General features: G+C 48.5%; 21 protein-coding genes, 3 long non-coding RNA genes and 1 other non-coding gene across 46 annotated transcripts; 15 read left to right on the top strand and 10 right to left on the bottom strand.

The window, feature by feature from the left end:
* Window positions 1–10,229: 10,229 nt before the first annotated feature.
* Window positions 10,230–12,187, top strand: LOC101868750 (CMRF35-like molecule 7). Its single transcript, XM_034067768.1, has 5 exons — window positions 10,230–10,263; window positions 10,654–11,109; window positions 11,407–11,464; window positions 11,651–11,717; window positions 12,155–12,187. The coding sequence occupies exons 1-5, from the start codon at window positions 10,230–10,232 to the stop codon at window positions 12,185–12,187; spliced, it is 648 nt and encodes a 215-aa protein (XP_033923659.1).
* Window positions 12,188–13,786: 1,599 nt separating this feature from the next.
* Window positions 13,787–14,537, top strand: LOC117436809 (CMRF-35-like molecule 4). The gene is made up of 2 exons (XM_034067767.1): window positions 13,787–14,183; window positions 14,353–14,537. The coding sequence occupies exons 1-2, from the start codon at window positions 13,787–13,789 to the stop codon at window positions 14,535–14,537; spliced, it is 582 nt and encodes a 193-aa protein (XP_033923658.1).
* Window positions 14,538–14,774: 237 nt separating this feature from the next.
* On the top strand, window positions 14,775–19,086 carry LOC101868918 (CMRF35-like molecule 2). Its single transcript, XM_034067766.1, has 7 exons — window positions 14,775–14,795; window positions 14,851–15,247; window positions 15,928–16,081; window positions 16,830–16,936; window positions 17,479–17,531; window positions 17,780–17,917; window positions 18,179–19,086. Exons 1-7 carry the CDS (start codon window positions 14,775–14,777, stop codon window positions 18,311–18,313), a joined length of 1,005 nt encoding a protein of 334 aa, XP_033923657.1. The 3' UTR covers window positions 18,314–19,086.
* A 3,225-nt stretch (window positions 19,087–22,311) lies between these two features.
* Window positions 22,312–35,371, top strand: XYLT2 (xylosyltransferase 2). The gene is made up of 11 exons (XM_034067866.1): window positions 22,312–22,473; window positions 27,070–27,541; window positions 28,351–28,526; window positions 28,790–28,992; window positions 29,371–29,451; window positions 29,603–29,819; window positions 30,177–30,353; window positions 31,386–31,648; window positions 31,758–31,953; window positions 32,385–32,718; window positions 33,363–35,371. The coding sequence occupies exons 1-11, from the start codon at window positions 22,339–22,341 to the stop codon at window positions 33,683–33,685; spliced, it is 2,577 nt and encodes an 858-aa protein (XP_033923757.1). The 5' UTR covers window positions 22,312–22,338; the 3' UTR covers window positions 33,686–35,371.
* Window positions 35,372–36,017: 646 nt separating this feature from the next.
* LOC117436827 (uncharacterized) lies at window positions 36,018–41,352 on the top strand. Its single transcript, XM_034067960.1, has 5 exons — window positions 36,018–36,140; window positions 36,616–36,737; window positions 38,015–38,116; window positions 38,510–38,674; window positions 39,987–41,352. The coding sequence occupies exons 1-5, from the start codon at window positions 36,053–36,055 to the stop codon at window positions 40,131–40,133; spliced, it is 624 nt and encodes a 207-aa protein (XP_033923851.1). The 5' UTR covers window positions 36,018–36,052; the 3' UTR covers window positions 40,134–41,352.
* A 175-nt stretch (window positions 41,353–41,527) lies between these two features.
* MRPL27 (mitochondrial ribosomal protein L27) lies at window positions 41,528–45,702 on the bottom strand. Its single transcript, XM_005144252.3, has 4 exons — window positions 45,655–45,702; window positions 43,129–43,251; window positions 42,399–42,466; window positions 41,528–41,956 (listed from the first exon to the last, which is right to left on the bottom strand). Exons 1-4 carry the CDS (start codon window positions 45,674–45,676, stop codon window positions 41,750–41,752), a joined length of 420 nt encoding a protein of 139 aa, XP_005144309.1. The 5' UTR covers window positions 45,677–45,702; the 3' UTR covers window positions 41,528–41,749.
* Window positions 45,703–45,844: 142 nt separating this feature from the next.
* EME1 (essential meiotic structure-specific endonuclease 1) lies at window positions 45,845–50,074 on the top strand. Its single transcript, XM_034067578.1, has 8 exons — window positions 45,845–46,431; window positions 46,515–46,642; window positions 46,812–46,904; window positions 47,248–47,369; window positions 47,599–47,725; window positions 48,225–48,340; window positions 49,155–49,344; window positions 49,604–50,074. Exons 1-8 carry the CDS (start codon window positions 45,861–45,863, stop codon window positions 49,778–49,780), a joined length of 1,524 nt encoding a protein of 507 aa, XP_033923469.1. The 5' UTR covers window positions 45,845–45,860; the 3' UTR covers window positions 49,781–50,074.
* A 1,778-nt stretch (window positions 50,075–51,852) lies between these two features.
* Window positions 51,853–56,282, bottom strand: LRRC59 (leucine rich repeat containing 59). The gene is made up of 7 exons (XM_034067915.1): window positions 56,129–56,282; window positions 55,788–55,847; window positions 55,331–55,489; window positions 54,909–55,013; window positions 54,278–54,350; window positions 53,128–53,301; window positions 51,853–52,649 (listed from the first exon to the last, which is right to left on the bottom strand). Exons 1-7 carry the CDS (start codon window positions 56,231–56,233, stop codon window positions 52,405–52,407), a joined length of 921 nt encoding a protein of 306 aa, XP_033923806.1. The 5' UTR covers window positions 56,234–56,282; the 3' UTR covers window positions 51,853–52,404.
* Window positions 56,283–58,828: 2,546 nt separating this feature from the next.
* On the top strand, window positions 58,829–95,152 carry ACSF2 (acyl-CoA synthetase family member 2). Its single transcript, XM_034067646.1, has 16 exons — window positions 58,829–58,934; window positions 65,153–65,348; window positions 66,583–66,711; window positions 67,691–67,744; window positions 70,697–70,815; window positions 71,027–71,189; window positions 71,562–71,657; window positions 72,546–72,694; window positions 73,018–73,109; window positions 74,203–74,279; window positions 91,840–91,947; window positions 92,080–92,231; window positions 92,627–92,768; window positions 94,538–94,648; window positions 94,795–94,863; window positions 94,943–95,152. The coding sequence occupies exons 1-16, from the start codon at window positions 58,867–58,869 to the stop codon at window positions 94,991–94,993; spliced, it is 1,776 nt and encodes a 591-aa protein (XP_033923537.1). The 5' UTR covers window positions 58,829–58,866; the 3' UTR covers window positions 94,994–95,152.
* CHAD (chondroadherin) lies at window positions 75,489–83,170 on the bottom strand. 2 transcript variants are annotated; one of them, XM_005144253.3, is made up of 4 exons: window positions 82,327–83,170; window positions 78,770–78,933; window positions 78,459–78,604; window positions 75,489–76,458 (listed from the first exon to the last, which is right to left on the bottom strand). In XM_005144253.3, exons 1-3 carry the CDS (start codon window positions 83,098–83,100, stop codon window positions 78,463–78,465), a joined length of 1,080 nt encoding a protein of 359 aa, XP_005144310.2. In that variant the 5' UTR covers window positions 83,101–83,170; the 3' UTR covers window positions 75,489–76,458; window positions 78,459–78,462. The 2 variants fall into 2 exon arrangements, with proteins under 2 accessions (XP_005144310.2, XP_005144311.2); XM_005144254.3 differs by having other exon boundaries at window positions 75,489–76,461; window positions 82,327–83,123.
* Window positions 95,153–99,892: 4,740 nt separating the features above from the next.
* Window positions 99,893–99,974, bottom strand: TRNAS-GCU (transfer RNA serine (anticodon GCU)). The gene has a single exon. It is a non-coding gene; the product is annotated as a tRNA-Ser (tRNA).
* A 2,452-nt stretch (window positions 99,975–102,426) lies between these two features.
* Window positions 102,427–105,378, top strand: RSAD1 (radical S-adenosyl methionine domain containing 1). The gene is made up of 9 exons (XM_034067765.1): window positions 102,427–102,567; window positions 102,959–103,092; window positions 103,177–103,381; window positions 103,456–103,821; window positions 103,914–103,977; window positions 104,055–104,202; window positions 104,279–104,333; window positions 104,415–104,521; window positions 104,595–105,378. Exons 1-9 carry the CDS (start codon window positions 102,427–102,429, stop codon window positions 104,758–104,760), a joined length of 1,386 nt encoding a protein of 461 aa, XP_033923656.1. The 3' UTR covers window positions 104,761–105,378.
* On the top strand, window positions 104,818–115,864 carry MYCBPAP (MYCBP associated protein). 2 transcript variants are annotated; one of them, XM_034067483.1, is made up of 19 exons: window positions 104,818–104,949; window positions 105,585–105,709; window positions 106,256–106,412; window positions 106,512–106,615; window positions 107,074–107,248; window positions 107,560–107,675; window positions 108,355–108,505; window positions 108,761–108,876; window positions 109,601–109,713; window positions 110,334–110,439; window positions 110,743–110,932; window positions 111,460–111,647; window positions 112,007–112,153; window positions 112,327–112,593; window positions 113,398–113,519; window positions 114,221–114,333; window positions 114,803–114,915; window positions 115,068–115,238; window positions 115,723–115,864. In XM_034067483.1, exons 1-19 carry the CDS (start codon window positions 104,850–104,852, stop codon window positions 115,825–115,827), a joined length of 2,679 nt encoding a protein of 892 aa, XP_033923374.1. In that variant the 5' UTR covers window positions 104,818–104,849; the 3' UTR covers window positions 115,828–115,864. The 2 variants fall into 2 exon arrangements, with proteins under 2 accessions (XP_033923374.1, XP_033923373.1); XM_034067482.1 differs by having other exon boundaries at window positions 110,331–110,439.
* Window positions 115,372–119,087, bottom strand: LOC117436787 (uncharacterized). The gene is made up of 2 exons (XR_004550122.1): window positions 118,957–119,087; window positions 115,372–116,767 (listed from the first exon to the last, which is right to left on the bottom strand). It is a non-coding gene; the product is annotated as an uncharacterized lncRNA (long non-coding RNA).
* A 325-nt stretch (window positions 119,088–119,412) lies between these two features.
* Window positions 119,413–128,475, top strand: EPN3 (epsin 3). Of its 4 annotated transcripts, XM_034067485.1 has the most exons (10): window positions 119,413–119,620; window positions 122,093–122,738; window positions 123,077–123,195; window positions 124,509–124,589; window positions 124,863–124,970; window positions 125,086–125,170; window positions 125,403–125,711; window positions 126,515–126,625; window positions 126,902–127,123; window positions 127,939–128,475. In XM_034067485.1, exons 2-10 carry the CDS (start codon window positions 122,168–122,170, stop codon window positions 128,256–128,258), a joined length of 1,926 nt encoding a protein of 641 aa, XP_033923376.1. In that variant the 5' UTR covers window positions 119,413–119,620; window positions 122,093–122,167; the 3' UTR covers window positions 128,259–128,475. The 4 variants fall into 4 exon arrangements, with proteins under 4 accessions (XP_033923376.1, XP_033923378.1, XP_033923377.1 ...); XM_034067487.1 differs by lacking the exon at window positions 125,403–125,711 and having other exon boundaries at window positions 119,414–119,620; XM_034067486.1 differs by lacking the exon at window positions 126,515–126,625 and having other exon boundaries at window positions 119,414–119,620.
* Window positions 128,476–128,944: 469 nt separating this feature from the next.
* Window positions 128,945–137,365, top strand: SPATA20 (spermatogenesis associated 20). Of its 2 annotated transcripts, none has more exons than XM_034067484.1 (16): window positions 128,945–128,994; window positions 129,807–129,944; window positions 130,208–130,272; window positions 130,537–130,691; window positions 130,945–131,088; window positions 131,313–131,514; window positions 131,607–131,737; window positions 131,817–131,921; window positions 132,377–132,451; window positions 132,651–132,863; window positions 132,960–133,152; window positions 133,830–133,998; window positions 134,384–134,592; window positions 134,716–134,915; window positions 135,017–135,097; window positions 137,135–137,365. In XM_034067484.1, exons 1-16 carry the CDS (start codon window positions 128,963–128,965, stop codon window positions 137,303–137,305), a joined length of 2,283 nt encoding a protein of 760 aa, XP_033923375.1. In that variant the 5' UTR covers window positions 128,945–128,962; the 3' UTR covers window positions 137,306–137,365. The 2 variants fall into 2 exon arrangements, with proteins under 2 accessions (XP_033923375.1, XP_005144386.3); XM_005144329.3 differs by lacking the exon at window positions 128,945–128,994 and adding an exon at window positions 129,138–129,608.
* Window positions 137,366–145,726: 8,361 nt separating this feature from the next.
* CACNA1G (calcium voltage-gated channel subunit alpha1 G) lies at window positions 145,727–293,549 on the top strand. Of its 8 annotated transcripts, XM_034067729.1 has the most exons (38): window positions 155,172–155,835; window positions 199,757–199,868; window positions 200,396–200,529; window positions 209,488–209,585; window positions 211,509–211,668; window positions 213,488–213,779; window positions 213,970–214,062; window positions 215,577–216,387; window positions 216,463–216,507; window positions 217,855–218,219; window positions 229,339–229,490; window positions 230,000–230,185; window positions 231,321–231,435; window positions 231,923–232,078; window positions 238,950–239,043; window positions 239,633–239,817; window positions 239,954–240,400; window positions 245,928–246,028; window positions 247,097–247,220; window positions 250,113–250,181; window positions 251,058–251,242; window positions 257,168–257,294; window positions 260,562–260,687; window positions 261,295–261,384; window positions 261,959–262,172; window positions 264,627–264,677; window positions 270,295–270,446; window positions 272,830–272,939; window positions 273,959–274,092; window positions 275,256–275,326; window positions 275,613–275,691; window positions 275,770–275,891; window positions 276,793–277,104; window positions 279,346–279,486; window positions 282,639–282,773; window positions 285,783–285,972; window positions 288,507–288,676; window positions 292,311–293,549. In XM_034067729.1, exons 1-38 carry the CDS (start codon window positions 155,594–155,596, stop codon window positions 293,157–293,159), a joined length of 7,239 nt encoding a protein of 2,412 aa, XP_033923620.1. In that variant the 5' UTR covers window positions 155,172–155,593; the 3' UTR covers window positions 293,160–293,549. The 8 variants fall into 8 exon arrangements, with proteins under 8 accessions (XP_033923619.1, XP_033923620.1, XP_033923613.1 ...); XM_034067727.1 differs by lacking the exons at window positions 279,346–279,486; window positions 282,639–282,773 and having other exon boundaries at window positions 155,594–155,835; window positions 292,311–292,361; window positions 292,518–293,549; XM_034067726.1 differs by lacking the exons at window positions 279,346–279,486; window positions 282,639–282,773 and having other exon boundaries at window positions 155,594–155,835; window positions 292,311–292,361; window positions 292,515–293,549.
* Window positions 293,550–304,685: 11,136 nt separating this feature from the next.
* Window positions 304,686–354,178, top strand: ABCC3 (ATP binding cassette subfamily C member 3). 3 transcript variants are annotated; one of them, XM_005144257.3, is made up of 31 exons: window positions 304,686–304,769; window positions 319,174–319,350; window positions 320,210–320,335; window positions 321,207–321,344; window positions 323,095–323,220; window positions 324,015–324,076; window positions 325,264–325,395; window positions 329,339–329,557; window positions 331,848–332,025; window positions 332,552–332,713; window positions 333,827–333,919; window positions 335,201–335,404; window positions 336,600–336,746; window positions 337,157–337,244; window positions 338,256–338,322; window positions 339,937–340,063; window positions 340,398–340,574; window positions 341,419–341,586; window positions 342,286–342,469; window positions 343,319–343,424; window positions 344,065–344,218; window positions 345,522–345,729; window positions 346,444–346,754; window positions 347,482–347,681; window positions 347,777–347,903; window positions 348,638–348,739; window positions 349,746–349,892; window positions 351,152–351,310; window positions 351,670–351,836; window positions 352,736–352,930; window positions 353,728–354,178. In XM_005144257.3, the coding sequence occupies exons 1-31, from the start codon at window positions 304,740–304,742 to the stop codon at window positions 353,834–353,836; spliced, it is 4,590 nt and encodes a 1,529-aa protein (XP_005144314.2). In that variant the 5' UTR covers window positions 304,686–304,739; the 3' UTR covers window positions 353,837–354,178. The 3 variants fall into 3 exon arrangements, 2 of the variants coding, with proteins under 2 accessions (XP_005144314.2, XP_030900678.2); XR_004079972.2 differs by lacking the exons at window positions 352,736–352,930; window positions 353,728–354,178 and having other exon boundaries at window positions 351,211–351,310; window positions 351,670–351,809; XM_031044818.2 differs by lacking the exons at window positions 341,419–341,586; window positions 342,286–342,469; window positions 343,319–343,424; ... (9 more) ...; window positions 352,736–352,930; window positions 353,728–354,178 and having other exon boundaries at window positions 339,921–340,063; window positions 340,398–340,530.
* A 707-nt stretch (window positions 354,179–354,885) lies between these two features.
* Window positions 354,886–364,694, bottom strand: LOC101870257 (ankyrin repeat domain-containing protein 40). Of its 2 annotated transcripts, XM_034067930.1 has the most exons (6): window positions 364,475–364,694; window positions 361,629–361,777; window positions 359,636–360,109; window positions 358,586–358,767; window positions 357,229–357,282; window positions 354,886–355,607 (listed from the first exon to the last, which is right to left on the bottom strand). In XM_034067930.1, the coding sequence occupies exons 1-6, from the start codon at window positions 364,651–364,653 to the stop codon at window positions 355,605–355,607; spliced, it is 1,041 nt and encodes a 346-aa protein (XP_033923821.1). In that variant the 5' UTR covers window positions 364,654–364,694; the 3' UTR covers window positions 354,886–355,604. The 2 variants fall into 2 exon arrangements, with proteins under 2 accessions (XP_033923821.1, XP_033923820.1); XM_034067929.1 differs by lacking the exon at window positions 354,886–355,607 and having other exon boundaries at window positions 357,010–357,282.
* A 1,108-nt stretch (window positions 364,695–365,802) lies between these two features.
* LUC7L3 (LUC7 like 3 pre-mRNA splicing factor) lies at window positions 365,803–384,919 on the top strand. Of its 5 annotated transcripts, XM_031044809.2 has the most exons (12): window positions 365,803–366,016; window positions 372,585–372,651; window positions 373,545–373,584; window positions 373,790–373,934; window positions 375,196–375,270; window positions 375,361–375,465; window positions 376,235–376,396; window positions 376,869–377,152; window positions 377,651–377,811; window positions 382,676–382,816; window positions 382,922–383,027; window positions 384,373–384,846. In XM_031044809.2, the coding sequence occupies exons 1-12, from the start codon at window positions 365,918–365,920 to the stop codon at window positions 384,383–384,385; spliced, it is 1,398 nt and encodes a 465-aa protein (XP_030900669.1). In that variant the 5' UTR covers window positions 365,803–365,917; the 3' UTR covers window positions 384,386–384,846. The 5 variants fall into 5 exon arrangements, 4 of the variants coding, with proteins under 4 accessions (XP_030900669.1, XP_012983261.1, XP_030900670.1 ...); XR_004079971.2 differs by having other exon boundaries at window positions 382,676–383,027; window positions 384,373–384,919; XM_013127807.3 differs by having other exon boundaries at window positions 382,922–384,919.
* Window positions 384,920–386,004: 1,085 nt separating this feature from the next.
* Window positions 386,005–393,363, bottom strand: LOC101870422 (ankyrin repeat domain-containing protein 40-like). Of its 2 annotated transcripts, none has more exons than XM_031044814.2 (5): window positions 393,209–393,363; window positions 392,220–392,368; window positions 390,022–390,558; window positions 389,312–389,487; window positions 386,005–388,583 (listed from the first exon to the last, which is right to left on the bottom strand). In XM_031044814.2, the coding sequence occupies exons 1-5, from the start codon at window positions 393,340–393,342 to the stop codon at window positions 388,440–388,442; spliced, it is 1,140 nt and encodes a 379-aa protein (XP_030900674.2). In that variant the 5' UTR covers window positions 393,343–393,363; the 3' UTR covers window positions 386,005–388,439. The 2 variants fall into 2 exon arrangements, with proteins under 2 accessions (XP_030900674.2, XP_033923300.1); XM_034067409.1 differs by having other exon boundaries at window positions 390,022–390,555.
* Window positions 393,364–398,369: 5,006 nt separating this feature from the next.
* LOC117436784 (uncharacterized) lies at window positions 398,370–407,888 on the bottom strand. The gene is made up of 5 exons (XR_004550116.1): window positions 406,502–407,888; window positions 405,206–405,351; window positions 401,544–401,644; window positions 400,087–401,430; window positions 398,370–398,868 (listed from the first exon to the last, which is right to left on the bottom strand). It is a non-coding gene; the product is annotated as an uncharacterized lncRNA (long non-coding RNA).
* WFIKKN2 (WAP, follistatin/kazal, immunoglobulin, kunitz and netrin domain containing 2) lies at window positions 407,260–412,713 on the top strand. The gene is made up of 2 exons (XM_005144259.3): window positions 407,260–407,850; window positions 409,989–412,713. The coding sequence occupies exons 1-2, from the start codon at window positions 407,650–407,652 to the stop codon at window positions 411,498–411,500; spliced, it is 1,713 nt and encodes a 570-aa protein (XP_005144316.1). The 5' UTR covers window positions 407,260–407,649; the 3' UTR covers window positions 411,501–412,713.
* Window positions 407,895–417,738, bottom strand: LOC117436785 (uncharacterized). The gene is made up of 3 exons (XR_004550117.1): window positions 417,565–417,738; window positions 409,547–409,691; window positions 407,895–408,577 (listed from the first exon to the last, which is right to left on the bottom strand). It is a non-coding gene; the product is annotated as an uncharacterized lncRNA (long non-coding RNA).
* Window positions 417,739–432,713: 14,975 nt separating this feature from the next.
* Window positions 432,714–437,377, bottom strand: TOB1 (transducer of ERBB2, 1). The gene is made up of 2 exons (XM_005144260.3): window positions 437,198–437,377; window positions 432,714–434,672 (listed from the first exon to the last, which is right to left on the bottom strand). Exon 2 carries the CDS (start codon window positions 434,533–434,535, stop codon window positions 433,555–433,557), a length of 981 nt encoding a protein of 326 aa, XP_005144317.1. The 5' UTR covers window positions 434,536–434,672; window positions 437,198–437,377; the 3' UTR covers window positions 432,714–433,554.
* Between the last annotated feature and the right edge of the window lie 28,281 nt (window positions 437,378–465,658).

Below are 465,658 nucleotides of genomic sequence, written 5' to 3'. Positions count from 1 at the left end.
ACAGCTGAAGGCTGGAGGCACTCGGAGTTCCTGGAAGTGGCTGAGCTCCCCTGCAGCTCGCTGGGGAGGGAGGCTGGAAGGATGGGGCAAGCCACACCGGTGCTCACGGAACTGTGTAGGCAGGAAGAGCACCTGGCTGAGCATCACCTCCAGACATGGCATGGAGAAACATCCCATTTTGGGCTGGGAGCTGGCAGAGGTCAGTAACGTGGCTGAGCCTGCTCTGCCTGCTCAGCACTGCACGGGCACCCTGTGCTGCAGCCCCCGTGCTGGTACCACATTTCCCTGCTTCCTTGGCCTCGACCAGAGACAAAACCCATGGAGGTAACAGCCTTTTCAATGGGAAATAGGCATCCTGTGGGAAAAGCCTCACCATGGATGCTGGTGGGATGCTGGTATTGCTGTGCACAGAGGTCCCAAGCTCTCCCGAGAGAGGGGACACACACATCATTGCCACTCGGTGGCCCCGTGGCAGGTCTGCAAATAGCACTAGATAGCGGCCGACTGCCTTTCCCAGGTGCTGCTGCTATCAGCCTGCCTATTCCCTGCCTGGGCTGCACAGACAGGACATGCACCCAGGCACAGCCCCACAAAGGGCACAAGGATGTGAAGCCTCATCAATCCTCCATCCTTGCCAGCAGCCCCCAGCAAGCAGCCAGCCAAACCAGCCCCTCATCCAGCAGCATCAAAGCAAATGACCCGAAATCTTTGTGCTTAGCACTACTTAAAGCATCATGGATTGTGATTACCCAAATAAAACAGCTTTCCCAAGGGTGAGTGAGGTGGCACAGCACAGGGAGCAGGGACTGGGCTCTTACCGTAAACCCAATGCCCACGGTAGCGGAGAAGGAGCCAGGGATGAACTTGCCCTGGTCAAACTGGACCAGCAGAGATGTCTTCCCCACGCCGCTGTCTCCGACCAGGATTGTCTGCAAGGACCAGGTAAAGAGGCATCAGCACAGGGAGCAGGCAGTGAAGCAGACAGAGGCAGCAGACACTGTGCAGGCAGAGGCAGCCTTGGCTTGCACAGCCCTGGTGGAAAACCTCTCTGGGAGGACTCTGGCAGCGCTGGATGGGGCCCAAAATGGTTTAGTAAAGACAGCATCTCCCACAGCGGCTGCACGCAGCCATTGGCACAGCCACGCAGCCTCTCTGGTCACTGGGCTGTTTTCACGCCGCATTAACACAGCACTTCTCCCTGGATTTGAGGTCATGGAGCCCCTCTGCCTCTCCAGCCCTGCATGGGCTCTCCCATAGGGAGGAAAGCTTGCTTGTCCCCAAGCAGAAGGAGCTGTGCAGGTGTCAGAAGTGAGACATTGCCATCACCTCTGGAGCAGCTCCCAAGGTGCCAACCCAAGGCCCTGGTACCCACCCAGCATCCCTGGGGAGCCCATCCTCCCTTCTGCTCCTGCCAGGGTTCCTCCAAATCCCCAGCCTCAGGGACACCAACAGCGCAAACACAAACCCCTCCCTCCCTCTCTGCCAGCATCTGGGTTTTGTTTGCAGAGCCACCAGCACAAACATCCCCATCCTCTCAGGAAACTGATGCACTTTCAACCCTTTCACAGGGACACAAGTGAAAACAAACACTGCTAACTGGCTTCTTGTTTTGGCAACACACGGTGTCTTTCAGGACAATGGTGTTCCTGTAGTTGCAACCCTGGCAAGCACTGGGACATCCCCGTGTCCCTGTGTACCCTGCCACGCTGTAGCTGCAGGGCTGAGCCAGGGAGGTGCTGGGGCTGAACCTCCCCACTGTGCTGCACTTCTCTGTATCTGTTGTTTCTCCCTTTGATTTATGCTTAATCTGACGCAGCTCCATCAGCCCCGCTCTATCTCTGGACACCTCAGCCATTCACCCTCTCCCTCTGTGACATTGTGAGGGTCACTCTTCACCTTCAGGATACAGGAGCATCTTCCCGATGCACAGGGGAGCCTCTATGTGTGGTCAGCCCCATCCCTCCATCACCTCCCTGCACCCAGGGCAGGGCGAAACTGCACACATCCCCTCATGAAGTGCAGTGTGAAGGAACTCATTTGATCTAGTGCCCAAAACCAGCCTCAGCAGGTCAAGCCTTGATGTCATGCCCCAGGAGGCCACTGCCACAGGCCACAATGCCCAGCACTATGGTTCCTGCCACCCCACAGGAACCCAAAGGAGTGGGAAGAAACCAAAACCCAAAGAGCTTGAAGACTATAAACAGGAACATGGGCTGGCAGGAGACCAGCATCCTGCCTTGCACGAATGGCTGCACCACAACCCGCCTGGAGCCTGCTAACCTGATTCACCGGCTCACGCTCCAGTGAAACGCTCGCTCCGGTGAATCAGCGTTTTCCTTGGGAAGAAACATCCCAAACCTCTCCTGGGAAAAGCCTGACCTGCCAGGGGGAGCTGCTGGCAAGAGGCAGCCCTGCACCCCTGCCAGATGCACGTTGCTGCATAGACCTGGGTGCTGAGAGGCAGCAACCCATGGCCGGAGATTTCTCCCTCCTCCCTAAGTAGACATGAGGCTGTTTGAGGGTCACTTGTGCATCCAGAGCAGCCTCATGGCCTGGGAGCTTGTGCAGGAACTGGGGGGATGCTGTGAGGCAGAAACCTGGTGGTGAAGCCCTTGCACATGGGCCAGAGGAGCTGGCTCACTCCTTTCCCTGGGGGGAATCTCCCTGTCCAAGCCCCCCTTAGCTTTGCCCTGGGGTCTGGACACAAACCCTGTTTAAAGAGCAGGATCTGAGGCAGCCACGTAGGAAAACACCCCAAGAATTCATTACCATGGGGCTCCCACACCCCAGTGCTGCCTTGTTTGGTGCTACACCCTTTTCCCAGTAAAACACTGGTGCTGGGAGGGGCAACAGAACCAGCTGCACCCTGCAGCGCTGTCTTTGGGAGCAGTTAATGCAGGGAACAGCATTAATTATGGAGGGAGGAGAGCTGGCTGGAATGAGCACCAGGAAGCCTCCAGAGCCCAGGATTTACAGAGAGCATGTACAAAAAGCAGACTCTCATAACAATTTAATTGGGCTTTATAATGGAGGCAACTCATGAATTGCTTCATGACTATTAGTAATAATACTATTAGTAATAATAGTAAAAGTTGGCCTGAATCAGCCAAGAGTCTTTCCTAATGACTTCAGGGCAAGCTGATGGGCTCTGTGGAGATACAGCACAGTGGAAATCACTGTGGCCTTCCTGCCTATGAAATGAACATAGAAGAAGAATAAAACCCCTCTGTGGAATGGATGTGGCTAACCAGCTATCAAAAACCTCAGGCTGGACATGCTCAAATCACAATAGCAAGCAGCCTTGCCATGACAAAGCTCCATACCCACCCAGCATCCTCAGCCACAGCCTGGCTTCCCCTTCATCCCATTGGCTTTTCCCAGGGTTTTTTTAGTGCCTAGGAAACCCTGGTCAAAAGTTGCAAGGTTCCCTTTGGTGCTGCAGCTCCTCTCTGGATGGTGGCATGAGGATGGAGCAGTGCTTTGCTGGGGTGCACACACAAACAGACACAGAGACCTGTCCCAAAGCACAGCTTGTAGCACACACCAAGAGGACCTGTCTGCCTGCTCTACCTTAGGGAAAGAGCAAATCCCCCCCCCATACCTCAAATTAGTAGTTTGGGGGCTAATTCAGACCTATACGAATCACCTCCCTTCAAAACACTGCTGGCTCAGCGTGGGCTGCAGGGACAAGGCAAAGCAATGGAGTGATGAGGGCAAACTCATTCCCATCTCTTCTACCTGTGCTGGCAGCCAGTGAGCAAATGAGGTGTTTTGGCCTAACATACTTAGGGAAGCAAGGCTTTGCATGGCAGCAATTGCTGTATTTCCAGTACCAGTCAAGCAAGAGGAAATCTGGGATAACACATATGGGTTGGGGTTATCTTCCCACTTCACTTTTAAGCTTTAGCACGCAAGATCTGCACCTGAGCTGAATGTAGCCAGGAGCCTGACAGGGTAAAACCCCAGTCCTGGGGGATGCAGGGAGGAGAGAGGTGCAGAATGGGGCACCAGGAGAGGTCTGAGAGCAAAGCTGTGGCTGCTCTTGGCCTCTCACCACCTCACCCTCCCTGCCTCTCAGGGTGCATTAATGAGACTTAGTTTTACCTGCTCTATATATGGGAGTGAACTGCCTCTGCCCTGCTCCGGGCAGTGCTCCAGGGTAACCTGGATGCTGCCTCAGGCTGTCCTGTGCCACAGGGACACTTCAGGGCCGTTCCCAACCTCCCCAGGCACTGTTTAATGTTGCCTTGATCCCAGAGCTCTCTGCCAGCCCCACTGGCCCTTGCCCTGGCTGAGGCAGCATTTCAGCACGGTAGACATGAGCTCTAGGGCTGCACATCAAACTAAAGCTGGCTCAGATCATACAAGTGATGCCCAGCTAACACCTTGCATCAACCACAGCCCAAGGGCACATCCCTCTCCCTCTGGCACTTGTTCCAGCTAAATGGATGCAATCATCCCATGGGAGGAAGAATGATTTGGCAATGGATCAAATCACCCGAAAGCAGAATCTGTCATTATGTGCCAGGTGAAACTCTTCTGGAACAACCCAGAGCAAACCTCTGCTTATTCCTGCTTTGATTTACTCCCAGCCCCTTTCCTCCCCAGGCCTGGGTTTAGCCACCAACCAGCAACCACTTAACCTTTGCCTCCAGAGTGCAAAGCTCTCTCGGGGTTTCTCAGCACATCTGAAATGTGATTCCTTGCTCAGAAACCAGATCTAGTGAGGTATTTGCTGTCTCACATCCCTGCAGCAAGAACAGGCTTGCAAGGCAAGCAACCCAGCCAGGAGCAGCAGCAAAATACCAAGAGAAACAGCAGAGATCGTGGACCGGGATGGGTATTTGCCTGGGCAGCTTTTCTACCCCGAGTCTGGTTTCCAGCAATGTCATTCCTTAACTACAGCAGCTCATTGGTGGAGAAGAGGGAGTTAAGGCTTTGCAAAGAGTCAAAGTTTCTGGAGTCATCCCTGGAGGCACAGCCCCTGTACTCGATGTACAACAGAAATGAGAGCTGCTAGTAATTGATATTTTTCTGCTAATCAAGGGCTGGGCAAATTGCCCTGAGTTGAATAGAGCAGGATATAAACCAGACTGGGATGTGGGAAGAAGGATCCACGCAGCTCCAGTCCTTTCCACTACCTTTCCCTGGCTCCCCAGGGGTGTCTGTCCCTGCACAGTCACTGGGGACTGCAGCAAAGCAGCGTGAGGACGGCAAGGAGGAGGGATGTGTGGATCTGACAGAGATCAGTCTCCTCCATGCCTCCTGAAGTTGCAGGGCAGTATCTGACTGTGGGGAGCAGAGCCTGAGCCACACAGGTCTTGCAGGGACAACAGCAGCTCCAAACACCCTCCAAGCAGTGTGGAGTTACAAAGCATGGTCCCAGGGACCCCGCAGAAGAGAAGGCTTTTAAAGAAGGAGGGCAGGGATGGACATCCCCTAGGACACCGCTATTTCATGGCAGGGAAGTCCCGGCTCTTTAGACTGTCTCTGGCAAACAGAGCCCAGGGGTGCAGACCCCCCTGACCTCCCGGAGCACGCACAGGACAGCGGGAGCTGCTGAGTGCCTGCTGCGGGCTGTGCCGCGGAGCTGGCCCCTTTCCAGCGCTCCTGCCCGCTTCGCTTTCCAAACACTCCCGTTCCTGCCACCCCCGTCCCTGCTGTTACCGGGTATGTGCCGGGAACCCGGGGCAGAGCCCTGCGGGTTGCCCAGCACCGGCAATGGCTGCAGCCGCATCCCCCCCACCGGGATGGGGGTGGTGGAGGGGCGCCACGGAAGTAAGAGGAACGAGGAGGGGAGAGGAACAGAGTTTCCCGAGCAAGTCCAAGCAGGCGCCCTGCTGCCGTGATCCCCTTCCCCGTGCACTTTGCAGCCCCCTCCCCGAGCACCACCGTGCCCCAGCCCTACCTTGTGCAGCAGGGCCTCGTTGTAACCGGCTCCCCCCGAGCCGGCGGTGCGGGTCTCCATAGCCGGGGTGCATGGAACGGCTCCGGCCGCGGGGGGGGGGGGGGCCGGGCCGGGCCGCTCCTGCAGCACCGCGGACAGCGCCCGCCCCGCCTTCAGCACCGCGGACAGCGCTCGGCTCCGCCCGGCTCCGCCAGTCCCGGTCCGGCCCTGCAGGGGCCGAGGGTCGGCCCGGCCCGGTTGGGCACAGCAGGGCTGGGTCCGGCCCCGTTCAGCGCAGCACGGCTCGGCTCGGTCCCCGCAGGACAGTGGAGCGGTGCCGGCTCCTGCCACTGCAGAAGTGGGGGGGGGGGGGGGGGGGAATGGCGAGGCCGGTCCCGCCCCGGGGCGGGGGGGCCGTGGAGCTCCCCTCCACGCAGGCAGTTCCTACACTGGTCCCTCTGCACTCCTCCATCCCCATGCGCCGTGATAGAGGTGTCCCTGGCTCTGCAAAGGGGCCGGTACCGAGGCTGCTCTGCTCACACCCCTACAGCCATCATCGGCTCCTACTGCCGTTGGGCATCCAAGGGCAGTGGCAAAGCACAGACCTGTGTGGTCACCAGGGTTAGCGATGTCACCCCAGCCAGGGGCAGTGGCTTGTGCTAGCCAGGCCATTCCAGTTTGTTCATGAAACTGGTACTAGCCTGAGTCTGCTACCCCAGCAGCTCCCCTTTGCAAATTTACATTTACAGAGCCCAGACAGGAGTCTGCTTGCAGAAAAAAAAACAAATCCAAATCGTATTTAGAAACGGGAGGAAACTGTGCCTAAACCTGGAGGTGACAGTCAATATCTCATTGAGAGCCTTTATTTACAACTCCCTCTAGAGCAATCTGGTGTTGTCGATTAGACTCGAAATAAATTACTGAGGAGTTTATTTAAGAGACTCGATTCAGTCTCCAGTTCCCTCCTTCCAGATCAGCAGACGGCCCCAAGGCAGAGGAACAGACCATGCTTCCGAGAGCCATCTGCACCCATCCGATTGCTGTTTGACTGCCTGGGTCTGACATGGCTAATTATATCTGCCCGTTGTTTCCTCTGATGGCAGAGATGGTTCTTTCAGGTCAGATGATCAGTCTGGGCAACAACAGCCAGCAAAGATGAAAAACAGCCTAGAGAGACAAAGGGGTTTCAGGCTTAGCCCGTGGCCAAGAAGCTAAACTCAGGCAAGCCTGCAGCCAGACTATCCGGTGGTCTCAAGCACTGGAAAACAATGAACAGCACAAAAATAGGCAATCCTGGAAGCCACTGGGTTTGGATGGGATAATTTACAAGCGGCCCAGCCAGCACTGTGGTTCAGCATTGTGATTCAGCATAGTGCACGTACTCCACACCAAATTGGGCCAGGAAGAGAAGCAAACCTTGAGGGAACAGAGAGCCAGGGCAGCTTTCTGCCCTCTTAAGTACACCAGGCATTTGTCAAAAGGACCATGGGCTTCCTAGTGCTGTAATGCCCCATTAACAATGGGGACTTCATGTTAATGTGTCTCAAACACATTCTCAGCCCTCTCCTGCCCCAGGGCTTGCACAGAGCAGGGGATTGCCCTGACCTGAGCTGGCTGCTGGGTGACACGTACCCAAGACACAGATTTGTTGCAGGCACTGTGTCATTGCCCTGAGGACCCAAACTGTGCTGGGGCTCAGACAAACCTCTTCTGGGGGGTGGGATGAACTTAACAGCAGTGAAGAGAACAGGAAGCCCCAGGTGCACCATAGGTCTGAGATTTCAGTTCTCCTTATCTTTAGAGGGGTATTCCCAGCACATACCTGCCGCAGGAAAGGCGCTGCGGACCCATCTCAGCTCCAGCAATATCTGTCTCCCTTTTGAGTCGCGAAGGAATACAGCAAGGAAGTGGGCAAGAAGAGCCTCATAAAGCCTGATTCTCCCTCCTGCAGGCACTGGCATTACACCAGACACATTTAGTCCCGCAGGTTTAACCGCACTCAGAAGGAAGGCACTTTTCCTATCTGTCATGATATCGCCAAGTATAACGCACCATAAAGAGACAAAGCAGATTGCTGGTAAAAGACAGGCACCAGCACAGCCTGGCGCCGCTCCCAGGGCTTTACAGCGCTTTATGGCTCTGGGGGGCCTGACCCGTTGCAGATAAGTGCTATCAGCAAAGCCCAGCAGCCAATACACATCACCCTCCGCCCCTCACACACCAATGAATGCTTTTCCCCACCATCCAAACGCAAAACATTCTCCGAGCCTCTCCCAGACCCTAGAAGAGGTTTCTGGGAGCCAGCGAGCGGTTTATAACCCCGAGCAAGCGCTGAGCAGCTGAAATCAGTGCAGAGCAATGAAACCAAAGGAAATGACCTGCAAATGGCAGGAGTGATTTCAAATGAATCCGTAAATTAGCTCCATTGTTCGGTCGCTTGCCGGCAGATTGTATCTCTGATAGCTTGATTCTTTGTTTGTTTGCCTTACAAAATGCAGCTGCAACAGCGGAAGATTTAAATCCAGCCCAGGAGTTTCTGCTTTACTGTCTCTTCACTCCTGCTCCTTCTACCAACCCATTAACCTGCGATAGTATCCCTCTGGACTGCCCATACTACACTCTTTGGGAGAGATCTGAGCCCTGCCGAAGTCATTCCTTCCCCGTGAGCTGGGAAGACTTTCATCCTCTGGATCTGCTGGATTTCGCTTTAATTCCACCGCAATAACTAACCCCTGTCTCAGCCCTTTCTGTGCGAGGAATCCAGCCGAAGGCACAGCCGGGACTAAACCTTCCAGCACCGCCACAGCCTCCAAGTGTTTCTCTCTTCTAGTAGCTTTGATAAATCAGGAGATCTGGGAATGGTCTGGGTTTATCCCGGTTATCTGAGATGGCAGCGGAAGGGAGAGATCAGACAGCTCCTGCTCAATCAGCCAGCACCGCAGGAGCTGTCTGATTGACATTAGCCACCATTATATTCAGCCTTATCTCCTCCGCACAATTTCATCGAAATTGCCGAATCTGCCCCTGAAAGAGGGTCTGAAACACCTGGTTTATTGTTTTTCGAAGGCCCTGGGTTAAATAATAGAGCCGGGCACTGAAAATGTCATTGAAGACCACGGCAGAGGAGGACTTTGGAGAGGCTCAGCTGTGGTGATGGGATAGGAGCCGGGGAAGATCTTGCACGCACTGATTGATTCAATTCCCTCCTGTTTGCTTTGGGTTCAAATGAATCCAATACATTCCTCTGCAGGGACTCAGTTTGGAGGGGGTAATTTGGTGAACCGCAGTATTGCTGCTGTTCCCTTTGCGGGGTACTTTGGGGTACCCTGTATTGTCGGGGTTATGTTAGGAGGGGGGAATAGGATACTCGAAGGAAGGAAGATGAGTGTGACTGGGGAGCAGGCGAAGCCCGGCCTTTCCATGAAAGTTCATCACCAGAAGTCAAGTTTCAGCTTCCAACCACTTCTCGATTTTAGCACTTGTTGCTTCCTGTAGTGTCTCAGCCCAGCTGGTTTTCTAGGAGTGGAGGGATTAGTTCATGGTCAGAAGGAAACCTCAGAGCTTTCTCTTGGCATGGTAGAGCGCAGGGAGTGAAGGGGATGGTGAGGAAGGAGCTGCCTTGCTCTCTGGCAGGGCTGGGGAGTTGTGCTCTCTGCCCTTTCCAAGGAGCATAGAGGAAGAAAGCCCTCGGCAAGTCTTTGTCACCCAAAACCCACAGCTGTGACCAAAAAAGGCAGTTTTTGGGGAAGAAATGAGATGTTTCTGCTTGAGAAACAAACAAAACCAGCCCAGCTTGCATTGGCAGCCAGCTCCGGTGCTGAGGAGCAGCGGGGATGGCTGCACATCATCCCAGTCCGTCATCCCTGCCTGTCATTCCAGTCCACCATGACTGGGAGAGCATCCCAACTGGTCCATCTGCATGGGCTGACTTACACTTGCTCTGTCCTGGTTCCTGGATCCTGCTCTGGCCTGGATCCCTTGCAAAGACCCCTGAAGCTGTTTGGGCTCTGTGCCTGGAGAAGGGGCTGTTTTCACCACTGGGACAGGCATCATGCAAGAGGAACCTGCTCTATTTTGAGAGTTTTGCTGGAACCAGCCCAGTTTCATGGGAAAAGCAGAGATTCTTTCTCATGAGACACCCCCAGGGTGAGTCATGGTCGCCGGGTGAAGATGAGGAAGCAACCGCCTTTAAACAAGGGTCTGCTCTGCTGGTAAGCATTGCCCACAGAAACAACAGGAGAAGGAGGCTTGGGAAACTCGTGGGATGTGAACCAGCTCCATCCCACAGGGTGCTTTGTAAACAGCCACGGGAAAATCTGCATCAGGAGCAAGAAGGTGGAAAATGTGGATTTTCCTGCTTTGGATCCTTTTCCCAGGTGAGATGTGGGAGCGCAGCTCAGGTGTTTCCTATCCCATGGAGAGGCTGGAGCTGAGCCAGCCCAGGAAGCCCATCATGGACACAGCAAGAGCTCAGCTGATACTGTCCTTTTCTTGTGGCCAGTGGATGGCTACAGGAGATGACCTCTGAGATACGTTGTTGGATAAGCTGTGGTAATAAGGCTGTTTGTCTAATAACACACACATCTGATGGGGGCTCTTTAATGACTTGGGACATCTCATCTCACTATTGCTCCCTGGCATAGTGGGTGCATGGACACAGCATTCCTTGGGATTGGATATCCCAGAGCTTCCAGAGCTTAGATCCCTCCTGATCCTCTGAGACAATGCTGGTAAGTGCTTGCATCATCTCTTCTTGTCCCCTTTAGGTGGCTGGGCAGTGAAAGGTCCTAAGCAGGTGATGGTGAACCAGGGCAGCTCTCTGGTGTTGTCCTGCAGCTATGAAGCAGGCTACGAGCTCTACTCCAAGTTCTGGTGCCGGAGGGGCTTCCTCGGGTTTTGCACCTCCTGCGTCGTCCAAACCAATGGCTCAGAGGAGACAGTGACACAGGACAGGATGTCCATCAAGGATAACCATGCATCACAGTCATTCACAGTGACTCTGGACCGTGTCACGCTGGAAGATGCAGGCTGGTACTCCTGTGGGGTGAAAAGGAAGGTGTTCAGCCTGAAGCACAGCACCAAGGTGATGGTCTCCCAAGGTAAAGCCAGGCTAGAAGCTAAGCAGGGGGGTGTTCTGGAGCTCATCACTTGGGAGAGGGGATCCCAACGGGGGATCATAGGGGCTGTCAAAGTGGAAATAGGCACCTTGCAGGCACCGAGATGTGCTGGAGGCTGCCCCAGTGCACATTTGGATGAGGGATGGAGGAGGCTGCACAGGGCAGAGCCTCTCCCTTGCTCCCTTCAGCATCTCTGCTTCCATGAGCCACTTGGGCTTTCCAGTCTCTCCCAGTAACCCCCCTCCTTTCTCATCCTCCTCCTCCTCAGTGCCCAGCGCATTGTCTGGAGACCCCATCTCCACCTCCTGCACCCCTGTGGCTGCAGTCTCAGGGCAGAGGCCTCAGGGTGCAGGGGGGTCTCCACTTTGCTCTCTCTTTTCATTCATATCTCTTCATCCACAGCCAAAGGCAATGATGTGAGCTCGCTCTTCACCGTGGGCTTTGGGGACCATCCAGTGCTGTAAGTCAGGGCTCAAGCCCCCAGTAGCATCCCCTGCCCTAAGACACCTCTTTCCCTCAGCCCTGGGTCAATTGCAGCAGCTCCAAGGAGCATCACAGGGGATACAGGGGAGACATGCGAGTGTTCCAGTCCCCATCCCCATTGCCCAGACTCAAGCTCCAGAACCATCTCCTTTCTCTTACCCAGGTCCCAGCTCAGCATCATCTACTTGCTGCTCATCCTCTGCGTGAAGGTGCCCATGGTGCTGCTCCTGGTGTGTGGGGCTGTCTGCACAAGGAGCCAGTGCAGGAAACGTGGCCAGGAAAACCTGCAGCTCTGAGGTGGCCGGTACCAGGGCACCGGGATGCCCAAAACGGCCACAGAGACACCCTCCTGCCCCTTTACCCACCACTGTGCTGGGGTTGTGCTGCCCATCACAGCCACCCTGCACCAGGATGCACTCGGCTCCATGGACTTCTCCCCCTGTGAAGCCTTGGCCCCTCCTGGCAGTCCCTGCACTGGAAAGGGGAAGGTTTGGGGCACAAAGAGCCTGTGTCTGCTGGGCTGGAGCTGCCAATAAAGGTCTGCGATTAAGCCCGGGTGCCCTGCAGGTACCTGTCTGTCTGTTTGCCTGCCAGCACTGCTGGTGGCTGCCGATGCTGATGATGCTCACATTGGGCTCCTTTTCTCATTGCTCCCATTGTTTTCCAGGTTCTGTGCCTCCAAAAAGCAGGCATTGAATAGTGCTGAAATCCCACAGGAACCCCACTCCTCCCATGTTCTGGTGTCCCACGGGGTGGCTGACATCCACAGCCACATCAGGGAGAGAGCAGCGTGGCCAGTTCCATCCCCTTCAGGGTTAGGCCATGTCCCACTTTTCATGGCACAACCAGCTTCATCAATGTCCCTCCATAAAGCTTTAGGGAAGAGTTGCTTCCCTTCAGCTGTTTAGGGAACCAAAATGAGGAGCAAGGAGCATGCATGGACCAGGAGCTGACAGCCCAATTCAACCTCATATGGCAAAACCTCTACTGCAGACTCAGCCAAACTGATTGGAGGGAATTGAGTTTGGGGACCCTGCATCCACTCTTCCTGCTGGGACCACAGGGGCCATGGCTGAGCTTCCACCCACTGCAGTCCCTCCTTGTTTATTGTCTGCTCCTGATGGGTTTGAAGGATGAAACCCCCATCCAGGGCTCTGTCAAATGGGGACAGTGGGGGCAGTCCTGCCCTAGAGCCACCTCCTGTATGGAGGGGACAGCTCCAAGGCAAAGCCATGGGGACCCACAGGGCTTATTCCCTGCCAGGGAGCAACTGGCCAGGGACCCCTGGCAGCCCAGAGCCAGCCCGGAGGATGGCAAGGAACATGCTTGGCTCTGCTAAACTGGACCCAAGTGTTGGTGGTAAAGATGTCTCATTGCCTCTGCTAAGGCCAGAGCTGTGATGGTACCAGAAGCAGATCTGAGTGTGAGGCTTTGATCCAAGCCTGTGGCTGTAGGGGACAGATCCTGTGACACACAGTGTGGGTCTGGTTCCTGGTTGTGGGCTCTGTCTGCCCTTCCTGTCTTTGCCTGTCCACAGCCTCACCCCTAGGGAACTTCTAAAGGGTTTGCCTATTGTAGCACAGGATCCATAAGTCACATAGAGGTGGAAGGGAGGACAATGGGGGGGGACTGGCTCTTTCAGGGGATAAGGGATGGGGGCACAGGGGGAGCACTGGAAAGACCTGACTTGGGAATAGGGCTACCAAGCCATGGAGGATCTGTGCTGGGAATGACAGCGTAGGATGATGTTCTGGCCAGGGCAGTGGGGATGGGTGCCCGTGTCAGGGACAGGAGGCCCATGCAGCACTGCCCCCAGGCTGGTGGCATGTTTGGGGCTCATGGAGTCCCTATGCAGCACTGAGCCACCCCTTGAGGTAGATCCCACACCTGGGGCCCTGCCTGGCCAGAGAGGCTGGGCAGTGGCAGGGAGAGGCAGGACTGCACCTCACTGTGGGGGCCATGCCGGGGGCTAAAGGGGAGCCCCTGGGGCAAGGGAAGGAAGGTGGACAAGGGTGGGGACAGTGCATGGCAGTGCTCTTGGTGACGGCGAGGCAGGAAGTCAGCTGAGATCAGAGGATAAGAGAAAGCCCACGCTTTAGCTAAGAACTTGTGGTACCCCCTGTAGAAGAGGAAGCAAAGCTCCAGAAACACAAAGAAGAAGGAGCAGCCAGGGCAGGGCTGCCCTGATGCACTGCCCAGGCCAGGCTGCCGTGTGGCTCCTGCTGCTGCCCGCCTGCACGGTGCTGCCAGGTAGGGCTGAGGGAGTCCCTGGGGCTCAAGCCCGCACTTGGAGCACCCGATGGGGCAGGAAGTGTCGGTGCAGCGGCAGCACTCCCGGGCTCCGTGTGTCTCCGCAGGCTGCTGGGGGGTGACGGGACCCGGCGCCGTGCGGGGCTGCGTGGGGGGGTTCCTCTCGGTGACCTGCGCGTACCGACCCGGCGATGAGGAGATGCCGAAGTTCTGGTGCTATGAGGGAAGCATTTTCACCTGCGGCGCTGACATCGTTCTTACCTCGAAGCTGCAGCCCATGGTGGAGCGAGGCCGGGTCACCATCAAGGACAATCGTTCACAACGGGTGTTCACTGTGACCATTAAAGACCTGGTTGCGGAGGACGCGGGCGCCTACCGCTGTGGGGTGCGAACGGGCATATTCAAGTGGGATAAGAGTGCTGATGTGCAGGTGATCGTGTCCCCAGGTGAGTCCCTTGCACATCCCTCTCCCCAGCACCAGTGACCATTACGTCTGGGGGCCGGGGCTGGGCTGTGGGAGGAGGTGAGACACTGCGGGGAGAAGGATGGAGAGGGACAAGGTTCGGTCAGAGCCCGGCAGCACCCGCTGCATCTGCTCCCTCTTCGAACCTGCAGCCCCGCGGCTCGGGCCGGATCCAACGGTCCCGCTGGAAGCCCCTCGGACACCCGCGGCAGGGACGGACCCTCCACCGGGGAACCCCTGCCCCTTCCGCTACTTCCCGGTGCTGGCCGGGCTGCAGGTGCTGGCGCTGCTCGTCATGAGCGGAGCCGTGCTCTGGGTCAGCCTGCGGTGGGCATGACCCGCGGCCGGCCCCGACGTCACCCACGGAGCCCTTCCTGCCGCCGCTGACGGCTGCAATAAAGCTTCCCCAACCCCGCTCCGCGTCTCCGCCTCTTCTCTGCGGCGCCTCCCGTGGTCAGGCAACCCCGGGGGTCCCTGCGCTCCGCCCCGACAGGGCGGCCCCGGGGGCGGGCCGGGCCCCACGGAGGGGAATCGGGTGCTGCCGGGCGCTGAGCGCCGCCGTCCCGCAGCGGCCATGCGGCTCCTGCCTCTTCTCGCCTGGGCGCTGCTACCAGGTAAGGCCGGGCAGGAGCCCCCAAGCCTCGCAGTAGCCCCGACGGGGCGGGCGGGCGCGGCGGCAGCGCTCCCGGGCTCCGTGTGTCTCCGCAGGCTGCTGGGGGGTGACGGGGCCCGGCGCCGTGCGGGGCTTAGTGGGGGGGTCCCTCTCGGTGACCTGCAAGTACCAACCCGGCGACGAGGAGATGCCGAAGTTCTGGTGCTATGAGGGAAGCTTTTTCACCTGCGGCGCTGACATCGTTCTCACCTCGAAGCTGCACCCCATGGTGCAGCGAGGCCGGGTCACCATCAAGGACAATCGCTCACAACGGGTGTTCACGGTGACCATTAAAGACCTGGTTTTGGAGGACGCGGGCGCCTACCGCTGTGGGGTGCGAACGGCCAAACTCAAGTGGGATAAGAGTGCTGATGTGCAGGTGATCGTGTCCCCAGGTGAGTCCCCATCATTCCTTTGTCCCACTCCATGTGCGGGGATCGGAGGCTGCCGTGGGGGCAGCCAGGGGCAGGGGGTGCTCACATTGCCTGTGGCAGCCCCAGCCTGTGTCATCCGGTCTCATCAGGCTGCTCCTGGGGCAGATGCCACCTCTACTGGTTCTCCATGCCCAGGTCTTGGCATGACCCCGTCTTGGCACCCCAGGGTCAGCCACCCCAGTACTGGGGTGCTCCAGACCTTCAGATCCTGCTGGCCCTGTCTGTGCTCTGCTTGCCTTACTTTATAACACTAAGAGATCTCCTCACACCTTGTGTCCCCCCATTACCCACTGTGGGGCAGCCAGTGCCTGTGAGCTCTAAGCTTAGGGAATGTCTCTGTCTGTCCCTTGCCAAGGATGTTATAGTACTGGGAACGGGGTGCCCAGACCCCCTTCCTGCAGGGTGAGCTCTGTTGTGTGCATGTTTGGAGGGGTGGGGGGGTTGGGATTGAGACCCTGAAAAGCCTCCTGGATAGGGGATTACAGTCCTCTCACCTGAAGGAGCAAAGCAGCATGCTCTGGATGTGGCAGAGGGGACCCAGCTTCTCCTGTGACCGTAAGTGGGTGACTTCTGATTCACTGCAAACCCCACATCCTTTTTCCGCTGCATGGAGACTGACCAATCCTCTCCTCTTGTTACAGCTCCTTCCTCCTCCCCAGCATCACCCTATGGCTCCACCACTGCACACCCTCATCTCACCAGCTCCATATCAGTCTCCACACAGGCAAATCCCCAGGGGCAAACTCTGCAACCAGGATCAGATCTCTCCCACCACAAAGGCTCCAGCCTTCCACAGTGAGTACCAGCTCCTGCCCACCACGGCCACCTCCCTCTGGTGTAGATGGAGCCCCACAACCTCCTTTAAGGATTCAGACCTCTTGCCTTTGTGACCAGCATTCCATCCTCTCACCCAGCTGCTCCTCGTGGGAAGTAATCCCAGCACCCCTGGCCGGCTGGCCCTGGCAAAGGTCTGCTTGTCCCGTGTCCATCTTGCAGCTTAAGCAAGGCGTGGGTTATCACCGTATGAGAACTGGTTCCTCGCTGCAGCACTGACCCCATTTCCTTCCCCAAAATTCGCTGTTTGCTTGTGGGAAACCCAGTGCTGAGCTGGATCCCTTTTTGCTCTGTAGTCACATGCAGCTCATCAGAGAGTGTTGAGAAAGCGTGAGATTGGAGCTTCATTCCTCCTCTTCTGCCTCTTGGATGTGATGCAAGCAGCAGGCAAAGCTGAGGCTTCCCATCAGCCTGCTGGAGGGGCTGCTGGCACACTTCACCTCGCTGTCCATTCTAAGTGCAACAAAGAGGGGAGCTAAACCAGAGCTAAGTCAGGTGCAGGAGCTGATCCTTACAGCAGTGAAGATGCAGCAGCTCTCAGACCCAAGCTCCTGTTTGCTTCTGCAGGTTTCAGTGTGCTTTGCTCTGTGTCCAGCCTTCATCTGACCCCCCAAGCCCCATCAGCCTCTCCCTGTGTCTGCTCCACATGGGCTCCTCTCCCATCTGCTTCTGAGAAGTATGAGAACGGGAACTCTCTTTTGTGTTGCAGCTTGGATGTGGTTGAGCACATCCTCACTCCAGGCATCGTCGTGGTTCTTCTTTTGCTTGCAGCTGCTGTTGTTGTTCTGGTAATACTGACTAGGAAGAGGAAGAAGGGTAAGTGAAGCTGTCACCTCTGCACACACTGGTGCTGCACCAGGGGCTGTCTTCTCATATATTTGGGTTTTTTCCCCTCTATATTTCTTTTTTCTCCCCCATTTACTCCCCGATCCATCCAGTTCCTGGGTCCATTGCTGACACCTCCACCAATGTAGTCTCCTTCCCCTGAAGGAGCAGTGGGACCATCCCATGGGTCTCATCCTGATGGGAGCAGGGAATGGCAGCTCTTGGGATGGGTGCTGCTTGGTATGGCACCCACTTGAGTTTGCCTGGGCACCATCAGCTTGGAGAAGCTCAGTTGCACGCTCAAAGCTTACACTGGGCTTGGCACAGGGTTTAATGCCAGTGTGATGGATAGGGAGGGATAAGAGGGAATGTCACCAGCTGGCAGGGAGGTATGGTTTTGTTTGGAGATCTCCACTTTGGATGGTTGATGGGGCAATAGATTCTGCTTTATGCTGAATCCCATAGGGCAGGATTTTAATACATTTCATTTCCTCTGGTTTCACTCATGTCTGACCATATCCGTGCTTCAACAGCCCCCTCCGGAACAGCTGTAGAGATGGACAGGACGGGCAGCGTGTCCTATACAGTAAGACAAACCCCATTGTGCTCAGAGCTCACTTGGAGAGGGGAAACAGGCTGCCAGAGCCCTTTGCTTTCAGCCTCGTTCATGGCCCTTTAGGCTGGGAGGGATCCACTGGGCTCCGTTTGCCAACAGAAAGGCCCAAGCAGGGATTTAGTGCAGAGTATTCCCATGAAGGGAATTTCGGGTTGAGCCGAGGCTGCAGCACGGAGCAGCAGGGGAGGAAGGGCTCATCCTTCTCCTCCATGTATCAGGGAGCAGATGCCTTGAACTATGTGGACATCAACCACAGCGCGAGCACAGTCGAGAGCCGGTTGTACGGCAACACCGCAGTACCGCGCTGCTCGGCAGGCACCGCGACGGAGTACATGGAGGTCAAGCAGAGAGACAAGGTGGGAGAGTGCAGGGTGATGGGTGGAAGCTGGAGCAGATGGGAGACAGTGTGGGCAATGGGATGTGTTGGGTGGGCATGGAGGGAGCTGCCAAGGGATGAGCCAAGCTGGTGTGGAAGTGACACTGGATAATGTGGGTGTCCTCTCTGGTCCCCAAGCTGCTCCTGGGTGCTTAAAGCAGCTGAGAGAGGTTCCAGCAGTGGGAGTTGTCCTGGAACATCTCCATCATGGATGTGTTTTGGTTTTCCCCTGCTTTCCCAGCATTTGGAAGAGAAGAAAGAGCCCACATATGCCACCGTGTGCAAGTCCCTGCCAAAGCAGCAGGAGATCTATGCCAACGTGCCGTCAGCTCCACAGCCCAGAGGAGAGCCCCAGAGCACAGCGCAGAGGGAGTGAGCCAGCCCCTGGTCCATGGGCTGCTCCTGCTGCCGGCAGCACCAGCGGCACTTCCATGGGATGCGTACGGAGGGCAGGGGACTGGCTTTCTGTTCATGCGGGAGCAGCTGGACAGCGGAGCTGCTGCTCTTGTGGCTTGGATGTTTCCTTGGAGCAGGCTCCAGGAGGCTGAGGACGAGCAGGAGGCACGGGGCGGGATGAGGATGGAATCATCCCTCTGCATTTGGAGACCTCACCTGTACAGCAGTAATGCTGGGAATAAATGGACTGACCAGGCAGTGTGGAAGAGCCCAGCAACAGGAGGCGAGGGTGGGCTCTGCCTGGCTCCCTGCATCCAGCACCCATCCTGCTTGCCCCTTTGGCTGTTACTCACAGGGACTGAGGCTCCTAAACCCATTGGTCACCTCAGATTGGCTTTTCTCATGTTGACAGCAGGCAGAGCTGACAGCAGGAACCAGGATAACAAGATGTGCTATATCCAAACGTATTTGTTATATCCAAATACCAGGGGCTTGGGTAGGGTAGGGTCTCAGTGCAAAAGATATGGCAGAGGAGCTCCTGTTCCTCCTGCACAGTAGCTGGGCACTGTCTCCCCTGATCCCTTGGTCCCACATCCCCCATTGAGGTTTGCTCCTGCTCTCTCTGCTCCACCATTCCCAAGGAACTCTAGGCTGGGAGCACATGAATAAGCTGTACCCGTGACCCTGCTCTTCTCTGCTTTCCTGATAACTTATTTCATGGCACCCACTCAATACATCTGTTTGTGAGGCTGAGACAGGTGTATTTCAGGGGTTCATTTGGAGAGGATCTGTTAACTTTGACTGCTGCAAAGCTTTGGTTCTGTATTGTTGTAATTAGCTTATTCAAGGAGCCACGTGGAGCATCCCTGCTTTGGCAAAGCCAAAGACTGCTGGAAGTAAGTGCCTATGGTACAGCAGTTGTGATTATTCCTGTAGGTTATTCCTATATAAGCTTATATTCTTGTATAAGCAAAATTCTTCCTCTGTTTGGTCAGGAGGTGGGATCCCTCCTTCCTACCCTGCCTGAGGCTGGGTTCCGGAGGAGCAAACAGCGATGGCACAGACAAGCATCATTGCTGTGGCTTGTAATGCAATGAGCATCCAGGCAGATTCCAGCCAGTGCAGGGAAAGAAGGGAAAGCAAACCCACTATTGATCCTCCTGCTGCCCCGTTCATTACTGCAGATAACACCGCCCCTTCTCTGAAGGAGCTGGGGGGAGGAAGCAGTTGGATTTTTTAGGTACTTGGGTCCCATTATGCCGTAGCTGAGGGCAGGTTTTGTGCTTTAGGACAAGAACAGGGAGAAAGACAAACTGCCAACAGGACAGAGCTGGGAGAGCCCCCCCCTGCATGGCTCATTCATGCATTGCTGCTGCCTGCAGCCCCCAGTTAACACATCAGGATTGATGGAGCAGACAGGATGATCCAGGCAGAGAAGGGGCTTTTCTTCTCCTCCTGCCACCCCTGCAACTCTTGGCTTTCATGGCCATGGACCATGGAAGCTGCCCTGGAGCTCAGAGGGCTGCACATGGGCCCGGTTTTTGCATTTCCTCAGGTTTTATTGCAGCAGAGGGGTGTTTTACCTCCCCTTGAAGCATGCTCGGCCGCAGGACAGGTTTGAGCCCACCCCTTGTGCAGGCTTTTCCAGCTCTCACTGTGACAACACGATGGCTCTGTGTGTACACAGGTGTCCACAGCACACACCTGCAGGTGCATACATGCATTCCAAGGCACATCAGCACATCCCAGCACATGTAAATGTGTGTGTACACATGTGGACATCCAGTGCACACAGGCACACACTGCAGTGCACGCATGGGCCTGCATCCCCCAGCACACACAGGAGTGCATGGACACTGCACACGTGCAGCAGCACATGCACACTGTGCTGCTCATAACACAGGCACCCAAGGGCACATGTGCATAACCACATGCACACCCTGCTGCACACAAGAGCATGGACATGGGCACTGCAATGCACACATGCACATGCCTGGAGACACTCCAGTGCATACATGCACAGCCCAGTGCACAGATGGACATGCATACACGTGTGTGCACACATGCACATGTCGGTGCCCTAATGCACAGTCGTTCACACATGGTGCACACATGCATGAGCACAGGTACACCCTGATGCACACACAGAGATTCTATGATTCTGCATGCATATACTCATGGTATGTACAGGGATGGCTGCATGCACACCCAAGTGCACACGTACACATACAGGCATGCACATGCCTGTACACACACATATCCCTGTGCATGTGTGTACACACAACCACATGCACACACAGACACCCGGGTGCATATGTGCACACATGCACACCTGACAAACACAGACTGAGAAAGTTGGGGCTGTTCAGCCTGGAGAAGAGAAGGCTGCGTGGAGACCTCAGAGCAGCTTCCAGTATCTGAAGGGGGCCTACAGGGATGCTGGAGAGGGACTACCCATTAGGGACTGTAGTGATAGGACAAGGGGTAACGGGTTGAAACTTAAACAACAGAGGTTTAGACTGGATATAAGGAAGAAATTCTTTACTGTTAGGGTGGTGAGGTACTGGAATGGGTTGCCCAGGGAGGCTGTGAATGCTCCATCCCTGGCAGTGTTCAAGGCCAGGTTGGACAGAGCCTTGGGTGCCATGGTTTAGTGTGAGGTGTCCCTGCCCATGGCAGGGGGTTGGAACTGGATGATCTCAAGGTCCTTTCCAGTCCTAACTATTCTGTGATTCCATGAACATACACACACTCTGGTGCACACACAAACAGGCATGCACACACAGACACGTGCACATACACACACATGCACACACACACACGTGCACACACACACGTGTGCACACACACACGTGCACACACACACACGTGTGCACACACACGCGCACACACACACACGTGTGCACACACACATGCACACACGCACACACACGCGCGCACACACGCACGCACGTGCACACACACACACGTGCACACACACACATGTGCACACACACACGCACACACACATGTGCACACACACACGCACACACACATGTGCACACACACATGTGCACACACACGCGCACACACACATGTGCACACACACGCGCACACACACGTGCATACACACATGCACACACTAACATGCAAACACACACATGCACACACACACATGCACACACGCACACACACGCGCGCACACACGCACGCACGTGCACACACACACACGTGCACACACACACATGTGCACACACACACGCACACACACATGTGCACACACACACGCACACACACATGTGCACACACACATGTGCACACACGCGCACACACACGTGCATACACACATGCACACACTAACATGCAAACACACACATGCACACACACACATGCACACACACACATGCACACACACACACATGCACACACACACGCGCGCACACACACACATGCACACACACACACACGCACACACACACGTGCACACACACACACATGCACACACACACGCATGCACACACACACGTGCACATACACGTGCACACACACACACACGCACACACACGTACACACACACACGCACACACACACATGCACACACACACATGCACACACACACACATGCACACACACATGCACACACACACATGCACACACACACGTGCACACAGAGTGCACGGATGCACGCACACACGCACACCCCGGTGCACAGATGCACTCGCATTCACACACCTGCACTAACACGTACCCCCTATGCACACCCGCACAGTAACGGTGCACAGCGATGGGTACAGGCGCACCCCGGTGCCGGGCTGCAGTCACACACACCCGCACGCACACCCGCGCTCCCGCACACGCACTCCCACACGCGCACCCCCGCGGCGCGCTCCGCACGCGCGCTCCCGTCCCCCGTCCCCCCCCCCCGTTCCCCGCCCCGAGCCCCGCCCCGGCGCCCCGGCGGCGCGTGCGCGGTGCCCGGTGCCCGGTGCCGGTGCCCGCCCAGCCGCGGCGGAGCGGCCCTTGACCATGGTGGCCCCGGGGCGGGCGCGGAAGCTGGCGCGGCGCTACCGGCTGGCGGTGGCCGCGGCTCTCGCCATCCTCCTGCTGCAGGGGCTCGTCCTCTGGACCTCCGCAGGCCTCGACGAGGAGGGACCGGGAGAGGTGCGGCGGGAGGCGGGGGGAGGCCGGACCCGGGGCCTGCCGGCGGGGAGCGGGCATGAGGGGGGTACCGGGGCCGTGTGAGGGGCTGGAGGTGGGTACCGGGGATGCGGGGGTCGGAGGAGGATGGTGCGTGCTGGGATGGGGCTCTTGGGTGTGTGTAGGGAAGAGGGGACTGACGTGTCCCCTTGCTGTGGAGCATGGAGGGGACACAAAGGGGGTGTTGTGTCCCCCCCTAGGGTGTCGCGGTGGGGCTGGCAAGGTCCTGTCCGAGGCCGGGTCGGTGGGGTGGATGGGGGGGTCCCACAGTCCCCAGGCAGGGATGGGCATTGGGATGCTGTCTGTGAGGGGCTCTGGGTGCAGCAGTGCGGGGTTGTCATGGCACCAGAGAAGGGATCTTGTGGTCCAGGTTGGGGTCTGGGGTGGGGTGGGAGGCTCAGCGGGGTCCTGCACTTCTCCATGGGGTGGGAGATGCTGCAGGAAGCTGGGGTCAGTGATACCCAAACTGGAAAATATGGAAGCATTAATTCAGAGAGCTGGGAGAGTGTGTGCGGCAGCTTGGGAAGTTTGTGGCAGCTCCTGTTTAGCTGGTCCGGTCAGGAATATCCCTGTGGAGTGCGAGGGTATGAAGGTTTTTGGCAGTTGTTTGATGTCTTTGTACCAGAACACTGCTAAGGCAAAAGGCATCACCTCTTATGTGTGGGGAAACTGAGGCAGGGGCTGGCGAAGGTGTTTGCCCAAGGTCAGCTCCTTCATGTAGGGAGGATGAGGAGCACGTTGCTGCAGCCTTCAGAGCTCTCGACTTCTGCGTTGCTTATTTGAATTCGTTTATTTGTTGTGAGCTGCTGGAGCACATTCAGACCCCCTGCATCTGCATGGACCAATGGCTGGAGCAGGTTTCTCCAAGGGCTGAGAGTCCCTCTATGGGCTTCTTTGGTGCATGTCTGTGTGGCACCACATCCCCTCATCTTGGGCAGGACCCTCATGTTTCAGAGGCTGTGGATACTCTTTAAGAGCTGCTCGCAAGGTGATGGTGAAGCCAGATTTGGGGTGAGCTTGGAGCTGTGAAGGAGCAGGCATGGGGTGAGCTGTGGTAGGCAAAGCCAGTGCCATGGGATGAGAAGTGGGGATCTCTAGAGGGACGAGAGCTTCTCCTCCCCACTGTGGGGTTCCTCGCTGGTGTGGAGGGTGACCCCACAGCTCTTTAAATAGGACTAGGGAGTTGTCCCTGAGAGCAAAGAGGTGGGAAGAGGAACGGAGCAGCCCTTGTGGGGGGAAGGTCTCTAAGATGAGCACTCACTCCGCAGATAAATTCCCAGCCCCAGGCCCTTGGGAATGGTGTGAGCACCCTCATATGCTGCCATATGCTCACCACCAAAACAGGACCATCAAGGACAGGGGTCACCGTGTTGCCTGCAATCTGGAGGCACCTGGAGCATGAGAACAGAGTGATCCGGCTGCAGGAGCGCCTGGCGTCCCCTTTCCTGTGACCTTGATCAAGTCCCTTCACCAGTCCCGGCTTCCTCTGCACTGTCCTGAGCTGCTTCTCTGCTCCTCCCTGCTCCTGCCCTGCGCTATCTCCTGGGTTGGTTCATTCTGCCCAGATCCTTGCCTGGTTTCCCCATGTCTCTTCCCAGAACTGAGTGAGCAGTTGACAGGTTTGGCCGTGGATCCTATTGCCTGGAGAGGGGATGGTTCACCACCAGCAGCACTAACTCCGGGACTTGGGAATGGGCAAGAGTCTCTGGAGAAGGCATAAATGTCCCCTTTCCACTAATTGACACAGCTCTAACCTGGCTTATCCCATTGATCTACTATCAATGGGCTGTGAGTTGCTATAGAGATTGAAAGGGAGACTTGAGTCCTGCAAATGCCATGGAACATCTGGTGTTGGGTGAGCTCACCTTCCCCTCCAGCCCAGCTGTGCTGCAGCCCTGGGAGATGCTCCCAAAAGGGCTACTCTGATCTCTGCTGGTGACAACCCCTTTCTCTGTCCTGCTTGGACCTTGTCTGGTTTCCTTGTCTTCCCTCCACAGGGGAGGGAAGAGCATCCCCTCCTTGACAGGCTCCAGTCCTGGTGGCTCCCTGGTGGGAGATGAGCAGAGTCTGAGTGAGGTTCTTTGCCCTTCACCAGAGCAGGCTGTGAACCCATCTCACACCAGCAGCCACATCAGAGCCACCAGCCCAGCCCTCCTTGGGAAGGCCGTGCTGCTTGGGTCACATCACTGCTCTTTCCAAGCCCCATTTTGGGGTCCTGCAGGCTCCCTTAGTTCACCATGCAGATGCTTTATGGTGTGCAGACCAGCACAAACTGGATCAGTTTCTGTCCACCCAGGCCATCATGGAGTTTCCTATCTCCAGGCAGCCAAATGAGCTTGAGTGATGGGAGAGGAAATTCCCTTGCTAACAGCATCCCTGCTGCAGGCAGCACAAGCTGATCTGCACACAAATGTGGGTACCGGAGGGACCAGAGTGATCCTATGTCAGTGTTAATCTTTCACATGCTGTGGCCACCAAAGAAGCTTCCTACAAAACATCTTTTCTTTCAGCTTTGCTGAGATTCCTTGGGTTTTATTATTCCCTGAAAAAAAAGCCTGGTTTCAGAGGGCTGTGTCAGCTGTTTTAATTGTGAGGTTCAAGGCTCTGCTGCTGCAAGTAGCAATCAAGTGTCCACATTCCTCTGGTGACTTTGGCACAATTCGGTGCCAGTTTTGCCTGATGGGTGCTTGTATGTGACAGACACCGGAATCAATTGACCAGAGGGGAAATCCTGCAGGACAGCGGATGCTGTCAGTGCTGTTCCTTACAATGGCAGAGCTTGGAGATGTCTGTGCAGTGAGATCTGCACTGGGGTGCAGGTAGATGCCTGACACACAGCTCTGTGGATGGCAGTGTCACATTAGGAGAGGCAGAGCAGAAGTGACCTCTGCCTGGTGCCTGGAGTCATCTGTGCCTGTCAGGAGGAGGGTAACAGGGAGCCTCACTTAAAGAACAACACACAAGCCTTAAATACAGCAGAGTAATGTGGCTGGAGCCATTCCCTGCCAGGCTGGGGTGGAGGGAGCTGCTGTGGTGCAGTAATTAGAAGCCATTGAGTTCTTCAGCTGGCAGCTCCAGAGAGGCTGGCGATGGCATGCTTCTGAGCTGGGAGTGGGGCTCCTTCCAAGGGGATGAGCAGGACTGTAACTGGTGGTGGGCATTGCATGGGGGCTGTTCCCAGAGCCAGGTGTGTTGGGAAGCAGAGGGTGCAAGCGGAACCAGTGAGTCTCTTCCTGCAGGAACCAGGCTTAGCCTATGGGAGAGACCTGCTCCTCGCTTGTTGCCTCCTACTCCTGCAATGCTCAGTGCAGAAAACAGGTTTATAACTGTTGGACAGATGGGCCTGGTGGTGTCTCATGCACGGTTCAGCCGGTCTCAGCTGCCTGTGATACCTGTCTGGGTGCAAGGGGCTCAGCTGAGCCTCGCTGACACCGGTCCCTTGGGAGTTAAGCGATGGCTTGCCTCTTCCTCACCATGGTTTGTGGGCTCTGCACCACAACATGGGCAGTGCAGGGACTGCGGAGCGGGCAGATCTCACCAGATGCTTTACAGCCTTTGCATGGCATGGTTTCTTTCTCCTGGCTGTGACCTTCCCGGCAGCTTCCACAGTGGTGCTTGTGCAGGGGGCTCATTCGGTCCTGCTGTCCTTGTGAGACATCTGCCCATCATCAGAAGATGCTGCTGCCCAGGAATAGCTCCAATGTGCCTCACTGCCTCCTGTGGTGCCTGGCACAGAGGCTGGGTTGTGCTGGGAGGCCCGGCTGGAGCAGAAGCTGCTTTGCTGCCTGTCGGCTGGGGACACACAGCCCCGTCCCTCCGAGCACCGCTGGCTGGGGAAGTTCTTTCCCAGGAGCATGGCTCTCGCCAGCATCCCAACTTCCCAACTCCGTGCTTGCCCCAGGGCTGACTCGCTTCCAGCCTGGCAGAGGTAATGAAGCGTAATTAACTGCTCCCTGTGCACATCCGCTTGGCTCGGTGGGAGGGTTTGTGAAAGGGATTCCTGGAGGACCTGGTGAGCGCAGCGCCTGCTCCAGCCCGGCCCTGGGAGCCAGGGCCCGGGGAAGGGAGCAGGGGCAGGGCCTCATTCAGTGCTTCTGCTCCCAGAGAAAGCAGCTGCTTGAGACCCCAGCTCCCACATGGATGTGCTGGGCTTTGACTTACACTGTGGTCATGGTAGGGAAGAGCTGATCCATTAACCTTCTGGTGAAGTAACCAGCCAGAACAGCCCTGGGCTCATCTCCCCTGCCTACACAGGACCTTGGAGGGTGGCTGATGCAGGCATAACTGTCCTTGGCCTTTTAGTCTTGCAGAGAGCAAAACCCTCTCTGTGCTGTGATGATGGGGTCTGCAAACCGAGGTCTTCCTTTACTGGCTTTAGGGGAACATAGGACTGTGTAAGGAGGTGCTGTAGGGATTTAGGTGTCAGAAGGGCAGTGTTTTGTCCTTTGCTGCCCTGTGGCTGCTCCATGTTACAGCAGTGAGCTCCGTGGGGACTGAGCGCATTGAACGGGGATGCTTGACCTAACGCTCTGCCCTCTCTTCTGCACCCACCCACGACAGGAGCGGCAGAAGAAAGCCGGCTTTCCTGAGAGCAGCGACGGCTCCAAGGACTCGGACAGCTCGGCAGGGCGCCGGGGCAGTGCCGGCAGGAAGCACGGGCGGTGGCGGGCCCGGCCGGACAGCCCCGGCGCGCTGGTGTCCAAGGTGGTGAGAGCTGTCACGGCCAGACACAAGCTGGGCTGGAGGCTGCCGGGAGCACCGGACTCATCCAGGCGCAGGAACCTGACGGAGCTGCGCGGGGAAGCCCAGCTGGCTGTGTTCCAGCAGGGAGACACGGGCAGCGTGGAAGGGGCTCCGCAGCCCACCGAGAACAGCTTCACCCCCAAGTGTGAAATCACGGGTAAAGATGCCCTCTCGGCGCTGGCGCGGGCCAGCAGCAAGCAGTGCCAACAGGAGATCGCCAACGTGGTGTGTCTGCACCGGGCCGGCAGCCTCATGCCCCAGGCTGTGCCTCGCCACTGCCAGCTCTCAGGTGAGTTCTTGCTGGGGGGCTCCCGGTCACCCTGGGCATCGGGGGCATGGACCACCTCCCTGATGTGGCAAACAGCAGCCTCAAGCTGTCACTGCTTCCCAGATTACTGCTTTCTCTCTAATCCAGTCAAAGCTGTTCCAGTATCCTTAAACTGGGCTCTTCATCCCAACCTGCAGTGCCTGCAGAGGTCAGAGCCAGGCCCAGCTACAGCCTGTTTTGAGGGGACAGAGAGGGACACCCCTCGCTCTTTCCCAGTGCATCCCTGTCAGTTATCAATGAACCATAGAATTACAATGGTTTGTGTTGGAAAGGACCTTAAAGCTCATCCAGTCCCAACCCCTCTGCCATGGGCGGGGACACCTCACACTAAACCATATCACCCAAGGCTTTGTCCAACCTGGCCTTGAACACCACCAGGGATGGGGTATTCACCACTTCTTTGGGCAGCCCGTTCCAGTGCCTCAGCACCCTCACAGTAAAGAACTTCTTCCTTATATCTAACCCCTGTTTCAGTTTAAACCCTTCACCCCTTGCCCTATCACTGCAATCCCTGATGAAGAGTCCCTCTCCAGCATCCTTGCAGCCCTCTTCAGATATTGGAAGGCTGCTCTGAGGTCTCCGTGCAGCCGAGGGGCTGTGTGTGCCACCGTGCCCTAGCACTGCAGCTGGTTTGGGCTGCACTGATGGGGTCTGCCCAAGGCCAAGCTCTTTCATGTTGTCCCCACCTTATGTCTCAGTGGTTTATCAGGATCTGGGGGTGGTGGGTGCAAAGGCTGGAGGTGACTGAAGCCCTCTCTGTCCCCACACAGGCAAGGTCAGCCCTGTCATCCAGTGGGACGAGAGCCGGCTGCAGCAGCTGCCCCCCAGCAAGCCTGTGCGCATTGCCTACATGCTGGTTGTGCACGGCAGGGCCATTCGCCAGCTGAAGCGGCTCATCAAGGCTGTGTACCACCAGCAGCACTTCTTTTACATCCATGTCGACAAGGTATGTGGCAGGGGTGAGGGCAGGGAGGGTGCTAACAGTGCCTGGATCAGTCATTTGGACAGGGTGATGAGCAGGGCAAGTGGCTGAGTAGGGTTTGTCCTCAGTGCTGCTGGAGTTGTGACCCTGCCACCCCTATTTCTACAACCCCAGGGAAGCAGGATCTATCCCTGCTGCCTTATCCTGCTATTCCTTTCCCTATGGGCTGTAAGAGCTGACCCAGGGCTGGCAAGGCCTTGCTGAGCATGAGCTGTGGTCCCTCACAGCGCTCCAACTATCTGCATCGCGAGGCAGTGGAGCTGGCCCGGCACTATCCCAACATCCGTGTGACACCCTGGCGCATGGTGACCATCTGGGGAGGTGCCAGCCTGCTCAAGATGTACCTGCGGAGCATGAAGGACCTGCTGGAACTGCCCGAGTGGCCATGGGACTTCTTCATCAACCTCAGTGCCACTGACTACCCCACGAGGTGAGGGCCTTGCTGGTGCTATGGAGGTGTCTGGGCTGTGTGATGCCTTGGAAGGCGCAGGGAGGTGGGAGAAGATGGGGTTGGGGATTGCACCCACATGTGGTGATGATGCTCCAGGGCCAGGCTGGTCCCATCTCTGCGGAGGAGCCCAGCCTTGGAAGCTGTTTTTCCCTGTGGTCTGGGTGCAGCAGGGGAACACACGTGAGGTGCCAGACAGCAGAGAGGTCACCTCTGTGCCTCCCTCGTGGCAGGACAAGGGTTTGAGTCAACACTCACCAAGCAACTTCACACTCCTTGTGTCTGATGGCTCTTGCAGGGTGAATGATACTGGGCTGCTTTAGTCCAGTGGCCATTAATGCTTTCTCATTTGCACCTTAGGACCAACGAGGAGCTGGTGATGTTCCTGTCCAAATACCGAGATAAAAACTTCCTCAAGTCTCATGGCCGAGACAACGCCAGGTAATTGCAGCCAGGGGCAGAGCTGAGCTGAGGAACAGGAAAAGGAAGGATTTGGGAACAGAACTGAAACAACTGGGACAAAGGGGAGGTGTTCTTGATGCAGCTGCACAGTTGGTGACACTCAGCCCCTCATCCTCACCCCCATGCCCAGGTTTATCAAGAAGCAGGGCCTGGACCGCTTGTTCCACGAGTGTGATTCCCACATGTGGCGGTTGGGTGAGCGCCACATCCCCGAGGGCATCGTGGTGGATGGAGGCTCCGACTGGTTCTCGCTGACGCGCAGCTTTGTGGAGTATGTGGTCTATGCCGAGGACCAGCTCGTGTCCCAGCTGCGCCAGTTCTACACCTACACCCTCCTGCCGGCCGAGGTGGGTTTTCCTCTCCCTGTACTTAACATCTCTGTCCCAGTTCATCCCCACCCTCGTGGCTGCCAAGGGTGTTGGTTCTGCTCAGCTTTGTGCCTCCCCTTTGTCCAAACACAGAGGGGAGAGAGGAACAGACAGGGCAAGGCTCATGTTTATATCCAGTTCAGACACCCCTCTGGGCCAGATAAGGACCAAGGTGGGCGCACAGCCAGGTCCATTACATGTTGCCTTATGCTGGGAACACGGATAGGTTTCTCTTCAGGAGCTGTCTTGTTCCTGTGTGAGTGATGGGGGTGTCTCTGCTAAACCATCCCTGCTCCATCCCCACTGGGTGTCCTGTCCCTTCTTTGCTGTGCACAGTCCTTCTTCCACACGGTCCTGGAGAACAGTCATGCCTGTGAGACCCTGGTCGATAACAACCTCCGAGTGACCAACTGGAACCGGAAGCTGGGCTGTAAGTGCCAATATAAACACATAGTCGACTGGTGCGGGTGCTCCCCAAATGACTTCAAACCCCAGGACTTCCTCCGGCTACAGGTGAAAAAGATCCTCCTTTCTCCTCCTGCTCTTTCCCCTTCTCCCTGTCTCTCCTCTGTGAACGTCCTTGTGGGATGGGTGCAGTGGCAACTGCTGTGCATGTCCCCATGAACCTCACCCCAGCCCCACAAGGGACAGGGGCAGGATTGGCTCCCCAGCCACTGTGGGGCTCAGCATAGACCTGCTTGTGAACACCCAGGCAGTGGGATTACGCTGATTGTCTTGACCAGCAGCCAGGCTTTTCCTTGCAACGCTCCTCCTCTTCCCAGACTTTCCCATTTTCCTGCTGTATCTTTGCAGACTATCACTTGGGATGAATACCTTTCCAGTAAAACCACTTCAGAGCGCTGCCTTCTTTGGCAGGACAAAATGCCCTGTGACAAAACCATGCTCTCTCAGTGTGTGGGGATGTAGACTGAGGTTTGGGGGAGGTACCTCCAGCCCTGAAAGGAGGAGTCAGCAGGATTGTCCAGCAGTCCAGGGCTTCCACAGTGCAGGGCTCTGATCCCGAAAGCTCTGCCACGTGGCCAGGCCTCGTGGTGGGCTCTGCAGCGGCTCTGCGAGGTGGGGGCCCATCTGATGTGGCAAAGGAGCTAAGATGACACATGGCTGCGTCTGAGCACGGAAAGGGGGAGGCAGTGGGAGAGATGGGAGCCCATCTGCGTTACCAGTACTGTGTGCTCCCACTGATCCTGTCATAGAGGATTGCACACAAGGGCTGGCTGTGCTTTGCTGCTCCTTAGCCTGTGCTCTCAAAGAGAGCAGGATGGGTCCCAGCATGCTTCTTCCTGGTGTGTGTGCCTCCCATCTGCTCTGCTCGGGTGGGTGCAGTCAACACTGTTAGGAATCATAGAACCACAGACTGGTTTGAGTTGGAAGGGACCTTAAAGCTCATCCAGTTCCAACCCCTAGCCACAGGCAGGGACACCTTCCACTAGGGATGGGGCAGCCACAGCCTTTCTGGGCACCCTGTGCCAGCACCCTCAGAGGGAAGATGTTCCTAGTGTCTAATCTGAACCTCTGCTCTTCCAGCAACTCTCCAGACCCACCTTCTTTGCCCGCAAGTTTGAGTCAACGGTGAATCAGGAGGTGCTGGAGATCCTGGACACGCACCTCTATGGCAGCTACCCCCCCAACACGCCGGCGCTGAAGGCGTACTGGGAGAACGTCTATGACCGTGTTGATGGGCTCAGTGGCCTCAGCGATGTCACCCTCACCTTCTACACAGCCTTCTCCAGGCTGGGGCTCCACAAAGCTGCGTCCACACTGGCAGCAAAGGCTGACAAGCTCTGCAGGTGGGGTATTTGCTATGGGCTTGATCCAGGCTGTGAGTGGTGGCCTGCATCTTGTGCTGGGAGGATGCTGATGCTCAGATGTGCAACCTCTCTCTGTCTCTCTCTGCAGATTTGAACCCCGTGGCTTCCCATCCAGCGTGCACTTATATTTCTATGATGACCGTTTCCAGGGTTACCTGGTGATGCAGGAAGTGCAGAATTTGGTAACGGGGCAGGCAGAGTCTCTGGAGGTGTGGATGATGCCCCAAGGAGCTCTGAAGCTGGCAGCCCATGGAGGGCAGGCAAACCGCTTGCAAAACCTTGAGGTAAATGGGAAAAGCCCTTCATAATGCCCACTTTCCTCCCAGGCTGTCCCACACCACTCTGGCCTTCCTCCTCTTCCTCCACTTGCATGCTGTGGGGACAAGAGGACATAGAGCCACTGTCATGTCTGAGAACAAACCTCTGTCTAGGGGGTTGGTTTCTGTGTGGGACGTGGAGCTGATCGGTGGGGAAAAGGCTTGAAGGGTTCTTTAGGGGGGAGCTGAGGCTGTGGGGTTCAGTGTCTGCAGCTGCAGGAGGCATCATACAGCTGAAGTAGTGCTGGCACGGCACAGGCAGGCAGGAGAGCTATGGAGAGGGGTGTGCATTGCTTTGGGTTCCAAGGTTTGTGCCTGTCCTGGTTTGGGAAGCGAAACCTGAGCTGGTAGCATCTCCCTGCCCAGGGTCCCACCACTTGTGCCTCCTGTTCCTCCAGGTGGGCACAGAATGGGATCCCAAGGAAAGACTCTTCCGCAACTTTGGAGGCTTGATGGGGCCTTTCGATGAGCCGGTGGCCATGCAGAAGTGGTCTCGGGGTCCCAACCTGACAGCCACAGTGGTGTGGATCGATCCCACCTACATCATTGCTGCTTCCTACGACATCACGGTGGATGCCGAGGCAGAGTTCACCCAGTACAAGCCCCCCCTCAACCGGCCCCTGCGCCCCGGTGTCTGGACCATCCGTCTCCTGCAGTTCTGGGAGCCCCTGGGTGAGAGCCAGTTCCTGGTGGTGCCACAGACCTTCAACCGCAAGCAGCCTCTCAGGAAAGGTGAGGGTGTGCTGGAGCCTGGGGCTTCATGGGAGGGTCTTCCTGGGGTCCCCCTTGTCCTGGCCTCTCTGGTGATGCTGCAGGAGCTGTTGTCCTCTGGTGTCCCTTTGCCCATGTAGAGTCCTCAGACCAGGCCCATGTGTGGTCAGATAGGTCTGTCCCACAGCTGCACCCCTCTCATCAGGCTGGAGGAGAACTGGGGTTGCAAAGAGATGGGTGCTGAGCCACACCAGGAGGTGGTGAAGGGACCATGAGGATGCTCAGACCTCAGAGCAGCTTCCAGTATCTGAAGGGGGCCTATAAGGATGCTGGGGAGGGACTCTTCATCAAGGACTGTAGTGTTAGGAGAAGGGGTGATGGGTTTAAACTTAAACAGGAAAGTTCAGGTTAGATATAAGGAGGAAGTTCTTTTTTGTGAGGGTGGTGAGGCGCTGGCACAGGGTGCCCAATTAAGTTGTGAATGCTCCATCCCTGGCAGTGTTTAAGGCCAGGTTGGACAGAGCCTTGGGCGACACATCTAGTGTGAGGTGTCCGTGTCCATGGCAGGGGGTTGGAACTGGATGATCTCAAGGTCCTTTCCAACCCAAACCATTCTGTGATTCTGCGCCACTGATCCCACTCTCTTCTCTCCCATTCCTGCCCAGACGACAGTAACTGGCTGCATGGCGGTCCCCCCCGCAACGAGTACATGGAGCAGAGCTTCCAGGGCCTGGGGGGGATCCTGAACCTGCCACGTTCTGAGGCAGTGGAGGAGGACGCGGTGCGGAAGGCGCAGCTGACAGGGAAGGCACTGGAGGACTGGGCTGACAGTGCCATCAGCGCCTTCTGGTCCGTGACAGACGTCTGCGTGAGCAGCGCCTCTGCCTGCGCTGCCCTGGAGACCTGCAGCAAAACCTCCTGGAGCTCCCTCTCCCCGGACCCCAAATCAGAACTGGGGCCCGTCAAACCTGATGGGCGGCTGAGGTAGCAGGAACAGCCAAGGGGGCAGCCTTGGGAGCGAGGAGCATCCTCCATCACTGTCACTGGCATGGGGGGCATCCCCGGACTGCATCGCCCTGTGCCATCTGCACCATAGGCGCTCGAGGAAGAGAGAATGGGAACCCCTGGATAGGGGAAAACCTTCTCCTGTGGGGGATTTTGGGCAGAAGGATGAGGTGAGGCTTGTCCACCTCCCCCAGGAATGGGCTTTTGCTGGCTGGGGAGAGCATGGAGAGCGCGACGGGCTGGCCAGGAGGTGGCTGGGAAGAGCTGTGCATCTGTCCCTCCAGGCCTTGGAGCCTCGGGAAGTGCTGATAGGGGAGCAAGGGAAGGCTGGTGGATGTGCAGGCTCTGGACCAGCTCAGTACCCTCTGCAGGATGAAGCTCTGTGCTACTCGAGGCAGGGCTGCCATAGGGCTATGGGGACAGGCAGAAGCAGATGGGGTGAAGAGTGCCACGTACGTGGAGCTGCGGCTGGGCCAGGGCTTGCATCTCACCCCTTCCACCCCAGCCCTTTAGTTTGTATTTTTATAAGTATATATAGAGAGAAATATATATGATGCAAAGTGCAATAGAGACGAGACCCCGCGTTGGCCGGGAAGTCCTTGTGTCTCCACATCCCCTCGGACTGTAACATATCTTGTTCTCTTGGGTGTCCTGGCACTACAGGACAGGGTGCTGGGTCGTTTACATGATTTTTTTACTATTAATGATGATGGTTATTGTTTTGCTGTTTCCCTATTTCCTGCTGGGTGCTGCTGGGACACCCAACTTGATGCCCCTTGGGCAGGGTTGTGGGGTGCTGCCTGATGGTGCCAAACATCCGGAGCTGCTGGTGTGCGTCTTGTGATGGTGGAGCACTCAGTTCATGGTTACAGTCCCAAACGCTGCTGTAGGACCCTGCTGCCACCGTCTGCTTCAGCAAAGGGCCCGTCCCCTGCCAAAATGCCACCCCTTGGGCTGATTTCCTGCTGCGGATGAGAGCTTGCTGTGCCTGGACCGCTGCCCTGTGCCACGGCCCTTTGGCCCAACCTCTTCTTTTCTCCTGGATCATCAGAAGCTCTCAGGACCTGCTGTGCTTCCCTGGCCAAAAAGCAAAGAGGCATGACAAGGTCCAGATGAATCCATCTGTGCTTTCTGCTTCTGCCTCCTTGGGGAAGGGGTGCAGTGGAGCATCCCCTTTTCCTGCCATCCTCCCAGGCGCAGGGACTGCCTGTGATGTTCCTTTCTCCAAAACTGACTGTGTGGAGGAGCCTGGGCTTGGTTTTCACCCTGGGAAGAAACTTCACCTCTCACCTGCAGCCTGGGAAGGGGAATTGCTTGCTGCGTGGGACAAGCAGGAGCCTGCTGGGCCCAACCACTGTGCTCCAGGCAGTGCCAGCAGCTCCGTGCCTCGGCCAGTCATATTTTGCCATCTCCAAAGATCCGGTGCCATCCTCCACCCTCTACCAGGGCCCGGCTTCCCCTTGCTGGGGCTCACACTCCCTGTCTCCCCAGTTCAAGGATGCTGGTGCTGCATGAGACGCATTGTCAAACAGGACGGAGACCTTGACAGCAAGGGCAGGTACCTGCCGGTGAAGGGCTCGGTAGGGGGGAGATGCCAAAACTCTGTTGGAAGCGTTGTGTAAAGTTGTCTTAAATATGCAACATCTCCACAAATATATCTCTGCCTCTATAGTGTGGTGTGTTTATGTGGTGTGTGCGGGGAGGGGTGGGGGAAGCTTTGCCTTCACGTAGCACCCCCGTGGGGTGTACCCGGTCCTGGGCACCCGGGGAATGGATTATCGAGGGGTGTATTGGTGTGCTGGTCGTGTTTGTTGGGGTGTAGGGAGGTGTATTGGTGTGCTGGGGGTGTTTGTTGGGGTGTAGGGAGGTGTATTGGTGTGCTGGGGGTGTTTGTTGGGCTTGCTCCCCGTGGCAATGTGCAGCTAAGCACCAGGCCGTTGGTTTTCCATAGCCTGTGCCCGGGGAGGGGCAGCCCTGTAGGTGCTTATTTAGTAATTAGCTAATTAATTAATTACCTAATGCGCGGGCACCACCCGGTGCCGGCGGGGCCGGAGCCTCCCCAGGCTCTCCATGCCCGGAACACAAACACACACAGCGCCTGGGTGCTCCGGTAACCGCGGGGCCGGAGGCGACAAACCGAGCCCGGTCCCTCCCGTCGGGGCCCGCCCCGCCGCGTCGCCACGGCAACCGCCGGCCAATGCAGCCCCTCCCGCCTGCAGCCAATGGGGGACGGCGGAGGGCGGCGCGGCCGCCAATGAGGGGAGCCCGGCTCCTCCCCGGTGCTTCTGGTCCCGCCCCGCCGGGCGGTGGGGCGCGGGCAGCGGCTGCCGGTGCGGGTGGCAGCGGGGGGATGGCGCAGCCCAGCGAGGCCTCGGTGCACACGGCGGCTGCCGGCGCCGCCATGGACAGCAACGTCCTGGCCATCGTGATCGCCGCGAGTGAGTGGTGGGACGGGCTCCGGTGGAGCGGGGCCGGGTGGTGGCGGCCTCGGGCTGTGCCGGCTCCCTGCGGCCCGGGGATGCGGTCGTTGCAGCTCACGGTCCTTCTCCGGAGCACCGCTGGTCCCTGGGTTCGGGTCCGAGGGGAGCAACGGGAGGGGCTGGCGGTGCCGGGTGGGCTCTGTGGGAGCCGGGGTGCGGGAGAACCGGCTCCCTGCAGCGGGGCCGTTTGTGCGCTGAGAGCCCCGGGAGGGAGGGTGCCTGGCCCGGTTCCCGGTGCAGCGGTCCGTGGTAGGGCTGAGCCGGACTTACCGGTGTGGTTGTTGGCGTTCTCGGGGGAGGCAACTGGTCAAATGCGCTTGAATGGGGCTTTTTCAAGCTGCTCTTGGCTGTAGACCCCGGGGGTGAAGGCTGGAGGCAGTGGGGAGGCCCATGGGCCCAAAGGCTTATTCGCCTCTTCTCCCTTCCCTGGTAGCTGTGTCCACCTCTGTCTTCATTGTGGCAATCCTCATCCTGCTGCTGCTCCTGTACCACCGGGACCCCATGTGCTGCCAGTTCCTCTGCTCCTGCCGCTTATTCCAGAGCCCCAGCCAGTATGTGAGTGTCCTGCTCCCAGTTCCCCACTGCTCCTGGGCTCATGTTCCATTGCCCTGTGCTCCAGGATGGATATGGTACCTCTGAGCAGAGCCAGGCTCTGCCTCCTCCTTGTTCCCAATCTCCTGTAGAGCTCCATCACCCAAATGAACCTGGCTGTGCTGTTGGTGGTAACATTCCCAAGGCCTGACATGGGCAGCTGCCCTGGATCCCTGGAGAGGGGTGATGCACAGCTGTGGTGGGGTCAGGCTCTGCATTATGGGGAAGGGGCCCATTGGGGATGGGGTGGAAACTGAGGGCAAAGGCAGACAAAGCCACTTGCATCCCCGGCAAGTGGCTCTCATGTGCATGGCTCCCAGCACGGAGCAGGGAGACACAAAAGCCCTTTTGCTCACAGCTGTAATTCCCTGGAGCTGGCTTTTGAGTGGGGAGCTGGTGATGGTGAAAAGAGCAGCGTGTTCAGGCAGTGCTGCTTTTGTGGTGGTTGGTGGCTGCCTGGGGACAGCTCAGCCTCCAGAGCTGCAGGATGGCTGTTGAGAGCTGCAGGTACCACTTTCCCCTGGTAGAAGAGGGAATGTTCAGCCTCAGCTGGCAGGGAATGGAGACTGGCACCATGAAAGGCAAATCTGATAGTCAAACACAGGCTGGGAAGTTCCCAGCAGAAATCAGAGTGGGAACAGGCTGTGGGTGTCCCCTGCCTGCTTCTCTGCCTCTGCTCCTTCCTCCTCTTCCTCCTTGCTGCTTGCTTGTGGTACATGTCAGGGAGAAGGCTCTCTACAGAGATGATCTCTGCTCACTCTTGCTCAACGTGTTGACAGCAACTGAGTTTAACTGGAGCAGGACTACTCGGGAACAGAACACTCATTGCTCTGCAGATTTTCTTGCTCCGTTATCCTGAAATGACTACCTTGGTAGATAACAGTTTACAAATTCTTTAACCTTCAGCATGTGATGGAGCTCTTAGCTATGCTAGTGGAATACTTGGCTTGGTTTATTGTCCTAAGTAGATGAATCAAGAGGTGATTCTGCTGAGTCTGAATGAAACCTGGGCTCAGGCTCTGTGCTGCCTGGTGAGCACGTGCCTGAGCTGTTAGTGTTGGTAAAGCGGCAGGTGGAGGTTGGTGGCGAGAGCCCCATCAGCCCAAAGGGCAGAAGTGGTTCTCCCCCCTGCCAGAGCCTCACTTCCCAGGCTGGCCCACATGAGCCAGCTCAGCTCTGTTCATTGCCAGGCAGGATGAGAGGGATTCTTGGCTTTGCTAACGTCTCACCCCTCCTTACAGGACTGCCCCCCACCCTACTTCAGCAGCAGCCAGCGGCTGGTGGGTCCCCAGTGCAGAGCCTCGCGCTTGGAGAGTGCTGCGGCTGAGAACCCGGGTGTGCAGGTGATGGGCTGGGTCCCTGATGGGAGCTGGAGGGGAATGGTAGTGAAAAGATCATAGTTATGGGGACCTGGGGACTCCTGGGGGAGAGGGAGAAGGTGCTGGCAGCAGGAGCAGCTTTGAGAAGTGCTGCCTGTGTGTAAAAAGTGTGGTGGAGGGGGATGTGGGGAGCAGGGACACCATGGTAAGTGCCACACAGCTTCCTTGGGGTTTGGGATCTTGCAAGCAGGAGATGGTATGATTATCTCCCAGGAGGGAGGATTTCCTCTCTCAGAGTTCAAGGAAGGGCAGCTACAACTTCAAACACTGAAGTAACTTGAAATGGCACCAAGCCATGAACTTCCAGCACAGAGCCACCACCACATTGACCTTTCTCCTCTGGCTGGGCATTTCCAGGGGGATGAGCTGTTCTGTGTTGGGCCCCCCAGCACGTACCAGGTCCCCTACTGGGAGCAGCCGCGCCTGCCCAGCTATGAGAGCGTACGGAAGAAAGATCGCCAGCGGGAGATCCACCAGATGATTGCTGAGAGGTTCGGGCTGTGGGCAGAGCCTTCCCAGGAGGTGAGCTCTCCCTCCCCTGCACCAGGGTGCTGGCAGAGCCCCAGGGCCAGTTCTCCCTTCTGGTCTGCATCTGGGTCTTGCTGCAGGACTCTGTTCTCTGTGATAGCCTTACTCTGATAGCCTTTATCTCTGGGAAGGGCACAAAGGGTATCAGGAGGCTCCTTTGGTGTTCATCTATGCTGGTTAATGATCGAGCTCTCAGGGTGCGGGAGGCAGGGCAGAGCTGCTGATGAAGGTGAGACCTGTTCATCTGTGGTGTTCATCTGTGCTGGTTAATGATCGAGCTCTCAGGGTGCAGGAGGCAGGGCAGAGCTGCTGATGAAGGTGAGCCCTTTGGATCATCTGCTCAGTACAAGTCCAAGCTGGAATGTTATTTTTAGGTCTGTGAGGCTTCCAGGATTTCTTGCTCCCTTCTCCCTGCCTTTGGGAGGCCCTTCACTATTACCTTCAAGTGTTATTTCTGAGTAGAAGGCTTTGCCTGTTTAAGATCTGCAATAGAACAGAGAAAAGCAAGTGCATCTGCCAAATGGGTCCTGTGGCAGTCTCCTGAGAGACTTCCACTGAACAAAGAGACCTCCTTGACTAAAGACAGAAACATTTGAAAGCCCAGGTAGAGAACTAAAGGTTCACCTGGATTTTGAGCTCTTAAAGCTGTACCTAAGTCTGGCTTAGTCTGCACTTGCTACTTGGTATTTGGAGCTATAACTAATGAGAGCTGCCCTGAAACCAGAGCACCAAGGGCAGAAAGTAAGGCCCTAGCTGAGGAGCTGCAAGAGGAGTGCTTCCACAACATCCCTGTGCTGCTCCTGTGGCTACTCACAGGGAGGAAGCTGGCCGAGCTCTGCCAAAATACATGTAACAACAGCCTGGAGGTTCCTCTCTGCTGCTGTGTAGCAAGACTTGCTACCAAAACCTGGGCAAAAAGCTTAGTTTGTAGGTGCTTGTATAATTCCAGTAATTGATCTTTGGTCAAAGGTCCTCTTGATGAAAGTTAAGTCTTTTCTGGCCTTGCAACAAGTAGTGACAAGTCCTTGAAGGGGAACAGGGAACTGGAACCTGGCACAGAGAGCTGGGGAAGCAGGGGGAACGTGCCACTTCAGCGTGCACTACCATGTTGAAAGGTGCAAGATGAGGGTGCTAAGCCCTCATCTCCCAGTTCTCCTGGCTAGCAGCCTGCTGCTTGGAGGACTGCAGGAGTTTGATTTCAGGCTGGTGGTGGTTGGGAGCCTTGTCATCTGCTCCATAAGAAGAGGTGGGATAATCTCCTGGTTATTTCTGATCCGCTGTAACGCTCTTCCTCTCTCCTCAATAGATGCCACCTCCCTATGAGCATGCTCTGAGGCATCCTCCAGCTTTCTCAGGACCAGTGATAAGCTCAGAGACCTTGGACAGACGTGGCATGTCAGACCCTTTCCAGGCCCCTCTTGGCTACCAAACTCAGCGAAACACAGCTGTGTAAGACCTCGGTGTGCTGCTGCTTCCCATGGTGTCACTGACAGAAGTGCCTGTGCGATTGTTCTCCTCCGCAGGGAATGGCCAAACATCAGACCTTTGCCTAGGTTTGCCATCAGCTGAGACACAGGCATGTCAGACCTAGCCCTCGGAGACATCCCTCCTACAGCACAAGGACAAGCACACAACCACTGCCAGGCAGAGCAACCAGGGATGTATGCTCACTCTTCTCTGGCCAACATACTGTTACCAAAGAGACCAGCTGCTTGCTTCTACACAAGGGGCAAAGCCAAGGTGGAGGTCTGCTCAGCCAGAGCACCTCAGGCAGCTGGCATATTGCACCTCTGTGAGGCAAGCACTGTCAGTTGTACCAAGGATCAGACCTCAGACAGTCACCGTGCTGTGCTACTTCACTTGTTTCTTAGCTTATCAAATGTTTTACTTTATCAGTGTATTGGCTACTAGGTGGGAATCCTCACTTGAGAGCAGTAGAACGGGTCAGCATCAGAGCACTGCTGTGTGCTCCTGCAGCAATGGTCCTCTGTGACCAACAGTGATTTTTGTATGGACTCCAGATAAAGATTTGGAGAGGCTCCAGGAGTTGTGTTAGCTGCTGTATGCAAATACCAACCACAAAGATGAACTGTGCGACTGGGAAAAGACAAAAATGCAGCCAAAATTGCTGGTGAACTATGAACCATGGGGAATGTAAAGCAAAGGTGGACATACGTGGCTGACCTAACTTAGTTATCTTCTGCAGAGCAGACAATCTAATAGCATCCACACCGGTGTCCTTACACCACCAATTTTGATAATCTGTTTTCTACTGCAGAGCCAATGTTTCAAATTGTTTACAAACCTGTAGATAAAATTAGATCAGTCTGGCCACAAGGTATTGGGCTCCTTTCTTTTGAGTGACAGAAGCTCAAAACATGTCAGGGAATGACTCAGGGGAAGACAAAAATGATGTCTTCTGGATTAAGGCCTTATGCTACACCTCCAGCGGCTGAGCTTCAAATACCACCCCAGGCCTGTGCATCCTCCCAGGCGCTCGACAATTAGTCATGAGTTAGCTTTACAAGTGCGAACTTGCCTCTCGTGGCTAGTAAATGATATCTGAGTTATATTACAGATATCTGAGTTAATCATTGGGATGAGTTCGAAGGAAAGATCTACCTTCCTGGGACGCAGTTAGGTACAAAAGAATCACTTCTGCAGTATTTTGAATTAAGATACAAATACAACAGTAATATCTAATAATGAGCACAAATATAGGGAATTAGTGGGATAAGTAGTGACCTAAGTGCTTGTGGAAAGAATTCATCCAGTGGCACAATGAATCAGGTTCCCCAGAGGAAGGTAGTTCCAGAGGGTAAACGAACAGAAGTAACACATCCCATCAACAGCCAAGGCCTTCAGCAGCCCCACAGCATTTATTACACACTCTTAGAAATGCCTGCAGGTGATCCCAGTGCCTGAGCACTGCCCATGTGTGCTTTAGGAGCAAGAAAACAAAGTCCTAAACCGGTACCTTCAGAGCTAGGATATTCTTGTTCGCTGATGTCCGTGCAGCTGTAGTGGTCTGTCCCAGTCACTCCTTCCCATCCATCCCTGTGTGACGGCTCAGAGCATGGTGACCAGTTTAAATTCTCCTACTTCTGTGGTAGGGATAACACTGATAAAGGTTTTATAAAGAAGTGCTCCTTTGGGTAGCCGACAGATCACTTCTCTGCTCTCACTGCTTCGGGGCAGAGGGATGTAGACCTCTTTGGTGTATCTCACAATCCCATCCTCCAGGGCGTAAAGTGTCTTGTTACGGCCCATCCCCACCTGGAAGAGGATGAAGAGTGTTAGGAAGGAAAGGCTGGAGGTCCACCACTAAAGCAGACCTGATCGCTGTTCTGCCTCCTTTGATATCCTGGTTTCATCAGCATCTGTTGCTTTGTATTTTAAAACAAAACCACACTAGCTGCTTCCAGCAATCAGTATACAATGGTGCTCATTATGAGGGAAGAGATCCTGATTCCGCCCTGCAACACAAGCATCCAGTTAGGTTGCAAAAGGCGATATCCACAACTTTCAGACCCTTTCCCATGTCACACAGGCATGTGACCCAGAGAAGGCTCTCTGACCAAGAAATACCAGGTCATGAAACCCCATTTCAGAATTACATAGAATATAGAGAAGAGCATTAAGAATGAGCTTGAGAGGAGGCATCAAGTATGTATGGGACTGCTGTTGTCTGAGAACCAAGAGCTAGAAAACAACTTACATGAGCACCTGGATGCCAGCGTATCAACCGCTGTGTAGCCAAAATGTTCCCTGCATGCACAAAGGTACCTGTAACAGAGTGACAGTCAGGCTGCAGAGAAGACAGAACTCTCCAGAACACAAGTGGTTCTAGGACCTACAAGCCTCAGCTTTTTGGTGGGAATTTTCTAAGGAAAAATGAACTTGAAATGCTAAAAGCATCTAAGAAAAAATGCTGTTAGCAGGAAATAACGGGCAATTGATGCACAATGGCAAAAAGCAATGTTAAGTCTTTGAAAAGATTCCTTGCGGCTGCAAAGCATTTTCTGGTTGCTGAAGGTATTTGATTTATTACCTTTTACAACAATATGTTTTCATCAGCAAAGGTAATAATTATAAGCACTCAGCTGCATGAATCTGTACTTTGGCTTCTGCTAAGCCTCATAATTCTCCCCTTTGTAAACATCTCAAATACCCAGCTTTCCAATGCACCCTGGGGGCAAAAGTGTCCCTCTGCCTGCCCTCCTTCCAGGAGCTCCAGAGAGGCAGAGTTGGAATATAAGTACATTTTCTGTAGGCAATTTTGGCTGGCTCACCCTGCCCTCCCACCAGCCATCCTTAATCATGAGGTGTTGCTGAACCTCCCCTTCCCTTTCTCTTGGAAGAGTGCCCTGGCCACCTCCTACTGCAATCAGTACCGGGGGGGGGGGGGAAGCCATGAGGAACCCAACTCGGCAGATACTCAGACCTACCTTCTGTTTTCTTGAACCCATAGCGCTTCCCAGGGCTGCGGCCACCCAGATTCTTTGAGCTGCCCCCACTTTTCTTAGAAGCACATCTGATGGCAACCAGGCTTGGCTGGGGAGTTGTTAGAACTGGGTTTGAAGCAAGAACAATGAGAAAAAGCTATTACACTTCTTTCTTTCAGATTTAAAGGAGATCAGTCAAGAAAGGGCTTAAAACTAAAGGTAAAAGAAAGTCTGGAGGGAAAAATAATGTATTACCAAGAGAAAGCATAATTTGACCACCACGGCCTAAGTTTAAATGCTTAGGCATTTAAGAGGCTACATCTCTAGTGCTGCTGCTGCCACCCAGGGAGGAATGATGTCAGCAATCATGTTCAAAGACGTGCACAAATTCAGGTACAGAAGTTTCTGGCAGCTGTGGATTGGCCTGATATTGCTTGGAGAAGAGATAAGTTGTGATCTCTGTTTCAGTTTCCCCTTTGACCCAATGGTATTTACTTACACAGTAATATTTTGCCATCTTACAAGTGAGAAGACTCCAGGATGATGCACAAGCAGATGTTTACAACACATACTGCCAGAAGCAATCTGAGGAGGATCAAGAAGGACTATAGATCCCTGGGAGTGGTGTGAAGGGACCGGAGCACAGGGGATTTTTCATCCACCCTCCCAGGTGAAGCATACAGGGCTATGATCCTACTAGCACCACAGAGACATGGTGGGATGGCTCCTACGGCTGGAGTTTGGAATGGAAGGATACGGGCTCTTCAGGAGGATTTATCTTCAGGAAGGACAGGGAGGGGAGGCAAGGTGGTGTCACTTTCTATGTCAGTGACCAGCTGGAGGCCACGGAGCTCTGCTTGGGGATGGATGAGGAGCCAACCAAGAGAAGACTAAGTGGATGAGGCTCTCTGGATACACACAGGAGCAGCCTCACGTTCACAAGCCCTGGTCCTTGTAAGGACTTCAATCATTCTGATATCTGTTGGAGGCAACACAGCAGGGCAGGAGCAATTCAGGAGGATCCTGGAATGCACTGGTGATAACATCCTTTTCCAAGTGATAAAGTGATAGGGGAGCCAACGACGAGAGGTGCTGGACTAGACTTTGTCCTCGCCGGCAGGAAGGGGTTGGTGGGGAATGTGAAGCTCAAGGGCAGCCTTGGCTGCAGTGGCTATGAAATGGTGGAGATGAAGATCCTCAGGGCAGTGAGGAAGGCGTGCAGCAAGCTCACTGCCCTGGGCTTGTACCTGGGCAACAAGAAAAGCTTCTATAGGTACACTGGGGATAAAAGGAAGACAAGGGAAAATGTGGCCCCACTCCATAAGGAAATAGGAGACCTGGGACATTAAAAGGGCCAAGGTCTTTACCAGCAAGAGCTCCAGCCACACCACCCAAGTCACAGAAGGCAAAGGCAGGGACTGGGAGAATGGAGAACCACCCCCTGTGCCAGATCAGGTTCAAGACCATCTAAGGAACCTCAAGGTGTACAAGTCCATGGGACCTGATGAGATGCATCCACAGGTCCTGACTGGGGGGTGAAGTGGCCAAGCCATTATCCAACGTATCTGAGAAGCTGTGGCTGCCTGGTGTAGTTCCTGATGACTGGGAAAGGGGAAACATAACCTCTATTTTTAAAAAGGCAAAAACAAAGAGCCAGAGCACTACAGAGTGGCCAGGATCACCTCAGTGCCCAGCAAGACCATAGAGCAGATGCTCTTAAAACTCTCCTAAGGCACATGAACAGTAAGGGCATTCAACATGAATGCACTATGGGCAAATTGTGCCTGACAAATTTGGTGGCCTTCTACGATGAGTCAAAAGTGCTGGTGGATCAGGGAATAACAACTGCCATCAACTACCTGGACTTGTGCAAGGCATCTGACACTGTCCCACGACATCCTTGTCTCTAAATTAGAGAGACATGGATTCCATGGATGGATTACTTGGTGGATCCACAGAAATTTGAGAGGTGGCCAAGTGTGTCCTTGACCACACCGTTCTGATGACCCACTAAAGAATCATTAGGGTATTCTGGCCTTTAACACTTACAGATTAAAAAAGGGTATTTTTAAAGCTTCCTGACTATGGCACTCTGCAGAGAGAGAGCAGCACCTCTCCCTGTTTGATTTCTACCTAATACACATGAATACTATTCCTCTAAAGATGATTTTTCCACCTTGAAGGCACTCATGCGGCAGCAGAGAGACATTCCTCATCCCTGGAAGTTTCTGAATGCATAAGTCATAAACCCCTCAGCACTTAAGACCCTGCTTTCAGCACACTGTCCTCTAAACCACCTGAGGTGATTTAAACCCCTTCCAGCATGCATAACCCCTTGATGCGGGGCCCATTTCACCACAGCACCGCCGCAACCTGAGGTAAAAAGCAGAGTTCGATCCCGAGACACCGGCAACAACCTCCCACGGGGTACACCCCGTCCCTTCCCGAGCAAAACCTCCCACCCACAGCCGGCTTTCCCCACCCTGTGAAGGGGGCGAAGATGGAGGTGAAGGTAACCCCCTCACTCACATAACCTCCGCAGCGCCGCCATTTTGTCTAGCACCGTCTTCTTCCCGTTCCGGTGGGAGGGAGGGAAGCGCGCACGGCAGGCGGCGATTGGCCCGAACGCGCGCGCTCGCGCGCGTTCGGGCCAATCGCCGCCTCCCGCGCGCGCCCTCGGACCAATCGCTGCGAGCGCCGGGCTTCCCCTCAGGAGGCTTCAGGGAGAAGGTGGTATGGCGGAGAGCGGGGCGAGCTCTGAGGGGAGCGATGAGGAGCGGTTCCCTGCTTTATCCTCCCTGCTGCAGCCTTCTCCATCGCCGCCTTGCGATTTGGGTCGCCGTCTGTCCTCATGTCCCGCCCCTGAAGCTGGAAGTGCGGAAGAGGAGGTTGTGGTAGTGAGCAGTGGAAGCGATGAGGATGAGGAGGTGGTTCCTCTGTCTGAGAGGATCAAAAAGAGGATGGAAGCGAGGAATGCGGGTTTTGAAGTGTCTCGTTTCAGCACACAAAGTGGTGAGAGACCCTCGTTGTGCCCGCTGCCAGCCTCTCAGTCTGACTCCACAGCCCAGCCTAATATGCCCCTGGTAAGTGGAGCAAGCCCAGAGGTATCACCACTTCCCAAGAAGGGAAACCGTAGTCAGAAGGAAAGGGATGCAACGTGCCAATCGTGGCAGAGGAGGAAGGAGCGAGAAGCCCTGAGGAAGCAAAAAGAGGAGGAAAAAGAAAAGAAAAGGGCTCTTGCCAAGATGCTGAAAGCTCAGCGACCAGGGGAGTGCCAGAAATATATAACAGTGGTGCTAGATTCAGGTACTTGTCCTCACAGCCTGTGTCTGCCTTATGTTGCCGGTTGTCTCCTCTGTGTGGAGGCCTGACCTGTGCACCGATCTCAGTTCTGTTGCAGGTAGAAGGTGGTGAACAGGTCCTCGATGCTTTGCAGGCTGCAAATTACTCCTGTGTGGTTGAGAATCAGGCTGTTCCCTGCAGCATCACCTGGAGGAGAAAGACAGTGACATCTCAGGTGTGCAAGCCAAATCTCCATGCTCTTGCCCTTTTATTCCTCTGTTGTTTACACTTCTTAGTAAACACCCTCTAATCCTCTCCTGCTTCAGAGGTCTGAGTGGGAGCAGTGGTTGGCGTGAATGATGAACAGACTGTTGGTCTGGCTGTTTGTTTTCCTGTCTGAACAGATGGGAGAAGGAGATGAATGGACAGAAGAACCAAATGTCCTGGTTCTGCTTCGCTTGGAGGAGTTTTTGTCCATGGCTCACAACTACAAACAAGTGAGAATGCTTATGACTTTTGTGCTCTCGAACATGCTGTGCTCTGGGGGTGATGTTCATCATCCTCTTCACTGCAGGAAGGTTTTGCTGTGGGATGGAACCATGATTTCATGAGTTAATGGACCAAAGCCAGTAGGGTTGTATAATGCAAAGTTGTGACAAACATTGTCAGCTCAAATGGGGTTATTTTCTATTTCTTTCTGCCATTGCTTTATGCCAGATCAAATATTGCCTGCTTCCAGCAGGAGCAGACTTTTTCATCTGCAGAATCAGAGCCTAGGCTGCTGCACTTGTGTGTGTGCCTCAGAATGGTTTAACTCCTGTTTTCTGTTCATCTTTGCAGAAAGCCAAGGGCTGTATGGAAGGACAGCAGGAGACCCTACAGACCTATGTAGCTCGTGTGATGGAGAAAATGCCTGGGAAAATTCTGGCACTGGCAGTTGCTGAAGTAGAAAATTATTTCAGGTTAGACTTTTTCCCCTCCAAACGTTTCTGTGTTATCTTTGGCCTTGAAAAATGCCATAGGTATTTACATTAATTCTTTCTAGCAAAGCCTGGAGCATAAGAGGTATTCCCACTCAGAGCTGCTCCACTGTTTTGTCACACAGAAACAGAAGTAAAGGCCTGTCATCACAAAATACCTGGGGAAGAGCATGAGATCCCAGCCTCACTTCACTCTTCTTTGGTCTCTCAGACTTCAGTCAAAAAAGAGACGGCAACAAGCAGCAGCAAATGGAAGCCAAGATGAGGGACAAGGAAGAAGGAAGAAAAGGGCAGTTGAGGATTCTGGCCTGGAGATAACCAGAATGGATGTGGAAGAAGTGAGTACCTTTAAAGCAGGCATGCAGCCATTGTCTCTTGTTCATTCAAAATGCTGTTTGAATGGTTGACCTACACCACCTTGGGAGGGAGGCATTCAGCCTTGAGTCTACATGTCTGTGGACAGAGCTCTTTGGGTTCAGTTCCCCACTCTCATGGACTGCTCTCCCATGAACTGTCTTGTTCACCTTGATTCTGATGTCAGTCTTGGTCAGCATCTCTCACCCTTGGTGGGCTGCTGGCAAAGCTGGGCTGGGTGGCTTGTGTGTAATGAGAGCTGTCACTGTGAAGCTGTGCAGCTGAAGTAGTGCCAAACTGATATCACTGGCAGAGACAGGCTGCCCCTAAATACTTCAGTGTCTTAAATTACCTGTTCCCAAAATGGGGAGAGAGGGAATGTTCTTGTCCTATAGCAAGACATTGTGACCCTTTTTGTTTTTCAAGAGTGGGGTTTAATGTGACAAGATGAATTGTTCCATTCATTTCTAACAATGCTTACAGGCCTTGGTGGACCTGCAGCTGAGCAGACAAGTCCAGGTCAGCTTTTTTGAGAGCTGGGAGGAGCTTGGAGAGTATGCCACTATGTTCACAAAATCTGTGGCTGAAGCACCCTTCAAGTGAGTAAGCAGATGAGGTTTGGTCACCCCTTTGAATTGGCTGCACTTGCACAGTTACCGGGAGGGAATAGCAGGTATGCAGCTGTACTTCACTGCAACACAGTGTAGTCATCTTTAAAGGAGCAGGAGATGGAGCAGTTGTAGTGCAGTTCCCGCAGGATAGGGTTAGTTTGTGGAAACTGGGGAGGGGTAAGGACACACCCTGGTTTCATGTTGGTATCTTGACATCGAGCTCTTGTTTTTGGTCTGATTGTAGGGCCAGGAAGGGAATACAAGTAGGGTTGGACTCTTAGAGCACCAGCTTTTATTCTTCAGTGTGTAACCAAGAGGGATGTTACTGAGAGTGAACTGTTGCCACTGATGACAGCAGCATGTTGTGCACCAATAGCTAAGAAAGCCATCTTGTGCAGTCTCACACAATCCTAGCATTCCTGTCACAGCAGCTGTTGTATTTGACATCTCAGCCATGAGAAGAGGGGAGATGTCATTAAAAATGACATGTAAAAGTGTTGTAGTATGGTTGACAGTCGGAAAATGAATTCTTGTTTACTACTTTGCATGTGTGTTGCCTTGTGTCAGGATTGCTTCCAAGCATAGGTTGTTTCTTTTTGAGTCGGAAATCTAGGTCTCAAACAAGTAAATGTAAAGAAAATTTTGTCAAATTGTTAGCATTTACTTTGATGCCAGTGGCGTCTCTAACAGCAGAGGGTAAGAAACATCTGACTGTCTCTGGTTATGTGACAACTGATGCAGGGATAGGATTTTCTTCATATCTCATTGTCTCAATTGCTCCTCCATTCTTCGTTCTCCCCAGGCGAGAGCAGGAGAACACAGGCTTCTCCTTCTACTTAGAGAAGGCGTGGTGTGGAGGGGTGAAGGTGGATCGTTCCGGAAAGGGTCTCTTGGAAGTTTGGAAGAGACAGTTACAACAGTTTAACCGGGTCAGCCTGGAGATGGCTGAGGCTATTGTGTCTGCCTACCCTTCTCCTCAGCTTCTGAACCAGGTGAGGATGCCTAAGGAATAGTGAGCACTGTGTGCAGAGAGCCAGCTAATGTAAGGAGTGGAAGACAATTTAATTGCTGTCAGATGTGACACAACAATTCTGTGTTGAGCTGTTTAGTGAGGTGGAGTGGAGAGACCAGGTGAAAAACAAGAGTATATTATGAACAAGGGTAGAGCAGCCATGGGTGCAAAGCTTTGATTATTATTTTGAGCAGTGGATGCAAATGGCTTATACTGTTGCTCCTTTGTGTTGCTTGTAGGCCTATATCCGGTGCTCCTCGGAGCAGGAGCGGGAGAACATGCTGGCTAACATCCCTGTGCGCCGCGGTGACGGTGTGACAGCCACCTGCCGGAGGATTGGACCAGAGCTCTCCAGACGAGTCTATCTCCAGATGACTTCCCATGATCCTGATCTCTATTTGGATGTCAGTGGGTAGCTCCAGGGAATGAGGATTTTACTGTTTGTTGCTTTAAGTATCTACTGTTTAAGTATTCAGCTTCCTTCTGGGGAGAATTGCTTAGATAACAGAATCACTGATCCCAGTTAAAAGACTTAAAAATGCACTTGGACTTCACTGTAGCAGAAGGTTGGATTAAATTGCTGAATGGCTGGAGTTTACACAAGAAATAAGGAAAACGTCTTCCCTAAGAGCATGAGATGGACACGGCTTACGGGAATGATAGTTCCTTTTATTTGTCTTCCTAGTAAATAAATAATTTGACTAATCATTTTGCTTTTAAATATGCAGTCTTGAATCTAGACAGGTCTGTTATCTATTGAAAGGAATACTTTCCACTGCTCTCCTAAACTGCAAAGAGTTGCATTCCTTCTCCAAGGTGAAAAATCCTAATGCTAAAGGAACATGGTGCTCTAATGAGGTGGAAGAGCTTTACCTCTCAAAGCAGACTCAGTTTTCCGCTGTGGCAGATGGGAATGAGTAAGACTAATTTTCAGATATAAATTTAGACTGCCCTGATTCAGTCTCCAGACAGCTTAATCTATAGAGGGTCTTGAAATCTGATTATATGTGCTGGAATTATGAGAACTGAACAGTTGGCAGAAAAAGCTTTCTTTTAATTAGATTGGGGAGCATGTTTGCCCCTCTGTGAAGCCTAGCACTTGTGAGCACACAAGGACACTTGACGTCTTTTGTGACAGCAGCACTTAGTGAGATGAGTGTTGAGAGTGAATTTTAAACTGCATCTGATGTGTGGAAGTTACCCTTTGGAAATATGTTGTCTTGGATGAAAAAATACCCACCTGCCATGCTGGCTTCAGAGGTTCACTAGAAGCCTTTGCCTGGCCAGCAGCACGCTTCTGACTCGAACTGATACTCCTGATCTGTCTGGCATTTGGGAATTTGCAGCCCAGGAAGCCAGCTGTGCTCTGGGCTGCATCAAAAGAAATGGCTAGCAGGTCAGTGGAGGGGTCCTCTGTTCTGGTGAGACTCCCCCTGCAGTCCTGTGTCCAGCTCTGGGACCTCAACACTGCAGTGAGTCCAGAGGAGGCCATGGAGATGCTGCAAGGGCTGGAGCAGCTCTCCTCTGGAGACATGAGAGCTGATGAGCTGGTTCAGCTTGGAGAAGGTTCTGGGTAGACCTTAGAGCAGCTCCCAGTGCCTAAAGCGGCTACAAGAAACCTGGAGAGAGGCTTTGGACAAGGGCCTATAGGGACAGGACAAGAGGTAATGGCTTTAAACCAGAAGAGGGTAGGTTTAGATTAGGTATTAGGAAGAAATTCTTCCTTGTGAGGGTGCTGAGGTGCTGGCACAGGGTGCCCAGAGAACCTGTGGCTGCCCCATCCCTGGCAGTGTTCAAGGCCAGGTTGGACACAGGGGCTTGGAGCAACCTGTTCTAGAGGAAGATGTCCCTGCCTGTGGCAGGGGGTTGGAACTGGATGAGCTTTAAGGTCCCTTCCAACCCAAACCTGTCTGGGATTCTATGAACTTAAGTAGCAGGTTCCTGCCAGCTGCTGCAGGAGGAAAAGTTGCTTTGAATATTGGGGTTTTTTGAACATAAAAGAAGAGAGGTGAGTGATTCTGTGACTAATGTGGAATGTCTCAGTGGAGTTTGTAGAGTTTCAGAGAATATCTGTGCTTAACAACATCATGTGTACATCTCAGTGCTCACACAGCCCTTAAGGATATGATAAACATCTGTTTGCTTTTCTCTGTAAGGAAACTATGAATAATTCATTGGCCTTTGCTCAGAGTTTTCTTTAGGTGCAAACCAAACCTCCCAGCAAGCCCCAAGGCAAAGCCTTTTTCTGCCTGCCTGCCTCAGCACCCACAGCTACTGCCAGCACCCTCATGCTGGGTCTCAGACACAAAACAAGCCTCCAGGCTGGCCCCAAGCCTTCCCTATGCTGCAGCTGCTCTGTTGGCACCAGCTGCTTCCATGTAGTTAGAAATCATTACTGTATGTACTTGGAAATAATGTGTGGCTGTTTCTAAAAGAGCTAATTGAAATTAAAACCACATTACCAACATAAACATCCAGTTGAGACAAATTGCTGCGAAAACTGTTGTATTGAAAATTTTCAGCTCCTTTCACTAGTACATCAGCTTCTTTGCTCCAACACATGGCTGCACAGCCATCCTACACACTTGTAATTGGTCCTGGACTAGGCCTTCATTATTATTCCCATACAGCCATATCATCAATTTTAGCACAAATAGAAATGAGAGCAATGAATGGATATGTATTAAAAACCTTCCACCTCCAAGACAGAGCTATAGCTACTTAGATAATGCAAAGGCTCTGTTTTTCTCCACTCCTATAGATTGGCAGCTTTCTGCATCTCACTATCTGGGTAAACATCCCCTAGAGGTAAGAAGTATTAATGACTTTAGGTTAAGGTGGGCAAGTAATGGGAGTTACAGGCCAACTGGGAAACATGCACAGCAATGATGTGAACAATAACTCTGCTTTGTGTGGAGTGGACCAGCAAACCAATGCTGACTGATTAAAAGCAGTTTCATCAGAACACAATTCCATAGGAATTCTGGCTGCGTAGATGGTGGAAGGAGATGCTGACGAAGCAAGTGCCCGTCCAGGACAATCAGTGCTGCGAGTTCTGTTGTAGCATGTTTTGCAGGGTTTTGTGGTTTTGCAGAGCAGCCACCACGTCCTCGTAGAGAGTGTTCACGCTGACACACAGAGGTTGACGCTGCAGCTCTGTCAGCTTGCAGGTGGCCAAAACACAGAGGACACACAGCAGCAGAAAGAGCAGGATTCTGAGCACTGACCGTGACCAAGACTGCTTGTGCCGGGGCGGCTGTGGGGGACGAGAGCTGGAGGCAGGCTCTGTAACCAGAACATTTCCAAGACAGAATGTGAGGGATTAGTCAAGTGTCTTTAAGTCTCGTTCAGAAATGCGCTGTTTGGTAAGATACTTCAGCCTGTGCTGCGGCTGTCTTTTGTCATGAATATTCATCACTTAAGTAAATGTGCAGGATTTGCGTTTAGGATGTATGTTTAGGATGAAAAAATTCAGCTTTAGTTTCATGGGCAGCAGTGGAGAGGGTGTAAAGCACCTCTGTGTTGTACAAGGTTTTGCACATATGGTTCAGTACACTTAAAAAGAAGCAAGGCAAGTTCTCCTTAGAACAAATGAAGAACTTTCTGAATACTCTAGCTCAGCAGTTCATTGGGAACACAGATGAAGGGGAAAAGGACACAGCAGTGACGCATGTCCTACAGGTTCCCCTTCATAAAGAGGCATCTTCAAAGTGTGACAAGAGTGAAATCTGATGCAATCCCACCCCAAACAGATACTACTTACTTCGGGTCTGCACGGTTTCCTTTTTAGTTTTCTTTTCCACCTCCTGTTTTGCAGCCTTCTGAGCATCGTACTCCCGTCTCCTGCGCTCCTTTTCCTCCGCCTTCTCTCTCTTCCTCAGCTCCCTCTCTTGAGCCTCCTTTGCTCGCTGTTCTGCTTCACGCTTCTTCTCCATCTCTGGGGATTAATATAAAGTTTTTTCCTTTTTATATAAAGGGTTGTCATTGCCTTCTTCCTTATTACCTGCTTATCTGTTCCCAATTGGAATGAGGAAACCAATCAAATCACTATCCTGTTTTAAACTTTTTTTGTTGGATATTACATACCTTGCAATTGGTTCCCTCAGAATTAGGCTTCACTTAAAATAAATCCTGTGCTCTGCTTTCATATTTTTATAGTTAAACTACAGCACATTCCATCTAGAGCTCTAACTATTCAGGCAAGGAATCACAGTTATCCCCATACTATCTTTCTCCCTCCAGCCCTTCTACCCTGCTGTTCCCTGTGAAATTAAAATTGATGTGGACTATTGTGTACAAGGGGGTTAGATAAAATGTACAAGGGGGTATTGCTGAAGTTACACAGCTTGCTTAACAGGTATATTGCTCAGCACATACCTACCATGCCTTACCAGGCAGTACCAGGACATAAGGAGTTTAAGTTTCAGCAAATTATTTGGACAGAGACCAGACCCTTCAAAACTCCTAAAGAGCATGCATGAGGACCAGGGGTAAAAAGTTCAAGCCTGAGGAAGACTCGTTTACTTCATTTGAAGACCCCTGCCCCAGACCACCAGGAGGCACTGAGCATGCATGGAGAACCTTTGAGCTCATTATAATACGAAGCGAGGATAGAACATAAATATGTATAGGCATATTGTGCAACTAAATGCATATGTATGATTTTAGAGGATGAATGGAGAGGGAAAAATGGCACTGAGGTGCACATGCCTTTGGAGGAGCAATCCCCCGTGCGCCTTCAGCTGAATAAATGCGTACCTACTTTACAACTTCAACGAGTTGTGGAGTTTATTCCAGTATCACCTGAGCCTCAGGATTTTGACAGTTACAAACATGTTAGATGGCAATTAGCATGTTCAGGTGTGCGACACATGAGAAACAGTCCTTGGTACCTGAGGGCTCTTTGTGCTCACCTCGCTCTGCTTGGAGCTTCCGTTGCCGTTGTCGATCCTGCTCCGACTGGATGGCTTTCATGTGCTGCAGCACCTTCAAGGTCCAACAAAACAACCTGAGAGCTCTGCAGAGGGCTCGTTGCACAGTCAGTTCAAAGCAGAGCAGCAGGAGCAGGGCTGGGGCTGACTCAACCCCACTTACACCTGTGGGTACGGCTCTGAAGAGAGGTTTCACCTTCCTGCCTGAACCTTTGTGCTTAAGAAACAGATCTCCCCATTACAAATCAACCTGGTGGTAGCTGATACAGGGGCTCATAGACCACTTCTGCTTACATGAGCCTATAGTTTGCCAGAACTCCAGAAATTTTCTTACTCTGGACATGGATTATTTTGTCTGATTATGCCTCCACTTTCTTAGCAACCAGCATTTACTCCTCTCTTAACTCCACCAATGGAAGAGAATCCTACCCATCCCTGTGTTTGCTCTCTACAGGCACAGCAGCAGTGAAGTGAGTGCAGTGAAGTGAACCTGCACCTCAATGGCTGAAGATAATTCAAACTGCTGCAGCAGCTGCCCAGCTCACTAAGCAAAAAGAGGAAGGACGTCCACTGACAAGGCCAAGGGAAAACAGAACAAAAGCAAATTCCTTACCTTGACAGCAGCCTGCTTGCACTGCTTCTCATCCAGGCAGTCTCCTGCTACTTTAGCCAGGACAGGATCCAGGGGATTGTCCTTCAGATCCAGCCACTTCAGGTTCTGCAGGCAGGAATGATAAAGAGGAGGCTGTAAGAGCACAGTAGTCTTGCAGTTATTTAAGAGATCCAAAGCAGAAGCAGAGGACTATTTAGTTTTCACATGAATGAAACAGGTACAGAAGATAAGCAGAGGTCGAGCAGACACATTTCCAATAGGTGTGAGAGAATTTCCACCGAGGTGCTGTGCAGAGCCAGCTGGATTTTGGAGCGGGTAATCAGCAGGATGGATGCTTTACCAGAGAGATCAACTTGAGAAGGATCACAAGACCCTGGGCTGCATCCCAAAGCTTTACGTAACTGCCCAGGAAGCAGTTTTACCTTGAGCTGAGCAAAGCTGACTGGCAGGGTGACTAAACGGTTGTTCAGGAGGTCTAGGTGCTGCAGGTTGACCAGGCGCCCGAAGTCCAAGGGCAGCTGCTGGAGCCGATTCTTACTCAAATCCAGTTTCACCAGATGCATCAAACTGCAGAAGTCTGACTAAAACCCAAGCATGAACAGAACCCTCGTCAGCATCAGAACCAAACCCGAGCCCCCACGGCTGATGGAGCTGCTCTGGATTCGTGTGGGGAGCCTCTGGCAGGCAGACACTGCAATCTTTATGCAGCCAACCACCACCCGCATGGACCCGTCATCCACAGGAGAGTCATTCAGCCATCCCGGGATGAGGGAAGCGCCGGTTCCAGCCCTCCCAGCAAACCTTTATGGAAGCACTAGTTAACCCTTTCTCAGTATTTCCCTGCAGACTCACCCCCACCAAGGCTCTCTAGCCCCTTACCGGCAAGGAAATGAGGTTGTTACACGACAAATCCAACACAGTGGCTTTTGGAAGAGCAGCCTGAAAGAGAAGCAGGGCACTGGATCACCGTCGAGGTACATACCCCTACCCTCCCCACAAGGGCTGCGGGGTCGCGCCATGGCCACATGGGTCTAAAGGCAGCATGAATTCCCCAACGGATGCGAGCAGCGGCAGCTGGGCCAGCAGGACACCATTCCCTCATCCCTGCCGGTTCCAGCACGGTTCACACGCACCGTCAGCACATCTGGCTCCCCCCCGCACACATCTGGCTACCCCGCGCAGCCGGGGCCAGAAGCGGCCCCCGCGGCCCGGACGCTCACCAGCTCTCGGACCGGCACCTCGTTCAGGTCACAGAGGCTCAGGTCCAGCTCGTTGCCATCCAGTTTATCCTTCAGGCTCTGCCCCTTCCCACCGCCCCGCGACATGGCTGCAGCTCGCCTCGGCTCCCACCGGCCCCGCCGCCCACTTCCGCGTCCACGTCCGCGTCCACGTCCGCGCGGGGCTGGGCGCGCCCCCTGCCGGCCCGGAGCGCGGCACCGGAGGCGGTCGGGGGTACCCGCGGGGCGCAGCCAGCATTGCCCCCCCCCCCCGGAGCCGCAGCATCCCGGACCCCCGGGGTCCTGCTGCGCCTCTGGAGCCTTCCGCGTGTGCGGCAGGGGAAGGGGACACAGCCCGGGTCGGCAGGCAGTGATGCTGTGTCGGATACATCAGCCCTAGCCCCGGTCGCACACTGCCCCACGAGCGATTGGTAACCCCAGTCTAAACACAGCAACCGGACCTGGAGTTCTGAGCACAGGCACCCCAGAACGGCAAACAAGGAGTTGTCTTACAGTGTAACAAAACCTGCCTGAGGTTAATGTGCTTTCATGCAGGAGACCATAGAATGGATTGGGTTGGGAAGGACCTTAAAGCTCCTCCAGCTCCAACCCCTGCCACGGGCAGGGACCCCTTCCACTGGAGCAGCTGCTCCAAGCCCCTGTGTCCAACCTGGCCTTGAACACTGCCAGGGATGGGGCAGCCACAGCTTCTGTGGGCACCCTGTGCCAGTGCCTCAGCACCCTCACAGGGAACAGCTTGTGCCTAATGTCTAAACCTCTCCTCTGGCAGTTTAAAGCCATCACCACCTACAGGCCCTTATAAAAAGTCCCTCTTCAGATTGTTTGTCAGCACTAAAACTCGGAACCTGGGCAAGACCCTCTGCATCTCTGGGAAAGGCCTTTGTCCGTGCGTTTCTGCTGGGACTGGAATCTGCACCTCTGGGCTGACATGAGTCCATGAGCCTTTGTCTCTCCCCAGAAAACCGAGGGTGTAGATCAGTTACAAACCTCTGCTCATTTGTGATTAACTCGAAGGCAGATCTTAAAACCTCCATCAGAAAGGAGCGATCCCGAATGGCATGGGAAGTGTCAGTGGTTCAGGCTTTGACAATCTCCAACAAATGTACCCAAAAGTCAAGGTCACACCAGGTCCTGCATAATTCTTGGTTTAATGCCTAACAGGGATTCACCCTGCAGGGTAATGACTGGAACGTGGGAAGATCAGGCTGGAAGCCAGCTTTAGTTTTGTTGATTAAAAGTGATGTGGTTGGACCCCAGGCAGGTTTGGGTTTTCTCCCTGTACTTATACAACACCAAGCACACTGTGACGTGGCTGCAGCACAAAGATAACTGCTCTGTGCTGCTGCAGTGACAGGAAAGCTCCTGGCCATGAGCATCAAACAGCCTTATGTCACCTATGGAAATGCATAAACTCATGGAGTGACTGATTTTAGTGGGACTGACCCATACATGGAGGCACCCGTGTGGGGCTGAAAAGACTTGGAACCTCTACGAGGCGGGTGAGCCAGGGTATGGGGCACATTTGCACCCTCTGCTAGAGGAATGCTGCAGGAACACCAGCAAGGAGAAGGATCTAATCCTAATGGCACAACCCTTGTTGTGGCCCTGCGGGCAGGAGCTGGTCATGCTGGAGACCATTCTCAGACCCTCCTCTGCAGAGCCCTGTCCTGCCTCACCCAGGGTCCCCGCTGCTGCTCATTGGGACACAAATCTCCCTTCTCCTACCAAAAGTAACCACCATCACCAGTGCCACCAACCAAACTCCTATGAACAACACACACACTGGGTGTGAAGCCTTCCTGCTTCTAAACTTTGAAACCCCAGTATCTCACAGCAGAGAGGTGCAGTCAGTGCTTCACTATGTGGCTGTGTTAAGGGCACGTTTATGACTTAGGCGGCTGAGATTCGCTGTTGTGAGGCTGGTACCGATGCCCTTGCTCATCAGCGCTGTTGTGCCTGATGTGCTGCAGACACCCTGAACTCCAGCTTCGCCCCAGCAAGGGATTGGAACTCCTTTCCAATCCAGACCATTCTGTGATGCTCAAAGAAGTGCCATGGTTTAGTGTGAGGTGTCCCTGCCCATGGCAGGGGGTTGGAACTGGATGATCTTAAGGTCCCTTCCAACCCAAACCATTCTATGATTCTATGATCTTGCCCTGCCCAGCTCCAGGGTAGCTCTGTGGTTCCTGTTCCTCCCGCAGCCCGCAGGGTGCAGGCAGGGAGCGCCGAAGGGCAGTGAGGTGGTGACTGCGGACTCCTGGAGCAGATGGGGCTGGAGATCAGTCAGTGACTCAGAGGGCGCGGGCACCGGGCAGCGCAGGTGAAGGAAAGCAGGGACAAGTGATGATGATTGTCCCGCACCCAAGTCCATCTCAGCAAGGGCTGGGGTGAGGCAGGAAGGGCTGACAGGGTAGGAGAGCCGTGATAGGGGTAGCAGAGGGATGGAGGCGCAGGGGGCAGGTGCCCTGCGGGGCTCTGTGCTGCCTTAGGGGGTCCCCGCTCCTCCCGTCCCGACCCCTCGCTGCTCGCCCCGCGGCACGGGCAGGGCGGCCGCATTCTCCGGTGCTTCCTCCCAGCCGGGTTCGAAGGGGGCCGCAGCCCGCCGGGGCGGGACCGGAGAGGGGCCGGGCAGGGGCCGGGGCGGGCAGCGGAGCGCACAGCACCGCCTCCCCTGCGCCTCCTGCATCTCAGGGCCCGGTTCGTACCCCGCTGCTACGGGCATGGCTACGGCGAGGCTGGCAGCGCTGCCCCGGAGCGGGCTGACCCTCCTGCGCCGGGCGGCAGGCAGGCGGGGAGCCCCCCATCCCAGGTAGGGCCTGGACCGGGAGAGGGGGATGGAGGGCTGGGGGCTTATAGGGGATGGGAAGTTATACGGGACAGGGGGCCATGGGTGAGAGGGTGTGGGGGGCTATAGGGGATGGAGGGCTGTGGGAGTGGGAACGGGGGCCTAGAGGGGACAAGGGGGTGTGGGTGAGGGTCTGCGGGGCTTTAATGGATGGAGGGCTGTGGGGGCTGAGGATGAGGGGTTATAGGAAACCTAGGCTGTAGGGACAGGGATGGGGGCTTTAGAGGATGGAGGCCATGTGTGATGTGGGACAGGGGCTACAGGGAGCTGCAGAAGAGTGTGGGTGTCCAGCCAGGGGGTGGCTGTGTGCAGGGTGGGTTCATCTGGAGGCTTCACTTCCAGTGTGTGTTGCTGTCCTTTGGCTTCCTTAAAGTCTCCAAAGTGGCAGGAGATAGGCTGCATCCTCTGGGTCTGCCTCCCACCCCCACCTGGGGGGGGGGGGACCAGGGGCAGGAATGAGCCTCATGTTGTGTGTGGAGGGATGAGAATGTGTGACTGAGGTTGAACTTTCTTTGTGCAGCAGCTCCATCCTGACTGTAGTAATGTGAAGTGCATCAAACAGCTTCTCTGTGCTCCTTCAGCGCTCTGAGCTGTGGGCTCCATCAAGTGTCCCTGTCCCTGGGTGGCCATGCAAGACCCCAGGCTTGGGCAGGGTGGTCGGGGGCACTGTGGAGCTCTGGGGTTTGGAGGTGGCCAGGCCACTTCTTCGCTCTGCTTTTCTTCAGTGCTGCCTTTTGGAGTAGGTTCATGGGAAAGACCAGCAGTAGGAAAGCAGCTGGCTTTGGGAAAGGCTTGGAAGGATTAACTGATCCTCAGAGCCTCTTACTCGGGCTTCCAGGGAGCAGTTTCCCAAGAACAGTGGGAGGCAGCCCTTGCTTTTCCCGCACAGAGGGTCCAGGTATTCCTTTTCAGCTGAGCTGGGATTAGGAGTAAGGTGATGGAAGCCCTTGTGTATGTGGCTGGGGCCAAAACTGCCATTGGAATCTATTCTTAGGAAACAGAATGGGAAGTGAAGCATGACAGAGAGCTCACTGTAGTTTAAACTCCAGCCCAGAAGTGAAACCAAGAGGCACTTGGAGAAAATGACCGCATATTTAGGAATGAAGTCTTTCTAGTAATGTTATAGAAGCGCTTGTGCAGTTCTGCTCCTAGTTAGGCAGTGTTTATCCTTTTGGCAGGAAGAGTGTGGAGGGGAGGGAGGCGCAGTGGAAAACCTAACCAGAAAGTCTGCTGTAGTAGGAGTCTGAAAGCTCTGAGGACTTGATCCTTCCTCAAACTGAAGCAAATGAAAGCCCTAATGAGAGCCTGATTGACTCTTTAGTGAACTGGGTTGCTTTAAAGGGTAAAGAAGAGGTGAGGGCAGAGCAGGGTTAACTTTAACCACCCTTTTATTGCAGTTGTGTTACATAAAAGACCCAGAAGGTCTTGCTTGGGTGCAAAAGGTATCCGTGAGCAAATGAGTTGGCAGGGGAGCCTGTGAACCTCTCTGGGTCTGAACTCTGCAGTCAAGGCAGGACCTGACCTCCTTGTGCTGGGTGAATAGCACCAAAGCTCAGGTCAATGTCCCCTATGGCCATGAGGTGCGCACCAGGGGCACAGGAGGTTACAGCAATGCCTCTGCCCTGTGTTCATCTCTTGTCCCTTGGATACTGTTTATAGTGAAGAGTTAAAATCGAAGCTGGTTATCTTATATCAACAGCTATAAAACAGTGCTTGGGGCTGACCAGAGGTAAACACCAGAGCTCCTATGGCTGCTTCATCCTGCTGCCCTCAGGGTCCAGTGCTCTCCGGGACCAGGATGTGGCTCCTCGCCTGCTTCTTGCAGCAGACACAACAGGGATGTTTCCCCATTCAGTTGCACCATCAGACTCCCAGGGTTATGGAGTCCTGCCCAAGGGCTGGCTCTTTGGGCTGTCTTGCTGCTGGAGCTGCTGCCAACAGAAGGCATGGACTCTCCGAGAGCAGAGGTTATGCTGAGACCCAAGAGGAAACCGTTTTATTTGCTTTGCTCCAGCTAATGCAGGGGAAAGGGAGCTGCTATAATATCAGACCATTGGCTTTGTACATCTCCAGCAGTATCTGATACTTCACAAGAAGGGGTGGAAGGTGAATTACTTGTTTTCTGTAACAACGATGAACAAAAAGGTGATTTCCTTATCCTTTGCAGAGGTCTGTTGGTACATTCTTTCACATCAGATATATACATTTTCTGTTGATTGTAAGCCAGAGGGAGACCAATGCCATGTGATTTCCTGCGTGATGCTACTGATAACGAATCTTGTATCTGCCTCATTCCTTCCATTCCTGACCTCCAGCACTTCCAGCAGACTACTGTGTTTTATCCCACACCTTTCACTTCTGCCATGGCCAGGAGATAAGTGATGCAAGAGATGTTGAAGCATGTGTGACCATCAGACCAGCATTCAGGGAGCTCAAACTAGATGGCAGTTGTGAATTGTACTTTGCTTAATGTATTGAAATAACCATGTGAGCAAGTGCTTTGAGGGCATTTAGTGACTGTGGTTTATGAGCATGAGATACCTTGGGCCCTGGTTTCAACGCTGCTGGTGCTCTTATTTGATGTGAATGGGATTTGAAGATGCCTGGGACCCTTGAGAGCAAGCTCTGTGTGTCTCCAGGCTGAGAGAGGAGTGTTTTGGAGTGCAGGGCTTTATAAAGAGAACTGTTACTGCACTGTGATGTGATTTCATCCCCGTGTTTTGGGCAGAGAGGAAGACTGGAGGCAGAACCATCATTTGGCTCTGGCTTTGCACCTTCTTGCAATTAGTGTGAAAGTTTCTACGAGGTCAGTGAAACCCTTTGGTTCTCCAGGCAAGGGAAATAACTGAGGGCAGGACCAGAAAGCCTGTCATGCGCAGTGCTTTGCCAAGGCATGGCAGTGTAAAACATCAATCATCCTTCCCATTAGCAATGCTTGTGCAAGTGAGCCTTGAAGGGTGACTGCACGGGGGGGGTAAGGGGGTTTTTGCAGCCGGACCTTTGGGATTTTGATTGGATCTTGTCACTCTTTGTGGGGGGTTTGTGTTTTGTTTTCCAGTGATGTGGTAGAATAACACTCGGACCGAGTTTGTCACCAGTCACTGCAGTCCATGACACGCTTGTGTTCGCTTGTTCCCACTCCAGCCTGTGCAGCTCCCCATGCTCCCTGGATGACGTTCAGGGAATGTGCTCTTGCACAACCCACTCACTGGCTGCTCTCTGCCTATTCCAGCCCTTCTCAGGCTGCAGGAGCAAGCAGGGACCTCTCTGTGCCTCTGCTGGCATTGACAAGCGGAGAGTTTAAGGACAGGCTCTGCTGCAGCTGGAGGTGACTTGGCTTTAGAGGGATGCGAGTGTGGTTGTCTCCATTAAACAGCTTTGCAAGCAGCCTGTGGTTTCCTCACCTGTCTGGGCTGGTGGCTGGAGGTGCTTCTCAGACCATGCCATGGCAGCGGGATGTGGCTTCTCCAGTCACCACTTCAAACAGCCGAGTAGCTGTGGCTGTAGTGGCTCTTGCAGCTTGTCCTTCCCTTGGGTTCAGGAGAGCTTTTACCATCTGTGTTTTATAGAAGCTCTGTTTATGAGGGTTTTTCTTCTGCAGAGCTTCCTTTCATCTCTAGTTTATCTACGTGCTTTGCCCAGGGGCGTTCAAATGGCAAAAGGTAGTTTAGCACTTGTCCTCCTCCTTAGGCAGCCCTGCAGCCTTGATGCACATCACCCAAGGGCTCTGCTAGGATTGATGTCAAAACAGACCTTGCTGGACTTGCACAACCCTATATCTGCCCAAAAGCAGTGGGGCAAAGAGGATGAGGGCATTACTAAGCTCCCGGAGCAAAACTCCCCCTGGAAGGTAAAGTCTCTGTGCTCTCGAGACTGAGCTCACCCCACAAAGGGAGTGATTTCATGCTAGGTTTTGTTTGTTGTGAGCACAAAACAGAATCTTTCATGGTAAATAGCACCAAGTCTTTGCAGAATATTGATCCCATAATGAATGGAGGAAAACTGAGTTCAGGCTGATGTGTTTTCTTCTCTAGGGCAGGGACTCCCCTATTATACACTGAAAGTGCAGACACGGCATTGCCTCTGAGCGATGCACCCCACAAGTGTCGCTTAACCCTCTTCTTCTTGCTCATCTCTTAAGATTGGGATGGAGCAGCTGAGAGCATGGAAAGAGGTGGGGAAGAAGTGAGGAGGGGCTGGGACCAGTGCTGTTTAACATTATCATCAACGACCTGGAGGAGGGAACCAAGTGTACCCTCAGCAAGTTCGCTGATGACACTGAACTGGGAGGAGTGGCTGACACACCAGAAGGCTGTGTTGTCATTCAGAGAGACCTGGACAGGCTGGAGAGTTGGGCGGGGAGAAACTTGATGAAATTCAACAAGAGCAAGTGTAGAGTCTTGCATCTGGGGAAGAACAACCCCATGTACCAGTACAGGTTGGGGTTGACCTGCTGGAAAGGAGTGAAGGGGAAAGGGACCTGGGGGTCCTGGTGGATGGGAGGATGACCATGAGCCAGCAATGTGCCCTTGTGGCCACGAAGGCAAATGGCATCCTAGGGTGCATTAGAAAGGGTGTGGTTAGTAGGGCAAGAGAGGTTCTCCTCCCCTCTACTCTGCCTTGGTGAGGCCGCATCTGGAATATTGCGTCCAGTTCCAGGCCCCTCAGTTCAAGAAGGACAGGGAATTGCTTGAAAGAGTCCAGCGCAGAGCCACAAAGATGATGAAGGGAGTGGAACATCTCCCTTATGAGGAGAGGCTGAGGGAGCTGGGTCTCTTTAGCTTGGAGGAGACTGAGGGGTGACCTCATCAGTGTTTACAAATATGTACAGGGTGGGTGTCAGGATGATGGAGCTAGGCTTTTTTCAGTGATATCCAGTGATAGGACAAGGGGCAATGGGTGTAAACTGGAGCATAGGAGGTTCCACGTTAACATCAGGAAGAACTTCTTTACTGTAAGAGTGACAGAGCACTGGAACAGGTTGCCCAGGGAGGTTGTGGAGTCTCCTACGTTGGAGATATTCAAGGCCCACCTGGACAAGTTCCTGTGTGTTGTACTCTAGGTTACCCTGCTCTTGCAGGGGGGTTGGACTAGATGATCTTTCGAGGTCCCTTCCAACCCTTAGGATTCTGGGATTCTGTGATGGGGGCTGCTGGGGCAGAGGGAAGAGATGGAGATTGAAACCAGAACTGCAGCACTCAGATGGTCAGGAGCTGCAGTCTGAGGGCAGGTCGCTGCTTTTCCACTGAGCAGACATCAGTGAAAGCCTGAATGGTTTTAGAATGATTTTTCCCTACCTCCCTGCTCACATCTGCTCACTGCTGCCTCTCCTACCTCTGTTCCCTCTCCAGCTTGGCCTCAGCACAGTCTCTGTGCTCCTCTCGAGGACCCTGTTGTGCCATCCCTGCCCAGGTGCTGGGCACTTTTCACCTTCATCTCCCTGGTAGCTCCTCATTTTACTGCTGCTGGCTTCGTTGCCATAAACTCTTTGCAGCTGAGCTGGCAGAGGTGGTAAGGAACATACAGCCACTTGCTGCTCTGTGCACAGACTGTTGCCTTGCAGATGTCTCTCAGTTACAGCTCAACCTCTTTGAGCTCTTCTAACCTGTTTTTATCCTTCAGGATTAGACTCTTCTCTGCAGATCATTCTGTGGACTCCTCTGACTTTAGTTGTAACTTTCCCAGTCATCCACTCTTTCCAGCTGAGAGAAGCCAGTTGGGGAAATTCCCTTGCAAGCTGCTTTGATTCAGTTCCTTGCAAGTTCCTTACACTTTTTAATGCTGCAGAAAGACCAGATCTGGTAAACTGGAGAGCCCATAACGTGTCCAAGAGATCACAGAATCCCAGACTGGTTTGGGTTGGAAAATACCTTAAAGCTCATCCAGTTCCAGGGACCCCTTCCTTGGGAGCAGGTTGCTCCAAGCCCCTGTGTCCAACCTGGCCTTGAACACTGCCAGGGATGGGGCAGCCACAGCTTCTCTGGGCAACCTGTGCCAGCGCCTCAGCACCCTCTTGACCTGCTGAAGCTGCTGCCTGTGGTTCCCATTGGTGTGGGGATATGCACTGGGTACTGCTGGTGCTGTGGGCAGGTTGATGATCCTTCTAGGAAGATGATATTAATGGCTTATATTAATAAATAGACTCTTCTTTTCTTCCGCAGTGCCCTGCACACAGGGGTGCCCTCTGCCTCCCTGAGGCTGACCCACAGCTATATCCAGGGGCCCTCAGATATCCCCCTGATCACCAAAACCACAGGCCAGTGCTTGGATGAGACCGTCGAGCGCTTTCCTGACCGTGAGGCTCTGGTCTTCTGCCGGGATGGGGTTCGGAAGACGTTTGCTCAGTTCAAAGAGGAGGTGAGTGCCTGGTTCCCCCCTTGGATGGCCTGGGCGGGTGGAAAACGGCAGCAGCAGACATGATGGAGACATGGAAGGTGGCTTCTAACAGCACCTCCCTAGCACACACACCAGCACTGCCTTTGTCTGTGGGGTTCCGGGAGGAGGGAGAAGCTTATGTAAAATGCTCACTGACTATCCCAGAATGAACTTTCATACTTATCAGCCCTATTTGATGTGTATGGGCTGAGTCATGGTGTTTTTCTCCTGTGGAGCAGGCTCCAGCTCTTGTATTAGTCACTCTGCTGTGCCTGTCAGAGGTTCGGAGCGTGTTGGGGTTTCTAATCCAAGTACAAAGGTAGCTGAGCAAAATCAAGGACTTGGTCTCAATAGCATGCACGGAATCATGTGTGGATGTATCTATGCCAGTGTATGTGTTTGTATGTATTCTGAATGGAGGGGCAATATTTCAAGGCCTGAGAAGTTTCTATTAAATGTGTGATATCTTGGATAGGAAAAATTGCTTGGGTTTATTTAGATTTACTGGTGTTCGAGTTACATCCATTCAGATAAACAAGGTTACCTGCATTCACCCTAATTTTAAACCCTGGGCTGTAATTCAGCACTGAATCAGAGAATAGCTATTCCTCACATACATGTCTCCTAACTTCACAAGTTCATTTGAGAACATACCAAAGCTACCAAAAACTTTCCTGAATACTTCAGGATATTTATGCATGCATCTGCACACCTGAAACACAACATCTTGCAGTAGTTATGTTAATATAGTGGCTGGATGAGGAGTTAATGAAGATAGAAACCCCAGACAGAAACTGGCCAAAAATCACTTGATGCAGTTTTCTTCACCTGAGTTATAGAAGTAAGTGATGTGATGGAGCAGAGGCAGATCCAACAGTGTAAATGGGTAAAGCTTAGTCCTAAGCTGAGTCAATGAGGAGCTAGACACTAAATACACTTTGGGCAAGAATTAATTTGGTACTACCGATACATAATTATCTATTTTGGTTTCCTTTCTGCTTTGTTGTATTGTTCCACAAGTGGGTTTATGCTTTTTATCAGTGAGGTTGGTCTGTGACACTGGAGGTGCAGCAGGCTGGCAGTGCAGCAGAGGTATATTCTGTCTGATTTCAGTCACAAACATGATGCTTTCCCCTTAGAAAGACGTACTTGGAGATCAAAGTTCCCTCACTGCGTCCTGTGGGTGATGCTCAGGCTCTTGCCTTGTGTTTTGCAGGTGGACCAGGCAGCAGCTGGGCTTCTGGCTCTTGGTCTGAAGAAGGGAGACCGGCTCGGGATGTGGGGTCCCAATAAGTACGAGTGGGTTCTCATGCAGTTTGCAACTGCCCAGGCAGGAATCATCCTGGTAAGGAGTGATGCTGTGTCTGGTTTTTAGCAGGGTGAGAAAATGGAGACAAGACACAATAGGAGATACAGGAGAACAAAGTTTGTTGTCTCTCTTCTCCATGCTCTTACCCATCGTGTTGTCTGTAACTGAATCCAGTGTTTAAACAAGATCTGTGCATCTTTGCCCTCCACTGTGTAGAAAAGCAGACTGTAGAGGAAGGAGCAGCAAGAAATGGACTGCTGTGAACTAACTTGCAGTAGCTGATGATAGAAAAATGTATATTTTTGCCTATAGGATCATTTTTATGTAGTGTGATACTGTCCTAAACAGTTACCAGCTATTTAGAGCCCTAAACAGCGCCTGTATGGCTTCATGGTGTAAAAGCTCACTTAAAAATGTAGTACAAGCTTCATATCTCCAAAAGCCAGTTTTCATTTGATAGTATGACCTGGGATGTTCACCAAAATGCACTTTAGACAGTGCACAATAATAAGGACTGCACCCTCTCTTCTGGTCCATTTTTCTTCACTGTGGTTCATCCCAATGTCTACTAAGCCACAGGAACAGGGTGGCTCAGTATGAACCTGATGGGGAACTCAATTCCAGTGCTCAATACTGCTTCTGTGGAGAGCTGGACAAGATAAACTGGTATTTTCACAGTTGTGCATCAGGAAACCTGACTTGCACTTGAGTATTGAGTCCTGTTTAGTAGATTGGATGTGTGCCTGTGAGACAGGTGGTTTGGCCTCTGTTCCTGAAGCTTCTGTGACCTCACATAAGCCTCTCTTTTCATTTTCTTTCCTACAAACACAGGATTAAGCCAGTTTCTCTGGTGACTGTGAAACCCCTGTGGTGCTGGGCTCTTAGTGCGTTGTGGAGGAGAGGCTTTGAGTGTGGCTGGTCCCTGGGCCAACTTCTCTGTTGGAATAGGTGTTAGGAGGGATGGTTTTCAAGGTGAGAGTATCCCTGATCATCCTTCTTCTTCCTCCCTCTTCAGGTATCTGTGAATCCAGCCTACCAGGCCCTTGAGCTGGAGTTTGTCATCAGTAAGGTTTGTGTGGCACTTGCTGGTAATGCTAACTGATTCGTTGTGGACTCCTGCAAGAAGCTGCCTGTTAAAGGGGATAGTGGAGACACAGCATAGAGGAGCTTCTACTTGAGATGTGGGCATAACAGGGAGAGCTGGCTGGAGAGCAGGGCTGTGGTGGCTGTGTTGAGGGAACACACAGCATGCAGTGACCCAGGGGAGGAAGCTGCAGTTCAGTGTTCACATTGATTGCTGTTCCCCATGGCTGTGACACTGTTGGTCTGAGGGAGACTTCTGCATCCTTATCTCTCTCTCTGACAGTCATTTACTGACAATATCACATCAATGAGAGCCCTACCTGTCAGCAGCCTCTTGCTAGGAAATGAGGAAAACAGGACTAAGTATGTGACCCAGAGACTACTTGAGGAGCTGGCAGCCAGGACAGCAGAGACTGAGCAGTAACAGAGCATGGCTGCAGGCATGCTCTGGAGGCAACATCTGCCCTAAATCAGTTCCAACTTTCCCACATTCACATCTGCCCAGCTCGGTGCCATCCTGCCCACCTCCTGCTCTGGGCAAACACCACCATCTGGGACTTTAACCTTGGAAGGAGGAAGGTTCAGGAAGGATAAGCTGACTCGGCACCTTGATTTCTCCTTCCCACATTTGTCCTAGGCTTTAGGTTTAACCTCGTTTAAGTCCTAGGTATTGGCATCTTTCTGACTGCCTGACCCCTGCTGCCTCAGCCACCCTTGCATCCCTGCCTGGGTTTCAGTTGGCAATGTGCAGAGCATCGATCAGTTTAAACTGTTCTAGCTTCTTAGCTCCAGTAATGAGGAAATCGGGTTATTAAACATTTGATGGCTAAAAATTAATCCCAGGATTAATTAAGCTAATTTGCTCATCTGTAGTTTGTTCAGCTTTAAATCAAAGGCCGATACTGGGAGAGAGGGAATCACTTCTGGGTCTTCCCAGCATTATCGAAGCTCTTGCTTTACCTAGAAATTTGACAGTTTCTGGCAGCAGAGGGAGACTTTTGCATCAGTAACTGTAATTTGGTTGCTGGGCAGTTTGAGTTCCCATTTCTCCTTCGTTTAATCCTCTTATGGTGGTCTCACTCCTGTTTTGGTGCATTAGAATTGGAAGCAGTGCTGCAGTGAAGCACATCTCTTCCAGTGTGGATGTCCTCCTGTGTGTCTCACCAGGTGGAAACATGCATGGCAGTGCTTTCCTTTTTCCCCAAGGAGAATTGGTTTTTGTTTTCCTTTCCATCATTCTGTGTCAGTCTGCTTTGATTTCCTCCTCCAGTTGAGGAGGAGATGGGTTAAGATGGGATGTTGATGGGGTGAGAGTAGAAACGTGTTTCAGCTCCATTGGGGATTATTCGTGTCTCACCCTCCCAGGTTTACTGATGTTCCCAACTTTTCCACATACCTTTGGCACTGGGGTCTCTGATGTCCCTCACCCCCTAACCATTTGCACATCAAAACCCCTGAAGGCTTAGGACTTTGCCTTTTGGATCCTGACAGCATGTGCAATGCTTCCCTTGCTCCATCACGTTCCCTCCCTTAGGTATATACAGAAATACATGCTGAATAGCTATTCCTGCTGAATTTCCATGGTTTGTGAAAGCAAACTGATAACAGGATTCATACAACAGGTCCTTTGAAGATGGGTGCTGCCATTCAGGTTGACACCAAGCAGGAGGAACCCAGCTAGAGACCCGTATCTCATACAGCATCTGCTCTGCAAGCTCCTCTCCTCACGTACCATCTCTTTTGCAAAGCTAGTTTGACCAGAATAGCAGTTTTGAAGGATCTAACAGTCAAACTTCCAAAGGCCCAAAACATTCCAGAACAGCCTCAGTCCCCTGGGCAGCCTCTTCCAGGAAACAGAGCAAATGTTTGTCTTCCCTTCTGACAAACCCTAGAGGGTGCTTACAAATAATTTATTGCCGGAGCCTTGGTCTCCTTATTTCATGGACCTTGGGAAAATAATGAAACCAGCTGAGTAAATAATTGATGTGAAGGGTTTATTTGACAAGAATGCATTTATTTGGAAGATGAAAGCGGGTTTCAGATCTGGGTCAGATTCAGCAAAGCTCTGCTGAAAAAGAGAGAGGAATTCTTGGAGTAATGAGAGCGCTTTGTTTCGGGGTTGTGTGGATGTAGAGGTTTGAAAGGGAAGTGTTTAAGTTTTCAAAATGGCTGATTAATAATGATATAATTATAAAACTATAGAAAATAAGGACTAATGCTCTAAAATGAGGTGCAAAAATCTTAGGAAATGGAACATCTTTTTAAACTCACACCAAAACGTTGCCTTGATCTGAAAGTTGGTCATTAGGTTTTGTTGTTTTCCCAAAGTTCCTCAAAATTCCTCATTTTGGATCAACTCAAATAATTGATTTCTCTCCATATTTTGGGACTGGGCTTTTTGTCAGTGGTGGGACTCCTAATGTGAGGCAACAACTTGCATTGTTTGCCTTGTGCTTGCAATGAGGAGTTGGTCCTGGGAGAAGAGGGAACCTGGGGCTGCAGCTCTGCTCTCCTACATGGATGCAGTAACAGCACTCTGCCCTGTGCTCGATGGTTTTATGAGTGCATTTGCCCTCAGTCAACCTGCTTGTGGGAGGGTTGGAACTGGGTGATCTTAAGGTCCTTTCCACCCCTAACTATTCTCTATGTCCCCATCCCTGGGACCATGGCTGCTGCACCCTCACTGTGCAAAGACCCATGTCATGTTTTCCAATGAATCTAAGCCCCTGCATGGAATGGATCTTACTAAGAAGTGTTTAAAACCTCTGGGTTTAGCCTGGAGATTGCTGAGTCTACAATGTGCTTACAGCACCAAGCCATGGAGAAGATTCCAGTGTGGTGTAATAACTAATGCTTGCTGTGTGCAGTGACTGCTCTGTATCATGGCCTGAACACCAACTCAACGTGACTTCTCATGAGGTTCTGTCTCCCTTCACAGGTTGGCTGTAAGGCACTGGTGTTTCCCACTCAATTTAAAACACAGAAGTACTATGATATCCTAAAGCAGTCATGTCCCGAGATAGAAACATCCAGCCCAGGGGGAATAAAGAGCAAAAGGTGAGTCAGGAACATCTGGTGTCTTTGCACTGACCTCACAGCTGGTCCTGCCTCATGTCCTCTCAGCTGCACAGCACAGGCCTGAGTGGAAGGACCTCATGTGAAGAGAACAAGTTAGGTCCTCCTGGAGGTTTGGCTTGACCAACCTACACCTAGCTATGCTGTTTTCTCCTTGCTCTGTTCTTGTTAATGGTATTCTTCTTCCTGCCAGACTACCCAACTTAAACATTGTTATCATGTTGGACTCCAAGCTGCCTGGCACCTTCCACATGGATGAGGTGATGCAGGCAGGGGATAGCAGCCATATGAAGCAGTTAAGAGCCGTGCAGCAAACCCTCTCCTGCAATGAGCCCATCAACATCCAGTTCACTTCAGTAGGTGCTCCTGCCTGCTTCATGGCCTGTGGTTGGGGGACACAAGAAAGATGTGTGGGATGCTGAGCATTCCATTCCTTTTCCCTTCTGCTCTCTGAGATCAAGCCCTGTTTCCATCTTCTGTTGTAGGATGAAGGAAGTGTTCTAACATTTACCCTTCTTCCATTCTTGCTGCTCAGCTCTTTGTCAAGGGTTGATGTGGATGAGAGGATGTCATGGGAAGTCTGTCCAATTGAAGTTGGGCCATTTTGTGTGTGTGTGTGTTTTGGGATTCAGATACTGTTAAAGGGGGAAATTGATCTCCCAGGTCTGAATGGAGATCACCCCAGAACACTTGTAGCTCATCACTGCATAATGCCCTGTGTCTTCCAGGGGACCACAGGAAGCCCCAAAGGAGCCACCCTCTCCCACAAGAACCTTGTGAATAATGCCCATCTGATAGGGCTGAGGCTGGGGTTCACAGAGCAGGTGGGTTGTATGGAAACACACTTTGGGGTTGTCTCCATGGCCACAGAGAAACCATGGGTATGGAGAGCATTGGTGCTCACTCAGTTGCGAGTGGCATTGAAGGAGACTCATCCATAACATTTATCATTTCAGTGGTGTTTCAGTGATGTTTTCAATTTCATGCGAAGAGTTTTTGGGGGCAGGAAAAAGATGCCTTTTTTGGGGGGAAAATGTGAAATTAACCACTTTTCATCTTGGTGAATGCTTATTTCAGATAATTACAACACTCTGGATGTTAGCGTTGAATTCTGTTGAATAAGGTTTTAATCTGCTTTGTGTGACTTCATTTCATGTCATGCATACATCAGACTCATAAGAGCCTCATAACTCTCATCAGGATGTGACCTTTCTATTTGTAGTTTAGATCCAATGCTGTTAAAGGCAAATATTTTCTTTTGAAGCATTATTTCTAACACAGCAGCTTTGATACAGGAAAATACTGGGTTGTTTCAATCAACCTTCATAGCCTTTGGTGCTTTTAGAAACAAAATCAACAGCATGTGCCAAGTCCTGCACACTTCATCCCTGTCATAGCACTACCACTCCTCTGGCATAGCATGAAGTCATGTGTAAGTGATACCAGGCCAAAAAGTCCAGCAAAGACAAGGCATTGCAAGATGACAGCATGCAATTTTGACATTAAAAGCTTCCAAATTGATTCTTATTAAAAGCAGGAATGATCAGCATCGCATTTCCAACTCATGGGAACACAGATGAATGTCGCGTTTCCAGCAAGTTTTCAGTGAATCACGGAATACTCTGTTTAGACCATAGCCCTTCAGCAGGGAGATGGGCTGGGAACCAGCTGTGGGAGATCTCTCCTCACTGTTGTGTTTGGCTCCATCCCAGGAGTACCGCGTTGCCCTGCCTGCACCCCTCTATCACTGCCTGTCGTCGGTAGGAGGCTGCATGGTGATGGCTCTGCACGGCTCCTCCTGCATCTTCTCATCGCCCAGCTTCGAGGGGAAGGCTGCGCTGGAGGCTGTGTCTCGAGAGAAGTGAGAGCTTGTGTTCTGCTACAGGGTTTGTCTCCTGGTGGTGGTGCTTGGTTTGCTATGGCTGGTGTGTGTTCACATCTCACTGCGGCTGAGATAGTGCATTTCCAGCTTGTTCACCATGCGTAGCTCATAAAGCAGAAGAGCTATCATTGCGTCTGCATGATACGCTTGTATCTGTTGTTATGTGCCTGTATGTATGCGTGCATTAATGAAGAGCATATCTGCTGTGCCTGCCTCTGTGCTGCTGTTCTGATGGGATGGGATGAATGCTGAGCTGGAACTGTCCTGGTTCCAACTTCACCATTTCTCTCCCCTTCCTCAAGATGCTCCTTTCTGTATGGCACACCAACCATGTTCATAGACATGCTCTCCCAGCCGGACTTTGACTCCTACGACCTGTCAAGTCTCCGGGGAGGTAAGGCTTGGAACTCAAATGGAAAAATCCTGAGAAAGGGGATATTACTGTTCCTGCTGTTCCCTGCTGGGAGGCTGTATTAAGCCTTGCAAGCAACTGGCTCTTCTGGAAGGGAAGAGTTTAGTTGTGTGAGCTTTGTGTTTCACTGTGAATTTGATGCTGTGTTTCCTTTCTTTGGGATTTCCTTCAAAATACATGTATTTTTAGGACTCTTCTCTCATCTTAAGGCATTTGAGGAAAGGACTTTTCTGTTTCATCTGCAAGGGAGAGTGTCAGGAATAGCCTGTTAGCTCAACTCCTGTCTCACCAGCCACCACCATGTGGCAGCAGATGCTTTAGGCTGGCTCAGTCCCTGAAGCAGAGCTACACTGATTTCTCTGACCTAAAGTTTCCTGCCTCCATCTAAATACTGGAGAGGGTGTGATAACGTGTGCTGGAGCTTTCTGTCTTGTCACAGGCAGCCTTGGAAAGAGCTGAGCCGAAACAGGGAGGTCATCAGCCCTCCTGATGCAATGACAGCACTGAGAGAAGGTGGTGCTGGAACAGAAAGAAATGTTTAAGCAGATTACTCAATCACCTCTATGTGGGAAATCATCCTGGCTCATCTTGTCCCCAGCAGAGCCTATGTATTACCCCACTCTTTTGCTCTGCCTTCCTATGACAGAACAAGTGAAGATGAGATCTGCCCTTTCCCAAAGGGGCTGCCTTGTGCAAAGCAGGAGGAAAGGGTTTTGGTTTTATGGTAATGCTGATCGATGGGACTGTTTGTCCTGCTAAAAATCTGTGCCTCTTTCTGCTTTCAATCTTCCCTTTTTAGAAGCTGCAGCTTGGATGAGGTTTGTGCTGTGGAGTTTATTTTCCTAATGAGTGATCTCTGCCAACCCTTAATTCCTTCAGACAAACCGGCCTTGCTGCAGCCCTTGCTTCTAGAATAACTACAACCTCTGTCCATAAAAATATGAAGTATTTTGACAGGAACCAGTGTATCCCAAAGGTCTCACCAGCATTTAAATCTGGAAACGCAGAACCTCTGAGGGACCACTCCTGGGAATAGACGGTTTCCAAGGCAGTCATCTGTTCCTTCTTCTTCCAGGAGTCATTGCAGGTTCTCCTGTTCCCCCTGAGGTCATGAAGATGGTTATAACCAAGATGCACATGCCGGAGATGGTGGTGAGTTGTGGTTGCTGTGACTGGAGCTATGAGTAGTGATTGTCCTGGTGAGACCCTGAGCTTGGGCACCTCTGCACCGCAGTGGTGCTCAGCGGTGCTGGGTGTGATGGGACCATGGGTGAGAGGCCAGGCTGAGGAGCAAAGGTGTTGAGAGGCTGGGAGGAAGAAGGGGGGTCCTGTCTTGTTGCTGGTGGGGTTCCTGGGGAGGAAGCTTTGTAAGAGAAGCAACTGCATTGAGAGTTATAGACCGAGCTGCTGGTGTGTTTCAAAGCTTTCATAAACCCTTCTGTTGTACATGCTGCAAGGATGAATGATCATGGAAGAGGCGTTGCTGGTTTGTATTGGTGTGGGTGGGCGCATGTGTTCATCTTGCTGTGGAGCTGTTGTATTTCTTACACCATCCTGGACTGCATGCAGATAGAAACCCATGTTGCATACTATGTGTTTGGCTGTGGGGAGGGTGCCATCCACGCAGGCAACACCAGGCATTGCGTTGCCAGAAGGACAGCACATGCTGGGCCACATGTGCTGCTGCTCCATCCCATGTTCCTGCACCCTTGGCCTGTGCAAGAGCATCAGCAGGTCCTGCATATGGAGGGGGTCAGTGCCACTCCAGGTGCCATGTTTCATAGGCAGGTTCTGCATCTGCACGTGTGTCAGTGAATGGCTGAGACAAAAAAGGACTTTCTTGTTTCATGTTAAATGCCATAATGTGCTGCTTTCAGATGCTGAGGGAGCAGACTGTTGTGATGGGTAAATGTGCATGGGTCTCAGGCAGATTTAGGTGTGTTATTGTTGGCAGGCCTGGACCACATCAGCACCAGGGTTTTCCAGGGATGCCTTGTGTGCTCTGCCATGGACTAGGGGAGCTCGGGGCATCCGTCTTGGAGCTATCTCGGATGCTTTTAATGCTGAGCTGGAAACAGCAGGACAGCTCTGATGCTGTTGTCAGACTCTGTCAGGTGCCAGACACCTATTTTTATAATGGGCTTGAATTTAGCCTCACAAAATACTTTCAGGCATTACTGCAAGTGCCCAGGACTCATTGAGTGCCACATATTCCTGTTTCATACAGAGAGAAATATTAAAACCCTCCAGACCAGTTGCTCTGCCCATTGGATAAAGAGGATTAAGTCTATATTTGTACCACTGGTCTCGTGTTACTTCTGATCCTCCAGCCCTCAGACAGACACAGGGAGACTTGTTGAATTCATCTTTGCAGCAAGAGCTTTATACAGAAGATGTACATAAGAAAATATACAATTTGATTTCTACATAGGAGACAGAGGAGGGCATCCCCTTAAAGGTCATTTACACTCAATTACAGAGGAATAAATATACATATATTTATATAACTCTTTCAGATTAAAAAAAACACAGTTAGGTTGCAACTGTGGTATTGTAATAGCCATGACAATAAACCACAGTCATCCTGGTGTCCTGCTAGATCCTCTGGGGTTTGGGCAGGGAGAAGAGGAGGGGTGCCCAAGCCAGGCTGTGCAGCACACACCTTCTCCTCTTGGATGTACATGTGTCTTGGTAGACCCCACAGAGTGGGAGGGAATCCAGTCTTCAGATAGCTCCACTTTTGGGGTTTCTTTGCTTAAAAGATTTCTGGCCAACCTAAAGAGATTGCTGCCCTTTGGCACGAAAGGGCAGCTAGGTCTCAAGGCCATTGGTTCTTGGTCATTGCTTCACCTATCCCTCCTCAGCCCTGGCCTGCAGGGATCCCCTCTGTGGGAAGGCAGAGGAGTTGCTTTGTATGGGTTGAGACCAATTTTCCTGATCAAGCAGCTGGGGAAGGATGCTCCAGCCTTCCCTCTTGCTTCCACTCCACTGGAAAGGGAGCAACAGCGACCAGCTGTTTGACTGGGGATGTGGGTTATGTTGCCTCTGGGAAAGATGACTGTGTTTTACCGGCAGGATCTAAGTTAGCTTTGTCTTAGTATGATCATGCATAAAAATGCCTCTTTTAAAATATATAGATGTCGGAAAAGATTGAAAAGGTGGATTCCATCCTGCGACGAGCAGAGAAGCGGGGATTCGGAGGAGGCTGGAGGTGTTTGGATATATCAGAACTGTTTCCTGATAGGTAGGAGAAGCTTAAAGGAAGGACTCGGAAGTCAGTAGTTTTCTGATGGTTGAAGTGACCGGTCACCAGGACAGGCCATACCGGGGCCTGCTAGGGGGAAAGAAGAGAGAAGGCCACATGTTTAAGGGGGTTTTCCAAGCAGTCAGTAAACTTGTCTGTTTGCTTTTATAGTGAGTGAGTGAAGCCCATACTTGAAAGTGAAGTGTTAGGAGTCAAGCAGCCATTGTGAGTTCTTACGGAGGAGATGGATTAGTCCCATCTCTGACCTCTTCTGCTAAATCACTGCATGACTCTTGAGTGCCTTACCCAAAGCAGCGATGGTCAATGAGCACTTCCTTTGTAAAGAAGGAACCCAAGGGTGAGGTTTTCAAGAACAGGGATATTACTTTGGTGCCTCAGTTCAGACAATCCAGGGCAGGTAGATTTTAGGAACTGCCAAGCAGCTTTGCATCTGCAACATGGTCAATGACACAAGTCATCGGTCATGAATACAGATCCCCATAGCTGACACCTGAGAAAGCTGCCTGGCTTAGAATCATGCTCATCACACTGAGTGGGTTTCTGCATCTGCATTTTGGCACTAACACCCGAAGGTACCAAGGTTTGTCTTCTGCAAGCCTGGAACAAGTAGTTTCTTTCTCATTAACACCTGTAAACCTGTTTGAGCATTTGAGAGAGCTGGATAGAAGGTGCTATAATGAAAAACAGGTATAATCGCCCTGTGTTTTTTACTTTCATCATGGAGGAGTGAACTGGGATTGAGCTTAGGCAGGGAGAAAGAAGGTTAAGAAGGGGCAGACGTGTAAATAAAATGCATTTGAGTATTGTGGTTTAGAAAACTGAAGTTCTCCATCCTCAGAGCGGAACTTTATCCACCGCATATGGAATGACTGGTATTTCCATCTCTAATCCATAAAACCTCTGGTGCTGCCAGAGAAATAATGACTTTGGGAAGGCTGGCATCATCCCTGACAGCTGGGTCATAAATTTACTTTCTCCATCCTGTTATGGATGTTATCCTGTATGGATGTTATCCTGTTATCCTTAGCGAAGTGGGGACCAAACTGGGTTTTAGGCTTTTGCCTTGTCCTTTCTGTTACCATAGGACATGGTGACAACCCTTGTTTGTACAATGCACTGCAGAGTCACTACACTCCACTTAACAGATGAGCAAAGCTCCCTTTCCCAAGAGCTTATAAATTTTCAGGCTCATCCAGAGTCCTTTGGAATCTGTACAATCTCCAGATGTATTCCTGGGATGGGGAAAAGTGAAATACTTGGGATGGAGTGATGACAGTTGTGGCTTTTTAGCTACTCTGTGTGCTGAGTTTTCAGTGCTCTTGATAGCATCCAGTTGTGGAAGGTGTTTGTGTGATAGGTTTTCACAGTTGGTGTTTGGATGTCAGCAAGCTCATTGCTCAAAGGAAAGTCAGCCCTGTCTCTGAATCACTTCCTGGCCCAGAACACTCTATTCAAAGAGTATTTGCTGTCTCGAACCTCCTTCTTCTGAGACACTCGTTTGAAGGCATCTGCCCTTGTTTTTAAATACATGAGTGTCTTGGATGGGAATTGCAGTTGCTGAAAGGCAGGTGCTGGACTGAGAATTGCTCCTTATGGAAGACATCTATTTTCACATGGGCTGGACAGCCTGGGGCCAGATTTCCCAGCAATGCCCTGCCCTGGATTCCAGAAGGACTTTACTAGGGTAAAAGGCTGAGCATCTCCAATCAGTTACAAAAGTAAAGCATCTGTGAACCCAGCTCAGAGAAAGAGTGGGCTAAACCCACACTTGTTTTGACACTTAATTACACATTTCACCCTTACTTGCTGCCCCAGGCCTGTCTTTAGCCCCATGTTTGTTTTGCAGGGTTCACTCCATCCCTAATGCTGCAGGCAGATTCTCTGTCCTGGAAAGCTCATGGAGCCCAATATTTCCAGGAGATGGAGCAGCCCTGAGCAGAGGTATCCATGGGTGAATGGATGAGCTGCTCTGAGCCAAACCCTGGTGTTATTAAAGTCAGAAACAGAAATCAGTGATAGAACCCTACCAAGGTTTGGTAGATCTGACCAAAAGTGAACCATCTTACGTGTTTAATGGCGGCTTCCCTTCTTGGACCTCTTGGTGGGGAGCTTGCAGGTGCGGAGGGCTGGGGTGTCTCTGATGGACTGTCCCCGATACTGTGCGGGTGTAGAGCAGGTATCCTCGGTGCGGGTGCGATTGCCCTTCAGCCACCTGGGACATGGGGAGGAAGAAGCCCAAGAGCTTATGAGAGGCACAAACCACCATAAGTGGAAAGGGGAGGACGGGGAGCGAGCTGCTGGGGATGGATGCATCTTTCGCATCCCTCTTTTGTGAGGATGCCCAGGGACACCCAGGAAGGGATGCATGGTGCCGTACTTGCGCAGATGGGCGAGCTGGCAGTTGCAGTGCCAGGCGTTGCGGGACAGCGTCAGCGTCTCCAGTTTGTCGAAGGGGAAGTTGCGGGGCAGCTGGGTGAGCCGGTTGTTCTCCACATGAGCCGTCTTCAGCACTGTCACACCAGCGAATGCGTTGTCTGCAAACTGAAGCACAGAGGTTTGCGATGAGGAACACTGAGTTAGAGAAGGGGGAATTCAAACCTTAGTGGTATAAGCATGGAAAGAGCAGTGGGATGGTGTCCTGGATCACTGGAAGCTTTGGACATCTAACAGAGGCACCAAGCTAGTGGGCTCATGGGTGATGGAGTTCCCTGCCTGCAGAAAGCTCCATCCCAAATCCATGTGGGATAGACTTTGTGCTACATCCTTGAATAAAGAGAAGTCTGGCAGCCTTCTCTGTTTTTGAGCCATACTTCTCCGTTCTAAATGAAGATATTTTCTGGGTGTATTCCTTTCCAAGGCTGGAAACCCTCCCAGTGCCTGGAATGGCTGAAGGAGGGAATGTTTGTGGCGCCTGAAGGGGCTGTAGACTTTGGCAGTGCCCGGGGGCTCCGGGTGGAAAGTTACACTTGGCATCTGAGCAATGCAGAAATAGAGGCGGGTTTCCAGCACCTCAACCTCCTCTGTTTTTCCTCATCTCCAATGAGCTGTTTGCAGGGGATGCTGCAGGATTTATCTTGTCTTGATTAATGGGAAGGCTTTAAGGGAGAGTCTTCCTTTAAAAAGCTGCCAAAGAGAGGAGAGAGGCTGCGGACCTGGTTCCAATCTTCCCTGAGGCCTCATCCTGCCCTTTTTCACCCCATGGTTACTCAAGTTGGAAAGTTTCTTCTTGAAAGCAAATCCTTCCACACAAACTTCCCTGGGGGTGATGCTTTGGAGAGGGGGTAATTGGCAAAGCACAAAGCTCCTCCTGGCTATGACAGAGCTTTTCTCCCCCTTCTCAAAGCTGGGAGGGAAAGATTTCTCTAAAGGGTGGAGAGGAGGCTCACTAGATCTACCAGAACCCCCCCCAGCCAAGGCCCTGTGCTCCCATTGCTGACCAGAACCTTGCACTTCAGATGGCACCATCAGGGTGTGTTCAAGCTCTCTAAGCTAAAAAGCCTGACAAGGAAAACCCACTATTTTAAGCTGTGAGTTTGTGTCATCTTCCAAATTAAGCAATGCTGGATAGGATTAGAGCTTAGCTAAGAGGCTCCCGGAGCTGTTGGGCAGTCAGCAGGGCTGGTCCATGTGGTCCAGCACTGCGCCGACCTCGGTAGGTTTCACTGTGCTGATAGTGGAGCTGCTCAGAGATGCTGGCATGCTGTGCTGTGGGGCAGCAGCCTTTGGACAGTGGTGTACTGTGTCTCAGCTGCTCATTCCTCTCCCAGCCCCATGAGGAGAGCTCACATCTGCTGGTTACAGCCGCTGCGCTGCCTGCCAGAGCACGCGTTTGTGAAGAAATGGGTTATTTCTTCCCTTATTTAGAGGGAGGAGTGATTGCTGCTCTAAGTTAGTTGGCAATAAATACACAGAGAAAGGTGTATGTAAAGCTTCCATTGCCTGGCTTCATGTTGATGTACATGGTGGGTCCTGGCCCATGACCGATGGGGGTCTGTGATGCTGGTGGATCGCTTTGGGAGCTCCATACTGGAGCTGTGGAGTAGCCTGAGGGCTCTCCTTGTTCTGCTTGATGCAATATAGGCTGAGATAGTTTTGAGTGGAAGGGTTCTGCACTTAATCAGCTCAAAACACTTGCAGGGGACAGCTGAGGACAGTGTTTTTCTGAACGAGGAAGAGCTGCAATCAAGATGCCAGCGGCACTTGAAGTATTTGGTGGTGATGTCCGAGGTCGTGAGACCTCTGTGATGAGATGTGCACAGCTCATGCGTGGGCTGTTTGGATATGAGGCCTTGGAGGATTTGAAGAGAAAGCTCTGAGCTGTGTTCCTGACACGGAATAGGAGCCCTAAAGCTGCAGTGCTGATCCCCTGGACTGGTGTCCTATTGGGCTGTTGGGGAGGAAAAGAGGCATCTGGCTGCAGAAGAACCTTTAAAGGTCCTGTCCCCAGGGGGTCACTGAACAGAACAAAGTGGGTTTTGCTGCCTGGCATTGTTAATCCTTGCTTACTGGCCAATCCAAGGACATTTAATTCCCTGCAGCATCATAAGTTAGTCTAATGTGTAACCTGGGACTCTGATGTCTCTACAGCTGGTACATTGTTTAAACTGTGCTTTGTGACTTGTGCACGATGAAACTGCATTAAACCCGAGTCTACAGAAGTGCTGTGACAGCATGTCTGAAGGCTTGCCTAGAGAGGTCACTGGGTTGTTTTCAGTGTTGAGTTTGCTTGTTCCCATCCTGGAGATGTTAGTGCTGAGAGTGGACAAGGACTTAAATACTGACCAAGTGCTACTGAGCTGTTACAGGTAATGTTGTTCTCCACCTGGACATGCTCTAATCCACTTTTTGAGCATTTTGGGTGCTATATCCCCTTGAAAACTCTGGTGTTCTCTATTCCTGGTAGCTTTCAGGTGATTTCATCCCTATGAGGCTCTAGGAGTTGCTCTTTGTTGCTAAGAAATTCTCTTTTTCATTGCATCTTCCTGCACGTGGTGGGTATTGCTCAGCTGTGAAGTCCTCACCTGGATTCCCTTTGTCTATGGGCTTCCTAGCAAAGCATCATCCCAGGGGGAGCTGTTCTGCTCACCTGCAGCCCCCTCTCTTTCCAGCTATGTGGGATGCACCTAGGACATCAGGATGCTGCTGCTCTTGCACTGTGCTTGTTTCTGTTCTGGTATTTCAGAGGTCCAAATGCAAGTGATTCCCTGAGCGTGACGCTGCTGCCTTTTCTCATAGAAAAAGAAGGGGGTTGTTTTGCCATTTGGGATACCTGAATGTCCCTCCTCCTCCTCTCCAGTGGGAACAGGGCCCCTTTGTAAGATGCTGCGTGAGTTCCTTTTGAGACAGCATCAATAAACAAACCTTTCTTTGTAACGTGTAAAGTTGGAAGTCATGGGGGGGAGGTGAAGGTCCTTATGCCTACCTGTCTGCAAGGCATGGGTGAGAAATCACTGCTATCCATAGCCCCTCTCCCCTCCCAGCCTACAACAGGTACCCAGGCTGAAGGAAGGAGGCAGAGCAGCTGAGCTCTGCAAGGTGGCAGTGCTCCTCAATCCCTTGAGTCAGGAGGCAGACACCCGCCTCTCATCCCACACCTTGTGTCTGGCATGATGGAAGGTTGCTATTTGTCCTGGTACATCCCAAACGCCTTTGTTTGGTGTCACCTCCATCTTGGGAGGGAATGTGCTGCCTTTCCAGGCAGTTTGAACAACACTGGGTGATTTGGGTTTGCATAAAATAACTCAACAGGAGGGTGAAGGTCTCTCATCCCTCACTTGAGCTGCTGTCAACTGGCCAAGGCCTTGATGTCTGCAGAGCCTGCAGACCTCCATCTCCCCTCTCTTCTGCAAGGGGGGAACAGCAAACAGAGGGCTTTGGGAAGAATATCAAGCCCCATGTTTCTTATCTGGAGCAAATGGAAGAGAAAGGACTCACCTTCTTCAGTTTCATGTTGTCCAGGTGCAGCGTCTGCAGGTATCGCCCAAAGGACTGGAAGGCATTGTCAGGGATGACCTCAATTGGATTATGAGAAAGCTTCAGTTCCTCCAGCACTCTCAGCTTACTCATTGCATTCACAGGGTAGCTGCTCAGCTGGTTCTTGTCCAGGTGCAGGACAGCGAGGTTTTCCACATCCTCCAGGGCCCCAGGAAGGAGGTTGGTGAGGGAGTTGTCAGAGAGGTAGAGCCAGCGCAGGTCTTTAGCCCCACTGAAGACCCCTGGCTTCAGCTCCTGGATCTTATTGCTGCCTAAGTGCAGGATGAAGAGGTTGACAAGAGGGGAGAGGACCCCTTTGGGTAGGTCTGGGATCTTGTTCTGGTCCAGGTACAGGTAGGTGAGCTCAGAGAGGTCATCAAAGGCTCCTGGCTTAATGACACTGATCTGGTTGTCAGTGAGATAGAGGTAGACCAGGCTCTTGAGCCCCCGGAAGGCTCCGGTGGAGATCTCCTTGATCCGTGAGCTCTGGAGATGCAGGGACACCAGCTTCTTCATGTCACGGAAGCCATTGGTGGGCAGCACGGGGAAGTTGTTCTTCTGCAGGTTGAGCAGCCGCGTTTGCTCGGGCACCTTGGGGATCTTCTTCAGCCCCGCATTGTCACAGATGACATGCTGCAGGTCCCCACCATGGCAGTGGCAGCTCGGGGGGCATGCCTGCACGATGGAGGTGAGACATGCCAGGAGGACACTGAGGAAGAAGGCCGGCCGGTACATGGTCAGAGGTGGAATTGGGAAGAGAAGCAGGAGGAGGAGAAGGAAGGGAGATGGGTGGGAGAGAAGAGAGGAACTGTGTTTGCAGCATGCTGAACACAGCCCTATTTATAATGTTATTAAAAAGCAAAATCCCTTCCCACAAACCGCAGGCAGCAGCCAGTTGGAAGCAACTGGCTTTGGGAACTTACTGTGAGCTTAACCCCTTGGCACCAGGCAGAGGAGCATCCATGGTCCTGCCAGGCCCTGCTGCTGAAGAGACTGAGCCGAGGGAGTTTTCCTCTGTGCAACAGGGAGAACAAGCAGAGACCTGATCTGTGGGGGACCCCTTTGGTCCTTACTGAGCTGAGCAGGTTCCAGATTTATCAGCTGGGGGGAAATAACCTGTTTTGGTTGAATTGCAAAGCAGGGAGCACTGCTGTGCTCCACAGACACCTTGTGCTGAAGCTCCTCAGCTGGCTTGGGGAGAAGCATCGTGTCCTCTTACCACAGAGGAAGGGGTTTTTGGGATCTCATCTTGTTGATGTCAAAGGAATTTGCCTGCGAAGGGATGGGAAATGATGGGAGTGATACAGGGTCATGCCAGAGGCCAACAGTGCTGTAGTTGCTCTTGCAACTACAAGGTTGAAGACTTGCAGATCCAGGCTGCACCTTGGAGCTGGCCAAGAAAGGGAGAACAAAGACAGGTCTTCATTTCTGCTGTGTCTTTTCCCATGAGCAGTTGAGTGGGACACATGCATGGTCATGGTCAGCAGACCTGTGTGAGGGGGTTTATCTCGGCATGTGGCACTGTGGGGCAGTGGCCGTTGCCTTCCAACAAGGGATGGAGCAGTGGAAGAGCCTGTAGGGTATGGATATAAAATGCTAGACAGCGATGCTCTGCTGTGTGTAGGTTGGATGGGTGGCAATGCCTGTGGCTACCAGGATGAAGCTATGGAGAGGGAAAGGTGTAAGCATTGGTAAAGGGATGGTGGCAGAGCAAGGAAATCACGGCTGGAGCTGGGACTAGGGTTTGCCCTGGCTCCTCTCTCAGGGTAGCAATGGCAAAGGTGAGTTAACCCAAGGGATGCTCCTTGCTCTCCCGATGGAGCAGGCTAAAACAAAGTGGTTAAAAGCCCCAGCGCCTGCTTGTGTGAGTGTGAAGGGAGAGATCCAGGGGTTGCGGGGTGGGGTTTGGAACTGGAACATTTTGAACTGATTTCCAGCCAGGTCCTGGCTGCAGCACACACTTGAGGGCCCAGCACATAACTGTGAGCTTGTTGAGAGCTGTGCTCCTGAGCCTGGCTGCAGAGCCCCAGTGGAGCTTTTGCAGAGGCGAGACGGGCTCAAGAAAGGGAGAAAATCCAAGGGCTGACTTAGGACACAGACTGGCTATTCACCGAGATTCCTGGGTTTTTCCATTGTTGCTGTGAGGCAGCAGCCAGCACCGCTGAGCATGCTCCTGCGGTGCTGTGCAAGCTGCCTGCCAGCCCGGCCTCTGCTCAGCAGCTGTCAGTATGAACCTTGTTTTCATTGCACGACCAGTTTGGGGGAGAAAAAGGGTGTCTGGGGTGTGACTGTAGGTTCTGGTGAGCCTGTGGTGCAGAGGGAATGATGATGTAATGTGGGATCTCAGTGCAAACTGGTCCATGTCAGGCTTCCAGTGTTTGCCAGCCCTGCTGTGGAGCAGCTGGGGTCTCACCACTCGCCTCGGCACCACGGTGATGGTGCCCAGGTGTTGAAACAGGCTGACCAAGTGTTCACACACTGTGTAGAAGAGGCTCTAGTGCCATGGGTTAGTGGTGGCCTTGGCAGTGCTGAGGTAGAGGTTGGACTCGATCTTAAAGGTCTTTCCAACCTGGTTGATTCTATGATGCTGAGCAGTTCTCCTGCCTCATCTCCAGAGGGATGCTCTGACCATAGGAGCTCCAGGCTCCTGCCAGAAGGACCTCCTGATAGACTTATACTGTAGGATTTAAAACTCTGACCAAAACAATGGTATCTTTGCTTATGCTTGATTCAGTGGGCATCACAAGTGTCATGTGCATGTTTTAATCTCTGGAGTAGCTCTTTGAGTGTCTTGGCCAGGACCTTTGAGACAGTGAAAGAGGAGGCAGGCAGAAGAATCCTGTGTTTTCCTCCTTTGCCTCTCCAGGTTGATCAGGACTGAGATGCCCCATAAGTGTGTGCTGCTCGGAAAGCTCAGCTGGGTGGATGATGGGGAAAGAAAAATTCACCTCTAAAGCATCATCTTCTATCCACTGATTGATAGTTTTTTTCTGTTCTTTGAGCAGGTTCAACCACCTTCAGTCTTGTAATCATTTGATGACCAGTTCCTGCAGTTACATACCTCTGTTGCTGTGTGTGAGAGCAACTGATGGGTGAGATTTACACCCCAGCCTGTTTCTGCTGGACACTGAAGCTAGGTCATGTATGCCTCCATGCTCCTTCCCTTAGTGCAGCTGATGGCTGATGCTTGGTTCTCCCATCCCCTTACAAAAAATACCAGCCTAACAGCTTGCTGCTTCTGCAGGAAGAGTCAGATTGGAGCAAAAAAGGTGAGGGCCATAAATGCATCCCACCCATGTGTATTTCTAGAACCAGACTCTTTTCAGAGGTTAAACTGCCCAAACCTCAAACCACCTTCTCTTCTTTCTTCTTCTGAGGATAAATTTCCCTTTCTTCCACACTTTATCTCTTTGCTGTCTGAGACTGAAGATTCTGGGGACAGGGACACTGTGTCCTTGCAGAGATGCCCATGCTGTGGCTATGGACACAGACAGGACCTGTAACTTCCTTGTGAAGATACCACAATGCTGGTGCAAGGTGGAAGCTGTCCCTAAGGGCTCCCCAGTGCCCGCAGCAGAGATTAGTGGATGCTGGGTTACCTTCAGTCCCACGGTGGGATGCAGCAGGGCAGTGCTACCAGAGCAAAGGTGTCTGCTTCTCAGCTCCATTTATCCCATCACAAATGCTGGATAAAGGGAAGTTCTTTCCTCTAATGCTGTTTGACTGCTGTGCCCTGGTGAGCACATTCCTGCGGTGGGAGCTGGTTGGCATCTGCCTGGGCTGGCTCCTTGCCCTGTGCTCCTGGCTGCTTGTGTTCTTCCCACACCGGGTTCCTCAGCCCTCCACCGGCCAGCAAACGTCCAGTGATCCTCAAAAGCTCTCCCAGGTCCCGCTCGTGGGTGGCTGGCAGTCCGGAGGTGACAATGGCAGCAGTGTCAGTGTTCCCTCGGCAGCAGTGGGATACCGCAGTGAGCTGGGGCTGGTCCAGCCCCTACCCCACTGGCCCCCTGGGGCTGGCGCTGCTGGGACACAGCAGAAGAGGCAGGATTATCCTCCTGCCATCCTCTCCTTCTTAATTGATTAACAGTTGAGCAAACATTCCTGGTGCTGGGTGAGCTGCAGATGCTGGGCTCCCTCCTCGCCTTCTCAGAGGCATTGTGGGATAAGCAAATAAATACAGCTTTGGAAACAGTATAAATATAGATGTGGGGTGTTTCTTTGGTGCTGCAGGTCAGAGCTGGTTTGATACAACACTGGGGATGGTCTTTTCCATGTTTAATCTCTATTTTTGTTAGTATTAACCGTTCTGGCCTATCAAGATAGCTCCATGTTAAAATATTCCATTGCTTGCATAAGCCTGATCCTGTAGCTTTCAAGGGGCTCCAGATATGGTTTTCCATGACAGTGCACACCAGTAATTACCTTCTGGAAGTGGTCTCCTTTTGCTGGCTGGAGGCGAGGGCTCAGGCAGTTTTGGGGGTGCCTGGGGTGCACAAGCTGTCCCCACTTGCAGCCTGCACAGCATCATCCCTTGTGGTGCTGAGCCCCTGACAATGGCCAGCACTAGGTCGGAGAAGGTGCAATCTGCAGTGTCCTCGGGGGTTGCAGTGTCTGAGGACCCCCAGTGGGTGGGCAATGGGGAGCCCCAGGGGGTCTCCTGGGTCCTTCCTCCTCTTCCACGCAGTACCTGAGAAATCCCTGGCTTTGGGTGATGTGCAATATCCCCATGGGTGACAATGGCACGTGGGGCTCTGAGCTCGCACCCGAGTTACTGTTTCTATTTGACATGTTGAAGGATGCTGCTCTTTGTGATAAGGGGGCCAAGCTGCTTGTTGAGCTGGAAGAGGTGATGGTGGGTGCAGCCATTCCCTCTGATGGTTTTCTTCCATTGTAGCATGGCCTCCACCCATTGACAGGCTTCCAGTTTGGCTCCTTGTTGATGTCCACCCTTCCCTTCCGATCCCAGCAGCTGCTGCATGATGCTCATGGCCTCTCCTGCCCTTACTGCCTCTCCCCACCCTTGCAAGGCACTGGGCATCCCCCAGCAGCCCATTGCTCTTGCAGGCTCTGAAGAAGGGGCTTTCTTCACTTGCAGAACACATCAGATCCATGCAAGACCAGGGTCCTTCCCAAATGCTGCCCAGCAATGAGTCCCCTCTGGTCTCAAGATGGAAAATTGACTCCATGTGGTGATTGTCTTGCCCTTGGCCAAAGTGAGGCTTCCCCATCCCAGCTCATTTCTGGGGAGGACCTGTCAAGGAGGTGGTTTCAGAAGCTATAGGTATGTGCTGTGAGAACATTTACAATGCTGCATGAAAGCAAACAGATCCTGGACTTCTAACCATGTCTTCAGTGGGAGCTGAGCTCTCCACATCCATAGGGATGTTACCTTTGCCCCTTGGGTTTTGCCAGCTTTCCTTCCCCAGCAGCATTGAGCATTCAGGTACCCCCAGCCCAGTGGTTTTCTACCTTTACAAGACCACATCTCCTCTCACTTTTTCCTTTCAATTCCACTTTTCCTAATTGCCTTGGCACCCAGCGCCAGGGAGCATGGAGTTAATGACACAGCAAGGACCTTTAACCAAGCTGTGGATAAGCCAGTAAGTAACTTCACATGGGTTTGCTGCTTGCTTCTGTAATGCTGGCAGGGCTGAGAAAATACTTGCAAGCCTTAAGACTTCAGCTCAGCCCGGATAGAAGAGAGGCAGCTTTAACTCCAGACCACGAGGAGCAGCTTGTCCTGACTGTACCATAACAGGAGGCTCATTTGCAGCAGCAGCAGCAGCAGCAGCAGCCTTCTGGGTTGCAGTGGTCTCCTCCTGAGGCAAAGCCATTGCGTGCGACAGCACAAAGATGGTGCTTTGGGCACCTGATATTTATGGGAGCTTTTTAAGCCCCATCCAAACTGGGACTGTTTGGGATCAACCTGGGTGGGGAGAAATGCCAGCAGGGTGGCCACGCTTGGTTTGTCCTACAAGACCTGCTTGTTTGTGTCCTTTTGGACACAAAGCTGGTACTGTTGCTGGGGAAGGAGATTAAACCTCGCTGTGACACAGGCTGGACATGGTCAGAAGTTGTTTTTTTGCAGTGCTAAAGTTGACTTGGAATATTCCAATACAATTTGGGATAGTGGGAAAGCTCCAAAGCAAAGGCACCCGTCCCCAAAATACAGTGAAGTTCAGGGTGATCTTGGTAGTGAGGGAAGATGCTCAGTTGAGAACGACTTGAAGCTGGCTGTGAAGGGATAGGCTGGGTTTAACTGATGGATATACCCAAGATAGACAACATGCTCAGCATGGGTTTAGGGATAATGAGACCCATCGGGCATGTTACACTGGGAGAGGTCCAAAAGGCCTCTTAGAGGTCTCTTAGCACATCTCTGGGGTTTCCAGTCTGCTTTCTGTTGCTCATTATGCCCTCTCTGAAGTCTTAAAATCCCTATTATTTCATGGTCAATTTGCTGCTTTTTTCCAAGGCCAATATTGTCTTCAGCAAGGCTCAGTTTCTGTAGGGTTTAGTTTGGTGGTTCCAGCCCTGCCATCATCCTCCAGCGTGGCATAACCAGAGGGTGGTGACAAGGGCCATGGAGAGCCTCTCTGAGCATCATTCAGGCCCAGGGGGGTTTCCTCTAAGTACCTCCTGCAGCTCTGCCCTTCTGCTCCAGCCTCACCCAGTATAACCCCACTGGTGGGACTGAAACCAGCCTCTTCATCACAGCCTCTCAGCAGCAGCTGAACACGGGTGGGTGTTTTATTGCCATTGAACACTGGGGAGAACTGAGGAGCAGAGGATGCGATCCGAGTTATGCAGTCAGTAAGTGGCACGGCTGGGGCAAAGCCAGGATCCTCACAGTCCCCACTCTCCCCACCGGCTCAGTCTGCCTCCCCACTGCTTACTGAGGAGACTGGACTCTCATTGTTTCCACTTTATTTTGCCTTTTTAGACGCTTCCTTCTCCAGGCTGTTTTGCCTGTTCCACAGCGGCTGGTGTTTAAACAGCGCGAGCAGGAAATGTTTGTGAAATGTGCTTTGAAAAACACACTTCTAAGATGCTCTTTTTATTCCTGGTTGAGACAGAGGCTCGGGAGGCACAAAGAACGATTCTCCTGTCGGCAGGGGTTAGGCAGCGGTTTGTTTTGGAGCTGCTGTTGCTAAAGGCAGGATTGATCCATGTGCTGGGCGCTGAGGGCCACTTGTGGTCCTCGCAATAAACTAAGCTCTACAGTCAATTATATTCTGTACTCTTGTAGCTTCTCCCAGAGCCAAGGGTCTGAGCTGGATTCCCTGCCCCTGCAAAGCTTTGCTTTGACACCAGATACAGCTCCAGTGGAAATTATGGAGCTGATGCAGAAATGATTGGGTGAGGTTTTCTGGACTGAATTACACCAGATGACAAGGCTAGAGGATGCTAAGTGTCCCTTTGGGTCTGGAAAGCTATGAATCTGCGTGGATAGAGGATGTTAAGTGTCCCTTTGGGTCTGGAAAGATAGGAATCTTTGTGGATATCTCCAAGCTTAAATTGCTAGATGGGATTTTGTGGAAGCATTGCTTCATCTCCTGCTGATGATGGAGCTGTTTGAGGAAGCTCCATGTGTCAAATGAGGATAGGGAAAGAAATGGCATTTGTGCGAGGGCTTGCTGCAGCCCTTGGCTTGATCTTGGGAATGCAGCTGGGGAAAACACTATCCCAAGGGAGAAATACTGGGAAATTCAGGAGCAGTATCCTGGTGTTTGGCTGCAGAGAATGAGGCTGGTGCAGGTGGGCAGGGGAAGGCAGCGATCGGGCAGCAGGGTGGAGGTTCGGACCCACATTGCTGTCTGGGAAGCCCATTGCTGGTGGTGTGAGGGTGTTTATGGGGACAAGCCGCAGGCCAAGGCATGGACAGGCAGTGCTTGGGGTACCCGGCGCAGTGCCAGGCATCTGGAGGAGCCTGGTGAACCACAGCATCACCCTGCCAGGGAGCTGCCTGCTCCTGCATCCAATTAAAGTGCTGGAGCGACCCGGGCAGGCAGAAGGGGTTGAGTCAGGGCTTGGCTGGGATCCTGGGCCCTGCGATTCATCCAGCAGAGTGAAATAGAACAACAAAGGCGCTGGGATTCTTAATGAGTGTTTAGGATCTTGGATCCGTGTCTCGTCAGTCATTTGATCCAGCCACAGGACTCCTATTAGTGGGTGGGAGAGAAATCCTGTCTGAGCATTAGGCGCTGTAGGTTTCCACCCCGGCTGGGAAGCTATCATTGCGTCTGCTAGGAGAAGCCTATTTACAGTCGCTCCCTGTGGGTTGCCAGGCTCCTAGCAGAGCAGTTTGCACCAGATGGTCCCTGCAGCATCCTGGAGACGATCTCCAGATTCCTAAGAGCAGGCTCCTGCGGATCTCCAGCTTGGATTCATGCTGACCCCCTTGCAGTCAAGCAAAGAGCGTCAGCCCTTAGGCTGTGTCCCAGGTGAGATCCTTCAGCAGCCCTGAGCAGCAGGAAGCCCCAAGTGCTCCCCCAGGATGATGCATAGCTCAGGATATAGGTGTGCTTGTCCAGGAGGCCTCATCAGCAAAGCCCCTTGTTAACTTTTGGGCTCCATGGCTGGAGTTTGGTGAGCACCGTCCAGTGGTGGAGCTGGGCACCGGCTCTAAAGGCAGGACCCTGCCCTGGGTGCCAAAGCTGTAGGAAGATGCTTGCAATTCAGTGGGTCAGAGCTGCTCCTGTGTCAGCATGAAGATGAGGAGGAGAAAGGAGCGAACGCTTCCCATGTCCCAGCCATTCTCCTGCAGCAAAGACCCACTGTGGGTGCAGGTCAGAGCTGCCCAGAGCTCCTCCTGCTTGGCTCCTGCTGCCATAAAGAGCTGGAATTTTCCTCCGAGAAGTGACCTCGAGTTGAGGTGATTGGGAGCCTGCTGCTGGGATTAGTGCTGAGGGAGGGTTAGCAGCAAGCGGCTTTTGTCCTGCTGTGAGGCTTTTGGTCTGCAAATGGAGCTGTGCTGAGCGTTGTGCAGCCTCGTGATGCCTTTGTGAGGGTTACAGGAGCTGAGGTCTGCACTAAAGCATCTGGAGCCAGCAGCCGTGCTGTGGGACATGCCATGGCCAACAGGGGCCCACTGCTGATCCAAAGGAGTGTCTGATGTGCCTGGAGCTGCAGAAGATGCAAGGTGAACTCAGCACCTTGAGCAGACGGCTGCAAGGGCACCAAGGCCAGATCAGTGTCTGGCAGGGATTCAGCAGGGCAGGGCTGGAGAGACATAGGTTAAAAGGAGGAGGGTGAACCCTGGGATCCTCCAGGAAAAGTAGTTGGGGTGTCAAAAGTAGCTGATAGCCAATGGGTCCATCCATGGGCCAGGAGAGCAGTGGTTGCTTGTGACCTGAGTGACTGTGAGAACACCCCCTCCGCACCCCACTCTCCCATGTGGTCATTGCTAGCTTTGTCTCCCCCATGCCTGGATGTGTGGTCCCCTTTGGAATGTTTCTCCTCTTCTGTTTGCAGGTTGCCTATGGGACCACAGAAAACAGCCCTGTCACCTTCATGGGACTCCCCAATGACAGCATCACCAGGAGAACTGAGACGGTGGGATGCATCTTACCCCACACAGAGGTGATAGTGACCCTCCCTGCCTGCTACAGATCTTCTGCCTGCAGCAGACCTCAGTGTCCTCCCTTGTCTGGTGCTGGGGCACACCATCACTTTTGGCTTGGACATCTACTGAGCCCTTCTCTTTCATTGTAGGCAAAAATTGAGGATCCCGAAACAGGCCAGTCCGTGCCTCTGAACACTCCTGGGGAGCTTCAGATCCGTGGCTACTGTGTGATGCTGGGCTACTGGGGTGACCCTGCCAAGACAAGTGAAGTGGTCACTGATGAGAAGTGGTACAAGACAGGGTGAGTCTGGAAACAGCCCTGCTCCTGTTGGTCTGTGCTGCAGGGTGATGCTGGATGGGGATGGATGTCAACAGGAGTGCCTTGGCTGTGGTTTCGGTGCCCGTGAAACTTCAGAGCAGCTCTTAGCACAGAGCCCCATGTGCCAAGTGCACCCAGAGAAGTGCATCACTTGGCTACTGGAGCGATGGAGGGGCCGTGGGGTACACGGCAGTGACAGGAACTGCCTTCCCCCAAGCCCTGCTATTTGTGTGGACACTGCTGATGGCAATAGCAGGAGCTCTTTGATCCTTTCCATGTATTCAGGGGGCATCTCGGCCTCCAGACAAGGCTGGATGGGAGCATCAGCCATTCCTCCCTCCCTGGCTAGGCCAGGACTAGGTGTGGTGTTGTTACAGGGACCTTGCAAGCCTGGATGAGCACGGCTACTGCAGGATCATAGGCCGATGCAAGGACATGATTATTCGGGGAGGAGAGAACATCTACCCAGCAGAGCTTGAGCAGTTTCTGCACACCCATCCCAAGGTTGACGAGGCTCAGGTGAGCGGGAGGGAGATGGTTCCTGTGGTGGGAAACCTGCACACAAAGCTGCTGGGACTGCTGCATGGGATTGTCTTCCCCTGTTTTCAGCATCAGTTTGTGTGTAACATTGGTTGGCAAGCAGGAGGGAGAGGCTCATGGCATGGGGGTGGATGTTGTGGTTTAGTCCCAGATGGCAACGCTTGCTCACTGCCCCACACCACTGATGGGATGGGAAAAGGTAAAACCCATCAGTTAAGAACAGTTTAATTACTGAAATAAAGTAAAATACAATAATTGTAATGGAAAGGGGAGAGAGAGGGGAATAAACCCCAATACACACAAGTGATGCACAACACAATTGCTCACCACCCGCTGACTGATGCCCAGCCCATCCCAAGCAGTGATCAGTGGCTCCCAGTCAGTTCCTTCCTGTTTCTATACTGGGCATGATGTGCTGTGGTGTGGAATATCCCTTTGGCTAGTTTGGCTCTGCTCCCTCCTGGCTTCTTCTGCCCCTCCTCGCTGACACAGCATGAAAAACTGAGAAGGCCTTAACTTAGGGTCAGCGCTACTGAGCATCAACTAAACCATCAGTGTGTTATCAATGTTATCCTATCAGTAAACCCGAAATCACAGCACTGCACCAGCTACTGGGAAGAAAATTAACTCCATCCCAACGGGAACCAGGACAAAGAGGCAGGCAGAGCTCCGGGCATAGGGCATGTCAGTTCCTCTTGTGCACCAGCTTCATGTCTGCAAAGCAGTGACTGTCATCCTTCTTCAGGTTTTAAACTGCCTGTCCACTTCCATAGCTCCCTCTGACATTCCTGCTTGGAAAGCCGTCTGCAAGGACAGGTTTTCCTGAATTAACAGATCATTCCTAAACTCCTAAACCCAAGGAGCCTCCTCCAAGGAGTCCCTGGCGATGAGGAGTGAGAGTCGGTTTCACTCCTTCCCAAGCCAGCGCTGATTTGCAGCATGGAGCAGCTGCTCCTAGTCTGCTGGGATTGTTCTGCTCCAGTTTTTGTGCCAGACAAGTTTCCCCATAAATAAACCGGCTCTTTAGTCAGCGTTGTGCCTGTGCCAGGCTAGCATCTCTCCCTGGAACAGGCCCAGTGCAGATGGGTTGCAAACCAGCCCTGTTTATGTAGTTTCTAGGGCTTTATGTCACTGCTCTGGACTCAAAAGGATCGACGTGTCTCTAGGATTTGGAGATGCTGATTCAAGGCGGGGAATGACAGTAGGAATCTTGTGGAATAGCATGAGCAAGCTTTAGAGAGAGATCAGGTGTAGGAAGTCCATCTCCTGGTATCCACAAGGCCATTAATCCTTTAATTTCACTCCATCCTTCTCCTGCTGTTCCATCTGGAGATTCCCATCTCCCTATTGGTTGTGAAACCTGTTGCCCCCTTTTCCTGGGAAGCAGAGGCACGCAGAGGGATGACAGGTCCATGTTGCACCCACAGTGAGCTGCTGCCTGCCTGGTCTGACTCATCCCTTGCTTCAGTGACTTTGCAAAGCCAAAGGAGGGTGTTGGTGTCCTGGCACCCAGCCTGCTCTTCCAGCTTTCCTCTGGCAAGCGGTTGGGAAGTGTTTCCAGGGAGGCTTGATGTCGTGTAGAAAGCACTGGTGGGGTGGTCAGGCAGTTCAGACTGCCTTTACAGACCCCATGCCATGGTTCCAGCATCTCTTTATATGGGTCAGGGCTTGTGCCATGGCCAGCACACATACCCTGTGGGAGGAAAGGGATGTCCCCATGGATCACACTGATCATCTGCCCCATCCAGGTGGTTGGTGTGAAGGATTCACGGATGGGAGAAGAGATCTGCGCCTGCATCCGAGTGAAGACTGGGCAAGAATGCACCAAGGAAGAGATTAAAGCCTTCTGCAAAGGGAAGGTGGGTCTCACAGTCTTTGGTTCCCCACTAGACCAGTGCACCCTGCTGGGCACAGCCGTGGATTTGGAGGAACTGTGGATGCAGCCCTGACATTCGCAGCTTGGGCAGTCCCAGCAGGTTCCTTCAGAGCTGTTTTTTCTTCCCAGATCTCCCATTTCAAGATCCCACAGTACATCGTGTTTGTGGATCAGTACCCGCTCACTGTCTCGGGCAAGGTAAGAGATGGGCTGGGGCAGGATGGGTGCCCTGGCCTCCTGAGCCTCTCTTCCTCCTCCTCTCTGCACTTCATTCCAGGTTCAGAAGTTCAAGCTGAGGGAGCAGATGGAGAAGCACCTTCAGCTCTGAGCTGGGGAAGGCAGAGCAAAGCACGGCACAAACCAGCCCCACTTCAACCAGCTTTGGGTCTGGTTCCCCTGTGCCTTGTGCTGTGCAGTGGAGACCTTCCCTGCTGCCATCAGGCCGGGGGCAGGGTTGGTTAATAAAGCAGAGTGCCTTTTGTCCCCACTTGGGTTTGTTTCTCTGCCATCAGACACTGCGGTGTGAGGAGGGATGCTTATTTCTGGAGTTACTGAAAGACCTTCGGAGGGTTTTGAAGCTTTGTGTCTCTTTGGGACATTTGGCTGCAGCCACTGCAGAGGACTTGGATGGATGCTGGGAGGTATTTGCCTGGTGTTTAAAGTCAGGCTGGCCTGGCTGCCCAAGGGAGGGGATGCCCTCTCTGCTGAGTCTCCTGGGTCATGGAACACAGCGGATGAGCTTGAAATGAGGGACAGGGGCTTTAGAAGTGAGACTTTGGAAGGGAAGGGGCTCCCTAAAGCTGTCTGGAGATGCTCACCCTGTCCCCACGCCTTCTGCCCCCCAAAGAAACATCTCCAAGGCAGACTTGGCATGGTTCATTTGGTGTTTTGGACAAGGCAGGCAGTGAGGAGGTTGCAGGAATACCAAAGCTCCTGTCCCAGCAGCACTGGGATGCAGAGCACATCTGGGACAGCATTTTATGGGGGTTATTTGGTACCTCCCAACCATGAAACACTGCTGGAGAAGAGGAAGAGCCAAGCTCCTCCTTGCCCGCAGCAGTGTCCCACCCCAGCTGGGAACTGGATAATGTTGGTACCAACATCCATGCCGTCTCCCTCCTGCTTCCTTCCCGAGCAGGGCTGGTGGCTTGGCCTCCACTTCCATGCTGGAGCTTCCTCCAGGAGAAACGATGCTACAGGGAGAGGCACCAAGGGCTCAAATCCCACTGGACTGTGGGCTGTACCCATGGAAGCAGACCCAGTGGCACACACAGGCACACTGTTCCTATCTGCTTTCTGAAAGAGGAAACAAACAGGGGATGGGATGCTTTGTGTTGCATCCTTCCTGTATGCTGTCTGTCCTTGCAGCAAGCTCTTCTGCCATTCCCAAACTGCTTGTGGGGCTGGTGCTGGTGTTTCATCGCTTCACCTCTGCCCACCCTGGAGTAAGTGGGATGTGCACAAGCAAAACCCAGGCCTCCTCCCTGCCCTGGTGTTTGGACCCTTGTAAACCATGCTTCCCCAGAGAGGAGCTGTCGCTGCAGCCAGGGACCTTGGGGATGCAGTGGAACTCTAGGTCTGGTGTCTAGGGAAGGAATTTTACCTCCCTTTGCTTTCCCCTTGCCAAGCCTGCAGTGAGAGGAGCTTCTCCTCTGGTTCCTGTCTGACAACACCACCCTTTACCCAACCCCAGTGCTGCCCCATGTACTCACCATAGCTGGGGAGTTACTGCCAAGAAGTGAAGTCAGCTCTGGCATGCGGGGGGAGACACACTGCTGAGAAACAACACAGCCAGCATTGGTCACAGCCAGCACATGGGGTACAGACCCCTGCCACCCCATCCCTGCTTCCCTGAGCCTTACTTGCAAATCTGTAAAGGGTGGGTGTTGGGATGATGGAGCTAGGTTTTTTTCAGTGATATCCAGTGGTAGGACAACAGGCAATGGGTGTAAACTGGAGCATAGGAGGTTCCACATTAACATCAGGAAGAACTTCTTTACTGTGAGAGTGACAGAGCACTGGAACAGGTTGCCCAGGGAGGTTGTGGAGTCTCCTACGTTGAAGATATTCAAGGCCTGCCTGGACAAGTTCCTGTGTGATGTACTCTAGGTTACCCTGCTCTTGCAGGGGGGTTGGACTAGATGATCTTTAGAGGTCCTTCCAACCCTTGGGATTCTGGGATTCTGTGGATATAAAGAAGAAATTCTTTACTGTGAGGGTGCTGAGGCACTGGAATGGGTTGCCCAGGGAGGTTGTGAATGCTCCATCCCTGGCAGTGTTCAAGGCCAGGTTGGACAGAGCCTTGGGTGCCCTGGTTTAGTGTGAGGTGTCCCTGCCCATGGCAGGGGGGTTGGAACTGGATGATCTTCAGGTCCTTTCCAACCCTGACTATTCTATGATCCTATGATTCTATGACTGTCAGTGTCTTGCCCAAACACTTGGGGACACCTCGCAGCCTTGTCGTGCTCCTGGGTGAAACAGCAGCCACAGGAGGACAGCACAGACGTTCCCTGATGATCCCACTCAGAGACATTTCCGGAGCACACGCATCCACCTGCCTCAGCATCCGTGTGGGAACGCCCGAGGGCAGGAAGCGGACACCACAGGCCCACACTTGCTCCCCAGGAAGCCTTCTGCTTTGAACTGCAGGCACCAGAGGACACGTCCTTCCCAGGCCGGGCAAGGACACCCAAAGTGAAAAGCACCCTCAGGCAAATGCCCATGGGTTTGCTGCTCTGCCCCTTTGAGCTGGCACCGTTGGGGCTGACAACTCACTTTGGGAATGAGAATTTTGGGATTGAGAAATGACACATTGCCCTGCAGCAAGACCTTTCCCCCTTCAACCTTTTTATCCTTGCTTTGAGGCCACTTCTAGGAATGCTCCCAGTGGCCCCATCATTCACACAATGGTGCTTCTCTCCATCCCACCAAGGGTCCTTCTTTGACCTTCACCTTCCAACCACCTGTGGGGATCTGGTTCCCTTCTTTCTGTGTCCCTCATCGAGAAAGGCATCCAGCCAGGGCTTGGCTGGTTACTGAGCCCTTCTGTGGCCCTGCGGGACCAGTATTCCTCAGCCTCAGCCCTTCCACAGATGACCCAGGTGAGTGGCAATAATGATGGTAATGATAATTAATAATAATAATAACAACAATAATAATAATAATGGATATAACAAGGGGAGAGAATCTGAAACTCAAAAGGGAACAGACAAAACCCAGCAGTGCTGCACAACACAACTGCTCAGTACCCACCAACAGATACCCAGCCTGACCCAAGCCATGATTGGTCCCTTCTGATGACTCCCCCTGGTTTCTATACTGGGCACAATGTGCTGTGGTATGGAATAGCCCTTTGGCTAGTTGGGGTCAGGTGTGCTGTCTCTGCTTCCTCTCAGCTAATAGGAAGCACAAGAACTCTATCCCAGCTGAAATGAAGACACCTTAGTATTGGGCAGCTTGTTCTCCAAAGGGGACAGTGATTTAAACTTTGTTTCTGAGTGGCCAAGCTCTTCCTTCTGTTTTTCCACATGCTTTCAATTGTTCTTGCTTTATTGAGTTTTGTTTCTCAGCCTGTGTTGGTTTCTTTGCCTTGGTATCAAGGCTGATTGGTCACGTTCAGTGGAAATCCCCTCCTGTGAGCTTATCTTCAGCATAAGAATGTTGAACCATCCTAGGATGGGCTGATAAGAGACTTCAGCTGTAGCTGAATCCCAGCAGAACTTGCTCCATTTTACTGAGCTCCTGAAGTCAGTGGGGCACTTTGAAAACAGCTCATCTCTGAGAGAGTTCTGTCCTTCTGCTCCTCCCTGAGCCTGGCCTGTGAGACGAAGGTGCCGATGAAGCATCTCCTCTCCCACACACTGTCCCTCCGAGCCAGGGCAGAGGGGTCAGTGCTCCCATTTAGCTGGGGGAGGCTGCAGGGGAAGGCGGTGCGGGGTGGGATCAGCAGCACTCTGGGCCCTTTGACCAAAGCCCATCTCTCCCATGCACCTTCTTTGTGTGCTGGTCACAGGTACCGATTGCCACGAGGCATCCTTGGCAGTGCCAGCTCTTGGGAAGTGTGTCCAGAGTGGGGCAGGGTGGGCAGAGCAAAAGGCCCACTCATGGCTGTGGCAAGAGCTATCCCGAGGGAATGTGCAGGGATTAGGAGGCAGTCAGGTGCTCAGAGAGGCAGCAGTGCAAATGTGTTGTAAGAGAGGGGAGGTGGTGCTGGCAGGAAGAAGCTCCAGCTGCCTCTGAGCCTTTCAGGCCCACCCTGGACCATTCCTGGCCCTCGGACCTCAGCCAAGTTGCTCCTGACCACCCTGGACAGCAGAGCCCTTGGTAGCACAGCTGGCTCCTGCCTGCAGCTCTGCAGATCCCTGCTTTGTCACACAACTGGTTAAGGGCTGTGTGTGTCTTGAGTATGAGAGGAGGCTGTGAGTGCTGTGGGAGCTGGGATTCTTCTCCTACCTGATGGGAGAGGATGAAGAGGGAGCCAGACTCATCCCAGCAGTACCAAGGGGCAGTGCAAGAGGTAAAGGGCACAAATTAAACATGAAATTCAAGGCAGGAAACCACTATCTTAGTGTGAGGTGGGTCAAAGAGTGGAACAGATTGCCCTGAGAGGCAGTGGAGGCTCCATCCTTAGAGATGCTGAAAGCCCAACTAGATCATGTGCTAAGCAAGCAGCTCAAGGTGAGCCTGCTGGAGCAGTTGGCTGGCACTAAAGGATCTCTGGAGGTCCCTTCCATCCTCAGCAATTCTGAGACTCTGTGGACAGGTAAGAGTAATGTCTCACATCAAAATCTTACTTCAAATGTTGTGTAACAGAAAGAGCTTTACTTGTATTTTCCTTTTCGATCCTATCGCCTGTTGAGCTTTTCTGACGGCAAGGGGAACAGCATCCACTGCTCTTGTCTTCTCCATCAGGTTAGTCACCTCCCGCTAGAAGGCTACCAGCTTGGTGAGGATGACTTCTTCATAAACCCATGCTTCCGAATCCCAAGCACCTTCCCGTGCTACCTGTTCTTGTAAAACACTTCCAGGTGTTTTGCTCTCTATCACTGCAGGGATCAAGGAAGCAGTGAGTTTATGGATGTCCCTTGTTTCCCTTCTCGTTCCTCTTGCCTAGGTGCAGGCAGAAGAGGTTGAGGTGTGTGTGGAGCCACTTGAAAACCGTGCAAGGTCTCTCCAGGCCACTGCCACCTCAAAACAAAGCCTTATCTGGGGCACACACTAAGCTGACCGACGAGGATGGGATTCGAACCCACGCGTGCAGAGCACAATGGATTAGCAGTCCATCGCCTTCACCACTCGGCCACCTCGTCAGTGTTAGTCCTGCTGCTGCAGCCACTGCTGCTGCCGCTGCTGCTCCTAATGCTGCTGCTACTGATGATGCTGATGATGCTTCAAAAAATGACCATCAAAGGTATTAGCAAGAGCAGTTTATAAATAAGGCATGATTGGACAGAATTTGATGGCAAGGCTCACTCCACTACTTGTTACATAGATGAAGTGTAGAGAGGGAAATCGAGGTGACAAAGAGCTAAAGGGGATTGATACAGGGCCTGAAGGCATAAAGATGTAAGGGAGATGCTGCTGCTGAGTCCTGAGGTTCAGAAGAGATACCCCTGCTTTCTAAACTCCTGACAGAGCCTGGATGTGGCTGGATCTTGTCTTAGTCTCAGACTTGGTCAACAATTTGTGTTTAATGGAATGCGTAAGGGAAAATGGAGGTAGAACCAAGCTAAAGTATTTGTATCGAGACTGAAGGTGACAGGGGTAAGGGGGACCCTCCCCTTAAGTGACAGGTTTCAGAACAGACCCCTATTGCTTTCTAAACTCCTGACGGAGCCTGGGTGCACCTGGCCCCTATTTTAGTCTCAGACCTGGCCAGTGGTGCATGCAGTGAATGTAACCTTGAAAGTTTGTGAACCCTGAGGGGTGCCCCACTCAGAGGGAGCCACCTGCTTGCAGCTCAGTGCAGTCCAGGAGAGCCCAAAGTGTCTCTCTCCTGGGACAATTACTTGCAGGGCCATAAGATGATTGGCTTTAGTCATCAGTTCCATCCTGACCTTGGCTCTGTGTGCCTTCCACAACAGTTCTATTCCAGGTTGTCAGGAAATGCCTGCTCAGCCCAGAAGTGATCCGGGTACAGTCGGGGTGTTCCCAACCATCCAGATCTCGGAGCGCTGCTCTCTACCCTTGCCAGGCAACAAGAGTTCTTGTTACAGCCACTGAGCGCCCAGCCATCCACCTCGTTGCACCTGTGGACCAGCAATCTTCATTGCCATGGGATGTCAAGGGCAAAAGAGGAGGCTCTCTCAAGGCCAGAAACTATGGAGAAAGCCATAGCTTTACCAATGGAGGAATGCTTCTGGGTATTCTGCTGGTTGGGACTGGAGAAGAGGGAAGGAGGAAAGAAAGATGACTCTTGCAGAGCTGATGCCTGGTGTCTTTATTGAGATAATCAAGGGAAAATGGAACAGATAAGAACTTAAGCAATGCATTTGAAAGGTAAGAGATGCCAACTGAGGGGAAAGCAGAGCAAAAAAAGGAAAGACAGAGGTTTCCTGGGGAGAGAAGGGCAGTGCAGGCCCCTTCCTCCAGGCAGAGCAGCAGGAGCTCTGCTCCCAGCAGCCAGGGCACCTCTTGAGATGTCCACATCCATCCCAGCCCACCAGGACAAAGCAACCCCGGTTGTAAACACTCACAGGAGGGGAAGGGACGATCGCTGTGGCTGGCAGTGCAGGGGCTCCTGCCCTTCCCTGTACCCGCTCCTGCTCTTATAGTGCTGGCTGCCAGCTCAGACAATGCTGGAGCTGGGGCTCTTACTGGGCAGAGAGGGTTACATCAAGCGTGGGATACCCCAGACAGGAACTGTCGCAAGCAGCTCTTGCTTCTGCACGGCTATTAACAGAGCAAATAAGGTCTGGGACCGTCAGCACTGGGTTTGTGGAGGTGATGCGCGGATAGACTCCACAACTTGTTAAAGTTGTAAAGTAGGTATGCTTTCATTCAGCACTGAGGTGCATGGGGATAGCTCCTCCAAAGCATGCACACCTCAGGGTTGTTCTCCCTTTACATTTATTCTCTTAAGGTATACATAGACATGAGGTTGCTCAATCCACCTATACATATTTATTATCTATCCCCGCTTCGTATTATAATGAGCTAGAAGGTCCTTTGCACCTGCGCAGTGCCCCTTCTGGTCATGGGCAGGGGTCTCAGGATGAAGTAAATGAGTCTTCCTCTTGTGGATAGGGGTCTTCAAGATGAAGTAAATGAGTCTTCCTCTTCTTAAACTTTACACCTTTTAATCTTCAGACATGGCCTTAAGATTTGGTCGGCGCCCAGTCTGCTTCTCCCCCGCTTATCAGTAGGACCAAACATCTGCGCTTTTGTCATGGTCTTAGAGTTTGGTCGGTGCCCAGTCTGCCTTTCCCCGGCTTATCAGCAGTCAACGCCCCGGTATGTCAGGTACTTCACAAGAGACAACACCCCCGTCTAAGCAAAGGAATCCTTTTAACCCCCTTGTTCACTTTCTCTGCATTACCCCCTGCACATTGGTTACTCCTGTATCAGAGGCACAGAAATGCGGAACATCCCCCGCAGGAACGGGGGCAGCTCCCGGGGTGCCAGAGCCCCGCTGGAACCGTGCGTGCGGGGCAGCACCGGTGCCGGCTGCGCCTCCGCTCCGGGCTCGGCCCCGTTCCCTTCCCGTCCCCACCGAGGGGCGGCCGAGCGCGGTGCCCGCCCCGGGGCGGGGCTGCGGGGCCCATGGCGGCGCGGGGCTGGCGGCGGGCGGCGGCGGCGGCGGCTGCGGTGCGGCCCGGCCCGGGACGGGCACCGGGAGCGGGTCCTGCCTCGGAACCGGTCCCAGGAGCCGCTGCCCCCGCCGCAGCCTCGGTCTACGTGCATGTGAGCGGGGAACCGGGCATTGCACATGGGGGGTGCGGTGGGGGGAAGGACCCCGGGGTTTGCACACGTAGGTTGGTGCATGTGGGACCCGGGAGCTTGCACGTGTGGGGGGCACACGTGGGACTCCGATGCGTGGACGTGTTGGGGGGGTGAAAATGGGACCTTGGGGCTTGTATATATGCGGGTGTACACGTGGGAGGGCACCCTGTCCTTGTAGGTGTCATGGTGCACACATGGGGCTCCCTTGCCATGCAGTGGTGGGGATGCTGTGTGTGTCCCTGAGCTGTGCATGTGGAGGGTGGCCCCCCATGGGTTGTGTGCTCGAAGCGGGGTGCCCTGGGGTGAGTGTGCTGCCATTCTTCATGGTATCCCATGGCACCCATGCCCGCAGTGGCCCTACTGCCGCAAGCGCTGCTCCTACTGCAGCTTCAACACGTACGTGGTGCCGACGGTGGACGAGGCGGCCGTGCGCGCCTGCCTGGTGCAGGAGGCACGCACCCTGCTCCAGCTCAGCCAGGTGAAGAGGTGGGTGCATGGGGACAATGGGGGGGGACACAGAGCCCTTCACTGCCCACCCACAGCCTCCCCTCCTCATTATCTGCCCTACAGCATCACCTCTGTGTTCTTCGGTGGCGGCACCCCCAGCCTGGCCAGCCCTGGCACCATCGCAGCGGTGCTGGAGGCTGTGGCAGGGGCTGCCCATCTCCCTGCTGGTGCCGAGGTCACGCTGGAAGCCAACCCCAGCTCCACCACCACACAGCGCCTTGCTGGCTTCAAGGCAGCCGGTGTCAACCGCCTCTCCATTGGCGTACAGGTGAGAGCTGCTCTCCCCATCCCATCCCCTGCAGCCCCTCTGTGCTCCCCACTACCACTGTGCTCTCTCTGCAGTCACTGGACGATGCTGAGCTGCGGCTGCTGGGCCGGGAGCACACAGCAGCAGAGGCACAGGCGGCCGTGGAGGCAGCACGGGGGCTGTTCCCTGGCCGGACCTCCATCGACCTGATCTTTGGGCTGCCGCGGCAGAGCCTGGATGCTTGGACCCAGGGGCTGGAGGCAGCACTGGGGCTCTGCGATGACCACATCTCCCTGTACCAGCTGACGCTGGAGTGGGGCACAGCGCTGGCAGCACAGGTCCGGGGGAGAGCCCTGCCTGCACCCCCCCAGGACCTCCTGGCTGACATGTACCAGGCAGCGCGCACCACACTGGTGGCTGCTGGCTTCCGGCACTATGAGGTCTCCAACTTTGCAAGGAAGGTGGGGTGCCGTCCATGCTGCCCCCCCACCCCATGCTGTGCCACCCCTGCAGCAGGCTCAGCCACATCACCCCATACAACGCTCTCCCACAGGGCGCCCTCAGCACCCACAACCTCTCCTACTGGCGGGCTGAGCAGTACCTCGGTGTGGGGCCTGGTAAGCAGGGGTGACTGGGGCTGTACATGGCTGTGTGTGCCTCCCCAAGCTCCACTGCCCCCTCTCTGCCGCTGCAGGGGCACACGGGCGGTTTGTACCGCGGGGCGAGGGTGGCTGCAGCCGGGAGGCCCGTGTCCAGCTGCCGGAGCCCATTGCCTGGATGCGGGCGGTGCAGAGCCAGGGGCACGGCACCGGGAAGCGGGTGATGCTGAGCCCGCTGGAGCAGTGAGTACAGGACCATGGTGTGTGTCCCCATACTGCCTTCATGCTACACTCTCCGCATCTCCCCATGTGCCCGCAGGCTGGAGGAGGTGCTCGCCCTGGGGCTGCGGACGGACGAGGGCATCCCCCCCGAGGTGAGTGAGGAGCCGCCCGGGGGGCGGGGGGGGTCCCCGCAGCGCTAACCCCGGTGCTAACGCCTGCTCCCGGTCGTGCAGCGCTGGGGCCGCTTCTCCCCCCACCTCAGCCTGGAGGCCGTGTTCGGGGCGCCGGGGCAGGCGCTGCAGCAGCAGCAGCAGCAGGGATGGATGGTGCTGGACGGCGGGTGAGCACCGGCGGGTACCGGGACGGAGCGGGGGGCGTTCCGGTACCGGGGCTCAACCAACGCTTTCCCGCAGCGGCCTGCGGTGCACGGCGCGGGGCCTGGCGGTGCTGGACTCGCTGCTGCCCGACCTGCTCTGCCAGCTGCAGCGGGCCTGGGGCCCGGCCGCACCAGGACCTGCACCGGGACCCGGGCGGAAGGATCCCGGTGCTGTACCTGGCGGTGATGCGGTTGGACCGTAACCGGCGGTCGCTGCCTGCGGCTGCGCAGAAACCGAAGCGAGAGGGGCTCCTGCGCCTGCGCAGCGCCCGCGGGCAGCGGCGTTGTTGCCATGGCGCCCGGCCGCGGAGCACGGCGGGGAAGCTTCGCTGAGCATGGGGGGCCCCGGCCTGGGCTGACCCGGAGGGAGACCCCGGCCAGCAGCTCACAGGGTACGGCTCGAAGGGACGCCCCTGGGCATGGCCCGGGGCAGGCACCGGGCCCAGCACCCCCGGTGCTCCCGAGCCGTGCGTTGACGCCACCGCAAACAGCGCCTTCCCCTCCCGTCCTCGTCATCCTCGTGCCTTTCCTTCTGGAAAGGAGCTGCGACAGATACAGGATGAGGATAAGGGGGCACATAACCCTGCGGTGGGTTCGTGTCCGCTGAGGATCTGCCTGGTGGCCCCTGTCCCTGGGGTCGGCTCGGAGTTGGTATTTAAGGGCTATTTTCCTATTTAAGAGCTTGTGAAAATCCGTGTCTTGCTGTTGGAATTGTGCTCCGGAGCCCGGGTGGGAAACGGCAGGAATTTGTTCTCCCTGCGGGAAGCACAAGGCTGTATGTGTGTAATGGGTATAATAAAGCGTGAGGCAGTCGAATCCTGGTCCTGGTCACTTTGGTCCTTGTGGCTTCTCAGAGTTTGGTTTTTCCAGTTCGAACTGATGCTGAATTTGATAGTGTGCAACCTTAAAAACCCCAACCCAAAATACACTGAACTAAGCAGAGCTCAGCAATGGATGGCCGGGCTGAGAGAGGAAGCTGCTGTTTCCTCGGGAGGCTGAAGAGGAGGTTTCTTCATCTCTTTTTCAGACAAGAAAGAAGAGACACATGAATCACCCCCCTCAACAACTGCAGAAGAGCCGGAGCCTGTTCCATGTGGTCTGCAAGAAGATGACATCCAGGCGCTTGCCATTAAGGTGGAGGACCTGGAGAAGGTATGTATCAATATTGATAGAGCTCCCTTACCTGACACTGGTTCTGTGGGTTCAACAGGAGTCCATTCACTTCAAGCAGAACTCACTCTTGGTGTTCAGTTGTCATTCCATTTGTCCTGCTTTCTATAACTTGTCAGTTTGCTTGCTAAAAGTAGAGGATTATTGATCCTTACACAGCCTCTTCAGAAGAGAAGTCATCTGTGTCTTCACAGTTATGGTTCCAACCTCCTGGTCTAAAAAGATAATGGAAGTTGTTCAGTAGCTATCATGGCATCCCTTCCAAAACGGAGGTCAGCCTATGTGAGTGGAAGCACTTGACACCAAGTGACAGCAGAAAACTGCTGGGAAAGTGATTTAAAATGCCTCTCTTCACTGCCCCAGTTATAAGAATGAGCCAATAACTAAGCTGGTATCCCCACAGTTGGGTAACGTGCCTCTTAGGGGAGGAACAGCCTGCACTGAACAACTGTGTATCCTAGAAGGATCAGAAGGGATGGTGGTGAGTAGCATGTACCTGATTGCATTGTGCCTGTTTCTCTTCTGAAGCTTCATGCTCCGCGTCCTCCCCAAGGTGCTGGGAAAGCTTCAGTCAGGAAGAAATACTTTGTTCGGAAGCACCAGCCCAAAGAGACAAAGGAGACGCAGCTCCTTGTGGCCTGTCCTGCCTTCCCAGAGGTGCCCACAGGACCACTGACATTTGCTGGTAGAGTCAAACTTCACATTTTACCCTCAGGGGTTTGGTTTTGTTGAGCCCAGCTCTGGTGACCCGGCTCTGGGGTTGGTGGTTTTGTGTGTGTTGTAGGAGCAGGACAGTTTGGTGATGGCTGTGAAAAGATTCTCCCTCATCACATTTTGGGGACCCTCCAGGAGTTCAAGACGGAAGCTTTGGCCAGAGGAAACACTCGGGTTAGTTTGTAAAGCTCCAGAAGTGCTGCTCTGTGGCACTTGTACCCTCCGTTGCTCCCTAGCACCTATCAGGAACAGGTCAGGCCTGAGGTGTGGTTTTCCCAGCCTTGTCACGCTCTGCAGGGAGGGCTTTGCCTTCAGACAGCCTGCACCAGCAGGTTTTGAAGTGCTGTGTGCAGGAGGAGGTCATGGAGGGAAGAATTACGGTGGCTTTCTCTTCCATATGTGCTTCTGCTGTTGCAGCAATACCATTGCTCGAGTCAAATGACTCAGATAAATCCTTCCATTGTTTCTTAGTGTGTTCCCAATGCCCTGGTTTTGTTCCTCTCATAGAATCATAGATAATAAGGTAAAAGTACTGTCAGTCTGAAGAGTTCTTTTCTTCTTGCCTCTCCCATTCTCATTGTGGTGTCCCTGTGTGTGTGCAGAGGTTAATTTAGTGTTTCCTTTCTCTTCAGTTAGCAGATCTTATTGAGGTTTCTCATCCAGATGTTACTGCAGCAGCTTTAAAAGAGAAACATGGAGGAGAGAAGAAGAAAAAGGTTCATCAGACCTCACTAGAAGAGCACAAAGCTCTCCAAAACTGGTATCATAATATGGCAATCAGGAAGAAGCAGGAGAAATATATAGGAGGTGAGAAAAGCTGAGGCCTCATTCTGTGATACTATGTGCAGATGGAGGTGTTTGATGGCACCACAACAAAGTGTAATGGTCATAGCCAGCCAGGTTTAATCCTGTTGCCGTTGCAGTCTAATTCCATGTTCTCAGGGCTCACTGTGGTGCTAATACTGGCGGCCATGGGTGCTGTGGGGAGGTGAGCTGGTGGTTCTAGTTGGGAAAAGGACAGTGGGGGACCGTGTAAGGGGGTTAGACGTGAATCATAGCAGTGGTAAAGGGTGTGACCAGAAGTGCAGCACCAGTGATTTGGTATTTCCTCTTTATAGAAGTCCTTCAGAGGCCAGAGAATGAATTGTTGATGAGTGTCTCAGAGGGTTACAGGCAAATCCAGGAAGAACGTGACCTCATTGACAGGACTCTCCCTGCCCTGCTTCCTGGAAAGGTGAGAGCCCTGCTTCATCTGCATCCCGACTGCTCTGTTCTTGTGACACAGCTGAGACACGGTGTATGAGTAACATCCCTGAAGACCTGTCATTAGATCTTTATCAAAGTCACTCCAAGTCCTTTAGCCCAGTGTGCAAGTAGAGCTTTCAGTGATTTCGAAACTGAAGCCATGAACATGACATACTGGTCAGAGGAAAGTGGTGATGTGCTTGGCTCCTTGCTTGCGAGCTGCTGTATGTGGGCAAGTGCCATTTCACGATTCTCACCAAAGGCTGTCGTGCATGGGGAGCGGCAATGGGGAAGTGCCACAAATGCTGTTCCAGGGACAGAAAGCTCGATTTTTAGTGGTTGCCATGGAGAAAGGGGTATGGGTAGGTCAGGAGGATTATGGGAGTATCCTATGTTAAAATGTTTTATTTGACATTTATAGCACTATCAAAGAACTTGTGTTTGTGTGAGGCTTTATTTTAATATCATTGAACCTTCATATAGCACTGGGTAGGAGAAAGTGCCTTTGTCTTTGACAGCAGCCTGATAGGAATTTTGGCTTGCTCTGCAGAACGTGATAACTTACAGACTTGAAGTGTTCCCATAAGCAGAATTGTACCCCTTCTTCTTAGCTTCTGGTCTCTGAGAACAGCTCAAAGTGTCAGTGGGAGCCCTGATTTCCTCCCTAGGGCTACCGAAAAGGAAGCGAATTCTGGAGCCAGCCCGAGCGTATTGGAAGTGAACTCACGGGCCTGACAATGACCTTGACTCAGAGCGAACGTGGCTACCCAGAGCCAGTCACTCACGTGGGGAAACCCCACACTGTCCGGATGGAGACAGGTAAGGGAACGTCACAGAGTGGTGGTTCCATAGAAATGGGGTACAAGTGTGAAGGGATCAGCAGAAACAGTAACTCACGGTAGTACCAAGGCTCACATTAGAGTTGTTCCTTCTGACAGGTGCAGCACATGGTGCTTCCCAGTCATCTGTTGGTTCTCCTCTTTAAAACACCATGAGACCAATGTTTGGCAGAGGGGGAAATGAGCAGGTGTGTGGGTCTGTAGACAGTGAGCTCCTGTATGGGTATTTCCACAGGCCTGAAGCCTCCAAAGAGGATTCCCTTCCATCTAACCTGGGATGAGAGTCTTTTCCTGAAACAACGGCGGCAGGAGCTAAAATCTATCCTAGAGGAGCTAGATTTCTATAAGCCGGTAAGACTGGAGGAGCAAGTACATTCTTTGCATCTCTCTTCTCAGATGCTATAAAGTGACATAAAATTGCCAAGAGCTTGATCTGGAAAAAGCATCAGGAATCTAAACCATAATCCCCACAGAAGTTTTATTGGAAGTTCCCACATTTCTGAAGGGCCATGAAGGAGTTGTTGACTCTCCCTAATTGTTGCATGGAATGGTCTAGGAGCCTTGGAATAGGACCCTGAACCAGCAGCATGCAGCTATCAAGACCTGGGCAATGAAGAAACTTACCAAATAGTGATGTAGGAGGTTGATTTAGTGCCTTAGGGCAGAGGGAAGACACCTTTACCCATGGAAAGGTACCCATCTTCCCATGTGGAAGACACACATCTGAAATCATCTCCTGCAGGCAGGTAGCCCCTCCTCTTAAAAGCTGGGCAAACCTCACCTTTTACTTCCTGAAATCTGGCTTTGGGGATAAGAAATGTGTGTGAAGGAGACTTCTCCCATCCATGCATCATTTGTAGCGGGCAATGCAGTCATCTAGGATCCTTGGGGGAGCCAGAACTGGTTCCTTCCTGTGTCTTTGGAACATATGTTGGATAGCTCTAGGTTATCATCATAGGAGCAAGATATCTCCACTTCACTTTACTTGGCTCAGATGGTACATTTGTCTGGTATTTTAACTTCCCTCCTCTATAAAGAGAGAAATCAGGAGTTGGTCATTTGTCTGTATGTCCAGGATCTGGATGGGCTGGAGGTGATCGGTAAAGGGCAGCCTTTCACATCTGTCTCAACAGAGCCTATTCCATGTCTCATCATTTCTCAAGAGTCTGAGACATATGAGAGCCTAAGGTAAGTTTTCCTTCATGGCAGAAATAAAGAATTCCAGGTATGCACCAGCAGCCTTAGCTGTTCTTACCTGAAATGGAGAGGAGTCTCCACTGGGGCACAGTAAAAGGCATATTCTAATATTATAATCACCAGACTTAGGAATCAAGCTGTTTCTTTGTGCTTTGGGGCCTAAGGAGCAAGAATCAGAGGGGGTTTTTAGTCCCTTCCTCCAGCCTTCTCTGTGTGGCTCGGGAGCTTGCATCAGGCAGAGTGGGGATTCTGTTCTAAATTACCTCCATCTGCTTGTCTTTTTCCAGCCTTCCACTTCCATCATTAATTTGCCCTTTTCCCCCTGTCCTCTCCATCTGTTATCACAACCCAAGGGCCTCTCCTTATTCAGTCAGATACCCTCAGCCTTCCTTAGGCAGGTATCATCCTTTAATATACTGGCTGGCTGATCCTCCTTGATGATGACAAGTAGCTGGAGTTTACCCCATCTGCAGGGCTCTGTCCCTAAAGATATGTGGAAAAGCATTGGTTGGAATGATTTCCTATAGGGTCTTGTGAATCACCCCTGGTTCTCCCCTCTCTGAAAGTGAATTTCACTCTGTGAAAACAGTGGCTCTTGTTTTCTTTAGCAGTGACTCCTTAAGTGACCACTCCTTTGCAGCTCCAGAAGGCATACTGGGTCCCTCTCTAGTTTTCTGTGGCCAGCCTGCTCGTTGGATCAACTGCAGCACTTACAGGGTAATTGTGCACTTCTTATTGCTTAATCAAACTAAGCCTGCTCGAGTTCCCAGCTCACAGCTGTACAATGAGTGTCACCCCCTGGGCCAGAGAATGGGGGATTCATTCTGACCATAATAGAGTATCCCTGTGTTTGCTCTGGAGAAGCAGAAGGGGTTGCTCTGTCTGTGGTGTGAAGCTCAGATTCCCAGGCTTTCTCTGTATAATGGACCTGTCTTACAAGTTCAAGGCTCACCCCTTTACTTGTGGTGTGACTTCAGGCAAGAAGAGAACTTATCTTTGCGTTTTCCCTCTTCATTGTAGGATCTAACTGGCATTGCTGCCCGGCTCACCTTTGAGACTTTGGCTGGTGAAAAAGCTGAAAGTCCCCTGACAGTGAGCAATAATGGCACAGCTGCCATCTGGTATAACTGGATGAGGCTTCCCCACAAGATTCCCTCCAGAGAACGCAAGGGGAAGAGGATGCAGTGTTTTTACTTTGATACCAGACCAGGTATGGGAGCTGCTGATCTCAGAGACCTTTGTGCAGAGACCAGAGAGCACGTATGCAGGAATTATCTGAGATGTGGAGTCTGACTAATGGCAGAGCAAGCCTGTTGGATGATTCTCCTTAGGAAGCCACCCTGCGTGTCAGAGCTGACTCACACCTAAAGAGGTGTGTGAGGCAGATCCCTTTCATGGGATCCCTTAAAGGAAAGGAGATTGCCCCTGCTCTGAATGTAAATGGGTGGAATATTGAGAAGCAAATCATTTTCTGGTGAAAAACTGGGCATAATCTGCTGGAGAGAGCACTGAGCTCGCTGTAGAAGCAGCGTGCAGTGGAAGTACCACCAGTTCAGTACTGTGGTGACTGGAAGTAAATCTGGAAGGAGAAAAATAGCTGGATGAAATGTGATAACCAGCTAAGCTGTGGGGAAAGAGTCTCATACTGAGATAAGGACACGCAGGGTGGGGTTGGAAAAGGGTCAAATTAACCAGGTGGCTTCTTGCAGACCAGTGCATTTTTCTCTCTTATTTCAGGTGTAATTTTGCCTGGAGAGACGAGGCAGTTCTCCTTTATTTTCAAGTCAGAGAGAGTAGGCATTTTCAGCGAGGCCTGGGAATTCAGGACACATCCCCTGTTATTAGCAGGAGCAGTGCTGCAGGTGACCCTTTGGGGAATTGCTGTGTCTGAGGATAAACTGGCTGACCTCAGAGAGAAACTGGAGGTAACCAAGCATGTAACTGGGTGACTGTGAGCTTTGAACTTCATATGCAAATAGAGGATAAGGGTGGGAGTGGATGACATGGTATTTTTATTGCTATGCAATTAGGGCTGAGAATGAGCTGATTTACAGAGCACCTGCACATACTTGGACAGGTTTGCTGAAAAGAGAAAGAAGGAAGAGCTCTGCAGCCTGATATTGTTAATAAAGACATGATTGTATCTCCCAGACTGTTCACATTGGCCCTTTGAAGAATTAAAGCTCTGTTAGTAATGTGTTTATTAGTTACTTAGTGGGGATGGGATTATGTGTTATACACTGTGATATCAGTGCTCTCACGTGTTCTGGTTGTGGTGCCTCAGAGTGACCTGGCTGCTCGAGAAGGTGCTGCTATAGTAGAAGAGAACATAAAGGAACTTCTTGACCGAATTCGGACCCCGGAGCGCACCCCATCTCCTGTGGATGCCTATGTCACCGAGGAAGAGTTGTTCCACCGGAAGAATCCCGAGGTGATGTTTTGCTGTTTGCTGGGATATGCAACTGAAATAGCAGGGAGGGAAGGCCAGTGGGGCTGCTGCATCCTTGGAGGCTGGCACTGTCTGCTGTGGCGGCTTTAACAATCAGGTGTGTAGAGGAAAGGCATAGCTCATTTCACTGTTTGCCTTTTTCCCCTTTATCACAGTTGCATTATCAGTACGAAGTGGTAAAACAGCTGCATGAACTGTGGAGACAGCACATGACTGAGGAGAAAGTGCCCTTGGGCCAGACCAGTGTGGAGGACAGGCAGTACCAGGAGACTGGTGCAGAGGGTCCCTCTGCTCAGAGCAGCATCATAGAGATCCTGGGTTGGAGGAATTCATGCGAGCAAACTCCGAGTCAAATGTTGGATGTGGAGGAGAAAGAACCAGCCCCTTCAGGATGGAACCTTTCCTTAGAGGACTTCAAGCAGGTGGTGGCCTCTGTTCCTGATACTGCAGTGAACAGTGGTGGTGTTTTCATTCCCCTACAGCCAGGCACGTTGCAGTGTGAGCCCACCCAAAGCTCTGCCTCCAATGCGCCCCGAGTTAGGGGTGATTTGCCGCGTGTGTTGCAGAAAAGCACTTCAGGTCTGCTCCCCACACCCTCAGTGCTCTTGTAAAGACATTCCCAAGAGAGGCTTTGAGGGCTGTTGTGTGAAGAAGAAAAGAGAACCAGACAATGCAATAGATATTTTAAGCTCTTCTGCCATTAGCTTTCTGTCATCCCAGGACTGAATGCGGGGGGTAGGCTAATTCTACAGCCTCCTGTGGCTTCCCCAAGGGCTCATCTCCTTGGAGACTCCTTCCTATTCATCAGAGCACTAAGGGAGCCCTCATAACAGGCTGTGGATAAAGTACAGACCTCCCTAGATGAAAGCAAGAGTGGTTTGGGTTCTGTCAGCACTGGTTTTATATAGAGTGGTCTCTTGGAAATCTCTCTGCTGCTTTCACAACTAATCTTTACTTCAGGGTCTTCTGGCTGGCCACAATCCGTGTTCTCCAGCACACCTATGAAGTTGCAGAGGGGCTTACTGCAACCTAACTGGGGGTTTGGGAATGCTCCCCAGGCCTTGGGCCTTGTGCAGCTTGGCCAAACCCCAGCCAGATCTGGGTGTGTAAGTGTCCAGTGCAGCCTGGTTTCAGACTGGTGTCCAAGAAGAGAGCCAGGGTCCACAAGCTGGGAATGAAGGCTGAGGAGAAGCATTCCACGCACCCTGTGTTTTCTTTCACATTAGGCTATAATGTCAATCCCCATGGAAGAGCAGCGGGAAGCAGCGCTGGCCCAACTCAATAAGGCAGCACTGGACCTGTGTGTTCAACAGAGGCCAACTCAGTCAGACCTTTTGCATCAAACCTGGTGCGTTACCTCTGCAAGATAAAGCTTGTCAATGCACTGTGTGATCAACAGCCTTAGCAAGCTGTGTTGCAAGCGTTGTGATTCAGAGTGCAGATAATGATACAAGGTCTAGAAGTTGTCTTTACACTCTGGTTTTTTATAGCTGAGTTTTAGCAGCTGTCTAGGACCCAAATGTTTTTTTTTTTTTTTGTTCCCTGGAGATAAGTTTAGAATATGAAACTCATGTAATTTTGGGGAGTATACAGGATTATTTCTGGCAAGGTTGTTCCAGTCTGTATTTATAAAACCTATGGGTAATTTTCTCTACCCTTTCATTCAGATAACTGTATTGAGTCTCTGCTCCTTGCTCAGCCTTTCAGACTGTAAAGATACCAACAAGCTTCTGTTTCCTTTGAAATGAGAAGGATACAGGTTCCTCTTGGTGAACACAGAGCAGTTGATGCTGATTTACATGTGCCTAGCGAACGCACAGATCTAGTTTCACAGTAATACATATGGGTCCATGGCAGCCCATTGATTTGCAAGCCTCAGAGATCTCGGAGGGCTGTAACATGAAGAAGGTAATTGAGCATCCCTCTGGATGGATTTCTGGACAGTGGGTGCTGTTTTACTGGCTTACTTGGACAGAGCAGCTCTGGAAGGTGCCTTCACCCCTGGCCATTGCTGTGCTGTCTCCTTTCTGATTCTGATACTTCCCTCAGTCTCCAGCTGTGGCGTGAAACAATTGATGCTCTGGTGGGTGCCTCTATGAAGCTGAGATCCCTGCTTGGCTTGCCTGAGAAGGACACCTATATAAAAGCTTCAGAGGAGCCAGGTAAATGGTAGCTGTAGCACAGCACCCTGTGTCTGTGGACTGTTGCAAATCCAGAACATGTGCTGAAGTTCCACTGAAATGACCATTTCAGCAGTTTCCCCTCACAGCTTCTATGAGAAAATGCATCATTAATAAAGGCATTTGTGTGATGCCAGTTGTGTTCTGTGGTTTGATGCCGTTAAAACCCACCACACAAATAAGCCTTTTAATTTAGCTAGATGTAGATGGTTTTCACACAGACTAGCCCAGAAAACCCCCAGGCTGCCTTACAGGCTTGTTCTGATACAAGTAGTTATTTAAACAAAGTACTCTTCAAAGTGGTGTTTTTCAGTGCTGTACACAGGTCAGATTAATAAAAAGAGGAAAGCAGATTGTTAAAGTAATATATTTCCACTGCATGTATGCTATGGGCTTGGCTCCTGGGTGTGCAAATGTTGGTTTTGAGTAATTGAAATTCTTTCTTTTATAGTGGAAATAAAGGTACCTGTGAAAGGAGACAGAATAACCAGCAAGAGAGAGGACAGGAGGTTATTTGGTGGGAAGGACAGAGAAGGCAAAAGAAGAACAAAGACAGGGAAAGAGGTGTGTGTGGGGATGCCTGTTGAAACCTAAGTGCTGGGGACTGTGATCAGCCCAGTGGATGAGGTTCTGCTTTGGGGAGGTGCATCTTGCAACAGGCTGAAGTGTTCTGACCTGTGTCACTTGGGGTGTTTTGTGTGTCTGTCCCTCAATAGGAACGTCCAAGCAGCAGAAAGTTAAGAGGAAAAGATGATAAAAAGGTTAAATCTTCCGTTTCATTGCTGGACATGAAAGGGGGAGCGCAGACCATGGAGGGAGCTGAACCTCCGTGGGAGCAGATGGACCCTGTTTTGCTTGGGATATACCAGGAAAAACTTTATATTGAAGTAAGTCTGTGTCCAAAGCTTGTGTCTTGATTTTGTTCTCTGCTTGTCAGCTTACATTGAAGCTTAGGTGGAGGGGTAAGCATCAACTTGGAAAGCTACCAAACATATGTCCATAATTCTGTAGCAAGATGAGTATGAAACACAAAGTAAGATGTCCTTTATTCCAGCCTGGAACCTGCTAGCATAAACCCAGCCATCCCATAGCCACATGCGGGATTTCTATCTGGGATGTCTTTAGCATGCTTGTGGACTCTTGAGGGATGAACAGAATTAATTGTACCTCGGATAATGTTAAACACACTTCATAGCCAGAAAAGTTATTACTAGAGCTAAGCTCTGTTAGCAGGCAGCCTCTTCTATGAGTGCGTGCCCATACGTTAATGTGCTCCAGTGTGAGACACCATCTCTGTGTCTGTCAGTCTCATCACCAGGCTTTCTCCCTGTGTGTTCACTGCAATTAACCTCCTGTTAATTTCTGCTGCAGGTTTATGGGCTGCTGGATTCAATGGTGAGCAAAATGGTTTCTTTCTTTGAGGAGCTAAAGAAACAAGATGCTCTCAAGTGGGAGGGTGAAGCCCTTAATAATTAGAGACTTTTAAACCAATAAATAACCACATTTACACAGATCAAGTGGAGATTCTTTGTGAGGTGATGCAGTGATTACAGATAGTGGGCTGCCTCCTTTCTGACATGCTGTGATGCGAGACGATTGCTAGATCATCTGTTACTTCTGCAGATGAGCACTTGCCAAGGAGAGACAAGGCAAGAAATATCACAGCTCAGAAGCCGTTAGGACTAGCAAATACTGACATTTCTGCTAAAGAAGAAGGCTTTAAAAGTGCCAGTCAACACCGAATGCCTCTTATGCTTGCTTTCTTGGTCTCTCTTGGTTAGCAGGTGAGTGAGCAGAAGGTGTCCCTTGTTTTCATGAGCCCAAGTGCCAGGACAGTGGCATAGAAAAATCCATTCTATTTTGGATCATATTCCTAGGCTTCTCTGAGGCATCCTGGATCCCTGGGAAAACACACTGTCCCAAGGGATGTGCCACCCTACCTGCTTTGGCACCCGTGAGTTTACGTCTTGTGCTGATCTTGCCATCTCTTTCCATCCAGCTCAAGGTACCCATGCCTCATTCTGAGCCAGCTCTTGCTTGCTTCCTTCTGAGATTAATCACTCCTGAATGGAAAATGGGTAAAATCCACACTGTAACTACCGTGAGCATGGTGAGGCCTTGAGTTAGAGCCACCCATCCTGCTTCCATCAGTCTGTGTGTGTGTCTGGGCTGAGCACTGCTTTCTGTCCAGGGTTCCTTGTGCATCACAGCTGGAATGGAGCTTTTTGTAGCAGCATACCAGGTTGAACTGTCACACACACTGCAGCTGGGCCTGGCTCAGAGCAGGTTTCCAAGGCAGATGAGCTGGGTGCAGGGTCTCTCTTGACCTGGCATCACGAGAGACCTGGCGTATGCCAGTAAAGTACCGTCTTCCTGCTAAAGCAGCTGGACAGCATTCCCCGGAAAGGCTTTGGCCCTGCAGAGACATGACATCAGTGTTAGATTATTAATTGAGGTTTGTGATACCTTGGTGGTTCTGAGGCAGCAGATGTGTATCCGTGCTGAGCATCGCTGTTACAAACTGCACGTCACTGCACCCGGTGTGTGAGCCTCAGGCACGTGCTCCTCTACCCTGACACGCATGAAGTAACTGTTCCTTCTGCAGAACTGTTCTCCTTTGCTTTCTCATTTCAGCTCGTGTGCTGTCTCTGGGGAGAGGAGATGTTCCTCCTGGCAAAGCACAGCTCATTTGGTTTTGCTGGCCAGGTGGGGCTCCTCGTGCTTTGGGATGCTTTCTGTTAGCAGGGAAGCGCTTTGGCTTTGTGGAAGCCAGGAGCCTCCTCTGGCTTTAGCGGGCACAGACCCACAATGGGAATGTCTCTGCTCAGCATTCCTGTAGTGAGAATTTCAGCAACGTTTTGAGCATGAGAAGGGAAAAGGCCTGGAGTTGGGGTGTGTCTCACAGGCTCTGACAATAGCTCCTGCCTCCCTGGAGATGATTATCAGCTTGTGAATATGCCCAGCTCAAGCAGCTCAAGCCATCTGTTTCTAGGCAAGAGGGAGTCTGCACGTTATAGAGGCAACGTGATTGTCTCAAAGGCAGGAATACTTTAATGTGGTAGCTTTGCCTTCAATGATGGCAAAGCCCCTTCACAAGAGCCGTGCCTCCAGTGCAGCCTGTAGAAACCAGGCTCCATGTGTACCTCTGTTCTCAGGGGTATTTGCTAATACAAAATCAGGTAGGTAGATGGGAGTTTCATGTCAGTCACATACAATGGAAGAATGTGCTGCTATTTCATTCCCTTCCAAGGGAGGAGCCTGGTGGCACAGGGCAAGTGAGTGGCATAAGCACTTCTGCAAGGAGAACAAACCCAAATGCAGTGAATAGCCTTATTTTTTAGCCATAAATGTTGCCTGTGTCTCTTAGAGCCTTGGGCAAGGGTGTCCTCAAGGGCCAAGGTACGAGCAGTACACAGGAAGGGACATGCAGGGTCAGCATTGCGCTGCTCTCTGGCTGCTGTCGTGGCTTTCTCTGAGCCAGATGCCTTTTTTTCCCCTCCTTTTGCATTGATTTGTGAAGTTACATGACTGGAACTGCAGTGGAATTAGAGCTGGCTACCACACAGCACCTTTAGAAACGCCTGGTATGACATCTGAGTCCTGCCTCTAGAGCAGGAGCCTTTAGAGCTGTAGACCCCACGCTTAGAAGGATATACGGATGCTCCAGCCCCAGTAATGCCAATGCCTATCAGCCAGGCACACAGTGTCTTCCTTCTCCTCTCCCAAACATAGGCATTATTTGTATTAGTGTTAATAATTTGTGTTGTGTTTGCTAAATAACCAAGGTGAGCAACCTTCCTGGCCTTGGGAGTTAACATACCAACCTCATCATGTGAGGCAGGGCCTGAAGACACCATAACTGTCAGAGAAGCCGGGAAGGGGGATTGCAGGAAAATGCTGCAAGCAGAAGGTGGTGGCACATTTCCAGAGGCTTCCCTATGGCAAAGGGGGTCTGGATGAGCAGTTGGCTTGGGCCAGAGCTGAGGGAAGTCAGCTTTAGAGCCTGGATGGGGCTCTATGGCTGTGGTGATGTCATGGGATGTCTATCAAAGCAAGCCCTATTTCTGTACAGCTCCACTGCAGCTCGTTGGGTGTTGACCCCCCCTCTTTGTTCATATAAAATCAGTGCCTGAAGAGGGGCAAGCTGGCTGCTTCGGCTGCCTGACACAGCTGAACTGGGAGGTTTGGGAATGGAGGAATGCCTGGATCTGAGAATGCCTCCCACTGCCTGAGCTGGGATGTGCTCCAGGGTGACCTGGAGGATGGTTTGGATGCTGCAGCTGAGAATGGGACTACATGCACACTCTGATGTGATTCACACAGCTCAAGGAGGCAGTGCCCCCCCCCCCCGCTGCCCAAGGCAGGACCTTCAGTGCCGGGGGCAAGATGAGTCCCAGCTCTGCGTGGCAGGAGCATCGCAGGAAGCCACGCTCCCCCTTCAGAATGTCTCAGCACCCAGGAGATGCTTTCCATTATGGAAAATGTCAGTGATATTAAAAAGATTATATATATCCATAATACTTGAAGGCCTGTCAGTGATTAAAATGGAAGGCAGAGGCCGGGAGAGAGGGGGTGGCATTGAAACGATTGAGAGACATGACTTACTTTGTCATGTCATCTGATGCCTCCCTCTCTTCCCCCAGCCAGGCTCCGGGAGCTGCTCAGAGCAGGGGAAGAATCCGCTCCAAATTTAGATCCCAGGAAAGAAAAAAAATAAAATAAATAAAATAAATAAATATCAATTAAAAATGCAACAAACCCAAACTGCAGCCGTGCCCCTGGGTACCAGCGCGGGAGCTGCGCCGTGGGGGGGGGGTCCGCATCCCCCGGAGCCGCTTCCGAGCCCGGGACCGTTGATTTCTGTCTAAAAACAAGGGGGATGGGGAGGGCAGAAATCATTAAAATAAAGCAAAGCAAGCAGCAGCGAGCGGCGCCTGGGCGGCTGCCAGCGAGGGGCAGTGACTGAGCACTTAACAGCATCCCCGCCTCCCGCATGCGGCGGGGCAGGGGCTCGGCGCCGCATCCCCCGCGGCCGGTTCCGCACCGCGCTGCGCCGTGCCGGGCAGGGCTGAGCGCCTCTGCCGGTGCCCGGGAGGGAGCCGGGCCGGGGCTGGGACGGCCCCGAAGGGGTTAAGCCGGGACCTGCCGCCGGGACCTGCCCAGCCAGCCCGGCAGCTCGCAGCAGGCAGCGGGCGGGCTGCGGCCGCCTCCAGCCCGCTCACACCGGCTCCGCCACCGGCTCGGCGGGGCCGCGCTCCGCTCCGCGCAGGTAAGCGGGGCTGCGCCCCTCGGCACCGGGCTACAGGGTCGGGAGGAGGAAGGGAAGAAGAGGAAGAGGAGGAGGAAGAGGAAGGTTCTGGACGCCGGAGCATCGCGGGCTGCGTCGGGCCGGGGGATGCCGGGCCCCGCTGGTTGCGGTGCCCCCCGAACCGGGCTCGGGGCCCCGCGGGGGATGCGGATGCGATGCGGCCTCGGGAGCAGGGCCGAGGGCTCTGCCGGGAGCCTTCCCCCTCCGCTCCCTCCATGGCGGGCGCTGCTCCTCCCAGCCCCGCACCTGATCGGGGATGGAGGAGGCTGTAATCCCCCGCCGCGCTCCCCCCCTCTCCCCCTCTGCGCTTTCCTCCCCCCATCTCCTCCTGCTCCTCTCCGTGTTGCTCCTGTTCCCGTCCCCCCCCCGGCTCCGGTGCGGGTCCGCAGTCCCCCAGCCGGGCCGTGGGGCGATGGGGACCTGTCCCCGCACCCCTGTGTCCTTCTCCCACCTGGCAGCCTCTCGCTCAAGGTCACTGCAGTAATTCCATATGAGCTGCTGGGTGCTGCCGCCTTATCTCCCGCACAGCTTCTGTTTCACTGCCTTTATATTCTGGGCGGGGGGGGGGAGATATTGTGTTTGATAATCCCTGCTGCTCTTAACGCCACTGGCAGCGCTCAGCCAGGGCCCCGCTGCTCTCCCCCTGCCCCTGCTTCCCATTCATACTTCCTGGCCCATTTCATTCATGGCGGGCAAAGTCCAGCTGGGATCAGGTCTCCGGCCAGCACAAGCAGTGCTGGAGCCTGTCATGCTGGCCCTTGGGTTTATCCTGCCAGGAAACCTGTTGGAGACAGGAGGGATCATCCTGCCCCAGAGGAAGAGTGATGGTGTTTGCTGGGCCAGTGGCACCTTTGGAAAACACCTGGGTGTTGGTGGAAAGCAGAGCATGGAGCCAAGTCCCAGAGGACTTTGCTGTGTTGTTGCCCTTGTCCTGAAGGCGCTCATGTGCCAGGCGGGCAATAGCGTGTCCATCTGCAGCGCGGGTTGCCTCGCCAGGATCCAAAGGCCACGGTGACAGGCTGCATTGCGAAAGGGAATCGATGCAGGGAAGTGTCTGGAGACAAACTTCGGCGTGGCGGTGCCAGGCTCCTCTCTGAGTCACAGGAGATGTTGCTGGTGCAGCCATGGGGCTCCTGGCCGCTGGCCCACGGCAGCAGGAGGTGCTGGACCGGTCGCACGGGTTGTGCGGGAGCGCGGCTGGTGCCGTGCGTGGCTCGTGGGCACGTCAGCACAGTCCCGGCCCCCCTCCGGTGTCCTGAGCAGGGAGAGGGCTGGACTCGGCACAGCGACTGTGGTCCAGGGAGGTACCGGCACCGAGGTGGGTGGTGGGATGGATGCTCTATCGCTGTTCGCAGGCACTGCTGCACAAGGGAGATACTGCTCTGCCTGCAAGTGTTATCTTGGATGGGGAGCACAGTGAGTTTTGTAGCAGATGCAGTGAGAGCTCTGGGAGCAGCCTGGCTCCCTGGCCCTGCAGTGCGGCCCTGCTGAGGGCAAGGCAGCTCCAGGCAGTCTCTGCCTCCCGGCTTTGCTTGGCCCTGTCTTCCCACTGTGCAGGGAGAAGGTGAGAGTTAGGACTAGCACAGAACAGGGGACACAGCTGCGGTGGGCTCATGGGAAGAGATGGGTCCAGACTGACCCATGTCATTCTGAATCAGGTCAAGTGCAGCGCATCCCAAGGACAGGCATTGCCTCCTGGGGAGGAAGCAGGAAAGCTCCTTGCTGCCCTGGCTGTGGATCTGGATGCAGAGAAGGTCCCGAGGCAGCTGGGGGTTTTTGGGAGCGGGGGGTTGTGTTTCCCATCCTGGTGCAGGAGGTTTTCACCCTGAATTCACCACCCTGCCGCAGCACACGCTTCTGTACCCACAGCCTCTCACGGAAGCTGGATCACTGAGTCTGCTGGGGAAACCCACTCAAGCAGCTGCCAGGCTGGTCAGTTGTGGCAGGCTCTGACTCACAGCAGGGTTTACCACGATGCATCCTTGGTGGCACTGAGAGCCTTGGGGTGATGGCCAGAGTAAGCATACAGCTCACATGCATACAGCCACAGATGGAGCATCAGGGGAGCCCGCGGCTGATGCGAGGGCTGGGGTCCTGCAACCGGCTTTGCTGGGACGGTGGTGCTGAGGCAGCTGGGATCTGGAGGAGGGAGCTGCCATTTTCAGGTGGTTACTTTTAGAAGCAGAAGTGCTGGGTAAAATCTCCTCCAAATGTTGCTGAATCTGGAGCCAAATCTCTTGGCGGCTCTGCGGTGCTGGGGATCAGCTTGCTGTAAGGGTTTTATTTCCCCTTGAGCATCCTGCATCCTGCATGGCACCTAATAGCCTGATGGTGGGCGCTTCCACCTTGAGAAGTGTCCCAGATGCCAGCCAAAGGTTCTGGGGATGGGTTGGGGTGATGCTGAGGTCTGTGTGTCCTTGTTCCCTGCTGCAGGCACCGGTGAGGCTGCGGCTGTGAGTGCTTATCCCTTCTCCATCATCCCTGCCCGCCGCCGGGCACCGCGCAGCCATGACGACCTCGGCACTGCGCCGGCAGGTGAAGAACATCGTGCACAACTACTCGGAGGCAGAGATCAAGGTGCGGGAGGCCACCTCCAATGATCCCTGGGGACCCCCCAGCTCTCTGATGTCAGAGATCGCCGACCTCACCTTCAACACCGTGGCCTTCGCCGAGGTCATGGGCATGATCTGGCGGCGGCTGAACGACAGCGGCAAGAACTGGCGTCATGTCTACAAAGCCCTCACCCTCCTGGACTACCTCATCAAAACCGGCTCCGAGAAGGTGACCCACCAGTGCCGGGAGAACCTCTACACCATCCAGACGCTGAAGGACTTCCAGTACGTGGATCGTGATGGCAAGGACCAGGGCATCAACATCCGGGAGAAGGTGAAGCAGGTGATGGCACTGCTGAAGGATGAGGAGCGGCTGAAGCAGGAGCGGGCGCACGCGCTGCAGACCAAGGAGCGCATGGCCCTTGAGGGCATGGGCAGTGGTAGCCACCAGGTCGCCTATGGCCGCCGTGCATCTCCTTATGGTGAAGACTATGGCCGGGCACGGGGCTCACCCTCCTCCTTTAATTGTGAGTGTTCCTGGGGTAGGTGTATTAGTGCGGTTGGGTTGCACCAGCCTGGTGCCCATCGCTCCCCTTAACTTTCGGGGGGGGTGGTGGTGGTGAAGCCCATCTCCATCCTGTACCACGGGCAGCAGTTTGGCTGTGCCAGTGGTGAGCCCAGCAGTGTTGGCAGCTGGTTGTGCCTTGAGCCTTAAACTCGTGGCTTGTTCATGGTAGGGAGCTCTAATGTGGGGCTACATCCCCTGGTGTGTCAGGATGGGGCCCAGGAGGAGGCTGTTGATGCGCTCCCTGATATACCCCAGTCCTGATGCTTCTCCTTCCCCTTTTCCCCCTTTATCTTCCAGCATCATCCTCATCTCCACGGTTCGCCTCTGACCTGGAGCAGGCGAGGCCCCAAACAACGGGTGAGGAGGAGCTGCAGCTACAGCTTGCGCTGGCCATGAGTCGGGAGGAGGCAGAGAAGGTAGGGGTGGCTCTGCCTGCCCTGGGACACAGAGGATGGGCATTTCCCAGCACCTTGCCTTGTCTGTGGGCATCGTGGGGGCATTCCTGTGGGCATTCCCCTGGAGGAGGGAGGACTTGGGGGGCTGCCAGAGGCCGGTGCATGCACCTGCAACTGCACCTGCACCAGGCTGCTCGCACTGTGCCCGGCATCCAGAATGGCCAGCAGGCAGATGGAGCAATGGCTGTCCCTGCTCCCTGTCCTCATACAGGCTGGGGCAGCACCAGGCTGAGACCCATCCATCATCCCATACCCCAGGCTGAGCTTGAGGGTCTGGATTCGCCCTGAAACTCTCCAGACCTGGCTGCCCTCTTCTGCTGAGGGCTTCTGGTTTGAGCTCCCCCATTTCTCTCACCTTCCCACAGAGGTTTTAGGGGCGATGTCTTGTCCTTTGTGTGGTGGCACAGCAGCATCCCCACGGCTGTGCACTGAGCTGGAAGCTCAATGGGGCTGAGTCCTTCCAAACCAGCCCTAGAAAACAGCATCAGGAGAAGCCAAGCAGGGATGCAGGCACCAAGTGAGCTGTTGCACATGTCCTCCCCAGCCCAGGCTGGCACTGAGCACCATCAGCCCCATCCTGCCATGCAGGGGACATGCTTTGGAGACAGCTCTTGCTGCTGCCTGTCTTCCCTGCCCGATGGAGGCTTTTTTGGAGATGGAGCAGAGCGTATATCCCTATTTTTGTCCTGGAATTGGGGTATTTATAGCTTCCACATGCTGCTGCGATGAGCACTGTAGGAACACGCTCTTGAAAGCGCTGCCTGTTGGAGTCCATCTGGGCTGCACACACACACTTGTACAGGCGTGCACAGCCCCACCAGGGACACCATTCTAGCTGGTCCCATGCTGGACAAGTATCACAAGCAGCGATCAGGGCTGCCATGGCAGGAAGGGGACAGCCTCTTCACCAAATCTGCCTCAGGTCTGGGTGCTTATTCGCCAGCAGAGTGGCGCTGGGCAGGATTCCCAAGTTAGGGCATCACAAGCCTTCCTCCCCATCAGGCTGTCAGGGTGAGGGGATGCCTCATCAATCCCTTCTCTGCTGCCTGCACTGAGCCCATGAAAACCTCCCTGCCTGATTTAGGGTCATCCCAGCCTAGATGCAGGGGTAGGGGAAGGAGATGGGGCCGTGGCCGCAGGGGAGCCTGCTTAGGAGCTGGTTCACAAGCACAGAGGCACAGAGATGGGTGCAGGCAAGGAGCGGCAGTGGTGAGGACAGGCTCCTCGGTGCTGAGGGCAAGCTGAAATGTCACCCCCATTTCCTCTGTTGGCAGAAGCCACTTCCAATTTCCAGCACAGATGAAGAAAGGCAATTGCAGCTCGCGCTCGCGCTGAGCAAAGAGGAGCACGAGAAGGTACCTGTGCCCCGCAGCCCTGGGCGCTCCTCTCTCCTTGCACTTCTGGGCTTCTCTCTGGGGTGCTGGAGCCCAAAACGCTGTCTCGCTCTGCTGCCCGCTTCGCTTTTTCGCTGCTGTGGGCTGCCTGCTGGGCTCGCTCCCGGAGGAGCCTCTGCTCGGATGCTGGGACCTTTTGGGATGCGGTGGCAGCTCCTGTGCTGGTCTCTGTCTCCTGGAGAAGGTGCTGGATGCAGGGCTGGAGCTCATGGGGCTGTCCCTTGTTTCCCACAGGAGGTGAGGGCTTGGCAAGGGGAGAACTCCCTGGTGCAGAGAGGTGGGGAGGAGACTGCCCAGGGCAGGGAGGAAGAAGAGGAGGAAGATAAGATGAAGAAAAGCCAGGTACAGCACTGGGGGGTTTGGATGGCCACGCAGCCAGCCTGGGGGCTGGAGGGAGATAGCTGGGGGGTGATCCCATAGCTCTGCCTTCATATCTTTGTTCCCTTTCTGTTTGCAGTCCTCTATCCTGGAGCTGGCGGATATATTCGGGCCAGCACCAGCCCCTTCCAGCCACACGTCTGCTGACCCATGGGATATGCCAGGTAGGGGCAAGCCACAGGCTTGGGACAGCAGCAGAAACCTCTCCCTTGCCTCTGTCCCTTCCCAATCCTCAGGAGCTCAGCAGAAGGGACCTTTTGCTGCTTCTCTCTCTGCTGCCTCGACTGTTTCATGCCCAGGTGGTGCTGCTGGAAGCCATGGTCCCCCTGGGCACATCCCCACTCTCAGCATCCCTCTGTAGCCTGCCTTGTTCCACAGCTCCCCTTCTTCTTTCAGATATGAAACCCAAAGCGGAGCTGGCAGCCTCTGCCTGGGCCGGTGCTCCTGACCCATGGGTACCAGTCCCAGCCACTGGTGGGGAGCCCCTGTCCCAGCCGAGCGCCTCATCCCAGCAAACCTCTGCCGGGCCCTGGGACTTCCCCCCTGGCACCACAGCAGCCTCCGACCCCTGGGGGAAGGCACCTTTGTCTTCTGGCTTCCCTGCTGCGGACCCCTGGGTGACGGCGTCCCCCCCTGCCCAGGGCCCTGCTCCTACACCAGCTCCCGACCCTTGGGCCCCGGTGGCCGAGCAACCTCCTAACCCTGGTAAGAGGCTTGATTGGCTTTTGGCTTTGCTGGGGGCTGTGGGCAGCTTTGTCCTGCAATCCCAGGGTGCTTTCCCATTGCTCCCATAGCCAGCTTTGCAAACAGCATCCCTGCTCTCCTGCCCTGCAGCAGAGCCTCCGCTCGCCCCTTGCAATCTTGAAGACCTCAAGGCTTTCTCTCTGCACAGAATAGGCTGCTTTAGTTAACACAGCACAGTTAATGGAGCCCTCCCATGGGAGCGGGTAGCAGCAGTGGGGTGATGGGGTGTGTGTGTGTGGGTGTGTGTCATGGTGATACCTGGTCACCCCAAAGCAGCACCGTGTGCCCTGGTTGCTGCATTGCAGATGGGGGAGCGGTTGCAGGACCAGCCTGTTTCAGAGCTCAAACCCACTCTCAGTTCCTCCTTGGTGCTTCCTTTCGGTGCTTCCTCTGGCCCCATAGAGCTCCCTGTGTGTGCCTCAGTGCTGGGGAGGAGATGGAACCCAGTCTGGAGCCAGTGCTGGTTGTTAAAGCATTGCTGCAGACCTCATGGGGGCTGGGAAAGGGACCTGCCTGCTGCTGGGGGGATGGCTGTGAGCAGTGTGGGGCTGCCTTGGTCTGCAATGACCCCCAATGGTCCGGCTCATCTTAGCCCCCCTCCCCGGACCAATGCACATTCCTGACCCCCAGCCCATGCCCCCCACCGCACGCCCTCTTCTCTGTCTCCTTGCAGGCAGCCGCCCCTGCCTCTCTCCTGCCCGTCCATCTCCTGCCTCTCACCTCCCTGCTTGCTCCCCTCCTTGAGTCTCACCTCTTCCCCCCAGCTCCAGGGGGGGACGCTTTCGACCTCTTTGCAAAGCCTCCCGAGCCTGCCGAGCCGCCGGAGCAGGACCCCTCACAGCCGCCCTCCTCGGCCAAGTCCAACAGCCCCGCTGGTAAGAGCCAGGGGAGCAGCAGGGGCTGACGTGGGGCAGGCTGGGCACACTGACCTGCCCCTGCCCACTGCAGGACAGGCAGCTCCGGGGCCGGCCGGGCTGTGTGTGGCTGCTTGCTGGTGTGGCCAAAGCTTGTTCCCATTCGCGTGCCGTGGGCTCGGGCTGCCCCATAGCCAAGGGGATAGGTCTGGTACCACCCAGTGCGGTGATGTGGGGACACCGTCACCCTCGGTGTCTCTTGCCTGTCTCATGTGGCTCATCTCCCCCCTGCCCTAGAGCTGGACCCCTTCGGTGACCTGTTCCCCAGCACCAGGCAGGATGGAGCGAAGAGCTTCGACCTCACCAACCTGGCTGACTCCCTGCCCGAGTCCGGCAAGGAGCGGAAGGACTGTAAAACCCCCGAGGCCTTCCTCGGCCCTGCTGCCTCCTCCCTGGTCAACCTGGACTCCCTGGTCGCACCTACACCGGCCTCCAAGACGCGCAACCCCTTTCTCTCGGGTGGGTGCTGGTGCAGTGGTGGGAGCTTCCCTGGGCTGGGAAAAGGGGGTGACTGGGGGAGGAAGAGGAGGTTTGGGGATGGCACAGAATCATAGAATCCCAGACTGGTTTGGGTTGGAAAGGATCTTATGATCATCCAGTTCTAACCCCCCTGCCATGGGCAGGGACACCTCACACTAAACCATGGCACCCAAGGCTCTGTCCAACCTGGCCTTGAACACTGCCAGGGATGGAGCATTCACAACCTCCCTGGGCAACCCATTCCAGTACCTCACCACCCTAACAGGAAAGAATTTCTTCCTTATATCCAATCTAAACTTCTCCTGTTGAAGTGTAAGCCCATTCCCCCTTGTCCTATCACTACAGTCCCTAATGAATAGTCCCTCTCCAGCATCCCTGTAGGCCCCCTTCAGATACTGGAAGGCTGCTGTGAGGTCTCCACGCAGCCTCCTCTTCTCCAGGCTGAACAGCCCCAACTTTCTCAGCCTGTCTTCATACGGGAGGTGCTCCAGCCCCTGATCATCCTCGTGGCCTCCTCTGGACTTGCTCCATGTCCTCCTTATGTTGAGGACACCAGAACTGCACCCAGTACTCCAACCGAGGTCCCACAGGAGCAGAGGGCAGGATCACCTCCTTTGATCTGCTCGTCATGCTTCTTTTAATGCAGCCCAAGAGACATGGGGTTTCCAGGCTGCGAGTGCACATTGAACACCCACGTTCAGTTTCTCATTGACCAGCACCCCCAAGTCCTTCTCCACAGGCCTGCTCTGGATCACTTCTGCCTGCCCTGATGTGTCCCATTCTCTCCTTGCTAGGTCTGAGCACGCCGTCCCCCACCAACCCCTTCAGCCTCGCTGAGCAGCCCAAGCCGACGCTCAACCAGATGCGGACCAGCTCCCCGGTGCCCAGCCTGCCCGCCGGCCTCCCCAACAACTCCATGACCTACAGCGCATCCCTCCCGCTGCCCCTCAGCAGCATCCCCACCACTTCTGCTGCTCTCCCTGCATCCGCCAGTTCCTTCCCGCAGGCTGGCACCTTCCCCGAACTCCCGGGCACTCTGCCGCAGCCGTTACTGCCGCTGAGCGGAGCCCCGGCCCCACCGCCCGCTCCGGGGGGGCTCAACCCCTTCCTCTGAACCCTATGGACGTTACAGACTCTCGCCCCTTCCCCGCTGTTACAACCCCCCCCCCACCTCACCAGGCCTTTCCTCCCTCCAAGACCTCGGAGGTCCGGCGGTTCTCTCCCTGCAAGGGACAGTGCCACCCGTGCAGCCCCCTGCCTGCCGTCTGGGGAGCAGCAGCATGAGCCCCGCGCTTCACCGACGGCAGGGGACCCCCTTCCCCTGCCCGGGGGGGGGGGGGGGGGCCTCCGAAAGGGCTGAGGATGGGGGCTCGGTGCATGGGGGTCTCGCTGCTGGATGGATCCCCGGGGGGTGCCTGCGGGGGACCGGAGGGAGCTGCGGACCCCCCCTCCATGCTCTGCTCCCCGCGGTCCCCGGCTGGTTCGCGCTCCTTGGCCGTTATTCCCCGCTCCTCGCCCCGTTCCTGCTCCATGCCCCCTCCCAGAAGGAGCTGCGGGGAGGGCAGCGGCCTCCCTCACGTTGCTGGGCCCTGCTCCGGGACGGGACGGGACGGGGGGGCTGTGGGAGCGCCGGTGGCTCGGGACTGCCTGTGAGACAATAAAAGTTCGGACCGATGCGGTGTGCGGGATGCGATGAGCAGGATCGGGATCAGGGATGCGGGACCCGGGATGCAGGACCCGGGATGCAGGACCCGGGATGGGCGGGGACCGGACGGGGCGGGCCGGTGACGGTGGCGGCGGCAGCTCCGCCCCGCCGCCATGTTCGCGGCGCCGCTGCGCCTGGGCCGCAGGTACCGGGGGCGGGGGGGGGGGGGGGGCGGTGGGAGCGGCGGGGCCGGCCCCGGGGGCGGTGCGGGGGCACCGGGAGCCCTCCCGCAGCTGCGCCCCCCCCCCCCCGAAGTCCTCCCCGCGCCTCCCGCATCCCCCTCAATGCTCCCGTGCCCCTGCTGCAGCTGCCCTGAGCCCCGCTGCGCCCTCCTGAAACCTTTCCACACACACCCCTCCGGTATTCCCGAACATCCTCCCTGCGTCCCTCTGCATCCTCCCGAAATCATCCCTGCACCCTCCTGTATTCCCTGAAATCTCCCCTGGAGCTCAGCAAACCTCCGTGCATCCCCTGCATGACCATGCATTGACTTACTGCCTGCACACAGCTCTGCGTCCTGCCCAGCAGCAGGAGGATCTCCCTTGTCCCCTCCTGTCCCTCCCTTGCCATGGGGAGCTGGTGCTGCCCTGCCCCTACCCCTGTACCCACGGGAGGAGATTTTCCTCTCTGCGGATGCTGTGCCTGTACCCATGGCTGTAGGGTGGCCCCCAAAGGGCACTGGCAGGGGGCTGGAAGGGAGGGATCCCAGGGGATCCCAGGCCCTGGGCTGGAGAGCAACCTCACCTGAGCATCACACAGGTAGGGAAGACTTTGTAGGGTGCTGGACCTGCTGAACCCCAGCAGAGCCACCCAGCCCTGGGGCTGACAGTGGTTCCGCTGGCACAGGGAGTGAATAGCATGGAGCCGGGTGGAGGTGGTGCTGCTCTGGGGCATCGCAGCTCTCTGCAGGGCTGTGCTTTGCTGTGAGCAAGGAAATGATCCCGTTTGGTGTCACAGGTTCACGTTTCTAACGGGGAGCCTGACCATGGCCACGGGGGGCGCAACGCCCCCCCCCAGCATCCCTCGTCACACCAACCGCCTCATTAACGAGAAGTCCCCGTACCTCCTGCAGCACGCTCACAACCCCGTGGACTGGTAAGAGCAGGCTCGTGCCTTTCTCCTTCTTCTCCTTGCATCCATGGGGCTGAGGGACTTGGTGCTGTGGAAGTGATGGCAGGCGAAGCAGCCTGGCCTCCTGCGCAGCTCCCGATGGGCTCTGAGTCCATGCTCCTGAGCCATTCATGCTCTGGCAGTCCTGGCTGCTCTCCACCAGGCAGCAGCTTCTTGGGAAGCTTTAGAGGAGCCCAGGTCCTGGCAGCTATAACCCCTGAAGCTCCTGTCTTGTCTTCCCTCTGCAGGTACCCTTGGGGTCAGGAAGCCTTCGATAAAGCAAAGCAGGAAAACAAGCTGATATTCCTGTCAGGTAACCAGAAATAAAACATATTTCATGCTCCCATGCGTGTTGTTAGGACCAGAGTCATTGTCCAGATTGTAGGAGCAAGAGCCTGGAGAGCCCAGGAGGCCCTGCAAGTGGCCATGCTTGCAGGAGACCCTTCTCCTCCATCTCTTCTCTATGGGGGCAGCAGATGTTGCCCATAGCAGGGTTCCCCACGGCTGGGAGATCTCCCCTTAGTGTGTCCTGCTCCCTGCCAAGGGTCTTTCCTCGCTCACCTGAGCTTGCTTTCAGTCGGTTACTCCACCTGCCACTGGTGCCATGTGATGGAAGAGGAGTCCTTCAAGAACGAGGAGATCGGGGAGATTATGAACAAGAACTTTGTGTGCATCAAAGTGGATCGTGAGGAGCGGCCAGATGTGGACAAAGTGTACATGACCTTTGTGCAGGTGAGGAAACGTGGGCAGGGATTGGACTTTCTCTGTCAAGTTGAGGTTCATGGTCACGTTCCTCAGGCAAGAAGAGCCAGTATGTGGGGTGGTCTGATATATAGGTCTGCTGTATGGGGTGGTCTCTATGGGGCCATGCATGACCACAGGGGTGGAGGGAAGTGTGTGTCTGTGCTCAAGTGAGACACCTTGATGTTAAGGAGCAGAAAGTGCCTCTTGCGTGACCTTGGTGCCCCTGTGATTTGTCTCTCAGGCAACCAGTGGTGGAGGTGGCTGGCCCATGAGTGTCTGGCTGACTCCAGACCTCAAGCCCTTCGTAGGGGGGACGTACTTTCCCCCTGAGGATGGAGTTCATCGTGTTGGCTTTCGGACTGTGCTGCTCCGAATTGCAGAGCAGGTATGGGGCAGGAATGGTGGAGCAGGCAGTGCTCAACCAAAGGGACCACAGGCAAACTGTGGCTTGATGGGTGACTGTTGAGATACAGTCATGAGAAGCAGTGGCCCGTGTCAGAGCTTTGGCTGGCTTAGAGGTGGATTTGAACTGAAGGTGCAGTTTGGATTGATGCAAGGCAGGATGCAGACAAGATACGGAAGAGCTGACTTTCTCACTCTGCATCTTAGTGGAAGGAGGACAAAGATGCCCTGTTGCAGAACAGCCAGAGGATCCTGGAAGCATTGCTACACACTACTGAGATCCGTGTGCAGGGCCAGGAGTCACCCCCCCCATCTGAAATGGTGATGGCCACTTGTTTCCAGCAGCTCTCCAACTCCTATGATGAGGAATACGGCGGCTTTTCCAAATCCCCCAAGTTCCCCACCCCAGGTCAGTCACTGGTGCTGAGCCCTGCTGTGGGGCAGGCAGCGCTGTGGGGCAGAGCCTACCCTATAGCCTCCCATTTTCTCCCTGTATTTCAGTGAATTTGAATTTCCTCTTCACGTACTGGGCCCTGCATGGAACAACCCCACAGGGTGCCCGTGCTCTGCAGATGGCTCTGCATACTCTCAAGATGATGGCCCATGGGGGCATCCATGACCACATCGGTCAGGTAGGAGGAAAGCCATGGGGTTAAAGCCTTGGCATGCCCAGGAGGTGTGGGATGGGACGTGTGCTCTTGGCCTTTGCAGGGCTTTCATCGCTACTCCACTGACCAGCACTGGCACGTCCCTCACTTTGAGAAGATGCTGTATGACCAGGGGCAGTTGGCAGCTGCATATAGCAGAGCGTTTCAGGTATGGCTGTGGCACCCTCTGCTGTGGATCTCACTTGAATGCTGCCTGGGAAGGCTGGCTTGGTTTGAGGAGCAGCTTCAAAGCCTGTTCCCCAAGATAATGCTCATCCCATGGGCTTGGAGCAGACCCATACTCCCGTTCATCTACTGCTGTTCATCCAGAGATGGAGCACAAACCCGTGATGGTACAGCCCAAGGGTTTTGCCTGTAATGGGAGGCAACAGCCTTTTGACTGGCCTGCAAGTCAGCAAACACGTGCTCCTGCCTCTTTGGTGTAACTCAGGGTTGCTCTCCAGTGCCCATAGATTCCCATCAGAGATCTTACTCCGAGTCCATCCCACATTTAAAATCCCTGGACTTCCAAATGTGTTTCCTCTCCTTTGAATCTCGGTCTCCACTCTTGCTGTGTCTCTTGCCTGCCCCCTTGTCCTTGTAACACTGATGTCCACCCTGCAGATCTCTGGTGATGAATTCTTCGCCGATGTTGCCCAGGACATTCTGCTCTATGTCTCACGGGACCTGAGTGACCAGGTAAGTTGTTCCCCAAGCTGGGCCAAAGGGAGCTGCTTACCCTGCCCTGGGACGTGGCTTGGGGTTCCTTTTACCTCCCTGCCTCCCTTCCCAGCTGAGCTCAGTCTGGGGCATTGCTGTGTCTCACTCTGGGCTGCCAGCCCAGCAGTGATGGAGCCCTGGCTGTAACTGGAAGGTTTCTCTGTTGCTCTTTTCCCAGTCAGGAGGTTTCTACAGCGCAGAAGATGCAGATTCCCACCCGAGCACTGAATCCAGAGAGAAGCGAGAAGGAGCTTTCTGTGTGTGGGCAGCTGAGGAAATCCGGGCTCTCCTTCCTGACCCTGTCGAGGGAGCCACAGAGGGGACAACCCTGGGAGATGTCTTCATGCACCACTATGAAGTGAAGGAGACTGGCAACGTGGATCCCATGAAGGTGAGAGCATGGGGGAATGGCAGAGCATCCCCAATGTGCGCAGGGTCCAACCCCCCTCATCCCGGTGGTGTTTATAGAACGGGGCTCTCCTTCCAGGACCCCCACCAGGAGCTGAAGGGCAAGAACGTCCTCATTGTGCGGGGCTCCCCGGAGCTGACAGCAGCCCGGTTCGGGCTGGAGCCGCAGCGGCTGGGTGCAGTGCTGCAGGAGGGCCGGCAGAGGCTGGCTGCTGCCCGGGCACAGCGCCCGCGGCCACACTTGGACTCCAAGATGCTGGCGGCGTGGAACGGTGAGAGATGGCTCCGGGCTGCAGGGGCCAGCACGTTACTGGGGGCTTGTAGCAACGGGTCCTGATGGGAAGGGGACACGGAGGTGATGGGTGGGCTGGGATGCGGAATGCGAGAGCGCTGGGAGGAAGCAGACCTGAAGGCCATGGGGCTGCCGAGTGTCAGGGTGCTGCTCTGGCTTTATTTTCTTCCCCTGTTGCCAGCAGAGAGCAGCAAAACACTTCCCATGGCTCAGCTTCCCGGTGTGGGTCTGGGGAATGGGATGGAGGTGGGGATTCAGGACCCCGGCAGGGTGCAAAGCCCATCTCACTGGTGCTTTAGCAGCGGGACCATACCTCTGTGTCCGGGTGTCCTGCAGCAGGTAATAATGCAGTACCCCAGGCAGTGTTCCCAGCGGTGAATGCTTGGATAGCTGGATTTGGAGTTGGCGTGAGTTAGACCATGTCCTGCAAACAGAAAGACTCTCTTAAGCCCCATTTCTGCCTACAAGTGAAGGTTTAGCTCTTGCTGGCTGTGCAACGCTCTGCCCTGCTCTTAGGTCACGGTAGGTGGCTTAGAGGAAAGAGCTGATGGGAGGAAAAGAACATCAGGGAGGGTGAGCTTCACATTGAGCATCCTTCAGAGACAGTGACATCCACACCACTTCCTTGTGCCTGAGCCTGTCCCTGTCCCTGTGCAGGGCTGATGATCTCAGGCTTTGCCCAGGCCGGGGTAGCCCTGGGCAGGCAGGAGTACGTGAGCCGGGCTGTGCAGGCAGCCGCCTTCCTGCGGAGGCACCTTTTCGACCCCAGCAGCGGGAGGCTGCTGCGGAGCTGCTACCGGGGCAAGGACCACGCGGTGGAGCAGAGGTGAGCGGTGGTACAGGGTGTCTGCAGCCCCACTGGCACCCCCTGCCCTCTGCAGGCCCCGTCCTCCTCTCCTCTAGGCAGCACTGAATGCGGAGGGAGGGAGGCTGTTTGGTGCAGAGCTGCATCCAGTTTGGGATGGATTAGTGCCCTTCACCCGGTGCAGAGGAATGAAGGTCAAATCCTTTCCCGTTCCTCATCTTGGCATGAACCTTCCCCTGACTGTATAGAAACTCCAGGCTCAGCCATGTGATGGCACAGCCACCACTTATCTTAGGCTGAGCTCTCCTTGGCTGGCAGAGACCAGTACATAGGGCTTTGCTGGGCTGGAGAACAGCTCCCACTTGGCCAGTGTAGAGACCCTCATGCTCCTCCCCTGCCATTGCAGTGCTGTGCCCATCCAGGGTTTCCTGGAGGATTATGTCTTCGTCATCCAGGCTCTCTTTGACCTGTATGAAGCCTCACTGGATCAGGGCTGGCTGGAGTGGGCCCTGCAGCTCCAGCACATGCAAGACAAGCTCTTCTGGGACCCCAAAGGCTTTGCATATTTCTCCAGTGAGGCTGGTGATCCCTCCCTGCTCCTGCGCCTGAAGGATGGTGAGCCTGGGGACATGGCCATGCCGTGGGTTGTGCTGTGGGGCAGGGGTGATGCCTGGCTGGAGGACTAAGCCATGGGGTGCTGAGGCATTGGGCTGATGGAGGAGATATTGTTCCCTGCAGATCAAGATGGAGCAGAGCCCACTCCCAACTCTGTCACTGTCACAAACCTGCTCCGAGCAGCTTGTTACTCGGGCCAGACAGACTGGGTGGAAAAAGCCAGGCAGATCTTGGCTGCCTACTCAGAGAGGCTGCAGAAGATCCCAATAATCCTGCCAGAGATGGCCCGGGCCACCGCTGTCTTCCATCACACCATCAAACAGGTACAGGCTGGGGCTTCAGTGTCCCTTCCATGACCTGGGTGGTGTGGGTGCAGTCACAGCTCTGATTTCTCCCTCCTGCCATCCATGCTCTCCCTGGACAGGTTGTTATCTGTGGGGACCCACAAGGAGAAGACACCAAAGAGATGCTGCGCTGTGTCCACTCTGTCTTCAGCCCAACCAAGGTAGAGGTGCCAGCCCTCCCTACTCCCTGCACAGCCACATCCTGCACAGCTGTCATTGCATTCCCTGCTGCTGTCTGCATCCTTTCTCCCAGTGCAATAGCACCCATCCTCCTCTTTCTCTGTCCTGCCTCCCTTTTGGGAAGCATCCTGTCCTTTCCATATCCATAAGCACAGCCAGCAGAGCCATGGCTGAGCCCCTGCACCCCTCTCCCTGGCACAAACCACTGGCAGCCCAGCCCAGGGAGTGGTTGCAGCAGTGGCTGCTGTCACTGCTGGCTGTTTACACAGCTCAGCCTGAGCCCAGCATCCCTATCCTGCCGCTTCCCAACAGTCATCCCTCTTTCCATGCTGCATCGCATGGAGATACAGCCACTCCTTTTCCTACCCACCTTCAGCCTCCCCTCATCTCTCCTTCCCCACCCCAAGGAGCTACCTGAGGCTGGGCAGCCCTGGGTCAATTCCAGGGACACAGCAGCTTTGGGAATCAACTTTGTCAAGGAGCTGGGAAAACATCACAGCTGTGTCCCCTGCCACCAGTGCTCCCTTGGTGTTGGCAGGGTGCTGGGGGCTAAGCTCGTCTGCAGGAACACAATTAATTAGGTCATTCCAGTAATTAATTCCTTATAAACCTCACATTGAAATTCTTGCTGTAATGATAAAATGACATTGAGGTCACAGGTTTCAATGGACCCTGTAACCGGAGCAGCCCTTTGCCACAGGCAACTGCTATGGGGCTGTTAATGCTCTAGGGTGATGCCAGTGGTTGCTTCCCTGGGGATCCTGGTGCTGGGAGCAGAGGGGATTGGATCTCTGCTCCTTGGTATAGATCCCTGCCCTGTTAATGGTCTTTAGGGTAATTATGGAGGATCCCATTATCTCCTCAGCTGCAGAGCACTAGCCTGTGCTTGCCTTCATCCTGGCCCCGCAAGAGGACCTTAGGGAGCTTGTGAGAAAAATGAATAATGAATTTCAGATTGGACATGAATTGGTAATTAATCACTCCTGGAATTAATTCCAGACAAAGGAGAGCGGGGAGGAGGCTGCGGGAAGAACAGGAGGGGCAGGCAGGGAGACCGGCTGAGCCAGCACTGCATCAAGGCAGAGGCTGAGCAGTGATGAGAGGTGATGGGGGACAGGATGGGGCTGCAGCAGCCATTATCCAGGACAAGGATTTGGGGACATGGTGACCCCATGTAGCAGCCCCTGCCAGGCCCGGGTGAGGCTGCACAGTGTTCCTGCTGGGTGTCATCCCTGTTGGGTGTCTTTCCCGGCTTTGTGTTTGCTCCTGGTCCAGCGGCAGAGGATGCTGCATGCCGGGGTGGGAGATGTGTATGCTGCGGGTGGCAGTGCTTAGTATCAGTATCCCTTGATGGCAGCAGCATGAACATGTGGCAAGTGTGTCAGTGCTCGGTGGGCACCGCAGTGGGTGCATATGGTAGAGCTGGGGCAAATGAGAGAGAGCCATATACTCCAACAGTGGGATGTTGCCGCTGTGCCTTGGACTTTGGGAATGGCTGGTGTTTTGCTCACCCTTTGCATTTGTGTGGGCCTCAGGCTCCCGGCTGGCTCCTGGCCTTTCCCTGATGAGCCACAGGCCCTGAGGCTTTAACAAACATTTTCCCTTTCAGAAAAGCTAATTATCACATCACCCTGGCTGTGCTGCTCTGTCAGCTGGGAGAGCCCCCAGCCCATTGCTCGCCTGTGTCTGAGCTTCTTGGGAAGCAGCTGAAGGGCTGTGCAGTGGGATGGGGTGATGCTGATACTGGCATTGGAGCTGCCTTTAGGTTGGGTGGGTATCCGCAGGGAGCTGATTGGCTCTGGGACACTGGGTGTTGGTCCCTGCCAGAAAAGGGAGGCAAAGCTGCTGGGGATGCTATGGACCTTGCACTCCTTCCAGTGCAGGTGTGATGGGGACGTTGCCACTGTGGGACCCTGGCAGAGGGCTGGCTGTGTCCCCTCGGCTCCCTGTCCCTATCCCTTCAATGGATGAGTGCATGGGGAGTGCTGCCTGTGCTCTCACAGCTCCTTCTCGGGCAGGTGCTGATGCTGGCAGATGGAGACAGCGCTGGGTTCCTCTACCGCCAGTTGCCTTTCCTTGCATCCCTGGAGAGGAAAGATGGGAAAGCCACCGCCTACGTCTGCAGCAACTTCACCTGCTCCCTGCCCGTCACCTCGCTCCAGGAGCTGCGTGGGATGCTCTGCCCATGAGCCCTCTGCCCCTAAGGGACTCAGACACCCATAATAAACCCACCCTCAGCATCAGCTGCATCCTGGCCTGTCCCTGGCTGCATGGTTGGGCTGTGTTTGCACCATGGCTCTGGCAGCATCTCAGCAGAACCAGCTCTGCTCCCTAGTGCTGGCTTTGGGATGGCCAAGAGGTACCCACTGATGAACATCTCCCCCTGCGCACACACGTTTGCTCCTCGCCTTTTCTCACCAAGGAAAAGGAAAACAAATTAACTATAAATCCCAGCGTTAATGGAGAAGTCAGATGGGAAAACAGAGTTCCTATAGCAACCCAGGATAACACTGTCAAAAGCACCTGGATGACTTGGGAGTCAAGTGCTTCTGAAAGTGTTACCAGTCACAGCAGCCACGGTGTTTTTCCATTACAGGGTGGATTGTAACGTATGTTAAGTTGTAGTGCGTGCAGAACCCCTGCTGGTCACCACAGCTGATGAAAACGTGCCACACGGCTCAGCCTGAGAGCTTCCAAAGGGCTAAACAGCTCATCCTGGCTTTGCCAAGGGTGCAGAAACCCAGCTCAGCTTGAGAAAGCACATTTCTAAGTCTTGTTTTGTTTGTAACAGGCCAGTGCCTGCATCCACACCAGGATGGGGTTTGATGCACTGTTTTAGGAGGGTGCTGATGCTGGGGTGCTTGGAGCTGCCTTTGCTTGCGTAAAGTTTCAGTAACAGCACAAGCAATAACCCCTAAACCCTCCCTTTGAGCAGTGTTTGGGGAGGGAGGGTTTGCCCTGAGCTTTCCAAGCAAAACCTAGGCTGGACCAAGGGTCTCAGCCAGCTTCACTGGGAGCTTGGCTGCATCCTGCTGATGCCGGGGGGGATGGCACTGTGGGATCTTGGCAGAGGGATGTAACCCAGCCTGGCATAAGTGGATGCTGTTACCAACCACACAATCTCCCTTTGCTGCAGCATAAGCATTATCCTTCCCTTCCTCCCTCTCCATCCCTCCTCCCTGCATGCAGAGGGGTGAGTACCGTGTTTTCAGCATCCCTCTGACAACCCCAAGGCTCCCCAGCACAGCATCCTGCACCCCAGGCAGCGGGATGCTGTCATCTGGCAGCAGAGCAGTGCTGAGCTGTGCTCCTGTTGGCTTTCCAATGGGTTGTGCCAGGATCGGGTGTAACCAGGCAGGAGAAACGCATTTGAAGTCAAAGAGGAATTTTGCACCTCATCTTGTGAATGCTTTCTGTGCCTGTGGAAGAGGAGGGGGGTTTATTTTCTCTCTCTTGAAGTGTTTCTGGAGATCCAGCTGAAAGTTGCAGTTGTGGCAGATGGGTGGCTGCTCTCCTCTGGGTTTATCATTTTAACTTGGCATCCGTGCTGCAGGGATTGATTTGACACCCGTCAGCACGAGCACTGGGACCGATTTGAGACTGAGAGAACATCCTCAGAGAGCAGGGCTGGTGCTGAACACCCAGATGCCTTGGATCCCATGGCCAGCCAGGTCCATGTGCAGTAGCCATCCCGGAGGTGGCACAGGGTTGGGAATGATGTGCTGAGCCTGTTTTGGTGCCTGCCAGCCCCCTGTGGCACAGGCACAGGGTGTCCTGCTGCATCGTGTTGTTTGTCAGCGCATCCCTGTAAGCAGCCGCTGGGCAAACGTGTGCTGAGAACCGATGTCAGGATGAATTGAGCTCACCTCTTGGGAAAAACACAACAGCAAAGGAAGAGCTCTGTAATAAACAACTGATGTGGTGGCACCACAGTCCTCCTGGTGCCGCTGCCTCGCTGCTGCCTGGGTACCATGGCCCCATCCAGTGCGTTCTCTACCCCATCCCTGGAGCCACCCGGCTGCTCCTGTGGCTTTATGGCCATGGCAATGGGTGGTTTGAGTTCAGTTGCAGCACCCCTGTCACTGATTCCCTCAGTGTCCCTCAGCCAGGCTGTGCACCAGGGCACCTATGGGTGATGCTCCTCCTCGGGAGATGCTGCCAACGGAGGGCCTGGCTGCAGAAGCCGGGCACAGCCATGGCAGTTAAACCTTCCCCATGCTGCTTCCCTCCTCATCCTGTCACTATTGCACTGATTTCACCCACTGATCTGCTGCAAGTGCTGTATTCTGGGGTGATTAATGGGGGACAGGGGCAGGCTGGGCTCTTGGCAGGGTGCTGGAGCAGAGTCTTGGTGCTCAAGGATCCTGTGCCATTTCACAATATCCATTTCCCTGACCCCTTCCCACATTCCCTTTGGTGTCAGATGCTGGGGACTCTCCGTGGGGCAGCACCAGACCCCCTTTCCCCATGGATGGGAAGGCTCAGGGCGGCAGGAGGCAGCATCCTGCACTCCCCCTGCTCCTCTTCAGCTGCAGAGATGTCAAAATGAAACCCCCAAATGCATCAAATGCTGCTTCTTCCCCCCCTAAACACTGGGATTTGCCATTAGCCTGCTCTGGAGGCCACAGGGGTTCTATCACCCTACCTTGAGCTCTGCGCTTGCCTGGAAACCCCAAGAGCTGTGGATGGGGAGAAGTAGGTTTTCCCCTTCCTTCTTTCCTTCTTTTTAATAAGAATCCCAGCATTTCCAGCATCTTCATGTTTAATGCCTGCACTGGAGGGTTTGCAGTGTGCCCATTACTCAGCCCACTGACACCCATAGTACCCCTTTGTGGTGTCTAGGGTACGTGGAGGAGGTAGCACCGGTGCCCACCCTTGCTGCTCTAATGAGGCTTTCCCTCTAATTAATATTCCCTGGCAAAGCCAGCGCTGGTTCTGGGTCTCTCGGCTTTTATCTCTGTTGGCATCCATGTGACATCAATGGGAGATGGGGCTTTGAAAGCTGTTTGCTATTTGTGGTGTTGCATCTGTGCAGGAGGGAGGATGGAGAGGGATGTCCCCAAGCCCGGGTCCCAGCCTGCTCCAGTGCTTATCCCCTTCCTGAGACACACATTGGGATGTATTTTGGGAATCTCTGTTTCCAGCCCCTCCAAGAAGGGCAAAATTGGGCAAAACAATGAGTTTCCTGCACCAATTCCTTTGCCTGGGTATGGGTGCCCCATTCACACCCAAACCCTCAACTAATTCACACATCAGGACCCAGATAGGTCACGCATGAGCACCCCATTGTGCCATGCTTGGGTGGCCAATTAGTCAGCGCCTGAACACCTAATTACCCAACACCTGAGCACCCGAGCTGCTCATGCCTCAGGGACTGATTAGCTCCTGCCTGAGGGTTATTTTGGGCATAAACAGGCAGGTTTTGGTAACTGAGGGCTGCAGCGGTCCTGATGCAGGAGGAGGTTGGGAAGTGCTGATTGTGACTGCTCTGAAAAGCCCCATCTCCACAATAGGGGAGCCTACAAGGGGCAGGAGATGTGGGGCTGGTGTTAGAAGTCCCTCTGTGCACCACTGAGCCCAGTTACTTCAGTATTCATCCAAAGGGAATTCACAGCCACCGAGCTGCAATGGTGAGCCCCTGAGCTGCAGCCTCCTATCCAGGGGATTCTGGGGTCCCCTTTGCACCAGGGGGTGGGTGGGGGGCACATGTTGGGTCCCAGCTGCCCTCCTCCTGCATCCCACTGGGGCATCCGCAAGCAGCAGCGGGGGCTCTGCTCCCCCCTCGCTGTTTGCATTGCACAGATGTTCACGCCATCCAGCTCCGCTAATTCCAGTATTCCTGACAAGTGAGTTTGCAGCTGAAGCCGGCCAAATTTTGCTCAAAATGTGCTTTTTCTCCCATCTCCCATTTTTAAGCTGACTTTCCATGTGGATTGGTGCCAGGGAATGGGGGGGCTCTATAGGGGGATCTTGCAGCCTCAGTTTCCCCTTCCATGAAAGCATATCCTGGCAACTCCTATCCATCACCCAGCCCTGTAATGTGTCCCCGGCTTGGCCTCTCAAAGAGCCACCCTGCGCTCCAGCTCCTCTTGATCCAGGATAAAGAGAGCATCCCAAGTGCTGCGTTTCAGGCAGTGCTTCCCAAAGAGATGGGAAGATGGCTCTGCCCTTGCATGTGGGTTGGTGTTGGGATGCTGCCGGATGCAGTGAGTGGTCGGTGCCCAGGGGAGATGGGCTAGGGTGGGCTGGGGTTTTGGTGTGTATTGACCACAGTAACTATTGTGTTCAATCACAATTAAATGTGGATTTTGGAGGCTTTGCAGAAGGGAGGAGCAGGATGTCCGGGGAGGAGGGTACAGTTTGTGGGTACCCGGGTGGGAGGGGGGTTTTGAGGGTGCAAAGAGGGACCAGGACCCCAGTGGGTCCCAACCAGCCTCATCACCACCATAGCGATATCCCCCAGGTACTGTCAGTCCAGGTGAGGTGCTGGTGGCATCTCCAGTGCCTTTGGTGCTTTGTGAGCTGCTAAATTAGAGGCAAGAGATGCTGGGGGAGCCAGGGCTGCTCATCAAAGGGGAGCAGAATCTGCTTTTCATCTCAGGTTTTGGCTAAGGCTCCAGCAAGGGTGGATTTTGGGCTTAACCCCTTGTGTGCTGCAGCCTGGCTGGTGCATGGAGCAGCACTTGGTGGTACCAGCTAAGGCTGAAACCCACATCAGGGACCCCAGAGCTTGGGGGAATCAGGAGCTAGGTGGTGATGCCCAGGCTTTAGGGTCAAAGCTCCCATTGGAACAGCAGGATGGGTCCCCAGCCATAGGAGCTGGTTTCTGGGTGCAGCATGGCTCTCATGAGGCCACTTTTCCCAGTGCTTCAGGGCTGATGTGGGGGCTTTACCCACAGACAAAGAACCTGAGTGTCCCTGTATGACCCAGCGCTCTCCTCCCTCAGGAATCTGGGACAGGCAGAGCTGGGCTTGCTGCAATTATCCGCGGATTAAAGGCAGCTAATTTGCTTTGAGTTATGGAGGCTAAATCAGATCGATATGTTGGGGTGAAGCACATAAGAGAGGAATCAATAGGTATTCAGGAATGCAGAAAACAGGCTATAATATCCCTATGGGATGCTGCTGCTGGGGCAGTGGTGATGCTCCAGTGGTGTGTTCAGGAGGGAGCAGAGGAGATGTAGGAGCGGGTGGCAGGCGATCCCTGGGGTGATGCATGCGAGTAAAGCAGAACTGCAACTCAGCACAAGGCTTTCATCGGGGTTTGTGCAGCTCAGCAGACCGGAGGCTGCAGTGACAGGCGTGAGCTTCGGCTCCGTGGGATTCCAGGCACGGCTTTGACAGGCGGCCCCTGCCGTGCCGGTGTTTTCTCCTCTGTGCCTGCCAGGAATGTCACAGCCATGAAGGAAACTGGCTTGAGGTTCCATCAGTTGGGTCAGGCCATGCAAGGTGCATGCCGCAATCGGGCACCCTCACAATGGGATGCTCACTGGGATGTCCCAGTGGTCCCCAAGCTTTCTGAGCCACCGTGGCCACCAGCAAGGGCTTGCTCCATCTCCCGTGTGCTGCCTTCTGGCAGGGCAGTGTGGTGGGAGGCAGAGTCCTTCTTCATAGCTGACAGCCCATGAATATTTATAGCAGCATATTAGAAACGTCCACTGCATCCCAAATTAGTCATGAGGCCCTGGATGGAGCCAGGGTGCTGGGTACCGTGGCACTGATGTCACCCCCAGCTCCATGGTGGGATGGATGGTGGTTGTGTGTGGCTCCACAGCGTGATGGAGCAGGGGATGAGCAGTTCTTGGGTCCTGCCTTTGGACCAGACCCTGTTCCTGCATGAGACCCTCACATCCCTCAGGGTGCCTGCTCAGGATGCTGACAGCACCAGGCTTTCTACCCCCTCAGCATCTCTTCCTCATCATCTCATGCTTTACAACTCAGGTGTCTGTGCTCTGACCGATGTCTCTCAGTTACTGAGAGATGGGGGAGCTGCTACCCCTGCAGCATGCCAGGGATGCCAACTGCCTCTGGGATGTGCAAAGCATGGCCAGCACAGAAGTGTTTATCTCCTGGAAAAGCAGGCAAGAAAATGAACTGATGTTTGGTGAGCGACTGGAAATTAAAGGGGGAGAAGAAGGGGGCATGGCTATTCCCCAGCTCCTAGGGGATTGGCAGGGATAACAGAGAATAGAGTAAAATCTAATTTAGAAAGAATATACAAAGACAAAAGTGCTGGAGGGGGTCCTGGTTTAATGTGAAGCCTGAGCACTGATGGACGATTGCACTCCAACCTCATAGGGGCTGGATGTGTCCCGGCAGCTTGGACTGAGGTTGGAAGCAAGAATGGGTCTCCCTGTGGTGTTTGGGCACCCTTCATCCCATGGGGAGGCTGGTCTCTGGCTTTGCTTTTCCTGTCTGTAGCTCCCTATTGCTCTGGCCATTCCTCACCCCTGCTGTGGTCAGGGATCTGTGTGTTCCCGGCAGAGGCTTGTTTTGCCTGGAGCGGGTGGCTGGAGCCAGGTAATCAGCCTCTGGTGCAGACGCTGCTCTGGAAATGATGATCCTATTGGTATGATGGTTATTAATAATAAGCCTGTTTGCAAAGGGGCTGCTGGAGGCAGGGCTGAGAGCTCGAGCTCTGCAGTGACCATCCTGGCCCTGGGGAATTAAACCCCAGTTGCTGAGGCCAGGCACTGCTGAGGACAGTTTGATGCTGGGGCTTGGAGCCTGCAGTGATGGAGTCTGTGGGTCCAGTGTACCCCAACATGCCTCAGCTCCATGGGAGGGTTCGTTGGCTCAGGGACCTTCTGTTGGTGGGTTTTAGGGGATGGCACAGCCTGAGTTTCTGTTCTCTTCCCATGGAAAGTGTGATTTCCACAGGTCAAGTATGCGAATCCTCTCCTTGCGGGTGTGGGTTTCCTGGAGATCCACGATTCCTGCCCCACAGGACTCCGAGGGAGCAGTCAGAAGCAGGGGGAAGGGATCCTTCTCAAGAGCCTTGGCAAAGCCAGCATTTAAATTCAATTTAAATTCCTATCTATTTTTTTCCCCTTCTCCATTGCCGTTTCTTCACTAATGACACGTTTTTCCAATGCTGGCAAAATGAGGACTTTTCCACACGCAGGGCCTGGCTGGCCAAGTGCTGGTGAGGGGCTCAGGATGGGGACACACAAGGAGCAGCACCCACACTGGGGCAGGCAGGGGCAGTGGAGCAGAGCAGAAGGAGGTAGGAGACAATCAGGAGGTAATGGGGCTGGAAACGTGCCTCGGGGAGGGGAAGCAGCATGGCTGGGTTAGCTCAGAGGGTCGGTGTCCCCATCCCTGCACTGCTTTGGTGGAGCCCTGGTGCTCTTCCACCCAAAGGGGATTGGGATGGAGGGAGCAGAGGGGCTTGGGGTCTTTGAGGCTTGGGACGCTAAGAAGTGCAGAGAAAACCCCTCTGGGAAGGTGCTGTTCTCTTTCCACACCACCTCCCCGTCTGTCTCTGTCTCCGTCTGCCCTTTTGCTCCTGTCTCCTCATCACACACTAATGACAGTCCTGGTTATTGCCACTGATGAAAGGCTGTGGCTTTGATCGCCAGGACAGATCCTGTGCTCATCTCTGGCTGAGACCCTTGTGGCACTAATGAAGTCCCCAGATCACTTCCCTTGCATGGGACAGCTGAGGGAAGGGCTGCATGGTACAGCACCCGCGCTCCTCCTGAGCCACATCTCCATGGCAACACTAAGGGATGCTCCTGAGGGATGCTCTTGCAAGGCCACTGAGGGGAATCCCAGCAGCCTGGGGGCTTCCTGCACTGTGCCTGCCAGGGAGAAAACGCCAGTCTGCACTGGGAACATGGCTGTCTATCTGTCCATCTGTCTATCCACCCACAGCAATATCCCTGCGGATATTGTGCAGAGGCAGCAGCCACTTGAAGCCCATGTCCATGCAGCCTCTCCCACTCCCCAGCCCTGCTGACAATCACCTCCCAGAGCAAGCAGTTACCGGATTAACCCCACAGCCCTTTCAGCCCCTAATTTCCCAGCCCTGGCTCTGTCCTTAGCTTGGCTTCAGCAAGCCGAGGCATGGAATTCTCCAGCCATTTCCATTGCACGCAGCAGCACAGAATCTATATTTCTCTTTAACATCTGTCTCTCCTTTCCACTGTGGTTTTTATTACTAGACACAGTCATATTAAAGTAAACACAGCCTGGGAGTGGGGGACTTGGGGGTCCTTGTGGTGCTTTGGGATCAGCAGGGAGGCCGGGATGTCTGGGGCTTCCCATGAAGGCACAGGGTAGTTTGCAGGATCCATCCTCCTTCCCCGAGGGTCTCCTTTGGGATGTCTTAGGGCAAAAACCTGCCCTGCAGAGGAAATGCAGTGCTGTGCCAATGCTCACTGCTGGGACAGCAGTGCCTTTGGTGGGGCTGCCCTCTTCTCCTAACATTGTCCTCCATGGGCTATGCATGGCAGGGGGTCTCAGGCTGCTTGCCTTCATTTGTTGCTATTTATCTATAATTTAGCATGGGTTTTCGTTATATCCTAATTGAGTTTCATGTGTCACAGCGTGTCTCAAACAGAAAATATAAATATTTAACAACCTCCACTGGTAATAAAGATTCACATTTGCCTCCTTCTGGTTCCCAGTACATGAATATTCCGCACCGCGCTCCGCAGGTATTAACTTCATTCAGATTTTTCCCTGGTTATGCAATAGGATGTTAATGACAGATAGAAGCCAGAGCTTTAAAAACATATAATCAAAACCACCACCACCAAACCAGTTTCATGTCATTAACTCCCTTCCGTTTGTTAGGGGAGGACTAATATGTTCCCTTTCACTGCTGGCTCCTCTATGCGTGCAAGTACTGAGTGTCTGCTCCAGCAGTGCTGTGGGTAGGAGCTGCCCCAGTCACACCAGCACGGGTGATAAGTGGGGCAGGAGGCATCTGAGGCTCGATTCTTGTAGGGCAATGGATGAACAGAGCCTGCTTTGGGACAAAATAAAGCTGGGCTCGTATCCATGCTGTGCTGCTGCTCGAGTGGGGAAGCACATGAGGTTGGACATGAGCTGTAGCATCACTGGTCCATGCTGGGGCTGGGTCAATGCTGGCACAAACAGAAGCTTGGATGATGAAATGGGCCATGTGGGGGGAAGCCCTGGGTGAGTTCTGGGTGCTGGTTGCTATGTGTGAGGATGAGCTGGGTCTGACCCAGGCACTGCAGGCTTGCTGTGCTGGGTGACCAAGCTCCAGGTCCACTGTGCTTGAGCTTTGAGCCACAGCTGGGTCTGGGTTTCCCACTAAAACAGCTCCCAGTCTGCTTTTTGCACTGTTATGAATGTTTTAAGGCAGAGCAAGGCTTCTCAAGCATGTCAAGTCTGGAGCAGTGGCAAAGCAGAGGCAGGGAGCAAGCTTCAAGCCTGCTGGTGCCCTGTGCTTTGCTGGGGGGCAGCTGCCATCCCCTTGTCTATGTCCTCGTGTGGTCTGTGGGGACTTCGGATGCATCTTGGAAAGCTCCCATGGAAAAGGCTGGAGCTGTGAGCTTGTAATTGCCAAACCTATTTGGTACCCTGAGAAAAGGGAGGATGTGAGACACACTGTGCTGGTACCAGTGTGCAGAGCACAGGCAGTGACATGTGGCTGGCACCAGCTCCCCATGTGTTATGGGGTATCACAGCACTGTGCTCCCCTCTCCAGTCCTACACTCATCCCTTGAGCTCCCTGTACCCCACCAGATCTTCCCTTCTCCCACCCTGACAGCCCAAACTGGCTGGATCCAGCACCTCCTGCATCTGGGAATCTCATTTCAGCCCTGTGTGCCTCTGGCCATGTGTGCTTACAAAGACTGGGCAGCCCCAAACCCTTCTCTCCACCTTGCCCAAGCACTGACCCTTGCAGCCCATAGTGCTGTTAAACCCCAGCACCATGCTGCTCCTGATGCTTGGGGATTCATTAAAGTCAGTTATGATTCCTGCCATAGGAAGGCCCTGGACAGGCTGTGTGATTCAGCTAAAAGGTGTTGAACTGGCTAAGAGCCACCGTGCTGCTCCAGCACCTCTCACATATACCCTTTGCTCGCTTCTTGCACATCAATACATGCTCGCTGGGCACTGTCTCCTGATGGGGCTGTGCTCAGCAGTGAGCTGTTGCCTGGGTTCCTGTACATCATGGAGATGTTGCAAGCTGCTGAAAATTCAAAGTGCTGTTTTAATTATGTGCGATGAGGGAAGCAGCCTGCCTCTTGGAAGGAGCCTGCCAGGAGATGTGCAGTGGCAGAAACCCAGGATCCATCCCTATGTGTCTTTAAAAGGGAAAAATGTCAGATTTGTCTATGAAATAATAACTAACAACCTATAAACAATTGACATCACCATCCACCTCGCTGCTGGGGAAGTGATTTAGAGATGCCTTGCCTATGTGAAACGAGAGCATCTGCTCTCTGCTGGAAAGAGGAGGAAGATCTCCTCATCAGCATTAAATTTAAATGAGCCAGCCCTCATTTGCACACTTCTGCAGCGCTCCGGCTCCTGCAAGAGGGTGACTGGGGAGCACGGGCACTGGTGGGGGCTCAGCAATGACTTTTCTGCTTCCCTGGCTCTCTAAAAGTGTGAAAATCAGTTTTTTTTCTACCCAAAAAGGCTCCCTTGGGCATGGGGTGAGATCAGGTCTTCCCCTACCTCAGCTCTTCATGTTCAGCATCTCCTCAAAGCAGAGCTCCTGGAACCCCATCTCTCATAGGTGGATGAGATGAAGCGCACCCCAGTGTCCCCTGGGGTGTGATAATGGAGCCTGGTGCTCTTGGTGAGTCAGGAATCACTTTAGGGCTAAATGAGGTCAGGATGAGGCCATTGTCCTACATTGGGTCCCCAGCCCGGGCACTGCTGTGGCAGGTCAGCATCACTCTACTGCCCTGCTCCCCATCAGCATTGGGAGCTGCCACCAGGCTTCAGCGTGCTCCACATTGGGTTTAATTATATTTTATTTTGAAGAGCCATTAATTACAAAGATTTCCCAGCAGAAAATAAAATAATTAAGAAAGGAAAGGGGAAAAATAAAGCCCTTTTCCACAGGAAGGGTTGTTATGGGTGAGCTGGTATATGAATGATTGAGAGGGGTTAAGTCAAGTTTGGTGTGCAGAAGACCCAGTGGCACCCAGGGGTGCCCCCTAGTTCATGAGTTCATATTGCTCTCCCAGTGGTCCCATCTATCCCAGTTTAGGATCTCTCTGCACACCCCAGGTTAAAGCCCTGCTCTCCCTCCTGTCCTGTCCCCTCTCCTTCTGGTCCCCCTGAGGTGTGCATTTCTCCCCTGCCCTTGCTGCTATTCACCATCCCTTGGGGAGCAGGAAACATTAATGCCACATCAGTCGGTCGCTGCTATCAGTGCCATGTGCTCATTTAATATTTATTTTAAGACCATTTGGGTCATTTTTTCCCCATCTGGAGAGAGAAGCTTCTGTTCTGGGAGAGGGGAAGGGGTGCAGTGTCCTCACAAGGGTGGGAGATGGGGCATAGCATCAGCCTCTTTGAGGTGGGATGGTGACTCCTCCTCACCATAGCAGCACAGGCCTTGCAGAGGGGGCTTAATATGTTTGACCTCCACAACCTGGGGCTCAGCTCAGGCTTTAGACTTTACAAGGGCAAATTTGGGTTAATCTTCTTTCACATGTGCCAAGACCCGGTTTGCTCAAGCCTGGCCACCAGGAGCTGCTGTCCTCTGGATACCCTCTCCTCTTTCCTTCCATCTCTGATCAATTAGCACTCAGTCAGCAGGTGTTGATCACTGCTCCAGCTCCTGCCTTCTCTTCCTGCCAGCTCCTAGGGCAGGAAGTGCTGCTGCGCAGGGGTGAAGGTGTTCTCTGGCTGGAGCTCCCAAGCACACAGGTAGGAGCTCTGTCAAAATCCTCATGGCAAGACCTGTTGGTGGTGGTGTGCACCTTGTGACAGGGCAGAGGAGATGGTGATGCCCTTGGGTACTTCTGGCTGCTGTGGATGGAGACAATGGTGTTTCCTTTTCTTGAGCCTGGAGTTGGGAGGGCTGGGGTGGGGGGAGACTTGTGGATGTGCTGCTGTTGTCTGGAAGGTTTCTCCTTCCTTGTAAATCTGCATGTGATAAGCAAGGTCTTGGTGCCCTGATCCATGCCAAGCCCAGGGCTGAGCCCTGCAGCTCATCTTCTGCCTGGTGCAAGCTCACATGGCTCTGCCTTTCCCCTTACCTGACCTCTCAGTTCTGCTGGCTTTTTGGCACCTTGTTCCCTTCCTTCCTGGAGTCACACTGAGCTGTGGCAATGCCTTCCTGAGCTCCTGGGATGCTGGAAGTGCTTCTAGCAGTGCTGGGGCCAAGGCAAGCATACTTGGGAGCACCATGCGATGCTCACCAGCATCCCTGCGCTCGGCAGAGCTCGTGGCAGCAGTGACTGGGGATCCAGGGCCTGGCAACAAGCATCTCATTTCCCTCTTGTCTCTTCCTGTCAGACAAGATTTGAAGATTCAATTAGAGTGGGAGCTGCTGATAGCAGTGGTGCTGGCATGCTGCTCACACCCTGTGCTGGCGCTGCATGGGGACCAGATGAAAGCCAAAAGCAATGCAAGTGGGATAGGAAGGGGAAGGCATTGGAAAAGGAGGCTTTTGGGCTGGCAATGTGCCTGGGATAAAAAGGCAAGGAATGCAGATTTGGGGAGGGTTGAGGGATGGTTGGAGGCTTAGGGATGTGCTCCAGCCTCTGAAGCTGCAGAGTGGGAGTGGGATTGGAGGGCAGCACTGGACTCGGGCAGGGGAGATCTGCATTGAAATGCTGTGTGTGTGTTCAGTGGGGTGAAGCTGGGGGTTCAGGCAGAGCTTGCTCACTCATAACCTCATCCTGCAGAACAGGGTCTCTAGTGTGGCAGCTCGAGTAAGTTGGGAGCAGAGCTGGGTCTTGATGCCCAAGGGGAGAACAAGGCAAAGCCTCTGGAGTGCATTGGATGGGGAGCTGGACTGGTCAAGTGGCAAAAGGCTGCATTTCAGTTGGAGTTGTTTTCCACTCTTCTGAAGGTTGCGTCTCCATCAAAACTTACGTTTCATTTTTTACTAATGCTTCAGAGAGATGTAGATGTTATCTGAGCCATCCACTAAATCACTGCAGCTGTTGGTGTGAAGCCTCACGTCTGCTTGGCTGGGCATGGGGACAAGGACAGGCTAAGGTGGGAGCCACAGTAAGTGCCAGAGGATATTGAGTAGGGCCAGTGTCCAGTGTGGTGTGGGCCGTTGCATCCTGTGCTGGGGGGGTGTCTTTGTGGGGCTTACGGACCTTTTGAGAGTCAGAGGCAGGATGTGGCCACTAAAACACCCAACCAGGATAGTCTTGAAAGGACAATTGCTTCCCCTCTCATTGTTTTCTGGAGGTAAGAACAATTATTAAGGAGAATGCAAATTTTTTAAATATTATAAGGAGATGCAAGTTTTTTAAAGTTATTGGGCAGGCAGTTTTTTATTATAAATTATATTTTTACTATAATTTATATTCTGAGCCTCGGAGCTGAAATCTGTGCTTGGGTTGGGAGGATCAGCCGTGCTGATGCTACAGCCCCAAGTGACCCAGCCTTGCAGATGTAGCAGTTCCCCAGACTCTGGCTGTATTCAGGCATGGATTGATTGCATACCAAAAAGTCAAGGTGCAGACATTGATCATGCATGGAAGTGCTGTTCATCAGCCAAAACCAAGCATTCCTCAGCCTAAATTATTAATTCCCTTATGCACACCAAGTGGGTTGTGCTGGTCATGTACATCCCTGCTGCACAGTGGTTGTGTTCCATGCCGTAGTGCGTTTTCCCTCCAACTACTTGTCTGGCTCTTCACTTAATAAAGATTGAGAGGGACAATAAAAACATTCATTTCAGAGGAAAAAAATAAAAGATGAAGCCTTGTTTTTGCAGCCTCCAGCAGTTGGTTTCATTAAGCAACTGCTTCTCCCAGACCCTCCATGGTGGCTCCTAGTGCTGGTAGTCTGGGGATCCCTGGGGTTTGGGGATGCAGCACCAGACTGGGAAGCTCTGGGATGCTTGAAGGTGATGGAATAAGTGAGGAGGGCCAGAAATCATCTGGGTGGTGAAAAAGGGAATTGGCTAAATGAGCTCTTGGTGAGAAAAGCAGCTGTTTGGATGGGGTTATGCAGGGTTAAGCTCTTGTCTTGTGCTGTGTTGAACCTGGGGCTGGTCTCCTGCTTGTCCCAGGTACTTAGCTGCTGTCTTAGGAAGCTGTGTGCTCTTCCAGCTGTGGGCACTGAGGGGTGGGAGCACCCACTCTTAGGAGGGACACTGGGGAGCAAGTGGGGGCTGATGGGGTTTGGTGTGGAGGTCTCTCTGCTGTTGCTCTGTCAGACAAAATACAGTGAATGGTGTTAGGATGTGAATGGGGGCAGCCAGGAGCCCCCCTGCACAGCAAGGGCTCCCATCCCATCGCTGTCACTGGTGGGGTGGAGGAATGGTGACAGAGTGGGTTTGTTGCTGTCAAATGCTCTTCAACAGCACTCGAGTCTGTAAGGCGGTGGTGGGAGGCCCGCTCTGCCCCCAGACTGTGACATCCGCGATGAAATGTGTTTTCTCTCTGGTTCCAAGGCATGAGAAGAGCTTTGGATCTTGTTGTGATTTATCACTCAGCCCTGAGCCAGATGCCTATATGGGTTCAATCTATAGCTCCCAGTACTGATAGAAATGTTATCCTGTCTTATTAAAATCACCCACAGCTACTGCAGCTGTATGTCAACAGCAAAACAAATAGCGACCAGTTCCCATCGGATTGGAGTCCCTCTGTTGAGGCTGTCTTCAATCCACCTCCTGCTAAAACGGTTACAGATGTAGGCTTTTCCCATTACAGCTCAGTGCAGCTCCTGTACAGCCGGCTCCAAATCCCATTACCACGCTGGAGCCGTCTTTGGTGAGCATCAGCTCGGCTAAAGCTCTCCCAACAATGTGAAACATCATTCATGATGCTTTTCCTAGAAGTACTGCTAAGAATGAGAGTGTAGGGCTGTGCTCCCCCAAAATAGCCCCAGAATGGGGGGCAGCTCTGCTGCAGGGGGAGAGGAGAGCAAGAGGGCTGTGCTGAATGGAATCAGGGCTGCTTCCTCTTCCTCCTCCTCCTCTTTGGATGGTGCAGCTCCCTGCTGGGGTCTTCTGAGTCATTTGGGGTGCATGGCATCCACTGTTGAGGACACAACTGATGTTGCAGTGCACGAGCCCTCTTCCTTTTGCCCCTCCAAACCCATCCCAGCCCTAAGATTCCTGCTGTCACCTGAGCTGTCCCTGGCTCTCCCCCATTGCTCTCTCCTGTGCTATCTTTGGTATAATTAGGAGGCCAGGACTGTGTGTGTGAGGGGAATGTGACCTCATTAGTTTCTTATGCTGTATTGAAATTTCTTCTCATTTACATCCCAAATCCCTACATGTGCAGCTCTGGTCTCCAGGGTCACTTTCTGCTGCTTTCCATCCCTCTCAGCAAGACTCCAGCCCGGAGCTGTGTTCCCTCTCCTCACCCATCACTACACTTCTGTGCCAAAGCTGAACCCCATCATGTGTGTGAGGAGGACAAATGCCTGTGTTTGCCCTGGGTGGATGGGAAAGGCTCCCTGTGGAGATGCCCTGGGCTGGTGCTGGTGGCTCCTGGTTTAACTCCTCTGCCACCCGAGGTGAAACAACAAAGCTTTGGGTGCTCCCAATGCTCTGCTCCTGGCTGAGATAGGGAATGACAAACGCGTTGGCTGGGTTGTGACAGGCTCTGTGCTTTCATCCCTCTGAGATCCACAACCAAGATCACTCTTCCTTAGCAAGAGCATCCTCTTGTCTTGTGTTTGCTGATGCCAAAATCCTGCTAGACTGGTGGTGCTGGCTTGATCCTCCTGAGGTTTGGATGCTTCATTTTAAACTTAGAGGCTATATAGCTCTGTCAAGCCTTTCTTCTTTTCCTGTCCTAGTTGGAGGGAGAGTGCTCTTTGAGACGAGAAGGTTTGCATCGTCTTTGCTGTGTGATGTTGGATCCCTTTATAGGGCAGGTATCTTGTAAAGCAAAACGATTCCAATTCTCACGACGAGCATCACTCTTGAAAATGCACGCAATAAACAAAACGAGCCAAATGTAATTAAAATGGAGACAGCTATAATCTGGTAACCCACTTAGAGGCTCAAAGCTTCAGCTTTCAAAACAGAAATGTTTGCTCCAAATCCATTTAAATAAACAGACCGACACACAAAGGCTTCTCTGTACATTATGGGGATACAAAGAGAATCGGATCAAAAGCAGCTGTGGCCAGGCTGTACATATGTAGGGAGGAAATTGCTTGATCTAAGACTGCACCTTGCACATGCAAATGTGTTTGTGGACCTTCCTGTGAATTGCATTTGAGCTGCTGGGTTATGCTTTGCTGGGGGACAAAGGCTGGTGCTGCTTCCACTGCAGCAGCCTTTGCTGGGGAAGCAAGGGAGCTCCTGCTGTGTTGGTATGTCTGCTCTCTTTGGCACGGAGAGAGGAGAGGTAAAGACCAGCTGAGCCTTGCCCTCTCCATGGGTGCATGCACTGCATCCAAAGCAGGGAATAGCTTAGAAGCCTGGTAAGGAAATGGAAGTCCCTGTCCTTAGCACTTTATATACGTATCCACTCACCTGGTGTCACATAAGCCATGTGCTGTCACACTTGTGTCCCATTGTGCTTGCAGGAGGGTCTCTTGGTGTGGTGGGGCTGTGCTTTGCATCGCCCTGCCTCTGCCCAGCACCATCTCTTGCAGTTCTGCAGCAGAGCCTGCCTGGCCTTGAGGTTTTGCCAACAGCCATGTGATTTGTCTCGGGTTGGACAGCACAGGCTGTGAATCCAAGATCAAGTGTGCTCCCAGGCCAGCAGGATTCAGCCCAGAGAAGGCATTTTGGGTTTAGATGAAAGCATCTTCCTACTGCTCTTGCAGGTGGGTTTGGGCAAGCTGGAGCTCTCAGCAAGGGATGCAATGTGATGTGGGGGCTACAGGGGAAAGATGAGAAAGCTGTTCCTAAAGTGGCAAGAAATCTTAAGCCTTTAGAGACAGGGCCTTGGCTCCGCCTGCGGGGATGCTGCATTCAGAATGACAAACCCTTTACTCTGGCCCTGCTGAAGGAAGGTCTGTGGCTTGCGTCGTGATCGGGAGCGCTCAGCGTGGTATGTCCCTCCCTTGGGGCCGTGTCCCCTGCCCCGGGGGGTGCTTGCGGTGCGGTGCCCGCCGTCGAGGCAGATTCCCGTCGCGGCCGCAGTCGCACCGGCAGAGGGAGCTCCGGCCGCGTCCTCCGAGCAGGACCCGGGGGTAGCCGCTGCTGCGCGGTTGGGGCTGGCGGGTCCCCCCCCTACCCTGGCAGCTCCTGTTCGGGATCGTGCCCCCGCCCAGCCCAAGGGCGACCTGCTCCGGAAGGGGTGGTCCCTGGTGCGGAGCTGGATGTGACCCACATGCGCCGAGCCCTGTGCAAGCAGTAGGGGATACGGAGAGAAGCTGCCCGGAGCCCTACAGCAGGGCGAGGGTCTCGGGCAGGGCAGCAGCGAGGAGCGGGGCCGCGGCGCTCTGAAACCAGGGCTACCAGGGACTGCAGCTGGCGTGCGCTCCCCGTACCGGTTACTGCTGCCCTCCGCATCTTGGGTCCGGCGGGCCTCCCGCAGGAAGGGCCGAACCGGCGCGGCACCCCCTGCCAGTCTCCCCCCCTTTGCCTCTCGCCGACCTCCCTCCCAGTGCTGCAGTGTGTCCCGCCGGCCTCTGCCTCCGTCTAACGTTTCCCCCTCCCTCCCTCCTCCAGTGCTCGGCGCTTGCAGGACCCCTTGATCCGTCCCCTCTCCCGCATCCCCACTGCCGGGGGCAACCGGGCCCGATCCGTGCGCCCCGTCCAGCCCCGCCGGGGGACCGTGCCTGCCCGTCCAGCTGTGCTGCCTGGACAGACACCCGTGGCAGCCAATGGGAAGGCGCGGAGGGGCAGGGGGCGAGCCCCCATTGGCCGCTTGGGGAGGAGGAGCCGGGACTTGAAGTTGGAGTGAGGGATCCAGCTGTGCCGAGCGCTCGGCTCGGCGCGGCCGCCCGCGGGAGCATCCTCCGCCGCCGCCCGTCCCCGGGGCACCGGGCAGCACCCCCCGGCCCGGGCAGATGTTGGGGTGCGGAGGGGGCAGGCAGAGCCGCTAAGGCGGCCCGGCCCTGCGGGTTGGGGGCCAGCAACCGGCAGCGGGGGCCGCCCCGCAGCCGCCTCCTCCCTGCCCGCGGCTCGCCCGGCTCGGGCCCCCCGGAGGCACGGCGAGGAGGAGCTACGGAGCCCGCAGACGGCAGGGCAGGGCGAGGGGGGCGGCCCGGCCCCGGCGGGGGGCTAGGCAGCGGCTCGCCCGGCCATGCCACCCCGGCGCTGAAGCCTCCCCGCCGCAGCCCCCAGCCCCCCGGCCCCGCCATGGCCGCACCCCTCTAGGCGCCCCACCGGCTCGCCCCGCGTCGTCCCGGCTCCCCCCGGGGCCGCCGGCCGGAGGATGGACGAGGATGGACCGCGAGCGGCCGAGGAGGAGCCGGAGCCGGGCAAAGCCAAGACTTTCGTCCGCCTTAATGACCTGTCCGGGGCCGGGGGCTGCCCGGGGCCGGGGGACAGGGAAGCGGGCAGCGGCGACTCGGAGGCGGAGGCGCTGCCTTACCCGGCCCTGGCCCCCGTCGTCTTCTTCTACCTGAGCCAGGACAGCCGGCCGAGGAGCTGGTGCCTCCGGCTGGTCTGTAACCCGTATCCTTTGCAGGTGCTCGGCGGCGAGGTAAGCCCCGCGGGGTCCCCCCCAGCCCCGGAGCCGCGGGCAAGGCGGGAGATACCTCCCGGCTGGAGCCCGCCGGGTGATGGGGAAGGAGCCGGGTATGGGGGGATCCATCACCCTCCGTCCCCGGGGTGGGCTCGGGCAGTGCTCGGCAGGGAAGTTTTCCGGCTGTTGCAGGGTGCGGGTGCCGCCCCGCCGCGATGCCCTCCGGCTCCCGTGGGCTCAGCCGCGCTGCTCCACTGGGAATGGAGGGGGAGCCCCGGGCGGCCCTTCCTCCTGCGGTGTTCCCGCTGCCCTCCGGCACACCGAGGGACCCCAACTCCATCTCCCTGCCTTGCAGAACCATTCTTCCTCCCTGACCCTGTTTCTCGCCCATTTTGGGCTCCCCGGTCCCTTCCGCGAGGGCTTTAAAGGGGGTGCAGTGTGGAGGGAGGCAGTGGTGTTGGGGGGGTTGGTTTACTGCCCGGCTACAGGGTCCCTAAATAATTCACGGCGTGCGAGGCCAGCCTAAGGGTTCACTCTCTGCAGTCCCTTGGGAAATGCTTGGAGGGGTCTGGCAGGATGGGGAGCATGGTCCTCAGGGCATACATCGACCGAGGGTCTCTCAGGTCCTAGGGTGAGCTGTGACCCTGCAAAGGCATCTGGTCTATTTCCAAACTCCCTGTACTCCAGCACAGGCCGTGTCCGAGCTGCATTATTCAAGTTTAAGCTTTGAAAAGCAGAGAGAGAAAAAAGAATAGAAAAGACAATAGGAAAAAAAAATGCTTCTTGCAACGGTCTTGGTGCCTTTAAAGCCTCGTTAGAGTTGAGTTGCAACCAGCACTCGGTTTGTAGCATCGCAAGTGTTTTACCATCCCCAAACTCTGGTTCCATTTATTATTTGCAGGAACAAAAAGCCGAAATGAAATAAAGCAAAGCAAAGCGATGTGGCTTCCAGCAGGGGCTGGTGCGGGAGAGGCAGCCGCTGCCTGGCCCGAAGGGAAGTTCCCGGGTCTGTGCGGCTCTGCCTGTGCGAAGGCAGGCGAGTACGGATGGGCAACAAACCCACATCTGGAGTGGGAGAGGCTGTGCGGTGGCGGGGAGGACATGTTACATGGTAGAGCGGGCCAGAATATCCTGTGTGAGTCCTCCTCCGCTCCTGGTGTGTGGGAACTGTTAGGAATCGCATCTCGGCTGAGGCTGGTGTGCCCGGGAAGAGTGGTGAGGGTCTGCTGGAGTTGTGAATATTGTTGTACTTGAGCTGCGGCAATAATTCCGCTGATGAACAGGCTGCCTTCCTTCCTAAAATGTCCCCCAGGAGGGGAAAATCCAAGATTTCTCTTCCCCATCATGAATGCTTCCATGTTCCCCCCAGATCTCTTTCACACCCGTTCAAAGCTGCGTCTATTTAAGCATCTTAGGAAATCTTGCAACTTTGTGAAGCCTTCTGCTTTGGGAAGAAATATTAATGACAGGCTGCAAGTCAGTGTGTTCTTATTGCTTGCTATGACTGATAATATTTATGATTGCTCATTTAAATATGTTATCAAGTCTCTTCCTCCCCCCCTCCACCCCCCTTTATTCCTAATGATGTTGTTTTGAAGCAGGTGTTATCACCTGCATGTTTTTAATAGCTTTCAGCAAAATGCCCCACCCCAGTAATGGTTTAAAATGTGTTTTCTCCTCTGGGGCTGCAAATACAAGCAGATTAACTTTTCTTCTTGGAAAAGAAGGGGTATTGTGGGTACCTGCAAGCACCACTGCAGAAGGGGATGAGCATTAGGTGCAGCCCCGCAAGCTGGGATTTTCCTTGGCGCTAATTTTCCACTCCTTACCATAAAGAAAGGGACTTGCTGTGAGCCATAGGGGATGATGCTGTGGGTCTCCCAGTTGTGTGTCTGCATGCAGCTGCTTGTTTTCAGGGTCACTGACCCAGAACTGGGGGAGTGTATGTAAAACCAACACCAAATAAAAGGCAGTTCAGCCTAGAGATGAGAGGCAGGCAGCGGCCAGCGTGGTACCCACATTGCATCCCATCACTCATTGGGATATTCAGCAGAGCTCTGCAGCTCAAGTGCCAGAGCTGAGCCCGTTGCTTGTTCACATTTATTACTTCTATTTAGTGTGGTGGGACTGTATAAAGTGGCCTTTTTCAGGCTGTAATCTTCCAGGGATCATGCCCTGGTGCTAAAACAGCATAATCACATTGCTGGTAAGTCTTTGTTGCCACCAGCTGCCCTGAGAGCAGTGACAGCGCTTGGGCTCATGTGGATGGTGAATCCTGCCCCAATCCCCAGGGGATTTGGGGCTTTTGCTGGCTTCTGCTCTCTCCCAGGTGGTTTTCACCTTTCCACCAGTGAGACTGACTGCCCCTGAGGAAATGGAATGGGAGGGCTCTGGTTTGAGATGTGCTGTGGAGATGCACAGCATTGCTGGTTCAGCAAGGCAGGTTTGCGGTGCTCTAATCTGGTTGATAAACTTTGCTGCTGAGGGGGTGTTGGGAGGTGCTGGAGCTGCCTCTGGAGTGCTCACGCCCCTGGGGTGCAGCTGGTACTCCTGGGACACCGATCTCCATCCATGTCCAGGCAGCTTGTGTGACCATGGTAGCCAAAGCCAGGATGCGGGGTTAGGGACAGGGTGATGGTTGATGTGCTGAGTGTCCAGTAAGGATGCTGCCAAGGTTTGTTGGGCTTTTCTTCCATGCTTCCATTCAGAGGATCCTCTGCTTGGGCCAGGGAGGTTTCTCCCTCCCTGTCTGATACAGGTAGAGGGACCTGTACTGCTCTCCTGAGCCTTCTCTCCCTTAGGGCTGGAAAGAGGTCATGTAGCTTGTCCTGCTTGAGGTCTTTTGAGTAAAAACCATTCCGGGTGCTGCGAAGACCCAGCAGGGATGAGCCTGGTTTCCCACCCGTATTTCCCCAGTGGCTCCAGGATGAAAGGCTTTACCCTGGGCAAGGACAGCCTGGTTCAAAGGGACATGGGTGGGACGTGTTTAATGGTCACAGCACTGGACCCATGGACTGGGAAGGGCTGCGGTGACAGGCAGGGTGTCACGGTGTGCGTGCTGGCACTGCGAGGAGAAGCAGGCATCTCTCGGGGGGGAAGATGAGGAGGCAAGCTAGTTCCTTGACTTTCACTTACAAACTAAAAGCACTGTGAAGGCTGAGAGGATGAAAGGCTGTACCAGGGTCTGTGCCAGGCTGCTGCTCTGATCAGAGACGAGAAACGAGGCTATTTCTTGAGAGCTGAGGAGTGATTGAAGAGCGGGGATGGAGAAAGTGGGGAGGATGCTACTGCTTGGCGTTAAGAGCTCTGAACAGGAAAATAACAGTGTAACTGAAACGGCTTGTGATATCTATTGTAGTACTGAAATCTGCCTCTTCCCCCGCGCTGTGTCTGCCTGCAGAGCACTGCTGCCTGGAGCAACGGGGGGCTGCAGAGTGCTGATGAAAGGTGCTGTGCTGGGGAAGATACCCCAGAATTGGTTGAAATCCCAGTTTTTTTCCTCCTGGTTCAGAGGGTGAATGGCAGTGAGTGCCCTGGCTGGGAAGGGGGATTTGGGAAGCACCAGCAGGAGTGCTCCCATCTTGCTTGGCTGCTCCGCTGCATGGCCCTGGGATTTGGGTGTTGGAAATGGTTTAAGGAGAGAAACGCATCTCTGACCAGTCACAGCAGCCACCCCTGCCTTTGGTCTGCATTAAAACCCAGAGGGCTCTTCCAGCAGCCACCTCTCAATGGCTCCAGTCACTTCCCATTAGGAAGTGGTGGATGATCAAAGGCTCCATCATCAGGAGCTGGTGAGTGCCTTCAGCTCTCTCTGGAAGTCATGGAGCCGCTCCTTCAGGGCCTCAAGCTAAGGCATAGCTGAGGTGTGCACCAGGCTGGCTCATGGATTGCTGGAGCCCAGTGCAGCATGGAAGGCAGTGCCGAGGGGGCCAGTCAGCCCGAGACCCTGAGCTCGCCCCAGTCCAGCTCCCCTGGAGGGGCATGTCCGTGTGTCCCACTGCACTGGAGCAAGCAGCCTGCATGGTGGAGGCAAGGGCTGATCCCATTGATCTGTGCTGCAGTTTGGGCTTCCCAAGCCTGGTGGTGCTTTCTCATAGGGGATGCCCAGAGTGTGGGCAGTGGGTGAGTGGAACCCAGGTCCCCTCCTGGGCTGTGGGGAGAGCTGGGTGCTGCATGTGCTGCTGTTGGAAGGGTTGAACTGCAGCACAGGGTTAAGAACATCTATTTTTTGTTGTCAGAAGGGTGTGTTTTGTGGGGAGAGCGCACGCAGTGTCCTTTACACTTTGGTACCTTCGTTCCCACCTCACTTTGGAGTTTAACAAAGCAAAAAGCTTCAATGTGAGAGGTTGCACCTGAAATGGATCTTTTTTTGGTTTAAAAGCTCCACAAAGGAATCCAAATCTGTTTGGTTCACCTGTGTCTGCTCCATCCCAGGGCTCCTGAACTTGTTTCTCTCCTGTGATCTGCTTCAATGGCTGGTCCCTCCAGGGCAGGTGGAAATGCTCTGTGTGTTCCTCCTTCCCTGCCTCCTGCAGGGAAAACAAGCAACATGATTTCCCTGGCTGATGCCAGGCTTGGGGGGGCTCCTGCAGCCCCTTGACCCTGCTTGGAATGGATCATCCTGCTGCTCCCCAGGTACTGGCACATCCCTGGGCTCACATCAGCTCCTGTGTGAGCATCTTGGGGATAAACAGGATCCACTACCTTGTAGCAAGGGCTGCAGGAGGATGCGGTGGCTGTGTGGAGACCTCATAGCAGCCTTTCAGTATCTGAAGGGGGCCGACAGGGATGCTGGAGAGGGACTATTCATTAGGGACTGTAGTGATAGGACAAGGGGTAATGGGTTGAAACTTAAACATCAGGGGTTTAGACTGGATATAAGGAAGAAATTCTTTACTGTGAGGGTGGTGAGGTACTGGAATGGGTTGCCCAGGGAGGTTGTGAATGCTCCATCCCTGGCAGGTTGGATGTTCAAGAGCAGGTTGGATGAAGCCTTGGGTGACATGGTTTAGTGTGAGGTGTCCCTGCCCATGGCAGGGGGTTGGAACTGGATGATCTTGAGGTCCTTTCCAATCCTAACTATTCTATGATTCTATGATTCTATTTACATCCTCGTAAAGGACAAGTAACTGCAAACCCCCTTCCCTGCAGTTCAGGAGCTCAGTGGGAGCAGTGGATGCTATTCACCTCCACAGATGTACAGCAGCCACCATCTCTCTCATTGCTGCCTCTCCAGCAAGCCAGGAGCCACTCGGTCCTTGTCTAGGTAACATGCTACATATCACCAGGGATCTCTGGATCCATCCATTGCCTGGCTGTGCCGGCAGCCAGGCACTTCCTTTGCTCTGTGAGTGCGTGTGTGCGTTTTTCAAGGAGATTCTTCTGCGAATTCCCTCTTCCAGGCTGTTGTGTCACATCTGGAAGTTTGTGTAGGAGTTTATCCAAGTGCTTGGAGTACAGCGCAGCTTTTTCTCATTTAAAAATCATAGGCTGGCATTTTGAAGCGGGCTGAAGGGTGAGGGGGGGAGCGAAGAGGGGGGGAGAGGGAAACTGTCTGCCAAAAAGGAGACTGGAGCAGAGGAATCGTAATGACTTCCAGAAGTTTTCTTTCTTTTCTTCCTTTCTTGCTTTCCCTCCCTCTCTCCCGGCACGCAGACAAAAGGCTCGGCCTCATGCAGTTCATGGTTATGTCATCCCGGCGCGGGGAGCCCCGGCCGGGAGGGGTGGCCCCGTCCTGCCTGGGGACCCTGCTCTGCTTGGGGACAGCTCTGCCTTGGCTCCTTGTAGGAAATCCGGAACAAGGGCTCCCATCTGGGGCTGTCTCCAGGGATCAGCTTCTAATGTGGAGCCTGGGAGGGGATTGCAGCCTCTTCACAGCCCCCGGGACCTGGAGGGGGGGTAACGTAGGATGGGGCTGGACCACCCCAGCTGCTGCTCATCCATGGGGCCAATGTGTCTCCATGCAGAGTCACTGCTCTCAACCTGATCCGCTCTTGTGCTCTCTCCCCCATTCGGTAGCACTGGGTGTTTGAGCTGGTCTGGAAATGCCCAAGATTTTATGATGCATAGAAAATGTTCTGCTTTCTTCTCCCCCCATATCCTCTGCAGATATTTTGGCGTCGTGCTCATAAAAGCTTCTTTCCTATTTTTACTTTAAACTCTGTTTCACTCTTTTTTTTCCGTGCAGAAAAGACCAAGTGTTTGATTGCCCCAAGTTCCCTGCCCAGCTCTCAGCTCTCCTTTTCTTTCTCCACTGTTTTACTGGAAGCTGGGAGCAAAACCATTGACCAAAATGAATCCCCCCGATGGCTTTTTCATTTGGACCATGGAATCATTTTCTCTTGGAAGAGAAGCCCCAGGGAACCTTTTGCCCCCTGGGTGGCTTTGCTGGCTCCTGTGGATGGGGAGTGGGGCCATCCATGGGGAACCGGTGATGGAGCATCCGGAGTCAGGTTGGGAGGGCTTTGAAGCTTTGCTGTGGTTTGGAGGGGGGTTGAATTTCCTTGTTAATTAGGAACCGAAGTGTTTCTGGGTTTGTTACGAGGCCAGATCGTGGCTTTCCCTTCCCCGGCGCCTTGGCTCTCTGCTGAGCGACCTAGATGTGAAATATTCCCTTTGGTTGGTGATGCACGTGGAGGTTTCCCCCAGCCTGGGTTTGTTTGACTTTGGCTTTCACCAGCCTTGGCCTCTCACCCAGGAATCTGGCCTGGCGTGGAGAAATAGAGAGGAAAAGAAAGGAAATTCTCATGGTTTTATATAACAGAGTAACAACCGATCGTGCTTTGGGATGCTCTCACATCTGCTTCCTACCAAAGCCCCAGCAAAAAGGCTTCAAGCAGATGGAAAAAAGCACATTTTTCAGCCTGAATATTTGCTGAGAGGAACTTTGAGGCTGGAATTAGATGATCTTAAGGTCCTTTCCAACCTGAACTATTCTATCTCCTTGATGGCTGCCATGTCGCTGGGTACTGCCTAACGGGAAGCAGGCTTTTGGGGTGCCAGGACCAGCACGATGTGCCCAAGATGCAGCACGGCTGGGCAGGTCCCATGTGAGCTCCCAGCCAGGGACACACTCACATGTACGTGGGACAGGGATGTGCCCGTGACTCAACCTTCAGAAGTTCACCCATTAGTCACAAGTGAATGGAAATTGTCGATTGGCTTGGCTCCTGTGCCTGAAACGCTGTTTTGGTTGGGATTTTTAACATGTTTCTTAAGTGGGACTGTATCTTTGGTGGTTTATGGGGTTTTTGTCTCTTTAATTTTTTAGGCCTTCTTGTCACTTGTATCCTCCCATCTTTCCCTCTCCCTCTGCTGGGATGCAAAACCCAGGGGCGAGGGCAGGAGGGGGCTGAGAATGGGAACATAATGCTAAAGCAGGTGATGGGCAAGAGTGGGAGCTTGGCATAGATGAGCTTATAAAGAAAAGGGGATTTATTTACTGTAATCCACAGGCTAGCCCCACACTTACAGGGTTTCTGGTGCAAACCATCCTTATATTTATCTCTAATTTGGGTCTTTTCCAAGAGATTTCCTCCAGTGCATCCAATGAACCAGCCTTGAGATGCTCCAGGGATGAAGGCAAACCCACAGCCAGCAGTGATGGAGCTGGGCGAGGGGATGCATGCGGATTCACCCACCTTGGCATCCCATCCACCCCGGGTGGGGGGGGTTGGTTTATGCCTTCAGGATTCCCTGTGATTCATAACTTAATCAGGTCAGGTTTAGCACTCGCTCCTCCTCCTGCAGAGCCCTCCCTTGCCCAGATGGTGACCAGGACTTGTTAATGATTCGTTAATTCAATTAGAAAGTGCTCGTTTAACCCGTGGCGAGGCTGCAGCTCCCTTCTGCAGGGCAGGGCTCGCCCCCATGCCTGCGACTCCCTCTGCCAAAACATTTATTTGGTGTTAAGCTGCCAGCCACGCTATGCAAATATAGATGTTAATCATGAATAAGGTTCATTTTTAGCTCTGGGTTGAGACTAGACTTGGGAAGAACCCGGCTCCAGGGGGGTGGTGGGAGCACTGCCTTGGTGGGGTGCACAGCCCCCAGGGGCTGGGTTGGCTGCGTCCTATGGGAGGGGAGCAAATGTCTTGGCTTCTGCTCAGCCTCGGGGTCTGCAGGAATAAAACGTTCCTTCTGCTGTGGATTGAATGAGGCTTTCAAGTGCATTTGATGGGCTGCACTTTAAACCAGCCTCCTCCGCATCCACACTAGCTGCTAATAGCATGAAGCTTGGGTCTGGGCTGGCAGTCCCTGTGCCTGTGTTAGTTGCAGAGTATCTCTGATTTGTGAACTATCATGTCTGGGTAGCCTGGCTGGAGTAATTGTACCTTAACGGGAAAAAATAGAAACCCCAGTGAGAATGATGAATAACGGGGCCCTGATGCTCCATAGAATTAATGCTTATTTGGGCAGACAGGGAGGAGAGGAATTAAATTAATATCTGACTTGTAGCTGCTACTGTGTGTAGTTATTGACTTATCTTGCTTTGGAGGACCATAAATATCTCTTGGGCTATGCCCCTGAGACCATCATCTGCTCGGGGTTGCAGTGCAGATCTGTCTCTGATGCTCCTTCGGAGACTCAGCCTGACTTTTGGGGTCAAAAACCCGAATTCCTCTGACAAAGGACTTGGCCACATGCAGAGGGGAATGTGTTTGCGCTTTACTGTGAGCGTATGGTGTAAATCTTGAAGGCCTTTGCCTTGCATAAATCGCTTTATTGTTTGTAATCCCCTGGCCAGCTCGGTGCTGGACAGCACAGGGCCTGATTTGACTTAGGGAAGAGGTGCAGGTGAAGCTCCTTGGCTCTGGAGTCAGGATGGATCACAACTGGAGCCTCATATTCTCGTCTGGTCACTTTTCATCTTGTACATGGGATTTTTGTCCTCCTTAGTTGTCTGGAGGATGACTTGGGATAAGCTGAGGGGATCTCAACATGCCCCTCAATAGCTCTGGCAAAGGGGTTTGGGTATCTATGAGCATGGGAAAAGGAATGAGATCTTCCCTTTCAGCCCTTGATGCCATGCAGATGCTCCAGTCTTGATGACTCAGTGGATGTGATACCCCAGACACACAAGCAGTGCCGGCCATGCGGCTGGCATAGGGTATCTCATGGCTCAGGGTGCCTTATGCCTGGTAGTCCTGGACCTGTTGTACCCATGTGTATGTGTGTGCCCACGGGGTCAACAGCTTGGGAAGCTCATGCTTTGGTGATGGTGTGGGCCAGGCTCTCCTGCTGTGGTCCCCTTGTGAGGCTGGGGCCAGTGCTGGCACATCCCTGGGTAGCTGACCCATGGCAGTCTGCCCTCATTCTAGCTAGGGCACGTGTTTCTTTCCCACCTCTTGGGATCCGTTTCATGTAGGGTGTAACTCGCTGCTTACGTGACTCCCCTTATGGCAGCGCGTGTTGACCCCATTCTCCACCACAGCCCATGTTAGCAGAGAAGTCCCCAGGCCAGATGAACAGTGCTCTAAGCCCTCTCCATTGCCCCTTGCTCATTGCTTCAGCCCCTGTGCATGCCTTCCCTGGGTTAGGCATTGCCATGCGAGGGTATTTGTTAGGATGCTTTTGTTGTACCCTGCCAGCCCATCCCTTAGGATGGAGCATGTCCTGCTCCCTCCCGCAGCCCTTTCCCTGGGCTCTGCCTCTCTCCTCCAGCCACCATGTGCAGCTCCCATGGGAGCAATTTCCCCTGCTGTGGGCAAATTGAAGCCCCTTCTTCTTCAGGAATTGCTCCTGACAGCAGCAGAGGGGAATCCTGTCCTTTAGCAGGCAGGAAAACAGCAGCGGAGCCCAAGGCCAGTGCAGGGTACCCGCAGTGAGGGTGGAGATGCTTCTTCCTTCATCTCAGCAAATGGGCTCTGGAGGTTCAATTCTCACAGCTGTGTTTAGGGCTTGGCTTTCTGATGGTTTTTGTTTTCTCTTTGCCTGTAGCCCCATGATACCGCGTTGCCTGCTCTGGGAGCACAGAGGATTGGGCAAGTGATGGTCAAGCTGCAAATGTGATAGTGAACTGGGGGACAAAAGGATGCACCAAAAGCACTTTGCTGTGCTCCCCTCTCCCCAACACCCTCCCCCTCCCCCCCATCTACCAAACACCTTGATTTTGCCACCCTGTGTTTTTTACTATTGCCTGGGTTTTGCATCGGGGGCAGGATGGAGGCTGGGGGGGGTGTGTGTGTGTGCGCGCAATGAAGCTATTCGAGGAGTTGTGATCTCTGCATTTCATTTTGCAGTTCAGCTGGAAAGATCTCGTTTCCATATACACCCACACACAGCACAGCAAGAGAAAGCAGGCGAGGGAGCTGCTCAAGGGGGATGGGATGGCGCGGGCACTCGGAAGCCGTTCCCTCGTTTGGAGTGGTCCATAGCCTTTATGTGAGTGCAGGGGATGGCATCCTCTGCCTCAGCCCTGTACCACAAAGGCTATGCAGGTGCTTGGTTGCACTCATGGCTGCAGGGCAAAGGAGGAGTGGGAACAGCCAAGAGGAACAAAGGTTCTTGAGCCTAGCAGTGGCTCTGAGAGCACGTGAGGGACTCCAGGGCAGTTGTAGTGTTGCACACAGTGTGTACATACACATGTATTCACCATGTATATGTACCCAGAGCCCAAGGCATGGCAGCATGGTGATGAGACTGGCTTTTGCAATGGAAGAAGAGCGAAGGCACAGAAAGGAGTCACAGAACTCCTCTTCCAGTAACCATCAAACCAAAGTCACCTTGTTCCAAAGATGAGCTGGTGCTAGGGTGGTTCTTTTAGCCTGTAACTCCCTCCAGTGCCTTCTTTACCAGCTGGGTCCTGGTTCCAGCTCTTGATTCCTGGAGGAGCTGACGGGGGTGTGGATGCATCCTGCATCCCTCATTGCTGGCAAGGATGGAGTTAGCAGAAAGCAAATGAACCTTTATCCTGGTGGGCATCTGGGTGTGCAGCAGCAGGTAAATGTGAGGGGCTGGCTGAGAAGCCAAGGTTTAGGAAGAGACACCTCAGCCTGCCTGCAAGACAACAGCAAGCTCACCTCTATATAGCAGCATGCCGGGGGCTTGCAGGGATCTGGGTCCTTCCCTGGCTTTGGGGCTGTGGAGCAGCTCGGGGTGTGCAGGGGGAGCTACCCCTCCATTAGGGTGCTGCCATGGGTGCCCGTGTCCCCTCAGCTCCCCTTTGGGCCCCTTGGGTGGATGCTGGTGGCAACGTCTCTCTGGTCGGCCCCCGCACACCGATCCTCCTGCCATCCCTTCGGGGTCAGCGCGTGATTTTTTCCGTTGCTCCGAAGAGGCTGAGCTCATAGAACAATATTCCCTGGGCCAACACCGCTCCTTTTTGAAGTTCCTTGTTTTGGTATTCCTCAAACTCTGTATCCTCAGGCACGAAACACAACACCCCTTGGCACAGGAGGCTTTTCCCCAGTGCTGCGGCTTTGGTTATCCCCAGCATCCCGCTGCCTGGTGAAACCAGTGCCCCATTCCTGCGCCGCTGGTGGATTCAATCCCTTCCCAAACTCGCCACAAGTCTTAGGCAGTGGTAAAACAGGATCCTCTGGCCAGCTTGGCATGCCGCAGTGTGCTGCCGGGGCTGGCAAAGGGAAAACAGCCACCAAAGTGTGCTCCCAGCAGTGTTTGTCTTAGCCAGGGGCCACGGCTGGAGCCGGGTCTCTGCCAAGCAGTGAAAATGCCAGAGCAGTGAGTTTATCCCATGGTGTTTGATTTGTGGTTGCGGTGGAAGTCAGGTCAGGAGTAAACGTGGAGAATGCAGCAGCAAAGAGTGGTATTGAAACAGTCACAAAACCATCTCGTGGTGCGAGAAGTGGGGATTTTCTCCTTATTTTCTTTATGTTTTTCCTCCCCCCGCTGCTGGGAGCTGAAGTTTATGGGAGAAACTGCGGCGGTCCCGGGAAATATTTTGCCTTGCTTGTATTGTTGGATTTTATTCTCTTTTTCTGGCAGGGGATGAAGGAAATGGGAACACAAACAGCTTGGCTGGTGGGTTGTTGGTCCAGAAATCAGCCCGGCCAGCGAGCGGCTGCTTTGGTGGGGAGAGAAAACACTTGAAAGCGGATGGGGTTTTCATTGCTTTCGTTCCTTTCTCTTTCCTTCCCTGCTCCAGGCCAGCTCTTAGGATGCAACTAAATGAGGGGTGAAGGCTGAGACTGTTAAGGCAAGGATAAGCATTGATGCTCCCAGCCCTCCCGTGTGTTCTCCCTGATTAAAATCTTGAATTCTTTCATTTTTGATAAGATTTGGGGTTTCCATTTGGAGCTGGAGAGTCTCTATGGCAACAGCTAAAGGCAACTTTTATCTCTAACCCTTGATTTTCCTTTCAGAGAGGGAAGAGTATGGGTGTATGATGCTGGGGCACCAACAACTATTTGCTTCCCCCTTAATATTTGGGGTTCTGAGCAGTGGGAGAGGGCTGGGACTGGTTAAATTGAAACACAAAATTGCTTTGCGCCTACGAGGCCAAGGGGCTGGATGAGCTCTGCCCTGCTGGGCCCCTCTTTCCTCTGCCAATAAAGGTATTTTTTGACTGTGGCAGAGCACGTGGTTGCATCCATCCCCGTGTCCATCCCTGCATCCATCCCACCCCACAGCCGGGGTTTCCTGCTGGTGTTTGTTGCATCCAGAGGAGTTTGGAGCTGTTCTCGGAGCGTGATTGCGGCAGTGTTTCAAGACGCAATTAAAACCTTACCCTTTCAGGAGAAGTCTTGTAGCATGCAATAGAAAGGAAACCAGCTGGGCTAGATTGAAACAGAATAGGTTTGGGGAGGGCTTATTCACTCCTGTACTGTAGGTCTTTCTAGAAAGTTACTATACAATTTAATAGCATGTTATATTCCTATATGTTATATTTAAATCCTCCTATAGTATTGTGTAGGAGGAATCTAATTTTCCACTACAGGATAATATACCTTTCCATAGGTTTCCAGTTGTGGGGTTTTTTTTATCTAGTGGAGTTAAATGAAAAATTATATCCTTCCTAGAAAATCTAACAAAATGATGAGAAAATAATACCTTTATTTTATTTAATGAAATATGTAAGTATTTTCCATGGGTTTATATGGCTGCATAAGAATCTCTACTTTGAGCTTGTTGGGGAATCAGTTTGTGGTCGGATAGAGATGGGTTCAGACATGGTCCTGGCCAGGCAGTGTGGAAGTTCTGCAGTGGGGCCTGGCTTTGTCTAAAGTGGGGGGAAATAGAAATAAATAAAAGCCAGGTGTTTCTTGGATTGCATTCTCTCCTGGAATGCAATTCGAGAGAGGATAGAGTGGTGGGTTCAGGACTGTGATCTGAGCCACGGTGTGATGCTGCACTTGGGAGCTGCTGGGGGATGGATCCTGTGCTGGGTGCTGGTGGCTCAGTCATCTGTAGGATCTGGAGAAAGGAGCAAGGAGCTCTCTGTGTTTGGGAAAATGGGATTTGGCAATAGGCAGGGGCTATGCCGTGCTGTGTGGCTCATTGCAGCAGTCTGAGGAAGGGAGGAGGATGGAAGGAAGACCTGAAAACCTGACCATAGAGATGTCAAATGCTCCTATGGACATGTGGTGTCCTGCCACTGTAGGTGGGAAAATGTGGGGCTGGGTTTCTTAATTATCTTAGTTTGCAGGTGACCATCAGGCCACCATGGCTTCAGGGACCTGTGTGGTGCTGGGGACCTCTATGACCGGGTACTCTTCCGGCTCCAAGAGAGAGGCACTGGGAAAGCTGGTGGCCCCCAGTCCTTCGAGGTCCCCAGAGGACAAGTGCCTTTTAATAGCCATGGCAACTAATAAGCCCTGCGTGGTGACATCCCTGCTGTCTCCATGGTAACGGACCGAACATCACATAGCAACATGTGCCTCATGTACCCATGGTAACGGGCCGGGTAGCTTTTTAGCATCGCTGCGTTAAATCTCTGCTCTGGGGGGTGTTGGGGTTGGTTTATCCTGAGGTGAACCCACCGCTGCAGGGTGGGGGGATTGCAGGGAGACCATAGGGGCTGCAGGACCTCAGGGGCTTGGTGAGAATTAGGTTCATAAGGTGACCCAGGGGTGCAGCGCCACAGAGTGTTCCAGGCTGATGAAGATGGGAAGGTGCATGGTGCTTATCTGTTTTATTTCCCTCATGAGGGCAGTAGGTCTTGGGAAGGGGGGGGAATAACATGGGCTTTGGGCTGCTGAAGGAGGGGAAAAATGAGAGGTGCTGAAAGCTGGAGGGTTGGAAGCAACCTCACTGCAGGCAGAATGGTTTTGCAGTAGAATATTTGCAGGGTACCCACAGGCTGGTTTTCCATGCTGTGTCTGGGGTCACCTCATCCTCAGTATCCCAAGCTAGAGTATTTCAAGCAGCCAAAATGTGGTGTAGAGGCTGGGAACATTGCTCCTTGCTGGGCAGCATCCAGCGGGACATGGACTAGCTCTCCACACAGCCCTTCCCATGGCTTGCTCAGCACCTCATTAACTACCCTGAGCTATTCCAGGTTAGCTGGGATTTGTAGCTAGCAGGTTTGAGGGGTCTGCTGGGGTTCCACCATGGTGAAGCCATAAGAACTCAGAGCAGTCCCGGCTGTTGTAACACGCTGTGGATGTCAAGTTGCACACACGTGCTGGGTGCAGCATTTGTGCTTGGTCACTTCAGCAAATGCAGAAGTTCCTTAAATTTATCCCATAACAGGCTGAAAATGTTAGGAATTCATTTAGTTGGAGCTGTTGAAGTGTTTCTTGCAAATGTATTTGAGCTTTTCATCCTGCCTTGTTGCAGACCTACCACCAAAACTGCATCGCACGGATGCTGAGCAGTATCTCTGGGTTTCTGTAAATAAATGAGATTGCTTTGGGAAGGTTTACAGATTTAGGGGTTTTATATTTGATTTCTTGAAGGCTGTGAACTGAGCTGGTGAATATTTATTTGTGAACTTTCAGGGCAACCTTTTCCCTCTTTATTATTCTCCTCTTTGCCTGTGCTTGGTTTGTGTCAGGCTGGGAGACACAGGTAACACATTCAACAGCATCCAACTCACGTTATTCTTCTGGAAGACTTAATCTCTCACTTTGCTCAGGTGCTTGCTGGGTAGGATTGGAGCTTTGTAATGGTTGAGGCTTCTTGGAGTTTTACCTGTGGTTTATCTGCTGGATGAATGCTGGCTAAGAGCAGGGCTGGTGATGCAGGGGAGGTGGGTTGGGGTTGTGCATCCATCCTGATCAGGTACAAAGTCACTGTGGTGATGGACATTAAAACTGTGGAAAATCTCTGTGTCAGAGCTCTGCTGGCTGTTTGGGCTGGCAGTAAAGAGCCACCTTTGCAGTTGTTGTGATGTGCCTGTTTTCTCCTGCCCATTGAAGTGAGCTCCCAGGGCAGCGGCACCTGCCTTTGCCCCTTCTTGGCTCCAACCCAATGGGAAATTGCTCCCTTCACCTCAAAACCTCACTGCACATATCACCCTGTGCCCTGTGAAAGGTAGCTTGAAATGCGACTGGTCCAGAGTCCTTTTTTGCTTGTGTTGGACATTTCGTGGTTTAGACTTCAGGGGGAAAATAGTTGGATATCCACAATAAATGGTAAAAGGAAGGAGTGGTTTGGTATTGAGGTAATGTACCAGGATAACCCCATTGGCCTGAGCCACATTGGCCAGTGGTGATGCTGGTGGCTCTCGAGACTCTTTTCCAGCTCATCTTTTAAAGAACTGGATGATCTTAAGGTCCTTTCCAACCTAAGCTGCTCTATGATTCTATGACAGAGAACAGTTCCATGTGCAAACCCAGTGTGCTGAGACAAGCCGGCTATGGAGCCTGGGTCATGCCAGTGCTCTGCCTTTCCCCAGGAACAAGGCCCACTTTCCCTGCTCCTGCTCTACCTGGCTGGCAATTTTGGGTGCAAACTGGGAAGTTCCATTACCTCTGAGGTGCTTTGTGCTCCTTTTCCAGGTTCTGCTAGAACAGGTCAAGGTGGCTACTTACCCTGAGAAATGTGTAGTGCTTCTGGGGTGGGAATTTGCCCCAGCCATGGACCTTAGCAGGGAGCTCCATGCCAGAATAAGGCAGAAGTTGTTTCCTCTGGTCCCTGGCATTGGTGTGGGCTCATCCCACTGTGTGCGCTTGGTTTGGTGATAACAGCATCCGCGCTGGCCTCCAAGGAGGGCTGTAGCCAGCTCAAGGAGGTTTAATTAAATCTGAAATCCCGGCTGTTTTCTCCTGGGCATTGGCTCAGGATGCCATGGGTAGGAAATCACTGGGAGGAAATAATGAGAATTAGAGCAACTTCAAGGGTTGTTGCGTTCCTGGCTACCAGGGGGTTGGAGGCTGGGCAGGCTGTGGTGGGACATAGCAGTGGGACATAGCAGTGCTCCACATCTGGGATATGCATGGCATAGGTGGGATAAGTGCTGGGGAAAGGTTGTGCCATTGTTCCAGCTGAGCACCATGGCAGTGCCATCTCCAAATCCCTGTTATAATGACAGCCTTGCAGCAAACATCCCCTGCAGTAGGTGTCTTTTCTTTCCCCTTTCCTTTAGAGGCATCCTTATTTAAGGCAGCAAAGAGCCTGATTATAAATTAGATACAAATGTACAGTTAACGCTGAGTCTCCCCAAGGCCAGTGGAGGTATTTTGGTATTTAAACTAGCAGAGCCAAGGGGAAGGATCCAGCAAAGGGGGGAAGAAAGGAAAGGTGGCTCTAATTGAGGTCGGTGTTTGAACAGTGAAGACCAATTAATGCTCATGAATCAATAGGTCTGCGTGACTGAACAGATACAGCCCCAGCAAGGATTCATGTGCATGCAGTGACTGGGATGCTTTTGCTAACACCCCTTCTGGAATGAATTGCTGCCATGGTGGAGATCTCAGTGTGGGCAGAGATTTTGGTGCTTGTAGCCCTGAAGGATGCTTGTGGGCTGAAGCTGGAGGCCAGTTGGTGAGGGCATGGTGGGCTGGTCCTGCCTCCAGCCTGTGACAATCAACTTATTCCCCCAAACTGTGGTCCCTACCCACTATGTTTCCATCAGCCAGAGTTTTCAGGTTGAAGTGGACTAAACTGGGGTAGGATGATGTGGGATGCTGCTGGTGTGCTTCCCCCCATTCCCCATCGGGATGTACAGGAACAGCAGGCATCACCCCATTTGCCTTTTGGCCATTCAAGCCATGCTAGGGTGGTGCCTTAGCACACGTCCAGCATTCCCAGACTCCCATTTTGATTCTCCTTTGTTGCTCTTCCAAGAAAACTCGTGTTTGTGTGGGGAGAGGAGATTATCACGTTAGCGTTAAATGCCCTGCGGGAAGGCAGGGAGGGCGGCTGCGTTGTTTGCGCCTGGTCTATCTTCCAAGGACAGCCAGCCCAAGCAGCATCACGTGCTGGTGTGATGTGGCACCCATGGGTGCAGACGCGGCAGGCACTGCAGCGTGCAGGCAGCTGATGCCATGCCGGGGAGTCTGCATTCCCAATAGACACGAGAGAGCATGGTGGGGAGGAGGAAGAAAGCCCTTGTTGTTATTATTCCACAGATTTTATACGCTGAACTGATGCATATGGCAGATGAGATGATTTGCCTCCAGGCGTACAGGAAAAGTGACGCGAGGCAGCATCTTCTTGGCAATCCTGTCCATGTCTTATTCATGAGATAGAATTTTCCTGGGTTGGGGAAGCAGTGGAGGGGCTGTGGTTACTGTACCTGTGCATGGGTCTCACAACCCCTTTGCCACAGCTGGTGCTGCCCACTGGGCCGAGTGAGGCAGCAACTCACCCCAACTCTGCTGCTTTTCATCCCCATCCTTTCAGGAAAAGGGAGAATGTTGCTGTTATTTCCACTTTTTCACTCTGTTTTCCCAGGTTAGGAATCCAGGACACTCCCAGGTTTGCCGGAGGAAGGTGGGGAAAAGGCTGTAAAACCTGGCTGCGCTCAGGAGATTATTTATGGCTAGGTTTGATGCCACGTTCCATACCTTTCGCTGCCTCATTCCCACCTCCCACAGCCCCGTGCTGCAGCTGGGCTGGAGGAGGAGGAAGGGGAAGACACTGTTGGCAGTTCCCAAGGTGCCTGATCCTCCCCTGCTCAGGTTGTGCAGGAGATGAGCATTTCAGGTCTCTGCAAGGATCTGTGCTGCCCTTCCTACCACATCTCACCTTGCCCATCTGGAGCAGTGCAGGAGGTTGGTGTCCCCATGCCAGCTCCCTGTGGGGTGATGTAGATCCTGGTACCACCCAACCCTTCCAACTGTTGCTGCTGAAGGTGCATGGGCACAGGGGGTGATTGAGCTTCAGCATCAGGGATGCTTGTAGCCGGTGCTAATGAGCGTGGCTTGAAATACCTGTTCAATACCTTTAAATCACTGTTAAATATATGGAGTTTAGTTTGCTTTTGAAAATGTGGGAAATAGCCTGGCCAGGACTGTCAATGGGAGCTTCTTCCTCACTCCCCACCAGCAGCATCCTGTGACCAGTACGAGGGTGAGGATGCTGCAGGGTACGAGGCTGCTGGGTACCAGGGTCATGGCATGGTACCCTATAGCATCCCCTGTACCACTCTGTGTGCAGCAGCACAGGCAGCTGCTAGTGCTGGACGGATGTAAAGGCTCAAGTGTGGTTTGTGCTCCAGCTGCCTCCCTGGGAGTCCAGCACCGCTCCTGGAGGTACCCCTGGTCTGTGCTTGATCCCCTGTCCTTGAGCTGTTGTTTCCCTCCAAGCTGATAGAGACACTTGGTAAACCCAGCGAGCTGAGAAACGGCACAAGCATCTTCCCTTTGCCTGCAGCCCCATCCCGAGCTGTGGATGAGGAGCATGATTTATGTTTTCATGCTCTTCTAGCGATTTCTGGTGTGTTCCCACGGCTCCAGCTGCCGGGACAGCCGGGGGAGCAGCTGGCTGAGCGAGCTGGCAGTGCTGGGTGCTCCGTGCTCCTGCCTGGCCCACGCCTGCCCGGATAAGAGCCCGGGATAACTTGGAGCACGCAGGGTTGGGGGTGTGGGGGGAGCTTTAGCAAACTGGCATCTGCTAAAATTGCTGAGGCTGGCTCCTCCGACCGAGGAATCGCTCATGTGGTGCCGTGGTAGAGCGCTGTGCATCCCGCTTCCTCAGCATCTCCTTGCTGACGGAGAGGGTTTTGGCTCAGCCTCCTCTGCAGATGAAGAGGCAATGGTGATGGATTGGTGCTGGGTGGGCTGTGGGGACCCGACACATGTATGTTGGGAGGGTTAATGCTGTCACTTTGCATTATGCCCCTGCTTGCTGTTGAAAAGGTGCTGGAAACTGCTGTGTGCACCGACCCTGCAACCTGGGTCAGGGGCTGTGGTCAAACCAGTGGCTGCATCCATGGAGCATCCTTGGTTGATTAAGGAATTGTTGTGTAACCTCTAATGAGGCTCCTCTTCTCTTTACAGCCATTTGCCTCTCTCCCCTCTCATTAAGCTGGCACACAATTCCCCCTGGGTTTGCTTTCCAAGGAGGGCTGCTGTGCAGATAATGGGGCTGGGGCTGCTCTGCATCACCTCTCTTGCCCCAGTTTTGAGTGCTGTTTTAGTGCAGGGTCAGTGGTGGGGCTCGGGATGGGGACAGGCCAGCACCTTGTACATGTACCGTGTGGCTGGGGATGCACTGGAGCATCCTGCACATCACTGCTGCCTTGGAGGGGTGCGGGATGAAGCTGCTGCTCTGGCATTGCCAGCTGTGGAAATATGTGGAGCTGCTGCCTGGAAGGAAGAAAAAGCTGGAATATTTTGCCTTGGAAAGAGGAGGGAGCCAGGAAGGGAGGTCAGGGAGGGATTGCAGTGTGCCGGCAGCAGCTGGAGGGGATGGTTCCTCTCTGCAGTGACCCTGAAGGCCAGGCGCACCTCACTAACATGCTCTCTTGGCACCTGGTAATGCTGCAGGGAAACCAGAGAGGCTTTGGCTTTGCTAGAAATGAAATGAGAAGGCGGGGGGGGGGGGGGGCATTATCATGGGGGTCCAGCCTCACTTCCCCGCTCGGGGCTGGGGGAACAAAAGAGGAACCCATGGTGACATTTGAGCATTGCACAACTTGGCACAATTGGCAGTGGGTTGCCTTTCTCATGCTGTTCCCTCCATGCATGCCCTTCTTCTTCCCTCACCCCACCTCTCCTCTTCTTCCCTTGGGGAGCAGCTGGTGCTGGGAGCTGCTCCTGGTTGCTGGCCCCAGGGAGGATGTGCCCCATGTGCCCCTTTCCCCCCTGGGGATGGGAAGATGTGCAATGGGAACCCCAGACTGGGAGGCTGATGGTCCCACTCTGCCTCCATGCAGGTCCTGGGAGCACAAAGGGGTGGTGCTGAGCCCCACAGGGTGCTTGCCACTGCCTGGGAGACCTCCTTGACGTGGTCCCTCTGGGACTGTGCCAGCCCTGTGATGCTGCTCCTATGGGGTGGGCATTGAATGGCTCCATGTCCCAGCCCTGCTGCTGTGACCCTCCCCAGGGTCCCTGCAACTCAGCTGGGGGAGCAGATTTTGGAGGGGATGACTCTTCTGGCTTGTCCCTCTCTCTGTCTCTCATCCCTCAGGCAGTCCCACTGGAATGCCTTCCTGTGTGTGAGCAGCATTTGGGGTGGATATCTTGAGGGATTCATCTTTGCACTGGCAGCTCCTGTGGGCTTGGGATCACAGGGGGCTCAGGAAATCCCAAAGTGTGCCCTGCCTCAGTTTTCCCATCAGTAATACAGGAATTGCAGGGGAGAGTGTCACCCTCAACTGATAACATGAAATGGATGTTAGGAACTGGCAGCTCTGTCTTCTCTCCCACTACTCATGACCTTCTTCTTGCTCACTGATACAATTTTTGTCTTTTACTTCTTAAAGTACTTATATCCATGTCTATGAACGCTCTGTCTTGGCAGTGGCTGTTCCTCAGCACCTACTGCTTCCCCAGAAGGATGTGATTTGGTAATGTAACAGCTTCCCCAGTCCCCAGAGCCTCATAAACCCGGGTGTTATTCACTGCACTATGCAGCAGTCTGCCTGCCTGGCCCTTGCTCTCATCCACCAACCATCCCCATAGCCAGACCCTGTTGGCAGTAGGATGGGCTCCTCTGCTGTTGCCTTCCCCTGGTCCCCACTTGGGGTTTGCCAAGGGCTGGGGCTCTTTGTGGTTGTTTGAAGGTGCTGGTTGCATCTCAGTTGGTGGGGGACTCCCCAGCATGTCCCTGAGCATGGAGCCACCACTTTGTGTTTGGATTTGAATGCCTTGTTTGGATTTGAATGTCTTGTTTCTAATAATAACCAGGGGTGGGCTCAGGGGCTGTAGAACTGACCAGGCCAGGGCACTGCTCTGGGGTTTAGTACTGAGTGGGCAGAAGTGTTGCGTGTGCTTTGCATCCTCACCAGCAGCTTTCCAGCATCTTTGTTCTGCCTTCTGCGTGGCTTTGGAACCCTCCTGCTGCCAGCATCCATGGTCGTGTTTCCCTTTGCTGCTGTAGAGGAGGGTGTGGGATAGCGCTGTCGCCTTCCCCTTCCTCTCCATCACTGCTGGGGTGAAAGGCTCGTGGGGATGCTGGACCCCAGCAGGGGCAGCTCCTGCCCTTTGCCCCATGCCACTGTGTTCCCAGCATGGCCCCATGGAGGGAAAACCCAGCCTGGGGATGGCTGCAGGGTTTTATAACCCTGAGAATGAATCCCAGGGACAGCCCTGGCTCTCGGGGGAGCAAGGTCACGTCACTGCCCAGGAAACCGCTCCTGGGAGCGACGGATAGTTAAAAAGGGAAAGAAACCCGATGGGGTTGGAGCAGGGCTGGGAGCAGGGCGCGGGAAGGAGTTCTGGCTGCGGGTGCACACCCTGCATGGCTCAGCACATGCTTGAGGTTTCCCCTGCACAGTTTAGGTGTGAACCGTGGTGTTACATCGCATGTGGAGCTCAGTGATTCTGCTCATGTGGCCACAGCGTTTTGGGCTTTGTTGTTCCTTCCTATATGGGGTGACTCTGCTTTGAGGGAGCCCAAAAAACAAGGCTTTTGGGTTTTGAAGGACACTCAGTGCCTATGGAAGTGTCATGGACAGGGATGGCCCCAACTTTGGGGGAGCAGAGCCAGGCAGGGGCACAGCCCATATGGCCACACTGGTAGCAGAAGCGTTGCAAGGTGCTCTGCCCACACAGGCCAGTCCCTGCTTGATGCCTTGGCTCAAATGAGCCATGCCCTCGGCTGTCACCCACCATGAGAACACCTCCATTGTCCCTCCATTGCCATGGTGAAAACTGCCCAAAGTCATCACTGCTGATGCCTCACTGGAGTCCCTGGCTCCCATCGGGGTCCCATTCACACAGGGCTGCATGCTCATTTCCTCGCGGGGATGGAGAGCCCTGTGACTAATTCACCCTGAATAATCCACCTCACTAATTTATTAGCTGGACGGACGTCACCGCATTCCTTCCTCGCGCTGCCCACCAGCAGATCCCAACCTTCCTAAACTGGAGAGCATTCCCTCCCCTGCCGCTTCCGCTGGTGAGCTCTGCCTCGCTCTGTTTGTTTGCAAATAGCCCGTTTGCGTGTGTTGTTTGGATTGCTCTGATTGCGCCTGCCTTTGATTTGGGCACGTAGCTCGCTCTGGGGCTGCTGACCCCCGCCGGGCTGAGACGCAGCTCTGAGAACCAGGGCTTTGCCATGAGCAGCTGTGGGGGTTTTGGATTCAGGGTTTGTTTTCTGCAGCCGATCCCTGATTTTTCTCACCGCTGCTGTTCCTGTAGCCCAGAGGATCCCGTGGGAAGCGAGGGGAGAGCAGGCAGTGGGGATGGAGAGCACTGGTTGGGCTGTTCAGTTCTCCCCAGCTGGTGATGCTGGCATGGTCGGAGCAGCTCTTCTTCTAGAGCAAGCTCTCTGTAAACCTGCTGCTCAGTCCAGCTCTGCTGTGTTGGGGTGCAAACTGGGCCAGGCTCTCCATGCATTTTCCAGGACTTGGGTTCAGGTCTGTCCTTTCCATTGCCTGTGGGATCCATTTGGTCATGAGCGTTCCAGAGCAAGACCAAGGCCATCTGTGGCCATGTTCCACTTGGTCCCGCTTGGGGTTGTGCAAGGTTGTGCAGCACAGGGGGCTTGGAACCATCTTCTAAGATATCTCAGGCTGCATTGCAGGGCAGAGTCCCCATTGCAAGTATGAGTGCGGTGTTGCAGCAGATGCAGCAACCCAAGAGGATGCTACATCCCAGTCCTCAGGCTGGGGTCCATCCTTAAAAATACCTGCTGAAAACACAGGTTTCCATAGAGGAGAGCAGCTTTGTTCATTCTGTGGGAAGCACAAGCATTCCCAGGCCAGGGAACATAGAAGGTAAAGCTGCAAGCTGGGAGTGAAGCAGTCAAACTGCTTGCCGAGCCCTGGCATGGGGCACTCTCACCTTGCACACAGCCTTGTCCCAGGACCAGCTAATGAACCACTGAGATTTGGCTTCTTTCTTCCAGTTTGTTCCTATTCATCTTTTATAGCCAGTGCACCAGACATGTGCAGGGCTAGCGGGTCTGAGGGCTGTGCTGGTGGAGGAGAAGGTGGAGGAGGATGGGATAGATGGGATGGGGTAGATAGGATGGGAGGTGGTTGTTCAACAGCACCTTTCCTGAGCCAAATCTTCCCATTGCAAGGAAGAGTCTAAAGGGAGTACAGGTTGTTCCTCTGCTGGGATGCCACTGGGAGATGTCTCTCTTGGCTTGGTGATGGGATCCTGCCTTCCTTATCTTTCCCGAGGCAGCTCCTGGCCCTGTCCATCACCTCCGTGCAGGAAGGGCAGTGCAGAGCCTTTGTCTCTCCCTGTGTGGGTTTTAGGGCAGGTGCCTTCTCTTGCTGACCAGGCAGCGGGTCCCAGTGCTGCCGTGCTGGGCTCCGGTGGGTGAGTGGCAGCAGCTCTCATTGTGCCTGAATTCCACTGAACCACAAGTGACATCTACAGAAATACACAAAGTAAACAGCTCGGGGCCTGGATTCCTGGAGCTTCGGGGAACCTTCCACTGGGAAAAGGCTCTGAGCTGCACACAAACAGGCTGCTTCTCCCCCAGCCTGCTTGTGCGGGGACCCCCTGGACCAGGAGGGATGCTGCTGCAGTGCTGTGGGGACTGTGCTGGGAGCTCTGTGGAGGTGGGCTGGCTTCATGCCTCGGAGCAGCTGGAATAAAAGCTCTTCTTGGGGTTCTTTTCATTCCTCTGCTGCTCACGTCCACCAAACAGGGAGGTTTTAATCTCTTTCTTGCAGACTGTGAGAACAATTGCCCAGGATGCTGCAGTGACCTTTGCTGAACAGATAGGGGATAGGAAAATGGCACTGGGAGCTGGGACCCCTGCCCTGGGGTTCTGCTTGCCCCATCTGTGGGTGCTGGAGGGAGCAGAGGCCATGGCAAAGGGCTGAGCAGACCTTATCCATCCCTCCTGGGTGCCGGCAGGGGCTGCTGCATACGTGCTGTAGGTGCTGGGGCAGATGCTGTCCCCTTAGCGTGTCCCCTGGCATGGGTTTCACTGTCCCTGGGTGTGAGCATCTCTCATGCTCACCCCATCATCTCTGTTCACCAATCTGGTGTGAGCCCATGGGTTTCCTTCTGTACCGTGTTGCCCCCCAGGAGTTCTGCTTGGGGCTGTGATGGTGACATGGAGCCCTGCTGCCCTGCTTGTGTGTTGGCTTTATCCCAATGGGAGCTGGGCTGCCGGCAGCCTGGGACCCGAAATGACGGTAAATCTGGGCCGTAACATTTTGGGGATGCTTTCCATGGGAGAAGCCTGACTTTCAGGGTAACATCCCCCCGCTGGATCCACTCTCCCACCCACATATGGCTGATTCCCAGAGATCCCTTCCTCTCCAGCTAGGGACAGTCCCGATGCCTCCTGACCCCGCATCCCCACGGGGCAGCTCTGGTTCCCTTGGCCTCTCCCTGCAGGTCAGGCCTTTCTCTGGCTCCTCTCCAAGGTTTCAGAGCAGCTCTCAGAGCAGTAAAGCCACAGAGTTTGCCCCAGCTGGAGCAGAATCCGCAGTGGCTGGCTTGGGAGGCGAGCGCTGGACACGGTGGGTATTTATAATGCAGCAATGAGGTTAAAAATAACAGAAATTGAAGCTTGGGGAGCTTTTTCAGAGGATAAAAAGCTTTTCCTTTGGTGTCTGTGTGCCAGGGCTAGTGCTGGCCATCCTCCATCCCTGATGTCCCTCTGCTGTGTCCCTCTGGGCCTCTGCAGGTCCCTGCCTCCTGGTGTGTTGGGTTCTGTTTTGTGGCCATAGGGACCGTTCCTGTTCCCAGAGGGAGCAGGGATGCTGTGGGAAACCCTGAAAACTGTACAGTGCCCCTTTGGGTGCTGCAGGGGTGAGCGGAGGGAGGCAGAGCAGGGTTCAGCACCCAGATCACCTTCAAAGCCACCCAGGGGGGTGGTTCTGCAGTGTTCCTGGCTCCTCTCACTCCCTAGGACAGGGGTTGCAGGGTGAGAGGAGGATGCTCCCAATATCCAGCTCCTGGGAGCTGGGCTTTGCTGAACATGTTCCTGGCACCCTAAGGGGCTGGTTTGCCATCCAAAAGCCCAGAGCTGTTTGGTGACACAGCCTCCCCTGTGACCTGCTCTTGCAGCTGGGCCACAAAACCTCCACAAACCCCTGTGCAGGCACGTTTTGTGCTGTCGATGTCTTATTTTGGTTTGGCTTAGATCTTGTCCCTGTTGACTCAGAGGCAGCTCTGCTCGAGCTGCTGGGCCTGAGCAGGGGTGACCTTTCCTGTGTTTGCTGTCTGGGCTCGGGATCCAGCCATGCTTCAGGCTGCGGCTCTGCAGCCCCCAGTGAGGCTGGTGGGTGATGGCAGATATTTCCCTGCTTGGCGTTGGCACTCAATGGGCCCAAAGCCACCTTCCCCTTCTCATTTCTGTCCTCCTGGGTTTTAGCTCCTCTCCTCATTCTCAATTGTGTCTTATCTCTCTGATGCAGAACTGTACTGTAGGCTGTGCTCCCCCTGCACCTGGTCCTTGGAGCTGGGGCAGGGTGGCAGTAGTTTGCCTCCATCCCAGGGTCCCCACAGGGGACAGGTTTCCCACTGGAGGGCTGGAGGGAAAGGACTGATCTATCCCATCTCATCTAGTTCATCTCATCTAGATCCCATATAATCTAGCTACTGGCAATGTAACCCCCTTATTCCAGGAAAAATATCCCCTCTTTAGAAGAGATCTTTAAGGGTTAACCTCGTGGTTGCTTTCTGGGGTGCCTGTCCCTATACCCAGGGCAGGTGTGGGGCACCCAGTTATGTGTCCTGCCTGTCTGGGTAGAGGAGAGCATCCTCTTGTCTGCTTGGGAGCAGCCTGGTACCAGCCATGGATGGTTCTGCCTGGTACACGTTTTTGGGAGCAGAGCTGGCAGGCACGTGGTGCTTTGGCATCATCTGTAACAGAGCGAAGCGAGGTAGGGATGGGAGTTGGAGATGAGCTGGAGGCTCCATCTGTGGCAGCGGCTCCTGTGGGATTCATGTGGACTCACCTTTCTGGTTCTAGGCAGTGAAAGCGATGCATCAAAGAAACCCTTTGGGGGCTGTCCCAGAGTATCCCCAGCCCCTCTCTTCCCACTAAGCCCAAACAGCACATGAATCCAAACTTTGGCATCTGTTATCTGCTATGAAGCAAATTCACTAACGCTACTTTTTGGCAAAGTCTTCCTGAGAAGTCCTCGAGGGCGAAACGAAACGGGGTCACAGGAGGGTTTAATTCGGTCCGTTGTCCTTCAAGGCAAGGAAAAGTCAGACGAGAAGTTTTAAACATCTTTATAAAAATATCCACATGTGCTCAGTGCAAAACTCACCGTCTTTACCTAATTTAGAAAATGACTTTATATGGAGAAAGATTTAACGCTGCTCCATGGAGGGGAAGAATAATGAATACGTCTGTACCAAATCGCGCTGTCATCCAAAGATCTCCAAGTGCTTTCGAAAGGCTTGGACAGAAGTAATTGTTCTTCTCTTTCCCTGGTTTTAGAAACTGAGGCATGGGATGAGAAAGGCAGGAAAGTGCAAGTTTCCCAGCTAATTTTAGCCATTTGAAGTCCAGATCTAAGCACCCAAAGAAATGACCTGATTTTAACAGACCGCTGGTCAGGTCTCTAGGGTAGAACCTGGAACAAGTCTGGCTTCATAGGTCTGCAAAGGTGGCCTGGGTCTGGAAGAGGGAGCATCCTTCCTTTAATTTGGCATTGCCACTGTGAGCCTTGCTAAGGGAGCAGATGATGACGTGAATGAGAGGGGATTTATCTTAATTTCTTTGAGCCTAAGATAAGAACAAAGAATTTCTCTTTAGGGCAGCTTTGTTTTAGCTGAGTGGGTTCAGTGCCCTCAGTAGTGCTGGAGGCCTGGTCCATTTGGTCTGGAAAGCAAAAGCAGATCCAGGCTTTTCAGCCCCATTATCACACCCCAACCCCTGAAATCTGTTTAGTAATAAATAGTGTAGGTGGTGAAAGGAAAGGCGAAAATGAGATAAGCAAAGCACCTGCATGAACTCAAGCTCCTTGGATGGGGAATAGGTTCTGGGATGGTTTTGGCAGCACATGGGCCACCTCAGGGTGGTGAGGCTGAGGGTGCTGCTCTGTTCCTCATTCTCCTGCTGCCCAAATATAACCACATATCCCTTCAAAGGAAAGCGCTATCTCTCACTCAGCTGAGCACTCTGATGGGTCTCCAGGGTCACTCTTGCTGGGAGTAAGCAGTGAAATGCTTGCAAAGTTAAGCTTTCAATTAGGAGGGCTTAGCTGGGATCCTAGAGCTGAACAGGTTGGACCTGGGGACAAATGGGGGCCGATGGGTTGCACCAGGAGGTGGGAACTGCTTCCAAATTGCCTGCCCAGGCTGGAAGCTGCTTCCCTGAGCCCTGCAGTGGGCAGTGCAGGGGAAGGGGGGATCCATGGGGAGATGCCAGCAGGGTGGCAATGTGAGGAGGGGGCAAAATACCTGTCTTTGTGTTTTGCCTTCTTGAACAGGCCTGAGATCACTTGTGCTCATCTCTTTGTCAAGAACAATTGTTAATATTAGTTACATGGTACAACACCAACCCCTCCTTTGTGATCAGGATCTGTCTGTGCAATGGAATGAATGAAAATTGCAGTAAATGTTTCCTGGGACCAAATACTGGTCCCAAGCCTGACACCTGCATCTTCTTCTTTGCATTATCTGCTTTTATGCCTGGCTTGTCCTCCTCCAAAATCACCTCCTTCTGAAGAGGACAGATGGGCTTAATGTGTCCAGGACTGGAAGATGCTCCCAAGACTCCTCCATCTCAAATGTGCATCGCTTTGGGATGGAGCTCAGGGGGTGGCAGGGTAGGGGTGAAGCATGGATCTGGTTCCTTTGGTCACTGCAGTGCCAGCAGCACGCAGCACCCTGCCTGGTCACAAGCACTGGCAGAGTGCTGGGCACCCCTAGTGCAAGCAATGTGCTGGGTCAGTATTTGCCAGCACTGGTGGGGAGAAGGCACCTCAAGGTTTTGTGTTTTACTTTCCACCTCCTCCCTGGTGGTTCCATGCCCGTTCTTTTCCTCTCTTCCCATTTTGATCAGTCAGTGGCATGATCCTTCATGCTGCAGGAGCATGGGCATTGCTGGGAAGTGGGACCCATCCTGGTGGAGATGAGTGAATGAACAATGTGGACCTCCTGGTGCTCTCTCCTCTTATGGGAAACCTATCCTCTTTTGCTCTCTTATCATTTAGAGATGTCACCTCCCAGCGGTTTTGGAAATGCATCCCCTGGCCCATTGGCACTCAGGGCAGCAAGAGTTGTGGCTGCAGCACAGATGGGATGGGAAAAGCCAGATCAGGGGAAAATGAATTAGGACATGGAGAAGTACCCTTGAATGGGGGCAGTAACCTCTAATCCGGCTCAGTCCTCCTTATTTACAGCTGCCGAGAGGGAAGGCAGGAGGAAAGCAGCCTGGCAAGATGCGCAGAGCAGATCTCCTTCCCCCCAGCTGCTTTGCTCTCGCTAATGTATTTGCTGGCAGCGCTCATTGTCCCCGCAGCAATTGAGCACGGTCAGAGCAACCGTTCGCAGCCAAAGGCAGGAGTGTCAGAGCAGGCACGGGGCTGGCAATTGTGTGTGGGGGAGATGGGAGTCTCCAGCCCCTCAGCACTGGCAGCATGTGGGGTATTGAAGGGCTGAGCTCAGCCCTGTCTGCTTACTGGTGGCAGGGATGCAGGCAGGGAAACCTCACAGCCCCTGCCTGCAGCGATGCCCCAGGCTCTGTGATGAGGGCAGTACCCAACAGGTGTTTCTGCCTGTAGTGCTGAGTGAAGGGAAGGGGCTTGGTGCTGGGCAGGCTTCCATGGGCTTAAAAATACCCATTAAGAAGCCCCAGAGTTGTTTGTCCTTAGCTCAGCACTCAGTGAGAAGAGTGGGGACATCCGAGAGCACTGCCCTGTACAGGGACATGAGGAAGGACAGAGCCCTGAAGAACCTGATTTGGTCACACCTTGCAGTGTTGCAAAGGAGTCCAAAATCACCCCAAAAGTTCCTATACCATAAAACGAGGCATTTGACAGCCCTGATTCTAAGCAAGTGCTTCCCTCCTGAGCATCAAATGCTCCTGTAGTGTGCTGGACCCATGGATCACCCGGACCCAGTGCTCCCGCCGGCTGCTGCAGAATATTCTGGCATTTTCAATCAGGGTTAGTGCGGTCACTGCACTTGTTCCAGGCAAAAGGAATGAGAATTTTATGAGGTGTAAATGGATTGTGAGTGCCTGAAAGCATCCGTGTCCCGCTCGGCCCCGTGCGTGTGCGCGCTTCTGCACCTCCTCGCCTCAAGATAAATATTAGCTCCATGCGATGCTGTAATCCAAGCTTCTGTCTGTGATGCTGCTGTTGTGGTTACAAACCCCCTTCTTCAAGCTGCAAGATTCATTAGGGTCCAGTCTCCGGGGTTTGAAGGGAAACTGGAGCAGCTGTTAATGAGGGAGCAGTAATATCTAGAGCTCGTTTCAAAGCAGTAATGGAATTAGGAAGAAGACAAACACAGCTCAGTCCCGTGCCTGATGGCTTTATTTTCAGCTTCTTTCTTGCTTTTCACTTTATTAGTTAGAATTAGAACATCCATTTCGCATTAGAGGGCAGATGATGAAATCACACGGGATCAGGGTTACCAGCGGTGGGGAACTTGGAGCTTTCTCAGCCATTTCGGAGCACTGATAGCAGAAGTGGAAAGTGCAGAGGGAGCAGGGATGGAGAGGGAGACAGGACAGAGAAGGGCAAGAGCTGGAGCCTGCAGCCTCTTTAAGGATGCTTGTAATATGTTATTAATGGAAAAGAAACTGCAATTTTTATTTTGTGGAAGTTCTTTTGTTCCACATTAATATTTAAAGCCCGCTTTGCTCCCATTACAGCCTTACTGCCATAGCATGGGGCTGACTGGGAGGAGCTGCCCTTTGAAAGGCTTTGGGGGGGCCCATCTTTGTGTCCAGGCTGGAGGAGCAGGGTGCTGCCCCAACGCCATCACCCCAACCCCACCACTCCTATAGCACCCACTGAGCATCACCCAGGCCCTGGGGTAGGGATGTGGAAGGTGCCAGGGCTGTGTGCCTTCCTTAGGTGCTTGCTTACACATGGAGCTCTTTCTCGATTAACTCCATGTGTGGAGACACGCGGATCCTGGAACAGGAACAAGGCGCCCTTATTCCCCAATAAGCTTGTCCGCACATGGAGTAAATCAATAGCAGCTCATCAGGAGCAGCACGCTGGCTGGAGATGCTGCCCCAGGATGAGTCACATCCAGGGAGGGGAGCAAAAAACTAAACTAAAATAAGAAAAAGCTGAGGTTTGAGCCCAGACCTGGATCTTAGGAGTGACCATCGTGTTTCTGCTGTGCCAGACCAAAGGGCTGGCTTTGTATTGTGTCCTCTCTCCTGCCTGGTAAGCCTTGTGGGTGGTTGGAGCTAAGTTTTGCACCTTGAACCTGTAATTGTATGCTGGGATGGGAGGTGTATGCAGCAAGTGGTGCTGGAGAGGGGTTCCCAATGAGGATGTGATCAGATGGGCTGGGAGCTAACAGCTCTGGGGGTTTTGGGTTGCCAAAGGTTGTCCTTGTTGCTTTTCCAAAACCAAAGTTAGTGTGGGTGATGTGCATGGGATTGGGAACCTGGGGGGTTTCAGTGCATTTTTCATTAAGCCTTTGGGATCAAAACCATTAGGAATCATTTGGTTTAAAGCTCCTGAAGTGGTCAAATGCCCTGGCTTTTCTGGAGCAGGCTGGGGCTGTGCTAGGACAGAGTGGTGTGTGGGGCTGGATCTGGCCATGGGAGCAGGGCTCACCTTGTGCCTGGGTCCAGATTTGGTCTGGTAAAGGTTTGGAGAGGAAAGAAGGGAGAGCTGCTTATCAAGGGATGGTGCTTGAGTGTTTCCTACCTCTGTCCTAGCCTGGGGGTTGCTGATGGTAAAGGTCAGGTCTCTCGACAGGGCTTGCACTAGGACCCCAAAGTGCCCATTTCCACCCAAATAGTCTCAAACCGACCTCATTCCCAGCAAAGATGAGATTTGGAAGTGGTGGATGTGGCTGCGTGGTTTCTCTCCAACACCAAGCAGCTCCCAGGGCAGTTGGGGCTTAGTGCCTTCTGGGGCTTATTCTGCAGAATGAATGAATGAATGAATGGAACAAATCCATTTTAAATGCCAGGTTATGACACTGGTGACTGGCACTAGAAGATGGTAATGGCTCAGTCCCTGCTCTTCCTTCATTGAGGTCTGGCTCTGGTGAGATTGCACTGGCAGTGATGCCAGCACAGGAGGAGCTGTGTGGGTCAGAATCAGATGATGATGTGCTACCCACTCTCTGAGCTTCCTGGCTTTTGTCAGCTGCTGATGAATCCTGATGCTAATTAAATGGGGTGTTTTGTGTCTAATAGACTCTTATTTGAGTCATGCTGGGCAGAGGGTGCTGTCTGGATCCCTGTTGGTGGTGCTGGCTGGTGACAGCACCAGGGTGGTTGCCCCTGTGGATCTTCTGCACCCCTCAGCCCCATGGGTGCTACTCCATGTGTTTCAATATACCCCTGCCCCATGATAAGCTTGTCTATGTAATGGGTTCAAACTGAAACAGGGAGTGTTCAGGTTAGATACAAGGGTGAAGTTTTTCCCTGTGAGGGTGCTGAGGCACTGGAATGGGCTGCTGAAAGAAGTGGTGAATGCTCCATCCCTGGCAGTGTTCAAGGCCAGGTTGAACAGAGCTGTTGGTGATATGGTTTAGTGTGAGGTGTCCCTGCCCATGGCAGGGAACTGGAACTGGATGATCTTAAGGTCCTTCCCAACCCAAACCATTCTGGGATTCTGTTATCCTTGGGAAGAGCAGCTCCCTTGCTGGGTTAGCTGCACTTTGGCATCCCAGGAGGGTCTGCAGACGCTGGGAGCAGGCTGACTGCTCCCGGCTAATATCTGCTCCATGCAGCGGTGCTGTGTCCCCTCCTCTCCCCTTCCCTGTCACCACCAGGCAGCCAGCCCGGTGCACACCCCCCCGTCCGCCCTCACTTCCCATCCCTGCAGGGAGATGTCAACACGCTGTCACTGCTGCTGAAAGCACCGAACCTGTGCGATGCCCCAAGCCCCCGGGAAGCTCAGAGCCTCCGCTCTGCCTGTTGGGAAGGTGGCAGCTGCCTTTGCTGCCAGCCAAGCCTTCCTCTCCTTGGCTTTCCTGGAGGGGAGGTTGGACTGGCCTGTTTCCCCTGGGAATGCTGGCATAATGGAGAGCACAAGCCTGAGCTGCCTCAAGCAGGAACCCGGGTGCCCAGGGGGCAGGAGGGTGTTATAGGAGTGGGATACATGGATACAGACCTGGCTGGCTCTAGCCCCTTCTCCATGGCTGGCAGCGTGGGATGCAGGTAGCACCGAAGTCATCACTGCCACCTCCTTTTGTAGTCACATAGGGAAGGGAAACCAGGGGGGCTGTGTTATCACTTCAAGCAGATTCTATCAGATGCACCATAACCTTTACAAAAAATCTCCTTTTTTTGTGGTTTTTCCTGAGCCTTGAGTTATTTCATCCAACTTCCATCACACAAATCCCTGCTTGCTTCTTGGGGTTGAACATCCACCCTCCATATCTACTTTGGGGTTTTTTTTTGGCAGTAGCAGTAGGCAGTGGGATATGGCAAGTGAACGACATCGCGTATGAGCTCAGCCCGGGGTTTGGGCTTGAGAGTGTGGAGTGGGTCCTGCTTTTAACTGGTCTTGCCCTGTTTTGGTTTGGGCTGCAGCTGTATGAACACGTGAGGCTGGGAGGTGTTTTGTGGTGGCATTTCCTATCATGTCTATGCAAACGCCATGGTGCAGCTCAGCTCCGCAGTATGGCATACCGAGCACCATCCCCAACCCTATCTTCTTGGCTCTTCCTCCCTTTGCCACTGAGATGCTAATTCATGAGTTCCCAACCATGGATTTGCATGCAAGGGGCAATGAGACCAAGCACATGGCCAGGCACTGGGAAGCAAACTGGAGTCCTCAGTGCTCCAGCTCCCCCTCCCATGATGGCTTAGCCCTGGGGACCGCAGCTCACTGCACCCAGTCATTGCACATCAACCCAGTGCTCATGATGGCTTTTAGTCACGGTGGTTTTCTGACGTGGTGTCAAGATGCTTCAGTTCATGCAGACAAAAGTTACTTGTCGGCACCTCAAGAACAGAGTCAGGCGCACCAGCTTATGGCTTGAGCATCTCCCGCAGATGGGCTCCTCAAGCACCTCCTGATACAGCCATAAACTGGCTGCTCCTTCCCTGTGTGCCATGAGCAGGAGCAACCTCTTCCATACAGGGGAGAAGGCAGCGGGTTGAGGGTGAGCATGGCTTCGACCTCTATTTCTCCACCTGCAAAATGACCTTAATGCCGGTCCCCATTGTGAAAGCTCTGTGATGCTTACACTGAAAAAACACGGCTTTTGTGGTTTTGAATCGTGGATTTCAAAATCTGAAGCTTGTAAGATGGTTTCTGCCTAATTAAGTACTTAACCTGCAACAAAATACTGTGTTTTGCATTGATTTATGGGTTTTTTTTAGAAATGAAATGTTAGCTCTGTTTCCAAGTGAAACACTGGAGCAGGCCAGTTGGAAAATCAGCATCATATTTGGGCTTGGAAAACATAATCTCTCTAATTATTAAATCCCCCCCCCCCCCTTGAAGCCATGTAAGAAAACACACACAAATATTTGTGGGTAGTTTGAGTCACCCCAAAGCTGTGTTTTTTCAGTAAAGCTTTGCATGGTAAGTTATTCCCAACGCTGGCTAAGGAAAACCTGAGAAGCTCCTGGGAACCCTCCTGGTTGGTGTCCTCAGGTGAGGGCACCAGTGGAGGAGAAGGGAGAGGTGTGGGGCATGGGTTCCTCCAGCCCTTCTGCCCTGTCTTGGTCCATAGGGTGAAAATGATGCTTGGATTGTCCTTGGAATTGTCCTCTGAGTTTGCTGCGAGGCTTGGCCAGGTTTCCTCAGGGGCTTTGAGCTTTGAGCTCATTCCCTTCTGCAGTTAAAATACTGGCTGGGGACAAGAAGGACCCAGATGCTGCAGATGTGCTGCGAGCTGGGTACTTTCGGTTCACCCTGGAGTCAGGCAGACAGGGCTCACCTGCATCAGCCTCATCTCTCCCCTTTTCCTGTTGATCCCCAGGCTGCCTATTTGTAGACAAAATGGACAAACCCCGGAGTCTGAGCTTCCCTCAGGCGCTGGAAGGTGTTTGTCTTGGTGTGGTGGATGCACTTCTATGCTTGGTGGAAAGGGTTTTGAAATGCCCCCATGCCTGCTCATATTTCTGGAGGGCTTAGTAAGGACTCTGTAGGTCTGGTGGCTGTGGAGTGTCTCGGCTGAGGGCTTTGCCATGCTGCAGGAGATGCAGGGAGTGCTCTGCTGCTGTGGGAGGGTTTGCTCTGATGCATCCCTTCTGCCCCACATCCTGATTTTCCTGTCTCAAATCCCACCCATGTGTATCTCTAGCCTGGGTGTCTGCAGATGGACTGGAATGGGCTGGGGGGGTGGCACAGGCACAGATATGGGTCATGCATTTCAGATGGAGATGCAGCCGATGTGTTTAGCTTGCTTGCATCCCAGCTCCTCACTAACAGCTCTTCTCTCCGAGGTTTCCCCTGGCCCTCAGTCAGCAGAGGGAATTCCCTCTCTCTGCCCGAGCTCCAGCTGCAGCCGGGATCACAGTGAGCACAAGGTTGGGCTGTAATCGCCTCCTCTCCCTGGGCTCACGGGGTTCTGTGGTCCTCATTTGGTTACAGCACCTCGGTGCCATCCTGCTGCCTGCTCGCTTGGGTGATTAGGGAAGCACTGAGCTGATCAGTGGCTGCCGTTGATCCTGCAGAGCTGCCCGTGTCTGCATTCCTCACTGCAGCTGCTGACATTCCCTGCCATGGATGAATCCTTCAGTCGCTTGCCTTGTGTCTATTTAATAGACTGGAGTTGGGTTTGAATTCAGGGTGCTTGAGGGGCTGAGGAGAGTGGTCCCCAGTGAGAGGGATGCAGGAGGATGCGAAGAGCCTGTATCACCTGCACTGGGTGGGCTGCTGGTATTGGCAGGGAATAATTTAGCTCCATGAGGAATATTCTGGCTCTGCAGAGATGGGTGCAGGGTTTTCCTAGCCAAGGGGGGTTAATCCAGCCGTGATGGGGGCAGAGAGCCTGTTGAGGCTTCTCAGAGTGTGCTGGGGATTGTAAGAGAAGCAGAGAAGCTGCCAGGACAATTAGCACAGGCTTGTTCTCACCAGCACATCCCTGGGATGGAGCAGGGTTGTAATCAGCCTGTCGCTTCCCTGGCTTATTAATGCATTGATTTGGAGGGGGGGGGTTGTTGGCTCTGGATAGTATGATGCTTGCCAGCCAAACCTCTGTGGGCGAAGCGGGGTTTGATGTGGCATCTCTGGGCATGGTAATGTCTCATTTTGGAAGGTGTTTGAGCTTCCTCCTTGGGGACCAATGGAGGAGGAGGAGGAGGAGGAGGAGAGACATCCCCTCCATATGTGCACTGCCCTAGGAAGGGATTTAAACCATAGGCTGGCAAAAAAGAGGAAATGTGCCTGTGTTGCTCAGCCTTTGAAGCCTGCAGGAGCTTCCTGGCGATGCTTCCCTTCCCTGTTAGGGATAGCCTGGCTCAGAGGGGATCTCCTTCCCTGGCTACAGAGGCAGGCACTGCCTGCCAGTGCTGGAGGGGGTTTGCTGCTCCACAGCCTTCATCCTGGCCAGCTTCTGGGGCTGGGGTGACAGCAAGGACCCAGCCCATACCCTGGTCCCCCATCTGTCCTCTGCTCCAGCAGTGAAGGGTGAGCGATACTCTCCAAGGAAATACATGAATATGAAAGTATAGATATGTATGTTTAAGATGTTTTTAGACATGTATGTTTAGGGTACATTTTACTTTCATCCACCTTCCCATGGGTCTTGGCTTTCATCTCTGCCCTGTTCTTTGGTATGAACCCGCCTGCCTGGTGCAGCATTGCTGGCACAGCAGCACCGATACCACATGTGTGGTCATGCAGAGCCATCACCTCCTCAATTCCTTCATTTCACCAACTGTTACATAAATCCGCTTTTATACTGAACTTGTGGACGTCACTGAAGCTCTGTCCATACCCATAACATCACTGTTTCCATGGGAACCAGAGTACTTCCAAGGGGGAAAAAGTAGGAGACTAAAAAAAGGACAAAGGAGGAACAAAATAAGACAAATACTTGACATATCCCAACTATGTGTCGGTGTAGGATGTTACAAAGATTTTACTGCAACTTGTTTAGGAAACCTTGCATAACAGTTTTTGTCTCGAGTAATGCAGCAAACAGAATCAGGGACGGTAGAAACTTCATAGTATCCCAAATATCCCGAGTCTCTTAGTGAGAGAGAGCCTCTGGCAACTCTGCATGAGGTGCCTTTGTGCATGAGTATGAGGGGAAGATGCCTCTGCCTGTGTTGCAGCATTTACCTGGGTTTCTGTGGGTTTTCCTGTATCCTGAACCACGGCTGGGGCTGTGCATCATGATGGGGTGGCATCGCTGGGTGTTGTGGATGTGTTGCACTGAGCAGCCACTCTTCTGCTCCACTGAACGTTAAGGGCAGGAGCTATTAAGGGACAGTTTATAGTGGGTAAGTTTAAAAGTGTATATATATATATATATATATATATATATATATGGATTTAGTGTCTATCCACTCTGCACTTGATAAGGCATGGTGGGAGAAAAGGTCTTAAATACAGTATTGAGCACCAGTAGTGGCTTTGGCATATTTGTTGTGTTCTCACTGGTAACCCTGAGTCCCTCCTGCAGAGGAGGAGTCCATTGGGAAGGGTTCTACTACTCACAACATCTTTGTTAATACCATGTGTGAGCTGCAAGGGAGGGAGTACATCCCAGAGGCTCCATCATGGGAGGTGATGGTTGGTGTGGAGGCTGAGCTGTGAGCTGGGTCTAGGAGAAGGACAGGGCACTCTCCTGCCTCCATAGCCCTGCTTTGGTGGGCAAGAGGGAGGATAGCCCATCCCTGAGCCACCCAAATGTCAGCAGGAGCTAAACCAGGGGGAGATGGAGGTTGGGGGAAGCTGGAGCTTCTGTTGGGCTCGGTCTGAGTGAGTGAGGCTTCATCTGCTTCTCCTCTGTTCTTCCTTTGGTGATGTCGGGCAACAAGGGTCATGTTCCTGGTGTTTGGCATCAGTTGGTGGACTAGCTGGTGAGCTCCAGTGCTGTGGGGCTTCAACCTGGGCCCATCCTTCTCACCAGGGGCCATGCACAGACCTGCCCTTTGTGCAAGTCCATTTCTCGGCTGGTTTCTTGCTCTCTGTTCTGTGATGCTGAGGCGGGAGTGATGAGGAACAAAGGATGGGGATGAGAAGCCAGAATAAATCCAGCCTAACGTGCTCTTGCTTGACATTCTATTCCATTTTACTTTTTAAAACACCCATCCTTGCAGACACTGGTCCCATGGTTGGGCTGGCCAAGCCCTCCCAGCTCTGGAGTTAATTGCAAGCGATATATAGGGCTTGTCTTAAAACCCCCAGCTCCTGAAGTTTGGAGATTATGCAAGACACTCAGCTTGCAGGATTTTATCCTCATTTTTTCTCTCTCTTTAAGCAATAAGGTTTTAAACCCTTTTGGTTGCTGGAAAAAACTCTTAAAGTACAAATCTAAAAGGTGATAGAGAAACAGTTCTGAAACAGTAAGGCAAATAAGAACCTTGTCAGGATTTTTCTATGACAAAACATCTTTTTTTCATCAGGCTTCATCCCCTCTAAATGCAGCATCATTCTTCTCTTCATCACCTGGGCAGCTCAGCAGGGTAGTTCTGTGTTGCTGTGCAAATCCTACATCCCCCTTTAAGAGGTGGCTGCGTTCCGAGGCAGAGAAGAACATCTCCTGCCTGCAACTGACAGTGCAATTTTTAAGTCTTTGAGAGAAAAATGATAATGTAATTAAGACGATTACTCCTTAAAAATCCCCTTTTGCCTCTACTTTTGGGCTTTACAGTCACCGTTGTGCGTTATGGGGCCTTTGGGGACCATCGCATAGCCGTGGTCCTGCAGGGATGGAGCAGAGCAGAGGGAAGCAGCTGCATCCCTGGAACATCTGCAAGGGAAAACAAATTAGAGATTACATTTCCAGAAACACTGGCATGAATAATCGCCCTGTTTTGGTTTCCCAGGTTTAATTGTGAAGCTGCATGAACTAAAATCATCTCCTGGGTCTGTCTGTGCTGTGAGGGAAGCGTTTTGAAGACCTGCAGAGCAGTGATGAGGCAGGGATGCTCCCTGCCTGGCTTTTCCCAGCTCAGTGCCTGCGGCTGGGGATGTGCTGGGCTCAGTGGGTCAGCTTAACTCCCAGCAGTGTGTCCTCAGGCTCCCAGATAAGGTGATCTGGGATGGGCTAGGCATTGGTCATGGAAATACTCTTTACTGAATCTATAACCCCCTTGCTGCAGCCCCACTGGAGGAGCACCTCTTGGCTTTGCTTTCCAGGAATGCCCTGGTGACTGGGCTCTGCTGGCATGAATCCCTGTGGATGGCAGGGCAGGAGGTGCATGCTCTATCACATGCATGCAATGAGCATGCCTGGGGCTGCTGTGCCTGCAGTGGGTTATCCATTCCATCAGGAAAAAGCAGGTTTGCCGCTGGTGCGGTACTGTGATGCTGCAAACCTGCCGCATCTTCCCTGCTTCATCCCACTCTTGTATTCCCTGGAGGGAGGGGAGATACCAAGCTTGGAAAAGCACCTGGAAGGGCAAAATCATGGGCTAGAGATTGTGTCAGGATCATACCAGAGGCAGATCCCTGCGAGTGCTCAGCTGCAAGCTGGGGAAGTGGATTAATCGGGTAAAGATGCTCTGAGAGCACCTCTAGCATGCAACATCCAAGGGGATGCAAATGTTTCCTACAGATGCCAGAAGCAAAATATGGGAGCCAGTTTATGGACTATGGAAAGGAAAAAAATCCAATTGAATGTCCAGGATTGTGATGGGAATCTTGTAACCTTTCAGCTGGGTGTGACATGAGGAACCTTTTCGTGTTGGCCTGGTGCAGCCAGAGGCTGGGAAGGGGTTACTATTTCCATCCATGAGGCAGATTAATTTGAGGACTTTCAACTTTCCTTGCAAATGGCCTGAATTAATGTTTTAGGATTTCAGTCCCTGCCTCCTCCCACCCCCCCAAAGGCCAGACCCTGGAAGTCCCATTATGCTCCTGTCAAAGGGGCTATTTCTGGAATTGATGATATGAATGAAGCCTAAAACTCTGCTCTCATTAGCGTCTGCAGCTTATCCCAGTGTCACTCCTAAGCTGGTGGGACTTGGTGACGCTGCAGGGGAAGGCTGTCATTTCAACCCAATTTTCACATCACATTTGCACAAAAATTCCCAGGTCTTGCCAGCGCTTTCGGCACATTTGTCAAATACCAGCCACTGTCCCAGCGAGCTGAGGGAAATGACTGTGGGTGGTGATGAGGGACCTGGTCATGGCCTGTGGGTCTGTCTGACTGATAGCTCCGTGGCCAGAAAACAGGCAGCAGAACCAAGGGGTTACCTGCATGGATTCAGGCAGTTTGATGCATTTCTGTGGTTGGGTTTTACTGCAGGGCTGCCCAAGCCCTGGTCCCCACCTTGCCCATGGAGCCCAGCTCTCCATTACTCTGGCTGTGATTTTGGGGGGTTGCACCCCATCTCCAGCAATGGCAGGGCAGCAACACATTGTATTGGAGCTGCTGCTTTGCTGGAGCACTGGCACTGCTTTGGGAGAGCTGGAGGAGGGGGTCATGGAAGGAGGTGGAGAGGAAAGAAAAGGATGCAGGGAAGGAGGAGAGGGGGAATGGCAGAAGCCACCTGGAACTAATGGAGCTCCAAGGGAGGAAGTACATGTTAATCCTCTGGAGGACAGCATTTGTCCCTATGAAGCATCACCAAACTCTGGTGTGGGTACCTGGTTCCCCCAGCGAAGCGACCATGATTTTTGGCGATGGGTGATGCTGCAGCATAATGATGCTTGCTCTCCCCACCCCCCAATCCAAAGAGCAGTGTGTGCTCAGGCTCAGCGCAGAAAGCCTGTGGTGCTGATGGACCAAGCATCGAGCCCGTTGTCCTCTAGGTTGGCACTGCCCTCGAGCAACAGCTTTGCATTTAATTCACTTGCTGGTGAATTTGATCTAGACTTCTGCAACCAAATCATAGCAAGTGTAATGCAATATCTTCCTCTTTCAATTATATTAAGCTGGGTAGCGCTGGCTAATTGAATCTGGGGCTTTTGCCTCTTAATTAGGAAAGGTCAGGCTCTGCTGAGTGCAAGCAGGTAGAACAGGGATGGCTGGTGGTGGGAAGGGTGCTGAGGGCTCTTGCTCTGTGCAAAGGATGCTGTTGGTAAATGAGTGAGAGACTTCTGGGTATTTGCTGGGGGTTTTCTGGTGCTTTAGCTTGTGAATTTTAAGAGTCTGGTTACAACACAGGCATGCCTGGGTTTCTCTGTGTAAGAGAAACAGATTTCTTTTAGTTTAAAAGAATCCATGAGCCCCTTTTCTGTCTTGACCAACCTGATGGTAGAAATGTGGACTTTGAAGAATGAGTGAGCAGGTAATCCTGGAAAGGAGGGACTCTGACACCCAAGGTACAGAGTGTGTAGGGTGGTTATTTGCTGTGTGCTGCTGTACTTGCTGTGTGCATGTGAACCCCTTTATTACTTTAAGTATCAGCCCTATGGATTCTGCCTGCTCAGCCTGAGCAAATCTTTATCTCATGCAGTGTGGATTGTGGGCTCAGCTCAGCTCAGTGTGCCCTTCACCCTGAGCTTTGCCTCCGCCTCCTCACCTTAGCTGCTGGCTGAGGACCAGCCACTGTCTCTAGTGCTTCCCAAAGCCCCTTTTGCCCCTTCACTGCCCACACAGCAGCAGCCAGCAGCATTCAATAAAGCACCTTTTGCTTTTGCTAATTGAAGAGTTTCCCTTTGTCAGGTTCTCAGCTCAAAGGAGGGTCGGTACAAAGCCATAGCCATCAGCACTTTGTGTGTCTCTGAAAATCCCATTAGCAGAAGAAAGAGCTTGAAGTTTCATTCAGCTGGAAAGAAAAAGAGGCAAAAAATTATCCTTCCCCCTCCCCAACCCTCTGATGTATCAGCTGCATATTAACATACTGCCCTCGGCACTGCCGGGGTCCCTGTCCCGGGAATGTTTAATCAGGGTGATGTGTTATATTGGACTGAAGTGTATTTGCTCGAGGGAGCGATATGCCGATAAGTGGGTCTGCGGTTAAAGCTGGGGAAAATAAACCTGCCAGCAGCAAATAAACTCCCCTCCTGCTCTCTAGGTCCCTCTCCTTCCCCACAGGCTGTTTTCCGACCTGCAGGAGGTTTGTTACTGCAAGGGGAGCTGGAGTGTGGGAGGGCAGGGATTAGCCCTGGGCTGATGGCATAGGCAGAGCTGCGGGGATGGAATGGGATGAGGGGGGGATTTGCCATTGCCTTGCTGGGGACAGGATTGGGAGTGCTGGGGCTCTGGCCAATGGGTGTTTGAATAGATAAGGACTGATGCTACATGCGGGCACTGCAGGGACCCTTTAGTGGGTGCACATCTGGTCCTGGTCTCCACATCTGCCTCCTGGCTGCGCATCACCCAGCAGGTTGTGGCATCCTGAGGGCTGCACTCTCCTGGCTACTTTTAAGAGAGAGCTTTCAAGGCTTTGCTTACAATTAGTCACTGGTGCCAGCATGCTAATGGCATTGAGAGGCTCAGCCCTTTGCACTGGACACGGGGCTGTGGTGAGCTTGGCTCTACTCATCTGCACTGGGTGGGTGTTAGGGCCTCTCTAGGTCTTGGAGAGGGAGGAGATGAGATCAAATTGACTCTAAGCAGATGTACGCTCACCTCTGCTTGCTTGGGATCCCAGCCAGGACCAACCAGCTGCCCACTGTGGCAAAAGCATCACGCAGGTCTTGTGCCCAGCTGAGATGGAACCTGTGGAGGACATCCAGCCCTAGTGCAGGGTCTGCTCCACCACCACTAAAGCCTTTGAACATAGCTTTGCCTGTGGGAAAGCATCCATCTGTCTCTGCAGGTTTTGACCCAACCAAGCAAGCTACTCCTGAGCCTCCTCCCTTCCCTACTGAACATCTTGCACAGGCCTTTTAGACACGTGTTCATTCTGTCACCGTTTGGGATCTTACAGGGTTTTTTTTCACCTATTCTTTATGTTCTGAAGGGCTTTGCAGTTCCTCGCTGGCAGAGCTGTGGATGAGGCCGGCTTTGCAGTGGGATGATTTCCAGCCCCCTGTGCTGGGGAATGCCTGTGGATCCCCACTGTATTCTGCCCCCTCCTCCAGCTGCCCTCCACGCCTGCCCCCACAGGACTATATTTGGGCTAAATATTCCAGCCTGGAATGTCTATCCCGATATCCTGTAGACATTTCTTCCGATTAAAGCATCCAGATTGCTGACAATGAAACCGTGACTCAGCCCCATGTGATTTCCCAGGAATTCACCCAGGATGGGTGGCAGGAGCTGCCAGCTCCAACCCCGCGCACCCGGCGGGGTGGCACCTGCTGATTCATCCTCACCTTCTTCTTCCCCAGCCTGATAACGCTACAGCACGGGCTCCCAAACACCACCCGCTACCGCGTTGCAGCGAAAGCTCTTGTCTGGCAAGAGCCACGCTTATTTTCCCAGAGCCTGGAAGCTGCTGCCTGCACCCAGGCGGGAGCGTGGCCCCGACTGCCTGTGGGTTGTGGCAGTCGATGGGGTGTTTTCTGTGCTAGGCTGGAAGACAACCCCAGCACCACATTGCACCAGCTCCTGGGTTTGACATCCCTGTGCCACAGGCAAGAAATGCTCCCTAGAAGGATGCAGAAATTGGGTACCAGGTTTGAACCATCCCCATAAGGATTTGCTGCAGCAGCGTACTTTATTCTGTCCCAAAAGTAACAGCATCCAAAGTGTGTTCCATCAGCTCGGCTCTTTAAAATTGCTCCAAGAGGCAGCAGCCAGGGTAAGGATGGGCTCTGCTGGCCCTCATAGTCTTAAAGGCTTTTTGGTAGTTAGTTAATGGTTTTGACAGTCTTAATTTGGACTGGGAATGAAAAGTTCAAGCAGTGACTTCAGGGAAACGCTCCCGGGATAAGCTTTAACATGGTTAATAGAAAATTGTAATGTTGTTAGAGTGCTTTTCCGTAAATGCCAGGAGAGGAAATTAAGTGTCTGGTGTGTGTTTTTTTTTTCTTTCTTTTTCCTAAAAGTTGACATAGTTCTTTTAATTTAATGTTTTAATCCATCCCATCAGTACTCAGCACTCTTGCCATGCAACTTTCATGCTATAGTGGCTTTCACATTAGCTGTAACCACAGATGTGAGCATGGGGAGAGCACACCATCAGTTTGCTCTGCAGGTCTCTAAACAGCAGGCAGGTTTCCATGCGAACCCAAAGTCTGACCTTGAGGAGCTGGTGTGTGCCTTGAATGAAGACCAGAATAACCCTTCTGATGCAGTGCTGGCTGTTGGAGCGTGCTCGGCCAGGTCTGTTGCTTCCTTGATGGGCTCTGTGCAGGTGGTTCGAGAGGGTGAGCATGCTGGTGATCCTGCTCAACTGTGTGACACTGGGCATGTTCCATCCCTGTGAGGACATCGCCTGCGACTCACCGCGCTGCAGGATCCTCCAGGTACCAAGCATGGTGTGGTGGAAGTGGCCTCAGGTTGTTTAGGTCCAAAGAAATTGTCAATGCTCCATCCTTGGCATTGTTCAAGGCCAGGCTGGACAGAGCCTTGGGTGACATGGTTTAGTGTGAGGTGTCCCTGCCCATGGCAGGGGGTTGGAACTGGATGATCTCAAGGTCCTTTCCAACCCAAACCATTCTGTGATTCTATACAAACGCACAAGTGTCATAAGGCAAAGCCCCTGTGCCAGCCCTGATGTAACCAAGCTTTGTTTATAGTGTCTGGGCAGGGTTAACTATCCATAGTGAGCCCAAAATACACCTGTCCCGTTATCCAAGCACTATGTGTGCTGTTGGCCAGTCTTGGCTTGCGGGAGGACTTTTGATTGCTCTCAGTGCTGCCTCTGCTCAGGGATCTTGTCTCTTGGTGGTGCAAGAGGAAACCTTATTGAACTCAGGTCTCTTCTCCCCTGCCCTAGTGTTGTACATGCAGTGACGCAGTAGCATCCCTCCTCCCTTCCTTTCTTTTGCAGAGCTTTGACGATTTCATCTTTGCCTTCTTTGCTGTGGAAATGATCGTCAAGATGATCGCACTGGGGATTTTTGGAAAGAAATGCTACCTGGGAGATACGTGGAACCGCCTGGACTTCTTCATTGTCATCGCAGGGTAAGCCCGGTGCAATGGGTCTCCCTTTTCCTGCTCCTCTCTTGTTGTTTATGGAATACTTGGCACGTAATGGATTTGAGGGAAGGTTTGCAGCCCTAAAGACTGGAGCTTTCTGGGCACTGGTTGCTGCTGGTATTGTCCATCTTGGTAATTATCCAGATCACAGTGGTCCCTCTGGTCCTCTCCATAGCTTGTGGGAGAGCTGATGCTCAGCTCATGGAGAGAGCAGGGCAGGGTGGCAAAAGCTGTTTGTGGTGGACTGTGGCCAGCCCATGTCCTGGGGCTCCTCACAGGGCCCTGGGCTTGGCTCTTCTCTCTCCAGCCCCAATGGTGGTTGTGGTTTCCATCAAGCGATGTGATGGAGGAGCGGGCGGCTGGGAGCACGGAGCGGCGTGCCAGGAGGATAGTTCACTGCAACGTGCATGATTGCCCTCATTATTGTACTTCTTTTCTTGAGGGAAAACAACCAAGTTTTGCCTTTTTGAGTGTTTTCCTTTCAGAGGAACCTGGTCTGAATTAAAGGATCTTTGAGCACCCGAGAGTCTCCTGGCAGAGGCTGTAAATCCACATGAAAAGCCCCTGGCCCCCAGCCAGAGAGCTGAGTTTCTTTGACACATGAATCTCTCGCCAGCCCTCGCTTCCCTCCCTGCCTTTCCTTTGGGAAAACAGTGGGGTTTTCGTCTTCTGATAGAGTTTAGAGATGGAATTTACTGGATTTTCCTGGAAAGGAGCAGGGGGCCCTCCTGGTTGGGCTGTTTACCTGGCATGGGTTTGGTGTACCCCAAGAAGGGGCAGCATTTTGGGCTTTGCTTATGGTCCATTGTTGGCCCCATAGAGTCATGGCAGGCATCCGGGGAGAACCAAAGCAGTGGCCCAGTAAAACCAGTAAGGAGGTGGAAGGTCGCCCAGTGTGTCCTTGGCCTGGGAAAATGCATTGTCATGGGGTGCTACAGAGACCAAAAGATGTAGTGAAGCTCAAGCCACAGACTGGAGGCAGAGATGGAGGGCAGAAAGGCCAAGAGCTGTAACTGTCCCTGGAAACCATCTTCTGCAGAAAGCTGCTTTCCAGCCATTAGGAAAAGACTCAGAGTTTCCTCCTGAAGTGCCTGAGCAACATTAGGGGCTGCAGTGATGGAGCATTGGACAGAGTGTGACCCAGCATCCAATTGGCAGGGTTGTAAACACCATCAGCACGGCCACAGGCTGGAGCCTGCTAAAGCCACCTGGTGTATTCTTTAGTCCTTTATTATTTCTCATCCTACAATTAGGTGTGAGGAAGAACCAGACCCAAACAAAGCCAGGCATCCACATAGGGAGGCTCAGGGGGGCATGGTGCTGGGTGCTGCTGTGTTCCCCTCCCAGCCCAGTCCTGGCCATGCCTGTTGAGCTTGCAAGGACTTTGGAGCTGGAGTTTATCCTTGATGTGCTTCTATAGAGACCCACTCCATGATGGTACCTCAGTCTAGAGGAACATCAGCAGAAACAACCTCAATTCCTATTTCAAAATATAGCTGCACTTTGCTTAAGCAATCATCAGATCACCTCCTGCACATGGATGGGTATTTGGATGTGTGAGAGCCACATCTTTCCCATGCAGAGCATGGAGAGGGTACCCTCTATTCTTCTCACATTCCTGGGAGTGTGCAGAGTCATTTATTTGTTGCAGGGGTTTTGCAGCCTTGTAGCTTGACCCCTTCTGTGACTCCTGCCATGTTGGCTTTGCCTCTCACTAAATGATGGCTCTTTCCTTCATGTGCATGAACTGTTCCCATCTGGGCTGCGTCAAAACCAATTCAGCCAACAAAGGATCGAACTGGATTTAAATACAAAGCGGAGCCTCTCCTCCCCCTGCGCTCACTTTCTCTGCTCCCTTTCATGCCCTTGTGTTCTCCTCCAGCCCTCAGCCATCCATCCTGGAGTGCTGCATCCTACTCGGAGCATCGCTGCTTCCTGGAGGCTCCCTCAGCCATCCCCAGCAGTGCCAAGGGCCAGGAAAAGCCAAGGGGGCTGCAGGAATGGGTCAGTGCTGTAGCAGAGGGGAAAAAAAGGGAGCCAAGCCCTTTACTAGACTCAAGATGTAGGTAAAAAACACTGTAAGAATAAGAGAAAAGAACACTCCAGGGGCAAATCCCAACCAGAGAGAGGGAAATTCCTCCAGTAGCCTGAGTGCAGCTCTGCAGTTCCTACAAAGAACAAATTACCCTGAAGGAGAGCATGTGCTAGGGCAATCCTCGAATCTCTGCTGTATTTGCTGGATACCTGATGAAGCGCATCGTGTTTTTATGTAGGTCTTGTGTAAGGGCTTCAGCCAGGTTCCCCAGTGAAATGACAAGGGAAGAGACCTCGAAAATGATGCTTCCATGAGGCCCTGGAGACCACATTAAAGTAACTCTGCTTCTGCCTTCCCATTTTTTCCCTCCCCTTTTTGTGCAAGTCATGGGAAGAGGGAAGCAGGTCCTGGGCTCCTGCTTTCCTGCTTTCCCTGATGTTTCCCTTCCCTTGGGATGCAGAAAGTGATGGTAAGGAAAGAGGAGAAGAGGCAAACCCTGGGTGTGTGATATTGGGTGGGGGAGGCATGTCACAGTGGGTGAATGTGCTGAATGCCTGTATGCTCCCATGGACACATCATCCATAGAAACCCTTCCCAACCACTACCAGCCTAAGGAGAGGCTTCCAAAAAACCTTCTGTCATTTCATCCACCCCATTCTTTGTTTCTGGACCTGTCAGAGGTTAATCTTGCACAGAAACCTCTCTGTGTGTGTTTGCCTCAAATCTGCCACTTGCAGAGGGCAGGGAGAGCCGCTCGGGTGCTGCGCTTGCTCCTGTTGCGCTGCCGGCCACTTTCGTGTCATGCTATTAAGTACTTCTCAGCTCTGTTAAACTGTCCAGACCAATCTCATGAGCTCATGGAGAGTAAATGACTTCTTTGTGACAATGTAATGCAATTAGCGATAATTGTGGAGTGTGTAATGTCTGCAACACATCTCTGTAATTACAGTAAAACTTGCTGGAGATGAGAATAGAGCTGTATTATCAAAACTCAGCTTAGTGAAGCACGGCTTTGGCTGTAGGTTGCGGAGTTGCATGGGGAAAAGGAAAGGGAAAAAAGTGATGAATGGCATAATTATGCTGTGTTATTTTAAAGGAGAGGATTTGGGGAGTTCACTTTTCAGAGCACACTTGAAGGTGAGCAGGCGATGCGAGCCAGCTCTTGCCCTCTAAAGAAGATTCAACACGATTTCGGCCTTTCCCAGCATAAGATGGAGATGTATCAAAGATAAATGCTTGTTTACATCCAAAAATATGCAGAAGTGATTGCAGTTTAGTGCTGACTGAGGCTCAGGCTGGTGAACTGGAGCTATGGGATGGAAATGTGCCCTGGCTTGTTGTTTCAGGACCCAGGACCCTCCGGAGGGCAGGGTGCAGGGACCTCTTCAGCCTACAGGAAGAGGGGAGCCACAAATTGAGACCTACCTGCTCCTCAGCTGGAGCCATCTCCATCCCCAGCCACTTTGCTGCAGGACCAGCTTGTTTTGACTTTGGCCAGATAAGGACTTGCCTGAATCTCTGCATCCCCAGGGATTAGGGATGCAGATGTGCTTTAAATCTCATCAAAAACTATCCCAAAACAACAAAAACCCTAATGGTTAATTGCTTTCCCATGAGAGAAGCTTTAAATCAGGGGATATTGATACTGTAAGAGCTTACAGGGTTCCTCTCTGCCTTCTCTAGGGTCAAGCAGGGCTCTGGATCCATGCCTGCGCTCCTGCTCTCTCCAAGCAGGGTTGTGCATCATCCCGTGTTTGTGTGGTGCAGGTCTGTTGTTACTCTGGGATCAGTCAGTTGTTCAGCCAAGTCTGTGGAGCCCTGTTTGTGCTTCGCTCATTGTAATGGTAACAGGCCTCTTAAAAGACTTTGTAGGAAAGTTAAACACTTGTGGTATATTTTGCTTATAATTTAAGCTGAGCTGGGGCTGGAGGTGGTTGGCAGCTGCTTCCCACAGAAACAGACACCACTGCTTTTTTCTCTTTGCTTCCTGAACACTTCTAATGTTTGTTATCATTTTTTTCCTCCCTCTCTTGAAGGCTATATTAAAGAGTCAGCTCCACTGAACCCATCATAAACAACCCTTAAGGATGTCTTGCTCCCTCCTGGTTTTGAGTGCCGAATTTCAGGGATCAAATAGGCTTCAGGAAGCCTTTCTGTATTCATAGAGAGAAAGGGATGTCACAGTCCATCCCTGCTGCATCTAAACCTGCATAGCTTCAGAAGAGCTCTTTAGCTCAGGAACCAGGATGAGGGTGATGGTGTCAGACTGTTCTCATGTGGCTGCAGCAGTCCCAGAGCAAGGTGCCTGCTGAGTGCTTTGGGTGAAGCTTCCAGCACGTGGCCTTCTTCCTGTCAGTGCCAGTTCATTTCACAGGCAGGCAGGGCTCTTCTGAACACCTCTTCATCTGTACCAGGCTGATCAAGGGGCTGCTTCAGCTCCCTGATTCAGACGTGGAAGAAAAGGCTGGCATGGGACTGCCTATGGGAAGTCCCTGCTTCAATCTCCTGCTGTGACTGCAAAGGCTGTTCTTTCCCCAGGTACTAATCACTTCGTCCTTAAAAGTAAGAGAAAGGCAGAGCTGAATGTTGCTTTCTCATCCCCTCTGCCTGTATTGATCCCTCTCGCACTGAAGAGCAGCACCTTGGAGATGTGCCCTCTGTGCTGGGGGGTAATTGCCTGTGTAAGTGGCTGATTTGCACACACAATTACCCAATGTGCAATCACAGCCACAGCCCCTCTGAGCTGCAGTGAAAGCTGCACCAAACCCTCTCCCAGGAGCCTGCTGGGCTTTCTGGAATGGTTATGAGTGTTCTGAAAGTTGGGAGCCTCCTCATGGGTCCTCACCGCATCCTGAATTGGGTGCTCTTTGCTCCAAGCAGCAGCAGCAGAACCACATCGAGCTGATGCTCATAATCGCAAACCTTTGGGGTTTGAAATCTGGGTCTGACTTTTGCAATTTGATGCTTTAAGTGGCTTTTGGGAGGATAAAGAACAACCGAGACCTAGGTACCAGCAAAGCCCCACAGCTGGAGATACTTCCTGCTCCATACAGGAGCCTTTGAAGCACAGCATCCTGAGTAAGCAACATCTCTGACTCACAGAAACCTGCTGGGTAAAAGGAAACCCTCAGCACCTCCCCCTGTAGCTGGGCTGGCTCAAACCCACCTGTGACAAACCTCATCTTTTGCAAGTTTTAGGACTTTTTGGAGAGAAAACACTCAAGTTTGTCTCAGTTCTTCATCTGAACTTGCTGCTGCTTCAAAAGACTCATTAGTCAAGTGCCCTGGCTGGGACAAGCGGTGCTGTTGGATCCAGCAGGCTGCTGGGTTCATGCTCCCTCCAGTTCCTTTCATTCTGTTCGGCTTGATCAAAATGACTGGTTTTAAAAGTAATCAACACCCATGAATGCGGTGAGACTTAAAAAGCGGCTCCTGAGCAAAAGCGGAGCACAGCAAAAGCCTGTGAGGGCCAGGAGGAAATCTCATTCCAGCTTTCTGAAGATGCAGTGCTGCCTAAATAATGTTCCCTTGTCTTTTCCAGCATCAGTGGCTTAATGTCATCCACTGATAACTGCACTTTGCAGATAAAGGGTGTCTCTATGCCTGGTTTTGGTAACCTTTTGACACTGAATAAATCCGAGCCTATCTCTTGCTGGCAATGAGTGGCAGCTCTTTGCCTCTGTAGAAAGAGGGGTGGGCAGCTCTCAGAGATGCTTCACTGCCTGCAGGCATCGCTCGGAGTTCCTTGTGTGACCTTGATCACATCTCCTGGCTGTACAGCATCCCCAGCACCCAGCTGTGAATGGGGAGAGTTCAAGCTTTCCTTGCTAAGTGCCCTCAGCACAAACTCCATGACTCTGATGGGTCTTTGCACCATTTCTGCTTCCTGAAGCAGGAGTGATCCTGGGGATGGGAGCAGAGCTCAGGCCAGAGAGGTGCTGGGTAGATGTAGGAAAGGCTTTTGTGGGTGAGAAAGACCATCCTGTGGTGCATCACTTATGTGAGCTTTTCACTGCAGGTAGGGCTTAGGAGATTGTTCCCAATGCTGAGGGATTTATATGAAAGCAACCCCAGTGTTCTGTGAGTCTGTCTCCAGGCAGAACAGGAGTGCATTTCAGCTGCCCCGTCCATCCTGAGCCATCCCTTGCGTCTGTCTGCTGAGACCCAGGAGTTCTCCTTCTCAGAGGAGTGTTTGCCAAAGGTTTGCATCAGCGCTCTCTCTGCATCCCACCGCCAGCCCGTTGTACATCTGCCTTTGCAGATGCTCTATTTTTATTCTTAGAAAGCCCTAAATATTTCCGCTTTCCTCCTGAATAACTCCAGCGATCGGGGGCTGCTGATCGCTCTGACGAGTCTCAGCATTTCCTATCAATCCATCCTATTTAATGCTGAGTATTTTCCCTAGCTTTTAACTTGTTTGGGCACCCGGGTGCGTGGCAAAGGCGCTGACAGGCATCATGCTTTGCCGTTTGAACAGAAATGACATTTCAGTTGAAGATCCATTGGGGGCTTTTTACACTGCAGGGTTCCAACACGTAGATGTTATATATGCTGGTAAATGCACGTCGCCTTGCCACTTGATGACATCATGACACTCACTCTCCCTGGTATCTTCTCTTGCCAGGGACATGGACTGATTCCTCCCATGCATCCCCTTGCCTTGGAAAGCGACCTTTGAGCTAGGAAGTGGTGGGATTCTCACTGGGTTTGCTCTTTAGTGACTGATTTTAACCCCCTTTTTGCTTCCCCCAATAATGTCTTTTCTCAAGGCTCTTGAGCTGTTAGTTATCATCAATGTGTGGATCCTGTAATCTAGGTCTGGGATTGAGTTTGTGGTGCTGTAACACCAGTAGCAGTGACCAGCAGCAGAGGTAGGAGAGCATGTCCTGGTTCTTAGTGTTCAAGTTACTGGGTTGTTTGGCTGGGATTTGAATTTTGATTTATAATTGTTCAATATGTTAAACCAAAATGCATTTTACAGCAGTGCCCTTTGCAGTTTACAAGCACATGTATCTCCGGGAGTGAGTCTAGAGCTGTCATTAATCAGAAGATGATTTGTCTTGGTGCAGATAACCATCTGCTGCTCTGATTTTTGCTGGTAGCTTCTGTTTTTAGTAATGGATGAAAGAAAAGCTGTATATTTGACATGGGCTTTTTACCCGAAAGCTGCAAACCATGCCAAAATCTTTTCCGACAACAAGTGAAACTTCAGAACCACTAAATCCCAGGAGAATTACTGTCCATCTCGTACCTTAGCCGAAGCTTACACCATATGGTAAGTCCTACGCATTGAGGAAGGGGCTGGTTTCCTCACTGAAACCAGGTAGGCTTTTGTGGACATGTTGCCTTCCTCTGTGGTCAGAGGATAAGAACAAACATTTAGCATCCAATATTCATCTTCTGGGACTGTCCCTCAGCTGTGGGTGTCAGCTAAATACCAAGGAATATGTTGAGGTTATTTTGATCTTGGATACGGTTTGAGCATCGTCATCCTCATTAGAGCCTATCAAGAGAAATCAGATGAAGTGTCACCTCATCAAGCGTGCAGTCATGTATTTGGGGGTTAGAAAGAGCAAGTATTCTCCACCTGGGTGCTCCTCACCTCCTGAGGGCCAGGAGGGAGGAGAGTGGGTTTGGCTGATCACAGCAAGAGCAGAAAGAAACCTCCATTGTGCTGCGATGTTGCAAAGCTAACATGTTCCCCAATGAATCCTGTGGGATTTTCAGTGGGGAGGGAGGGGGCAGCACTGATGCCTTCGTGTGAGGCACCAGCAAAGCCTCCTCCAGAAGCCTGATGCCTAAATCAGGTAAGATTGATTCAGGCTAGGGCAGGTGTCGAGAAAGTTTGTGACTGGAAGCAGAACACCTCTCTGCAAGATGGGGCTGGAAGACCTTGTTTTGTTTAGCTTTGCAAAATCAAGGCTGAGAGAAGACATGATTTGTCCTCTGTAAATACATTGGGTGGGTAAATACCAAGGACAAAACAGCTACAGAATTAGAGAATCAACTAGAAGCTACTTAAAAGACAGCACTGCCACAGGAACAAATGGCTGTGGCTTGTCCTGAATAAATTAGGGTTGGAAGTTAGGCTTCTAACCATCGAAGTTGGAGGGAGGGAACCACCTAACCAGCTTTGAGATGGAACTTGTGTATTTTCAGAAGAGATTCCTATCCTGTGATTGTCTTTGGCTGTGCCATGAGCAGAGTGAGACAGTGCTGAGGCACCCCAAGCTTGCAGCAGTCCAAGTGCATCCTCAGACTGTCATGAGCCAGTTGCACCCCAGTGTCAGAGCTGTGAAATAACCCCATCAGGCACAGTGTAGAAGCACTGGAAGGTTCCTTGGTCCATGTTTGCTCCATTTATTATCTATAGGTGTCATCAGTTTTGATTTGTGTTCTTGCCTGTCCACCAGAGTCCCAGTGGTCTCTGCTGGGTAGAGCTGGCGTGGCTCAGTGTCCTGTGTTGCACATCTCCTGTGCTCCATGGAAAGGGTCTGCACCAAGGGATGCTCCTTTCTCCTTTTCAGGGCTGTGGTTGTGCTGAACACAGCAAACCCAGATGCATTAAGGAATCTGTGCAATTGTTAAAAGTGGGGCTGTCAGGACATTGTCCCCCTGGAGTGTGCAGCCACTTTCAGAAGCTTTTGCCCTGGACCTGTGCAAAACAGAGTAACCAAAGCAGATGACAGAGAGGGAAAATCTGTCTGTGTGAGCTGGTGTGTCACATTCTTGCTCATTGACTTTATTTGATAAGCAAACAACCCTTAATTAATTCCTCCGGCAAACTTTCCTGGTGGGAGAGATGCAGTAACAAGTCCCCCCATGAGCGGCTGGCATATAATGTTTGATTTATAATGTTTGATAATCTAACATTTCTCCATGCTCCTCCGTGTTCGTATCTCCCACAGGATGCTGGAGTATTCCCTGGACCTGCAGAACGTCAGCTTCTCAGCAGTCCGCACCGTCCGTGTCCTGCGGCCACTCAGGGCCATTAACAGGGTCCCCAGTAAGTCAGATCCTTATTTCTCCCTGTTGATGCAAGTTCTTTGTATCTGTGCCCTAAAGATGGAAGATGCAATCTTATATTGTAACTCAAAGGTTCACACAAGCATGGTAGTGCCAGGTTCTACCACCATACTCTGGTTTCCAGTGCCTGTCACTTCTCTGCTTTAACTAATATTCCATTTGATACCTGTGACATCAGAGATGAGCCATCCAGCACTGTCTTCAGACACCTTTCTTTCTCATCTGAAGAGGGTTTCAAGAGGCTGCTAAGGTGAAGGGATGCAGATGTAGGCATTGACTCAACCAAGGCAGCAGGGCAGAGGGTTCTGACCCATGCAGCTTCCACCCTCCCTGTATTACCCCATCCTTTATGGGGTATATATACCTGGAGTATGTATATATAAATATGTATATGTGGTATAGAGAAATACCTGGAGAAATGAGAGTGAGTAGGTCTTGTTGTGAGTGGCATTGCCTGCTCCTGCATGGTAGCAGGTGATGGTAACCCAACAGTGTGTACTGAGAGGCATTGGCCGTTCAAAACCCAATCAAACTGCCCAGGGAGCCATTCCTGCTCTGCAGTCCTAGGCAAAGCCTGGAGCACTAAGAGGTGCTGGGCAGTCCCTCTCAGATGTTGTACGGATCAGGTGTATTAAGTACACTTGCATCAGAAACATCGTTTTCCTAATCCTACAATCCTGGGTATCAAATCCAGCATTGCTCTAACCAAATTAAATCCAAGTCCAAACTCCCCTATCCAAACTAGCCCAATGCCTTGATGAACACTGATCAGCTTCAGTTTTGATTGCTGGTGCTGAAGGTGCTTGGGGTCTGTTTATTTTTCTGGCCTTGACTCTTGAACTTAATCTGGCTTTGCTGCTGCTGCTGCTGTTCCAATCATTACGGTAGCTTCAGAACCCTGTTTGCAATGGGTTTTTTTTATCCCTGCTGCTGACCTGATGGATGGCTGAATTCATCCACCACAGTCTAACTAGGGATGTAATTCACTTAATGTATTTTGAAACCCCGGGTAATTTATCTTGGCTCCTCTGCAGCGCAGTTACAACGGGATAGAAATGTAAGGTGGGGGAAAAAAATAAAGGCTTGTGTGATGATAAATGCAGTAACCACAGAAAGTCATTTCAGTTAATTAGGAGTTGATGCAAGGTGGTTGTTCCCTAGTAGACAAGCAGAAGAAAAACCCTGATAAAGGAGGTGGCAGCATCAGGCAGAGAGAAAGAGCTCTTGTTGATGTACCCATGTAAAGGGTGCAACAGTAAAGGTTTCTTTAAATGAAAATCAATATAAGCGAGTGAGAGAATGCAGAAGATGAGGAAAGAAGGAGAGCGAGAGATGAGCAGAATATTACAGAGACGTCAGATGAAATCAACTTTTTTGTGTGTAAATGTCAAGTTGAAGTCACCCTCAATTTGTCTTTGTTACAGAACTGGCTGTTCCTGAACTTGCGAGAATTAACTGCCAGAGAGAGTCTTGTATTTTAAGGAAGAGTGGGGATTTAGGGCAGATGAGCGGAATTAGGGAGGAAAGGGAATTTTAATATATACTGAGTGGGGAAACAAATATGACTGAGCAAGGGAGAATGTCAGAGTTTGGTCTCAGGGAAGAAAGGAGACATGTAATTGCTAGAGAACTTTAGGAGGAGAGGACTTGAGATAGGGAGTGAAGGGAGAGGAGCAGCCAAGGTTGTCTGTGTGCCCAGGGGAAGGGTAAGGAGGCAGGGAGGTTTCCCAGGAGCTTCGTGGGAAAACCAGATGGGACCAGAGAGCTGCACGTGTTTTAATCCATGTGTGGTTGACAAGGATGGTGGTTGGGGAGGCAGTGCAGGGAAAAGTATGGATGGAAAGGGAAAGGTCAGGAGGACAGAGCTGGAATAAGAAAACTCAGCATGGGCTTTTCGCTTCAGGTATGCGCATCCTGGTGACGCTTCTTTTGGACACACTGCCCATGCTGGGGAACGTCCTCCTCCTCTGCTTCTTCGTCTTCTTCATCTTTGGCATTGTGGGAGTCCAGTTGTGGGCAGGTTTGCTCAGGAACCGCTGCTTCCTCCCTGAGAACTTCAGCATGTGAGTCTGTGTGGGCAGCACAAGTGTCTGCAGCTTGGGCAAGTCTGTCCCTTCAAGAGATAAGGATATCCATTAAAAAGCCTTTGTCTTCCCTAAATGCTCCCTGCTCCTAAATGCCACCACAAGCCCTGCTCAGGCACACATGTCCAGGACAGTGAGCTGTGACAGTTTGCCATTTGAGTCCTACAGGACTGTTTTTAAACCATCAACCAGCACTTGAGGACCTCTCTGATTGATAGGAGCCAACAAACCCCCCCTGAGAATAAGAGTTCAGGCTTTCTAAGTTCATCATGTCACTAATGTTTGACCTCCTTCTGCATTCATCAGGACTCTGAGGGCTGAGTCCCATTCAGCAGCTGGTGGTGGTTACTGGTAGGGCATTTGTAGTCCCACCTAAACCCCAGGAGAAACTACTGGAGCTGCCACATTTTGAGATGCTAGATCCTTCTCAGTCTCAGAGCAAGAGATGGTCCCAAAGTGTCCATTTTCTCAGATCCCTGGATTTTAAAGCAACGAGGACTATTGTGATCAAATGGGGTTTTGCAGTACTCAGTTTCCTGGCCAGCCAGCTTGCCAGATGTAAGAATGTTGGAACAATGGTTGAAATATCTGGTGGCCATAAGCCTCTTGGAGACTGGAAATTCCATACCTGTTCTCCTACCTACTTGCTTTTTCCCACCACCTCCCTCCCTCTGAATGATAGAAGAGCAGGTAACTGCAAGCCCTTGATGGCTGCTCTACCAAGCTCCAACACCCCTGTCACCACCTTTCAGCTGACTCTCTGGAGCTGATCCAGCTACATCCATACCTGGATAGAGACACCCTGCGATGTCAAAAGCTCTTTCTTGCACACAGCAGGACCATGATGCTGATGCTGTGGCTGGGCTGGCCCTCAGGTCTGGAGCTGGCATGATGTACCTTTTATCTTCTCTCCCACACATCTCCTAATCAATGCCACCCCTCCTGCAGATCATGCCCTCAAAGAGCAGTTGGAAGAGTCATTTCCAGGGCATGTCCCTGTTAAGTAAATGGCAGCAGAGCAGGGGCCCTGCCTCACCACTGAGTAAATCCAATAGAGCCACAGGTTTGGGTGCTGTTTAATTGAGCCAGAGTTCCAGGGGTTTAGATAAGCTTTGAGGGGTATTAAAGGCAATTCTGTAGGAATTAACCGGGCTGAACCAGGCTTAAAAATATCTTTGCAAGCTTTAGTGGGAGTCTTGGCAGCTTTAAGGAGATAGCTGTGTGCAGAGCAAGAAGCCAGTTTCTGGCTGGCCATGGGTTGTTTCGTTTCCCTGAAGAGTGTTTGCTGTGGTAAGGCCACCCTCAGAGGGAATTTAGAGCTTATCTATGCACTGAACAGGCACTGTGACGTGCAGATGAAGGCCCTGTCTCTGGTTTTCAGTAAGCTTGGGAGGCCCTTGTATGTAGAGTCTTCCCAAGCAATTCTCAGCCTTTTCAGGAGGGCAGGAGATACGGGAGCTTAAACTAACTGATTTCCATCTTACTGCAGCAAAGGCATTTCAGTGAAACCCTGCTGGGCTCTTAGTCCCCTAAAGTCAAAGCCAGAGCACTTCCACCTGGGTTACTCTTAGCAGAGTCATCAGAGAAGTTGCTGAGTGGCCAAGTGCACTTTCCTCAGTCTCCCAAAGCCAGTTATTGACAACATCTCACCCAGTGGGGCTACATAAAGTTCAAGAAGGTCCCTTTCAAAGCTTTAAGATCCATAATAACAGATGTTGGACTTTGCTGTCACAGTTGTTACCTTGCCAGACTGTCTGCAATCAGTGTGCAAACCCCAGCCCTGTCTGGACTCTTTCAGCCCCTACACAGTGGATTTGGAACGATACTACCAGACAGAGAATGAAGATGAGAACCCTTTCATCTGCTCCCAGCCCAGGGAGAATGGGATGCGATACTGCCGGAGTATCCCAACACGGAGGGAGGAGGGTCTTGAGTGCACCCTGGATTATTATTCCTACAACGACACCACCAACACATCCTGTGTCAATTGGAACCAGTATTACACCAACTGCTCCGCCGGGGAGCACAACCCCTTCAAGGGAGCCATCAACTTTGATAACATTGGCTATGCCTGGATTGCGATATTTCAGGTGAGCATGGGCAGCTATAACGTGGCAATTGGCATTGGGAGGAGCAGGATTTGGCTCCTCAGTGTCTTGTACTGCATCAAGACCAGCTGTGGGGTGGTCAGAAATGACCCAACCAGGAGAAATGTTGCTTGTGCTCTTGGTGTTGTAAATGAGTGTTGATGGGTTCATTTTCCCTTCCTGTCTTCACCAGGTCATCACACTGGAAGGTTGGGTGGACATCATGTACTTTGTCATGGATGCACACTCCTTCTACAACTTCATCTACTTCATCCTCCTGATCATTGTGAGTGGCCTTAGGGGAACATGGATGTCTTCCTGGCGTGTGGAGTGACCCAGAGGAACAGGGCAGATAGTGCAGTGAATATAAAAGCTGATGTAGAAACCAGCCTGCTGGAAGATGTGCAGCTTCAGTACCTTGTATTGCAGCTGAGTTTTGCTGTGAACATAAAGGAAGAAAAGATGTGCTTAAGCTGTGGTAGATACGTTTCTGTTGTGCTCCAAGGTTCTCTCTCTTCGTTGCTACCTTGAATTTGAGTTTAAAAGCAGGCAAATTTCCTCCAGTCAGGTTTTGAGCTCTGGAAGGGGAGGAGGCTTCCCAGAAATTCCCCATGTTGAAGGACAGAGAGGACATTTCAGGGAAACAATCCCAAACTTCAGAGAACACATTAAAGAAAGGAGGGAAGAGATTACTGCCCACAGCCCACCCACATGTCACAGCATCATCCGAGACCACCCACAACAGAGCCAACAAAGAGTATCTGTGGGGTGGGCTCCATGAAGGGTTTCAACCATGCAAGCAGAATTGACTGCTCTGACTGGCTGAGCTTGTTGTATAGACTCTCTTTATAGTCAAGGGAGAAAAATAGGTGCTTTAAGGGAGTGATTCATCTCCTCCAAAGGTAGACATCCAAAATAAATTTGATGCACTGCAGACTTGATGTGCCTATTTCTCTCTTGACTCTAAAGGATCATTAGGTGTCTCACTTGGATGTATCTGAGATAAGTGAGATGAGTCCCTTTCTTACTTTCTAATTTGACTAAGCCCAGCAAAATAGCTGCACGTCGTCCATTAGGCCATTGTAGGGATTTCTGCTCCTCATCAAAGCAGGACTCAACCCTGATGAGAGAAGATAGGAGGTCTTTTAGTCCATGGTGGTTTTTCTAGCTCATCTAATAGCTTCCCCAGAAAAGAAACAATCCCTTGCTCTCAGCATCCCTGAAATGGCAGGGAGGAAGGACAATCAGTGCTTTTCCAGATGCCGTGTGACTAACGTTAACAGTATGTGATAGTCCCTTAGCATGTCAGTAATTCCCTGTGATCCAGGCTGGGCTCTGCAGAAGGCAGAACCTCATGAAACCCTGGCTGGAAATAAACCCTCCAGGCTGTGGGTACAGCCCGCTGATGCCCTTGTGTAACCGTCACCCGCAAATCCCGTTAGCAGGGGAAAGGGATCTGCTTGCAGGCTGCCCTGACTCTGCCAGGAAGAACGTTCCTATCAGGAAGCCTCAGTGCATTCATCAGTAATGCCACTAATTGTGATAATTACAACCGCTGTCTGCAGGGAGAGAAAAACATCATCTTAAAAGAGCAAAAGCTTTTTGTCACAATAATCTGCTCTTGTCTTTGATCTCTGATGTGCTTCATGGAGTGCTGGTGTGAGAGTCCTTGGGGTGGGGGTTTCGGGGTGATTCAGTCCCCCCATGGTGCTGGCTGATCACGCTGGGTGATGCAGCGGATGGGGCTGGATGGGGTTTGCTCCATCAGCAGAGCTGGCTGATGGGACCTGTTCCCCTTAGGTGGGCTCCTTCTTCATGATCAATCTCTGCCTGGTGGTGATAGCAACACAGTTCTCCGAGACGAAGCAGCGCGAGAGCCAGCTGATGAAGGAGCAGCGGGTGCGCTACCTGTCCAATGCCAGCACCCTCGCCAGCTTTTCAGAGCCAGGCAGCTGCTACGATGAACTCCTCAAGTACTTGGTTTACATTGTCCGTAAAGGCAGCAAGCAGCTTGTGGAGCTCTACCGGCTGGCAGGGGTGAGGATGGGCTTCCTCGCCAGCCCCACGAGCAAAGCAGGGTCTGACCGGCACACCAGGAAGCACCGGAGGAGGAAGAGGTCCTCAGTGCACCACCTCATCCACCACCATCACCACCATCACCACCACTATCACCTGGGCAATGGGAACCTGCGGGCACCTCATGCCAGCCCTGAGATCAGCGATGTGGAGACCAGCTCACTCCACAATGGGACCAACCGGTTGATGCTCCCCCCTACGGCATCAACTGCCCATGGGGCCCCCAGTGCCTCTCCCAGCAACACTGAGTCCGTCCACAGCATCTACCATGCTGACTGCCACTTTGAGCCGGTGCTCTGCCGGTCATCCCTTCCGCAGCCAGGCCTTGGCTTGCCAAGCCCGGAGGGGATCCCCAAGAACATTGTGGGCAGCAAAGTGTACCCCACGGTGCACCCCAGTACCTCCCATGAGATGCTGAAGGAGAAGAACCTTGGGGAAGCAGCGGTCGGTGGTGGGAGCAGCACCATGACAAGCCTCAACATCCCACCGGGGCCATACAGCACCATGCACAAGCTGCTGGAGACACAGAGCACAGGTGAGCCTGGGGCTGGGTCTCAATGTTGCCTTGTAGAAATACAAGCTGTGACCTGATTTATTTCTCTTTCTGCAGGGTTCTTTTCAGTCCATGTTACAGAGAAAGGCGATAGCTTTCCAGGTGAGGCCAACAGAAACCTTCTGACCTACCTAATGTGTTTTTATAGCCAAAATCAGCAGAGAGTTTTCAGCATCCCAGATTTCATACTTGCAAGTATCCAAGGGAAATGGATGTTTTCATTGAACCCATTTTCTTTCCCATTCCCCAAAACAATTTATTCTGCAAGTAATTTCTCCCCCAAAACTAAATCTGCAATTACAGGGATCACCACTTCCCAAATCAGCTAGAACTGGGCTCAGTGACACTGAGCCTGTCTGCTTCCAAATGGTCACATTCCTTGCTGAAATGCAGGGATTGGAGGTGGCTGCACTGCCCACCACTTTCTACAGAGCTTGGGGATGGGCACCCTGCAGATCTGAGTCCCAGCACATCCCTGAGCACTGTGTAGCTCTGTTCCTTATGGCACATGAGGCCTGGGGAGATCAAGTGTCTGCTTTGCTCAATGGCTGTTGCAGATGCTGAGTATTAAGATCTGTGATTTGCTCAGGAAGCCCATAACAGAGCCAGACACTGAATGCAGCTTTCCTGGATCAGGGGTTTCATACCTTCACTGCTAGATGCTCTTTCCCCCTCCACATCCTGAGGTTTGGAAGCTTGGGCCAGTCTAGTCCAAGCCCTCTCAGCCTCCAAGCAGCATTTCTGGCCAGGCTTTCCCAGACAGTGAATTCCTTTTCTGTCCCACCACAATGGCAATGACCTTTCCAGCCAGGGGCTGTGCAGGGAAGTGACCAAGTCAGGTCCCCAGCCCAGAGTCTAAACACACAGAGCTGGGCTCTGAGTTGATTTAACACTGGGGTTTTATTCTTACTGCGGCATGCTGCTGGGCAGGAGTCAAGCACATGCTTTGCAGATAGCCTTTCCCCTTGGCTAGATGGTGGGATATGGGGGGAACATCCTGCTGGTATTGTCACCCAGGAGCCACCTGGCAGCTGGAGCTGCTGTTGAGGGCAGCACATGGAGGGAGAAGCTGGTGATTTTGGAGCATCGGCAAACAGCGGGAGCAGGAAAGGAGGCTGCTACAGCAGTGCTGCTGATAATTACAGCCCAGAGCCTGCCAGGCCAGAGAGATGATTGCTTTCTCTTAGCCATAATGGCCAGAGGTGTAACAAGGTGAGCTTAGGGTCCTGGGCAGCTCTATCTGCCTGGGGACAGCAAAGAGGGCTCTGTTACTAGGGAGAAGGCACACGGGGAACCCAGGTTTTGCCTAGGGCTCTTTAACCCAGCAGGAGCCCTTTTCCCATTAGGAAATGCCAGTTGTGTCAAGGGCGTCATCTTGGTGCTAATGGGGACTGGGGGTTGCTCCTATGGCTGACAGGCTGCCATGCCCCTGCCCCACTGGCATTTCAGGGCCCTGCCAAAGCTCCTGCAAGATCTCCAGCCCCTGCACCAAGCTGGACGGTGGCTCCTGCAGCCCCGAGAGCTGCCCCTACTGCCTCAAGGCGCTGGCAAGTGAAGCCGAGCTGACGGACAACGAGACAGCCGACTCAGACAGCGATGGGGTCTACGAGTTCACGCAGGATGCTCACTACAGCGACCAGCGGGACCCACAGCGGGGCAGAGCCCGCGCCAGGAGAGCAAGCCGGGTGCTGGCCTTCTGGCACATGGTGTGTGAGACCTTCCGCAAGATCGTGGACAGCAAGTATTTTGGCCGTGGCATCATGGTGGCCATTCTCATCAACACGCTGAGCATGGGGATCGAGTACCACGAGCAGGTGAGTGCTGTAACAGTGGCTCTTGGCACAGCGGGGATGCGGGCGGGGATGTGGGTCTGAATCCATTTGCCAGAGGGATGGCGAGAGGCATTGGGATGCTGTAGGAAGGGTCTCAGGACAAAACAGGGCTGGCTTTTTCTCTCTGAGCATGCTTTTAGCTTGCAGGCAGGGGCAGCAGCAGTCACCCCAGCTGGTACCTGGCTATGTGACCTCCTGCATCCCATCCCTGCCAGGGATGTTCAGCACTGTGCCGAGATGGCCATCAGCATCATGCCCTGCTGGCTTCTGTGGTGCAGAGCCCAAGGAGAGGCACCAGCCGTTTGCCATTGGGTTTGTGCCAGCCCAGCAGTGTTGGCTGCAGGCTCCAGGGTCAGTGCAGCTGCAGGCAGGGAAGCCCATTGAATTTACAGTCCCTGGAGAGGAGGTAACAAATGCTTTTGCTTCCCCGGTGAACGCTCCAGCAATAGTCCAAAATAGACTCATCTCTGGTTATTCCTCTGCTTGATTATCTGAGTCCTTGCAGGCAAGAGGCTGCCTCTGTTCCAGCCTCTCGCACACTTGTCACCTAGCAGAGCTTTTCGCTATATATAGTCATTAAGAAAAGGAGTTGCTACATTCCTCTTGAAATGTCTCCATAAGGATGACAAGAGCTCTGCTTTCAGGGAGGCTTTTGCAGGGTCTGGTCTCATGAGGGTTTTGTGGCACGCTGCTGTCAGCATGCCTGGCGTGGTGCCTCTGGTCCTGCTGCAGGCATCAGGTGGCTTGGTGCTGCAGGTGCTCACTTTGTATTTGTGGTGATGAGTTTATTAACAGGGATGCTGAGATGCTGCAAAACCTTGTTAGATACTCCTGCAATGTTCAAGGGCTCCCACTGACCAGCACGATGCTGCTCCTGGTATGCCAGACCTCTCCTCTCCCAGACAGACATAGCCACCCCTATCCCAGTGCTGGCCTTTGCTGGGACCTCCCTCCTATCTTCAGTGATGGCTTTTTACTCTCCTCCCTTCCTGACATGTTTCATGTTTGCAGTGGCTCGTTGCATGCAGAGGTGTTTCTCCTACAGTGGCACTGGTGGTGGCTTGAGATCGACTCAAGTTCCTGTGTCCCACTGTGGCATTAATACCTCAATGACTGAGCACCAGGGAGACACGGCTGTGCTCAATGTGTCCCTTCCAGCCAGCACCTTCTCCCTGACATCCTAATACAGTCTGGCTGGCTACCCGTTGTTTTCAGTACACATTAAACAGCGATGGGCTCTCCAGTTCTGCAGGTTTCACCTTCATGTGCTGCCCTTGGTGGGAGCTCTGCAGGGAAGCTTGAGTGATTCCACCTTTATTTAATGATAGCATAAAGATAATCTCCTAAGAACCTGGGGGGAGGTGGCTCACAGAAACCAATGAACAGTCATATTCCTTCTTTGGCTGAAAGGTGAAAACAGATCCCCTGTGTCTGTCCAAGGCTGGGACTGTTAAAGTTTGTTGCTCTTTATCAGGAGCATCTTTGGGAGATGCTGCTGTAGGCTCCCACCCTGCGTGTACATCCTCCTGCGGATGCGTGGCTCCCATCATCAAACACCCTAAAGGCAACACAGCTCCTTGATTCTTTGGCTTGGGGGAAATGGGGCAGTGGGATGCTGGCCTCTGCCCCGGCCAGTGATGAATCCCCGGCATTGCAGCTGGATGGGAAGTGACAGATTTCTGTGATGGTTTCCGGGTAACAAGGTGAAGGGAGCGGAAAAGCGTGGGGGGACTCCAGATGCTGTGGGTGGTTGCTTGCTTTGACAGTATTTTTGAAGCTACTACTGTTCCACATTCCTTTCTCCCAGGCATTTGGAGTGAATAGCAGAGCTTGTTTTTATTAGTGCATCTGCTCAAAGTGGCAGCAGATAGCAGAGAGGTGTTTTTCTGCAAACTCTGGAGGTTTATAGTCTACAGTTTTGTAATCTGACAGCTATGAGAGCAGGAATTAGAAGGAAGAAATGCTGGACTAGGCCTTTCTGCAGAGATTATAAAGACTGAAATGTGACTTTTTCCTGTTAGAAGAGCCTTTCCTAAAGTGCAAGTGATGAACCACGCCACATTTATCTTCATTGGCTGATGTTTGCAAAGGTATGAGGGGGCTTGAAGAGTACTTGACTCCATGGCTTTCTATATTAAGCTCTTTGCTTATTTAATGAATATTTACCTCTTGGGATTTTCACATGAGCAGTCTGGCACCCCTGGCTATATTGGGATAAATGCTTTCAGGACATGCCTTAAGGTGCTATGTCAAAGGCCTTGTTTACCAGCACCTTTCCGGAGAGGAGAGGACACTCTAGCCCTAGAGGAGGATGTGCAGGACCCAGGGATGAGCTGCAGTGGCTCACCCTTGCCTGGCTGCATAGGGTGATTGTAGGCAACACCGTGTCCCTTCCAGCCTTCATGGTTCCACATCAGTTCAATCCAGGACATCTAAATTGTGGTTTCTTTCATGCATCTGGGTCTGTGTCAAGCCTCCAGGTCAGGAAGGAAGGGAATCAATTGTAAAATAGTTTTGATATCTCTTGCACCTCTTTTGAATTGTTTCTTGTGAGTGCAGTGACTCAAAGACCTGTCCCATATCCAGGCAGCAGCTGGTGCTGCACCAGGGGCTCTGAGCATCATAGACCAATGCAAACTGATGCTGCACCCCAGCTGCTTCACTCCAACTGTGGCCTTAATAGTGCAGCCCAAATCTTCTCTCTGGTGAAGGTTCTAATTTGGTGCTTCCCAGTATGAATCTGATTCATTAGGCTGTGATTCAGGAGGCCACTTACGCATGTGCATTCATCCCTCTGATCAATGAGACAGAATTACCCTGGGCAACTTCCGTCTGCTCCGGGTTCTTCCTGGGAGCTCACAAGGTCCCACGCTCATGCACTGTCTTCTCTTCCTAGAGGTAACTCTGCTTCCACTTTGGTGTATATCCCATGTCTCTGTTTAACTCCATTACACATCTCTCCAGCCCTGTGCCAGCCACTCTTAGCCAAGAGATCAAAGCTTTGGCAGTGCAGCAGGGCTTTCCTTCCCTCGGTGTTTGCTGGCTTTGCCCAAAGCAGGGCTTGTAGCTAGCATCAACTTAATTCCTTAGTGCTACAGCTGCATAGGGTGCTCCCACTGTAGGTAAATGAGATGCCCTATAGGTTTGCACGTGCTGTATTCAATTAGCTCCTGCTTGAGCAGAAATTACTCTTATTAACAGATTGCTGTTGGAGACTGAAGGAGTCAAGTCAACGCTAATGGAAGTCATCAGAACTGTTAATCACCAGGACTTCAAAAACCAGCTCTCTGTTTGTTACTGGGGGTAATTCTTTTTATAGACCTGAGGGGTTCTTCCGCTCCTCAGTGATTTGAAAGGGTTTATAAGGTCTTGTAGGAACTCGCGTGTTTTAATTGATTCACAAAGCTCTTCCAGTGTGCCAAGCAAATACATGGGTACCATGGCCCTCACAGCCTTCAAAAAATGGGCTGTGCCTACAAAGCAAACTTCATTCTGGCTCTGCAGACTGAATGATTGGAAAATAAAATGAGATTTCATACAATTGGAAAGTGTGTGGGGTTTTTATCAGATAATTTGGTTCTCTGCATGCTTTAGTGATGAGCCTATGGGTTCCTTGACATCTACTGAAGTTTTCTTCAGCTCCCTGGATGGGGAGATGTAAGCCTCAATCCTTTCCTGTTAATTTAGTTCAGAAGCTGGAAATACTTGGGCTGCCTCAGATCCTATCACTACAGCTGTTGTTTCAGGTGCCATCCGTACCTTTATGTTATCTCTGCTCAGGCAGTGCTGAGAAGGGATTTGAGCTCAGTGAAATAGGAAAATGATGTGTGTGCTTTCGAAACTCGCCTCATCCCCGTGAGGATGAAAAATCGCTGCTCTCTGCAGATAGCCGGGTGTTTCTCTGCTCCTTCTTTGATTATTGTGGTTGTTCCCCTTGGGTGAGAGCCAGCAAATTCAGCTCGAGCTTCTGGAGTATCCTCAGCTTGTACCAACAAATGTTTTCATCTCTAAGTGCTCCTGATTGCTGATTGTTGGTGATTTCCCAGGGATAAGTCCATTTATTCCCAGATTCTCCTGGCAGAGGTTGATCCCAATATGTTGAGGCCCGTGGCTCTGCCCTGCTGTCACAGATGCCCCTTCCCATCCTGCTCAGCCCCCAGTAGGAGCGGGGACAGGAGCCGAGCACTTTTTCCCTCATCTCTGCTGGATTTCATCTCCTTGTTATAATTGTTTTTTTGCTGATGCTAGGAAAAGACCAGCTTTTCCCCATTGGAAGCCTGTCAGCATTAGATATAGTGTTACCAGCATCAGAAACCCCTGTTCAGCACAACGGCACAGGAGCCCTACAGAGATAGCCTTTTTCTTTCTCTTGTTTTGTTTCCTCCCTCCCCCTGGTCCTTCTCAAGTACTAATGGGGAGATAAGTTTCCAACTTGGTTTAGATTAACTAGAAATAGAGGGCTTTAAATCTCAAGTACTTACAAGGTGTGACCAAGTGGAAATGCAGCTTTTGTTCAGCTTAAGCTCCTTCAAAACCTGGGCAGATGGATGAGCTACTTCATGTTTTTCTTGCATTTTCTGGGATAATATTAATCCAGAAATCTCAAGCTGAGAGAGATAAGGAGTTTGAGCAGGAATATCTGCTGTGCCTCTTGAGAGCAGTAACGATTGCTCAGTGCCAGAGCATGGTGGGGGGGGGGTCCTGCAGGTCCTGCTTCTGGTCCTGGGCAGGGATGTCTCATGGCATGTCCCTTCAGGGTTGGGTAGTGATTTCCTCCATCATGCTCAGGGCTTGTCCCTTTATTTGCACCCCAGGTTTGGGATGACGAAAGGCAGAGAGAAGTGCATGGGGACATGGCCACTTAGAAGCAGTGAGGGCCAGGGAATTCATTTGTTGGCCATGGTTGCTGAACAAGGATATGGTGGAGAGGAAGGTCTTGCATTGCACCAGAAGGAGCCATTTCCATGGGACTCGGCTCCTTCCTTCTGCAGGTGTGGGGTGGGAAGAATATCAACAGTGAAGAATGGTTGAAGGTGAGATCAGTAGCAGTGGTGGAAGGGAAGTCCCTCCTGTGCAGGCAGCTCTGATATTTCCAAAAGAAAAGCTGCTTTCCTCCCTTTCTTGCAGCATTCCATTCAGCCTGTAACAAAATCTTCCTTTCCCATGCAGTGAAGGGATGAAACTGGACTTGTTCGCTTGTCTGTCAAAGTAATTTCCTTTTAATAAATGCCTTTAAATCCTGAACTTCCCAGCAGTCCTCCAGCCCACCGAGCAGCAAGCGCGCTGCCCTTTCCATGTCTCCAGCCCCGCGAGGAGCAAAGCAAAACCCTCTGCAATCCTGCTACTGTTCCCTTTAACTAGTTTGGCAAAGGATGAAAAGAGGAAGCCTATCGGTCTATCAGGCTCTGATTAAACATGACTCAGGTTCACACTGCTGGACCCAGGACAATAGCTAAAGCCCAGTGCCTTTTAAGGAGCCCCAGAGACAATGAATGTAATCACTGAAAATATGTGTGGATTGGGTTTCTATTTATAAAGTAGTAAGTGGCTCTGGAGCTAGAGAAGGGAACCAAAATGGTTTTCAGAATGGCTGTGGCTTAGTGGGTGCACTAAGGTGGGTGTAGTGAGGGCAGGGCATGCAGAAGGCTTGTGGGTTGACACAGCCATGAGCTATAAATGATGGGGAATCAGGAGTGGAAAAGGGCAAAGAAAGGACATCTCATTTTGTTAATTAATAGCTGCTTCCATTCATCAGAACTCCTTGTGTTTGGCCCCAAGATTCATAGTTTGGCTCCTGTTTTGAGGCAGACCCGATGTGTGTCTGCACCCACGAGGAGGGTGGTGAGGATCTTAATGGACTGGTGTCAGGTTGAAAATGACATCTTTGTGTGACCCATTTGATTCTTTTCTCATGTATATATATTTAAAAGTCTGCAAGTGATGAGTCAGTAAAATGTTGTTGGTGTTTCCTGTGAAATAGCTGAGGTCAGTATTTTCTTTCTGTGTTATTTTTCCTTGGTTGCCATGGTAATGATTTCAGAAGGGTTTTATTCTGCAGCCGTCTGAATGGGTTAGAAGTTTTCACTGTCTTCTTGATCGGCTCACAGAAGCAGAGCCCTCAGGATCAGGAGGGATCTGCCTCCTGGGCGGTCATCCCCATCTCTCCCTCCGTGCTGTGGTGAGACAGTGATTTTTCTATGTAATTTCATTGTTAGCAAGACAGAGAGGAAAGACCCTGGGGTGCTTGTGCTCTTTTGTGCTGACATCCCCTGGGGTAGGGACTGGGCAAGACCAGGCTCAGCCACAGCCTGGAGCTCACTGCCTGGGCAAGGGGGAAATGGGGATGGATGGATCCATACCAGACATTCCCATGGCAAGGATGATGAAGAGGCTGTGTCTTATATGGGTCATGGCTGGAGGAGGGCAGGAGCAGAAGCCTTGTAAGCCCTGTGCACCCTCTGCCAGGGCCCTTGGTTGCACTTTATCATACAGCAGGGTTTGTCTTTCAGGAACTGGGGAACACAGCCACCGGAGTTTGTGCTTTTAATAACCCCAGCTCCTGTTCTCACCTTTTTTCCCACTCATTGCCTGCGGCCATGCTTGCTCAGCAGACACCTTGGAGCCTGGGGCACAGGAAGCAGTACCGTATGCCACTGTCTTGTGCCTAGGTGGAAATGAAGCACATCTCTCTGCCATTGGAAACCTCATTTATGAGCATGTACATAGCTTAAAGAAAAAAAGAAAGAAAGAAAGAAATGAATTACAGCCTATTTCTGAATACTGAGAAAGGGCAAGGTGCTAGTCTTAGCACAGAGATATCCTTCAACACGTTTAGTATCTGGGGACATCTTCCCTTTCCTCCTCCTGTCCCCATAGCAGTGCCCGGCTTGGTGCCAGGCAGTCCTGCCCAAAGTCAGGGTGCAGAGCATCCCCTCCTCACCAGTGTGGTTCTCACCCTGCCAGGCAGGGCTGTGTCCTGATGGGTGCTCGTGGCTCACCTCCTCCCCACCGCCTTCACTTGCCTCGTGGTGTTGATGGGAGATGCTGCGCTGTCTGCTCCTGTTTTATGTGCTGCCACAGCTTGTCAATGTGCTGTTTGGTACATCAACAAATCGACACTACACAAACAGAGAGCTAACAGGGAATGATTTATCCAGGACACCACGTCTGTGTGTCCAGCAAGGCAAGATGTCTTGGAAACAGAAATCAGTATTTACCGAAGACTCATCAGAAGAGCTGGTGTTTTGTGCCACAGCTGGATGGCACTTGCATCTTGCTCTTTCTGGGTATTGCTCATTTAATCACAGGATGCTTTCCTTTTAATAAGTCATTGCTGTTGCTGACAAGAGAATTAGCAGACTCTTCTTTTAATGGAGAAGCTGAGGCAGATGTGCTGTAATTGTGGTGATGGGAATCAGGGTGCTGCAAAGAAACCCCAGGCTCTGCATCCCCACAAGATGCCCTTTCCAGTGCAGGTCCTGGAGGGGCCTGTTTTCCAAGTAAGTCAAGGGAAGGATGTGACCTGCCCTGGCTGCCCCTCAGAGGGGAAAGCTGCTCTGTTCCTCCACACCCAGCAAGGAACCATGGAGTTGGTTGTGTGCTAGAAACCAGTGACTCTCCCAGGTGCATTATGTCTAGAGTTGGTCAATATTGTTTTGATTAGATGATTATTGTCAGAAACAGGCAGTTTATCAAACTTGAAGCTTCGGAGGGGAGCTGTTTCAGTGAACTGTCTTTAAAAAGGAATAATTTATTAGAGTAAGTTGTCTGAGGTATTTGAAATGTCCATTGGAACAGCTGGGGAACAAGAAGTTCCATGTTCTCTTCAAGCTGACTTTTTAAATATTTTTTAGTTTCAGTTGATTTATGATAGAGAGAAAATGGGTAAGGGAATAGGGACTCACACAGAGGAGGGCTTTCAAAGTTTTGGGTACAAAGTGTTCCACTTCATCAGCTGTGAGATGCTGCATTCCTGTTTGGAATGGGATGACAATTTCTATCCCCATAGGAGAGAAAAGCCACTTTTCTGCTGTATTATAATGATGTCTAAGGAAAGATGTTTTGGACATGTTTGTGATTTCTCTAGAGCAGAAGCAGCATATAAAGAGTCTTATTATCTGTGCACATCTATGGCTGCATGGAATCCTGAGCTGGCATTCTCATTTGAATCCCCACTGCCTGGCTGTGATTCCATCATGATCTCAGACCACCTCTGGTTTTACCTATAGCTCCCATTGGTGCTCATGGCAGCTGCCCACTGACTGGCTGCAGTGATGTTTTCCTTGAGAGGATGTGGAGCTGTTGCAGGGGACGCCCTGAGAGGGAGCAAGAGGCCTGGGGGAAGGAAGAGAGCTCCACAGCAAAACTCCTGCGAGGAATGCTCATCGCCCTGTCTGAACTGTCTGGGGATGTGTTGTTTCCCAAAGCAAAATAGCTCCTCGATTTCAGGCAGGTCTGGTTGTGTCGTGCTTCCAGCAGATGCTCGCCTCGCCCTCCCCCAGCTCTGGTTCAGGAGATCACACTCTTCATTTTTATTGTGGGTATCCGATGTCTTGGATATTAAAAACTGTTTCCTGTGAGGGAAGTGGAGAAGTGTGTGCGGAGGAAGGGTGGGGGGCCAGGCGGCTTTTTTGGGACGAAGCAGGGGGAGATGGATGGATCTGGTGCTGCTGTGGGTGGCAAGCATCACCACCCATAGCACCAACACCCATAGCCCTTCTGTGCCAGTGCCAGGAGCATTTGGAGCTCTTGTGGGCTGCAAGGGATGTTTCAGGGCTTGTCATGGACCATCCAGCACATGCTGGGCATCCTGGGGCAGTTGCAGTTATGCGCTGCTCTCCCCTTGGTGCTCCCCACATTACCCAGCTGTGTCCTGCCAGTGCCTCCCATCTGGATTTATACATCCCAATAACATCTTCTACCAGAAGGTGCTCACAAAGTGCAAAGTTTCATTAATCCATGCTGATTACACAACATCCCTTCAGGGGCTGGTTGGGTTTTCCATGTCAACCCCCATGGGGAAGGGATGCCACAGCTTGTGGGAGATGCTGGGCACTGCTCACGCATCAAGGGATTTAACCAGGCTGTGCCTTTGGGGCCAGTTAGATTTGGCAGCATGGTCACAGAGGGAGAACAGAGGGTGGAAATCAGCCTTTAGGGCCCAGGTTAATGGTGATGATGGATGAGAAGGAAAGCTTCCAGGAACACGTTTCCTTTCCAGCAGGATTGCTGCAGTAACGATTACAGCACAGCCTGCCTCAGTGCTGGGGCTCTCATGAATGAGTTGGCATTTTCTTGTGACTGATGTAGACTTTCAGCTATTTGAAATTGTCCTGAAGTGCAGCTTGACAGAAGTTCTCGGCCTATTTATTACTTTGTGTCCGAGTGTTCCCACAGGTACAGGATTTTTAAACCAGAGCTGAATTTAATATCGGAAGCTGGAGCATTTGTATCTTAGCTGTAGATCAGTGAGGAGGTGATTTGGGATGTATGTTCGGGGTGTTTGTCAAACTCTAGCCAAGGGATCCATTCATCAGCGAGGATGTTTGAGCTATAGAACGTGTTCAACACCACCCTTTCATTTAATAACTTTTTCTTTTCAATGCTGCTCTTTCCCCCTTTGCTATCCTGTGTCATCACAAGCTCCCACCAGAACCAGTGCAAGTCCCCAGGGATTACAGTACCATCAACCAGCACACTTGGTTGGAAGAGCTTGAGCTGCACAGGCTTGGCCACCTGTACCTGGAGGCTTCAACCCTGAGAAGGAAAGGGTTGAAAGCCTACATGGATTTATCTGTTAATTTGCCAGTGAAGCCCTTGGTCACTGTAGATTTCTGGGGCTCTGAAGCACCATTGATCAAGCATTGACCTTGCCTCTGAGCCCACATGTTGGGCTGGGTCACCTTATGCCAAACCCAACCACTTGTGCCATGGTATGGCAGCTCCTGATTGAAGCTGTACAAAGTTTTTAGCCAGCCACCCAGGTGTTTCATGTGAGTGGTGGGAGCAGTCAACAGCACATGTTGTACATTGGCTTCTGCTCACGGTGTAGCTGCTGTGAATTTGCACATCTGGCCGTCACCCACCATGGTGTTCATGCACCTAAAGCTGTGTGTGGTTACATGTGGGGCTTTAGAAGAGTATCTTGGTGAGTTAAGTGTCAAACTACCCCTACAAGGAGTCAAGCACCTACTGTGTGTAAGGTGCTTTGTGACCTGTGCCAGCCCAATGCCCTGTGGGGCATCTCAGTGTTGCTGACATGACCCAGCAGATGGCTCCTGATGTTAATGAAGCATTTAAACAGAAACATGGCAATTGCAGCCTCATGTTGGGGTTAGATGGGGAGAAAGGATCTGGTGCTGCTGATTCTGTTTGTGCTTTTGCCACTGACTTGCCAGATCCTAAACAGATTACACCATCGTGTTTTGTCTTGTGCCATATGTTTTCCAATAATGCCCACCCACCTGTCGGGGAAAGCATTGGGTGTCTGCAGGCATTGTTAAGAACACTCTGAAACGTGCTAGAAAAACATGAAAGATATTAATTTAGGTCTAACAGTGCTAGAAGTCTGTTTATTAAGGGTTTTTCATACCTCTGTTTTTAGATTGCCAGGCTGGAATGCCAAGACTGGGCCCTTCCTCAGTAGCAGGGGCCTCCTGATAATGTTCTTTTATTTGAGCCATTCCAGTTATATCACCTCCAATCCCTGCTTTTGAAAAATCTTTGGATGAGGTGCTAAACAAAAATTCAGGCCTTAAAAGTGTATTTATGTGAGAAGACATCCCTCCCGCATACTGCAAATTGATTTGGAGGATGTGAAAGTGTTAAGACTCGGTACATGCTACTTCTGTGTAAACCTCCTGAGGTGTATTAATGCTGTGATTAAAGTGAAGTCCATGTCTGGATTTACCTGCTCTGTTTACAATGGGTGTATAAGCCTTAAATACTCTGATAGTATTTTTCTTCTCTCTCCTGGGCTTGGAGTGAACCATTAGCATCAGCATCCCTACGCTTGTGGTATTGGTGCTTGTATTTCCAGGTATAATTTTGGATGTGGAGCTATGCTCCTTACTGTCTCCCTTTCCTTCCTTTCTTTCCCCAGCCAGAGGAGCTTACCAATGCCCTGGAGATCAGCAACATAGTCTTCACAAGCCTCTTTGCCCTGGAGATGCTATTGAAAGTCCTTGTTTATGGCCCTTTTGGCTACATTAAGAATCCATACAACATCTTTGATGGGATCATCGTTGTGATTAGGTACAAACATAGAGCTTTCTTTATGTGTGTTTCCCCTCATTTGACTGTTTAAACAGAAAGTAATGGAGAGTGGGCATAAACACCTTCTTGTGACATTTTATAGTTCTGTGCTGCAAATTAATGCCCTTAGACACAATTGCTAATACATATCTTGGGGTTATTTTATAGTCATTTTGGAGAGGCTCAGGCAGAAAGCTATCACTCCCAATGTCCTGATGGCATCCAAATGATACAACCAGTGTCCGATTAAGCAGCTCTGTTTTTTTGGCTTGTGCAAAGGCTGTAATTGCCCCTGCAGCTGCAACCACTGATTTGCAGGAGTGTTTTTAACACTCTGGTGGGGCTCTGCTCTTTGCAAGCCTGGATGGAGTCCAGTTTACCGGGGGCATTGGCAAGTGTGTCTCTGCCTACTTGCCATCCCTTTCCTCTCTGAATTTCACCCTCCCTCTGCTTCCTCTCCTATGTGGCTCTGTCTTCTCATCCTTCAGTGACTTTTTCTTCCTCTTTAGTGTATGGGAAATCGTGGGCCAGCAAGGAGGGGGGCTCTCAGTCCTGCGGACCTTTCGGCTTATGCGAGTTTTGAAGCTGGTTCGCTTCATGCCAGCCCTCCAGCGCCAGCTCGTAGTCCTCATGAAGACCATGGACAACGTGGCCACCTTCTGCATGTTGCTGATGCTCTTCATCTTCATCTTTAGGTGAGTGCTTCTGATTCCCCTTCCTGAGTTTGCTCTGGGTTTTCATGGAGGACCTCATGGCAAAGTGAAGAGATGTAAGAGTCAATAGCAGGACATGGCTGAGCTGAATGGTCCCAGAACAGCATTGCTGGCCAGCACTGGTGGTGGCTTGCTGCCCTGCCCAAATTCTCTTAACTCTGGCCAAATGAGACATGTGTCTTTGCAGGATGATTTACAAGGGAAGTCTTTCAGCTGGATAATTCCTTGACACCACCCCAAGACGGCAGTCCCATTACAGCCTAGCAGAAAGCCTGATGCTAAAAATATTGCCAAGAAGAGGATGATGTTCCTAGAATAAAGTCAGCCCTGGTGGTGCTTGTGCTCTTGCATGGCCTCATTAAGAAGTGGAAGTGTTAGAAATAGGCTTGGCATAATCCTGAGTCTTGGGATTTTGGGTTAGATTTTGAGAAGAACTTGTCTCCCTGTCACAGCCAACTCTGGTGTTCCAGCAATCCAGGCTCTGGGAAGGCTGGAGAAAGCCAGCCTCTTCCATGGAATAATGTCCCATCTCCCTGTGAGATGCTTCACTCCAAACCCACCATTTTCAGCTGTGGTGCTCAGTAGAGCTGTGAATCAATTGATTATTCAGGTTACTGGATGAGAACAGGGGAAAGCAAATTATGTATCAGTCTAAAATGAAAAGTATTCTATGTTCTTGTCAAAATTGAGGAAGCTGTTTCAGGTCCCCAGATATGTCTCATTCAGGCATTTCATCAAAACCCTTTTTTTTGTCTTCCTAATTCAATTGAAGCGTATTTTGCTGAAAATGCATCGTTGCAAAACAGAAAGTCAAAACATTTTGTTTAGAGAAATGTTGAAAGACAATATTTTGACTTTAAAGGAAAAACAAAGCAGAATTAAAAGGAGTGGGCATGCTTTTTGGTTGAAACTCAGAGGTTCTTCCCCATTCCAATTAACAAATTCACAACTGGTTTGCACGCTCTTGAGGTACGTTTTTCAGTGAACAAATGATTCCTCTTTTAAAGAAAATAAAAGGAATTGCCCAAGTGGCGTTAGGAGACAGTCAGCCCCGTTGTGTGGTTACTGGTTTGTACTGTGGTCCTCTTGTTGAGCCCTTGCTTTTCTTCCCACGCAGCATCCTGGGGATGCACCTCTTTGGCTGTAAGTTCGCTTCAGAGCGAGATGGGGACACGCTGCCCGACAGGAAGAACTTTGACTCCTTGCTTTGGGCCATTGTCACCGTTTTCCAGGTACAGAATGGAAAATCACAGAATCAACCAGGTTGGAAAAGACCTTTAATGCCATCAAGTCCAACCTTTACCTCCAGACTCCCACAACTTGTAGAGTTTTGGGGGGGCTGCAAGGGCTGGGGCTGTTTTCCAAAGCATTTAACAGACCTTAGTGAAGCTCCCTGCCATGGAAGGGAGAGGACCCAAAACTAAAAGTGCAGTTTCAGGTTGTTTTCCCGGATAAATTGTGGAGCTCATGAGGAGGGGCTGCTGAAGCAGGAGGCACCTGTATTTGCAGGGTATTGGCTGAGTGGGTAAAAATAAGTGCAGAAGGTGGAGATGGAGAGGATGGGATCGGAACCACTTGTAGTGATGTTTTGACAAAGGACAGAACCTGGTTTAAGCCCATAATTGATATAGGCAGTTTGCACAGGTACCCAGCTGGGCTCAGAGGAAACAGCACACTATCCTCCAGCATCTCCATTTTCTTCATATCCATCCTCTGCAGATTTTGACCCAGGAAGACTGGAACAAGGTTCTTTACAATGGAATGGCATCAACCTCCTCCTGGGCTGCTCTCTACTTCATTGCTCTCATGACGTTTGGGAATTACGTTCTCTTTAACCTGCTGGTGGCCATCCTGGTAGAGGGTTTCCAGACAGAGGTAATGTCCTCACGCTTCTGCCTTTGCTTTCTTCTAAAGTTTCAGGTCCTCCAGATCCTGGAATTTGATCTCTGAGATGGAGAACAATGTGTTCACGAGAGTGGTATATGAAAAAAGTGGGGGGAAGTATTAAGTCTTCTTTCTATTCTTTTTTCCTTCCTAGCCACGGTGCAGTTTAATACAGCAAGCCCTTTACACGAAGGGCTTAAATGAAAAGCATTGTTAGCATTGATGCAGGAGTGGGAAATCAGCAGTGACTCAGGCACTGCGGATGGGATCGCTGCTATGACAGTGTCTTTGAAACAGTTCTCACTGTGTTTGTCAGCCAGATTAAAAGCCCCTCCTGAAAACTTACGCAGACTGGTAAGAGATTAGTGACATGATTATCTCTTTTTTGATAGTATGTGTTCATGGAGCTCTTCCTGTTCCCAGCCCTGCAATGCTCTGTACATTTTAAAGTACATGATTTCAGGTCTCTGCCATCTGCTTCATTGGGCTGCAAACTTCCATGAGACATCCCAGATTGCTGGAGGCTTTCAGGGAAGGGCAGGGGGGCACTTAGGTTTGAACCTAACCTACTTTTCATCCTACTGCCTTCCCAACTGTCCAACATGGAGCAAGTGAGCATTCCCCATGGTGGGGGACCTGCGATGCCCACCCGCTCTCTGCATAGATTGACTGTCTACGAACATCAGTAAGGGGAGGGGACTTTAACACCCTGCCCAGGGTTGCTGGAGAGGTAAATCTAACCTGAAAGTGCTTGCTGGGATCTGCTCATACAGTCTGTGCTTTTACACCCTGTCCCTGATTTCTATAAGCACTCTGGGGTGACTAAATATTATTTAAGATTTGTGGCTTGTGTATGATAATATCCTCCCACCCTATGAACATCTCTGCACAGAACTATTTTTATTATTATTACTATTATTTTTGGAGCATTGTTTGGAGGTAATGGAGTCGTACTGCGAGGTAGCAAGAAGAAATACTTCTTACTTCTTGTATTATCTCTCTCCATGTTGATGCTTTTGTAATTGTTATTGTTGTAGCTGTTTCTATCTGTAAATCCCCTCCACATTTCAGCCGAAGGGAAGATCACTTCCAGGTTCTCCCAAATAGCACAATGTCCCCTTGCCCAAGCAAGAAGAGGTACAGAGCTCCTTGTCTGCTTGTGATGATGGCTTTGAAACCGAATCTTTGTTCAGCCTAGCAAATTGATTCTCTGAAGGTCGACAGAGCAGGAGATCACCTGCTGCACCCGCTACGTACAGAAAAGCAGCCTCTAAATGCAGCAGGCTTTAAATGTAGCAACCCCTTTCCCAACCCCTGGTACTCAAGGGAGGCTGACACCTCTGGTCCTTGGCTCAGCCTGGTTTTTCATGCTACAGCATCCCATTCTCCTGCTCCACCAGCCTGTTTCCCTCAGCAGCAATTTATCCCACGCTCGCTTGTGGCCAGCTGGTGCCATGGCACATCTCCCTGTAAACTCATGCCCTGGCTTAATGCACTGTGATTTGATTCCAGTAACCATGCCCTTGAGGGTTTGTTTTCCCTGGAGTCAGGGGAACTGCCTGCAGCACTCCCCAGGTTTGCTTTTGGCTGTTTTTCTGCAGCAGGGCTGCCCCATCCCCGCCCCTGCTTTCCTCTGCAGGGTTTCTGTGTAAGCTGTAAATGTGCTTGAAGTGCAGTGTAAATCAGGGAGTAACTTCTGAGTCAGGGAAGCACTAAGAGAGCCTGAAGGCAGGGATGCTTCTGCTGGTACCCAGAGGTGACTGAGGGAACCAGGATCCCTCAGTTGCCTCCAAAGATCAAACCCTTTCTGGCCAATTCTGCCTAACCATGGCAATGCCTGTGGACTTCAGTAATTCATGACTCTGATTACAGTGCTATTTTTTTACCTTGGGCTTTGATTGTTTTATCTTTTGGGATTATTTTAATAATAATCTTTCTTCCACAACCTTGTTATTCTGTGTTCTCCACAATTTTCCCATAAATCACAATGAGTTCAAGAGATCCCTAGACTCAAGCCAAGTTTCCCTCAGCAAACAGGGAGCAAACATCTGCTGGAGGTCAAGAGCCAGGTCTGGCCTTGCTGGTTTATGTTAATTCAGCTTGGCTGTTGTGTAGCTTTGCAAACAGATCTTGTCCTGCTTTTTGCTAGCCAGCACACAAAGGATCCTCTCCTAAGCAGAATGAATAGAGAGATCATCTCTCGCTGTAAACAAACCCCAGCGTCTCCCTCCTGTGATTGCACTTGACCCTTCTGTGTTGGGTTGTTGGATGTTTCTTACATTCTCCTTCAGATTTCTGGGCTGAAACACAATCCCGGGGCTGCTGCCTTTATCTCCCGGGTCCTTGAGTGCCTTTCCTCAATCTGCAAGCACCTCGTTAATTTTAGTGCATGGCTTTGCAGCCCCGGTTGCTAGGCAGCAGATGTATATAAGCAGTTGAGAAACAAAAAGGACCTGTTCCAAACTTTAAATACGGAGCAGTATTTTTGCAGCATTGAGTTTCTTTTTCTTTGCTTTTCTTTCTATTTGATCACGGGCTTCTCTGTAGTGAGAGGCACACAGAGGACTTTGTGTGGTTATTTTTGACTGCGTGTCCTCTGATTTAACTGGAGCTCGGTGTTGGTGTGGGGAAGGTGAGCAGGGGACTCCGTTTGATCAAGCTGCTAATTTGAGATTGCTGCCTGACCTCTCGGGTCTCTGCCCAGGGGATTTCTCTCTGAAGCAAAGAACAGCTCCTCTTTGTCAGGCATAAAACTCCTTTTCTAAGGGACTTTCTAACAATACTATCTGCAAAGTGTATTCTTCCATTGGTAATTCTCCCAGTTTTGTGTCCCGTTGTCTCTGGCCATCCTCACCTGTGGATTTGTTCTTTCCCCTCCTTTGTGCCTCTTCCCTCCTTAGTACCACAGGTCCTTCAGCCCCTCTATCCTTTCCTCTGCAGAACATTGCCTGCTCTCTGGATGTAGCATACCTGGAGTATGGACTTCTTCCGGGCTTTAACAGTCCTTTCTCCAGCAGCAGGGATTTTGGATGGTGTTTTTCTTGCATCCCTTACCTTTTGCATTTCTAACAGTTCCAGTGGGGTTTTCCTTGTGAAAGAAATGTCCTTCCATGTTTTTCAATGCCTTTTCCATGTCTCTCTCTGTTAAAAATCAAGACTTTAATTTAAGTGTTTATCACTAGTGAGTCACCTTTGTCCAAACATCCAGACCCCCAAGCTGATCGGTCTTTCTTAAACTCTGCATCCCAGCCTAGAATGGGTTGAGTTTTGAATCCTGTGCAGCAACCAGAGGAAAGACCCATTGCCCTGCAGGCAAGCTGGTGGGACAGCCCATGCCCTCCCACAGTGTGTAACCTGCTGAAGCATTGGAGCATTGGGAGAGCCATCCCTGAGGAAGGGGAAACACAATGAGATGAAAAATGGCCTGTGCTTTCCAAGCGGGCAGGGAGGGACTGGCTTCTGGGCCTGTGAGGAGCTGCTGGGGCCACTTGTGTGGCAAAGCCCCGAAGGACAGGGCTGTGCATCTTTGTCTGCTGTTCTCTGCCACGTTTGACCACCACACTGATTTAAATGGGTGTCTCCACTAACTGGGCTGAGGAGGAATCTGAACTCACAGCAAATTCCAGTGGCTTTCCTTAAATGAGGTACTGCACCTGACAGTATGAGGACTAATGTTGTGTTAATCAAACATTCATTAAAAGCCTCCACTGCCGTTTAATGAAGGCGTCATAAATAAAGATCCCATTATGCAGCTGCAGAAAAAAAAAGAATTAAAAAAAAATCATGTTTTCAATAATTAGCTGGTGTTTCATTAGCACAATTATCACTTAGGAGATGAAGAAAGCTCTGTTTGAAACACTTAATTTAAAGGTAAGGCTGGTCCCTTCGAATGGCTTCACTCCATCTGAAATCTTCCAGCCCTTCCCTGTGCCGAATGGAGTGGGTGCCCCAGCCCGACTCTCCATCGCAGCCACATGCTGCCCCTCTCCCTTTCCCCTCTCCTTTCCTTCCTTTTCTCATGTGTTTTTTGATTCCCCATTCAATCCTACTGTTGAAACTGTGACAATTGAACCCCCCCTTCCCCTTCCTCCCCCTTTCCTCCCCCCGTTTCTCCTTCAGGAGATCTCCAAGCGAGAAGATGCGAGTGGGCAGTTAAGCTGTATTCAGCTGCCTGTCGACTCGTCGGGGGTATGTACACACAGCACATCCTACCACCCACCGTGGTTGTCTCTCTCGTGGTGCCTGGTCACATGCCGTGGTGCTGTTCTCATCGTAGTAGCTGTCATCCTTTTTGGGTTTGTTTGGGTGTTTTGGGGGTGGTTTTGGTTTCCTTTTTGTCGTCCTCATTTTCAAGTCAGCCTTGATTTCAAGTCCCTTCCTTCTCTGGGGGAGCCAGGTACATTTAGGTGGGTGCTTTGGGGTGGCTTCAACCCCTGCTCTCACCGACCCCTTTCCCGATGCCTGCCCTGAGGAAGGTTCCCTGTGGGGCTGTCACAGCACAGTCCTATCCCAGAGACCTCCCTAGGGATGCAGATGGTGATGCTGAAGCACTCACAACATCACACAGGCAGTGAAGGGACCTGGAATCAAGCCTGTTTGTGGACGCGTGTGTGTGAGAGCCCTGTGCTCAGCAGGACAGGGTTGGATGGCGGCAGTGTGTCCCAGAAAGGCTGGCCGGGATGCTGGGATTGCCAGTGAGATGCCGCACTACAGCGTGGGTCAGGATGTGATGTGGTCCCATTCAGGTCTGAGGAAGCTGTGGATCTCTGAAGTGCTGCACACCCCAAGCGTTACTCTTTCACCACCCTCACCTTTCTCTTTACCACCCCCTTCCCTTTCTGTCCTTTCCAAGAAGTCTTTTCCCTCAGCCCAAAAGCCCTTTCCCATCATATCACAGTGTGTCAGTCCCTTTCAGTACAGGCTGGTTTAGCCATTGCGCCATCTGGTCCATCTGGACGTACCCTCGTTTCCCAAAAGGATTTTAACTCCCTGTTCTCTCATAACCCCTTTTCTATCCAGAAAGGCAAACTGGGAGTGCAAGACCAGGTAACGGGCAGCAGCCCCAGCTGCGTGATGCTTGCCTGCACCATACTGAGTCTGGCACGTGGTGTTTCGGAGGGGATGCTTTCTGCCCTCCAGATGTGGGGTTTGGTGCTGGGGAAGGGGGTGGGAAGTCCTCACATAGCTCTGCTTTTCCATCTCAGCATGCATCATGCACCCTAAAACTTTCCTTTAGGCTGTTAAAGAACACTCCAGGAATACAAATCACATAAAATTCTTCCTGTTATTTATTCCTTTTTAATAATCCATTAGGGAGAATGAGTAATTCCTGGCAGGCCCACTGATGGGCTGAGCTGGGAGCCTCCACAGGGAGCATACCTGGAGCCAGCTGGAGCCCCTGTTCATACGGAGACATGGTTTTGACTCCAGCGAAGCTGAGGCCAGCCTGACTTTACTGCTCCCCCTTGCAAGGTGCATTCCTGACCTTCTCAGTCTGTGTCTTGCAGGATGAGCTTCCCTGAATAGCACAGAAGTCCTGGATCCTCAGGAGGGGAAGTTTTGAGCCAACACTTCACATCACACTCTCTTTTGTCCTAAAAACTGGGACTGAGAGTATTCAGTCCACCCGGAAAAAAAATCCCCTTAACTGTGTTCATGACCCCATTGGGAGTATTAGGGCTCATCCCTCTGGAGTTTTGCTCAACAGAGGCACAGGGCACTGGACCTTGTGTCAGGTGCCAGCAATTCCTCCCATTCCATATTGAGGCGCCTCTGGGTTTTTATAACCAACAGGTACCCGAGCACCAAACCTCCACAGTGCTGGCCAGGGCTCCTGGGGATGCAGCTTAGTGTTGGTGGGGTTTCCTGGTTCTCTACCAGCTGAAGTAGCTGAGGATCTGCTTGGCTTCTCTCATCCCAGCATCCTCCCTCCCTTTCCACTTCTCCTCCATCACGACGGAGCTTGGTGCCCTTTGCCAGAGCAGCGGTTTCAGCCTTGAATTCCTCCTCTTTTGGATGGGTATCGTTCTGGCGAGCACCATTGCCCGTCAGGTTTATCCTGACTATACCACACCCTAAGCGCCTTTCTGCAGTGCCAATGGACAGAATCAGTGGGGTGCACAGGGACATCCATGCCACAGAGCTCAGGCACCACACTGTGAGCAATGATAAACTTCTCTCCCTTCCCAAGGATGGGCACATGTCAGAGCAGGCAGCTCTCGCTCAACCCCAGTGTTTGAAATGCCACAGAGGAATCTAAATCCCCAAAATGATACAGCATAAATCCCTAAAGCTTCTGCTTCTGTTGTGTGTCACGGATGAGAGGGGAATGGCCACCCATGGCAGTCATTATCAGATTGGGTGCTGGTGGGGCATCCATCGACACATCCCTATTGGAAACTCAGGGTCCTTTGTGCTCTTTCTGAACCCTGGATTGCTTCATTGAAGCATCACTAGAAAGAGCTACACAACAGGGAGTTTTAAGCCATGGTGCATAAATTGAGACAAATAGGGTTGGCTTTTGCCCTGAAATTGCTCATCAGATGTCTGCCCTTCCCTAATATCTGCCCAGAATTCAATTCCAGCAGCAAAAACTCAGCAATGGTTTGTTTCTTTTTCCTGATCCCTTTCTGGGGCCGCGTTTGGAGCCAGAGGCAGTCTGTTTTCCTGGTAGGAGGTTAATTAGTCTGTGGTATAAATATGTGCATGCGTCATTTTGTGAAAGGTGATGTTGCATCGTGGTACAAAATTCAGTGGATCCGTAGGTGTGGTGTTGGAGACGGGAATATCCGGTTTTTCAGAGGGGTTTCCATGCACGGTGCCCCATCACCCTCCTTGCTGAAACCCTTCTGTTTTGCTCCAGGGTGATGCTTCCAAGTCTGATTCAGAGGGGGATCTCTATCACCGCAGCCTGGAAGAAGAGGGAGGACTTAAGAAAAACTTGTCAAATCCAGCCTGTGAGTAACAACCCCAGGAGGTCAGGCCCTTCCACAGAGATCTTGCTTTGCTGGGAAAACAATGTGTCCCAAAGGAAAAGGCCCTCCTAGAGAGAATGGTGTATTCCAAGCTGTGGCATACTTGACTTTGCAGCCGGCTTGCGGCGTGGGGTGGGATTGTGGGATGCAGACAGAGAGACATGATGGCATTTGAGCTGTAATCTCCCTGCTGAGCCCAAGGTCTGGGCATTCAGAGTGTTTCTGCAGAGGCATAAATGAAGGAACCACAAGGAAGGAAGATGGAGGGAGTGGGCATGGGCAAGCAGCAGCCCAGGGATGGAGTTGGCAGATGTTGGAAGGTTGGGGGCAGCAGATGACAGCCTCTTCTCCCATTGAGCCCAGTCCCATTGCCACCTGATCCCTCCATTTCTGATTACATCCCCCAACAGGGTGAAGGATGGGGTCTTGGCTCTACAGAAGGGGTTTTTATCCTCCATCCTCCTAACTCTTGGGGTAGAGCCATCCCTGTTTGGCTTTGCCTGCCCAATAGCAGAACATTGTAGATGTTCACTTTGAGATGCAACACCTCAAACCCACTTGTATCTTCCAGTGATGGCCCTGAGTGATTACCCAGAGCTGAAGAAGAGCCTGACCCCACCACTCATCATACACACCGCTGCCACACCAATGCCCATGCCCAAGAGTGCCATGTTCGGAGACACAGCACAGGGCTATGAATCCCGCCGGGCCAGCGGTGTCTCCATGGATCCTGCTGCCTATGAGCTCAAGTCCCCGGTACTCCCATCACCTCCTCCTGCGGATGCTCCGCATGTCCATTGGTGTTGTGGGGCTGTCCATCCATCCGCCCCAGCTGATGCAGCAGCACGGGGCGGGTGGCACGGGGCTGATGCTCTCCCTGTCCTTCCCGCAGCCCAGTGCCCGCAGCTCCCCGCACAGTCCCTGGCGTGCCAGCAGCAGCTGGAACAGCCGCCGCTCCAGCTGGAACAGCATCGGCAGAGCCCCCAGCCTCAAGCGCCGCGGGCAGAGCGGCGAGCGCAGGTCCCTCCTCTCCGGGGAAGGGCAGGAGAGCTCAGAGGAAGGGGAAAGCTCAGATGAGGAGCACTCCAGCCGGGCCGGCAGCTTCAATGGCTCTTTGCCTCAGCGCATGGAGTCGCTGGAAACGAAAGGCTCCTTCGACCTCCAGGATACGCTGCAGGTGCCTTCCCTGTACCGGACCAGCAGCATGCACAGCAGCCGAACCACCACCTCCGAGCACCAGGACTGCAATGGGAAGACCTCTCCGGGTTTGCTGCTGCACCAGCTCCACCTGGATGACCCCCGACAGGACTGTGATGATGGTGATGATGAAGGCAACATGGTAAGGCAATGCCAAGTGATTATTTTGGCCTTTTTTTCCTTGTCAGTGATGCTTGTACCTATCTCAGGAGAGCATAAGTGGGTGCAAAGCAATGGCCTGTGCACGGACTAGGTCTCACCATCACCATCACACCAGACTGAGTGCCCCAGATGAACACCAGAAGGTCTCTGGGCTGTAAATGCCATCAGAAACACGGTTGTCATCATATTAAGTATTTCAGTGCATCATCAGCTGGTTCATGATGGAGAGATCAGGACAAAACTCCCCAGTTCCCACTAAAAGGTGCAGAGGAAAGGCTGTCTCCTGGAAGCATATCCAATACAATAGTCTGGGTTGGATATGCTTTCCTGGTTTTATTTTTTCTTTAAGAAAAGCCCAAACCGAGTAACTTTCCCTGCTCTCCAACCATTATTCAGCTTTTTGCCCTCACACACAGCAGCAGACAATGTCTGTTGACATCCACAGGCAAGGAAAGGGCAGGGTTCAAGGCTCTGCATTAATTTCCATATGAAAGAGGCATTAGACCAATAAGTGTGTGTCTTTAGGGGCTGAAAAGTGCCAGTTTAGGAAATATTAACTAAAAGGGTTGCAAGCAAAAGGGAGGGACAGAGGTCCCTGGCTCTTTGTCCATGTGAATGCTTGTGTATTAAGGGAATAAGAGGAATTTGTCTGCTTTTCCAAGGTGTTTTGTATGGCTGGGTGAGAGGGGCTTGATCTGGGTAGCAGGATGCCCGAAGTGCTGGCTGTCACACCTGTGTCAGGATGGGATGGTTTTGGGCTGTTTCCTGCTCTTCTGGGGTTACTTCTTTTTCACTTTACCTTGTTCTCAGGCTGAGAAGGCTGATAGTCTAATGTGTTATCCCAAGGGGTAACTGTTTCTGTTGGTGAAGCAGATGGCTTTTGGGTAGAGCCATGTGATGGTAACCAGGGCAGTATTGAGAACAGGAAAGCTGTGCTTGTGGGCATTATTTTACTGTATTTCATGGAGTTTGTTGCATGAAAATGGAATGCAGAGCATGTGAAGGGGAGAGAAAGGTAGAGGTGACTCCAGAGAAGGAACAGGAGGAGGAAGAGTGTTGATGCTGGCAGGATGGAGTCACTCAGCCATGAACCGCCTTTAAAAAAAGCCATTATCCCATTACATCTCCAGCATGGATCCTCAGCCTGGGATTTTTGCTGATTGTCTTAACCTGGTTTTTAACCTCTATAAAATAAATTGAATTTTTGAGAAAAGGAGTAGTAATTATTTTTGGGAAAAGCACAATTAAAAGTAATCAAGAGCCCATGCTCCTTATTGCTAGCTAGGGATTTCTTTTTCATGCTCCAGCATCTCCTTTTTCCAGCTCATCTGGTCCAAACATCCCACAGGTTCTTTCCTATTCCCCACAAGCTCACAATACAGCAGCCTCCCTTGTGATGGACATGGTGTGATGGGACATGTCCCTTCTCTCCTGTCCCACCAGCCAGTGATGGAGATAAGCTTGAACAAGATGCATGGTTTTAATCTTTATTATAACAGCTGCTTTTAGTTTAAACCAAACATTGCCTGCTGTATACCAAGGTCTAGCCGCGTAAGGTTAGACCAAAGGTCCCTCATACCTCTCTCATGGAGTGGCCAGAAGCAAATGTTTAGGGAAAGAATAGGCAAAAGAGGGTAAATAAATTGTGCCCTCACCCATAAGCCACAACTGGGACATCCACAGCTGGCTGGTGTTTTTCTCTATGTGTAAAAATATGTCTTCACTGCAAATCACTAAACCAGATGGATGGGAAAATATTGCTTAGATTAGCAAAATGAGCCCTCAGGTTGTGGAGCTTCCCTTTGTGATATTCTCATGACGTTTTGGGGGATGCTTTTCCCCTAAATTAGCCTTGACAAAGGCAGGGGAAAAAAGTAATTATTTTTCAAATGGGAAAAAATAAAATTGAGAACTCCCCCACCAAACAAAAGAAGAAAAGGACTTGACTGTTATTCAGATCAAAGTAATCCTAAATATGCCCTTCTGCAGCAAAGCTTCACATCTCTCCTTGCTGCCTGGTTTTGATTGCCTCTGCGTAGAAATGAAAGGAAGTGCAAAAGCTTCATTTGGATCTCCCAGGCTCCTATTATATTAGTGCTGCTCTGCTGCTTTCAATGAGTTTATGCTGAATTTACATCCTTGCGAGCAGCCAGAATCAGGCCCCAGAAGTATAAAATCAGGGGACTGAAATGCACTTTTCATTGCCTGAATGCAGATCTGCTGCCTGGTGGGGTTCACGTGGCTGGGACCGAGATCAGGGATCTGCTGCAAGGTCTTTGCTGTTCACATCTGCTGGTTCTTGCATCCTTTTGTGTGCTTTTCTGCCTAAATTACTGAGTGCTCAGAGCACAAAGTGAAAAAAATATTGAATCTGCAACCAAATGTGTCCCCTCCTCCCTAAAACCCAATTGCACATTGCAATGGCAATTCCTTTCCCCTCTGCCTATATCCATGGCATGCAGTCCAGCCACATCCTAAACCCTCTCCTCCTGCCCCTGCTTTGTATTTAATATTAAATAATCAGGTCCTGAGTGCCTCTTTGCAGCTTTCAGCTTGCCTGGAGGTCTGTTGCCGTTCACAGAGCATTTTTCAGCAGTTCCCCCTTATTCTCCATAATAAATCTTTTATAAATCTAAGCCTCTCCCTTTACTCTGAGGAGTGCATCAGTCATCTTTTAATGTCAACTGCCTTTCATCCTGCCCTCAGAAGTACATTAATATCTGAAAGTCCTAGGGAAAAAAAAGAGCTATTTATCAGCAGCTCTCCTTGGTGTGGGATCAGAGGGCCCTGTTAGCACATTGCCAGGTGAAGGCAGCACGGCTGCTGCCTGTTAGCCCCTGACTGCTTGTGGTGGTGGGAGTTTGGGTGGTCTTATCCAGAGGGATTTTGCCTAAGTTCTAAGTAACTGAATTAAGGGGTAGCTCCTTTCTTCCCCCACGTCTTTATTCATCCTGTCCAGGTGTGTTTTACGAACAAACAGATATGATTTAAACCACATAATTGATAGATCACTTTGAACATAATGCAGGCTTAAGCAGCAATCAGCCTGATTGTAAGCAGTCGATGTGTGCTTGGACCTTGTGGAGAAAGCATTTGATGGGACTTAGGCTGGAAATGCTCAGGTTTTATTTCACAAATATCTTACATTTGGCTCAAATTAACTGAACTGCGTTGTTCCACTGGTGGAAATCTGGAATAATTCCTTTGCCTTTAGATTTCCGTGGATGTACTTGACCCCATACAGAGCAGACGGGCTGCACCCTGGCTGAGCTGGCCCCAGCCAAACCCTTGTGCTTGCCCTCACTCTACCATGCTGAATAGAGAGACATGATGGAAGATCACTTTTTGCCTTTGTTATCTGATTTAGCCCATGAACTGCAAGCTGCAACAATTAGCCAAACCCCAAAATATCTTTGGCATTAGAATTGGACAAAAGGAATATAAAGAAGCATTCTGTGCTGCTGACGCATTACTATTCACTACAAATCCCCATGATAAATACCAGAACTGCTTTGAATAATAGATACTTCTGGAAACCTTCCAACTTGCAAAATGAATTGGACTGAGTCGCAGCTATTACTCCATGTCCAGAGGCAGGGGCAGCAATCACTGTTCTCACCACAACTTTGAGCAGACACTTGATCTTTACCCATTATTTACCTTTGTTAAATCTATGGATGATTAAACTAACTAGGCTGCTTGAAGGGATAACACAACCCCAAGGATGCATACGCTATTAAATACAGTTTAGAGAGAAGGGAACAGTTCTGACTCCTTGCTTGGAGTTGGAAGAGCGATGTGAAAAGAGCCAAGACGTGGCCAAAACCTACTGGTGTGCTATGGCACAGAGGTGAGGGAAGAACAGGCAAGCTAAAGGAGAGGGGCAGAAAGCTCTTGCCTTTTATTGTTATTCAGACTTTTCTTGTTATTTTTACAAGGTGGTTTTCATTTTATGAAGGGTTCAGGTTGTCACCAAGTGCTTTCATTAAAACGGACATTACACCAGTTATTACCCATTGCTAATGAGACCCCTGGCTGAGTGCATAGAGGAACAGAAAGCACTTCCCCCATTCCACTCAATTACCCTAACAAATCCCATTTTTACAGTCCAGAGTACCTTCAATTGCTAACAGTTTGGCTCCAAACAAATCCCTGCTCCCTGTTTACAGGGTGAGATAAATAGAAGTGCTTCAGCCCTGGGGTCCTGGTGCTCCTGGGCTGTGAGTGGTGATTCCTATGCAGTGCTTTATGCTCACATCTCTGAGCATCTGCAGAAGGAAGCTTCAGAGAGCCCATGCAGCCGCATTCCCATGTGTATGCCGGTTCAAGCCCTGGTGGTGGCAGAGAAATAAGGATAGTGAAAGAGCAGTGATTTGGTTTTATTTATCTGTAAACCCAAAGCACTGTGGTGATCACTGCACACATCAGGTTTATAATCTGGTGCTTTGATTTGGAAGGGAAAGCCTCAGCATGGTGGGCCAGGTGTTGGCCTGGCTTCTGCTGATTGTCCATGCAGAAGGTGTTAGCACTGCGGTGTCAATTGGATTAGAGATCCTGACCTCGCCTCAGAGACCTATGGATGAGAGGGTGACAAACCTAATCCAGAGGCTGTTACAGTTGGGATGAGGTTTCCCCTCAGCATCCAATTCTTGATGTCTTCAGTTGACCTCCTGGCTAAAGCTTTTACAATCTAGCCTCCTGACCTTAAATAACCTTAGAGACAATCTAAAGCATAAATCTCTGTGGCTGGGGATACGCCGTGGCTTCAAGTAGGAATTAATTTGCAGGAGTCGAATGGCCCGTGTTCATGCAGAAGGTCAGCCTGGCCACAGAGTTCCCTTCTGGCTTTATAATCTCCCATCTGATCTGTTCATGCTGAATGAGAGGCAGATGCTCACCATTGTGTTCCTGGAGAAAAACTCAGGTCCCAGATGATTTCTTCAGCTTTCCAGTGGTTCAGGGACATAGGGGTTAGCCTAGGAAGCAGCAGGACTCCTTCCCTCTACTCCCTTTATAACCTCTGACATAAATATTCTGTACCCTTAAAAATACCCTAGACAACAACCCCCCGCCCCCCCAAAAAAATACCCTAAAAACCCTTAGAAGATTCAGGTAAGCATCTGATGAGCATCTGGAGGGACTGATGATGACCAGAGCAGGTTATTTTGGAAAGGGTTCAGTCCTCTGGGCAAGGGGTGTATTTATCATGTTTGTCCTCTTGGCTGTGTGCCAGATGCAATTACTGTGCGGAGGAAGAAGCAAGATGAATCCCTGTGAGATCACAGCGCCAGCACAGCCCTCACCTGCCTGCCAAAGCTCCTTCACCCAACCAAAGGGGTCCTTTTTGGTGGGGAGAACTTTGTATTTCAGCTTTGCTGAACACTTGGATATCTGTGTTCAGTGAAAACCTGCCCCTATTCCTTCACTTGGAAGTGTGGGATTCTATTGTTTTAACAGTTCTCTCTGTTTAACTGTCCCTCCTATTCTGCTCTACGTTTTCTGCCTAGAGCAAAAAGGACCGCATGAAGGCATGGGTACGGGCACGGCTCCCGACCTGCTGCAAAGAGAGAGATTCCTGGTCCATCTACATCTTCCCTCCTCACTCAAGGTAAGGCAGCTGAGCTTAGGTGGTTCTGGGCATGGATGTCCTTGTTACAGTGTTTTGCTCTGCTTCTCTCTACAAAACTCCCAGCCCTTTCCCTACTCCAGCACTAGATCAGGGTCACACAGGATAGGAGTATCCAGGAAAGACCCATAGCACAGGGCATGGCTGCAGCTTTATCAAGTTCATCATTTCCTTCATTGATGATGCTAGTGCTCTGCAAGCTTTTCACTTGATGGAGCATGGTGAGTTTGAAGTAAGGGGGAGAGGTGCTGGTTAGGCAGAGGAATCTGAATTTGCCCCACTGCACACTTACAACACAGCAAAGGAAGTTCCTAGACCTTCTAGACCTACCTCTCAGCCTAGACTTCCTCCTTCCCTCTCCCTTTCCCTGCAGGTCCCCAGCTCTTCCCTTCCCAAAGCCCACCCGTGCTGGTGCTGAGTGGGCTCCATGCTCTCCTACATGTTCCTCTGGACATGCACCCACGCTCAGTACAGGTTTCCCATGTTAGAGCTGATGGCCCCGGACAGCATTGGAGTTCATTCACACAAAGATTAGAGAGATTTTCAGAAACAGACTTTGGGAAATGTAATTCCGTATTATAAATCCTGGGTCAGTGTACAGCCATCTGTCACAATAAATAGCTTCTATCCCTTTGTCCCATGTGTGCTCAACCCTCACAGGCTTGCTGGGAGTATTCCTTCCTTTATTTAAGCTAAACCTGAGCACTATGGAGCAGGTAGGGTGTCACATCCGAACCTGGACATGTATCCAAATAATGGAAGCAGCTGCTCTGTTTCAAGTGACCCAAAGCCCACTGTAATGTTACCAGGGCTTGAAGTTAATGGCCCAGTTCTGTAGCTCAGATCCTTTCCTATTCATACCCCGATCTGCCTACAAGGTGTGGCTCTGCCAGGGAGGGGATTGGGAGATTGTAGCTCATCTGCTTTGCAAACGGAGCGCTGGACTCCCCTGCCATGCACAGAGGTGCTGTGTTCCTCCCCATCCAGCTGAGCATTAACAGCTGGTCTCTGTGCCCTCTTTTTTGTTTTCTCTTTTTCCTTTCTCGGCAGATTCCGTCTGATGTGCAATAAAATCATCACACACAAGATGTTTGATCATATCGTCTTGGTGATCATTTTCCTGAACTGCATTACCATTGCCATGGAACGACCCAAAATCGAGCCTCACAGTGCCGTGAGTTTCTGAGGTTAACGTTTTCTTGTGCTCCTTGTGGAGCCAACACCCATGGCTTCGACCTCACTGCTGTGCACTTGGTCTCACTTCCTTTCTCTTCTTAAATGGGAAGTTATTAGCACCCCCTGTGTATCCTTTGAATAAGGTACAGCAGCTGTCCTGGTCCCTATCCAGTGCCCTGTCAGCGTATAAAAGCAGATCTCATGGCCTGCAGTAGATCGAATATCCCATTTCTGCAAGTACAATCAAGGTTTTAGCACATAAGCATGACATCTGTCTCTGTTTCCTTCTCTGATAAACCTTCAAACACTTTTCCTCTCTCAACACAATGTTCGTTTCTTCCATCTGTTCTCCACCGGCACGTATGTGTGGTGCAAAAGCAATGGGAGAAGCTGTTCATTTCATATTCTTCTCTCTCCTTTGTGTATCAGCTTTGTTGTGACACAAAAACGTGAATTGATACATGCACTGTGATGCCATTTCCCCCAACCAATTTTGTTTAATGGACTACATAAGGATTTCTCAAACCAGACCTTCACAGCATCAACATCCATCAATCAGAGGGGCAGAATCCTATTGCTCTTTTATTTTAGCATAGTTTGTGGCTCAGAGATACCCTGGGTTCTTGCTGATGTATTGCAAAAGACTGCTCATATCACATAGAATCCTGTTTTGTTGATGTAGGCGTGTCAGGCTGTTCATTTTTGTGGATCTTCAGTGTAAGACCTTAAACTGGAGCCTTGGCTGCTCTCTGCCTATTTTAAGCTCTCCGTAGTAGTCCTCCTTACTGTAATAGCTTGCCCAGTGGTCCTTCCCCTAAATCCTTTTCTTTTGGTTATCGTGCAGTCGTGGTACACTGACTCGCAGCTGCAAGAACAGAGCAGGACTCCCTACCAGCTGATCTAGCAGGAACAAATCACCCTGCTGTTCCCTAGATGGGGCACCCTGGGAATGTCCTATGAAATCCCAAATGCTTCTTTGGAGCCCCTTGCTTTGTCCTCAGAGAGCTACCTTTTACTAAGACTGGCTCCGAAAGGAACTGTAGCTACACGGGGATGAAGGGAATGGTGTGACATGAATCTGAGGAGTTCACAGCAAAGAGGTGTAGCATAAAAGCCTCATATATGAGAGGGGGAGGATATGGTTTCCCCCTGCATTGCAGGAGTGCAGAGACAACTGGTGTGAGATTGATCAGCATCAGGTTATAATGAAGGGAACCAAACTGGATCATCCAGAGCTGGACTGCAGCCTGGGAGCAGTAGAGAGGAGATGGGAGATGCTGAGCTGTGGGGCAGGAGCAGGGGAGCCAGGAGGAGTGCGCAGGCCCTGCCTGCACTGAGGGAGCTCTCATCTGGAAACTGAGAGAGTTAGTTTAGCTTGAGTTGTTTGAAATAATTGTACTTTGCTTCCCCGAGCTGTGGATTTTCCAGCTCCTTCAAGCGAGTTCCCTTCCCTGTCCCAGTTTTAGCTGGCTTATCAGAGCGGGGGATGTTGTTGCTAGCCAACATGCACTCCCCATTGCAGAGTGCACGACATGGGCCGGGGAGATTATCCTTCAAAATAGCCACGAGCTTGCCAGAGAGGAATGTAATATCCTCAGTCTCTCCTCTATGCAATTACTGTTTTATCTCCAGCTCCACAAGCGGGTCCCTACCCTCTTTCTCCTGCATGTCGCCTACCCCTCTACAGCAGTCTTTTGTGTGGCAGTCAGCTAACAGCCAGAGATGTTTCCTATCACAGCTCCCACAATCACAGTGAAGGTCTAGGACCTAATTAATTATGGACCCTGGATGGAAACAAGCTACTCTGTGGTTCCTGAGTCACTTTCAGTAAATCATGATCTGGCAAGCGAGAGAGTTGCCAAGGTGTTTTGTCTTGTTTAAATTGCATCTCATTTTGAGCAAGATCTGCATCTCCTGCAGGACTGCTCTGTGGGGAGCAGCAGAAATAAATCCAAAATTGTTATTAGCAGAACTGGGGCTGGATCAATTGTATGCATACATTCATACATGCACACATATCGTCTTTCCTCCAGCCTCAGCTTTCTGCTGTCCATTTCTCAGTACAGGCAATCAGAGATTGTTTAGGGATTAGGGAAAAGTGTAATTTATTTCATGATCATCATTAAAAAGAAAGGTTTCTGCTAACTACAGATAGGGAACCAGTCCATGGTCCCATCTGTAATCACTAGCTGCTATTGCAGATTGGTGGCAGTGAGGACTACATGGTCTGGTGGATAACACAGGGGACTGGGAGATGAGACTGTTGGGCTTCAAGCCATGTCTAACCTGTGGCTTTGAGCAGGATAATCAACCTTTTGGGGGCAGGTCTCAGCTGGCATAACCCCCCAGAGCTTTGCTGGCTTCAGTGGAGCTGTGATGACTGATGCCAGCTGAGCCTCAGCATCCCATGGGTCCTGCTTGCCTTGCAGCACAGCCACTTGGATGTTGACTCAATCTCTAGAATTGGGAGCTCAGTGATATTTGCACTGTGCGGTGACGTCCGCAGGTGAGGGGCAGGTAGAGATTTGTCAAGCATATTCCAAGGGGATGAGTCCTCCCTGTTTATGCTGGAGGGGGGTGTGAATTTGGGGGTAGATGGGGGGATTTGGGGGAAAAAGGGGATGGATTTTGGGGCAGTTGCTGGTCGGTGCCCCTGTCCATGGTGCTGACACAGCCTCGGGCACTGGCTGTGCTGAATCCTCCCAAGTGGGATTGTCCAAATGTTTTCTAAGGATTCTCTAAGGATTCTCCCCTTTGTGAGCAAACAGTCCAAAACTTGTTTCAGTGCAGAAGCTGGGAAACAGTTAGAAACCACCCAAATATGCACAGGAAGATGTACAGCTGCAGAGAGCAGGCTATAAGATATTGTCTCTCATTTTCTTTTCCTTAGGAACGGATTTTCCTAACACTCTCCAATTACATCTTTACAGTTATCTTCCTGACTGAGATGACAGTTAAGGTAAATGAAGGTGGAGGATAAGTGTGCCTGTATTATAGTACTGATATTTTATTACTGTGGACTCACAAAACCTGTAGGTCTATCAGCTACCAGTGAGGTGTATATTTTCCTCTTCTGCATTGTATTCAAATACCTACCACATGCCTTATTCTGAGCACGTTTTACATCAGAACAATTTCAGTGAAGTTGCTTTTGATTTACACCATTATACAAGCAATGGGATGCTTCAATTCAGCAATCCTTTCCTATTCAGCAAAGCTCTTGAGTACATGCTTAAGTTCAACCATGCATGTAAGACCCATTGTCTTCAACAACCAATTGTCCTCAACAACCTAAGCAGCTATGTGCTTTCCTGAGGAGGGTGAGACTTAAAATTAAGCACGTTGAAACACTTTGCTGGATTTGAGGCAGGAGGCTCAGAAACCCATTGCTGTAAATCTCTCTTGTGTAATTCATAATCATTTTGCAGAACAATTGCTCTTTCTTTGGAAAGTTTCTCTAGTTTCTTTATTTGCAAAGCTCATAAATGATTGCTTGGGTCAGCCACTCTGAACCTTTGCTCCAGCATTCTACAGGAATAAATTATGATCAAACTTTTTATGCCTAAGCTAAACGGGAACAGTTTTGTGCAGCTACATTTAGCTGCATTAAAAATACATCAGCTGTAAGGGACAATCTGGGATGTTTCTGCAGAGGTATTTTTGTAATTCACACAGTATAACACTTTGTTGATTTGTTTAATTAGGCTTCTATATTGGGAAGCAAATGGACTCACAAACTTGCATCTGTAAATACTGCATTCTCAGCAGGTTGCTAACAGGAAGAAATATATTGGATGCAGTAGTCATAATTTGTTGCAACTTGGTGTCCGGGCAGGTGGTGGCACTAGGCTTGTGTTTTGGGGAGAAAGCCTACTTGAAAAGCAGCTGGAACGTGCTGGATGGGGTGCTGGTTCTCATCTCCGTCATCGACATTCTGGTCTCAATGGTGTCAGACAGCGGCACGAAAATCCTGGGAATGCTGCGGGTTTTGAGGCTACTGAGGACGCTGCGGCCCTTAAGGTAAGCAGGGAAAGACCTAAATGAACATAGGGTGTGTGTGCCAAAGGAAAACTGAGCCTCTCCTGCAAGCAGCATCACCTGTGCAAGGGAAGGGGGTGATGAGGACACGGGCAGGGTGCCTGTCACCAGTGCTGTGCCCAGCCTCCTGCTGTTCCACAGACAATGAGCATCCTCAGGTCCTGTGGTGCCACGAGGAGCTCCGGGTGCTCACCGTGTTTTGGGACCAGCCCCTAGTGCAGCAGTAAACTGATCAATGCCTCTTTTCCCTCATTAAAACACACATCCCCTGCTATTTGTGTTCTCATTTGCTCTATGTAAAGTGCATCTTAACAGCTTCTTCTCCCCCTTTCCTTCAGGCAGTCAATGGCTTTCGTAACAAAGAAGGAAATTAGTAGCAGGTGGCAGATCATTTTTAAGGAAGCAGGGACTCAACTGTTGCTCAACCTAGAATGCAAAGAAGCTTTTTTTTTTCTTCTCAGTTCCCCATTAATTTTACAGAGACATTTACTTTGAAAATTGCCCAGACAAGATGAAAGCAATTGTCCTGTTTGTTTAATTCACCAGCTCTGACAGCAGACGGTATCCCATGCCCCAGGACCAGGTACCCCTCTGACAAGAACCTGCCCAAGTACCAGCTTCTTCCAAACAGGCATCTGTTTTGTCCTGTACCCCAAGGCATGAAGGTTTCTCTCCATGCTAAATGCAGTCCCTCTTTAATACCATTGTTGCCGCTCTTGTTATGCAGCAGCTAATAAACCTTCCTGCTCAAAGCATCTTTGTGCGCCTGTCCTATCTTACTGCTGCTTGCTTCATCAAAGGTTTGCTTTGAGTCAGGATTTTCTCTTTCAGGACAGAAAAATAGGACCCTGCTTCTGACAGAAGATGTTGTTTTATTACCCCTGTGTGAATAATAAGTCTAAATAACAGTGACAATGCCTATACATATATCCTTCAAATATCTCAACAGCTATGAAAGACATTCTCTTAAATTGCTCTATGTGTATGTTGTGCCTGGTGAGTTTTTGGACGTGAGCTGCTTTTAATCATTTTTGTCTGGACAGACAGTGCCACTGGTGTGGTGCTGCTCCTCAACCATATGACTGGACTGTCCTACGTGACTCCAATTCAGACTTTTTTCCACTTCATGTGTCCCCTGGCATCTCCATGTGAACTCTGGTTTCTTGGGGTAGTTCCTGCAAGGTTGCTGCTTTGATAGATCTGCTCAGTTGTTCTGTGCTGGCTGATTTTTGACCAGGTTGAAGAATATGTACAGTATAATCTGTAGAGCTCTGGGTAAGAGATGGATTGATTTCCCATCTCTGAACTGGGGAGTCCAAGTTTCTCTTTTGAGGTGGTGTGGTTAAATCGGATCTACAGGAAGAGGCTTGAGTTTTGCTGAACCCTACTAGAGTCACCTGGTTTGGGTTGTGCTGATCCCTGCTAGAGTTACCTGTTTGACCTAGTAAAAACCCTCCATGCTTCTCTGTAGACCTGTAGGTCTGTCTGGCCAGGACCTGGATCTTTGATTACTAGAGCCTTTCTCTGTAGTCACCTATATGCATGAGTACTTTGCAGTCAGGGGAATAATCCAATGAGTAACTGCAGGCTGGAGGAAGACCTGCCATCTGGAACAGGATTAGGCTCTTCCATTGCTATTCCACTCCTGTTGGCATTTGATATGTTTTCTCAAGAGAGCATGTGAATGTTTTCAGCCAACATGCTGCTTTCTACTACAAAGGAAACGTAAAAAGGCAGCAACAAGCCCATTCCCTAAATATGTTCACAATCAGTTCTATTCCCCTGTAATTAGATTTGTAGGAAATGAAAAAGCAGCCATCAAACTGGGGGCTTTTCAGTAAGTCATAAATCTCCACATGTGGAAACCCATCTGCCTCTGTGATGCACATCTGGGCTGCCCCACGCTGCCCTCTCTTGCCTTTGCCGCCGGCTGCGCTGCGTGGCTCAGGGATCACATCATCACTGCCTGGGATGTTCAGCTGGATCAACGTGAGATGACAGCTGGGACAGGTGACTTGAGGTCTTTGCACACCATGCACATCCAGTCCCTGTGTCCACGTGACGCTCCTTGCAGAGACCAAGCCAATGTTTTTCTTTCCAGGAAAGCATAAGGCAGAGACCAACGCGGATGCTCTGTCCCCACAACAGGAGAGCTGACCCGGCTCCTGTCCTCCCTTGGTGTGAGCACGTGGGGACAGGGTTGCAGAGAGCACACCCTCAGTTAGAAGCCAAGCCATGGCTGTGCATGTCACACTCAAGAGCAGGGACAGAACTCATTGTATCTGTGTTGGCTTTCTTGGTTGATGATCTGAAGTAGTTCTTCTTGCAAAAGACCTCCCTCATTCTGCCTCTTATTTTCTCCTCTGAAAACAACCCCGCTGCTTTATGCAGCACACAAACCCACAAGTGCTTGTGCCTTTTACCCAGACATTAAAATATACTGGCCTGTGTGCCAATCATGGGCTTTTGATTGCATGATTGATTATCAGCCTCCAAATTGAATCCATGAGCATTCCAGCCGAGCTTTATGACTAGAATTCCAAAAATACATTCACAAAGGAGTGACATTTAAAGATATTTCCATGACCCTCTGATGTTTCAGCCAGTAGAGGGATTGCTTATACAATAACATTCCTTCCTAATGTGTTCAACCTGCTGTTGTTGGGATCAAGTGTTGTAGCTGAAGATACAAGAGGAATCAAAATGGAAAATGTATTCAGATTTAATGTGAATGGACTTCAGTGCTGTTTTACAGAGCCTGGGCTTTAACTTCCAAAGAAGTTAAATTATTCACTTTTTATAGCATCACAGTATGAAACAGTCATTTCAGAGACTCTCTTCTATCTATCATATCATCTTTGCTATTTGTTTTAATCTGTGGGGGGAGGTCTTCATTAATGTTGATCTGCTACTTCATCTAAGTGCTGCTGCTACTTCTGAGAGCTCTGATCAGGCTAGCGGGCTTAATGCTAGTAAATGTGATCCAGCTGCGATGAGGCTGGCAACGGGTTTGGAGTGTCTCACACCAGGGGTTTAACAGCCTTGGGAATGCTGAGACCAGCAGAACCAGGAGGAACTCGAGGGATTAATGTTTCTTCACACTGAAAAGGAAAAAAAAAAAAAAAAGCAAAATGGTCTCATTTCAGTTTCCCAATTTGTCACATGCCAAATGCAGACTGGAATTGTCCTGAACAGTGGATCTATGGCTTTGGAACACCCTGAGGGCTCCAAGTCAGCCACATCCTTCAGGGATAAATAGCAGGAGTGGTGGGTCAGATAATACAGAGTTTACAAGCCTGCTATCAGCAGGACATTGGGCAACATTGATGAGGTGTGGGGATGCTGCATGTTGACATGTTGAGGGTGATACTAACAATCTGGAAATGCTCAGGATTTCATTGGCACCTCTTAAGAGAGTTAACAGACTCTCAGGAGAGCAGCAGGAGTCTGCACAGACTTGCCTTGACATTGGATCAAGTCTTTAGTCTGAGGAGCTCCAAGGTTTTCATTAGTAAGAGCTATTACATTTCCAACTCTTTTCAAAGTCGTCTCTCCCTGTAGGGCTGGAAACAGCTCTGGTGTGGAGCTAAACTGGTGGCAGCTTTTACCCTCATGCATTCTCGTTTGAGGAATTCCCTGGTTGATCAAACCACTGAAAGCAGCCAAATGCTGCAGTTTCTCATTCCTTTTTTTCTCAACACACATGGCTTTGTGAAGTCAGACAAGTAACCTCCTATTTTCTTTCTCTGCTGGATACCGAATAGTATCTCACAAGGGAAATCACTTTATTATTTCTAGAATAGGCTTTCTTAATAAGTGTTGGAGAAGATTATTAGCTTTATACTCTGGAGACTGATTTTTTTTCCTCTTCCTCAAAATTTAAGGATGCTCCAGTAGCTTCAACCACAGGCCTGCAATTGAGAAGACCTGACTTTGTTTCCATCTTGTGTGACAGTGGACAGAATATAGTGAGGATCCCTAAAGGCACCAAAGTACCTAATTTCCATTTAAATCATTGGAATGGAGATGTTGCATACCTCTGAGGATATGGCTTGCTGTCTTCCCATGCCTCAGTTTCCTGTCTGTAGTTTGGCAGTTGTAGCGTTTCACCCAGGATGGTGTGAGGGTAATAGGTAAGGGATGGCAAAATCTTTAAACCATCTGAGGATTTAGAAAAGAGATTCAGCTTCAGACTGTCCATCCCAATGCTTGCTTTGTGCACTTAGGTGGAACAGGAAGAGCCCTTGCTTAGCCAGTTGGGCTGGATTAACCACATTGAGTAGGACACATCAACCTGTTGTCCAGTTGTCCCTGCTAGCTGTCCTCAGCTCATCTCTCAGCCTCTCAATGCACAGCAGCAGTGGCAGCATCACTGCCCCAGCGAGGACCTCAGGCTGGGGTAATGCACGTAGGCAGTTTTGGCATCTCACACCAACCCTCTCCATGCTTCCATGGCTGCATGGGGTCCACACTGTCCCCTGGAGTCATCTCAGCCTTGAGCAGCCCTCTGCTCCCTAAGCCATCTCACCCCCTAGCTCATCCCCTAAAATACCCCAGATCTGAGCACTGGGAAAACTGAGGTGTCTGAAATGGGGAGCCACAGCAGCTACCTGGAAGAGACTTCAGGCATCAGGAACAGCAGCATCTGCCTTTTGTGCTTCACTGCAAAGGGAGTGGATAAAAATACCACCATCTGTTTATTTTTTAAATGATAATTGATGAGTTACCCTTGACATTTTGAGTAAATATTTAACTAGAAAAAAAGGGAAATAATAATTTTTAGCTTTTCAGGATTCTGTTTAAAGCCAATTGGTTTTCAAAGCTCTGGTGCTGTACACTGAACACTGCAGCTTGCTAAAGCAGTCAGCTCTGGGGCAGGGGAGGGTTGGTGCAGGCTTGGCTGTGGTCCCAGCTAAGGCCATGCATGCTGGGCAGGTGGATGCATCCATGGGGACCTCTCAGGGGAGCATCCCTGGGAAGCAGGAAAGAGGAGGAGAACTTGGATCCTCTCCCATCAGTAAAACTCCAGCTGTGCTTCAGGTGGTGCAGCCAGGCTTGGGGAGAAACAGGGGGGCAATGAGAGGACTCCCATGGCAGGAAGGAGAACCAGGCAGAAACAGGAAGGTGGGGAATTCTGTGGCACTTTTGAGTGCCAAGTGTTCAGAGGAGTCACCTGCCAGTATCCCTCTGACTTACACAGCAGACAGCTATTTCTGCCTTGGGAAAACACAGTTTCTATGGCATCAGTACAAATTGATTTACAGTGCTAGTGAAATGCTTAATTCCAGTTGGCATCAAGAGCAGGGAGGTGTACAGCCTCTTCAGATGCCTTTCTTGGTCCTCTAGCTCTCCATCTTCAGGTCTGTGAGCCTGAATACCTCGTTCATCTTGCCCAGCATGGTGACATGGCTTCTGTAAATCACACAAGCTTTGTCCTTTTGTTGTAGTGTTGTCCTTGAGAGTATAGTACAGTAATGCTGTGTGGTACCAGACAAAGAGGAGCTACAGAAAAAAGGTTAGATGCCTGGGATTGGTGGACACAACTGGTTCAGTAGCTGAGGTTGTACTGTGGGTATAAAAAGACTGTGATTATACTGAGGGGTAGCTCAGGGCTCTGTGCACAGCAGCACTGTAAAAACATGTAGAGATTGTTTGTGCTGAAGGTGGTGAGGTGCTGGCACAGGTTATCCAGAGAGGTGGTAGATGCCCCATTCCTGGAAGTGTTCAAGGTCAGGCTGGATGCGGCTCTGAGCAACCTCAAGATGTCCTGCTTCTTCCATCATGATCTTTGAGTTATTTGCCATTCTAGCAAATTCCCTAACGCTGTTTTCTCCACATCTCCTATCTTGAGGCAGAACAGGGCAAGGGCAGGACTAACATAGCTTTTACGTTTACTTGTCCCCGCAGAGTCATCAGTCGAGCCCAAGGACTAAAGCTGGTGGTGGAGACCCTCATGTCATCACTAAAGCCCATTGGAAACATTGTGGTCATCTGCTGTGCCTTTTTCATAATCTTTGGAATCCTGGGAGTTCAGGTGAGTCCCCTGTAAACCTCAGCACCTAACCCAAGGAGATAAGGAGCCACACATGGCCCCACATCTGGGTATCTATACTGATAGCATACCATAAGCCTTCCTGAAACTGAAACAATGGGCTGTTTGGCTTTCTTGGGGAAGGCTCCTTGCTCCTACTGAGGAGGAAGCAGATTTACCATTATTCAGCAGTCATTAAAATCTCATTAGCAATTACAGTCTAACAACAGTGGCCCAGCAGCATGCATTCTCAGCCATAGCTGAAGGAGCAGTGGTTAGAGCCAGTTAGTGGGGTTAGTTTTGCCCCTCTCTGATTCCATCAAAGTCCTCTGCCCAGCTTTAGAAACGTGTGTTGGTTTTGAATCCATAGCTTTGCCACAGACAAGAGCCTGGAATGACTCAGACCCAAGGGCTTATGTATCCCTCAGTTGCCACCCCAGCAGCACAGTGTGGCCTTCCAAGTGCTCCCAAGACAGTTATTCCTGACTTCCAAGTCTTGTCTTTGTGTCACTTGATGTGTTGGAACTTTCTTGAAGCTTCCCTGTTGCATGCAGTGATTTCAAAAGCCAACGTGATGACCCCCTTAAAGCACAGAATGGGCTTTCTTCATCCTTTCCCCATCTCAAGGACTTCTGCTCTGCCTGCTGTGGGATGTGATTCAAGATATTTGTCCACTTTCTTGGCCCAGCCTCAGGCCTGACCACAGAAGGGTCAGGCCTGAGGCATGACATGTACCACCAGAAAAGCTCTACTTAGGGAAACTGTTAAATCCTGCTCATATTCTGTCTGTGAGATAACATAGGGATGTCTCCCCTCCACCTTTCTTCTAGGTATAAACCGATGGGGAAATAGAAACTCTCAAAGCTGAAATTGTTGGTTTGTAAACTCTAGAGAGACCTTGACCTAGAGATTCATTCAGATTCTGACAGCTTGTATAACTGAAAGCTTGCAGAAATAGAGATTTCTGAGTCTGCTTCCTTCCAGCTCTGCTGGCAATATCCTCAGTCTCAGAAGTGCAGGAACCCAGGGGAAAAGTGGCAGAGTTTCCAAAGCAATTGGTTTCTCATCACCTGAAGAGCTTGTCTCATATAAATATTCAGACATAACACTTATTTCTTTCTGAAGTTTATCTGATCTGTCACATCCAGCTTTGGAAAGCAACTCTGTTTGTCTTCGGTTTAGAAAGGTGTCTTATGTAATATTTTATACTAATATACTCTTTAAATAATAAATACAGCATTGAAAGTAAACGGAGAACATGCCATGCATAACCACCTCAGTGGCTAGATTGGCTTTGCATTAGAGTACAACAACATCCATCCATTATACTAAGCAGATTAATAAAACAAAGCATATCCCGTAAAACAATATAAAACCCAGACATAGGAAAATTTATGCCCAGCAACAAAAGTTGCAGTATGCTCTTTGAGTTTCCTCCCTGCTAATTGCGATTGCTTTCCCTGGTGACTTGCAGTCTTAGGTTAAATTGTCATGACTGCTGATGTGCTTAAGTGGCAGATACAAGCAAGACTGATCCTGTATTCAGGATGCAAAGTTCTCTGTTAATATTCATGTCTAATTAGGTGTAAGATTAGGGCCATAGCTATTTGCTATAAAAAGATGATCTCTCCAAGTTACAGTTGGTTTTCCCATGTAAATATAACCCGGGGATTAAACCAGAGGGTTTAAATGCTATTAAAAATTCAGCTGTCCACATTTCTAATGGTATTTCCTCTTAGCAAGACTGATTTTGGTGTAGAGCTTGCCCATGCATGAATAGTCATTAATAACACAGAAGAAATACACAAAACAAGTACAGTGAGAAACACTGGGTCTTTCAGAAGTGCTGAAATCTGAAGCACTGATGGGAATCAGCATTTTTGCAAACAGAGCTTTGCATTTCCAGACCCCGTTAGTAGCTGTGTTACTGCTCCCATCTGAGTGGCATTACAGGGCAGCTCCTGGAGAAGTTATATTTATAGTCAATATATTAAAACCAGTTGTTTACCTTCCTGCTTAATTAAAGCTTTACTCTGTGAAGGCTATATCTCCCCAGTCTGCTGTACCCACAGATAGTGTTTCTCCATGGAAAGATCAGGGAATACTTCTCTTTTTGCATCCAGAGGTTTTATGGCTGCGTTGAGTGGTGATTAATTTTGCATGTCTAGAGAACCTCCTTCTGCTGTTGATTGCTGAAGGAAACCCATGGAGTGATGCGTGGGTTTATCTTGTGCACTATTATTTCTACTGATATTTGTCTAAAACAACAGATCAAAATCCGTCAGTGTCTTTTCTCTGTATACCCAGGTGGTGTTTTAAGGAGCCTGGAGAGCAGGCTGCCATTTCCCCCAAAAGCAGCAATGTCAATAGCTTCTGTCAGCAAATAAAACCAGATTTGTTGGTTGTCTCCTGGGCTTTGATACCATCCATCCTACTAGCATCAATCACCCTGTCTGAAGCAGTAATCATCCCTACCAGTCTGTGCTGTGTAGAGGAAGCAGTAGGTCTAGAATCAGGAGGCTCATGTTCCTTGTGTAGGTGTAAATCATGAGCTGACTGCCCAGGAGTTGTATCTCCTTTGGCTTACACCAAAGGAAACAAGCTCAGGGTCAGGTACCCTGCAAACTCAGCCCAAAGAATATTGTTAGAGACCCCTGCACAGACTTCAGAGCCTGATGATGGCTGGAGAACCATGTTCAGGATCAGGGACCAGAGCTGTACTGACAGGTCTTGATTCAGCAAGAGCCCAGCATCACTCGCAGCAGCTTGGCTCCTCTTTGATATGTTCCCTTGTGACCCCTAAGAGCAGAGCTTAGTCCAACGCTCTGCTCATCAGTGCCACCTTCCCTTTGCTGACAGAGGGACCCTGTTACACTTAATTTGTCGGTGACTCTTAAAACCAGCACCATTAACTAAACTGAGAGCCGCTGGAGTCATTCCACAAGTGGTAAAAAACCATTAGCTGGTCTGGGCTATTAGCTGGAGCTACACTTCTGCTGGTGACCCAGAAGCAAAGGCCTCAAGGCCACTCTCAGATCACTGAACCAGACAAGCTAATACATGAGGTGGGTGTCCTAAACGACGTGAAATCATGCATTTGCTCATTAGGTGTGTATTATACAGGCTGCTCACACTTAATCACCTACACGAATGAGGCAATTTCCTTTAACTCCTCTGGTCAGCATGGGCTGTGCAGAGTACCCAGGGAGAAATGCCCATCATCTGCAGGCTGAATCTTTACAGTTCTCCTCTTCTTTGCATATTTTACAGCTTTTCAAAGGCAAGTTTTTTGTCTGCCAGGGGGAGGACACCAGAAACATCACAAATAAATCGGATTGTACAGAAGCAAGCTACAAATGGGTCCGGCACAAGTATAATTTTGATAATCTCGGCCAGGTATTAATAGAATGGTAATCTGCTTCTTTGCTCCTTTACCTCCTTGACTTAAAACCTGTGCGTTATTATCCCATGGGATTTTCTTACAGGGCACTACCAGTCGCAGTAAAGATTCAGTTCACATACACAGCATTCTGTCTCTGTAAATCCCAAAGGTAGTGTTTCCAAGCAAGCATACACTTCTTTTCGGAACGGAACAAGCACATGTGGCTTTGTGGAGTACTTAATTGCTTCACTGCTACATAACAAACTAAATATATCTTGCAGAAGGTCTTGTCTAATAGAGCCGGACAATTTCAACCTTCTCTGCAACACAGCCTTATTTTAGTAACATGGTAAGGACTAATTAGTGGGGAGCAGTGGAGACCTGGAGGGTAGAAATGAAACTGCTTTTGTCTTCTGCTTTGTGGTTTCCGAATTAGTGCTCATTGCTGAACCAGGGGTATTGACAGGTTCATGCTGCCAGGAGAAATCTTGGCCATCAAAGTGCCCCGTTATCAGGCAGGTAATGATAATGCTCAGACAGAAAAGGGCAAAGAGGAGTAAAATATTACAATAAAAGAGTTTTAGTGCAACTATGTCTAACTTTTTTCCCATGCATTTCTAGGCCCTGATGTCTCTCTTTGTTCTGGCCTCCAAGGACGGGTGGGTGGATATCATGTACGATGGCTTAGATGCTGTGGGAGTTGACCAGCAGGTATGGGTTCTAGTAAAAGCTCTGTGAGAAATGAGTTGTCAAAGGCTGCACATTCTGGCTCTTGTTTTGCGAAGTACTATTGGCTTCCACAGTCAAATGGGGTTATGGGGTTAGTATCGAGGGAGGCATTTAACTCAACTCTTCAGGCATGACAAGGAGTCCAGTGAGAAGTTGGGGTTTGGATCTATCCTTTTTCATACAGACTTTGCAACATGACTGATGTAATGAGCGTTAGGAAAATTGCACCTATCAAAGAATGGTTTGACTTTTTAAGCAATTTGGGCATTTCAGGAGAAAAGGGCTTTGTGTAGGTACAGGTTTTCAGTGAGGGATTTACAATAACTGCAGAGCTCTCCTGCTGTTGGCAGAACAGAGGTGGTTCCTTTCAAAAGTTCTTTGTGTTTTGTGAACATTCAGTTAAAATGTCTTAAAGAGCTTTAATTTCTATGAAGAGCAGAGCACACTGAGCTGCCTGAAAGGGGCACCCACAGCTTTTGAATGGGCAGCAGCATCAGTTTGCTCCCTTCTTGGATTTTTGAGGTTCAGTTGACATTTGCCTTCCTCCACTTTGCAGCCAGTCATGAACTACAATCCATGGATGCTCCTTTACTTCATCTCCTTCCTGCTGATCGTGGCCTTCTTTGTCCTCAACATGTTTGTGGGGGTAGTGGTGGAGAACTTCCACAAGTGTCGGCAGCATCAGGAGGAGGAAGAAGCCAAGAGGCGGGAGGAGAAGAGGCTTCGCCGGCTGGAGAAAAAGAGAAGGAGTAAGGAGAAACAGATGGCTGGTCGGTAGTCTTTCCACATCTTTCTGAGTCCTGCTTGACCTTCCACACAATCCGCTTTTCCCTCCCCTCCCTGCCTCACGTCTGGTGATCATTCCTCTCCCAAAAAGCATGTCCAGCTATAAAATTTGCATGAAGGAAATAGCATCATTTTAGGCTGAGCAAGGAGCCATGGAAGCCTTTTTAATGGCTGCATGATTTGCAATGACCTTTCCATTGGAGGTTATTTAAATTAAAATATAATAGTAATCAGACCTGGAGCTTCTTGGATAGCAGAGCTCAGTGTTACACAAATAGTGACAATTGCAAAGATCAGCAGTGCCGGATGGCATCATAAATCTTCTGAGTCATGAGCACTGTTGCTTGATAACTGGATTCACTATTTAGTTTATTACAGCCTTGTAATGCCACAGTGATGTTACCTGTCCCATTTGTCAAGCCAGTTTATTTATTGGCGCAGTAGCACCACTGCTATTCAAGAGTGTAATAAAATAATGGATCCGTCTCATTCTAGTAATGCTTAAAAACTCCTTAGAGAAACATATCAATGCATTTGCTTGAGAAATACAGATCAGAAAAAAAAAAAAGCTGTTGAGGAGAGTAACTAACTAGACAAAATAGCGCTGATGCAAACTGAACCTAACTCCAAAAGGGATGTGCAAGTTGGCAGCCCTGCCTAGAGATGGCATTACAGGTGAAAGGAGGCTAGACCTCCGCTCTGCCAACAGTCTCCGACAAGACACTTGTCTCCTAGTCTTTTTGTTGTTTTATTGTTGGTTGAATAAGTAAGAAATAAGTCAACCAGAGGCCACAGGTCGGAGGTCCTCTTCTTCTCGCATGCTGTCTTCTGACTGAACTTTCTCCATTGCCCTTTGTGTCCACAGCCTCACACTTTCCCTCCCTGGTCAGTCCGTCTGCTACACTCTCCGTGTCCCCTTTCACATCTCTTTTCTATCTTTGACAGACTTCAATACTGTTTAAGACACTGTCTGATCAGGTGCTTGTTCCGAAAGTTGGTAATATTAAGTCTGATTTATTGTTTTTAATAGTCTCAGAGGTGTTTAAATAGCTGTGACAGGCTTAACCATGCAACCACATACTACAATAGTGTCTCAGCCTCTCTCAGTTTAGCACTTACCCAGCACTTCCCTTTGGTCACGTCTTTGAGTCCCAGGGGCTTCACAGGTTTTCTAACCAATAGGATGTATCACACCAGCCTCTGGACATCAAACTTCAGTTTATGCCAAGAGCCTGGCTTCCCTGAGGGTCAGTGGAAAGATGGAGGCTTCCCTCACAAGCAGTGGAGGACACGTTATACTGTTCTCAGCTAAGTGGGATACAGATGAAAAGAGTTTTTTGTTGCTGTTTTTCACACCAGGGAAATGCCTAGAAAGCTCTTTCAGTCAATCCAAGCTCCCAAACACAGTTGCAGGCTGATGAGTTAGAAAATGTTGTTAAAAGCTGGATAGAAAGATCCCTATTTAAAGTTGCCATATTGGAAAGCAGGCATTTCTGTAGAAGAGAAATAGATGTTTAGTTATTATTAATGACCTTATTTATAATGCTAGAGGAGCTAGATGAAGAAAAGACATAAGCTGGGGCAATTTCCCAGCGGGAAGGAATCACAAACCATCCTTGGAGATGTAGTTATTCATTCAGTCCTATGAAATGTCTAATTAAAGAGGCAATAAACAGCTATTTTACTGAGGATCGAATATTGCTGAGTATTCAATTGCCATAAAAACCTTTCAAGAGCAAAGTATGAAGCCCTCCAAATCACTTCAGAACAGTTTTCCCAATTCGCGTTCAGTGAAACGTTGGTTTTAATTGACCATGTCCAGCTTTGCCCTCGGAGGCAACAGATGTCATTGCTTAGCTCTATTCTGCGTGGTGGGAACTTGCAGATGATATCAAAACTAGGGCTTTGATTATGCCAGCAGCTACATGGCAGCTCCTTTAGCTGGGCTTTCTGAGTGTCCCCAGATGCCCAAACCAACCTGTCAATGTCAGACATAGACATCTAACCAGTTGCACAGTCATTTTTGCTTGTAGACACTTCAAATGCATTTGAACATTTGGAAACTAGAAAATCATGTGAAATCCCAGCTCACAGGGTGTAGGCAAATGCAGGAGTGGTTGCTGTAAGGTGCTGGCCCAGCAGGATGTGTATAAAGTCTGTCCTTCAGAGGTGTCTTCTCCATCATCACCGTTAAGTGACGGGGTTCTGAGGGATCTCTTGGGCTTTCACCTGTGTATATGGGAGAAGCACAAGAGCCCTTTTCCACAATGAGCCCGTGTACCTGAATCCACCCTCTATGAGGCACTAGGAGAGGATCCTACAAGGAACCATTCCCATTAGAGGCAACGGAGAGCCTGAGATCCACAGGGACCTCTGCAGGGGAAGGGAAGTCTTGCCGTGTGTCCTGCCGGGTGATTAATGCCGTTTCATTCTTTTAGATCTAATGCTGGATGATGTATTAATGGAGAGCTCAGCCAGTGCAGTGCAAGGTACTGGGAAGTCGGCACGTCTCGTCCCACTTGAATGGCAGTGCTGTGTCACTAACGGCTGGCCACCGCTGCTGTGAGGCATCCCACTAAACCGTGTGTGTGGTGCAAAGCTCATTTGCTTACTTCATGGCACACGCATATCATTCTGAGCTGCAGGTCTGCAGACCTGGCTCAGCACTGACACTTGCAAACCCTTAATTTACCTCTTGATCATGTCATGTTCTTCAGTATGATTTTTTTCCTGGTTTTCATTAAGTCACTCTTGGACTTTTCATGGCTTTATTTTTGTTCTCTTTTTCTTTTTTTTTTTGTTGGTTTTGGTTTTATTTCCTAGAGAATAATGACTGGACTGTGAAATGGGTCCTTTATTGTTTAGCTTCCCAACCACCAACTTAGGAGTCTCTGAATAACTGGCAGGATTGCCTCTGGAAAGCAGGCAGTCTCGCTTAGGAAAGTTATTCCATTATTCTCCAGCCCTTCCTCACTGCTTCGCTTCAGGGAGGCACAGTATTTTGTCAGCAGTATAGTGCAGAGCTCCAACCCCACACCAGCCCTCAGCATGGGCTGGGGTTTAGCCCTTGTTCTGCCCAGCTTGTAAATTCTTTGTATTGATTGGAAGTCGTTTGATCCATGAGGTATCTTGTGAATTAAAAGAGATAAAAATGCCACCTCAAAGCCTTCCCAGGTCTTGGTGGGGATGGACTAGCTGGGCTAAACACTGCTGGGGGCTTGACCTGGTTACCTCGACCTACTGCTTGCTCATGTCATCCTTTCTCATCTCTCCTCACCAGGACGATGCTCAGGGCTGCAAATCCGCCCCTTTGTTCTTTTTATTTTTAGGAGAAACTTTAATCTGGCAAGCATTTTGTTTAATTCATAACTTATGAATATTAGCCTGAATAATTAAAGAGGTGCCAACACAGAAACAAATATAGATGTAATTTTCGACAAAAATAATACGCTAGGAAAATTGTGCCATTAAAACTCTCACCTGTGAACAAGCTCTCACTGCTTGAGATGGGAGCGGGGCTCCATCCATCTCTCACATACTGCAGGTAGTTGGATTCAACACAAAGTTGAGGGCTATTGGCCTTCACTGCAGAGGGTAACTCAGGAAGACAGAGGTTCCTACCTTGTCTTTCTAATGCCTTGTTAAACTTAATCACAACATGCTTTAATAAATCCTGAATCTCCTTCCCACTGTCATTCCTGGTATTTTTATCTCTCTGCTTTCAATCTTGCTCTTCTTGGTAGGCCTCCTGTACTCTCCTGCAAAACAGGGCAGAAGGAGGGGATGTGCTGTCACTGGGTTTGGGGTCTGTTTATTTGTTCTTCTGTTTATTTGGTTGTGGCTCCTCTCCTGGTCCTACAGAGCCACATCAAGGCTGCCTTATTTTTAAGGCATTGAACTCATTCCAAATTCCTTCATTCTCTCGCACAGGCTCAGAAACACTTGGAGTTTGCTTTTAAAACCTGGTCAATTCTCAGGTCTGTGCTTTGTGTTTCCTTTTGTTGCTTTTTCTTTGGATCCAGTGGTAGTGAATGTGCCATGCTGCTCTTCAGGCACCGGCATGAGGGAATAGAAAGATTTTATTTTGGAACCTCACTGTTGGGAATATTAAGGAATCAGTCCCAGCTGCTGTAGATGAACCTCCTGTGGTTCAGTGAGAAATCTGAAGTTGTGACCCCAAAGCTTCTACACATCTCTGCACTTACAGAGGGCTTCTTTTCTCTTTATATGAAGATGAGATGGAGTATTGTGTGTGTGTGTGTGTGTGTGCTGCTGCCTGGTGCTTAGTGAGATATTATAATTTCATTTTTTCCTTTTTTTCCCCCCAAAGTCTACATTCTATCACAACTGGAATCTTCTCAGTGGAAATAATTTATCATTTTCCATTTTGATTTTATTTTATGGTTATTTTTCAGTAAATCCATTCAGTACAATAAAAGCCAAGCCAAATGCTGTGTTTAAAACAAAAAGTTCCTTCAGTGCAAACTACTTCTTAACCAAATAATATTCTTGATACAGTTTGTAAATCCAGCTGCGTCACGGGCTCATTGCTCACTGATTTGCTGCTGTCCTCCAGATATTCTCAGGCCTGAAAAGTAGTTAATTTCCTTGTTATAGGAGAAAGAAGGAACTGGAGGAGACAGTAATGGAATTGTCCCACTCTCGTGAATTCCAATTTCCTGTGCCCACACACCTCCAGTTGAAAGCCACCTCCGGGAAAGTGGCAATTTCTCTCTTGACAGGGCTATATTCAGAGGCTGCTGCTATTCAGAGATATTTTGGAGCCGCACGCCCAGCCTGATTCCCCCTAAGAAAATACAGTTAATGGGAAGAAAGTGGCCTCAGCCCCATGTCCCCTGATGATGGCAAAGACTGGCTAAATCCTGAGACCCTCTTGCTGTGGCACAACAGGGCAGAACTGATGCCTTTAGTGCTGCTTTACTGGTCACTGGTGCCACTTCACAGGTCACATCCTGGAGCTGTCAGAAGAAGAGCAGCATGGGGTTAAATGCCTCAAACCTGGGCTGTGATCTTTAAACCCAAAGGACACCTGACCTGGGAGAAGTTAGAGTGGGATTAGGAATGGGAAATGTTTATCGTGCAGTGTCATTGCCTTTCCAAATGGGCAGGAGAGGATGGTGATGATTTTGGGCACCCCAGAACACAAGTTGGGGCTGCCGTGCTCTGCCTCCCACCCCTGGAAAAGGGGGATCAGTTATCCTGCAGGATGATGCCAAGAGGAGTACAGAATGTGAGCTTGAGTTGAGCTGCAAAATCTCCTTCCTACCTGGGTTAGGAGATTGCTCAGGATCTGCTGTCTGAGCTGATCTTCTTCTGTGTAATGGTATCTAGATTTGAGCCACTTCTCTCTCCTGGCCTCCAGCCATGGTGAAGCAGCTTGATTTACACCCTGTTTACCAGCCTAATGTCTCGTAGTGGGCTTTTGCTGTATTTCCCCATCTCCTCATATTCTCATTCTGCCAATTCTTCTTTGTTTGTTTGCTCTCCTCCTCTTTTCTTTAATGCCATGTGTGCCGGGAAGCCAAGTTAACCTTTCCAGTAATAACCAAGACTAACCCAGAGCTCTTGTTGTTCTTGACACAGTGTATTGTAACAGTACAGTAATGTGGTGTTGTGTTAGTTGTGGAGTTCACCACCTGGAGTTTAACAGATGTCTGTATTTCCCAAGATGTTGGTATTGTTTAGATCTTTACTGCATTAATTAGAAATGATACTGTGTGATAAGGGGCATGGGATTTGTACCTGGGTCATTCTACATGAGCAATACTCAAATTCTCTGTAAAACTGATTGGGTTAAATACATGGAATTTATACAATAACAAGAAAATGATTTATCTGTTCAAAAAGTTCCCTGCCCACCTAGACACAGTAGGTATTTATTGATAGTCCTTTGACAGCATGTGAGCTTGCGTGTGGTTCATCTCGTGGTAGTATCTTTATTGCACTAATATGCATGGCTGGCATGCGGAGATGGATGTAGTGAGTGGTGGCGGGATTCATAAGCAGGGTTGACAAATCCCCTCTTAACAAAGATAACGGGGAAGGCTGAAACATTTACTAATGGTAATTTTCCAAGGCTGCAAAGGCGTCTGCAAGAGCAGCATCCAGAGGCATTTGGCTGTGGAAACCTGTGGAAATGTGCTGGGAAAGGTTGAAAAGGAACTTTGGGAGAGAGGGAGAAACCTTTGCAGCTCTATGAACAATTAGCAACCCTGCTTATGGGGTCATGCACTGGCTAATCCAGGTGCAGGAACCCTGCACAGGAGAAATTTTATAACCTCTCTCTAAATCCTCTCTCTTTTCTAACAGTGTCGGTGCTATTCTGTAGGATTTGGAATTACCTGTCAATCAAAGCTAAGAAAAAATTAGAATTCCAGTGTAATTATTCATAAGTAAATCCATTGCAAGAAAAGGCAGAAACATTGTCATTTTTCTTTTGAATGTGAATTATACATAAATGCAGAAATGAGTGATCCAATTACAATAGTGTTTCTTTCCAAGATGATAAGTTGGTTCATAAAAATAGGTCCTATTCCTAACCTAATTGTATTCAAACATTTTAGTTAATTTGCTACTTATAATTCAGCATAATGTGATCGAGATATCTTGACTTTATGGAGATTTATGCAGATTCTGAGATATCCAACAAAGTCTTAGGAGTGAGTCAGCAGTTACCAACCGGCCTTTTTGTAAGCACTTAATAGATTCACATGAAAATCCATTTTATACACCTTTTCATCAATATTGTGCATTAGCAGTCATGTACAGATCACCTGAAGCACACTGAAGATCAGAAAGTGAATAGTAATTTTGCCTTTCATTTGACAACACTGAGGTAGACGTTTGGGTGTTCCAAATCCCTACAGAATAAAACTGCAGAATGATTTGTCTCTCTGGTCCCTGGGCTGCAAGGGAAAGGTCTGTCTCTATGTAGGAACCAAAGTCTGATTTTTAGGATCCTGTTACGAAGCAGGGAGCACATGAAACCATTAAACCTATGGGTTTCATTGCAGTGTCATTGGCTATTGACAAAGTGGATTCTATTTCCAGGCAAAATTTAACCTTCCAAAATTAGTTTTCCCTGAGGGCAACCCAAACCTCTGCTTCCTGCCTTCATTCTGCCCAACTTTTTTGCTCAGAATCATGTATCAAACTCTACATTTGCTCAGCAGCACTAAATATCAAGCCATGTAATTCTTACAGCTCAATAATTTTCATAAGCAGTTGATCATCTAATTATGAGAGTAATATTATACCCTGACATATTCAAGACAGTCCTTTCCACTTCAATCTGCATTATAATGCTGCCTTGAAAATTGTACTGAATTATATACTCAGCCTTGGCATTTCCTCATTAGAGATTAGGTGAGTAAATGAGTTTATCTCTAGGAACATTCGGGGTCTAAAGAGCATGTGTCATCCCTGAGGCAGCTGAACATGGGAATGAGTTGAACAGTGAAATCTGTACTTTGATAATCTTGTCTAAATGGAGGATCATTATTTTCTAATCGCTAAGGCTGACTGATCAGTTTTCCTTGGTACTTTTATGGACCATTTTTCAGGGCTCTGACAGTGCTGAATTTTGTTCTCTCTGCAGTTTATTGCAAAGAACATAATATGCCTGAATTACGTCTCTTTTAAACACCACCACTAACTCAATGGCCTGCATTTTTAGCCATTGTTAGTGAAATCTGTCCCCACCATTAATTGGGCTTTTTGGGTAGATTGGGCACATTTAAGATCAGCAGAAACAAAAACTGTTGGTTTAGTTTAAATTTCCCTACAGGGAAAACATTCTTTAGCAGCACAATAGTCCCAGCTCACCTCATCCCTGATGCTGTAAGGCTGAGTATAAGCGCATGTCCCACTGAAGATGTTTAATGGATGTAAGATGACGGGAGCCCTGCTGTGTATTAAAAATGGTAACATGCCAGCAAGAAAAAAGGAAATGAAAAAGACAGCATGTTGCTGTAATCAGTCTAGAATTTATCATCCTTGGAGTTGGAAAGTGAGGGAGCATTGACTCCAGAAAGACGCAGAGAAATGACTTGACGTGCCTCTTCGCTCTCCTCCTCCCTGCTGCAGAAGCACAGTGTAAGCCCTACTATTCGGATTACTCCCGCTTCCGTCTCCTGATCCACCAGATGTGTACCAGCCATTACCTGGACTTGTTCATCACCGGAGTGATTGGACTCAACGTGATCACCATGGCCATGGAGCATTACCAGCAGCCAAAGGTACTGGGACAGAGATGGGGGGGAAAGTTGGGAGGGACATGGCCAGCCATGGTGGGATCTGCTGATGGACAGAGCTAAGGCCAGTTTTGCTGTTAGACTTTGAGTCCTCATTCACCATGCTTGACATATCCCTTTGTTCCATGAAAGATATCCATCCTGCAGCTGGCTTCCAGCTCAAACCACTGCTTTCATTACCTGGATCCCATTTCACCTCTCCCTTCTAGTTAAATGCAAATGGACTGCTTTGAAAATGAGGATGGGAGCATGATTGGCTTGCTTAACATGATCCTCATTGAACTCTTCCATTTGATTTAAGTTTTCCAGCAAAAAAAAATAAAAAGGAGAAAAAGGAAAATAATAGAACAATTTGTTAAATATTTCTTTTTGCAAAGTTTCTTCTAAATCCCCAATGTCCCATAAAGCCCGGTTTTCACAGGCACTGGATTCCATGGTGGTCTTTAAAAATCAGTTTGGCATATTAGTGCACTGTGTTCCTGGGTCTTTGTCATACTCTGAAAATAAAAACAGTCTGTCCTGGGATGTCAAGTCTCTTGTGCGTAAGAATGAAATGGAAATAGCTGCCTTTGCCATGTAACTTGTACTTTATTAGCCACTTTCAGCATGAATAACTGTAACACACAATAGGAGGAAATATTCTTTAAAACTAGACAGGACTTGAATACTTCATGTAAAAAAACAAGTAAGACAGGTAAAAGAAGGGAAAAATATCCTGCAGCCTATCCTAAAGAAGCCAAAAAGTGAAAGGGCACAAGCCCAATTTATTTCTTCTGTTCAGGTCACCTTTAAATACTGGAAGGCTCATTGCATGATTCAGTCATTTGGTGATGAAAAAGGTTGTTGGCCAAGGAGCCTGTCCTGGAACCGCTCTAGGGCGTGCGTCTCACCGCAGTCGTTTTGCAGCTATGTTTTCTCTTGTATTATAAAAATGTTGCGCAGGCTTTTGTTTTTAATTTTCTTTAGGAAAATAACACTTTCTCTCTAAGCCTCTGGTATGCAGCATCTGGGTAATAACTCCAAGCTTGGGCTATGCTCAGTTGACAGCACAGTTAGAGCCATGCACGTGCTTGAGAGTCTTGCTGAATCAGAGCCCCAAAATCACTCTGGTCTGGGATGACTGGTGGCTGGGATCCTGCAGATACTTAAACAGCTTAAATGTACCAGGGAGATTTATATCCATGCTAATGATTGCTTATCATATTGGTGCTGAAAGGGATTGGTGGCGGGATACCCTGGGATGCCCTGGGGATGAGATCCCAGTGGAAATGCTGCCCATAGGGAAGAGGTGCTGCAGTGTGTGTAGAGGTGGTTTGAGCAAAGAGCTACTGGGCAAAATCTGCTTTGCCAAATGAATTTGGTGGCAGAGCCCAGGTCCCTGCAGTAGGACAGGAAGCTCATTCAGAGCCATAGCTTCCTTTGGTGGCTGGGCTTCTAATTCTCAGGCAGGTGAGGTGGGTTTTTGTCCATGGATGCTTGAAGCTAAACTGTAGCATGAGGGCAAACTGCATGGCTTAAACCTTTTCTACTCTGGTATCTGCTGCTCGGGGATCAGCAAGTCTTGGATTTGGTCTGAGAGCACTCAGTTGCCACTTCCCAATTCCCTAACAGTGCCCTGGCCACAGTTATTACCATCCTGTTTGCCAGCAGTGAGAAATTATTTATGAGGCCACTCAGGATGCTGCTATCACAGTGCTCCTTCACGAGCAGGACTTTTGGGATGAAATCACCTCTGATGTGGCTTAATGTCCGACTGTGAAAGAGTTGTCCCAGCCAGGAGGCACCTGTAGTTAATGGCCAGGCTGTGACCTCTGCAGAAGGAAGGGTGGGCAGAGGAAAACCCAAGGCACTCACTCCTGCTGGCATGCCATCCATCTCTCCTGCTCCTTGCCAAAGCTGAAGGTGAGGAGTGAATGACAGACTATCACAAAGAAGCCATTTGGCCAGTGCTTTCAGGGACACAGCCAGCCCAGAGCTCTTGCTGCAGTGCACAAATAAGCAAGTGGGATGAAATTCAGCTCTCTTCTGAAAGCACGAGGGTGTTTTGAGCTGCTGACACCTGCAAATGCAGCAGCTCCTACCACTTACCCAGGTGATCCTGCCTGGGGCTGAGTTACTGCCCTGGGGTTTGAGTAATGCCATTGGTTTGTGTCAGCCTTTCCTGTGAATGATATCAGCTGGGCTGGGGCCAAGCAGAAATGCAGCTTGTGCGCTCACTGGGGCTTTTCCCTGGGACATTTATCATTGGAGACTGACCACAGCTGGAGCTTTTTATCTGTCATTTGGAAATGAGTAACTGGTGAAAGCAGGGCAGGTTTGCAGGCAGCAGATGTTAGCGTCTAACCCCAGTCCTGTGTCCATATCCCAGGTTCTTGATGAAGCCCTGAAGATTTGCAATTACATCTTCACGGTTATCTTTGTCCTGGAGTCTGTTTTCAAGCTCATTGCCTTTGGGTTTCGTCGCTTCTTCCAAGACAGGTAACAAAAACTTAATCTTCTGTGAGGGAAGCAGCAGGTTTCTGGAGACAGCTGCCCAAATTCTGTGTTCTGAACACTGATGGTTTTCCTCATGCTGTCACTGACACATATGGATGCTTTGTGGTGTGAATGGTTGAAAACCGGGTAGGTGGAGGCTTGAGATGTGAGTTGGAGAAAGGATCAGGCATGCCAAGAAGTGTAATTGCACCACTTTGGCCCTTAGGAGTGGACAAAATAGGAGTGAGAATCACAGCAAGTGGCTGGTTCTCTTTTCACACCAGTTGCATGTCCATATAATCAAGATGACCTTGTGAAGTGACTAAGTATATGCCAAGAGAGAGAAGCTGGTCCTGGTTTATGCAGAGGCAGACATGAAGCAGCAGATGAAATCACTTCTTCTAAATGTTCACTCTCTTACCTCACAAATACAGATTTTATGGCCTTGGTGAATCTTTCTCCCCCCAATTTTGCCTCCTTCAATGCTAATACCAAGAGAGTTGGCACCAAGCAGGACTTGACGTGAGCCCTTCAGCAGACAGGGCATGGTTTCACCCTCTCTCCCCATAGTTTGGGTGTCCATTTTGGGATTATGCTTCTCTCTGATCTGGCCCAAATCCTCTGGGTCTTTCCTCTCCCAGCATGTTTTTGTTGCATGGGCTGGACATGGAGGGGCTGGTTCTTTCTAGGGCTGAGGTCCATGAGTGTCATGTCTAGAAGTGGCTGGAGACATACTAGAGCATCTCCCCTGATGTCTGCAGCCTCAGGGTAGGAAACTGCCAAGCTTTTGTTTCTGCTTCCCCTCAGTCAAGAATATCTCTGGAACTGGCTGATTCTCTAACGAGATGCATTAGTTATAATGATTTCATAACATAACTGCATTTGTATAATACCCTCAGAAAAATGCTGCAGATTCATTTGAGTGCTAGAACCATAGAAAAGACTGGAATTTGTGTGAAACAAGCTACCTTCCCTTGCCAACTTCTTGGTAGATGTTAAACTTCATTTTGTGTTGTCTCCAGATGGAACCAATTAGATCTGGCAATTGTGCTGCTGTCTATCATGGGCATCACTTTGGAAGAGATTGAGGTGAACGCTTCTCTACCGATTAACCCCACTATTATCCGAATCATGAGGGTTCTCAGGATTGCCCGAGGTGAGACAAATAAAACAGAATTGAATTGTTTGAGGTGCAGGGTCCCTTCCAAGGGAGAGTCAAGTGTTGGGAAATGGTTCTGGGGCACATCCCCATCGCAATGTGCATAGTTATGCTATCAACAGGCCGTAAACAAATAAAAGAACAATGGGGGAAAATACTTGAGAGGAGCCAAAAAACTGAGCCAACTGACCATGTGTTTCTATCTTAAGACGACCTGAAGGCTGAGAGCTTAGAAATACAAGAGAAATAGCTATGGCTGTAATTTCCAGAGATGAACTTAGAAAAAATATGCCAGTCAAATCAAAGTCGCCTCTAATGGGGATTAGAGAACACAAGCTCAAGTATGTTGGCTTTAAAAGACAAGCATCTAATAAACTTAATTTCCCGTGGGACTTTACATCTCACCACTTGGTGACAAAGCATTCCTCATCGCTCTGCACCCATCTGTCCCCTCAGACTTGTAACAACACATACCTGAGTGGGGAAGCCAGCTTCTGCAGGGCATGAGTTTTCAGAATGGGATGGACCAAATGCTGAAGATGTAAAATGCGAGTTCTCAGGCCCTTAATAAAGTACTCTCAGGCTGTCCTGAAGGGCAGTGTTGTGCTGTAAGGCATAATTGCTCTGATTGCAGCCCTCATCTAAGCAAAGGAACTGAAGGAGAAATAAAATGCTGTTTCTCAAAGTGGGGGAAAAGAGTGGTTTTCAGTGCATTGCATCCCTTTCAGAGTTAAAAATACACATGATTTCCAATTGGAAAGGCAACCTTCTGAAGAGATGTGTAAATGAGTGAATCATGTATGAAAATGGGTAACCTATGGAAGTGGAAAGTAATCCCAGAGCTGGGAAAGTAACTGCTTATAATAACCGGAGGAAGAAGATGGGTCCAACACAGATAACGTGGGGAAGGGGAAAGCCAGGAAGAACGATAATGCTTTCTCCACATCTCAGGCTAGGTGATACTGCTATTCATGGGGTTTTGATAGTATCCAAGCAACCAGGAGCGATGAAAAAAGGCCAAGGACGATAGCAGCTAATGGAGAACAGTTGACATGATTTCACATTTCTCTTCCTATAATCTGTGGCTCCTGGGAGAGGGACTGAGTTTGTGTCTCCGTGCTAACACTGCAGTTACCATATTCCCAATGTGTTTTCCGCAGTGCTGAAGCTGCTGAAGATGGCTGTAGGGATGAGAGCTTTGCTGGACACCGTGATGCAAGCATTGCCGCAGGTAACCCACTGCCATATCAAACCACATCTCCTCTGGCCAGAGCTAATTTCCTATTGCAGAGGAATGCTAATCATTTTGTCTTTACTGTCATTAGAGAATCACATTTCCCTTCCGAAGCACAATCTGAGATACAGTCCTCACATTGAGGTCATTTTTCCCCTGAAGCAATTTAAGTTTTGGATTAAAGAATGCAGCAGGAAACAGGTCTGGAACAAAAAAATCAATGAATGTTCTTTTTTTTTCTTTTGTGTTTTTCCCCCCCCCCTGTTTCTTTTTCTCTTTCCAGGTGGGGAATCTGGGTCTTCTCTTCATGTTGTTGTTTTTCATATTTGCAGCTCTTGGAGTGGAGCTGTTTGGAGACCTTGGTGAGTCTTCTGGTGCCGGTGGAAGGGGTGGGTAAGGTGTGTGAATGGGAGGTCTCACAGCTGTGCTTGGTCCCACAGAGTGTGATGACACACATCCCTGTGAGGGGCTGGGACGGCACGCCACGTTCAGGAACTTTGGGATGGCTTTTCTGACCCTCTTTCGAGTATCCACCGGAGACAACTGGAATGGGATAATGAAGGTAAGACACCCAAGGAAGATGAATATTGCCTGTAACTGCTTTATTAGAAGTTGACCACTTTGCTCCAGACTGGTACCAATGCCCAACCAGGACACTCTTGCAATGAGCTGGTCTCTCTATCCATGCACTGGGCAAAGCCTCTAACATTTCTGTTCCCTCCAACCAGCTATGCCATGTCTATGATTGCAGGTTTTTAGTGTACTCTGTATATTCCCTTGGTTACCCTGAGAGAGCAACCCAAAAAGAAGGAAAAAAGAAAAACAAAGGGACTTATCTCAAGTAGCACAAATTCAGCTCAGTAACATGCATTGGTTTTATTTTTTACCCTTATTGGTATTACTTTGATGGTTTATCGGTATTACTTTGATGGTTTCTGGAAAAACCCAGGTGTCTGAGAGAGGGTCTTTCTTAGGGAATATCCATAAAGGCATGATATTGTGAGGAAATCTGGTGTATGAGAACTAGGATGCTAGCTAGTCTGCAGGAATCACTTCTCTGTTCATTTCTAGCCTGTGGTGTGTGTTAGGTGATCAAACTCTTAATGATGGGATGTGAACTTGAGGAATGAGTGTCTGCAGGCACAGCTGCTGTGGGATACTTGGTGGGCTGTAGCTTTGCCCTGGATCTAACCTGGTAAAACAGCCTTTCCTTTAGGAGCAGCAGGGTATTGATGTCTGTTGTTACACACATCAAGAACAATTGCATCTGAGTCTGCTTGTGGTGACTAACACAGAAACAAGGTTTTAATGGCATGTGTTTTTTTATTTTAGAAATGAAATTTGCCCAATCTTCTCAGTTCTTTTCATGAAGGGAAAACCCATTGCAGCCAGATGACCAGATGCAGATGAGGTCCATGCTGGAACCTCTTCACATCCTTCCATCACTTCCCCCTTGTTTCTAGGACACACTGCGAGACTGTGACCAGGAGTCTACCTGTTACAACACTGTCATTTCACCCATCTACTTCGTCTCCTTCGTACTGACTGCCCAGTTTGTCCTGGTGAATGTGGTGATTGCTGTGCTTATGAAGCACTTGGAGGAGAGCAACAAGGAGGCAAAGGAGGAGGCAGAACTGGAAGCGGAGCTGGAGCTGGAAATGAAGACAATCATCCCCGGCCAACGCAGCCCCTCGGACATCTTTGCGTGGACAGCCAACACTGGTGGACAGAGACCTGAGAGCCCCCAGGGATGCACCAATCCCATGCAAATCAAGGTAGATTCTCAGCTCTCATTAGTTTATCCTATGGTGAGAATCTCAGTTGGAGGGTGAAGAGGGCTTGACCTGCATATCTGCTAGGGGAAGACATGCACGAGTCAGTTGAAGGAACAAGTGAACTGCACGTCCAGGGCTTGTATTCCTCACTGTCTGCTCACTGACTGTTGCGTGGTGTGGGAATTGATGCTCCAGGTCCAACCCACCTTGACACATTTGTTTGGAGGTAGAGAGCTTTGCAATTAGTTCTGGAGATGTGTCCAAGCTGCCAAGTTCAGAGCTAGCTCCAGGCTTGTTCTAATCCAGAGTCTGGGCTAGGTCCTTTGTGATAGCATAAAATACAAGCATAGTGTGTTTGCTTTTCTAATGCAGAGTGTGAACCACAACATAAAAGAGGAATAAAACTTGGCTAATCTTTGCTTAAGTATTAAATTTGTTTTATGTAACCTCAATTTAAAATCCATCCCCACTGTCAAGCTTGTAAGAAAAGATTATTTTAACAATAGAATAATCCAGAGGGGACTCAAACCTGAGCTCACCAGAACTGGTGGCAAAACTCCCACCAGCAGGAACAGTGCCGGAGCAGTAGCTGCTATCAGCTGCAGTAAGTCTCTCTAAAGCACAGTTCCTGGATGAAGACTCAGTTTGAGGATGAGAGGGGTGAGATCAAGACCCAGACAGGTCCTTCGGGAGGGAATGGCACTGGAATTATACAAGAAAAATGGTCCAGCTTTTTGTTTTAGGCTTAGCTGATTGCAAATCAGGTTAAACTCTACACAGGCTCCATTAGCTTTTCTTACATCATGATTTCACAACAGTGTGTCTTGGCCTCTGCCTGGGGTGAACTAATGAGTATTCTAATGCATGAAAAACTCATTTATGCTCTTTAGTCCAAGGGTGGAAGGAAGCAAATCCCTGCTTAAGCTTTGTTTCAATTCCTAAGCTACTGGAAATTTCTGGTGCCATTAGGAGTCACTGAAGTCTGAGATGGATGCCAAAGCTGCTCTTTGGCACAGGAAAAAGAAGTTCAGGGCAATATGGGGAAATCCAGATTCACTACGTCCTCTAGGAAGAAACAGCATGTCCCAACCATGGTTGCACATGTTGAGCAGAATACTGGCAGGCTGTCTTCAGCACTGTGGTCTTCAGCACTGTTGTCCTGCATCAGTACGCACACTGGCAAAAAGAGAAATAGCAAAATTGCAGGCAAATCAGAGGGAAGGATGCCCTCAGCTCCTCAGGCTGTTAAACCTGCCTTCTCTGAAGGTGGCTTTGGAAAGGGTTTATTCTAGTCATAATCTCCTGAGTGTGATTCACTCAAAAAAGAAACCTCAAAAACCTCCAGATTTTATTCTGTTTTAATCTCCCAGCCAAAATCTTCAGGACAAATCTGATGCTTGAGCACGAGAGCAGAGGAATACAATTCCCAGGACATGACCCTGCAAGGATATGTGGTCAGCATGCTTCTTTGCTTGCCTATTCCCCAGGATTTTTCCACCATGTGCTGTTTGACTGCAATGATGGTCCTCATCCCATTGTATGTAGTAGGCATTCCCAGCGTGAAAAGTGAAATCCTTAAATTGCTCCCATGCTGCCTGCAAAAGCCAGACCTGCTCTGTATAACCTCCCATGTCTGTGCTGTGGGAGCTGTTTTGAAGTTGGCCAGGACAACTGAGGCACCTCTACCCATGTCTGGCACATGAATTAGTCGGCTGATGTTTGTCTATCCTGATCAGCTGCAGCTTTCATGGAGAGGATGCTCAGCTTCTCTTCAAGTCAGGTTATTTGAATTGATGTGCCCTCTGGATATGGATTATGTGTCAAGTATTTGGTCCTCTAGCTCAGAAATGTGGACAATGGGTATAGAAACTTTACAGCAGCAGTGTTCACAGCACCAAGTACCAAGATGCTCCTCTACCAGCCCCTTTGTACAGCTCAGATCAGTAACTCCCCATGTTTGCAGAGAGCAAGAGCTGTCCCCAGGAGGGTCTGAGAAAGCTGTCACTGCTCACCGTGATATTACTGCACTGTTCTCTCTCCTCTCCTGCCTCACCTCTCCTGTCCTGTTGTTTCTGTTCCTGCTATTCAACCCTGTCTTTTCCACCCCTTCTCTTATTCTGTTTCTCCCCCATTTCGTTTGTTGGGTTTTGTACACTGTCCTTTTTCTTATCTGTTCCTCGCCTTTTTCCTCTCTTTTTGGCTTGCTCTGTCCTTCTGCATGTTATACACCACCCCTCCTAGGAAAGGCACTTGTTTGATACCATATCACTGCTGATCCAGGGATCTCTGGAAGGAGAGCTGAAGCTGATGGACAACCTGTCAGGCTCTGTGTACCATCATTATGCCCTCCCAGCTCCCGAATATTACAACTCTGAGAACCAGGTTAATATTCCTAATTTCCTGCAAAGTTTCCATCCAAACTCAATGTGACTGAGATCTTAGTAGAGAGTTAATGTTCTTTATGTAATGTAGGCACAGGGATGTTGAAGCATAAGTCATTTTGGCTTTTTCTGTGGGAGTCGAGATAATGTCTTGGTTAATGATGTTGTATATCAATACAAGAGGAAAAGTACAGGCTCCGAGTCTCCCTCTCTGACAGAGTAAGAAGTTTTGCATTGGGATTTACTGTTCAGGAGTGTGGTAGGGAAAATACATAAGAACCTGTCTCCATCCTTCAGTGGGGTTCTTGTATTTGGTTTTGTATTTGCCAGCAATGGCAGGACATGTCTGCAGAACCTGAAGTATGGTCTGAGGTTGCCCTAGAGCAGAGCTTGAGCGGGTGGGGAACATAAAATGCTCTTTACATTTTGTGCCTGCTTACACTGCATGAAAACCCAGTTTCAAATGACTTTCCTAAAGAAGCTCTTTGCAAGTGGGTCGTTGTAAACTAGATCCTCATCTCTGATCTAAACTGACTTTAGAAGGTGACGCAGCCCTTAATGATGTACTTAAGTAATGGTGTGCTCCAGTGCTTTCTTGAGCAGGGGCTGTAATGCTTGCTTGAAATTAGTTAATTTACTTGTCAGGATAAAATACCTACTTTCTCAAGCATGTTATTCTTTAGAGCAAATATTTTCCTTAAATCTCAGCAGTAACCATAATAGTAATTCAAACGTACCTAGTTTTCCCTGCAGTTGGAATGGAGCAAATTCCATATTCCTTCATATATTTTTTTCATCCCTTTCTGGCTAAAAATAACAATTTTCATGTCAAATCAGTGTGCTTATTTATGAGCTCACTGACACTAAATTATCCAACTCAGTGGTTCATTAGAGGAAACGAACAAGCTCAGGTAAAATGAAATCCTACTGCAGGTATTTATATAGCAGGATAATATGTCTCCCTCTGATTGCCATGTATCGCTTTTCAGATGGAGGTCTATTAAGCTATAGAGGAAGTGGTTGCCTCTAACAACTGCCAGAGGAATAGAGACAGTAGCTTTGGCAGGGAAGGCAGAGGGTCAGTGCTGAACTCAGTGAGAGCTGTTTGGAAATCTGTTGTCACAACACTTTTCAATGGGAAGTGCTGCTGCAGCAAAACAAAAAAAAAAAAGGATTTGGCATTTTTGTAATGAAAAAAAATGTAATGTTCCAGTTTGGCTTTTTCTGTCAAAATTTAAGCTTGAGGTTTTTTAACCCTCCCCCCTCCCCCCCCCCCCCGCCCGTAATTAAAACCTGTATAAATCATATATATATAAGTCAGTTGAACATTCCCAACAAAATGTTTTGACGGCTTCAAACTCAATTTCGGGAGCACGGAGGCTGAAGGGGGAGTTTGATGTTTTGTTTACATTTTGGCTTTTCTGTTCACACCATTTGTCATGTTCTGAGGCAAGTTGGGAATTTAGAGCAGCACTGGGACTTGCTGAAAGATACCTGATTAATAGCAGCTCCAGCAGAGCGGCTCCGTGAGGCAGGAGCTGCTGGTGTCCACCAGGCTTTAGCACAGCCTTTCCCTGAATGCCTGGGCTCTGATTGGTGCCTTCCCATTAGGAATCACTGTCCTTGTGCTGGCAGCTTCTGCAGTGATGCCTTTTTGGGGAGCCTCATGTGAAATCAGGAGCTCCTTCAAAGCATCTCTCTTATCCTCTGCCAGCAGATGACTGTGCTAGAGGAGATATCAAACCCAAGGTTAGATGACAGGAGCCCGACCCTCTTATCTCAGCTGAAGTTTTGAGCCTCTCAGGGTTCACTCATCACTGGGTTTATTTCACCCTACCAATGCCATTTCTAAGAGTGAGGAAATCCAGGCCTTTGACAACTTCAGTGCAACAGATCTGGGCCTCTGTGGTTTGTCTTGGAATATATATTGCTGTTGAAAGACTTTTCAAGCATAGAGGATAGGGAAAGAAATGCACAGTGAGAAGTGAAAATGAAGCTCCTGGAACTTGTCCAGATTAGCCACTTCCATAGGATACCTGATGAAATGCCATTCCAGTGCCCTGGGCACCAGCCTTGGACACATACCAAGGGTGGGGATTAGAGGGGGGCTGAGCCTGCATTTCAGGGCAAACACCCCTCTTTGCAGTGCCTGGCAACAGGGATGCTGCTCAAGGGGGAGATGCTGCAGTCTCCTTTTCCCCCTTTCTCTCCAAAAACCCACAAGTGATGTTTCATATTTCCTATGTAAAGAGCTCTGTGTTTAGGGACAGGGCTTCATCAGCATTTTGATAAAGACTTTTTTATCAGCTATTTGAATGCCTTCAGCAAGGATGTGTTCGTGCAATACACATCAGTACAGGGTTTGCTCAGAGCTGGAGGAGGCTGGTGGGGCCAGGGCTGGGGTGGCATTTGGAAGGCTGAAAGATGCAGGCAATTCTTTTAGTAGGACAGTTATTGGTGCTTATGCAGGCACCAGAGGCTATTTAGCAGACCGAAACCCACAGAAGACACCAGGAAGGCGTTTGCTGACTGAAATCAAGCCTTAAGTTTCTCCCTGTCCCTGTTTAGCCATTAGGAACTTAATTATGGTCCCATCTGCCTCTTGGGGAGAGGGATGTCTCTGTACCCTCCTTAGAATGCAGGGAAGGGCATGCTCTGTACCCCACCTGCAAAATGATTTTGGGAATCTTTGTGGACTCAATTGGATTAGCCCAGCGGCCAAGAGAACAGTGTGGTTATTAGGTAGGAACAACTTCAGAGAAGTCCGAAGATCTTGAAGCCTCTTGTATTTGATCATAGCCAAGAGGATAAATCTCTCTCATATAAAAAGTAAAGTTACTTTTGTTTTTTTGTCTAGGCAGGAGAACAGCAAAATACAATGCTAGCATTAGTGTATGGTTTTAAACTTCCTCTCAGATCAGTGGTGAGCATTTAAGTATGAATGTCCCACTCTTCTTTTTTTTTTTTATTCCTTTGTAATATTTCATTTCTTTAACGTTCTGTCCCCAGTAACAATGTGCATGATGTGGCTTCTCCCACTGCAGGTTTATTGCTTTATGTCTAGAAGTATGTAGATTATGATACCTTTTGTTTTCTTTCTTTTCCAAAAGATTTGTGTCCTGGTTTCTTATGCTTAATCATCTCTCCCTTTAGATCCCTCTAGCTGAGATGGAGGCTCTATCTCTGACGTCAGATATTCTCTCTGAAAAGTCCTGGTCCTTAGCTCTGACGGATGACTCTTTTCCTGATGATACTAACACACACTTACTTAATGCTCTGGAAAGCAATGTACATACACTGGTCGCTGTATAGTCTGATGTTTACAGGGTTCGAAATACTGCTTCCACCTCTCTACACCTGCCTAATGGCATTTTCCATTCAAGCCCGTTTCCAAATAGTACCAACCTTCCCCCTGAACAGGACATTGTCCTTAATGCCATTAGGTCCTGGGTTGTTATCGCTCTTGTCCACAAACTTGGCTCCCTGTGAGGAACAAGTAGTTATTTCTATTTTTCCTTTGGTGTCTCGTGTTAAAACCGTGTGTTTGGTACAAGTAAAATAAATAGTGAAAAAATGCTTTGGAAAGCTACAAGGTTGAAATTTCCTCCCCATCTGAAACAAATCAGTGATGCTGGGTGGAAGCGACAGCCACGAGCTAATGGCTCCTGTCCTCTGCTGCGGGATCATCTCCAACCCTTTGGTTTATACTGGATTTTTGTCTTTATGAACACAGGCACCACAAGGCTTTTTGTGTGATTGGTGCCAGACTGTTTGTTTTACAAATATCAGATGGGGATCTCTCTGAGATGCTGCTTGTTTTGGGAATTCTTACTAGCAGCCATCAAGCCAAAAAGCCAAAACAATGTTCGGACTTCTCTGTGTCTTTTTGAATGAAGTAACCAGTATTTTGAACCCTGCCTTAACCATCTCCTCTTTGAAACATTAGACATTTTTAGCTGTGTAGCAGTCAAGTGCTTTTTTTCTGCTGTACAACAGACATAACTCCTTCTCCAACATTTTTGGATCATTCTTGTTTTCTTTGTTGTTGTTCATGTACTTGCCTTTGGATGTTTGTGTTGTTGATAAATTTCCTACCATCCAAGTCGACTGCCATCCTAATAGCACTTATTTGGGAAACACCTCTTAAACCGTGACCATATTTCCCATCATGCTTCATGGCATTACTTGCCAAAGATTTTGTGAACTACGTTTAACATTTGTATGGGCCTTTTGGCTTCAAAATCAGTTAGTCTGGAGAGCGGGGCTGAGATTAGACAAACTCTTTGACAGCACAGCAGTCCCAAGGGTATAACTGAGAGAGATGGTTTCTCTCCATAAAATGAAAAGCAAACCCAGGTTGAACAAAGTGTTCTGTGGATTTGTGTCAATAGCAACAAAGTCAAAACAGTTTCCCAAACTCCTGAAATGCTGCAAGTTTTCATTGAGATCTTTTCTAAATGCAGCATTTTTACACTTCGTTTAAGACACAGCTTTAGGTGAAAACTATCTCAGAATGTTTTGTTTGACTCAGAATAGATTCAGGTTGGAATCTGAGGAGGAGAGAGAGGTTAATTCATGGAAAACTCGGATTTGATTTTCAGTCAAGCCAAAACAATGTGTTTTTCAAACCTAGCAGTGAACCAAACAGTCATGTGCTTTCACTGCTCTGTTTGTGAGCTGGGCTCACAAGACCATTCTGCAGCCATTGGTTTTCATGAAGTTCACTCATGAGATTTCCCTCGAGATCATCAGAATGTGGAAATGGGCCTGCTGTGGTATTGAATCCTGTCAATGAACCTAAAGGTTCATTAAAGGTTGGGTTTGGGTAGGATCTTGAAGCCAAATACTTGTGTTCAGATCCAAGTGGTTTTGAATTAGAAACCTCAGGTTTCGGGCCATCTTCTCTGCTTTAAGCTAAATAATGTGAAAGCTAAATAGCATAAACATGCTGCTCAGAAGAGGAAGGCAGGGAGGAACAGAGACATTCTCAGAACCCACATCTCAGCTTTAGCAGCACAGGTTTGTTTCTCCTTCCCTGCACTGTATCAGAAGACTGCAGTCTTTCTTATCTAGGCTGTATCCAGGCTATATCCAAATCAGCAGGTTCCTGAGGACGAAAACTAATGCTGCACGACAGTGCAGATCCATTTCCTCCACTAAATTTACAATGGTGGGTTTCCTTTATTTTCCTTTTCTTTATTATTTTTTTTCCTTTTTGTAATTCCTTTTTATCTCATCATGTTTCTTGTGCAAACAAAAGGCCAGGGTGAAATTTTGTTTTTATGACTGACGGATGAAATTGGGGGAAAAAAAAGTCTCAGTGTTGATTTCAGCAAACCTGTAATGCACTGGGGGCAGGGAAGATTTGTCAGAAAATAAGATTTAAAGTTCCCCAAAACTGATCAGCAATATACTGTATCAGACTACAGTGTCACATCTTATTTCTGTGTTTTTCAGTGGAGACCTTTTAAAGATGAAATAATTCTTTCATTAGAAACACCCAGGGAAGCTGCCTTTGTTTCCATTTTTGCTCATTCTGTCTAACACAATAACACCCAAGAGCATTTCTGGGATGGAGATATTTCCTTATGATATCAGACCCGAATCCACTTCATTCGATACTGGCTCTGGAGCTGCCCATTCTAAGAGACTCTTTGGCTGTAAAAACTCCACAACCAACATATATACAATAACCCTTGCTTGCATTAGATCCCCTCTAATTAGAGAATGGCTTTAACCCTGAGGCAGTAGGTTTAGATATCCATTTCAATAAAATGGGTTTAGTTACTCATTATGTGAGAAGGAAAACCAATAAAACTGTGCTGGGAGCCGGACTAGAGAGTATTTTCTGTAAACTGGTTCCTGCATTTGGTTTTGTTTTCTTTTCTCTTATTGTTAGAAGAGGAAACTCCTCACCCTTGCAAAAGTCTGATTTGTTGATGAGGGCACATAGAAAGAGCTTTACTTTTATTGCAGAGGATCAAAGTTATGCAAAGCATGTGACCTTTGCTAGCCTTGAGGCATGATGCCTTCTTTGCATACCCCTGAAATAGTCATGGTTTATTACTACAGTGTTGCTTCCTCTGTTTGTGTGGTTCATTCTATGTGACAATTTATTGACAATACAAAATGAGGGGTAGAGCTTCCTGGTAGATCCATTCGTGTAACCTGTACATACTGACAATGTGCATGCCCATCGTGCCATACTGGTTGCAATGGCTGTTGCTAGCATTTCTGGGCACTTCTCCTCTTCCCATCCCATCCCGTCTTCCTTCCTCACTGTGCCTTTCCCCATAGGCTGATCTCCGCTCCAAAGACGACACGCTGACCCTGTCTCCCAGCAAGGACTTGCTGAGTGTGAGGAAGCCTTCGGTGGGGCGCACACACTCTTTGCCAAATGACAGCTACATGTTCCAGCCGCCGTATTCCAACCCCTGTCCTGCTTCCCTGGGTGAGAGGAATCCGGCACACCACAAGTCCCAGTCAGGTATGTGTCTGCCACCTGGGACAGGAGCAGGATTTTCCGATACAAAGCACTAGCTGGGATTTTCCAAGCTATTCAGTAGGAGGCAGCAAATTGCCATTGGCAATTGGCCATTGCCATTGGTTTCCAATGAGCTCTTGGTGTCCAGATCTATGGAATGGCTTTGAAAAGACCCTCCACAACTTGCAATGTCCAGGTTGTTAAAGATAACTCCTTTCCTCTGACCTTTTTATTTGGCATTGTGACAGTGAGCAGTTGCCCTGGCTCAATGCTGATCATCCCCCTGCCTGGTTCCCTGAAGTCCTTACAGCCTGGGCTCCATCCATCTCAGTGGAGCTACCTATGGCCCCAGAGCAGAAATCCCAGAAGAAAGACATTTCCTCATGTCAGTTGCTTTTTGCAGCAGTACCTATTCTTGCAGGTTTTGAAAGTTCTATGTGGGAACATCTGTGAAATATGGGAAAATGGTGTCTCTAAATGCCTGCAAAATGAGCATAAATGTGCTGAATTGAGAGAGATCTCAGTGTGAGACGAATGGAAAATAAGAGTGCAGAATTGTCCTTCCCAGTGTGTGTGGCTGAGATATACACTTTACAGCTAAATGTGGAGATATTCTTAGATACAGTGCACTGCAGATACCAAGGGCTCACTCTCTACGTGCACCTCTGTACCTGTACTTGCAGGTGCCTCCTGGTGCTTATCAATGTGCTTTCATTTACTCTAATTTCTAGGGGTTACCTTCTGCTGGTAAATGAATGGAGCTGTCTTTAATTCTTCTGTACACACCATCATTTTAGACATTTGTCACAGATAAGACAGAGGAGTTTTTACAAGTATTGCCATTTGAAAGCCTCTAAAGCAGAACATAATTTCAGCACTGTTTGGAATGGGAGGAGATTTGAATAGATTAGAAATAAGATGTTGAAATTTGCATAGTAATAAGAATCTGGATGAATAGCGACTGTTGAACAGCAGCAAAAAATGCGGACACAGTGGAGGAAGATGAATGTGGAGTTGTGAGAAATCACTGCCGTAACACAGGATTTTCAAGGTCAAGAGCTGTCCTTTGAAGAACCTGTTTGCACATAATCCAAGTGGTGCAGCTAAAAGCCTGGTCAAATCCCACTGAGCCAATAAGAAGGCTCTCATTGCCTTTAGTGGAGCCAGAATTCATGGTTCTCTGTAACAGCTGAGAAATTCCTCAAAGTTATAAACGCAGAGAATCCCAAAAGAATCCTGTTTGTTACAGAGGGAGTTTCCAGGGCTTCATTTTTGACCCTTAATTCAGATGCATTTGTTCTGTCTTCAACAAAAATATCAACTTGACCAAAATGGGTAATTTCTGAGTCCCTTCTTTCTTCAAGCTGAACAGCCCTTTCTGACAGCCCTGGCTTGGGGAAGGCAGGCATTCCACCCTTATAAATCCACAGGAAAAAACATTCCACTGGGATGCAGGAGAAGTATTTTGTAAAGGTGATGCCTTGTTCATTACCACATTAAGCAATTAAACCTTTTGCCTTTTTCTCCTGCAGCTGAAATTCCAATCGTCTTAGCAGGCCAAAGTGCTCAGGGATGGGTAAGGTGCCCAAATCTTGGCGTTCGCATCTTTGTCCTGTTCCACCTCCAATGTCACTGCTTTTCAGGGTGGCAGAAGTCACCCCTACCTGTTTACAGCCTGCAATATTATAAAGTGCTGTGAAGATAGCAAGAGGTGCCAGGCGCCTCTAATAAATCACCCTCATCACCCAACTAAGCCATAATATTTCAAGCTGAGAAAGGTTTTGTTGTCAGAAACACTGGCACTTGCAGGAGATATTTGTTTGAATACTCCTTCGTTATGGGGCTGTTGTTCTGGGAAAGATTCCAGGACAAATGAGATTCTCTGGGATGCGGTCCAGGTTAAATGAATTGTTTTGAGAAATGTTGAGCCTGTTTTGTGGGGGGAGCATGCCGAGTTTCAAACCTTTTAGAAGAAGTAGCCAGCAACCACAAAGGGTCAGGAAGGGGCTGGGGAGTATGTGTTTCCTTCTCTTGGGATGCTTTGGAAAACTAGCCTTGAAAGCTGCCAGGTGCCGTTCCCTTTTCACTTCATATCCAGTGTGTGCGCTGGTTTTGAGATCCCAGCAGTTGGTCTCAAACACTCAGGTATGGAGACATTCTTTTCTGGAGTCTTTCAAAGTCATATCCTTGTGGTGATGAGATGTGTGGATGCTTTCAAAGTTATTGGACCTAAAGCGGGATGTAGAAGTTGCCAGTCAGGATGAACTTCTAGTTCCTAATCTTCTGTTCTCAACAGGAGCTAGCCTCAGTTTTATCAGTGGAGAATGCCAAGAAAAGTGAAATAATAGACACTTTTGGAATAATTTATTAGTAAGTGGGAGCTTTTTCCCAATCATGGAGAGCCAATTGCTGAATTCAGTGTTTTTAGTATGTGTGTCTCATCCAAGGTGCAATAGAGCAGTGTTTTGTGAAAGGTCATTGAGATTAGGACACATCCCCAGAGGATCATCACGTTTCTCTCTTCTTCCTCTTGCAAGGTTCCAAGGCTTCGGTGCAGTCACAGCCAGCAGACACCAGCTCTCTCCTGCAAATTCCAAAAGACCATTTTCACTACATGAGAGCTCATGATTATTTGGTGAGGGAGAGCAAGCCCCATGTTTCCCAGCAGGTTCACTCTCCTTCTGCTGAAAGGCTGCTCCGCAGACAGGTAAGCAGACTTATGATCATAAGCGTGCAGAGGTTTTCTATTGTTGCATTTCCATGTTAACCATGCTTTAAATTCAAGGAGGGATTCACAGAGAAACCTCGGGAGAACTGTAATTCTCCTACAGAAATAACTAAAAGGTTGATGGAGTTTGATCTGAAAGCCATCCAGGAGTCTCCAAAGAACATGATGAGTATCATCTCCTTTGGCAATATGCCTGAATGTTCTCCACATTGCTAGCACTTGGTTTTCTTTTTCTTTCAGCCCTCTTCATAAATGCAGCCAAATGCTCCCCAGGGGCTCATTGGGGTTAAGGAACTAATTCTTGACTGCTGCGATTTTCTCAGTGATTGAAAGGACACAGGGATTGCAAACTCCATCCCAGGTCTCCCTTCCTCTGTCTCCTCTGGTTTCTCAAAAGGGGAAAACTCTAAAGGAAGCAGGATGTCTCCTGTGAAAAGCCATCATGGAAAGCATATTTTTTACAGTGATAATTGAATATTTTCAATCTCCTGTGTGCTTTTGAAAAGTTTGAGTGTACACAGAACAGAACATATTTTATTTTGCAAGTGGTTTTATCTCTGGTTTTTGCCTGGCATTGATTTAAATTCTGATTCAACTGAAGATCTAAGAGATCTAATCAAAGATTCCAGCCTGGTTGATTGGAAGCATAAGTTTAAATTTATCTTTTATAGTAAAATACTTAAACTTCTGTGCTTCACTCTCACATTTTTAAGCATACTTCCCTGTGCGGCTGGATCAGGACCAGAGGCACATCTGATTCCCGAACTCTGCTTTCTTCAGTAGTTTCATGCCTGATTTTTCTATACACAAAATAGATCGGTTCTATTTTTTCCAAAGCATTTTTTTACCTGCATGAAATATTCCCATTTCTTCAATCTTTTAATCACCATTGACAAATGAGACAGTTGATTCATTAAGCTCTAAAAAATTAGTTTGAAGTACCAAGGTTAACAATTACATTAGTCTGTAATACTAAATTGACATAAGAAATTCCTAGCATGTATTCCTTTGCAAGGGCTGGGCAGCTACCCCAGTCACTGCTAATGGGAAAACTAATTGATGTCACGATTCAAGTTCATAACTGTGCTCTCTTGCTTTCTAATGAATAACAGACCCTTCTTTTTGAACAGATCTATCTATAATAAATTACCATGTTAGCCATCTTCCTCAGCCTAATTTTGTTCATATCTTTGAAGGCTGCTTCTTCTCAGCCTTTTCATGTATATGTTAATTTATTCTCCTTCCGCCCCTCTTTGCTCATGCTGTGACATGAGCATACACTTGGAATGAGATTTCAGAGAGTAAAAAGCTCTGGGACAGGGAGCAGATATGGTCCACAGGCCAGAGAGGTCCCTCTGAAGGTTAGTGAGGTGTTGCCTTGGGCACGCTCCCAGGTATCAGGAAGCTCCTACAGTGGCTAATGGGAGCATTAAGGTTGTTCCTGGCAACAGAGCAATATTGCTGTTACTGTTAATTGCAGTCTAGATAGCCAGACACTGTGAAAGTTACTCCTTAAAGAAGCAAAATTCCCTTCACTTCTGCTTGCTCAAGTGCCCTCTGCTTGGTTCCTTTTATTGCCACCACTAATTTGTTACTAGCACATCATAATGGCCCAAGCTAGCAAAGCATTTTGGTTTGCAGTACCCATTTTTCCTTATTGCTACATATATTGCATGTAATTCTGATTTCTTTTCTTTCTTTTCTTTCTTTCCTTTCCCCTTCACCCCCTCTCTCCTTTCCTAAATCTGTGTATAGATAAATCTTGTTCACCACATACCTGGTCCATGCACTTTCCTCCATCATTAAAACCTGTGTGCTTAACCTCCCTTTCCCTCCAGAGTGCTGGAGAGTGAACAACATCCCACAGTAATGTGCAGTTTAGACTCCGGAATGTTTGACAATTAGTGATGCACTCACAGATGAAGATGAGGGGATTGGATGCTCTGAGAGAACAGCCCCTGCTGAGGAACACGCTCCTTGGCAGTGCATTGCACAAAAGCCTTTTCTCCAAGGGAATGCTACCTGAAGTTGAAATGATATTGATTTTCTGGTTCCAGGACTGTGTATCCAAGGTGTAGTCCACTCCAAGCTGTGGCTACTACAGGTGTACACCCCAATGGGATGGCAGAGGGTCCTTTTATTTTGAAACAAACCAGTAAAACATTTGTACAAACAGTTACTCCTAACAGCTACCAAAGATGCTGGTATTGTAGGGAAAGAAAGAGCTGGTGGTGACTAACACTGTCGTTCTGTGCAACACAGGTTGGTGTAGAAGCAAAAGTAATGGCAATAATTACTTTTTGCTTCTGTATTCTACTTTTTTTGTGTGGTCCGTGTCTCTTCTTAGGACGTGAACATGGTTTCCTCTCGCAAACACTTACTATAAAACTATTGGCATTAGGGAGACCAGAATTAGCTCCACTCGTGACTGTGGTTAGTTGCCAGGATTATGCTCTAAAATTCTAACTGGAAAGGATTCACCAGCATTGGACAAACTGGTTTACCATATTAAATATTCCCACTGATGACAAAAGGAGCCCAATGTGCAGATACAGCAATAGGCTCATGATTCTGCACACACACACATGCGTACTGCAGCTGATGAGAGCTTTGCCTCAATAGGGATATTTGGTTCAAACAATCCTTGCGGGGCAATTTTTATCTAAAGTCTAAGATCATTTTGGGGAGATTTGTCACCAAAGTGTTCCTCAGGTGAGGAATTCCATCTCCTTCCACTTTGGTAAAAACTGAGACCAGCTGCACACATTTACTCATTTCTCTGGGAAGTTTTTTATCTTTAAGATCATTTAAGAATCTTCTCAAACTGAGACTCTGCCTTTTAGGGCCAGTTAATGAGGTTAATTTATAAACTCTTTTAACAAGGGATGCAGTGCAGTGAAAAGACAAAGCCTTCAAAATTAGCCATAGGCTCTCTCTGCCAGCAGGCACTGATGCTGCATATGGCTCAAGACAGCCAAGGCAAAATGTGCCTTAGGAAGCCTGAACTTCAGCATCAGAATAAGCTGTTATAATTAGAGGTTGTTATTATTATTAGGCCAGCTTTGGATTACAGCTTTTCCAACTCCCCTGCTCTTAAGATGGTGCAGATTTGTGGCTCCCGCCTGGGAACCAAAGCCAGGGACAGGTTGTTGCTCTGATGCTGGCACAGATCATGGTTGCTCTGGCATTGCTGGCTCTGGGGATCCTGCTCCCTGCTCTCAGCATCACCTGAGCTGCTGAAATTGTAAAGTTCTTTGCTGTAGACCCTCATCCTTTGCATAACAAGAATGTGTCTCAGTTTGGTTGCAGGCATCCTGGTTTTGCATCCCTCTGTACTTAGAGGAGAAAACTAAAGGTCAACCATTTATGAAGACTGAAGGGCCAAATTCTGCTGTTGCTTAAAGAGGGGTAAACACACAGACCTCTAATGCACGGGAATTGCTAGAAGCCATAATGCAGGTCATTATAGGAGTCAGTGGGTCTGTGCTGAGGTAACTCAGCAGAGTTGAGTGCCCTGTAAATGCTGTGCCTTGCCTGTTACTAACCTATGTTTGGTCTGTCTCTCTCATCTGGCAACACCCCTCCTCCCCCGTCCCTTTGCGCTCCGATACAGATGGCTATCCGGAACGACTCTTTGGACAGCAAGGAAAATCTCCACACTGAGGTGAGTGAACTCTCTGACCCAAATGTCCCTGCTGTGCCCAAGGAGGAGTCATCAGTGGCTCTGATGCCCTCAGAAGCGAATGAGGCGGCTGCATGGAGCCGGGCAAGCGTTCATACGCAGCAGAATTCCCACAATCAGTATAATATTTCAAAGCAGGCACCAGCATCGTGTGCTTGTGCAGACTCGTGTCAGGAGACACCTGGAGATTCAATGGACCAAGAAGTGTCTGAAATAAACAGTTCCTCGGAGCCTTCAGAAACTTGTACAGCCTCGAGTGCCTGTTCAGAGGTTCAGCCTCTCACTCCTAAGAGGAACATAGGCAATACCGGCAACATGACATTGAAGGACCTGAAGAAGTACCACAGTGTAGACACCCAGGGTCTTCTCAAAAAACCACCCTCTTGGTTGGATGATCAAAGGAGACATTCAATCGAAATTTGTTCGATGGAAAACAGCCCCCAACACCATTCCACTTCCAGCTCTTCTGGCTTCATAAGTCAGGTGGTAAGTGAAATGGAAGGCTTGCAAGGGACACGACAGAAGAAAAAACTGAGCCCTCCATGCATATCTATAGATCCACCCGATGGACAGAGTTTGCTACCTAGAGGACCTCACAGCATCTCACCTGCCGGTGGAGACGTTTGCTTGAGACGGCGTGCTCCATCTTGTGAGTCCAAGGATTCCATGGATATAGGGGATTCGTTGCTTCCAGACAGTATGTCAACATCTCCTACCCCAAAGAAAGACTTGTTGACACTTCCTAGCTTTTCCTTTGATCAGACGGAAATGGACCCCTGAGTTACTTTTCTGTTGGTGCCAAATGTTTTCTTCCTTTCATGTAATAGAAAAAGAAAAACCTAAAGAAACTCTGTATTCCAACATGGCACTGGGTAACAAATTTCCAAAGAAAGATTAAAGAACCAGCTGGTTAAAGAAGTGGTTAACCTATATCACGCTTACTTAAGCATATGTTCTGCTTAGGTAAAAGCAATACAATGTGCAGAATCTATATGTATATTATATTTTATTAAATTAATTGAATCTAGTATTGCGGGATGTAGTACATTTTGTGACTAAAGACTCATTTAATTTTCTTCTATTTTATGTATCTCAGAATATTTCTGAGATAAAGTTGGTTTTTATGAGTATTTTAACCTAAACAAAAAAAAATATATATTTAATCCCTTCTCTTTTTTGTTTTGTTTTGTTTGGGTTTCGTTTTGTTTTGCAAAGCACAAAATGTAGCAAATTAGTGCATTACAGAGGAAATGTATCCCACAGTCAGCAGTAAATAGGGATTATTTAATGTAATTTATTTTTCCCCTTGGACTCCAATGATATTCTGGGGAGACGATTTTTTGGGTAGTGTAGAAATGCAGTGGCAATTTTTTAACCGAATAATATTCCAATGTTGCATAAAATGAACATCCAGTGTGAAAGCAAATGCGTAAACCCAGGAAGGTCCAATATGCGGATAGATGCCTGAAGATGCTGAATGTAGAGCCATTTAACCGTACACCATACTGAGTCACTAAAGGATATTGTAGATCATGACTCACAAACCCATCTCAATGGCTAATTTTCATACCTTCCCAGGAAATTGAGGCAGCAGAAGCCTGTGGTCGCTCCTGAGGTGTTTTTCCAGTGTCTCCAAGACAGGCTACTCCTTTTGTTGAGTTTTACACCTCTATAAACCCACTGTTTGCAGTGGAGCTCCTCCTTTCCATGCCCGTGAGGAAAGGAGGGTAGAGCCATATATAAGATCTGGTGGGTGAATTCAATGCAGACATGACACAACAGTGGGCGTAAGCACATGTTTAAAGTTAAGCTCTTGCTTAAACTGCCTTGAGGTTGCTTCGTATTTAAGTAGTTCTTGAAAATTAATGTCATATGCTTCTGTGTTCAACAGATTTGAGGCCTACTGCAAGTTATTTTACAGATTATGTGTAAAAAGGCCTGTAGGTACTGAAATAGTGGTTGATTTTCAGTTAAAAAGTCCTTTTCTTTTGCTGTCACTGCTAGAGTTAATTTACATGACCCTGACTGTAATGTTATTTCCAATCTATCAAAAGCCTTACACAGCGACACCATGATACAAAGTAGATAAAACCAGAACCCATGTTCTTACCTTATAACATGTCCTTCATGTCATTCATCTCAGAAATTAACTGTTTACTTCCATGATAACATCCTTCGCAAAAAGCAATCTGTAAAACTGGACAGCACAACTTGAAAACCATGAGAGGTTAGCCTGGTTCAACACCTCCCACTCTTCACTGATGGAAACCAGGCATTAATTCACTCAACTTCCATGAAATCACATTCAGATGTAGGTTAAATAAGACTGCAGGCATGCTTTGAAGTATGTGAATAGTCACAAGTTTCAAACGGCGTACATGGATAAGGCTTTGCTGGATCATGTCTTTAAACCAGCACAGGCAAGAGGAGGATTTGTGCTAATTCTGTCAGTTGGGAGTTTGTAACTTTTGGAGAACTACTGATCTTTTCAAATCACCACAACAGTCAGAGATTAGACTGTTACGACTACATCTTTTGGCATTAGCCTCGAGTATCCATGCAAGAAGAAGATGCTGTTCTACCTAACAGCCTATGTGAGGTCTTAAGCTCCTTTATTTCCACTTGTGGAGGTTTATTCCATAAACAATCCCTATTGATTTAGATGTCCTGGAGAAATGTAAGGGCTTTCAGCAGGAAGTCAGGCAATTGGTGTATTTGAGGTAGGAGGATTAACATTCTGTACTATTTACTGCACTTAGATTAATTCTTGGCTGGGACATTTTTCCCCTCTTCAACACAGGCCCACACGGAGACCGCTCTCTTTGATATGCCAGTCCAAATCCAGAGTTAAGCCTGTTCAAAGCAAAGATTTCAAACAAACCTTTCATCATTTCTTCGCCTAGATCATGTTTAAGGAAATAATAAAATTACAGTGTATTAAGCCTGAGAAATATTCTTAATCCTTCTTTGGTTTTACCCTCATAATGAGCCTTAGCTTTTCCTTTCACATATACTAAATAATTTGGGGAAATAGCTAGGCCACTAAAATCACCAGCCCTGGTTTCTTAATGATCAGGATTGTGTTTGTATAGCTGGAATGGTACTACTCATACAGTTTCCTTCCTTACCAAAAACCCCATGGAACATTTTAGCTTGAAATCATGGCACAGAACAGTGATGTTAATCCAAATGCTCAACTCCAAATGTAACAGAAAGCCTAAAGTTTCTTCTATTTCCGATACTTGAGGTTTTGCCCACTGACAAGGTTTGTGGAAGTAACCAAAAGTTTACATCACACGTGACTATTCAGTAAAGACGAGCCAATAAAAAAACAACTCTAAGATGATGCATTCAGGAAAAGAAATACATGTAAAATAGTTTGTTTTCTAAACCAGACAAGTTTTTTCTAGATGCCCTTTTGAAAGATAAATACAAATGTACTGCAGCGTGTGCAATAATCTTAAGCTAATTTTAAATACCTTTTGGGGGGGTTTTATAGAATTTGACTTTTTTTAAGCAAAATGTACAAAATCCACCGGAATTCTGTAGAATGGTTATGTTGATAGAACTTTTTATATTTTTGTAGAAATCTATAGAGAAATTGTTAAAAGTCTGCGTAGCGTCTTGGGAAGAGAAGCAGCTCTTATCTACAAGTTTCTTTACATAAACCTGGAGCCCAACCTACTGTATTACAGTGTGTATAGCCTAGTTTCAGAGCTTGCATCCAGGTCGCATTTAGAAATAAGCAGCTAAGCTCAAGCTCTACGATATTGCAGTGCTTTTACTGTTGGAGAACTGTACCCATATAAAACATCCACCCCCAAAACTCAGCCCTATCGATGGTAAAGTAGTCGCATGGCTATCCAATTCATTCAAGCACACCAGCACTTTATTACTGTGGATTTACTGTACACAGGTGGGAGGAGGATATTCTGCTATTGCCGACACATAGGGGAAAAGAGATTGCACATGTGTCTGGAAAGATGGGAATTCCATTCTTGCAGCCCCTCGCACACAGAACTGATTTTTCATAGCTTGGTTACAGGACATTTATACTGTAGATATTTTGGAGGAGGGCAAGGAAAACACTGTTTTTGACTTCTGTGGATTGCACTCAACACAAGGTGTATTCGAGGAGAAAAGAAAATTAAAACAAAAGCATTACCATTGTAAATTAGGCTATGCCCCAGGCTCCCCTTTTCTGCCCCTTTGGCTATAATAACCCATGTACACTATAACACAAGGTGACTAGAGTAGGCACAGTACCATTACAATGTCCGTAACAACCTAGTATATATGATAGAACTTTGTATTTAATAGTTAATATATTGTTATACTGTATCAGGTATATAGGCCAAAACGAGGTCTTTTGGTCAGGGCAACAAAAGGTGGTATTCATGGGGGAAATTGGGTTAAAATGTTCCTTTTTTTAAAAAAAAAAAGATAAAAAAGAAAAAAACGACGAAAAATGAGTGTAAATCTTTACAATTGACAAAAACAAATGTGTCCTATTAAAAGCTTTTGAAAAGAAAACAACCGTGCACTTCCCTTTGTTGTTGTTGATGATGATAATCTGTATCATTCAGAGCGGTCACATCCCTGGTCATGTTTTAATTGCGAACAGTTGGGGTAGGTATTGTATAGCAGCGGCAGACGGGAAGTTGAAAGGAAGATTGTGAAACGTCGGCCCTTTGTGAAGCAATTTGGTTTGACACCGCAAGGGAATCTGGCCCAGGATGTGCTGTTTTACCAGCAAGACCATCAGCTCTGTGTCTGCATGTTGTATTACACTGGCAAAGAACAGCTCGGCAAGCTGCTTAACAAGGCTGCAGAGGTCCAGAGGAGAGGAACGAGTCAGGGGAAGGGGCACATTTGATCTGTCCATGAACACATGTTGCTATGAAGAGGAGGATGCTGGGCTTTTCCACACATTTACAGCTTCAGGATTTCCAGCCTGAAGCACAGCAGCTTCTTCTCCACCACTTCTGAGGGCGTTTAGTTCCTTGTAAAGCACAAGTTGGTGGGGATGGCACTGCTCCAAGAGCTGCAGACTGTGAGCTCCAAGGCAGTGTGGGTGAGGACCCCAGATGCTGCTTAGGTACCACCTGAAACATTTCATAGACTGGTTTGGGTTGAAAGGGACCTTAAAGCTCATCCAGTTCCAACCCCTGCCCCAGGCAGGACCCCTTCCACTGGAGCAGCTGCTCCAAGCCCCTGTGTCCAACCTGGCCTTGAACACTGCCAGGGATGGGGCAGCCACAGGTTCTCTGGGCACCCTGTGCCAGTGCCTCAGCACCCTCTTCAGTGGTCTTTAGTGGATAAGACTTCCTAATATGGAGTGTCCTTTCCCCTGGGGAGCAGCCATTGAAGGGAGTTGGGTTCTCTGCAGCCTTGTTTCTCACTTCACAGTGAATGACCTGATGATTGCTCTGCAGCAGGAGGAACCCTAACCTGAAATCCAGAGCTGTTGTCTGGAGGGTGCTTTGATAAAGGCTTTGTCATAGTCATTTCTGAGTACAAAACAGCAGGAACACGGTTAGCCCTTAAATAGGGAGAAAATGTGGATCTACGCAAAATCCCATGCAAATCCTCAGAGTGCAGGACTCCAGAGGTGAGCTCCGTAACATATCTGGGCTGCAGGGTCAACCCCACCAGGCTGCAACCATTGCATTGCCTTCTCACCCCCTCCCCCCAAGGCTGGAGGATCCACATGTCATTAAGATAAGCTGAGCCAAGAAAACAGAGCAATTCACAGCTTCAAGCACTTCACACCTCTCTGCACACAGATGAGTTTAACCTGTGCTAACTCCTTATCAGGAATGTCAAATCCCTTTATTACCAGTGCTGTGTTTTGCAGGACCTTGTTTCTTTGCTCTCTGTTGTAAGTGTTCCTGTTTGAAGCTCTTTTACTGTGGTTTGTAGGATTCCCACCCAGCCTGGCTGCTTGCGGGTATGCTCTCAAATTGCCAGAGCCTGGGCATGGCACTTTGTTACTCCGGTAAGTAATTTGGATGCTGCATGAAACTGGGTTATTTTCTATGTAATTACAGCTGCAACCAGGGAAATAGCTCCTCAAATTTAATCTGTTTCTGACTTGGTTGAGACATTCGGGTGAATTTGGCTAACTGTCCTGCTTCTGGACATCTGTCCCATCTGGAAAGCTGTGTGCACAGCGCATCCCTCAGCTGGAGCTCTGCAAAACCCTGCAAGGAGCTGCATGAGAACAAACAGGAAAGGCCGGTTTTGTGCCTTTTGTACTGTGGATGTTCCAGAGGTACAAACTGAGACTCATCAACAAGGCTCAGATGTGACCTGTGCTAGAACCCCCTTAAAATAAGGTAGGAAAAGGCAATTTAAAGCACTGCACCTGATTCCCTCCTCCTCCCCTCTAGGGTTAAAGGGTTAAAGCCAGTGAAGTCTGGAGGGACAGAGGCCTGAACTGACCGCCCAGGGGTGGGCAGCCCACGGCCAGGGTCGGGTGCGCCCGTCTGCGGCGCTGTGCTACCATCTAGTGGGCTGGGGTAAGGAGCGGGTTTGGGACATCCCGTTACCGGGAGCGCGATTCCCGGCTCCAGGGAAAGGGCAAGAAGGATCCTGCGGAAGAGAGAGAGGGAAACAGGAGGGTTTTGCTTCTGCGGGGATTTTCAACCACTGAGTTTATATCATGGAATCACAGAATTCCAGTTTGGAAGGGATCTCGAGGATTATCTGGTCCAGCCTTTCTAGGCACAGCATGCTCTAAATTAGCACCCTGTCCAGCTGAATCCTGAAAGTGTGCAGGGCTGGGGAACCCATCACTTCCCTGGGGAGATTATTCCAGTGGCTGGTTGTTTTCATTGGGAAAAATACTCCTTTTGCCTAAAGTTGGAATCTCCCCAGGTGTGCCCATCACCCCTTGTCTTTTCCTTGGAAGAAGGAGTCTCCATCTTTTTTTGTAGCCACCCTCTAAATAACAAAACATGTTGATAAGGTCTCCTTGAACCTTTTCTCTGGGTTCTCTGAGCAAACTCCTGTCTGCCGTTCCTCATATAGTTTGCCAGTCCTTGGATCATCTTTGTGTCCCTTCTCTGGACCTTTTCCAGCTTGTCTGCATATTATATATGAAACATACAATATGAGTATATATATTACATATACACAGTAGGGATGAAGACTGAACACTGTATTCCAGATGTGACCCAAAAAGCACTGAGTGGGTCAATGACATCTTTATCTCTGCTGGTGATGAACAGTCCCTTCTTGAAGCAGGAGGAGGGGAAGGATTTCTCCCTGCCAGCATTGCTGGGTGCTCTTGGGTGCTGCTGGAAGCCAGGCTGCTGCGCACACCCTTGGCATCACCTTTCCCCACCCGCATAGCTCAGGCTTGTGTCAAGCCCTGGGAGGTAACAGCTCATCCAGAGGCAGTCCTAGGGCTGCCCAGCACCTCGGAGGCAGTACCCAAGAGGTTTGTTTGTCACTGCACATGCTTATGCCTGCTTTTAAGCATGTGTAATGCACGCAACCTGGCACAATCTCCTCCTCCCTGTGTGTGCCAATCCCTGCCAGTCCTGCATGGGCTGTGCACTCACATAGCAGATATGATAATCTACAACCACTGAGCTCGAATGGGGTGCTTAACGTCTGCTTGGAGATAATCAAGCAGTTCTTGTGCCATCTTAGGTGGCATGTGGTGAGCTGCTCAGAGGTTCAGGGTTTGCATGGGCGCAGGATGAGTGCTTGTCACTAGATGGCAATGCCATGAAGTGATTTAGCTGGGATATTTGTGTGCGTTAGCTCAGGCTGCACCTGAGGTCCCCCGTAACCTGCTGCTTCTGTTTGGTTTGGCCTGGTCTTCAGTGTCATCAGCAAAAGCCGTTGTCCCACTGGAATTCTTGCATTTGAGGGTGATTGAACTTTAAGGTGTTTTTACATGTTGTATTCAATGTTTTGGGTATATTTACAACACACTGTATAATCCTGCAGCATCCTCTGGCATTTTCTATTATTGCTTGAGTCACTGGATGCTATAATTGTCAAGCTTTCAAAGGTCCTGGATAGATTATCTTTCCATATCTATTTAATGCTCTAAATAATGCAACCAAAGACCCCTGCAGCTCCAGCTGGGAAATGAAAAGGTTGGTTAAACCACTTAATAACTTACTGTGCTAACAATTATTTTACGGAAACAGAAAGTGGAATCCAGCTGTTTTGGGGGAAATCAGGAAGTAGTTAATATTGGAGCCATTCCACAAGGAAAATAATACTGCAATGGGCAGCATGTGCCGTGCTGACACCTGCAAAGGCAGAGCAGAACCACTCTGCCGGGTGCCACCAGCTCAGCATGGCCAAGGGCTGGTGACCAATCCACATTCATCCCAACAAAGCAGGACCTGGTGCTTGGATTCCTGCAGCCACTGAATTGTGTGTGCTGGGTTTGTGGTGCAATGTTGAAGGGCTTCAGGCCATTAAAACCAGGAAGGGTTTGTGGGGTGGCTGAGTTGGCAGGGGGAGAGGATAAACTGTGGCAACTGTGTCAGAGGGTAAAGTAGGGTACTGCTGATCTTGGCTCCAGAAGGGGCAAGTGCCACGTGCTGCTTGTCTGTGGCTGTTTGTCTGTCACTCTAAGTTCCTTCTGTGGCTTCCATCCACATTTGCAAGCACTTGGGAGTTGTCAGGTGAGAGTCAGCCACCCACTGTGTTTAGAGTCAGTTCTGGAGCTGCTCCAGGATCACGTTGGGGTGACCTGGGCAGTTTTTATTGTGTCTGTGTTCTGCTCATGGCTCTCAGTGTGAAATGTAGGAGCACTTGTGCATCGGGGGAAGGTGGTATTAAACGCAGTCATACATGCACCATCTTCTCCTTTCAGAAAGCCTTGATGCACAGGCTGGACCAAGGTGGACCCACCTCACCCCACAGGCAACAGAATGACTGTTACAGTGCAGCTTCAGGCCAAATTCACTGTGCTCCCAACCTCCCTACACTGCCTTTCCAACCAGGGAAATCTTGCCTTCCACTCCTTGCCCACAAAGCCTCGTACCTGATGCATACCCAAACCCTGAGCTGTGAGTAAAAACTGGGACTGCAAATTCCCAGCCCACTCCCTCCTCTGTTTTATCATGGGACTTCTAAACTGCTCATTGAGCTTTCCAGAAATGAGGAAATGGAAGTTAAATCCTTTCTTGCAAGAAGAGATGCACACTATATGCAACACCATTGACTGTTGAAGAAGAAACACCAAGTCTGTTGCTACTCGTGCAGTGTTGACTTCAAACAGAGTTTGTTACAAGTCCACATCTTGCATGTGTTAAAACAAGGCATCCTTCCCTTTCTTATAAGGTAAATGTATAGGGACTTGATGTAAATGCTACTTTGGCAGCCTCTTTTTCTTGCCATCTGTAAAATGTGACACCTCTGTGGGTCTTGGAAAGAAAGCTGAGTGTCTGTGGCTCCAAGCAGAGAAAGAAGGAGATATTTATAGTCCCTAACCATAAAACTGTGACTTCCAGAGCTGCACATGCTCAGGCTGTCCCCAGCCCTCAGCTCTCAATGTCCTTCTTTATATGGATTTCAGGAGGATTCGGTCACACTTCATTTTGCTTTCAGTGCTTTGCAAACCAGCAATGAGGTGCAATGTGAAGAGAAGCGGGCCTCATACCTGGCCCTGTGCTTGCACAAACAGCTTCTCTCTCACGTTTCGTCCTGTCCTGCCCCTGCCAATCGCTCTGGTTGATAGCTAACCTGCTGCTGCCTGGCCCTGGGTGTGCCTTCAAGGTGCTTCCTGATTGCTCTGACTTGACCTGCTCTATGTGTTAGCAGGTGAAAAGTCCTTTACTGAGCGCTGGCATGGAAAAGAGGATTGGAAAATGCTAATGAACGAACCAATATTGGGTCTTGCTGCTCCTAGGGATAAATGTTTGGTGAGAAAAGGTGAATTTATGGCCTCCCTCTCTGACAGTGACACCAAAGGGGCCATGTCGTTTTCCTGCATAGCCAGCCTGCTTTTGGGGGAACATCACAGGAGTAATGACACGTTCTAGGTACTTCTGTCTTCCATCATCAAAAGGAAGCAAGACCAAAGTGAGCTGCCTGAGACAGTGCTTCAGGCTTCACTTTGCACCAGGTTTAGCAGAATCCTTTACCATGGCCCTTCCCAGGAGCTTTTAAGCTTCCCCCATCTTGTCTGTCTGAGATTTTAATATCTCCTTAATTCCTGCCTTTGATTTTTCCTTCACTGCTCACCTGCTCTGCCAGACAGCACCTGGAACTCAGTAATTACACTGCAAAGTCAGTGCAAGTCAGCAGGGTCTGCTCTAAGGCCCAGGCTGGCTGCCTGGTGGCTCTCCTGGGGTATGCAAAGGTAACCCATTTGGCACCCACTCATCAGTACCAGCCCAATGTAATGGCATGAGCTCCTTCTGAAGGCACGATTCCCACCACGGATTAGGAACATGAAGCAAGAGGCAGAATCATTTAGGACCTGCTACTTTAGGGTCTTGAGCAATACTGTAATACAGGACTTTACTCTCTGGATACAGTGGAGCAATTCCATTGAAGTCGATAACTTAATCAGGGATTGATTCACACTGCTCTTGTCAATGGAGCTGTGCAGCACACTGATAAAATAAACCTCTCCCCTCCTGTACACACAGCCTATGGCAGCTGTTTGTGAGGTGCCTCTGTACCTGTGACATCTTATGTCAGAGCTGGACTTAATTTTGGGCATGTTCTCAAGCTTCACCATGTTCTGCTCCTCAGTGCAAGAAACACAGGGGTACATGTTCTTGTGTCAGAAGAGAGCAAAATCTCAGCACTTCTCTTGGAGCAACACATTGCTGGAGGAGAGAAGGTTTAAAAAACCATAAGGGAGTAATTCCCTATTAAGGAGTTACAATATAATAATATACATTAAGAAGCTATTCCTGCCTTTTCTGAAAGCTTTTATTGTGATGCAATTCCACTGAACAAAAGTTTCAATGCAAGATTTGCAAACACAGCCCACAATATCCTTAGTTGTTCTCTTTCACCCCGTTGGCTAAGGCTCCTCTAGTATTTCCTTGAGAGGGTTGCAATGTGATTGTGCTGATCAGCCTGAGATTTCACATCTTGTAGGCAATCACCCAACAGCCTTGTCTCGGGCAAGATCTTCTCGGGAAGAGAACCCACACTAATAACTGCCTCCCTGTAACCACATTACAGTAAATGTCTGAAACAACTTCTCAGCATTGTTCATGGGAAGCACATGGCTTCCTCTGATAGTGCTCTGTGTGGGTATCACCCATAGTGTCCCTGTGGTCTTCGTTAGAGTTTCATAAAAGCAGAGTATTTTCTTCTTAGGGATTACATAGTTTGGGGACACAGCAATACGGTGCTTCTCTTCTCCCTTTCCTTTTCTGGTGAGCGTCTTTGACAACACCCTTCTGCCTGATGGTTCCTCGCCTTCTAGAGAGGAAGGAAACTCAAACCCTCATAGTACTTAAGTAGATTGGTGGCAGCGTGGTGCTTTGCATAAGATGATGTTATTGAACCAGTGGACAAACAGCAAGTGAGCGGACAAACAGCAGGTGCTGGAACGTCGATAATGCTGTAGGGGAAATCCTGGCCAAGAGAAAAGCAAACAGTGCTTCTGCATCGTGGGTCGGTGAAACACGGATTGTGTCCAAGGTGCTGCACTACAAACACTGTCAGTTACACATATATGTGAAATTTATTGAATGGAAGATCTCAAAAACAGATCCATGCCACTGATTTAACCATGTCTGCAGCAGAAGCCATCAGCTTCTGTGAATCAGTGAAGTAAGATGCTGCAGATGGATGGCTGAGGGATGTGATGCTTATTTAAGTTCTGCTGAGCCAACAACACTCTAAAGAGGAGACAACAAGTGTCTCCAAGATGTTAACATTTGTCTGAGTGGCTTGGATGGATGGTTATGGTCAGCCCCAAACCCCACGGCATGCCTTAGCTCCACACAGCCGCTCTGGGTGACTTTCACCGGCCATGTGGGTACCACCAGTGCCCCCCTCCAGGAGCAGGGGTGTGGTTATCCCTGCAAGACACACCAAACAGGGGGAATGCTCCCCTGACGGCCCGGTCCTTCCGTAGGGAGGTCATCATTGCAGAGCAATGCCCGGTTCGAGGGGCGGGGGGACTGCAGCATCGGACCTCCGATGGGGTCCTCGCCACTACGGCACGGTCCCACGGCGCCTCCCTGCTGAGGGGTGAGGGCATCGGGGCGCTGGCGCCTCCCGCCGCCGCCGGCGAGGGTGGGACGGGGCGCGTCGGGCCCGCTGCTCCCCGCCCCCGGCCCGCCCCGGAGGGAAGGAGCCGGCTCCTTCCCCGGCTGGTGCCTGGCGTGGGCCTGGAGGAGGCTCCGCGCCGCGGACATGGAGGTTTTCTGCGGCTCCCGCTTCTGGGTAAGCAGCGCGGCCGCCGGCGCCGCCTCTTTCCTTCCGTCCCCTCTTGCTGCCCCGCGGGGAAAGTTGGATGGGGACAGGCTCGCGGAGGGGCCGGGAGCCGCGGACCAGACCCCTCGGCTCCGGCTGCGGGAAGCGCTGAGTCGGAGGGGTCGGAGCGGGCAGGGAGAGGTCGGTCCTGCGGCTTCGGACGGGCTGAGCTGCTTCTTGCCTTCTGGTGCCGGGTCCCTGCTGCAGCCGTCCCGAATGCAGCCGGTGCGGTGGGTGTTCCGGTACCTGGCTTAGGAGCAGGACCTGCATCGCCTCTCTTGCTCAGCTTTCAACATCTCCAGGCTAGAGCCAAGACCCCGCAGCTCCTGCCTTATCGCAGGAGATGCGGTGTTTCCTGCAGCTGTCCTAGCAGGTGTAGTCCACCTCTGCCCCTGTTAACATCTTCCTGGGGGTCCTGTTTTAGCCACTGCCTTCTTCTGAGGGTCCTGTTTTAGCGTTGTTGCTGCTCTTCAGGACTACTCTGATGAGTGGGAAAGTGCTCCCTGCCCAGTGCTTTGTTACTGCTAAAGAGTGATGGGTTCGCAGCAGCCAACGTGGCCACAAGCCTTGGAGCATTGCAGTGACTTGTGTTGGTAATTGGAGCCGTCACCCCTCTGGAAAGGCTGATTGCAGCACACACTGGGGTTGTAGAAGTCTGGAAATAGCTGCTGCAGTCCGCTCTGATAGTGAAGTGTGTAAATGCTGTAACAAGTACTTGGGGCAGTATTTCCCCAAGATGCAGTGTGCTGTGTTCCTCTCTTTGCTGTATGAAGCCATGGGGTGAAGTTGGAACTGCCCTCCAAGAAATCACAATCTTTACATGTGCCTTTCTCTTGCACTGATTTAGCCCAAGGGAGACTTTCTTTTTTCCTCAAAGAAAGATAAGCAAGAATGAAAAGGAATATCTGAAGATGAATCACTGCTGGAAGCTATTAAAGGCCAACACAAGCAGTTGGCTGTGAGGACTTGATGCCCAGCTCCATCTTCAGATAAACTAATTGTCTTTCAAGAACTGTCCCTTTTCAGAAGAGGACTTAGGCTCATCCTGAGCCCCTTGGTTACACTTCTTTGTTGAGTCCCAGTTTTCGTTTCTGAGCTCTCTGCACACTCTCTGCTACAACAGCTGGCAGATAAGCTTGCTTGAACAAGTATTTTCACCTTCTATTTCTACTATAAACACTTACAGAACAAGAACAAGCACAAACAGCTCAACACTGCTCACTGGTTTGTTGTCTGCTTCGAGAAGCATGTCTTAGCTTCTCAGGGCAGGCGTGGAGTGCAGCTACTCTTTGTAGCCAAAGCTTTTGATAACAGTTTATTGATACATTAATATGGAATGTTCAGGCAGTCTCACTGACTTTGAGTAGGAGATAAACTCATCATCCCATATTTCATGCAGTACGGTTACACCCAAGCACTGTTCCCTTTGTGGTGCTGTGTCTGGTGTCTGCTACACACAGGTATTGCATCCAGGTTTTGGTATTGGCAAAGCTTTTGGAAACTAAATCTGTGGGAAGTGATCTAAAGGTAACCCAGGGGAGAGACTTTTATTACTACCCCTTTACTTGCAGTGTAAATGATGACGGGATCTAAAGTGTTCAACAAAGCATAAACAATAATTTATAAATACACCTTCAGCCTTGCTCCAAGTCATAGTTCAGATGAGATGAATGGGGCGGTGGAACCGAAACATGGTAGTTTGGGTTGGCAGAGGAACCCACTTTCTGTCTGAGTCTGGGAAGGAAGATGTCAGGTACGTGTTACAAAGCTCCAGAAACTTGGTGGGGTTTTTTTTGTGTAATTATCACATACTTCTACTTCAACATATTACTAAGGAATAAAAGGAGGCTGGTTGAAAAGAGAGGAGTAATGTTCCTTAAATAAATGGCTAAGCTTAGTAATAAAGGTAGACCTGTTCTGTTCCTTCAGAATGATCCAGAGTTGTTTAGAGTCAAAGCCACCTTCTGTCTGTGTAGTTATTTGAAGAAATGGTATTCCATAACGATGTGAAATGGAACATGTGTCCCAGGGACTAGCAGCTTGAGCTCAGTGACCAAGAGTCTTACACCCTATTTTTGGTTGGGTTTCAGTGGTGTTTTCTCTGTTAACAGGAGTGTGTATATACTTAACTGATTTAATGAGAGCTTTCAAGTAATGACCATGTAGATGACAATTACCTTGAAGTGTTTTGCAATGCTAATACGCTGTTCCCAAGAAAATGTAGGTAGATGCTTCTTTTGACATATATCCTCCATGCATATTTCCCATGAGAGAAACCCATGAGGTTTCTCATGCTGCTGTACACTTGAAGAAGGAAGAACAAGGTGAAAGGCAGTCACCTATGCACACAAACTAATGGTGTTCAGCTTTGCAGCTCAGATCAAGAACTTGATAAAATGGGAACCAACATTCATATTCATCTTTTCGTAGCTGAAGAGCTTAGAATCCTTCCCTATTATTTGTCAAAGAAAACCTAGGTATCTCTGGAAGCTGAATGATATAGGTGTCAGTTTTAAAGCTGTTTAGAGCGAGAGGAAATGTGCTGCTCCAATTTAAACAGTTCTTTGTTTTGGAGTTTAGATCAACTACAATTCTTTTCTGTTAAATGGAGACCCAAATCAAAACAAAGCAATTCGGAATTAGCTCAGGAAAATGTTGACATTCAAATATATCAACTTTAACAGATGATTGATTTAGCTTGGATTTTTTGGGCTTATCAGAAGTGGGAAGGTTTCAACTTTTCACCCTGATGCAGGGTGGGGAATTTTGTTGGAAATGTCAACAGGTTGGGTTTTTTTTGCATTTGTGCACAGGCAAAATCATTTCCTGTTCAGCCCATTTTAGAAATAATAAATTAAAGCTGTAGGTCACATTAGAAATCTATAAAAACTTTTGGCTTCGAGCTACTGCATTAGCTGTTGGACATGGAATCAGTAAATCACTACTAAAATATAAGGTATTTATGTATAAGAGAGGAATAATCAGAGCGTTTTCCAAATGCAGCATGAACCATCTCTTTGTAAACAGTCTCGTAATCTGAACACTTAAAACCTCTCTATTTCAGTTGAGAATTTGAAGCTAATTGTTCCTGTCTAAATGCGTTTAGGGCGATGAATGTGAAAGCGCATACCCACACAAGGTGGGTGTGTTATTTACTATTGCCCATAATTACCTCCCATTTATTGTGTCACATATCTACTATGTGATATAAAGTGTACTAGATAGGTGTGCCAATTAGTGTAACCCACAATCTCTGGTCTTGAGATGAGATACTGGTGAATTACCACTTGTTTGTTGCTTACGTCCTCCACTATAGTAAAACATGAACAGTTCCTCCGAGAGGAGAGCAAAGTGATTTCCTAGGGACTGTTTGCTATAGAAGTGTTCTGACCTAGTGGTGACACAGCATGAGCTTGGAACACCAAATTCCACTCTAGTGTAAAGGCACGTTGTCTTTCTTGGTTACTGTTGGGATAACTGGTGTCATAAGCACCTTGGCCTACAGGCAGTGTGCCTAAGCTTAAGCAGCAGCTTGTGTTTTTGGTGGTGGTTTGGGTTTTCTTTTTTAACAGCATATATAGGAAATGGGAAGACAAGTGATAGAGCACTTCAAAGGGGAGACCACAACTTCAGTTCTGGGCATGATCCAGGCCTGTTCCTTTTGATCCTGCTTAGCTGACAGAGTTCACTTGCCTTGCTTACCCTGGGTGTTGGTATCCTGACAGATGTCCTTTTTCCTCCTGTCCTGTGTAGAGTCCTGGTTCCTTCTTCATCCAGAGCCTGTTGAGTAATTCAACAGGAAGTTGCAGCAACTCTCAAAAGTAAACAATACCTCAATCTTGTCTTTGAGACAGTCTCATACAGGCAGCCCTTTAACCTTTAGGTTTGTGAATATTCCTTCACCTTGAGTCATTCGATGATATTTTGATATTTGGACTAAAAGTCATGCTGCTCTTTGGAAATGCAACTTCCTGTGCTATTGGCTCAAAGAACCACCAGTTTCCCCTCTGCATTGTTTCCCTTTTTTGCTTTGTCATGCTAATTTTTTTTGTAGTTCAAGATGACTTAGGATAGCTGTAGTAAGGAAGAGCTATTTCTCTCAAGGAGGATGATAAATTAACTTCTTGTACCACATACAAGTTTACGTAAGAAAAACACAGAACTTACATGATTTGGCCCTAAATTAATAATAAAACACCGAATTTCAATTAATCCATTATATTTTCAATTAAATTAGTTCCAGCATAAGAATAACATAGGGAAAGGTGGTAGCAGGTCATTGCAAAGGAGGGATTCTGCAGTAGGATGGTATGGTCCAGACTGGCTGTTCTTTATATAGTAGCTTTCCCTTCTGCCATACTGTGATAAACACAGAATGTTCAGTGTTTATAGATATTTAAACATGATGCAGATCTCCACCTAATCTTTGTCAATTGCATCCAACTTCAGATAACCAAGTCCCACTTGTATAAGTCTCTTCACAAACAGTCGTGTCACATATCTGTGTTCTTATTGTAGGTAGGAGATCAAAACAGGTAACTTTAACGGTCTCTTCATACATTAGACCTATGAAGTTATGCTCTCTCAAACAGTAGCTGTGTTGGTAACATCCTGAACATAAAAGCAATTAAGTATTCAAGCTCAAATCCTCCAAGATTTTAAGATTCTTGAATTGAGTTGAATGGAAGCTGCTGCTTTGGGCCTCAGATTCTCAATGTCAAGAGCAGTATAAATATTTAATCATTACATTTGGAGTATTATCCAGAACCTGTTATCATTCATCTGTGTGTAAATGGCATAACAGACTATTTGAATCTGTTTGGAAAAGACGAAGTCTGGATTGGAGAGTTGTGAGCAAGACTTAATACCAGTGCAGCCCGCCAACAGCAAGGATTTATAGAGTCCTTCAGTGACAGTGTCAATTAATGAAGCTCATGAAAATGACATTCATTTCAGTAGGATATGTGAATGGGATTGTTCATGCTGTTCAAAGAAACAGTCATTGCCGTTTTCTTCCAACCAGCACACTGATGGGTCAAAGGAACAGTAAAGTCCTTGGTGCATGAGAATGGGGGCAGCTGATAAAATGGTCACCAGCGGCGTGGCCAAAACCTGTCTGGAATTCTGGAATTGGAGGAGAAAGGATTTAGAATTAGGAAAAAAGTGCCCAAGGGGAGAAGAAGAATCTCTTTTTGGCCCAGGTGCACTGTGGATTTGTGAGAGATGCTTCACGAGCATCTTCTGGACCCAGAAGCCTGCTTGTCCCTCCCTTCCATGTTCTTCCTTGGAGTGGGACAGTAAAACTCGAGGATGCTGTGAAATGTGACAGGGTTTAGGGAGGCAAGATCCCACCTTGCTGTAATGGAGGATTAAAGCCTCCTTTAAAGGGAGACTTCTTTGTAGCAAAACTCAGTCATGTATAGTCTTCCACTTTCAACACAACTGTTCCTTCCCTGGGCATGAGTCTGACCATTTTAGCTTAAGTGACATAGCTGGTAGATGCGGTATGTGGGACTTAGGAACACTATAAATGTTGCTTTCTGAAAAGAAATAATACCTGAAACAAATTCAGAGTGGCGTGAGGAGCTCTTTAAAATGGACTCATTTAATCACAACTGTTAAGAACAGAAAACATTTGAGATGGGCCTGCCCTACCTGGTAGGCAAATTGCAGTGTCACCAGAGATACAATCCTTTCCTTTCTCCGTGTGTAAATGTGTAATGTATTAAAGTGAAGGGACTCTTACTGTTAAAAATTTCATTTAAAAAAAAAATCCCATTGAAAAACCTATTAAACAGGATCTTTGGTTTTTCCAGTAAGCTAATGCTCCATTTGTCTCCTGATACTGCCGTGAATGTGATGGGCAATTATCCAGTCACACGTTATTTGGCGGAGCTGGAGGAGAGCATAAGCGGCAAGGAGCCAGAGATCTTCCCAGGAATGCATTCAGGCTTTTGTACAGCCAAGAGCCTTGATTCCGTGCTGGGCCTGTGTGAGCTGGCTCCTTGTCCCTGTGCTAATCATGAGAGGCGAAGTCAGTACAATAAAATGTAGATCATTTACAGTAACATCACATGCTGGTGTCATAAAGCTTTGAATTAGGACAGAAATAAGACATGAAGGAGGGGGACAAGAGAAACTGTTTCATGGGAATTGTTTCAAATGTTGAAATCATTTGGTTTCCAAAGTAATCATTTCTTTTCTTCTTTCTGAGAGTACATTTGACACCTGAAATTCTCATTTCTTTGTTTGCTAGCTCTCCTTTTCCCCCCAGCTGAATGACTTGTACTCTAGAATCTCTCCTACCTACACGTGCAGGTTTTTTCTTTTCATTTCCTTTTGTTATTATGTACATTAGGAAACATGGCAAAATAAACAGGGGAAAAAATCTCCATTTTCTGGGTTTCATCTCTCCATTACAATAAGGGGAGGAGAGAGGGGCAAAGTGGAACAAAAAGCAGTAAAACCCTGTATGTTTTTGCTTTGAAAAAGCAACGTGTATCTTCTGGGGGAATAATTTGCTACTGGAAGATCTATCAGATGGGAACCTGTGGACAGTGGTAATCTTCATATGCAGCATTGCTATTCTGCCTGCTGCTTTGTTCCCCTTTTTTCTCCAGCCCCAGACTGTGGATTGCACTGTTTTTCTGAATACAAATGACTGAAATAGGTAGCTCTGCAGACTGAGAGATGAGAATGGTTGGTGCAAATTAACTCTGAGAGTATAGAGAGTATAATGCTCATCTGTTAGGTGAGCACAGGGTCAGTTCTGTGATAAACCAGGCTTAATACTGGCATTAAAGCTCATTAGCACCTAGAGTCTGCCCTTGCCCTCTATCCTGCTGCTGCGTTTGACTTCTTGGTGCTCCTCTAATGAGTGTCCTTGCAGTTGAAGAGTGTGACCAACCCTGAGTACTTCAGATGGAGCATGACCTTTGGATCCTGCCCCACACTGCTGTCATGTTAAAGACACTGAGATCTCATTATTGCTGCAGTCAGTGTGTCGGTTCCAGCTCCTGCGAGGCAGGTGGGGTGTCAGAGCAGCACCAGTGACAATGTTTTGTGACAATCCCTTTTATTGTTGTTCTACAGCAGCACAACTGAATGGGCTGGCTTAAAACAGAGGAGTCAGGGTGGGAAAGGGGGAAAATCAAACAGGGACTGTCTCAGTTATTCCTACCTCTTCTTAATGGAGCTACATTCATTATGATCCTCAAATTAACCCAATTCCTTTCAATTGGAAGGAGACAGGATGGCTCAAATCAAGGATTATTCCCTCACGTCCATCATCGCACTGGGCTGAAATAGGGCAACCCACTCCTTCATTTGTGCTTGCACAAGGTCATAGGAGAAGCCTTTGATGATGCAAATAACAGTTTCCTCTGTTACAGTATATAGTTTTCATCAATATTAAAAGACAGGGACCTTCTTCTGAGGGAGTGATGCTGTTTCCTTTTCCTCTCAATCCTGCCTTTGATTCACGAGCCTTTGATTCATGAGCCTTTGATTCATGTACCTTCATGGTTGCACTATGCCTTCCCCTCTGCCCAAGCAAGAAGAGTGACTGCTACTAAGACAGTTGAAGTAGACAAATTTTACCTTCACTTTAGGTGTACATAGTCTTGGATGTATGTATTTACTGTGGTCAATTTCTATTTTACAAAGTCTCTTAAGCTACAGATGCTTTTCTGATACTTTTTCTGGGCTTGCATGAATGTGGCAGAATCTGAACCTAGGTTTTTTCATCCTGCTCATTTTTGTTCATGAAGCTTTGAACTTCTAATATTAGAACATAAAAAATAAGAAGAGAGGAAAGTGAAACTTACTGTTTTGTGTAACCCCTGTCCCTAAGGCCATAGCTTGGTTTCTGTATGTCTGGTCCACAGTTCTCAAGTTGGTTGTGTGGTTGGTAGCATTTCATGAATCAGACTGGTTTGGGTTGGAAAGGACCTTAAAGCTCGTCCAGCTCCAACCCCTGCCACGGGCAGGGACCCCTTCCACTGGAGCAGCTGCTCCAAGCCCCTGTGTTCAACCTGGCCTTGAACACTGCCAGGGATGGGGCAGCCACAGCTTCCCTGGGCACCCTGTGCCAGCGCCTCAGCACCCTCACAGGGAACAGCTTCTGCCTAAGAGCTCATCTTAATCTCCCCTTTAGCAGTTTAAAGTCATTCCCCATTTTCCTGTCCCTGTATGACTCAAGCAAAACACTGTATGATTTCCTGTGGCTAGTTACTCCACAACCACAATCTAGCTCATATGCTCTATGAGCGTGTGCCAGGTCTGTTTGATCCATTAAGATGACACTAAAGATCCTTTTACTGCTGGGAGAGGAAGTTCAGCGTCCTGCATGGTGCCCTTCACTGGTGTTGATAACTTGCAATATGCTTTGTAGACAGAAAGATATTTCTGCTCATTAACTATGTGGCTCATGCACTACTAGAAATGCTTCCATCCTCTCCACTCCACCTTTCTTCCAGGCAGTATTGCTGCAGTGTTGCAGTGGAGAATGTCCTTATCTCTTGCCCTTAAGGGAATGGGTGGCAAGGAAAGGTTGTTTGTGTAATCACGTGAAGGAGCTGAGTTGTGCAGCAGCCGCTGTGGATTACTGAAGTGTGTTACTCCTTCTGTGTGTAAGGGTACATTGTTCCTTTGGATGCTCTGAAAAGGCCGTTTGAAACTGGCAGCCTTCTGGAGGCTCAGAGCAAGAGTCCTTGCTTGCATCTGTGCTCTAAATAGAGTTTTCCCCAAAGTGTTTACCAACAGGGACCAAACAGAGGAGATGGAAAACAGCTGGAAGTGGGAGGTGAGATACGAAGGGGCTGAGATGAAGCCTGTGCTGTAACTAAGACTGAGCCCTGATAGTTTTGGATGGCTCTGGACCACAGCACCCTGTTTTTGGGATGAGGCAGAGTGGTAGAGCCAAGAGAACATAATTCTTTTTACCCCTTTATTACTTTTGCCAGGCTGTGCAAGTGCAACTCACTGGCACGGGATTTACCAGATGCAGTGGTAAAAGAAGGCGAGGAGGATGCTCCTCTGCATTTCAGTTTTCACTAACAATTTCTTCTACACAAGATATGGTTTCCATGTTTATTTACTTATCTGAAACGTCGTTACTTTCAGTTACTCACTCCCCTATCATTCACTCTTTGTGTGGACCTTCCTGGCCAGCTTTCCAATGCGATTTTTAATCTTAAGTAACATGCCAGCAAGTGATAACTGACATAGAATCAACAATGCTGCATGTGTTAACCTTGGGAACAGTGTGAATGATGTCAGTGCAGTGGCCTTCACCTTCCCAGCAGATAAAGAATGGTTTTGTGCTTCCTGTGCTTTTCCCGACTCTTTCTGCGTTATAGAAGCTTAGAGAGAAACATGTATTAATTCATCCATGCGATGGAGATAGCTGCTTGAGACTGCTGAAGGTACTGTTAGTTTCCTGTAGGGTTTGGAGCCTGTTTGAGGAACATTCCTGCAGCATCAGCTGTTTGCTGGCTGAAGTCAGTGCGGAGAACTTTGATTTTAAACTTCTATAGTGGAGTAGAAGCTGGTTGAGACTTAAGCATAAGGCCAGAACCCCAATTAGTCTTTCTCAGCAGACTCTATTCACATCATCCTTGGGGGTTGGAAAAGGGATAGACAGGAATTTTCCTGTTTTTCAGCTTAGCTTTAGGCTTTCTGTTTGTTCTCCCTTTTCTTTGGAAGCTGTAAGGGATAATGTGCAAGAAACCCCAAGATATGTTGCATTGAATTTTTGTTTCCATTAAAGGCATTATCAGTTTTAGGGGTAGCCTTTTCAATAGCAGTGTTCTTTTCCAGAGGGGAAAGTGTAATAGAAAGGACTAGGTATTAAGAGCAGATATAATGTTGCTTGGAGCTTCCCCTGCTGAATGCTTTCCCTTAAATGAAGATCGTGTATTTAAAACTGCCCATCTAAATTAAGTCCTACTGCACAGATGGCCCTTAAGACAAGGGTTGTGTTTATCCAAAGCTGTGGCTGGAGTGATGGGTGTGATTGAAAGCTGCTGCAAGGGACAGTGTCAATGATATTCTTAACTGATGAGCAGAAAGCCCCACTAATTTGTAAGGTTTAGACTCCAGGGGACCCCTTGTCTGCTGTGAAGCTGTAACAAGCATCTCTAATCTCTTTTCCCATGGATGTTGAGGTTGCATTTAAGTATTATTGCAAGATTAAGTAAATTGTGTGCCCAGGGAGTTTTTGGTACAGTGGGCTGGTGTATCAGCAATGCTGTATCTCACCAGCAGAGCCTCCAACCTGATCCATGTTACTGCATCCAAGGAAATGCTGCCAAGACAGAGCTCTTGGCAGTCTGGAGGAGCCACAGAGCAGAGAGAAAAACTGGAGTAGGAAGAGGTCACAGGTTGCAGCCCATAACACTTGCTCGTGGGGATGCGAGCTGACAGTGATGTTAGTTAGCTGTGATGGATGTGTTGGCTGTTAAAGTTTCCCTGGGATGTGTTTCTTGGAGAAAGTGGTGTTTCCCAGCATGTGCTGCTGAGTATTTCCCCTTGCAAGATGCCTGTTGATGTGTCACCCTGATCTGGATCACTGAGCTGCTTATAGAGACCTTTCTCAGTAGAAAGACCAAAGCAAACCCACAAGCCCAGACAGCCCAAGGTGGGTATCTTCATTCTCAATCAGAATGGGACACAAGAAGCATTTAAACTGCTCTGCTTACCAGGACAGAGTTCAGAATTTGCAAAGACAAAGCCAGATTAAAGCAGGAGCCATCAAGATAGGAGTCAGAGGGCTGGTGTGTCCCTCCTGCCCTTGCTTCTTGTTTGCTCTTAAGGGTGGAGTTCCAGAACTTTACTGCTGAATTTAAGGGTATTTAGCAATATTTGACAATGTTGGCTTGGTCAGAATAGAATGTATGAGACTTTGTGTCATATTCTGATTCAAAATGCATTATTTAAGGTTGGAGTGGATGTTGGAATATATGCTGACAGTGTGGTGATTTATAAAGCCATAATGTGGAACTGCGAGCTCTGTGAAAACATGTCCAGCTTGGTAAGAAATGAAACTTTCAGATTTACAGATTGTAAGTAATAATGATAATTCATAGTAGAGTCCCTGCGACAAGGCACATGGCATAGGGCCATGGTTTAAACTCAGCTGGCAACTATACCACATAGCCACCCACTCACAACCACCCTTTCCAGTAGGATGGGAAGAGAATAGGGAAAAGGTAAAATCCATGGGTTGAGATGCTAACAGTTTAAATAAAATAAAATGTAGTAGTAATAATAATGTAACAGTTGTAATGAAAAGGGAGACAATATAAAGAGAGAGGAAAGATAAACCCCAATAAACACAAGTGATGCACAGCACAATTGCTCACCACCTGATGCCCAGCCAGTCCCTGAGCAGCAAGTGGTGCATGCCAGCAAACTCCCCCCTCTTTCTATACTGGGCCTGACGTGCTATGGTATAGAATGTCCCTTTGGCCAGTTCAGGTGAGCTCTGCTCCCTCCCAGTTCCTTGTGCCCCTCCTCACTAGCAGAGCATGTCAGACTGAGAAGTCCTTGACTTAGAGTAAGCACTACTGAGCAACAACTAAACCATCGGTGTGTTATCAGTGTTGTTCTCATACTAAATCCAAACCGCAGCACTGCACCAGCTACTGCTAAGAACATTAACTCTATCCCAGCTGAAACCAGGACACAGCAGCATTAGTCCACTGTGGTCCAGTCTTAGGAAGAGCAAGTAATTTGTGTAGAATTACACTGCTTAAATATTTTAGGTACTGTGTTTTCTAAGAGGAGCCCCTCTCCTTGTATTCAAGGATGGGAAGAGTCTGCTCTGTGAAAACACCAGGTCTTTGAAAAGGAAACTTTTACAGAAGCAGATCTGTTCTGGGAAAGCTTGTTTATCTGGTCCAGGATGGAATTGGACCTTGGGAAACATCACAAACATAGCCAGCAGTCAGGTCTGTCGTCTTGGGCATGGGTTTCTCCTTCAGCTCCCGTCCCTGTTTGCCATTTGCCATGAAAGCATTAGGCTCCTGATGTTCATCGGGTGGGTGCTGCTTCTTGTACTTCCCCATAACTTTGGAAAGGTTCCACTTTTATTCTCAGGGATAATTCAACCGAATCTCAAAATCTTACATGTTTTCTTAGGACAGGATCTTTGGTTTCTGGCCAGCTCTATTTATACATTCAGAAATGCAAGTCCTTTGCCTTGTTTGAATAAAAGTTAATGAAAACCTTCAAATGGCTTGGCAGCTACGCAGTCTGTGTCTTGGATACAATAGTCAGCTTGTGCTCAGCCTGAAGTTAATGGACATCTGGGACAGTTTCTAGGTTGCTGTCAGACAAAAAGCCATTTCTGGGCATTTTGCTCTTCTAGGAAAGGTTTAAATTAAGAGCGCTTTCCCCCTGCCCCCCAATAACTTTTTCTTTAAATGGAATCTTTGTTTTATTCTGTGCCCAGTTATTGCTGTTCTCCCTCAGCTTTTCTTTTTCCAGGATATTTTTCCAGCAAGCGAAAGGAGCACAATGGCAAACATGCTCAAGACATTGCTAAACCACACATAATTTAAAGAGGAAATTAGTATTTTGTTGAATAAATGGTAGTAGATAAGCTCCTGCTTTGGAACTAAAGAGCTCTTCAGCTCCAAGCTCCTGGAGGGCATCTCCTGCCCCTGGCAGGGGAGCTGCTAGGGGAGCTTATCGCATTACAGACGCTGAAATGATTTGATGATGAGCCAAAAATGGGTGTTGTTTAACCATTATCTTCCTTTCTGGTGCCAGAGACCTGCTCACTGAAGGAAAACACAGGGATATTTGAATGCAAGGTTGTGGAGTTTGGTTTGGTTTTGATCTCATGTTCGAATTGCTGTGTAATTGCCCCTCTGTTGTTGATTTGTGGCTGAAGTTTCCCCTCAGTCTGGACAAACCCGTTTAGGTAAATGGGGATGTTGTTATTCCCCTAGTCCCAGCTGGGTGCTTGTGTGCCTCCAAATCAGCCATCTCTCACTGGAGAGGCACTAACTGCATTGAAGGGCACAGTTCAGATGCACAGCTCATGGGTTTGTGCCAGCCTTCACCACTGCCAGAGGTTTGCTTCGTGCCAAAGCTGAAGTACTGAGTGACAAACTTGTCACAGTTGAACCAGCCCATCCTGCAGCCTGCCAAGGCTTTGTAGTTTCATTACCCTTACGAGCAATTCAGTGTGTATGTGGACTGAGGCAGTGATGCATGTCCCTTCTGTCAGATCATCACCAAAACTGAAAGATTGTGGCTCTTCAGTTCTCCTAAAATCAACCATTGCTTTCAGCATCTGGTCTCTTGTACTGGTAAACAGAAGCAGGACTGGGGGTACTTCAGAAGAATCCATATTCACACTTGGTCATTCATTTGTAAAAGGTGTCTTAGCTTAACTGAAAAATACTTCTAGTGAGAGCTCATACCCCAAAATAATTAGGTACAAGTAAATGATTCTAGTGCAGAGATAAGCCAGAGATATCTTAGTTTTATCAGCTGCGTGTTACTGATAGTACAAGGGAGTAATTTTACATTTCCCACAAGTATTTATCTACCCCATTTAAGATGACACATCAGATGGGGAAATGCAAGTTGTGAATTTCCAGGAGGTTTGGTTAAAACCAAGTTCCCCTTAACTGTGCTGTAATGTCTATTTTAGTTTGAACTTGTGTAACTGTGTGTTTGCACGTGGTGCATTCAGATCCTTAGGTACAAGTTGTGTGTGTGAATTGTGGTGTTCAGGGTCGCATATGGGAAGCATTGCTTGCAGTGTTTGCAAGAAAACCCCTACTCCTACCTGCAAGTACAATATGTTCCTTTTAACTTTGTTTAGAATAGGGAAGTAATTCTGTTTGGAGGGATATGAATAAGGGTGGCATTTTAGACATCAGTGGAGGGGTTTTTCCCAGGGCAGTGTATGGTTGATCTCTGATCATTTTCTCCAGTACTGGACATTCTTGCTGGATGAGTTCTCAGGTTGAGGATTTTGCCTCAAGAGCTTTGTTTAGCAGTTGCACTCCAGGCTGGGAATGCCTGAGAAATGGTAGCACCTGGAACTAAGCCTCAGTAAAGCAAGAAACACAAGGAGTTTATCTGCTACAAAATGTACGTCCAACTCAGGTACAGGAGGGCAGAAGTTAGATTTTGCCCACTATTTGTAACTGTACTTAGCCCTTTTGCTATAGCAGAATAACCACAAGTGGATGGGATAGATATTTTTGGGGAAAACTCTTACTGTACTATTCTAACTCTTCTGTTTTATGTCCTTGTGTTAATACCTGAACCTGGATACAATTCTTCAAGCAGATGTTCCAGTTGGCAACGCTTCTTCCTCTCTGTTAATAAACTTCTCCTGTCTTTTTTCCAGGATTCCAATCTTTCAGTACACACTGATAATCCAGACTTGACACCGTGTTTCCAGAATACCATCCTAGCATGGATCCCCAGCATTTATCTATGGAGTGCACTGCCCTTTTATCTTCTCTACCTAAAGCACAACAAAAGAGGCTACATTGTGCTTTCCGTGTTGAGCAGGTTCAAGACGGTAAGATCTCTTTGCAATGCTCCATGAGTAGTATGCAGTTAGGGTTCAGTATCCAGGCAAGTGCTGAAGTAAGGTTTAAACAGAATTTCATCTTATTTAAGGGGGAACCAAAGAACTTTTCTCTAGGAAACAACAGTGTAGATACAGATTTCTGAGGAAGGATACTGAAGAAGAGCGGATCTGTAAGGAAATCCATCCTGCGAGTGCACCTTTCTGAGTGTTCACCCCTATGGTGCTTTACCTTTACTTAACCTTTAAACCACTGAAAGCTGCAAAACAAAGACCTTAAGTTAGGTCTGGTGAGACTTTCATCATGAAAAGTAAGCACAAGAAGGTATTTTTTCAGTTCAATTTCAGTTCCTCTACCCACCTAATAGATGTGTGATTTTATCTGCATCTTGTGCGTAAGAGGTTGCTGGTGTCAGCGTCACCTCTGGTTTGTAAATGGCTAGATCTAAGGAAAGCAAGCAAGTCACTTTCCGTAGGCCATGAGAGATCTGGGCTATTCCTGGAGAAAAATTCCAGGCTTGTGTTTCACAACATGTCTTCCTTTAATCTGGATGCTGCCTGTGTTTCCAATCAAAACCGAATAGTATGGAACAAGAAGCAGGTAAATACATTTATCTTTCTCCTGGTTGTGTTTGCAAACCCCTTGGAAGACAGTTGGGATGAGATCCTTGGTTTGAGTGCAGTGGGATAGTTCTATCAGCCTGACAGCAGCAGATCAACGCAGCAGTGCTATTGTGTTTACACAGCTTTGATTTGCTGGGCATCTGTGAATCATAAGGGTTTTGCTTGCTCTCTGGGTGCCCCTGGCGAGGAGTTTAACCAAATGCTGTGTCTGTTTGACTGCTTTCAGCTGTTTGGAGTCCTGCTGTGGTGCGTGAGCTGGGCAGATCTCTTCTACTCCTTCCATGAGCTCCTGCAAAACAGAACGCCTCCACCAGTCTATTTTGTAACCCCACTGATCGTTGGCATCACTGTGGTTCGTAGCTGTTTCTGTTTATTGCACTCAATAAAGATAACTCTTTCTTAGGCAGATGAAGGAGGAAAAGGGTTCGTTTGCATTCATTGCTTTATACTGTACTCTTCTAACTGGGTTGTTAGTAGTTGTATTACTGAAGCTAATTTTGCTTAACAAAAAGACCATTTTTATATATATCTCTCTCATGTAGATTCAGTTGTGTAAATTAAAGTCTTTATAACGGAGAGATTGTTCTGCCTCCCATCTTGCATCTCATCTCCAGGCTTGTGATCCAGGTGTGGAGAGAATTTGGGTATGACTTTGCCTAAACAGGGAGATATGACAGAGCGTGGCTTGTGCATTGTTCAGTGTTGTACTGGGCTTTGCAAAACTGTCTCTCTTATCTGGTGACTGCTCCTCCGTTGCACAGAACGCAAATTGGTTTTGCTTAGGATGATGAACAGTGGCTGTTGCATGCAAAATAAAGCAGCAAAATTTGCCCATTAAGTTTTTAATTCCTTTGGTTGGATTTTTAAAGCTTATTTTGTGGACAAGCCAGGCTTGTCCATCTGCACTGGAGAAAGGACAACTCTTACATTTGTTTAAAGCATTTGTAGCATTTATTGTGCATACCCTGAGGTACAACGTCTGGCTTAGAAACTGAATTCTGGAGATGAGGCTCTGAAAAGAGTAAAACCAAATTGTTTTGGGAAGTTATTCATTGCTTTCTTTAGAGGAGGTTTTACCACTGAATTGTGAAAGTTATTATGGCACCTTATTTCATAGAGGTCCCATTGTTGATGCTGAGTGAAATAGCTGCCAATTGAGGGTGTGCACAGGGGGAGCAGTGGGATGGGGCTATGTTCATGTGTTCTTGTATTTACTTTTGCAGCTGTTAGCAACGTTGCTTATTCAATATGAAAGGCTGAGAGGAGTTCAGTCCTCTGGAGTGCTCATTATCTTCTGGTTTTTGTCTGTGCTCTGTGCCGTGGGCCCTTTCCGGTCTAAGATCATGACTACAGCAGCGCAGGTAACGCTCCATCCTTGTTAGCACTTGGAGAACAGGAAATATAGCATTAAAATCTTAGTGAAGGGAGTGATTCACCCAGTTTGGAGTCAGATCAGAGCCCAGCTTTTGTGAGAGAGAAAGAGCTGTTTGGTTCCGTTGCCTTGACTCAGTCTTGGGGAACTGGAAGGGAGCTGGGGTTTCTCATGCAATGTTGAAAAGCAGATTTTTCTTAGCCCAAGGCTATACTGGAAACCTGATAGACATGTGAGGGCTGAGCCAACACTGTATGTATATTAGAACAGACTCTTTTTTCTTTTCCTTTTTCCCCTTTTCCCTTTCTTAGCCCCCTTTCCCTGCCACACTTAAGTAGGGATGGGTAGTAATTGGAGATGACACATTTTAATATGTAATGTTCCCTTTTTGCTTAGGCAACTTGGCCACATTATACAGCTCCATAGGCTTTCCTTTGTGAGCTCCTGATGTGCTGAGGACAGCATTTTGGCTCCAACTGTGGCTGTAAATAGAGAACAGAAAGTTGGAGGGAGAGGAAAGAAACCTGGGCTGTTATGATTCCTGTTTGAAAACATAGCAGGTTCTCCCACAGTAAGAAAGTTGTTCTGTTTTTCACAGGACCAAATTTCTCTAAGTAGGGCAAAGCAGATTGCTTCACTGATTAGATCATCAAAGGCTGGGAGTGGAAAAAGAGTATTTGAAAGACATTAAGGTGATTGCTTCTCCTCAGTGAAATCAGTGTAGATTCTGTTTGGTGATTTCTGGGGGTTTTTATACTCACTTTTTTGGTAACAATTAGGAGCATCATTCTTTTAGCAAGGATTTTTCTATACCAGGCTATTGTAAACATTCCAGCAGAGGCTGAATTAAACCTTAAATGACAGCTTGTGCAGAGCTTCTTCAGGAAATAGCTGCAAGCCTGGTAAGACCCTTTCAAACACCACTTAAAGTCAATTCTAAAGCTGTTGTAGTGGTGAATAAGTATAAATATTGGACTATCCACGTTTGAATCCTTAATTAGGGTAAAATTATGGATGCAGAGCCTTAGAACAGTATGTTCTTAGAATAGGTAATGTTTCTTCTGTTCTTGAAAGTGCAAGGACCAAATATTCTTCTCTTGCACTCAAGCCTTTTAAGTGAACAATGAGAGCATTCACAGCTACATTAGGGTATGAAAGAGCTATGTAAGAGCCATACCCTTGGAGCAAGAAGTTTTAAGTCAACCACAGACTTATATGAGCAGGAAAGGAAATATCTCTAGAGCAGTTAGAACTGTTACTATGCAATACAGTGGGTTTTTGCAGCTTCTTCTGAAAGTATTTAACACTGCTTGTCAGTGACAAGGTACTAAAGTAAATGGACGTTCTCTGATCTGGGTTGACAATTCCAATGCGTAAGACGTGATCTTGCTAGAGTCCCTGGAGGTAATTTAAAAGGATGTCATGCAGCCCTCATCCCGGAGGGTGTCTGCATGCAGTGAAGATGTAGAAGCACTTTGAACTTGACATAATTTAATGAAAAGCTTGGAGATAAGCATGTTCTTAGGCACTTTACACAGTGCGTGCATATTTTTGTACGATAATTCTTGCTAGCAACGTCTTTGCAATGTTCAGCTGTAGAGGCAGAAATGAATTGCCAAAAGAAGCTGTGAAAAAGTGTCGCAGAAAGAGATGGAGTGTGTATATGTGTGTGTGTGTGTTGGGGGGGGGTGGGAAGTGCAATAAAAACAATCATTTACTGTGTTTCTGCTCCCCTCTAGGGCCAAGTAAATGAAAGGTTCAGGTTTACAACATTTTACATCTACTTCGCTTTGATAATCATGGAGTTGATCCTTTCGTGTTTTAAAGAAAAGCCTCCATTTTTTTCCCCTGTTAATACAGATCCTGTAAGTATTTTTACTTTGCTTTCTTTTGACAGACTGGATCATGGCTTGAGAGTTCCACTGAGAATACATGTTATTGAAAACAGCTTTGGGCTGTCACTGAGATTGCAGTAGCTAGTGACCCCCTTACAGAACACTGGGTATGGAGAGCAGTATTGGGGTTTGAAGCCTTTTTCCATTATATGTGCCATCATTAGTGACTAATGCTGTTTAGTGAAAGCATCTCTCCTACTTGCTGCTTTGCAGCATTTTATATTACATTTATGAACATTGAAATGCAATAGGAATTACTTCAAGAGTTTTTTTTGTGGAGATGCTGATCTGCTTGCTTAACATTCATTTAGAGTTAGCTAAAGACTCTAAGGGTTGTCTTAATGACTGAGTTCTATATGTATTGAGAATAGACATGGAAAAACATTAATAACAGAAGATATTAGCAGTGTCACAGGTTAAATTTCTTCTCCAGTTCATAAAATGATGTCTATGATTGGATTTGTGTTTGAACCGAGCTGAGAGAGAAGCTGAGTTTGTTTCTTAAAATGAACATTTCAGAAACTGTAGAATGACATTTAACTTTAAGTGTGATTTAAAGGCAATATAAAAAGCAATTTTTAAAGATGAAGACATGGGAAATTAAATCAACTTGGTGTCTCATTAGGACATAGGTACATACATGTGATATACTATATAATATACCAAGACTGATCAAAGTAGACTGTCTTATTAAAGTAATGGTAAATGTCTTGCTTTATTTATTTTGGTGTTTGGTTTTCTTTTCCCCCATAACTTTATTATAGAATCCATGTCCAGAGTTAACTTCAGGCTTCCTCTCAAGATTGACATTTTGGTGGTTTACAAGGTAAGCTTCTCTTTTCAAGCTGTGGGACAGCTGACACCCCCAAACTCTACTTGTGATGTATGTTATACAGCGTTAGCAACACAGAGATTTTTCCTCTGACAGCAGTTGAAGTTGGATGCTCTTTCATCCACAGTAGTGTCAGCACTTCTTGCAGTTGCCTTTTCAGAAACAGCTTTTGGAGTGCTCATACTGCTCAAACTTCTTCGCTGAGCAGTAGTGGCAACAACTGTGTCATGACTAATAGGGTATACAGCCTGGTTGTGCTCCCTGTGTGCTGGAGTACAACCTAAACCAGGATGTAAGGCTGTTCCACAAGATTAACTAATGCAACCTTTCACCCACCTGAGAATGCATTTTGTTTGCTGTTGAGGTTCGTGGGTGAATGCTCTTTTATAAGGACGTTTTCTGTGCAAGAGGGAAAGTAAGAGGGTTATGTATACAAATGATTACCACCAACTGATACTGCTGTCAAAAGGCATGTGTATTAAAGATGGAAATTTGAGATAGGGCTTACTACTGCTCCGTGATAAAGAGGTGGAACAGCTGTCAAAGTTCATGTTAAGATCCAGTTTTTCCATAGTGGTTGAGGGTGTTGAGATTTTCATTCTTCCATCTGTGTAACTTTATTGTCCTGGCAACAGCCTTGTAAGGGGTTTTTTTTGAGTGAGAGTGAGATCTTTCTAAACTTCAGAGTTTTGAACTCTCAGCTTCTCCATTGAGATTCTTGGCAATTACATGTTTGCATCCCTTGACAAAATTCCTGTCACAGTTGAGGAACTGTAGTTTTCAGAGAAATCTGATTTTCCTTTAACTTACATGAGCTTCTCTTTTACATTTTGCTCACCTCTGACAGTTATTCCAGATAGGCTTAATTTATTTTCGCTTCTAAAGCTTCACAAGTTCATTTAAATGCTTCTGGTAGTTGATTTTTATTGTCCCATTTCTTTTTCCTGAAGTGATGTTTTCAATCAAATACATGTAAGCAGATCTAGGCACTGTCCTTTCTTTAATTTCAAGCTTCTATATAAGGAACAAAGGGAGATGGGTGTATAAAATGAAAAAAGGGTGTAATTATCACCCTTTCTGTGAAGTATCTTCTTGCTTTTGTTAGCTTAATAGTCCCAGAGTTATTAGCAATGCTTTAAGTTCTGTTGGCTAAACTGAGCTGTTTTCCTCCATATGTGCAGCATGGCAATTCTTGGGTACAAAAGGCCCCTTGAAGATAAAGATTTGTGGTCGCTGAATGAAGATGATACTTCAAAAGTTATTGTGCAGCAACTAACTAAAGAGTGGGACAAAGAAAAAGCAATGTGCAAAGAGTAAGTATACAACCAAGTCTGCAAACAGATTGATCTGAGTCATCTCAACGTTAAATAAGCTGCTCGTCTCTGAAAATAAGGCAACTAAAAACAGCACCTGCCTCTTCAACCCGTCTGTTCTTCCTTCAAGTTAACAGTCAAATTGGCCTATTTTAATATGCCAAGGCAGAGGAAATCAGGCTCTGGGTCTTGTGTACCACTGACACACTTTTTAGCTAGGTGCTTAAAGTCTGCATGTGCAGGTAGTGCCATTGCTCATGTGGAGAAGGGCTGAAAATGCAGAAGCAGAAAGGATTGAGTTGGTTGGATTGTGGAAAATTAACATCTGTAAGCACTGAGCTGATAGATGTCTAGCCCTGTAATTGCATCCCTCCTGGGCATGTTGGAGCACAGCTTCTAGGCACCATAAACCAAAAGGAATTCCTTATCATCCCCATCATGAGGTTTTTGGCCTATTTTTTGCATTAAGGCTCTTAAGAGTGAGCAACTCTTCACTTCCGAGCAGTAAAGACAGGAAACTTGACACATGCGAAAGGCAGGAGGGCAGGAGATATCCTGCTTTGATTGCTGAGGCCCTACCAATGTTGCCTAGAAAGTTAGTAGCAAAACTCTCATAGTCCCTGATGGAAAGGGGGAGGGTCAGAACTTGCAAATAGTTACATCTATGCTGGAGAGGATATCCTTTTTATTGCATGTTCTGTCCTAATTTAATCTTCAGAAATTATCTATTGTGCAACTGTGTTTCCTTCTCCCATTGGTTAGTGTCCAAAAGGTTTCCAAACAAATAGATGTGATAATAGAGTGTTTCAAATGAAAAATGTCAATAAGGAGGAGGCCTGCACTTCCATTTCCTTTCATTGTGGAGATTTTTTCTCCATGTGGAGGCTTTCCTCTGTTCTCTTCTGTGCGTGTCCTTGCCAAATTGGAAATACCCTATTCTGTGATAATATTAGGAGAGGGTTGTAAGGTCCTTGGCAAGGCTAAACATGATTTGGAGAGTTCCCTTTCGCAGCTCAGATCTGAAAGGTTTCCAGCACTAACACCAGCAGCTTGTCCACCACTGCTTGGTGTGTATGTGCATTGTGGTTTTATACTTCAGGTTTTTATTGTTCTCTTAATGTCTCTATTTTTACGGCGTGGAATAATGTCGTGCATTGTCTGGGTCCTGCTCTTTTTGCACAGACATAAATCTCACTCCCCTCAGGCTTTTAATATAGTAAGAGCACAGCCCTTGTGCAGAAGTGCCAAGGGTCCAGGAAAACTTTTGCTAGGAAACCAGAAACCGTGCCTGGAGTTTTGTCGTGGGATTCATTGTGTTTTGGAAGTGACTTATACGAACTGGGGCCAGTTGGCGATGAATTAAACTGTAAATGCTGGCTTGTATTTAGCTCAGGTAAAATTGTGTGGCGACTGTAGTAATGATTCTAAGGTGGGTAAAAGAGCAAAACCAAAGCAAATCACTGTGCTCCATATTGCTGGGTTTCACATAACACTAAAAGCTTCATGGCTCAGCTTATTCCTCAATTACAAGTAGGTATTCTCAATTACTTCATGTCAAATAACATTAGGATAGTTGCTTGGCAGTCGTTGGAAATACTTATTTTAACTCATTAAAGCAGCTCTGAGCAAGTTTTTATGACATTAAAAACGCTGTGTCAAGCTGTACACATATTGCAAGTGTCATGGAAAATATTTGCAGTGTATGTAGTAGTAATTTCTTTTAACATCCTTGATCAGTTGCAACTCGGGGATAGGAAAAGCTTTAAAGTTATTGCATGGTAATGATTAACATACTTCTATTGTTCCTAAACCTATACACCCTTTTTTGCTTCACAGCTGTCTTGTGAATTACTGTTTAATAATTGCTAATAATTCGTTTGCCACTAATGAGTAACAGGAGAGCTCAGTGTGGATTTAAGTTGTTGTAAAGTGTGCCAAGAGTGTTTTTTCCTTTGCTCTCTTTGCATGTATGGCTGAAGTCTCTACTCACTCATTTTACTGATAAATGCAGTTGCTTCTGACAAAGAGCTGTGCTGGATGGAGAAGGGAGATCTGGAACCCATTTTGCCTCATTTTTAGTTAGCTTCAGATTTTCAAGACTATGCTTATGAAGCCGAATGGAAGATGCAGAGCCTTGTCATCACCCCTGAGAGGGCTGTGTGTTTTCCCATGGGATAATTACCGTCTATTATCTGCCCCGCTATAAATAATGGAAACCAGGCACATGCTTTTTGCTTTGATAAAAAGCTGGGTGTGAGTGATCCCACACGCTGCTGAAACCCTGACCTCACCTAGCTACCGGTAGTAAACACTAGAAGTGCATTTTCTCCCTTTGGGATTTTATACTGCAAGAGAACTATGGCATTGCTGTTAGCTCTCTATAATAAACCTTTTTAATAGCACAAAGCTACGGGCAAGTAGTCTTGTTTCTTCAAATCCTCCAATGAGTTTAACAGCCTGGTTGCTAGAAAAATAAGGCTTTGCTTATAAACTGTCCGGGTTTGATCTGGAAGGACAAAGACAGCACTGTTCGCTCCTGTCTGGGAGGGGGTTAGTGGAAATAAATGTCTGGTTTAGGTTCTCCCCCTGCCCTTAAACTTTATTGCGAAGAAATTGGGATTTGCGAATGCCTTTGTTTTGAAAGGATATGAACAAGTTCCTACCTGTGGACTGTTAGCCACAGTGATCATTTTGAATGCTCACAGGCTGTTGGAATGATTTGACTCTGCAGCCAGCCAGCTCCAAGAAATCTGTGCACTCTTTATGAAGAATCATAAATCCAACCTCACTCGGTTGTACTTACAAGTTATTCTTCAAATGCCTTCTTGCAAGTCTTCACTGTTCCTAGGCTGTCTCTTCCATCTGTCACTTCTTATAAGGCTTATGTGCCCCAGACTCATTTCCTTCTCCCTGCTCCACCTGGACGTAACCTTCCTGGCTCACATCAGGAAATTGTTCTTTAGGTCCCTTAGCCCCCAAGAAACAACAGCACTTCAGTGATTGCTGCTGGGAAAGCTGCTCTTTGAGAGCAATTCATAGAGGAAATAATTTCCCAGAGCATCCCCTCTTTATTGATGGGCAACAGAAGTCGGGCACCTAAACCCCATTAGGTGCTTCCAGAAAACCTGCCTGGAGCCCTGGAGAGCAGCATGAACTGTTTGGTCCATTTTTCATCAAAGAGCTTTGCAGAAGAGGTCGCTTTCGTTGACTTATTTTGTAGATGGAGAAAGAGAGGCACAAAGTAAGAAAGGGACACAGCCAAACAGTGTTTAAATGCTTAAATTGGCATCTGAGGAAAACTTGGGCACTAAACTCAAAGTTTTTGTCCTGGAGGAACCTCAGTCAGCCATGGCCCAGCTTTGGAGGTGTTATGGTTTGTAATCTTTCGGGTTTCCAGGAATGCAAATCTCTGTTTAGAGAGGGCTGTGTCTGCATCCTCCCTTAGCTTGGCATGTAATTCAATACTTGTCTCTCCAGAGGGATTCAGGCTAGTAGCTGTGTCATCAGATAAGGCTAAAGGGTTAGTACAGCTACTAATTGAGTAATGAATACAGTCTCAGAAAGAATAGGTGCAGGTGCCTTTTGAGGTATGTAAATAGCAACTGTTAAGAGAATTCCTTTGCAAGAAATTGGTGATTCAAGGTCAACTCTGTCCTCTGCTAAAGGAATTCAGGCCTTCATCTCCTGTTCCTTTGGGCCATGTTCTCATCCCATGGTGATTGGTTTTCTGGCCTAGGGAATGCACTTTGTAAGTACTGCAGGAAAAGAATACTCATTACACAAGAGGGGCTATCTCTGAGCACATCTAGATCTTGTTGAAAGTCTTGCTGTTCAGCAGTAGCAGAGCAAAGAAAGGAGCAGACTTTTAGATGCTACAGCAGTTCTGTACACATAGGGCAGTGACATTGTCAGCCGTCTCTAATTGCTAGTTTCATTCCTCCAGGAAAGAAGATGTGACATACATGAAGAAATCTAACAATGTGCTGAATCACATTGGTGATGGTCCAGAGGAAGCAGAAGTTCTGATCAGAGACAAAAAGCACAATAGAAAACCTTCCTTTCTCAAAGCTTTGTTGAGGACCTTTGGGCCATATTTCTTAATCGGTTCCTTCTTCAAGCTGATACAAGACCTGCTTTCTTTTGTCAACCCTCAGCTGTTAAGGTTGGTTCACTGCGTGAGTAGTGCATAATCCCTCTGGAGGCTTAGCTTTGGCACGAAGTATTTGTTTTTCAAATGCATAGCTAGCTTCCCCTCACAGTGCTGCATGTGTGTGCTCCCTCACCTTCCCACCGAACTGCCTGAAAACAGGAGTTCTTTATTGTGGACTCAGCTCTAAATTGGGCAAGCTTCACTGAAGCAGTGATTCATAAATCACCCATCAGCAATAGACAGCTTTGAATTACAAATTACCTGTTGCTCTGTGCAGCAATCCAAAGCAGTTTCTCCCCATGTCTAAAGGATTACTTGTGAAGTCAAAGCGAAGCCCTGCTTGATGGATCCAGTAGTCTCTGTACGTCTGATACCCACATGTGCTATCCACAGGGGTGGTGGCTGCAGCTGTAGCATGGCTTGTTATACAGATGAAGTGTGGTGCTCAAGTATGTGGTGCTTTGGCCTTGATGTTGTAATCTGGGAAAGCTTTTGCACCATTCAGATGAATTCATGTGTTCTCAGTTGTGCACAGCAATGGGAATGTGTGAGGCACAGTTGCAGTCAATTTCCATGTGAAAGTAAATTGTGGTTCTATTAGAAAGAAAGAGAGCAATCTTGACAAAGTGGTACGTCCTCAGATGCTCCTTGTATGAGGAACATCCATACCTCCCATCTCCAGGGGAGCCAGTTGCTCAGCCTGATCCAGAATGGAATTTACATGATCCCCACATTTTTTTTCTCTGTTAGTATTATCCCTCAAGTGAGAAACTCACCACATAATCATTAACTAAGAAAAAAACAGTGGAAATACCAGCATTTCTCTCAAACAATTATCCTCCCAGTTTTAAATCAATGGAAAAGCACATAGTCCTGTTAATGCATGAGAGAGGAATGGAGGTTGGATGGAGGCCACAGGTAGGTGTGCAGAAGGGAGAAAGAAAGGGCCCTGCTCCTATATGAGTGTCTCTTAACATAGCACCAGTGTGGAGCTGTGTTCTGAGATCATGTTGTTCTGTGGGTAGTTTGTGACATGCCCAGAAATATGCTAAGCAGAGGGTCCAATCCAGTATGGTGACATTTAATAGCTTGCAGTCTGTCTTTTCCTGGAGTCCCTCGTGAAGAGGGGGCAGCTGGCTTCCTTCTGGGAACACATTAAGTATGATCTATTCTGGGAATTTCTCAAATCTGCCTAAATTCCCGGATATGTTGTCACTGGTATCTCAAGGCATATGATGGGGAATTTCTTCTTGAGTCTAAATTCCTGAATCCTTGGAAAATGCACTGCTATTGGTAAGAGAAAATGAAGCAGCCATGGCTGTGTGGCATATTGCATGTAAGACAGTTTTATGTTTCTAAAACGATTGCTGAATCCCATGATGGGACTGTGAGGGAGAGGTTTTCCTGAAGCTGTCCACTTATAGCACAAACTGGTGCAGTGCAGAAGGAATATCTCTATGGAATGGAAGAAGAAAGATGTAGCAACCTCATGCTTCCATTCCATAGAAGCTTTGGAGCCTGATTTGTAGCTTCCAGGTGTATTTTCCCCCTGCTGGTTATTTGAACCATGGAGTCAAATCTTTGTTCCTCCCATATTTTAACCACCCAATACTGTGGTCAGGAGGCTGAAATCACCAGTGTGATTTTTGAGTACACTGGACATTGCCATATGTTGTTCTCCTTATGTGACAGTGTGCAGGGAGAGCAGCTCTGTGCAGTAAGAAATGGCTTATTAATAAAAGATGACCCACCAGTTTAACAGTACCAGAAAAGGAGGAGTGAAGAACTCTTTAAGCATCCATCCAGGATGATGCCTTTTAATCTAGCTTCTTTTTATGGGAAAACACCCCAGGCAGGAGCGCTTGGGCTGCTTGAGGAGGATTTGGGTAAGAAGCTGGTTTCGCCTGCTTTACTGCACAGTCCTACTGTGTCCTATCATTCACCTCTTGCCCTGGGGGGCTGCCTAACCGAGCTCAGACAGTGAGCCATGTGTTTAAATGCTGGATCTCAGGGGAAACCCTAAAGTATTTCATTTTCTCCAGCGTCATTTCCAAATGGACTTACTCACTGGCAAAGCCTGGGGTTTTACTGTTGGATTCTTGCAATGTTGTTTGACTGAGATCGTAACTCAGCTCGCATCCTGGAGAGCTGTTTACTTTCTGTGGTTAGAGGGAGGATGTGGCACGATGCCACAGTTGAGGGAAGCTGTGTTATGTCCCATGAAACTTGCTGCATGTGTTTTATTTTTGTTTCTTTTTTCTTTTCCTTCCCCAATCTCCTGGAAAAAAAACCCAAACCACAGTGCATTAATTGGCTTCATTAAGAACAAAGATGCCCCAGCCTGGTGGGGATTTGTGATTGCTGCTTTGATGTTTATCTGTGCTGTGCTGCAGACACTCATACTTCACCAGCATTTCCAGTACTGCTTTGTTACTGGGATGCGGCTGAGAACTGGGATCACTGGAGTGATATACCGAAAGGTAAGACTGGAGTTGTTTCATGGGCTGGAGGATCAGTGTATAAGCCAAGCAAGTGGCCTCCATTCTGAAATACTCAGGGAAGAGCAGGCATATTGAAGAATAGCCTCCTGATATAGGAAAGATTGGTGGTTTGGTGAGTTTTTAGGAGTACCTCTATCATACTTTATGGAATTTTCTAGTGATCAGCAATTTAATGTTGGTTTATCACCAGCCATATCCCAGGCATCTGCTGGTTCACTTTATCTATTCAGAAACGGGATCCAGGAGAATAGCATGTCTGTGCTATGGGTTGGTTAGATGCAACTAGGTTTTGTTCACAGTGCTGCACACTGCTCGAGATAGAGTGAACTATTTCATGAAGTCTTGTTCTTTGGAGATTGTGAATTGATGTAGATGTGCATTATTTTATTCTTGCTGGAGAAGCACATTCTGGGGAGTGTCTTTTGATAATAATGGAGGATTTCTGCTCTGTGTTTCTCCACGTGTATCAGGATTGTGAAACTACTGAATCTCTCTTCTTTCTCAGTCCTTAGTCATCACAAACTCAGCAAAGCGCTCTTCTACTGTTGGAGAAATCGTCAACTTGATGTCAGTGGATGCCCAGCGGTTCATGGACCTGATGACTTTCCTGAACATGCTGTGGTCTGCCCCACTCCAGATATTCCTGGCTTTGTATTTCCTCTGGCAGGTACAGACATTGGGACATTTTTCATCAGGATTTGTCTGACTGATGTGCAAGCTTTTTGTGGTGGTGTTGTTAATTTGACCCTTTACTGTTGGTTTTGGTTCTGGGGGGTTTCTTAGAAGCTTGCTTCTCTGCCCAGTAGTAAAACAGCTTGCAGTGGTGTACACCCTTCATCTTTTAATTATTATGTTCATCTGGTAAAGAAGATAAGGCGTTTGAAGGCTTTAGGTCTCCTCTGTCCCTACCATACTTTGATAAGATCAGTCTTGGACTTATTGCAGCGTTCATTGTAGTTGATACAAGTGAGAGCTTGAAGGAAATGGTTTAAAAAGCAAACCAAACAGAAAAACAACCCTGGCCATGAGAAATGTAAGCCATATTTAAAGATTATATCACACCATATAAAGTTTTGTCCAAAGCAACATGAAACAAATCTCACCTGGAATAACCATCATTTTTCCTTTGCACCAGTGAAGTTGGTTTATTCCAGGTTCAGTTTAGAGTGCTGCCTTTCAGCCTTCAGATGTTCCTATGCAATTAATCTGTTTCACTGCATAAACAGTAGCACCAGCTTAACCATATTGATTTAGATTTGAAAGCCATTAAGCTGCAGCAGCTTTATGAGTTACTGCTCTGCTGGTGGGATGAACTAGCAGTTTGTATACATTTACTCGCACTGAGGGTACTGAGTTAATTCGGTAATTGCAGTTCCTGAGGTCAGAGTGAAGTCAATGGAAAAACTCCTTCTGTGTGGCTTATTTGTTCCCTTTCTACATTTGCTCAATAGAATCATAGAAACACATGATCAATAGGTCTATATTTCCGTTAGTTCAGACTTACTTTTCCCTCCCACTGGGAACCACTTAACAGGCAAATCACAAACCACTCTGCTGTTACCAATATGAGCACAATAATAACTCAAGGTGGATGCTGTCATATTTTCCTGTCTCCTCATAGCTGTTCTGTAGACTCAGAACACTTCACTGAGAGGAGTTCAACTTGTCTATGTAACACATTGATTTCTGTTTCTATAACCTGCTGTTGTTTTCGTGTTTGCCATGGGGAACAGCAGCACTTGGGTTCAACAACAACTTACCTTTTTTTCTTTCAATCAAGACTTTAGGGCCTTCTGTGCTGGCAGGAGTTGCTGTGATGGTTTTACTTATCCCATTTAACTCTGCAATAGCAATGAAAACCAGAGCATTCCAGGTAAGGTACCAGCAGAGGAGGTGATGTTACCTGAATTGGCAGCTGTGCTATGAGAAGTTAAGGCATCAGTGGTTGTCTTGACCATTAATGAGCTGCCATTTGGCCCAGTTCACTTATGAGTAAGATCTTACTAATATATTTAATAACTATATCATCTCAGATAGGCTTTCCATAATGAATTGAATGCTGTTTAAGGGAAAGGTGTGGCATTGAGTTAGAGGCTTTTCATACTGCTGGAGCAGCTTCTGGGATTAGCAAATCTCTTTGTCTCCATATCCCTTTGGCTGGGAGCTCCTTCTAGGAGCATCTAAAGAAAAGGGAAATAAATGCTGTTCTTTAAGCTGTGAATGACTGTTTTCAGAGATGGGAACCGAAACCTGGCAGCCTGGGTTTTATGCTAATAGCCAGTGTTGATTTTTTTGCTGCTACTGATCTGGGCTAAAGTTGAATTAGTGTCTTAAGGTAAAAGGAGCCTTTATTCCTTTCTCTGTAGTCTCTAGTCGAGGAAGGCTGGAAAAACCAATATAATAGTGCCCTCTGGCTTTGTGCTAGAAAAAAGTAGTAAGTGGCTTGTGCTGTGCAGCCTATCAGTGACTCTGTGGATGGTTTGTTAAATCTTCTTCTGTTGATGTATAAAGGTAAGAGTTGGAAAACAAATATAAATTATGACATTTAAGCACAGCCTTAGTAACAGAGTGCTATTATTGTATGCCTTAAAGAGGTATCCAGACTTCCCACTAAATCTCTTTGATGCTGTCACGTTAGTGTTAACATTCCTTTTCTCCCTTGCCTGTTATAAGATCCGCAGAGCTGCTTAAGTCGGTGTGCATGTGTGTGAATGCAGGTTTTCTATCTATACAGCTGAGCAGGGATTTTTTATGTTGTTTAAATAAGCATGAAGCACTGTATCCTAATGCATAGGAACAAAAATAAGCTAGGAATAACCACAGTTGTCAAAAGATACCCCAAGAAATACAGCTATGCATATTAGGAAAATCAAAGGAAGAAGCAGAGTAGTATTTTTGTGAAGTGCCTGAATCCTTCTTTAAGGTGGCTTAGAAAGCATAACAGTGAAGATAAGGGGAAAGTTTTTGTACTCTGGTTTCTGATTACTTTGGAGGTATAGACTTGCATGGTAATACTGAGAGCAGTTTGTCTTTCTTCAATTATCTTGTGCATCCTCTTTAGAAATAGCCCAAGGACCATCACAGCTATGAGACGATATGTGGAAAGCTCTCTTCTCCTGTGACACTTTGTATTCTATGTTTACTAATAACCTAGGTGGAACAAATGCGATATAAAGACTCGCGCATTAAGTTAATGAATGAGATTCTGGGTGGCATAAAAGTGCTGAAGCTCTATGCTTGGGAGCCATCGTTCTCAGACAAGGTGTTGGAGATACGAAAGAATGAGCTGCGAGTCCTCAAAAAATCTGCCTACCTCAATTCTTTGTCCAACTTTGCATGGATCAGCGCACCATTCCTGGTAAATGGAATTTGCATGGACAAGTACATCTGTGAAGGAGAAGTGTGGGGCTTTCTGCTTGCTAAATGTACATAGGAATAAAATGTAAATACTCTTAACCCCTCCCCCCCCATATTCACATGCTTTGAAGCAAAGTTCCCTGTTCTCCAGAGCCTCTTTGTTAATCGGTATTAAAGTATTTCTTGATAAAGCCTGCCAGTGGAAGCTGGGAATTGCTGTCACTGGAGGATTTCCAACCACTTCAGAATACTTGCCATAACAAATTGAAACTAGAATTTGAAAGCTCAGAGATACCTGTGCATAGCCAAAATAGCAAGAAGAAATCAATTGAGTCAATCAGGACAACGTCTGTCTTTAGCTCTCTTCTACCTTTTATGTTACAGTGCTCTGCTTGCTTTAGTGAGAGAGGGAGTTGCTAAATTATTCTACCTACATTCTAAATTATTCTATCTAAAATCAAGATTGATTTATGTAAAAAAAATAAAGCCCAAAGGGTACATTGCTAATTCTGAAATGCGTTTTTCCTCATTTTTTTCTCTGTTTTCTACTTCATTCCTTTTCTGGAATGATAACAAAAGCATTCAGATAAGTTCTTGGTCAAAAATATTCCTAGTTTTTAAAACTGAAGGTCCAACCCTGCAGAAATATTCTTAATGGCTTCAAGATCCTGCTTCTTTCATATTTCCTTAAATGAGCTTTCTAAAATACACATCCTCGCTCCTACTCACCATTAGTTTACTGCATAGAATGGTCATGGATGGTCCCTGTCATACAGGGAACCAGCAAAAAACCTGGATTTTACTCCCTTTCCTACTGATCAGTAAGCCTTGTTTGCTTAGCCTGCAGTTAACAATGGGAAAATTCGTTTGGGTAAGGTTGGAAATGCAGCCAAACCACAGCCAGATAGCAACTTCTCATTTGTATTTACCCAAGCTCTGTAGTTCACCTCTTGAATCTCCAACTGAATGTGTAGCCATTAGTAATCCAAAAGCTATTTTATTCCACATGCCCTTTTTTGTATCGACTTGCTCATGTGACTTGTCATTCTTCAAGCATGTTGAAAAGGTCAGAAAGGGAGAATTTGCCTGATTTTGTTGTTGATACTTTTATTGCAAAGATGCCTATCAGGCTTGACTGCTTCTGAAAATGTCAGAATATTACACTTCTCACAGCAAACTCATTTTCTGGCTTTCAGGTGGCATTGACAACGTTTGCTGTGTATGTCTCAGTGGACGAGAAGAATATCCTGGATGCAGAAAAGGCTTTTGTCTCCCTTTCTTTGTTTAATATCTTAAAGTTTCCCCTCAGCATGCTTCCACAAGTCATCAGCAACATTGCGCAGGTAAGGAGGATCTGGTACAGAAGCTGTTTTCAACAGCTTGAGCAAAAAGAACCTCAGGTGTCTCTAGTTTCTGGCATGCAGAGATCCCTTGCCTCTGTCTGTGAGCTGGTTTTCTTTTCTTTCTGCTGCCCTTTCTCTGCTGCTGCCCTGTATTGGAAAGCCTGGCTCCTGAGTGAGCTCTTGCCTGTGTGAATTTTGCTTTGCTCAGATGAACTCAGCTTGGGCTGAGAAATTTCACCATTCAAAAGCTTGAATTTCACCATCAGATGGATGGCAGGGAACGAATGAGTCACTGCTGAGGAAGCCCAGGGGTGAAAGCTTAAGCCATTCTGCATGCTTTCTTTTTCAGTAGTAAGAGCATTAAATCCCCATGAAAAGAATGATAAAATAATGTCACACTCTTTTCTTAGACAAGTGTTTCCCTAAAGAGAATTCAGCAGTTCCTGAGTCATGATGAACTTGATCCGAATTCTGTGGAAACAAAAGTGATTGCACCAGGTAAAGACATCACTATTTCTCTACATTGTGCTAATACAATAAACCTTCTGTATTTGGTTTGGACTGGTTGAGGTCTGAAAAAAGGCAAAAAGAAAATAACAATAATAACCTTGGTTTTAATGAAAAGAAATGGCTGCTTTGAGAAGTACGTGTTTGTTGTTCAGACTGTGTGGAAACTACAGAAGTTGTTGTCTGTTTTTGAGCTTTGAGCTGAGTCATTGGGCCTGAGTTTGCATCTGCAATGTACTGGATGCTAACAGCACTGAATAGTGAAGTGCATCCACTGACTAGGGACAGCAAGACCTGTTCAAACGTTTCATGCTGCACAAATGCTCAGGACCATTGTGAACAGTTTTGATTTCTTCTTATGGAAACAGTACCCCAAAACAAATGAGCAAACCAGGTAGTCTCCAAAAGATGTTTTCTCATGTAATACACTTTGCTGATACTGTGGTTTGAAACTTCTCTTGTGTGTGATGCCATAGAGAAGGAGGAGGGATGGTTGTGTGGCTGTCATGCAGATACTGTGCTACATCACCCCACCAGGAGGTAAAGAAAGCCTGCAGATCTGTAACTTGTTAGTGTGGCAAGAAAAAAGCTGCTCAGAGGGAAATTTAATCGGATACATTAAAGCCAGCAGCATGAAGTGGTCTCCTACCAACTTGAAAGGGGTTTCTTAAGTGAAGTTATGCTAACAGTTGGACAGGGATTCTGAGCAGCAAATGTTGAGACCAGCATCACTAGGGCAGGGTGAGGAGGGCATATTTTGAGCTCCATAGGTCTGTAAGCTCCAGTCTATAGTTTAAGCTGCAATCAGTTATTTTCACTCTTAAGAAGCCTGTCTTGTGACCCACAGTCATGAGACTGTGCTTCCCATGCCAGTAGAAAAGGGAACTGCAGTGTACATGAAACACCCAGAAATAAAGATTCTTCTGTCTGCTGGTTTCTCGGCCATACTGTTCTGTGTAATACTTTTCCTGCCTTCTCTATTATTGTGTTTTTGTCATACAGGCAATGCCATCAGTGTAACAAATGCATCATTCAGCTGGGGAAAGGAGCTGAAGCCATCTCTGAAAGAGTAAGATACCTTTATGCAGTTGCAGTGCCACGTCTACCTGGTTTCTGGCTTCTGGGCAGTCTCTTTGAAAGATGCTTAGTAATACCTGCAGCTTGCTTCTGGAAAAGGTTGTTTCCACACATCACGTGTGCCTCTCTTCTGCCTTTGAAACACTCAGCTAATCCTCATGCCTCATAGTATTTAGGCTTTACAGAACAGTGCTGTAAGGCATTAACTCCACAGCAACAGCATAAAATAGTTACCTGTTAAAGGACAGAAAGGCTGCATAAGTTTCTTAAATAGACAGTTTTTTGAACTAAAGTGTTGGACAAGTCAAGCTCATCTCCTGAATTATGGGGACAGTTGGGATGTCAGGGTTTGGACTTGGGTGTGCCATCAATGGTCTGTTCTTCTAAGCATCTTGTGACATACTCATCCCTCTGGCTGTAGATGGACCATTTCCAAACTAAGGGAGTGCACATACTGCTCATTGGCCAATTTGAAGGAATAAAAACAAATCAAATGCCTGGAAGCAAACACTTAGGTTTTGTTGTCAGATTAAAATCACAGAAACCTGAGAAGTATTCTTAGAATGCTCAGTCTGAGGAGCTGCAGTGTTGAGTGTATTATGTCAACAGGTTTTATGTACATGGGTAACTTGCAGGCAAGGTGCTTGGAGTTCAAAGCAGCCAGTTTTGTCCAGGCAACCCTATCTGCAGCTTACTTCAGTGTTCTGGCGTTTACACATCAGAAAGAATTGTCAGCCATAAATTGTCAGCCATCTGGGCCTAAAAGTTACCTGGTGACTTCCTAAAGGAGCAGTAAAGTAAAACTGAGAGGGAAAGAATAATGAAAAAGATTCAAAACCATAGTGATTTTGAGGCTTTCTGCTTTGAATTTTTCCTTAAAACAAGCAAAGGAACAAACAGAAACCCTCTTTCACTGTTCAAAGCATCAACTAACTGCTTTGTAAGAATCTGCATAAGAATTACAGCCCTAGTTCTGCATCACAGACACAAGTTTGGCTTGATCTCATTAGTGAAAGGCATTTTGATGGCAAGGAAACTGTGTCCATCAGTCTTTTCTGTATCAGTTCACCTTCAAAACCAGGTTCTTCAAGAACATAGTGGGGGAAACAATAAAGCATTTTAACTGGGAAAGTTTTGTTTTTCTTGTGTTGTTCTGAACCCTGTTTACTAGCACTGGAAACAGGATACTGAAGTGATTTGAACATTTTAGATGGGATGCGTTCATCCACTACTTTTGTACAATTGGTCTCGGTTTTAAAATCAAGACCCAAAAAGACTTCTGGAAGATGTCTGCTATCAAAATGCTATCAAAATTAACCCTGTTTGACTTGCTGATGGACTGATATGACACAGCAAAGGGGCTTGCTATCAATCCTGCCTCTTTAACAGCCAACAGGATAGATTAATGCTGGGTTTCTGTTTACCCCGACATTTCTGGTTACGGTTGATTATACACAAGAAAAGGAAGAGAAGACCAGCAACCAAGCTATGCTTGCTATATCCAGTCAGGCTGATTTGTCACTGTGTATTTCAGCCCTGGTTTAAAGACCCATAATGTCTGTAGTAAACTAATGTTTAATTAATTTCCAGCCTGTTTCCTCCACAGTATAAATCTGTTGGTCCCCAGTGGTGCTTTGGTTGCCGTTGTTGGCCATGTTGGCTGTGGGAAGTCTTCTCTGGTGTCTGCTCTCCTGGGTGAAATGGAAAAGCTGGAAGGAGAAGTGGCTGTCAAGGTTGGTATTGTTTATGATGCCATTTAATGATGGTATGGAAATGTACTGCTTATGCCTGCCATTGCTTATCGTGCATATCAGGCTAGAGAGGGAACTCTCCTTGCTCCTGTGGCAGCTTGTCTGTGTGTTTATTTGGGCTTTGGCCACACCTATTCAGTTGTGTTTTATATGAAATAACTTTCCTGATTCTGTCATCTATACATTCACATTTAGTACACATATATGTATGATGTGGATGTATATCAAACAGGTGCTGCAGATCTTAATCAGAGTTGTAAGCATGAATTGCTGCTTGTTACAAGCCAAAGGTTTCCTTTCTTTCTCCTTGTTGTAGGGTTCTGTTGCTTATGTGCCTCAACAAGCCTGGATCCAAAATGCCACGCTGAAAGATAACATTTTGTTTGGCCAAGCTCCTAATGAACAAAAGTACCAAAATGTCCTGGAGGCTTGTGCTTTGAAAAGTGACCTGGAAGTGCTGCCAGGAGGAGACCAGACTGAGATAGGAGAGAAGGTAACTTACTTGAATAGGTAATTTAAGTCAGACCTGTTTGGTGATTCCTGTTCTAGCTTAAGAGAGAATCAAGTCAGCACGTGATACCGTTTGATCTTTACAATGGCATCCCTGCTGCAATCAACACTGAAACATGCAAAGCAGTTTTGTGCAAGGCAGTTGGACTTGAACTTGTTCCTAACTTTAAGTGTGTGTTCATGCTCTGATGCATAATTGCACATCTAGTCCTGGAAGATCAGAGCATCTTACATTCGTTGTCCAATTGTGAAGGTGCATCTGTCCAGAATATGTAAAGCCCTTCCTTTTCCTATAGAGATAAACATGGTAACACATGGCGTGCTTCAAGTGAAAAAATGATATGATCATCCCTTAGCATCTCATTTTAATGAGAAACTTTTACATCTGTGATACCAATAAAGATTATTTCTTTTTCATAGGCCACTAAATTCGAGATAGATTCCAGGATATGGGGTGGATATATGGATTTGTATGTAAGATGAGAGATAAGGAAGAGGTTCCAGGTGCTGCAGCCCTGCTTTGAATGTTTGCATTTTACATCCTGGTTGATGGTCTTCCTTTTTATAGTTCTGCATTTTAACAGCTCCCTTTAGGAGTGTATTAAGCAAGAGGCTTATTCCATCTCCAGATTGCTGGATGAGTGGAAGTTTGGCAGTGAACAAACAGATTTAGAGGCGTTCTGTTCCCGTCTCTGGCTCTGAGTGGGTTATTCTCTTCAGCATCTTATGTTTCGATTTAGCATCTGAGTGTTTGACTGGGTGAGAGCCATGGAAAGTCATAGCTGCTGTTGTGTGATGTGTTTTGTTCTCTCCTCTCTTCTCCCCAGGGCATCAACCTCTCTGGTGGCCAGAGGCAGCGAGTGAGCCTGGCTCGTGCAGTGTACAGCAACTCTGACATTTACCTCTTGGATGATCCTCTTTCTGCCGTGGACTCGCATGTTGCAAAGCACATCTTTGACAAAGTTATTGGTCCAGATGGGGTACTTAAAGGAAAGGTAAGCTGGCGTTTAGATCCTCTTCAAAGCACACACAAATGCTGATGGGTAACAGGAAAGCTGGAAGTACCATTGTGTTCCATTGGCAGTGTGGGCACCTTTTCCCCACAGCACAGACTGCAATGAGCTGCTATTCAGGCATGCCCAGAAGTGATGTGATCTAGTCAGAGCGTGTAGAGGCAGAAACTTGGTCTTTTAAGATCCCTACAATAAGACCTCCAAAACCAAGGCATTTGCAGAAACTTGCACAGGTTATCAGCATAGTGCTGCTTGTTGGTACTTGGAGGCAGTGCAGAGGTAGTTGTAACAGCTCGCTGGTTTTACAGAGGTCTTTGGCAGCCTGCAGTCAAATTGCAGGTTCTTTGCTTCCCCTTTACTCCTGTTATGAACTTCTCAGACTATCTCAGAGCTCAAAAGGGAAGGGCTGCAATGACAATCAGCATAAGGGAGAGGGGGAATGATAATTCAGTTGGTTTACTTCCCTCCATGGTTATATCAGCAAGCAGCAGGAAGCACTGTGAGTTCTTGTGCATATTTCCAAGGTAATCCGACTAAAAAGGACATTCTGTTTCCCCTGGCGTTTCACCTTGACACAGTAACTCACTCCCTGTCCCAGAGATGTGGTAGTATTTGGCTTTCTGAGTAGCATTAGTCCTGACAGCTGAGAGATGGGGGCTTTTTCTCTCTTTCCCTTTCCAGACCCGAATTCTGGTGACCCATGGCATCAGCTTCCTGCCTCAGGTGGACCATATCATTGTCCTGGGAGATGGCAAAATCTCTGAAATGGGATCTTACCAAGACCTTCTGAAACAGAATAAGGCCTTTGCAGAATTCCTGCGGAATTACGCACTTGATGAAGACATCGAAGAGGACGAACCAACAGGTACAGAGCTGCTTTTTCTTAAAACATGTCTTTTTCTGTCAACCAGATTATAGCTATTTTCTCTGTATAAAGGGGCCCCCGCTTCTTCATGACAACCTGGCATTTGCCTTTCTGCCCTGCTATGAAAATCATTGCCTATGGCCAGGTCTGTGTTATTGATAAACGTTTCCACAGATTTCTTTAAAATCATGAAATTTTGAAAGTTGGCAATTTATTTTACAATTGACAAAGTCAAGCTCAGCAGGAAAATGGAGTAGCCAAGAACCAACTGTACTTGCTGTCAAAGGGGCTGCACAGGGTATGGTATTTTTCCTCTGTATGCTGCTGTTGTTTTTCATATAGTGAGGTTGAAATGCGATTTTAATCTTGGTCACTTTTAAGCTTGGTTTGATTCTGATAAAATAATAGAAGACAAGCATTTCAGTAAATGTTTCCTCTATGTGAGAGTGTTCCCATGCTCTTTGATTGCAGCACTGCTCCAGACAGGCAGAGGGGAACATGTATGGTATCTTGTAGCAGCAGCAGAGGCTTGCAGTAGTTTCTGCATGACTCCCCCATCCCAAGATCATGCCTTCAGCATGCCCTAGAAGTGAATTTAGTACTAATGCTTAACATTTCTGATGTGCCAACTGAATGTGATGTATATTCATTTGGCAGCAGCCAACCTGCCTTATCAGATCTTTACAATTTGGTTACGAGAAGTGATGTAAGCAAAACTATTGGCAAGTTTGTGCACTATGATTTTCCTGCTATGGAATTGGTTTTCATGAGTCTTGCTTTGCATAGCCACCTCTTTTCTGTGCTGTCTGCTTTATTCAGCAGAAACTGAGGCGAGATCTTGTTTTGCAGTGCTGGAGGAGGAGGAAGTCCTGTTAGCTGAAGACACTCTCAGCATCCACACCGATCTGGCAGATAACGAACCAGTGACAAACGAGGTCCGCAAACAGTTTCTTAGGTAAACATGAGGTTCATGTGTGTGTCTGGGGTGAAACACATCTGAAAGATGTTATGCATGTGTGGCTTCTCAGTGGGGGCTTTAATTTCCTCTTATAAATAAATTGGTTTGGTGTCCTTCTGAAAATAAATGTGAAAGAACATGCAAAGAAGATCAAACATCTCTTCCTGCAGTCCAGTGCCCAAAAGCAACTCTGGTTCTTGTTAACACCACTGCATGTATGAACCCACACAACAATTAACTGCTATGAGTTGCATGATAAATAAACCCTTTGCATTGTGCCTTTCCATTGGGAATCTTGGAAATCTTGATAAGTGTTTATAACCATTCCCATAGATGCTGTCCAGCTACTGTTGATGTCAAAACAGAGAAGCAGTTTTGAAATGTCTGTCTTGTGATGAAGCCTCTAAAGGCCTTTACTAAAGAGCCCAGGTACCTTTGTCGAGTACCATGTTTCAGGCACCATTGAGCATCAGTGAACATTCAGAGGGGTGGTACAGGCACCTATGGCTGTGAGTGAGGCTGGCATGGGAGCTCAGCAGAAGAGCTGGGAATAAGTCCAATGTGCCGCAGCCCATTCCTGGTGTAGCACTGCCAAAATACGCCCTTTTTCTCCTAATGACTCTTGCGTTTTAACCAGGGAGCTTAGTGTCATATCTTCTGAGGGAGGAGAATGTCCCAACAAGATGTCAACGAAACGAAGAATCTGTGAAAAGAAGCCAGCAGAGCCTCCCCTGCCAAGAAAAAACCCGAATGAGAAACTTATTCAGGCTGAAACAGCTGAAACAGGAACGGTATGGTCTGATTCCCCACTCCCTTCTCCTGCATTCTTTTCTGGTTTATTTCTACATTTGCTCCAGTTCTGTTAAATGTATTGTATAAATCATGGCTGCAGGCATTAGGCATTAATATGGTGGCCACAGATCATTAAAATCTGGGATTTTGGCAGAGGTTTCTGCACCTGGCAAGGGCTATGCACTTAGGGAAAAGGGGAAAAAAAATCCCTTCCAGCTCCTGCCACAGTTGCCTGATCCCGTGTCTCTGTGCTCTGTCAGCCCTGCTTTGTGCTGCAGAGCTTTCAGCACTGTTGGTTTTAAACCCGTTTGGCTGCTGTTGAGTCCAGCTGCAGCAGAGGCTGTTTGATGAACCGCAGCAGTGGGTTATAGGAGCCAGCTGCCTGCTGTGTGCCAGCAGGTCTGGTCTGCCTAAAGGATACCTGCCACTCCATCTTTGGGAGCATTTTATAGGTACAAAAGAGGCTGTACTCTTCCCAAACAGAGCCAGAGAGTTGGAATGGGAGCAGGGAAAAAGAGAAAAGAAATTAAAAGAAGATGGGAATACCAAAGTCAAAGAAAGAGCAGGAGGTTTTGTTAAAGCAATCCCCTTCCCTCTACTTCAGAAGGTTCAGTGTTTCCTGTTGAGCCTGATATACATGGTCCATGGCACAGACATCTAATTAACTGTTTCTGTGGATTATTTTAGTTTACAAAGTCCCTAATCAACAACACTTGTTCCTTTAATTATTTCTTCTCATGGGTTTGGGGGTTTTATAAGACTTGGTTTTGTCCTGAGTCTCTGTCTCCTGCTTCTTTGCCTTCTTGCGCTACCTTAGAGACAGCATCTTTACTTTTTTCCAGCAGCATCATCTGTTTATGTTCCTGTTGGGGTGCACCAGCATTTGGTACCTCAGTTAAGCTGCTGCAAAGACACCTGAATGGAGGCACATTCAGCACTTTTCTTTAAATAGGCCACTTAAAATAGTCTTGAGCTCGATAGCCTGCCAAGTTGCTTCTTTTGCCTGAAAAACTTGGCTCCTGTTCTTGTTACATCTTTTCTTCCTTTTTTTCATAGTCTTAAAAACTAGACCCCTACAAAACTAACAAAATACCTCAAAATGGAGGAAAGGGGGATTTCAGAGACATTTCTGACTTGTTTTCAATGTCCTTACCGATGGATGAACTGTTCCCTGGGGTGTGTTAGGGCTTGGGGCCGTTTTGAATTTAGCAGTTCCTCTGGTGAAGAATTTGTGTCTTTTACACTGTTCAAACTCCTGACTGTGTAAGTTGTACAAACCAGTTGTGCTGTGTGATTTTGCAGGTAAAGCTAACAGTGTTCTGGCAATACATGAAGGCTGTCGGCCCTGTCATTTCTTTAGTGATATGTTTCCTATATTGCTGTCAAAATGCTGCTGCCATTGGGGCCAACGTGTGGCTCAGTGACTGGACCAATGAGCCCGTGATAAATGGGTCTCAGCACAACACAGCCATGCGAATCGGGGTCTACGCTGCCTTGGGCCTCCTGCAAGGTGAGGCCAGATGAAATCATGATGTCTCAATGTTTAGTAAAGAGGAATTAGGTGGGAATGTCATGGCAGTAGTTGCTGTGGCCCAGAATTGCCCCCCAGATCCTGTCCTCAGAAAGGGAAGTAATGTAACCTGGACCTATGAAGTCTGAGCTCAGCCCAACACCTCTAATTTTGTTGTGAAGTCCTTGGAGGGGGTGACATGGGAGCTTGAGAGAGGCAGGTTGGATAGAAAACATACAAATATGGGTGTGGAAGAGACTGAAGGGTTGGGGTGAAGTTGTGGCATTAGGACTTCATGGAGGCTTGAGGAAAGCAGAGGGAAGATGATTGTGCATCTGTCTAATGTGGACGGCATGGTGAAATCCTACAGGACATGTAGAACATGACTCCCTGGTAGTGTTCAAGACCAGGTTGGACAGAGCCTTGGGTGATATGGTTTAGTGTGAGGTGTCCCTACCCATGGCAGGGGGGTTAGAACTAGATGATCTTAATGTCCTTTCCAACCCTAACTATTCTATGATTCTATGACACGCTCCTTTGCCTTAGGCAGCAGCAACTGCAATGCTGTAGTGCTAATGTGCATGGTAAGAGAAGAGTGGGCAGGGAATACGGTCAAGCAAAACAAGCTTCTAGCACAACAAACTGCAGCGAGTCAGAGCTGTGAATTGGGAACATCATGTTTACTGGTTAACACATCTCCTCTTTATGTGTTAGGCTTCATAGTACTCATCAGCTCCTTCACCCTGGCCATGGGAGGCATTAATGCAGCCCGGTCCCTCCACACGGCCCTGCTGGAGAACAAATTTCACACCCCACAGTCCTTCTATGACACCACTCCTACCGGCCGGATCATCAACCGCTTCTCAAAGGACATCTATGTGATCGATGAAGTGATCCCGCCAACCATCCTGATGTTCCTCGGAACCTTCTTCACCTCTCTATCGACGATGATTGTAATTATAGCGAGTACTCCGCTCTTCGCTGTGGTTATAGTTCCACTTGCAATTCTGTACTTCTTTGTTCAGGTAACTGGAAAAATGTCTGACTACCATTGCAATGATTCTCACTCCATGGCTCGTGTTTCTTTTTAGGGGCAAACAACATGAATTTGGGGGGAAATGGAAATATCTGCAGTAATAATAGGTTGGTGTAAACAGAACATCATTCTCTCAGAAACAGAAATGTCCTGAGAGATGTGACCATGGAATAAATAGGCATAACTCTTTTTTGCTCTTAAGTAATAACAAGTAAGCCTACTGCTAGAGGTAGAGCTGTAGTGCACGTCAATATATTGAAGTGTGTATATATTTGACATACTGACAAGCGCTTAAGGTGGTGAGGAGTTAAAAGTGTTGAAAATAGAAAGCATCAATTTTATTGATTTCTGAGCAAAAATGAAGCTTATTTTCTAGAGTGTAAATAGAGACCTGATAATGGAGGTGCAGATTTGTGCTTCATCATCTTGAAAAATGAGGCTCTTACAAATGGATTCATTATTTTAGGCTATATTAACTAAATTGAAAGGGACATGAAGGAATTCTACTTACAGTCTATAGAAATTGCAGTTACCCAACACTGCTGTGAAGTGGAACCAAGATAGCTCTCTTGAAATTCTTAGTATAGAGAATATTTGAGGGGGTTGAAGTGCATCAGTAACAATCTCCTTCAAATCCTTAACCTAACAAATTCTTCACTGTTAATTAAAAGAGAAAGTATTTAATGTTTCCTTCCATTTTCTGCCCAAAATGGCAGCGGTTTTACGTAGCTACCTCCCGCCAGCTGAAGCGCCTGGAGTCCGTGAGCAGATCTCCCATCTACTCCCACTTCTCAGAAACAGTATCAGGGGCCAGTGTCATCAGAGCCTACGGCAGAGTGAAGTCCTTCATAGACATCAGTGACCTGAGGATGGATGAAAATCAGAAAAGTTACTATCCTGGTATAGTATCAAACAGGTAAAAAGGCATATAACTTCTTGTTCCCACTTAGAGCATCCCTAGCTGGTCCAAACTACCATTTACCACTCTGCTTGCATCTGCCTTTCTCCCAGGTGGCTGGGCATTCGAGTTGAATTTGTGGGGAACTGTATTGTCCTTTTTGCTGCCCTTTTTTCTGTGATTGGTAAAAACAGCCTGAATGCCGGCTTGGTAGGACTTTCAGTATCGTATGCATTACAGGTATGTGTTATAGCTTTCTGTTTGTTGATGGGTTTGCATTGTTGTGGATGGTCTGGATATATTGGCAATCATTTAAGTTTGTTAAAGCTGAAGTTAATAAGGAATAAAATAAAATGAGTTGTGGGACATCTGGAAACAATAGACTTACACTGAATGCTGACAGACCATTAGCAAGCTCTCATGCAGTAGGATTTCAGGGCACTCTGGGAGTACTGAGGTTGTGCTGCACCCCAGTATCCCCAGCAGCAGCATGTGGGAAGCTCAAGAAGTGTGAGGTGCACCCACCAAGAACAGGTCATTTGAGCAGTATGGGCTTAATGTGACCTGCATCATGCCTGCTAGGTGTGATCAGTATGTCCAGGTAATCACAGGCAGATCAATAGGATTCATAAAATAGGCACGATAAACGGTACTCACCCAAGCTGTGGGCAGTTTAGCAGGTTTAATGGCCTCAGTTTTCCATTGAGACCCATGACTAGGGAAATTGCTTCCAACCAGCTTTTTTGAGGGCCATTTGTTAAATCATCATGGGATGCAGAAGCTTCTTCACCTGAGCACTTGATTCTCTGTAGATTTCTTGCCCCAGTAATGGTATTAATGTCAATGCAAAGGTAATTATTCCATTTGCAGTATAAATGTGAATCCATGTAATAGCAGCATCTGGTTTTGTTGTTGTTATTATTAAACTTGTTGTTCCTCTGTGGGTGATACTTTTGCTCCTTGTCTTCTCCAAGGTGACCTTGTCTCTGAATTGGATGGTCCGAATGACTTCTGAACTTGAGACTAACATTGTGGCTGTTGAAAGAATAAAAGAGTACTCAGAAACCGAAACAGAGGTCAGCTACCGAGCATCAAGCATGCTCACCATCAAGTGTGGTGAAATTTTAATGCCCACATTTACATGGTCTCTCTTTAGACTCTTGAGACAACTCCTGCTCTGAGAGTGTTCTCATTTAACCTGAACAAATGTCACGCTCTGAACTGTAATTTATGCTATCACAGCTCCGAATTATTACTGTCCTTATGCAGCCTGTGCTCAGCATCTCATTTGCTGCTACTGTGAGAGGCTGTAGCACAAGAGAGATGAGTTTCACCACCAGAATATTGCTCCCATTGGGTTTGAAGCGTTTGATGCATAGTCCTACCTGCATTGATGGGGCTGTGATCCTGCTAGTGGGCGCAGCTGCAGTGCAGCTATCAGGCTGTGCACATGTTTTCAGTAGTATTTCTATTTAATCAGTGTAATCAGTCCTTGTCTCCCATGAGAGACCATCATACCTAGGAACACTGTCCTGCCAAATCCAGGGAAAGCATCCAATCATCTACCTTTGTTGCTAGAGACTTTTAGGGGGCGCAGATGGAGCTATGCTGGGAAATCTGCTGCTTTTCAGACATACTGGGGTGTGTTATATGGGATACTAATGAGGAAATAAAGGATCTGAGGAGAACTGCAGTGTAAGGTTCTGGAGATCAAGGATTTAATCTGGAAGTTAAAACAAAGCTAGACAAGATACTTGGTACATGTTATAAGCCAGAGCTTGAACTGGCATGAAACAGGCAGTGTTCTAATAAAGTTAATGGAAAAAATGTAAATGTATATCCAGTGAGGATTTGGCCCTGTATGCTCAGGCTTTTTTTCCTGTAAACTTCACAACAAACACCAAAATGGGTGGATGCTTCAGAACCCATGCTTTTGCCTCATTATTTTGAATTTACTTGATAATGGAGATTTGATTTATCAGACCTATTTCTAGTAACCTACAAATGTTAATGTTTGTATCTGGGTTCGAGTTACTTTTCCTTAAACCTTTACAAAGCACTTCTGACTTCTGTTTTCCTCAGGCTCCCTGGGTTATTGAGGGCAAGAGCCCCCCAGAAGACTGGCCATCCAAGGGAGAGCTGGAGTTTGTGAATTACTCAGTGAGGTACAGGAAGGGCCTGGATCTAGTGCTGAAGGGTCTAAACCTCCAAGTGCACGGTGGAGAAAAGGTGAGTCACCAGCTCTGTGTCCTTGCTTGACCTTTGCTCTTGGGCTGCCAGTGACAGCCGTGGAGTAGAGGACAGGATCTACAAGCACACTTGTCCCATTGGTGAAGACCTACTCCAGCTGGCACTGCAGGAGCTAGCAGTGACACCCATGCTGCTGGTGTGGCAGCATCCTCCAGGCTGGAAGCAGCAGGACCAAGTGCATGGGGCTTTTTGGACTTCCCAAGTTAACTTGGCAACAGGCTGCTGTACATGGTGTAGGAGGAACCCGCACAAGTGACAAAAATTCAGTGACAAGGGTGGTTTTTCCTGAAGCAGTGCAGATGGGAGAAAGAATTCCAGCTTTTTCCGCTCCCTGGCTTTCCCTGTGAAACTTCTGGCATGGAAGGATATGACATTCTTTGCTTGCTTAATCAGGAAATTGTCTTTGTTCTGGGACATTCATTTCTTCATGCTTCAATTGAAAGTTCTGGGGTTTCTGTGCTGGTGACAGAGCAATTAGCATGGGAAAGTCCTCCACTTAAAGGCTGATACTAAAAGAGAATTATCCTTACACTAAGCAGACAGGATGACAACCATCTTCTGGAATGAAGATACATGTGCTTACCATAAAGTCAGAATTGCTCTCTGAAAAGCCTTTATTTCTTGTCCTTGCACTCCTAATATGGGTATTTCAGCTCATCACCAAAAGTTATCTAGGATGGCTCTAGGTCTATGTATGTATTTATATGCAATAATATCCTACAAGGATGCTGGAGAGGGACTTCTCATCAGGGACTGTAGTGATAGGAGTAGGGGTGATGGGTTCAAACTGAAACAGGGGAAGTTCAGGCTGGATAAAGGGAAGAAGTTCTTTACTGTGAGGGTGGTGAGGCACTGGAATGGGTTGCCCAGAGAGGTTGTGAATGCTCCACCCCTGGCAGTGTTCAAAGCCAGGCTGGGCAGAGCCTTGGGTGACCTGGTTTAGTGTGAGGTGTCCCTGCCCATGGCAGGAGGGTTAGAACTGGATGATCTTAATGTCCTTTCCAACCCAAACCAGTCTGGGATTCTATGAATACCATTCAAATTATGGGAATGACAATATCCACATTGCAATGTATGACGTGGTGTTTGTAGGGAAGGGTGGTTACGTTCTGTCTTAGATTCAGATATTGTGTCAAGTATCTTAGAGGCGTCTTGGGAGGTTGTTTCAGGATCTTGTTGGGTTTTGTTCTCATTTTAACTATCATCTGCTTTGTTGTTAAACCCGCAATCTGATGTAGATTGGGATTGTTGGCAGAACCGGAGCAGGGAAGTCCTCCATGACGCTCTCTCTCTTCAGGATCCTGGAAGCTGCAAAAGGGGAAATTAAGATTGATGGTGTGAAAATTGCAGAGATTGGTCTCCATGACCTTCGATCGAGGCTAACCATTATTCCTCAGGTACCGTTCCTGTGTATCACAATAAGGGAAGGTTCTCTCACAGTGCAGCAAGCCATAAATAATGGTTTATCCACAGAGGAAAATGCTTTGTTACACTCAGAAAATTGTTTCAGAAAAACACTATTTATAGTTTAAGTGGTGCTGTCCTGCCACCTTCTAAGCTGATGCTGGGTGATAAAACAAGGTTTAGGATAAAGCATCTTTACAGTTGGAATTTGAGTTTGAAGTACTATAGTTTCAGAGTGGATGGGATTGGCAGGTGGCTTACCTGCAGTGTAATGGAGACTTCAAAGCAGTAATTCATATCTGTACTTACACAGCTAGAGCACTTGTCTAATGAATGATGGGTTTATATCCAGGATCCTGTTCTCTTTTCTGGAACACTGAGGATGAACCTGGACCCATTTAATAAGTATTCAGATGAAGAAATATGGAAAGCTCTTGAACTGTCTCATTTGAAGCGGTTTGTCAGCAGTCAGCCATCCATGCTGGACTATGAATGCTCTGAAGGTGGAGAAAATCTTAGGTAAGGAATGCATAGAAACATACACTGAGCATTCACTGAGCTGTAACAGCAAGTAATGCTAGAGCACAGGTTTACACTGTGTCTGAAATGATTATCCACATACCTCTGTTTCAGGAGAACAGCTAAGGCTCAAACATTTGCCTGCTGTTCTGCCTCTGCCACCAATTATCTGGTTCTTCTTTGCTGCTGGGAAGGGTTTCTCCCATACTGAAATCTTGTCTTACCAGTAAAGAAAGAAATCTCAGGGGGACATGGTATTAGAAATAGGCAGTTCCTTAAACTTGGTAGGAGGGGCAATACCATGGCAACATGCATAACTGCTGTGCTGAATAGGAGTCCTCTGCCTAAACTGACACCTTAGCAATGGTTTATGTGCCATTATTATTTGGAAGACGCATGAAGACATGAACGAGAATGATAAAATGCCATGCTTTGATACACTGCATTGGCTTCTGAGGCTGTGCCATAACCATTATGTATGGGATGAATGTTTTTGTGATGGCAGAAAGGACTGACAACCTCAGAACGTTTTTATTCTTCCTTTTTTCTTCTCTTTTCATACGCTTGCACATGCTCGGTGTTGTTACCACCGTGTGTGCTTTTGAAAACACAGGCTGAAGCACTGTAATCATTCTGTAATCATTAGTTGTCACACTGACTGAAAGGGACATTTGCTGGCTCTGTCAGTACTGGCAGTAAGTGAACACATACACTAAATTAGCTGAGTAATGCTGATGGATGTTGGCTCTAGGGCTGACAGACCAGGCTGTTTCCTAAATACCACTGGGTTTTGTCCCTAACTTTACCTGGTGAGTAATCTGTTCTAGCACAAGTGATTGTAAGCAGCAGAGAGCCAAGGGCAGTGGGGCCTCTTTGTGAAACCCTACCTCTGCTTGCAGTGTTGGCCAAAGACAACTCGTCTGCCTGGCACGAGCGCTGCTCCGCAAGACAAGGATCTTGATCCTAGACGAAGCGACAGCAGCCATTGATCTTGAGACGGATGATCTGATCCAGATGACAATTCGGACCCAGTTTGAAGACTGCACGGTGCTGACAATAGCACACAGGCTGAACACGATTATGGATTACACAAGGTAAAAAATCTCTTCATGGTGCGTGGCAGGGAAGCTCACCCATTCACCTGAAGCATCACTTAAAAGGGTCCAGTTTGTCCCTAGATAGTCACACTGATGATCTTGTCAGGTGGTATGTAAGCAATGATGTTTAAGCCGTATAATCCTAGAATATCCAGACCTGACTATACCTCTGTTGGCATAATAAATGGGTTCTATATTCACTAACCAGAGCTGCACAAGGCATAATTCCCAGCTGCATTAATAGCACTGTCAGCAAACTTATGGATCTTTTTTGCACTAGCAGCTGCTATAACTTTTTTACTCACATCATATTAAATACTTTAAAATATATTTATATATTTAGAAAACTTATATATCAATTATATATATACTTTATATATATCAATTATATATATAATATTATATATATGCTTTATATATATTATATATATATTTATAGATATATATATATATATAAATATATATATAATATAATATAAATATATTTATAAATATATATATACTTTATGAGCTTTTATCTCCTTGGCTTTCTGGTACCCTATTTTCAATTCCAGAACTACCAGTATGGTACTTCCCCCCCTTTACTGGCCCTGGGAGACAGTGCCTTTTTAAATCAAACAGCAGCTCAGGTAGAACATTTATCATCCATTGTGTTTCAATGTGTGAAAAGAATTGAGCAAAACAAAGCCAAGGCAATGACCAGAGCAGTTTGCTTTGTGATAAAAAGGGATATCTCATTTCTTGCAACGAATTCTCTGACATATTTTTCCCCCATCATCTTTTGTTTGGCACAGGGTTCTTGTTCTAGACAATGGAACAGTAGCTGAGTTCGATACACCCGCAAACCTCATAGCATCAAAGGGTGTTTTCTACAGTATGGCCAAAGATGCTGGACTGGCATGAAAAGAAGACCCTTCGGGGTTTTGGTTTGTTATATTTGTTCAGTTTTTTCTAATATTACTGACTTGGCACAAAAGTGACTTGTGAATGTACTGTAATTTACCAACAGCTTTTGTAGTAGGCTGAACTTGTGATATGTGAACAAAATATTTTACAATTATAAGGACCAGAAAGTGAATTTTATATTTTTTAATATTTTCTATATACATAAAGTTATTTTATTATATGCTTTTTCTTTCCCAAAGAATGCCAAACATTCTGCCAAGCAAATGTATGTGTCACAGGGCAATATGTGCTGTATTCAGGTTTATAATTAGTAAATTATATTAACGGTACCAAAAATTACACCTGTTCTCTGTGTTTTCTGCATAAGGATTCATTGGTTCTGAGGTGGAAACAAGCTCTGTTGAGCAATGACTCAGCTGAAAAACAGTGAAATAATGTTTAATCTCTGTATGGCTCCAACCTGTTCCTTTCAGTCTTTCCCCCAGGACAAGGGAGTTGAATGCAGCAGCTTCAAGGCTGTGAGCTATTCCAGGATCTTTGGTATCCCTGCCAAGGGCAACTTCAGCATTATAGAATTCCTTTTCAGCCTAAGAATTACAAGTAACATGTATTTAAAACTAAACCTGCAGATGGCTTAATAAAAATCATTAACTACACAGTTTCTACCAGGGTCGTAGACTCCACAGAAGCCTGCAGGGACATGACTGGCACAGAAGTATTATAATTTTGCTGTATCTCTCTTGCACATGGAGTTGATATGAGTAAGACTCCACTTAAGCGGAGCAGATGTGTATATAATTTCTCTCAATCAACACTTAATCACCTGAAATAATGTGTGATTTGTTTTGCAGAATTAAATATCTACGTTATTATTGATAACAAAGCCTCCTCAGATAAAAGGAGTCCTGTGTTTAAACAACATTTGCTGCTAGAATCAGATAGAATGTCTTTTGCTTTAGTTCCTTGCTCCCTACACCAAGCACTGTAGAAACCTACCCAGGAAGAAAAAGTTCCACTGTTTCCCCATCAGTAAAGTTCAGAAAGACTTTGAGAAGACAAAAATAATCATTTATTAATTCTTACAAATGAGACTTCTTAAATAGAAACAAAAATCTACAGCCAAGCATTTGCCATTCACAGTTCATAAAGCAGAGCACAAAGTAATGAATTATTTATCATACACAGTAATGTAATGATTATACACTGATCAGATTGTTAGCAGTGTTAATAGTATGTTCTGTGTATAAACTGCATAAGGTATAAAAATATTCCTTGGAATGCATAGATAACATTGGCATCTGCAGGATAATCAGTGTAACAAGGAAGCTGAGTTTCCTTATAGTAGGTCTGACCAGTTAATCCTGGTACTTCCATGGGTTTAGTTGGCATTCACAGCAGATGTGTAAACCGCATCTGTTTTGTGCCAGGGAGAATGCAACAGTGTGATACGAGGAGCAATGATTTTATTATTCCAGCAGTTAGTGTACCACAAGCAATTTGTTATAAACCCCAGCTATTGCAATGACTCAGAGCACATTTGACCTCCAACAGCTTTCAGAAGAGGCTATTCTGCTGTGACAAAACGTTTTACTATTACCCTTAGGAGACTGAGCTTTGGTCTAGCTAACTGGTACACAGGAGTGTTTGCACGGATCTGTGTTTCCAGGTGAACATTGGCCATCCGACTACAGGGCAGATTGGGAGAGAGCTCCCTCTTGTGTGCTCATCTGCTGCTGAAGCTGCTTCCCTTTGCACAAAGTACTAGTCACTAGATGGGAAAGAGAGAGCACGGGTGAATTTGGTTCTTCTTGTGTTAGCTGTAATAGAGGTGTCTGATCTGACTGAAGGGGAAGAACCAACTTCTCTACCTGCCACAGCCTCCGAGAAAGGGGACAAGGCTCCCTAACTAACTCCAGTCATCTGGAGCCACAAATGCAGTTCTCACCTCAGCGTTTCCTCCCTGCTCAGCATCCTACTTCTATAAATCCCATTTATAGGGCCACATACATTGTACTTGGGCTGTAAATTCTTGGACAAGGCAATCATAACATCCTTTGGTTGCTGTAGATTCCAAAAAAACTGGTGGTGAGGGAAAGATGAAGACACAGAGGGAAGTTCCATCCAGTTCGGTATGTTCTGTTTGCCTGTTACATCTCATACTTTAGGTTTAGGTAGTACATACTTTTACAGTTAGGCTACCAGAACAGAACTCTTCCTCAAATGCAAATGACTGAGTAAATACTAAACCCCTAAAAATATGATAAAATCCAGCTCTTAAATACTTTTAAATTTATTTATTACAGAATTTCATAGCAAAGTAGTCTAATTCTGCATTTTAAGTACCAGGAACAGCAAAAGTAATTCTTTTTCAGTAAACAACATGGGTAAACACAAGTCATTGGTGGGAAAATAAAGTAGGTTGCATAGGAACATCAAGATTTAGTATTAGCCCAGAAAACCCTGGACATACATAGTTTCTTTTTACACAGGCAACTTTAAATGTTCAAGATGTGACCTTTCTCAAGAATGTAAAAGGAAAATACAATTTTTGTGCTTTCAAAAGGGGAAATTAAAGCAGCGTTGGAGAAATGCAATGTCAACACAGTAAGAAAAACAGTATTTTAAATTGCACATGTCAGTACTATTTACTGACAGTAAAAGGGATTTTGGTTGAGAGCATATTTATGATTTGGATAAATGCTATCACATTTTCAACCTGAGAAATAGGGAAAAGTGTAAACAAGGATTAAGAAATCACTTGTAAGTGATTACGTGTAAGGTAATAAGTCACTTGATAATATTTAAAGTAGACATAATTTTGTGCTTCTTCCACAGATTCAAACCCTTCTGGTTTTTTTCCTTCTAAGATATGAATTAAAATGCATAATCCAAACAGTGAATGTTAATGGTAATGGACTCAGTACAAATATTAAATGGGTTTCATGGCAGGTTCTTTAGCTTGAGTACCTCTGCTATTTTATAGCAAACAAATTATTAGAACAGCTTAAGGTAAGCCTTTCCCTGAGAGCTGCTAACTCTGCAGTATTTCAAGATTATCTTTTTGTAAGGAAAAGTGACGTACTAACAGATAGTTCTACCAATACTTCCTTTGCATTAAGCTACTTTTACATCAGACTCATTACTCTTGGATTAACTAGAGGCTGTAACTGTGCGTAACAATTTTAGTTCATTCCATGGTTAACAAAATAGATTTTTTTACATGATTAGCCCTTATAGATACTATATTTCAAACCTATTTTTAAAATTAGAGCTACAAATCTTCTGTTTTATTCTTTAAACAATTAATATGTAAGTTCTGATGCCTTCTTGTTATAACCACTCCGTTCAGAAAGTGTTGGGACTTTGAAAAGTAAGTTTTTGTCGCTTACTGTTAGAACAAGCTCCAGTTCTTGGAAATCCTGTAGCCTTGCCACATCTTTGTCCTTTAAATAGATACAGTAAGTTGTTAGGTGATAAACTTCAGTTTTGCAGAGGTATGTTAAAATAACAGGCTCATGCTAACACAGGGTATGTATTTATCTGTAAATATGACTATTTACAGTAAGCTAGAAAGCAGACATCCTGTTGTATCTTGTATTTATTCTGGAATCCCATTCACTTACTTCAGTCTATTTTTAGAAGGAATGCAACACTGATGAGTGCAAGTGATTAGTGGAATTACGCCTGTAAAGATCCTCTGCATCTACCCCCAACTTCCTCTTTTCCTCCTCCCACCTTGGTAATTCTTAGAAGCTCATGAATTAATCCTTGCATCTAATGGAGAAGGCCCTGTATGCAGCTTCCTCTAGAGCAGCCCACCAGCATGGCAGTAGAGTGGCTTGGCAAGGATCTCCAATGGAAGAGCAAGGGAAGACACCCTCCCACAGCACAGGCTTGAGCTCTGATCCCTGCTGCAGCAGAACCCTGCTGCTAAACAGCATTAAATAGAATTAGTTCTGTACCACCTCAAGGAACAATAAGTGTCCCGCAGTCCAGAGAACCTGAGTAATTAGAGCTGGAAGTAAAACCAGTCCTTTCAACACAACTGAAGTTGGCAAGTGACAGAATTGCTTATGCCTCTCTGTCTTACTTTCCTTTCACTTCTTGACTAACAGAATAAGTCTTCATATAGTCAGTGAGGATGCAGTATAGTGAAGGCTATTAGTCTAGGACTAATCAGATTAGTGCCATGACTGACGCCAACAATGCTCTAGAGGGATTTGACAGCGACAGAAAGGTCAACAGTGAATCAGTACTACAGGTCAGCAGGTCCATGTCCTGTTTGCTCCACAGGTGACTGTCACTGAAGAGAGTTACATTGAGAGACCTGCACTCAATCATTCTGAAACACCTTTCTGGTTCTTGAAAAGACTGCACACAGTCCTCACTAACTCAGCAAAACTCGGTCAGGACTTGCAGGCCTTTCAAATGCTGATGGGAGCTCACAGTGGTGTGGTGGTGTACTGAAGTTAAGAACATAATTGAGAAATCAGATATTAACTGGGCTCAACACCAAACATCTGTGAAAGAAAATGATCAAGAAACTTGAGAACTTTTTTACCAAAAGCCCCAAATTAAACAACTGCTGAGTGCTGACAGCTGAAAGGTTTTTCTTTTGGGTTTTTTTTTGGTTGTTTTGGGATTTTTTTCAACATGGGCCTATGCAGGTGACCAACACATCCCTTTCAATGCTAACCTAAAAATCTTTTCTGTACGTTACTGCACTTCAAAGTTTGGAGTTCTTACCTTTCTTAACATTGTATTTGGTAATTTTCTGATCTTCTGTACATGCTCAGGGTTAACGCCCAGCTCAAGGCAACTCACTCGGAGCAGTTCCTTATAGGTCAGTTCTTGTCTGTCCAGTTCAATTTCAATGAAGTCATTTTCTCTGAGATTAGGGTTTTGTATTCTAACTTTCAGCACCAGTTCTATTAGAAATAAAAAGCTACATTAATAAGCAAATATATAAAGGAATTGGAAAGATATCTCTATAGTAACTTCCAAATATTTCTATGATCTATTAACTTTGTTTGTATTTCTAACAATACAAGAGTACTCAGAAATCAAATATCTGGACTTGGATGACCAGGGTTTTCATTAGCTTGACTTTCATCAACCTATATGAGAAAATCATTGCAAGTTTAATACAGCGTGTGTGAATGCAAGTATGAACCATTGAATGGACACATACCCTACTGGATTTAAGCTAACTTAAAAGCAGATTATACTGGTTATCAACTTCCTGAGTAATCCAAGATCACTCCTATCGGGTTTTGATCCTTTTGGTCATCAGTTAACTTCTCATTGCTAATTCATGGCATCAGAACACCTTTTATTTCAAGAATGGACTTTTGAACTGAAGCTGAAATTGAGCTTTCCCTCTTTGGGCAAGCAAAATTCACCTGCAGAAATGGCAGATCAGGTAATTGTGCACCTCTAGGCTTGGGTCTGCAGATTGAGCCATGGCATGTTCTCTCTTGAGCTCACTGGCTGTGTAGTCACATTCCTTATTTGCAGCTTGGAGTATGCTATTTAAGAAATTAATTGCACTGGTGTCTGCATGCTTTTAGAGCATGAGACAAACAACAAATATTTTCACCAATATTTTAATAACAGTTCCAGCAGAAACAGCGTATCTGCTTCTTTAATTCCCTTCAAATGCTTCCTGAATGCCTAACCGTGGGAACCTGAAAATCTCTGAAATGCTTTGAATACATATAACCTGGAGTTGTCTATTTTCATTGTCCAATGTGACACAATTCCTAAGACAAAGCAAGAAGAGATTTTTACTGTTACCTTGCATATTAAGTGGGAAAGCTCCAGTGAAGAAAACAGGCTGAAATGCTGGCACAGGCCCCATACAGGAGCCATTCTCTTGCTGAGGCACAGATTGATTCGATCCAGCCAGTGAAGGGCCACTTCTGCTCCAAGACACAGATCCCTGGTACATTGGACCTCTCTGAATGACAGGAGTTGTGTGTGGAGGTACAGTACACCCTCGGGGCAGTGATGGTGTGCCTGCAGTATCAGCCACCTCAGGAGCAGCATTCCCATGGTGTAGCGGTGCATGCCTGTAAGTCTCCACATCAGGTAAGGAAGCAGAGTCGGTATCTTGCGGTTCTAAGTGTGAGATACTCCCATTCATGGAGGGATCTGGAATACTGTTACTCATGGTGTTATAAACGTAAGGGAAAGGTGGGTTAGCCAGGTAATTAGGGATGATTGGAAGATCTGACTCTTTGTTTAAGTCTGGCAGTTCATCCTCTTCCACTGTAAAACAAACAAACCAACATTCTCCAAGACTGATTTGAGGGGAAAAGAGAAGTATTGGTATTGCATTGGGGGTGGTTGTTTTTAATTATGGGGAGGGACAGGTATGTTAAAAGCACTACAAGTTACAAGATGAATCAAGAAGCACTAAGTCTTTCTTTCCTAGAGTAACAGAACCGTGCTCAGATGTTGTGATACAGTAAACACAAAAGCAGAGTTTGATTCTAGTAATTCCAGGGGTGCTATTTCCTTCTAAACACTGCAATACTTCTGGTTTGGTTTGATTTGTTTTAATCCATAGCCAGCATGTTGTAACATGGTCTCTGGTGGTATAATGCTATCATCTTTGTAATGTATAAGGCAATGAAAAACAAAGGGTAATATTGTTGTTCGATATTAAGGCAGGGGATAAAGGGGAAAGAACACATAGTACTGGGAGAGCTGAAACATTACCAGTTCAACAGCTGGGAGACAATAATGAAAACAGGAACACAAAGGGGAGGAAAGAGGGTGTTAATAGACCACATTTCAATTTACTTACCTCTAGCAGCAAAGCCTACCCTGCACCAGCAGTTACAAATCATGGTAAAAATGCTCTACCAATGTCCTTTAATGAGCTGTTTATCTGGGCTGCTAATTTTCCATTTATTTAACACAGTGTCTAAGCTCCAGAAAATGTGAGGTAAATGAGGTGTTGCTCTAGAACCCCAATCTAAGAAGGACATGGAGCTGTTAATGCAAGTCCAGAGGAGGCCATGGGGGTGCTGGAAGGGCTGGAGCAGCTCTGCTGGGGAGCCAGGCTGAGAGAGCTGGGCTGGTTCAGCTTGGAGGAGAAGGCCCCTGGGAGACCTTAAGAGTAGCTCCCAGTGCCTAAAAGGGCTACAAGAAAGCTGCAGAGAGGCTTTTTACAGGGATATGTACAGACAGGACAAAGGGAATGGCTTTAAACTGCTAGAAGGGAGATAGCTTAGACATTAGGAAGAAGTTCTTCCCTGTGAGGGTGCTGAGGCGCTGACACAGGGTGCCCAGAGAAGCTGTGGCTGCCCCATCCCTGGCAGTGTTCAAAGCCAGGTTGGACAGAGGGGCTTGGAGCTACCTACTGCAAGTGAAAGGTCTTTCTGCCTGTGGCAGGGGGCTGGGACTGGATGAATGTTAAGGTCCCTTCTAACCCAAACCATTCTATGATTCTGCAATATAAGGGTTTCATACAAATTTGAGAGATTTTTCTCCTGTTGCTCTTTTCAAAATAGGAAGCTGCATTTAGCTGTCATTGGTTTAATCATGCTGTTGTTCAAAATACAGCTTTTCTAATTGTTCAGTGTTTAGAACAAAAGTTTGGCTGGTTGAATATGGAATTTGTTGGTAATCTTGTTCTTAAACTTTGATTTCTTACCAATTAAACACTTTAGAAATCAAGTCAGTTATTACTGAGATCCAAACACAGCATCTTCACATGCAAAATAACGATTGGAACATACATACATTAAACAGCCTTTTAAACAGTCTTGTATCGGTTTACCTCCCAACATCTTCCTTATCTCTCTCTTTGATGTTAACTGGGCTGGCCTTTCTCCTTTCTTTGTGAGGATCTCCTTGTCAGCACCAGCGTGCAGCAGGTAAGCCACTACCGGAGCATGGTTCCGTTTACATGCCCAGTGCAAACAAGTCCTGCACATGGAAAATGTTAACACTGTTTAAATCCTAAATTATGGCAGACTAACTTCCACCCCTTCTTGCTACCTAGGAGAAGAACAAGACCCAGTGCAGGTCTAGCAGAGGCTTCAATTGCAATCTTCCTTAGAAATTTAGATGGGTTTTGGAGCCTGCAGTGACACCTGCTGATGTAGTTTCTCTTTGCTCTAATGCTAGATACCAAATTACCACAGTTGCATTGTTAAAGTTCAAGATCTTTTCAATCTGTCACGTATTAAAGTTCTAATATATAACTATAAAAAGAAGGTTTGTGTTATGCCATTTTAATCTTGAACAGAATAAGTTGTACTTCAAATACTTGAGTGTGTGTTTATGTGAGCCTTCCCTAGGGTGCTATTTTTACTCTTTAATTAATGCTGTCAGCGCAATGACTTGCACTTTTTGGAAAGTAAATGCTGTTCAGAATACAGTAAGCAGAGTTTCTAAGCACACAGCCCTTTGCCCAGTCGATATTCACTGCAGCAGCAACTCTGAAGCTTTGATCTGCACAAAATCAGTTTTCAGCAGTCTGTCAATGATGCATAGAACAAACCACTTGTCGGGTTTCTCAAATTGCTGTTTGCAGCTGCTGACCTGGAGAGTGAAGAAATATCCTAAAACCTACAGAGCTTATTTTAGGTACTTACACACTAACTCATTATATGGTCTTAACCATTCTTCCCTAACCCAGGTTCTAGTGATGTTTGATCTTTCCCTAGTTTTTACATCTTAATTCTCTAGCTCCAGCTGCAGAAAACTTCAGAAAGATGAACACACAGAACCCTTCTCCAAGTTTATTTATTTATTGCTTAAGAATTAAATAAAGCAGAGATAAATAATAAACTTATAAGGGGAAAATAGCTTCCATTGAATGTCCAGATCCAAAAGGCTTTTTTCCACTTCAGTTTTTGGTTTGTTGGTTGATTTGAGTTGTTGTTAAGAAAACAACCTGCAAAGTTGTATCTTGACCAGTAACTCTCAACTTTGTATAGAAAATTTGGCTCTTTTGAGTTTTCTTGTGTGCAAATATGCAAGGGAAAAAAAGAGAATCTGATCTTTGGAGGCATACACATCAGATAAACCCAAAAGGAGACAAGGTAACTTGCAAAACCTTGTTCATTTTTGTATATTCTGATTTAAGTAAACCTCCGTTCTACAACTTCTTCTTACTAAATTGAATGCACCTTGATGGTGGAAAGTATGCCTGAATTAAAGGTCACCAGTCACTGCAGCATCTAACTGAAGAAACAGGAATGTAAGTGTATATATATGTACTATTTTTCTTCATAGGCAACCCTAGGAAGGATGTTTACAAGATCTGTGTTTCCAAGATGGTACTGTCAGCAATACTATAAAGTCCTGTGTTTTCCCACCAAGGCTGGGCTGTCCATTTCAGCTAGAAAGTGCCCTTTCACAGTGGGATAAAGGAATTTTGTCAGCAGAAAGTATTCCTGATCAGAGAGCCCACATAATCTGAAACAAGCTCCATGAAACTCAGACCAGGTTTGTTTAGTTTCCCTGTGAAGTGTTTGCTGGACTTTTCACACATTTCTCCTTGTGAAATGAGTGTGAACAACCTGCTTGAACTCAGAATTAGCACGTTGCCAAGTCATAAACTGGTTAGGAACAAAGTGGAGGGAAAAGGCACATACAGCATGGTCATGTCTGATTTGAGGGCAAAATTTACTGGTTTGCTTTGGTGAGAAGGAATGTGCAGGAGCACATGTGCAGATCGGCCTGAGCCTGGGATCCATCCTGACCGTTCCACGTGGTCTCACACAGAGGTAACATCTACCCATGGACCTGACATGCATCAAAATGTCAGTACTCAGCACCTCTCAGCATCAGACATACTAAGTCTCCCTGAAGTAATGTTAATTCTACAAGCAAACTTAAATCACAGTGAAGATCCATTCACTGATATAGTTACAAATGACCAGCTCATTTTAAAAACAATTGTATTTTATGACAGATTACTTTCACCAATTTCAGTTTTAGATACAACCTCATGTAGATGACTGGTACCTGTTTATCTTGCACGCTGATTTTAAATCTTACGAATCAGTGAGTTTTTATAAGTTCTAATTTGAATCACCACAAGCTGAACCTCAAGTTGCAAGTGCCCCACACTTCTCAAAGCTGCTGATCAAGCTTTCACCTAATTTTAGCCTTCCTACTTCAGTTACAACCCCAAGCCCAATACAGCTGCATTGAACTTCGGGGAAACAGACTGCTGAAATGCCGGAGCATTCCCTGTAAATCCTGCTTCAAATAACATTGTGTGTGTGTGCGTGTGTGTTCATTGATAAGAGTCCCACTTCTACGAGTGCCTATTACAGAAAAGTCCTGGGTTTAGTGTCTGAATGAGACATCAAAACCCGAAGCATTTATATATAACACTGCAACATCCTGCAATTGCCCTGCTTTAAAAGAAAAGTCATTCCCAAACCTGATTTAGGAGTTAATAAAGGTATTTCTGGTTAGATGTGAACACGGTTGAGATTTGGCTGCCTGTGCCCTTCCAAACAGACAACATCAATGTAAAGCAACCACACGGTGCCCTGAGGGAGCAGCGGACACCCAGGAGCCGGGAAGGGGACGGGTGACAGCGGTTCCATATTCACGCCAAAGGGTGAACGCAGACCAGCACCGGGAGGCCCGGGGCGTTCTTACCAGCCGTTGACTTCGTTCTGCGCGTTGAGGCTGACCCCCAGCTCCACCAGCCGCTGCACCTCGGCCGCGTCCCCCAGCGCCGCCGCCTCCCGCAGCCGCTCCTGCCGCTCCCGCTCGGCGCACGGAGCCGCCATCTCGCTGCCGCCCGCCGCCGCCTCCAGGCCGGGATGAGCTCTCATGTCCGGCACCCAACCGGGCACCGGCGGACAGCAGCGCCCGGTGCCACCCCGCGGCGGTCCCCGCTGGGGGACCCTGTTAGCGGTGACACCAGCGGCCCGGCCACCGCGTTCCGGGTCGCAGCCGGGCCGGCGGCCGCGGGGCGTTGAACTTGATGATCTTAAAGGGCTTTTCCAACCTAGTTGATTCTACGATTCAGTACCCGTGTAATTGCTTAAGGAATGTCCCCTGGGCTGTTACTCGTTCTTGTGGCTGCTAGATTCACACTGTTGTTCTGTCCAGAGAGTTATCATCTTTGTGCATTGTCAGCACAAATGATTAATCCCTAAAATTAAACGGATCAATATCCACCTGAAAATCCACTGAAAACAGTGCAGGTAATTCCTGCAGTTTGCATTGTTTGTTCTGAAAAGCTGGGTTTGATAATTGTGAGCTTGTCCTAAACCAAGATATGGGAACAGCTGGGGAAAATTTCACAATTTATAGAGTCAAAATCATAGAACCACAGACTGGTTTGGGTTGGAAGGGGCCTTAAAGTTCATCCAGTTCCAACCCTTGCCATGGCAGGGACCCCTTCCACTGGAGCAGCTTGCTCCAAGCCCCTGTGTCCAACCTGGCCTTGAACACTGCCAGGGATGGGGCAGCCACAGCTTCTCTGGGCACCCTGTGCCAGCGCCTCAGCACCCTCACAGGGAAGAGCTTCTGCCTAAGAGCTCATCTCAGTCTCCCCTCTCTGTCATCCTAAAGTCATTCCTGCTTGTTCTGTCACTGTATGTCCTCCTAAACCATGTAAGCCTTGGTCCCCGCCATGGCACAGCAGGTCTGGGATAACCTCCAGCCGCTGCCCAGCCGCTTGTCCACTATCTCCGGCCACAAGCACCTCCGCAAGCCTCCACCGCAACACCGTGTGCCCGGGCCGCACTCTGGTGTCCCGCACACCCATCAGACATCACTGCTGTTTGTCTATGGCGTTATTTGCCTCCTCGCGTGTCAGGCCCTTCAGCGGGAGGCCAGGCCGCGGGAAGGACACCGGCTCCACCGCCGTTTCAACCGCCGCCAGCTAGGGCTGGGTGCCGCCCGCAGGCCCCGCGCTAGGCCGCCGCCGCAGAGGCGGTTAGGAGGCGCGCGGTGCATTGTGGGCTGGGCGAGGAGCCGCGCCGCCATTTTGTCTCTGTCACCGTCCGCGGCGGCGGCGCGGTCGGTTCGTGAGGAGAGGCGGCGGCGGAGCCCGTGTTTGGTGAGGGGGGACTCGGCCAGGAAGGCACCATGATATCGGCCGCACAGCTCCTGGATGAGCTTATGGGCCGGGACAGAAACCTGGCCCCGGATGAGAAGCGCAGCAACGTGCGGTGGGACCATGAGAGTGTGAGTAAAGCCTTCTCTCCCCTCCCTTCTCCCCATCCCCCTCGCAGGGGTTTGTCGTAGCGACACAGACGCCAGGTGCGGGGCTGCGGCTTCCCTCCGGCCCGGGGACGGCTCGGGATAAGGTGCCGGCCCCGGGGGTTGTTCCCCGGGCCTTCGGTGCGGCGCGGGCCGGGCCGTTGGTGCGGAGCCCAGGGCTGTGGGGCTGGGGCATGGCGGCCGCGGAGAGCGCTGGGCCCGGGCCGTTGAGCGGGAACCTCGTTAAGCCTTAAAGTGAGGAGGAGCCACCGGGTGTCCGGCAGGGAGCAGCGTCCCGACATAGCAGGGCTGTGCGAGAGGGTTTGCGCTGTTGTTTGGGCTGCTGGGAGGAGGGAGGCCGTGTGTTTGTGTTCGGCGTGGTCTGCACGGAGTGCCGATAAGCGGGAATAGCGGGGTTGTGAGAGGCCTGTGGGTGGCTGGGGTCTCCAGTGTGCAGGGGAAGGGGGAAAATACTGTGTTGGGAGGGTGGTGGTGGTGGATATAGCCACTTTCAGAATGGAGACTTGCTAGCGTGCACGAAGGGACATGAGACAGACGTTAGTAGTTTGGAAGACAAATGTCTTTGGATCTCTTCCTGAGTGTCGTATTGGGGGAGGAAACAGAAGGGTACAGACATACTGACTTCACTGTCTGGAGGTTGTAGTGCAAGAAAAAGCAATAACACTTTTGAAACTGAGGATTTTTGCGAAGAAAAGCTTGATTCTTCCTGTACTTTCTTAGTTAAAGGAATTCTGCAGTTCCTGGGGGGGACTAACGTGAACAGTTCTACTGTTTAGTAGTACTTGTGTATTTTTTTGTTAATGTGGTGGTTCATTAATTTTCTGCAATAAAGAACTGAAGGTTATTATTATTATTTATTCCTGAGTGAGGCTGAGCTTTAGTGAATGATGACTTTTAGGGTCATCCATTGTAGTCATATTGTAAGTTGTTTCACAAAACACCAGCAGTAGTAATAAAGTTGCTATAGCTGCTGCTTTGGGAGAGGTGAAATATTTTCTCTCTCCCTGTTGGCCCCCGTCCCCCATTGTTCATTATATGTTTTTTTGAGTTACAGTATAGTATATGTTAGAAGAAAATGTCGCAGCTACAATAGGCTTTTTACTACCCGTGGGATTGGTGTTTCTGTGGTTTAAGCTCCATAAAGCAATTAGCTCCTCATTAATTATCGTTTTCTTGGGATGCTGTTAAATTTCCCCCCTGTTTGAAAAATCATAGAGTAAGATTTGGAAGGACCTTAAGTTCATCCAGTTCCAAACCCCCTGCCGTGGGCAGGGATGCCTCACACTAAACCATGTCACCCAAGGCTTTGTCCAGCCTGTTGTTGAACGCTGCCAGGGATGGAGCATTTACTACTTCTTTGGATACCCTGTGCCAGTGCCTCACCACCCTTACAGTAGAGAACTTCTTCTTTATATATAACCTGAACTTCCCCTGTTTAAGTTTGAACCTGTTACTTCTTGTCCTGTCACTGATGAATACTGCTATAGGTAAGCTGTGCAAGTCAGGAGGAAACTGTGAATTCAGTAAATTTTCATGACCTTCTTAATGTCTTTTTAAGTTTCCCTTACTAATCCAATATCATCATTCAGTTAGGTGTCCAGTTACATATTTTCTTTTGATTCTGAACTCAAAATAAAGAGGAGTTCAGCTTTGGAAATACGAAGTAAATAGCTTGAGCCATGTTGGTCCATGTAGAATAGATAAGAGAATTATTTTGATTTATTTCATAAGATGAGAAAGATTATGCATTTTCTTTAATAAAGTTCATATTACTTTCTTCATCTTCAAATAAGCAATATTTTTTTCCATTTAGACTGAGGAGAGAGACTATAGGACTCTGTCTCTAAGCTGTTCAGTTTTGTTGTTATAGAAACAGGTCCTTGTCTCTTCTTCCCAGTCCTTTGCTGGCAATTGGGAAAGGGGAGAGCTCTCCATGTCTGAGACCAGTGGGAAACTCACAGGTTTAGGCTTGAGCTTCAGTCTTGCAGGAACTGCTGCTGTTTACCTTGCTCCTGCTTTTATTTATGAAGTGTGTAGGGCCATAATTAAATGTAACCTATCTGAAAGGAATGTTTTCATGGGTTCCCATAGTCAAGTTCCTACTGCCAAATTCATTACAAAAAAAATCATTGCTGTTAAAACGTGTTTGACTTCTGCATGACCTAAAGATGAAATCTGCAATGTTGATGTGTTTTATCAGACAGAAAATGCAGATAAAGTTGTAACATCAGTAGTAACATTACTTCATCTATTTGACTGCTGTTTTGCTTTTCAGATGAAATATATACACTAATGTAATTTCTTGTAGGATTAGACATATCTCAAGGTGTGGCCTTTTCAATGTAAACCTGTGTATTCATACCAAAGCTTAGGATTTTGTGTTGCAATCCATCAGTTTCAGCTATGCAAAGTTATCAAAACAGGCTTGTCTCTATTTTATTGTTTGTAAATTGCATCTGGGTGGCTGTCAGAAACTATATGGAAGATGCAGTGAGATCCAAGACAGTAGATGTTGAAGGTGTGGAGGTAGAGTGTGTGATAGCTGAGCATTTATTTGCAGTTTTAATGAAATAGGTTGATCATGTATTGTAAAGCCTTTTGCAGGGCTTAAGTTATTTAAAACTTTGACATGATTAAAGCCTTTAATCTTAAAAAAATAAAATCCTGCTTGCTTTATGTTTCAGTGTTGCAGCATGTCCTTAGATGATCAATTCTAGTTCTGACATAAAGGCTTTCTGTTTTGTTTGCAGGAGGAAATTATTAGCATCATATATTTTAATCTTTGTGCTTACTGTCATACCCATAGACATAGTATATTTCTGGAACAGTAACTTTATTGATTCACGCATTCTTGCTTTAATATGCTGCTGATACAAAACAAGTTCACGTGGAAACAGCGATTGTGTAAGAGCTCTGAGGCTGTTCTGTAGCACAAGAAAGGCCAGCATTGACTACCCCATGCTTCGTATAAGGCTTTGAGATTGTGATGGTTCCTTCATGGTAAATTCATTGTTTTCAGAAAGTGGGAAGGGGTGGGGAGCTGCTAGGGGTAAATGACTTTATGAGAAGTTATTTCCAGTAGGAATGCAGTTCCTCCAAATTTAGGTTCTGTATTTAAAACATTGGCTATTTATGCTGGTTAACACTTTTTTTAAATGCTGAAGACCTAATTTGATCCTCTGCAGGATGAGCAGGGAGAGGACTTTACTGAAAGAAAGTTAGTAATGAAAGGTTATCTCTAAATGTGAGGTTTGGGAAGAAGGGCTTAGTTTTCTTTGAGTTTGGGTGGGTGAGCATTGTTATCTAATGCATGTAAACTTTAAATGCTTCAAAGAACTCATGTATATAAAGGAATTTTCTATTTTTTTGGTGTATAAGCTACAACCGGTTGAATTTTATTCTCAGCCTTTTTACTAGGAATTGTCTTCCTACAAGAATTTGCTTACAAAATTATTTATTACAGTTACACTGATACTTGACTATCAGTAAATAATTTCTGACAGAAGAGAAACACGTTAATGTGGAAGTGTTAATGATACGGAGCTGTCAATACTTTCTTTATATAGAAAGGCTTTGTCTTGGTTCACAGACTGTGGAGGAGGTAGCTGATCTTGCTGTTGCTTAAATCAGCTTTGAGGTGAAGTGTACTACTTTCCCATCTCCAAGAGATTTCAAGGATTAGTGAATTTGAGACGAAGAGTGGAAAGTTCCAAGCCTCTGTCTGTATTTGTTCTAGTGTCTTACCGAAATGTGAGACCCTAAAGTCTTTGAGGCACAAGCTGTGGCTAATTCTGCTGCAATAGTTTGACAGTAACCTTCCTCCCTGTTACACCTTTTTGGTAGTGAAGCTGTCAGAATAATTTGTCAAAAAGGAATAAGTGCTTGTATCCCCCCTAATTCCATGATTCTAAACTGCCTATTGCTCTTCCTTCGAATACGGAATGTACTTCCATGTTACTTCTGACTTGTGCTAAGTGCAGCAATGTTTGAAGACATGGGTCAGTAGTGCCATTTGAAGCATATCACTTGTGTTTTGGGGCTTTAATGGCTCGATAATGCTTCAGCTGTGTCTTAGCCCTTTCTGTTAGCACTCATCATTGATTACTCAAGATGGACTGTAAGTGCAGCTGACTAGCATCTCCAGCCTCTCAAGGTGCGTGTACCACAGGGGGAAGCTAGGTCAGAATGAAAATTTTCAAGATTCTGCAAGATTCTCTCAAGTAATATTTTTCTGTTAAAGTGAAATCAGTTGCAGAGCATAATGACATAGGTAAGGCAGAGGGAGAAATGCTGCAAACTCAATAGTCTGGACCACTGTAATGTATTTTCTCTGCAGGTTGCTTCTTAGTCAAGAATGTCAAGTAATTGACTAGAAGCCATAGCAACCAGAGCCAGTCAGGAGAAAACTGCTGTTTTTGCTTGTGTATGAGGGTTTTATTTCATTTTGATTTTGTTTTGGTTTTTAATATATCCGAATAATTAATGCAGTGTGTCATGTATGTATAAGCTGCACATTTTAGTATTCATTACTACCCTTTTTGGCTGTAACTGTCACCTCATAAAAGCAAGCTTTTCCTAGCAGTGCTGCAACATTAACTTATTTTAATTATTTCTGCTGTTGGTTTTCTGTTTTAACTAATAATACTTCTGTCCCTTAACTTTTCTTTTGCTTCTTTTATTGCTGCTTGTTTTAGAACTGTTACAGGCCAGTTCATGTAGGTTTTGAGCTGACAGAAGACATTCTGCAACTCTCTTTACATCATAAAATGCTCAAACAATTATTATCATGTTCTGTATGTCTTAGGAAATTGTCTAACCCATCTCTTTTCACTGATCCTAGTACTTTGATAGGAAGATGAGAAAATGGAGGAGAAAGAATATAGAGAGAAATTGTATTTCTATTGACTAGTGCAGAAATTCATCCCAGAAGCTGCTGTCTTGAAACAACATGCTATTAAAAGAAGGGGTACTACAGCTTTCAGAGAATAGAGCAGATTCTGAGATCAATTTTTTGTGCAGTAACTTTTGCCTTGCTTCCTGAGAAAACACCACCCTTTTTTCTTTCATGACTATTCTTGATAAATGGCTTCAGATGTGTGCCACAGTGTCCTAATCAGAGAATTATTCCAAGTCCTTGGCTTAGTAGAAAGCTTGGTGGTTTTTCTGTGTAATCTGCAAAGCAGTCAGTACTATTCTAACTCCCATAGTCTGTTTTTTCAGTCTGACAGTGTAGAAAAATAAGTTGGACTGATCTAATTTGATCAGTTGGTGCCTGGGACGTTTCATTGAGGTGTTGGTATGGTGTAAGTTTCAGGCCTCTTCACCCCAGTTTATTAAAATGCTTTAAAATGGATCTTAGAAGTAGTATGTCAGAAATCTTTGCCCACACCACATGTGAGAATACAAGAACTAGGCTGTGATGCACAGTAGCAGTTATTAATTTGCCAAATATTAAAGACTGGTGTAACATAAAAGAGGTGATAAAAGAATGTCCAGGCTAGTTTTGGATTGACACTTCAGTTAGTGAATGATAATCACATCCAGGGGAAGGGTCTGTTGAAGACTTTATTCTTTAAGATTGTCCATGAAGTTAGGTGTGAAAGTATTTCTGACTTTTATCTTTGTGTCCTGCTGGATAGACAGGAGATATTTCTGTGTTATGAACTTCAAGAACTGACCAACTTGATTAGCTAAACTTGTGCTCATGGGTGAGGGTGATAATCTTTTTAACCAAAGCTGGTTTTATCCCATCATATGTTAAGTATTTACTGGCTAGACTTAACCGTTTTTTTTTTCTGTTATAAAAAAAGAACCTGGCTTCCTAATTCAAAAATAGGCTATGTAGAAACAAAACAAACCCTTTCTTAGTTGGCAGGAAACCAGGTTAAAATCAATGTCTTCTCTGTCTGCCTTAAGAGGTACAATGTCTCTTTGCATATCATTCTTAAAGTAGGGATTTTTAAAAGCATTGTAATGGGGAAGCTTTTGGATAGTTATTGTATGTGATCTTAAGTCTTGGAATTGGCATAAGCGTCCTTGAGGCAGTACCTGATGTTTGAATGCTGATGGCTCATGTTCTGGCCAGTAGTATTAATTAAATGAAGGCTGAATATGGTTACTATGAACAAGCTAAGAGCAACTTGCTCTCATGCTTTCATGGCAGACATACCCCTTGTAGGATATCATGGTTAAGGAATTGTAACCGTTTTTATTGGTTCAATCTGATTGAATTCCTTTGGAAATATCAAATGCTGTTTTATATGTACAAATAGATGACACTTTCCTGTAATCTTAAATATTTAGAAGTAAAATTAAGAAATACTATTATTGCAATGGAAAGTAAGATTTTTGATCTTTTAAGATGCACATGGTGGCCCATTTTACCCAGGTAGCATAAATGTGTGAAATACACAGAAATTTCACAGTGCACAAAGGGGATTTTTGTGCTGTATTTTAGAAAATAGAAGTGATGACCTAAAATTGACAATTTGGGAGTTAAAAAAATGATACCTGTTCCTTTCTTGTCTGTCAGGTTTGTAAATACTACCTATGTGGCTTTTGTCCGGCTGAATTATTTACAAACACCCGTTCTGATCTAGGTAAGTCTTGTCATTTTCATTAACTTTCATGTAATTACAGTTAACTTTTGTTTGCAGGCTACATAATTGTTGTTTAATGCTCTGTCAAAACACTTTGAAAATAAGATTTTTTTTATTAAAGGCTTGCCAGTGATACAGTATGTTAAGAGCAATATTTATTCCAGATCCTACTTTTCTAAGTGAAAAAATCATAGAATCGTAGAACTTTTATTTTTAATTATAATTTATTTTTGTGGGGTTATATATTGCTGAGCTTTTTTACATTAGAGACTCATTTACTGTAGTAGTTACTACTGAAGGCCATCTCTAAATTACTAGTAGCTTTCAAGTGATGGTATGTGAGCAACATGTAGTTTAGAGAAAGGGTACTGGGAAAAACAGGTTCCTTAGCATGTATTTCCAAGTCCATTGGAGACTTTGATGGGCTGGGGGAGATGGGAAATATTAATGTGACTACCTTCATGAACTGAGGCTGCACACCTCCTAAGTTTACTCAGTAGATCCATAGCCAGTTTATTACAGAGAATGCTGTCTGGAGTTTAGAAAGTGCTTGGTGAAATTACCCTTCATACGTAATTTTTCTTCTCTTTTTAAGGCCCCAGGTGTTTAAGGTATTTTTTGTGTAGTTTTACCCATGTAGAACTTGATCTGGAAATCGTATTTCCTGTATCCCTCAAAATCTCTTTTGGTTTTCTAATTACTAAACCATATTGGCATTCTTTTTCTTTAATGTGTCTTTCAAACTCCAAGCAAAGGAAGCAGAAAGGCAGGCATAAAAGTCCTTGGGAAGTGCTTAATAGCTCTTTTCTGTTATGGTGCACAAACAAATGCTGATGGAATGTGAATACAACATTCAGGAATGCAAGCTTAAAACATCTGTATGGTCTTTTTAGGTCCTTGTGAAAAAATACATGATGAAAATCTACGTAAACAGTAAGTATGTTGGTTGATAACATTAATGCAAATAGTATTTCTAGTATGCTTGAAATTTCTTGAAGGCACCCCAACCATGAGAAGCTAACTGGTTTTTATAATATTCTCTTACCTTGAGCAAGAATTTGTAACATTGCAGGTTGTTACTTGTTTTTCATGTATTCTGGATTGACCTGAGCTTTTGTTTTAAATATTATCTTACCAGGTATGAGAAGAGCTCTCGTTTTATGAAAGTGGGCTATGAAAGAGACTTCTTGCGCTATTTACAGAGCTTACTGGCAGAGGTAGAGCGCAGGATCCGAAGAGGCCATGCTCGATTGGCACTGTCACAGAATCAACAGTCTTCTGGGGTGAGTCTAGAAGGATTAGTGAGGCAATTTTTCTTCTAGCTACTGTCTTTGTGTTCCTTCACCTTGTCTCCTCAGGCAAAATACATTTTTTTTCAGAAGATTCGCGTTAGATAGGTCTCTTCAGCCATTAGTTAGCAGGCTGCATCTGGCCTTAATGGACAAGCCAGGTGGCTTTGCAGTCAGCAGCAGTCCTGCCTCTGTTCCTACAGAATCAGTATCTGTTCTCCACCCTAGAAATCCTGTTAACCTCAGTTTACCTTCTCACCCTTACTTGCTCCTCTCCTCCACTAGTAAGCTGCATCATGGTGATACAGCTGAAGTAGGGCAGTGCTGAGTTTTTCAGCAGCTGATGGAGCTGAATCTCCCTGTTAACTGCCACACTTATGCAGTAGCATCTTCCTGCTCCAGCACCATTGTTGGCAGGCAATGATGGAATCGCAGGAGTTTGAGAGAACTATTTCTGTGCAGCTTTTCTCAGTCTTTCTGTGTGCTGGAGAGCTGTTAATGGGAAGCTTAAACTGACTGGGAGAAGAATTTTACATGTTTACTCCACTTGCTTTTTTCTTATCCGCTGCTGGATTTGGAGCAGTGATTGTGGCCTGCGCTCTGTTTCATGACTGCTATGGTAGCCTTGCTGCTTCTTGCTGCCGCAGTTAATTGTTCTGTACAAAGTCCAGTTGCTTCAGAAGGAGCTGTGGAGAGTATACAGTTAAGAGAGCTTATTTGCTGTGGAGTAGAGCAAAGGTTGAGGGGGAGGCAGATGTAAGTCTGTTCCAGCAGCCTATAGAGATTGCACTGCCAACAAGTACTTCAGATGAAGTGAGATTCTTGTACTTACGCTCAGAAGTAAAGATTTCAGAGCCCACTGACCATCTTAAGTCATAGTGGAGTGTCTGAAAAGATATGCAATAGCTGCATGGAGGTTTCAGGGTTTAAATTTAGGACTTTGATTTCAGATGTCTTACCTTTTATGGGCCAGGGCCTTGAATGTTTTTGTTGATTTAGGACAAATTAGTGTGACTAGAGCTTGCTTCACTCAGCAGGAGAGGACTAAGCTGTGTTGAGGAGAATTTTATGTTGGACTAGGCTATTATTAGTAGACTCTCATGGGAGAAGAGGCAGGAGGAGGTTATTCCTGAGGTGTCTCTGGAATATGAGAAGACATTAATGTGTTTTAAAGCTATTTTAACTGAAAAAAGAGAAGAAACCAAAAACCCAAACCAAAAGAAAATAAAGAAAAAAAACTTATACTGTTTGGCAGGGAGCGGGACCCACTGGTAAAAACGAAGAGAAGATTCAGGTGTTAACTGACAAAATTGATGTACTGCTACAACAGGTAAGGTTTTCTTCCTCCCCCCACCAGACATCTCTTGGTTTTGCTACTTGTTTAAAAATTACAGTTGATTTTTTTTTAATTGGCCTTTAGATTGAAGAATTAGGTTCAGAAGGGAAGGTGGAAGAGGCACAAGGAATGATGAAACTTGTTGAACAGTTAAAGGAAGAGAGAGAATTGCTGAGGTCTACAACTTCAGTAAGTAACATGTTTGTAGTGCTGTCAGACTTGATTAAAAGGTTGGTGCAGCACTGTTTATAATAACCTTGTCCTTACAATGAAGGCATGCAAGTTCCATGCAGAATTCATGGGACAATAACGGGACATTTAAATGTGTTAAATCCAGTGTTAAAAGACTTTCTTTTAAAAGTTCTAAAATGTTGCAGGCGATAGTGTTTGTGTCCATACTATATGATTCATGAACATTGCACAGCAATAACCTCTTGGGTTTATGTTGAAATTCTAGTGTATTTCTCCACTCTCTGTTGAAACTGAATTAATTTGACCACCAGCCTTTGGTGGTGAAGCTCAACATTCCTTTTTGTGTTTCTTCATGGGCTTTTAGCCTTTTCATTCCTTGAGACATATTCCATGGGTATTCTGCAACTCCAGACGTTTCACTTGATGCCAAAGAAATTATCTTAGGAGAAAACCAATTTTTGTTTTCCTTAATCCCCAGAGTGCAAGAAAGCTGCAGATATGGCTATATGCATATACATACTAACCCTTTGCAGTGAGGAGTAAGGCTCGTTCTCTGTGTTCCCTAATCTACTCTTTGCGGGCTTATGTGAAATGAGTCTATGTAGCCCCTTTGCCCTGCTCATCCTAGTAGGTGCAATACTCAAAGACAAAACATGTGGATAAGATTTTCAGCTCTAGTGCTTAGGATTTGATAACAGTAGCAATAAACCTCGTCACTGCCTTCTGGCTAAAACTTTTTGCTTTATCAAATATTTTTCTTTTGCAGACAATTGAGAGCTTTGCAGCCCAAGAAAAACAAATGGAAGTTTGTGAAGTTTGTGGAGCCTTTTTAATTGTAGGGGATGCACAGTCCAGGGTAGATGACCACTTGATGGGGAAGCAGCACATGGGTTATGCCAAAATAAAAGCTACAGTAGAAGATTTAAAAGTAAGCATCTCCTTCAGTTACTGAACATCTGCAGATTGCTTGGAGGCTTTCTATGGTAAATAAAAGGCTGTCCAGTGGACTTTGTCAAGTGGGTGAAATACTCCAAAGATGGTATATAAAAATCAAATGGAGTCCTGTACTTGTGCATTTAGCACTGTGCTTGCACTGCCATTCTTTGTTGTATGCGATTACACTAGATATAAGCAAAAGATGCAAATTCAGGTGGGAGTTTTTTTGTAGCTTTTGTAAAGAACTGTGGTGTGTTCTTGTGAGAATGACAAGCTAAAAGGTTCTGCAAGACAAAGGATTTCCATTTCAAGGATTTTAAAGTGCTTATATGTGGGCCATTCTTTGGAAAACTGAAGTATTTTAAAAGCTTAAGCTTCTACAGCCTCAGAATGTATAAACTAAGTTATGTTGGATGGTTTCTCTTGAGCAATGTTCATTTCTGTCTGTGAACTTTTCTTTTAAGGAGAAGTTAAGAAAAAGAACAGAGGAACCTGACCGTGATGAAAGGTTAAAAAAAGAGAAACTAGAGCGAGAAGAGCGAGAGAAAGAGAGGGAACGGGAAAGAGAGGAGCGGGAAAGGAAGAGGCGACGGGAGGAAGAAGAAAAGGAAAAAGAGAGGGCTCGTGATAGAGAGAGACGTAAAAGGAGCCGTTCACGAAGTAGGCATTCAAGCAGAACATCTGACAGAAGATGCAGCCGTTCACGAGACCACAAAAGATCAAGAAGCAGAGAAAGAAGACGAAGCAGGTACGCGTGTGTATGAATTTTCATGCAACTTCCCAAAATGTAAAAATCTCATGGGGAGCTAATCTGTCAGCCTGAGTCTCATCACTGCTTTGTTAGCTTCTCTTCTTCTATTTTCCTGGTTCTGAAGATAAGTTCTCACTGCCTGTTCACTGTCTTCTGTCAAGTTTTGAAAGTAGATGACACCATTGTGGTGTAAGAAGTCTTACCAGGGAGCTTTGAGTAGACATACACTTCCAAAATACAGGATCTTGCTTTTTCCTGAAACTGGTCTTTGATTCCTAGTAGTAAATGCTTTTAAGCTGTGTAGGTGTGTTCTGGCTAAGTGAAGAAGGCAATATGAAGCCAGGTCTTGCATACTGAGAAGTATGCTAAGGCTTGTTTTAAACACTTTTTATTTCTGCAAATAATCAGTGTATTAGAAAGTGCTGTAGTTTTACTACTGAGAAAATAATCACCTGACATTCACATTCTTCTCTGCAATTTTCTCTGAATGTTAAGGAGTCGTGACCGAAGAAGAAGCAGAAGTCATGATAGATCAGAAAGAAAGCATAGGTCTCGCAGCAGGGACAGGAGACGATCAAAAAGCCGGGAGCGGAAATCCTACAAGCACAGAAGCAAAAGCAGAGAGAGAGAACAAGACAGGAAGTCAAAAGAAAAAGGTATGTTTGTGTGAAGACTGAGTTCTGATATTTCTGTCACGTTCTGATCTTTCCTTAAAGTCTCAAAAGCTTTTAAGTTAGTGACTGAAAGTTCTTAAGATCAAATCAGATCTGTTTTTATAAGCTGTACGTGTTGCTGTTAACCAGTTTGAAGCATTTTGTTAATTCCAGTTATTGGTAATGCACTTGTGTACATGCATACACCCCAGTGTCCACAAGTTACTTGTCACAGCAGTTATTAAAAGCTTACCATTTTGTCTGCAAATTGTGAGATTGTGTTGTATCTTAAGACCTGTTTACTGTTTACCTTCAGAGAAATGTAAGCCTGTAGTCAGCTTTTCGTAAGAGTGAGTATTTTCTACTCCTACTATTGGCAGGTACTGCTGTAGTTACCCTTTGTTGGTACGTGTTTCGTGGGAGACTGGTAGCTGGGTTTTCACGTGTACCATCTATTCTCTACACTATCATGTTGCCTTTATTTTCCTTTTAACAGTGCTTTTTCTCTAATCCATTAATGCAGTCCAAGAGAAATCTTGCAGACTTTCTGTAATGCTCTAAATTACAATCTCATGCCCTCTCCCCAGTCTCCTGCTGTTCTCCCCATCCTTCCTCCTTGTTGTGTTTTTTGTTTTGATGAAGTGAGATTTGCTTTGTCAATATTCAGGTGAGTCTCAAGGAATGCTCTATTAGTCCTTGGAATGCTTTTATAGCAGTTCATGCCACATACAACATTGTTGCTGATGACTCACTGCTTCACCAAAGGCTGGTGTTCAGAAGCTTTAAGTAAGATTAAAAAAGGCTGCACAGAGAACGCTACAGATTCACATTCTGTGAAAAGACACTAATTCATTATTATTGCTAAATTCCCCCTTTAAAAGTCTTCTAGAGGAATGTAATACTAACTTCTGGCCTAAACTGCTGGCTCTGTTGGGGTGCTGCCTAATGCCCAGTCTGAAACAGTCGCCCCACTTCACTATTTGAGCTGACCGTCAGTAGTGGATGAAACAGTCTGTTCTCTTTTTAAGGTACTCTTGAGGTTCTCTGGAATGGAAGGTGCTATGTGCATGTTTCTGGATTGCATAGGCCTGTTTGCCCTACCCTTACTTTCCCATATTTATCCAGCAGATGCCAAAATGTTGGTGATGCTTCATGTATTTTTCTTGCTTGACTTCCTTGGAGCGTTTTCACTTTCCTGGTTTATACTGTGGTGCATCTTTACTATCAATTCTTCTCTCGTTTTGCTTTGCTCTTTTCAAGCAAGTGGGTTTTAGCTGCTTGTCTCACTGGCAGTGGAACTGATGTTTATACTCGGATTCAGCATTGTAGCCTATATCTGTCCATCTGTTACTTTATTCTTACCTGATACTGTGCCCTTTTTGCTGCTTTCTGAACAGATTTCTGGTACTTGGTCAAGAATGTCCTATTCAGTATTCTGTGTGTATGTGTGCGTATAATTAACTGTGTTCTTATTTATTCAAATTTGGTCTGGTTTTGAGCTTAATGGCTTTTCAGCTCTTCCCTTGAGCCTTCCATAAATAGAGGAGCTAGAGAACTTTCTTCAGCATCTCATTATTTTTAGTTTTAACTCTAACCAATTTCCTTGTTGGCTGTTTTATTTGCTGCTTGCTACTTTCTTCCTCCAGAAATAAGAACAGTGAGATGATGCTATGAGCTGTGATGAAAATTCCACCTGGGAAAATCAATTACTCTTTTTGACTATATGATCCTAACATTTGTAGAAGCACAAATAGGCCTTAGAGCAGGACTGCTGAAGAAGGTTGTGTTTTTCCCTTTGATGGGAAGACCTTTAAAAAAGAGGGGAAAAACCAAACCAGTAGTATTTAAGAAGCAAGCATTGAATTTCTGTGATGGAGTTGTAAACACCATTACATCCTTACCTTTGAAGTATAGCATTGTAGGTAGGTAAGTAGTCATCTTTAGAGGTTCATGTATCTGAAGCTGGTTACCTGTTCTGCTGTTTACAAAAAAGGTAGTAATGTGGAAGTTAAGTCTTATTACAGTTACTGCTCCTTTGGGAATAGTAGCTTCAGACTGTATTTTTCTTTATATCCAGCATTGATCAGCAATTAATAAAAGTAAGCAGCAAAGACCTGGCTGAAACTCCTTATGGTATAGTGCCTTTCATCTTGAAATATCAAACTGTTTTATAAGCATGAATCCCAACAGGACAAAAAGCAAGGCTCAGTTGCCCAAGACTTGCCTCCTGTTACATATTAAATTAGTGCTGTACTTTGAAAATGCAGAAGGTTGGTTTCTTGTTCATAAAACACTGTGGAATGCAACAACCGTTAAGATTGTGAGAAAAAGGTATGTGTAAAAATGGCGACACTTAATTTCTGACTCAAGTTTCAGGAACAGGGATGCGATTGCCAAAGGAGGGAGCCACTAGCCATAAATACCAGCTGAGCATTAGCTTAATATAAACCCTCAGAACACAGCTAGTGTTCAAGGAACTAACTTTGGAGTAGGTGGAGTAAATAGGGGGGTTTCTTTAAGAGAAGGAAAACATCTGTTCTGCATGTATCTTCATTTTATGAAGAGTTAATACTGGAACATGCCTTCAGACCACTTTAACTTGGCTCTTTACCTTCCATAATCTGAAGTCATGTACTTATATAAAAGTAATTGTGCTTGTGATCATGTTTTTGTGTTGGTGATTAAACCTTGGCGAATACAGTCAGAACACCCTAACCCTCAGTAATACTGAGGTATTGGTGTTTAGGTTTGACTGATTTTTCTGCATTCACATTATCTTGGTATTCATTCTCACAAAATACATCTCAGTTGCCCACACTGTCTCAATCAGAAAAATGTGCATGTGTTGAATCAGGAAGCAAGCAAGGTCAATATTGTGTGATTATACCTAATAGATCCCAGATGAAATAATCTTCCCAGTTTCAACAGCATGCTAATTGTATGTGCTTCTAAAGAAAGAAATCTTACTGATAGAAAAAAGAGAGGAGGAACTTAACTGCTTGCAGATACTCCAGGAGTTGAAAGAATTTCAGTCATTGGACTATCTGTGGAGTACACTTTCTCAGTCCTGCTTGACACACTGGAGGTTTGCTATGGTAAACCTGTTTTATTATTAAGGGATTTAGAAGAGTTTCATCTTTCGTACCACAGTTTAATAGTAGGATTTTTTTAACCTTAAACAAAATTAAATTCCTGACCAAATTCAAGAAACAAGACACAAAACCCTGCACACTGCACATCCATAGGGCTATTAAGATCTACCATATCTACATAGGACAGAAGATAAGATTATTGGGCTGACTACTAGTCCTCTGCGGGGAAACAAGACTACTATTCCTCAGTGGATCTACGTGTGCATCGAAGATACCTATAAGACACAAAAAGACGACTTTTTAACAAGGTTAGTTAGAGTGCAAATCTACCTGCGGAGTTCAAAACTGAGGGCAGACAGATACAGAATGACTAGTTCCTCAGTGAGCTTTTTGACCTTGGTGCCTGCATCTTCCAGGTACCATGCACTGGATGTGCTGCTTCAGGTGAAACCTTGGTAGTGGTGTTCCTTAGGCAGTTGCCCTCATTTCTGTGAGGGGCTTCACCCCTCCTTCTGGTGCCGTTTTAAACCAAGTTGGGATGTTGCTTCTGTTTTAAAGTTTAATTTCTACTTTGTCTTCTGGAATACAAATGCGTGTTCTGCCAGTCAAGGTGATCCCATTATTTAACATAGCTTTGTCAGAGTGCTTGATCTATGTGCTCCTGTGTTGGGGAAATGATACATTTATATGATTCATTTTAATTGCCCGGCTAGCAGAGAATAATCAGAAAAAAGAGCATGAATGTTGTTCTGTGTGATGGCATCTGAGAGGTTGTTTTTTTTTGATTATTTCCTTTTTTTTCTCCAAAGTATCTTTCCTGGTCAAAGGTTGACTGTTATGGTATGAAATAATACAGAAAAAATTGATGTTTTTACGACATTTGCAAACACTGCATCTACAGCTCTAATACTGAATGGTTTTGTTGCCATGGAAATGTTTTTCTGGCTTCCTTCCTTCCTTTGAAGATGTTTGAGAAAAGATGAGGTTTTCAGCACTGCAGCAGACTTTTCAGTCTGAAATTGTGGGGTTCTTCCCATCTTGCTGTTTCTTTGGCACTTTTTATCTACCTTCCAAACTGTGTCCCCCCACCCCAACTTTTTTTATGAGTGGATTATAACTTCCTGCTGGTTTTATAAATGGAGAACTAATAATGCTGACAGTCATGTGCCAAATTGTGCAATAAAGTTTGTTTTGATTGTCACTGTGATCCCCACCTTCAAAACTGATGCTTAATATTGTTTTCCCAAGTATTTGATTGTTTGGGATTTTGCTGTATTTTGAAGTAGCAAGTATTGATGTATTTTATAATGCAGTGATGCATTGTCCCATCGCTCTTTTTGGATTCTCTTTTGAAGAGCTATATTTAATGAGAATTGTGAACCAAAGAAGTCATACACATCCCAAATTAAAACTTGGGAGGGTGAGGGGGGAAGAAATAACAGCCCCATGATAAGTAAGGAAGCCATGCACCATAACGATACACTTGCCTAACTTCTTGACTGCTTCTTTACCCCACTTTGTGTGTTTCAGCAGAGAGCTGAGTAGCTGCCTCTGTCCTTTCTCTTTTCCCCACCCTCTGTTGTCCCCTTTTTCCCTTTTTTGGCTACCCTCTCCATTCCAGCCGGTTTCTGTAACTTTTGGAGTACTACTTACTGTTATTGCTATAGAAAGGAATTGTCCCATTTTTTATGCAATATATATCTCACATGTGCAATGTTTTGTTTTGTTTTTTTTTTTACTTTGAAATCCATGGTCAATGTCTTCTTTCATGGCAGAAAAGAGGGGATCTGATGATAAAAAAAGTAGTATGAAGTCCAGTAGTCGAGAAAAACAGAGTGAAGACACAAATACAGACTCGAAGGAGAGTGATACTAAGAATGAGGTCAATGGGACCAGTGAAGACATTAAATCTGAAGGTGACACTCAGTCCAATTAAAACTGATCTGATATGACCTCAGATCAGACAGAGGTAAGTGCATTATTTCAAACTTTGATTAGGGCTTTTTGTTACTGTTTAACAGTGCAGCGTAAGTATGCACAGATGAAGATGGAACTAAGCCAAGTAAGAAGACATACTAAAGCACCTTCTGAAGGAAAAGACAGTGTAGTCCTGCAAAACATTTTGAGGTACATTGTTTTGTCTCAGCTATTTTGTAGCAGACTCGTGCCCCCCCATTAGTGTGCCTCTTTGGGACATATTTGTAATATAGTCACCATAGCAAAATTAATTTTCCTCTTTTTTTATTTTTTAGGGATTTTGTTATCGGTTTTTTTAAAAAAAAGTTGAACTGTTTTTGTATTTAAGTCCATATTGTGTTGGTACATCAGCAGAACCTTTTGCTTTAATACTTTAATATCGGAGGCACATGTTGGACTACTTTGTTCTCATATAAACTGCTAGTATTTCTTTGTCAAGGATGTTTCTAGTTTTTTTTTTTTTTTTGCTTTATTGCCTTGCATTCTAATGCAGTTTGTTCTGTAACTCGAGAGCCAGTAGCATTGGATTGATGGAAGTGTAGGGTTTATGAATTATTGCAGCTGACTACCATACCTCACACAGCGTTGGTGTTGTGAGCGGCCCATGAAAAGCCAAATTAAAAATCAAGGATTCAGTCAAACTAAGCAGGTACTCATGCCAGGTACTCCTTTCTCTACCCACATCCATGTTTGAATGCTGTTGCCTGTAATCTTTAAGCTTACTGTTGTGTTGTTTTTTTTTTGATTTTCAAGATAGTGAAAAGGACCTTTTGTGTATTGTGTGAATACTGTAAAAGCCGATGTTAACAGAATGGAATTTTCTTTCAACTGTGTGTAGGGATGCAGTGCTGCCCAGAATTAGATATCTTTAAAGAGTTTAAAATGCAATAAACACTACAGGTTACTTTCAATGCAATGCAAGTCTTTAAGAGGTATGTGTTTAATATTTCCTACTGTGTAGGAGAAGTTGCAGTCAGCCATAATACAGAGAGGTAGAATGGCTGATAACAGACTTCTAAGGCAAATTAAATGCAAAGACAGATGCCACCACATGATTACAATGTTCATGGCAATAATGTGTGTTGAAAAACTGGTTGCTGGAAGTGAAACAGTTAAACACTAGGAAATAACAAATACTGTATTAAAAGGAAAACTGGAAGTTTTTTCCTCACTCTTGACTTGGCTTTCTTACTGTTACAGAAGGTCTTTAGTTGTATTCCTCAAATAAGGAGCTAACAATGGAGAGTACAGCTGATAAATGAGCTTCTTGCCACATAATTTGTTACTGTAGCTTTACTATTTATGCTAGGAAGTCTTAAACACTTAATGTCGATTATTAAACCATTAATGCTACATTATTGCTTCTAAAGCCAGTCATGTTGACATCTCTGTAGAGTTAAGCTGCCAGCTAACAACTGGGACAGTGTATAGGAATAACAACAAAATGCCCTTAATGCTGTCTAATTGTCTGTTTTCCCAAACTTCTGCATTATAGGACTACTCCATGAAGAGTCTGTGAAGACAGAGGAAGACAGCTTAAACTGAAGATCTGCTTTAAAATGAGGTGAAAGAAAGCTGTAGTGGCGTAGAAAAATAAAAAGTTGAGTTAGTATTTTTATTTTATTTTTTTTTTATATATATAAAAGATTTAATTCAGGACTGGTGTTTCCTCCCAGAGAGTTCAGAAAGATGTGTTGATAAGAGCACATAATGCTACTGAGAATATAAGTCCTGTCTCCTTTTTCTTTTCTTTAAGACTTTTTAAGATAAGAAACCAACATAACCTGAACACGTGGCTTGCTCAGTGTTTAATTGCGAGTTTTCATTCTTGGACTTTAAAACACAAGAATAAATGTTTAGTATTTGTGTGAATCGAACTAAACCGGATCCCATTTTTACAACTAAGCTATTCCTAGCTTCTTGGTATACGAGAAATGGAAATAAAGTATCTTTGAATTTCTGTTACAAAGCCGATTGTCTCTGTCATTGGACATTTAATATTAAATAAGTTTCTTTCCTAATAAATCTACTCCTGTCTTCAAGCTTAGTCCATTAATTTGGATGCTTAGTTATTCTGTGGTGTTTGTGGGCTTGGGGTTTTTTGGTGCCATCAGTTAGTATTGAGTTTCAAGCCTGCTTTTTCAGCAGCTAAATGGCTTATGCTGCAGTTGGTTAAGAAACTAGAAATCTCACAATAGAAATATAGGCCCTAAGCCTTTATAAAGCAGACTTTTGCAGCATTGTGAGAGAGATGCCACTGCAAATCTGCCTTGTTGCATCAGTTTGGAGTATTACTTAACTGCATGCAGTTCGTGAGCATGCACAGACAGATAGAAGGGAGCAGAACCATGCCTTATGCTTTCTTGTGAAGCTCCGGCACAAGGGAGTATAGTTCTTACTGGGAAAGTACAGCACTGTGTACTAGTGAGTCAGCAGAGACAGTGAAGTGTCTGTGAAGCACTGAATTTACATATCTAAAAAGCATTATCCCTCATATTAGTATTCAGGACTTGACTCTATGTGTAACTGCAGCCATACATCAACAAAGCACTGCTGGCTACTGGTGGAAGTGCACTCATGAAAGGAGTGGCATGTCAGCCGCCCTGGTGCAGAGGAGGGCAGGGGTTTTTTGTTCCCTTCTTGAATTCTACTTTTGTAAAGCAAATGCCAAACAGGGGCACAGGAGTTGAGATGGGATGGGATTGCAGAAAAACTAATGCAGGTGAGGCAGGTGAAATCATAATCAAGTTCTAACTGCAGCCATTGCATGAACACTTCTTCCTTTTGAAACTTGATTCAGCTAGTACCTGGCTGTGTTACTTCTTTCAGTGGCCAAAAATCTTTGTCTTGCACCTTATCTTGCACATATTTATTATAGGACCTTCAGATTTGGCTGTAATGAGCATCTTCACACCAGATTCAGCTGCTTGAAAAGTATCTTCACAGCTCAAGCCCAACGTAAATATCATCTGGGATTTTCTAGGAATGCTGAGCAAAACAGAAGTAGGTTATTTAAGTGAGCGTTTCCATGCTTTCTCCATCCTGGTTAGTGTTGTGTGTGTTCCAGTGCACCACATATCATCCCCCCAACACACCCTACCCCTCACGAAGGAAGAGATCCAGGTACTTTAAACAACTGCTACTTTAATAGAGGTGAAGAGTAGCAATGGCAGGTCAGTACAAGTTTGTAGTGCAAACCAAAGTTGTCCTTGGAAGAACAGTAAGTTTTGTAAACTCAGTTTCAGTTGTTTATTACTCAAAGGAAAAAAACAACAACAAAATACAGTTAACATAACACTAGTGTGCTTTAGAGTTTATCAAACTGCATAAAACATACAAAAATATTTCTCTGAATGCATAGACTTACTGTTATTACAGTCAGATCGTGATTAAAGTTTTAGTCTGATCACATTAACTGTTACTCTTGGTGGATGCTAGAGGAAGTAAAGCTTTTAAATCAGCTGCTCCTGTAGGTGAATGGTCAGTAGTCTTTACACTGATTTCCTAAACAAAGGAGCTGAAAATGAATTAGTTACTCTTAACTTTGAGTCACTACTCTTGTTTTTCAGTTATTGCACATAATCTAAACTAGCCTCCAGGTTGTGCTGAAAAGATAGACAATTGGTAAAATAAAAACTCCTTTCCTGTGCGACAAGAAAAACAGCAGGAGCCAGAGTTAGGAAATTTTACACTTACTACTGTATCATAGTCTTGAGCTCACCAGGAGTTCAACTGGGCCCTGGCTAGAGGAGGGCCAAGATTGAGAATGGGTGGGTTAGCAGTGCAAAAGGATAATTACTTTGCACTAAATAAGAATTATAAGCCTAAGTACCACAGTTGCAGCGCTGAACTTAGAGTTAAGTGTATGGTCTTCTTGCAAAGCTCTTGCTTAACCATGTTGCTTCTACCAAAACACACTTGATTGTACTATTGATGGTCTGAATCTCAACACCTCACTCCAGCTCAACAACAACAAACACTGCATCAGCTGTGCAGAAACTGTTCTAGTGTAGCTTAAAAAAGCAGAGATGGAAGGAAAATCAATACTACTGGGGGGAAAGAAAAGCAGCATCAGCTCTTATCCAGAAAAACAAAACTCCCTTCACCCACCTCAGTACCCAGTTAAGGGGCCTGCTGCAAAGGTCATTATGATAGTTTTTTGGTATCAAAAAGAAAAACCCTAAATGCTTCCTAAGGTGTAACTTTGCAGGCTACCAAGTTAACAGGAAAAGCTTCACATTAATGCTCCTGCAATGCTGCAACTTAAATACTTTGTTCAGACAGAAGGGGGAGTGACTTCAAGGTGTTTTTTAATGCTGACTTCTGCCATTCATAAAACTACAGGTGGATGTTTTCATTACTGACTTGCTTAAGTCTAAGTTAAGTTTAATGTAGTTTAACCACAATCTGTTTCCCCCTAGCCCCCAAAATGAGGTGGAAGCACCTGGAGGCATTCAGCCTTTTCAGCACTCACCCAGCTAAAACTATGGACATTATGTAAAGTGATAGTAGACTCTGCAACATGTAAAGTTACAGGTTAGTTATTTGCTAATGGTTTAGTATGGCTAATCAAGAGTGTGGCATGCTCCTCACAGCTGTGATACCTCAAGAGTATACTGTTGTGCTTCTGCTTCTCACAGGGCAGAAACTAACCACGCACCCTGTAACTGGTCTGTGAGGGTGGGCCATAAGGATGCTACCTGACTTAACAGGACTGGCTTTGGAGTAATGCACAGTCTCCGTACATCCTCAGGGAAGATAATTAAAACCATGGACATAGATTTGTGATCCCTTCCCTGGCTCCTCAAACAGAAGGGCTTTCAACTGCACACTTCAACTTGCTTTGGGACTTAATTAAACATTAAGGAGGCTGCTGTATTTGTGGAGGTGGAAGGACGCCATCACTTAAGCTACAATATAGGAAAGAAACATTTAAATGTGACACTCTCTCCACTTATTTTCAGCCCAGTGAAATTATTTCTTGTGTCACTTCAGAGCATTAAGTATTTCCAGCCCTAGCAGGCAAGACAACATACCTTAGCAAGGCTTTGGGAAGGGGCAAAAGACTGGCTGACATATACAAAGACTTTCAAGTTTTACATCAATAGAGAGCACCTGTTCATTATATGCCAAATACCCTCCAATGATTAACTTAATCAGGAAGTTTAAAGAAAAAAATATATATATATACACACACACACGGAGAGTTTCCTGAATCTTTTCCATGAGTCCTATTTGGTCAAAGAGTGGAGTAAACACACTTTTCACAGCAATAATTATTAAGTCTTTCCTGCCCTCTGTTGTCAAATACAACCAATAAACCTCTCTGAAAGACATTGGAAGCATGTGATTTTAGTAGACAAATGAGGTATCCCCTATCTGAATCCAGTATCAATAAAAAAATAAAAGCAAAAGGGATATTAAATACAAAAGATAAATTATTAGTTAAAATAGTAACCCTAACAATAACTTAAGGTTTTACACACGCTTAATTTACTGCCTTCCAAAGGCAGCAGCATCAGAGAATTACCAGGTTTCCATCCTCCAGCTGCACTGGAACAGTCAGTACGTCAGCTTTGATGCTCTGCTGTTGTAGCATGGCCTCTCCATCAAAGAGGATGCAGTGTTTCGGAAAGGAGAGCCATCACTTTTCACAAGGACTAACTCCAGCTCTTGGAAGTCCTGAAGTCTGGCAACATCCTTGTCCTTGTAAAGAGTAGACAACGATGCATTACTCTAAACAGACCTGGTTATTATTTGTGATAATAGGCAAAGACAGTAAAAACTAAAATTCCAGGGAGGTCATACCTCCACACACATTCATTCCAATGACAGGAATAAGTAACAGGAAGAAATCCTACCAGTATCTGCTCTTTACTTCAAAGCATATTTAGGTTTTTTTTTCTCCTTGAACTACACAGTTACTTCTCCTTGAACCTCATTATGATTTGCCTGCACTTATGCATGTCACTTAACTAAGAGTTGTGACCAAATGCATTTCATTTCCAGACCCCAGAAGGTATTTTGGGAACAGAAGAGCATGCTCATTTGTTAATGACATCTCTTAAGTTCTTCACATGCCAATTTGTGGGGCTTTTTTTTTCCCCTTACTATTTGTTCCTTTTAGGCAAGCTAAACAGTGAAGTAGAACATGGCAATTATGTTAAAAGCACACTGATGCACTGCTTCTGATACATTCAAAAGTCAGGCTGTACAAGTTTCATGCTGAAATAGGAGCCGACATACTCAGCCCGTATTTCAACTTGAATGTTTTTATGTAAATTATGAAGTTCTAAGAAAAGTCCAACATCCTTTTGGATTTGTGAGTTTAAGCCAGTTTGGTTTTAACACAAGGCCACGTTTTGTCAATTTTCATTACAAAAATAACTTCTCTGATGTCTGCAAAGTCAAATGAAGCTGATTCCAATTCTTACCTTTCTTACGAGCGTATTTGGTAATTTCCTGATCTTCTCGACTTGCTCTGGATTAACTCCCAATTCACAGCAGCTCACTCTGAGCAGATCTTGGTAAGTCAGTTCTTGTCTGTCCAGTTCAATTTCAATGAAGTCGTTGTCTCTGAGGTTCTGGACTCTCACCTTAAGCACAAGTTCTGATTGAAAACAAAAAGATTAAAACCAAAATACCAAACCAAAACAAAGAAGCCCCAACCCAAATCTAACACTAAAGTATCTATCATTATCTTTTGAAGTCAGGTTTTCTTTTGAAGTCAGCTTTTATAATGCTGTACTTATTATCTCACTGAGCAGTTAATAGAAGCTTCCATATGAACAGCAGAAATACACAGGGAAAGCATGTTTATAATGTTAAAAATCCAATCCATCCAGTTCCAAATCGTGACCAAACTGCCAGAAATGTATTTGATGCAGTATCATACGATGCAAGATCTGAACTGTTACGTTGCTTGAACTGATCTTTCCATTGGTTTGCAAAGTATTACCATGTTTAAACACAATGTAATGCTTTACTTAGCACTGCAGGATGTACTTTTGGCCAAAGAATTCAACATCTCTGCCTCTATTCCACATGAACCAGAAAGTGGAAGGATTCTTTACCTTCATTTTTGACCCAGTAACAAAACATGGAACAGAATCTAATAGAAGAATGAGAAATTACACTTCATTACCTTGCATGTTATATGGAAAAGTTCCAGTAAAGAAAAAGGGCTGGAATGATGGTGCAGGACCAGTGGGTGCACTGTTGGTTTGCAGAGGTCTGGCCTGTTCGAGTGCTGCCAGTGCAGGCGATGGGCAGACGGGGCCATTGGGGACCACTGGCCGGGGGATGTTGGGTACCACTGGCCTGGGAACACTGGGTACCAATGGCTGGGCGACACTGGGCACCACTGGCTGGGGGCACTCCAGGGCTGCTGGAGGTGGTGGCGAGGTGGTCAGATGCTCTGCAGGAGCTTGTGCAGGGAAGTCATCTTCGCTGTTGCAGGATGTAGGGGTGCAGATGCTTTCAACCTGAGCTGCTGATGAACAAGGGCTGGTTTCACACTGAGAGGCAGAGGAGGTGGAAGCGCTTTCATTCTGGGATTCTGCTGGGCTGTCTGGAATGCTTTCTTCAGTATAAGCATAAGGGAATGGAGGGCTGGCCAAGTAGTTCGCAACAATTGGCAAATTGAAATCCTTCATTCCTTGACATTCAGTTTCTTCCTCTACTAATGAAGTTAAAAAATGGGATTAGGCGATGAAGAGAGAAAAAAACCCCACCATGTTATTATCACAGAATAATAGAATTCCAGATTGGTTTGGGTTGGAAGGGACCTTAAAGCTCATCCAGTTCCAACTCCCTGACACACACAGGGACACCTTCCGCTAGTGCACATTGCTCCAAGCCCAGTCCAACCTGGCCTTGAACACTGCCAGGGATGAGGCATATTGGATAGATCTTTCTCATTTTGAATATAGTTTTCCTATTGTGTCATAAAACATCATCATTCTGATGATGACGCTAAATGTAGCATAAGCATGTTAACAGCTGGATAGCAAGTAGCTGTAAAATGAAAGAAAAATGTACAGACTCCTACAATATATTGTGTTTCTTAAAAGCAGAGTGGGAAAAAAATAACCATTGAAGGACACATAATTTCCAGCAGTGTTATTTCATTGTTGTCAAAGGAACTGTATGACCAGTAGTTCTTTGCTAAAATTCATTTTATAATGCTTTTACTAACAGTGCTGTAAATAAGTTTGTTATGACTCATGCCAGTGATTTAAACTGAGTATTTCTTCAGGTAAGTGACTAATTGATGTAATGCTGAAGCCAACTCTTCTCTTGCCTTAAAGTACTGCAGTAAATGCCATTCTTGGCTGACTTGAGCATTACAGGACACTGATACTCATGTCAAGACAGTTCAGAAAGATCTACTTAACAGCCCTACACTCCCAGAATATAAGGGGAATATAAGTGATATGTGTTATTCCCCAGGAAACACATGAAAGCTGGACAGAAAAGGTGACTACAGAGTTCACACACACTTGACAGTTTAGATGTTAACAACAGAACTCAAGTTATCTTCCATGAACTAAGGCGAAGAGATGAGTACCTTGTCCAAAGAACACAAAAAATGCTCATGCAAATAATATGCCATTCCTGCAGTGGTGACTGTTGTGACCTCAGTTGTGATTTAGCTGCAATTTCATGTAAGATAACCATGAACTGTTAATGTAAGAGTGCGTCATAGCAAAGAGCAATTTAAGTGCACTTAGCAGGAGATAGAAAGTTAACATTTCCAAAGGTGAAGCACTTAAAGATCTTGATCTGGAGCACAGTCCCCATAAGCTGATGGAAATAGGCACTAACAGCGTGCAGGAGTGTCACATACATCTAACCAGGTTTCCTGCACATAGGGAAAGTGTAAGATGACAGAGCTATGGAGCAAAAATTAACTGTACTGCAAGTCACAGTGTAACATGCTCAGAAGCCATAACCTCTGAAATGCTGCAGTTGTTTTGAGTGGATTTGTAGCATTTCTTATGATCAGAGAACATAATGCAATGGTGAAAGCCTCTCTTTGCAGCCCACATGCTACCTGCTGCTTAATGACAGCAAAGAGGACTGCAGCAGCGTGCTTCCAAAGTATACAGCTCTTCAATCTCCTGATGACACCGTGCAGTGTAAAAAGCCTTCCTACCTGAAAACTCCATGTCTAATTGCCATAATAATAAAGGTATGAATTACAGTTATAAATCAGAGCTATCTAGTGAGATACAGAAGTCCTAACCAGTTTTGCCAGTCTACTGCCTCGGATAAAAGCACTAAAACCGGTTTAGTCTTTAGTCCCCGAATCCCAGATGACTTTTAAGATGGGAATGGTACCTCCCAGTATCTTCCGGATGTGTGGTTTGGCAGTCAGCTGTGCAGCCAGCTCTCCTTTGGCCGTGAGGATCTGCGGATCTGCTCCAGCATCCAGCAGGCAGGACACCACTTGCGCATGGTTCCGCTTACAGGCCCAGTGCAAACAGGTCCTGCAGGGAAGGAAGGAGAGGTTGTGTTGTCAGCTTCAGACCTGTGGGCCCTGCTCCTAGGATCCAGAATGGTTTGGGTTGGAGGGGACCTTAAAGCTCATCCAGTTCTGACCCCCTGCCATGGGCCGGGACACCTTCCACTTATAGCAGCTTGCTCCAAGGTCCTCCTCATACACCCATCCTAATTCACCTGAATTACACAGAGCCACAATAACTGGGAATAAAGTTTCCTTCACCCCTTGTTAAAGCTATGAATCTGTTTTAAGTTGTGCAGGGCAAGGCCCTGTTTTGCCTTGCTACAGTGTGAAGAGTGACTACTGTTGTCCAGTGCTGGTGGACATAGAATGACAGCATCAACCAGGTTGGAAAAGTCTCCTAACTCATCAAGTCCAACCTTTACCACCCCTAACCCATGGCACTGAGGCCTCGTCTCCACACTGTGTGAGCACTTGCAGGGCCGGTGCCTGCAGCCCTGTCCTGGGCAGCCGGTTCCAATGCCTGAGCACCCTCTGGGGCAGGAATTGATCCTCAGCTCCATCTAAACCTGCCCTGGTGCAGCTTGAGGCCATTTCCTCTTGTCCCATCCCTTGTTCCTTGGGAGCAGAGCCCAGCCCCTCCTGGCTCCATCTTCCCTTCAGGCAGTTGTGCCATGAGGCTCTTAAGCAGGGCTCACTATGATCACTGTGATCCTCTTTGGCCGTAAACCTCAAAGCCTCCCGAGGTCAGCGCTTCTCTTCCTGCCAACAGCACAACTCGGAGCTCCGGCCCCGGCTCTCCCGCTCCAGACCGGGGGTATCCAACCCCCCCCCCCCAGGCCGCCCGTGTCCCGCCGCCCCTCACCAGCCGTTGATCTCGTTGCGGGCGTTGACGTCCGCGCCCGCCCGCAGCAGCCGCCGCACCTCCTCCACGTCCCCCAGCGCCGCCGCCTCCCGCAGCCGCTCCTCCAGCTCCCGCGCCTCCGCCGCGCCGCTCATGGCCGGGCCCGGAGCACACCCGGCCCCGCTCGGGGCCCGTCAGGAGGCGGCGGGGCCCGAGCGGCCTCCTCAGCCCCTCACCGCCGGGCCCGGCCCGCCCCGCCGCCCGCCGCCCCGGCCCTGCTCTCCGGCCGCCGCCATCTTGTGCCCGGGGCCGAGGCGGGGGGGCCCCGACCCCGTGAGGCGGTGCCGGGCAGCGGGGAAGCAATGGGAGCATCGCCGCTCGCAGCCCTCTGCGGGGCGTTCAGAGCCGGCCGAGCCCGGCCCCTGCCCTCAACCCCCTTCACCGTGGTGCGGCCACCCCGGCAGGGACCCCGCGGGTGGGCTCAAAGCCTTGGGCCGGCGGCGGGACCCATGGGGTGCTCCCCACGCACCCCGGTGCCCGGTTAGAGCCGTGCGGCGGGGGCCGGGGAGCTCCCTTCTCACCGCAGGGTTTCTGGTTTGGCCCCTGTGTCCGCCACCAGTGGGAAATCAGCGCTAAGCTGGGTGGGTTCTCGCTGCCTCCCTTTTAGTGCTTTGCTTTCCTCGTGAGCAGCGCTGGGTTTAACACACAGGTCAGGTTAGGGCTTGGGATGCTATCATTGCAGCGTGGAGGTTGGGGGAGACCGTACCCATCCAAACAGCTCCTGATTATCCATCGCTATAAATAACGCTTCAAAGCACAGTAGAAGAGAGCCAACATCTTCCTGTTAACCCACTGGGAGAGCTGAGCCCCACAGGCCTCTCTCTTTCCATAAGCAAGTGCCCAGCATCACTCTGAACACAAGAGGAGCACACACAAGCAGTGGTCACATCCTGCATAGGATCACAAACTGGTTTGGGTTGGGAGGGACCTTAAGATCACCGAGTTCCAACCCCTGCCATGGGCAGGGACACTTCACATCAGACCCTGTCACTATGGCAGAGGTCACGCAGTGACTCGGTGGTGGTTTCTAACACGGATCGCACACTGTTGGTCTCACACAACAGCCTGAGCAAAAGCCTTGCCTGGCTGAGAACCAGTTTGATTCCCGACATAAGGAATGGTTTGCCAACACGATTTACCCAGGGACAACGGCAAAGCCAGGGACAAGGCAGGCAGCCTGCAGCTGGACACTGCTGTGCCTGACATCTCTTTAACTCTCAGTAAAACCATTGTAAGTGATCACACTGTTTAACCCATCATCCCTTTTGTGGAGCAGAGGCACATCAATGCATGTTATAGGACACGGAACGCTCTCTTGCACACCATCAAAGCTTTAAATCTCAGCTTCTTAAACCTAGCAAACCCCAATAGGGTACAGAGGCAAAACAGCCTTTTCCAACGGTGACATCTGTCTGATCACCGGGATAAAAAAGCACTTTAGGAGCAGGAGGGCTGAAAACACCAACCCTGGCCTGGTCCATCCGCACAACAGCGCAGTGCCACTAGATGTCAGCGCGGACCCGGCGGAGGAGCGCGGAGCGCGGCTTTGTGCTGCCATTGTAAAACGCCTTTGAGTTAGTCTGAGCACATCCATAGCGTGCACAGCTCTGATCCTGCGGGTTCCGAAGCCCTGCGCACTGCAGAGGGACATTGTGCGGTGTTTCACGCACAGGCGCGGGGAAGCGCTGTGCAATGAGCTGGTTCCTGCAGGGTTATGGGGCTTTTTTTGCCTTTTTTTCTCTCCCCTCTATTTCTTTGGGCTCTTTCCCCTCTGTTTTCAGGCTCCTTTCCCAAGGCCGCACCAGGGCTTTTAAGGACTCGAAGCCGGCGGGTGATGCACTGAGGTGGTCTCTCTCACGCTCTCTCGGGATGAGTATCCCACTGTGTCGTGCTCGTGCCAAGCCCTGTTAAATGCACCTCGGGTTCACCATTGCTTGGTTACACAATGTACTTCTCCCTGCAGTCATAAGATTTCCTCCCGCAAGAAAGGCTGTGTAGAAGAGGATTAGCAGCGAGTTCACTTGACTCAAACTCCCTGCTGCCGCCATCAGCCTTCCTGCTCATGCCTCGGACCTGTTGCATGCATCAAACCCAAGCAAAACCAAGGGTGTGTTCTTTCCCTCCTCCTTCCCTTTCCTGTATGGATGCTGGGTTTGTGCCCCCATGATGCCTGTACCTGTGTAGGGCACAATGTGGATACATCACCCTACCAAGAGCATGGGCTCTGCAGCTGCAGATGTGGTCCAGGTGCTGGTATAGAGCCATCCCCTTTGGAAGATGCTGGGAATGGCACCCAGTGCTGTGAGCTTATGGTTGCAGTCCCTGCAAGTCCCCCCCCTTGCCCCTCAGTAGGAGTACACCAAGCTCCAAGCCCCAGCCAGAGTTTGTATGGAGCTCAGACCAGTGCTGGTGTGTTTGCTTTGTGACATACATGGTACATTTACAGGAGCTCCCTGTACCCTCACCACCGAGGGGGAACCGCATCCACTGGGCATCACTGGGAGCACTGGGCATGCCTGGCAGCACAGAGCCACGCCTGGACATCCTGCTGCTGCCTGAAGTAACCACAAGGAATAGCTGGGCCATTCTTTGTCCTCAGAGCAAGTGTGCCAGATTGTATTGGTTTAGTTTTAATATCTGTCTTTCTGCAAGCTTCCGGCTGTGACTGAACCTCTGCATTGGTTCTTTTCTCCTTTTTTGGAGAAACCACTGTCTCTGTTTGCTCTTTGCTCCTGGTTTTTTTCAGGCTGATGAAGTTTGCCCCTCTCTTTGCATTTCAGGTTGCATTCCCCGACTCCTTTAACCAAGTTCTCAATCATTGAAAACTATTATTGAACAACTTCTAAAAGGCTTCATCCCCAGTTACATGGTGCTGCAATCAAAGTGAAGCACCCACTCCTCACCCAACCCACCAAAATAACACTGCTGGGAGTTTCAACCAACCCTGCACTTGTGTAAGGGTATGAGAAATGAGATGTTAGGGACAGCCAGAACCTTAAACCTTATACTTCATGTGCAGACAGAGATTTAAAGCTGTTATGGCATTAGGGCTCAGGGAAAGGCAGGACTGGTGGAGAATAAAGATGGAATGAATTAGAAGTCAAGCTAAATATTCACCTAGGTGTAAACTCATTTATGCTGCTCACTTTGGGCCTTCCAATGAGTGTGAATGCAGAGGGGATGATCTCAAAGGGCAAAGGCAAAGCCACAAAGCAGAACTGATTTATATTACACCAGGTTTTGTGCTGGCCCCATGGAAATCCCCCCTTGTCTGTGGGTAAATTAGGTTCAGTTTGAAGCTCCACGTTATCAAGCCTGAGCCTGTGTCACCCAATGCTCACTTTGTGCCTATGGGACAAACCATGCATTACAGAGGCTGATGCACCTCGTCCTGGGTGAATAGCACAGACAAGTCATCCTCTGGAAGTGCCTACTGTGTCCTGTTTGCTGTTAGGGGAGCCAAAGGTAACCCAGGAGCTTTGAACCCAGTAATTCCCAGCTCTCTGGTGCCAGGCAGGATGAGCACCTTAGGCAGGGGGGATGGAGCTCTACCAGAGCTTCTGTATTCTTGATGAGATAAATCCTTGCATTGCAAAGCTGCAGAGAACTCACTGGTCATCTTTCTTTTGACCTTAAATCACAGCTCTTCTCACCAAATCACCAACCAGGAACTGCAGTGCTGAGAATGGTGAAGGGGGCTGGGATTTAGGACAGGTCCGAGCCACGGGGAGCATCCCTGAATCACGGAGCAAACAGCTATCCCATGGATTTTCAGCCCTGCTGAGCATCCTGTGGGGGCTCATGGGGGAGCTGAGTGCCTAAGAAAGGGATTCCTTAGTGGATGTGCACATACACATGCACACAGATGCAGGATGGAGTGAGATTGGATTGGGGGGGGGTGTTGGAAAATGGCATTGCTATTTGGGGGCATGGTTATCTGCAGCCAAATCCCTACAGACATCAGGTGTGTGGCTGATTCCCATGTGTTAATTTAACATTGTTCCTATCTGTAGGGCAAATAACTGATTTCTGACCAAACAGGCCGGAGCACTGGAACCTGAGGGGGGTGGTACATCAGCTCAGGGACTCATGGTTAAGAAGTCCAATAGATTTTGATAACAACTGGAAATTGTTCCGTGGATTAGTGTCTAAAGCCAGTTTGGCTTCAAACTTCAAGCCTGAGCTGCGAACTTCTCCCCTTGAGGGTTGTTGCTGTTTGTGTTGCAGTTATGGGGAGGGTCCCCAGGCCCCTGTGAGCCAAGAGATGTCTTAACCCGGGAACCTGAGCATACAAGGGGCTGCCTTTGCTTTTTCTCCAGGCACTCCTCTCTGCCTGTGCCTCCAGTCCCTCACTTGGCTCTTCCAAGCCATGAAACAGGCTCATCGTGGGGACATGGGGCAAATGTATGCAGCTGGCCTAGGGCCAGGTCTTCTTTAGTGTTAGGAGCCAAAGGATTCTGTGGATCTTGTCCCAGGAGCTGACTCCCCATGCAGGAGACCAGATCAAGGCGTCTGGATCTGCCTGAGGATGTGTTTTGGCCATCAAGGAGAAAGCCAGAAATGCAAATCATAACTTAGGGGCTGTGCCCTGTGCACTCTTCATGAGCCTGAGACATGGGCAGTCAATTAGAAACTCCCCATTGACTTGGACGGGCTTTCAACCAGACGCTATACAATTCAACAGAGTAATTAGCAAAGCTGTAACTAAAGAGGTCTCCATGGAGATTGACAGCATCACCTCCCAGCTGGTACATTCTCTGCCTCCTATTCTAAATTTGTTCTCGCTGTCTTCCTGGCTCTGATCCACAAGGTTAGCTCAATCTTCCAACATTTGTGATACATCAAAGCAGTGAAGAGTAGGACAAAGGCAGTGGGGGCAGAGAAAGAAATAACCCTGTGCCTTAAGGAAAGCAACAGAAACTGTTCAGACATATATAGCCTGAGTTTTGAGAATGGGATTAGGCAGAACAGCACCTCTGCCTGCCTGTCACTTGCAAATTCTTGCTAATACTTTAGGAGCTTATTGGAGGTCAGCACCAAACACCCAAACAGACTAATCTGTATTATAGACACATAATCAAAGTCACAAGGTTTTACATAATATATATTGGTGACACAAGAAGTGTTTGTTCAAATAATTTTGTCATCAAGATTAGGGGCCATGAAAGCCTCTACTGTGCGCTTAACCTGGTTTTCCATGGCCATTGGTACACCAGATTCCTCAGGGAAACTGAGGAGCTGAGAAAGTCCAAACCCAGTATATGTTCTGAAACAGCAATGGTATTAGCCTTAAAGCCATGGCAAAGTTAAAAAAAGAACTATGTGTGTGTGAGCTGGAAAGGGTCCTGCTTAAGCTGCAGCTTAAGACATGCAAACAAATGGCTGTAGGTACAGTTTCCAGGCAGGTTTGGGGTTGCAGCATATCACACCTCACACTCGCACATCACTTCTGTGGCAATGGCAAGAAGCAGGGATTTAGGAGACAAACTGATGTCACCTGTGGGCTTTATGGTCCCCTTCAGAGGGGTGGAGGCTGTGGCACAGAGGCAGGAGTGGTCTAGGCTCACAGTGGCAGAGGCAGGAATGGGTCCCATGTTGATCACAATTCCAGATCGACAAATCTAATTGATTTTAAAAGGGAATTAGTTTATGGAAATGTGTGGAAATGGACTATGTGGAGAGCTCATAGCAGCCTTCCAGTATCTGAAGGGAGCCTACAGGGATGCTGGGGAGGGACTATTCATTAGGGACTGTAGTGATAGGACAAGGGGTAACGGGTTGAAACTTAAACAGCAGAGATTCAGACTGGATATAAGGAAGAAATTCTTTACTGTTAGGGTGGTGAGGCACTGGAATGGGTTGCCCAGGGAGGTTGTGAATGCTCCATCCCTGGCAGTGCTCAAGAGCAGGTTGGATGAAGCCTTGGGTGATATGGTTTAGTGTGAGGTGTCCCTGCCCATGGCAGGGGGGTTGGAACTGGATGATCTTAAGGTCCTTTCCAACCCTAACTATTCTATGATTCTAAAAGGTCTGATTTTCCACCCTGCACAGAGCTTTGTGGCTACGGTGTTGTAGAAACATTAAAGAAAAACATGTAAACTTACAAAAGAAGAAAACACAAAAGAAAAATTAATTGAAGGTCTTTTTCTCTGTGATGGGAAGAGATGGTTTGAAGGGGTAGCGTGAAGATTTTCCAAGCAGACAGGTCAGTTTGTTCTCATGGCTGATGCACAGCAAAGACAGAAGCTATGTGAGGGTTCCCTATATCCTCCTGTCCCACTGCAGGAGCTCACCCCTGTACCCCTGTACCAAAGGAGCTAATCCCATTGCCCTAAACTTCCCCCCAGCCGGTGAGGAGAGAGCCAGAGCGTTGCCAGGCCGACATCTGCAGAAGAGCCACCAGAACCTGGGAGGGCTGCATTGTCCTCTGGGTTTTCCACCGTTCACATGCTGCTACCATGTGAACCCAGGGCTAAAATCACTGCAGCAGCTTTTACAGGATGCCTGAACGCTGCTTCGTGGGAGCAGAGCTGCTGAACTGGCCTTCAGGTCAAGAAAACTGAAGCGCTGGGTGGGATTTCCAAGAGTGGTTGGCTGTAACCTCACCCCGCTCTGCTTTGAAGTCAGCATCGACTTCAGTCGGGGAGAAATCAGGCCATTAGGGAGCGTTTGAAACGCTGCCTCTAACGATGCTCCCATCCCTTTGTACCTCCCTGCTCAAAGGAGCCTGCTGCGTCTGTCATTAAGACACAATCCTGGCAATTGGGTAGATAACGTGCAGGCCCTGGAGGCACGGGAAAACGATAACGATTACACCACATGAATCTCTGCCACCTTACCTGCAATGGCTCTGCTGGCCACCATCACCTCAGGCAACCGAGGACCAAGCTGCTGTGGATAGGAAAGTGCTGCATCTCAGTGAACCCTGCTGTGGTGTAGGCTGCAGGTGCTCTCTTCACACGGCAAACAATAAAAGATCAAAATGCAAACGTGTGTTGAATTAGCTGAAATCAGAAGGAGTTACAATGAAAAGAGCCACTAATGAACACAAACATCCCATTACCAGAGCAGGCAGGGGTGGCTTAGCACCTGAAAGCTCAATGGAAGCAGATCATCACTGCTTTGGAGACATCACTTGCACTTCCAGCCAGTGTTCAGATCATCTGCTGAATGAATGCCAGGAGAGGAGCACTCTCTTAATGCCATGTATGCATTTAGTCTCCTTTGGGCATTTTGAGTGGGGTGTCAGCGGCCCAGAAGAGACTTACTCACCCTTTCTGATGGCCATCATCTAGGTTCCAGCAGTGCAGACAGTATGATGTGTCCTATCTGGTCCACAGGGCTGAGCTACCTGGTCGGGACTGCTCCTGGCAGAGGTCACACTGAGCATGGCTGAAGGATGCACTGAGTGGCAGCAGGACCACTAACAGCCAGCAAAGGCAAACGAAGGCAATAAGTCTTCAGTTAAAAGAAATTTTGTCCTAATTTAGGTTTAAATTCCATGAAGACAGAACTGACACTAAAAGGATTTGATGGCATTTTGCAGAAATGGAAATAGCTCCATTTTGTGAACATTAATTATTGTTTATAGCGAAGTTTTGGATACCAAACCCTCGGAGGAGCTCTGGCACTTCCAGGTTGTCCAGAGAAGCCAACAACCTTGGCTTGTTGCCTGATGTAAAGCCCAGTCACTGGGAGCTGGAGAGGCTCCCAGCCACAGTGAGGGCTTCAAACTTCCATGGATTCAGGGGTTTGCTGAAGTCTCACAATGAAGCACAAATCCAGGCAATGGTGCAGCAGTTTTTATCTCACCTTTATCTCACCTGACAAACCCTCATCCACCAATAGGTCCTTATGCTTTCTAAAAGGAACAGCTCAGAGTGACAGCGAGATGAGACCTTCGTGCTGAAGTCACAGGCTTACAGCATGAATCAGGAGGAGCTGGCTTTTCAAGGAAGATGATGGGGTTGTGTTAAATGAAATTAGCACAGCAGGTTAAAACCTTCCTGTTTAATAAGCTGAATCACATCACAAACAAAAGCAACATGACATTTCTATACTGAACTAGCTTTCTGACAAGCAAATGGTGCCCATGGGGTGGGCAGCAGGGTCTGGGGGCTCCAGCCTTCTGCAGCTGCTGCTGTGTGACACTCAGTAAGTGATTTCCTCCCTGCTTTAAATTCCTAGGAGTAAATAAGGGAGGTTAAACGAGGGTCATTTGCAGACTGAAGTCAATCTGTGCAATGGGTCTAATAATATTCATTAGCCTCCTCCATGTGGAACTAAATTAACTCACGTTCCGGAGAAACACCACCGGCTCTGGTGAAAGATGTGCTGAGCACTCAGCCTGAGCACATGCCAGGCCTGCACCTCGCTGTTATCCTCATTCAAACTGACCTGGAACCAAGAACCAAAGGTGAAAATCATAAACAACAGCAGCAAATGCACCAGTTCAATGTGGTTTTCATGCTATGGCTGCTGAAAGACATGGGAACATCTCCATTTGCACACCAGGGAATGGGTTCCAGAGTTTCCTAAAGTGCTGTTAGTTGAGCTAGCTACAAAACTTACTGCTAGTGAGCAAAACCTGCAACAAAGTGAGGTGCTTGAGCCTCTCTGGTGCCGCCATACCTCAGTGCAGGATGGATCTCACCATATTCAGCAGGGGACAGTGCTCTTGTCCAGCCTGTACATCATGGAAGCAGATAACCGACAAGAACAGTGCTGGCCCTGCAATGTGGGTGTGATTGCTGTCTCTCAGCATTCCAGGTTGCAGCACAGATCTCAGATTTCCCTAACTTGAAGCTTGGATTGAGCAGGTCTCACTCCACATTGAGGGTGCCAGAGAACAGGGCTGGAAGGGAGTTTGGGAAGTGACCGAGACCCTCCTGCTCTAAGGCAGGATGAACTCACTCTCAACATTTGACCCTTGCAGTCTCGATAGATACCATGCTCTATGGCATCCCTGAATTATCTATGGGGATACCCAAAGAGAGACAGAGAGGGGCCAGTGAAAGACGAGCTTATGAGCCCAGCTTTCCCCCATATCTCACTGCTAACTGGTTGAGTATCTTCCTTTGTGCCCTCTTTGCCTCTCGCTGCGCTGTTTCAGACTGAATAAACCTAGCAATAATGAACTGTCATCAAACTGGCAATTGCTTCCTGCCCAGCTTACATTAGCAGAGCAAGAGAAAGCAAATGATGGGTAGTTGTGTGCCTGCACTCAAAGATAAAACCCCTGAGCAGAAGCCATCTGCTGAGGCATAAAACAATAATCCTGATGCTAGCCCTGTCTGAGCACAGCATCATCAGCCCTCTCCAAAGCACAGCATTACGCTTGCCTAATGCTGGGGTCTAGCAGGTGGCCCATAACCCTGTAATAAACTCCCTGACATTATTGATTCCCCCCCCCAGCCCCAATTGAGCCCTTTTTGTCTGACTACATTAACTTCTGCTTACCGAGCATCTGCATGTAAGGCAGCACGCACTGAAACAGCAGCTCGCTGTGGTGAGCAGTCACTGCTCTCAGTGTACCCCTGGCTCTCCGAGCCGGTCCGTACATGCTGTTACCTGCTCAGATGGGTTATCTCAGATGTTAAAACCAGTGTTTGTTGGTTATGGGCACTTACAGGGAGCCAAGACAAAGATCTGCACTAGAGGGAAACTGAAATATGCTTCCACTGCTAATCATGCACATGAACAGCCCCAAAAACAGGATCCAGGCACACCATTACTGTCACATAGCTTCGGTCCAAATCTGCCCTACTCATATCTGTGTGCTTCCAACACAGGTGGCCAGCACAGCAGCCTTTGCCTTTGCTTTGATGTTCAGAGGTGCAGCACATGGTGCCAAAAATCATCCTCGCTCAGCCAGCCTCATGGCCAGCATGAGATATGCGCCCTTCTAAGGGATGTGGGGAGGCATCCAGGCATCCTGGGTTCCTGGCCATCCCCTGAGCAGGCTCTCCCAAGGTTTGTGGGAGTGGGGCATCACTTGAAGGGGAAGATTTGGCCTTTTGTAGTCCAAAGTAAGCTGAATCTGAGGTCCTGAGGCATTATCTGGATTTCTTTGTGGGTTTGGAAGCAACATTCCTGCTTGAGGCAAGCAGTTGGCAGCTGTGCTTCAGAAGGGATCTGGCAGTGATATTCCCTCTCAAATGTCTGGCTATCAGCTTTAAGTGCAATAAGCTTTACACACAGAGGGGAGCATCGTTACTTCCTAAATGAGACAGAATTGGGGCTTTTTTTAAAGTACTTTTCTGTTCAGGCACCACACGTGCATCTGTGCATGGACCAGGAGCCACATAAGGAGCATGAATGATGATGGTGGAGCTAAAGAAGAGCATGTCCTTGGGGATGCCTGTGGGAGCAGGGTCCCTGCAGCAGGGCAGGTTTAATGCCCTGTTCGGGAGAAGGGGCAGGGAGTTAGCACCAGGTTCCCTGTACATCAGAGAATCCTATTTCCCTCCTTGAGCAGAAGAGATCACACTGGATCAGCACTTGGTGCAGCAGAGAAGGGCAAGGACATCCTATAGGAGAGCTTGGAAGAGTAAGAAAAAGGGCAAAGAAATAGTGATGGACAAAACCCAGGAGCAGTTAAACCAATTCTGCATCAACAGCCCTAACCAGGACCCTTGGGCATCCTAGCAGGCCTTTTCAGGAGTGTGGTGTAGTGTTGGATGGACATCTATGGAGCACAGGATGGTCAGAGATCCCGTATCCCCACTGCTGGGAGCAGATCTTGGTTGTTCCTTTGTGCCATCAGGGCTCAGGTTTATCCAGCTGGGATGAAGGGAAAGCTGATCCCAGCTCCCCATCTGACAGCTCTGGATCCACACCTTGATCAGAAAGGGGGATTTTGAGGGAGTAGTGGGGTTTCTTCTAAGGTTTGAACTCATTTGGGAAGCTCTTTATCACATCAGTATCTGATATGAGGAAGACAAGATGAGCCAAAATTCAGTGTTCATAATAGATTTGTTCATAGAAATGGAGAATAAGGTTTATTTTATGTCTCATACTCAATACAAAATGCATTTTATAAACAAGAACAGAAAAGCGATGCCCAGGGAGCTTGACAAAGCCCCCAGCTCACACTTGGCACTCACTGGTGTTGTTCTGGAACACCCAGTCAGATCCATGGGGTCCATGGAGTTAAACTCATCTAAACCAGGTGAGAAAACAGCTCTCAATGGAGCCCAGGAGGTACTGAGTGCATTGGACAGAGCTTGGCTGTGCTGGGACAACTGGGGGCAGCCTGGGGCTGGTGTCCCCTCCCGCTCAGACTGGGTATCCGTGTGTCTGGGATGCGCTGGCAGGGATGGGGCTGTCGAGGGTTATTCAGAGCCCTCGCTGCCTCCTCTGACCCCGGGAGCTCCCTGCCCCTGCTCACAGTGAGATTTATGGCGCTGCTTTCTTCTCTCCTGGCTGTGCTCAAGCACAGGATCTGAGGGCCTGATCCTTCATGGGACTGAGCACTCCCTGCTCGGGAGTCAGAGGGGCACAGTGTCTGTCCCGTTCCCATTGGATTAGGCCAGGATTTGATTCTCTAAGAGGCTTCCTATGCAAAAAGTTTTGCTGAAACACGGTTTCTCAGTCAACAGAGGTTTCCTGTGCCTCACTCTAATAGCACAGTGACCCAACAAAACCATCATTGTCATTAATGATAATTGCTTTGCCCTTTTCCCCAAGCTCCTATGGAATGTCCTTGCCCCTCTCCTCTGTGCCAAGCACTATCCCAGTGTTTGGGGTGACAACACATTAAACCCAGCCATTCAAATGGCTTTTCCTTGAACAACCCCACTGACCTGCAAGAGGGACACAATTAAATCAGCTGAGTTGCATGTCCCATGCCACTTCCCTTCCAGCTAACCTGTCACAGCCTGAGCTCCACCATCAAGACTGTCACACACTGAACACCATACGTGGGAGCTGAAAGCAGAAAGCAGCAGTGGGACTTACCTGTCCCTGGAGAATATCCCTGTGGATGGAGGAGGACACAGCAAAGCAGAGACTGCTCTGTCTGATGCAAGCCAGTTTCTGGCTCTTTAGAGACTCACACTGCTCCCCCACAGCTGAAATGTGCCTCTGGGCAAGGGATCCTTAATCTGGGAAGGGGGAAAACATAAGAGTGTTATTTTATACTCCCTGGAAGGGAATCCCATGGAATGTGTGTCCACATTGGTGCTTCTCTCACTTAACATGGCCAAAGCTTGCTTTCTGTCATAAGAAGATAGAGGCTACAAGAGCACCATGGACTCACCAGCTCCCTACCTCCACCTCAGTGGGTAAGGAGGTAAAACAGTCCTAAAAGACTCCATATGGGAAGGAAAAATGACATCCACAGCTACACGGTGGCAAAGCCATGGACCGAGGGCAAATTCCCTGCGTGTACAGCAGCCGCTGGAGTTGTCCCATCACCCGGGATACCCACCCTCTTTGAGACCCACATACAGCTGGTTTCAAAGCTGATCTGTAGTCAGTTTTACAACATAAAGTGTCTTTGTTTAGTCAACAGAACCACTCGCACATGTGATTTTGTTGTTAATAGAGCTGTAAGAATTTTAAGTACCTCTTGGGAATGTGTCATTTTGGGTTGGCTTTTTTAGGCATCACAGGGCGCTGCGCTCCCTTTGTAAACAGGCACTGAATAAAACATGTTGCTTTGTACGAGTGCCGTGCAGGTTTCCTAAGTTCCAGAGAGGATAAATCAGCTGCAGAAGCTGCTGCCTGGTGGTTGACTCCGCTCCTTATAAATAGCCTGCTTGGAAAACTTCTCCCTGCACGTCATATGCAATTCAAATGGGGTGCCTATCGTTAACACAGCCACACAAATCAGAACCGCCACAGAGCTTCTCTACAAGCCTGGGTTGCCACAGTAATGCCACAGCTGAGGGCAGGTTGGGTCCAGGTTCTTTTCCTTTCCTTTCCTAGGTGATCCCTGGGAATCTCCCAGTTGCTGTGCTTTGGGGAGGAGCAGCAGCCCCATGGCCTTGGGGTGTTGCCTGCACGTAGCCCAGTTCATTCTGGTTGTACTGGTTGGGAGCCATCGTCACTGAGGGGAGAACTCGGACCAGGCTCAGCCGTGAAACCAGCCCCACTTTAATAAACACAACAAAAAAGCTCTGCTGAAGGGGTTGATTGTGCCCGGGTCTGTTGGCTTTGGAGCACTGGGCATGGGGCACAAACTTGCCTCCTGCCAGAGCACAGCACTGCTGGTCTGGCCTTGCTGTACCCCCACGTGGGATGCAAACTCACCTGGCTCTTAGCACCACACAGGATCCATCCAAGCCAGCCCAGAGCTCAGCCCAAAGGCTCTAATCCTGGAAGGTGCTGAGCGACTCTGGCTTCTGCCGCTCGTCCCTGGCTTTTGGCACGTGTTCAGCACGAGCAGGATCAGCCCCTTGCTGTAATAATCAGGGACGGAGGAACTCAGCTTGACTGCATTTCCCCCCCGCCCCCCGATGCAAAAATGCTGTACATTCCTTTATGCAGGTTTCCATAGAGTTGAACTTGTACTATTTTTTTGTCGTTGCTGTTAAAGGGGTCAGCAATGCACTGTACAATGGGATCTGGCTGTCAGGAAATGTGGAGGAATTCAGGGACACTTTTAACATCTTGCTGGTGGGCTCGGAGGGCAGCATTAAACTCGGCATCCTGGAAACCTTCCCCACCAAAGAGAAGCAAAACAGCCTGGAGGAGCCCCGGGAGAAGCAGTGAAGACGACGGCTTTGTCTCTCCTGAGTTTAAATCAGTTATTTCTTCCCCACTTCCTTTGTTAAAATATGATATTCGAGCTTTAATTGCTTCAATCCTATTACTTGTTCCTTTTAGCAAGTGATTGTGTAGCCCCTTGCCGTGGGGAAATCCCCTGCCCGCGGGTCCGTGTTATTTAGACAAGTACTCTTTCAGAAGTAAATGCCATTCTTAGCATAGGGAAGTACTTTAGGTCTAAAGGGGTTAAGAAGGCCTCCCTGCATTCAGAAACATGCAGGGGTCCCACCATGCCAGTTCCAGCCTTTTGAACTCTTTCCAGCTTTTTTTTCTTGCAACAAATCTGTCTGACTGCCACCAGGACATAGGAAGCGTGTGCCTGTCAAAGAAATCAAGTTTACTTTTTCTGACTTGTTAACAGAGGCAGGGTATAAATAGAGCTAACTCTGCTCAGACTATTAGCGTTTCTCTTAAAATAAGGGGGTAACTTCCTAGGACCTTTAATCCAATGAGGTCCAGACCACGCTGCACTATCAGCAGAGGCAGCGAAGGAGCTTGCTGAAGTTTTTACCGAAGTCAAGTGCATTTGGGTTCCTCGAAAATTTAAGGCTTACGAACAAAACAAAGCAGCCCCAGGCAGACAAGAACTGCTTCCAGCTCAGTCCCTGCCATTGCCCTGGAGAAGTTCTGAGATGCTGGTGGTGCTGTTCACTCGGTGGATGTGGATCTTGCTGGGGAAGAGCAGTGTCCTCTTGCTTCTGGAGGTCTCTCTGAAAGGGAGAGCTCTGCCTCCAATCCGGTATTCCCATGCTGGGATATGCCCCAATGACATGAACCCCAACCTGTGGGTAGACGCGCAGAGCACTTGCAAGAGAGAGTGTGAAGCTGACCTGGTGAGTGATGCACGTTTCTACCTCTGTGGCGTGGGTGATGGGGTTTGGTGGTGGGCTGTTGGTACCCGATGGGAAGGGTTGTTCCCGCTGGGAAGGTGCTGGCCCCGTGCAGGACTCGATGCAGACAGTGCATGTATTTAATTGACCCGCGATCTGTATGAAATAGCAAAGGTTTGATGAGTTATCAGGTGGGGAGGTGTGCGGCTGCTGTCACTTACACTGATGTGGGTACAGCACTCGCTCTCTTTGATCATTTTCTTGGCTTTATTGTTAAAAGAAAGGTCTGAATTTGATACTCCAGAACTCAGCATGTCCTGGGGCCAATCCATGGTATTTTAGCAGTGTCACCACGCTCTTTGTTGTTGGTGGCCATCGTCAGTGCTTTATACTCCTGGGAGAAATCCTGAATGAAATGGTTTGATTTAACATGTAAATCATCAGCCTTTGCTGCACTTGAAACACAAAGCGTGCTTGGAGTACAAAACAGGATCATGGTTAAAATGACCAGGCAGATGTTCTCTGTGATGCTCCCAGCTCAAAATGTGCTTAGCTTACAACCCCCGGACTCATTTTTCAACCTGTCAGCACTGCCAGCTCAAGCTGGCATCTGAAAATACCTGCTCATCCTGCCTCTTACATCATGTCCAACAGCAAAGCTCCAGCAACATGTACCACGCTGAAAAAGGTCCTTGAGTTTATGCTCTGCAGCCAGGTTGGTTTTGCAATGCTAAAAGGAGTGGAGGAAAAAAAAAAGGATAGAGAAAAATGCTGGCCATCAAGTAAACAAAGACATTTGCTCAGATGGATCCCATGTGTTACGAATGAAGGTGCTCTTTTTACTTTCACCGTTCCCAAATAAGCCTCCTCTGTTTCAGCTACCAGGTGCAGCAATGGATATAAAAACACTTGCAGAACCCCAGCAGTAGGAGCAGGGGATGATGTTTTAATAATTGACTGGTCAAAAACCGAAAGCCAGAAGCCACTGGTTACAAATACCTGCCTGGAGTGAGTGGTCTGTGAGCATCAAGGACCCTAAAGAGCCACACTCCTCAACCTCAGCTGAAAACATTACCCATTCTGGTTTCTGACTTTGCTTCTGAAACCCAGTAATGTGCAGCTGGAAATGGGGAAAGAGTTATGTTATTAGGTCATCTTTTTCCCAATAAGGAAAGGACACTGGGCTCAGGGGAAGCTTTTGGTTTGGTAGCTTAAGAAACATTTTGTTCTCACTTACGGAGAAAGCCGCTGGGTTTCAGGGGGGTCATAGGGGTTTAACACACGGTGGAAGTGTGTCCCGTTGGGTACATGGTACCAGTGTTTGTGGTCCCTTAATCCATGACAGCCCAGCAGCTGTGACCACACGTATCAAATACCTTTTCTGCAGAGAAGATGAAAATTCTGCTAAAATTAACTGCAATTTAGAGCTGACTGTAGCTGAGATGGGGTGTAATAAATCACTACAAGAGCGATGATGCATTTGAAAATAGGACTAAAATAGGACAGAGGAGCCATAATGAGCTGTTTTGTGTTTGTTTTCCTAAATACCATAGAAAAAAGTATTTTTGGAGCAAGAATTTCCTTACTTTTGAGATATTCTATTATTTCCTCTACAATGTGAACAATTACAAATCCTTGGCAGTTTCACCTCCAAGAGTAGGCTGTTAGTCTCAGGGAATTCAAATAATACTTTACATACTTCTGTGGAAAATAAGAAGGATTACTGCCTACAGCCATATGATAAGCCTTTCCATCCGCTTTTGTTTCTCAGGCCTTGTCCTCAGGCATCTGGGAGAGTGCAGAAGGGGGGTTGTTGGTTCAGTAGTTGAGCAGTCCATGTGACTCTAGGGAAGAATTATGATGAGGTTAGTGTTTAAGAAACAGATATTCATTTTCCTCCTCAAAAGTCTTTTCTTGAAGCACTCAGAACCCCCAGTGTGTTTAGAAACCACTCAGGAGGTGCTGGGGGGGATGTTTCTATTCATTACTGGGGAGACTGGGTTTCAGACCACAGATACCTGTGGCAGACCAGGTCCCCTGAGCTAACACCTTGGGAGTTTCTGGGCTCCCTGTTTGTTGGGTCTCTAAAAAGGACTTTGCTCTGCCCCCATTAATGACTGGGCTGTGTTCTTTCCCCACAGGAGTGTGAGACCTTTGAGAAGTGTTGCCCCAATGTCTGTGGGACAAAGAGTTGTGTGGCAGCTCGGTACATGGACGTCAAGGGGAAAAAAGGGCCGGTGGGAATGCCCAAGGAGGCAACTTGTGACCGTTTCATGTGTATCCAGCAAGGCTCAGAGTGTGATATCTGGGATGGGCAACCCGTCTGCAAGTGCAAGGATAGGTGTGAGAAGGAGCCGAGCTTCACCTGTGCCTCTGATGGGCTCACCTACTACAACAAGTGCTACATGGATGCAGAAGCTTGCATCAAAGGCATTACACTGAACGTAGTCACCTGTAGGTACCATCTTACCTGGCCAAACACCAGCCCTATCCCACCAGAAACAACAGCTCGCCCTACTACTGCCTATTCCGAGACAACAGTCGTTGATATCTTGCCCCCTGCTCTGGTGAACAACCCCATCCATCAGTCTGTCTATGTAGGAGAGACCGTCAGCTTTCTCTGCGATGTTACAGGGAGACCCAAGCCAGAAATCACATGGGAGAAGCAGGTCGATGGGAAAGAGAAAGTCATCATGAAACCAAATCACGTCAGAGGGAACGTTGTGGTCACCAACATCGCCCAGCTGGTCATCTACAACACCCAGCTCCAAGATGCTGGCATCTACACCTGCACTGCCCAGAACAGCGGTGGCCTTCTCAGGGCTGATTTCCCTTTGTCAGTCATCAAAGGGGAACCCACATCCAAAGAAGCTTCCCAAAACAAAACACATTTTCCAACCGATGAGTGCCTGAAGCAACCGGACAGTGAAGACTGTGGGGAAGAGCAGACCAGGTGGTACTATGATGCAAAGAAAAACAACTGCTTTACTTTCATCTATGGGAACTGTAACAGCAACCTCAACCACTTTGAGACCTACGAGAACTGTATGTTAACCTGCATGAATGGCCCCATCAACATCTGCAACCTGCCAGCCCTCCAAGGGCACTGCAAAGCCTACGAGCCCCGATGGGCCTACAACAGCTTGACAAAACAGTGCCAGTCCTTCATCTATGGCGGGTGTGGAGGCAATGAGAACAACTTTGAGAGCCGGGAGGCCTGTGAAGAGATGTGCCCTTTCCCAAAGAACACGCACTGCAAAGCTTGCAAACCACGCCAGAAGCTGGTGACCAGCTTCTGCAAAAGTGATTTTGTTATCCTGGGCCGGATAACAGAGCTGACCGAAGACCAAGACTCGGGACATGCCCTGGTGACAGTGGAGGAGATTCTCAAAGATGAAAAAATGGGATTAAAATTCCTGGGGAAAGAACCCCTAGAAATCACCCTTTTGAACATGGACTGGAGCTGCCCGTGTCCCAACATGACCACGGTGGATGGCCAGCTCATCATCATGGGAGATGTCCACAACGGCATGGCTGTCCTGCAGCCAGACAGCTTTGTGGGCACCTCCAGCATCCGGCGCGTGCGGAAGCTCCGTGAAGTCATCCATAAGAAAACCTGTGAGCTTTTGAAAGAGTTCCTGGGATTGCATTAACCTCCTTCACACGTGGCAGCCTCCCATACCCATGTGTTACGTAGGGCTAACAAGCGCTAGGCTAGTGCACGAACTAAACAAGCTGCTTGAAGATCCACTGTAGGAATTATGCAGAACCTTTCTTTTAATCCATTAATGATGCTTAGCAACAATGTAGTATGGTCTTTGGCAAGCACGTAAAACAGCAGCAAAAGGCTATTAATCTCACATTGAAATCAATTTGTCCATATAGAAGTACCATTTAACTAGATGACTCACTGCAGTAATTAGACAAGTTTTGTGTAGCTTCCATCAGAAATGACGGAATTCATAGCCTTTGTTTAGCTAATTGGAACGCAGCTCAAGTAATAGCTAATGTCAACTTAATCAGGCTCATTTACAGTATGGAAATGCTATGGTAAGTCTTTATAAGTAAGTCACATGCTTGTCTCCTTATAGCAGCACTAGTATTTCAAGAGAAAAGCTTGTAAATTATTGTCTGTATTTACAATTGTGCACATTTAACCAATCGACGCATTATGAATTTGCTTCTTGTAACTGAAATCTTCCTAGCTGTTTTCTTTGGAACGTACCTCGTTTTTAAATGGCAACTACTACCTATCTTGCAATCCGTACTGGATGAAAATCTCCCTTGATCCAATGCCCAGGACAACTGGTCCCTGTAGAAGCTCAAGGCACATTCTCACCCTGAAATGACTTTTCAGTCATCAGAACAAGGTCAGCAAACACCCTCACTGCATTGCACTTCCCTATTTTTACTTTAATCAGTATATTCTCTACCACAAAAAAAGCCAAGGCAGAAGGATGGCAGTGTGCTGCCAGTTGTCCTGCTCTGGAAAACCCTTTACACCTGAGCTCGTGCAGCAATGTATTGCTTACTTTCATTAGAAATCCTTCTTTTGTAGGTGAAAGAGTAAAGCAAGAGGAGTCAGAACAGAATTCAAAGGGCAATATGCACTCTGCAGACTGTGCTACACAGACACAGAGCTGCTGAAACCGAGCTGCACAGACACAGACGCACAGAGGGGACACTCTTTAGAGGCATTCATCAATGAGACCCTGTTAGAACACTCCTTCAATCCACAGCAAACATTTCCCTCCAGGCCACTGTATATACACATATGTTTAAATACCCCAAGAACAGCAGCACGGGCTATGGGAGTGAGCGTGTGCATACACATAGGATTGATCATTTTAGCATTTGTGTGTCCCCACCAATGTAACATTTGCCTATGCAGAAATCCTTAAATAAAGAAAAGGCTGATCCTGGAAAATCCCTGCTGAAGACTGTCCCTGCAGGGAAGAGGGGCGAGCGGCGCATTGCGAGCCTTATCATTGCTCTTTGTTCAGTGGGTGCAGCGAGTTACTACGGCGGTGCCCAGAGCTTTCTGCCTTGCACAAAAGGCCAGTTCAAGGCTGGACCAGTGTCAAGACACGTCTGGGTGAGAGGAAGGAAGGTGCAGCGAGCACTACACCATGGTGCCATCTAACGGGCTTGCATCACGGGTTGGTGCCCAGTGCTGGGGATGCAGACATGTGCTGGGGCTTGGTATGATAAGGGAAAGAGATTAAATAGGCAGATGCTGGGCTTCAGCATGATGTGTGGGGCTCTAAACCCCCCAAAGCCTGTGGATGGTGGGGATTTTGCTGTTCAAAGGAGAAAGCGAGGGTAACAGCATTGAATATGAGTACAGCTCTGGTTCCTGTGAAGGCTTTCGATGCTCTGCACTGGCAGCTGATGGACAGAGACCACAGTGTGATGGAGAAGTGGGTTCCTCTCCCAGTGGTCTGGCCTTGGGTTATACCCAAAATGCTCTAAAACTCCAGTTATTTGTAGAACATCAGAAGCTGGGTGGGAGGTAGAGGAGCTCGGATCAGACTTGCTGAGCAAGAAAACACCCGCTTGGGTTTCAGCTGTACCTTTCCTATGGGAGAAAAACTCCAATTAAAGATCCATACTGCTTGTGCACATCCTTGTGAAGATCACTGGGAGATGCCGGCCCTGCTGCCCTCTGGAGCAGTTGGCACCTGAGCTGGATCATCTCTGGCTGTGACAAGTGCCCCTATTCCGATGGCTCATCTGTCATTTTGCAAGCGAGCCGTAGGAAGTGGCATGTTCTTGCCATCCTTTCTAACACAGCAGCATTGGAGAGTGCTTTAATAAAGAATGGCTTTATATGGCTCTTTTTTTCCCCCAAAAGCTAAAGGATTTTGCAAGTGTGGGAGGGTTGGAGGGACTCAGGAGACATGTACCCACTTGTTCCAGAAGAGCTGGGATGCAAACGTAGCTGAGGGGGAAAGCACACGATTCATTGCTCCTTCAGCTAGCACGTTACAGTGCTTAAGCCTGGGGTCTAAAATGCCATCTTAGCTTTTACTCCTGGTTGAAACCCTTGGGAACTAAGCATGCTCACTGCACTCTTCAGCACGAATGGTCTGCTGCAGTTCTGGTGTGCAAGAACTTCCTCCCATGGGGAACGTTTTGGGTCAGTTTTCCAATGTGGTGCAGTGGAAGAAGGACACTGAACAGGCCAGCTCAGCTCCCAGAAACAGAACAGCCACACTCGTGTAGCTGCTGCCCAAGCCTGTGGGGTTCTGAGCCCTGTGGTGCCTGCAGGATGGCACAGCAGAAGTGCAATGGGCATCCCCTTGCCTGCTCACTGGGCCATCCTGGGAGCACTGCACCTCCCCATGGCACAGGACCAACCCTCTCCACCTTCTGACCTTGAAGAATGTAGCTCTCCACTCAAACCTAGTATTCAAGTTCAGCCTCTTATTAAATCCTTAAGAAGCCTAAAATTCAAGTCTGACCAGTCAGCCTGCCTGAGGAAAACCTACACACAGGGCAAGCACTGGAGGATGCTGTTAAAGCCTTTGCAAGCCTAATGGATACTTGCATGCAGCTCCTGCTCAGAAAATCCCTTTTGTGTTGCTCACACACTCAGTTTTCCACCCTGCTCTCTGGGCATCTCTCTGTAGGTTGTCAGAAAGCTGGGAGGCAATGCCAGTGTTTAAAGTTTGTATTAAATATGTGCAAGACAGAGACATAGGAAATCCTCCTCTCCTTGCACAGCAGCAGGGTGGGAAGGAGCGTGAGTGCCTGCACAAGGCTCTGAGGAAGAGCTGGAGGAAGGATGCCAGCTCCATGTGGCCATGGCCAGTGGCCACTGTCAAAGCTCTCCTCTGTGTTTAGACACTGGGCAGGGAAGCAGCAAGGGAGCAGACTCAGGTTATCTGGGTCCAAGACCTGCAGGAACTCCCCAGGGCTCAGGGGCAGATGCAATGGACACTTCTGGGAGGCAGAAGGAGAGCGCAGCATAGCGTGCCCACCTCCCAGTCTGCAGTGGAGATGTAACGTGCAACACATAAATCTGCAAACCCTGCAGCTAAATCTCAATGGAAACCAGCATATGGATCCAAAAATGAGTCACAGGTTATTGTGCAAAACCGTGCAGCCCAGCTCTATTAACGGGGGGGGGGGGGGAAACAGCACAGAAAAAGTGATGGCTTGATGGACTGTTAGAGCACATCCAGACTAGATATAGAGCCTGATGCATTTATACAAGCTGGCAGTGCAGGGCATGAGAGCCCCCCCATGAGCATGCAGGGAGGGATGGCTGGATGATTACTCAGAGATAGGATCCTGCATCACTGCAAAGCCCAGAGCAGCTGAGGTCAAAGAGAAGAAGGAATTGAGTGTGTTCTCATTGCAGGGCCTTGAGATGAGGTCAGGCAGAAGATTTTACAGGCAACCAGCTCCAGAGCTAGGAGCAAACAGAGGTGATGACGCCACTGGAATATGATTCAGGCAGCAAAGGTATTTAAGAGCTTAGTTCCCAGCTGTTGCAAAAGGAATTAGGGACCCCTGTGAGAATTACTACCTGGACATGGGTCTTGGTTCCTGAAGGAGGTGGCTGAGGAAGGTCATGCACGGCTTCAGCCAGCACCTAATGACTTCCTTCATAAGGACAGGTAATTCAGCTGGCACCAAATTAGCACCTTGCACCACAAGACCCGCTGCCTCCACCCAAAGCACGCTGCACCCTGGGTTGCTGTAATGCAGGTGATGTGCACGTGCTGGGACATTCCCTGTGCAGATAATTACCAGGAGGAGACCATGGCCAGGCTGGGTTTCTGCACCGAGCCAGGTTTCCAAAGGTAGGGCTGGGAAAACATCACCCTGAGTGAGAACTTTGAGTTTAGAGCCGGTGTTTTTAGACCAAATACTGAGTGTTTTCCCCTTCACCAGCACTTGTTACTGATTGACTACAAGTGACCTCCAACTGCCTTATTGATTTACAGAGGCTGTCAAAGGACAAAAAATGAGCCCCACGGCCAGGACCTGAGAAACACCCTTGAATGGAGGTTGTGCAACTGAGTGAGTGTCCTTCCAGCCCTTTAGATCTTGAAAAAGCAAAGGAGAAGTCAGCTGGAGCTCCTGATCTACAACGCAAACACCGGTGGGATGTGAAGATAACGCTGCGGCAACAGTGGACATAACTATCAGCCAAAAAAGCAGCGCAGCCTGTTTAATTCACAGCTATTTATGGCTGGGCACATGATGTGATATTCAGGCCTGAGTGTTTAAAAAGCAAATGGAAAGTCTTCCAAAGGCTGTTAGGTGGTTCAAAGTTAGGAAACTCTCTGATTTTGGTGTTTTCCAACCCCCTCTCATATGTCCCAGTGATGGGAAGAAACTCAGGAGGAAAGGAAAAGGCTAAAGAAAAGAGAAAGAGGAAAAGATTCCTTTAGAGGGAGGAGGGGGAGCATATTTTCACCTTAACCTGGCATGACAACGTGGTAGTTGGACTGGATCAACTGGCATGGAAAGGAACTACCCATAAAGGGGTTTGTGCCTTCTCTTCCTCCTTCCCTCCATTCCTAACACACCTAAACCAAGGTGTAACATGTAAAGGACATGACTTCCTCTACTGCTTGAAATAAATAGCAACCCAACTGTAATAAATACCCAGGATGAGATCGCATTCACCCAAGGGTAAAAGTGCTCACATGAAAAATCGCTTAACCATTAACCGCAGTGGATAACCTTTGCTTCAGTCTGTGGCAGGACCAGAGGTGGAAAACATGGGGCTAATTTTAGAAAAGGGTTCCTAGGAGCTGGATATGAAATCCTTGCACGTCTGGTAGAAACTGTGATGGAGGATAAAAGTCACAGCTGAATGGTAAATATGATGGAAAGAGCCCGTGGCCTTTAACAGAGGGAAGTGATGCTCCTGAACACTTCACTTTCTCTGAAGCAATCCTGAGGACAGAGATGGTCCAGCTGATAGAGCTGACACGGATGAAGGCCTCAGAGTTACTTCCTCACCCAAGGCTTTTGAAGACATCTAGCTGTGCTTCTGGGAGAGGTAAGGCAGCCCCTTGAGCCAACAACGGGTTGAAACATCGGAAATAAAGGGTGAGACCCAAAGGTCAATTTTCACAATGGAGGGAAGTCATTGGCAGCATCCCAGGGGACCTGTGCAAGGCTCTGGGCTGCTTGATGCAGATGGGCTGGAAGAGGGATGGGTTACAAAGGTTGTTGTTGAGATCAAGCTATTTAGGGCTGCAAAAACACAAGCTGATTGTAAGGAGCTGTAGAGGGGCATTGTAATACCAAGTGTCAGGATGACAAAACAGCAGATGGAATGCGATATTGATTAATATACACATCAGGGGGGAAAGCAAGTCCTAGCTGTGCATTCCTATGATAGCTTCAAACAAGCTGTTCCCATTTGGTCCATTCTCACATGGATCTGACTAGGCCAGCCAGCCCAGCCTGCCCCCAGCATGCAGGCAGCCCTGTGAGCAGACCCTGCACATCACACCTCTCAGAACAGCACCAGCAGCTTGACAACTTGCAGCACTCCCATTTACAAGCACAAAAGCCTACGGACATCTGAGAAACCCAGAAGCACTTGCACACCATGCTCAGACTGGGTTGGTTACTACCTTGCTATAAAAATGCTACTTGCTATGAGAGATTTGCTCCTCAGATCACTGGGAAAACCTCAGCCACATCCCAACCCCATGAAGTCAAATATTGCTAAAATAGGAACCTTACCTCCATCTGTCTCCACAAGCACACACTGGTGCTGCAGGAAGGACAACGGTCACAGTCACAAATCCTTCCAAATCTGGAGCCTGGAGTCTTTTTAAAAAGTGCTTCCAGGTCCTGTGTCTACGGTGCTTGGGAATCACAAAGCTCCATCTGTTAATGACTTCGAGGTTGGCCTTGGCCAAGTCTCTCCATGCCTGGACAGAAAGCAAGGTACAAGCAGGATATTATACACAGCAGCAGGGCAGAGGAGATCCCACTGTCCTTAGCAGCACTCACCATACAAATAGGCAGGGTCAGGTTCTCCATCCACCATGTAATTTAATCACATGAGCCAAAACCAAGCACCAGCACCCAACATGCAATAGCAGCACCATGAAGGACCCAAGGTCTTCCTCACACTCCCAAGGGTGCAAAGAAATAAAACCAAGCAAAACTCCCCCCTCAGCACTGAAATGACGTCAGATGGCTGGAAATTGGGGCAGGAGCACCCAGCTACTCCCTGCGCCCGACACGAGGTGGCGTGTGGCATCACGGATTGGGGACCTCGCAGGCCCGGCTCCGCATCCTGCTCCTGGGTTGTTTTGCTTTCTCAAGTGCAGCATCCTCCGGTTGGGGTTAGATTCGCCTCGCCCCAGTTAATCAAACTGCTTCACACACACGTGGCTGAATGATTTAGATTTTCCAAGTGGAAAGTAACTCGCTAGGAGCAGGGTGACTGGTTCTGTTCGACTGATTTAATCCTTGTTGGGTTAGGAAGTTATCAGGAGAGATTTAGGGGTTTATCGGAGGGAAAAATTAGACATAGCAGGGAGTGTGATAAGGCAATCAGATCCATTTCCAGAGCTGCAGGAAAAAGACACAATGCATAATTTATTTGAGGCTTTTTCCTCTCCCTGTTTGCAGATTGCACAGTTTCTAAATATATTGGTCCAGTTATTCAGAATTATTCATGAATCTCTTCAGTGAATAATACTTGACCTGCAGATCATCCAAAAAGTGAATATTGCAATCAGATTCTCCATTTCTGCTGCGATGTGTTGTAGCTAACGGATGTACAGTACTCAGGTAATTAACTCAGGACAAAACTCAAATTGTAGATTTGATTATATTATTTGCAATTCACAATTTTTACTGTGCTAGCTCACTCCAAAAGTCATCTCATCAAGAGATGGGCAAAAGGATCTTATCTCTGACATAATGGAACTGCTGCTTTTATCAATTGGTTTGGCACTTTAAGGAAGGAGGGACCAGAGCCGCAGGGCTGGAGGGGCTGGATGTGGATACAGCAGGTTTGACCAGAGTCAGCAGAGAATAAACATAGATTAAAAGGGAGAAAGTTAGTGGCTTTCTCAGATCTACTGCGTTATCAAGTGTGATAAACAGGATTTACACCAAAATCCCCTTATCTATCGGGCCTCTGATGGTGCTGAAAATCCCATGATGGGCATTTTTCTCCTTGACTGTCCAGCCCACATCTGTGCTTGGTTTTACTTAATGTGGTTGTATTATGGGGCTGCCTAGAAGGGGCCACACTTTGCAAACAGCGATGGAGAGCTGCAACTCACCTGTGGGGAGCGTACCGTCCAAACAGATGGGTGACGGGATGGAGCAAGTGGTCCCTCGGTGCCTCTGCCCAGTGGAACATCCTTGGTCTTGGCCATAGAGGCTGGAAGGGCTGAACCACCTTTCTGCACCTCCTACCTGTTGGCCTGTCAGTCCCAGCAATATCTAAGCTTGCTGGCAAACAGGAGCATTTAGGTACCATGAGTCACATCTCCCAGTGGCACTTTGAAACCTTGTTATAGCTTTTAAATAAATAAATTCTTGGGTGTTGCAATCATCCTTTTCATTTGCCTTCAGATGGCAGAGCCCTTCAGGGATCACAGGCTTACACTTCCCTTTGCCACCATCAGCATTAAACTCTTATTCTCACTTTTATTTGTGAATGGAAGTTTAAGGCCTCACTTTGCCCCAGAATCTCTAAAGCAGGAGCTTCTGGAGCGCTATCAATCCTGTTGAGACTCACAGGAGGGTCAGGAGGAGCAGGGTTGACACCTAGGGACTATCCATGAGCTCTAAAAAGAGATGGGATGCTCTGATGTGTTTCCCTTGGGAAGCAGCTCTTTGCTTGCTCGCTGTGGGTGTTCTGGGAGGGAAGTGGGTTTTGGGGATGGTCTTTTTGGCTTGGCTTTTGTTTGCCTGCAAAAGCCTCTGTGGCTCAGCAATGTGTGCCGGCCAGGAATCCTGCCCCACAGCCACCCCCAGCCTCATAAGGACCATCACCCTTCATAAGGACCATCACGCAGCACCCCCATCATGGGCACCAGGAATAGATTCATCGCACGATGCCCTTCTAAATGTGTTACTTACCGATCCAATTTCTCATGTTTAGCCATGGAAGTTTTTCAGCAGACCAAAATTGAAGGAGGATTTGCTGCTCCCACCCTGGCAGGAAGATTTACACCTGAGCAAATGATTTGTAACAAACACTGTGTAAGATAGATGGAGCTGCTCCTCTTGTTCACAAATTATTCACAGACCATGGGCTTGGAGAGGACGGAATTTTCCCCCTTGCTTTGTAAAACACACGCACATGCATTTTTTTATCGTTATTTATGACCGTTTTCACTGTAAAAACCACTCCTGAGAGCATTTTTTGCAGAATGATTGCAGCTCACAGGTTGTTTAGCCAGCAATCTGGAGAAAGGACAGGTTTGGGGGCTTTGGGTTTTTTCCTTCCTCATGTTTTTAGTAATTGCCTTGACCAGTGAGGCTCCCATCATGGGTTTGAGCCTCTGGCCATTACAAGGTCATAAAACTGAAGTTCCTGGCCTCCACTTTTCTCACCAGGCTGTTCAAGCGAGCGTATCGCAGGAACAGTGCCTGGATTTTGCTGGGCAAGCACAACTCCTTAAATCAAGCTCCAGGGCAAACGCTCATGCCCGACCATCTGAGATTGCATTCTGCAAGCATTCCTGAGCCGGGTGGGAAAAGTGCTGCTTGTAGAAAGGATTCTGACAAGAAAGGGGGTTTCTAGAGCCTCAGGGGCCATCAGAGGAAGAAGTGGTGGGAAATGGCCACATAACTAGAAACAGGGACCCCAGGCCAGGCTGGACAGAGCCTTGGGTAACTTGGGCTAGTGTGAAGCATCCCTGCCCATGGCAGGGGATTAGAACTGGATGATCTTAAGGTCCTTTCCAACCCAAACCATTCTATGATCCTGTGAGTCAGACACCCTGAAGGGCTCAAAAGGGTACTTCTGTGTAGGACCTTGGGTTTGCTTCTGTTCCATATGTCCCATATAAGGGTCTAGTTTTTCTGGCTAAAGGTTTCTCTTCCCTGCTTTCCCATACCTAGAATTAAAACGCATCTCCATGTACCTGGCAAAGCAGTGAGTGGGGCAGGTCCCCAGTCCAGCTGTGCTATGGTCATACGTAATCTGGAGTTTTCCTTCTTGGCCAGCCAGGGAAGTGAAGCAGCTCCAAGCCTCGCTCTTCGGGTAGCTGCATCCTGCAGGAGTCATGCAGCCCTATGAAATGGGCACTGCTGCAATCTGCCTCATAGCATCTAACAGTTCATTGCAAGCAAAGAAAGACAAATACCAGATCTGAAGATCCAGATGCTGCTAGGTGCTAACTAGGTCACTGTGCAAATCCTTTCTTCACAGCTCATGTGTTCCAGATGTGAGCTTGTGTGTCTACGCTACTCATCGATTTGTGCAAATCATGTAACACGAAAAACTCAGTGGCCTGTGAGCTGAGTAAATACACAATTAGTCTGTGAATCCATTATTGGTAGGAGCAGCTGGGCTGCTTAAATAAATGCATTTGCAAACTCCTCTAGGTCTGCTTCCAAAACCACCAGTGTGTTTATACAAGATGGGGTAGCCAGGCTCCTACACTCTCTGCTCACCAAACCTTCCCTGGCAGGGGTTCAGGTGCTTTCAGTTCTGCACAAAGAACATCTGAACATGAATACATTTTTGCAAACAGAACTAAAACTCTTTTGACTGCAAAGGACAAGTAAAGCACTGTTTGTGTTCACCCCCTGCTCACTGGAAGCATCAGTAATGGGTCAGTCTGAGGCAGAGCAAAATAGACACGGCACAGAAATACCCACCATGACCTGGTCCTGCAAATGCTGAGTAACTTTATGCTCTGGAGCAGAAGTGCCTTGAAACAAAAATAATACTCTCATTCCTGCTGGAGCCACACATAGGCTGGAATTAGCAAGGAGAGGAATAAAAAGCTACGTTTCCCCTTATTCTGCTGTTGCATCCTCAGCTGACAAAACCAGTCAATGGGCTGGGGAAAAGCACATTTGTTTGCTTTGTGGGTGCTTGGGTGGGTGTTGCTCATTCACCTAGGGGAGCCCAATTCCACCCAGCTCTCTCACTACCACACAGCCTGCAACCCAGACACCCTGGAGACCCTGTGCTGGAGAGGAGGAGGAGGAAGAGGAGGAGAGCATCTCACGTGGCTCATCAGCTGCCTGCACAGCACCACGCCGGTGGTTTCAGCCCCGGTCCCACAGCACAGTCGCTGAGGGCAGGCTCTCAATGGCCACCTTTGTTGGCAGCCACAGGCAGGAGTGTGTTGGCTGCTGACGTGGCACCCGCCTGTGTCACCGTGCACTGTGCCCTGCTCCTGGCACAAGGGGAGGCTGCTCCAGGGGCAGAGCCCTGCCTTTGGCCACAAGCAGGGCGTGCAGGGCACCTCCTGAATTCTTAGGTTTGCTTTCAAACCTTAAAATGAAAAGAAGCAGGGAGGAGGTGGAGGCATTTCCCCTTCAATACATCCTTCCTCCATCTTCATTTCCTCATTTCCCCCCTTCCAGTTTCCTCCTCTACCTGTTGAAAACACATTTACCACAACACCATTAGGGAAAAGCTGCAATTTTAACGTGTGAAGCTGTTACAATTTTAAATCATTGCTTTAAAAGACACAACAGACAACAACCAAGATGCAGAGCACATGTCCCCGCTGGCACCCGCAGCACCCAGCACCACTGGCCGCCCCGCTGGCACATCTCACAGACACACTTCCACCCCAGCAAAAGTCAATGTTTGCATTTGTCACCTATATTTTTAGTGCATCCTAGACCCAGCCGTGCCTCAGCACAGCCTCGTGGGCCAGTTGCCACGTTAGAAAGGCACCTCCCAGCAAATGTTAGTTCATTTCTGGAAGGGACAAGGAAAGAAGAATCCCTGAGTGAATCCTGGCAGGAGCTGGCTGCAGGGTCCCCGTTTTCACCAGCACTTCAGGTTCTTCCAGTTCATGGGGACTACGTGCACAGCAAAGGCATTTGCTCTGCAAGTGGCCTCCCAGAACCTGATCTCTGAAATGCAAACAACACCTACAGCAGCAAAGCACCCAGCACAGACCCTTTGCCCTGGGCCGACTGCACCACAGAGGGATCACTGGGATAAAGCCATTGACTTTTGGTGGGCTTTTGGGGTCTGCTTCTAAGAGGATTTCAAAGAGTTACAAGTAATAGAGGTCAATTTCCAGTTTTCCTTCATTTTGTCTTGACTGGCTTATCCCAAACTGCTAGGGTACTATTGAGTGTTACGCATCTTTGCTGTGGGCACTGCACAGCTCCAGTCATCTCCAGCAAAAAGGATTCATGCCTCTTTCTACATGAAGCGACAGTCACTGCCATTCAGTCCCACTCAGCATCAGCTCCTTTAAAAACATCCCCCTAAAGCAGTTGTCCCCAGTTTGAGCACATCCTGATGAAGCAGAGGGTATTGAATGGGTGGAAAGCAAATAATACTTTCTCTTTCCCTGTGCTGTGGGAGGGATCATGCATTTCACAGGAGAATAAGGCCAACCTTCATGGTGCCAAAGTCCATGGCTCACCTCATTCCTGGCTCCACAGGGGAAGGCTCCTCTTCATCTCCTCCATCTCTCTTCTGCTCCATCCCCACCTCAATGCCAGAGACAGCAATATACATGGGGCTGTTCTAAGGATAAAAGTCAGTTGTTGACTGGGAGGTGTGTTAGGACAGCTGTGGTATCACACCCCAGGGTCACCCAGGGCTCTCAAGCAAGGAGGAAACCCCACAGCTCCTCTGCAAGGCAAAGAAATGGCATTATACCTCGTGCTGATGGGGAATGGAGGCCAGAGAAATAAGAACCACTGCTGGAAGCCAGGAGCAGGCAAGCACAGTGAGCAGATCACAGACTTTCATTCCCAGCTCTCCACTGCATGATTTAGTAAGTGATTATGAAAAGTAAACCACGTAAAGAAATAACTGGCTACAGGTCATAAAAGCCTGAGCTCCCTTTTGTCTTTCAGCCTGCCCAGGTACATGTCATTATGGGAAAGGCTGGAGATTGGATACAGCCCTCAAGTTCAGGAGTTCTAACTGTGAGTGAAAGAAAAGCCTCTGAATGAAGATAACTGCAGCAGTTATGTGACTAATCCTAACATCTACAGACATTTTTCCCTGCCTGTAAGAGTTATGTGATCCTAAACATCTGTAAGGAAAACAAGCCTACTGTGGATAGCAGATGACTAACTGCTTGCAAATAATACAGGTATCGTTTTATATATGACAAAAGACTGAACTATCCAAGATAATAACGCCTGAACTATCCAAGATGACAGTGCCCCACTGAGGTGACTCAAAGCCGGGTACTTGAACACAGTTGCTCTTTCCAAAAACCAGCTGGGAATCGGACAAGTAAGAGCCCAGCTGTAGCATTCCCAGCTGGAATGAGCCTTTTGTTTGAGGAAACACAAGTGTCAGAAGAGCGAATGGGCCAGTTGCCACCCCACAGCAATGCTTTCAGTGGTAAGGTCAGGCTGGATGGCCCTCGATCCCTCTGGAAAATAGGCAAAGTCAAAATGCTAGCTCTACCCACTCTGGCTTTTGGAGTCATCTCAAAGTCAGCCTCACTCATCCCCATCTCCTCTTACATAGCACTCATTTTCTAATTTGGTCAGGCAGACATTTAAGTGTGTGGAGTCCATTTGTGCAGGCATCAGAAAGCCAAGCTCATTGGAGATCTCAGCCCAAAATGCATTTGAGAATGCACTATTAGCTGCATATTACCCACAGCGCGTACGTGGAGAGGAACATTTTCAGTGAGTGCTGAAGGCAGACGCCTGTCCTGCACAGTTCAGGTTTCCCTTCCCACAGTTAGCTCTGCTGTAGGTGAACAGGGTCATCCTCCTCCCCATCCCTTTTCCTTTTCTAAGCCTCTGTGGGCACAGTGGCAGAGCCAAGAGCAGGACTCTTTCAACAGCAGCAGAGGCCATGGAAATCAGCCTGGGAAGGGCTTTAGGATGCTGCAAAGGAAAGAATAAAGCAGATGATATTACTACAGCAGGATTGTTTACGAGATTTAAAAGTCCCGTGTTGCCATTGACAATTAACTATAGATCAGCAGAGGAACATCATTCTCTACCACAACTATGTGTATTTTTAGACAGATATGTTCCACAAGTGTTTTGTAAAGGAAGCTTCTTTGCCTAAAGCATCTACTTCTTCTCAAGACTCCTGTGGTACAATGTAAACCATGTTATTAATAACAATTGTTCCTGCATTTGTTTCTTGAACAGAGATCACAAAATACACAGTGGGTATTACTTGGGAGTGTCTGTATACTCCTGTATCTCTGTCCTTCTTATTCAACCTTGTAAAATAAAACAGGCAACTAGGAGTCTGGGGAGGGACACAGCCCTGCCCTGAAGAGATTACAGTCTCCATTGGATAATACACTGCAAATTATACATGTGAGGCACAGACCTCAAACAAGCAGAATGGGGAGAGCGGCTTGGTTTGGGAAGGAAATGTAAGTATTAGGGAAGACCTTGAAGGAAAATGGAAAGATAAATCAGTAGGGGTAACCTAGGATTTTCAAAGACTAAGCAAGGAAAGAGAGAGTCCATACATCAGAACACTGAGAAATGGATTGATTTGTAAAGATGAGATCAGACACTAAATTTAACTGATCTGGGATCTGGCAGGTAAGCTCTGCCAAATGTTGTGCTCTTAAAACCACAGAAACACCAAGAAAAAAAGGAAAGACAACCTTACCAGCCTCCGAAAGCTCATCATCCACAAACACGTCCTGAGGTGACCATCAAGTCAGCCTTGCTCACAGGTCTCCAGTGTCACCAGCAACTTTGCTTACCTCCCACCAGCCACCGCAACATGCCACAAGCAAGGCAATCCCAGACAAGATGGGATGATGGCTTGCAGATGAAGCATCTCCTCCATGTGATGCCTAAGCTTGGCTCCTATTAACTGGGCTAGTAGAGTACCTCCCTAGTAGCTCATCAAGGCTGATTTGTAGACTCAGCTGAATGGGAACAAGCACAGCGGTGCAGCAGATGTGATGTAGTGAGGACAGTGCAAGACAAAAGTGAGGCAAGGGCAGGGAGAGGGGACACCTTTTATTAGGTCAGCTGGTGTACTTGGAGAAACTACACATGCTTTCAGGCACATAAGGCTTCCTTAGGTCTGAAATAGAAGCAATAACCTTAGAGCTAAATGCAGGTTGAGAATAATTGTTCTGAGTTAAACTTCATTGTATTAATGAATTAGGCAATTTGTGAGAAAGGGTGATTGGTTCCTGTTGATCAAAGGGAGGATACTAACCAGAGGACAGCTGATAATGTCACTTATGGCACAAAGAGAGAGCAAGAGAGACAGAAGACAGGAATATTTATTGCCTAGGGATGGCTGGTGGTAGCAAAACCTGTAACATAATATGCAGTCAATATCTGTGTGATTTTTATATCTTAGAGTGAGGCATTTTAGTCTCAGATTGTCTTTAGAATCACCATTGGATACCTTCCTTGAAGGTCAGGAGCGAGGGGTCAGAAATGCAGTGGTTGGCCTCTTACCGAGTGTTTCTGTCCTTTACCAGTTTATGCAAGTTCATTTGAGCTGGTCGCCCACAGTTGTTTTCCACCAGACTGTCAAATCTGTCATGCAAACCACACAGACAGGAGGGCGGTGGTAGGTCCTGGTCCTTCTATATCACTTAGAAAGCTGACTCTATGAAGCAGCTCTGGTTCATTGCTACACTTCTGAGTTCATCACTGCCCCTTAGATATCTTGTTTCCTATGAAGCCTCACTCCCAGGGAAGCTCTGATTTCCTAAGGATCTAAATTTTCACATAAAAATTCAGTTCTTTGTGGACTTGCAGAGAAAAGCCAGAACATTCAGAAACCTCTTTAACTTGATACTCAGAAGATAAATTAATATGGTGCAAGGTTGATTACTATTTACAGTTACCTCATGAATTCTAAAGTATTATTGGAGGCCTGAGTTCTAATTTCTCCAGTGATTTGGTTTGGCAATACTGAAATGAGTCTTTAAGGACAGCACTGTGAAGGCACAAAGGGAGAACATCCTTGCATGTGACTCAAAAATGAAATGCCAACTGTTCAGAAGTAAAATATGACCTATTGCTCAAAGCAGTTCATAAATATAATGTGAGATTCGCAAATACCTGCAAAGTATTTTCAACAGTGTTAACATTTTCAACAGTAGTAGTTGGGAATTTTGCGTTCTTCCCACTAACTTGCCAAATGGAGGTTATCTGTGTACCTGACTAATCCTGAGCAACACAGCCAGACTGAGAACCCATTGGCTTCAAAATACATTGCAGTTGTATTGTATACAATTGTATATGTAAGTGGGCGACCAGCTCAAATGAACTTGCATAAACTGGTAAAGGACAGAAACACTCGGTAAGAGGCCAACCACTGCATTTCTGACCCCTCACTCCTGACCTTCAAGGAAGGTATCCTGAGACTAAAATGCCTGACTCTAAGATATGTATACAATTGTATTGTATTGTATACAATAAAGTTGTAATACGATACAACATCTGAGATTCAGCAGGGAGTTAAAGGCTCAAGTATGGGCTTAAAAACACCACAACTACTTTTGACAAGGCTAAAAAACCTGTTGGAGACAGGGCAGACAGCTCACAGCACAGCTGGTGGTAGAGCCCAGCAGCCCTGCCTGTGTTGGCATAAGAGATTCTTAGCCCTATGGTCTAATGAAAACCAAAGGGGAATTTGTTTTAGTTTGCAAAATCTGTGTGCAAGTCTGATTTTGACCAGCAGCAACTTCAGTGAGTAGGCTGGTGCAAAATTTTCACATGATTTGTACTGGAGGAATATATACTTCCATATCTGTAGGAACACCCACAGAAATTCTTTTAGAGAATCACAATAGTCGGTATGTGAGATCTCACTGCTCTGGAGGCCTTCTGCTCTGATGGTGGGTGAATCAGATGCTATACACCATGGACAATGAGAATCAAGTGCTTCACTTCTACATGCATGCCTTGTTTCAAAATGTAAAGGTCATCTAATACACGTCAAGTGAATTGTACAATGGAGGAGGCTCTCAAAGGCCACAGAGACTCAAGGCAGCAAAGGTGGGAACTTTTGACCTCAGATGTTCCTGTGGCACATAGAAATTGGATGAAGTTCTTTATTGACAGCAACAGCCAGCTAATGTCTGACACTTGCTAAAAGTGAATTTCAATGAAGACAGAGGAGGAAAACAACATAGAAAAGGGCAGTGGCTTGCCCAGAGTCAGATCTGGAACATGGGGTGCCTGAGTTGTCATCTGTTATACCATGTTCTTCACTAACTTATCACCTCTCATTTCCATCAACATGACTAAAAACTCCCAGGCTGCTGCATTACTGGATGAGGCTGCCCAAGCAGCAAATTCACCCAGTTTTGTGAGACTTTGAGCATCTAATATAATCCTTAACTGTATTCTGACATTTAGCAGTTCTTCACACTATGTCTTTAAAGTGAAGTCAAGTAGGCCTTAGCCTGCAAGGGACAGAGGGAGAGGGTACCTTTCAGTGGCTACAGCCTTGTGTCCTGAGGTCTCCCACAGCAGTTCCTGGCATCAAGCAGTTGAAGAGACCAGGTCAGTGAGAAGTGCAGTCTGGGTGAAAAGAAGAGCAGCATCAAAGCCTGATGCAGCAGAACAAGCAGCAAGAGGCAGTGAACAAAGGGAGCAATGTACAAGCTGGTCCTTCCGAGGATGCTGTGGGAGAGGCAGAAGACAAAGCAAGGCATTATGGGTGAAGCAAGGAATGGATATGTTCTGCCAAGGAAAAAAAGGTGGGTTTCCAGGTCTTGTTTTGGTTGCATTAGCCAGTCCTGTTAATACAGCCTTCTCAAAGCTCACAGACACACTAAACAATAATTAAGGCACAACATTCCCAGAGTCCTCTTTTGTTTTATGCTAGGGGTAATCTCAAAGCTAAAGGGGATGAGGGAATGCAGCACAATGAGCTCCATGAGGGCACGGAGCTGACAGACTGTTTAAATGTAATGGTATCTCAGCTCTCAGAGGAGGGGAGAATCTCTCGTTTCAGGCCTCTGAAGTGCTAAATTACCAACTGAAACTACAGCAAGTTCCACCAAAACTGCAGCCATCGGTAGTCCAGATTGATTTTAACAAACAAAAGCTGACAGAATAAAGGATGGGGGTTCAGGGATGCCTGTGCTCTATGCCAAGGCTCTTCTAAAAATATTTTACACCTGCTATTCGTTCTGCACCCTGATCATATTTTGTCTATGAGGTAGAGAACTCTTAGTGCCAAAGGGAACGTGGTTTATGTTCCTGAGTCTTAATGCTTTTTCCCTTCCGTAAAGCAAAACTCCTTACTACCATCACTAAAAGCCAAGAGGACAAAAGTCATAGACACGCTGCCACGGTAACAGTTTAACCATCCCTCTCACTGATCTTTGGAAACAATCCCTTCAGCAGGATTTTACAGCTCTGGCACATCGATTTAGTGAACTTTTAATGCAGCTCATGAGAGGAATGCAGCCAGCTCTGTACGCTCATTTTAAATCAACTTGCTGATGATATAAAAAAGGAGTGCTGAACCGCCGGTTTGCTTCATCTGCTCCAAACACACCAACACAAACTCTGAGGTATTTATGCCTGAAATGTTAATAGAACAGTCTGGGGTGTCAGATCAGTAACTGAACCCTGCTTTGATCCCATGCTGGTCCAAAGAGCTGATTTAACAACTAGTTGTTTGGTTACTTGATATTTCACAAATGCAACGGGGCTGTTTGCTACTAACAGGCTTTTGCACATTGCAATAGTGGGAGCACAGGGTGCAGACAGCTGGGTAGGCAGCCGTGCTGTAGCTTGGTTATCACCTGCCACGGCTGTCTGTAGCAAGAGATCGTACGAGCCATGTTTAATTGCTGCCTAATTTTGCATCATGAAGGAGGGATCCATCTTCATGTGGCTTACATCCAGTCTTCAATTTGTACAGATCATAGAATCACAGAATACAAGGCTGGATGAGACCTCAGAGGATCATCTGGTCCAACCTTCCTAGGCAAAGCATGATCTAGACTAGACGTGTCAGCACCCTGTCCAGCCAAATCTTATGAACGTCCTGTGTTAGGGAATGCATCACTTCCCTGGGGAGATTATTCCAATGGCTGATAGTTCCCACTGTGATACATCAACGATGGTAACTTAGTTGACTGGTAGTTGACTAGAATACCAATGATATATGAAATTATGATAGCGTAGTTGAAGTTGAATTACACAACTCGTACTCACCAAGACTCCAGTGCCAGGCCAGCCTGTGCCCTCTGGATTCACATCCTTTGAGAATTGGGTATTGTAACCTCCACCTGTGAGCTGGCCCTCCTTTACAGAAATAATCACATCAATTTCATTTTGGTGACCACTACTAGACTTGTGATCAAGAGTAAGGTCTGTCATCCACCCACAAGATGCCTAGAGCTGTCCAGTGATCCCATTTCACCCCACTGTGCCAAGGTGCTCTGAGCTCAAAAGTTAGGATCTTGTGCTGAATTGAGTGAGCCTTATGGATGGATGTGCTTGGGTGGGGACTCTGCGTGAAGAGACCCAATGCACTGAGCAGCATCGAGGGGACACATACTTACGGTTTTACGCTTTTCTTCACTGTAAATTAAAGACATCTTCTGAGGTTTAACTTACACCAGCAATTTTAAGGAAGTAAATTGCATGTTCACAAGAGAAAATACAAAAGAACTTGCACAGCTGAGCAAAGGCTTCCTTTTCCCCACTCATTTCCTTTTAGGTCCTTTCTGTCAAAGCAAAGGCACTCACCTGACAGCACAGCCCCAGAGCAGAACACTGGGTGCGTGCAAATTCAACCAGATTGACTCAGCGCTCATTTAGAACAGAATGTTGCAATGTAAATATTTATCTAACAAATTCAGCACCAAGCTTTAGCAAAAGATAAATAAATGGGTGAAGTAGACTGAACAGAAAGCACACATCTTTAATTTCTATAAGGAGTAAGAGACAACATTCAAAATCTTCACATTTGCATTCTTTGAGCAAACTGGAAGCTCTCTCGACAGCTTGTCTCCTTGCAAAGCACCACAAACAAACCCTGCTTAGGAAAATCCTTATATTAAAAGGTGCTGCAAAAAACAACCTTGTTTCCAGAGATTCTTCCTTGCTGCAAACCACTGCCCTTCCTGCGCAGGGCTGGTCAAAGTGGAAGGGAGCAAATCGGCATGGGAAGAGGATAAGCACGATGACCTTCAAGACAAATGATCTCAGTTTAAATCACAGGAATAGAAGTATTACAGAGCACGTAGAACAGTCTCCACTGTCACTGCTCCATCTCCTAGGCAATGTAGGTATTTTTATTGTGTTTTAAGTAGTAAAATTGTAGGAAGTCTATAAAAACATACAAATAGAATTAACACAGTTAAATTTCTCCATTTCCCAGTAACTGATCCAGTTTTGGGTTTTTTTTTCTAATTCCTTTTAAAAGCAAAATAATTCACTTAAAATTAGATACCAAGTGATGCACTTTTAAGTATAGTTCTGTCCATGATCTGCTGTTAGTGGAAAGATAAACCAGAGGGCAAACCTAATAAAAAAGAGCCAGTTAGAGACAGCTTGAACACCTAAATAAATCTTCGCTCCATTCTTGCTTTTGAATCTGTTGTCAAGGCACTAGAAATTGATACCATGGTCAACCCTGCACCTCCACCCTGTCCATCAGCCGCTGAACATACCCTCTTCCTACAGCACAAGGCTACTGCCACTGGACTAGGGTGTATGCTGCACAGAATGCACACCAAGTGCATCAAACAGGAAAGGGCTGATCTCCATCCTAAACTCCATTTTCAGAATATTGAAGTTCTGATAAATTTAATCCTGTGCGGCTCCTGCAGCTTAAAATTCACAATCATGAGCCAAAGGGCTACAAGCTTGGCATGTATCTTTTCTGTGCTATTAGAACTGTCATGGAAAATAAGTTGACATTTGTTAGATTCGTATGTTAAAGAGTAATGTCTCTTCCCCTTAACAATGTCCACTAGCAAGGAACACTATCTGCTGGGCAGATGGGAAAGAGTAAGGGATTCAACTTCCAAATAACCCTGTTAAAGCAGAGTTGTTTTGTCAGCCTCTGAGTTATTTCTCCTCCCACTCACATTCAGGTTTTGATAACCTATTCAGTTAAATTTAGTAAAATCCACTAAAATAAAAACCTTTGAATAAATCTAATCTTAACCTTGGTTAATCTTACCTAACCAAGCCTCAAAGTATGAATACTACAAGCCTAAAACAAAATAATCTCTCACTGTAGTTGCATTTCATTTCTCTTTTTAATAGAGCATCCAAAATGAAAGTTTACAGTGAGTTTAGTAAACTGTAAATCAGCGCTTTTATTCAGTGTAGTTTCTGAGCTATTAATCCCCAATACAGAAGCAGAACGCTGACGCATGGGCCTAGGACCTCTGGAGAGAATGGTTCAAATCCGTTCTGATGACGTGGAAAGGGAATTTTCATTGAATCACCACAGTCCCTTCTAGATAAATCAGGTCGCGTGACAGCTCCGCATTCACACAGCTTACAGCCTTAACTCTCAAGGAAAGAAAATATAAAATTACCTTTTAACCTCAGTGAGCTGCAGTTATGGAAAAACAAGTGCAAGTTTTGCTCTGTCAGGAGTGTTTTAGGTAAAGCAACCTGTTATTGTGGAGCATCAGTGCAGCAGTGCTCTCCATCGAGTCCGCTGTGAAGCACCGAGTCAGACTGTTTTGCATCACTAGCACCGCCAATGCAGCACCGATCTTCAGTGGGACAGTAAAAACACAGACCACAGCAGACCATTAATTTTAAAGAATTTTAATACAAACTTAATATAAACTATTTCAGTCCCTCTTAACATGTAAGACACTGACTCAAAATACTTTTATACCTTTTTTCAAGTATTGCACAATGTAGGTACAAAATTAATATTTACGATTACATTTTCTTCCATAATATATAGCAAAAATCTTTAAACTTTTAACAGAAAATACAATTTGTGTTTCTTTTGAAAAAAGCAAATATTTCGTACATTTTAATTCCACCACTAAGGAATATTCTGTACACAAGTTTTTTCTTTTTTTTCTTTTTTTGTTTTTTAGAATTGATGTCTTTAAGATGGATATTTTACAATTTCAGTAAAAAAAATACAACATGAAGCTGCTGCAGCTGTCACAGATCACTGTAGTAAAAAGATATAAATGCAATACCATGTTGTAGAAACAATATATATACTCTGATATTTTACAAACTTTGTACTAAATTAAATTATACAATTAGAAAAAGACCAATAAACCCACCTATTAGTGCCAATTTCTTTAATATATATACATATATGTTTGGGGACATATATATATATACACATGAAAAAAATCAGCCACGTCCTTGCTATATCTTAAATACTGTAAGAGGCCATATTTTGAGAGTATATTTTTTGTAATGTACAGTCAGTATAAAATAATTTTGTGCTTGGTTGGCAAATGAAAAAATGATGCATGTTGTATTTATCTAACCAAGCCTGAATGTATTCATACTACAAGCCTTAAAAAAAATCTCAAGAGGTGGAAAAAAAGATACACCCTTGGGTACGTGCATTTTAACTTGTACAATAGTATTTACTTGTATTTCACTTTCGGTTTATTTTTAGTTAGCCATAACTGGCTGGAATTGCTGGTTAGAATACTGCATGTTGTTTAAACTAAAATTCAAGCCATCCACAAAAGACTTCTCATTTAGACCTCCATAGGCTGCAAACATATCAAAGGCATTACTGTACTGAAGAGGACTGAGGTTAAGGGGGCTGTCACCAGGGAAGATGCTACCGGTACTACCTTGACCCTGCATGTTGGGGAATATGAACTCCTTTGCGTTAGGAGAAAGGGCAGAAGTCTTCTGCTGTTGCTGTTGCTGCTGCTGCTGACTGCCTAAGCCAAGCCCGTAGAGAGAGTGCATGGAGGAGGAAAGGGCTTTCTGCTTCAACAGGTCATTGACATTCAAGCCAAGGTTGGTGGGAGAGGTGCGGGCGACCTTGCTGCCACGGCCGCTATTCTTCATTTTGGTCGAGCCAAACTTGGTGGCAGCAAATGTGGCAGTGGTGAAGGTTAAAGGCTGAGTGGAGCGGGGCATGAAAGTTGGGCTCACAGCAGCAGAGTGGCCAAAGGGAGGAGAAGGAGAACTAGACACTGAAGATGCTGGGTCACTAATTGGCATGAACACCTGGGCCTCTGGGTTAAAGCTGTTCTTGATTTCCTTATCCAGCTCACATCCATTTTCATTATCATCCACATAAAGCACTTTCACTGGTCCCTTTTCACCGATTTGGTATGAAACCTCAAACGGGTCAATCCAAACACTAAGATCCTGAGGCAAGTTGCCACGAACATCATCAATGTCCAAACCACTCTCTTTGGATGCTTGTTCTATGACTGGGTCCACTTTTTCCCCTATATGTATACATCTAAACCCTGATCCTTTGTATGGCTTTTCTGGATACCAGTGCCCTTCATACTTCTTCTTAAGAAGTCTTTCAAGCTCTTCACCAAAAATGTTGACACGTCGTCTGGGAAGCTTATTGTACAAATATGAAATAATAAAATTGAGTGCTACTTGGATTTCAAGCTGCATAGCTGCTATGCCACAAAGTTATAAGTCTGCTTCAAAACCCGAAGAAGAAAGCCTTCAAGATGCCACAGGGAACGAAAATTTCATTCAAAGTGCTGATCCTAGTTGATTATTATCCTTCACTTTGAGTGCTCTTGTTCCTTTAAGAAAAAACAAAAGCAAACACATCCAAATAAGGAAAGCATAAGATCAAGCTCTGAGGCCTATTCTTTTAGCCTTGCCTTCTGCATAAAATAGGTTAATTTAAGTCAAAAAAAGGGGATCAAACTGTTTATGCTCATGCCTGCGGAAGGTGAGGATGTCAACTACATTCAGGATGACTTACGGACAATGCTGCGGAAGATGCACCAGGCGTCTGTTTACATATACAGCATGGGGCATTTCAGAATCACATGAGCTCGCCATCAAGCTATTCACAGAGCAGCAAGGATAATTTTTAAGACATCACAGAGCTGCCAGGCCTGTCAAGGGTTCAATTACCAACCCGTGTTTGGATGATTTATACTACTCAGCTGCAAAATTTAGCACGAGGCTATTAGTTTAGCCTGAAAGGTCTTAGTCCAAGGGTCATTTATCATTTTAAAGTTTACGAACATACTGGTTGCACTGTTAAGCTGCAGAATTGTAAAAAGGTTAACAATTGCTTTAGAAGATTTCACACAAACAACTGAAATTATGCAACACTTATTTTTAAGTCCAAGCAAATAATCTATATAACATGTGTGCTGGTGAAATCATGGTAACTGAAGAGAAAATGTCCGCTGCACATAGACAAGAACTCTTCCTGGAATAGCTACAATAATGCAGTCAATGCATACAAAATAGATGCACGGATCCTGTCATAAAGGTGCCAGCGAATGTGAAATGATTACAATAAACTGATTCACAAATAATTCCCTTTCTACTAATTATTCTATATTATGAGATGTAATATGTTAATATATACTAAATTGATATATTGCACTGCCTGTAGTTCAGATTTCAGAAAGTTACTAGGGCTAATGGGGCTTCTGCTAGCCTCAAACCCGACTGCTTTTCTCCACCACGACTCCATTTTATATTTAATATAAAATATGGTTGCCACTCCTTCACAAAGGACAAAAGAGAAATTACCTAGCTGAAGTTAAAAAAGGGACAAAAAAGATGAACACACATACTGTTAACGAAAATCCTGCAGTACCTTTGCATAAAGGTATTCATCCAGAAGAGACACCTTTGTGATCAAAAAGTTCCACTGAACCAATATATATATATATATTTGGCTCAAGTTAAACACCTAACAAGAATTTCAATTAACAGTGTGTGTTTTTCTGCACTGCATCACTAGGAACAAAATTTAGTGTAGCTGTCACTAAAATTAGAGAAATCAAAGCCAGTATCAAAATCCTTTAACAATATGGATGCAATGCTTGTTTTATTTCTTGCTCCAAATAATCTCCTTTTAAAGTCTGGAACCCTATTTCCCAGCCACTCGCGTTCTCCCCAACATGGTATGGGAATAGTTTGAAAGCTTGTACGATAAGGCGACCTTTAAACGTTTGCTGGATCAGCACTGGGTGTGGATAAGGAAAAGATCAAGGGCAAACAGAAGATATTTACAAAAGGGACACAATCAGTACAGAAAAATCTGACTGGGTGGTTAAAAGGGGCATTTAAAAATGATCTATTAATCCATTTGGTTTGTTTCCCTTCCCCCATGTCCTTTAAGACAGAAATGATTCTTTCAAGGTGCACTGGGCAGACGCTATAAATTTTCCTAAGCCCTGAAACTGATCCATGGTGCAAACAGCTGATCAAACAAATCAGCCTGATCATTTCAAAGTCCTTTTCTGATGTAAAGAGGACGGTATTTCTCAGGGACCCAAGGCCACGAGCCCCCCAGCAGCAGAGCCTGAAGCAGTGAGCGGAGTTACATAACCAGGCAGTCGGGTCTCATTAGCTTTCTGCTCACAGCCCTGGGAGCTCCGGCAACAGCAGGAGGAGAAGGAAGAGCATTTTCTGAGCCCGTAAGAAAGAAGATGAACAAGAGGAAGGCAGATAACTGGAAGGAGGAAGGGGGGGACACGACTGCAAGGCCCCTCTTCTCAGCACACAGGCCCGGCGTCACCCCTTTGGGCACCCCCATCGCGGGGCAGGGTCCTGGAGGACGGCTGCCAGCGCTGCCCGGAGAGGCCCAGCGCAGCAGCAGCTATTAGTCAGCCGGCAACGCTCACTCCTCCCAACCCGAGCGCGTCCAGGGACCGCCTTGGGAGGGACCCTCTGGCTGCCCGGCTCCCTAGGGCCGTACCCTCCCCACAGCCCCCTTTCTGTGGAGCTGCCGGCCGCCCCCTCACCCTCCTCCCACCGGCTCCCGTGCCGCTGCAGCCCCCTCGGCACTCGGCCCTGCCCCTCCCAGCGGGGCCGTGCCCGCCTCAGGCCCCGTCACCTCGGGGTCGTGACCGCCTCGACACCCCTGCCTCAGGCCCCCCGCTACTGCAGCCGGTGCCGCACCCGCCTCACGAGCCGGGCGGTGGCTGCTTCAGCCCCTCGCTCGCCTCACGTCCGGGGCCGGGCGGTGGCTGCCTCAACCCCTCGCCTCAGCGTCTGCTATCGGCCTGGGGCCCTCCCAGCGCACACGGCCGCACCAGCCTGCGCCTTCCCCCCGCCCTCAGCGAGCGGTACTCACCCGGGTGGGTGTGCGGGGGGTAGTGCAAACGATCCCGGCGGGGGTGTGAGTGCGGGGAGGGGTGGGTGGAGGGGGGGTGCGGGAGGGGCTCAGCACCCGACCCCCATCTCCGAGAGCCAGTTCCCTCGGCGAGGCTGGGAGGGGATGGGAAAGACAGAGAAAAAAAAAGAGGGAAGGGGGAAGGGTTGGAAAAAAAAAAGGGGGGGGAGGGAAAGGGGGGAGGGCTGCGCTGCTCACACCCCCTCGGCGGGCGCGCTCACCCGCCACAGCTGCGCTGCTTCTGCTCTTGCCCCACCGCCTTGCGCGCCCCTATATATCCCCTCCCTCGCCCCGCCCCTCCCGCGCCGGGCCCCGCCCACCAACCCCGCCGTTAGCGACGCTGGTTCCCCGTCTGGCCCCGCCCACCCCCTGCCAGGCCCCGCCCACCGCCGCGCAGGGCCGTTCGCTGCCCTCAACCCCCCCGCCCCGTGCAGGGCCGTTCTCAACGTCAGCTCGCGCCTCACCTCACAACACCGTTGCGTCACTGGCGGCGTCAAACGCTGCCCTCGCGCCCCTCACCTCCGCAGGGAAGGGGAACGGGGGGGGGGGGGGGGGCGGGGGGGGGAAGGTGCCGGAGCTGAACTACATCTCCCATGACCACCGCTGCCGTGTGGCGAGAGGGGACCTCGGCAACGCCAGCCGGGGCTCGGCGGGGGCACCCGCAGCTCTTCACGCTGAGCCACCGTTGGACGGGCTCCCTATGGCCACCCTCAGAGGAGGGGGCTCACTACAACACCCCCCCCCCCAAGTCTCTCAGTTTCCCCCCCCTCGGTGGCTAAAAATACTCCCCACAGGTAGCAACGCTTGGCCGATTGGCTGCCTGCCCGCCGAGTAGCCTCCTGATTGGTCACTCTGTGTGGAGGAGGAATACGTCACACCCCGGTTTTGGGGGGAAAAGTTACCCGAGGAGGGGGGGGGGAAGCGCCGGAGCCGCCGCCGCTTCATGGAGCCCCTCAGGGACCCCGTCAGGGTGCGAGGCTGTGAGGGCCGCACCCCGCGTCCGTCGGGCCCCTGCACCCTCGCTCTGCCACCGAGCCCGGTGTGGGCCTCGCTTTAACGGCTGAATCCACTGCGGGATGCAGGCCAGGCAGCTCGCCGCCTCCTCCCGCACCGACAGGCTTGTGGGCTAAGAACCAGCCGCGGTGGCGGGAGAGCCAGGCCCCTCTGCTCAGTAGAACAGCACCGGTTTTGCGCTTTAAATACACTTGCGGGTGTTCGCAGCGCTGGGGTGGGTATGGTTGGCTGCAAACCAGCGAGCAGGACCCGGTTTGGGAGCACAAACTGTGGACGTTTTGGTCTTCTCCTGCTCTGTGTTTGTACAATAATAAAGCATTTTGGCATAAATGCTGCATGGGCCTCAGGAGAGATTTGGAAATGCCAGCCGGAAGAAATGCCAGGACTGTAACCCTTTGGAGCTTAGAGTATATACCAGACTGTGTGGAAGGCAGGAGCCTGAAAACCGGAATGCTAAACAGAGGAAGATAGCACTGGGGATTTTCCACAGCTGAAAAATCCTGCTAGAAGGCCTAATTCATTGTAAACCACAGAGGTTTTATTCAGCTGTATCAATGTTAGTGGTCTCAGGATTGCAGTATTGCAAACAACATGAAAATCTGAATCCAGAAGCAAAATAGTTATGATTTTCCCCCAGTTTTGCAGTTGTTTTTAACCATAAGGGGTTGCACAGGCCTTCAATGGAAGTTGTGTCATCTGTCATCACTGTGCGCCCCAAATGGAGAATAAAACGTGGAGATTATAAATTACAAACATCAGCAACTGGGAGGCTACTGGGAATTGCTGGAGCACAGCTGGCAATCCAAATGAGAGGCTCGGAATTCTTGTTTTGAACGAGTTGTCATTACTTTTATCACAACAGTTAAGAAACAATGGGAAATAACTCCCAAAGCAGATAGAGTGAAAAGACAAATACAGGGGGGTTGTTTATTTAAATTAGAACTTAGAAATCTCCCTGGTACAAGGAACACTGAACAGGCTGACAGATAACATCGTCTGTGTCAGGGAACACAGTTCAATGTGTCCCGGTGCTCAGTCCTGCTCTAACTGAGGTAGAAGCAGCACCACGTTTCCCTTTGAAGTGGGGAAAGCTGCACAACACCATAGATGAATGTTTCCAGGTGAGATTTCATGAGGAGCTTTACAAACCTAATTTGTGCTGCTGAGTTGCTAAAAATAAAGAAGGTTGTAGAAGCAGAGACTCTCTTTTAAATGTCTTTGACACTACATGAAAAGCATTAGGATCGGAATTAAATATACAGAGCTAATGCATAATCAAGGCAGCTGTGGGAGCCTTTAAAGCTGTAAAAACGGTGATGTACTTATGTAAAGGAAGCTTCTAATGCAGTCAGTGCTAACATAGCAGGCTGTTGAACAAATCTGAGGTTAAATGTTACAGACAAGCGATTGCCCTAAGAATAACCTCTTCAGGTCAGCAAGAATCAAACCTGTTCCTAGTAATACAGTAGCTTCAATTTATCCTCATTTGCCTGAAAACAGAAGTAGATCTGACTTTTAGACTGCAGTGACTGTTGTTGTCCACGTGTAACACATCAGCAGGTAGCCAAACTGTAATAATGTTAAATTATTAGCACCTAAACCCAGGGTCTAATCCAGGATCACTTGTATTCTCAAAACCCCAACTGGCTTTTTGATCCACAGAGAGGTCAGGGTAGGACATGCTGTATTTTTCAGGCCTTTTGATTAATACACAGCAATAACCTCCCTGCTAAAAAAAATCTTTAAGAATGCAATCAATACAAAATAACAACTTCAGCAGCAAAACTTTACTCGTGGTGCCAGTTCTGTTCAACTGAAAGATTAATCTTAAAAGAAAGGGAAAAAATATAGATAGTCTTATCTTTCCTGACAAACCTTGACCATTTTTCTCCCTAGCAGAGCAAATCAACAGAAGTATTTCAGAACATGGCAGAGAGGCAGAAGTGAGAAGACTTTGTTCATCTGTGTTAAATGAGAAGGGTTTTGATCTCATTCCTTGTTCATAGGCATGTCCTGTGATGCTGGGCAGCATGACAGCCATCACCACTAACTGAACAATTGGCTCTGCAGTCTGATCTCTGCACCGTCAACTACATTTCTGCAAGACCTTGTAGAGAATATGGTGTCTATACTATGGTCCAGAGACTATATACTATATATATGTACTATATACTCTCTATAAAAGGACCTTCTTTTGTCTACTAAAGCAAACTCAGTTTGGTTCCTCAATTAATAGCACTCTTTAAAAATTTAAATCAGCATTATTTACAGATATCTAAAGCCAAAATACAGTTGATTAACCTTTAAAGTTGTTTGAAGGAATTAGAAAGAAAATTTGTACTTATCTATATCAACATGGACAAGAGTTTAAGAGCAGTAAAAAGCAAGGCTCACAATTTCCACCACCTGTCTTTGTCCTTTTTATCTTCTCTGCTAAATGAACATTGCTGTTCCTTACAGAATATATATGATTTGTTCTGATGGTGGACATAAAGCTTGGTAACGTACATTCTGAAATATAGTACAGTCTCTTTTTGAACATTTTCCTATTTAGGAACACAGTTCTATTAGCGTGGGAGCCTGGGCTTTGAATTGGGAAAAATGGAAAGTTTTCCCTATTGTATTCATTCCTCTCTAGCCCAGTTTTATCCATTTGCTGATTTTAACGCATGTTCCTTTTCCCCCTCATCTACCAGTGTGAGCAACCAAGCATGGCTGCTCTCCAGCATGTATCTTAACAATGATTTCGAAATGCAGCAAGATTTTCTTACATTTTACTGTACCAGCTGAAGCTGTGATTTTTCTGTAAGTGCAGATTACAGAGGGTGTGTGTACCCATCAGATGTCGCCCAGCTTCAAGAGCTCTCTGACCACAAAGACTTTTTTAGATGGGAATGACAAAATTAGCTTGTGTATAACATTGGTTTGGTGGAATAAAGAATAACAAAGAACAGAATTCAGCTGAAACAGAGAATTTCATGGGGCATTGTCATCATAGAATCACAGAATACCAGGTTGGAATGGACCTCCAAGGTCATCTGGTCGAAACCTTAGCAGGCAAAGCATGACCTAAACTGGATGTCCTAGCACCCTGTCCAGCTGAATCTTAACAGTGTCCAATGCTGGGGAACCCATCAGTTCCTGGGAGGTGATGCCAGTGGCTGGTTGTTCTCATTGTGAAAAATTTTCCTCTTGCATCCAGTTGGAATCTCCCCAGGAGTAACTTGTGCCCATCACCCTTCATCTTTTCCACTTGACTCCTTGGAAAAAGGGAGTCTCTGTCTTCTTTAGTCACACTTTAAATACTGGCACATGGTGATAAGGTCCCCCCTGAACCTTCTTTTCTCCAGGCTGAACAAACCCAGCTCTTTCAGCCTTCCCAATCCTTGGATCATCTTTGTGGCTCTTCCCTGGACTCTCTCCTGTCATCCTCTAGGAGAGCCCCAACCTTGTCTCTAGTAATGTGAAGGGGGCACATGGTTAGTTCCCTGCTCGCAGGAGCAGCTGGCTGGCAGGCGCTGCTGTGTGCAGCGTTACATGCTAAGTTAAATGCACACATGGCAGGATGTGTGTGCCATAACTCTTGTTTGCAGACTCCTACCCCCAGGTCAAACAACCACAGTCAGTGACTCGCTGTGAGCTGCTCTGGGGCTCCACAGCAATCCAGGCTGTGCCCAGACTTGTTCTGCTGCAGTGCAGGGGACTGAGGAATGGGATTAGTGTCCTGGGGATGTGGGAGCGTGCAGGGAAAGGACGGGAAGGGGGGGGGAGAACTAGCAGTCAGATAAATGTCTATCGGTCTTAACAGAGGTACAGCTAATCTCACTACAGAGGCAGAGAAATAGCCTGTGAAGGGGAAGGAGGGAGGTGTTGAGGTAAAAGGGGGAAAATGGAGGACAGAGGACACAGCAGTGAGGCGCTTTGATTGTGTGGACAGCCCAGCACTATGTGTCCTGTCCTGGAAGCCCAAAACCCCAGATACGGATTCTCATGAGATGCTCTGGGTCTGTCCTGCCCCACACAGCTCAGCTTGGCAGGCAAAGTCAAACCCTAGCACCAGCAGTTCTGCTGTTGGTGGCTCTGGTGATGCCAAGATTTGAGACACTTGGCTACCAAGAGCTGGAGCTTGTATGCCAAGGACTGAGAAGCAGTTTCCAGATCTGGGTATCTACAGCTCTGTGCAGCCAGCACCCAGAAAAAAAACCCTTCTAAGCTAGTATTGCCTTAGAATTCAGTGATGACTTAAAAAAAAAAAAAAAAGAAAAGAAAAAGTACAAAATATAGTTAAAAAAGTAAAAAGAAAAAAAATTAGAAAAGAGAGAAAAAGAAAAAATTGAAAAGATGGAAAGATAAAAGATGAAATGAGAAAATAGAATGGGAAGGGGAGGAAAGGGAAGGATACAGAAGGGAAGAGAAAGGAAAGGAAGGGAAGGGAAGAAAAGGGAAGAGAAAGGTAAGGAAGGGAACGATAGGGAAGGGAAGGGAAAGGGAGGGGAGAAAAAAAAAGAAAGCAAAAAGAAAAGATAAAAAGGTGAAAAGATGAAAGATAAAAGATAAAGAAGAAAATAGAATGGGAGGGAAGGGGAAAAGGGGAAAACAGAAAAAGAAAAGAAAATAAAAAAGGAAAAAAAAACAAAAGAAAAGAAAAATGAGGAAATAAAATAAAATTATAATATTTTGCTGGGTCTATATCAGTAAAGGGATCAATCTGCAGGAGCTCAGAGCTCACAAGGACACCATTCCCTCCTAAGTGGCATGCTACTAATGTCATAGCTTACTTGGCAAATGTTACTGGTGTCCTGAGCAAGACACAGAAGGCAGCTGCTGGGTAAGAAGGAAAAATACAAACAGGAGAAACATAATACACTTTAATAAAGGCTTTGCACCAAAGCTGTGCTCCTCATAAAGTTTAAGCCACCTTCAAGGATGAAGTTATAAGGGGTTTTTTGGTCCTGAAGCTGCTTTGAGGCAGAATCTGTTCTGGAAGAGAGGCCTGATAAATGTCATTTTGAGACTGGGGTACAGAGAAGGCAGGGTAAAAAGAGTGAAATGAGGAGTAAAGCACCTAAATAAAAATGCTGGGGGAAATAATGGTCACAGGTGGATTGGTACTGTAAGAGGAGGAATGGGAAATATGAGTATCAGAATTTTCTATAGCTATGAATAAATAGGCTGAGGAAAAAGGGAGGGAGAAATATTGATTTTATACCTTAGAGAGGCTGACCTTTGAGGAAAGTTTTATTAAAATTCAATATACTTTTTTCTTGGAGTTCACCTTTGCTCTGGGATTGTGCCAGTTTAATGTCAGCTTGCTCCACAGTACCTGCTGATGGATAAAAGGACTGGCGTAGCTGATAGCTGTGTAACTTCTTAGTTAATCAGCTTCAAATGCTCTCATTCCAGACAATGATTCATAAACAGTTTTAAAGAGACAGAAAGCTGCTTTTTCAACTGTGAGGACTAATCTCTTTAGTTATTTGATGGGCATCAAAAATAAGCACTGAAGATGAAGGTCTGCTCTTTTGCCCTTGCAATTTATGACAGATGGAGATAGCATGAAAACTTTCAGTAAGAAATTCCTGAAGAATTTTTTGTGTTTAGCATTTTCCAGGAAGACAAGAAAATCTTTTTCCTAAGAGTGAAGATCCAGGAAAACTGTTCAGTCTTTTCCCTGAGGGATACTGAATGTGAAAGAAAAAGATACTAAAGGGGGAAAAACTGAGCGTGAGGAAATTACTTTTACGCAGTCAGATTAAACTGAAAGAAGAAGCAATGAAGAGGCCTCTGTGTACCAAAAACACCTGAAAAACACACAAGTTCTGCTAATTCATTTCAGTTAGGGTAAAAAAAATAATCTGAGGATTACCAGGGAGCTCCATTTGAAATGAATGGAAACTCAACTTTGTTTAGGTAAAGATCCAGCCAATACTACTTTGCCTTGCTAGCCATGATGTCCTCGGAGCGACTGTTTCAAATTTGCACCCTTAAGCTCTTCCAGGAATGGTTTGTTTTTCACTGAGCACGGATCAGATGAACCCCTCACTGCTTGCTTGTTTTCCAGAAACCAAGGTAGATACATCTTGACTGAAAAGGAGTGGAAGGATGTTTCCCACATTGTCAGGTGATCATCAAGAAGCAATGGGAAGATGCCTGAATTTTTGCAATAAAATCCAGAACAAAATACGATTTTACCATCCCTAGATCTCACCTGGTTCTTGATTAAGAACTTAAAGCAACCAAGAACAACAGAGCTCAGGAAGAAACCATCCGTATTTTAAACTTTCAAGGGATTAGCTGTCTGTTTTTTTTCTGGAGCATGTGGCCACTGACTGAGTTTCTTATGCCTCTCTGCAGTATTATTCTTATCAGTAAGAGGACTCTGAGAGTTTAGCCAGTGACTATTGGATGGCATGCAGAATATCTTTCTTATGCTTTCCTAATGTGGTTTCCAGAACATGCTTTCCTAAATATGCAGAATACTTAGGAAAGCCAAAGGTTACAGAAGTGTACTGGGTCTGAGAACATTCATTTGAGAAGCACCAAGTTAACCTGCTGTGGTGTCAGGCTGTGACAGTGCGGATCATGGTGAGTTCAAGATAAAATACATTCAAATGTCAGTGTCTTGATGAATGCAGTCTGAAAATCATTCTCATGAGAGGGAGATCATTGAAAACTGTCTTCGTATTAATAAAACAACACAGGTGGTTCTTTTCAGATGAACAGAAACCCAGTGACTGATCTGTGCAGACATGAAGAGCTGGTTGACTGGAAAGATGCCAGCTTATGACAGCTGAAGGTTTGACCCTGAATCTTTAAGGGTATTATCCCTGGGGGGAGGGGGGGGGGGGGGTGGGGGAAGCCAATGGAAATTTCTCTTGAAGTTTGCTGTGCTCCAGATCTGGCCCTTATTCAACTCTTATTAAAGTCCATTAGGTCATGGCAACAGGAATAATGGAAGGGAGTGACGATTCAAGCTGTGTGTTTGCTTCTGAGACACACAAAGTGGATTTTAACACAGTTTATGTGTTCTGTTCATGTAAGGAGCGGCTCATGGAAGACCGAATCTGTCACTAGCATTGAAATGATCATTCAGTTTAAATTGTTGATTCAAAGCATAGTAAATCACTCATTTCCTCTACAACTTCTGATTCCTAAAGGTATAATTGCTCCAAGGTAAAGGTATAATCACTCCTAAATAATATAATACGTGCCTTAAAAGATTAAGCAAAAGGTCAGATTAGCATAACATCTTCCCTGAACTGATGGCAAAACGCTGTGTAAACCTGGAGCCACATCTTCAAATCTCCCAGGGCAGTGCTCTAGGGACTTGCTGATAAAGCAGCAGCAGGAGGGAATACAGCTTCTTCTATTTCACAGGTCCCAGGTCTTTACTATGTGATGGACAGGCTGAGCAATCCCCACATACCAACATGCATATAACCCACTTCATTATAACAGAATGTTTTCTCTTGAATACACAAACCAGTAGGAGCTATTATCTCATAAGCTATTATTAATGCACAAGCCTTCAGACAGTAGCTGCACACAGCAGTGGATCTGTCTAGTCTCAAGAGTAGCCATAACTAACAACTTCTGAAGAAGGGATAAAACAGCCGTGTTGCACAATTACATTGGTTTTGGCAATGAGAAGAAGAGATTTCTTCTTGATCCCACATGATGATTATCTTAGACGCTGGGAAATGAGCACTTGGAGTGACATACTTTTTATTGTAGCTAATGTAGCTGGGATTTGTAAAGAAGGTGATTCTCCTATATGACCATATTATCAAAATTGCTTTGTCGCCAATGCAGAGAAAACTGAATATAAAATTGCCTGAACATAATTGAGTGCTGACTCACCCTCTGATTAGGGCAAATGTTGCAGCGTTCCAGGTGTCTTGGAGCTTTCTACAGCCTCACAATCCTATGTGCAATCTTCTGATTGATCTTTTCCTCTCCTCCAAGCAAACTTAGGTTTCATGCTCCTGTTTGAGGCTGGATGCTACAAATCCAGCTGCTGCCACAAGACATCTTCCCTCTGCTTCATTATCTTGATGAATTTTCTGCTGAAACTGACATTTTTCATCCTTCCTGGTGCAGTTGCTTTCCTTGTCATTATTCCAATCCTGCTCTCCATATTCATAGCCACTCTGCAAGCTCCAACTCTACCTCTCTAGTTTCTAAGGCTACATAGCTGTGAATGCTTTTTCTCACAAAATGCTTTTCCATAAATTCTCACCATTTCATTTCAGTCAAATCTGAGGCTGCATACATACATGACACTGCTCATAGCAGTCTTAATAAAAGCACCTGCAGACATGAGCAGGAAAACACAGCCCTGAGTATTTTAAATAGAAATAGGGTTTTCTTCTTGGAAATGGCCTCAGATCACAAAGCTCCATTTGGAGGTAACTGTGTGACTCTTTAAACCCACAACAATTTTCGGGTTTTGAAATGTAAGTGGAAGAAGGGCAATTTGAAGAAGCAGTGCCAGTGATCTGAGGTGAACTGAGCCATGGATACTGGGCAGAGAGCTCAAATTTAGCTGACTGTGGCAATAGGACAAACCAGCACTTGTGCCTTTGGATAATCTCTGTTCAGACTGTCACTCAGGTAGTGAAAAAAAGGAGTGGAAGAAGGGCCACGACCTAAATAATTGGGAAAACAGTAATGATTAACCAGCAATCCCACCCACAAGGATGTGCAGAAGATGCTGGCCCTGAGCTGGAGGATCTGGAAGTGAAACCAGTCGTGGAAGTGGCACAGCTAGAGTCCAGCTAGCTATGAGCATCTCCTTTCTTGCTGACTGAAGCATTCCTTTAGTAGCTGTTGAAAATCAGGGAGGGAAGAGGCTGAAATTTGTTTCCTTTATACACAGGACTGGTTTCATATCAGGTAATAGCTCAGAAATGAAGAGTACCTTTGGCAGTCACAATCAGGCTTAGGTTCTCCAGAAGCACTTGTCTCTGCACAGCTCTGGGTCAGAATCTGGTTAGAATTATGGATCTGATCTCTGTTGATCTGCACAAAGATGGATTTTGCAATGTAACTTTACAAAATGCAGGCGCATTTAAAAGACATAATGAAAAAAGAGAGGAATCTCCAATGATGAAGAAAGCAACATGCCCTAAGATAAAAACAAAAGACTGAACCCTTCAAAAGTAACATCAAAATACATAAAAATATCCATGGCTTCCCCTGATGGGTTGAGGGTTGCTCCTTACTCCTGGCTCAGGCTGCATTTGACAGCTCTCTGTCACCTCTATTACAGAAAGTGTTTTCAAAAGGGAAAAAAAACAGGCATTTGAGCTCAGTATTCCTATCCAAATTGTTCTTGCTAAATGCTTCACACCAGCCTGTCCAAGGAACATCCATGTGGGACAGTGGAAATACTAATGTCCCCCATTCAGCTGAATCAGGGAAGTGCTTACATGATGAGGAAGAACATCACTGGGAAGGCTGGAGGGAAGCACCATGGGATTTGCAGCATGGAGTGATGTATAGCAATGATTACATCACTACAGCAGTGCTGGCAACTCCAGCATTTAAACTCATCTGTGGCAGCTGGTGGGTTGCTCAGCTGCAATTTACCATTAGGCTGCTGGGAGGAGTGTGGGCAGAGCAGGGAGGCAGGGGACTCTTCACTGAGAGCCTTGAGTTAATTCTGCAGTGACAATAAGCCCTTGGATAGAGATCCTTCAAAGGGATGTGGCCAGGCAGACTTTCACCACAGGGGTCTTGAAGCAGGCAATCAGTCCCCCCTTAATAAATAAAAGAAGGTAGAAGATGGTTGGGGAAGAGTGCACTTCTTAAATGTGCTGAAGAAACAAGGCTGGAACAGCACTTGTTACTGATCCTCAAGGCGACGAGGTTTTTGAAGCAGCCGTAATGCTCGTGTAATCAAACAGGAGCAACTGTGCTGGTCCTGCCCTGAGGCTTGTGCTCTAAACTATAACTAATGAGGTAAAGGTGCTGACAAAAAAAGCTCCCACAGAATCCCTGTTCTAAGGCTGCTGATTTTACTGGAACATACCCAGCAGTAGAATTCATATAACCATCAGGAAAACCATGTCCTGGCCTGACCCTGCAACAGAAAACAGCAAAACAAAGGGGCAGGGATTTGGGGTCACGTTTGGGGAGGATCCATGATTCAGCATGTCAGTTTACTAAATCCCCTTTAATTTGTCACATAATGAGGGAGCTGGGCAATCACCTGCAGCTCCAGGCTGCTGCTTCATTGCACAAAGGTATGGCCCAGACAGTGACAAGCGTCTAAAGAACAAATGGCTCTCAATTAGGACAGTAGGTCAGAAAGAGCAAGATGATTCATATCCAGGATGTACTCCAACCATCCACAGTAACACTCAGCAGTTCTATTCAGCTTTACTTCTTCAAAGCACCACAAACACCATTTCAATGGCTCTGGCAGGTAACAGGGAGCAGAGCTTGAGAAGATCGCTTGAAACCTGCTAATTCTAGGAGTAATTGAGCTAAGATGAGAAGAAACAGCTTCCACTGTCCCTCCAGCAATAGAAAGGGATGAGAGCTCTGTCCTGGTCACAGCATGCCAGCACTGGGTCTAAAAATCAGGGGACATGGAGATTCACACACACCCCCACCCCCACCCCCACCCCCCCCGAATTAATAAATAAGGTACCCAGAATTAATAGGCTCTTTTAGAGATCTGGCTGCATGCAGTTTTCCCAGGAGCATGCAACAGGTTGTGACAGATGGGGTTTAGGAGTGCTTGGCTCCTAGGTTAGCACCCTGACAATGCCTCCGCTCAGCTGTGCAAATCGTATTTTACTTGCTTGACTGTGAGTTGCTGGGCAGTGGGAAGTAATTTTCCATGCTCGCAGTTGGCACTGGGCTTTACCTTGACTTGCGTTTGACAGTGCAAGCTCTGTCAACACTGTTTCACCTCTTAGAAAACAATAATTAAGAAGCCTGGATGACAGGGTTTAGTATGCAAGAACTCAGTGGCCAGTTCTAACCTAGTCACCACAGTTTACTGCTCTACAACAAAATGCCTTTTCCAGATTTACTTGAGGACTGGGATATCAGAAGAACCCAGGGATGCCAGACATACACTTGGTGACTTTGATCTCTCTGAAGACAAATCTTTTAAAGTTTAGATCAAGGAATCTTTTAATGAAACAAAGAAATCGTGCCACTTGTATCAGTTCCAGATATAAATAAATCAACTAGAAATAAACAGGAGCAAGGCAAACATAAAGGAGACAGCCACGCTCTGCAATGTCAGTCCAAAGTGACTGCCTGATGGATGATAATATAGCTGGCTTGGGAAAAAAAGTCAGATTTTAAGAGTCTTGCTGCCAGCCATCTGGCAGATCTTCCAAAATATACTGCAGTAAAACTTCACTGAATTGCTACCTTTTTTGCATCTCCTGCCATCAAGACAGTCTATTTACTTTTCAAGTGTAGTGAGGGTTTTGAAATCTCTACTAGGACTCTCCTTAGGGACTCATTGTAGCTCTCCTCACAGCCAGTTCATTGTTCCTTCCCTCCACCACTCTGCTAGATACGCTTAATCTTCCCAAAGTAAAGATGCTCATATACATTTAGGGGGCCACTAAAATACTGAGCACAGCTAGCTCCTGCTGCAGATACACCTTCTGTTCGCAATTCACAGGTGCCATTCCCTTTGTGCTGCAAGAGATTTATAGCACATCCATCCTCTTGCTCCAGAAGTATCATGACTTCATACTTGGGCAACATTTCACACTTCCAAACATTATAGGGCTTATTTTCATAACTGAGTAATTTGGACTCTGTACCCCAGAAGGCAATAGTAAATATTAACACTAGCCATTTCCTAATAATCTGTACCACCAGAGAGTGATAAAAATTTATGGTCACTTAAATCCTATTCCTTTCCATGAAAGTGAAAAGTCTCTTTACAGAACAGGCTGAATGTTAATGAATTTCTTTCCCCTGTTCCATCAGCTCCTCCCACCTGGTCCATAATCAGCTGTAATTGAGTCCACGACCCTCCTGAATTGCAATGAAGCGTAATGGCTTGTGGCCATAGTACTGAGAGTACCGGAACGCAGATAACCCTCCAACACGCCGTCTGAGAGGCAGCTGGAGATCCTATCTGGTGACCAGACACCCCTGGGCTGTAACATGGACTCAGTAAAAGCTATTTTCAGCTTAAACGATCTTTGATACTGAAACTAGAGTTAACTTGGGGAGGGGAAGAGATCATCTGCTCTGAGAGACAAACCAAGGGAGAAGGGGGAGGGAGAAGAGTAGGATGATAGCAAAAGAGAGGGACTCTTTAGGGAGGGGAATTAGATTGAAAATGTGCACCGATAGAAAAAGGAACACAGGAAATTTGTTATTGCATCTCCCCATCACTACAGATTAGGTCCCTGTCCCCCTCAGCTGCCAGCCATGATCATCATTTGTAATTCTCGGCCTTCTTAGATAGATGGGGCTAAGCAACAAAAGCTGTCTCCTAGCAGCCCTCAAGCTTGTCTCACCTTTGTCACAGCCAGTTTTAGCCATTTCTAGTCAAATTGGTGTGGTTATTAATATGGGCTTGATTTTAATTTCACCATGTACAGCTTTAGTTGTTAACAAGCTGCTCCAGGAGATCTGTATAGGACAGTGGAAAGCAGGGAAAGGAAATAATTACAGCACTTCCACCTACGGTAGTCTGCTTCAGGGCAGGTATAAATAGATCCATAAGTGTTTGTTCACTTAAAAGAGAGCTGAGCCTAACTGCTTTTGCAGTTGCCAGCAGCAGAATTGATGGTTTGGGGTTTTTTTCTTCAAAATGAGGGCAAAGATCATGTACTAAATATCACCCTCCCTTCCTCCAGACCACAAGTAGCAGTTAGAAAGTTTCAGGTTTTTTAGCAAAACCAGATGTCGGGCGTATAGAAGTACAGACAATTTTTCAAAGCCATTATATTTGTTTGGGAAAAAGAGGGCTAATTAGATCAGAAAACTCCATTCAGCTTCAGAGCAGGGGAAATTTATGGAAAAAAGCAATAATAATTTGCATTTTGTTCACTTGTTGCGTCCAAAAAGCACTGGATTGATGGATGCAAACAGTAACTCCTTTTGGAGTCCTACCACAGGTGTTGAGAAAGCACTTGCTAGTGTCTGAAAATGCCCCATTTCTTGTCCATAGGCAGCTGAAGAGCAGCTGAAGAGCAGACAGAGCATGAGGTGATGCTGAGCTGGGATGGGACTTGGGTCCCAGTAGGTCAGGGGCAGCAGGGCCCTTACTTCCAGCTCAGCCATTCCAGAAATCACTTTCCTGACTCAAAGGAGGAAAGCTCTCCTTGGGATCTGGAGCACCTTGGCATGAGAGGAAGAGGAGCCCAGAGTGGGTGGTTCATCCAGGGTGCCCTGGACCTCTCTCCTGGAGCAGCACTCCCACAGCTCCCTCTCCCATCCTATGGCTTGGAAGCCCAGATCCCTGCCGACATCCACCTTTCCCTCCACAAAGCTGTTTAAATAACCTTCACCACTCTGTGGGCTCACAGAAAGGTAATAAACATCAGTTCTGCCCTCCCCTCGGTGGCTCTACTAATGGGCTGGTTATAATGGCATTACCAAGGCTTTCCAGGCAAAGTGCTGTACTTTGCCTCTGGCCTTCGGTGTTAAAACTGCACCTCAGTGCTCAGTAATAGCCCATAACTGCACAAAAAAGCACGTACTCTGCCACTGCCCATTGTTCAAGCTACAGGTACTATATTTAACTGAACAATAGCTAATAAACAAAAGACATTTTAAGTGGTTTGTGGTGTCTGCTAAGCACCAGCTGCCCTTTTGGTGTTGTACCATGTCTTCAGTCCTGATCCTCAAGTCTCCTGGGTCCCATTCAGCTGCAAAAGCCCAAAGCTACAGTGAGAGGAACAAACTAATCTGATAGGGAAATAAAGCAATTAATGGCTCATAGAAGCAAAAGGGACAGATGTTTGCAAAGGAAGACAGCACAACAGATTCAAACATAATTGTGAGTCTTATCACAGGAGTGCTGTAGAAGCAGCGAGTTCCTCTGTGTTCCTCCACTCATGCCCCAAGCCAGCCAGCTTCACAGGTGCCAAGGCTCAAACCTGTCATTTCAGGTAGCATTAATAAGGGTTAGATCTGAATTAATCCACTCTTCTGCATGCCTGGGGATGTGATTAAGACCTCTGGCATGTGGCAGCTTTGGCTGCTCCAGGCTGTGCTGAAGCATCTGGAGGTGCATGTTTATGAGTCCCAGCCCAAGGCACCAGGACAGGAGCTGCATGCAGCCAAAGGAGGGAGGTCTGCTGGATTCTGCAGGCAACTGAGGAGCTGCACCTGGTTTCCCATGGGGAGCTGACTCCAAAATCAACTGTTTTGGAGGAGCACAAGCCCCTGGACAGCACAAGGATCTAGGCATGGCTGTAGGAGAGGGCAGTCAGCTGCTGCTCTTCAGGGAAGAGAGGACCCCAGGAGTGACTCAAACACCCCTATGACTGAAGGGGGGGTCATTCCTGGGCAGGGAGGGACCCCCTTGCTGCAGGGCTTGGGAGTGTCACCTTCTTGAGTCCCTACTCTCTCCCCAAGGCAGTGTAATGAGGCCAGCACAAAGATGAAAGAGGGAGATATTTATTTTTCTCAAGGATTCCTATTCAGAGCTACAGCTATTGACAGATTTTGTTCTATTCCTACGCTCCCTGGAAGCTGATAGTATTTATTAAGCTGATTTCAGACTCTGAAGCTCGATCCTAGCTCCAGATACTCAGGCAATCATCAGAGCCTGTTGTGTCTGCATGAATATACTAATCCTAACTCTGCTTTCGGAATACATAAAGCGATGTATGGAACCATTCATCTACAAGAGAGTCTTCTAGATGGTTGCAGAGGGCAAGACAGTATTTTAAATATGGAGAACTCTATGGGAAGCTATTTTAGTACCAGAGGATCATTAACATTTTTGAATATCTGAGAAGCTGCTAACATTTATAAGACTTTACAACCAAGATCCATTCTGCCCAATGGAGAACGAGCTCTCATTTTTCACATATGCTTTAGATATTGATAATTTTCTCATTTTCTGATATGACAGGGCTTTGGGATTTTTGTCCCTGCTGAGACAAGATGACTGACAGAACAAGATGAGAATTTCTCATAAAGAGAAGCAGTGCATTTTTACATAGGCGAGGCTGGAAGAAAGCAATAATTGTCCTAATACTCAGGCATGGCTCTCCAGAAGGGATGATGATTCATTTCAGAAGACAACACTGACCAACATGCCAGGCATGTCTTCCCAAGCCAAGATGTGATCTGTTGGGATGCTCAGAGGCCTGAAGCTTTGGGCTGAAGTTAGATCTGCCACTGCTGAACCCATCTGGGCTTTAAAACAACCCAACCAAACCAAACCAAAACTAGAGCAGTTGCCTCCACAATGGCCCAGCACAGAGGCTGGGAGCAGTGGGGATGCCTGTTCCCAAGGGTGACCACCACTCATGGTCCTCTGCAGCATCCAAGCTGCAAAAATCCTCTACCTGCTTTCCTTCCAGCCTCCTATTCCAGCTGTTCTCTCTTCCCTCTCACTATCTGCATCTCATGTTCTTCTCTGCTGTTCCTAATAACTTTGATCTATGCCAAGTCCCATCCTACTCATCTCTCATTAAACCCCAGACCTTCCACAGAGCTTTTCTGCATTGATCTCCCATCCAACTTTTGTCTCTGACATCTAGGTTCTCTTTGTTTGTACTTTTCTCTCTAGATCTGGGAATAATTCTGCTCCATTGATGTTGCCAGATCCAGACCCTGATATTTTATTAAACTCCTTGGGGTATCTTCTGCTTTGCAGATATGATGGTGGGTATGACTGCTCCCTGCACCAGCAACACCAAGGGTGTTGCAAAAGCCTCAAGGGTTGATGTGTATCACAGAGTGTAGGAATCTTATCCTGTGCTAGATACTGGCTTGAGAGGGACATTATCCCTGGCAGACACCAGCTCCAGAGAAACATTTTCCATGGCAGTCCTGCCCAGGAATAGATCCTGACTTCATCTAAGAGAGAAGCAGGAGCTGGTTGTACAGGGTTGTGCTGCTTACTGGAGGACAGCATGGCCAGGGCGAGTAGGGCAGGGGTGGCCTTGGCCATCCCCGTGGTATATCTTCCTGTTCCTGCTCATTTTCTCATGGCAAGTTTTGCTCTCCTGCAGCCTCAGATCAGTATCTCAATGGAAAGCTGTGGATATGAGCAGCCCCTGCCTGCAGCGAGCTCTCCCCAAAGCACGAGGGGTCCAGGAACACGTGCTCTAAGCAAATCTCTTATTTGGACAACTAGCTGGTATTGACTATTTATAAACCTAAGCTTACAAGGCAAGGCCAGCTGGAAAATATGCCACCATGGGTGAGCAAAGGTGCTTAGCTGGGAGCAGAGCATTGGAAGTTTTCAGCCCTGAATTACAGGGCAGCAGTGAGCAAGCGGCTTTGCTTTTTCTTTCTCTCCCTCCTACTGACTTAGATTGGAAGCATTTCAGTGGGCACTTTCTCCTGTTATATGGTGATAAAATGCTGGGCTCAATAACTGAGATCTGCTGTCTGGCATCAGAGCAACACAAATAACAATAAAAGAAACAGAATAGTGGTGAGTCAGGTTGGTTTCAGCTTGGAAAAACATCAGTTATCCTTATTACTCACCAGCTCTGTTGTCTCCTCTGGGGGACTCTGCCGGCCACCAGTGAGTCTGCAGTCTAAGAGAGGCTGTATTTAGCTCAGGCCCTCCTAGAAATGGTTTTCCCTGGGGTTTCAGTGGTTGCATATCCACGTGCTCTGGATCGTGAGTATGAGCAGCCTTTTTGCAGAGCAAGAAGAGCCTTGCTGCTGAGCCTGGTGAGAACATGGGGCCACAGAGCAATGCAGCATGGAGGAACCACAGCCCAAGGCAGGGTGGACAACCCTTGAGGCCAGTGTCTTCATCTGGGTGGAAACAGCAAGGGAGGAAGCCTGGAGGTGACCACCACTGTTCCCAGTGCTGGCTGTGGTTGCCCATGGGCTCCTCAGCAGTGTGCAAGCTGCAGCTCTGTTGGACCCCCAGAACATCATCACAACAGCCCAACATGTCCAAAACATGCACCAGGGGCCATGTCCAGCTGGAATCTGAATTTTGCTATTGAGATTTGTGTTTATTAATTTCTAGGCCATTTGCTTTCCTTTGGCACCATTTTTCTCTGCAAGTGAAAAATTTACCCTGAATCACAGTGTGTTATTTCCACTTGTCAAGATAAAGGTTAATGAAATACCAGTAACTGCATCACAAATCTAGCTCTGTATCTATCAGAGATTTTATATGGCATGTTTTACTGCACAGCCTATGCTTGGAAAAGGCTGTGATTAAAAAAAACCCCAAACTGTCAGAGGTCAAGAAATTCACAGATAGAGCAGCTGAACCCCTGCCCTTCACTCCTCACCTCTCATCTGTAGGATAAGGGAAAAACCCTCCTGGAATTAGCACAAACAAGTGTGGGCCAAGATTTAATCCAACACACAAGATTCTGCAGGACTGCATTTTCCTTCACAAACATTGCCTGCGTCTAGATAATGGTTACTTGGATATTTATACACTATGTAAATAATATAGAAATTACGTATATCATGGAATATCTTGAGTTGGAAGGGACCCATAAGGATCATTGAGTCCTATATATATATAGGATTTAGAAGCAACATGATGCTATATTTGACATATAGCTGTCTTCAGAGAGATTTGCACCAGAGGTGCAAAGAAAATGTAACATACTTGCTGCAAAGAGAGTCTCATGCCCTGAACATGAAACTGGGGCTGGCAGAAGGATGCACCATGAGTTGCTCTGCACCCTGGGAGTCGAGATGAATTATACAGTGACAAACTCCCCTTCGAGATCCACACATCAGACACCAAGTTAAACACTTGGAAATACAGAAGATGCCCCCGTTCAGCCGCAGTTCGAACACATAAGCTCGCAGGAAGGAAGGGAGGAGTTGCTTTGTTTTCTTCCTTAGGAAGGCCGGCGACGGATGGGATGAGTGTCAGGAGCTGCCGTGCGGGATGAGTCAGGAGATTGGCATGGGGCGGTTTGCATTAATACCGGCTTGAACACATGCCAAAGAGGATTTCCAAAATTCACAGCCAGTTATTTCTTGTCGTAGGGTAAAGAGATCCTATAGCCTGTTCTTCCACTCTGAGGCATGCGATCAAAAGCCTGTGGGGATTATTCTGAGAGGGTTTGTTTGTTCTGTAAATATGTTCTTAAAATATGGGTTTCAAATCTTAAATACAGATGACTAAGTTTAGAAAATAAACCCAAACAATAACCCCAAAACTTCTAAGAGAGCAAAACCCTCTCACAGAGAATCTTCTCCCTCCTCCGAGGTGGATTAAAAGGCATTGTTACAAAATTCCAGTGCGGGTTTTATTATGGGCTAAATCAAAATGCTTCGGAGTTTTTGGAATTCAGATCTGAAGTTCATCATTTCAGTCCATATGCTCCATATAAAAGTAAGATAAAGAAAGGGATGTACTTCTTCTTCCTTTTGATATGCAAAGATTTAGATGAAATACTTTCTTTCCAATTTGCTTTTTCAGTAGAAATTCACTAGAGATCCTATCGAACATGAAATACTCTGTGAAGCCTGAGGAGCCTGAAATGATGGATGACATCAAGAGCCAAAAGAATACATACAAAGCGTCTGAAGAAAGAGATCCTTAATCAATATGAAGCTTGTTGATTTGTTGCTATCTACTTAACTTAAAGCTTGTGTTGTCATCTCTCTAGCTTTAAAATGTAATAACCATTTGGTGGAAGGAAATCTCTGTTAACAAAGTCCTGTCCCTTCAATAACAATGTACTTCATTGGATATTCTCAGCAAATCCTTCATTAAAACAGTAGCACCAGATGAGGTCTATTTTTCCTAATATTTGCAGACTATAATGCAAGAAGAAGGAGAATGTTGAGGATTTTATCTATTCCTGAAGAATAGTAAAAACCCCACAAGAGTACAGATGCTCTCCTCCCTCTTTCATTTCCAAGTATCTGACTTTTGAAATTGAATATCAATACTATTTTTATTTAGAAAAAACAACTTTTGCCCACTAGATGGCTGTAATTGTTATGGCCATGCTTAATTTTTGGTATCAAATTCCCATCTTTAACTAAGTCTGTTCTTCCTTTTTGTTATTCTGTAGTACAGGCTCTCCACTTCCATCACAGTGTTTGAAGCAATGGGCTCCTTCCTCGCTTCAGCTGTTTATAGGAAATTTGGGTGTTCAAAATGGCTCCTGCAATGGGTTTGTGTCATGTCTGAGGCATAGAAACCCGCCACCATTATGAAGGATAAAGTGGGAATTCACTGTTGAAAGAGATACTTTTGTTTTTTGCTAGTACAAGGAGCAATCAAAGAGTAAGAGCCCTTTGGAAAGGCTGGCTGATAGCGTGCCATCTAATGCAAGCAGCTTGCGATTACTGGTGTATCACAAAAACGTTGCAAAGCTGATGGACCAGAGCCCAGAAGGCAGGATTGAGCATCTCCTGCGTCCTAGATTCAGGAGAGGAACTGATGTGAAAAAGAAGCAGGATCTGCTGGAAGGAAAGCTCAAATAATATATCACAGAGAATACAATTTCTTTGCTGTTTGCACAGGCTCTGGTCCAGGAGAAGGAGTGGGTTTGTGGGGTGGATTTGCAAACTGTTTTCTGGCTGCAGTTACCCATGGCTGCAGTTTTCCAGAAGCTTCACGTAAAGGGAAGGGCCATGTGGGCTCAGGTGCAGAGACAGACTTTCCTGGTTCAGCTAGAGAGCAAGATACCAATGCTTCATCTAAACAGAGCCACCTGGATATCAACATCTATAATGTGCTCGACAGCTCTTGACTACAAGATACATGAAAAGGGAACTGGTTCTCTTCTCACTTTTTAAGTCAAAAATGAGTTTTAGGAAGTATGCAGAAATATTTGTAGCATCCTTTGGCTAAGCAGGAGCCTGCTGGGATTCACTGAGTCATCGCTGTAGCCCCTCAGCAAGGTGCATGGTTCCTTACGGCCCCTATTCCCTTCAGCTTGCAGGTAAATCTTCCCTTAATGGGAGTTATTTGTTATTCCATGATGAGTTTTCCTCCATTAAGTGTCTCTAAAGAGGGTTTGCTCAGCCAAGGGCCTCATAAGCAGCTTGAAGGGAGCAATGCCTTTGTCTTGGTTAAAAGCGCCTCGAATAAAGAATGCACACCCAGCTCCACTGTTCTGCGGATAATCTGGAAGAAAAAGCACCTCTGGCAAAGGAGGGGCTGTAATAAGTTTTGGTTTAGAAGAAATTTCGGGCTGCTGTGGTGTGCCAGTTTAATACCGCTCAAGTAGATAATTCCACTTAGTGCTCGCTCTTGCAGAAATACCACGTCAAAGTGCTTGGAGGGTACAACTGCAGCCAACCCAGCGTGGCCCCCTGCTTTAGTCCTATTCCTTCCTAATTCAGTATAATTAAGGGCTCTCTTTTTGTGCGTGTACAAATAGGTCCATGCCCAAACAAGAGCCTTGTGTGCCGTGACCGAGGTCGGGCAGCAAGGTGCTGGGCACACCTCAGTCCCTGCTTCTCAGGATGGCAGCACCAGGCGTTGTCCTCAGCCCCACCTCTGACCCAGCAGCCTTATCGTGGTGGGTGTGTGGGTCAGGTTTGTCTTCTGCCCTTCCTGGAGCATGCAAATCCAGCCTGCCTGGGTACTGAAATGGAGTTAATCTCTGTGCTAGCTGAACACCTCATAAAGTGATGTTAATCAAGAAAGAATTAATGAGCCTTCACATTCACCTAGGTTGCAAATAAGGACAAAGAGCTCAAGTAAAATGGCTTTCATTCTAAACTGCTCTTATTTCTGCATCTCCAAGACAGGATAAAGTATTTTTTTATACTGTAGCAGAACACTTTGAGACTAACAGATGGAAAGAGCTAGGTACTGCTCAGGAAGATGAACATCTTTCTGTCCTTCTCTTCCTGTTCCCTTGAAAATAATTCCTGCCATCATCTTTTGAAACAATCCAAATACAGTCCCTAAAACTCAAGACACTTCCTTGAGGTCCCCTGACTTGCTGACTGACTTGTTTTTCTGTGTCTACAATGAATCTTGCTGAACAGGTTTTACCAAAATAATCTCCATGCAAACATTCTCCAAATAGATCAATTCCATATCCCATATCCAAGTCTTACCTGAAGGCCACAGAATAAATGGATGGTTTTGTTATAAGGTGATAAGCCAGAGCTTCATGTAGCATCATAACCATATAGATTTGAAATAATTTAGCTTTCAGCACAGAGTTTCCAGTACTGCAATAACAGCAGTGTAAATAGCCACATTTTCTGAGCATTGCAAATGCCAAGTGATTAAGGTCAGCATCCACACAAGAGGAGTTTGCCTTTGGTGCGTAGTTGAAGATTACAGAAGGTACGGAGTACCTGAGGCTCCCATTAAACCATAATGGGGTTGTGGATGCTTTGTATTTCCTGCTAAATAAAAAGTCTCACTCTGGAGAGACTTTAAGCTGTGCACACAAAACCTAGAAGTATGCAAAGCTGCAAGATACTTTCTAATAACAGAAGCAGAGAGGATAAGGCAGGATGAAGACCATGGCACCATATCCTGCAGGTGGCAAAGCTCCCCCCAAGCCCCACACTTGGTGCACATTCTCCACCTCACCTTCACAAAGCAAAGCACATGCCACAGGGATTTTCTGGTCACCCCTGCAATATCAGCGCTGGGGTGACATAGAGGAAGAGCTCTAAGAGGTGTTTCTCACCTTGTGCAACTCACCATGGGAAGATGCTCGGGTAACTAGGAGGGTCATCCACATAAGACCCTAAGTGAGGTGCATTGACTGCACCAGAGAGTTGTCTGAATTGTGATAGAGATATCCATCCTGGAGCCAAAGAGCTGGAGGAAGCCATGAAGGCTGAGAGCAACCAGGTTGGGTCAGACAGTTGCTTGCTCCTTCAGACTCCTGGGTCTGGAGCCAAAGCCCCTGCAGCCAGTGGGAAGGCTCCAGTTCATGTCCCTGGGTGTCAAACGTGTCCCTGGGATGGGTCACACACATTCTGAGAAGGGACGTCTGTCACCTTCATTAATCTGATCTGGGGATGGCTCTGAAACAAAGTGTGTTGTGAGCCTGAACAAACACACCCGGCAGCGCTCGGCGGTGAATTCTTGTGCACGCTCCCTTTTTGTTTTGTATGATTTCCAACGTTTCTGGCAAAAACATTTCCTCTGACTGTTTTCCTTCTAGAAACAGCCTCTTCCAGACAGGGCTGCTCTGCCACTATTGAGCTGGGTAGACACGAGGCTATTTAAAACACAGAGCTGGAACACTAGCAAAAACACTTGTCTCGTTCCAAGACAAGCAGGGGAGGGGAGGGTGCGCATCGCCAGGGTGCAACCTTGCTCGTCCTGGGAGCTTTATGCCTGCGTCATGCCCATTTGTGCTGAATTTAAGGCTTCTGGGGATGGAGCCTGTGACAAAACCTGACAAGGTTTTTTAGAAGCTGCTACTTCACAGCCTGGAGGATTTATGGGTTGTGACTGCACTCTGCGGTCAGCAGTTTAATTATTTACCAGCCTATGCACAGCACTGCTCGCGCAGCAACCGTCAAATCCGACATTTTGCTAATGTGAGGGTAATTGGGTTATTTTATGTCTTTTTTTGATCCCACCAGCTCAAACCAACCCCCCCCCCCATTCAGCTGGGAGATGCAGAGTCATAGCTCTGCTGGATTGGCTTCCCGCCACCTCACTGCTCCTTTAAAACCCCATACCTCCCATTGAAGGAACTCGGTGTCCTGTTCGCCAGGAGGACGTCAATGTTTCTATGGAAACTCTTCCCAAAGATTCTCGCTCCGCGCTGCCGCCGCTGCGTATTGTATGACCGGCTTTGTACACTGCAATTCATTATCGAGGCTGTGACGAAAAGGGAGCAGCTTTCTGCCCGAAGGGAAAGAGCACTGAAAAAACACCATAAAATAACAAACCTACCACCCCCCCCTTAATATTTATAAAATAAGCCACTAAACCCAAAGGTGCTCAAGCTGTTTGGTATTTGAGTTACGAATGGAATCTGCTTGCCTGGGCTTCTTGCAGTGAAAAATACCCTTTCCTGAATAATTAGCTCAAATGAGGAAGATTATAAATTCTATGTAAGGTCCTTTTCCTTCTCAGTAGCCAGGAGAACATTTTCCCCCTCTCACCATTACAATCAGGATGATGAATGAATGTCACGCAGGTAACAAATGGGCCTGAACAAGAACCCTGGGCATGGACTGCTTTGAGAACAGGGGAGGCTCAAACCCAGGCTCAGGTTTTATGTTTGAATTAATGTCTGTGATGAGGGTGCAGAATTAATAGGCTGAAGGAAAACTCACATTAATTTCCCTTTTTCCTAAATAACCAGAAATCACTGGGACCAGTGGATATCTCCCTTACTAATCGTGTCCAAAGGGTCAGATCTCTAACCCTTCTGCAATGAGCACCAGGTATTACATATTAGGAAGGCAAAAGGTTTGGATTTTGTTTCCACTTCCATCATAGCTTTGGTATTATTTTATATTTAGAGGCAACTGTTAACTTTGAAAACCTGAGACTTCTTGATGCTGGCCTGAAGGAGCCTGGGACCTGATTTTCAGCAGGGCTGGGAAACCTCAGCTCCCACTGGAAGCAGCAATGGGCTCATGGCATCTTTGGAAATCAGACTGCAGGTGTCCCAAAGCAGATACCCCAAAACCATGGTACTCAGTTAGTGACACTTGCAGAAGGGCAAGGCCTTAACCCAGCAGAAGTCTGAGATCTCTTGAAGGAAAACATTACATTCATCTGCTACGCTGGGAAACAGCACTGAGTAAAAACCCAAGTAAAGATGAGGATGAGAGGAGACATGTGCTTTATTTTTAAACCTTATGAATTTCTGAGTGGTTTCTGCATTGTCACTTTCCTAGGATGGAGGCAGGCTTGGGAAAATAGGAATTTCAAACTCTGCTAGCTCCCTGCTCCTGTGCTAAAGACTCATATTACCTTTAATTGATGTTGCTGAGTGCATCCTCATTGATTTACTCCAGCCGTGCTCTTTATGCAGAGAACATTCTATTCTCAGAGCGTAATCGAGCCCCATGCAAACAATATAGATGTTTCCTGATAACATAATTTAGAAAGAGGAGATGTAATTACTGCCTATGCTGAATACACAGCATCCCTGTGCTTGCCAGTGCACTGCAAACCCGTGGCCCCTTTAGGAATCCATACAGGAGAAACTCCCAAATCCTTCAATGTGGTTCTCATTTTGCTGAAAGCCTTTTCCATCTTATTAAATATGCTGGTCCTTGTGCCTTTGATTTTAACTTCCTAACTATAGCACAGGCTGGAATTACTTAGAAGGCTCTCAAAGGCTCTTACAGATGAAATTCAGGAATCATTCCTGTGGAAATGTGACCGTTCATGGAAGAGGGGACAGCAGCAATGTGGGCTGTGGAGGAATGGGGAGGGGAGCAGGCAGGTTCTCCCTGGGGGAGCTTGGTCTTTTAAGAAATGCAACAGAGCAGGTTCTTGCTTTTAAGGACTTCTCTTAAATACTTATAGAGGAGGTTGGAACTCATCTGAAGTGCTCCAAAATAGTCTGCTTGCCTATACATAGTCCTATCGCTGCGATTTAAGATGAGTAGCTGGAGTGCTTTGCTCTTATAAATCATCCTATAAGCACTGCATTTCATTGTCTTCTCGCTGATGGAAGGATATACGGGGCAAGACATTACAATGTGAATTTCCATCTCTAGGGTTAAATCTGTCTCAGTTCAGTAGTGGCTGGAAACCAGTGCCCTGTAGCAGGGTTTCATGTGGAATAAGCACACATCCCTGTACTGCATGGTCAATCGAGGTCTGTATTGGAGAAAAATCCCCACTGTAATTGTTCCCTGTATCAGCTCCCTCAGGAAAATAATAAAGAAAATAATAAATAAATAAAAATCAATGACTGAATTGGCCCCAGAGACTCAATAACTCTCCTCTCATTTAGAGAGCAGTCCCTCCTGAACACTTTTCCACATTGCAAAGCCACCACATAATGGAACAATTCAGCTCAACTGACAGCCTTGGCTAAAATAGCCCTGGAGCTGCACAGGGAGATAGGAGAGGTGTTGTAGGTTAGTGCCGAGGTGCTTGGCAGCTTTGTCAGTAGGAGCCATGCCCACACTAAAAAGAGTTTTTCAGATGACTTCAGCAAGACCAGAATTAGCTTGTAAGCCTGATGCAACAATTCAGTGCAGAGCCCTTTTGTATTTCGAGTTCCTGCTCATCAGGTACCGTCTTCTCCCCATATTCTGCAGTGGCAGCTTTCCCATTGCCACCAAGGGTTAAGGCACAGGACTGGGTTGGGAATGGGACCTCCTGTCAGAGGAGAAGCCCCAACTCTGCAGTCTGTTTCCTTGCTGGGACCTGATGGAGCCTCAATTTAATTTGCCTTATGACCCTGGGTAAAGTCTACCTACAGATAAAAAGCATTTACTGTTTAAAAGTCTTTAAACATGGTCCAAAATAGGTCCTAAGAACTGAAGATGCCTATTGGGATTGTATGTCATTATCTGATTTAGACATGAGGGGAGCAAAAGACTTCAGTGACCACTGGGATTAGGAAGCAAGGCGATCACCTTCAAGGAAAACAACAGCAACCAAGTACATTGCAAGCCAGCAGAAAACACAGTAAAAGAGGAACCAGTTTGCACAAATGAAGGTAAATACCACTGGCAGATTAATCTTTTTCTTCTACACATCCTCCCAAATCCCAACTGTGGTGGGACTGGACAACCAGGTCGGGTTAATCCTGCAGGATTAGCACGGGTGAGACCAAACCATACAGCTCACGACATAGCAATCCATGATAAGAAACCAAACTGAAGTTTAATCTACAAAAAATAAAAGCCATTTTCTAATAAGGCCGAAGAAGAGCAGAGAAATCAGGGACTGAGAGGAACCAGAGGTGAACACTGAGAAAAGTAGCTAGAAGTACATTTATTTTTAAACATTTTAATTTCAAGTCCCAGGAAAACCATTCAACGCTCACAGAACCTGGGGTTTCTTTAAACAGGGAAAGAAGATTAAACACTAATCTCCGCTGATTTCCCTGTGTGGCAGCAAAAATGAGCATGGCTTGAGAGACTGACCTATGAGAACAGATTAAGACGACCTAAATTTGTGTAGCTTGGCTAAGCAACAGCAGTGAATGAGGGCTATGCTGGCAGGGTGCAAAAACAGGGAAAATTGAGTATTATTTGGAAAGACAGCAGAGTTTGGGGATCAGAATTAAAGAAGGGTCAGGCAGAATGCTAGAGAAATGGCTTTAAAACTCTGGCGTGTGTTTGAGGTAATGAAAGCAATGGTCCTCTGAGCATGGTTGCACTGGGCTGGATGAGATGCTGGTGTGAGGGTTGCTGGATGCTGCCAGTGACTTTAAGTGCTTCTATAGCTGAGTTTCCAAAGCAAATCACCTTTAGAAAAATGACAGCTCAGCTCGTACTATAAATCATTTCTTCTCAAGCAAGACACCCAGCAGCCACTGCTCAGTTCTCACAATCCCGAGCAAAAAATAAACCACTGGGAACAATCCTGCACTCCAAGGGAATGGACAAGCTCATCTAATGCATCTTTATCATCTCTGGTTTCCATGACAGTTGCATAATCAGACATTTATATAAGTAGAGGTTTCCTCCTGAAATAGCAGCCTGTGATCTCATGTGCACCTACGGTGTAACCCATTTGAATGGAAATGACGTGCCAGTCATGTGTAAAACCTCATTTTTTAATGCTTCTGCCTTGTTTTTATTTATTTATTGTAGCAAATCAGCCCGGAGAGCATCGCTCACACATGGCTGACTCTTGTTGTGGTCTTCTTGTGGTCCAAAATTAACCACAGTCCCCAGGTCCAATGAGCAGCAGGGCTCCACGCTTGCTCAATGATTCAGTAGGAATCTGTGTATTCCCAAATCCTGAGCTCAGCGCAGTGCCTAAACCAGCAGCCTCCAAGCAGCTCTACTCTGCAGAGGTTACTGGATGCCTCAGACACTGTCCCAGGTTTGCCAGGAGGTTGGGATTTCCTTGTTGTATCCTTCCCACAAGGGGCTGGAGCAAGGGTGTTTGGTAGGAGAGCTCCAAGGGTTTGTCTTGGCCAATTTGGGGATTTCTCAAGGCGGGAGGAAAACACCCAGGACAGCTCCACTCCCACTGCAGAGACTTCCTCAAAGCATCTCTGAGCTCATGCCTATGCAGAGTATCATAAAGCAATGCCAAAAATACAGATGTCTTCCCATATGTGATATTAATTGAAACGAAGGAAAGCAGAACCGGTCTGTGAAATCTCAGTCCTACTCCCACCTAAGTTCATGTGATAAGAGTGA

The sequence above is a fragment of the Melopsittacus undulatus genome, chromosome 11, assembly GCF_012275295.1.
Source record: "Melopsittacus undulatus isolate bMelUnd1 chromosome 11, bMelUnd1.mat.Z, whole genome shotgun sequence".
Classification (NCBI taxonomy): domain Eukaryota; kingdom Metazoa; phylum Chordata; class Aves; order Psittaciformes; family Psittaculidae; genus Melopsittacus; species Melopsittacus undulatus.
This window is presented reverse-complemented; position numbering and strand designations above follow the sequence as displayed.

What these genes read in the sequence shown, in the direction of transcription:
- LUC7L3 (XM_013127807.3), top strand. Translation starts at nt 365,918, where the DNA reads ATGATATCGGCCGCACAGCTCCTGGATGAGCTTATGGGCCGGGACAGA. An exon ending in TGCGGTGGGACCATGAGAGT is followed by an intron (nt 366,017 to 372,584) that starts GTGAGTAAAGCC and finishes CTTGTCTGTCAG; the next exon opens with GTTTGTAAATACTACCTATG. An exon ending in CTACAGTAGAAGATTTAAAA is followed by an intron (nt 376,397 to 376,868) that starts GTAAGCATCTCC and finishes TTTTCTTTTAAG; the next exon opens with GAGAAGTTAAGAAAAAGAAC.
- MYCBPAP (XM_034067482.1), top strand. Translation starts at nt 104,850, where the DNA reads ATGGCGCCCGGCCGCGGAGCACGGCGGGGAAGCTTCGCTGAGCATGGG. An exon ending in GCAGGAGAAATATATAGGAG is followed by an intron (nt 107,249 to 107,559) that starts GTGAGAAAAGCT and finishes TCCTCTTTATAG; the next exon opens with AAGTCCTTCAGAGGCCAGAG. An exon ending in TTACTTTGATACCAGACCAG is followed by an intron (nt 110,933 to 111,459) that starts GTATGGGAGCTG and finishes CTCTTATTTCAG; the next exon opens with GTGTAATTTTGCCTGGAGAG.
- MRPL27 (XM_005144252.3), bottom strand. Translation starts at nt 45,676, where the DNA reads ATGGCGGCGCTGCGGAGGTTAT. An exon ending in TGGGTTCAAGAAAACAGAAG is followed by an intron (nt 42,467 to 43,128) that starts GTAGGTCTGAGT and finishes ACTCTGTTACAG; the next exon opens with GTACCTTTGTGCATGCAGGG. An exon ending in GCTGGCATCCAGGTGCTCAT is followed by an intron (nt 41,957 to 42,398) that starts GTAAGTTGTTTT and finishes ATCCTCTTCCAG; the next exon opens with GTGGGGATGGGCCGTAACAA.
- SPATA20 (XM_034067484.1), top strand. Translation starts at nt 128,963, where the DNA reads ATGTTCGCGGCGCCGCTGCGCCTGGGCCGCAG. An exon ending in GACCACGCGGTGGAGCAGAG is followed by an intron (nt 133,999 to 134,383) that starts GTGAGCGGTGGT and finishes CTGCCATTGCAG; the next exon opens with TGCTGTGCCCATCCAGGGTT. An exon ending in CTGTCTTCAGCCCAACCAAG is followed by an intron (nt 135,098 to 137,134) that starts GTAGAGGTGCCA and finishes CTTCTCGGGCAG; the next exon opens with GTGCTGATGCTGGCAGATGG.
- EPN3 (XM_034067485.1), top strand. Translation starts at nt 122,168, where the DNA reads ATGACGACCTCGGCACTGCGCCGGCAGGTGAAGAACATCGTGCACAAC. An exon ending in TGACCCATGGGATATGCCAG is followed by an intron (nt 125,171 to 125,402) that starts GTAGGGGCAAGC and finishes TTCTTCTTTCAG; the next exon opens with ATATGAAACCCAAAGCGGAG. An exon ending in GCGCAACCCCTTTCTCTCGG is followed by an intron (nt 127,124 to 127,938) that starts GTGGGTGCTGGT and finishes TCTCCTTGCTAG; the next exon opens with GTCTGAGCACGCCGTCCCCC.
- ABCC3 (XM_005144257.3), top strand. Translation starts at nt 304,740, where the DNA reads ATGGAGGTTTTCTGCGGCTCCCGCTTCTGG. An exon ending in CTGAAGCCATCTCTGAAAGA is followed by an intron (nt 338,323 to 339,936) that starts GTAAGATACCTT and finishes TTTCCTCCACAG; the next exon opens with TATAAATCTGTTGGTCCCCA. An exon ending in GGCTAACCATTATTCCTCAG is followed by an intron (nt 351,311 to 351,669) that starts GTACCGTTCCTG and finishes GTTTATATCCAG; the next exon opens with GATCCTGTTCTCTTTTCTGG.
- LOC101868918 (XM_034067766.1), top strand. Translation starts at nt 14,775, where the DNA reads ATGCGGCTCCTGCCTCTTCTC. An exon ending in TGCGGCTCCTGCCTCTTCTC is followed by an intron (nt 14,796 to 14,850) that starts GCCTGGGCGCTG and finishes GCCTCGCAGTAG; the next exon opens with CCCCGACGGGGCGGGCGGGC. An exon ending in CGGGCAGCGTGTCCTATACA is followed by an intron (nt 17,532 to 17,779) that starts GTAAGACAAACC and finishes TCCATGTATCAG; the next exon opens with GGAGCAGATGCCTTGAACTA.
- LRRC59 (XM_034067915.1), bottom strand. Translation starts at nt 56,233, where the DNA reads ATGTCGCGGGGCGGTGGGAAGGGGCAGAGCCTGAAGGATAAACTGGAT. An exon ending in TCAGCTTTGCTCAGCTCAAG is followed by an intron (nt 55,014 to 55,330) that starts GTAAAACTGCTT and finishes TCCTGCCTGCAG; the next exon opens with AACCTGAAGTGGCTGGATCT. An exon ending in GCAAGCAGGCTGCTGTCAAG is followed by an intron (nt 54,351 to 54,908) that starts GTAAGGAATTTG and finishes TGGACCTTGAAG; the next exon opens with GTGCTGCAGCACATGAAAGC.
- LOC117436827 (XM_034067960.1), top strand. Translation starts at nt 36,053, where the DNA reads ATGGCGCAGCCCAGCGAGGCCTCGGTGCACACGGCGGCTGCCGGCGCC. An exon ending in GGCCATCGTGATCGCCGCGA is followed by an intron (nt 36,141 to 36,615) that starts GTGAGTGGTGGG and finishes CTTCCCTGGTAG; the next exon opens with CTGTGTCCACCTCTGTCTTC. An exon ending in GGGCAGAGCCTTCCCAGGAG is followed by an intron (nt 38,675 to 39,986) that starts GTGAGCTCTCCC and finishes TCTCCTCAATAG; the next exon opens with ATGCCACCTCCCTATGAGCA.
- EME1 (XM_034067578.1), top strand. Translation starts at nt 45,861, where the DNA reads ATGGCGGAGAGCGGGGCGAGCTCTGAGGGGAGCGATGAGGAGCGGTTC. An exon ending in TGGCTCACAACTACAAACAA is followed by an intron (nt 46,905 to 47,247) that starts GTGAGAATGCTT and finishes TCATCTTTGCAG; the next exon opens with AAAGCCAAGGGCTGTATGGA. An exon ending in GAAGTAGAAAATTATTTCAG is followed by an intron (nt 47,370 to 47,598) that starts GTTAGACTTTTT and finishes TTGGTCTCTCAG; the next exon opens with ACTTCAGTCAAAAAAGAGAC.
- CHAD (XM_005144253.3), bottom strand. Translation starts at nt 83,100, where the DNA reads ATGTACCGGCCGGCCTTCTTCCTCAGTGTCCTCCTGGCATGTCTCACC. An exon ending in ACAACATGAAACTGAAGAAG is followed by an intron (nt 78,934 to 82,326) that starts GTGAGTCCTTTC and finishes TCTGTGCTTCAG; the next exon opens with TTTGCAGACAACGCATTCGC. An exon ending in CAGCTCGCCCATCTGCGCAA is followed by an intron (nt 78,605 to 78,769) that starts GTACGGCACCAT and finishes CCCATGTCCCAG; the next exon opens with GTGGCTGAAGGGCAATCGCA.
- RSAD1 (XM_034067765.1), top strand. Translation starts at nt 102,427, where the DNA reads ATGGCGGCGCGGGGCTGGCGGCGGGCGGCGGCGGCGGCGGCTGCGGTG. An exon ending in GTACCTCGGTGTGGGGCCTG is followed by an intron (nt 103,978 to 104,054) that starts GTAAGCAGGGGT and finishes CTGCCGCTGCAG; the next exon opens with GGGCACACGGGCGGTTTGTA. An exon ending in TGGATGGTGCTGGACGGCGG is followed by an intron (nt 104,522 to 104,594) that starts GTGAGCACCGGC and finishes GCTTTCCCGCAG; the next exon opens with CGGCCTGCGGTGCACGGCGC.
- LOC101870257 (XM_034067929.1), bottom strand. Translation starts at nt 364,653, where the DNA reads ATGAGAGCTCATCCCGGCCTGGAGGCGGCGGCGGGCGGCAGCGAGATG. An exon ending in TTTCCCACTTAATATGCAAG is followed by an intron (nt 358,768 to 359,635) that starts GTAACAGTAAAA and finishes TATTTCTAATAG; the next exon opens with AACTGGTGCTGAAAGTTAGA. An exon ending in CAAATACAATGTTAAGAAAG is followed by an intron (nt 357,283 to 358,585) that starts GTAAGAACTCCA and finishes ATCTATTTAAAG; the next exon opens with GACAAAGATGTGGCAAGGCT.
- XYLT2 (XM_034067866.1), top strand. Translation starts at nt 22,339, where the DNA reads ATGGTGGCCCCGGGGCGGGCGCGGAAGCTGGCGCGGCGCTACCGGCTG. An exon ending in CATGGCCGAGACAACGCCAG is followed by an intron (nt 29,452 to 29,602) that starts GTAATTGCAGCC and finishes CCCCATGCCCAG; the next exon opens with GTTTATCAAGAAGCAGGGCC. An exon ending in ACACCCTCCTGCCGGCCGAG is followed by an intron (nt 29,820 to 30,176) that starts GTGGGTTTTCCT and finishes TGCTGTGCACAG; the next exon opens with TCCTTCTTCCACACGGTCCT.
- LOC101870422 (XM_031044814.2), bottom strand. Translation starts at nt 393,342, where the DNA reads ATGAGCGGCGCGGCGGAGGCGCGGGAGCTGGAGGAGCGGCTGCGGGAG. An exon ending in TTTTCCATATAACATGCAAG is followed by an intron (nt 389,488 to 390,021) that starts GTAATGAAGTGT and finishes GTTTTCAATCAG; the next exon opens with AACTTGTGCTTAAGGTGAGA. An exon ending in CAAATACGCTCGTAAGAAAG is followed by an intron (nt 388,584 to 389,311) that starts GTAAGAATTGGA and finishes ACTCTTTACAAG; the next exon opens with GACAAGGATGTTGCCAGACT.
- CACNA1G (XM_034067729.1), top strand. Translation starts at nt 155,594, where the DNA reads ATGGACGAGGATGGACCGCGAGCGGCCGAGGAGGAGCCGGAGCCGGGC. An exon ending in ATTTTGATAATCTCGGCCAG is followed by an intron (nt 260,688 to 261,294) that starts GTATTAATAGAA and finishes ATGCATTTCTAG; the next exon opens with GCCCTGATGTCTCTCTTTGT. An exon ending in CTGTGGGAGTTGACCAGCAG is followed by an intron (nt 261,385 to 261,958) that starts GTATGGGTTCTA and finishes TCCACTTTGCAG; the next exon opens with CCAGTCATGAACTACAATCC.
- LOC117436809 (XM_034067767.1), top strand. Translation starts at nt 13,787, where the DNA reads ATGGGGCAGGAAGTGTCGGTGCAGCGGCAGCACTCCCGGGCTCCGTGT. An exon ending in GCAGGTGATCGTGTCCCCAG is followed by an intron (nt 14,184 to 14,352) that starts GTGAGTCCCTTG and finishes TCGAACCTGCAG; the next exon opens with CCCCGCGGCTCGGGCCGGAT.
- ACSF2 (XM_034067646.1), top strand. Translation starts at nt 58,867, where the DNA reads ATGGCTACGGCGAGGCTGGCAGCGCTGCCCCGGAGCGGGCTGACCCTC. An exon ending in CTGCGCCGGGCGGCAGGCAG is followed by an intron (nt 58,935 to 65,152) that starts GCGGGGAGCCCC and finishes TTTCTTCCGCAG; the next exon opens with TGCCCTGCACACAGGGGTGC. An exon ending in GCATCTTACCCCACACAGAG is followed by an intron (nt 91,948 to 92,079) that starts GTGATAGTGACC and finishes CTTTCATTGTAG; the next exon opens with GCAAAAATTGAGGATCCCGA.
- TOB1 (XM_005144260.3), bottom strand. Translation starts at nt 434,535, where the DNA reads ATGCAGCTTGAAATCCAAGTAGCACTCAATTTTATTATTTCATATTTG.
- WFIKKN2 (XM_005144259.3), top strand. Translation starts at nt 407,650, where the DNA reads ATGCTGGTGGTGCTGTTCACTCGGTGGATGTGGATCTTGCTGGGGAAG. An exon ending in GAGAGTGTGAAGCTGACCTG is followed by an intron (nt 407,851 to 409,988) that starts GTGAGTGATGCA and finishes CTTTCCCCACAG; the next exon opens with GAGTGTGAGACCTTTGAGAA.
- LOC101868750 (XM_034067768.1), top strand. Translation starts at nt 10,230, where the DNA reads ATGTGGATTTTCCTGCTTTGGATCCTTTTCCCAG. An exon ending in CACCTTGCAGGCACCGAGAT is followed by an intron (nt 11,110 to 11,406) that starts GTGCTGGAGGCT and finishes CTTCATCCACAG; the next exon opens with CCAAAGGCAATGATGTGAGC. An exon ending in TGCCCATGGTGCTGCTCCTG is followed by an intron (nt 11,718 to 12,154) that starts GTGTGTGGGGCT and finishes ATTGTTTTCCAG; the next exon opens with GTTCTGTGCCTCCAAAAAGC.